At 45.3% G+C, this 576,716-nt stretch overlaps 4 protein-coding genes across 14 annotated transcripts; 2 read left to right on the top strand and 2 right to left on the bottom strand.

The window, feature by feature from the left end:
- Positions 1-22,717: 22,717 nt before the first annotated feature.
- Positions 22,718-83,248, bottom strand: paf1 (PAF1 homolog, Paf1/RNA polymerase II complex component). The gene is made up of 14 exons (XM_063061257.1): positions 83,143-83,248; positions 72,066-72,095; positions 69,122-69,214; positions 61,225-61,346; positions 56,103-56,169; positions 52,578-52,679; positions 51,836-51,941; positions 47,711-47,779; positions 41,126-41,229; positions 39,545-39,661; positions 38,763-38,891; positions 36,547-36,658; positions 31,656-31,737; positions 22,718-23,532 (listed from the first exon to the last, which is right to left on the bottom strand). Exons 1-14 carry the CDS (start codon positions 83,184-83,186, stop codon positions 23,126-23,128), a joined length of 1,584 nt encoding a protein of 527 aa, XP_062917327.1. The 5' UTR covers positions 83,187-83,248; the 3' UTR covers positions 22,718-23,125.
- An 8,275-nt stretch (positions 83,249-91,523) lies between these two features.
- On the top strand, positions 91,524-103,458 carry LOC134352633 (transmembrane protein 229B-like). 2 transcript variants are annotated; one of them, XM_063059953.1, is made up of 2 exons: positions 91,524-91,761; positions 102,278-103,458. In XM_063059953.1, the coding sequence occupies exon 2, from the start codon at positions 102,284-102,286 to the stop codon at positions 102,821-102,823; it is 540 nt and encodes a 179-aa protein (XP_062916023.1). In that variant the 5' UTR covers positions 91,524-91,761; positions 102,278-102,283; the 3' UTR covers positions 102,824-103,458. The 2 variants fall into 2 exon arrangements, with proteins under 2 accessions (XP_062916023.1, XP_062916022.1); XM_063059952.1 differs by having other exon boundaries at positions 91,524-91,738; positions 102,278-103,453.
- A 4,058-nt stretch (positions 103,459-107,516) lies between these two features.
- si:ch211-137a8.2 (uncharacterized protein LOC777613 homolog) lies at positions 107,517-175,962 on the bottom strand. Of its 3 annotated transcripts, none has more exons than XM_063059950.1 (12): positions 175,804-175,962; positions 170,258-170,418; positions 169,175-169,325; positions 156,410-156,592; positions 150,294-150,431; positions 143,239-143,433; positions 140,757-140,988; positions 133,642-133,730; positions 132,492-132,594; positions 129,451-129,656; positions 119,929-119,993; positions 107,517-107,969 (listed from the first exon to the last, which is right to left on the bottom strand). In XM_063059950.1, the coding sequence occupies exons 2-12, from the start codon at positions 170,398-170,400 to the stop codon at positions 107,723-107,725; spliced, it is 1,752 nt and encodes a 583-aa protein (XP_062916020.1). In that variant the 5' UTR covers positions 170,401-170,418; positions 175,804-175,962; the 3' UTR covers positions 107,517-107,722. The 3 variants fall into 3 exon arrangements, with proteins under 3 accessions (XP_062916020.1, XP_062916019.1, XP_062916021.1); XM_063059949.1 differs by lacking the exons at positions 107,517-107,969; positions 175,804-175,962 and adding exons at positions 113,679-115,661; positions 170,636-170,752; XM_063059951.1 differs by lacking the exons at positions 107,517-107,969; positions 119,929-119,993; positions 175,804-175,962 and adding exons at positions 120,632-120,687; positions 170,636-170,753.
- Positions 175,963-186,838: 10,876 nt separating this feature from the next.
- On the top strand, positions 186,839-409,993 carry LOC134352634 (spectrin beta chain, non-erythrocytic 1-like). 8 transcript variants are annotated; one of them, XM_063059955.1, is made up of 37 exons: positions 186,910-186,928; positions 201,701-201,739; positions 201,843-202,035; positions 212,411-212,562; positions 214,469-214,642; positions 217,549-217,640; positions 220,416-220,496; positions 225,414-225,529; positions 229,781-229,893; positions 233,055-233,242; positions 236,868-236,985; positions 239,466-239,624; positions 240,738-241,040; positions 244,531-244,681; positions 250,267-251,137; positions 255,780-255,917; positions 258,886-259,642; positions 263,583-263,785; positions 275,308-275,398; positions 285,264-285,410; positions 304,579-304,842; positions 342,368-342,592; positions 343,822-343,911; positions 349,242-349,520; positions 352,922-353,052; positions 360,876-361,080; positions 364,598-364,972; positions 371,517-371,761; positions 375,254-375,392; positions 376,194-376,278; positions 380,483-380,679; positions 382,453-382,814; positions 385,500-385,557; positions 393,998-394,284; positions 401,956-402,129; positions 402,551-402,593; positions 408,963-409,993. In XM_063059955.1, exons 3-37 carry the CDS (start codon positions 201,888-201,890, stop codon positions 409,125-409,127), a joined length of 7,326 nt encoding a protein of 2,441 aa, XP_062916025.1. In that variant the 5' UTR covers positions 186,910-186,928; positions 201,701-201,739; positions 201,843-201,887; the 3' UTR covers positions 409,128-409,993. The 8 variants fall into 8 exon arrangements, with proteins under 8 accessions (XP_062916026.1, XP_062916025.1, XP_062916024.1 ...); XM_063059956.1 differs by lacking the exon at positions 201,701-201,739 and having other exon boundaries at positions 186,839-186,928; XM_063059954.1 differs by lacking the exon at positions 186,910-186,928 and having other exon boundaries at positions 199,971-201,739.
- The last annotated feature ends 166,723 nt before the right edge of the window (positions 409,994-576,716 follow it).

Raw genomic sequence — 576,716 nt, forward strand, 5'->3', positions numbered from 1 at the left:
ATTCCAGAACAACATATGAAATGTCACCCGACCTGCTGAGTTGCTCCAGCATTTTGAGGACGTTGCTGAATACTAACCCCTCCAGGATTCTGCGTACGGGGTTTGAAATGTTCTCTCTGCAACTGTGCAGGTTTCTTCAGGGTGTTCTGGTTTCATCCTGCATCAACCCCCACCCCCCTCCCCCAAAATGCAAATAGGTAGGTTAATTGGCCACAGTGAATTATCCCTGGTGTGTAGGATAGAGGTAGAATCTGGTGAGGAATTGATAAGAACGTGGGGAGATTAAAATGGATTTGTGTAGTGGTTGATGTCGATTGTGGACAAGAGGTCATCAAATGGGCTTGGGCTGAAGTCCTGGCATGCAAGAGGGCTCAAGAGTCTCACGGTAATTCCTGACTAGATGTCTGTTCGTTTGTCATGTGCCATGTTGTATGATTTGGGCAATCATGGTCTTTCCATGGCCATGATTTCTCGTGGCAAATTTTTCTACTGAAAGCAGTTTGCCATTGTCTTTCTCCTGGGCAGTGTCTGTAGAAGACGGGTGACCCCAGCCATTACAAATACTTTTCAAAGATTGTCTGCCTGGTATCAGTGGTTGCATAACCAGGACTTGTGATATGCACCACCTGCTCCCATGGCTTCATGCGACTCTGACTGGGGTGGCCGGGGGGGGGGGGGGGGACTAAGAAGGTGCAACACCTTGCCCAAAGGTGACCTGCAGACTAGTGGAGGGAAGGAGTACCTTACACCTCCTTTGGTAAAGACGTATCGTCACCACTAGACTAGATGTACCTTCACACATTTGGCCAGATATGCTCATCAGACCCAGGTCCTGAAACTCTGCTTAGAAGCTAGTCCCAGACAACATGCTCCATCTTTGTATGGGCTGCTCCTGTTTCCTTCTCTGTCATCTAAACTCACTGAAGTGAGCTGTCTCCCATCAGGCGGCAAGCATATGCCCGAATAGAAGTTCCCTTTACATCTTGTTTCTGGGAACAGATAGGGCTGCACAAACCATATCCATGTAAAAGTTCATGAACCCCAGGACCACCAGCAATTTCTGAGGCATGGAGGAATTAGTGTTCCATGTCTATATGAGCCTATTCGAACTCCAAGTTCTGACCGCACTTCAGCCTTATGCTCTTGACCTTTGGGCTGTGTGTAAGGCTCGGGTCAGTCTGGGGACCTCCTCCTCAGTCTGTTCCTGGGCTTTGCCGTTGGTGGCTGTTGCAGGCAGTGGGTAGTGAAGTCAACCATCCAATCCTACTATTCTGAGGAGACCTCTGTGTTAGTGTTGCCTCATTGGAGGACTGGTGGGCCTGTCAGTCCACAAGATCCGGGCTGGGTGTTTGGGGGGGGGGGCGGGGGATTGGAAAAGTGACGGGGAAGATTGTCACTTTGGAACAGCGAGTTGCTGTCTCCTCTCCCATCGCAGGAGTGACCTTTCTCTCCCTCACTGTCTGCGGTACCAAAGTACCAGTTCATGAATTATACTTTGATGGACTCTGGATCTTTGGCTGCAGCAATATGTTGGAACCACATCACGTCCTTAGAGATATTAACACCCAGGAACCTGAAATTGCTCGCTCTCTCTACTCTCGACTGAGGCTGTCTACAAGAAGGGTCAGAGCTGTCTCTATTTCCTGAGGAGACTGAGGTCCTTTAACATCTGCCGGACGATGCTGAGGATGTTCTACGAGTCTGTGGTGGCCAGTGCGATCATGTTTGCTGTTGTGTGCTGGGGCAGCAGGCTGAGGGTGGCAGACACCAACAGAATCAGCAAACTCATTTGTAAGGCCAGTGATGTTGTGGGGATGGAACTGGACTCTCTGACGGTGGTGTCTGAAAAGAGGATGCTGTCCAAGTTACATGCCATCTTGGTCAATGTCTCCCATCCACTACATAAAGTACTGGTTGGGCACAGGAGTACATTCAGCCAGAGACTCATTCCACCGAGATGCAGCACAGAGCGTCATAGGAAGTCATTCCTGCCTGTGGCCATCAAACTTCACAACTCCTCCCTTGGAGGGTCAGACATCCTGAGCCAATAGGCTGGTCCTGGACTTATTTCCTGGCATAATTTACTATTACTATTTAACTATTTATGGTTTTATTACTATTTATTATTTATGGTGCAACTGTAACGAAAACCAATTTTCTCCGGAATCAATAAAGTATGACTATGACTATGACTATGGTTCTGGTCCCTTTATGAGTAGTGTGTGTTCCCTTGTCTTTATCCTTTCTTAAGTCCAGAATCAGGTCTTTGGTCTTACTGATATTGAGTGCAAGGTTGTTGCAGCGACACCATTCAATCAGCTGACCTATCTCGCTCCTGTACCCCTCTCCATAGATGCTGTCTGACCTGTTGAGTTCCTCGAGCATTTTGTGTGTGTTGAACATGAAGACATGCCCAGTGGATCAGGTAGCTCGCATCCTGCACTCCCAGAGAGAGAAAAGTAAGGAGAAAATTACAAGCTGAGCCAATATCATAGATGATACAGAGATAAAAATCAAGTTGCTTGACGTTGCAGAGTTCAATATTGAATCCAAAAGGCTGCAGCGCGCCCAGTTGGAAGATTGGATGCTGTTCACAAACACAAGAAATTCTGTAGATGCGGGAAATCCAAACCAACACACACAAGTCCTGATGAAAGGTCTCGGCCCGAAACATCAACTGTTTACTCTTTTCCACAGATGCTTCCTGGCAGGCTGAGTACTTTCAGCATTTTGTGTGTGTTGCTTAGGTGCTATTCCCCAAGTTTGTGTTGGACTTCACTGAGCAGGAGACCACACACCAAGGAGTCAGAGGGAGGTGAAAAATTAAACCATTAGGCAGCAGGAAGCTCGGGGTCAGCCTTGTAAACTGAATGCAACGGTGTGCAAAGGCAGTCACCCAGTCTGTATTGGTTTCTCCAATAAAGAGACCACTTTTTGCTGGCCTGGACAAATCCCTTAACTGCATCTGAGCTATCTCTTGCACCTCTGGTCTTACCCCTCTCTTGGTCAGAGCAAGGATAGGGTTCCCCTGGTCCACGCACTCACCACTCTGCATAAAAAAAGCTTACCCCTGACACCTCCTCTGTACCTACTTCCAAGCACCTTAAAACTGTGCTGTCTCATGTTAGCCATTTCAGCCCTGGGAAAAAGCCTCATGATCAAGGCCTCTCACTCCTGGTCCTTTTCTCACATCTCACAAACCTCTTCATTCAATGGATCACTCTTTGCAACTTCTGCCAGTTTCAACAAGGTTTGGCCAACAGGCACTCATTCCCCTCCCTCCAATTCTAGCACTTCCAAGTTCCCTTGGTGGCTCCCTGGTCCAGTCCTCTGTCCCACCAACCACTCCTGATCTGACAGCACTTCACCATGCAGCTAAAGGAACTGCAATACTTGGCCTTTCACCTCCACCCTTCTCCTCTGATCCCATCCATGGTTCAAAGAGTCTCTCCAGGTGAAGCAGCTATCACAGAAGTGGCAAATGGAGTTCAACCCAGATAAGTGTGAGGAGGTTCATTCTGGTAGGTCAAATATGATGGCAGAATATAGTATTAATGGTAAGACTCTTGGCGGTGTGGAGGATCAGAGTGTTCTTGGGGTCTGAGTCCATAGGACACACAAAGCTACTGTGCAGGTTGACTGTGGTGGTTAAAGCAGCATACGGTGCATTGGCCTTCAGAAGACTGAGTTCAAGAACCAAGAGGTAATGTTACAGCTATATAGGACCCTGGTCAGATCCCACTTGGAGTACTGTGCTCAATTCTGGTCACCTCACTACAGGAAGGATGTGGAAACTATAGAAAGGGTGCAGAGGAGATTTACAAGGATGTTGCCTGGATTGGGAGGCATGCCTTATGAGAATAGGTTGAGTGAACTTGGCCTTTTTTCCTTGGAGCAACGGAAGACGAGAGATGATCTGATAGAGGTGTATAAGATGATGAGATGCATTGATCATGTGGATAGTCAGAGGCTTTTTCCCAGGGCTGAAATGGAGGGAGCACAGTTTTAAGGTGCTTGTAAGTAGGTACAGAGGAGGCATCAGGGGTAAGCTTTTTTTTTACAGAGTGGTGAGTGCGTGGAATGGGCTGCCGGCGGCAGTGATGGAGGCGGATACAATAGGATCTTTGAAGACACTCCTGGATAGGTGCATGGAGCTTAGAAAAATAGAGGGCTATGGGTAACCCTAGTTAATTTCTAAAGTAAATGTTCAGCATAGCATTGTGGGTCAAAGGGCCTGTATTGTGCTGTAGGTTTTGTATGTTTCTATGTTCTATGATCTAGATGGGTATCACTCTGGTATTTCTTGCACAAAGGCACTGATCCAGGATTTCTTCTGGTGGCAAGGACTGGGTTAAGGCACAGGAGAGATGTGAGAGTTAGCATTGCAACCTGTGAAAACTGAGATACAACTGGCCCTGAACCTCTCTGTCCATGGTCCTGGAACACAGCATCATGGGGCCACATTTATGTATGTACACCACACTGAAGTGGACCACACAACTCACCACTACTGACCGGACTGCAGATCTACTGAGACATCACTTTGCATCATCTGAATCACTGATAGAGCTGGTCATATATTAGTCCTGTTTGTTGCAGATAAACTTCAAATCTTCCTGAAAACAAATAGATCTCCACCATCCAGAACATGGCTTCTTCTAATTCCTGCCATCAGGGAGAAGGTGCAGGAACCTAAAGATCACACTCATCACTTTAGGGACAGTTCCTTCACCTCTGCCTTCAGATTTCTGATTGGTACTTGAACACTACTTCACTATTTTGCTCTTTTTGCAATATTTAGTGTTGTAACTGTGTGTCCAGGTAGGGGTAGCACCTCTGGTGAAGGGGCTTGGTCGTGCTTATTCTGGGGCAGCTCGCTCACTTTTGGTCCCCACCAGACACTCAGCTCTCACTGTAGCTCCAAGCAGCTGTTTGCTTGCGACAGCGGGTTAAACCAGGTGAGGGTAGTGGTGGCCTCCTATTCTGCTAAGATAGGGGCTCGCCCATCCTAGCAAGCAAAACCAGCTCCAGCGGACTATGCAGATGAGATTAACGGTGAGATCCAATGGCCAGGAAGGTGATTGTGCAACAGTTTGTGGAGAGCAGAGGGCACAAGGCACAGAAGACATAATGGTCATCCACTGCAAATCAAGGAAAACCCCAGTTTGTAATGCTTGTTCGTACCACTGGACCTGGATGTTTGAGGACAAGAGAATGGAACCTTCTCAATGCAATGGCTTTTCTGTTTTCTCTCCTGCACAGGTTTCCTGTCATCATTGGAAAACTAAGCACATCTTTCCCTCCACCCCCCCGCCCGCTTTCCGCGGGGATCGTTCCCTACGTGACTCCCTTGTCCATTCATCCCCCCCATCCCTCCCCACTGATCTCCCTCCTGGCACTTATCCTTGTAAGCGGAACAAGTGCTACACATGCCCTTACACTTCCTCCCTTACCACCACTCAGGGCCCCAGACAGTCCTTCCAGGTGATTCGACACTTCACCTGTGAGTCGGTTGGGGTGATATACTGCGTCTGGTGCTCCCGATGTGGCCTTCTATTGTGACAAGAATACACATAGATGTTAGCTGTCCTGTGTGATCAGCAGTTGGTCTGCCACCTGTCTTCGGGAGAGAGAGAGATAAGGAAGACAATGGAGCAGCATTTGGGAGATGTGTAATGAAGGGACGGGAGAGAGAGCTGTCTAGAGCGGCTCCCCCTTTGAACCCTGAACTGTTTGAAGTGATGGACAGGCAATACCCCAGCAGGGGGATAAAAAGGGACAGGTTCGCTAAGGCAGGACACACGACACCCGAGGTAACAAGACCCTAGAAGCGGTGCCCCCCCCCACCCCGCAAGTCGGCGGGAGTTGTTTGGAAGGCTGGTTGCGGAACCAAGCCTTAGACGCACAGGGTGGAAAGGTACGATCAGCGGGAACCCGGTGTGTGTCCGCCCTTGCTTGGGTGCCGGGTTCACTGCAGAGGATCGACCGCATCTGGAGGAGGGGTCACAGTCGGTGACCTCAGGTGACATCACAAAGGACCTGCCAAAAGCTGCTTTTGAGCAATATCGCAGGTCTGTGTGTGGAAGCCGTTTTGAATGATCATTCGTTCTTGTTCTCTCTCTCCTCCCCCCCACATTGTCCATCGCCATGGCAACGATTACTGCGAACCGAACTAAATTGAACTGGACTTTGTGTCACTTTGAAATTGGTCATTTACCCCTAGACAACGATAGAGCTTGATTGATCCTGTTATTTTAATTCTGTGCACGTGTGTTTATCATTGCTGAACTGTTGCATTTATTATCCTTTCGATTACTGTGTTGCTTGTTTCTTTAATAAAACTTTCTTAGATCTAGTAATCCAGACTCCAACTGAGTGATCCATTTCTGCTGGTTTGGCAACCCAGTTACGGGGTACGTAACACTATATATTGGCGAGACCCGACGCAGGCTGGGAGACCGCTTTGCTGAACACTTATGCTCTGTCCGCCAGAGAAAGCAGGATCTCCCAGTGGCCACACATTTTAATTCCACATTCCATTCCCATTCTGATATGTCGATCCACGGCCTCCTCTACTGTAAAGATGAAGCCACACTCAGGTTGGAGGAACAACACCTTATATTCCGTCTGGGTAGCCTCCAACCTGATGGCATGAACATCGACTTCTCTAACTTCCGCTAATGCCTCACCTCCCCCTCGTACCTCATTCGTTACTTATTTTTATACACACATCCTTTCTCTCACTCTCTTTTTTCTCCCTCTGTCTATACCCCTTGCCCATTCTCTGGTTCACCCCCCCCTCCAACGCTTGTCTTTCTTCCCGGACCTCCTGTCCCATGATCCTCTCATATCCCCTTTGCCAATCACCTGTCCAGCTCTTGGCTCCATCCCTCCCCCTCCTGTCTTCTCCTATCATTTTGGATCTCCCCCTCCCCCTTCCACTTTCAAATCTCTTACTAACTCTTCCTTCAGTTAGTCCTGACGAAGGGTCTCGGCCCGAAACATCGACTGTACCTCTTCCCAGAGATGCTGCCTGGCCTGCTGCGTTCACCAGCAACTTTGATGTGTGTTGGTTGTATGTTGTACTTTATAGCAATTTCTTATGTACTGAACCACACTACTGCCACAAAATGACAAAATTCATGACATGTCAGTGATAATAAACCAGATTCTGACATCATCCTTAAAACAAATCAGTGCAACTGAGGGGGCTTGGATGAAACAGGATTCCCTCTTCCCAATATTGGATCAGTTCTTATGTTACACATCTTTCAAATAGTGGCCAAAAGGACACCAGCCAAAATGCTTTTGAATGTCAACTCTGCACTGAACTAAGGGTCTGGGGACAGACTCTCTTTGTGGACTTCAGTTCAGAACTCTATTTGCTTGTGTTTATTGTTTGCATGATTTTTTTTTCACTAGGGGTTTGATGGCCTTTTTTTAAAAAAGGAATTTTTGGGTTTCTTTGTTTCGTGACTGCCTGTTAGGAGATGAATCTCAGAGTTGTATATTGTATATATTCTTTGATAATAAATGTACTTTGAACTTTACACTCACCCAGCCCTGCTCCAGCCTGATTTATCTTGTATTATTTTGAAACAGCAACTGAAGCTAATCGGAACTTGTGTTAAGACTGACATCTTGTAACATCTTCAGAACTCTATGCCTCAAAGGCTGTACCCATGCTCTCTTCTTAAGGCTGTACTACCATCTAGGAGGTGGCACAAGAGCCTGAAGACACATACTCAACGTTTTAGGAGCAGCTTCATTTGCTCAGCCTTCAGATTTCAGAGTGGACAATCAACAGAACCTCACTATTTACAAATATTTCTTATTACAATTTATAGTATTTATGTATTGCGCTGTATGCTGTTGCAAAACAACAGATTTCACGACAGTAGGTAATATTAAATCTAATTCTAAGATGACCAAGCCTGTCCAGATGTTTGGTAGGTGAAAACAAATTGGCTCCACTACCAACACCCCTCCCCCTAGCTATGACAAACTGACAGAACCCATAATTCTCCATGTTTTGTGTCTAACAGCCAGTTGAACACCTCTATCATATTGAGTGGACTAGGATATAATGCTGAGGCTTTATAAGGCACTGGTCAGGCCTCACTTGGAGTACTGTGAGAAGTTCTGGGCCCGTTATCTACGAAAGGATGTGCTTATATTGGAGAGGGTTTAGAGGAGGTTCAGGAGAATGATTCTGGGAATGGAAGGCTTATCGTATGAGAAACAATTGATGGCTCTGGGCCTTTACCTGCTGGAATTTAGAAGATTGTGGGAGGAATCTCATCAAAACCTATTGAATGTTAAAAGGCCCAGACAGTGTGGATGTGGAGAGGATGTTTCTGACAGTGAAGAAGTTGAGGACTGGATGGCACAGCCTTCGAATAGAGGGACGTCCATTTAGAATGGAGATGAAGAAGAATTTCTTTAGCCAGAGGGTGGTGCAGCTGTGGAACTGATTGCCACATCTGGCTGAGGGTATATTTAAGTCAAACATTGATAGATTCTTGATTGGTCAGGGCATGAAGGGTTACAGGGAGAAGGCGGGATACTGGTGTCAAGAGGGAAATGGATCAGCCATGATAAAATGGTGGAGTAGACTCGATGGGCCGAATGGCTTATTTCTACTCGTATGTCTTATGTTCAGAAAGGATGGTTTGGGTTTCCAGACATACAGTATGAAGCACTGTGGACTTCTGGAGAGACGATCAACCATAACAGAACTTCCACCTACACAGTACGAGTCTCCATGTTCACCCACTCTTCCTTTCTTTCACTGTTAGCAGATGTTCTTCCAGATCCACACCAACACTTCACTCCTGTGGATGTGTCTGGAGCAGAACCTGTTCCACAAGCCAATAATTATTGCTAAACCAAGATACCCAATGGGACAATGCCTAAGAAACATGTCTGACAGTGTTTGTTTTTTCACCACAAGTTTTCCAAGTGGTAGAACTTGTCCTGTGACTGAACAGTCTGTGTCAGCCCAGGAGGCAATAGCTATTACATTTTGTTGATGAGCAGTTTTGATAGGGCGAATCTGATATCTCTGGGCCTGAACTTGATGGGGTTCAGAAAGATGAGGGGAGATCTCACTGAAACCTACTAATACTGAAAGGCCTGGATAGAGAGGAATTGGAGAGGATGTTTCTATTAGCAGGAATCTCAAGGTTGTATAATGTGTACATACTTTGATAATAAATTAATTTTGAACTTTGAGAATTTAGGGTCCAAGGGCACGGCCTGAGAATAAAGGGTTATCTCTTTAAAACTGGTATGAGGGCATACAGCACCGTGGAAAAGTCTTAGGCACGTACATATAGCTTGGGTGTCCAAGACTTTTACACAGGACTATAGTAATTTAATGTTGGCACAATAAAAACTCATGACCTATATGAGTAATGACAAACCTGATTCTGATCTGGGTCTCTATTGTGGACTGAGAGTGGGAAGGGGGCAGGGAGAGGGGAATCATGGTTGGGAAAAGGGGAAGGGAGAGGGGAGGGAGTGGGAATCACCAGAGAGACATTCTGTAATGGTCAATAAACGAATTGTTTGGAATCAAATGACCTTGTTTGGTGTGTCTGCACCTGCCGCGCCCCACCCCACTACTGCCTCTGGCACTCTTCCCACACCCCTCCCATGGCACTCCACTCTCGCCATTCCCAACATCCTCTGCTCCCACCAGGCTTACAAACTCACTCTCCACTCCATGTTGACAAATACAGTACTGTGTAAAGGTAAACAACAAGAATTCTGCAGATGCTGGAAATTCAAGCAACACACATCAAAGTTGCTGGTGAACGCAGCAGGCCAGGCAGCATCTCTAGGTAGAGGTACAGTCGACGTTTCAGCCCAAGACCCTTCGTCCTGACGAAGCCTTATGTACGGGCTGTTAGCATGTCCCTCCAAGGGGACCACAACCTTGTTGGGTTTGGAGGCTTGTGTACCTCGGTGACCTGGAGGCCCATATTGGCTGGAGTCAGGACTTTATGCTTTGGCTCTTAGTCGGGTCAAATGGTAGAGGCCAGACTAAGAGTGGTCCACTGTCCTCCAGTTTCGAGGGCTCAGCTTAGGGCTAACAACCCTGACCGGCAAAACAAAACTGTTACGGAAACAGCAATGAAAAGTCCTTCTACATGTGAGTGCGATGATTTTCCTGAGTCTCCACCTGGGACTTGTGTGACTGACCATAGTGAAAACTGAGAGGAAGCTACTGACATGATGAAGGAATCCCTGAGGACTGCCAGTGATGGAGGATCTTCACTGCTGCCCTAAACACCGGCGGTGTAATGGGCTGCAAGTTAGTTAGTTTGTAATTGGATGCTTGTAACCTGGGGAGTTCCTGAACATGCAGCTACGCATTAGGAGTGGAAGGAGAGGGGCACAGACATGGATAAAGACTGAAAGGTTGCTAGAAGCCCAAGTCTCTATCTCCCTCTATACTATAACAGATTAGTACAACCGGAGATCTGAGTAGCATCTATCACGTCCTCTGCTGGCAACTCTTCGTGCAGGGAGGAGGAGAACACAAATACATCTTAAGTTTCAGGGAAGGAACTTTCACATCATCTGCACCTCAAAGCATGCTCAAGTGAACTCTGCAGTATTTAAAGAGGAAGCAGATACACCTTTGGAAGATCAGGGAGTCATGGACAATGGGGAACTGGCACAGAAGGGAAGAGACCTGGGTTAGAACAGCCATAGAAACATAGAAAATAGGTGCAGGAGTAGGCCATTCGGCCCTTCGAGCCTGCACCGACATTCAGTACGATCATGACTGATCATCCAACTCAGAACCCTATACCTGTCTTCTCTCCATACCCCCGATCCCTTTAGCCACAAGGGCCATATCTAACTCCCTCTTAAATATAGCCAATGAACTGGCCTCAACTGTTTCCTGTGGCAGAGAATTCCACAGATTCACCACTCTCTGTGTGACGTAGTTTTTCCTCATCTTGGTCCTAAAAGGCTTCTCCTTTATCCTCAAACTGTGACCCCTCGTTCTGGACTTCCCCAACATCGGGAACAATCTTCCTGCATCTAGCCTGTCCAATCCCTTTAGAATTTTATATGTTTCAATCGGATCCCCCCTCAATCTTCTAAATTCCAGTGAGTATAAGCCTAGTCGATCCAGTCTTTCATCATATGAAAGTTCTGCCATCCCAGGAATCAATCTGGTGAACATGATAACATGAATGGGAGGAGTGCCCTAAGGGGCCAAGTGGCCTGCTCCTACTTCACGAGCTGCCCAACCTCTGGGCCATAATACCACTTCTGAGGGCTGCGATTGTGCAGCCCCTCACCTCACTTCCTGCATGAGAAACAGTGCGAACAGTGATAGGAGCCAGATATCGGAAACAAAGAGGGATTGACCATCTGGACAGAACAGAGCAGGTGGAGGTACATACCCAGGACACTGAATAGCAGCGCCTTTTGGAGTTTGACCCGGAGGGACCAACCATCCCCCACGTTTACACCAAGGACCAATGGAGCTGGGAACAAGGATAACACAAAGCTCTGATATTCAAAACAATCACCCCATTCAAACTCATCAAGAAATGGACCTCGGCACCTCCCACTGCAAATGGATCAATTCCTCATTGGGAGACCCATCTCCTTGCTGACCATCAACACAGATGCACTTCAAGGCTGTGTGCTTTAGCCCCCGGTCCACCGTCAAGTCACGAGGCTATGTAGCTAAGCACATATCTCACCAACGACATCACTGTAGCTGGACAGACCACAGGTGGCGCACAGTCCGCATACAGGAACAAGATAGTTTGAGTGGTGCCACAGTGTCAGGGAAACCAAAAGAGCTGACTGTTGACTACGGGAAGGTGAAGGAGGGTAGGCATGTGTCTATATTGGGAGAAATCCCAGTGGAGAGAGAGAGTCATCAGCTTCAAAGTCCTGGATGTTAACATATCGGATGACCTCCTGGACCCTGCATATAGATGCAATCACTTGGAAGGTGCAGCAGTGTTTTCACTTTCTTAGAAGGTTAAGGAGGATTGGACAGAGATTCAGCATATCTAAAACTTTGATAAACTTCTATACAAGTGTAGTGGAGAGTATATTCACAAAATACCCTTGCCGTGTCTTCACCATCCCCTCTCTGAGGCAGAACGTTCTGTCCTTAGCAAGGGCCTCACTTTTGTCCCCCTCCGTCCACACCTCAGTGAGTTCTGTGCCCGCCATGACGCTGAACTCTTCTTCCGTCGCCTGCGTCTCCGAGCCTACTTCTTTGGCAAGGATTCCCCTCCCCCTACTGATGACCCCTTCTCCTGTCTTCAACCCTCCTCTTCCTCCTGGACACCCTGCCTGGGCCTTCTACCTGCACTCGATCTTTTTACCTCCAACTGTCGCCGAGACATCAACCGTCTCAACATCACCACTCCTCTCGCCTGTTCCAACCTCACTCCCTCTGAACGCACTGCCCTCCACTCTCTCCGCACTAATCCCAACCTCACCATCAAACCTGCTGACAAAGGTGGTGCTGTAGTAGTCTGGCGGACGGACCTCTACCTCACTGAGGCCAAACGGCAGCTCTCTGACACCTTCTCTTACTTAGCCCTGGAACAGGATCCCACCAAAAAACATCAACCCATTGTCTCCCGCACCATCACCGCCCTTATCAACTCCGGAGACCTTCCATCCTCAGCCGCTAAACTCATAATTCCCACACCCCATACCGTTCGGTTTTACCTCCTCCCCAAGATCCACATGCCTGACTGTCCTGGTAGACCCATAGTTTCTGCCTGCTCCTGTCCCACCGAACTTCTATCTGCCTACCTGGACTCCATTTTGTCATCCATACTTCAGTCTCTCCCCACCTACATCCGGGATACATCCCATGCCCTCCACCTCTTCAATAACTTCCAGTTCCCCGGTCCCAACCGCTTTATTTTCACTATAGATGTCCAATCCCTATACACCTCCATTCCCCATCAAGAAGGCCTCAAAGCCCTCCGCTACTTTCTGGATAATAGACCTCACCAGTTCCCCACCACCACTAACCTCCTCCAGTTGGCGAAATTGGTTCTCACACTCAATAGCTTCTCTTTTGACTCTTCCCACTTTCTTCAGACTAAGGGTGTAGCTATGGGAACTCGCAGGGGCCCTAGCTATGCCTGCCTCTTCGTTGGTTATGTGGAACAGTCTGTGCTCCAAACCTATTCTGGTACTGCTCCCCAACTTTTCCTTCGGTACATTGACGACTACATTGGTGTTGCTTCCTGCACCCATGCTGAGCTCATCAATTTCATCGACTTTACTTCTAACTTCCACCCAGCCCTCAAATTCACTTGGTCTATCTCGGACACTTCTCTCCCCTTTCTCGATCTCTCAGTCTCCATCTCTGGAGACAGACTGTCCACTGACATCTTCTACAAGCCCACTGACTCTCATAACTACCTCGACTATATCTCTTCCCACCCCGCCACATGCAAAAATGCCATTCTCTATTCCCAGTAACTCTGTCTCTGCCGCATCTGCTCCGAGGATAAAGTTTTCCGTTCCAGGACATCTCAAATGTCGTCTTTCTTTAAGGATCGTGGTTTCCCTTCTGCTGTCATCAATGATGCCCTCACCCGCATCTCCTCCATTTCCCGCACTTCGGCTCTCACCCCATCCTCCCGCCACCACAACAGGGACAGAGTTCCCCTCGTCCTCACCTACCACCCCACCAGCCTCCGGATCCAACACATTATCCTCTGCAACTTCCGCCACCTTCAACAGGACCCCACCACTAAGCACATCTTTCCCTCTCCACCCCTCTCTGCCTTCCGCAGGGATCGGTCCCTCCGCGACTCCCTGGTCCACATGTCCCTCCCCACGGATCTCCCACCTGGCACTTATCCCTGTAAGCACAAGTGCTACACCTGTCCCTACACCTCCTCTCTTGCCACCATTCAGGGTCCCAAACAGTCCTTCCAAGTGAGGCAACACTTCACTTGTGAGTCTGTTGGGGTCATCTATTGCATCCGGTGCTCCCGGTGCGGCCTCCTCTACATCGATGAAACCCGATGCACATTGGGGGACAGCTTCGTCGAGCACCTTCGCTCCCTCCGCCACAACAGACAGGATCTCCCAGTAGCCACCCACTTCATCTCTGCTTCACATTCCCCTTCGGATATGTCCATACATGGCCTCCTCTACGGCCATGATGAGGCTAAACTCAGGTTGGAGCAGCAACACCTCATATACAGTCTGGGTAGTCTCCAGCCCCTTGGTATGAACATAGAATTCTCCAAATTCCGATAATTCCCTCCCCCTCCCTATGTCACTCTGCCCCCTCCCCCAGCTGCCTACTACCTCCCTCTTGGTTCCGCCTCCTTCTACTACCCATTGTGTTTTCCCCTATTCCTTCTTCACCTTTCCTGCCTATCACCTCCCCCACCCCTTTATCTTTCCCCTTACTGGTTTTTCACCTGGAACCTACCAGCCTTCTCCTTCCCACCCTCCCCCCCACCTTCTGTATAGGGCCTCTGCCCCTTCCCTCTTCAGTCCTGATGAAGGGTTCCGGCCCGAAATGTCGACTCATCGTTTCCACGGATGCTGCCCGACCTGCTGAGTTCCTCCAGCGTGTTGTGAGTGGAGAGTATATTGACTGGCTGCATCACAGCCCGGTATGAAAACACCAATGCTCTTGAACAAAAAAATCCTACAAAATTTAGTGGTTATGGCCCAGTCCGTCACGGGCAAAACCCTCCCCACCACTGAGGACATCTACATGAAACATTGTTGCAGGAAAGCAGCATCCATATTCAGGGAGCCCCAACGCCCAGGTCATGCTCTTTTCTCTCTGCTGCCACCAGGAATGGAGTACAAGAGCCTCAGGACTCACACTACCAGGTTCAGGAACAGTTACTACCCCTCAACCATCAGGCTCTTGAACCAAAAGGGATAACTTCACCTGCCTCATGATTGACGTGTTTCCACAATTAATGGACTCACTTTCAAGGGCTCTTCATCTCATGTTCTCAATATTTATTATTGTTTATTCTTTTGGTATTTGCACAGTTTACTGGCTTTTGCACTCCGGCTGAACGCCCTAGTTGGAAGGCATTTCATTGATTTTGTTATGGTTATTATTCTATAGATTTAGAGTATGCCCACAGGGAAATTAATCTCAGGGTTGTAAATGGTGACATATGTACTTAGATAATAACATTTACTTTGAACTTTAACACATTTCCAAAGATGAGCAGTCTAGGCTATCCTGACTGATTGTATTATTACAGCACTTCAAATGCAGGAACACAAGAAGCTGCAGAGCGAGTGGACTCAGCTCAATACATCACAGGCACATCTCTCCCCCATCATCGACAGTATCTACACAAGGTGCTGCCCCAAGAAGGCTACATCTATCACCAAATTTCCCCACTGTCTAGGTCATGCCATGTTCTCACAGCTACCAGCCAGCAGGAGCTACAGAAGCCAGAAGTCCCACACACACCAGGTTCAAGAACAGCTACTTTTCAACCATTTGGTTCTTGATTCACCCGGCACAAATCCTAATCACTACCTCAGTAACACTATAACCACTTTACATTACTTTATTTCTGTTCTGTGTTCTTCCTTGTAAAACAAGTAATTGTGTATACTTTATGCAACGCACAAAATGCTGGAGGAACTCAGCAGGCCAGATTGCATCTATGGAAAAGAATAAACACTCAATGTTTCTGGCTGAGACCCTTCATCAAGACGCGAGGACTGATTAGGGGTCTCAGCCTGAAATGCCCATCGACTCTTCACTCTTTTCCATGGATGCAGCCTGGCCTGCTGAATTGCTCCAGCATTTCCTGTGTTGCTTTGGATTTCCAGCATCTGCAGATTTTCTCGTTTGCATATCTTTTGTGTCTGTTTTGCTTGTGAATGTTTCTTACATGATGCCGTGTGTCTGTGATGCTGCTGCAATTATGTTTTTCATTGAACTTGCGCACATAATAAACTCCACTTTGACTCTTTCCTGATTCTGAAACCTCCGGTGATGGTGGTTTGCAAGCTGCTGCATGCCCCACGGAAGATTCCAGAGCTATGTACTGGGAGGAACCACCTCTCTCATCTTTTTCTGGCCACCAACACCATCCAGGGCACAAACTCCATGTGAGCAACAAGGCCCTTCCATTCTATTGAGAATCTCCAGTAAAACCAACTCCTTCTGTGGAGTGAGGGTGCTCTCATGGACAGGACAGTTCCGGTTTCTCTTTACCAATTACAAGAGGTGAGAAAGGAAAAAAGCCTTTTAAGCTGAGGCTAATACACTGTAGGCAGCATGAACTGCTGGCTAATAACAGTTCCTCTGTCACAGATCCACAGAGTATAGATGGCTTGGTTCTCTCCTTTATGGGGGCTCTAGATCCCTCTGGTGAAGATGGAAGTTTTGTGACAGGGAAAGATTTAAGTCAGTCCAGAAGGCAGTAATTAGTATGCCTCTCCACTGATGCTGGTAGTGCTAACTAGTGCTCTCCATCAGATCCTGAGGTGCATATCCCTTACCTCTTCAAAAGGCTCCATTTAATATCAGAGAACGTACACTGTGTACAACCTGAAATTCTTACTCTCCACAGACATCCACCGTTCTCAAAATTATGAAAAGATCCAGTAGACTGGTAGATTTATTGTGGTGCAATGGGAAATTCTGGGCCTTCAGTCCCCAGTAGGTGTCCATAAGCGAATCATTTCCGACACCTCACTCCTCTTTCTAGATCTTTCTGTCTATCTCTGGAGACAGCTTATCTACTGATGTCTACTATAAGCCTACTGACTCTCACAGCTATCTGGACTATTCCTCTTCTCACCCTGTCTCTTGCAAAAATGCCATCCCCTTCTCACAATTCCTCCGTCTCCGCCGCATCTGCTCTCAGGCTGAGGCTTTTCATTCCAGGATGAGGGAGATGTCCTCCTTTTTTTAAAGAAAAAAGGCTTCCCTTCCTCCACCATCAACTCTGCTCTCAAACACATCTCCCCCAATTCACGCACATCTGCTCTCACTCCATCCTCACCTACCACCCCACTAGGAATAGGGTTCCCCTTGTCCTCACCTACCACCCCACCAGCCTCTGGGTCCAACATATTATCCTCCACAACTTCCACCACCTTCAACAGGACCCCACCACTAAGCACATCTTTCCCTCTCCACCCCTCTCCGCCTTCCACAGGGGTAGGTCCCTCCACGACTCCCTGATCCACATGTCCCTCCCCACGGATCTCCCAACCAGCACTTATTCTTGTAAGCAGAACAAGTGCTACACATGCCCTTACACTTCCTCCCTTACCACCATTCAGGGCCCCAGACAGTCCTTCCACGTGAGGCGACACTTCACCTGTGAGTCGGCTGGGGTGATATACTGCGTCCGGTGCTCCCGATGTGGCCTTCTATATATTGGCAAGACCCGACGCAGACTGGGAGATCGTTTTGCTGCACACCTACGCTCTGTCCGCCAGAGAAAGCAGGATCTCCCAGTGGCCACACATTTTAATTCTACATCCCATTCCTATTCTGATATGTCTATCCACGGCCTCCTCTACTGTAAAGATGAAGCCACACTCAGGCTGGAGGAACAACACCTTATATTCCGTCTGGGTAGCCTCCAACCTGATGGCATGAACATTGACTTCTCTAACTTCCGCTAATGCCCCACCTCCCCCTCATACCCCATCCGTTATTTATTTATATAAACACATTCTTTCTCTCTCTCCTTTTTCTCCCTTTGTCCCTCTGACTATACCCCTTGCCCATCCTCTGGGTCCCCCCCCCCACTTTTCCTTCTCTCTGGGCCTCCTGTCCCATGATCCTCTCATATCTCTTTTGCCAATCAACTGTCCAGCTCTTGGCTCCATCCCTCCCCCTCCTGTCTTCTCCTATCATTTTGGATCTCCCCCTCCCACTTTCAAATCTCTTACTAGCTCTTCCTTCAGTTAGTCCTGACGAAGGGTCTCGGCCCGAAACGTCGACTGTACCTCTTCCTAGAGATGCTGCCTGGCCTGCTGCGTTCACCAGCAACTTTGATGTGTGTTGCTTGAATTTCCAGCATCTGCAGAATTGCTCGTGTTTACTGTGACTTGTTGTTCCTGGATAATGGCATTTAGCGTATCATTTACATTGGCAAAAATATTTTCTCCCATTGGGAGAAATACCTTGGCAAAAGTCAAACTACTGGAAGTTTGGCAGTATCTGTGGAGGGAAATGGACAAATGATGTTTCAGGTTCACTCTAACTGAAAAGGTAAGGGAGAAATCTGCTGACTATTTCTCTTCTGCTCTTTCACCTGAAACAAAAATCTCTTTTCTGTTCTAAGGATGTAGCTCTGATTTCTCAGTTCTTGTTTTATGTTTTTTTTTGTCCATCCTGATGAATCCTCTCTGTCATTGTGTAACAAAGCTCTGTGGACAATGAATCACTTTGGAGAACAGTATCACTTCTCGGAAGCAGCAGTCAATTTACGTAATCCATAATTTCTTACAATTTGCGTACACATCCAGAGCATTGAAGAAGTCATGTCTCACTGAATACTGTAGCGAATCACCCACTTTGCTTTGTGTCGAGCTCAGAGGCTGCTATGGTCCACAGTTCAGTTTATTGTTTGCTACATTTACTGCTGCAGCAGGGGACTTTCAGATGTCATAGATTGCAAACCTCAGCTGCTCTCAAAGTCAAATACCCTTCCTCCCCTCCCTTCCCTCTCTCCCTCTCACCACCTTGGTTGTGTCATCATCCTTATTATCACCACCCTTTTGATCCCCAATGACCAGTCTTCAGAGGATCCAGAATTGCTTCCTACATCCATATCTTAATGTTGATCTTGTACTGCTGCTTTTGCTTACATCTTTGGACCGCAGTCTTCACTGCAGTTTGCAGAATTCCACTAGACCCCTTCCCATTTGCTTCTTACCCTCTCTGAATCAATTTGTTGCCAACTGCTGATAGGACATTGGCCACCTTGACTATTCCTCACTCTCACTCTTCCCTGCCTTTTTTTGAAATTGTAGCACCTCACTCAGAATCAATACTCGTAACAGTAGGACAGTTGTGGTCTGGAGAACTGACATTGATCTCACAAAGTCTAAGCATCAGCTCTCTGACACATCCTCGTACCTCACTCTGGACCATGACCCCACCAATAACAACAGGCCTTTGTCTCCCAGGCAAACAAAAATCCCAACTCCTTCCTTCCAAACTTCTATCTTAAACTGCCAAAGATCTACCTTCTGTTCAGGAACTGTAAATAGGACTACACATGGCCCATTGTTTCAACCTGTTTTTGCCTCACTCAACACGGTTATTTCTACCCTGATTCCATCTTCTGGTCCAATCTCTGCACTTGAAATTTAATGCCTCCTGCCACTTCAACAATTTCTAATTTCCTTGTCCCAGCTGGTTCATCTTCACAATGCACGTACAAACCTTGTACATCTCCATCCCACATAAAGAAAATCTGGGACATTTTCCCTCATCTTTCAACAGAAACCCAACTATATCTCTAACAACACTCACCTGATCTGGACAAACTTTTCGTCATGCTGACCAACTTGCTTCAATTCCACTCACTTTCACTAAAGTGAAGATGTAGGTATTGGAAGTTATATCATCCCGGGCTACGGCCATCTTTTGATGGGATGGACACATGGAGAAATCCTCTTGCTTCTGTCCGACACGGGACTGATGAAATGTATTGATGCTACTTTCCATCAACACATATCCGTCACCTTCACACGGTCACGTCTGCCTCTACCCTTCCCTTTCTGGAACTATCTCCATCTCAGAGCACAACCATTCATTAGACAATTAGTCCTCCTCTTCTGCCTCTGGTAAGGATTGCATTTCATTCTCCTACTGTCTGTCGCTCATATTCACTCTGCTGATGAAATTTTCCTCTCCCTCTGAAAAGTCGTCGTTCTTCTGAACCCTAGCTTCCCCCCTGCTTCAGTGTATTTACTTCAGTTCTGCTCTTACCCTGTCTTCTCACCAGTGTTCGGAGGTGCACGTGCATTTCGGTAGGCATAGACTATTTTCTAAATTCAGAAATTAGAGGTACCAAGGGACTTGGGGGTTGTAGTGCAGGATTCCTAGGGTTAAGCTTACAGATTGAGTCAATAGCAAGGAAGGCAAATGTAATAGAATATAGAACAGTACAGTACAGGAACAGGCCCTTTGGTCCACAATGTCGTGCTGAACCAGCTAAAAAGTAAATCACAAAAAACCCCCAAAAACTAATCCCTCCTACCTACACAATATCCAGATCCCTCCATCTTCCTCATATTCTTGCACCTATCCAAACTTCTCTTAAAAGCCTCTAATGCTTTTGCCTCTACCACCACACCAGGCAGCGCATTCCGGGCATCCACCACTTTCACATTCCTGTTGAACCTACCCTCGCTCACCTTCAATGCATACCCTCTGGTATTAGACATTTAACCACATAACAATTACAGCAGGAAAACAGGCCATCTCGGCCCTTCTAGTCCGTGCCGAACTCTTACTCTCACCTAGTCCCACCGACCTGCACTCACCCCATAACCCTCCATTCCTTTCCTGTCCATATAGCTGTCCAATTTTACTTTAAACGACAACATCAACCACTTCTGCTGGAAGCTCGTTCCACACAGCTACCACTCTCTGAGTAAAGAAGTTCCTCCTTATGTTACCCCTAAACTCTTGCCCTTTAACTCTCAACTCATGAGAGTGGTAGTTACTGTTCTATAGATTTGCTGAGTTGGCCCACAGGAAACTGAATTTCAGGGTTGCAAATTGTGACATATTTGTACCTTGATAATAAAATTTACTTTGAACTTACAACCCTCTCTAATTCTAGATACTCCCACCAGGGGAAATACTGTTCCTTCTCAATATCCATCCTGGCAATTCCCTTTGAACATTTTATTTCATCTCTCATTCATTTAATACATATAATTGCCCCTGTCTAACCTACATTCATATGTCAACCACTTCAATCCAGGAATCAACCTAGTAAGCTTTCTCTGCAAATAAATCCTTCATTAAATATGGAGACCGAAAGTTACCCTTTGTGCATTTTCAACCCTGGATACTCTTTGTCTCTTCTATCTACGCCTCTCATAATTTTATAAACCTCTATCAGATCTGCTGCTCCAAAGGAAACAACCCAAGATAGCACAGTATTGATAGATAGCAATATAGATTTGTGCCTAGCAGGGGAATTCTGCTGTGTACATACATTTACTGATGCTTCTGGACACATCTTCAGTGATGTTCCTGGAATCATCGGGTGTTTCGGGTCTTTCAACATCATACAGCCTCCTCCAGGTGACCCAGCCGGGGCTGATCAGACCCCAGCTTGTGTCCAGATGGCTAGCTACTTATGACTCCATGGCTCCCCTCTTTTGAGCCACAGCCATCTTGAGGCCCTCTCTGCCGCATCGGTGGTACTGCGGGTGGCTCTCCTCTTCCTCTCTCCCTTGATGCCCAAAATGCTGAAGGCTCTAACTAAGGAACGGGCTACGAATCCCCTACAACCACCCTCCATTGGGAGACCCCTCGCTCTCCATCCAGCCTGCTGACAGTTGCTGACCAGTCCTGCGTACTTGAAGAGCTTCCTTTCAAAGGCCTCTTCCAAGCTATCTTCCCTTGGGACTGTCAGCTCCAGCAGCACCACTTGCTTAGTCGACTCAGACACTAGGACAATGTCTGGTCGCAGGGTGCTGGCTGCGATATGGTTGGGGAACTTCAGCTGCCCTTTGAGGTCCACCAACAGCTGCCAGTCCCTTTAAGAGTTATGAGGAAAAGGCAGGCAGGTGAAACTCAATCCACAGCCACATCAGCCTAGATCTTACTGAATGGCAGAGCAGCTCAACAGGCCAGATGGACAACTCCAGCTGCTATTTCTTATGTACTTACGTTCTGAATGCTTCCTAGTTGTGCACCTGTCCACATGTCTTTTAAGTGCTGTCATCGTACCCGTCTCTACCACTTCCCTGGCAGCCCACTCCATATACAGATTCATTGTCCCACAGTAAAGACACAACAAGGGTGACGTCGTCACGGCAGCACGGCAGTTAGCATAAAGCTATTGCAGCGCCAGCGCAGGTTCGATTCTGCCGCCGCCTCGAAGGAGTTTATTACCTTTCCCCGTTTCCTCTGGGGGCTCCAGTTCCCTTCCACAATGCAAAGATGTACAGGTGAGTAGATTAATTCGTCACATGGGTATGTAGAATGGGCTTGTTGGGCTAGTTACCATGCTGTAGCTCTACAACAGTTGATCCCAACCTTTATCATGTCATGGACCCCTACCATTCACTGAGGGATCCATAGACCCCAGCTCTGTTAAAATATTTAGAAGCACAACAGCACAGCAGTTAGCACAATGCTTTACAGTGCCAGCTGCAAGACTCACGGTTCAATTTCTGCCTTTACCCTGTAAGGAGTCTGTACGTTCTCCTTGTGTTTCCGTGAGGGACTCCTGTTTCCTTTCACATTCCAGAGGAACATACGGTTAGTGAGTTGTGAGCACACTATGTTGGCACTGGAAGTGTTTCACACTTGCCCGGCACAATCCTCGGTGATGTGATTTGTCGCAAACGGCACATTTCACTGGATGTTTCGAAGTGCACAAATAAAGCTAAACTTCCTTCCTTTTGAAAGATAAAACGTTCCATCCCATACAAATTTGAGAAAAGCAATGTACGAAGATGAGGTTTTCACCAAAAAAAAATGCTTCATTTGAGTCCAGTGTTGGGTCAATGCTCCCAAATGTCTCCCACTGCGCATATGATCTTACACAGTCTCCACTCTCACCTTGACAGCATCTTTAATACATGGGTTTTTAATCTCTGTTAACGTACTATAGAAAGATGTAGTTTTATACAAATGCTTATAAAAATGAACCCAAGCACCCAGCTGTTGGCTGGATGTTTAGTCTCCCATCCCTCGACGTACCTGGGTCAACAGCTCAAGGATCAAGATGTATCTCACGATGCATTACTCACCGAATGTATGAAGAAACAGGAAAGGCGGGGTGTGGGGCGGGGAGGGTGGGGAAGGGAGGTCACCAAAGTCACAGTGAGTTTATAAGACCATGGCCCTGTCCGTTGGAACATGTTACCGCCAGGCATGGGAGGGCCAAGCTCTTCAGTCACTCTCACTGCCACTTTCCTCATTCTCACTCGACTCTGTGCCCTGCTCACTGCCACTCTGCGCGGGGTGGTGGCTGTCATTATCCGAGTGCTCGCTGCCGCTGTTGGACGCACTCCTGCTCCGCCGCTCTTCCTCCTCGCTCTGCTGCTCGTCGTCGCTGCCGCTGCCCTCGCGGCCGCTCTCGTCCGGCTGATCCTCGTTGTCGCTGTCGTCGTCGCTGCCGAAGATCTCCTCCTTGTCGCGGGCCTCGCGAGCCTGCCGCTCGTCCCCGCTGTCACTCTCCCCTTGGCTCCCGCTCCGGCTGCTGGCTTTGTCCTCTTCTTCCCGCTCGCTTTCACTCGCCGCGCGTTCATCCCCGCTGGCAGCCTTCTCGCTGCCACTCTCTTTGTCCTTTTCGTCGTCTAGCGGAAAGAAACAGGCATGTCAGGCAAGGGACTCTGACTGGGAGACTGGGAGACCTCTTTGTCCAGCACCTTCACTCCACCTGGCCTCAAATGGTGGGATCTCCCAGTGGCTACCATTTCAATTCTACTTCCCATTCCTACTCCAGCACGTCAGCCCACGGCAGCCTCTACCGCCGTGATGAGGCAACACTCAGGTTGGAGGAGCAACACCTTATATTCCATTTGGGTAGCCTCCAACCTGATGGCATGAACATCAATTTCTCAAACTTCCAATAACTGCACCCCCTCTTTTCCTTCACCAACTCCCCATTCCCGTTTCTTTCTCTCACCTATCTCCTTACCTGCCCATCATCTCCCTCTGGAGTTCCTCCACCTTCCCTTTCTTCCATGGTCTTCTACCCTCTCTAATCAGACTCCCCGTTCTCCAGCCCTTATCTCTTTTACCAATGAACTTCCCAGCTATTTACTTCACCCCTTCTGCCGGTTTCACCCATCACCTATCACTTTGTACTTCTTCCTCTGCTCCCCCCACCTTCTTACCCTGACTTCCCATTTCTTCTTTTCCAGTCCTGATGAACATCTCGGCCCCAAATGTTGACCAATTATTCATTCCCATAGAGGCTGCCTGGCCTGCTGATTACATTATGTTTGTGTGCCGTTCTGGATTTCCAGCATCTACAGATTTTCTCATGTTTGTGGGCTCTAATCCTACCCCATTCCTTCCCACACTGAGGACCAATAATCCATTCATAAATCAGAATAGAGAGCAGTAGTGACCAAGAAGATCCTTTGTCCCATGATGTCAACAGTGACAGGATGTGCTGCCCCCCAGTGTCCGATCGGTGGAATGACAGGCTGGACTGCACCATTTTGCGAGAAGTGTCGCTCAGAGTCTTGTACTATATATATCGATTTTTGTGTGACTATGTTTTTTCCTTTCCTTGCTATTTTGAATGCGCTGTGTATGTTTTGCACCTTGGCCCCAGAGGAATGATCCTTCCGTCGGCTGTATCCATGTATGGTAGTACGATAATTAAACTTGATTTGATGGGCAAATGGCTGTCAATGCAGTTAAATGTAAGGTACTGCATTTTGAGAGTTCAAGCTTGTACAGTGAATGGTAGAACCGTGAGGAATGTTATGGAACTGAGGGACCTAGCTAGGATTGCAAGTGGATCATCCACTGAAAGCGGAGTCACAGGCAGACAGACAAGTGAATAAGGTGCTTGGCTTTCATCAGTCGGAAAACTGAATACAGGAGCTGGACAGTTTATCAAGACATTGGCGAGGCTCCCTTGGATTACTGTGTACAGTTTTGGTCACCCTGGTTTACGGAAGATATTATTAAACTAGAAAGAGTGCAGAAAAGATTTAGCAGTGTGGTTCCTGAACTTGGGGGCTTGAGTAATAAGGAGAGGTTGCATAGACCAGGACCTTATTCCCTGGAATTTGAGATTGTGTGGTGAATTGAGAGAGCTATACAAGATCATGAAGGGCATAGACAGAATGAAAGCACCTCGTCCTTTTCCCAGGGAGGGGGTCCTAAAAACTAAAAGAAGCTAGAGATTTATAAGGGATATCAGGGGCAGCTTCTTCACACAAAGGATGGTGTGCTGCTTGACATAGTGGCTGAAGCGGGCGCAGTAACAACATTTGAAAGCCAGCGAGAAAAAAAAGAGCTTTAACCAGCAGCCAATCTGGACAGCAGAAGTTTTGAGAGAAGAGGACTTCAATCAGGTCCACTGCCTGAGTACAAGAGACAGCAGCGAGTCACTACAGCGATAAACAGCGACCACTCGCCGTTTGGGATTGATTTGGAAAGATAATACGAGGAATAGATAGAGTGGATAGCCAGCGCCTCTTCCCCAGGGCACCACTGCTCAATACAAGAGGACATGGCTTTAAGGTAAGGGGTGGGAAGTTCAAGGGGGATATTAGAGGAAGGTTTTTTACTCAGAGAGTGGTTGGTGCGTGGAACACACTACCTGAGTCAGTGGTGGAGGCAGATACACTAATGAAGTTTAAGAGACTACTAGACAGGTATATGGAGGAATTTAAGGTGGGGGCTTATATGGGAGGCAGGGTTTGAGGGTCGGAACAACACTGTGGGCCAAAGGGCCTGTACTGTGCTGTACTATTCTATTAGCAAGAGCAAATTAAAGGAAGGTAGGGGCAAGTACAGCGGCCGTCGTCTGAGTGGTGATCTTGAGGCTTTAGCTCTTCGAGGCTTCTGCAAAGAAAGGCTTCAAAGTGGGCAAAGAAGAGAAAACCTTTAGGTTAAGTTTCTTTTCCCCCTTCTCTTTTTTATATCTGCTCCACTAGGACAAAGATGCCAGGCGAGATGATTGAATGCTCCTCTTGCAGGATGCGGGAAGGCAGGGAGACCTCCAGAGTCCCTAAGTGCATCCCGTTGCAGCTTCTAACAACCCTCGTTAAGGAATTGAAGCTGGATCTAGATGAACTCCGGATTGTTCGCCAGGTTGAGGGAGTGATAGATAGGATATATAGAGAGGCAGATACATCCAAGGTGTAGGACACAGGAAACTGGGTGACAGTCAGGAAGGGGAAAGGGATTAAGGAGCCGATGCAGAGTACCCCTGTGGCTATTTTCCTCAACAACAGACATCACTTTGGACACTGTCAGATGTGGGGGAGGGATGACCTAACAGAAGTTGAGTCTCTGGCACTGAGTCTGCCTCTCTGACTCAGAAGGGAAGAGGGAGAACAGGCATGCTATGGTGATAGGGGATTCGTTAGTTAGGGGAAATGGGATAGGAGGTTCTGTGGGCAAGAACAAGATTCCTGGATGGTATGTTGCCTCCTGGTTGTCAGAGATATTTTGGATCAAGTACTCAGCATTCTTAAGTGGGAGGGTGAACAGCCAGAAGTTGTGGTCCATGTAGGTACCAATGACTTGGGTAGGATGACTGACCTCAGGTTTGCCACCCATGCCACATGCGAGTGAGGCCAGAACTAGGAAGATTTGATATGTGGCTGAGGAGTTGGTGTAGGAGGGAGGACATAAGACTTTTGGATCATTGGGCTCTCTTCCAGGGAAGGTGGGACAACTTGAACCTGAACTGGAGGGGAACTAATATCCTAGGGGGTAAATGTGTTAATGTTGCACAGTGGGGTTTAAACTTGAATTGCAGGGGAATGGGAACCAGAGTGCCAGATCAGTTAGTGGAGAGGTTGTGAAGGCAGATGTTGGTAAGACCTCAAAGGTAGGAGTCAAAAGGTTGAGTATGGTGCGACTAGTGCTCTGTGCTGCATATATTTCAATGGAAGAAGTATTGTTGAAAAGACAGATGGTGCTGAAGATGAAGTAGCTGGTTTACAAACAGAGGCAACACTCACAACACGCTGGAGGTGCTTACAAACGGAGGCAATGTGTAATGAGGAGAGTCCGTTGATAGGGCGAAGTTGCAGTCAACAGGATGAGTTACAATGTAAAAGGTGGACAAAATCAAAACAGGTGAATACAGGACTGAAGGTGTTATATTCAAATGTGTGCAGTATACGGAAAAAGGTAGATGAACTTGCAGCACAGTTGCAGATTGGCAAGTATGACGTTGCAGGCATAACTGAATCATGGCTGAAAGAAGATTATAGCAGGGAACTTGATGTCCAAGCATACGCATTGGTTCAAAAGGACAGGAAGGAAAGCAGAGGGGGCGGTGTTGCTCTGTTGGTAAAAAAAAATGAAATCAAAATATTAGAAAGAGGTGATACAGGGTTGGAAGGTGTTGAATCACTGGATAGAGCTAAGAAACTGCACGGGTAAAAAGGCGTTGATGAGAGTTGCATACAGACCCCCAAACAGTAGTAAGGAAGTGGCCTACAAATTACAATGCAGGATAGAAAATGTATGCCAAAAGGTCAATGTTACAATAGTCGTGGGGGACTTCAATATACATGGTGATTGGGAAAATCAGGTTGGTGGAGGATTCCAGGAAGGACATTTTCTAGAATGCCTACGGGAGGGCATTTTAGAGCAACTCGTGGATGAGCCCACTAGAGGATCAGCTATTCTGGACTGGGTGTTGTGCAATGAACCAGAATTGATTAGAGAGCTTAAGGTAAAAGAACCCTTAGGGGAAAGTGATCGAATTCACCCTGAAATCCGAGAAGGAGAAGCTGAAGTCAGATGTATTAATATTACAGTGGAGTAAAGGGAATTATAGGCATGAGGTAGGAGCTGACCAAAATTGATTGGAAAAGAACACTGGCAGGGATGACGGGAGGGCATCAATGGCTGGGATTTCTGGAAGCAATTTCTGAAAGTATTCTGAAGGCAAGATGACACAAAAATGGTTAACAAGGGAAGTCAAAGCCAACGTCAAAGCCAAACAGAGGGCATACAATAGAGCAAAAATCAGCGGGGAGTTAGCGGATTGCGAAGCTTTTAAATCCCAACAGAAGGCAACTAAAAAGTCACTAAGGGAAAGATTGAATATAAAAGTAAGCTAGCCAATAATATTAAAGAGGATACAAAAAGCTTCTTTAGATATATAGTATAAAAGAGAGGTGAGAGTGGATATTAGACTGCTGGAAAATGATGCTGGTGAGGTGCTAATGGTGGTAGGGGGGGGGAGACAACAAAATGGCGGACAAATTGAATAAGTATTTTGCACCAGTCTTCACTGTGGAAGACACAAGCAGCATGGTGGAAGTTCCAGGGGTCATGAGGTGTGTGAAGTTACCATCACTAGAGAGAAGGTTCTCGGGACACTGAAAATTCTAAGGTAGATAAGTCACCTGGAACAGATGGTGTACAGTCCAGGATTCTGAAAGAGATGGCTGAAGTGATCGTGGAGATATTAACAATGATCTCTCAAAAATCACTGGATTCTGGAATGGTTCCGGAAGACTGAAAAATTACGAATGTCACTGCACTATACAAGAAGGGACAGAAGGAGAAGAAAGGAAACTATCAGCCAGTTAGTCTGACCTCAGTGATTGGGAAGATATTGGAGTCAATTAATAAGTTTGAGGTCTCGGGATACTTGGAGGCACATGATAAAAAAGGCTGTAGTCAGCATGGTTTCTTCAAGGAAAAATCTTGCCTGACAAATCTATTGGAATTACTTGAAGAAATAACAATCAGGATAAACAAAGGAAAATCGGTTGATGTTATGTACTTGGATTTTCAGAAGGCCTTTGACAAGTTGCCACACAAGCAACGAGCCCGTGGTAATACAGGAAAGATTCTAGCATGGATAAAGCAGTGGCTGATTGACAGAAGGCAAAGAGTGGGAATGAAGGGAGCCTTCCCTGGTTGGCTGCAGGTGACCAGTGGTGTTCCACCAGCATCGTAAACACAAAATAAACTGCAGATGCTGGGGTCAAAGCAACACTCACAACACGCTGGAGGAACTCAGCAGGTCGGGCAGCATCTGTGGAAAAGATCGGTCAACGTTTCGGGCCGGAACCATTCGTCAGGACTGTAGGGGCAAGGGGCAGAGGCCCTATAAAGAAGGTGGGGGGAGGGTGGGAAGGAGAAGGCTGGTAGGTTCCAGGTGAAAAACCAGTAAGGGGAAAGATAAAGGGGTGGGGGAAGGGAGGCAGGGAGGGGATAGGCAGGAAAGGTGAAGAAGGAATAGGGGAAAACACAATGGGTAGTAGAAGGAGGTGGAACCATGAGGGAAGGGATAGGCAGCTGGGGGAGGAGGCAGAGTGAAATAGGGATGGGGAAGGAATTACCGGAAGTTGGAGAATTCTATGTTCATTCCAAGGGGCTGGAGACTACCCAGACGGTATATGAGGTGTTGCTCCTCCAACCTGAGTTTAGCCTCATCATGGCAGTAGAAGACGCCATGTATGGACATATCCGAATGGGAACGGGAAGCAGAGTTGAAGTGGATGGGAACGGGGAGATCCAGTCTGTTGTGGCGGACAGAGCGGAGGTGCTCGACGAAGCAGTCCCCCAGCATCTGTGTTGGGACCGATCCTCTTTACGTTATATGTCAATGTTTTGGGTGATGGAATGGATGGCTTTGTTGCAAAGTTTGCAGGTGATATGAAAATAGGTGGAGGGGCAGGTAGCTTTGAAGTAGAAAGGCTACAGAAAGACTTAAGACAGATTCAGAGAATGGGCAAACAAATGGCAGATGGAATACAGTGTCGGGAGTATGTGGTCATGCACTTCGGCAGAAGAAATGAAAGTGTTGACTATTTTCTAAATGGAGAAAAAAAATACAAAAACAGAGGAGCAAAGGGACTTGACAGTCCTTGTGCAGGATTCCCAAAAGGTTAATTTGAAGGTTGAGTCTGTGGTGAGGAAGGCAAATGCAACGTTAGCATTCATTTCAAAAGGACTAGGATACAAAAGCAAGGATGTAATGCTGAGACTTGATAAAGCACTGGTGAAGCCTCACTTGGGCGTATTGTGAGCAGGTTTGAGGCCATTACCTTAGAAAGGATGTGCTGAAACTGGAGAGGGTTCAAAGGAGGTTTACAAGAATGATTCTGGGATGGAATGGCTTGTCATATGAGGAGCATTTGGTGGCGCTGGGCCCGTATTGACTGCAATTCAGAAGAATGAGGTGTGATCTCATTGAAACCTATTGAATGGTGAAAGGCCTTGATAGACTGGCAGCAGAGAGGATGTTTCCCATGGTGGGAGAATCTAAGACCAGATGACACAGCCTCAGAATAGAGGGGCGTCCACTTAGAATAGAGATGAGGAGGAATTTCTTTAGCCAGAGAGTGGCGAACTTGTGGAATTCTTTACCACAGGCAGCTGTGGAGGCCAAGTTTTTATGTATATTTAAAGAGAGGTTGATAGCTTCTTGATCGGTCAGGGCATGAAGGGATATGGTGAGAAGGCAGGAGACTGGGGCTGAGTGGAAAACTGGATCAGCCATAATGAAATGGCGGAGCAGACTCAATGGGCCAAATGGACCAGTCCTTTATCTTATGGTCTTATATGTAAGTAGATAGGAGAGCTTCAGAGGGCGATGGGCCAAACACAGACAAATGGGACTAACACACTGGGCCACACAGTCGATAGGCAGAAGGGCCCCATTTCCTTGCTGTATGACTCTACTCCAGCAGCAGTCCACATCAGCAGTGCAAGCAGAAGGCAGACCAAATGTTAGTACAGCATTGTTAATGTCGACTTCAGATGGTCTCAGCCTGAGCACACACCCCTCAGCGTCAGCGGCTCCACAGTGGAGAGAGCGGAAAACATCAAGTTCCTTGGGGTGCAGATCTCGGACAATCTCACCTGGTCCAGGAACACCACTGGGATTGTGAAACGGGCCATCACTCCCCACTAACATCTTAACTACATTCTACAGAGGCGAGGTTGAGAGTGTGCTGACCTTTAGCATCACAACCTGGTACTCCAGCTGCAGTGCTGTCGACAAAAAAGCCTTGCAGAGGGTGGTTAGGGGAGCAGGGAAGGTTATTGGGGTCTCCCTACCTTCTGTCCAAGACCTCTTTCAGAGTCGATGCCTCCAGAAGACACGGTACATCATTAAAGACCCCTCACACCCTCTTCATGCACTGTTTGTCCTTCTGCCATCAGGCAAACGTTACAGGAGCATCAAAACTAAAACCACAAGGCTACTAAACAGCTTCCTCCCACAGGCAGTCAGACTGCTAAATAGCTGCTCTACCTGACTCTGCTTTGGACACTTTTAACTTGCACTGGACAATTATAACTGATTTTAATTGACATGTGGCTGTTGTGTTTTACTATTTATTGTTATGTTTATTATTTAGTGTTGTGTTTGTTATGTTATGATTGCACTGCTGCTGGGAAATGCTGTCTCATTCTGCCCTGCAGAGCTGATGTACGGTTAGAATGACAATAAAGTTTTTTGTACCTTTGAATCTTGAACGGTCAGAGAGAGTTCCAATGCGTAGAGGTAGTGTCTTCACTAGTTTAACCAGGGTAGTCAATATCAATCGGTACTTTCAAACAACATTTAAAGATGCACCATGCAACTAACAGAAACATGAAATACCAAAATGATTCCTGACAATGAGGGACCGAGGAGACCAGGAGGGACAGACGTAGGACTCTTATTGTAATGAGTGAGAGATCTGTACCATGTCACTGCAACTGAACTAAGTAATTTAAAGTGAGTCCATCTGGCCAAAAAAAACTTTACCTGATCCCACGATGTCTTTGCCTGGTTCCAGTTCTTCCTCGTCCTCAGGCTCATGATTCTCCAGCTGAGCGCGCCTGGCTTCCTGTAGAGTAAAAAAAAATATTCAGGCCAATATTTCTCGGATTCTGAGTTACGAGGATTCCTCACAGCCCTTTACCTTTTCACTTGTACCCTGACTATTACAGCAGCTAGGATCGGAATTCAACGTACGTAAAGGTGCTCACAACCTTGAGGTTCCCCTGTAAACTGCACACTATCCTGATTTGGAAATATCTTGCCCTTCGATTGTTGACATTTTAAACCAGGGTTTCTTAACCCGGGATCCGTGGATAAGGCTCCATGGGGTACATGAACGTGGATGGGACAAAATTTATTTCTTTATGTTTGCTAACCTCCAACTGAAATTCAGCGTTTCCTTCAATGATGAATGAAGGCAACAAACCACAGTAGTATTAGCAGTACCTGTGACTTTGTCGCCTATTCACGGTCAGGTGGCACTGAATTTTATGTTGTGAGATCAAAGGAGAGGGTTAATTTTTCCACTGCCCACATAATTACATCCTAATGTTGACCCCCACATCCCTGCAAGCCCTTTCTGGACATCCCCACATCTGACCACTCGTTCCTTGCAATCCATCATCCCCCACACCAAACATAAGTCATAACACCATCATCTTAGCATATCCATAACCATAAACCATAAAATTTGTGTAAGGAGGAGGAAGATTCTAATAAAGGCAAATGTTGGACCTGGTTAATGAAGGCATGGGCCACATCAAACTGGTAGAGTTACGTGAGCAAACAAGCAAATCTCAATGTTGTATTATTTATACATTATTTGATAATAAATGTACTTGAAGAGAAATCACAGATATTATCATATCACATTACAGTTGTACAAACATCTTACGCTCGTCACTACTTGGAAATGATTGTACTTATTGGACACCCCGCTAGATCGAACTTAGAAAGGCTGGCTCTGTTATAGGAGTCAAACTGGACATACTGGAGTCTGTGGAAGAACGAAAGGGCCCTCCGGAAAATCCTGGTAATCCTGGACAAAGTTTCTCACCCTCTGTCTGCCACCTTGGCTGAACAGAGGAGCATTTTCAGTAATAGACAACTGCACTACTCCAAAGAGTGCCAATTGTGGTAATTCTTACACACACTTGGCCATTATGCTCTATAATGAGTCAACCAACTATTGGGCAGCCCTGCGCCTAGTAGTCATTCAGTCACCAAACAGTGAGGTTGCGTGTTCTCACATTTGTCACCCAGATATCTACTTTGCTTTCCATTACTGCCCATCTACAATTCCATGTTGATCAGTATGTAGAAGGAAATGATTTTTTAACATATTTTGATAACAATATTTCAATATAATTGGTAAATGTTGTAATCCTGTGTATTTTGTTTTATATATTTAAATACAGTATTCTGAGAAGGGGTTAATAGGCTTCACTAGACTGCCAAAGGAGTCAATAGAATATAAAAGGTTAAGAATCCCAACTTTTTTTTTACCCAATTTATCGGATGGTTGATGCAATTTTTAGAGCTTACTCGTGGATTCTGCTGGGCTTTCCACCATTTACTGAATTATAGCAGATAACAGATACTGATAGCAGATAGATGGGGAATTCATCTTTGTAGCAACACAGTACGAAAGGCAAATATCAAGGTTTAGAAGTGTGTAACAGAGAGGCCTTTGATTGAAATGGGAAAAGGAATAAGATCGCTTGAATCGCAGAAATACTGCAAGGTCCAAGTGATAATGCACCTGGAATACTGTCCGAAATCCCGAGCTAAACAAGGATATATTTGCAATGAAAGGAATGCAGAGAAGGTTTACCAGGTTGATATATTACAAAGGAGATTGACAATAAACCACAATATACTTTTACTATTTATCCTACCCAATTTTTAAAATTTCCTCTTTAACCATAAATCTGCATCATCCTTATCCTTTGTGAAGACAAACAGAGTGGGCAGATAATTAAAAGATGTATTCTAATGTGGATAAAGTTGAAGTTATCCACTTTAGTGGTTGGAAAACTGGTGCTATTTAGATAATAACAGATACAGGAACATCTAAAGTAAGTATATGTTCAGCACAACATTGTGGGCCAAAAGGTCTGCATTGTGCTGCAGGTTTTCTTTGTTCTATGTTCTATGTTTCAATCCCAAACAAAACTTGCAGGTTCTAAACATCAGAAAGTCTGTAGATGATGGAAATCAAAGCAACACACGCAAAATAGTGGGAAAACTCAGCAGGTCAGGCAGCAGCTATGGAAGTGAATAAACAGTTCCAGGCAGAGTCCCTTCTTCAGGACTGAGAAGGAAGGGGGAAGATGTCAGATTAAAAAGGCAGGGGGAGGGGACGGAGGACAAGCTGGAAGGTGTTACATGAAGCCAGCTGGGTGGGAAAGATAAAGGGCTGGAGAGGAAGAAATCTGGTAGGAGAGGAGAGTGGACCATAGGAGGGGGGGACCCAGGGGGAAGTGGTAGGCAGGTGTGTGCAAGTTGGTTGGTTAATTGGCCACTGAGACTTGCCCCTAATGTGTCGTCAAGCAGTAGAATCTGGGTAGAGCTGGTAAGAGGACGCTGAGACTGATTACATCACCACTTGATATGGAGGATTCCAATACACAGTTGTAGACTCAGTCAGTTCCATCACGGACAAAGCCTCTTGATCATCGACAATAAATTTAAAAGGCAGTGCCTCAAGAAGGTGGCATCCATCATTCAGGATCTTCAATGTCAGGACTTGCCCTTTTCTCATTACTCCCATTAGGGAGAAATTACAGGAGCCTGAAGATCCACACTCAAATTTTTAGATTCTTATCTTATACCCCTCTGCCATCAGATTTTTGAACAGTCCATGAACACTACCTCGCTATTCTTTCGTAGTATCTAGAATTTTTAAAAATTGTATTGTATAGTAACTTTTTGTGGTTGCACTGTATTACTTCCATAAAATAGCAAATTTTATGATAAAGAACTGCAAAAGTCTTAGGCACGTACATATATATTTGCTACAGGGTGCCTAAGACTTTTGCACAGTACTGTGTTTGTCAATGTGGAGCAGAGAGTTTACACTTTGGTGGGAGCAAAAGATGTTGGGAACGGCAAGGGTGAAGCACCCCGTAGGGGTGTGGGACAGGTGGCAGAGAAGGAGTGCTGGGGTGGAAGTTGGCATGGGTGAGAGAATTGGTTAATTGATCATTACAGAATGTCTCTCTGGTGCTTCCCGCTCCCTCCCCTCTTCCTTTCCCTTCTCCCAACCATGATTCTTTCCTCCCTGTCCTCTTCCCACTCGCAGTCCAGAATAGAGACCCAGATCAGAATCAGGTTTATCATCACTCATATAGGTTATTAGTATTTTTTTTGCAGCATCAATACAGTGCAATACATAAAATTACTACAGTGCTGTGCAAAAGTCTTGGGCACCCTATATGTCAGTAATAATAAAGCGAAAGCTGCTTAAAAGTCTGGAATAAATAGGATTAGTGTAAATGGTGGCTGATTGTATGGAAATACATCTGCAACCCTGAGGTCATTATGAACTTACAACTTCTGTAAACCATGCTGTGACAAAATGGAATCTACGTGTTCCAGAGAGCTTTGCTGGTTTGGAAGGCTTGCAAGAAGAGGGTGTGTTTAGGGAGTAATTTGACAACAGAGCCTGAAGAGCCACGACATAGCTGTTGTGGGGGAAGGTGGAAGGGAGAAGTCTCAAAAGACAAATAGACGAATTCAAGACAGATGGAAGACGGGTGCAGATAAGAAAGGAAATCAATTAAGAGATGGAATGGCCTCAAAGGCATGAAGTTGACGAATTACTGGACTCAATAAACATACAAAAATGATTTATTTTGAGCTGTATGATTGAAGCTACCTGCCAACGACTTAAAAGTATGGAGGTAGACATTCCCTTGCAGGTATTAAATGTGCCTATCGTTTGATCCAGTCAGAGTTTATTGTTGTCTGTTACTATATAAGAAAGACCCCAGCTGAGTGGTACACGACAGTGGCCAGCATGGACTTGATAGGCTGAAGGGCCTGCCGAGGTGCTCTGCCTCTCTCTGACTCAAAAATAATGTGGGAAAGCATGGTAATCTACATGTAATTTCATATATGTATATATATGTGTGTGTATATATATATATATATTTACACACACACATATACACAAGCATATATGTATACATATACACACACACATATATGAATATATACGTGTGTCTCTGTGTGTGTGTGAAAATACAAAAAACTGAGGTGCAAAGGGACTCGAGAGTCCTTGTGCAGGAGTCCCCAAAAGTTAATTTGCAGGTTGAGTCTGTAGTAAGGAAGGCAAATGAGGCTCTATAAGGCCCTGGTGAGACCCCACTTGGAGTACTGTGGGCAGTTTTGGTCTCCTTATTTAAGAAAGGATGTGCTGACGTTGGAAAGGGTACAAAGAAGATTCACTAGAATGATTCCGGGAATGAGAGGGTTAACATATGAGGAACGTTTGTCCGCTCTTGGACTGCATTCCTTGGAGTTTAGAAGAATGAGGGGAGACCTCATAGAAACATTTCGAATGTTGAAAGGCATGGACAGAGTGGATGTGGCAAAGTTGTTTCCCATGATGGGGGAGTCTTTATGTATATTTAAGTCAGAGGTTGTGGATTCTTGATTGGTCAGGGCATGAAGGGATACGATGAGAAGGCAGGAGATTGGACCTGCGAGGAAAATTGGATCAGATGTGATGAAATGGTGGAGCAGACTTGATGGGCCAGATGCCCTAATTCTGCTCCTGTTTCTTAAGGTTTAGAAATATGCAATATGTTTGATGTAGAAATGTTGAACTGCTTGGTAACTCAGTCGGTGAATTAAGAGCAGCTTCACCTACCTGTGCCTCCAATTCTTTCTCGTTCATTTCTCTGTGCTTCACCACAAGCACTGCGTTGGTGTTGGACTGAACGCCATGACCACCCTTTGCACGGCGCTTGCTCAAACGTACTCTGTGAAGATGGACGACGCAGTCAGTTATCTGGAAGCTGCAGCTATCAGGTAACTTACATAAACAATGCCTTTTAACACAGAAAACCACACTCTGCGGCTTCAGTGAGGAGCAGATGGCAACAATGGATGATGGAAGCGAAGATCTGCAGCCAACTGTGGGACAGGTTTGAGAGTGGAATCACACAGAGTTTTTGGCACATTGGCCTTCATAAATCAAAGTACGGAAGATGAGATGTTGTGTAAAACGTTGGTGAGGCCTAATTTGGAGTATTGTGTGCAGTTTTGGTCACCTGCCTACAGGAAAGATGTAAATAAGGTTGAAAGAGTACAGAGAACATTTACAAAGATGTTTCTGGGTCTGGAGGATCTGAGGTATGTGGAAAGATTAGGTTAGGACTTAATTCCTTGGAATGTAGAAGATTGAAAGGAGATTTGATAGAGGTATACAAAATTATGAGGGGTATAGCTAGGGTAAATGCAAGCAGGCTTTTTCCACTGAGGTTGGGTGGGACTACAACAGGAGGTCATGGGTTAAGGGTGAAAGGTGAAAAGTTTAAGGGGAACATGAGGGGAAACTTCTTCACTCAGGGGGTTGTGAGAGTATGGAACAAGCCACCAGCACAAGAGGTGCATGTGAGCTTGATTTCACCGTTTAAGAGAAGTTTGGGTAGGGACATGGATGATTGGGGTAAGGAAGGCTATGGTCCCAGTGCAGGTCAATGGGAGTAGGCAGCTCAAATGGCTCAGTATGGACTAGATGGGCCAAAGGACCTGTTTTTGTGCTGTACGTTTCTGTGACTCTGTGACATAAAAAGAGGTAGATCATTTAGCAAACGCCATGGGGTAAGAATTAAATAGAAGAGTGGATAGCAGTACTTAAGGTGAATACTTTACAGCCAGTAATATTAGAAGGGCTGCAGTTCAAGATTCAAGATTTTTTAACATCATTTCCAGTACATAATGTAAAGGAGAATAAAGTAATTGTTATTTCAGATCTGATGCAGCAGAAAATAATAAAAAAAATATACATTAAATATAAATACTTGATATCTTATGTACATAGAGATTGATGTATGTACATAAAGTGATTCTAGGTACTGGAGTTTCTTTTCACAAGGTGACTGACAGGAAATGATAAAAGTATTGGTGGTTGTGGGTGTGGTAAGGTGGGTTAGTGGGTGGACGTGTTGATCAGCCTTACTGCATGCTGAAAGTAACTGTTTTTGAGTCTGGTGGTCCTGGCGTGGATGCTACAAAGCCACCACCCCAATGAAAGTGGGACAAACAGTCCTTGAGCAGAGAGGGTGAGATCATTTACAATATCGCTGGCCTTTTTCCAGTAGCCTTCTGTATACTGTGGCTCCTTACAGTTGTTATAGACGTGTGCCTCAAGTAGCCTCTGACAACCAAGCCCAGCTCCTGGCTTTCATGTGTGGCTACCTAGCCCGGCGGAACCATTTCTACTGACAGGAGAAGGGGCAAAGACACGTTAATGGTGCCTTAAAGCCAATCACTTCAGGCAGATGAGGTTTGGCAGCTCATCTAGAAGAAGAACTGTGATCTCAAACCTCTGCTGCGGCTATACCCACTCACGTGGAAAGCCTTGGAAGTATATGCTGAGGGAAAAATCTGGAGTTGGAGTACCCAAGGCAGTCCTATATTGAGTTCAACACTGGCTGGCAACTCCTACGACATTGCTGGTGCCAAACTGTATCATTCTCTGCCGTTCAGATGCGGGCTGGGGGGTGCGTTGCTACATGGGCAACAGCTTGCTCTCCATATTGTACTGCCCAGGCTAGGACAGCTAGGGCTCAACATCCATGATCGACCCTGACCGATGCAGGCCTCATTCTACATATTGGGACGAAATAATGTTTGTGGAGATGAAGTAATTGGCTGTCAGAGCAGCAGAATAATTTAGGACACAGGATAAAATTGCCAGAGACAAGAATCTCCATAATTTAAATCTGCTTGAGAAATGAGTGAACCAGTTACTATTTGGGGGTTTTGAGGAGGTACAGGTGAAAAGAAGGCATGAGGTAAATTAATTAAACTCTAAGGAGCTCCCAACTACTACCCTCTATCAGCTAACACTGTGCCCACCTGGTCTCCAGCTCATTGTAGTAGACGCCATCTCCATCACGGAAAATGAAAAAATAGTTTTCCTCATATCCTTTGCTGGCTTTGTTCTTCACGTTCCAATTATATTCTCGAGATATTTTGTATTCATATCTGAAAAAAGAAATTCGTTGGACCTTGGACATAAAACTGGGTTAGCACATATACTGAGTGGGATTCAGCACCGTCTCATATTCAGTATCCAAATACTTGTACAGAGACACACTTAAATTTAGAAACCATGCCCATTACTTTACCAATAAATTACTGATTGATTGATTAGGTATACTGCGGAATAGGCCCTTCCAACCCTTCAAGCCATACTGCCCAGTAATCCCCGATTCAATCCTAGACTAATCACAAGACATTTTACAATGACCAATTAACCTACCAACTGATATGCCTTTGGACTCTGGGAAGAAATCGGAGCACCTGGAGGAAACCCAAGCTTCATGTGGAGAACATACGCACTCCTTACAGGCAGTGGAAGGAATTAAACCCAGGTCGCCTGTATTCTAAAGCGTTGTGCTGACCCCTGCGCTACTTGTGGCCTACTTGGGCAGGATGGCTGGAACAATGTGAATGGAACATTACTCTCTATCTACTCAGTGATGGACCATGCTGGGAGCACTTTAAACAGACGTGCTAAAGCCTTCTGATATAGTTAGCCCCATCTCTCCCGCAGTGTTCATTTTCAGAATTTATTGCACAGTCAGATATGAAGCTTTACTCCAAATTCTGGCGTGGTGAACTAAATGCGAACTTACATATCGTCAGGCATGTAGTCAATACACTCCTCGCTGTCTCGCTTCCGTTTCCTTGTGGTTTCTTCACTGGGTAGGAAGTAAGCAACAAACTGGTTTCCTTCCTCATCCATCATGCCTCTAAGTGGAAAGAAATGGTCAGTTTTGAATGGATCCCCATCCTGGACTTCCAAGACTTGACATCAAAGTGTTTAACAGTTTAATTGCGTTCAACAACCGTGCACTCAACGTCAGTAAGACCAAAGAACTGATCGTGGACTTCAAGAAGGGTGAGACAAGGGAACACACACCAGTCCTCAAAAGGGGATCAGAATGAGCAATTTCAAGTTCCTGAGTGTCAATGTCTCTGAGAACCTAACCTGGCTGCAACATACCGATGCAGCTATAAAGGAGGCAAGACTGCGGCTATATTTCATTTGGAGCTTGAGGAGATTTGGCTTGTCAACTAAAGCTTCTATAAATGTACCGTGGAGAGCATTCCGACTAGCTGCATCATCGTCCGGTATGGTAGGGGCTACCGCACAAGATTGAAATAAGTTGCAGGAACTTGTAAAATCCAGCCTCTGCAGTATCTGAGACACCTTCAAGGCGTGGTGCCCCGAGAAGGTGGTGTCCATCATTAGGTATCCCCACCACCCAGGACAGGCCATCTTCACACTGTTACTGTCGGGAAGGGGAGGCACAGAAGCCTGAAGGCACACACTCAGTGATTCAGGAACAGCTTCTTCCCCTCTGCCATCTGATTTCTGAATGGGCATTGAACCCATAAACACTACCTCACACTTAATGTCACTCAGTTGTTTTTCTCTATATTTATTTATCATGTATTTCAGTGCATTGGTGTCAAAATGGTTGTTGTAATGTGTCAAGTGTGGTAGTGTAGTGTGTTGTGCTTGTCACTCTCACTTGCAACTTTCACCACTGGCTAGCAGTCCTGCAAAAAGCAGAGCTGAATGTCACTCAGTTGTTTTTATTTATCCTGTATTTCATTATACTGCCGCTGCAAAGTTGACAAGTTTTGTGACACGTGCCGGTGATATTAAATCCGATTCTGATTTTGATTCAAAACCTCTGCTCCGGTTTCTAATCCTGGTAATCCTTCTGTGAGCATTTGCACCTCATCTTTAGTTTTTGGACTGGTCCTGTTTTCACCCCCTGCTGCCGTGCACCAGCACCCCGTCGGCACTTAACTCCTCATGCCTTCCACGCTATTAGAGTTCTCTCCAGTTCTCCCTTCCTCTAACCCACACCCGCACTTGTCTTGCCTCAGTATTTGTTTAATACTACTAGAGCTATGAATCCTGATACAGGGCCTCAACCAGACACATCATCTTGCACCTCTCGCCACCACAAATGCTAAATAACTTAGATCCCTTGTGTTTTCTTGTTGCAGATTCTAGCATCTCCAGTCTTTCATCTTCCTGTGCAGTAGCCCCATTGAGAACTAATGCAATTGTATCATTTGCCTGACAAATTATTTGTCAGTTTTGTTGTAATAAACTGAGAATTCTGGAATTTGGGTGATCTGCAGTCATTAACCCCAGAAGCTTCCGACATCTTCATCGCACCAGCAGCTTGCCTCACCTGATCATAGCTTGAGACATCATCTCCACAGCCCCTGAACCAGTGACGTCTTTGGGTGCTGGGTCAGAGTCGAATATGACCTGCGCGCATGGGTTGATCCACATCTACGGAAAGGAGAAGGTTAACTGAGTTTTGGAATCATTCCTAATAATCTGAAATAAAGCAAGGATTCCGGCAATGCATATCTGTAACCGCATCACATTCATTCATTTTTGTGCCGTGTAGTATGATGTAGGCAATCATGGTGTTTACCATGATTGTTCTTGGCAAATTTTTTTGACATTTTTGCCATTACCGACTTTTGGGCAGCGTCTTTACAAGATGGGCGACCCCAGCCATTATCAATACTCTTCAGAGATCATCTGCCTGGTGTCAGTGGTCGCATAACCCAGGGGTCCCCAACCTCCTTTTTTGACCACGGACTGGTTTAATATTGACAATATTCTTGTGGACCGGCAGAGGCGGGGGGCCGGATGTTCAAGTAGGATTGCCAACTTTCTCACTCCCAAATAAGGGACAAAAGTAGCAGTCAAATACGGGACATTTGTGTTTACCCCGAGAAAGACTACCATGACCATGAAGCCTTGTGCGGGCACCTGTGTGCGCACACATGTACTGCCGATTTTTTCCTACAAATGGGTTTTGGCTTAATCTTCCGGATTCTGTTAAGTGAAACTACACTGTACATACATTATTTCTACTTTATATAGGCTGTGTACAGACATCACACCCTGCAAAAACTCATTTCAGGGAGGTAGCACCATCAATTTGCGGGAGACTCCCAGAACTTCTGGGACAGGTGCGATGTCTGCAATAGAGTAGCTCCTTAGCAGCTAGCCAGCTAGTTTAAATAACGTTAGCTATGCTAATGAACGAATGACACCTGCTAAACTCACCTCAACATGTCTTTTACAGTCTTAACCCACCATGGGCAATGGAAAAGTCACTGTTGCAAACAGTGCAGCGAGCAACACTGTCATTATTTTTGACCTCTATTAGGCAGGGGTACACTTTAGGGTAGTCTGGGGTGACGTACGTTTTATATTTTCTTTTTTCTCTCTCTCTCACACACACACACACACACACACACACACACACACACAAATTGATTTCCGTGATATTGTATATAATTTGCGGCCATCAGGGAGCCACTATTAATATGCAGGAGACTCCCGGAACTTCCGGGAGAGGTGGGATGTCCGTGTGTATTTATCATATCATTCTTGCTTTTACTATATGTTAGTGTTATTTTAGGTTTTATGTATTATTTGGTATGATTTGGTAGGTTATTTCAAGTTCAACAGTGCGTGACAGGGAATGAGGAAAGGTGCAGCTGACTCACATCGTTTCATATCGCCAAATCATATCGTTTCATCGCGGCCCGGTAGCATGTGCTTTGCGGCCCAGTGGTTGGGGACCACTGGCATAACCCTTGTGATATGCACCAGCTGCTCATATGACCATCCACCACCTGCTCCCATGGCTTCAAGTGACCCTGGTCAGTGGGGGGCTAAGCAGGTGCTACACCTTGCCCAAGGGTGACCTGCAGGCTAGCGGAGGGAAGGAGTGCCTTACACCTCCTTTGGTAGGGAAGTTTCTCCACCCTGCCATCCAGGTAATCGCAAAGTGATGAAAATGCATGGGAAATATCTCCAGCCTACTAAGACCAGCCGAACTTCAAACACCCATTTACACCTGTCCTACATTAATTTCATTTTATTCTCCTCGTTCCCAACAGGTTAAACCAATTCAGGAGACAATATGCAGATGCTGGAAACCCAAAGCCACACACACAAAATGCTGGAGGAACTCAGCAGGACAGGCAGCAACTATGGAAATGAGTAAACAGGCGACGGTTTGAGAGCTGAAGAAGGGGCTCAGGCCAAAACGTCAACTGTTTGTCCAATTCCATAGATGCTGCCTGACCTGCTGAGTTCCTCCAGCATTTTATGTGTAGGTTAAATCAATTACCTACATACTAGGAGCTACTTACTGTACATTAATCAATCAACCCATGCATCTTTAAGATGTGGGAGGAAACCTAAGTACACAGGGGAATCCCAAATGGAGATAATCCGCAAACTTCATATGACGGCATAGGGAAAGACTGAATAGGATAGAACTATTTTTTTCCCTGAAGTGTAGTAGAAAGAGGGAAGATTTGATAGAGGTACATAAAATCATGAGGGATACAGACAGGGTGGGGTGGCGGGGTGGAGAAACGTCTCTAAGAAAACCTTTAAGGAAACCAGGCTAATGGACCTATTGTATCATGTTCTCCAAGTACCCCAAAAGCTCATCCTTAATACCGGATTCCAACCACTAAAGTCAGGTTAAGTGGCCTAAAATTTCCTTTCTTCTGCCTCCCTCCCTTCTTAAAGAGTGGAGTTCTTCTATTTTAAGATGGCACTGTTGAAAACTTAATGACTTACTGACAGAAAACAAAACTACTAACTACTTCAATAGTCACAGTTTTTCTGGAAAATAATCACCGCTATCAAAAGCCTGTAACTTCCCTTTTAGATTTTGAACCGCTTCTATGACCAGGCATGTTTGCAGTGCGAACTGAAGACTGAAAGGTGCACGCTGTAGCGGACTCGAGCTGATTTGAAGTGGTGGATCCAAGGTGAGGCAAGGCGAGGTGGTGGAGCCCAGGTGCTAGAGTGAAGAGTGAGCTGATGTATGACCGATTTAAGCACTAGGACAGAATAGAAAGGTTGGGTATATGCCAAATCGAGGCAGTGGGGCCCAGGCTCAAAAACATATCTAAGCAGCAGGGCCCTGGTCCGAGAGCAATGAGCAAGTCGAGGTTTGGCTAGTTTACATGCAGGGACAGATTGAAAAGATCAGGGTGTCGGGGCCAGAGGTGAAGAACGGGCCGGTGTTCAGCTCACTTCAGCTCTCTGTGATGAACTGAGGGTGTGGCCTGTAACTAACAGGATCCTGGACAGGCTGCAATGATGACCGGCTTTGTGGCCACGGACTCACTTTTGTGAACTTTAGTTCTGAATGCTATTTGTTTACTTTTTATTGTTTGCACGATTTGTGCTTTTGTTTTTGCACACTGGGTGCTTGACGGTCTTAGATTTTTTTGATGGGCTCTATTGGGTTTCTTTGTATTGTGGCTGCCGGCAAGGAGATGAATCTCAAGGTTGTATATAGTATACATAATAGAATAAATGTACTTTGAACTTTGAATGACATTTACACCTTTCCAGTCCTTCTAACCATTTTAGAATTGAGTGTTTCTTGAACGATGATTACTAATGCCTCCACAATAACTTCAGGTACCTCTTTCAGAACCCTAGGATGTAGTCCATCTGATCCAGGTGACTCAGATATGGCCCTTGGGGCTAAAGGGATCAGGGGGTATGGAGGGAAGGCTGGTACAGGGTTCTGAGTTGGATGATCAGCCATGATCGTACTGAATGGCGGTGCAGGCTCGAAGGGCCGAATGGCCTACTCCTGCACCTATTTTCTATGTTTCTATCTACCTCCAGACCTTTCATCTTCCCAAGCACCTGCTCCCTAGTAATAGCAGCAACATTCACTTCTGCCTCCTGACGCTCTTGAATTTCTGGCACACTGCTACTGTCTTTCACAGTGAAGATTGATGCAAAACATTTAAGTTTGTCCACCATTTCTTTGCCCCCCATTACTACCTCTCCAGCAGAATTTTCAAGCAATCTGATATCCACTCTCGCCTCTCTTTTACTCTTTATATATTTGAAAAAAAATGTTGGTATCCTCTTTTATATTATTAGCTAGCACACTTTTATAGGTCATCTTTTCTCTGTTAATGGCTTTTTAGTTGCCTTCTGTTGATTTTTAAAAGCACGCCAATCCTGCATCTTCCCACTATTTTTTTGTTATATTGTCTGCCCTCTCTTGCTTTTATGCTGTCTTTCTCTTGTTAGCCAGATGCCTCATCCTCCTTTTAGAAAACTTCTTCATTTTTGATATGTATATATCCAAAAAGAGAAATAATGTATCAGATCATGAAAAGGCAATGCAAATTCATTGGACATGCGATTAGGAAAGAGGAGTTAGAATGCACGGTAATTATGGGAAAGATTGAAGGGAAGAAAGCAAGAGGAAGACAAAGACAAACGATGATGGAGACAGCAGCCAGAGAACTGGAAATGAATACCACTGAGTTGATCCAGTTGACCCAAAACAGGAGTGTGTGGGCCATGGTAGTCAAAGCTCAAACTGGGCATGGCACCTGATGATGATGATATATCCTGTGCCTTCCGTATTGCTCCCAGAAACTCCAGCATTTGCTGCTCTGACATCATCCCTGCTGGTGTCCCCTTCCAAACAATTTTGGCCAGCTCCTCTCTCATGCCTCTGTAATTTCCTTTACTCCACTGTAATACTGATACATCTAACTTTTCATCTCCCTTTCAAACTGCAGGGTGAATTCTATCACATATGGTAACTGCTTCCTCAGGGCTCCTTTACCTTAAGCTCCCTAATCAAATTTGGTTCATTAACACCTAGTCCAGAGTTGCCTTTCCCCTACAAGCTGCTCTAGAAAACTGTCTCCAAGGCATTCTACAAAACCCCTCTCTAGGGATCCAGCACTAACCTGATTTTTCCAATCTATCTGCATATTGAAATACCCCATTACCATTTTAACATTGCCCTTATTACATGCCTTTTCTATCTTCTGTTGTAATTGTAGCCTATTTGGAGGCCTGTCTACAACTCCCATCAGGGTCTTTTAACCCTTGCAAATTCTTAACTCTGCCCACAAGGATCTTATATCTTCCAATGGGGTTAAAGACCCCATCACACAGGGCATGTGCTCTTCTTAGTAAAGAGGTACAGAAGCCTGAAGACACAACATTTGAGGAACAGTTTCTTCCCCTCCACCATCAGATTTCTGAATGGATAATGAACCAACCCTTGAACACTACCTCCTACTTTTGTCTTCTTTATACTACTTATTTAATTTTTAAAATACATTTCCTATTGTAATTTATGGTTTTCTTATGTGTATTGCACTGCTGCTGCCAAACAGCAAGTTTCATGAACATGATTCGGATTCTAATCAGTTCCAACTGCACATCCATCTCCTTCAGATTTCAACCGCTATGCCGCCAATCCCAATAAAAATAAATAAATAAAGGCATCCGTTAGTCTTGCGAGACCATGGATCTGTGCCTGGAAAGTCTTCACTCTCCAGGGCACAGGCCTGGGCAAGGTTGTATGGAAGACCGGCAGTTGCCCATACTGCAAGTCTCCCCTCTCCACGACACCAATGTTGTCCAAGGGGAGGGCACTAGGACCCATACAGCTTGGCACCGGTGTCGTCGCAGAGCAATGTGTGATTAAGTGCCTTGCTCAAGGACACAACACGTTCCCTCGGCTGGGGCTCGAACTCACGACCTGCAGGTTGCCAGTCCAATGCCTTAACCACTTGGCCACATGCCCACACAATCCCAATAACTGCACTTAATATCGGTACTGTTCACCACTTGCACATTCCAGTTGAGAGCACTGGGTTTACTTCTGGATTCCTTATATCCCAATGCAGCTCCTTAAGGCTGTTATAGCTGGGGGAGGTAGTAGAGATAAGCTCCCACTAATAAATGCTCCCAATGGCGCGTGCTTCAAATAGTCTCTGACAACCAAGTCCAGCTCCTGGCCTTCACATGCGGCTCAGCTACCAAGCCTGGCGGAACTGCTTCTACTGACAGGAGAAAAAGGGCAAGGGCAGCTCACTGGTGCCTTAAAACCAGCCACTTCAGGCAGATGGGGCTCATCAGCTGTGGTTGGCAGCTCATCTAAAAGGAAAACTCCAATCTCAGACCTCAATTGCCTTGCAATCATTCATGGGGAAGGCTTCGGGAGTAAACCCCGAGGAAAATTCCTGGAGCTGGAGCCCCTACCACAATCCTACGTTGAGTTCAATGCTGACTGGCAACTTTTCCGATGCCGCCTGTGCCGGACGGCATGGAAAGGGGGAGCCTACTACATAGGCAACTGCTTGTTCTCCATATCGTACCAATTAACGCATCAACCGGTACGTCTTTGGACTGTGGGAGGGAACTGGAGCACCCAGAGGAAACCCATGCGGCCACGGGGAGAACGTACAAACTCCTTACAGACAGCAGCAGGAATTGAACCCGGTACCTGGGTTGCTGGTAACTGTAAAGCGTTATACAACCCAGCATCACTTTATGGACATACAATCAATCAATGTATATTTATCTTGTTGTATTTATTGTGTAATTTATTATTTTTATTGTCTTCTTTATCCTTTGTGTGTTTTTTGTGCTGCATCAGATACTGAGCAACAATTATTTCGTTCTCCTTACAGTTGTGTACAGGAAATAACACTAAACAATTTTGAACCTTGAATATTATAATGATCTCATTTAGAGATATTTTTACTCATCACTGGAATTGCACCCTGACGCTCAGCAAGCGCCAGTGCACCTCCTCCCCATTCTGGCTCTCAGCCACAAGCCTCTGCTCGAGCCAAGTGCACAAGGTCACAAATTCACACCTCACTGGGAGAGAATCACGTCTGAAGGCCACACATCATCTGCTAGAAAGTATATCCAAAGGTCTTACCTTAAAATCAGGGAACACAGGCATAACTTCCACAGGGACGACCCGAGGCTTACTGTAATGATGAGTGACCTAGGGAACAGAGTGAGACACCAGAGTCATACAAGTCATCGCACAGGAACAGAAGAGGTTAACCAAGTTTCAGTTATGTTTAGCTTCAAGGAGAAGTTGAATTGTTTTCTCTGAAGCACAGGAAGCTGAGAGTTGACTCAAGGGAAGTATCTAAAACTATAAAAGGCACTGCCTGGGTAGATAAGACTCTTTCTTACTGCCATCATGGAAACATTAAAATCTGGGGGTCCTAAACTGGGTCCACGGACCCCTTGGTTAATAGTAAGAGTCCATGGCACACAAAAGTTTGGGAACCCTTGTGTACTACAGGGCATAGTTTCAAGCTGAGCGGTGGGGTGGAGGAGTTTAAAGTTACAGGAAATTTATAATTATTTATTGAGATACAGTTGCGGAAGAAGCCCCTCCGACGCTTCAAGCCGTACTGCCTAGCCATCCCCTAATTTAATCCTCACCTAATCAGGGAACAATTTACAATGACCAATTAACCTACCAACTGGTACATCATCGAACCGTGGTGGAAACTGGAGCACCAGGAGGAAACCCACGTGGCCACGGGGAGAACAGTCAGCGGTGGCAATTGAAATGGGTCACTAGTACTGCAAAGCATCCTTATAACCAGTCTTTATTAAAAACACAGAGAATGGCAGATATGCACGTACCTGGAACACACTATGGATAAAATAGATAGATTTAGACAGGCGCACGAACAGGAAGGGAACGGAGGAATACAGACCATGTTCAGACAGGTGGGATTAAACTAAAATGCCATCGTCGTCAACACAGACATCGTGGACCAGAAGACCTGTTCCTGCGCTGTACTGTTCTATGCTCTAATGTACCAATGCTACTGAGGAGGAAAGGAGCAGCAAATTGAAATTGGAATGGCAACAGATGATAGCTTCACTGCATATTGTTGACTTAAGGTTCCTTTCCTGCTGCAAAATTGTAATTTGTTTTGATAACACCTCTTAAAAAAAAAAGGGATGGGAGGTATAATAATGAACATAGACCGGGGGGTGGGGGAGGGAGAGAATCATTCACCCCTCCCCCTCTCCCAATTTCACCTATCACCTACTACCTTGTACTTGTTTCTCCCCTCCCACCACCTTCTAATGCTGATTTCTCCCCTTCCCCTCCAGCCCTCCAGCCCTGCTGAGGGGATCTCAGCCTGAAACATCAACCGTTTACTTTTTTCCATAGATGCTGCTGAGTTCCTCCGGCATTTTGTGTGTGTGTTGCTTTGATTTCCAGCGCCTGCAGATTTTCTCGTTTGTGACAGGCCAAGGATGTTAATTTTGCACACCAATAATATTTTTTGGGCATACATTTAGGAATTAGGTGCCAGTTTGGATATGGACACTGCTGGATCTCTGGAGCTGTTGTCGGACAGGAGTCCTACAGTTATGGATCACCTTGAAATTCCACCATAATTAGCATCAGTGAAGAGACTCTTGATTGTTCTCAGAAAAGAACAAATGCACAGCATCACCAGGACACTTGTGATGACAGAATGTGATCGGAAAGAGCACAGAAGGCTCAACAACCCACTTAAGTCCACGACATGTGCCTTGGTGCTGTCAAGACCATCTACTTAACACCCAAAGTTCTCCTTGTCCGATAGTACATAAACTTATCAAGGGCAGAAGTAGCAGGCACCTGCTGGAAGGAACGAACTGGAAATATCCTCAACTGCAACTCCATCCCCGCTGTCAGTGACACTGAATCTATCAGACTCATTTTCCTTGAAGCAGATGGTACCAGTGAACAGCGCTACCAAGGACAACATCCTCAAGACCATTTATGAAGCTACTCCTTTCATTTCTTTTGTGTCTTCCTTTTATTTCAAATTTGGATCTGCTATTGTTGGAGTCTGTCAGTGTGTTTTCAGTCTGACCGTGCGACCTGGCACTCTGCGGTCTCCGAGAGGGTTCCACGAGGCCGTGAGCAAAGTGCGCGGCATGAAGGCCAGGAAGCCAGGAGACGGGGCATGGACTCGTGATTGACTCCATCTCTCACCGAGGAAGACTGAAATCGTTGAGGCGAGTGCAGAGGGCAAGAGAGTGTTCAGCACTGTCTACCAGCCTATCGCTGGCTGCCGCCGGAGGAAGGTGCCTGCGTGTGACTGTCTTTCTCTCTCTCTCTCTCTCCTTCTTGCTCACTGCTTCCGAGGAAGGTCCTTGTGTTTGAATGATCTCTCCCTCCCATGATGCTGTCAGATGATTGTGCCGGAGCAAGGTTTAATGGACGTGGTTTGTGGATTGTGGACTCTGATTCACATCATGATGTGTTTCTAGATTTTCTGGTCGCTCCTTTTTTTTTGGTGCTAGTTTGGGCAATTTTGAACCAGATAAGGAACACTGTGCTGAACTGAAATATGTATAGCAGTATAGGAGCAGAGATGTGATGTTGAGGCTCCATAAGGCGCTGGTGAGACCTCACTTGGAGTACCGTGGGCAGTTTTGGTCTCCTTATTTAAGAAAGGATGTGCTGACGTTGGAGAGGGTACAGAGAAGATTCACTAGAATTCGATTCCGGGAATGAGAGGGTTAACATATGAGGAACGTTTGTCTGCTCTTGGACTGTATTCCTTGGAGTTTAGAAGAATGAGGGGAGACCTCATAGAAACATTTCAAATGTTGAAAGGCATGGACAGAGTGGATGTGGCAAAGTTGTTTCCCATGATGGGGGAGTCTAGTACGAGAGGGCATGACTTAAGGATTGAAGGGCGCCCATTCAGAACAGAAATGCGAAGAAATTTTTTTAGTCAGAGGGTGGTGAATCTATGGAATTTGTTGCCACGGGCAGCAGTGGAGGCCAAGTCATTGGGTGTATTTAAGGCAGAGATTGACAGATATCTGAGTAGCCAGGGGCATCAAAGGTTATGGTGAGAAGGCGGAGGAGTAGGACTAAATAGAAGAATGGATCAGCTCATGATAAAATGGCGGGGCAGACTCGATGGGCTGAATGGCCGACTTCTGCTCCTTTGTCTTATGGGCTTATGTCTCTTGATTTTTTGTCTTGTTTTATATTCTGTGATTTTCCTTGTCTTTGTTGTTGCTGTATGTGCGATTTGTTGGTTTCGTGCTGATTGCAGGAAGACGAGTCTCAGGGTTGTATGCTGCATACATACTTCCATAATAAATGTACTTTGAATCCTTCCGAATGCAAATCACATACACTAAAGGTTAACTCTTGAACTTGACCTTCAATCTACTTCAGTGTAGCCCTTGCACTTTATCCACCTGCCAAACACCTGTAACTGCAACACGAGCATCTCAATCTAATTTTCTTTTGATTATCCTGGTGTGGCATTATCCGTCTGGATAATGTGCAAAACAAAAGCTTTTCACTGTTTCTCAGTACACACAATGATAAGAAACCAATACCAATATCTCACCAACACCCATTTGGTCCAGTCACTCCTGACAAACAAGATTGAACAAATCATAAACATGAGGAAGCCTGCACGTGCTGGAAATCCAGAACGACACACATAAAATGCTGGAGGAACTTGGCAGGCCAAGCAGCATCTATGGACATTAACGAACAGTCAACGTTTCGGGCCGAGACCCTTCTTCAGGACTGAGAGGGAAAGGGGAGAATGCCAGAATAAAAAGTTGGGGAGGAGTGGAAGGAGGCCAGCTGGAAGGTGGCAGGTGAAGCCACATATGTGGGAAAGGTCAAGGGCTGGAGAAGAAGGAACCTGATAGGAGAGGAGTGGACCACAGAAGAGAGGGAAGGAGGAGAGGAACCTAGGGGAGGTGATAGGCAGGTGAGAAGAGGTAAGAGGCCAGAGTGGAGAATCGAATAAGAGGGATGAGGGAGGGGGGAATTTTTTTTTTTAATGTAAAGACTGGACCAAATGGGCTACAGTAGGACATGGGTTTTGGAGGGAGGTATTAAATGGTATACCATTAAGTAAGGAAGGAATCAGGATATAGGTTGGTAAAGCTCATTAAGATATGATAGAGGTTTTAACACCCCATCACAGATGGGGTGTCCAGTATCCTCTCTCATTCTTCTCTGCAGTGGAGCAGATCTGAATAATTTCCCTACCTCTTTATTCGCATCCATGAAGGTCTTTTCAATTGCTGCTATCTGACTGTCACGATCCTTATAAATCTCCTCCTCTGTAAACTGTTGTTTAACAGATACACCAATCCTGGATTGTGAGAATAAAAAGATGATATACCAGTCAGATTTGGGACAATGCAGAAAATAGCATCTGCCTTAAGCACCAAAACAGTAACTAGACATACTAATTCATATGATAAATCACGTGAATCAGAACTTCAGAACGCCTGAATCCACCACTTCACTAATATAATCTATAGTTCCATCAAAACTATAATCTGCACGGTCTGGGATATATCACTGTGGATAGAGTCCTTAACAGAGGCAAACATTGCAGACAAGTGTCAATGAAGGCTACATCACTGCCCCATCTCTTGGTCCTCAATGAACTTGTTTAGGGCCCCAGTGATCTCCAGGCCTTCAAAGCTGGGTTTGGCAACTAAGTACAGGGAGCTTTCCCAGTTCTGGTTGGAGAACAGAACAGAGCACTTGGCTTTCACATGGGCCCTGCTGAACTGAGAATCTCAAACTAGTCTTTCCACTTTCCAAGAGCACAATTAGTGCTGACCATCGCTATTTTTAAATTACTTTAATTGTTCTTGGCTCATAGTTAATACCAAGGTGGGTCTGTTTCAAAGCATGAAATTCTCACACACATACACACACACTAAATACCCCTTTCAAATACTAAAGAGTTACAACTGCACAGCAACATTTTACTCACTTGACTTCAGGTTTCTCATTGGAGATGCCGTAGCGATTGAACTCGGTGGAAATGTATTCAGTCTTTCTCATCCATGGCACCACTTTAGCGTGCTGTTGTGACCTGAAACCAGAGATGAGAGAGAGAGAGAGAGAGAGATGATGGAGAGATGATGGCGAGATGATGGAGAGATGATGGAGAGAGATGGAGAGAGATGGAGGAGAAGGAAAAAACAAGTCTGGTAAAATTGCAGCTCAATATTTCAGGTCTCAATTTCTACCCAGTAAATATTGCAAACGTCAGTGGTGTAGCGGCATCTGCGAGAGCTCCCGGGTTCGAATCCAGCGGCTCCTTGCACAAGTTCTGTTTGTGCTGGGTTGAGCGTTGAGCTAATGTGTAAAACAGTCAAGCACTAAAGAAATGGAAGGTTGCTGCCTGATGTGCCGAATTGGTGCAGGGATGAACTAAAAATATTGCAAAAGCAGGAAAGAAAAGGAATTTAGTACAGAATGTAGAGTAGCAGAAACAATTTAGGTGCAGCTATGTATCAGGAAGAGGTAGAAGACATAGTGGGGAAGCAAAAACAAAAAGATATATAGAGTCATAGAAAAGTGCAGCATAGGACCAGGCCCTTCAGCCCATCTAGTCTGTGCCGAACCATTTAAACAGCCTGGTCCCATTGACCTGTCTCTGGAATCAGAATGATACATAGCTGAAGGTAAATCGGGAAATACAGGGGACACTCAGGCAATATCTATGGACAGAGAAATAGTTAACTTTTCAGGATGATGACCTCCCAGCTGTAGTAGGAGTTGTCTGCAGTTCACCAAGCAGTAGAACAAAGGGCAGAGTACAAATCATGAAATTAACAGCAGTGAGCATGTTACGCACGTAATAATTTAATTTCATAGTTTCTCTTTGCCTCTGGGTTTTTTAGAACTTGTCTCCCAATCCCTTTTTTCTCTCTTATTAAGCATTCTTTCACTCTCCATATGTTTAATGCATACTTTTTCTACTTTGTTTATCCTCATGTTTCCCAATTCACCTCAAATTTTCAGTGCTCAGTACATTATTTCCTTTCAAAGGAAGTATTTTCCTGTGTTTCCTGAACAACATTTCAGATGTTTTCCATTGCTATTCGACATTACTGTTTGCCAGTGTACCTGCCCATTTTAATTTCCTAAATGATATACTCAGTCCATTAATATCGGCTTCTCCCCAGGTGTTTTTCATCATTCCTATGCAAAATGCTGGAGGCACTCAGCAAGCCAGGCAGCATCTCTGGACAAGAGTAAACAGTCGATGTTTTGGGCTGGGAGTCTTCATCAGGACTGGAGAAAAAGGATGAGAAGTCAGAGTAAGAAGGTGGGGGGAGGCGAGGAAGAAGTACAAGGTGATAGATGATAGGTGACACTAGTACAGGAGGGGTGAAGTAAAAAGCTGAGAAGTCGATTGGCGAAAGAGATAAAGAGCTGGGGAAGGGGGATTCTGATTGGACAGGACAGAAGGCCATGGAAGAAAGGGAAAGGGGAGGACCACCTAAGGGAGGTGATGGGTAGGTGAGGCGATAAGGTGAGAGAAGGAAATGGGAATGGGGAACGTTGTTTGGGGGGGGGGGCCATTACAGGAAGTTCGAAAAATCGATGTCCATGCCGTCAGGTTGGAAGCTACCTGGACAGAATATAAGGTGTTGCTCCTCTCACTTTCAGCTTCCACCACTGGCTAGAAATCTTGCAAAAAGGAGATCTGAATGTGTAAGTCTCCCCAATAGCAAACCTCAAGTAGTGCCTGCTTGCTGCCAACACACAGAAACCGAGCTCTTTTTCGGACTTGGGATGAACTACCGGGGACAAGGTCTGGCCCCTGTGCACATAGCGCGCAGGCCCACCAGTGTGTGGACCCGCCCTGGTGCATGTGAACCAGATTCCCAGCTATGGGTAAATAGCCCCACTGCCTTGTGGTAGCCTCGGGAGAGACAAAGGCTACAGTGTGCATGCGCCGGTCGTGCATGCAGCCTGTCACAGCCGCTCCGACTAGTTTCCTTACTTTTTCTTCTTACTTTCTTAGCTTACGTTATTTTTATTTTTTTTCCCACGGTAACATGTTGAAGCTGCACCCTCTCTAACATGCTGGTGGAGAGAGTTTATAGGGGTTTTTAGCACTGGAAACAGTTACATTCGGACACGTCTCATTAGCAGGGCAGCAGTATGGTCACATTGTTTATTCCAGGGACCAGCTGATTGTGCTTACGCCGGCCGGTTTAGCGAACAGAGTGGTGGACACCCCGGCTGAAATCTGGAGGAAAACACACAGAGGATGCAGAGGGGGATCAAAAAGGCGAGGAAGGAGGACCGGGTCGAGCAACAGAGACTTATGAAGAAGAGGAGTTATAAGCCGTGGCTTCCCTCTCTCATTATGGGGAAATGTGAGATCGCTGGGTAATAAAATGGACGAGTTGATGGCACTAGCCAGGAGTCAGAGAACATTTCGGGAGAGCAGTGCTGTGTGTTTTACTGAAACGCGGCTGCACGTGGGCATACCTGACCAAAACGTTTCCATGGAGGGCATCCAGACCGTTCGGGCTGACCAGAAGGGCACTGAGAGCGGTAAGTGTAAAGGAGGGGGGCTTGCTGTTCTGGTTAACAACTGATGGTGCAATTCTGGTCATACTACGATCAAGGAACGTGTTTGTAGCCCAGATATTGAACTTTTTGCTGTTGGACTCCGGCCACATTCCACCGAGATACAACACTGGGCGTCACGGGAGGTTGTTCCTGCCTGTGGCCATCGAACTTTGCAGCTCCTCCCGTGGAGGGTCAGACACCCTGAGCCAATGGGCTGGTCCTGGACTTACTTCCATCTGGCATAGTTTGCATATTGTTGTTTGATTGATTGTAGTTTTGTATTGCTATATTTATGCTCCATTCTTGGTTGGTGCAGCTGTAACGAAACCCAGTTTCCGTCGGGATCAATAAAGTATGTCTATGTCTACGTCTATGAGTAAACCTGGACAGCAAATCCGGAGAGGAGCCCCAAAGGCGGCTAGACGTCATTGAACATCCTTCCAGCAGCTCCTGCAGCCAAGCTGGTGCCAAACAGACTGCTTCATAAGCTTTCCTTTGGACTACACTGGTGAGGCCGAGAGGGGGATCTTGATGACTGGGCACATCAGGATCTCCGTACCTTACACTGAGGTCTGTGATGATGATGATCATCACCCATTGTCCTTCGAGTCAGATGGACACCAACCAATTGTACTGCTGCTGTAAAGTTAACAAATTTCATGACTATGCCAGTGATATTAACCCTGATTCTGATTCTTTCACCAGGAATTTCCAAACAAAAAATCACTCTTAGTCCCTCTAACATTTGGATACGGACAACCAATCACATCCTCCACCCCAACATTACCCTCCTGTCTTTAGTGCAGCAACCCCAAATCACACCCATCCAGAATTCCAGAAAAACCGATCTCTTTGCCAGAGGTACAGGTCAACGCCAACCACTCGTGGCCAAGAATCACAGAAAGACAACCAATGGCTTTACCTTTTAGAACTAGACGGTGCCTGAATTTCTTCCTCGAGTAATTTCTCATCTGCAATGTCAAGCATTACTAAAGAGAGAAGACAACAAAAAATAAGAATATGAAGACATCACATCTCTTTACGAGCTACAAGAAAGATTATTGACAATAAGGTATGCAGCAACACCCTTGCACTCAACATCAGTAAGAACTGTGGACTTCAGAAAGGGTAAGATGAGGGAACACACACCAGTCCTCATAAAAGGGATCAGAAGTGGTAAGAGTGAGCAATTTCAAGTTGCTATGTGTCAATATCTCTGAGAATCTATCCTGAACCCAACATATCGATGCAGTTACATCAAAGGCACTAGCCTCTGTAGTATCCAGGACATCTTCAAGAAACAATGCCTCAAAAAGGCGGAGTCCATCATTAAGGATTCCCCATCACTCAGGTCATGTCCTCTTCTCATTGCTAGCATCAGGAAGGAGGTCTGGAAGCCTGAAGGCACACAATCAACAATTCAGGAATAGCCTCTTCCACTCTCTAATTCCAAAAGGACATTGAACCCATGAACCTCACTACTTTTAAAAAAAATTTCTATTTCTGCATTACTTAATATATTTACTGTAATTTACAGTTTTTTTTATCTATTATTATGTATTGCATTGTACTGTTGTCACAAAGGCAACAAATTTCACAATATATACCAGTGATTAAACCCAATTCTAATACGGTAAATTGATACACTGTTCTCTCCAACTCTTAGTTTTGATGGTTACACTTTCTCAATTGGTTGTTGTCATATAAACTCAAAGTAGGTGCAAGGATCTAATATGGTTAAGAGTCAAAATACTATATCTTCAAAAACAAAGAGGAGGCCTTTTGTCCCTTTGAGCCTCTGATGGCTCTCAGAAAATTCCTCTATCAGTACCAACAGCAAACATTTTTCTGTACTCTATTCCATTTCAACAGACATCCCACCCTGCAAAAACTCATTTTAGGGAGGTAGCACCACCATTTCAGGGAGGTAGCTCCCTTGCCCCCCGCAATCCCATATCCCACCCCCCGGTCGAGCTACAAGGGTGTATGTAACACTTTGTTTAGTGATTTTGTCTAATCTGTAAACCAAGTTGGGTATATGCAGCAAATGTGACATTAAAATATGTACTTATATTATATTATATTATCATGTTTATTCTATTACAACTTTAAGCAAGTCTACAGGGAGTTTGGCCTCATCACGTAGGACATCAATAGCGTAGCTCCTTGGCAGCTAACCAGCTAGTTTAAATCAGGGGTCCCCAACCTTTTTTTGCACCGCGAACCGGTTTAATATTGACAATATTCTTGCGGGGACTGGCCGACCCGGGGGGGGGGGGTGTCACTTGTAAGTGGCTAATACACTCAATTTTGTTTCTAAAAGGGTTTATCTAATGAATTTAATATTAAACACACCATGCATATTTTTCTCGCATGAATGTAGTCAAAAGTCAATTATAACAGTGATCCCAAACCTCCGGGCCGTGAAGAATACAGCGATAGCCAGAACGCATCCAGCACATCTTTAAGAAAAAAGCCAAAGTAAACAAGCTAATTGATTAGGTGCCGCCCGGCATGTAAATGTCGGCCCAGATCAGAGACGACGCAATCGGCAATCGCTTCTGATCTGGGCCAACACTTACGTGCCGGGCGGCACCGAACTAATTAGCTTGTTTATTTTGGCTTTTTTCTTAAAGATGTGCTGGGTGCATTCCAGCCACTGCTGCATTCTTCGCGGCCCAGAGGCTGGAGACCACTGAATTATAAGTCACCTATAAGTCAATAGCATCATAACATTTTAAGTAATGTTTGGATATTAAACACGCAGTGCATATTTTCCTCGTGTGAACATATAAAGTCATTGCAACACACCAATATCACTGAATCAGTGGGAGCCGTGGGCTTGTTTTCCTGCAACAAGACAGTCCTATCGAGGGGTGATGAGAGACAGCGATACTCGAAGGGGGTTCCTTATGTCCAGTCTATTCTGCAATTTAGTTTTCGTTGCATTCATTGCAGAAAACTCCACTTCGCAGAGATATGTTGGAGATGGAAGCAACGTTTCCAGTGCTTTCGTGGCTATCTCAGGATATTCAGCCTTGACTTTGATCCAGAATGCCGGCAGAGATGTTATGTCAAACATGCTTTTCAGCCCACCGTCATTTGCAAGCTAGAGGAGTTGATGTTTTTCCCGCGCTGACATGGATGATTCAGCGGGGACATCACAAACGGGTCACAGACCCATTCCTTTGCACGTCTTGGGTCACTGATGACCTTGCGTGCGTTAAAGTTCAACAGTGCGTGACAGGGAATGAGGAAAGGTGCAGCTGACTCATATCGTTTCATATTGCCAAATCATATTGTTTCCTCGTGACCCCGTGGTTGGGGACCACTCTTAGCACAAAGAGAGACCAATCAGGGTGTTCGCTCTCCCTCTCCCTTCAAAAGTATCTATTTCTGGGATACTGTATATAATTTCCGGGTGTTAGGGAGCCACTATCGATATGCGGGAAACTCCTGGAACGTCCGGGAGAGGTGGGATGTCTGATCTCAGGGTGACAGGGTGGAGATACTTTATGTCTGCTCCAAAGGAGGTGTAAGGCGCTCCTTCGTCTGCTAGCCTGCAGGTCACTCTTGGGCAAGGTGTAGCACCTGCTTAGCGCCACTGATCAGGGTCATAAGAAGCTACGAAAGAAAGTGGTGGATAGTTGCTTGAGCAGCTGGTGCAGATCACAAGTCCTGGATATGTGACCACTGACACCAGGCAGACAATCTCTGAGGAGTATTGACAATGGGTGGGGTCACCTCTCTTGTAAAGGCACTGCCCAGAATATGCCAATGGCAAAAATATTTCCATAGAAAAATTTGCCAAGAATAATCATGGTCATGGAAAGATGATGATCGCTCACATCATATGACACTGCACATAATGATGATTCCATCTTACATGCCCAACAACTTCAGATTTCCCTACCACTCACCTACATAAGGGGGAATTTACAACAGCCAATTCCTTGAGGCTGGGGCAGGAAAATGGAGCAGCTAGTCACAGGGACAATGTTGAAACTCCAAGTAGACAACACCAGAGGCCTGGACTAAATCAGGTCACTAGTACCATGAGGTGTCAGCTCTGTTAACCGCATCATCCCGCTGCCCACTCCACCCCTTCCTGAGCGGCTGTCAGTGACCAGTAGGATTCCACAGAGTTGGCTGTGGAGCCCAGCCTTTTGCTATATATGTTAAGTGATTTAGATGAGGGGAGTTAAATGCAAAATTCTCAAATATGCAGACACACCAAAATTCGATGGGATTGTGAGCTTTAAGGAGGTTAGAAAGATGTAGAGAGGCAGCACGAGTGGACAAATGGAAGATGTAGGAAAAGGTTTTAGCAACTTTGGTGGCAAAAATGGGAAAGAAGATTATCTCAACACAGGAAGATGAGCAAAGGGAGGGGTTGCAGTGAGACCTTGGTGTCCTTGTGCACAGTCTCTGAATGCAGGCGTAGAGCTGCTGCTGGCAGTAAAGGAGGCAAGTGGTGTGTTGAGCTTCACAGCCAGAACATTTGAGTAAAGAATAGCAATGTGTTGCTGCAATTGTAAAGGCTGTGGTGACACTAGACCTTGATATCTGTGTGGAGTTTTAATCTCTTTATCCAAGGGTGTCCTTGCTATTGAGGAAGTCCGGACTGATTCCTGGTATGGTAGGACTGACTTATGAAGAGAGACTGGGACTTAAAGAGCAAGGAGAGTTCAGTGGTGTTTACAAAATTTTGACAGAGATTAGATGAAGGAAAAATGGTCCCAATGGCCAGTATAAGGGATCATGGCTGAAGAATATGGGGTAAGCCATTTGGGATTGCAATGAAGGGAAATTTCTTCTTTCAGAGAATTCTCTACAGCAGGAAGTAGTTGAAGACAAATCAATAAATGTATTCATGAAGGAGTTAGATATAGTTCTTAGGGCTAGAGTGATCATGAGCTAGGGGAGAATTCAGGAACAGGATATTGAATTTGGGTATGGGGTGGCATGGTAGCGTAGTGGTTAGCACAGCACTTTACAGTACCAGGTTCAATTCCCGCCACTGCCTGTAAGCAGCTTGTACGTTCTCCCTGTGACCACATGGGTTTCCTCCGGGTGCTCCGGTTTCCTCCCACAGTCCAATGACGTACCAGTTGGTAGGTTAATTGGTCACTGTAAACTGTCCTGTGATTAGGCTCGGGTTAAACTGGGGGATTGCTGGTGGCATGGCTCAAAGGGCCAGATGGGCCTATTCCACACTGCCGTTCAATAAATAAAAAAAATAGATAATCAGCCCAGATCACACTGAATGGCAGAGAAAGCTCAGATGAACTACTCCTGCTTCTAATTTCTGCATTCACGTTTCTCTCAAAATAATCTATTTGTTTTGTGCCTCAGAGAAACAGTGCCTTAAAAGGGAGATTTCTGCAGGTCCTACGATTCTCACTGGACATTTTAAGCTGCTCAAACAAAGAATAACAGGGGTATTCAAGGAGATGTCAGGGGTAAGTTGTTTTTTTTAAAACGCAGAGAGTGGTGAGTGCATGGAATGGGCTGCCGGCGGTGGTGGTGGAGGCGGATACAATAGGGTCTTTTAAGAGACTCCTGGATGGATACATGGAGCTTAGAAAAATAGAGGGCTATGGGTAAGCCTAGGTAATTTCTAAGGTAAGGACATGTTCGGCACAGCTTTGTGGGCCAAAGGGCCTGTAATGTGCTGAAGGTTTTCTATGTTTCTATGTTTAATACCAGCTTATATGGAGGCAAGTCATATGGCGAATAAGGAAAATAGAGAATACTTGGAGCTGAAACGAAGCAGAACAGCTGTCATATAGCACAGAAATACATCCTTTGGCCCATCTAGTCTGTGCCAAACTGTTAGTCTCATCGACCTGGATAACTGTCCCTAGTTCTGTTGTCAAGGGAAAGGATGTGACAGGCAACAGACAGACAGACAGACACACACACACACTCACTCACAAAGTGCTGGAGGAGTTCAGGGGTCAGCCAGATGGTTTGGGCCCTAGGATACAGTTGGGATTATTTTCACAGTTTTATCAACAGATGCAGACAGGGCTGGGACTTACCATTGTTGTCGATCCTGTACGTGTCTGGATTGATGAGATCAATCACTACTCCAAGATCTGGCTCCGTTAGCAGCTCATGTTTATGCTGCTTTTCAAGAGAGGTAGCTTTATACTGTACAAATCTGGGAAATCAGGAAAAATATTCAGTGTTATCAGCATTATCCATTATAGAACAGTTAGCTTAGGATGTTTTCGACAATAAATCCTCTTTTTCCTCCCCATGTCCTTTCCTTTCTATTGCTGCAATTTCACCTCTCCATGAAGAATCTGACCATCTCTTTAGAAGGCTTTTAGAAGGTGAATTTGCATCTACCAATAGAGAAACTTTCAAATTGTCACCATTCCAATCTCTAGATATTGGTCTTTCAGTGATTAGAAGCATATTTTCCTTGCTAGTGTTACCCAGGCCCTTCAAGACTATCTAAACACTTCTATCAAATCTCCTAACCTTCCTGGCTGCAAGAACCCCAGACTCAACACTTAACGCTGGCAGCCTTTCAGGATAATGGTTTGTGCCTTGGTAGTCAATTCTGTGGCTGGTTCAAAAACCCTACTTTGACAGCATTCAGTGACACTGAGTGAGAGGTTGTTGTGGTGCCACTCAGCCAGATTTTCAATCACTCTCCTATATGCTGATTCAACACCACCTTTGTTTCAGACCACGACATTGCTGTCGTCAGCAAACTTGAATAAGACTCTGGAGCTGTGCTTGGCCACACAGTCATAAGAATAAAGTGAGAAGAGCAGGAGGCTAAGCTCACATCCCTGTGGTGCACCTGTACCGATGGTGATTGTGGAAGGGATGTCGCTGCCAATCCAAACTGACTGGGGTGAGCAAGCGAGGAAGTCGAGGATCCAGTTAATCAAGGAGGTATCGAGACCTAGGTCTCAGAGCTTATTGATTAGTTTTGAGGGGATGACAGTAATGAATGCTGAGCTGTAGTCAATGGAGAGCATCCTGACGTGTGCACCTTCTCTGTCCAGATGTTCCAGGGTTGAGTGAAGGGCCAATAAACTGTCATCTGCTGCTGACCTGTGGTGACGGTAGGCTAACTGGAGCAAATTCAAGCTGCTCCTCAGGCAGGAGTTGATATGTTTAATCACCAGTGGTCCACGTCCATCTTTCAACCTCACTGAGAATTGTTCTTGCACCGCAAGTAGGTTGTGACCTGGCAGAGTTCATTTCACAGCACATCCTCGGGAATACTGTCACCAGCCGCCCATTGCAGCTGCATCATGAATGCATGCTGACAACATTAGCATGTCCAGAAACACCACCCCAATGACCCTGGCCCACCAGGAGTTGACTCGGATATGCTTGAGGCACATCTTCAAACTGTTAAGCCTCTTCTCACACCAAAACAGAAAATACCTGAAACACTCTGAAAAAGGGTCTTCTATCCAAAATGGTAATTTAATTTTTCTTTCTGGAGATATTGATTGGTGTTTCCAGCATTCCCTCTCTCTGTTTCAGATCTCCCGCATCTGCACTCTTCCCAGCTTTCAAGACTTTCCTTGCAATTTGCAAATATTGTGCAGCTTCACACATCAAGTCTTTACAATTACCACTGATTTTAGTTGAGATGCAGCGTGGAATTGGCCCTTCCCGCCCTTTGAGCCACACTGCCCAGCAATCCCCTGATTCAATTCTAGCCTAATCACAGGACAATTTACAATGAGCAATTAACCTACCAATTGGTACGTTGTTGGACTGTGGGAGGAAACCCACAAGTTCAGAGGGTGAACATAGAAACTCCTTACAGGCAGCAGTAGGAATTGCTTGTACTGTAATGCGTTGTGCTGACCACTACGCTACCCTCTCTTGATGTCAGAATCAACAGTGCTTTGCTACGTCTACAACTATTACATCCAGACTGAGCAAGAATGTGGACCAACGGCATCAATAGAGAACAACACGCCTCCAGCTAACCGTGGCTGCGTTCTGAGCACATTCCTGTTCAGCAGTGAGGCCTGGAAATAGTGTGTATTCAGGACACTGACTTGCAGTATGGTGTTCTTCTCAAATTGCTGTTGGCCCTTTTGCTCCACAGCTTCAGAAACACCCATCAAGTGACAGATTACTGTTGCTTGTTGAGCCTAGAAACCTGGAGCTGCCAACAGTCTTCCATACCACATTAACAATGCCAATCTATACCGGTACAGGCTGTACCCTGAGCCATAGCATTTGCTGTCCTCAAATCAATGGTCAAGCTGAACTCTAGGAGAGTAGATACAGTACTATTGGATGTGTGGCTAGGGAATGAAAAAACTACCTGGGCATCATTGGCACAGAGATGAAGAAGACCTGGCTCTCATGCAAGGAAGGCTGAAAGGCTTTCCATTGGTTCCAGTGTGTAAATGGACATTAGAAGGCAAGATAGAGCTGACAGAGCAGGCCAGGGGCTATCAGTACCAGAATTCAATCCTCTTTTACCATATTAATGTGAATCTCAGCATTTCGATATTGTCCTGTCATAGCTGGATGCGATATCCGAAGGAGCTATGAAAGGAAAAGACAACGCTGAGGATTTCCAAATTGCTGAGGTCAACAAAAGTAATGTATATAAAACCATTTTCTTTGTTCGTACCGCTGTCCATGCAAAAGATGAACTGAAAAGATCACATTGATTCTGAATTTTCTGATCCAAACATCACTCTGGCTTCGTCAAGCACCTCTGCACCATCCGCCACAAGTGGGACTTTCCGGTGGCCAAACATTTTAATTCCCATCCTCATTCTGACATGGGAATCCGGAAGATGAGGCCATCATCAGGGTGGAGGAGCAACACTTTATATTCCATCTAGGTAGCCTCCAACCTGATGGCATGAATATTGATTTCTCCTTCCGGTGAACAAATCCCCTGCCCCTCTATTCCCCACTCTGACTTTTCACTTCTTCTCACCTGCCTATCACTTCTCCTGGGTCATTTCCTCCTTCCCTTTCTCCTATGATACACACCCCTCTCATATCAGATTCTTTCTTCTCCAGTCCTTGACCTTTTCCACCCGCCTGGCTTCATCTCATCACCTTCCAGCTACCCTCTTTCCCCTCCCCGACCCTCTTTATTCTGGCATCTTCTCCCTTCCTTCTCAGTCCTTAAGAAGGAAGGGTCTCGGCCCGAAACGTCAACTTTGTACTTTTCTCCATAGATGCTTCCCGACCTTCAGAGTTTTTCCAGCGTTTTGTTTGTATTACTCAGGGATAAATGTGTTAATTGTTAAAGACTGCACCCAGCCAAGTCAACATTAACAAACAATTTTCCTGTGCTACTCAGGGGAGCTGTAAAATCCGTCGTTGCTTTTGCTCCTGTACAAGATCATGATCTTTCCATTTCACACATCCCTGGGACACAGTTACCGCCCCCTCCCCCCCAACAGCAAGAGTTCAGGTCTTAAACTAAAGTAACACATACAAAGCACTGGAGGAACTCAACAGGTCAGGTAGCACCTATAGTAAGGAATAAAGAGTTGACATTTCGGGGTGTGTTACTCTGGAATTCCAGCATCTGCAGAATCTCCTGTTCAGTTCTTAAGCTGATGACTTTGATGAATTCATTAACTCCTTTGACACCTTCAAAGGTCTGGGCACCATCATCCACAAGTCCTTCTCTGGCAATCTTACAAAGGGTGACATAGTTAGCATATCACTTTACAGCAAGGACGATCCAGGTGCCTGTAAGGAGTTTGTACCTTCTCCCCGTGACTGTGCAGGTTTCCTCCAAGTGCTCCTGTTTCCTCCCACTCTTTGCTGAGTTCTATACACTATTTTGCTAAAAACCTATCAAATTTCTGTTGAAGTCTCTGATTATTCTCCAACATTTCCAAATTTCACTTTGTCTGTAAGTCGTCAAAATTCAAAGTAAAATTAATTACCAGAGTGCATACATGTCACCACATACAACCCTGAGATTCTTCTTTTTTTCCCTGCAGACACACTCTACAAATCTATAGAACAGTATTGCTGAAATTTGGGGTCCACCCCCTCCTGCCATCCTAATTCCAAATCAAACTACGTGCATCAAAATGATTGAAATATAGCTCATTTTATCAATTAGCTCCTAATTGTTAAAAGCTTAACAATTATAAGAACAATGCCATTTCATGGAATGCAGGCACCTCACATTAATTACAAGGCAGCCATTCCATGCACAGCAAGATGACAAAATGGCAAATAATCACCAATTGCTTTGGTGACTAAGAGGGAGTGTTCCCAAGAACACTAAGAGAATTTCTATGCTGACGTTGCACAAGTCGACACTGCCACACATTCTTACCTTACCCAAGGACACGTGGGTTCCTAGGAATACAGGCAGTATCGGTGTCGCTAACAGCCTGAGTCTGGTGTGGCCAGGCTGCTGGCCTTGCATTTTTTGTACTTTAGTTCTCCTGCACTGAAGACCAGTTCCTATTTGACTGTTTGAGCACCTTCTGCTTCCACCCCCCCCACCCCACTCCTCACAGTACTTTTTTTAGTATAGCCAACCAGGAGTCTTCACCAGGCTCTCCAGTTTAAAAACTCAGCGTCTAGTCTCAGATAGTTACAGCTTTTGCAGTATCCGTTTTATTTGGAGATAACCGGGCAAAACAGGCCTGTCGGACATCGATTACTTTCGAACCCTGGGTTCTTTTGGGAGTTCAGGAAAGAGTGAGAAGCTTTGATTCACTGATTCTTCACAATCGCTTATTTTAAAGTTTAAATAAGCGAAGATACAGAGCATTTGAAACTAAGTGAGGAGCTGACAAGCAAAGCAGAGATGAGAGACTCTGTAGATTCAAGAAAAAGATGGCATCTTTGAAGATCTATCACTTTTATACTTGAGTTAACAGAAATTCCTTAGATGACAGATTCCAATCAACAGCTACACAATTACGTGAGTAATGTTGAAAATTGAAAAGGTATATGTAACTGCTACACTGCCTTCTATAAGGGAAGACAAACCACTACATACTGTAAAAATACGTTTGTTAAAAATACTAATTATGTTCATGAGAAAGAAACTATGATTCAAACTATGAATTAGTCTTGCATTATTTCAACTAATATCTTATAAAAAATACAATAAAAACCAAACGATTCCAACAGGCCCAATGAACCACACCGCCCAGCAACCCACCTATTTAACCCTAGAACAGTGATTCCCAACAGGGGCTGTTATGTGTCCAAAAGGAAGTGTTAAGGGAAATAGAATTCTCGGGGGGTGGCGGGGGGGGGGGGTTACTTGAGGCACAAGACCTGACTGACCGTGTCAACTCACTGCTGCTGTCAACAACAGATAGACATTCCCAGTTTGTGTTATCTTTTTATTTTAATTTAGCCCCGTTAATGATGGATAAATAGGTACGGTGTGATTTCTATGAGTCTGAAGGTAGTAAGCCTTGAATTCTAATCCTGCTAAGAAACGGAAACTACAATGCATCAATACAATGATACATACCTGGAATATAGTTTTATACTGTTGCTGTCAGATCAGCGATGCCCTATGTGTCTTATTTATAATATTGTCTAATGAAGCCACGAAACCATCAAGATTGCAGGAACATTTCTGCACAAGACACCCTGGAAGGGCTTCTTACGGTAATACTCAGTTTCAGAATATGAAAGAAGCATTTGAAAAGTATTGCACACTCAAGTCATTTGCTAAGAAAGCCAAAAAATGACATTGATAGTAGTCTCATTGCTTCTTGTAACATTTCCAAAATGATAGCAAAGTGTGGAAAATCTCATACAGATTAATAACACCTGCTGTATCAGGAGCGCTCACCACTGTTCTCAAAATGGATTTTGAAATTAATTCCTCTGAGTAACAAATCAGTAGCTCGTCGTACTGACAAAATGAGCGAAGGCACTGAGTATCAACTATGCCCAGAGCTACAGAAAACAGGACTTGAGATACAACAGGATGAGTCAACTGTGCAAGACAACGTGGCATTGCTAACAGCATACGGTACCCATAAAAAGTATTCACCCACCCCACCCCCCAGAAGTTTTCATGTTTTATTGTTTTACAACATTGAATTAGAGTGGATTTAATTTGGCTTTTTTGACACTGGTCAACAGAAAAGACACTTTAATGTCAAAGTAAAAACAAATTTTTTACAAATTTGTCCAAAATTATTACAATTATTAAACACAAAATAATTGATTACATTAATTACTCACACCCTCCAAGTCAGTATTTAGTAGATGCACCTTTGGCAGCAATTACAGCCCTGAGTCTTTGTGGATAGGTCTCTATCAGCTTTGCACATCTGAACACTGCAATTTTTCGCCATTCTTCTTTACAAAACTACTCAAGCTATGTCAGATTGCATGGGGATCGTGAGTGAACAGCCCTTTTCAAGTCCAGCCACAAATTCTCTGTTGGTTTGAGGCCTGAGTTGTCCACTCCAAAATGTTAACTTTGTCGTTTTTAAGCCATTCCTGTTTAGCTTTGGCTTTATGCTTGGGGTCAAGTTTATGAAGAGATTCTCTTTTGTGAAAAGTTAAAAACAAATATCAATGGACAAGCAATCTATGATGAGCTCAAAATGTATAGGAAGGATAAAAGTTATCCAAATTATGAATATGATTTCGTGTGGAACAGATGGAGCACCATATATGACATGTCACCATGCTGGTTTAGTGGCACTTATGAAAAAAACTTCCAGATCTGTTTGCAATCCATTGTGCAATTCATTGTCCACTTCTGCCAGCTGAAAACTTTTTTCAAGCATGACTCTTGTATTATCTGATATCAACAAAATTAAAGCTCATCCATTAAATAGCAGAATATTTTGCCAGTTATGCCAAGGTAATGATGACGAGTTTAAACACTTGCTTCTTCAAACTGAAGTGTGTTGGCTGTCAAAAGGCTACTGCTTAAAACGTTTCTTTGATCTTTTTGACACTGTGGTTGAATTTTTGCTCAAAGTCGACAAGAGCTTGGGAAACAAGATTGAACATCTATGTGGAGATGTGGCATACCTAGCCGATCTGTATGAAAATTGAACATTCTAAATATGAAACTGCAGGGTGAGAATTTCAATTTAATCCAAGCAAAAAGTGCAGTGTCCACTTTTATTGGAAAATTGGAAATATATAAGCAAAACATTGGGAGAAGAATGTTCTCAGTTTCCCTGCAGGGAAAATATGGCACTCCTTTTCACAGACGGTGATTTGCATGAGTACTGCTTACACCTGCAGTCACTGAAGAAGGTTTTCCAGAACCGATTCAAGGATTTGAACTATCTGGAAATTCCGGACTGGGTAATTAACCCATTTCTTTGCAAGATGGAAGAACAGGAAGAGAGCTTGCAAGAAGAAATGAAATGATAAAGAAGCAAAAATGCTTTGCAAAAATGTTGGCTTTTGTGATACGTGGCTACACTGTCATATGAAGTTTCCTAGTCTTTGGAGAAGAACCAAATTGCTCTTCTTTGCACTTCCATCCTCCTACCTTGTTGAAAGAGGCTTCAGTGCAGTGAACCACATACTCATAAAAACAGAAACCGCTTGTTATGTGTGGGGACGTAAAACTTTTGCTGTCACAACTTAAACCAGATATTTCAACTCCTGTTAAGAACCGTCAAGGTCAAGAATGACATTGATATTGAAGCTGCTGTACAGCGCACAGGTACCGTGTAAGCTAGGTTTAAAGACAAATAAAAATTTCAAGCAGAATAATTTTTCTCATGTTAGCACATGTAGACATGTTTTTACACAATGGTGTGCTGAAAAGTATATTGTGCCTGAGCGGTGGGGGGGGGGCTTAAAAGTGCTGGGAAACACTGGCCTAGACAAATCACAGGACAATTTAAAATGACCAATTAACCTACTAATAGGCACTTCTTAGGACAATGAGGAGAAGCAGTTGGAGGAGGAAAAGAACGAGAGCAACAGAATCAACCGTCACTGTACCTGTTGGGATCAAATGGATAGGTCACAAATTTTGGGTCAAAGGGAATATCCGGCAGAGAATTGCAGTATTTCACCCGACACACAACTCCAGACCTGCAAAGGAACAGAAATAGTAATAATCAGTCATGGGAATAACAAAGCCAATGTTATAGCCCCCAGTTGGCTCAGGAGTTCTTACGCTCAACGTTTCCCAGAGCCAGTAATCCATCCTTCTCAATCAGAACCTCATGAATGTTTGGCTTTTCCACCTTTGGCTTTGGTCTACCAGACCCAAACATAAAGCTCCAGCCTCAGGTTCTGTGACTTCCTACCAATGACTTGTACCTCAAGCATTCCACCTGGGAATCACAAAACTAGGTTCCCCAATGGTGGCTGTTCGGTCAGGCCTTGCTCCATCAACTTAGATCCACGTCCTCAATTCAATAAAACACAACTCATTCATCAATCAGGCCTAAATTAAAAACAGACACACATTACTACAGTATGGGTACAAAAATTAATGGAGTTTATGAAAGTGAACAACAAACTAATGGCTGGATTAACTTTCTAGAGAATGGGATTAAGAATCAGAGGTCATATGCATAAAGGGAAGAATTAAATGCAGAAAAACTTTGTGCATCCTATTGTTGGAATTTGTAATGCACTGTTTAGAGAGGTGGAGAGACAGGTTCCATTGTAGTCTTCAATAATGATGGAACAAGGCCATGGAGAAAGGGAGGGAGCATTACTCTAGTGGGGAGCTGGGCCACTATCAAAGTTTAAATTGGATCCAGTACCTAGGGTGGTGGAGTGGAGATGCAGAATATTAACTTCAGCGGCCATTTTCTTTTGAACTGAACATGGATTGTAGATTAAATTTAAAATGCAGCTCCAGATAATAGGTTCTGAGAGCTGTGGATCGCAGGTAATTGAAAAACCTGCTGTAATTGTACCTGCTCCAGCATTCAATAAGATTAAGGCTACTAGTGTGCCAAATTCTTCTAGGATCCCCATTTCCATTGATGCCGTGACTTTCCAAATTTCAAAGTAAAATTCAAAGCAAATTTTATTATCAATGAACATATATGTCACCATATACAACACTGAGATTCATTTTCCTCCGGGCATACTCAGCCAATCTATAGAATAGCAGCTATTAACTGGATCAATGAAAGATCAACCGGAGTGCAGAAGACAACAAACTGCAAATGCAGGTATAAATATATAGCAATAAATAAAGAGAACATGATAAAGAGTCTTTAAAAGTGAGATCAAATGGTTGTGGAAACATCTCAATGAATGGGCAAACCCTCTCTTAATCATAAAATCGTCCAGATCACCTTTTAGCTTTCTTCTTTATAGAAGAATGAGCAGAGAAAAAGAGCAGGGTCTTTTGGGTCTTTACAGCATGCCTGAGATATCGTCAGCAGTCACTTGTTTGTTGTGAGCACAAGATTTCCCAAGGTGGAAATTACTAATACGAGGGGGCATAATTTTAAGATGATTGGAGGAAAGAATACTGCAGGATGTCAGCGGTAAGTTTGTTTTGTTTTTATACACAGAGTGGTGAATCCATGGAATACATTGCCAGGGGTGGTGGTAAAGGTTGACACATAGGCGACATTTAAGAGACTCTCGGGAGGGGTGAATGAGGTATCCAGGGAGGGGTAGCACCTCTGGTGAAGGGGCAGCTCATTTATCTTTGGTCCCCACCAGACACTAAGCTCTGACCTATGACTCCAAGTAGCTGTTTTCATGCAACAGCGGCCACACCCCAGTACACCGCTTCGACAGCGGGCTAAACCAGGTGAGGGTAGCCGATGAGCCTCACACGCCAGTGAGATAGGGACATGCCTGTATTAACATGCAAAATCAGCTCCAGCAAACTGGGCAGATGAGATCTACAGGGAGATCCAAAGGACAGGAAGGTGGCATTGCAATGCTTCGAGGAGAGCCTAAGGCATGATGAGGCAGCTTCTGCAACCATGGAAGACCCCAGTTTGTAACGCTTATTTGTACCACTGGACCCAGACTTCTGAGGTGAAGAGAGTGGTACTGCCCCAGTGCAACGGTTTTTCCACTTTGAAAACTCTCCCGCACAGATCTCCTGTTATCGCCAGACACAACAGACAACCACGAGACTCTTAGTTCTATGGATGGTCCCCCTTCCACTGTTTAGTGACAGGTTAACACACCAGAGACTACAGATGCTGGAATCTGTTGTAACGAGGAATCTGCTGGAAGAACACAACAGATCAGGCAGCATCTGTGGGAAAGAAAGAGACTGTCGGTGTTTTGGGTTGAAATTGTGCGACTATCGACACTGGCACATGGAAAATTTCTTTCCTCCCACAGCCGCTGCTCGACCCGCCAAGTTCCTCCAACAGATTGTTAGCTGCAGATTAATCCCTCCCACGGTGGCTTGGAATGAGTCTCGTCCACCTTGGGGATTCACAGGAAGTCCTATGATCTATGGGACAGCAGAGTAAGGTGTTTTTTTTAAATATACAGAGAGAGGTGGCTGCTTGGAAAATGTTACTGGAGTGGTGGTAGAAGAGGATTGAAAAAACTCAGATAGGCACATGGATGATAGAAAAACAGACGGTGACGTGGGAGGCAAGGGTTAGTCTGATCTTCCAGTACATTGAAAGGTCAGGACAACATCATGGGTGGAATGTTCCACATTTAACTTTGTTCAATCTTCCAACAACAACAACAACAACAAAAAAAAACAAAAATGTATTATAAATGTGAGATGCTGGAAATCCACAGCACACACACAAAATGCTGGAGGAACTCAGCAGGTAAAACAGTATCTATGGAAAAGAGTAAACAGTCCACGTTTCCGGCTGAGACCCTTTCATCAGGACTGACGAAGTAGTGAAAATGTATTGCACTCAGAACACTCAGCATGCAACTTCTACTTGGCCAGTGATAATATCACAGTCTGCACTACAACACTTACCTCTCAGGTGCTGCCCTATGAGCATTGGACCTGAAACAGAGCAATAAGAAGAAATGAACCTCAGACAGCAAGCACGTACATGTCTTCTTCAAATCATGGTCATTCAATCTTAATATGCAAATCCGAGTGAAAGATAAATTATAAATTCCAAGTTGAGAGTAATCTGACTGGCGGCCGGGCGGGCTACTGCACAGGATCTAAAGAAACTGCATCATGAGCACTAGCCTCCCCAGCATCTGGGACTTTAAGGAGTGGTGCCCCAAAAAGGTGGCATCCATCATTAAGGACATCCCATCACCCAGACTAATCAAAATAGGACATACATGGTAAATGGTAGGGCATTGAAGAATGCAGTAGAACAGAGGGATCTAGGAATAATGGTGCATAGTTCCCTGAAGGTGGAATCTCATGTGGATAGGGTGGTGAAGAAAGCTTTTGGTATGCTGGCCTTTATTAATCAGAGCATTGAGTATAGGAGTTGGGATGTAATGTTAAAATTGTACAAGACATTGGTGAGGCCAAATTTGGAGCATTGTGTACAGTTCTGGTCACCCAATTACAGGAAAGATGTCAACAAAATAGAGAGAGTACAGAAAAGATTTACTAGAATTTTTGCTGGGTTTCAGCACCTAAGTTACAGAGAAAGGTTGAACAAGTTTGGTCTTTATTCCTTGGAGCGTAGAAGGTTGAAGGGGGGACTTGATAATGGTATTTAAAATTATGAGGGGGACAGATAGAGTTGATGTGGATAGGCTTTTTCCATTCAGAGTAGGGGAGATTCAAACAAGAAGACATGAGTTAAGAGTTAAGGGGCAAAAGTTTAGGGGTAACGCGAGGGGGAACTACTTTACTCAGAGAACGGCAGCTGTGTGGAACGAGCTTCCAGTAGAAGTGGTACAGGCAGGTTCGATTTTGTCATTTACAAAAAAATTGGATAGGTATATGGACAAGAATGGAATGGAGGGTTATGGGCTGAGTGCAGGTAGATGGGACTAGGTGACAGTAAGAGTTCGGCACGGACTAGAAGGGCCGAGATGGCCTGTTTCCATGCTGTAATTGTTACAGGACATGCCCTCTTCTCATTGCTACCATCAGGGAGAAGGGTACAGGAACCTGCAGGCACACACTCAACTTATGAAAATAAGGATGAAATTGACAAATGGATTACACACAAACAAACTAAAGTGCATAAATTAAATATTGTAAAGCACCGAACAGATTAACCAGTGACACTCTGAATGTGATAAGGCAAGGAGTTCAGAAGCCTAATGGCCTTGGGGGAAGAAACTGTTTCCCATCCTGACCACTCTTGTCTTTATGCATCAGAGTCTCCTGCCTGATGGTAGAAAGTCAAATAGGATGCTGGATGGATGGGTGGGATCATTGATCCCAATGATCCTAAGGGCCCTGCAAACTCAGCACTCTTGATAAATATCCCAGATGGATGGAAGGGAGATCCCTGTGATCCTCTGGGCCATTCTCACAGTCCGGAGAGAGATGTTAGTGATATTATACCTGATTTTGATCACAGACCTGGGTACTTATGGGTCATCTTACCCCAAGTCTTATCTCCATTCAGTGAAATAATGGCTGATTTGTGACCCAACTCAATGTTCTTCCCCTCTCCCCCACCCCTGCCCCTCCAACCCTTAAATAAGATAGCTTAACAAAACTGTAACAGAGAGTGGGAAACATACGTCCAGGGGCACAGAGAGTCCTTAATGTAGACTTTGATTCAGTATCCACCTTGACAACTGTGAGGTCAATGTGAAACGGTGTAATATGGAACGTGGTGAGATTAAGAATATGACAGTGTTGGAGCTTCCCAAAAACATTAGTCACCGGGACCAGACAAGACATATTTCAGGTTACTTCAGGAGGTGAGGGAAAAGTTTGTTAAGCTGTTAACAATGATATTGGTGTTCTCTCTACCCACAGGAATGGCACAGGAGGATTGAAGGTTAGAAAACGTTGCTCCGCTGTTTAAGAAAAGTAAGAGGGATAATATGGAAGTTATAGACCAGTGAGTTTTATGTCAGTGGTGGGCAAACTATTGGGGAGGATTGCTGGGGACAGGAGTGTTTAGAGTAGTATAATCCTATTCGGGATAGTCAACATGGCTTTGTGAAGGGCAGGTTGTGTCATGCACCTCATTGAGTTTTTTGAGGAGATTACAAACCAAACCAATGAAGATAGAGTGGAGGATGTGGTGCATATGGATTTCGGTATAGCATTTGATAAGGGTTCCCCACGGTGGGCACATGCAGAAACTTATGAGGCATGGGATCCTTGGCACTTGGCTGGGTGTATTTGGAGCTGTCTTGCCCACAGATGGCAGAAGATGTATTCTGCCTGGAGGTCGGTGATTAATGGAGTTCCACAGGATCTGTTCTGGGGCCCTTGCTCTTTGTGACTTTTGTAAATGACTTGGATGAGGAAGTGCAAGGGTGGGTTAGTAAGTTTGCAGATGACATGAAGGTTGGTGGTGTTGTGAATAGTGTAGAAAGCTGTTGTCGGTTGTAACAGGATATAGACGGGATGCAGAGTTCGGCGGAGAAGTGACGGAGTACGATCTTGAAAGGTATGACATGATACACTTCAGAAGATCAGAATTGAAGGCTGTGCACAAGGTCAGAGGCAGGATTCTTACCAGTTTGGAGGAACAAGAAGGATCTTGGGGTCCAAGTCCACAGTTCCCTCAAAGTTGACATGCAAGTTGATAGGGTGGTTAAGAAGGCGAATGATGTGCTGGCCTTCATTAGTCAGGCCACCGAATTCAAAAGTCGCAAGGTTATGTTGCAGCTCTATAAAACCCTGGTTAGACCATATTTAGAAATGGTTCAGAGGAGATTTCCTCCAAGAGGACTACAACTTTGTCAGTGGGTTTGGAGGCTTACATGCCTCAGTGACCTGCAGAGCTATGTTGGCTGGAGTCAGGGCTTATGTCACCCTCGCCAAACAGGTCAAAGGGTAGAAGCCGGACCAAGAGTGGTCCACCGATCCTCCAACTTCAGGGGTTCAGCTCAGGGCTAACCACCCTGACTGGTGGAACAAAGCTGTTACGGAAACAGCAATGAAGAATCCTTCTACATCTGAGTTTGATGGTATTCCTGAGTCTCCACCCTGGACTTGCCTGACTGACAGTAGTGAAAACCGCGAGGAAGCCCTGAACACCGTCAGACATGGAGGACCTTCATTGCTGTTCTAAACGCCAGTGGCAGAACGGGCAGTAAGATGAGATTTCTCAGGATGCTGCCTGGAATAAAAGACCTGTCTTAAGAAGAAAGGTTGACCGAGCTAGTGACTTTCTTCTTGGAGTGACGAGGATGAGAGGCAACTTGACAGAGGTATCTAAGAAATGATGTCGTATCTGTTAAATAGGGGCAGAGGACAATTCTGATTTGATGGAGAATGGACGTGAAAGCACAGAGGAACATCTGGAGAAATTTCTGAAACGCCCGTCCGCTGCTGTCGTTACTATGTGGTCAGGAATCTTTCGGAGGGTAGGCCTCAAAATCCCTGGCCTTGCCTGCTTTTGGCGACCGAGAAGGAGGTCAAATTGTTCGGACAGAGATGGCACTCAGTACTCGGTGATCAGAGAGCTGATCAGAGCTCGAAGTTTTCCGATGACTCAGAGTCGGATTGTGGTCGGCATGGCAGGGAGAGTTTTTCTTCCTTCTCCCGTCTGCGTGAGATGTGGGACATTTGAGAAACTTTGAACTTTACTGTGCTCACGGACTTTGTTCATCAAGTGATGGTATTTTTACACTGTTTGCAACTATATGTATAATTATGTGGTTTTGTCAGTTTTTTCAGTCTTGGTTTGTCCTGTGTTTTGTGATATCACACCGGAGGAAATAATGTATCATTTCTTAATGCATGCATTACTAAATGACAATAAAAGGGGACTACGTGCCTTCATAATCTAAAGATTACGATAGGCAGAGGAAGCGTGGACAGCCAGCACTTTTTTCCCAGGACAGCGATGGTCAATACCAGAGGACCTACATTTAAGGTGAGTGGAGGAAGGTTTGCCTCTCAAAAGTCCAACCCTACATCCCCGTCGTGAGAGGTGGAAGTGGGCAAGGCTGGCCAACGGGGCTCTGGTGAAGCTCTATGTACCAATCCCCTGTAGAGTGGATGAAATGGATTGCAGAAGTGTTGATGAAGTCCAACCCTACCATTGAGTTTGGACGATGGAGACAGGAGGTCATCCATGGCCTATGCTCCACTGGGAGTTAGTAAGTAAAGAGGAAGGTTTGGGGTGATGTTTTATTATTTTACACCGAAAGTGGTGGGTGCCTGGAATGTACTGCTGGAAGTGGTGGAAGAGGCTGTTATGGTTGGAACATTTAATAGATTCTTTCATATGCACATGGATGTAAGGAAAGTGGATGGTTATGGCTGGGTAGGAGGGAAGGGTTTGATTGATCATTGAGTACATTTATAGAGATGGGCATAGCATTGCTGGCTGAAGGACCTGTTCTAATGGAAAATTAGCAATCAATAATCAAATATCAGTTATCTATCAAGTAGGGGACCGTGCACAATCCTGATTTTGATGGAGACAGACATGACAGCGCAGCGGAACATCTGGAAAACTTCTGAAATGTCTGCTTTGCTACCGCTGCTACTGTGTGGTAACCGGAATCTCCAGAGCTGAAGGCCTCGAAATCCTCGGCTTTGCGTGTTTCAGCGGCCGGGGAGAGGTCGAAGGTGCTCGGCAGAGGATGGCGCTCGGGAGGCTGTATCGGAGAGGCTGGTTGGAAGCTCAGAGTTTTCGGACGGATGGACTCAGGGTCGGCTGCTTCCAAGGTATCATCGAGTTGACAGTGCCTGGAGGTTTATGGCTGGGAGTTTCTCCTTTTTGCCACCTGCTATCGGGGACTCGGGAGTCGATCGACTCGAGGACTTTTGAGACTTTTTTTGTAAACTGTGCCTATGGTTTGTTCTTCATCAAATTATGGTATTGCTTTGCACGGCTGTAACTATATGTTACAATTATGTGGTTTTGTCAGTGTTAGTCTTTGGTCTGTCTTGTTTTCTGTGATATCACGCCGGAGAAATTGCATTTCTAAATGACAATAAAAGAGGACTGAGTGTTCTCATAATCTAATCTAATATCAGTTGCTATTTTTGGAAGCAAGGTCCAAAACTCTACTATTTCTTGCATACAGAAATGTTTGCTGGACGACCTGACATTAATGCTACAGAGCACTTCACCTTACATCCTACCCTAATCCAAATGTTTAAGTAAATCCAGTGCAGAAATATTCTTCACAACAGTGGAAGAGCAGAAGGAAAGAGGCAATTATCCTCCAAGGCTAAACAATGTGGCAAAGTGAGGATGGAATTCGGAAGAATTTTATTGGCCCATTACATTTCAGTGCTAACTCCATCATCCAAATCCCTTACTCACTCTTCCTTCAGTTAGTCCTGACGAAGGGTCTCGGCCTGAAACGTCGACTGCACCTCTTCCTAGAGATGCTGCCTGGCCTGCTGCGTTCACCAGCAACTTTTATGTGTGTTGCTTGAATTTCCAGCATCTGCAGAATTCCTGTTGTTAACTCCATCATGGATGGTTCGAAACCCAGCTGTGAAAGCAGGGTTGGGCGAGGGGCTAGCAACTGCAACCCATAAAACCCAGAGCTACAGAAACATCATCACAACCTCCAAAAACCTCACCCCTGGGACAGGAAGGATCTTTAAAGATGGGCCACACTGGGGGATAACCTGAAAGACTGGCCCAGGACAGAGAACACTGGCGAGCTGCTGTCGGCAGCCTGTTTAATGGGCTAAACTAACGAGCAAACATTTCCAGGCTAATCTAGTATCATAATATCCAAAAATGGAAATGCATTTGAGAAGAAATGATCGATTAATTGGAGCGGTGTTAGAAAAGGTGGCACATATATAAAAGTAATTGACTATAAAAGGCGCGGTGCCTGTGAAGGGCGTGTTCCATGGTGTTTCTCAATAAATTTAAAAAAATCAATAAACATGAAAGAGGCTCAAGCTATGTTCATTTTAAGATCCAGTTTAAAGACGAAGGATTAGACATGTACAGAACATTGAAACAGAGTGAAATACATTATTTGCATCAAATCAAAACAGCAAGGACTTTGCTGGGCAAGTGTCGCCAATGCAGCATACACACCTGTAGCATAAGTCTTTTGGAACGCGGGAGAAAATTGAGACACCTCGACGAAAGCTAGGCAGTCACAGGGAGAACGTACAAACTCCTTACGGGCAGTGGTGGGAAATGAACCTGGGTCACGATCTCTGGTGTTGTAATAGCGTTACACCAACCACGATGCTAACATGCTGCCTCACTAATTAAAGAGGACCCCCCCCCCCCGCATCACCCAGGACATGCCCTTTCCTCATTGCTACCATCAGGGAGGAGGTACAGGAACCTGAAGACACGCACTCAACGATTCAGGAACAGCTTCTTTCCCTCTGCCATCTGATTTCTGAAAGGACATTGAACCCATGAACACTACCTCACTACTATTATATATTAAGTCTTCAGGGATTCAATATCCATTCAGAAGTGAAATAATCGTTTAAGGCATAAACCATGGTGAAGGTCCTAGATATTTTGCAGCAACCTTCATTAGGGAAAAGGAAGTTACTACCTGCATGGATTTCTTTGGTTTGCAGTAGCTGTTACGCACCGGCTGTCAGTCTGGTTTCATAAAGGAAGGCCTTGATTCAGAGGTGAGGTTCCAGAGACTGCCCAAAACATACGCACTCCCTCACACACAAATACAAGCGTGGGCTTGTATCCAGCCTGAAGTTATGAATATCGATTTTTCTTTCCAGTGAAGAAAATTCCCCCCTCCCTTTGTTCCCCACTCTGATCTTTTACCTCTTCTCACCTGCCTATTACTTCCCCCTGGGTCCCTCTCCCTCCTTCCTTCTCCTGCTGTCCACTCTCCTCTCCTGTCAGGTCCTTTCTTTTCCAGCCCTTGACCTCTCCCACCTGGCTTCACCTATCACCTTCCAGCCAGCACTTTTCTCTCACCCTGTTTAATTCAGACATCCCCCCGACCCTTCTTGAAGAAGAGCCTTGATCCGAAACGTAGACTGTCTACTCTTTTCCAGAGATGCTGCCTGACCTGCTGAGTTCCTCCAGCATTTTGTGTGTGTTGCTTTGGATTTCCGGCATCGGCAGATTTTCAAACATGGGCTTCCCTCTTGGTTTTATCCCTTCATGTCCACACTCCCAAACCTCATAGCATATCCAAAACCACACTGGTCTCTGGTTTTGTCCATGCACCTAATCATATTTTGTCAACACCCAGCTCCAGACAAGTACCTAACCAAACTTCCACCTAGAGCAAATATGCTCCAGAAGGAGTCAGCATGGTTTGGATACAGAAAGTCATGTTCCAAGAGGTTCTAAGTTCTATTTTAAGAGCTCCCCCAAAAGGTCATTAGGATAGGACTGTGATGATGTCTCTTTGGTTTTTAGCAAGGCCTTCAACAAAATCCTGCACGGACATCTGGTCTGGAAGGTTAGGTCCCTTGGACTTCAGGAAGAGCCAGTCGGGTGGATTCAAAATTGGCTCAGAGATAGGAAGCAGGAGGTTGTGATGAAAAGTTATTTCTCAGAAAAAAAAAATCAGAGTAAGCTTATTATCAAAGTACACGTATGTCACCATGTACAACCCTGACATTCATTTTGTTGCAGGCATACTCAATAAATCATTAATAGAGTAATAATCATAATAGAATCAACAAAAGACCAATCAATTTTGGGCGATCAACCAGACTGCAGAAGACAACAATGTCCAAATGGAAAAAGAAAGAAATAACTCATTTTAAAAAATAAGCAAATGAGCAATAAATATCGAGAACATGAGATGAAATGTCCTTGAAGATGAGTCAAGTGGTTGTGGGAACATTTAAATGATGGGGCAAGTGAAGTTGAGGGAAGTTATCCCCTTTGGTTCACAGCCCTGATGGTTGAGGGGTAATTTCCTGGACATGATGGTGTGAGTCCTGAGGCTCCTGTACAGGCAGTCCCCGGGTTACAAACAAGTTCCATTCTTAAGTCCGTCTTTAAGTTGGATTTGTACGTAAGTCGGAACAGGTACATCTGGTATTATTTAGTGTCAGCTAGTCAAACGTTTGTCTTAGTATATAGTTTACCTGTCAATGCATATACTGTAAAACACTTAAAAAACGTATGTATTTCAATAATTAAACCACTGCGTTGCTTAGTAATAATTGTAGCTTTCATCAGGGCAGGGCCTTTCTCATGCTCCATTATTCTCACTTTATCCTTTAAAATTGTTCCGATCGTTGACCGACTGTAGCCTAACGCTTTTCCAATGACCGATGGCGTTTCACCTCTTTCTGATCATTTTATTATTTCCACTTTATTTTCAATCGTGATCGTTTTCCGTCAACAGAACAGAAACACTGCGGATTCAGCAGCAGCCGCGGGCAGCGGGTCCTGAGCTTCCCCCGGGTCTTAAAGTTCACCCGCACGGAGACAGGTTAAATGGGACAAGTGGGGGCGGTGCTGACTGGAAAAGTGGGGGGGGGGGTCAGGGTGAATCTTGCTAAGAAAAATTTAAGCCAAATACAAAGTTGCACACTCAACACAGTGTTAACGGCACGCGATCCGACTTAAAATGGTGGATGGCGTTCTCCCTCCTTGAGCTGACGGATTTTTAATACTGTATAATAGGCTTTATGGCAGGCCGATCGTCAGCACGAGTTGTTCGTAACTCGGGGACTGCCTGTACCTTCTTGGCGGACAGCAGTGTGCTGCATCAGTCACTATTGCGACCCTATTATTTATTATTTACATAAATTACTTGGAGGTGAATGCACGAGGCTCGATAGGCAAGTTTGCAGATCACTCGAAAATAGGAGGTGTTGCAAAGAATGAGAAAGATTATCACAGATTACAGAGGGATCTAATCAATTATTAGGCAACACACACAAAATGCTGGAGGAACTCAGCAAGTCAGGCATCATCTAAGCATTACTATGTATTACTTGGATTTCCGGCATCTGCTGATTTTCTCGTCTACATCATTTAGGCAAGTGGGCCAAGAAGTGACAAATGGATTATCAATACAGAGTGAGGTGATGCATTTTGGAAAGTCATATCAGTGTAGGTAGGATTACACACTGAATGGTCCACAAGACCTCAAGGCATAGGAGCAAATCAGAACATTCAATCCATCGAGTCTGCTCCTCCATCATGGCTGATTTATTATCTCTCTCAACCCCATTCTCCTGCCTCCTCCCTAAACCCTTGACACCCTCACTGATCAGGAACCTATCAAACAGCACTTTAAATGTACCCAATGACTCACAAATTTCTGCAGGTGGACTGTGGACAACATCCTAACTGGCTGCATCTCTGTCTGGTATGGGGTGAGGGGCGACTGCACAGGATCCGAGTAAGCTGCAGGGAGTTGTAAGATTCGTCAAAACTAGTCAGCTCCATCAGGGGCACTAGTCTCCGTAGTATCCAGAACATCCTCAAGAAGCGATGCTTCAAAAAGGCAGCATCCATCATTAAGGACACCCCCCCCCACCTAGGACATAGAAACATAGAAAATAGGTGCAGGAGTAGGCCATTCGGCCCTTTGAGCCTGCACCGCCATTCAGTATGATCATGGCTGATCATCCAACTCAGAACCCTGTACCAGCCTTCCCCCCATTCCCCTTGATCCCTTTAGCCACAAGGGCCATATCTAACTCCCTCTTAAATATAGCCAATGAACTGGCCTCAACTGTTTCCTGTGGCAGAGAATTCCACAGATTCACCACTCTCTGTGTGAAGAAGTTTTTCCTAATCTCGGTCCTAAAAGGCTTCCCCTTTATCCTCAAACCGTGACCCCTCGTTCTGGACTTCCCCAACATCGGGAACAATCTTCCTGCATCTAGCCTGTCCAATCCCATGTCCTTTTCTCATTGTTACCATCAGGAAGGGGGTATAGAAGCCTAAAGGCACACACTCAACAATTCAGGAACAGCTTCTTCCCCTCTGTCATCAGATTTCTGAATGGCTATTGAACCCATGAACACTACCTCACTACTATTAAATATATTATATCCCTTTTCACCCTATTTCTCTCTCCTTTTCTCCCTTCCTCTATCCCACACCTGTACTTCTCTTGCCTCAGTACATGCTCAGTACTGCTGGGGACACAAATCCAGGAACAGCTTCTTCCCCTCTGCCATCCATTTCTAAATGGACATTGATCCCATGAACACTACCTCACTATTTTTGCACACCTTATTTAATTATAATACATACACACTGTAATTCACAGTTTCTCCCCCATTATCACGTATTGCATTGTACTGCTGCCGCAGAGTTACCAAATCTCATGACATATGCCGGTGGTATTAAACCTGACTCTGATATGCCCTCCACAACCATCTGTGGCAACGATTTCCATAACCTCTATTGCACTCTCCTTCCCTCTCACTTCTCCAGACTGTTGAACTGCCACAGGGAATCCGGCTGGGAAGGTGTTAACATCCCAGTCGATCCGGATGGAACAGCGGGCGGGGGGGGGGGGAAGGTGGGGTATATGTCCCGGGGATCCCGGTGGGAGGGGGGCAATGTAACACCCCAGTCGATCCGGGTGGGACGGGGGGAGGGGGTTATGTCCCTGGGATCCCGGTGGGAGGGGGGCAATGTAACACCCCAGTCGATCCGGGTGGGACGGTGGGACGGGGTTATGTCCCTGGGATCCCGGTGGGAGGGGGGCAATGTAACACCCCAGTCGATCCGGGTGGGACGGGGGGAGGGGGTTATGTCCCTGGGATCCCGGTGGGAGGGGGGCAATGTAACACCCCAGTCGATCCGGGTGGGACGGGGGGAGGGGGTTATGTCCCTGGGATCCCGGTGGGAGGGGGGACAAACATCCCAGAGGATCCGGGCGGGGAGGGGTTTACGCATGAGTTGGGGGGGGTAACAAGTGTGAACATCTAGAGAATCAGAGGCTGCTAAGACGGTAATGAGTGGAGGGCGTTTACTCAAGGGACTGACCTCCCCGACTCAACAAGTTTTAAAGCAAAGGCCAAGCCCCGGACCTACCTGTGGCCATCGTCCCGCTGCGCGCTCTGTATTGTGGGCGCCATGGCACCGCGCCGCGCGAAGGCTGACGGGAATGCAGAGGTCTCCCGCACTACGAGTCCCAGACTGCCCCGCGGAGCGCCAAGGGCATGCGCTATAGGTGACAATGGCGGCGAGAACGCAGCTGATGCTGACTCCGCCCACCCCCATCCCCCACCGCAGTTGCTGCTCCGCCTCCGGGCACTGGCCACGCCCCAATGCTGCTCCCGCCTCGGAACCTGACAGATCAAGGACGATTAATAACTTTCACTATTCTTTGTCACCGTTCCTACCTTGATCTGTGCAACAATCTTAATGAGCTTGCTTTCTGTCTTGGCTCTGACGGAAACGTCTCTTATTTTTGTTCTAATTTTGATTACTTCTTTTAAAATTTGTGTTTCATTTCTATTTTTTCTCATGATGATACTGGCACGAAGCCTGGAACTATTTCACTGTACTTCTGCACGCGATGATAATGAACTTGACTTCGATCTCCGCAGATGCCGTCTGGTCTGCCAAGTATTTTCCGTATTTGCTGTTTTCACTTCAAATCTCCAGCATCTGCACTCCCTTACAAGTCTTACAAAAAGTAGTGGATACGGCCCAGTCCTTCATGGCTAAACCACTGCCCACCATTGAGCATATCTACACGGAACGCTGTCGCAGGAAGGCAGCATTCCGCATCAAAGATCCTCACCATCCAGGACATGCTCTCTTCTCACTGCTGCCATCAGGAAAAAAGGTACAGGAGCCTCAGGACTCACACCACTGTGTTCAGGAACAGTCAACCATCAGGCTCCTGAACCAAAGGGGATAACTTCACTCAGCTTCACCTGCACTATCACTGAACTGTCCCCACAAACAATGGACTCAATTTCAAGGACTCTTCATCTCCTTTTCTTGGAATTTATTACTTAGTTATTATTAATAATACTAGTCCTTTCCTTTGTCTGCATTTGCACAGTTTGTGGCCTTCTGCACTTGGGATGAATGCCCAAGTTGGGCAGTCTTTCATTGATCTTCTCTACCTCTGATCCTCTGATGAGAACTGGCTCATGGACCTCTCCTGGTTTCCTTCTTCTCGGACTGCAATAGCGTCACAGTAACGTCGATGCTACCATGCCTCTTTGGTTTTGTTGGCGTTGAGTGAAAGATAGATAGATAGATATACTTTATTGATCCTGAGGGAAATTGGGTTTCGTTACAGCCGCACCAACCAAGAATAGAGCATAAATATAGCAATACAAAAACCACAAACAATCAAACAACAATATGCAAACTATGCCAGATGGAAAATAAGTCCAGGACCAGCCTATTGGCTCAGGGTGTCTGACCCTCCACAGGAGGAGCTGCACGTTCCATGGCCACAGGCAGGAACGACCTCCCGTGATGCCCAGTGTTGTATCTCGGTGGAATATGGCTGGAGTCCAACAGTAAAAAGTTCAATATCCGGTCTACGAACATGTTCCTCAATGGTAATATGACCAGGATTGCACCATCCATTGTTAACCAGAACAGTAAGCCCCACCTCCCCCTCATACCCCATCTGTTATTTATTTTTATACACATATTCTTTCTCTCACTCTCCTTTTTCTCCCTCTGTTTCTCTGACTATACCCCTTGCCCATCCTCTGGGTTCCCCCCCCCCGTCTTTCTCCCCGGACCTCCTGTCCCATGATCCTCTCGTATCCCCTTTTGCCAATCACCTGTCCAGCTCTTGGCTCCATCCCTCCCCCTCCTGTCTTCTCCTATCATTTTGGATCTCCCCCTCCCCCTCCCACTTTCAAATCTCTTACTAACTCTTCATTCAGTTAGTCCTGACGAAGGGTCTCGGCCTGAAACATCGTCTGTACCTCTTCCTAGAGATGCTGCCTGGCCTGCTGTGTTCACCAGCAACTTTGATGTGTGTTGCTTGAATTTCCAGCATCTGCAGAATTCCTGTTGTTTACAGTAAGCCCCCAACTCCTTCATGCTTACCGCTCTCAGTGCACTTCCAGTCAGCCCGAATGGTCTGGAAGCCGTCCATGGAAAAGTTTTGATCAGGTATGTCCTCGTGCAGCCCCAGTAAAACACATAACACTGCACTCCCGAAATGTTCTCTGACGCCTGGCTAGTGCCGTCAACTCGTCCATTTTATTACCCACCGAACTCCTCTTCTCCATAAGTCTCTGTTGTCTCGACCCGGTTCTCTTTCCTCGAAAGATGGTTGTTATGGCACCACTGAACGAGATGTCCAATCTCCAACATGCTGATTTGTCACTCCAGCAACAAACAGTGGTGTCACTAGCAAACTTACCACCTGGACAACACAAACACCCATGTCAAGATGCTGTTCATCGACTATAGCTCAGCATTTAATACCATCATTCCCACAATCCTGATCGTGGTTGCAGAACCCGGGCCTCTGTACATCCCTCTGCAATTGGATCCTCGACTTCCTAATCAGAAGACCACAGTCTGTGCAGATTGGTGATAACATATCTTCCTCGCTGACGATCAACACTTCAGGGGTGTGTGCTTAGCCCACTGCTCTAATCTCTATATACACATGACTGTCTGGCTAGGCATAGCTCAAATACCATCTATAAATTTGCTGACGATACAACCATTGTTGATAGAATCTCAGGTGGTGACGAGAGGGCGTACAGGAGTGAGATATGCCAACCAGTTGAGTGGGGCCGCAGCAACAACCTCAACGTCAGTAAGACGAAAGAGCTGATTGTGGACTTCAGGAACAGTAAGATGGAGGAACACATACCAATCCTTATAGAGGGATCAGAAGTGGAGAGAGTGAGCAATTTCAAGTTCCTGGGTGTCAAGGTCTCTGAGGATCTAACCTGGTCCCAATTTATCGATGCAGTTATAAAGAAGGCAAGACTGCTGTTATACTTTATTAGGAGTTTGAAGAGATTTGGCATGTCAACAAATACACTCAAAAACTTCTATAGTTGCACCGTGGAGAGCATTCTGACAGGCTGCACCACTGTCTGGTATGGAGGGGCTACTGCACAGGACCAAAAGAAGCTGCAGAAGGTCATAAATCTAGTCAGCTCCATCTTGGGCACCAGCCTACAAAGTACCCAGGACATAATGTTAGTGAAATAGAACAATTCTTGTATACAATTTTTCCTTAATATAGGTTCCTTAAGGTTGTCATAGATGGGAGAAGAAGTGGGGATAAGCTCCCACCGCCTCCCCCAGCCTCACTTTAGGTTGCAGTTTGATGTTTCACATCGTCAGTGCTATACGAGCTTCGCGATTTGCGTGATTTGATTGAGGTGCTTCAGCACAGAACTGAATCTGCCGCTGTGGCCTGCAACCTTTGACGCAGCACTGAAGTGACTCGTTGGCTGTGGCTCCGGCCATCGGCTCCTGGACCGGCCTCACTCACCTTGGCGGCTCGTGGCTGTGGACTCACTTCTGGGGACTCTGTGGTTTGATGACCAAAGTTTCATTTTATCATCAAAGTATGCATGCAGTATACAACTCTGAGGTTCATCTTCTCCAGATAGCAACAAAATACAGAAAAATGATGGACTGCATTGAAAGAAAAGACCCAACCCCCCACGCATGAAAAAAAGAAATAAAACTCACAAACCCAAACCCCCAAATCCCACCCTCACACAGATTGCCTACTTGGGTACCACAGCTAGAACATCAAACCCCTAACCCCCAGGCCACTTCCATGCAAAAACAGCCGCAATAACATCAAACACCAGCCCCTCTCTCACCCAAAAGAGTATAATATCAAACACCTGCCAATTGGCAAAAAAAAAACCCTGGAAACTGAAGGAGACCAACATAAACTACTGATGTTCTCCATTACAGATGAAGAGTCTCGGCCTGAAATGTCGACTGTACTCTTTTCCATAGACGCTGCTTTTCCTGTGGAGTTCCCCCAGCATTTTGTGTGCATTGCTTGGATTTCCAGCATCTGCAGATTTTCTCTTGTTACAAGTGTTTAATGTTCTTTGTGTTATTTGTTGGCTTTTTGTTGTTTTGTGCGATTTGCTCTTTTTTCCCACGTATTTGATGTTCTTTGGTGTGTGGGGTTTTTCCTTAAACCAGTTCTATGCTGTTTATTTGTTATGTGGTTGCCTGTAAGACAAATCTCAAGGATGTAAAGTGTTTGGATACTTTGATAATAAATATCCTTGGAATGTTCAACCTAGTAAATGGCATGCGCCTCGAATAGTCTCTGATAACCAAGTCCAGCCTCTGGCCTTCACGTGTGGCTTAGCTACGAAACTTGGTGGAACCGTTTCTACTGATAGGAGAAGGGACAAAGGTGGGTTACTGGCATAGAAACATAAAAAACCTACAGCACAATACAGGCCCTTTGGCCCACAAAGCTGTGCCGAACATGTCAGTACCTTAGAAATTACCTAGGCTTACCCATGGCCCTCTATGTTTTTGAGCTCCATGTACCTGTCCAGGAATCTCTTAAAAGACCCTATTGTATCCGCCTCCACCATCGTTGCCAGCAACCCATTCCATGCACTTACCACTCTCTGTGTAAAAAAACTTACCCATGACATCTTGACACCAGTTGCTTTGGGCAGATTATGCTCATTGGCCATGGTTGGCAGGAGATGATCTCAGACCTCCAATAAACAAGAAAACATCTTCAGGTGCTGGAAATCCAAGCAACACACACAAAATGCTGGAGGAACTCAGCAGGCCAGGCAGCATCCATGGAAGAGAGTACAGTTGACCCTTCAGCAGGATTGGAGGATGAAAGGTGAGGAGTAGATTTATAAGGTGGGAGGAAGGAAGGGAGAAGCACAAGGTGACAAGTGAAACTGCGAGTGGGTGTCATGTTCCGGTCCGTGAAGTCCGCATTTCGGTTCACGTTCCGGTCTGTGGATTCAGGACTTCGGGTCTTCCAGCTGTCCCTTGTTTCGGTGAGTTAATCATAGGCACCTGATTCCCATCTTGAGGCTTGGAATATAAGTAGCCTTGGGGTTGAGTGTGGGCTGCTCGTTTGTCTTGTCAGTCCCCCTTGGAGCAACCTGCTGATGGAAGGGTAGTGAAACCATTTGTGATCTCTAGGCCTGGTTGGAGAACCATTGCTTCATGGATGCTTGCTGTTGGTAGTCAGGGCTGTCTTTGCGGTATGGATTCGGCTGTTTCCTGGGCCAGCTGAGTGGCTGCTAGCCACTCCGAGCTAGATAGGGATCGGGCTGTTTCCGTAGCCAGCTGAGGTTGCTGGCTGAACTAAGACTCGGAGCTTCCCCAGAGCAGAGATGGAACTGTCTGTTGTTCTTTGGTGTTTGTCTCTTCTTGTCCTTGCCTCTGTGGGGTAAGCTAGGCCGTTTTGCTGTTGCACTGCGGGGGGATCTATCTTGTCTTGTCCTCGGCTCCAGGGGGTAAGTCAGGCTGTTCTGCTGTTGCCCTGTGGAGGGTCCGTCTTGTCTTGTCCTCGCCTCTGTGGGGTAAGTCAGGCTGTTTTACTGTTGCCCTGTGGGGGTATCTGTCTTGTCTTGTCCTTGCCTCTGTTGGGTAAATCTGGCCGTTCTGCCGTTACCTGACAGAGGGACCTGTCCCACCTTGGTGTGGAGATGAAGTTGAGTCCCGGCTTGTCTTAGGATAAGTCCCGGCTCTATGTTGATGCTCAGTTCCCAGTCTGTCTCTGAGCTCCAAGAACCCAAGCCTCAACGATCCCGAGGCCAAGCTCCAAGAACCCAAGCCTCAATGATCCCGTGGCCAAGCTCCAAGAACCCTAGCCTCGATGATCCCACAGCCAAGCTCCAAGAACCCTAGCCTCGACGATCCCGTGGCCAAGCTCCAAGAACCCTAGCCTCGACGATCCCGTGGCCAAGCTCCAAGAACCCTAGCCTCGACGATCCCGTGGCCAAGCTCCAAGAACCCTAGCCTCGACGATCCCGTGGCCAAGCTCCAAGAACCCTAGCCTCGACGATCCCGTGGCCAAGCTCCAAGAACCCTAGCCTCGATGATCCCACAGCCAAGCTCCAAGAACCCTAGCCTTGAGGACCCCGCAGCCAAGCTCAAGACCCAAAGCCTCGAGGACTCTGCAGCCAAGCTCAAGACCCAAGACCCCAACCTGCAGCCATGTCATGTCCTTGCCTGGTTCTGGGGTCCGAGCCCGAGGCAAGACCCAGGTTCTGGGTCCTTGTCCAGTCTCAGGCTCGGAGTCCAAGCCTTGTCTCCTAGTCCATGGTTTCTAGTCCTGGTCCCGCTTTCCCTAGCCCAAGCCTGCGTTCTTGTCCCTGCTCCTGGTCTGAATCCTGTCACGTCCCTACTCTAGTCAAGTCCTGTTCCTTGTACTTCAGTGTCTGTGTCTTGCATTTGGGTCCGTTCCCAGCACCCCATTGTGACAGGGGGAGGAGTGAAGTAAAGAGCTAGGAAGTAGATTGGGCTGGAGAAGGGGGAATCCGATCGGAGAGGACAGAAGGCCATGGAAGAAAGGAAGTGGGTGGCAATAGACAATAGGTGCAGGAGTAGGCCCTTCGGCCCTTCGAGCCAGCACCACCATTCACTGTGATCATGGCTGATCATCCACAATCAGTGCCCCGTTCCTACCTTCTCCCCATATCCCTTCACTCCGTTATCTTTAAGAGCTCTATCTAACTCTTTCTTGAAAGCATCCAGAGAATTGGCCTCCACTACCTTCTGAGGCAGAGAGGCATTCCAGAGATCCGCAACTCTCTGGCACCAGAGGAAGGCAATGGGCAGGCAAGTAGATAGGGTGAGAGAGGAAAAAGGGAATGGGGAATGATGAAGGAGGAAGAGGCATTATCTGAAGTTCTGATGTTCATGCCACCAGGTTGGAGGTGATCCAGGCAGAATATAAGGTGTTGTTTCTCCAACCTGTGGTGGCCTCATCACAACAGTAGAGGAGCCCATGGATTGACATACAGTATCGGAATGGGAATGGGAACTGGAATTAAAATGGGTGGTCACTGGGAGATCCTGCTTGTTTAGTCTCCCAATCTACATCGGTTCTCACCGATATACAGGAGGCCACAATGGGAGCACCGTACACGGTATATGACCCCCAACAGGCTCACAGGTGAAGTGTTGCCTCACTTAGAACCACTGTTTGGGGCCCTGAATGGCAGTCAGGGAGGAGGTGTGAGGGCAAGTATAGCAGTTGTTCGGCTTGCAAAGTTAAGTGCCAGGAGGGAGAGCAGTGGGGAGGGACGAATGGATGAAGGAGTCGTGTCGGGAACAATCCCTGCAGAAAGTGCGGGGGAGGGAAAGATGCGCTTGGTGGTGGGATCCCGTTGGAGGTGGCGGAGTTTTTGGAGAATTACGTGCCGGACGCGGAGGCTGGTGGGGTGGTAGGTGAGGACAAGAGGAACCCCAGTCCTGGAAGGGTAACGAGAGGATGGGGTAAGAACAGACGTGCTGAAATGGAAGAGATATGGTTGAGAGCAGCATTGATGGTGGCGAAAGGAAAGCCCGTTTCTTTGAATGAGGAGGACATTTTCTTCGCTCTGGAATGAAAAGCCTCACCCCGAGAGCAGAGGCGGTGGAGACGGAGGAATTGAGAGAAGGGGATGACGTTTTTTTCAAGTAACAGGGTGGGAAAGAGGTAGAATCCGTCGGTTTATAATAGACATCAGCACATAAGCTGTCTCCAGAGATAGAGACAGAGAGATGGTGAAAGGGGAGGGAGGTGCCGGAAACAGCCCGGGTAAATTTGAGGGCAGGGTGAAAGTTGGGAGGCTCAAACCTCCGCTGCCTTGCGGCCATACCCACTCACGGGGGAGGTTTCGGGAGTAAACCCCGAGGGAAATATACAGCATCTCGGTAACCTACTGGGAATCTATGGCATACCACCCCTTAAAGAGCCACAGCCATGCATCAAAAGTACATTGGAGCCCTGGGTAAACAGCCTAAAGGAATTTGAGCGACACACATCAAAGTTGCTGGTAAACGCAGCAGGCCAGGCAGCATCTCTAGGAATTTGACCTTTGTCCCATTTCCGGAGGAATCTGCAGTTCCCACGTTGGCTAGCCGGTTACTATCGAACGGGAAAGTCATCTTCCACCCCGATGGCGATCTTTCAACATTTTCTTTTAATCTCCCATGTAACTGGTGTCTCCCACAGAAGTCAAGGTATCCGATTTTTCGCATAAATTTTTTTTGGAACCTAACCCTTCGTTCGCCCGAATTTAGTCTACTGTGCATCCCTTCACTAATGTGCTGGCCGAGCTCCAACGTCCTTTGTGCTCGCCCCTCATCCCCGATGTTAACCTGGCCCCCTTTGTCCTGATGGGTCCGGCGCTCCGCAAACTCCCCGGGCTCAGATCGCCGTCAATCACGCTGCAGCCCCGCCCCTCCCCTCCCCCGGTACACTGCGCCTGCGCACTCCTATCCTCTGCGCCGGGCGGGAGACGTCATCGCGCAATGTTTACGTTTCTCCAGCCGGGGAGAGAGCACGGAGCCGGGAGGAGGAGGAGAATCGGGAAGAACCGGCGTCAGGGCTGAGCTCGGTCGGCCAGCCGTGCTCGCCGCTCGCCTCCAGTAAAGTGGCGAGCGCCCGCTCCCGAACGGGTGTCGTGCCCGCCCATCGATGTCCCGATCGGATACAGGCGGAAAGTCGCTGCAGGTACAAGTTGATTGACGTCGAAGGTAACCAATGGGAGGGGGACGTGCCAGCGGGGTAGGTTGAGGTTCAGGCTTGACACCAGCAAGTTAGGTTGAAGAGCACACCCCCCCCCCCCCAACACCACCATCAACAGGTTAGGTCGAGCCACTAGCAGGGTGAGTTGAGGTGAAGTCCCTCTCACCAGCAGGATAGGGAGCAGAAACAGGTGGGGATGGCTGGAAGAGACAGGTGGCATTGAAAGCTAGCATAAAATCGATGGGCCGAATGGTCCCCCTTGGTGTCTTGGCAAAGAATATGATGGGCAGCCCCACCAGCAGGTTATGGAGTGGTGAGTGGAGATGTTGGCTCACTGCTGGGTTCAGTCTGGACAGCTGGTGCTGCCTGCGCGCGTTTTGAATGCTCATGGTTATCCTGCGGGTTTCCTCCAGCTGCTCTGGTTTCCACCCACAACCCAGATGTGTCCAGACACTGGCCACTGTACAAAACAAAAGGAAGAAATACAGAGAAGCAACACAGAGAAAATGCTGGAGGAACTCAGCAGGCCGTGCAGCATCTACAGTGAAGGCTGAACAATCCAAGTTTTGGGCCGGCCGACACCCTTCTGCAGGACTGCTCTGGGTTTCCAGCGTCTGCGGATTTTCTCGTGTTAGAAACACGGAGAAAGTGCAAGGGAATAGACAAGGACCAGAGAGGGAGAGAGGCCCCAGAAAAGGATGGGGTGGTATATGGAGAGAAGAGAGAGGGAAGGATGAATATGCTCACAAGCACTGTAGGGTAGTGGTTAACACGGCACTTTACAGTACCGGATTCAATTCCTGCCGCTGCCGATGAGGAGTTTGTACGTTTTCCCCATGACCGCGTGGGTTTCCTCCCACATTCCAAAGATGTATCTGTTAGTAGATTAATTTGCCATTGTAAGTTGTCTCATTAAATCAGGCTCGTATTAAATCAGGGGATTGCTGGGTGGCGAGGCTCGAAGGGCCGGAAGGACCTATTTCGCACTGTATCTCAAAAAATAATATTCTGAAAGCTAAGCGCATACAGGTGGGAAAAGTAAAGAAATAATAATGAGTGAGATAGTGGGCTAGACATGGAGTGAGAGAATTGGAGGGAGAGATAGAAGGTGAGTCCGGAGCAGAGAACAGACGATGAAAGAGGGGAAAATATGAGATAAAAATCCAGCAAAGAGGGTGATACGGAGAGAGGGAATAACACTGGGAATGGGCTGATGGCTGTGGGAGCAGATGAGAAAGAGTCAGGGGCAAAAGCCTGAAGAGGAGAGAGGTGGGGAGAGAGAGAGAGAGACAGGGGTAGAAAGAAAGAGAGAGAGGCAGAGGTTTACCTGAGGGAGAGACAGTATTGAGAGGTAAAGGGGTTATGGTCAGCAGGCTACAGAGAGGAGTGAGTGAGAAGGAAGACAAGGAAAGAGTAGGGACACAGATAGAAAGAAAGAGAACACAAAATAAGGAAATAAATATGAGAAGTTGGGGCCAGAGATATGTTCATTTATTGAGATGCAGCATGGAACAGGGCCTCCGACCCTTCGAGCTACGCTACCCAGTAATCCCCGGATTTAATCCCTGCCTAATGACGCCACAATTTGCAATGAGCAATTAACCTACCAACTGGTACATCTTTGGAAGCTGGAGCACACGTCTAAAGATCAGAATCAGGTTTAATATCACTGGCATATGTCATGAAATTTGTTGTCTTTGCTGCAGCAGTACAATGCAATGCGTAAAATAGAAAAAGTATGGATTTCAATATATGTATATATGTAATAGTTAAATTAAATAAGCAGTGCAAAAATACAAATAAGGAATAATGAGATGGTGTTCGTTGGGTTCAATGTCCATTCAGAAATCTGATGGCAGAGGGGAAGAATCGCTGAGAGTGTGTGCCTTCAGGCTCCTGTACCTCCTCCATGATGGTATCAATGAGAAGAGGGCATGTCCTGGGTGATTGGGGGTGGGGGCTGTCCTTATTATTAAGGATTTTGAAAATATCCTGGATGCTGGGGAGGCCGGTGCCCATGATGGAGCTGACTGAGTTCACAACTTTCTGCAGCTTATTCCATTCCTGTGCAGAACCCCCCCCCCCAACGAGAGACTCAGGAAGATCAAGACAATTAGATAAAAATGCATGAATGAATGAACGAGAGACAATCCATTAGGGTGTAGTACAGTATACAAGAGGGATGGTGAAGGGATAAGAGAGCACCGCCCACTTCTCGACCTGGAACGGCCAGAGCGTAAACTGCTTTCTGGAAGTGATAAGCCCAAGAGAATAGTCAGAGAAACTGAGGGGAAGGAAGTTAATGCAGATGTATGAAAACACCAAATATCAGCAATACAAGGAGCAAATAAGGAAATGCAAGCTGCAAGTGTGGCAGAAAAGAAATTAACGTCAGCCATAAAAGTTGCTGGAGGTTGCAGGGAAAGAAGAACAACCCTAAAACACAGTCCGTACTTTCAACAGTTTGCAGAATTAAGATTTGAGTTAAAGATAAAGCCAAGTCAACTTTATTGTCATTTAACTAACTACATCTTCTAGGAGCGGTGCCTCAGAAAGGTGGTGTTCATCATTAAGGACCCCCACCACCGAGGGCATGCCCCCTTCTCATTGCTACCCTCAGGTAGGAGGTACAGAAGCCTGAAGGCACACACTCAGCGATTCAGGAACAGCTTCTTCCCCTCTGTCATCTGATTTCTAAATGGATGTTGAACACGTGAACACTGCCTCACTACTTATCTATGTTTTTGCACTGCTTATTTTAATTTAACTGCTTAATTTTTATACAGGCATCCGTTAGTCTCGCGAGGCCATGGATTTGCACCTTGGAAGGTTTCCAGGGCGCAGGCCTGGACAAGGTTGTATGGAAGACCAGCAGTTGCCCATGCTGCAAGTCTCCCCTCTCCACCGATGTTGTCCAAGGGAAGGGCATTAGGACCCATACAGCTTGGCACTGGTGACGTCGCAGAGCAATGTGTGGTTAAGTGCCTTGCTCAAGGACACAACACATTGCCTCAGCCAAGGCTCGAACTAGCGACCTTCAGATCACTAGACGAACACCTTAACCACTTGGCCACACGCCAACACACAACTATTTAATTTACATATATATACTGTCAATCATTTTTACTCTGTATTTATTACATTGTACTGCTGCTGCAAAGTTAACAAATTTCACGACATATGCCAGTGATATTAAACCTGATTCAGATTCTGACATGCATACCATCAGAAGAGACAATGTTTCTCCGGACCATGGTATAAAGCACAGTAATACACAGAACACACATATAAGGTAACTAAGGCATTCTTAAAGGAGGGAGGGCAAAGTATGAGAGGTTAAGGATTTGAAAAAGGGTTAAATATCCACACAGGAGTCAAGCTGTGTGACTACATGGTCTTATAGTGGTTGCTTATGGAACACATTTTCAGAGATAGAGGAGGTTTTCTGGGGATTGGAATCTCTCAAGCTTTCTTCAAGATTCCCCAACCTTGAGAATTCCCACAGTAACCATTAATTGCATTTCTCCTGAGGTGCAGCACTGGCATGAGTATTCTGGCATGTTGTGAGGAGCTCCTGGAAGTTTAGGGGCTTCTTAGAGAGAAGCAACTTCAGCACCATTATAGGAAGTAGCGATGCTAGAGAGAAGTCTAATTGAAAATTAGATTGTGGTGTGGTTAAAGCCATGTGTGCCCCATAACAACACTGTTTATCAGGAGGAAGTGAGTCAAAGCGAAGTTGTTGAAGCCAAAAACACTGAGCTGTGTGCTGGAGAATATCAGAATCAGGTGTAATATCTCCAGCATATGTTGTGAATTTTGTTAACTTTGCAGCAGCAGTACAATGCAATACATAATAACAGAGAGGCTGTGAATTACAGTAAGCAAACAGCTATGGAAATTGATGAACAGTTGACGTTTCAGACCAAGATCCTTCTTCAGGACTGAGACAGAAGGGGAAGACGCCAAAGTAAAAGGGTGGGTGGGAAGGAAAGGAGGCTTGTTAGAAGGTGAAGCCGGGTGGGTGGAAAAGGTCAAGGGCTGGAGAAGATGGAATCTGATAGGAGAGGAGAGTGCATCACAGGAGAAAGGAAAAGAGGAGGGGGCCCAGGTAAAAGGGATGGGCAGGTGAGAAGATGTAAAAAAAAAATAAGAGTCTGCAATTCTACCCACTGTGCCACACCTTTATAAAAGATAAGGATAGTCACTTGCACAGAGAAACATCAAAACTTACGAGAAATTCAACATTTGCATTGGCAACCAACGCAGTCCGAATATGTACTGGAGGCAACCTGAGACTTGCTTCTGTTGCCCACATCCCACTCACCCTTGCTAATATGTATGTCTTGCACCGTGAGAGGAAACAAGAGCACCTGGAGGAAATCCAAGCGTTCAACAGGAGAATACTGAAAAACTCTCCTACAGTGGCTGAAATGGAACCCCAACTGTTGTCAATGTAAACTGTTATGCTAACGTCAACGCTGCCTCGCTGCCCCTATCTTTATCTCACTGATGGATCTTTATCTTACTGACGAATCTCCATTATCTTTGGATCTGCTTCATTTAAAGATATCTTACATATTTTCAACGACTCTGTGTCCCTGCAGCTCTGTGGGGTAGAGAATTCCATAGATTCACGGCCCTCTGATAGAAGCAAGTTGTTCCTCAAGTCTGCTTCATTCTGAAACTAGTCCCCTACTTCCATATTCCCCCGTGAGGGTCACTCTCCGTCCAGGCCATGGAGGCCACGCACCATTCATGTCATGTTCTTTTCTCACTGCTGCCATTGGAAAAGAGGTACATGAGCTTTAGATCGAACACCACCAGGTTCAGGAGCAGTTATTACTCCTCAACCATCAGGCTCCCGAACCAGAGGGGCTAACGTCACTTACCTCAACGCTGAGCTGACTCCACAGCCAACAGATTTACTTCCAACACCCCTAAAAAACCATGTTCTCAGTATTATTTATTTACTTACTTATTATTATTATTATTATTTGTTATTTTGTATTTGCACAGTTTTGAAATCCTTGTTCAAAACTGACATTGTTGTTCGTCAGTTGTTGCTTGTGTGTAGTTTTTCATCGATCCTATTGTATTTCTTTGTTCTACTGTGAATACCTGCAAGAAAAGGAATCTCAGTATATGGTGACATGTACTACTTCGATAATAAATTTATTTTAATTGTAACTATTCCCTGTAGATGTGCATGTTTAAATGAGATTGCCTATCATTCTTCTAAGCTCCAGTGAATGCCCCGTCTGCTGAAAGTGCTGTCCAAAATTACCGCCTACCTGTTTCCTTCTGTCCAACATTTCTCCCCTACCTGGTTCCACCTCTCACCTACCTGCCTCTATCCCACTCCCTCCCCTCATCTGCATCTACATACTGGCGATCTTTCCTGTTCTCGACAAATCCTTTAGCAGGGTCTCAACCCAAAACACCGACGTACCCCTTTGGTTCCATAGCTGATGCTCGGCCTGCTGATTTCTTTCAGCATTTGTTTTTATTTTGGAAGGCAATGCTTGCATCCCAAGACCCAAACTTGCCTGCGTTGCCAACGTGGCAAGAATATCCTTCATTAACTAAAGGGAAAATGGCCGTATGGGAGTAGTGCCAGCAACACGCTGTGTGTTGAAGCAAGAATTCTCTTCTTTTGTACTCCTTCACACGTGCAACAAAGCAAACATTCTTTTTGAATTCTTCATCACTAGCTGTACCTGTGTGCTGACATCTGAATTTGATGCAGGTGAATATAGAGTCCTCTGGACAGATGCGTTCTGAAGATTCTTTCCATTTAGCCATTACACTGTTTTCCTGTTTTTCTAACCGAGGTGCACAGCCTTACTATTCCTCCCTGTGTATGCTTGTTTACCTCACCTCTCTGTACTCTTTGCATGCTCTATGTATCCTCCTTAGAACTTGTTTTTCCACTTACCTCTGCATCCACAGCAAATCTAGCTGTAAGTTCATTCCATTTATCTGTCATTAGTATATGTGGTTCTGCAAAATACTCCTAGGTCCATTTGAAGTTTCATCAAACCATCGTCAGTGGCCTCTCCCAGATCAATAGCCCTGGTGTGAGGCCTCAGATCCACTCAGTCAATTGCATAGTGCAGGCCACGTTGTCTCCACACCTGACACCAGAAGTGAGAACTAAATGCCTTGTTGACAGGTCAGGTGGAGAAAGGGGAAGATTTAAGGATGTTCCCCATGTCTCTTTGAAAAAAACAAATTGCACTATCTCCAATCCAGGGAACCTCTGGCCCATATGAACATTAGGAATGAAACTGAGATCCCTTCCACGTACTGGGAGCTCATCAGACTCCCTTATAAGGAAAGAGGGCACCACCCCACAAACCTCCAGCCCAGGTTCTCCACTGGTCACTGGCCCCATCAGCCGCCTCAGACCCTTCAAAACCAATGTGGTAGCAAGTCATCCTCGCTCTTCAGGGACTGCCTACCAAGATGAAGAGACAGTTGAGAACTTCCATGGATCTCCTTGGTTGCACCTTACCAGTCTGAAAATGGGCCATTTATCCTGAGACTCTTGTTTCTGACAGGTAACCAGCTATCCCTCCATGCTAAAGAAAACCTAACTCCGTAAATGCTTGACTAGGACCCTCTTACTGCCACTTTGCCAAATGCCTTGGGGAGATCAGATATGTTTCCAATGATTTACCCTGCTCTTTATATTCTCAATTAACTTCAAAAAGATTTGTTCACTGGGTTGATTCGTGCACCGGAAATATGACATGACATTAAAAAAAAGCAAATTTAGTAGGATGGGCAGTTCAGAAAATAGAGAGTTTATTATGTTTCAACGCACAAGATTCTGAGGGGCATTGACAAGGTAGATACTAAGAGTGGGGTGGGGTCGAATTTAAAGTTGGGCTTGTTGGTGGAAGGGAGAGGTAGGTTTTATAACACAGAATGAGACAGATGTATTAAGCACATCTAAGAGACACTTAGATAAACACGGATGAAAGAAAAAATGAGGGCTATATAGGAGGGAAGGGTTAGATTGATCTTGGAATAGATTAAAAACTCATTTGCAAAGTAAATAAAGAAAGCAAGGAGATATAACTTCAGAGTAAGAAGTCATTGATTTAAAATCAAAAGAAGAGGAATTTCTTCTCTTAGAAGATTTTGACTCTTTGAAGTTCTCTACCTGGACAGCTGTGGAAGCAGAGTCATTTAACATGTCCCAGCAGACACTGATAGACAGTTGAATCACAGCAGAGTTGAGGTGCAGGGAAAAGAGTGTGACAGCCAAGGTTGGATCAACCGTATTCTTATTAAATTGGAGAAATCTGGTTGGACCAGCTGACCTATTCCTGATTCTTATTTTCCCAAACTGAAGTCATCATTAAGGACATCTCTAATGTTGAGTTTACTGATAATTGTATGAAGGCTCAGACAGTGTAGGACCTGCCAGCAACGTGTTATTTCTTTAATTTTTCACATGAGAACATTCTCAAGACGAAGTTCCTCCACTGATAGTCATAGTCATATTTTAGTGATCCCGGGGGAAATTTGTTTTCATTACAGTTGCACCATAAATAATAAATAGTAATAGAACCATAAATAGTTAAATAGTAATATGTAAATTATGCCAGGAAATTATGAAATAAGTCCAGGACCAGCCTATCGGCTCAGGGTGTCTGAAGTTTGATGGCCATAGGCAGGAATGACTTCCTATGACGCTCTGTGTTGCATCTCGGTGGAATGAGTCTCTGGCTGAATGTACTCCTGTGCCCAACCAGTACATTATGTAGTGGATGGGAGACATTGTCCAAGATGGCATGCAACTTAGACAGCATCCTCTTTAAAATTATGAGGAGGATAGATAGAGTTGACATGGATAGGCTTTTTTCCATTGAGAGTGGGGGAGATTCAAACAAGAGGACATGAGTGGAGAGTTAAAGGGCAAAATTTAGGTGTAACATGAGGGGGGAACTTCTTTACTCAGAGAGTGGTAGCTGTGTGGAACGAGCTTCCAGCAGAAGTGGTTGAGGCAGATTTGACGTTGTCATTTAAAGTTCAATTGGATAGATATATGGACAGGAAAGGAATGGAGGGTTATGGGCTGAGTGCAGGTTGGTGGGACCAGGTGAGAGTAAGAGTTCGGCATGGGCTAGAAGGGCCGAGATGGCCTGTTTTCGTGGTGTAATTGTTATATGGTTATATGGTTATATGTAGTGGATGGGAGACATTGATCAAAATGGCATGCAACTTAGCATCGAATCGATAGAAGTGTATAGGTGATAAGAAGTAGAGATAGAGCGGACTGTCAGCAATTTTTCTCCCCAGGGTAGAAATAGCTAATAAGAGAGGGAATAAGTTTAAGGTGATTTGAAGAAGCATGGTGGGATATGACAAAGGTAGTTTTATTGACACAGAAAACAATGGTGATAGAGCAGATACATTTGGAACATATGAGAGACTCTTAGATAGGTATATGGAAGAAAAAAAAATAGAGGGTTGTGGCTGAGTAGGAGAGAAGGGTTTGATCATGGTCTATGTTTATATAGGTCAGCCCAACATTGCCGGCCAAAGGACCTGTACTATGTTGTTCTAATGCAAAATTAATGATCAATAATCAAATATTAGTCACTGTCTTTGGAAGCAATGTCCACGATTCTACCATCTTTTGCAAAGTGTTTCCAGAGGTGGTGGTGGAGGCAGATACATTGGGGGATTTAAAGAAACTCTCAGGTAGGCACATGGATGATAGAAACATGGAGGGCTATGTGGCAGGGAAGGGTTAGATTGATCTTGGAGTAGGTTAAAAGGTCAGCACAACATTGTGGGCTGTAGGGCCTGTACTGTGTGGGACTGTTCTATGTTCTAACATGCCTTATGCCATCCACATGGTTCTGGTATCTGTGGCCACTAGCAATGAAGAAGTCCAATACGGTACAATTGTGCCAATGCTGCTTTCTTCAAGTTTATAGCGTAATCACACTGTCTAGCATCTTCTCCTGCGGTGAAAGCTGGACCATTCACCTTTAAAACCCTTCCACCAATAATCCACTGCTTTGCCGATGAGGAATATCTGTGGAATTCTCTGCCCCATGAAGACGTGGAGGCTACCTCATTAAGTATACTTAAGACAAGATTGGATAGATTTTTGGATAGTAGAGGAATTAAGGGTTGTGGGGGAAAGCCAGGTAGGTGGCGATGAGTCCGTGGTCAAATCAGCCATGACCTTAAAGAATGGTGGAGCAGGCTTGATGGGCCAGATGGCCGACTCCTGCTCCTATTTCTTATGTTTAATAAACTCCAACGTATAGGCCACATTGTCACCCTCACATAGTTCTCCTCCTTCAGACCACCCAACCCCCCCCATTTCCTGAAGCTCTGAAGAAATGACACAAAGAGACACACAAGGTCACCCTCCACCATGGAGGTATTGAAATCAAAGAGTGGAAGAGCTAGCTGCTAATTGTTTGTCATGGTGTCCCCTGGTTCTTCAAGGTGTATGCCCTTCCACGGGCCCAACAGCCTGATGCTGTAGTGGAATAGGTCTGTGGAAGAAGGAGAGTGGAACTGACCCAGGATGAAGAACTCTTTTTCCAAGCAATCACTTAACCCCATTACCAAAGAATGCCAGCCTCCAGAATCAGACATTCAGACAAGTGTAGATTTACCAATCATCTCCGATTCCTGAGTGACCATGACCATTTGCTGGCTCCCTGGAACAGGCCACAGATCCCATAGCAAACATATTGGTGTTTGTCTACACTTTATTCCCTTGGCTTTGTTATTGGCTCCTCCAATGTTGAATGATGATACGTGGCTCAGTCTGATGTTGAGCAATTTATGTTGGCATCTGGTTCAAGATTTGGGCATCTGATGTTGGATGATGGGGAAAGTGTCTATTCATTGTTGGACGTGGCCCTTTCTTGAGCTTGCATGTGTGGGGGAGGTGTGAGACCCTCTCTGGGTTTGGGGTTATATAGCACAGAAACAGATCCTTTGACCCAACTTGCCCATCTTCACCAAGATGCTCATCTATGTGCCTGCACTTGGTCTATATTCTCCTAAATCTTTTCCATCCACATATCTCTTCAAATGACTTTTAGCCACCGTGATTATACCACCTCCTCTGACAGATTGTTCCAAATACCCACTATCCTGTAAGGGAAAAACTTGTATATGTTAGATGGGTTTTGTAGTTGGGTCTGTTGAATTGGGGGCTGAGGGTAGTTCTCTCTGTGTTTAGGGTGGGGCAGGGGTCCTTAAGGTTTTAAAAGGAAGGGTAGGGACTCCTTTTGGTTTGACTGGGTGGGGGGACATTCTCTGTTTGTTCATCATTCTGGGTTTGGAAGATCAGGTGTGAGCACCACCCCTCAGTGGATTTTGGAGATTGGGGATTTGGGTATGGGCTGAGAGCTGGTTGTGTAACCGGATTTTGGGCATTGGGTGGGATCTCTCTGGGATTGGGTTGTTGGGAGAGAGACAATGTGGGTCTGAAACGTAAAAGAACTCTTTCAGAAGTAGCTTTGATCTTTGTTTGTTCAGGTCCATATGCAACGTAAAGAAAGTAGAAGAATGGTGGGAGCGCTGGAACCCCTTGGTGCCCTCTCCCGCTGGTACCTGTATGCCATCCATGGGTACTTCTGTGAGGTGATGTTTACAGCTGCTTGGGAGTTTGTCATCAATTTTAACTGGAAGTTCCCAGGAGTTACCAGTGTGTGGGCTCTGTTCATCTATGGCACGTGCATCATGGTGGTGGAGCGAATGTACCTGTCTCTCAAAGACCGATGCCCCGGTTTAGTGAGATGCCTCATCTACACCCTCTGGACCTACATCTGGGAATTCTCAACGGGATACATCCTGCGCCAGTTCAACGCCTGTCCCTGGGATTACTCCCAGTTCGACTATGACTTCATGGGGTTGGTTACACTGGAGTATGCGGTCCCCTGGTTCTGCGCTTCTGTCCTTGTGGAAAAGCTGGTGATCAGGAACACCCTGCGTTTGAGGTTTGATGAAAATGGGGAGCCACGATCTCCTGACATTGCCCCGGCCACACTGTGGGACCACTTGAAGCTCAGGAAAGAAAAGTAGAGACCAATCTGTAATCCATTTGAAGCGTTCCAGAAATGGACAAAAGAAAACAGACATTTAACAAGAGCTGTGTTTTTTTTTGTACTACTTCTTGTCAGAAATAGCTTTTTCTTTACAATGCTCCTCTGTATGAATGATTCTTTCTGTGTGGTGTCCACACTTCCAGTGCATGCACTGATATTGACAGGTACTTAATCATCGCACACCGTGGATCAAGCCAGGAGAACGACAGAAAACCTATTATTTATGCTAACTCATTTCCTAAAACCTCCCATTCCTCACTAACCAGTCTCTGTTCTGAAAATTCACTCTGCTTTTACCTGATTGGTTACTCTTACAAGATAGTTATGGACATGTGACTAGGTCACACATAATACCATTTTATTTCTTTACATAATGCACCCAATTTGTTCCAGAGTGGAATTGAGGGCACACATCATTTGATATTTGGGTTGGAGCTCCCTCTGCAGACAACATAAGATGTGATTAAAAATGGGGTATTATGTATGTTTGGATCTTGGACTTGTGCCCAATTGTTGTCCAAGGTTTCTCTCAGTTCCATGTCTTAATGAAACATTTCTGCATGCTGCAATAAAACCCATCATGATTCTGCTGGCATGCTTTTTCTAGGATTTGCTCTTAGTCTCCTGAAAGCACTGGTCTCAATTGATACATGGTCCGCAAATGCTGATGTACTTGGGTTGGGTTTCATGCACACCGACTCCCATACAGGTGCCATGGACAATTCCGTATTGTATCTCATGGACATATATTATAGTTGGGGTACAGGACCTATAAACCCTGGCTTGCACTGAGGTACGGGTTCAATAAGACAATAGGCCATAAGATTGAGGAGCAGGATTAGACTATTTGGCCGATCGAGTCTGCTTCGTCATTTCATCAGGGCCGGTCCTATTTTCGTCTCAGCCCCAATCTCCTGCCTTTTCCCCGTATCCCTTCATGCCCTTGCCAATCAAGAATCTATCAACCTCTGCCTTAAATATACCTAATCACTTGGACTCTACAGCTGCCTGTGGCAACAAATTCCACAGATTCACCACTCCCTGGCTAAAGAAATTCCTCCTCATCCCCGTTCTAAAAGGACGTTCCTCTATCCTGAGGCAAGTCCTTGACTCTTAGCCTTAGTCATACTTTATTGATCCCAGGGGAAATTGGTTTTCGTTACAGTTGCACCATAAATAATTAAATAGTAATAAAACCATAAATAATTAAATAATAATATGTAAATTATGCCAGGAAATAAGTCCAGGACCAGCCTATTGGCTCAGGGCGTCTGACCCTCCAAGGGAGGAGTTGTAAAGTTTGATGGCCACAGGCAGGAATGACTTCCTATGACGCTCTGAGTTGCATCTCGCTGGAATGAGTCTCTGGCTGAATGTACTCCTGTGCCCAACCAGTACATTATGTAGTGGATGGGAGACATTGTCCAAGATGGCATGCAACTTAGACAGCATCCTCTTTTCAGACACCACCGTCAGAGAGTCCAGTTCTATCCCCACAACATCACTGGCCTTACGAATAAGTTTGTTGATTCTGTTGGTGTCTGCTACCCTCAGCCTGCTGCCCCAGCACACAACAGCAAACATGATTGCACTGGCCACCACAGGAAACATCCTCTCCACATCCACTCTACAGACCATTCAATATTTGATAGGATTCAATCTGGTCACCCCTAGTTCTTCTGAATTCTAGTGAATACAGGCCCAGAGCTATCAAAAGCATTTCATATGAAGCCGTTCAATCCTGGAATCATTTTCGTGACCTTCCCGTGGACACAGATTCTGATTCTTGCTTGGGTAGTGCTTGGCATAGACAATGGTTCTAACTGGGGTAATACATCGTAAAGATAAAGACTCTCACTGTGATATAGGTCCCAGAGACCCTGGTTCACACTGAGCCGTAAGTCCACAGATTCTGACTTGTCACAAGGGGTAATGAATCATGTAGGCATTTATTCCTTCTGGGATGCAGGTTTCACAGGCACTAACTCTTACTGGAATACAGATTCCTCTGATACTGACTGAGAAGACGAAGCCTGGGCCAGAACAGATGTAATCATATTGAATGGTTGGGCATGCTCGAGTAGTCAAGTGGAGTACTCTAATACCAGCTCCAACGGGAACCCACCACCAAGCACAACTTTCCCTCCCCCTCCCCCACTTTCTGCAGGGATCGCCCCCTACGCGACTCCTTCGTCCATTCGTCCCTTCCCACTGATCTCCCTCCTGGCACTTACCCTTGCAAGCGAAACAAGTGCTACACCTGCCCCTACACCTCCTCCCTCACGACCATTCCGGCCTCTAAACAATCCTTCCAAGCAAAGTGACACTTCACCTGTGAGTCTGTGGAGTCTGTGTTTGGTGCTCTTGGTGTGCCATCCAGTATATCGGTGAAACCCGGCGTGCGTTGGGAGACTGCATCGCCAAGCACCTACACTCCATCTGCCAGAAAAAGCCGGATCTCCCAGTGGCAACCCATTTTAATTCCACTTCTCATTCCCATTCCGATATATCTATCCATGGCCTCCTCCACTGTCGTGATGAGGCCACATTTAGGTTGGAGGATAACGCCTTATATTCTGTTTGGGTAGCCTCCAACCTGATGGCGTGAGCATTGATTTCATGAACTTCTGGTAATGCTCTCCATCCAACCCCCTCTCCTTCACCAATTCCCACCTCCTTTTCTGTCTCTCACCTTATTTCCTTGCCCGTCCATCGCCTTCCTCTGGTGCTCCTCCCCTCTTTCGTGGCCTTCTGCCTTTCACCAATCAACTTCCCAGCTCTTTACTTCATCCCTACCCCTTCAGGTTTCACTATCACCTTGTGTTTCTCTCTCCCCTCTCCCGCCTTTTAAATCTACTCAGCTTTTTTTCTCCAGTCCTGACGAGTTCTTTCAGCGTTTTGTGTGTAATGCTGCTAATATAGTTTTAATTGGAGTACAAGGTTCAGTGGGGTTCGGGTCTTACAAATGCAGAAGCATGTGTGTCAGGATGTAAAGATTAGCTTGATTCGTCATATGTACATCATGTGGGAGGAAACCAGAGCACCTGGAGGAAACCCACACAGTCATAGGGAGAATGTACAAACTCCTGACAAAAGAGTGGTAGGAATTGAACCCCAATCTTACAGCTTGTGAGAACAAAGTCAATGGAGAGAGTCTAAAGCTAGTAGATACAGAAGAGGTTTATTTAACAAAAACAAGCAGCCGGTATCATATTGAGACCCTTTCCGAGGAAGAGGCCTGCTTAACCCAACATTACATGACATTTTGCATGCAAAGGACAATTCTACATTTACAATGAATCTACAATGCTTCCTTTGAATTACATGCAACTTTCAGACCCTTCGTTGCACCCACACTACAGACAATGTTAATCAACATTGTCTGTTTTTATCCCCCAATTAACTGCTGTTCACAGCTCCAGGAACCTATTGTCCAGAGCTGCATTTTAGATTTAATTTACAGTCCACGTTCAGGTTTAAAAATTGGTGGCTGAAAATAGTTGCTGAAGTTAATATTTTGCTGTACACCCTAAGTTCAGAATATGCCCAAACACAAACGCTGTAAAGTACGCTGTACAGATTTTGAGTCACACTGGGGTGCAGATGCTTAGGCAATGGCTCTCGCTGGGGTATCCAGAGATACTTGTGTTATTGAGATCTCTCAGGGTTTCACGTACCAGCAAGCCTCAGGCCAGAAGAAGCAGATTGTTATATTTGGACAGGAAGAGTCATTGCAAAGAGCCTGGACAAAATGTTCCAACTATCTGAAGAGGACTGAAAAACCAATGTTACATTCTTGTTAAAAAAAAAAGGCACAGCAATATGACCACAAGACGTAGGAGCAGAATTAGGCCATTCAGCCCATCGAGTGTGCACTGCTATTCCATCATGGCTGATTTATAATCTCTCTCAATCCTTTTCTCCATGTAACTGTTGATGACCTTACTAATCGAAAACCTCTGCTTTAAATATTCCCAATGACTTGGCCTCCACAGCTCTCTGTGGCAAAGAATTCCAGATTCACCACCCTCCACTAAAGAAATTCCTCTTCATCTCTGTTCTAAAGGGACATCCTTGTATTCTGAGCCTGTGCCCAGAGCCATCAAACGCTCTCAAACATTAACCCTTAATTCCTGTTATCACTGTCATGCACTCTCCAATGTCAGCACATTCAACCTAATAATTGCAGAGCAGTTGTGCAGGAAGGAACATTAAGCAGGATTATTCCAGAATTTGCCTAAGAATGGACTGAATGGGGAAAACCTATTTGATTGAGTCAATGAGGTAAGTGTTTGTGATGTGCATGAGTGAATTTCCCAAAGCAAATTCAAGTTAATAAAAAAATCTTCATATCACTTTTGATTTTTATACTCTTTACCATTGTTCTGTGTCCCCAGTTCCTCAGTTCATCAAAAGCAGTAGTTTCTTTGTATATATGCTCAGTGGCCACTTTATTAGGTACAGTCTGTGCAAAAGTTGTAAACATACTGTAAAGTGCAAATACTTTCAAAAACAATGAAATGAAAAGTTTCTAAATATCAAAACATTTACTATAGAGAGCAGTAAACAGTAAAAGGCACCAAATCAAATCAATATTTGGTGTGACAACCCTTTGCTTTTAAAACTGCATAAATTCTCTTTGGTACACTGTCGTGCAGTTTTATAAGAAAATTGGCTGGTCGGTTGCTCCAAGCATCTTGGAGAACTTGCCACAGTTCCGCAGACTTCGGCTGTCTTGCTTGCACCTGTCTCTCCAGGTAATCCCAGCTTTGATGATGTTGAGATCAGGGTTTTGTGGAGGTCATACCATCTGAAACCACATTAAAAAAAAACCAAGGGTGCTTATGACTTTTGCACAGTAATGTACATCTGCCCATTAATGCAAATATGCAATCAACCAATCATGTAGCAGTAATTCAATGCATAAAAGCTTGCCAGACATGGTCAAGGGGTTCAGTGTCGTTTGGACCAAGTACCAGAATGGAAAAGAAATGTGATCTAAGTGACTTTGCACATCGAATGATTGTTGGTGCCAGAAGCAGTGGGTTGTGCATCTCAAAAGCTGCTGATCTCCTGGGATTTTCACGCACAACAGTCTCTGGAGTTTGCAAAGCAACTGGAGCCTATGAAAAATGAGAAAACATCCAGTGAGCGGTAGTTGTGCTGACAAAAATGCCTTGTTAATTAGAGAGATCAGAGGACAATGGCCAGACTGGTTCAAGCTGAGAAGGAAGGTGACCCTCACTGAAATAACCACACGTTACAACATTGGTGTGCAGAAAAGCATCTCTGAATGCACAACACGTTGAACCTTGAAGTGGGTGGGCAAAAGACCACACTGGGTTCTACTCCTGTACCTACTAAAGTGACCACCGAGTTATGTAGTCCATGATATAGCTTTAACATCAAGATGGAGGACCATGGAATAACAGGGATAGAAAATTAGTGAAATGTTGTTTTTCAAACTAGAGAGGTGTCCCCAGGGTTTGATACAATGCCATAAGCAAAAGAGCTCAATTTCTAAACATACACAAGACGCAAAGTTGTGATGTGTGGCAAACTGTGTGGAAACCAGTTGAAGACCAAGAAGATTAAGGCAGGCTCGTACAAGTATCAAATCTTGTTAAGAATGGAAAGAGGGAACATTTCTAAGGGAGATCAAGACCAGATAATTTATCTAACTAATGCATCCAGCCTTTCTCAAACCACTTTCAAATATTAGCCCATTTATCTTCTCCTTCTTTTGCTGAGACTCGAAAGTTCGAAGTAAATTTATTAACCAAGTACATACATGTCACCATATACAACCCAAAGATTTATTTTCTTGCAGGTAATTACAGTAATTACAAACAACAAAATAGAATCAATGACAAACTGCTCCCAACATGACGGATAACAACCAATGAGCAAAAAAAACCTATCAAACTGTGTAAATACAAAAGGAAAGAAAAAAAATTAACAATAAATAAGTAATATCAAGATGACGAGTTATTGACAGTGTGTCCAAAGATTGGGGAACAGTCTGTGCTGAGATGAATGAAGTTACCTCCTCTGGTTCAAGAGCCTGATGGCTAAGGGGTAATAACTGTTCCTTAACCTGATGGTGTGGGTCCTGAGGCTCCTGTACCTTCATGGCAGCAGTGAGAATAAAGCATAGCCTTGAACGTGGGGTTCTTGATGATGGATGTTGTTTTCTGCGACAGTGCTCCATATAGATGTGCTCGGTATAGGTTTTACCCGTGATAGACTAGGCCTTATACACTACTTTTTGTAGGCTTTTCTATACAAGGCATTGGCCACGATGCAACCAGTTAATATACTCTCCGCCATATATCTATAGAAGTTTGTCAAAGTTTTAGATGACATACTGAATCTTTGCAAACTTCTAAGAAAGTAAAGGTGCTGCCATACTGTGTTTGTAATGGCACCTACGTGCTGGACCTAGGACAGATCCTCTGAAATGATGACACCAAATAATTTAAAATTGCAGCCCCCCCCCCACCCCACCCATGAGGATTGGCTCATCGACCTCCAATTTTCCTCCTCCTGACATCAATAATCATCTCCTTGGTCTTGCTGACTTTGAGTGAGAGTTTGTTGTTGGAGCACCACTCAGCCACGTTTTCAATCTCCCTTCTATATGCTGATTCATCACAATCTTTGATTCGGACAACAGTGGTGTTGTGGCAAACTTAAATATGGCATTGGAGCTGTGCTTAGCCTCACAGCCCCTATAAGGCGAGCAGAGCAGGGGGCTAAGCACGCGTACCTGTAGTGGATCTGTGCTGAGGGAGATTGTGGAGGAGATGCTGTGGCCAATTGGAACTGACTGGGATCTGCAAGAGAGGAAATCGAGGATCTAGTTGCATGAGGAGGTATTTGGACCAAGGCCTTGAAGCTCATTGATCTGTTTTGAGGGGATGATCGTATCGAATGCCAAGCTGTAGTCAATGACGAGTATCCAGAGGTTTCATGATTGAGTGAAGAGCCAATGAGATGGCATCTGCTGTTGAGTTGTTGTGACTGTAGCCAAACTTGAGTGAATCCAAACTACTTTCCAGACAGGAGTTGATATGTTTCATCACCACCCTCTCAAAGCATTACATCACTATGGATGTGAGTGCTAGTGGGTGTTTGTCATTGAGTCAAGTTACCATGTTCTTCTTAGGCACTGGTATAATTGAAGCCTGGTCATGCACTTTGGTGGTCGAAATAAATGTACTCACTATTATCTGAATGGGGAGAAAATCCAGGAATCTGAGATGCAAAGAGACTTTGAGTCCTCGTGCAGAACGCCCTGAAGGTTAACTTGCAGGTTGAGTAGGTGATGAGGAAGGCAAATGTCATGCCAGCATTCATTTCAAGAGGTCAAGAATACAACAGGAGGGATGCGATGCTGAGGCTTTATAAGGCACTGATGAGGCCTCACCTTGAGTATTGTGAACAGTTTTGGACCCCTCATCTTAGAAAAGGAGTGCTGGCATTGGAGAGGGTCCAGAGGAAGTTCATAAGGATGCTTCCAGGAATGAAAGGGTTATCATACGAAGAGCTAGTAAGAGATTTGAAAGTGGGAGGGGGAGGGGGAGATCCAAAATGATAGGAGAAGACAGGAGGGGGAGGGATGGAGCCAAGAGCTGGACAGTTGATTGGCAAAAGGGATATCAGAGGATCATGGGACAGGAGGTCTGGGGAGAAAGAAAAGTGGGGTGAGGGAACCCAGAGGATGGGCAGGGGGTATAGTCAGAGGGACAGAGGGAGAAAAAGGAGAGAGAGAAAAAGAATGTGTTTATATAAATAAATAACGGATGGGGTACGAGGGGGAGGTGGGGCATTAGCGGAAGTTTGAGAAGTCAATGTTCATGCTATCAAGGGCCATTCAGGGCCCCAGACAGTCCTTCCAGGTAAGGCGACACTTCACCTGTCAGTCGGCTGGGGTGATATACTGCGTCCGGTGCTCCCGATGTGGCCTCCTATATAGATAGTAAGGGGGTCAGATAGGCGATTCTGTGGACGCAGTCCAGAGACCCGGATGGTAGTTTGCCTCCCTGGTGCCAGGGTCCGGGATATTTCTGATCGTGTCCAAGATATCCTGAAGTGGGAGGGTGAGGAGCCAGAGGTCGTGGTACATATAGGTACCAATGACATAGGTAGGAAAAGGGATGAGGTCCTGAAAGGAGAATATAGGGAGCTAGGAAGGGAGTTGAGAAAAAGGACCGCAAAGGTAGCAATCTCGGGATTACTGCCTGTGCCACGCGACAGTGAGAGTAGGAATGCGATGAGGAGGAGGATAAATGCGTGGCTGAGGGATTGGAGCAGGGGGCAGGGATTCGAGTTTTTGGATCATTGGGACCTCTTTTGGTGCAGGCGTGGCCTGTACAAAAAAGACGGGTTACACTTGAATCCTAGGGGGACCAATATCCTGGCAGGGAGATTAGTGGGCGCTACTGAGTTGACTTTAAACTAGAATGGTTGGGGGGTGGGAATCAAATTAAAGAGGCTAGGCGTGAGGAGGTTAGTTCACAACAGAGGGATGGGAACCAGTGCAGAGAGACAGAGGGGTGTAAAATGAGGGTAGAAGCAAAAAGTACAAAGGAGAAAAGTAAAAGTGGCAGGCCGACAAATCCAGGGCAAGCATTAAAAAGGGCCACTTTTCAACATAATTGTATAAGGGCTAAGAGAGTTGTAAAAGAGCGCCTGAAGGCTTTATGTGTCAATGCAAGGAGCATTCGTAATAAGGTGGATGAATTGAAAGTGCAGATTGTTATTAATGATTATGATATAGTTGGGATCACAGAGACATGGCTCCAGGGTGACCAGGGATGGGAGCTCAACGTTCAGGGATATTCAATATTCAGGAGGGATAGACATGAAGGAAGGGGAGGTGGGGTGGCGTTGCTGGTTAAAGAAGAAATTAACGCAATAGAAAGAAAGGACATAAGCGGGAAGATGTGGAATTGATATGGGTAGAGCTGCGTAACACTAAGGGGCAGAAGACGCTGGTGGGAGTTGTGTACAGGCCACCTAACAGTAGTAGTGAGGTCGGAGATGGTATTAAACAGGAAATTAGAAATGTGTGCAATAAAGGAACAGCAGTTATAATGGGTGACTTCAATCTACATGTAGATTGGGTGAACCAAATTGGTAAAGGTGCTGAGGAAGAGGATTTCTTGGAATGTATGCGGGATGGTTTTTTGAACCAACATGTCGAGGAACCAACTAGAGAGCAGGCTATTCTAGACTGGGTATTGAGCAATGAGGAAGAGTTAATTAGCAATCTTGTCGTAAGAGGCCCCTTGGGTAAGAGTGACCATAATATGGTGGAATTCTTCATTAAGATGGAGAGTGACATAGTTAATTCAGAAACAAAGGTTCTGAACTTAAAGAGGGTTAACTTTGAAGGTATGAGACGTGAATTAGCTAAGATAGACTGGCAAATGACACTTAAAGGATTGACGGTGGATATGCAATGGCAAGCATTTAAAGGTTGCATGGATGAACTACAATAATTGTTCATCCCAGTTTGGCAAAAAAATAAATCAAGGAAGGTAGTGCACCCGTGGCTGACAAGAGAAATTAGGGATAGTATCAATTCCAAAGAAGAAGCATACAAATTAGCCAGAGAAAGTGGCTCACCTGAGGACTGGGAGAAATTCAGAGTTCAGCAGAGGAGGACAAAAGGCTTAATTAGGAAGGGGAAAAAAGATTATGAGAGAAAACTGGCAGGGAACATAAAAACGGACTGTAAAAGCTTTTATAGATATGTAAAAAGGAAAAGACTGGTAAAAACAAATGTAGGTCCCCTGCAGACAGAAACAGGTGAATTGATTATGGGGAGCAAGGACATGGCAGACCAATTGAATAATTACTTTGGTTCTGTCTTCACTAAGGAGGACATAAATAATCTTCCAGAAATAGTAGGGGACAGCGGGTCCAGTGAGATGGAGGAACTGAACGAAGTACATGTTAGTAGGGAAGTGGTGTTAGGTAAATTGAAGGGATTGAAGGCAGATAAATCCCCAGGGCCAGATGGTCTGCATCCTAGAGTGCTTAAGGAAGTAGCCCAAGAAATAGTGGATGCATTAGTGATAATTTTTCAAAACTCGTTAGATTCTGGACTAGTTCCTGAGGATTGGAGGGTGGCTAATGTAACTCCACTTTTTAAAAAAGGAGGGAGAGAGAAACCGGGGAATTATAGACCGGTTAGCCTAACGTCGGTGGTGGGGAAACTGCTGGAGTCAGTTATCAAGGATGTGATAACAGCACATTTGGAAAGCAGTGAAATGATCAGACAAAGTCAGCATGGATTTGTGAAAGGAAAATCATGTCTGACGAATCTCATAGAATTTTTTGAGGATGTAACTAGTAGAGTGGATAGGGGAGAACCAGTGGATGTGGTATATTTGGATTTTCAAAAAGCTTTTGACAAGGTCCCAGACAGGATTCTACATCCCATTCCTATTCCGATATGTCTATCCACGGCCTCCTCTACTGTAAAGATGAAGCCACACTCAGGTTGGAGGAACAACACCTTATATTCTGTCTGGGTAGCTTCCAACCTGATGGCATGAACATTGACTTCTCAAACTTCCACTAATGCCCCACCTCCCCCTCATACCCCATCTATTATTTATTTATATACACACATTCTTTTTCTCCCTCTGTCTCCCTCACTATACCCCTTGTCCATCCTCTGGGTTCCCCCCCCCCTTTCTTTCTCCCTAGGCATCCTGTCCCATGATCCTCTCATATCCCTTTTGCCAATCAACTGTCCAGCTCTTGGCTCCATCCCTCCCCCTCCTGTCTTCTCCTATCATTTCGGATCACCCCTCCCTCTCAAATCTCTTACTAGCTCTTCTTTCAGTTAGTCCTGACGAAGGGTCTCGGCCTGAAACGTCGACTGTGCCTCTTCCCAGAGATGCTGCCTGGCCTGCTGCGTTCACCAGCAACTTTTATGTGTGTTGCTAAGAACTAAGACCTCCAGGGTTCTCCTTAACAACTTTTGATGCAGTCAGATCTACCATGCATACAAGTTGTTGGTGCATTTGTTTCATAACTGATGACCTCTTTTATGTAATAAAGTAGCCACTGAGTGTATGCTTGTGGTCTTCTGCTACATAGCTCATCCACTTCACATCAAGGTTTGATATGTTGTGCATTCGGAGATGCTCTTTGCAACACCACTCTTGTAAAGTGTGGTTATTTGAGTTACTGTCGCCTTTCTGTCAGCTTGAACCAGTCTGGTCATTCTCCTCTGACCTCTCTCATTAGCAAGACTGCTGCTCAGTGGCCGTTACTTTTGTTTTTCGCACCATTCTCTAAACTCTTGAGACTATTGTGCGTGAAAATCCCAGGACAGTCGCAGCTTCTGAGATACTCAAACAACCCCATCTGGCACCAGCAATCATTCCACAGTCAAAGTCACTTAGATCGCATTTCTTCCCCATTCTGATGTTTGGTCTGAACAACAACTGAACCTCTTGACCATGTCTGCATGCGTTAATGCATTATGTTGCTGCCACGTGATTGGTTGATTGGATATTTGCATTAACAGGCAGGTGTACAAGTGTACTTAACCTCGTGGCCACTGAGTACCTAATATCCAGACCCTATAGAGCAGAGCCTCATCATTGGAATCAGATAGCATCCTCAGTGGAGGGAGGAGCCTATATCTTGGGAAACAGGTGTCCATATCCCAAAACCCCATTACTTGAGGAGGCTAAACTTGGCCTGGAGTTCTGGCAGTGATAGTTTTCATCAGCATAATTTGCCCAAATTTCCCCAAACAAGCCCAAAGAATTTTGTACAATAAAATGGCCTTATATCCTTTTATGTCTACTGCTACACTGACAGGAATACACAAATCCAGACAAAGACATTTCCTGCAATTTAACACCAGGATGCTGACAGCTACTGGACAGAATATGTGATTAAAATGCTTATTTTTGTGATTAAACCCATATCCAGCCATTATTCATTCCTCCTAAATATAGTATTGAGTTTAAAGAAGGGAAATGTATTTATAAAAAACTTTTTTATTGTTTGATTTGCTGAGTTTTGTTCACCTATTGCTTGCAATCCCTGGTCCAGTGGTTACCCAACTTTTGAGCTCAATCTCTGACCCTGTACTTAAACCACATACCGTTCCCACCCCCACCACCAAGTGTTGTTCTTGAGGACTTGGAGTTTCACACACTTGCTCCCATTGTAGTGGTCCCACACTCCCACACATTGCTCTCTCACATTGGGCTCTTAGTATCCATTGCCCAAACACAGTTAGATCTCACATTGGAATGCATGTGGTCTCACTGTGCATTGGCCCTCAAAATAGAGATCTACTAGACCCTACAGAGCAGAACCTGTGTCACTGGTATCAGATAGCACCCTCAGCGGAGGCAGGAGCCTTTGTCTTGGGAAACAGGTGCCCATGACCCTGAACCCCATTACTTGGGGAGGCTAAATGGACATGCACCCAACGAGTGTCCATATCCTGGCACAGCGGCCATGTTTAACAGTAACAGGTTCTTCACTTGCCCTAGACTCTGCTCTGCACAGTCCAAAGGTCCGAAAGCCGAGCTTGCAAATGCTCTGATTACATTGATGGCGGGCCATTAACATAGGTCAACGTTAAGTGAAAAGGCAGGAAGTTGGTTTTCTGGTGCCAGTTGAATTCTTGCATTATGCAGAGGAGAAGGAAGAAGGCAGCCATCGCGGCAAGGAGCAGAAAGAGAACGAGGATAGCGAGCAGACTGTACAGAAGAAGAAAGCATCTACGGGATCCATACTTCTTCATGGAAGCTCCAGATTGTAGAGGTAGTCTGGAAAACACAAGACAGCAATGTTACCCTGTGGAGCAAGGTGTAAATAACAGGAAGCTACTTAGCAATGGTGGCTGTGCTTGTCAGAAATAACCCAGACTAATCCCACCTTAAAGCGCCATATCTGTGATTCTGAAGGTCATTATGCTTCGAGTCATCATTATTTTGTGCCTTGTCGTATGACGGGAGCGATCATAGTTTTGACCATAATTGTTCTTGACAAACTTTTATACAGAAGTGGTTTCTCTTGGGCAAGATGGGTGGCCTCAGTTATTATTAATGCTCTTCAGAGATTGCCTGGCATCAGCGGTCCCATAACCAGGACTTATGATCTGCACCGGCTGCTCGTTTGGCCGTTCACCACCTGCTCTCATAGCTTCACGTGACTCTGATCAGCGGGGTTAAGCAGGTGCTACATCTTGCTCAGGGCTGACCTGCAGGCTAGTGGAGGGATGGAGTACCCTGTCCCTCCTTTGGTAGAGATGTATCTTCACCCTATCCTCTGTCTTATTTGGCCCAGGAGCCATCAATCTTCAGGTACACACCCAAAAACTGTTTAAACATCATGCAGCTTTCTGCCTATGGGAGGATTTCAATTCACTTTATCCATTCATCAACTCCTTTGAATTTCTATTCCCTACTTTCAAACCCTCTAAATCTCCCCTCAACCTTCTAATTTCCAAATAATGAAGTCCAAACCTATTCAATCTTTCCTTAGGTCTTCCAGACCCGGCAATATCCTTGTAGATTTTCTCTGTACTCTTTCAAATTTATTTACATCTTTGCTGTGGGTAGGTAACCAAATCTGCACACAATTCTCCAAATTAGCCCTCACCAACGTCTTATACAACTTCAACATAACATCCCATCTCCTGTACTTAATACTTTGACTTATGAAGGCTAATGTGCCAAAAGCTTTCTTTATGCCCTGTGTCACCACTTTCAATCAATTATGGACCTTATATTCCCAGATCCCTTTATTCCACCACACTCCTCAGTGCCCTACCATGTAAAACCGACCCTGGTTGGTCCTACCAACGTGCAACACCTTAAATTCCATCTGCCATTTTTCATCCCATTTTTCCAGCTGATCCAGATCCCCCTGCAAACTCTGATAGTCTTCCTCACTGTTCACTACACTCCCAATCTTGGTGTCCTCCACAAGTTTGCTGATTCAGTTAACACCATTATCATCCAGATCATTGATATAGACGACACACAACAACAGACCCAGCACCGATCCCTGTGACGCTCGACTAGTTAGTGAGGCAATCATCTACTACCACTCTACGGCTTCACCCTTAAAGCCAATGTCTAATTCAATTTACTACCTCATCTTGAATGCCAAGCAACTGAACCTTTTTGACCAGCCTCCCATGTGGGACCTTGTCAAATGCCTTACTAAAGTTCATGTAGACAACATCCACTCCAAAGCTGTCTAAACAGACTTTAGTAAGGTATTTGACAAGGTCCTGCATGGTAGGTTGGTCTACATGGATTTTTCCTGACATGACAAATGAAATAGTAAATCGGAAGTTCATTCATCAGGAATGCCTTGACTGGGGCTGACTTTCAAATTTCTTAGTCTTCACACGTCTGTGGTAAAAACTCATTGATGCCCATGGCCTGGATACTACGTTTGCACAGGATATCAAGAAAAATCCGAGCTTCCAAGACTTGGAAATGAAGTCAGAAAAAGCTTGCCTTCTGTACTTTCCTCCTTACAATGAAATTACTCTGGGAGAAAATGGAGTTGCTTAATGTTGATAAAATTTCACCTCACCCTAAATAAGGTATATGAATAAAAACATTTTTTGAAGACAGGAAGATGAGAAGAAAGAATTTAGGAAGACACCAGACAAAAGGGTCTAAACAAGAAGCCCAAAGTCTTTAAGTGATGACTGAACCCTCTGCCAACTACGCAAATTTACATCATCTGTCACAACTAGTGTCCTTTTTGCCTGCACTGTGTTCTTGACTTGCAATATTTTCACTCAATTGGAGTTAATTGTAGTGGCATTTTCAGCTGAACCCCAATTTAAATACTTACAGTCCCGACCCCTTCCAACTTGTGATGGCCTTCCCTGGACCCAACAGGAGAGCCAAAGAAATTTTTGATAATATAATTGAAATTTACATTCAGTTGGGCGTGAGAAACTGAAGACTAAAACTGAATCCGAGACGAGAAGATGGCGGCGCAACGCAGCACGCAGTGGCCACTCTGGAATGAATATCTGTTATTTGTTAAGTAGGATGCCGTGCACAATCCTGATGTGATGGAGACAGATGTGAGAAGCACGGAGGAACATCTGGTGAAACTTCTGAAATGCCTGTTTCGCTGCCGCTCCTACTGTGCGATCCACAATCTCTGGAGGGGAAGGCCCCGAGTCCTCGGCTTTGCCTGTTGCCGGGGCTGGGGTCGAAACGCTCGGCAGAGATGGTGCTCGGTGGTCGGTGTCGGAGGGCTGGTTGGAGGCTCGAAGTTTTCGGACGGACTCAGAGTTGGCTGTGGTCGGGTGCTTCCAGGATGCTGCATCGGCAAGTTTGCGGTGCTGGAGGAGAGTTTTTCTTCCTTCTGCCGTCTGCGTGAGATGATGGGGCTAATGGGACTTTGAGACTTTTTTTACCGTGCCCATGGTCTGTTCTTTATCAAATTACGGTATTGCGTTGCACTGTTGTAACTATATGTTATAATTATGTGGTTTTTGTCAGTTTTAGTCTTGGTCTGTCTTGTGTTTCTGTGATATCATACTGGAGGAACATTGTATCATTTCTTAATGCATGCATTACTAAATGACAATAAACGAGGACTGAGTGTCCTCATAATCTAATCTATATGAAATAAAGGCCATGACAAAGGAACAAGAATTTAAGAAACGTAAGAGGTGGGACCAGTAGGCCCATCTAGCCTGCTGAACCATTCAATAAAATCATTGCTAATCCTGCTGTTAACAAAGCTCCACCTACCTGCCTTTTCCCCATAACTCTTTATTCCCCCACTATGCAAAATTCTATGTAACTGTGTCTTAAATATATTTAATGAGGTGGCGGCCTCTTATGCTTCCATGGGTGGAGAATTCCACAGATTGACTACTCTTTGGGAAAAGCAGTTTCTCCTCATCTCTTTCTAAATCTATTCTTCCAAAATTTGACGCCATGTCTCCTTGTTCTTGTCCCACGTGTCAGTGTAAATAACTTTTCTGGCTCTATCTTATCTTTCCCTTTCAAACCATATCATATCATATTGATATACTTCCCTATTTAAGAAGAGAACAAGGGAAGATCCTGGGAACTATAGACCGGAGAGTGTCATGTCAGTTGCAGGGAAATTGCTGGAGAAAATTCTTGGGGATAGGCTATATGAGCATTTGGAAACCCATGGCCTAATTAAACCAGCATGGCATTGTGGGTGACGGGTCATGCCTTACCAACCTGATTGAGGTTTTTTGACAAGGTTACGAGGGAGATTGATGAGGAAGGGCAGTGGATGTCTACATGGATTTTAGTAAAGCATTTGACAAAGTCCACCACGAGAGGCTAATCTCAAAGATTAAGATGCGTGGGGTCTGTGACGAATTGGCTGTTTGGATTCAGAACTGGCTTGCAGATAGAAGACCGAGGGTAGTGGTTGAAGGAACTTATTGGAGCTGGAGGTCTGTAATTAGCAGAGTTCCGCAGGGATCTGTGCTGGGATCTCTGCAGTTTGTGATGTATATAAATAAGTTGGATGAAAATGTAGGTGGACGAGTTAGTAAATTTTGGATTATCCCAAGATTGGTGGAGTTGCGGATAGTTTAGAAGACTGGTAAAGAATACAGCACAATATAGATAAGTTGCAGATATGGGCGGAGAAATGGCAGATGGAGTTTAACCCAGATAAATGTGAGGTGTTGCACCTCGGTAGAGAAAATGCAAGGAGACAGTATACTGTTAAGGGAAAGATCCTTAACGGTGTTTCTAAGCAGAGAGATCTTGGGATCCAAGTTCATAGGTCATCAAAAGTGACTATACAGGTCAATAAGGTGGTTAAGGCGGCTTATGGAATGCTTGCTTTTATTAGTCAAGGCATTGAATTCAAAAGTCAGGAGGTTATATTGCAACTTTATAAAAACACTAGTTAGGTCACATCTGGAGTATTGCATACAGTTCTGGTCACCCATTATAGGAATGACCTTGAGGCTTTGGAGAGGATGCAGAAGAGGCCCACTCCCAATCCTAGTTCCTGCATTTCTGTGTAATATGCAACTACGTGAATTACTCTACTCACTGGCTGCCACCTCTTGAAATGCCTCCTGGCAGAGATATTTCTCTCAGGTCTTGCTTCTGTTCTGGCTGTGGGAAGGTAAGATTTATGACAGGTATTAAAACAGACACAGAAACACGTCTGTCAGCCTCCAATCCATGGTCCCTCCCTTTGACCCTGCTTATGCCACAGTCTCCCTCACACCTATTCCCTGTAGTTCTTCAGCTCTTCCTCCATCTCACCCATGAATCTTTGAATTAGAGGAGTCCTCCTTCCACTGAGTCTGATGTTAGTCTGACTAACTCAATCCCAGTTTCCCAATGGCCTCCTGCCATTCCAATTTCCTTCAGAAGGCTGATTGGATCTTGTTCCACCATCCCCACAGATAGCGAGGTTGGGTTCATTAAAACTGTTGGAATTTTTAAAAAACCATCTAAAACATTCTGTGCTCCTTCGAGCCAACTGCTAAAATGGACAACCCTCCCTGATCACCCTGTTTAAATCACTCATGCATTTTAACGATCTATCAAATCATTTCGCAACCTCTATGTTCTTGGGTTTCTGTCAGTGAAGTTAAGTGAATGTGTACACCTGTTAATCTGTGTGTTTGAATGTTCAAAGTTCATAGTAAATTTTATTATCAAAGTACATATATGTCACCATTTACAGCCCTGAGATTCATTTTTTTGCGGGCAGACTCAAATCTATAGAATAGTAGCTATAGCAGAATCAATGAAAGATCACCTAACTGGGGCACTCAACCGGAAAGCAGAAGACAACAACCTGCAAATGCAAAAAGAAGAAACAATAATATAAATAAATAAGCAATAAATATTGAGAACATGAGATGAAGAGTCCTTGAAAGTGAGTTCATTGTTTGTGTGAACATTTCAGTAATGGGGCACGTGAAGTTACGTGGATTTATCCCCTCTGGTTCAAGAGCCTGATGGTAGAGGGGTAATTACTGTTCCTGAACCTGGTGGTGTGAGTCCTGATGCTCCCGTATCTTCTTCCTGTTGGCAGCAGTGACAAGAGAGCATGTCCTAGGTGGTGGGGGTCCCTGATGATGGATGCTGCTTTCCTGCGACAGCATTTCACGTAGATGTGCTCAATGGTAGGGAGGGCTTTACCCATGGTGGACAGGACCATATTCACTACTTTTTGTAGGATTTTCTATTCAAGGGCATTGGTGTTTCCATACCAGGCTGTAATGCAGCCACTTAATATACTCTCCACCACACACCTATAGAAGTTTGTCAAAATGACAAACATCTTGTGAGTTTATATGTGTGTTGGGGGGTGGGCGGTGGGAAGTCCAGTTTTTTATGGTGTGTGTGTGTGTGTGTGTGTGTGTATTTGTATATTGGTCTGAGTGGGTCTTTCTGTGAATAGGTAAAACTAGAGAGACGTATTCTTGTTTGAATAAATGAGTTAGCACTTTTTTCTTAGTTTTGATATATATGATTTGAATGAAAATGTACCCCCTTCCTTGCCTGCTTTTGGCGACCAAGAAGGAGGTCGAATCGTTCGGACAGAGATGGCGCTCAGTACTTGGTTTCGGAGAGCTGATCAGAGCTCGAAGTTTTCGGATGACTCAGAGTCGGAGTGTGGTCGGCATGGCAGGGAGAGTTTTTCTTCCTTCTCCCGTCTGCGTGAGATATGGGACATTTGAGAGACTTTGAACTTTACTGTGCTCACGGACTTCTTCGTCAAGTTATGGTATTGTTACACTGTTTGTAACTATATGTTATAATTATGTGGTTTTGTCAGTTTTTTCAGTCTTGGTCTGTCCTGTGTTTTGTGATATCACACTGGAGGAAATAACGTATCATTTCTTAATGCATGCATTACTAAATGACAATAAAAGAGGACTGCGTGTCTTCATAATCTAAATACTGTAGGTGGATTGGCAAGTTCGCAGATGATACCAGGATTGAGGAAGTTGTAGGCAGTGTAATGCACTATGAAAGGATTCAGCAGGACATAGAGCAGTTACAGATATGGGCAGAGAAATGGCAGATGGAGTTTAATCGGGAAAGTGTGAAGTGTGGAACTTTGGGAGATCGAACGAAAGGCAAAAGTGTACAGTTACTGTGCTAATGTTGATGGTGATGTCATATACATACTGTGTGTGTGTGTGTGTGTGTGTGTGTGTGTGTGTGTGTGCGCGCGCGTGTACCCTAAACTCCTGGTGGAGTCATCGGGGTGCTGCCATGACAAGCTTTTTTGGTATGCTCATCATACGACATGTCATCATACAGATGCCTATCCCTCTGCAGGTTTTTTTTAACGAGGTCAAGTTGTTAGCTCAGCACTCAACCCAGGCGTGCAAGGGAGCCGGGTGGATTCGAACTCGGGACCTCTCGCCTCGAAGTCCAGCGCTGATGCCACTACGCCACCAGCTGGTAACTGTATCCATACTAATTCTACTTAGCGCCGTTTGGTCTATATCTTTCTATGCATTGGCATTTTAAGTGCTGTTCTGCATTATTACTTTCCACGGCACTCTACTGATGCCTGCTGTAGAAACACCAATGTCCCTTAATGGAAAATCCTACAAGACGTATTGGAACGGCCCAGTCCATCACGAGTAAGGCCCTCCTCACCATTGAGCACATCTACATGGAGTGTTGTCCCCCAGGAAAGCAGCATCCATCATCAGGGACCCCCACCACCCAGGACATGCTATTCTCACTGCTGCCATCAGGAAGGTGGTACAGGAGCCTTGAGACTCACACCAGCAGATTCAGGAACAGTTATTACCCCTTAAACCAAAGGGGATAATGTCACTCAACTTTTTTTGCCCCATCATTGAAATATTCCCATAACCTATGGACTCAGTTTCAAGGACTCTTCATCTCATGCTCTCGATATTTATTGCTTATTTATTTATTTATTATTATTTATTCCTTTTGTATTTGTGCAGTTTGTTGTCTTTTGCACACTGCTTGAATGCCCAAGTGTTCTTTTATTCTGTTATGGATTTATTGATTATACATAGAAACATAGAAAATAGGTGCAGGAGTAGGCCATTCGGCCCTTCGAGCCTGCACCACCATTTATTATGATCATGGCTGATTATCCAACTCAGAACCCCGCCCCAGCCTTCCCTCCATACCCCCTGACCCCTGTAGCCACAAGGGCCTTATCTAACTCCCTCTTAAACATAGCCAATGAACTGGCCTCAACAGTTTCCTGTGGCAGAGAATTCCACAGATTCACCACTCTCTGTGTGAAGAAGTTTTTCCTAATCTCGGTCCTAAAAGGCTTCCCCTCTATCCTCAAACTGTGACCCCTCGTTCTGGACTTCCCCAACATCGGGAACAATCTTCCTGCATCTAGCCTGTCCAATCCCTTTAGGATCTTATACGTTTCAATCAGATCCCCCCTCAATCTTCTAAATTCCAACGAGTACAAGCCCAGTTCATCCAGTCTTTCTTCATATGAAAGTCCTGCCATCCCAGGAATCAATCTGGTGAACCTTCTTTGTACTCCCTCTATGGCAAGGATGTCTTTCCTCAGATTAGGGGACCAAAACTGCACACAATACTCCAGGTGTGGTCTCACCAAGGCCTTGTACAACTGCAGTAGTACCTCCCTGCTCATGTACTCGAATCCTCTCGCTATAAATGCCAGCATACCATTCGCCTTTTTCACCGCCTGCTGTACCTGCATGCCCACTTTCAATGACTGGTGTATAATGACACCCAGGTCTCGTTGCACCTCCCCTTTTCCTAATCGGCCACCATTCAGATAATAATCAGATAATACCTGCAAGAAAATAAATCTCAGGGTTGTATATGGTGACATATATGTGTGTTGATGATAAATATACAGTGCCTATAAAGAGTATTCACCTCCCCCTTGGAAGTTTTCATGTTTTACAGTATTGAATCAGAGTAGATTTAATTTGGCTTTTTTGACACTGATCAACAGAAAAAGACTCGTCCGTGTCAAAGTGAAAACAGGTCTCTACAAAGTGATCTAAATTAATTACAAATATAAAACACAAAGTATTCACCCCCTTTAATATGACACATCAAATCATCACTGGTGTAGCCAATGGTTTTAGAAGTCACATCATTTAAACTAGAATGGTTGGGGGGTGGGAATCAAATTAAAGCGGCTAGGTGTGAGGAGGTTAGTTCACAACAGAGGGATGGGAACCAGTGCAGAGAGACAGAGGGGTGTAAAGTGAGCGTAGAAGCAAAAAGTACAAAGGGGAAAAGTAAAAGTGGCAGGCCGACAAATCCAGGGCAAGCATTAAAAAGGGCTAAGAGAGTTGTAAAAGAGCGCCTGAAGGCTTTATGTGTCAATGCAAGGAGCATTCGTAATAAGGTGGATGAATTGAAAGTGCAGATTGTTATTAATGATTATGATATAGTTGGGATCACAGAGACATGGCTCCAGGGTGACCAGGGATGGGAGCTCAACGTTCAGGGATATTCAATATTCAGGAGGGATAGACATGAAGGAAGGGGAGGTGGGGTGGCGTTGCTGGTTAAAAAAGAGATTAACGCAATAGAAAGGAAGGACATAAGCCGGGAAGATGTGGAATCGATATGGGTAGAGCTGCGTAACACTAAGGGGCAGAAGACGCTGCTGGGAGTTGTGTACAGGCCACCTAACAGTAGTAGTGAGGTCGGAGATGGTATTAAACAGGAAATTAGAAATGTGTGCAATAAAGGAACAGCAGTTATAATGGGTGACTTCAATCTACATGTAGACTGGGTGAACCAAATTGGTAAAGGTGCTGAGGAAGAGGATTTCTTGGAATGTATGCGGGATGGTTTTTTGAACCAACATGTCGAGGAACCAACTAGAGAGCAGGCTATTCTGGACTGGGTTTTGAGCAATGAGGAAGGGTTAATTAGCGATCTTGTCGTGAGAGGCCCCTTGGGTAAGAGTGACCATAATATGGTGGAATTCTTCATTAACATGGAGAGTGACGTAGTTAATTCAGAAACAAAGGTTCTGAACTTAAAGAGGGGTAACTTTGAAGGTATGAGACATGAATTAGCTAAGATAGACTGGCAAATGACACTTCAAGGATTGACGGTGGATATGCAATGGCAGGCATTTAAAGGTTGCATGGATGAACTACAACAATTGTTCATCCCAGTTTGGCAAAAGAATAAATCAAGGAAGGTAGTGCACCCGTGGCTGACAAGAGAAATTAGGGATAGTATCAATTCCAAAGAAGTAGCATACAAATTAGCCAGAGAAAGTGGCTCACCTGAGGACTGGGAGAAATTCAGAGTTCAGCAGAGGAGGACAAAGGGCTTAATTAGGAAGGGGAAAAAAGATTATGAGAGAAAACTGGCAGAGAACATAAAAACGGACTGTAAAAGCTTTTATAGATATGTAAAAAGGAAAAGACTGATAAAGACAAATGTAGGTCCCCTGCAAACAGAAACAGGTGAATTGATTATGGGGAGCAAGGACATGGCAGACCAATTGAATAATTACTTTGGTTCTGTCTTCACTAAGGAGGACATAAATAATCTTCCAGAAATAGTAAGGGACAGAGGGTCCAGTGAGATGGAGGAACTGAGCGAAATACATGTTAGTAGGGAAGTGGTGTTAGGTAAATTGAAGGGATTGAAGGCAGATAAATCCCCAGGGCCAGATGGTCTGCATCCCAGAGTGCTTAAGGAAGTGGCCCAAGAAATAGTGGATGCATTAGTGATAATTTTTCAAAACTCGTTAGATTCTGGACTAGTTCCTGAGGATTGGAGGGTGGCTAATGTAACCCCACTTTTTAAAAAAGGAGGGAGAGAGAAACCGGGGAATTATAGGCCGGTTAGCCTAACGTCGGTGGTGGGGAAACTGCTGGAGTCAGTTATCAAGGATGTGATAACAGCACATTTGGAAAGCGGTGAAATGATCGGACAAAGTCAGCATGGATTTGTGAAAGGAAAATCATGTCTGACGAATCTCATAGAATTTTTTGAGGATGTAACTAGTAGAGTGGATAGGGGAGAACCAGTGGATGTGGTATATTTGGATTTTCAAAAGGCTTTTGACAAGGTCCCACACAGGAGATTAGTGTGCAAACTTAAAGCACATGGTATTGGGGGTAAGGTATTGGTGTGGGTGGAGAATTGGTTAGCAGACAGGAAGCAAAGAGTGGGAATAAACGGGACCTTTTCAGAATGGCAGGCGGTGACTAGTGGGGTACCGCAAGGCTCAGTGCTGGGACCCCAGTTGTTTACAATATATATTAATGACTTGGATGAGGGAATTAAATGCAGCATCTCCAAGTTTGCGGATGACACGAAGCTGGGTGGCAGTGTTAGCAGTGAGGAGGATGCTAAGAGGATGCAGGGTGACTTGGATAGGTTGGGTGAGTGGGCAAACTCATGGCAGATGCAATTTAATGTGGATAAATGTGAAGTTATCCACTTTGGTGGCAAAAATAGGAAAACAGATTATTATCTGAATGGTGGCCAATTAGGAAAAGGGGAGGTGCAACGAGACCTGGGTGTCATTATACAACAGTCATTGAAAGTGGGCATGCAGGTACAGCAGGCGGTGAAAAAGGCGAACGGTATGCTGGCATTTATAGCGAGAGGATTCGAGTACAGGAGCAGGGAGGTACTACTGCAGTTGTACAAGGCCTTGGTGAGACCACACCTGGAGTATTGTGTGCAGTTTTGGTCCCCTAATCTGAGGAAAGACATCCTTGCCATAGAGGGAGTACAAAGAAGGTTCACCAGATTGATTCCTGGGATGGCAGGTCTTTCATATGAAGAAAGACTGGATGAACTGGGCTTGTACTCGTTGGAATTTAGAAGATTGAGGGGGGATCTGATTGAAACGTATAAGATCCTAAAGGGATTGGACAGGCTAGATGCGGGAAGATTGTTCCCGATGTTGGGGAGGTCTAGAACGAGGGGTCACAGTTTGAGGATAGAGGGGAAGCCTTTTAGGACCGAGGTTAGGAAAAACTTCTTCACACAGAGAGTGGTGAATCTGTGGAATTCTCTGCCACAGCAAACTGTTGAGGCCAGTTCATTAGCTATGTTTAAAAGGAAGTTAGATATGGCCCTTGTGGCTACAGGGGTCACGGGGTATGGAGGGAAGGCTGGGTTCTGAGTTGGATGATCAGCCATGATCATAATAAATGGCGGTGCAGGCTCGAAGGGCCGAATGGCCTACTCCTGCACCTATTTTCTATGTTTCTATGTTTCTATTAGTTAAATGGAGATCACCTGTGTGCAGTCAAGGTGCTTCAATCGATTGTAGTAAAAATATGCCTGTATCTGGAAGGTTCAACTGCTCGTGAGTCAGTATCCTGGCAAAAACTACACCGTGAAGACAAAAGAACACTCCAAGAAACTCCACAAAAAGGTTTGAAAAGCACAGGTCAGGAGATGGATACAAGAACATTTCCAAGGCACTGAATATCCCTTGGAGTACAGTTACGTCAATCATCAAGAAATGGAAAGAATATGGCACAGCTGTAAATCTGTCCAGAGCGGGAGATCCTCAAAAACTGAGTGACTGTGCAATAAGGGGACTAGTGAGGGAGGCCACCAAGAGACCTATGACAACTTTGGAGGAGTTACAGGCTTCAGTGGCTGAGATGGGAGAGACTGCGCATCCAAAAACTGTTGCCTGAGTGCTTCACCAGTCGCGGCTTTATGGGACCAGTGAAGAGAAAGCTACTGTTAAAAACTCACATGAAATCTCGGTCTAGAGTTTGCCAGAAGGCAGGTGGGAGACTCTGAAGTCAGCTGGAAGAAGGTTCTATGGTCTGATGAAACCAAAATTGAGCTTTCTGGCCATCAGACTAAATGCTATGTTTGGCATAAGCCAAACACCACACATCATCAAAAACATTCCACCCCTACTGTGAAGCATGGTGGTGGCTGCATCATGCTGTGGGGATGCTTCACTGCAGCAGGTCCTGGAAGGCTTGTGAAGGTAGAGGGTAAAATGAATGCAGCAAAATACAGGGAAATCCTGGAGGAAAACCTTATGCAGTCTGTAAGAGATCTGCAACTTGGGAGAAGATTTGTTTACCAGCGAGACAATGACCCCAAGCATAAAGCCAAAGCTACACAGGAATGGCTTAAATACGGTAAAGGTAATGTCCTGGAGTGGCCAAGTCAGAGCCCAGACCTCAATCCAATTGAGAATTTATGAGTGGACTTGAAAGAGGTTGTTCACTCATGATCCCCATGCAATCTGACTGAGCTTGAACAGTTTTGTAAAGAAGAATGGGGAAAAATTGCAGTATGCAGTGTGCAAAGCTGATAGAGACCTATCCACACAACACATACAAAATGCTGGAGGAACTCAGTAGGCCACGCAACACCTATGGAAAAGAGTACAGTCGTTGTTTTGGGCCAAGACCCTTCGTCAGGACAGAGACTTACCCACACAGACTCAAGGCTGTAATTGCTGCCAAAGGTGCATCTACTAAATACTGACTTGAAGGGGGCAGTACTTATGCAATCAGTTATTTTGTGTTTTTGTATATTTGTAATTAATTCAGATCACTTTGTAGAGATCTGTTTCCACTTTTACATGGAAGAGCCTTTGTTGATCAGTGTCAAAAAAGCCAAATTAAATCCACTGTGATTCAATAAGACCTGAAAACTTCCATTGGGGGTGGGGGGGGGGGGTGAACACTTTTTGCAGGCACTGTACTTTGAACTTTGAATGTCATTAGAATGCTTACCTCAACCACCCTCTCAGGCATCTTCAATCACTCACTGCACGAAAACATTTTGCCTCAAATCCCCTATGAATTTTCCAATCCTTATTTAAAGCCTCCGCTAATATACTGTATCTCACTAACAGTAAGGCTCCCACTACCAATCCTCTGGTCACAGTATGTGGGACCATCCCTCACTGAGGGTCAGTGTGTGTGTGGGACCGTCCCCCAGTGAGGGTCAGTGTGTGTGTGGGACCGTCCCTCAGTGAGGGTCAGTGTGTGAGGACTGTCCCCACTTAGGGTCAGTGTGTGTGTGGGACTGTCCCCCAGGGAGGGTCAGTGTGTGTGTGGGACTGTCCCCCAGTGAGGGTCTGTGTGTGTGTGGGACTGTCCCCCAGGGAGGGTCAGTGTGTGTGTGGGACCGTCCCTCAGTGAGGGTCAGTGTGTGAGGACTGTCCCCACTTAGGGTCAGTGTGTGTGGGACCGTTCCCCAGTGAGGATCAGTGTGTGTGGGACTGTCCCCCAGTGAGGGTCAGTGTGTGTGTGGGACTGTCCCCCAGTGAGGGTCAGTGTTTGTGTGGGACCGTGCCCCAGTGAGGGTCAGTGTGTTTGTGAGACCGTCCCCCAGTGAGGGTCAGTGTGTGTGTGGGACTGTCCCCCAGTGAGGGTCAGTGTGTGTGTGGGACTGTCCCCCAGTGTGGGTCAGTGTGTGTGTGTGACTGTCATCCAACACGGCTCAGACCCGTGGAGCTGGCATTCAATAAAGGTCAGTGTGTGTGGGAGCCACACCCATCTGCATGTTGAAATGTGGAGGTGATGACATTCAGGTCCTCGTGGGGATTAGCCGTTGCCAGTGGATGTGACCTATGACCTTCACTGACCTCCATCGCGCACAGCCGATGCTCCACATCTTTGACTGTTGCACGAGAGTGCAGTCCCAGACTTCGGTCCTGTCTTGGATCTGACTGGTCTCGACCTTTCCGATCTCCTGACGGTTTACAGTTCAAGCTTTGTCCCCCTTGACAACGCCTCTTCATCTTTCTCATCCTTCTCGTCTCTGTGGTCGTCCTTCCAAGATCAGTGGCATCTGGAGAGAAGGAACAATGAGGTTTATCTCCTCTTAGATGGTTAACTTTAATTTAAGCCAACCCTGAATCTCAAGTTCTCATGCTCTTTAAAGCTAAAATACAAACAGAAAATGCATATAAGCTCTCAGCAGGTAAGGTAAGAAGAGAAACAGAGCTAACGTTTCTGATCAAAGACTTTTTGTCAGGAGTGGGAAAGAATGAAAAGAATCTTGTTGAGCTGTCAGGGTCCCTAGCGAACTCAAGTGCAGGAATCACAGAGAGTTCTGCAATTCAAACAAATGATTTATTACGGAAGTCGACAAGAACTCAGGCAAACGATACAGAATCTTGAAGAACTGAAATCACTCAGAACTCGGCCTGAGTTTCACCAGATAAGGATCCACAAAGAGGGGTTGGGAAGCCCCCTCCCCCCTAAATGCACCCTGGAGCTCATAGGAATTCAGGACCATTCAGACATTGAAAATCCCGTGCTAATTAAATTACACCAAATTGAATAAAAGTGATAAATACAAAGGGAGTTTAACAATGCACATGATCATAAATGAGATGCCTGCAACACAAAGTGAAAACCTAGAAGAGTCAGTCAGAAGACAATTAGACATAAGAAGGTAAGCAATCCAAGGAACACTGCATACTTGTGAGGTTACACTGAGAAAATACAATCCACATACTCAATGAAAAGCAACACACATCAAAGTTGCTGGTGAACGCAGCAGGCCAGGCAGCATCTCTAGGAAGAGGTACAGTTGACGTTTCGGGCCGAGACCCTTTGTCAGGACTAACTGAAGGAAGAGTTAGTAAGGGATTTGAAAGTGGGAGGGGGAGGGGGAGATCCAAAATGATAGGAGAAGACAGGAGGGGGAGGGATGGAGCCAAGAGCTGGACAGGTGATTGTCAAAAGGGATATGAGAGGATCATGGGACAGGAGGCCCAGGGAGAAAGACAAGGGGGAGGGGGGGAAATCCCAGAGGATGGGCAAGGGGTATAGTCAGAGGGACAGAGGGAGAAAAAGGAGAGAGAGAGAAAGAATGTGTGTATATAAATAAATAACGGATGGGGTACGATGGGGAGGTGAGGCATTAGTGGAAGTTTGAGAAGTCAATGTTCATGCCATCAGGTTGGAGGCTACCCAGACGGAATAGAAGGTGTTGTTCCTCCAACCTGAGTGTGGCTTCATCTTTACAGTAGAGGAGGCCGTGGATAGACATATCAGAATGGGAATGGGACGTGGAATTAAAATGTGTGGCCACTGGGAGATCCTGCTTTCTCTGGCAGACAGAGCGTAGGTGTTCAGCGAAACGATCTCCCAGTCTGCGTCGGGTCTCGCCAATATATAGAAGGCCACATCGGGAGCACCGGCCGCAGTACATCACCCCAGCCGACTCACAGGCAAAGTGAAAAACAAGCTTTTCTTTTTCTTTCAAAAGTGACCCTGGGTTGCAGGGAAGATGGGAGAGGGAGATGCCTCTAATAGGGAAAAACTGGGGTGATCGACACTTTAAACAGTGTTACCTGGTCAATAAGTGAATGGAATGGAATAGAATAGAACAGAACCTTATTGTCATTGCTCAAGACAACAAGATTACGTTGCTACTCCAGTCCATGTAAAACAGATGTCTATAATGCATGTGGTATTGCTTAATTTTTTTAAAAATCCCATATTTAAATGCAACACATAACTTTGATTGTCCATAACACTCAAAGGCCATCGGCAAGCCAGGGTTTAGCGTTATTCAGCTGCACAACAGCCCTCGGGAAGAAGCTGTTTTTCAGTCCTACAGTCTTTGCCAAGATAGTCATAGTCATACTTTATTGATCCCGGGGGAAATTGGTTTTCGTTACAGTTGCTCATAAATAATAAATAGTAATAGAACCATAAATAGTTAAATAGTAATATGTAAATTATGCCAGGAAAGTCCAGGACCAGCCTATTGGCTCAGGGAGGAGTTGTAAAGTTTGATGGCCACAGGCAGGAATGACTTCCTATGACGCTCTGTGCTGCATCTTGGTGAAATGAGTCTCTGGCTGAATGTACTCCTGTGCCCAACCAGTACATTATGTAGTGGATGGGAGACATTGTCCAAGATGGCATGCAACTTGGACAGCATCCTCTTTTCAGACACCACCGTCAGAGAGTCCAGTTCCATCCCCACAACATCACTGGCCTTACGAATGAGTTTGTTGATTCTGTTGGTGTCTGCTACCCTCAGCCTGCTGCCCCAGCATACAACAGCAAACATGATAGCACTGGCCACCACAGACTCGCAGAACATCCTCAGCATTGTCCGGCAGATGTTAAAGGAGGTCAGTCTCCTCAGGAAATAGAGACAGCTCTGACCCTTCTTGTAGACAGCCTCAGTGTTCTTTGACCAGTCCAGTTTATTGTCAATGTTTCTGTATCTCCTCCCTGATGGTAGGAGATTGAACAGACAGTGTCCAGGATGAGGTGGGCCTTTAATGATGTTACGAGCGCACCGTAGATATGGAGAGTTGTAGATTGTCCCCATGTTCAGTAGTTGAATCCCAATGATGTGCTGAGCCATCCTAATCACCCGTTGGAGTGCTTTGTGACCTGCTGGATCACCACGTTGTCAGTCGGGCAGGATGGGTTCAATTCTGGCCACATCTTGTAAGGAGTTAATACGTTCTCCCTGTGTGTCCACGTGGGATTCCTCCCGCAGTACAAAGTCATACCAGTTGGGTTGGTCAATTGGTCATGGTAAATTGTCCCATGATTAGGCTTGGATTTATTCGGGGGAATCCGCGCTGTATCTCCATAAATAAATAAATAAAGCCCCACTGATCACCGAGTGTGGGGCAAGGCTGTCACTTACCCTGCCAAAGCCCACCGCCATGTGTCTGTGTCTGTACACCACAGGGTCCTCGTTCACCCAACATGCTGATACCTTCAGAGGCACCCTGACGCCCCGCGGCCATCTGGGGAGGAGTAAGGCATGGCATTTAACACCCTCGCACTCCGTTTAATAGACACACATACACACTCATATGTAGTGCAACACACACACACACAGTCACACTCAGTCTGACAGACGCACATATATACTCACATTCAGTTTGAAACATACACACGCGTACCCTCTCCACAGAGGCCATGGGTCGCCGGGTTGATAGCTGGGCCGGCGACGTTCAAAGGGCCGCAGGTCGGTGGCGTGGCAACGTGGCGGTCAGGGAAGGACTGCGTTCGATCCTGACGGGAGGACGTTTTTGAAATTCTAAGATTTATGTGATTATTGGACTGTAGTTTATATTGCTCTCTTTCGGTTTCCTGTACTTCCTTTCCTGTTGCTGATTGGCTGGTGGGTGGTACGTTCGTTTTTGTGAGAGGGAGGGGTTGGGGGTTTGGGGTCTGACGTCCTTGTTGGTTTTTCCTGTGTGGGTGATCTGTTTGGTTCTGTTTGGGAGAAAGGGAGTTGGGGATTTGGTGCTATTGTCACTGTTCTTTATGCAAGGGAGGGGAAGGGGGGTTTGATGCTGTTGTCTATTTTGTTTTGCGAGGGAGGGGTTTGGGTATTTGGTGCTAGTGTGGCTGCTCTTTTCTGTGAGAGAGGGGATTGGGGGATTGGGGGTTTGGGGTTCGATGTTCCAGCTGCCACTTTCTATGTGGGTGATCTGTTAGCTTTTCTGTGAGGGAGGGGGTGGGGGGGAGGTTTGGGGTTTGCAAGTTTTACTTCTCTTTCCCTTTCATGTCTTTTCTTTTTTTTCTGTATATTACGGCTATCTGGAGAAGATGAGTATCAGAGCTGTATTGTAAATGCATACTTTGACAATGTACACATAACCAGGACTTGTGATCTGCACCGGCTGCTCGTACGACCATCCACCACCTGCCCCCATACTTTGACAGAGCTGGTCAGAGGAGCATTGGCTGGGGGAAGGGGGTGGAGCCAGTTGTGGGAAGTGGGAGGGGCCAGACCTGGATACTGGGGAGAACCTGACCGGGGCAGTGGACCAGACTGCTCTCACCTTCTGTGGTGTGCTGGAGGCAATCTTCGCCCATCCCCATTTCTTCTGACTCTTCCTTGTCCTCTTTCCCACCAGGCTGGTCAGCATGTCTAAAATTAGAAACAGGTCACTCTTAGTGTCGCACGATTGCTCCCCACCCAAACCAACAACTCGACACCCATGTCCCCATCACCACACACCCCCTCACATTAAACCCTACCTAATCTCCGCCATGACTCTTCTCTCCCATATCTCTGTCCCCTCCCCCATTCCCTGACATCATGAGTTCAGAGCAGGAGAGACCCCTGGGGGGGGCGGGTATGGAGGGCTACGATACAGGTGCAGGTTGCTGGGACTAGGAAGACTGTTTGGCATGGAATAGATGGGCTGAAGGGCTTGTTTCTGTGTTGCAGTATCCTATGGCTCTGCGACTACATCTGTAACCGGACCAGAGGAGACAAGGTTTCCTTAGGGTAGTGCAAGTGATAGAGAATATCAGGACATAAAGAAATATCAGTGAAATCGATTTCTCTATCTATCCATTCATTCATTTATTTATTTAGAGATAAAAAACGGTACAGGCTGTATGTCTTTGGACTGTGGGATGAAACCAGATCAACATTATTTAGACCATAAGACCATAAGACAAAGGAGCAGAAGTCGACCATTCGGCCCATCGAGTCTGCTCCACCATTTTATCATGAGCTGATCCATTCTCCCATTTAGTCCCACTCCCCCGCCTTCTCACCATAACCTTTGATGCCCTGGCTACTCAGATACCTATCAATCTCTGCCTTAAATACACTCAATGACTTGCCTCCACTGCCGCCCGTGGCAACAAATTCCACAGATCCACTCTGGCTAAAAAAATTTCTTTGCGTCTCTGTTCTGAATGGGCGCCTTTCAATCCTTAAGTCATGCCCTTTCGTACTAGACTCCCCCATCATGGGAAACAACTTTGCCACATCCACTCCGTCCATGCCTTTCAACATTCGAAATGTTTCTATGAGGTCCCCCCTCATTCTTCTAAACTCCAAGGAATACAGTCCAAGAGCGGACACACGTTCCTCATATGTTAACCCTCTCATTCCCGGGATCATTCTAGTGAATCTTCTCCGTACCCTCTCCAACGTCAGCACATCCTTTCTTAAATAAGGAGACCAAAACTGCCCACAGTACTCCAAGTGAGGTCTCACCAGCGCCTTATAGAGCCTCAACATCACATCCCTATTTATGCCATGGAGCCTTACCTGCTTGGGAACTCCTGCTCTAAGCAAAGAAATTCTTCCTCATCGCCATCTAACCTGGTTGACCCTAAATCTGAAACTATACCCCGAGTTCCAGATAACCCCCATTAGGGAAAACATGCTCTCAGAGTCCACCCTGTCATTTATAAAGACGTACAGCACAGAAACAGGCCCTTTGGCCCAAGTCATCTATGCTGCCCCATCTAAGCTAGTCCCATTTGCTTGCACTTGGCCCATACACCTGGAAAACAGGTGTTCCCAACCCGGGGTCCATGGACCCCTCGGTTAATGGTTAATGACATAAAGTTGAGAACCCCTGTTTTAAACCTTTCCGATCCAAGTGTTGTTATTTTACCTATCTCGACCACTTCTTCAGCAAAGCGTTCCATATCAGTGTTAAGAAATTGCTACTCAGAGTTCTCTACAGTCCCATAAAGTCACCTTGCAAAGAATGTAGGCCCAGCCTACTCAACCTTCATCATGCAGCAAGTCCTTCACCACAAGAATTAACTTTCTCTTCTCCGTCTCCAACGAAGATATAATTAAAAAATGCTATTTCCAGTAGCTGACAGCATTTGCAACAGAGTGATGAATTGACTGAAGTAAATACACTTTGAAGTAAACGGTCTAATTACAATTATGGAAATGTGGAAGGGTGGTCAGAGTTGGGAGATGAACGTTCAGGGGCACTCAGGAATGATTGTCAGAAGAGATAAAGGAGGTGGTGTACATTACTGATGAGAGAGGAGACTAGTCCAGCAGTGGGAGATGACCTTGGTTCTGCAAATCATAATATAGAATTAGAAGCAGATTGGGCCCTGCTAAATAAAAGTTCGGATGGCAGGATGGGGATACGTCTCTACCAAAGGAGGTGTAAGACGTTCCTTCCCTCCACTAGCCTGCAGGTCACCCTTGGGCAAGGTGTAGCACCTGCTTAGCCCCCGATCAGGGTCACGTGAAGCCATGGGGGCAGGTGGTGGATGGTCGTACGAGCAGCCGGTGCAGATCACAAGTCCTGGTTATGTGACCACTGACACCAGGCAGACAATCTCTGAAGAGTATTGGTAATGGCAGGGGGTCACCCATCTTGTAAAAACACTGCCCAGAAGAAGGCAAAGGCAAACCACTGCTGCAGAAAAATTTAACAAGGTCATGGATAGAGAAAAGATTAAGAACGACAGTGTGAAGTGGGGTCTTCCGCACAGGCTGATTTAAAGACACATGATCGTCCATACGACATGGTACGTAATGATGATGATGATATGTATAGACTGCCCAATAATCATGGAGTCATATAGAGTGGGAACATGCTCTTCAGCCCACCGAGTCTGTCCTGTCCACCCAGCACCCATCTACACTAATACTGTAATGGAGATATCACGCAGAGGGGTGCAGTGGGTAGGTTGGTTCGGTACGGCAGAGGGGTACAGTGTGAGGGTGAGTTACGATGTGTGTGACGTACAGTGTGACAGAGGGATGTAATGAGAGGTAGGGTAAGCTGTGTGGGTCAGATACAGTGTGAGGATGGGGTACAGTTGGTACAGGGTGAGGGGGATGCACGGTGAGAGCAGTCTGCAATGTGACGTGACATCCAGTGTGTGGGTGTCCCGTGTAACAGTGGAGCACAGAGTGTTGGTGGGATATGACAGAATGGCCATAACATATAGGAGCAGAATCAGGCCATTTGGCCCATCGAGTCTGCTCCACCATTACATCATGGCTGATCCATTTTTCCTCTTCTTCCCATATCTCTTTATACCTGGACTAATTAACAATCTATCAACCTCTGCCTTAAATATACCCAATGACTTGGTCTCCACAGCCACACGAGGCAACGACTTCCACAGATTCACCACTCTCCAGCTGAAGTACTTCCTCCTCATCTCTGTTCTAAGTGGACCTTCCCTTTATTCTGCGCCATCTTCTGGTTTAAGACTCCCCAAACATAGGAAACATCTCTAAGTCCACTCTATCAAGGCCTTTCAATATTAGACAGGTTTCGATGAGATCGCCCCTCTCACTCAATGAGTAGAGGCCTGGAGCTATCAAACGTTCCTCGTATGAGAAGCCTTTCAATCCCAGAATCATTCTTGTGAACCTCCTCTGAATCTTCTCCAACTTCAGCACATCCTTTTGTTAGATAGGTATGCCCGAAGGAAAAAGAATCTCAGGTAATAAATTTTACTTTGAACTTTCAAAACTGCTCCTAATACTGCAAATGAGGCCTTCACATTACATCCTTGCTTTTATGTTCTAGTCCTCTCGAAATGAATGCTAACATTGCATTTGCCTTCCTCACCTCACCACTGACTCAATCTGCAAATTAACCTTCAGGGAATCCTGTACAAGGATGGAATCCAGTGTGGCACTAGGGTACAATGTGAAATCGGGTGGAGTGTGACAGTGTAGGACAGAGAGAGAGACAATGAGAAATAGTGTAAGTCGGGGACAGTGTGAGGGGTAATTGGCTATGGGGTGAAAAAGTATAATTTCTTCTGGTGCGCACAGACAACAAGTAGTGGAGGAACTCGGCAGGTCAGGCAGCATCCATAGAGGGGGAGCAAACAGTTTTCATTTCAGGGTGAGGCCCTTCATAGAGACTGGAAATGAAGGGAGAACAAGTCAGCATAAGAAGTTGGGAGGTGGGGAAGCAGTGCAATCTAGTAGGTGATAGGTGGAACCAGGTGGGGAGGGTGATGAAGTAAAGCTGAGAGGGGATGGGGGGAAGAGGTGAAGGGCTGAGGAAGAAGGAAGCTGATAGGAGAGGAGAGTGGGCCGTGGGAGAAAGGGAAGGAGGAGGGGCACCAAGGGGAGGTGGTAAGCCGGTGAGAAGAGAAGGGGTGAGAGAAGAGTCAAAAAAATGAAACAGGAAACGAGAGAAGGGGAACAGGGCAGAAATTACCAGGAGTTAGAGAAATCCATGTTCATGTTAAGCGGTTGGAAGCTACCTGGAGAGAATTCATCTGTTGTCTGGGGCTTGATCTTTTGTTTATTTATTGAGATACAGCACAGAATAGGCCCTTTGAGCCGTGCCGCTCAGCAATCCCTGATTTAGCCGTCTCCTAATCACGGGGCAATTTACAATGACCAATTAGCCTACCGACCGGTACACCTTCGTGGGAGCTCCCAAAGAAAACCCACAAGGTCATGTGGAGAACGTACAAACTCTGTACAGACAGCGGGTAGGCACACAATCACCCTCCAGTGCTATGCTGATACTGTGCCACTAGGGGGCGATTGTGAGCCTGTTTTCCATCCACCGCACGGGCAGTTTAGATAAAAAGTAATTTGATAAACAGCTCCACTGCCGCACTGGCGAGACTCTGGAGTACAATCTGAGACATTATCATACCGACTAAGAGATATAGACTCCTCTCAGAGTTCTGGCCAGCACTCTCGATTTGCTCACTGCTCACATTGCCTGCAAGGTTTCTCTCAGTCAATAACTCATGGGCTGCGAACAGTAAATAATTTGCCTTTGTGGGATCCGGCTGCCAAACGTTCCACCTTCATTCGTCCCAAGAACTGTCTAACCTCTGCAAAGTGGTCTCAGGCGAAGAAAGCTGTGCAGTGCCCGAGAATCATAGAGTGTGGTTAGAGGTTATGGGGAGAAAGTGGGAGAACAGAAGAATGAAGGGTTAAAAAAAAAGCCATGATTTACCGTCAGAGGGGACGCAATGGGCAAAATGACCTAATTCTGCTCCTCAAAAAAGTGGCGTCCATCATTAAGGATTCCCCATCACCCAGGACATGCCCTCTTCTCATTGCTACCATCAGGAAGGAGGTACACACACTCAACGATTCAGGAACAGCTTCTTCCCCTCTGCCATCTGATTTCTGAATGCACTCTGAACCCATGAACACTACCTCACTACTTTTGTTTTTGCTGTACTCATTTAACTATTTAATGTGCATATATGTATACTTACTGTAATTCACCATTGTTTCTCTATTATCACTGATTGCAATGCACTGCTGCCTCAAAGTTAATAAATTCCGTGACATATGCCGGTGATATTAAACCATCATGGTCACCAGCCTCCCCAGCATCCAGGACGTTTTCAAGGAGCGATGCCTCAAAAAGGCGGCATCCATCAATAAGGACCCCCATCACCCAGGACAGGACTTGTTCTCACTGCTACCACTATGAAGGAGGTACAGGAGCCTGATTCAGGAATAATTTCTTGCCCTCTGCCATCAGATTTCAGAATGGACATTGAACTACTTTTTTTCCTCGCTTTGTTGGAAACTTCTAATAATAAAGGCATCTGAGACCATGGATCTGCGCCTGGAAAGTCTTCACTCTCCAGGGCGCAGGCCTGGGCAAGGTTGTATGGAAGACCGGCGGTTGCCCATGCTGCAAGTCTCCCCTCTCCACGACACCAATGTTGTCCAAGGGAAGGGCATTAGGACCCATACAGCTTGGCACCGGTGTCGTCGCAGTGCAATGTGTGATTAAGTGCCTTGCTCAAGGACACAACACGTTCCCTCGGCTGGGGCTCGAACTCACGACCTTCGGGTCACTAGTCCAATGCCTTAACCACTTGGCCACAAGCCCAAACTTCTATACTTACTATAATTCACAGTATTTATAAACACAAAATATTCTGCAGATGCTGGGGTCAAAGCAACACGCACAACACGCTGGAGGAACTCAGCAGGCCGGGCAGCAGCCATGGAAACGAACAGTCAAAATTTCGGGCCAAGACCCTTCATCAGGACTGTTCGTTTCCACGGCTGCTGCCCAACCTGCTGAGCTCCTCCAGCACGTTGCGTGTGTTGCACAGTTTTTTATAATTATGTATAACAATGTGCAGCTGCCACACAACAACAAATTTCATGACACATGCCAAGGTGGCACGGTAGCGTAGCTGTTAGCACAACACTTAACAGGTCCAGCGACCCGGGTTCAATTCCCGCCGCTGGCTGTAACGAGTTTGTACAAACGTTTTTACGTTCTCCCCCGTGATTATGTGGGTTTCCTCCGGGTGCTCCGGTTTCCTCCCACCGTCCAAAGACGTACCGTCTGGCAGGTTGATTGGTCTTTGTAAATTGTCCCGTGATTAGGCTAGGGTTAATTTGAGGGATTGCTGGACAGCACGGCTCGAAGGGCCGGAAGGGCCTATTCCACGCTGTATCTCAATAAATAAATAGATAGATAAATATTAAACCTGATTCTGATTCAACATTCAGCAAGAAGCTGCAGAGGGTTGTAAATTTAGTCAGCTCCATCTTGGGTACTAGCCTGCAAAGTACCCAGGACATCTTCAAGGAGCGGTGTCTCAGAAAGGCAGCATCTATTATTAAGGACCTCCAGCACCCAGGGCATGCCCTTTTCTCACTGTTACCATCAGGAAGGAGGTACAGAAGCCTGAAGTCACACACTCAGCGATTCAGGAACAGCTTCTTCCCCTCTGCCATCCGATTCCTAAATGGACATTGAACCCTTGGACACTACCTCACTTTTTAAAATATATATTATTTGTTTTTTTTGCACGATTTTTAATCTATTCAATAAACGTATACTGTAATTGATTTAATTATTATTACTATTCTGCTTTGTTTTTTTTCTTCTAGATTATGTATTGCATTGAACTGCTGCTGCTAAGTTAATAAATTTCACGTCATGTGCTGGTGATAGAAAACCTGATTCTGATCTTATGGTGCTCTCGAACGTGCTCAAGAGGCAGCAGATCGTGCAGTCCGGTGCAAAAGCTAATCTGCTGGAAGAGCTCAGTGGTGCTACGGGAGGAAAGGGATTATTTGAGCAAAGGAACCATTTCGATGCAGGGCCTCAGCCTGAAGCTTTGACAGTCCCCTTCTCCCCACAGATGCTGCTCAGCCCCACTGAGTTTCTGCAGCGAACCCGTGCCTGCGGTGGGTACACACCTGGCAGAGCACCGTGACGGAAATCAATGTCCTCTCCAATATCGACAGAGGGATCCCACTCGAGGGGTAACGAGTCCAAACTGCTGGGGCTAGATTGGCCGGGGTCAATGTCGCTTAGATCCTCCTTGTGTGTTGGGGTGCTCCTGTATCCGCTGACGTGCCCTTCCTCCAGCTTCCTGTCACAGGGGTAGTCAGCTTCGCAGTTCTCGTTGTTGGATAAATATTCCAATTCCTGGCAGACAGAAAAGCTGATTAATTGATCTGTCCGGAGAGATTGCCACCTCCTCCCCTCGCTGGGGGTTCGCCCAATTCTTTCTGCATCAATCAGCCACCCGCAGACTCGTTCCCGCCACTCAAGTAGTTACCGAGGAGATACGTAGCCTCTCTGCACTTGCCCCTCACGCTCACACCCCTCCACAACCCCAACAGACTTCCAGTCGTTCGTTTATCCAGACACTGGCATCAATCTGGAGCAGTGATGAGATATACAGTCTGGCCACTGAGTGAAAAGGGACGGACTAAAGCAGATGGGGGGGGTGCGGGGTAGGAAGAGAGGAGAGCAGAGAGGGGGTGGAGAGAGATGGGGAGAAGGAGCAAAGGGGGGGAGAGGAGGGGAAGGGGAGGAAGAGGGGTGATGAGAGTGGGGGTAGGGGGGTGGGGTGGGGGAGAAGGGCGTGGGCGAGAGGGGCATGGGCAAGGGAGAGTGTGAAATGGGGAGCAGAGAAATTGAAAGAGAGAAGATTGAAAACATAGAGAGGGGAGAATATGGAGGGGGAGAGGGGGAGGGGAGGGGGGAGGAGGGGATGGGAGAAGGTGAAGGGGGAGGGGAAGGGAGAGAGGTGGGGGAGGGAGAGAGGTGGGGGAGAGAGAGAGGGGGAAGAGAGAGGTGGGGGGAGAGAGAGAGGGGGGTGGGGAAGGGAGAGGGGGGTGGGGAGAGAGAGGGCTGGGGAGAGAGGGGTGAGGAGAGAGGGGTGGGGAGAGAGGGGTGGGGGAGGGAGAGAGATGGGGAGGGGTGGGGGGAGAGAGGGGTGGGGGGGAGAGAGAGAGGTGGGGAGAGAGAGGTGGGGGAGAGAGAGAGAGAGAGCGGGGTGGGAGGGAGAGAGAGGGGTGGTGGAGAGAGAGAGTTGGGGGAGAGAGAGGGGTGGGGAGAGAGAGGGGTGGGGAGAGAGAGAGGTGGGGGAGAGAGAGAGGTGGGGGAGAGAGAGGGGAGAGAGAGGAGAGAGAGAGAGAGGAGAGAGAGAGGGGAGAGAGAGGGGAGAGAGAGAGGGGAGAGAGAGGGGAGAGGGAGAGAGAGAGAGGGGAGAGGGAGAGAGAGAGAGGGGAGAGGGAGAGAGAGAGAGGGGAGAGGGAGAGAGAGAGGGGGAGGGAGAGAGAGAGGGGGTGGGAGAGAGAGGGGTGGGAGGGAGAGAGAGGGGTGGGGGAGAGAGGTGGGGAGAGAGAGGTGGGGGGAGAGAGGTGGTAGAGAGAGAGAGGGGTGGTGGAGAGAGAGAGAGGTGGTGGAGAGAGAGAGGTGGTGGAGAGAGAGAGGTGGGGAGAGAGAGAGGTGGGGAGAGAGAGGGGGGGAGAGAGAGGGGAGAGGGAGAGAGAGGGGTGGGGGAGAGAGGGAGTGGGGGAGAGAGGGGGTGGGGGAGAGAGGGGGTGGGGGAGAGAGGGGGTGGGGGAGAGAGGGAGTGGGGAGAGAGGGGGTGGGAGGGAGAGAGAGAGGTGGGAGGGAGAGAGGGGGGTGGGGGAGAGAGGGGATGGGGAGAGAGAGAGGTGGGAGGGAGAGAGAGGGGTGGGGAGGGAGAGAGAGAAGTGGGGAGAGAGAGAGGGGAGAGGGAGAGAGAGGAGTGGGGAGAGGGGGTGGGGGAGAGGGGGTGGGGGAGAGGGGGTGGGGAGAGAGGGGGTGGGGGAGAGAGGGGGTGGGGGAGAGAGGGGGTGGGGGAGAGAGAGGTGGGAGGGAGAGAGAGAGGTGGGGAGGGAGAAAGAGAGGTGGGAGGGAGAAAGAGAGGTGGGAGGGAGAAGCTGTGCAGTCGGTGATGTGCAGAAGAGCATCTTTGAAGTGGGTGGGCTGCAGCAAAAGACCACAAAAACATACACCACTGTATCCTGTCAAAATATGGACCTTGGGGAGGTTTCATGGGATAAAAGGAAATAGAAACAATCTAAGAATTAACATCAGAAGAGGGAGAAAGATGGAGAAATGAAGCAAGGAAAAGAAAGTATGGGAACAAAGGAGCTAGAACAAACAGAAAATAAAGCCACAGAGAGAGAGAGAGATGCAGCCCAGTAACAGGCCCTTTGGTGCACCGTGTCCACGCGTTCCATCAAACACCCATCTATACTATTATTATACTAACCCCATTCTTATTGTTCCCATGTTCCCATCGCCTCCCCCAGGTTCTCCATCTCATCAACACACCATGGAAACTCACAGCGGCCGATGAGCCAGCCGACCCACAGGCCTCTCTCTCAATTCCCTGACCCTGTCCAGAGCACTTACAAGGTCTATGCGCAGCAGTCTCTTGTGGAAGCGAGCTATTCTCACGAACAGCTCCTGCTGGAACTGGAGGAGGTCCCAGACCTCAGCCTCAATGGTCACAGCGTCCAGGGACTCGCTCTTCTGGAGCAGGGTCTCCGCGTTCAGCAGCAGCTCATCTGTCTCTGCCGTGATGCCAGTGATCTTCTGCTGGAGCCCCTGAGTGGGAAAAGGGGCGAAGAGCAAATAAAAAAAGGCTCAAGACTTGGAGAACTCCGGAGTGACAAGACAGACTCTATGAGACTGCTGTCAGTGAGGACACTGTTACTGACAGGCCCTGTGAGTGAAGTCCTGGCACTGAGCATCCAGTGAACAAGAACCCAGTCAGGAGACTTCAGTCAGTGTGGGTCCTGTTGGTGAGAGTCCAGCCAGTCAGTGTCTTAATAAAACAATAAGACATCGGAGTAGAAGTAGGCCATTCGTCCCATTGAGTCTGCTCTACCATTTCACCATGGCTGATCAATTTCCCTCTCTATCACATTCTCCTGCCTTCTTCCTGTAACCTGTCAATAATCAAGGACGTACCAACCTCGGCCTTAAATACGACCAAATACGTCGCAGTCAACACCACACCTTCACTACCCTCAGGCGAAAGGGAGTCCTGCTCATCTCTGTTCTAAACGCACGTCCCTCTATTCTGAGGCTGTGCCCTCTGGTCCTAGACTCCCCCCACCATAGGAAACATTCTCCCCACATCCACTCTATTTGAGCCTTTCAACATTCGATAGGTTTCAATAAGACCCCCCCTCGTTCTCCTAAATTCCAGTGAGTAGAGGCCCAGAGCCATCATTCGCTCCTCATATGAAAAGCCTTTCATTTTCAGGATCCCAGAATCATTCTTGTAAAACTCCTATAAACCCTTCCGAATGTCAGCGCATCCTTTCTTAAACAAGGGGCACAAGCAGCAGGGACTAGAAGGGCCGAGACGGCCTGTTTCCGTGCTGTAATTGTTATATGGTTATCAAACTGCTCACAGTACTTCAAGTGAGGCCTTACCAGTGTGTTATAAGGCCTCCTTGCTTTCATATTCTCGTCCTCTCCAAATGAATACTGACGTGGCATTCGTCTTCCTCACTAACAGCCCAACCTGCAAATTAAAATTCAGTGAATCCTGCACAAGAACGCCCAAGTCCCCTTGAACTTCGGATTTTTAAATTTTATCCCCGTTTAGAAAAGAGTTGATGATTCTATCCCTTCTACCAAAGTGACCATACATTTCCCAACTACCTCCCACTTCTTTGCCCATTCTCCGAACCAATGCAAGTCCTTCTGCAGCCCCCCTGCTTCCTCAACACTACCCACCCCCTTCACCGGTCTTCACTGAGGAATGAGCAATGAGGACCTGTCACCGGGGGCCCTATCACTGGGGCCCAGTTTTGAGGAGGCTTCAGTCATTTTGACCCTGTCCTCATCCTCACGATGAGCACCTCCCCTCCATCCGGTAATCACTATTGATGACCCTGCTTGGAACTTCCAACACTTGCTTTTTCAGTATTCATTTAATTCTTCAGTGAAAGTAAACATTTGCTAGTGAGGTGGTCATTATTAATAACGCGAACCAGTGAAGAAGGAGTCTCTGGCTCGTTGGACCTGCTCCACCACCCATCAAGATCATAGCAAATCTTCCACCTCGGCTCTATCTTCCCGCACCATCCCAATATCCCTTCATTCCCACGACATCCAGAGAAATATCAGTCAACGAACAGAATGAGTGAACTTCCTCAGCTCTCTGGGGATGAGAATTCTAAAAATTCACCACCCTCCGAGTGAAGAACGTTCTCCTCACCTCTCTCATAAATGGCCAACCCCTTAGATTTAAAAAAAACTTAGAGATTTATTTAAAAAAAAATTTGTTTAGAGATATAGCTCAGAAACAGGCCTTTCTTGTCCAGTGAGCCCCAACTACCCATGTGACCAGATAACATACCCATGTGACCAGTTAACCTACCCATGTGACCAGATAACCTACCCATGTGACCAGTGATCCTGCACTACCCATGTGACCAGATAACCTACCCATGTGACCAGTTAACCTACCCATGTGACCCAGTTAACCTACCCAGGTGACCAGTGATCCTGCACTACCCATGTGACCACATAACCTACCCATGTGACCAGATAACCTACCCATGTGACCAGTGATCCTGCACTACCCATGTGACCAGATAACCTACCCAGTGACCAGTGAGCCTGCACTACCCATGTGACCCAGTTAACCTACCCAGGTGACCAGTGATCCCGCACTACCCATGTGACCAGATAACCTACCCATGTGACCAGTGAGCCCACACTACCCATGTGACCAGTTAACCTCCCCATGTGACCAGTGATCCCGCACTACCCATGTGACCAGATAACCTACCCATGTGACCAGTGAGCCCACACTACCCATGTGACCAGTTAACCTACCCATGTGACCAGATAACCTACCCATGTGACCAGTGATCCTGCACTACCCATGTGACCAGATAACCTACCCATGTGACCAGTTAACCTACCCATGTGACCCAGTTAACCTACCCAGGTGACCAGTGATCCTGCACTACCCATGTGACCAGATAACCTACCCAGTGACCAGTGAGCCTGCACTACCCATGTGACCCAGTTAACCTACCCAGGTGACCAGTTAACCTCCCCATGTGACCAGATAACCTACCCATGTGACCAGTGAGCCCCCACTACCCATGTGACCAGATAACCTACCCATGTGACCCAGTTAACCTACCCAGGTGACCAGTGATCCTGCACTACCCATGTGACCAGATAACCTACCCAGTGACCAGTGAGCCTGCACTACCCATGTGACCAGTTAACCTACCCATGTGACCAGTTAACCTCCCCATGTGACCAGATAACCTACCCATGTGACCAGTGAGCCCCCACTACCCATGTGACCAGATAACCTACCCATGTGACCAGTGAGCCCCCACTACCCATGTGACCAGATAACCTCCCCAGTGACCAGTGAGTCCGCACTATCCATGTGACCAGATAACCTACCCATGTGACCAGATAATCTACCAGTGACCAGATAACCTACCCATGTGACCAGACCAGTTAAACCTACCCATGTGTTAGAATGTGGGAGGAAACTGAAACACAGGGAGAAAACACATGCAGGCCAGTCTCCTTACAGACAGTGGTAGAAGTGAACTCGGTATGCTGGCCCTGTAATAGTGTTATGTTAACTGCCTTTATACCATGGCACCCTTAGGCTATGTCTCCAGGTTCCAGACACCCCGGCCAGGAGAATATCCTCCTTGGATCCAGCCTGTCAAGCACTTTATAAACTGTTGGTTGGACCAATTACTGTACTGCTCAATGAACCTATTCCTCCTTCTAATAATAATAATAGGCATCTGTTAGTCTCGTGAGACCATGGATTTGTGCCTTGGAAGGTTTCCAGGGCGCAGGCCTGGGCAAGGTTGTATGGAAGACCGGCAGTTGCCCATGCTGCAAGTCTCCCCTCTCCACGCCACTGATGTTGTCCAAGGGAAGGGCATTAGGACCCATACAGCTTGGCACCGGTGTCGTCGCAGAGCAATGTGTGGTTAAGTGCCTTGCTCAAGGACACACAACACGCTGCCTCGGCCAAGGCTCAAACTAGCGACCTTCAGATCACTAGACGAACGCCTTAACCACTTGGCCACGCGCCTCCTTCTAAAGTCCAGACAATACAGTCCAGAATTTTTTTGGGGGGGGGTGGGGAGTGCACGGTAGCTAAGTTTTTAGCACAATGCTCGACTGTACCAGTGACCCAAGTTCAATTCCTGCCTCTGCTGGTAGGGAGTTTGTACATTCTCCCCGTGGCCGCGTAGGTTTCCTCCGGGTGCTCCGGTTTCCTCCCACAGTCCCAAGACATACCAGTTGAGAGGTTAATTGGTCACTGTAAATTGTTCCGTGATTAGGCTCAGATTAAACCGGGGGGGGATTGTTGGGCGGTGTGGCTCGAAGGACTTGAGGGGTCTATTCTGTGCTTTATCTCAGTAAGTAAATAACAAATGCAGCCTCTTACGGGGAGCTAGGACATGGACCCCAAGTTCCCTCTGAACATCAAGGTTGTTAAGGGTCCCTGCCACTAACAGTGCACATTCCCCTTACATCTGATCTCCTAACACCTCACACAGAGCCAGTTTGAACTCCCTCTGCCATTTAATTTATCAACAATAAATGGTTCCACATGGTAGGCTTATTTAGAAAGTCAGAAGGCATGGGATCCAGGGAAGTTTGGCCAGGTGGATTCAGAATTGGCTTACCTGCAGAAGGCAGAGGGTGGTGGTGGAGGGAGTACATTCAGACTGGAGGATTGTGACTAGTGGTGTCCCACAAGGATCTGTTCTGGGACCTCTAATCTTCGTAATTTTTATTAACGACCTGGATGTGGGGGGTAGAAGGGTGGGTTGGCAAGTTTGCAGACGACACAAAGGTTGGTGGTGTTGTAGATAGTGTAGGGGATTGTCAAAGATTGCAGAGAGACATTGATAGGATGCAGAAGTGGGCTGAGAAGTGGCAGATGGAGTTCAACCCGGAGAAGTGTGAGGTGGTATACTTTGGAAGGACAAACTTCAAGGCAGAGTACAAAGTAAATGGGTGGATACTTGGTAGTGTGGAGGAGCAGAGGGATCTGGGGGTACAAGTCCACAGATCACTGAAAGTTGCCTCACAGATAGATAGAAAAATAGAAACATAGAAAATAGGTGCAGGAGTAGGCCATTCGGCCCTTCGAGCCTGCACCGCCATTCAGTATGATCATGGCTGATCATCCAACTCAGAACCCTGTACCTGCCTTCTCTCCATACCTCCTGATCCCTTTAGCCACAAGGGCCATATCTAACTCCCTCTTAAATATAGCCAATGAACTGGCCTCAACTGTTTCCTGTGGCAGGGAATTCCACAGATTCACCACTCTCTGTGTGAAGAAGTTTTTCCTCATCTCGGTCCTAAAAGGCTTCCCCTTTATCCTTAAACTGTGACCCCTCGTTCTGGACTTCCCCAACATCGGGAACAATCTTCTTGCATCTAGCCTGTCCAATCCCTTTAGAATTTTATACGTTTCAATAAGATTCCCCCCTCAATCTTCTAAGGGTAGAGTAGTTAAGAAAACTTATGGGGTGTTAGCTTTCATAAGTCGAGGGATAGAGTTTAAGAGTCGCGAGGTAATGATGCAGCTCTATAAAACTCTGGTTAGGCCACACTTGGAGTACTGTGTCCAGTTCTGGTCGCCTCACTATATGAAGGATGTGGAAGCATTGGAAATGGTACAGAGGAGATTTACCAGGATGCTGCCTGGTTTAGAGAGTATGCATTATGATCAGAGATTAAGGGAGCTCGGGCTTTACTCTTTGGAGAGAAGGAGGATGAGAGGAGACGTGATAGAGGTGTACAAGATAATAAGAGGAACAGATAGAGTGGATAGCCAGCGCCTCTTCCCCAGGGCACCTCTTCTCAATACAAGAGGACATGGCTTTAAGATAAGGGGTGGGAAGTTCAAGGGGGATATTAGAGGAAGGTTTTTTACTCAGAGAGTGGTTGGTGCGTGGAATGCACTGCCTGAGTCAGTGGTGGAGGCAGATACACTAGTGAAGTTTAAGAGACTGCTAGACAGGTATATGGAGGAATTTAAGGTGGGGGTTATATGGGAGGCAGGGTTTGAGGGTCGGCACAACATTGTGGGCCGAAGGGCCTGTAATGCGCTGTACTATTCTATGTTCTATGTTATGTTAACAATCTTCATCGATCAGAACTCTCAAACATCAGAGGCGCAGAGGGACTTGGGAGTCCTCGTGTGAGACTTCCAGAAGGTTAATTTACAGGTTGAGTCTGTGGTAAAGAAGGCAAATGCAATGTCAGCATTTCTTTCAAGGGGAACAGAATATAAAAACAAGGTGATAATGGTGATCCTTTATAAGACACTAGTCAGGCCACATTTGTAGTATTGTCAACAGTTTTGGGCCCCATATCTCAGAAAGGATGTTTTGTCATTGGAGAGAATCCAGAGGAGGTTCACAAGGATGTTTCTGGGAATGAAGGGGTTAACATATGAGGAGTGTTTGGCAGCTTTGGGCCTGTACTCACTGGAATTTAAAAGAATGCTGGGGTGGGGTGGGATCTCATTGAAACCAACCAAATGTTGAAAGGACCAGATAGGATGAACGTGGAGAGGATGGGGTTCTGATGGGGGGTAAGTCCGTGGGTGTTTTAAAGTGGAAGTTGATAGATTTTGGCCAGGTCATCAAGGGATATGTCGAGAGAGCAGGTGTATGGGGTTGATCAGCCGTGATGAAATGGCGGAGTGGACTTGATGGGCCGAATGGCCTAATTTTGCTCCTATGTCTTATGGTCTAATTAGGAACATTGGCTGATGGCAGGATTTTGTTCAATTCCAGTCACTGCTGGTCAGATAGTTCAAGCCCAGAGACCTGGGCAAAAGAAATCAGATCTACACACACACACACACACACACACAGTTAGAAGAGGGGGAAGAGGGGAAGAGGGGAAGAGGAGGGAGAGAAAGAATTGAGCTGGTGACTCAGATGACTCAGATGACTTATAGATAGAAATGTCTTCCCCAAACAAAACACTGGGAGACCGGGGAAGCGTGGTGTCACCTATTGGCTGGACGAGGTAAGGATTCCTGAAGGTAAGGTAAATTATAGATTCGGTTCAGTAATTTTACACTTCCCATTACTGAGTCTAGATTTAATTGTATTTTGGTTTAATCACTGAAATTCAGATTCCCCATCTGCCAAGGTGGGATTTGAACTCAAATCAATGGTCCAGATCTCAAGCTGTTAATTCATTAAATTAACTCTTATACCCCATCATTTTATTTCTAGCTCCCAACCCTTTTTATGCCATGGACCAATACCACGAAGCAAAGGGTCCGTGGATCCCAGGTTGGAAACCCCTGCTTCAGCTGAATCTTCACCGACTCTGACTCTTCTTCCAGTCCTCCCACTTTCTTGACCTCCCTTAACCGGTATCACGCTGGAACTCTACCCCAGGTTCCGCCAGGTTACCTGCAATTGATTGATCTTTTCGGGTGCTCCTTCTGTGCAGAAATATTGCAGCTGGGTCAGTCTGATGTCTAAATCCATAACCTGCTGCCACAGATGACCTTGCTTATTTTCAAATTCTTCCCTCTGGCTGACAAAATACTAACAACAAGAAAATAGACATAAGATATTGGAGCAGAATTGGGCCATTCGGCCCATCGAGATTACCCCACCACTCAATTGTAGCCGATTTTTAAAATCTCCCAACCCCATTGTCCAAGCTTTTTCTGTGTAACCGTTAACGACCTTACCAATGAATAACCTATCAACTCTGCCTTCAAAGGTTAATCTATTATCAAAGATAATAGATTATCACAACTCTGAAATTCTTCTTCTCCAGATAGCCATGAAACAAGAAAGAAAAGAACAGCAACATAACCGTCGACACTCAAATCCCCCCTCCGCACAGAAAAATACGGAGAAGATTGGGTGAAAAACACAGAATATAAAAAAGCACAATTTAAAAAAAAAATCCATAGTCCAAGTCCATATCCAAATCACAGGAAAAACCTGGGTAACATTCTCTGGGCATAGCGGCTGACTCTCCCCTCCCTGGCAGCCGAGCAATCCCTCCTGCGATTAGATAGATAGATATACTTTATTAATCCCGAGGGAAATTGGATTTCATTACAGCCGCACCAACCAAGAATAGAGCGTAAATATAGCAATACAAAAACCACAAACAATCAAACAACAAAATGCAAACTATGCCAGATGGAAAATAAGTCCAGGAGCAGCCTATTGGCTCAGGGTGTCTGACCCTCCATGGGAGGAGCTGCAAAGTTCGATGGCCACAGGCAGGAACGACCTCCCGCGTCGCCCAGTGTTGTATCTCGGTGGAATGTGGCCGAAGTCCAACAGCAAAAAGTTCAATATCTGGTCTACAAACACGTTCCTGGATCGTAATATGACCCGGATTGCACCATCTGTTGTTAACCAGAACAGTAAGCACCCAACTCCTTTACGCTTACCGCTCTCAGTGCACTTCCAGTCAGCCCGAACGGTCTGGAAGCCGTCCATGGAGAAGTTTTGATCGGATATGTCCTCGTGAAGCCCCGTTCCAGTGAAACACATAACACTGCACTCCCGAAATGGTCTCTGACGCCTGGCTAGCGCCATGAATTCGTCGCTAAGATTAAAAGGCAGTCTCCCCTGCCCGTAGCAGAGTGATCCTACCTGCGATCAAAAGGCAGCCTCCCCACTCCAACAGCAGAGCAATCCCACTCGTGATCAAGAAGCAGGCAGCTGGCGCTCACCTTCCACATTCGCCTTGATGTTTCAGTCTCCCTCGTTGTTGTAATCGGCAAACAATGGATGCTTTAATCCGTGAAATGGAGTTGAACATCAGCTTGTGCCCTGTCCCGCAGCCCGCCCACCACGAGGTTCGCGCACGCTGCCTCCGTCTCCCAGAATCCTCTCGGATTCTGCGGAGCACCGGAACACCCAAACAATCTCCAAACTGCAAATCACAGGCTCCAATAGCTCCACAATCACATTCAAAGTGATAAATAAACCGTGCGAGCGTTTTACGCAGGTGCCATCTTGACCTGATGTCAAGAAATATACCCAGTGATCTGGCCTCTGCTGTCCACTGGGACAATGAATTCCACTGATTCACCATCCTCTCACTGAAGAAACAACGCCGTAGCGTAGTGGTTAGCATAACACTTCATAGTACCAGCAACCCGAGTCGAATTCCCTCTGCTGCCTGTATGGAGTTTTGTACATTCTCCCCGTGACAGTGTGGATTTCTTCCGGGTGTTCTGGTTTCCTCCCGCAGTCCAAAGATTTACTGGTTGGTAGGTTAATTGGTCATTGTAAATTGTCCCGTGATTAGGCGAGGGTTAAAATGGGGTTTTCCGGGCCAAGTGGCTTGAAGGGCTGGAAGGGCCTATTCCGTGCATCTCAATAAATAAGAAATTCCTCCTCATCTCAGTTGCAAAGGGAGGTCCCTTCATAAGGCTGTGCTCTTGGATTCTAGACACTCCTACTAATAGAAACATCCTCTCCACATCCACACTGTCCACACCTTTCAGTATTCAGATGCAGCCAGCCAGAAGCATGATTAGAAACACACACACACACACACGTTCCCTTTCACACTATCATCTACACAATCCTCTCATCAACCCAGGCACAGTAAATTTGTAAATGCAAAAGTCGCTCATTCCCGACCCAGTCACAAACATCTTGAGACTGGAGTCAATCAGCAGAGTATCACCATAGATCACCGTAGTCCTCCATGGTTGTACTTGCAGGACAATAGCTTACATGCCAAACTACTCCATCACATCCCATGCCTGCCTTTGTCTACCGACACGCCTGAAATGAGTTTGCAGGTGATGCCACAATGCTCGTTTCCCTTCGCAACTCATCAGCAAATGAATCAGTCTTTAGCTGCATGCAGCAACAACTGAGCAACGTTCCAGCAGAGATAAAATTCCATCTAAAAATTTACTGACGACACGACTATTGTTTGCAGAGTTTCAGGCTGGGACGAGAAGGCATCCTGGAGTGAGATAGATCAGCTGGTCATGTGGTGTGGCACCAGCAACCTTACACTCAATGTCAGCCAGACCAAAGAATTGGTTGTGGACTTCAGGAAGGGTAAGTCGACAGAACATACACCAGCCCGCATCAGAAGTGGAAAGGGTGAGCAATTTCAGTTTCCTGGGTGTCAGCATCTCTGAGGATCTATCCTGGGCCCAACATATCGACGCACTTACAAAGAAGGCACGACAGCAGCTATATTTCGTCAGGAATTTGAGGAGATTTGTTATGTCACCAAAGGCACTCGCACATTTCTACGGATGTACCATGGAGAGCATTCTAACTGGCTGCATCACTGTCTAGTATGGGGGGGTGTGGGGTGGTGGGGGGAGCCACTGCACAGGATCAAATTAAGCTACAGAGTGTTATGAACTCCGTCAACCCAATCACGAGCACCAGCCTACCCGGTGTCCAGGACATCTTCAAGGGGTGGTGCCTCAAATGTGCGGTATCCAGCATTGAGGACCCCCCCCATCACCCAGGGCATGCCCTCTTGTCATTACTACCATCAGGGAGAAGGCACAGGAGCACACACTCAACGATTCAGGAACAGCTCCTTCCCCTCTGCCATCTGATTTCAGAATGGACATTTGAATGTTTCCCCCGCTATGAACATCCTGGAGGTCACCGATGACCAGAAATTAATCTAGACCTGTGACATAAACCTTATGGATCAGAAGGTCTGATTCTGGAAATCTATTCTGGGGGGAGGGGGAAAGCTGAAAAAGCTGGAAGGACACAGCAGGTCGGGCAGCAACCATGAAGAGAGAAAGAGCGTCTACAGAAAAAGTTGAAACCTACTCATTTTCTCATATTTTCCAGTTCCAGTGGTAGTTCATTGTCCTGAAGTGGAAAGGACAGAGGCTTCAAAACTGAGGTGCTGAAGGACCTGCTTGTCCAAGCGCATGAATCACAAGGGGTTCAGTTGCAGGTACGACAAGTGATCACAAGAACCAACAAGATGTTGTCATATATTGGGAGCGTGGAGTTGAACCTACAGTCAGATCAGTCAAGATGTTATTCAGGGGTAAAACTCCCCCCATCACTGAGCACTGCCACACAAACATTGTTGTAAGAAAGCAGCATCAGTCATCAGGGACTCCCACCACTCAAGATAAGCTCTCATCTCATGGAGGGGGAGGGAGGAGGGGGAGGGGATGAGGGAGTGGGGGAGGGAGGGAGAGGGAGAGAGGGAACGGGAGAGGGAGGGGGATGGGGAGAGAGGGAAGGGGACGGGGAGGGAGGGAGAGGGAGACGGAGGGAAGGGAAGGGGAGGGGAGGGAGGGGGAGGGGGAGGGGGAGGGGAGGGAGAGGGAGGGAGAGGGAGGGAGAGGGAGGGAGAGGGAGGGAGAGGGAGGGGGAGGGAGGGGGAGGGAGGGGGAGGGAGGGGAGGAAAGGTGAGGGGGAGGAAAGGCGAGGGGGAGGAAAGGCGAGGGAGAGGAAAGGCGAGGGGGAGGGGTGGGGGGTAGGGGGAGGGAGATAGTATGGAACTAATATTGTGTCCTCTGGTAGATATCTTTTTGTAAAATATTGCCAGTTTTCTTTTCACTATTTTCTCTAATTTTTGTAAATTTGGATTTTAACTCACCTAATAAACATTTTGCACTGAAGTGCTAAGTGACTCTGGAGTTTTTTCCCCCCCTCTATCTGCCCACGTATCTGACAGGATGTAAGGCAGGGTGTGAGGTTGTCATGCAGAGCGAGGGAGGAGGTGAGACAGTGTGAGACAGTGCGAGTCGATGTGAGAGGCTGTGAACGCAGCGTGTTGAAGGGAGTGTACAAGAGCATGTATAAAGGAGTGTGTATGGTCTGTAATTAGGGAAATACCGCTCAGAAACAGGCCATTCAGCCCAATACGTCCATGGCAACTATCAAGTACCCATCAATACTAATCCCCTTTCCAGCACTTGGCCCTTTACCTTCTGAAGGTGCCTTACCTAAAAACTTAAGTTGAACTCATCCACCTCTACTCAGTGCCTTCAGGTTCCAACCACCTTCTGGGTGAAGAGAATCCTCTTCCGATCCCTCTAAACCCCTTCCCCTTTACTCTGACCCATTTCGATCCAGTTCTGGACAGCTCTGCTGTAGGGAAAAGTTTTGTATGGTCTGTGGACCTCAGGACATCTTGCACCTCGTCAGCCTCCATGCAGACACACCCAGCCTCTCCTGTCGTTCCTCACATCTAGAACATTCTGTCTGAAACAAAATCCTGATGAATCTCCCCTCGAGGGCAACCTTGTCCTTTCTATCAGGAAACAACCAGACCTGTGCATATTACTTCAGCCATGGCGGAACCAATGCTGTATAAAGCTGTGCCATTTAGATTCCAGCATTTCTGCGTGGCGGGGTGGAGATGCGTCTCCACCAAAGGAGGTGTAAGGCACTCCTTCCCTCCACTAGCCTGCAGGTCACCGTTAGGCAAGGTGTAGCACCTGCTTAGCCACCTCCCCACCCCGATCAGGGTCATGTGAACCCATGGGAGCAGGTGATGGATGGTCATATGAGCAGCCGGTGTAGATCCAAAGTTATGGTTATGCGACCACTGACGGCCAGGTCGACAATCTCTGAAGAAGATTGATAATGGCTGGGGTCACCTGTCTTGTAAAGAAAGACACTGCCCAGAAGGAAGCAATGGCAAAGCACTTCCGTAGAAAAAATTGTCAAGGACAATCATAGTCATTGGAAGATGCTGATCGCTCACGTCATATGACATGGCACATGATGATGATGATGATGTGTCCCTACGGATCTCTCACCAGCCCTTGTCTTCATCTTCATCCCTCCTGTCTCTGATTCCATTGGCCCCTTTTAATCTTCTTCCCTTTTCTTCTTTTGCCTGTCTCCTATCTCCCACCAACATCTGTCTCTAACTACCAGACCTGGAGACAATCTACAACTCTCGATGGCAACGGCACACTTGTAACATCATTAAAGACCCACCCCATCCTGGACACTGTCTGTTCAATCTCCTGCCATCTGGGAGGAGATACAGAAACATCTTGGCCAAGAATATAGGACTGAAAAACAGCTTCTTCCTGAGGGCTGTCGTACAGCTGAATAATGCTACACCCCAGCTTGCTGATGGCCTTTGAGTGTTATGGACTATCAATTCAAGTGGAGAGAAGGAGCGCCTTACACCTCCTTTGGTAGAAAGGCATCTCCACCCTGCACCGAAATATGCACCTGTATACATGAAAAATGGAAGTTTATGGATTTTTATATAGTACATGGAAAACTTGGACTCATCAAACACAAAGTTAATAAAGTGGTGTTGAAATGTCAAAAATGAACAGCTAGTGGAACTCAATGGGTCAGGCAGCATCTATGGCGGGAAATGGACAACAAGATCCTTCATCTTGTCTTTTGAAGGGTCCAAAACATCAACAATTCATGTCCCTCCGTTGACGCAGCCTGACTCACTGACTCCCTCCTCTGCCTTGTTTCCTTTGCTCCAAATTCCAGCATTTGGGGCCTCTTGTGCCTCCTGCTGTTGAGAAGCAAGGAGTCAGACAAAGAGTGGGTGGAAATACCTTAAGCCTCTTGTAGATACTGCCAACTCTCCTCTGGAGAATGTCCCATCTCTGGTTACCATTGTGCACCATTCCCTTCAGCTCCTGGGCTACTTCCACCCTGGGCTCCCTGGCCAGACGCCTGTACCTCCAGTTTATCGATTCCAGTGAGATCATCATGTCTCCTATTTGCTTCCGAAGGAGCTATTCAAGAAAAAAATGAGATTCACAACTTTGCTACAGGTTCATCAGTGCTTGGTTGTATAACATTAAGAAGAGAATAGTTAATATGATCAACCATTCCAGTGATCCCACCCAATCTATTACCCCTGTCACTGCTCTGTAAACAACTTAAATCTATTTTTAATGTGTTGTGAATACATGCTGGTATATATGTACAGTGGATACTAGTTAATTGGGCCATCTGTAATTGGACAGCCACTTATTTCAGACAACTCTTGAAGAACAAAAACTATCCGAGAAAATTGCTGAGATTCCTTTCCTTTATTTGGGACATTATGCTGCTTTATTGGGGCGGAGGACTGTTGCCAAGCAGGTTTCGTCCAGCGTCAGTGGCGCGCACTTATGTGACCATTGGACACTACATCGTGCTTTAAGTGAGCATTTTTAAACAGTGTGAGTTTGTGTGTGTTTGTGTTCAAAAAGCAGTGATATTTGTCACTGATAGTTGGCGAGAAATAAACAGCAAGGCAATTCAGAGCTGTTTTGTTCACTGTGGTTTCAGGCTCGGAGATGCCAGAAACAGCCGGGACTGAAAGTGAAACAATTTCACTACTTCAACAAGTTGGGAACTATGAAGAATTTGAAGGTATCAACAATCATTTTGAATTTTACAGTGAAAATGAAGATCTGGAGAATGTGTAATAGCCAAAAGCATTGTATGAAGGCAATCCATTATCTGCACTAGGTGACTGTGCTGATCTTGTTCATTGGGTACACTGGATAAATTCCTCTGTCGATAAGTATTCAGAACTTATCCACAGTTTTGTAGTACTGTGCTAGTGATAGTGTTCCAACTTTTTCTGTATTTAACTTAAATGCATCATTTGTTACTCAGTTTGTCTTTTTTTCCCCCTACCATTTTAACTATTTCTATGAAACTTAGTTAATTTGGACAGCCTCTTAATTGGGCCAAAACGTACCGGTCCAGATGTGTCCCAATTAACCAGAACCCGCTGCATTTATGCACATTTTATTCCATATCCATGCTTTAACCCTTACTTTATATCTTATATCATTCCTTATTCTTGTTAATTGTTAAAATTTATTGTTTTTTTGTCACATGTTGGGCCAACACACCACTGCAAATTACTAACACGTGTAATTTTTTTTTTTAAACAGCAAATAAAGTCGAGTCTTGATCCTTGAAAGGGTGAATGCATGCAGTCTTTTTTTCCCCAGGGAAAAGGATCAAAATGCTAGAAGGCAAAGGTGAGAGGTGAGAGGTGAAGGATTTAAAAAGGACCCGAGGGGCAACACTTTCACCAGAATGTGGTGAGGAAATGGAATGAGCGGCCACAGGAAGTGGTAGAAGCAGCAACAAAGACATCTCAGTAAGTGTATGGGTAAGAGGAGTTTTGCTGTATACGGGCGGTTCTCTCCTCCTTCCCTTTCTCCTAGTCTCCACTCTCTTCTCCTATCAGATTCCTTCCTCTCCAGCCCTTGACCTTTCCCACCCGCCTGGCTTCACCTCTCACCTTCCAGCTAGCCTCCTTCCCCTTCCCCCCACCTTTTTATTCTGGCATTTTCCTTCCCAGTCCTGAAAGAAGGGTCTCGGAATGAAACGTCGACTGTTTATTCATTTCCATCGATGCCGCCTGACCTGCTGAGTTCCTCCGGCACTTTGTGTGTGTTGCCTTAGTTCAAAGTTCAAGTTCAACCGTACACAAATGCCGCTAAACACAGTCAAATGAAACAGTGTTACTCCGGGGCCAAGTACTAACAATCACACACAGCACAAAGCACACACGTAAGATATCAGAAAGATACAGACGCATAAAAAAAATTGTCCAAGACCCTAATTCCATGAATGTTGCAGAAATCTGCCATCGAGCACAATACTGTCTTCTGCCAAGTGAGCACTAGGGGGCAGCACCCACTCCAGCTTGGGCGCCATGCCACACCTCCGGACTGACCAATGCACTTCAATTCCTCTCCCCTGTGCGGATGTAAACAGACAACACCATGGCCTGAGGCCTAGTCTTTGCCACAACGAGGCCATGCAGCTCCCCCACCATCCACCAATAAATCTGTGAATGGGAATTGCAGTATTCCATATTAACAATGTCCAAGAGGTGTTGTGATCACCAGAAAAACGACTAGGACGATCGCTTGCTGTTAGATTGCACGCCTCCTTTGTGCGACATCTCCCTGAAGCAGACAGCAGCACGATCCGCACCAAGTCCAGCTCCTTCAGTTTCTCCACCAATGAGCAACTCGCTGATGGAGTAAAGTTGCAGTACTTTAAAGTTCTTAATGTCCAGCAGGGTCTTGCATTCGTAAAAAGGCTCATAACACCTTTGGTTGACTGCGTAGAAGCCACTGCAATTGAACATGTCACCATCTTACCAGAAGTCTCTTCACCATCTGGTCTAAACTTAGGAAGAGAAGAAGTCGGCCATTTAACTTCTTAAGTCTGCTCTGCCATTCAATAAGTTCATGCCTGAGCTGACTTTTGGCCTCAGCCTCTTACTTTACAGCCCATTCCCTATAACCCTTGCAAAACCCCCTCTATTTCATCCTTAAATCCATGCAGTGACTCCAACTCCACAGCTCCCTGGGGCAGAGAATTATAAAAGTCTTTGACAGAAGAGCATTTTCTTTCTCTCTGCCCTAACTGGATGACCTCTAGTTCTGGGACTTGTTCCAGATGTTCATATAATGTGAACCATCCCCAAACCCACCCAGAATCCAGTTAGCACCCAGTCCATCTTCATGGTGCTTTGTTTCCGGCAGGCTGGTAGTATCGACAAGGAAGCCTGCTGCCCTGGCCATTCCCCTTTCGTTTCAAATACCATGCTGGGGCAAGGTGGAGGACCTTGAAAACCCAGACGTCCTGACGTATAGTTTCTGCCCCAGTGCCATCAGATTCTGGATCCAATCACCTCTTTGACTTCTTGATGGTGCTGTCATGTTCTCCGTCTCTTAACCCCATCTCTTTTGGTTACCCCAACTCTTCACCAGTTCTTTCACATGACTTGAGACCACACTACTATGTTTACACGCTTCTGTTATTTTTCATTTGTCACTGTACTTATTGCGACCATCGTTGGAATCAGTTGTTTTCATATTTTTAATAAGGTATTGGTTAAATTAATAAAGTTTCTGGCAAGACTGAATTTGTAGTTTCACTAATGTGCAACTTGCATTTTTAACTTGTATTTTTCACAATATGTGGTGTTAGTCTCCACCTACTGGTGGAAAAGCGATATAACAGTTACATCAGAATCAGGTTTCTTATCACCGGCCTGTGTTGTGAAATTTGCTAACTTAGCAGCAACAGTTCAATGCAATACATAATCTAGCACAGAAAAAGATTAATAATAAATAAACAAGTAAATCAATTATGTATATTGAATAGATTAAAAATGTGCAAAAACAGAAATACTGTATAGTTAAAAAAAAGTGAGGTAGTGTTCACGGGTTCAATGTCCTTTTAGGAATCGGATGGCAGAGGGGAAGAAGCTGTTCCTGAATCACTGAGTGTGTGCCTTCAGGCTTCTGTACCTCCTACCTGATGGCAACAGTGAGAAAAGGGCATGCCCTGGGTGCTGGAGGTCCTTAATAATGGACGCCACTTTTCTGAGACACTGCTCCCTAAAGATGTCCTGGGTACTTTGTAGGCTAGTACCCAAGATGGAGCTGACTAGATTTACAACCCTCTGTAGCTTCTTTCGGTCCTGTGCAGTAGCCGCGCACCCCCCCCCCCCACCCATACCAGACAGTGATGCAGCCTGTCAGAATGCTCTTCATGGTACAACTATAGAAGTTTTTGAGTGTATTTGTTGACATACCAAATCTCTTCAAACTCCTAATAAAGTACAGTCGCTGTCTTGCCTTCTTTATAACTACATTGGTATGTTGGGACCAGGTTAGATCCTCAGAGTTCTTGGCATCCAGGAACTTGAAGCTGCTCATTCTCTCCACTTCTGATCTCTCTATGAGGATTGGCATGAGTTCCTTTGTCTGACCTTTCCTGGAGTCCACAATCAGCTCTTTCGTCTTACTGACGTTAAGTGCCAGGTTGTTGCTGTGGCACCACTTTCATTTCTCAGTGACTAAATTTTAAACGTGCTATACCTGTGTGTCTTCTAATTGGTCCTCTGCTTATCTTAGGAACTTGCCTTAGCTTGGTTTAAGTGTCTGTCTCTGCAAAAATCACCATCTTTGTCTTGGCTCTCAGTTTCTTTACTATCATGTGCTCTGTGCCTGTTCCTTTGTTTAAACTTTCAACAAACGATCATAGAGCAGCAAGTTTTCAATTTATTGTTGGACTCCTAAATGAACCTGCAGATCAGAAATCACCAGATCGACACCACGTGTACTGTGTGAGCTTAACACGAGAAAAGAATTTAATTGCACCCTTTTATATATCTCAATAAACTAATCTAATTGAATTTAACCATCCGTAATTCTTCAGGGCTTCACTGAGCAGAGGCTCCATGTGCCCAGAGGGACAGTAATCATCTTTCATCTGAGCCTTCTGAACTTGAAATCAAACTCTACAACTTAAGATAATTCCTTTGTTTCCTTTTGTTTGCATCAGAACTCACCATTTATTTCTGTCATTACTTTGGCTCTCTTTTCTTTTTCTGCCAGTGCAGCCTAGCCTGTTGGGATTAGCCCACAACCTCACAATGAAAAGCGCAATTCACAGCCGAAGAAGCATATAAAAATGAATACACACTTCTTGGGGTTTCCAGTGGGTGCAGGCATATTATACTTCTTCATAGGTACTCCATCTGCTCCCAGTTAGTCCCACCCTATTGGAGATATTCCTTTTGTTCTACCTGTCCCTCACCCACCCTTTTATTTTTTTCTCTTTCCCAGTCTGATGAAGGGTCGATGATCTGAAATAGAAACATAGAAAATAGGTGCAGGAGTAGGCCATTCGGCCCTTCGAGCCTGCGCCGCCATTTATTATGATCATGGCTGATCATCCAACTCAGAACCCCGCCCCAGCCCTCCCTCCATACCCCCTGACCCCTGTAGCCACAAGGGCCATATCTAACTCCCTCTTAAACATAGCCAATGAACTGGCCTCAACTGTTTGCTGTGGCAGAGAATTCCACAGATTCACCACTCTCTGTGTGAAGAAGTTTTTCCTAATCTCGGTCCTAAAAGGCTTCCCCTTTATCCTCAAACTGTGACCCCTCGTTCTGGACTTCCCCAACATCGGGAACAATCTTCCTGCATCTAGCCTGTCCAATCCCTTTAGGATCTTATACGTTTCAATCAGATCCCCCCTCAATATTCTAAATTCCAACGAGTACAAATGCTGGCTTCCTGTTTCCGAAAGCTTTGTCTGACATGCGAGGTGGTTCCAGTATAGACCATCCCAAGAGCGTGTTGCTGGGTATATGGGTTACATGGACAGGGGATTCTGGGTGTATTAGGACCATGATGGCAGACGAAAGGCAGTTGATTCATTATCCTTCCGGTCGTCTGGAGAATTTTGCTGATACAACATTGACGGGACGTTGTACCAGAGGCCACAGTTTAAGAATAAGGGGTAGGCCATTTAGAACGGAGTTGAGGAAAAACTTTTTCACCCAGAGAGTGGTGGATATATGGAATGCTCTGCCCCAGAAGGCTGTGGAGGCCAAGTCTCTGGATGCTTTCAAGAAAGAGATGGATAGAGCTCTTAAAGATAGCGGAATTAAAGGTTATGGGGATAAAGCAGGAACTGGCTACAGATTGTGGATGATCAGCCATGATCACAGTGAATGGCGGTGCTGGCTCGAAGGGCCGAATGGCCTACTCCTGCGCCTATTGTCTATTGCCTATTGGATCTCTCCAGAACCTGGAACTACCTGCTGAGGGAAGTCACTACTACCTGAAAGATCAGGCGTTCCCAACCAAGCGTCCATGGACCCCTTGCTTAAAGGTGCTGGTCCACAGCATAAAGAAACATTGGGAACCCCTGAGGTAGAACATGACTTTTAAATCAATGAGCTTCCAACTTGTAGGAAGGATATCGTGAAGTAAATTTGCCAGGGAATTACAGTAACGTTCAGAAGCCACAGTGGTGATAATGAGAGTGGTAGGGAAAGGGTTAAAAGCAAACATCCCAAACAAAAGGATGGACAGTGTTTTCAGCTGAACCCACCACTTGGAGGTTGACACACACACAAGGTAGTTAATGGTCTGAGATGTTCTCCAATGAAGAGTCAAGGAAAATTTATGATGACTTAATTGGGGAAATGAATCTCCAAGACCGATTAATCAAAGGGCAAATTTTTTCTGCACAAAATAAGGGACAATCACCCAATTTAGTATCCTCTCAGTTTCAATAAGCTCAGTATCCTTTCAGTTTATTTCCTGCGGAGCATGAAGAAAGCTCACCTCTGTCCCAGGATACTGATGGACTTTTACCGCTGTACCATTGAGAGCATGCTCACCAAATGCATCTCAGTGTGGTATGGCAATTGTCCCGTATCAGACCGCAAAGCACTCCAGCGTGTGGTGAAAACTGCCCAGCGGATTATCAGCACCCAATTGCCCAGCATTGAGAACATCTACCATAAACGCTGCCTGGGCAGGGCCAAAAGCATTATCAGGGATGCATCTCACCGTAACCATGGACTTTTTACTCTCCTCCCATCCGGTAAGCGCTACAGGAGCCTCCGCTCCCGCACCAGCAGGCACAGGAAGAGCTTCTTCCCTGAGGCTGTGACCCTGCTGAACCTCACATCACAGCGCTAAGCAGTATTGCACCCGTATTGTACTGTCTCAGTACTTTTATATTTGTGAGCTGTAGCACTTTTTTATTCGCAGTTATTTTGTAAATAACACTATTCTTTGCATTTCTGGTCAGATGCCAACTGCATTTCATTGGCTTTGTATCTGTACTCGGCACAATGACAATAAAGTCGAATCTAATCTAATCAATAAGCAGCAGTTATAATTTGGGAAATTGGCTTGCTTTACTGAGACTCAAGGACTCAAAAGTCTAATAAATTGCAGATGCTTGGTCAGTGTGAATTGAAAGACAATGGTCCTTCTCCGACAGGATAAGATATCAATAATGTCATTTATGTACTTCTTCTTGGTCAATAAATGTTACCTGGGTTTCATCACCTAAGTTACAGAGAAAGGTTGAACAAGTTGGGTCTTTGTTCTTTGGAACGTAGAAGGTTGAGGGGGGACTTGATAGAGGTATTTAAAATTATGAGGGGGATAGATAGAGTTGACATGGATAGGCTTTTTCCATTGAGAGTGGGGGAGATGCAAACAAGAGGAAATGAGTTGAGAGTTAAAGGGCAAAAGTTCAGGGGTAACATGAGGGGGAACTTCTTTACTCAGAGAGTGGTAGCTGTGTGGAACGAGCTTCCAGCAGAAGTGGTTGAGGTAGGTTCGATGTTGTCATTTAAAGTTAAGTTGGATAGATATTTGGACAGGAAAGGAATGGAGGGTTATGGGCTGAGTGCGGGTCGGTGGGACTAGGTGAGAGTAAGAGTTCAGCACGGACTAGAAGGGCCGAGATGGCTTGTTTCCGTGCTGTAATTGTATATGTTATATGGTTGAATGGCCATTACTATTTTGCCACCATTTTTATTTGCACATCCAGCCATTTCTATGATCTCACAAACTTTTTCATGGAGAATTTTGTTCAGTATTCCCCAATTGAAGGATTTTCTCCTCCGTCTACTTGTAGTCCCTTCCACATTGTAAAGTCCAGAATCATCGTCAATCCTACGTCCCTGTCATGAGAGGTGGAAACAGGCAAGGCCAGCCAACAGGGCTCTGGTGAAGGTGCACAGTCCAATCCCCTGGACAGTGGATACAATGGATTACGGAAACGTTGATGAACTCCAACCAGACCACTGACTTTGAACGATGGAGACAGGAGGTCATCAATGGCCCATGCTCCACTATGCTAAGGGCCCAAGAAGACAGGAAGAAGAATTATCTTCATCTTTGATCTCAACACCTTCAAAATGCGCCATCCCTTGAAATTGTGACCTGAGATTACGGAAGGTTGAGACAATGTAGGTGAAATCTACCCTTGTGCTTTTTCTGTAAGAAGACAAAGAGAAATCTCAACCTCACAACTATTGTCCCAGAAGATTCCAGTGTCCCACATTTCCTTTAATGTGCAGCAATTAGTAGAGTTATAAAAGAAAAACGAGCCGTAAATTGGATTAGACATTGGCTTCATGGAAGAAGCCAGAGGGTGGCAGACATTCATACAGAGAGAAACTCAAAAGACAAAGGATAGGCCGGCATTTGGCGAAGACTGGTCTCCTCCTGTCTTAATGCATGATGCTGTATATCGTGCAAGGAGGGAAAATAGGTTTCCTTTGCATTTAGAAGTTTGAATAAAGCTAAGTATACATTTCTACGATAGTCATTTCTGCGTCTCCAATGTAAGTGTGAACTTGGCATTTCATGTTGAAACGTAGAGTAGGCTTCCGTTAGTCTTGCGAGACCATGGATCTGCGGCTGGAAAGTCTTCACTCTCCAGGGCGCAGGCCTGGGCAAGGATGTATGGAAGACCAGCAGTTGCCCATGCTGCAAGTCTCCCCTCTCCACGCCACCGATGTTGTCCAAGGGAAGAGCACTAGGGCCGATACAGCTGGGCACCGGTGTCGTCGCAGAGCAATGTGTGGTTAAGTGCCTTGCTCAAGGACACAACACGCTGCCTCAGCTGAGGCTCGAACTTGTGACCTTCAGATCACTAGACCGACGCCTTAACCACTTGTCCACGCGCCAACACGGCAGGGTTAGCAGTAACATGGGGGACAGAAAGTGGGAAGGAGGAGTTTCGTAAGTGTTTTCAGGAGAATTTTCCTGGCCAGTAGACTTTTTACCAGACAAGAAAGATGGCATTGCAAGGCATGATCCTAGAAAATATGGAGTGAGTACAAATTGGAAAAAAGATCTAGCAAACAGTGATAATAATATTTGTAAGGATTAAAAGCTGTAAAATAATTAGCGTATCCACCCTAAGGTGAAAATGTTAACATTACAAAGACCTTCAGCCAGAATTGCAGAGTGTGTTATCCAGCTCAGTCTCCACCAGTTGTCCCAATATGTCATACGCCTTCTATCTACACCTCAAGGGCTACTGCATGTTGCTCAAGGAAGTTGATCAACCCAACTTTCTCAAGGACAATTAAATGCTTATTCACTCTGCAAGGCCCACATTCCTTGAATGAATATTAAAAGTGTTAGAAAAAGCCCATTTTCCATCTGATGAGAACAGAACAATTCGGTGTAAAGGGAAACCAGTGCTTGGTAGGTAAAACAGTCTGTCACTACCTTCAGATATGGCCCAAGTTGAAGTGAGAGATACTAAGCAGGTCACAGACTTTAATATGAACAGAGTTAGAGGGAAGAGAAAATAATTAATGCTAGGCCAAACAGGGCCGTTAACTAAAAACTCTCAAATGGAAAACGAAGCCAACACTGTGGCTGAAAGGAATAACTAAATATAAAATGAATATCGCTAGTCTTCAGAGTCAGTTGACTCAAAAGTCCAATTTCTCAGGCGAGGCCGAATGCAAGCAGGCAGCGAGACATTGCTGTGCTCTGCTCAAGTCTCGACAAGCACTGCGACAAAAAGAATAGAGTTAGATACTATCACAACAAAGTAATAATTGGCTGACGCGTGCATATTCACGAGCGCAATTGCCGTATCCGTGGTTGTGACACAGTCGCCGAATAATGTGAGGGCTTTGAAGAAAGGATGGTTTATCCAAAGGCTAGCTGTATTACAATGAAGGAAAAAGTTAGGCAGGTGAAGCCCAAATTCCGAATGGCAGATACATTAATAGACTCCTAGACAGTACAGGTAACAGTGTCTTTGTGTTACCTGTACTGTCTAGGAGACTCCTGTGTGGGCATGTGGCCAAGTGGTTAAGGCATTGGACTAGCGACCTGAAGGTCGTGAGTTCCAACCCCAGCCGAGGCAGCGTGTTGTGTCCTTGAACAAGGAACCTAATCACACGTTGCTCTGCGACAACACTGGTGCCAAGCTGTATGGGTCCTAATGCCCTTCCCTTGGACAACATTGGTGTTGTGGAGAGGGGAGACTTGCAGCATGGGCAACTGCTGGTCTTCCATACAACCTTCCCAGGCCTGCGCCCTGGAGAGTGAAGACTTTCCAGGCGCAGATCCATGGTCTCGCAAGACTAACGGATGCCTTAAAAAAAAAGACAGGCAAATGGATGAAAGAAAAATGGAGGGCAATGTGGGAGGGTGGGGTTAGATTTAATCTTGGACTAGGTTAGAGGGTGGGCAACAACATTGTGGGTTGTAGGGCCTACACTGTGTTGTACTGCTCCCTGTTGAATGCCCTATATTATATCGTGAAACAGAGTCTGACTTTCAGATGCCAGGTTAAGGACGAGACTGGCTTCATGGTCGAGGATTGATGCTGAGCTTGACAGCGCTCGTGGTCGAATTGCTCACTGCACAGTCACCGGGGCGTTCCAGGCCAAGCAGGCTGGTCCTTTGGACCAGTCAACCTAAAGGGGACTGATGCCCTAAGCAGTGGCATCAGATGTCGGGGCAGGGCCAGCAACTTCTCTCCGGTGCTCCCTTTTGTTATCCAACTCCGTCAAGTGTCTCCAGTCCGACTTACCCAACTGTGGTTGCCTGTCTCCTCAAGCCCCAAAGGTTTCTCCTCCACAATCACAAAATCAGATCTGACATTCTCCTGTGGCACTGCACGGTGAGGTCTCCCCACCTCTTGCCTTGCCTGCTCTCTGGAGGTTAGATCTTCCTACAGGGCACCGGGAAGAACAAAGGTGGGCCCTGACATCGCAAAGCAATGCAGGCTCCAAAACATCACGGGTATCCCAGGCCCACAGCTTCAAGAACAGCTGCTTCCCTTCTGAACCAACCTTCACTATCCTAATCACTACCTCATTGTAGCAACACTGTAACCACTTTGCTCTACAACGGACTTTGTTCTTTTATCGTTCTAATATTTTTCTTTTTTGTTCAAGTTCAGGTTTAACCATTACATGAATATAGAAAAAACAAAACAACATCGCGCAGGGACCAAGGTGCAAAACACATTACCAACAGCCCACAGTACAACTGCATATGAATGTAGAAAGCATACATTTACACAAAAAGAATATAATGCAAGTCCCATGTATAGATGGATGGTGTGTGGGACATTGCCTGGTCCAGCATGTTCTTCCACCAAGTGAACACCGGAGGGCAGCACCGAGCGAGCGCCGGAGGGCCGCGCCGGGCGAACGCTGGAGGGCAGCACCAAGCAAACGCCGGAGGGCCACACCAAGCGAACGCCGGAGGGCCGCACCAAGCGAACGCCGGAGGGCCGCACCGAGCAAGCACCGGAGAGCAGCCCCGAGCGAACACCGGAGGGCAGCGCCGAGCGAACGCCGGAGGGCAGCGCCGAGCGAGCGCCGGAGGGCAGCGCCGAGCGAGCGCCGGAGGGCAGCGCTGAGCGAGCGCCGGAGGGCAGCGCCGAGCGAGCGCCGGAGAGCAGCGCCAAGCGAGCACCGGAGAGCAGCCCCGAGCGAGCACTGGAGGGCAGCTCTGAGGCAGCACTAGAGGGAAGACCAGCAGGAGCGACCAGCCCTCAGCCCAGCATTTCCACAAAGGCCTCTGCTCTCTCCCACACTATCTTGGTGTCTCTTCTCCTGGGCAGTTGCAACAGGACACTCTATAGTCCAAAAGGCTAGTCCTCACCACAGCTGAGACAATGGAGTTCACCTTGCTGTCGGTATCACCAAAGAACTAGTGAACTGGGCTCTCAGTACGTATTCACATTACCAATATCCAACAGGGTCTTGCAATCACAAGAACAACCAAGACAATCACTCGCACATTTTTTTTTGATCGCGCATCACCTTGGCACAACAATAGTACACAACATGTCCGGGTGTCAACACAACATTGTTACGCAATAAGTCCAGCTCCATTGGTATCGAGAAGTTCGCTGACGGGAAGACCTGCAGTACTTGATGCTGTTCATAGCCAGCAGTGTCTTGCGATCGTGAAAATGATACAAAGGATGAATAATTGCACATTTGGTGGGACCCGGAGTGGCTGCTGTGTCGAAGCTCATTACTGGTATAATTTTGTATAATTTATAGTTTGCTTGTGAATGTTGTGTGTCTGACACCTGCAACTGTAACGGTGCTGTAGGTAAGATGTTCATTCCACTGTATATTTGTGCACTTAACAATGGACTTGAATCTGACTTTTACTTTATTCCAACCCTTTCCTCTGTTACTTTTTGTTAGCTTTCCCACTCATTCAGTATCATCAAGACTTTCGCTGTCCCCCATTCTCTCAACCTGTACACTTCACGATGACTTTCATTATTAATATTCAATTGCCGTAAAACACAACTCCAATCTATCACGACGACAGCCCACTCCCATCACAAATCCCTCCTTAAGAACACCATCCATGCAAATCCCTGTCGATGACGTTCCCAGCTTGGGAGTAATAGGGAGGAGAGCCTCCTTACGTAGCCTTATCTGGGGGGGGGGGGGGGAGTCATTGCCTGAGTGGCGATCTCAAACTTTGGGGGGGGGGGATCGCTGGCAGTTTTCTTACCTCAAACCGGTTCAGCTCCACCTTTGCTTCTGAGTAATGGATCTGTGAAGTGCGAGGGTCCCTGGCAGTGGCTTCAGCAGACTGCATCCAGTCATTAAAGTGAGAATAGTCCTTCAGTAACTCCTGCTGTAACTGCCATGAGTACTGGATTCTGAGGAACGATGAGAGCAGAGAGAGTCAGTGGGAAAAACCCTCTCACCCATACTATGCGCCTGTACCCGCACGCTAAAGCTGTTATCTGTACCAGGTATCTATAACACTGACACTGTTACCTGTACCACAGACCTGTACTCACACACTGACACTGTTACCTGTACTGACACTGTTACCTGTACCGACACACTGACACTGTTACCTGTACCATAGACCTGTACCCATACACTGACATGGTTATCTGTACTGGGTCCCTGTATCCACACACTGATACTGTTACCTGTACTGTTGATCTGTACCCACACACTGACACTGTTACCTATACTGTAGACCTGTACCCTCACACTGACACTGTTACCTGTACCATAGACCTGTACCCTCACACTGACACTGTTACCTGTACCATAGACCTGTACCCACACACAGGCCCTGTTACTGGTACTGGGCACTTGTACCCACACACTGACCACTTGTGACTCCATTGGAGATTGTCTGTTGTGAAATTCAGATACTTTCACCATTTCCCTTTATCCCTGCCTTCAGAACTTCTTTCAATCAGCACGCCAATACTGAATGCTGGCTTTATATCAAGCTGCCCAAATGGTGACACCAATTCCTTCTGTGAACAATGAAATGATTTCACAAGCTGAGCAATGATACAGCGGCTTTGCACAGTAAGGATACAGCTTGCAAACTGGCCACCTCTACTACAAAGGCGTCAGGCACAGCGACACCAGTGCCAACTGCTTCCCCGTTGATCACACTGTTGTTTGTCATTGCTGGGTCAAAATCTTATCTAGCAAGACTGGGGGGGTATGTAATTATACAAATTCTCCAGTTACCACTAACCCCAGATATCGACAAAGCCCGTACCGCCTAGTTCAATGGCTACTGAAACCGATTTAGTATATTTCTGACTGTAATACCTACTTGATAGACCTTTCCAGGGAGTGTAAGCAAACTCCCTCTAGTTGCCTGTCGAGCAGTTTCACTGCTGAGTGGCTGTCTTTTTGCCTTGTTTCTGCATTCCAGCGGTTCAACGGAAGGGCCTCTCTTCCCTCATATCTCTGCATTGCGAGACTCTGCAAAACCTGTCACAACAGATTGGTGGAGACGTCATGAAATGAGCCCTCTGTTCCGGCTAGCAGTCGAAGTGCTGAGTCCAACCCAAGTGCACCGACCGATTTGCTACGTTCTCCTCGCTCGAGGATAGAGCAAAATTTGTTCCGAACGCCGAGTTTATCTCCCTCCCCCCCCCTCAGAAACACACGGCATTCTGCGATGCCGGGAATCCAGAGTTACACACACCGGCAAAGTGCTGGAGGAACGCCGCAGGCCAGGCCCCATCTCTGCAGTCGACGTTCCAGGCTGAGACCCTTCATCAGGACTGGAAAGGAAAGGGGAAGATGCCAGAATAAGAAGGTGGGAGGGAAGGCCGCAGCTGATAGGTGAAGCCTGGCGAGGGGATAGGTGGGTGGGTGGGAGAAGGGATGAAGTAAACTGGGAGGTGATTGGTGGAAAAGGTGAAGGTCTGAAGAAGCAGCAATCTGATAGGAGAGGAGAGTGGACCATGTGTACTGGAGGGGGTCATGACGGTCATGTGGCAGCACTGCCCATTTACCTGGTTGAAAGACACGCCACCTGCCAATAGGTTTGACCCCTCCTCGCCCATCAACGCACACCTAACCATTGGCCCCTTTCAATTAGCCTTGTACTTGACCTCGGGGAATTGGCCTTTTCAATCAGCTTAACCCTGCTGGCACCGAGCCATTGGCTTCCCTGCGAATCACCTGGGCTGGACTCATCAGCCCTGCTGCACTATAAAGGAAGCCACCTGTGCTTGACCCTTCCTCTTCTTTTTTTGCTACCTCCGAGGGACCACCCTGCTGTTGGTGAGTTGTGCATTGAATAGGGTTAGGGGTGTGGGTATCGTCCCGAATATCATAAGAGCCGTGCCCACACAGAGTCAAGGGGTGTTGGGTATCGTCTTGACTTTTCCCTTGTATGTGTGTGTACTTTGTTCCCACGCAATTTTATCAATTGTCCGCGTGCGTTTTATTGCTGATCCGACTACTGTCAATTGCGTGCGTGTGGTTTCTGTTGCCATTTTCTCACTTTTGCCTTCTGTAAATAAAATCCTTTACTACCAAGGCTGCATGTCCAGAATCCTTGTCCGCGGGACTTTCGAATCTGTTTCCTCACTTACAACAGCATGGGAGAAAGGGAAGGAGGGGGGAGGCAATGGGCGGGTGAAGAGAAGAGAAGGTACGAGGGGAGCCAGAATGGGGAATGGAAAAGGCGACAAGGGGAGTAGGAAGAAATCACTGGAAATCAGATAAGTTGACGTTCCTGCCGTCAGGTTGCAGGCCGCCCAGATGGAATATGAAGTGATTAGATTAGATTAGATTATGAGGACATGCAGTCCTCTTTTATTGTCATTTAGTAATGCATGCATTAAGAAATGATACAATTTGTTCCTCCAGAATGATGTCACAGAAACACAAGACAAATCAAGACTAAAACAAACTACAAAAACCACATAATCATAGCATATGGTTACAACAGTGCAAAGCAATACCATAATTTGATAGAAGAACAGACCATGGGCACGGTAAAGAAAGCCTCAAAGTCTCTTGAAATTCTCAACATCCCACACAGACGGTTGAAGGGAGAAAACTCTTCCTGCCATGAGCTTCCAGCGCCGCAAACTTGCCGATGCAGCACCCTGGAAGCACCCGACCACAGTCCGACTCCGAGTCTGTCTGAAAACTTCGAGCCTCCGACCAGCTCTCCGACACCGAGCACCATCTCTGCCGAGCACTTCGACCCCGGCCCTGGCAACAGGCGATAGGCAAAGCCGAGGATTTGGGGCCTTCCCCTCTGGAGATTCTCGATCGCACAGTAGCAGTGGCAGTGAAACAGGCATTTCAGAAGTTTCTCCAGGTGTTCCTCTGTGCTTCTCACGGCTGCCTCCATCAAATCAGGATTGTGCATGGCACCCTACTTCACAAATATGATATCAATTCGGAGCGGCCGCGTGTGCCACCATCTTCTCCTCCCCTCCCTTGCTCGCCAAACTGAGAACGGCCTCGTCGTGGTAGTAGGGGGAGGCCATGCACCGGCATGTTGGAATGGGACTGGGGACTGGAATGAAAATGGATGGTCACCAGGGAATCCTGCCTGTTGTGAAGGTGCTTGACAAAGCGGCTTCCCCAATCTACATCCGGTCTCGCAGCTCACAGATGTAGAAGAGGGTGACCCTTAGAGATTCGCAGCTGAAGTATTGACTCACCAGGAGCTAGTAGCCATGATCTAAGCGCCATCCCCCATGGGATGATACTCCCCACCTTTTGCTGACCCCCATTTCCATTCCAAAATCTCAAGCACACGAGTGCAATTATGAAGAACGCCCAGCAGCACCTTTACTTCCTTAGGAGTTTGCGAAGGTTCGGCCTGACATCTAAAACTTTGACTGATTTCTATAGATAGCTGTGTGGTGGAGAGTATGTTAACTGCATCACAACCTAGTAATGGAAACACCAATGCCCTTGAATGGAAAATCCTACAAAAAGTAGCGGATTTGGCCCAGTCCATCACAGGTAAAGCCTTCCCCACCATTGAGCGCATCCACATGAAACACTGCCATAGGAAATCAGGCTCCATCATCAGGGATCCCCATCATCCAAGTCATGCTCTCTTCTCGCTGCGGCCATTGGTACAGGAGCCTCAGGACTCACACCACCAGGTTCAGAAACAGTTATCACCCCTCAGCCATCAGGTTCTTGAACCAGAGGGGATAACTTCACTGGCCCCATCGCTGACATAGTCATAGTCATACTTTATTAATCCGGGGGAAATTGGTTTTCGTTACAGTTGCTCCATAAATAATAAATAGTAATAGAACCATAAATAGTTAAATAGTAATATGTAAATTATGCCAGTAAACTATAAAACAAGTCCAGGACCAGCCTATTGGCTCAGGGTTTCTGACCCTCCAATGGAGGAGTTGTAAAGTTTGATGGCCACAGGCAGGAATGACTTCCTATAACACTCTGTGTTGCATCTCGGTGGAATGAGTCTCTGGCTGAATGTACTCCTGTGCCCAACCCAGTACATTATGTAGTGGATGGGAGACATTGTCCAAGATGGCATGCAACTTAGACAGCATCCTCTTTTCAGACACCACCGTGAGAGAGTCCAGTTCCATCCCCACAACATCACTGGCCTTACGAATGAGTTTGTTGATTCTGTTGGTGTCTGCTACCCTCAGCCTGCTGCCCCAGCACACAACAGCAAACATGATCGCACTGGCCACCACAGACTCGTAGAACATCCTCAGCATCGTCCGACAGATGTCAAAGGACCTCAGTCTCCACAGGAAATAGAGACGGCTCTGACCCTTCTTGTAGACAGCCTCAGTGTTCTTTGACCAGTCCAGTTTATTGTCAATTCGTATCCCCAGGTATTTGTAATCCTCCACCATGTCCACACTGACCCCCTGGATGGAAACAGGGGTCACTGGTACCTTAGCTCTCCTCAGGTCTACCACCAGCTCCTTAGTCTTTTTCACATTAAGCTGCAGATAATTCTGCTCACACCATGTGACACAGTTTCGTACCGTAGCCCTGTACTCAGCCTCATCTCCCTTGCTGATGCATCCAACTATGGCAATTATGACATGGTCGCACATCTCATGTTCTCGATGTTTATTGTTAATTTATTTATTGTTATCATTTCTTTCCAAGTTGGCGTGCTTTTATTGATTTTGTTATGGCTATTTGGTTAATATTCTATTATGGATTTATTGAGAATGCCTGAAAAAATGAATTTCAGAGTTGTACATTGCTGATATGTACTTTTATAACAAATTTACTTTGAATTTTTTTTTTGGGGTGGTGGAGGCAGAGACTCTCACAATATTGAACATGTACCTGGACAAGTGTGAGAAAATAGGAATATTATGGTTAGACAAAAAAAGGATCCAGTGCTTTCCCAGTGCCTATGATGAATAAACTCTTCTTAGGCTTCCAGCTGGGTTTAGTTATCGATTATAACCAACATTTTGGTAACAAACTCTGCCATCTTTCAGGGATGATGCCTGAGCACATCCAGGTTGGTGGTATTTACACCCCCGTAGTCTGTCCTTCCTGAATGGTTAGTCCTCATCCAATCAGGTCTCAACTGTAAACAAGGTGGGACAGCGGAAATCTGATTGGGTGGGGACTAACCAATCAGGAGGGGTGGTAAATACCACCATACTAGACATGCCCAGACATCATTCCTGATGAAGATGGCAGAGTTTGTTATCGAAATGTTGGTGATAATCGATACCTGTACCCAGCTGGAAGCCAGCGAAGAGTTTATTTGTTATGGTGAGATACTGATTGGCCATCACCAAATTGGAGGGCGAAAGGACCTGTTTCCATGCTCTACGAGATAAATCCTTCTTCCGTACTTTCTATCTTGGCAGATGATGGGGAGGAAGGAGGTTGATTGTGGTTTTGGCTGGGGTAGGTGCTGTCTCATTCGTAAGGCCAGTGATGTTGTGGGGATGGAACTGGACTCTCTGACAGTGGTGTCTGAAAAGAGGAGACGTCCAAGTTGCATGCCATCTTGGACAATGTCTCCCATCCACTACATAATGGACTGGTTGGACACAGGAGTACATTCAGCTAGAGACCCATTCCACCGAGATGCAACACAGAGCGTCATAGGAAGTCATTCCTGCCTGTGGCCATCAAACTTTACAACTCCTCCCTTGGAGGGTCAGACACCCTGAGCCAATAGGCTGGTCCTGGACTCATTTCCTGGCATAATTTACATATTACTATTTAACTATTTATGGTTTATTATTGTTTAATTATTTATGGTGCAACTTTAACGAAAACCAATTTCCCCTGGGATCAATAAAGTATGACTATGACTATGTCTTGTCCCTGCTGCCTTGGGGCTCCCATTGAGCTGTTGAGTGTAGAGACCAAGTTAGAAGGAAGTAGTTTTATCATTGTTGCACGTACCAAGGCACAGTGAAAAACTTTGTTCTGCTTGCTATCCAAACTGATCATTTCATCGCATCAGTTAGTATTGGGGTAGTACAATGGGAAGCAATAACAGAATGCAGAATAAAGTGTGACAGTTACAGAGAAGGTGTGGTGCGGGCAGACGATGACATGCAAAGGCATAATAAGGTAGATTGTGAGGTCAAGAGCTTTTTGCCAAATATACACCAATCCCAAGACCTATTGACAGTGGATCGCACTACTGTATATTTCTCAGAATATTTACCTTCAGTACTGGTTGACTCCCACACTCCCTAAAAAGCTTTCTGACTCATGGCCTTCAATGAAACCGCCTCTCCTGTCTCCGTGGAAACCGGGGCCCAGACCTTCCTCAGACTTGGAGGCCCAGTATTTACAAACTGCAGGGTGGAGGGCGGAGAGCAAACCGATCAGAATATAGGCCTGGCCCCAACCTACCTTCAGCACTGGAGCTCGTCTCGGGATGCCGACAAGACCTCACAGACAATTACGGCTCGCTGGTCCCACCGTGGCGGCCAGTGGCTGCTTCCCGTCCCAAGTCGCTGAATGCAAGTGTGGAGCCCGCAGACAAGATGCCTCCCGGCAGCCTGAGCTGCAGCTCCGGCTCCAGAGGGAGTGCCGGGAACAAAGGTCACCCGGGCTCAAGAAGCACTCCGGAACTCTGGATTTTAGGGAATCAGGAGAGCAGAACAAAACTATTGGCAGACAATGCAGTGTACAGGGGAGCGACAAAAGGCTGTCAGTACTATTTCAGCAGCTAATATATTAACAGCTATACTGTAAAACTACAAAATAAAACTTGCAGGTTATTACTGTGCAGGAGATGTTACACCGAGACTCAGTAACACTGCTGACATGAGTTTGTGACTCTGACACGGCTCGGGAAGGAATCTTAATAGTTTTACAGGTCTTCAGGATATGGTCCTTGTTGGCTCCAATTCCCTTTTTCGCTTCCTCATGATCCCCGAGCTCTGCCATCCTCTGTCCTTTTCCCTGCCTCAAAGTTCAAAGTCAGTTTATTATCAAAGTGCACACACATCACCTGGGATTCACTTTTTTGCAGGCATACTCAGTAAATTCAAGAACCACAATAGCATAAATGAAAGACCGCATTGTGCAATGACTTGATTTCTACGGACAGTGTCCAAAGCAAGCTCTTCAGTGCATCTTCAAAGTACATTTCTTCTCCGTGGATTGTCACCTTGTCGCGGTGGAGAAGCTTGTGTGATCCTGTGATCCCGAGAGCGATGCCGTCTGGAGCTATGCTCCTGGTAGGGTCACCCATGGCGATAAGGTCGAGGGTGAGGTTGCTGACAAAGAACAATCCAACCAAGACCTCAACGGTGGAACAGGCGGACAAAGTTACTTCGAACTCAACGGCTGTGAAGGCGGATGAAGGCTGCAGCAAATCCATCAGCTCCAATCGTCGTGGTTTCCACTGGAATCAGTTGGTTGGTTTGTGAAGTATCGTGTGCTTCTTGGAGTGCAACATCAAGTACACTTTAAACAAATGCACGCACAGGCGTCTTCCCTCTGTATGGTATGAAGACCATCATCCTCGACCTCGAGGGATAGTCACCACGACAATGAAAGTACATTTTTTATCAAAGTATGCATCCATTGTAGAGCACTGAGACTTCCCTCTTTTCAGGGAGCCATAAAACAAAAGAACCCAGGATAAAGGACAAACAAATGCCCAATGTGCAGCGAGCGGGGGAAAAGATCATGCAGGCAATAGAAGTGAGTAACCAGCATTCAGTCCATAGACATGAAGCCTGGAGCAGGTTAACAAACTCAGCCTCACTGCAGCAAAGAGCAGAGCAGATATCATGGAGCTGCGAGCAGAACCGGCCCGACCCTCGCCTCCGGTCCCGACACCCTCCCTTTTCAATACGTCCAGCCGCGCGCTTAAATCGTCCAAATATCGGGTCATTCCTCGCTCAAAGACTTGGGCCCTGTTGCATTTATATGCCCTGGGCCCTGACCCCGCTGCCACGTTCCAGCCTGTACCCAACCTATCAAAATCGGCCCCGTGCTTCGATCGATCAAACCTTGCTCAGACTGGCTCAGAAACTCCTCCGCTCCAACATTTCTCCACTCCGCTTGCTCCAACTCTGACCACTTCTCCTCGAACATGCCCCCACCTCGCTCGCACCCGCACACCTCGACCCCCAGGTCAGCCTTGCTTTCGCTGGCCTCTTCATTGTTTGCGGTGATCATTTGCCATAACGTTTTCCAGAAAAAGTGTTACTAATAAAGTATTCAGTTGTATTTCTTGCTTTGAGAACTGTCAGTAAGTTGTCACCAAACTTTAACAGCCCCGTCTTAAACCAGAAGTATTTTTAGATTAGATTAGATTAGATGGGTGGGAATCAAATTGAAGAGGCTAGGCGACAGGAGGTTAGTTCACAACAGGGGGATGGGAACAAGTGCAGAGAGTCAGAGGGGTGTAAAATGAGGGTAGAAGCAAAAAGTAGTAAGGAGAAAAGTAAAAGTGGCAGGCTGACAAATCCAGGGCAAGCATCAAAAAGGGCCACTTTTCAACATAATTGTATAAGGGCTAAGAGAGTTGTAAAAGAGCGCCTGAAGGCTTTGTGTGTCAATGCAAGGAGCATTCGTAACAAGGTGGATGAATTGAAAGTGCAGATTGTTATTAATGATTATGATATAGTTGGGATCACAGAGACATGGCTCCAGGGTGACCAAGGATGGGAGCTCAACATTCAGGGATATTCAATATTCAGGAGGGATAGACATGAAAGAAAAGGAGGTGGGGTGGCGTTGCTGATTAGAGGGGAGATTAACACAATAGAAAGGAAGTACATAAACCAGGAAGATGTGGAATCGATATGGGTAGAGCTGCATAACACTAAGGGGCAGAAAACGCTGGTGGGAGTTGTGTACAGGCCACCTAACAGTAGTAGTGAGGTCGGAGATGGTATTAAACAGGAAATTAGAAATGCGTGTAATAAAGGAACAGCAGTTATAATGGATGACTTCAATCTACATGTAGATTGGGTGAACCAAATTGGTAAGGGTGCTGAGGAAGAGGATTTCTTGGAATGTATGCGGGATGGTTTTTTGAACCAACATGTCAAGGAACCAACTAGAGAGCAGGCTATTCTAGACTGGGTATTGAGCAATGAGGAAGAGTTAATTAGCAATCTTGTCGTAAGAGGCCTCTTGGGTAAGAGTGACCATAATATGGTGGAATTCTTCATTAAGATGGAGAGTGACATAGTTAATTCAGAAACAAAGGTTCTGAACTTGAAGAGGGGTAACTTTGAAGGTATGAGACGTGAATTAGCTAAGATAGACTGGCAAATGGCACTTAAAGGATTGACGGTGGATATGCAATGGCAAGCATTTAAAGATCGCATGGATGAACTACAACAATTGTTCATCCCAGTTTGGCAAAAGAATAAATCAAGGAAGGTAGTGCACCCATGGCTGACAAGGGAAATTAGGGATAGTATCAATTCCAAAGAAGAAGCATACAAATTAGCCAGAGAAAGTGGCTCACCTGAGGACTGGGAGAAATTCAGAGTTCAGCAGAGGAGGACAAAGGGCTTAATTAGGAAGGGGAAAAAAAGATTATGAGAGAAAACTGGCGGGGAACATAAAAAACGGACTGTAAAAGCTTTTATAGATATGTAAAAAGGAAAAGACTGGTAAAGACAAATGTAGATCCCCTGCAGACAGAAACAGGTGAATTGATTATGGGGAGCAAGGACATGGCAGACCAATTGAATAATTATTTTGGTTCTGTCTTCACTAAGGAGCACATTTTTTGAGGATGTAACTAGTAGAGTGGATAGGGGAGAACCAGTGGATGTGGTATATTTGGATTTTCAAAAGGCTTTTGACAAGGTCCCACACAGGAGATTAGTGTGCAAACTTAAAGCACATGGTATTGGGGGTAAGGTATTGGTGTGGGTGGAGAATTGGTTAGCAGACAGGAAGCAAAGAGTGGGAATAAACGGGACCTTTTCAGAATGGCAGGCGGTGACTAGTGGGGTACCGCAAGGCTCAGTGCTGGGACCCCAGTTGTTTACAATATATATTAATGACTTGGATGAGGGAATTAAATGCAGCATCTCCAAGTTTGCGGATGACACAAAGCTGGGTGGCAGTGTTAGCAGTGAGGAGGATGCTAAGAGGATGCAGGGTGACTTGGATAGGTTGGGTGAGTGGGCAAACGCATGGCAGATGCAATTTAATGTGGATAAATGTGAAGTTATCCACTTTGGTGGCAAAAATAGGAAAACAGATTATTATCTGAATGGTGGCCGATTAGGAAAAGGGGAGGTGCAACGAGACCTGGGTGTCATTATACACCAGTCATTGAAAGTGGGCATGCAGGTACAGCAGGCGGTGAAAAAGGCGAACGGTATGCTGGCATTTATAGCGAGAGGATTCGAGTACAGGAGCAGGGAGGTACTACTGCAGTTGTACAAGGCCTTGGTGAGACCACACCTGGAGTATTGTGTGCAGTTTTGGTCCCCTAATCTGAGGAAAGACATCCTTGCCATAGAGGGAGTACAAAGAAGGTTCACCAGATTGATTCCTGGGATGGCAGGTCTTTCATATGAAAAAAGACTGGATGAACTGGGCTTGTACTCGTTGGAATTTAGAAGATTGAGGGGGGATCTGATCGAAACGTATAAGATCCTAAAGGGATTGGACAGGCTAGATGCGGGAAGATTGTTCCCGATGTTGGGGAGGTCGAGAACGAGGGGTCACAGTTTGAGGATAGAGGGGAAGCCTTTTAGGACCGAGGTTAGGAAAAACTTCTTCACACAGAGAGTGGTGAATCTGTGGAATTCTCTGCCACAGCAAACTGTTGAGGCCAGTTCATTAGCTATGTTTAAAAGGAAGTTAGATATGGCCCTTGTGGCTACAGGGGTCAGGGGGTATGGAGGGAAGGCTGGGTTCTGAGTTGGATGATCAGCCATGATCATAATAAATGGCGGTGCAGGCTCGAAGGGCCGAATGGCCTACTCCTGCACCTATTTTCTATGTTTCTATAAATAATCTTCCGGAAATAGTAGGGGCCAGAGAGTCCAGTGAGATGGAGGAACTGAGGGAAATACATAGGGAAGTGGTGTTAGGTAAATTGAAGGGATTAAAGGCAGATAAATCCCCAGGGTCAGATGGTCTGCATCCCAGAGTGCTTAAGGAAGTAGCCCAAGAAATAGTGGATGCATTAGTGATAATTTTTCAAAATTGTTTAGATTCTGGATTAATTCCTGAGGATTGGAGGGTGGCTAATGTAACCCCACTTTTTAAAAAAGGAGGGAGAGAGAAACCAGGGAATTATAGACCGGTTAGCTTAACATCGGTGGTGGGGAAACTGCTAGAGTCAGTTATCAAAGATGTGATAACAGTACATTTGGAAAGTGGTGAAATCATCGGATAAAGTCAGCATGGATTTGTGAAAGGAAAATCATGTCTGACGAATCTCATAGAATTTTTTGAGGATGTAACTAGTAGAGTGGATAGGGGAGAACCAGTGGATGTGGTATATTTGGATTTTCAAAAGGCTTTTGACAAGGTCCCACACAGGAGATTAGTGTGCAAACTTAAAGCACACGGTATTGGGGGTAAGGTATTGATGTGGATAGAGAATTGGTTGGCAGACAGGAAGCAAAGAGTGGGAATAAATGGGACCTTTTCAGAATGGCAGGCAGTGACTAGTGGGGTACTGCAAGGCTCAGTGCTGGGACCCCAGTTGTTTACAATAGATATTAATGACTTGGATGAGGGAATTAAATGCAGCATCTCCAAGTTTGCGGATGACACGAAGCTGGGCGGCAGTGTTAGCTGTGAGGAGGATGCTAAGAGGATGCAGGGTGACTTGGATAGGTTAGGTTAGTGGGCAAATTCATGGCAGATGCAATTTAATGTGGATAAATGTGAAGTTATCCACTTTGGTGGCAAAAACAGGAAAACATATTATTATCTGAATGGTGGCCGATTAGGAAAAGGGGAGGTGCAACGAGACTTGGGTGTCATTATACACTAGTCGTTGAAAGTGGGCGTGCAGGTACAGCAGGCAGTGAAAAAGGCGAATGGTATGCTGGCATTCATAGCAAGAGGATTGGAGTACAGGAGCAGGGAGGTACTACTGCAGTTGTACAAGGCCTTGGTGAGACCACACCTGGAGTATTGTGTGCAGTTTCGGTCCCCTAATCTGAGGAAAGACATCCTTGCTATAGAGAGAGTACAAAGAAGGTTCACCAGATTGATTCTTGGGATGGCAGGACTTTCATATGATGAAAGACTGGATGAACTAGGCTTATACTCGTTGGAATTTAGAAGATTGAGGGGGGATCTGATTGAAATGTATAAAATCCTAAAGGGATTGGACAGGCTAGATGCAGGAAGATTGTTCCCAATGTTGGGGAAGTCCAGAACGAGGGGTCACAGTTTGAGGATAAAGGGGAAGCCTTTTAGGACCGAGATTAGGAAAAACTTCTTCACACAGGGAGTGGTGAATCTGTGGAATTCTCTGCCACAGGAAACGGTTGAGGCTGGTTCATTGGCTATGTTTAAGAGGGAGTTAGATATGGCCCTTGTGGCTAAAGGGATCAGGGGGTATGGAGGGAAGGCTGGTGCAGGGTTCTGAGTTGGATGATCAGCCATGATCATACTGAATGGCGGTGCAGGCTCGAAGGGCGGAATGACCTACTCCTGCACCTATTTTCTATGTTTCTATGTTTCTATTATGAGGACATGCATTCCTCTTTTATTGTTATTTAGTAATGCATGCAGTAAGAAATGATACAATATTCCTCCGCTGTGATATTACAGAAGCACAGGACAGGCCAAGACTGAAAAACTGACAAAAACCACATAATTAAAACATATAGTTACAACAGTGCAAGCAATACCGTAACTTGATGAAGAACAGGCCATGGGCACGGTAAAAAAAGTTCAAAGTCTCTTGAAAGTCCCACATCTCACACAGACGGGAGAAGGAGGAAAACTCTTCCTGCCATGCCCGACCACAGTCTGACTCTGAGTCCGTCCGAAAACTTCGAGCCTCCGACCAGCCCTCCGACACCAAGCACCGAGCACCATCTCTGCTGAGTGCTTCGACCCCAGCCCCGGCCGCCAGCAGCAGGCAAAGTTGAGGATTTTGGGGCCTTCCCTCCAGAGATTCTCGATCGCACAGTAGCAGCGGCAGTGACCCGGGCATTTCAGAAGGTTCTCCAGATGCTCCTCCGTGCTTCTCACGGCTGTCTCCATCAAATCAGAATTGTGCACGGTACCCTATTTAACAAATATGATACCATTTCACCGGAGAGCTGCGCGTCCTGCATCGCATCGCCATCTTCTCCTCCCGCCATACATGAGAATAATACACCAACACCAATACCATCTGGAGGTCCAGAGACTAGGATTTCCATTGCGTGACAGCATCAGGCAATGTGCAGAGACCAGCCACCATACACAGACCTTTTCAACCTTACTCAAACCTTTGACTCCAGCAGCCAAGGGGATCCTTGGAACAACGTATTCCATTTCAATGACCTACCCTGACTTATCCTTGCTGTTCTTGCACAGCCAAAGATTCAAAGTAGATTTATTATCAAAGTATGTTTGTTTTATACAACTCTGAGATTTGTCTTCCCACAGGCAGCCATGAAGCAAAGAAAGAAAACCATGGAACCTGTTCCGCAGAAAACATCAAACCCCCAATGTGCACAAAAAAAAGAACAAATCATGCAAACGGCAAAAAAAACCAAAAAACACTGAATGTAAAACACCAAACCACAAATCATCGAATCATTCAGTTCAGAAACAAGAGAAAGTTTGCAGATGCTGTAAATCAAAGTAATACACACAAACTGCTGGAAGAACTCAGCAGGCCAGGCAGCATCTGTGGAAAAGAGTAACCAGTCGACGTTTCAGGCCAAGACCCTTCTTCAGGATCATTGATCAGAGACGGAGCTGGAGTTTAGCTCAGTTTAGTTTAATATAGCTCTGTGATATTCGTTAACTTCAGGCTGCACAGCCAGTCTGCCCCGGTCAAAATCGCGTAAAACAGCAACTAAAAGGAACGACCAGAGACCAGAAACACGTCATAATGTGAAATACAAAGGTGTTCCACAAACCGCCTCGATTAAACCTTTCCCAAGACCCGGGACGTCAGCCCCATCTGGTCTACAATAAAATCCACCCTCAGGGAAGAATGGCTGCATCATTGCTCCAATGCATTTTTCAATCCAGCTTGCCACAGTAACACGTCAGCTTCATCGAAACTCCCACGGCAGAGGAGTCAATCTTTGCGATCCACAAAGTGGGGCGCATCGATGAGCTGCTGCCTCACAACTCCGGGGAACCAGGTTCAGTCCTGACCTCACGCACTGTCTGTGTGGAGTTTGCACCTTCTCCCTCAGATTGCAGGAACTTCCTCTGCGTGCTCTCGTGTCCTTCCACAGTCCCATGTGGATTGGCATTTATAAATTGCTCCCAGGTGTGTAGGTGAGAGGGAGATTAGATTCAGGTTTATTATCACCAGTATATGTTGTGAAATTTGTTAACTTTGCAGCAGCAGTACAATGAAATATATGATAATATAGGAAAAACTATGAATTACAGTGAATATACATGTCTAAGAACAGGAGAGGTCTCTGATAAGGTGAAAGGGAATACAATATGTTATAGGCACCCATTAGTCTCCTGAGACCATGGATTTGCACCTTGGAAGGTTTTCCAGGGCGCAGGCCTGGGCAAGGTTGTATGGAAACCCAGCAGTTGCCCATGCTGCTAGTCTCCTCTCTCCACGCCACCGATGTTGTCCAAGGGAAGGGCATTAGGACCCATACAGCTTGGCACTGGTGACGTCGCAGAGCAATGTGTGGTTAAGTGCCTTGCTCAAGGACACAACACGCTGCCTCAGCCGAGGCTCGAACTCACGACCTTCAGATCACTAGACGAATGCCTTAACCACTTGGCCACGCGCCAACACCAATATAATATGTATGTTTGTGTGTGTATATATATACACACACACATATGGATACTGGATATCAAATAGTTAAATTACACAAGTAGTGTAAACATAGAAATAAAAAAGTAGTGAGGTATACACTCAAACAGCTGCAGAACTGGAGAAACTCAGCAAGCCAGGCAGCATCAATGGAAAAAAGTACAATGTTTCGGGCCGAAACCCTTTGGCAGGACTGGAGAAAAAAAGCTGAGGAGTCAATTTAAAAGGTGGGGTGAGGGGAGAGAGAAACACCAGGTGATAGGTGAAACCTGGGGGGGGGGTGGGGAGAGATGATGTAAAGAGCTGGGAGGTTGATTGGTGAAAGAGACAGAAAGCCATGGAAGAAACAAAAAGGGAGGAGGGGCTCTAGAGGGAGGCGATGGGCGGGCAAGGAGATAGAGTGAGGGAGGGATAAGGGGATGGGAAATGGTGAAGAAGGGTGGTTGGGGGGATTACCGGAAGCTTGAGAGGTTGATGTTCATGTCGTCACATTGGAGGCTACTCAAACAGAGGTGTTGTTACTCCAAGTTAAGTGTGGCCTCATCACGACATTACTTAGGAGTCTGTAGAGATTTGGCATGGCATCTAAAACTTTGACAAAGTTCCATAAATGTGCAGTGGAGAGTATATTGACTGGCTGCATCACAGCTTCGTATAGAAACACCAATGTTCTTGAACAGAAAATCCTACAAAACCTGGTGGATGTGGCCAGCCCACCATGGGTAAAGCCCTCCGTATCACTGAGCACGTCTACATGAAATGCTTTCGCAGGAAAGCAGCATCCATCATCAGGGTCCTCCACCACCCGGGGCAGAATCAGAATTAGGTTTAATACCACAGGCATACGTCTTGAAATTTGTTGACTTTGTGGTAGCAGTACAACGCAGTACATAATGTCTGAGAAAATGACAGTAACCGTAGACATATATTAAATAGTTAAATTAAATAGGTAGTGCAAAAATAGAAATCAAAAAGCTCGTGAAGTGGTGATCATGGGTTCCATGTCCATTCAGAAATCGGAAAACAAAGGGGAAGAAGCTGTGGTGTTCTACGTGTCTGTGCCAGTGCTATCATGTTTGCTGTTGTGTGCTGGGGCAGCAGGCTGAGGGTAGCAGACACCAACAGAACCAACAAACTCATTCGTAAGGCCAGTGATGTTGTGGGGATGGAACTGGACTCTCTGACGGTGGTGTCTGAAAAGAGGATGCTGTCTAAGTTGCATGCCATCTTGGACAATGTCTCCCATCCAGTACATAATGTACTGGTTGGGCACAGGAGTACATTCAGCCAGAGACTCATTCCACCGAGATGCAACACAGAGCGTCATAGGAAGTCATTCCTGCCTGTGGCCATCAAACTTTACAACTCCTTCCTTGGAGGGTCAGACACCCTGAGCCAAGAGGCTGGTCCTGGACTTATTTCATAATTTACTGGCATAATTTACATATTACTATTTAACTATTTATTATTTATGGTGCAACCCTAACGAAAACCAATTTCCCACAGGATCAATAAAGTATGACTATGACTGTTCCTGAATTGTTGAGTGTGTGCCTTCAGGCTTCTGTACCTCCTCCCTGATGGTAACAATGAGGACAGGGTATGACTTGGGTACTGAGGGTCCTTAATGAAAGACACTTCATTGAAAGTGTCCCTGAAAGTGAGTCTGCAGGTTCTGGGAACATCTCAGTGATGGGGCAAGTGAAGTTGAGTGAAGCCATCCCCTTTGGTTCAAGAGCCTGAAGGTTGAGGGGTAGTAACTGTTTCTGAACCTGGTGGTGCGAGTCCCGAGGCTCTCGTACCTACCTGATGGCAGCAGCGAGAAGAGAGCATGGCCTGGGTGGCGAGGATCCCTTGTGTCTTAATGATGACGAAAAGTATTTTAAATATTGTAATTGTACCGACTTCCTCTGGCAGCTCAGTCCACAGAACCAACCCGACACACAGGGCCCTTTACAAATCTATGCCTTCGAGTTTTAAACCAAGGAAAAAGACATCTATGGCCCTCGTGATTTTAGAAACCCTCCGCCTTCTACCCTCCAGGGAATAAAACTCCCAGTCTAACTCAAGTCGTCCTGTCCCGGTAACAGCCGGGCGAATCCTTTCTGTACGTGTCCACTCCATCCGACAGCGGGACGATTACAAGAGCACAGAATACTCCAAGCGAGGTCTCATCGGCGTCTTGAACAGCACAGAGAAGTCCTTCCTAACTGGCAATGAGTATACAGTCCCTTCCACTACACTCATTAACCTGGGTGTCCACCTCTTACCTCATCCGGGGAAGAGACTACATTGTCCAGAGCCCACAGAACAGGAACCTCAGTAGGGAACTCCTGACAGGGATGGGAAAAGCTCTTTAGAGATGCAAATCTAAAGACCCAATCTACTTTCTTCCGTTTGATTTCCACCACCCCCCCCTTCCCCGTCTGCCCAGCCCCTAATGCCAGTTGCGGAAGAGTGCGGGGCGGGGCAGGACCCGAGTGCCGCAGCGGCGTCCTGCAAACGCTTGCGTGTCCGGAGCGCCGCGGGCGCTGGTCTGGCGGCTGCGGGGACCGGCCGGAGTGGGTGAGTAACAGGGGGCAATGGGCCGGGCGGGGGGCTGGCGACGGAGCGAGGTCAACCGCCGCGGTGCGGGGTCTCCGCGCAAAAAAAAAAATCCACCCGAAACGCCCTCGAACGGGCCGGGGATGACAGAGCTGGCGGCTTGTCGTCTGATGTGCGGTGGTATTTTCAGCGTCTCTCGGGTTCCAAACCCGCCGTATTTCCGCAGCCGTGTGCGAAGAAAGAATCATCTGATTCCGCAGCCAGCTGCCGGATTTCAGGAGGTGTCTCCATCAGCTGTGTGTAAGTACAAGATCGGGGCCGTGTGGACAGTGCATTTCACACTAAGTCCTAGCGGTGAACAGGTTGGTAATGATAAGGAAACACACCGCTTCTCTGTGGAAACAGCGAGAACTGTTGTGGCCTCGCTTTAACCTTGAACACAATGCAAATAAGCCCAATTGCATTATTTCTTCTTTTTAATCACCTTTCCTTTTTTTTGTTTACAAATTTAAAATATTTCCGCAGTGATGTGTTATCCATCCCCCCCCCCCCCCCGTCTCCCAGGGTTTGGGAATGATGCTTCTGTCAGTGAAGCCATCTGAGGGATTGCCGGTACCCAGTCGCTGAGCTGAGAGACAATGGCCGTCGGTAGCACAGTGCCCGTGAGGTCCAGGCTTTTCGACGTTTGCATCGATCGACCTAGGCCGAGAAATGCCTTTGCATAGCTCCCTGACAGAGTACAGGCAAAAATCAGCCCACACTTCAGCTCCTCAATATTCTGTTTCTTTTCTCGCTCTCTCTCTCTCTCCGTGGAGAACTGATTCCTTTTGCCCAGGTCTGGCCTTGGACCATCTGACCAGCAGTGACTGGAACTGAACAAAATCCTGCCATCGGCTGATGCTCTTAGTTCTGATACTGTGTGGGGTGTTGATGAAACAAGTGGCAGATGGAGTTTAAAGCTTAGAAGTGTGAGGCGTTGGGAGAGCCAGAGAATATTTGCAGCAGGTTCTGAACCAGCAGGAAAAACGGGCTGAAAAATGGCAGATGGAATTTAATGCAAACAAGTGCAAGGTGTTGTACTTCTGTAGAACCAACCAGAAAATCTTACACAGTGAATGGTAGGGCACTAGGGAGCGTGGTGGAACAAAGGGATCTGGGAATATAGGTCCATAATTCATTGAAAGTGGCATCACAGGTAGATGGGGTAGTTAAGAAAGCTTATGGGGTGTTAGCTTTCATAAGTCGAGGGATAGAGTTTAAGAGTCGTGAGGTAATGATGCAGCTCTATAAAACTGTGGTTAGGCCACACTTGGAGTACTGTGTCCAGTTCTGGTCACCTCACTATAGGAAGGATGTGGAAGCATTGGAAACGGTACAAAGGAGATTTACCAGGATGCTCCCTGGTTTAGAGAGTACACTTTATGATCAGAGATTAAGGGAGCTCGGGCTTTACTCTTTGGAGAGAAGGAGGATGAGAGGAGACATGATAGAGGTGTACAAAATAATAAGAGGAATAGATAGAGTGGATAGCCAGTGCCTCTTCCCCAAGGCACCACTGCTCAATACAAGAGGACATGGCTTTAAGGTAAGGGGTGGGAAGTTCAAGGGGGATATTAGAGGAAGGTTTTTTACTCAGAGAGTGGTTGGTGCGTGGAATGCACTGCCTGAGTCAACGGTGGTGGCAGATACACTCGTGAAGTTTAAGAGACTACTAGACAGGTATATGGAGGAATTTAAGGTGGTGGCTTATATGGGAGGCAGGGTTTGAGAGTCGGCACAACATTGTGGGCCGAAGGGCCTGTACTGTACTGTACTATTCTATGTTCTATATGTTCTATGAAAGAAAGCTTTTGGCACATTGGCCTTCATAAATCAACGTATTGAGTTCAGGAGATGGGATGTTATGCTGAGGTTGTATGAGATGATGGTGATGCCTAATTTGCACTAATCTCCTGTACTCAATACTTTGATTTATGAAGGCCACCTACCAGCAGGAAAGATGTAAATAAGTTTGTAAGAGTACAAGGACATTACTCGGTCTGGAGGACCAGAGTTGCAAGGAAAGATTGGATAGGTTAGGACTTTATTCCTTGGAACACGTAAGATTGAGAGGAGATTTGATGGAGGTATACAAAACTATGAGGGGGATAGATAGAATGAAAGCAGGCTATTTCCACTGAGGTTAGGTGGAATTACAACCAGAGGTCATGGGTTAAGAGTGAAAGGTGAGAAGATTAAGGGGAACTTGAGGGGAAACTTCTTCGCTCAGGGTGGAGAGGGTGCGGAATGAGCTGCCGGCACAAGTACTGCATGCAAGCTCGATTTCAATCTTTGAGAGAAGTTTGGATAGGTACATGGATGGTAGGGCGATGGTCCTGGTGTAGGTCGATGGGAGTGGTTGGGCATGGGCTAGATGGGTTGAAGGGCCTGTTTCGTGCTGTACTTTTCTGTGACTGTATGACTCTTCTCTGTGCCTGTACTTTGTCTGGGAGCTATGTTTATAGCAGGACCCTGGACTTTGATGTACAGAGGGAACTTGGGTCCAAGTGGCTGTATAACTTGATGGTGTGGTAAATATTATAAGCTATTGGAGCAGAATTAGGCTATTCAGTCCACTGATCTGGTCTATTTAATTATGGGTCATTATTTTTTAACCTCATTTGCCTGCATTCACGCCAAAACACAACCCCACCCCCTTACCAATTAAGAACATATCAATCTCTGCCTTAAATACACTGACCCTTCAGCGGCATCAAATTCCACCCCATCTCAGTTCTTAAGGGACATTGTTGAATTCTGAGGCGATGCCCTTTGAATTCCTCCCTCTGCACAATATTCTCTCCAGTTCCACTCTATCCAGGCCTTTCACTATCCAGAAGGTTTCAATGAGATCTTCCCTCCACCTCTTTTCCCCCTCCCACCACACCTCCATCCTTCTGAATGCCCACAAGTACAGGCCCAGGGAAGTTAAACACTCCTCGTGTATTAAGCCTGTCATTCCTGGGATCGTTCTTGTGAACTTCTCGGGGCTCCGTCCTGGTCCAGTACATCCTCCTTAAAGTTTGCTCAGAGACAGCGTGTGACACGCTTGCCTTTATCACTTGAGGCATTGACTTCAGGAAGTTATGTTGCCGGTGTATGAATCTCCCGATGGGCTGAATCTGGAGCATTGCCTTCAACGATATCGGAAAAATTTCTTTTTTGTTTGTTGATATATAATGTGGAATAGGCCCTTCCAGTCCTTCCAGCCGTGCCACTCAGTAATCCCTCAATTTAATCTTAGCCTAATCACATGACTATTTACCATAACCAATTAACCTACCTACCGGTACGTCTTTTGGACTGTGGGAGAAAGCCAGAGCAACCGGAGGAAACGCACGCGGTTACGGGGAGAGAACAAACAATCTTATGACAGGCAGTGGTAGGAATGGAACCTGGGTTGCCTGTACTGTAAAGCACTGCGCTAACTAGAACACTACAGTGCCGCCCCAAGGCTTTGGAGAGGGCTCATCAGCATGTGGCTTGGGTTAGAAGGCATATGCTATATGGAGTGGCTGGGCAAGCTTGGGTTCTTTGGAGTGACAGATGCTGAGAGAAGACTTGGTATATATTTATTAGAGTATGAGAGACATAGATTGTTATGTGCCATGTCATGTGACATGGGCGACCATGATTTCCACGACCATGATTGATCCTGGCAAATTTTTCTATGATGTGGGCAATCACGGTCTTTGCACGACCATGATTGTTCCTGGCAAATTTTTCTATGACGTGGGCAATCACGGTCTTTGCACGACCATGATTGTTCCTGGCAAATTTTTCTATGATGTGGGCAATCATGGTCTCGCCATGACCATCATTGATCCTGGCAAATTTTTCTATGATGTGGGCAATCATGATGTTCCCATGACCATGGTTGTTCCTGGCAAATTTCTCTACAGAAGTGGCTTTCCATTGCTGGCTTCTTCGCAGTGTCTTTACATGACGGGTGACTCCATTATCAATACTCTTCAGAGATTGTCTGCCTGGTGTCAATGGTCGCATAACCAGAACTTGTATGTACCAGCTGCTCATATGACCATCCACCACCTGCTCCCATGGTTTTACATGACCCTGATTGGGGGTGGTGGGGCTAAGCAGGTGCTACACCTTGCCCAAGGGTGACCTGCAGGCTAGCGGAGGGAAGGAGTGTCTTATTGTATCTCAGACTAGAGCATGCAATTAAGGTGAGAAGTGGTAAGTTGAAGAGAGATGTGTGGAAAAGTTTTTTTTTAAAATAGTGAGCGGTGGACGCCAGGAATGCATTGCCAGGGCTGGTAGTGGAGGGAAATATGGTGAAAGCATTTAACTTAAGAGGCTGTTGGATGGGAACATGAATGTACAGAGAATGGGGAGATATAGATGTTATGAAGGCAGTAGGGATTCATTTAGTTAGGTATTTAATTTCAACTTTAATTAGTTTTGCATAGCATCGCAGATTGAAGAGTCTATTCTTGCATGGTATGGTTCTTTGTTCTTCCCTGAGGAACTTCTGTCATGGTATCGTGGGGCTGGAATGACTGATCTCCAACAGCCACATTCATCTTTGTGTGAGGTGAAAGCCAAGTCAAGTTTGTTGTCATGTGCACAGTACGTGATTGCATGGGCACAAAGAACTTACTTTCGGCAGCATCAGGGGCACGCAGCATCAGAGACACACCATTCACAAGTGGAACACAAGTTATACACCAGCTAACACAATTAGAAGAGCAGAGGCCATTGTTGTGCAAAGTGCTCACAGAGTTGCTGTTCTGGGGAAGTGATTAGGGTTGTGTAGGTTGGTCCAAGAGCTGAGTAGTAGCCGTTCTTAAACCTGCTGCTGTGAGTCTTAAATCTTCTGTACCTCCAGTGCAGTGATGGCCACACAGAGATGGCATGGCCCGGATGGTGGGGATCTTCCTTTGATGTTGCCTTCTGACTGCGGCCATTGGCGCGTTTTCGCTTGAGGCCATTTGGTTTTGAGGGCATCTTGATGGCAAGGACGCATGGACAGGAATTTGGCATTTTGGTCTATGATTGGACTGTATCCTTGAGAAACATCTTTTCGGCAAAATCTAAACTAAGCACATGTGAGTAGGTTATTAGAAGGTCTGGCTGATTGCATTATCAATGAGAGTTTCTATACCTTCAATATAGTTTCTACCCTTAGAAAAGAGATTTAGTTAAAAATGCATTCATTATCAAACTGCTCATTTCTTTATGAGCTGTGTTGTATGATGTGGAAAATCATGGTCTTTCTGTGACCATGAATGTTCTTGGCAAATATTTCTACAGAAGTGGTTTGCCGTTACCACCTTCTGGGCAGTGACTTTACAAGATGTTTGACCCCAGCCATGATCAATACTCTTCAGCTATTAAACACAAAATAATCTGCAGATGCTGTAGTTAAAGCAACACTTTCAGTACGCTGGATGAACTCAGCAGGTCGGGCAACATCAGTTAGAAATGGTGAGTCGACGTTTCGTGTCAGAACCCTGTCAGGACTGAAGAATGAAAGATGGGGAAGGATTCGAAGAATGCTTGTAGCTTCAGTTGAAAGACCAGTAATTTGAAAGACAAAGAGGTGGGGGAGGGGAAGCATTGACGTCATAGCCCTGGGTAGTAGAGGAAGGAGGCGGAACCATGAGGCAGCTGGGGGACGGGGTAGAGTGACATAGGGATAGAGGAAGGGAGGAGGAGGGAATTACCGGAAGTTGGAGAATTCCGTGTTCATACCAAGGGGCTGGAGACTACCTAGATGGTATATGAGGTGTTCCTCCTCCAACCTGAGTTTAGCCTCATCATGGCAATAGAGGAGGCCATGTATAGACATATCTGAATGGGAGTGGGAAGCAGAGTTGAAGTGGGTGGCTACTGGGAGATCCTGTCTGTTGTGGCGGACGGAGCGGAGGTGCTCGATGAAGCAGTCCCCCAATCTGCATCGGGTTTCACCGATGTAGAGGAGGCCGCACCGGGAGCACCGGATGCAATAGATGACCCCAACAGACTCACAAGTGAAGTGTTGCCTCACCTGGAAGGACTGTTTGTGGCTCTGAATGGTGGCAAGAGATGAGGTGTAGGGACAGGTGTAGCACTTACGCTTACAGGGATAAGTGCCGGGTGGGAGATCAGTGGGGATGGACGTGCGGATAAGGGAGTCACGGAAGAACCGATCCCTGCGGAAAGTGGAGAGGGGTGGAGAGGGAAAGATGTGCTTAGTGGTGGGGTCCTGTTGAAGGTGGTGGAAGTTGCGGAGGATAATGTGTTGGATCCGGAGGCTGGTCTTTCAACTGAAGCTACAAACATTCTTCAAATCCTTCCCCATCTTTCATTCTTCAGTCCTGGCGAAGGGTTCTGGCTGGAAACATCAACTCATCATTTCTAACTGATGCTGCCCGACCTGCTGAGTTCATCCAGCTTACTGAAACTCTTCAGATATTGTCTGCCTGGCATCGGTGGTCGCTTAACCAGCTGCACATACGACCTGCTCCCATGGCCTCACGTGACCTTGATTGGGGGTGGGTGGGAAGGGTGCTACACTTTTCCAAGGGTGACTGCAGGCTAGTGGAGGAAGGAGCTCCTTGCACCTCCTTTGGTAGAGACATATCTCCACTCCACCACCCTATTGACAAAGTATGTATACTTCATACGACATTCAGATTAGTCTCCTTCCAGGCAGACACAAATCAAAGAAACCCATTAGAACCCAGTAAAACAAGACCCAACGTGCAGAAAAGAAAACAAATTGTGCAAACAGTAAAAGCAAGCAAGTAACATTTGGAACTGAAGTTCACGGAAGTGAGTCCACAGCCACGAAGCTGATCATCCGTGCAGCCGATCCAGGAGCCCATTAGTTGCAGGCCACAGCTTCAGTTCGGCACAAGTACGAGTAAATCTTGTGAGCAGCAAGCTGAACAGAGGCTTGTCGCTCATGATGTCCTCGTATCCCTACCCCTCGTGATTTTATAAACCTCCATAAAGTCACCCCTCAGCCTACTATACTCCACAGGAGAAAAGCCTCAGCATCTCCCCATCCCCTTTTCCCTCTCTTACCTTGTCTCCTTACCTTGCCATCGCCTCCCTCTGGTGTTGCTCCCCCCTTTACTTTTTTCCATGGCTTTCTGTCCTCGCCTGTTAGATTCCTTCTTCTCCAGCCTGTATCTCTTTCACCAATCAACTTCTCAGCTTGTTACTTCACCGCTCCACCTCTCGATTTCGCCTATCACCTTGTGTTTCTCAATCCCTTTCCCCCACCTTTTAACTCTACTCCTCATCTATCTTTTCCCTCTCCACTCCTGATGTTTTGGGCGGAGACCCTTCATCTGGACTGGAGGAAAAAAAAATCTTTTTTTTTCCCTCCAGTCCTGATGAAGAATCTTGGCCCAAAATGTCAACTGTACGCTTTTCCATAGATGCTGCCTGGCCTGCTGAGTTACTCCAGCATTTTGTGTGTGTTGAAGGGCGATTGTAGGAGCAGGTTTACTGTAGGAGCCGAAGATGGTTGGGGGGGGGGCGCGCAGGAAGATGTGTAGAACAAAGGGAATGTCTGCAGTAGGATGAGTCAAAATGGCTTGGAATAGTTATTAGTACTTTAAGCTACAATGCATATGATAGGTGATGGTGCTTGCTGGAATTATGTCTGCTGCAAAAGGGATAAAATATAGAGTCAAAAAACTAACTGGTCAACCAACATTTGTGGAAAGAGAAACAGTTAACATTTCAGATGAGGAACCCTTCATCAGAACTAAGAAAGTGGGGAGAGAAATGTTAGTTTTGGTAGTGTTGAAATGAGGTTGAAGCCAAGGGAACGTCTCTAGTACAGTGAACACATAACGGCAGATGAGGTAGGGTGTCATAGTTGTGTGATTTGTGGTACTGGGTTTCTGGGGCATGTCCAACAGGTTAAGTTATTCACAGAAATGAAATAGTGGCACGGTAGTGTAGTGGTTAACACCATGCTTTACAGTTTTGGTGATCCAGGTTCAATTCCCACCACTGCCTGTTGTATGTTCTCCTCGTGATTGCGTGGGTTTCCTCTGGTGCTCTGGTTTTCTCCCACAGTCCAAAGGCGTACCGGTTGGTAGATTAATTGGTCATTGTAAATGGAGAATTGACGTGAAAGCACAGAGGAACATCTGGAGAAATTTCTGAAACGCCCGTCTGCTACTGTCGTTACCGTGTGGTCGGGAATCTTTTGGAGAGTAGGCCTCAAAATCCCCGGCCTTGCCTGCTGTTGGCGACCGAGAAGGAGGTCGAATAGGTCGGACAGAGATGGCGCTCAGTACTCGGTGTCGGAGAGCTGATCAGAGCTCGAAGTTTTCGGATGACTCAGAGTCGGATTGTGGTCGGCATGGCAGGGAGAGTTTTTCTTCCTTCTCCCGTCTGCGTGAGATGTGGGACTTTTGAGAGACTTTGAACTTTACTGTGCTCACGGACTTCTTCATCAAGTTATGGTATTGTTACACTGTTTGTAACTACACGTTATAATGTGGTTTTGTCAGTTTTTTCAGTCTTGGTCTGTCCTGTGTTTTGTGATATCACACCGGAGGAAATAATGTATCATTTCTTAATGCATGCATTACTAAATGACAATGAAAGAGACTACGTGTCTTCATAATCTAAATTTCCCCGTGCTAGGGTTAAGTCAGAGGTTGCTGGGTGACAGGGCGTCGAAGGGCCTGTCCCACACGGTATCTCAATAAATAAATCAATTAAAGGATGGCATGTGGGGAAAGTCCTTGTCCAGACGGGGATAAAAAGACCATGTTATCTGAAGTCAGAGTGTTTCATATGAAGTGTGGAAGGCTGTGGTGTGCTCCGCGTTCCGACTTTCCTTAGCAGGAACTTGTGAATGAACCTTTGGTTTGATTGTGATGATGCAGCTGGAGATATTCCAGGCCACGAGGTCAGAGTACGGAAAGAACACAGGAAGTAGGAGCCAGAGTCGTCCTTGGAGACTGCTCCCTCGTTCAACCACCTTCTGCCTCAGCGCCGTTCTCTCCCCTGCCAACGCTTTGTGAATAAGGGGGGAAGAGGAATGATGAAATACGGTGGGGGGGGGGAAGAGGTCAGGCTAGGGGGATTGAAATTTGAGGAAATTTAGAGTGGAAGGGGATTTGGAGGATGGGAGCTATCCAAGGCTTAGAGGAGGAGGGTCTCTATTTCCTGGGGAGTCTGAGGTCCTTTAACATCTGCCGGACGATGCTGAGGATGTTCTACGAGTCTGTGGTGGCCAGTGCTGTTGCTGTAATGTTTGCTGTTGTGTGCTGGGGCAGCAGGCTGAGGGTGGCAGACACCAACAGGATCAACAAACTCATTCGTAAGGCCAGTGATGTTGTGGGGATGGAACTGGACTCTCTGACAGTGGTGTCTGAAACGAGGATGCTGTCCCAAGTTGCATGCCATCTTGGACAATGTCTCCCATCCACTACATAATGTACTGGTTGGGCACAGGAGTACATTCAGCCAGAGACTCATTCCACCGAGATGCAACACAGAGTGTCATAGGAAGTCATTCCTGCCGGTGGCCATCAAACTTTACAACTCCTCCCTTGGAGGGTCAGACACCCTGAGCCAATAGGCTGGTCCTGGACTTATTTCCATCTGGCATAATTTACATATTATTTAATTACTTATGGTTTTATATTGCTATATTTATACTCTATTCTTGGTTGGTGCAACTGTAATGAAACCCAATTTCCCTTAGGATCAATAAAGTATGACTATGACTATTATGGTCAGCTGATAAGTTAAGGTTGTCAGGGAGAATGGTTCCTTAAGGTTGTGATAGCCTGGGGTGGTGGTGGGGGAAAAGCTCCTACATCCTACTAAATACTCCCAATGGCGTGTGTCTCAAATAGCCTTTGACAACCAAGTCCAGCACCGGGCCTGTGGCTTACCTACTAAACTAGGTGGAACCATTTCTTCTGACGGGGAAGGGGCAAAGGCGGGTTACTGGCACCTTAAAAACAATTGCTGCGGGCAGTCATGGTTGGCAGCTCGTCCAGGAGAAGGCTAACTCTGATCTCAAGCCTCTGCTGCCTTGCTCATGGGAGAGGCTTCGGGAGTAAACCCTGAGGGGGGAAAACCCAGAGCTGCAGTCCCTAAGGCAGTCCTATGTTGAGTTCAAAGATGACTGGCAACCCCCGTGACGCTGCTGGCACCATAATGTATCAGTCAGAACATACAGGAGCTCCATGACTCGCACCACCAGGTTCAGGAATGGTTATTACCCCTCAGCTGTCAGACTCTTGAACCAAAGGGGATAACTTCACTCAACTTCATCTGCTCCATCACTGAACTGTTCCCACAACCTATGGATTCACTTTCAAGGGCTCTTCATCTCATGTTCTTGATATGTATTGCTTATTTATTTATTATTATTATTTCCTTGTTTTTGTATTTGTACAGCTTGTTGTCTTCTGCACTCCGGTTGAACACCGTAGTTGAGTGGAAGTTCATAGATCCTGTTGTGGTTATTATTCAATAAATTTACTGACTATGCCCAGAAGAAAATGAATCTCAGGGTTGTGTATGGTGACATATTTGTACTTTGATAATAAATGTGGGAGGAGAAGATGGCGTGCCTGCGTGTGCGCAGCCCTCCAGTGAAAAATGATATCATATCTGTTAAATAGGGACCGTGGACAATTCTGATTTGATGGAGAATGGACGTGAAAGCACAGAGGAACATCTGGAGAAATTTCTGAAACGCCCGCTCGCTGCTGTCGTTACTGTGTGGCTGGGAATCTTTCGGAGGGTAGGCCTCAAAATCCCCGGCCTTGCCTGCTTTTGGCGACCGAGAAGGAGGTCGAATCGCTCGGACAGAGATGGTGCTCAGTACTCGGTGTTGGAGAGCTGATCAGAGCTCGAAGTTTTCGGATGACTCAGAGTCGGACTGTGGTCAGCATGGCAAGGAGAGTTTTTCTTCCTTCTCCCGTCTGCGTGAGATGTGGGACATTTGAGAGACTTTGAACTTTACTGTGCTCACGGACTTCTTCATCAAGTTATGGGATTGTTGCACTGTTGTAACTGTATGTTATAATTATGTGGTTTTGTTAGTTTTTCAGTCTTGGTCTGTCCTGTGTTTTGTGATATCACACCAGAGGAAATAATGTATCATTTCTTAATGCATGCATTACTAAATGACAATAAAAGAGGCCATGTGTCTTCATAATCTAAAAAAAAAATTACTTTGAACTTTGAATTTATTCTCTGGCCATTCATCCCTGACTAGGTGCTTAGAACTGGGACCGAAGTCTTAAAATATTCAACAATGAACAAACTGCTGGAAGAACTATCACTTGCCAGCCGTTGCCCCATGCCTCACCTCTTTATATTAGCTGTCTCCCTCCTTGCATTCCAGATGAAGGGTCTCCTGAAACATCAAAGTTCAGAGTGAATTTTATTATCAGATACCACATAAAACCCTGAATTCATTTTCCTGTGGGCATACTCAGCAAATCTATAGAATAGTAACTATAACAGGATCAATGAAAGATCAACCAGAGTGCAGAAGACAACAAACTGTGCAAATGCAAATATAAATAAATAGCAATAAATAACGAGAACATGAGATAATGAATCTTTAAAGTGAGGCAAGTGAGAGTAGTTATCCCCTTTTGTTCAAGAGCTTGATGGTTTGTGGGGTGGTAACTGTTTTTGACCCTGGTGGTGCGAGTCCTGAGGTTCATGTATCTTCTTCCTGATGGCAGCAGCGAGAAAAGAGCATGGCCTGGGTGCTGAAGATGGATTAGATTAGATTATGAGGACACTCAGTCCTCGTTTATTGTAATTTAGAAATGCATGCATTAAAAAATGATACAACGTTCCTCCAGAATGATATCACAAGAAAACACAGGACAAACCAAGACTAAAACTGACAAAACCACATAATTATAACATATAGTTACAACAGTGCAAAGCAATACCATAATTTGATAACGAGCAGACCATGGGCACAATAAAAAAAAAGTCTCAAAGCCCGGATAGCTCCATCATCTCACGCAGGCGGCAGAAGGGAGGAACTCTCCCCGCCATGAACCTCCAAGCGCCGCCAACTTGCCAATGCAGCACCATTGGGAGCACCCGACCTCAGCGGACTCCGAGTCCGTCCGAAAGCTTAGAGCCTCCGACCAGCCCCTCCGAGCACCATCCTCTGCCGAGTGCTTCGACCTCCCCCTCCACCCCCCCGGCCGCTGAGCAGCCAGCAAAGCCTAGGACTCGGGGCCTTCTTCGGAGATTCTGGACCACACAGTAGCAGCAGCAGCGAAACAGGCATTTCAGAAGTTTTCCAGGTATTCCTCTGTGCTCTCACGTCCGTCCCCATCAAATCAGGATTGTGCACGGTACCGTACTTGACAAAAAACAGACATCACCACCGGAGTGGCCACTGCGAGCTGCGTTGCGCCGCCAATTTCTCCTCCTCTTCTGCCCCCGTTCAGCAGGATGCTGCTTTCCTATGATAGCATTTCACGTAGATATGCTCAATGGTTGGGAGGGCATTGCCCATGATGGACTGAGCTGCATCCACAACCTTTAGTGTGATTTTCTGTTTAAAGGCATTGGTGTTTCCACATCAGACCATGATGCAGCCAGTCGATACACTCTCCACTACACATCTATAGAAGTCTGTTGGAAAAATATTGGAAAGATATTTTTGATATTATTTCAACGGTTTTGAATACAGACTTACAATCTCACCCAATTACTGCTATTTTTGGATTACCAATGATAGACTCAAATCATTTAACCTCTTCAGCTCATCAGATGATTGCATTTCTTACTTTAATGGCTAGAAGATCCATTTTGCTGAATTGGAAAGAGATTAACCCTCCTACTGTATTTCACCGGTTTTCACAAACTATGTTGTGTTTAAATTTGGAAAATATTAGAAGTCTGGTTTATGACCCTTCCATTAAATTTGAAAAAACTTGGAGGCCATTTATTCAGCATCTTCGTATGATGTAATTTGACCATTTCCAAACTTATTTTACTTCTCTGTGGTGTTGGTTGAGAGGAACGGAGTTGTCAACACTAAGGTTTTCTTTTCTTCCATTTTTACGTTGTTAAAATTACCCAAGTCTTTTTAGTTTAGTTGATTAATTCTGTTTAGATTAGTTTTTTTTGGTGGGGGGGGGTTGTTTTTTGAAAATTTTTAAAAATTTATTTTTTCTTTTTTCATGATTTTTCTCAAGTTATTTTCTTTTTGTCCTGTATTATTCATTGGTATCCTACATGATTGGGAGTTTTGTCAATTAATACTATTTGGTTTTACTCATCTTAAGTATAACAATGTATTCCCAACAATTTTGTATTATTGCTATGTTATGTTTATATTTTACGAAACTAATAAAAAGATTGAAAAAGAAAGAAAGAAGGAAGTCTGTCAAAATTTTCGATGTCATGTCGAATCTCCGCAGGCTGTCCATTTCACCCTTACAAATGCAACCTAGCCTCTGAGTTCCTCCAGCAGTTTGTCTTTTAGCTCCAGGTTCCAGTATCTGTTGTCCCTTCTCTCTCATAGGACAGAACTGAGCAAAAGTTGTCTTTGTCCACAGTTCTTTCGGTCAGTCACCTAGTAAACTCAAAGTGAAGTTCAGTAAGCTTTTAGATGCAAAGAATTATTTTTGGAGTAATTAACCTCTCAAGTGTCTGAAGATGTATTGTGGAGAGCATTCTGACTGGCTGCAACTTCGTCTGGTGTGCTGGGGGGGGGGGGTGCTACTTCGCAGGATTGAAATAAGCTGCAGAAAGTTGTGAACTCGGTCAGCTCCATCATGAGTACTAGCCTCTGGTATCCAGGACATCTTCAAGGACAGTTGCCTCAGAAAGGCAGCGTCCCTCAATAGGGACATTTTTTCACTGTTACCATCGGGGCGGAGGTACAGGAGCCTGAAGGCACCCTCGCAGCGATTCAGGAACAGCTTCTTCCCCTCTGCCATCCGATTTCTGAAAGGACATTGAACCCATGAATACAACCTCATTACTTTTTTTCTGCACTATATATAGGCAACTGTTAGTCTCATGAGACCATGGATTTGCGCCTTGGAAAGTTTCCAGGGCACAGGCCTGGGCAAGATTGTATGGAAGACCGGCAGTTGCCCATGCTGCAAGTCTCCCCTCTCCACAACACCAATGTTGCCCAAGGGAAGGGCATTAGGACCCATACAGCTTGGCACCGGTGTCGTCGCAGAGCAATGTGTGGTTAAGTGCCTTGCTCAAGGACACAAACATGCTGCCTCAGCCAAGGCTCGAGCTAGCGATCTTCAAATCACTAGACGAACGCCTTAACCACTTGGCCACGTGCCAACACACTATTTTTTGTCACTACTTGTTTAATTTAACTAGTATATTTTGTGGTGTTCTGGGAGCATGGTTGACAGCTCGCCCGAGCGTTCCTAGCGGCCAGCGCTACTTATTCTTGTTTTAAAATGCGTTTGTGGTGTGAGTCTCGCTAGAATTACGGTGAGGTGTTCAAGTTCATTTATTTTGGTTCGGGTTAAGCAGTTCTCACTTTTGTGCTTGTGTAACCCTGATTATAACTGAGATGTGTAATAATCACCTCTCCTGTCTGTATGTGACTGAATTAGTTCTAACCGAGTTATTACGCTCTGTCTGTTGTTGTGTTATGTAATTTACACTTATTGTTATGTATTGTAATATATGGTTACTGCAAAAACCACAAATTTCACGACTGCGACACACACAAAATACTGGAGGAACTCAGCAGGTCAGGCAGCATCGATGGAAATGAATAAACAGTTGTCGTTTCAGGCTGAGGCCCTTCATCAGGATTGAGAAGGAAGGAGGAAGGTACCTGAATAAAAAGGTGGGGGGTGGGGGAAAGGGACTGAAATTTCACAATTTATACGGGTGATATTAAATCTGATTCTGATAATTATTTACTTTTCTCAAGTTCTGACCTCTACCTTCTGCCTGGAGAGGTGGGATTTCTGCCGCGATGTCGTCCACAACCACAGACCTGGACAACATGGAGGTCCAACGACAGTACAACATGAACAGTTGCAGGGAAACCTCTGAGAGCCACCGGGAAGAGGAGCACAGTTCCTCCAAGCTTTTCGAATCCTCGAGGATAAAAGCCCTGGCTGGTATGTTGCGTGGGATTAAATTGAAAATCTCCATAATAAGCACAGCAAATCTCTGATAACTTGGTTTGCCAAGTCCTGATAGTCTGACATCTGTATCATGCATTAATCTAGACAGGGGTTCCCAACCTGGGGTTCACGACTCATTGCTTAATGGTATTGGTCCTTGGCATGAAAAAGGTTGGGGACCCCTGGTTTTGAATGTTAGCTGAGAGTCCGGAATGCAAGTGGCCATGATCCAGACAATGTGTGGATGTGTAACTGGAACCAGGATTTGAGTCTGGAATTGCAAGGTTTTGGGAATTTGGGTACATTTCCAGCTGGATCTGAGGATTAGGGCTTGTGTTTCTTCCACTCATTTTTAAATCACCAGGATCACTGAACAAATGTATTACAGTGCTGTGTAACATGTGGAAAATTTCAATAAGTACAATAAATAAGATATAGGAGCAGAATTAGGCCATTTGGCCCATCGAGTCTGCTCCATCATTTCATCATAGCTGATCCGTTTTTCTTCTCAGCCCCAATCTCCTGCCTTCTCCCTGTATCCCTTAATGCCCTGACCAATCAGGAATCGATCAACTTCAGCCTTAAATGTACATAAAGACTTGGCCTCCACAGCTGCCTGTGGTAATAAATTCCACAGATTCGCCACTTGTTGGCTAAAGAAATGCCTTCTCATCTCCATTCTAAAAGAATGCTGCTCTACTCTGAGGTTGTGCCCTCTGGTCTGAGACCGCCCCCACCATATACAACATCCTCTCCACATCCGCTCTATCGAAGCCTTTCGACATTAGATAGGTTTTGATGAGATCACCCCTCGCCTCCATTCTTATGAATTCCAGTGAGTACAGGCCCAGAGCAATCAAATGCTCTTCATGTGATAAGCCTTTCAATCCTGGAATGTTTAAGTTGTTGACTGCATGGTCAACCAGTAATTTGGGAAATGTGCTAATCTAGAATTACTACAGTCCCACAGGTGCTGGATTATTGAAATAAGATGCACCCCCACTGTTGGCTCAGAACATACCCTCACCAGTGTGAGCTTACCCAAAAAAAAATGCCCTTCCCCCCACCTCCCTTTCAGGTACCTTTCAACTACCCACCAACTAGGCCATGCTCTCTTCTCACTGCTGCCATCAGGAAGAAGGTACAGGAGCCTCAGGATCCAAACCGCCAGGTTAAGGAACAGTTATTACCCCTCAACCATCAGGGTCCTGAACCAGAGGGAGTAACTTCACTCGCCTCATCGCTGAACTGTTCCCACAACTTATGAACTCAGTTCCAAGGACTATTCAGCTCATGTTCTCAATATTTATTGCTTACTTACTTATGGAGAGCGAGGTGTCTCCCAGTAGAGGTTGGTTGTAGGGGATTTGCAGCCCGTTACTTAGTTAGAGCCTTCAGCAATTTTGGGCATCGAGGGAGAGAGGAAGAGGAGAGCCATCTGCAGTTCCACCGATGCGGCAGAGAGGGCCTCAAGATGGCTGTGGCTCAAGAGCGGGGAGCCATGGAGTCATAAGTAGCTAGCCATCTGGACAGAAGCTGGGGTCTGATCAGCCCCGGCTGGGTCACCTGGAGGAGGGTATGCTGTTGAAAGACCCGAAACACCTGATGATTCCAGGAACATCACTGGAGATGTGTCCAGAAGCATCAGTAAACGTATGTACACAGATTATCATTATTATTATTATTATTATTATTATTATTATTATTCCTTTCTTTTTGTATTTACACGGTTTGCTGTCTTTTGCACTCCGATTGTCCACCCTGTTGGTGCGGGCTTTCATCGATCCCACTATGGCTATTGGATTTATTGAGTATGCCTGCAAGCAAATGAATCTCAGGGTTGTATTTGCTGACATAAATGTACTTTGATAATAAATTTACTTTGAACTTTGAATGTAAGATGCCATCACCTGTTTTGTAAATATTTTCATTCCATGTTGTCGATATTTATTGCTTATACAGTTATTATTATTATTTTCCCTTGTATTTGCAGTTTGTTGTCTTTTGCACACTGTTTGTCCATCCTGTTGGTGTGGGCCATCATTGATTTTACTATGGTTATCGGATTTATTGAATATGCTCATAGGAAAATGTATCACAGTGTTGAATAGGGTGATATATGTACATGTACTTTGATGATAAATTTACTTTGACTTCTGAACACAGGATACCATCACCTCTCTTTGTAAATATCACTGCCATGCAGTAAGAATGCCCTTGACAAATCTTTCACCCTGCTTGGCAATGTTAATACTGTGTCGTCCACAAGTATATTACTGTCAGTCCAATGTGTCAATCTCATTACCTGCTCACGTCTTGAAGCCTTTTACCGAGGTGGCAAGAGCCCCTCTCCTGCTGGCACAATTGCCCTTTCAGCAGACATTGTTAGTCTGGAGTGGGGGGGGGGGAAGTCAGCTGCTCAGCTGTATGGTGCAGCCTTTTTGCTCTGGAGGAAACTTTTGAAACAATTTTCAGCTCTCAGGAAACTCCTGCGCAAAAATGATTATATCTACAGCTCATTTTTGCGCAGGAGTTCCCCGAGACCTGAAAACTACGTTAGCGTGTTCAATAAGTTGTAGATGTAATTATCCAAAAATAATTGTCAATGCTCTTTGCAGTAGAGAATGAATTTTTAGCCAAACTTTCTTGAAAAAAGAGGCAGTTCAGTTTAACTTACTTTTCTTGAAATTAATCTCTATGTTTCCCTCTCATAAATTTTAAAAACTCATAAGGCAGACATAATAAATTTCTGTTAATTAACTGGCTTAAGCCAAAATGGGATTAATTTTTCTAAAGGTGGACTTGGTAGATTTAATTTAAATAAAGATTGTAATTTGATTTCAATTAATGCTACTGAGAACATGAAAATTTACTGACAATGTTGAATAGTAAAGTTACTAAAAACCATAAGCCAAGGCAATATGAATAAAAAATATAGCTTAAGACACAATTTTATAAAATATAAAAAAGTGGCATAATAGGTAACTAAATGAGAAGACAACAAAAAATATCAAATTTCACAATACAATTCACTTCTAGCCTAAACATAGAAACATAGAAACATAGAAAATAGGTGCAGGAGTAGGCCATTCGGCCCTTCAAGCCTGCACCGCCATTTATTATGATCACGGCTGATCATCCAACTCAGAACCCCGCCCCAGCCTTCCCTCCATACCCCCTGACCCCCGTAGCCACAAGGGCCATATCTAACTCCCTCTTAAATATAGCCAATGAACTGGCCTCAACTGTTTCCTGTGGCAGAGTATTCCACAGATTCACCACTCTCTGTGTGAAGAAGTTTTTCCTAATCTCAGTCCTAAAAGGCTTCTCCTCTATCCTCAAACTGTGGCCCCTCGTTCTGGACATCCCCAACATCGGGAACAATCTTCCTGCATCTAGCCTGTCCAATCCCTTTAGGATTTTATACGTTTCAATCAGATCCCCCCTCAATCTTCTAAATTCCAACGAGTACAAGCCCAGTTCATCCAGTCTTTCTTCATAAGAAAGTCCTGCCATCCCAGGAATCAATCTGGTGAACCTTCTTTGTACTCCCTCTATGGCAAGGATGTCTTTCCTCAGATTAGGGGACCAAAACTGCTCACAATACTCCAGGTGCGGTCTCACCAAGGCCTTGTACAACTGCAGTAGTACCTCCCTGCTCCTGTACTCGAATCCTCTCGCTATAAATGCCAGCATACCATTCGCCTTTTTCACCACCTGCTGTACCTGCATGCCCACTTTCAATGACTGGTGTATAATGACACCCAGGTCTCGTTGCACCTCCCCTTTTCCTAATCGGCCACCATTCAGATAATAATCTGTTTTCCTATTTTTGCCACCGAAGTGGATAACTTCACATTTATCCACATTAAATTGCATCTGCCATGAATTTGCCCACTCACCCAACTTATCCAAGTCACCCTGCATCCTCTTAGCATCCTCCTCACAGCTAACACTGCCGCCCAGCTTTGTGTCATCCGCAAACTTGGAGATGCTGCATTCAATTCCCTCATCCAAGTCATTAATATATATTGTAAACAAATGGGGTCCCAGCACTGAGCCTTGCGGTACCCCACTAGTCACCGCCTGCCATTCTGAAAAGGTCCCGTTTATTCCCACTCTTTGCTTCCTGTCTGCTAACCAATTCTCCACCCACACCAATAGCTTACCCCCAATACCGTGTGCTTTAAGTTTGCACACTAATCTCCTGTGTGGGACCTTGTCAAAAGCCTTTTGAAAATCCAAATATACCACATCCACTGGTTCTCCCCTATCCACTCTACCAGTTACATCCTCAAAAAATTCTATGAGATTCGTCAGACATGATTTTCCTTTCACAAATCCATGCTGACCTTGTCCGATGATTTCACCGCTTTCCAAATGTGCTGTTATCACATCCTTGATAACTGACTCCAGCAGTTTCCCCACCACCGACGTTAGGCTAACCGGCTAAACAATTCCCCTTTTGCAATGTTTATAACAACAACAAAGTGGCAGGCCAGCATCTGACTTGCGACCCATAAAAATTCGGTCCTTAGAATGAAAATTTCCCTCCAGTTTTATACCACACTGGTATAGTTCGTTCGCTCCCATAAGTCAGTCAGCAGCATGTTAGGAAAAGTTGGAGGAGATAATTTGAGGGAGAGGCTGATTTCACAGCCCAAGTTGGGTGAGTCCATTCAATGCTTGGAAAATGCACTTCAAGCCTCTCATCAGCCAACTGCCCTCCCCTCTATTCAATATAGCGTCCAACAATTATCAGCAACATGTTATCCATAACCAGCCATAGAAATGCCAGTTTTAATTTGTGCAGAACTTGTTGATTATTTAGTGAAATTGTTGTTAAGTAAAGTGTTTTGCAGTTGCATGGCTAGTCCAGAGGACCAAATGAAAATTGATCCCTTTTGTTAACCGTGTTCATGAGCACAAAATTGCAAGGAAATATGTAAAAGGTCCTGTTCCATGTTGACTGAGGATGGATAATGGGTATTGTCAATATGATGTGCATTGTCGAGATTCATACAGTCCTTAGCAATGCACACAAAATGCTGGAGGAACTCGGCAGGTCAGGCAGAATCCATGGAAATGAATAAACAGTCAACATTTCGGGCCGAGACCCTTCTTCAGGATTTGAAAGGAAGGGGATGGGAGACAGCAGAATAACAAGGGTGAGGGGGACAGGCATGAGGATAGCTAGAGGTGATAGGTGAAGCCAGTTGGGTGGGAAAGGTAAAGGGCTGGAGAGGAAGGAATCTGATTGGAGAGGAAAGTGGACCATTGGAAAAAGGGAAGGAGAAGGGAATCCAAGGGGAGGCAAGAGAGGTAGGAGACCAGTGTGGGGAATAGTGGAATAGGGGAGAGGGTCAGAATATTTTTACTGGAAGGAGGAATTGATGTTCATGCCATCAGGTTGGAGGCAACTCAGATGGAATATAAGGAGTTGCTCCTCCACCCTGAGGTGTCCAGCACTGGACACAGTACTCTAAGTGTGGCCTAACCACAGTTTTATAGAGCTGCATCATTACCCTCGCGACCCTTAAACTCTATCCCTTGACTTATGAAAGCTAACACCCCATAAGCTTTCTTAACTACCCTATCTACCCGTGATGCATTTGCAACCATTAATCAAGGGGTCCATGGACCCCAGTTGGGAACCCCTGATGTAAGGTGAAGGGGAGGCAGGGTGATGAAGTTCAAAGGAGACATGCGGGACTAATATTTTACCTGGAGAGTGAGGAGTACCTGGAATGCACTGCTAAGGATGGTAGAGAAGGCAATAGAGGCGTTTAAGAGACTCTTAGGTAGAGTGTACATGAATATACAGAGAATGGAGGGAGATGGACCATACACAGGCAAAAGGGATCAGTATAATTAGGCATCTTTGGTTTAAATAGCTTCTGTACAGCACTGAGAGTCAAAGGTCCTGTTCCTGTGCTCTACAGTTCTACATCCCTGTGACAGAGCGGGTCTGCTGCAAGTAATTTCATCCTCTTTCTCCCCTCCCATTATCCCTGTCTGGTAGTGCTGACATGCACACACTAGGCTACTGGGCGCTTCTGTTTGTACTTCCACACCCCAGTTCAATGGCATTCTTTTGACGTGTCCTGTTTGTTGTTGCTTCTCGTTTCAGGGAAGGGACCCGACTCACAGGTGGGGGTGTCTTAAATAGGGTGCCTGTTTGCGGGGGCACGTGCTTCTATACTGACTTCATTTTGGGGGATGGGGTAGAGTGCTGGAAAACGGTTTGTTATTGATCGACTTTTGTTGTGCGATGTCACGGAGGTCTTACTGTGGTGAATCTATCTGCCGACAGTTGTGATTGTGAAGAAGGATGTGAAATCCTTTGTTTTGGGTTTTGCGTAATTGTCCAGGCTCCTGGTAACAACTCTCCTGCAGTCCAAAGAATAGACTATCCCTTTTCTCTAAGAGTAAGGAGATCCTTACTTAAAGGTTTATTTTGCTGTAAGTAGGGAAAGGAGAGAGGGTGTGCGAAGGTGAGGTGTATTACTTCACTCTGTTGTTTAGGAGCTGTAGTCTTTTTTCTCTTTTTGTCATTTTCGTTATTTTGCCTTTTTTGTATTGTAAATATTTTGCTCTTTTTCTAATTTTTTTAACCTCTGGCACACCATAAACAAATTTGCACTGAATAGGCGATTGTGGCCTGTCTGAACTTTAAAGTTCACGCCTTTACAAAAGGTATGTGGCCCTCACCAAAACCCATGGTGTTACAGTCCTTGAAAGCAGTGCATTCTGTTGGAGGATCGTTGCTAAATGGGTTGGATGCAGAGCAGTTGTCGAAGTTTTGGGCCCCCGTACTCTTTTCCATAGATCCTGCCTGGCCTGCTGAGTTCATCCAGCATTTTGTGTGCGTTGCTGAGATTTCCAGCATCTGTAGATTTTCTCTTGTTTGCGTTGAGATTTGTTGTGCTGTTTCTTTTGATTTAACCCTTTTAGTTTTCCTTTCCTATCAAAAGAAGATGAAAAATGAGCAGACTGTGTCTATTGAGCTTGAAAAGCTCTTCTATTTTGGAGTATGGTTTATTTGACAGAATGATCGTGCACCTACTCTGGAATCCTTCCAAGGGTTTCGGGCAGATCTTATCACTCAGTGATCCAGATGTGTTGAAGGCGCTCAGTATAGGCTTGGTAGGTTGCACTGCCAGCCCAAAAGCTGGAAGACAGCACCCCCTCCCCAGCTGCTAGTGGGGTGACATGACCAGGTTGGGGGCTGTAGTGGGGTGATACAATCAGGAGGATATTGGGACTGAACCAAAGGAGCCTAGGGAGCTGGAACAGTCAGGGCACTGTTTGAGTCAAGGTTGGGTGAAAGGTTGGTGTGGGGAGCATTACGGCTGTGCCACTTGACGGCAAGGAGGAATGAGGCTTGAATTTGGGGTCCCAGTTCCACTGCTGCTGAATCGAAATGTATGACCCAGCAGTCACTGGTGATAAGTGCACGCAGGGAAGCCCATTGCATGTTAGTCACCGATCTCTGAAGGAACATTTCTTGGGGAATGATGTCCTTGCGTGGAGATTGAGTCATAGTCCAGAAACAGGCCCTTCAGCCCATCTCCTCCGTGCTGACCAAGTTGCCCGCCAGATCTTGTCTCATTTACTGGTGTTTGGCCTGTATCTTTTTAAACCCTTTCTATCCATGTGCCTGTCTCCCACATTAAACGAAGTCACACACGGGCATTCTCCATTCAGTGAATTCGCCCTAAAAACCGGGTTAAGTCCTGTGGTGATCAGCAAGTGGTGAAGTGGCGAAGTATCCATGGTGCTGGGACTACAAAAAGCAAGTGAAGGAGGAGAAGGGTGGTTACTCTTGCCCCCACTGTACCAGAATATTGGATCTGTGGTCCTCTGTTGATCCAGGTCGACTATGGGTGTTGGTGCAAGGCAGTTTGAGGCTGATGACACCAATGCGAGAGCGGCAGTCTCTTTTGCAAAGGTTGTATCTATATGTGGTCTCAGCTCCGCTGGATCTTTTTTATGGGCCTGCAGCTTTCAGAGATGTTTCCTCGTTTGACTTAAGGTGTTATTTCAGTGTGTTTCTCCTAGCAGTCAGCTGCAAGTTCAATGGTTCAGTTTAATATTGGAGAATGTATGCAGTATACAACCTGCAATTCTTACTCTTCTCAGACGTCCACAAAACAGCAAACCCCAAAGAATGAATGACAGAAACATCAGAACTCCATGCTTCAATGGTTTTAATGGTTCAATTCAATATCAGAGAATGTATATAGCATACAACCTGAAATTCCTACTCTTCTCAGATGTCCACAAAACAGCAAACCCCAAAGAATGAATGACAGAAACATCAGAACTCCAAAGCCTCACTACCCCTTCCACATCCATGCAGGAGCAAGAACATCAACCCTCCCACTCCTCAAGCAATAGTGAAAGACCCCCACGAGACCGTGATCTAGACCATTAAAGAAAAACTTCACTCCATCCCAACACTTTGGTATCTCAGACAGGCTCTCTCTTTCACTAGCAAGGGAGAGAGGGATGTCGCTCCTACGTCTAATGAGAGCAGGAGACCAGCAGCTCGCTGTTTCGGGGACTGATAGGGTGTCACTCACCAGCAAAAACAAGAGGATCACTGGGGTACTGGGGTATTCTTCCGACAGCAGCGCACACCACCTGCCGCCTCGCTCTTTCAGTTTCCTGCGACGTTTCAGTTGGCTACATCGGCGAGGAACTGGCTCGTCCGTTGGGCCACACCTCGAAGACGAGTGCCTTCCAGGCTGCAGCCAGAGATTGAAATGGTATGCCGCAAGGCCAATCCGAGAGCACGCTTGTGGAGAACCATAGTTTGAGTTGCAACTGTAAATCACGGACTCCGACAGGACCCCAGCCACCTTGAAAAGAAAGGACACATGAGATAAGAGAGAACAACTTGACTTGCAGACGAACTGGAAGAAGTCGCTTTGGTCTGCAAAAACTTCTGGTGCCATCTTTTGCTCCCAGGACTCAATGTTGATGTTCCGTGCCTTCATCCCATTTGTAGACATCCTTGTAGTGAAGTCGTGGGCCGCCAGCGATTCTCTTGCCTGAAGGCAGCTCACTGTGGCGGATATCTTTTGGGATGCGGCCATCCTGCAAGTGGTATACATGACCCAGCCAGCGCAGTCTACGCTGCCTTAGCAAGCGTACGAATTGGGGAGGCCAGCACAAGAGAGAACCTCACTGTTGGGTACTCTCGTCTCTCCAGGAGATGACCAAGATGTAACAAAAGGCACCTTAAGTGGAAGGTGTTGTGCCTCAGCAAAAATTCATCAGGATATTTCCCGAGACGTTAAGTTTCCTAACCTGGTGTAGGAAGAACAATCTCTGCTCGGCTTTCCGAGTGATGAGCGTAACATGCTTGTCCCACTTAATTATATTGGGACATTGGGACATTAGGACATGTGGCAATAATAATCTAGTAACAATATCATTATCATTATGTGTCGTGTCAAATGATGTTTATTTCTCCAGAGCCTTACTCTGCTAAAATCTGTGTTTGAAGTATATTTAATGAGGAAGTCTCTACTCAAAGTTCAAAGAATATTTACTATCAAAGTACGTATATGTCACCATATACAACCCTGAGGTTCATTTTCTTGTGAGTATCCTCAATAAATCCAATAACTGTAATAGAGTTAATGAAAGATCACACCAACAGGGCGGACAACAAACTGTGGAAATACAAAACAAAGGACATGGTAATAATAAATAAATAAACAATAAATATTAAGGGCATGAGAGGAAGAGTCCTTGAAAGTGAGTCCATTGGTTGTGGAGCAGTTCAGTGATGGGGCAAGTGATGTTGAGTGAAGTTACCCCCTTTTGTTCAGGAGCCTGATGATTGAGGGGTAGTAACTGATGCTACCTGAACCTGATGCTGTGAGTCCTGAGGCTCCTGTACCTTCTTTCTGATGGCAGCAGTGAGAAGAGTGTATGCCCTGTGTGGTGCAAGTCCCTGATGATGGATGCTGCTTTCCTTGAACAGCGATTCTTGTAGGTGTGCTCAACGGTGGGGAGGGCTTTACCCATGATAGATTGGACCGTACTGCTTCCATGAGCTGAGAATTCCACATATCTGGTATTCTCTGGGAAAAGCCATTCGTTCTTACCTCCATCAAAGTCTATTCTCCTGAATCTATGGCTATGTCCCCGCATTCTTGTCTCACCAACCAGTAGGAACAACTTTCCTGCCTCTACCTTACCTAACTTTTTCATAATTTCACGTGTTTCTATGAGATCCTCTCTCGTTCTTCTGAACTCTGGCATGCATTGTCCCTGGCGACTCAATCGCTCCTCGTACTCCAACCGCATAATGTCAGTATTTTAACTGCACCCTTTCTTTGTCTCCTTCTCGCAGACGAGCGTGATGCTGTCCAGAAGAAAACCTTCACCAAGTGGGTGAACTCCCACCTGGCGCGAGTGCTGTGCCAAATCACGGACCTTTACGTCGACCTCCGCGACGGCTGCGCGCTGACCAAATTGCTGGAGGTTCTGTCAGGGGAGCAGCTGGTACGTTGACATTCACGAAGGGTCTTAGCCTTAAACTTTGACTATTTCCCTCCACAGATGCTCCTGTCTTGCTGTTCCTCTACACTTTGTGTGCGTTTTGCTGTAGATATCCAGCATCTGCAGCCTCTCTTGTGTTGGATGTTAAGCATCACTTGACACTTGGCCAGTGTGCCTTGAGTGAGTGGACCTCAGTCCAGGACAGGTTGAGGGGTCAGGTGTAAAGGCTGATTTATACTTCTGTGTCAAATGGACGCCGTAACCTACGCAAGTGGCCTACGCGCATTGTGCGCATTTCTACTTGTGCGTTGGTGTGTCTGCTTCGCTCTGCAATTCGGGCACATCACGCATGCGCACACAATGCTTCATGGTCATGGTAGTCTTCCTCGGGGTAAACAAGTTTAAAGCGAGCGTCCTTTCTCTTAAAAGCGAAATGTGTCCTCCATAATTTCGGAGCTCTGTAAAGCTTTATGGAAAGCATTGCAGCCAGAGTTCCTTCCCTGCCCTTCAGTCGCCCAATGAGAAGCTATTGCAGCGTAGGAGGAAATGCGATGCTTCCAAACGGACCAATCACAGTTTTTGCGGTCTGCGTCGCCGCGGCGCGCAGTTACATTTTGGGAGAGGTGCGTGTCAGGCTACGACGTAGGGATCCGCGTCGGCTCTGCGTAGGGTTCGTGGTGACACCGTACCTACGGTGTCAATTTGACGCAGAAGTATAAGTCAGCCTTTAGGGTTGAGCCAGTGTTGCCAATCCAACTGGATAAAGTCGTCGTCGTAGATGGGTGGGGTTGACTAACATTCATGTAACATAGAAATCTGCAGCATTTAACAGGCCCTTCGGCCCACAATGTTGTGTTGACCATGTAACCTACTCTAGAGACTGCACTAGGGAAATTCTAGGCATAGGCATAGTCCTCTATTTTTCTAAGCTCCATGTACCTATCTAAGAGGCTCTTAAAAGACCCTATTGTATCCACATTCAGCACCACTGCATTGCCGGTAGTGACGTCCCTGACATCCCCTCAGTACCCGTTTCAGCCCCGGGAAAAAGCCTCTGGCTATCCACATGATCAATGCCCCTCATCATCTTGTACACCTCTATCAGGTCACCTCTCATCCTCCGTCGCTCCAAGGAAAAAAGGCCAAGTACACTCAACCTATTCTCATAAGGTACGCCCTCCAATCCAGGCAACATCCTTGTAAATCTCCTCTGCACTGCCTCTATCGTATCCACATCCTTCCTGTAGTGAGGTGACCAGAACTGAACACAGTACTCCAAGTGGGGTCCGAACAAGGTCTTACATAGCTGTAACATTACCCCACGGCTCTTGAACTCAGTCCCACGGTTGATGAATGCCAACACACCATACGCCTTCCTAACAACACTGTCAACCTGCGCAGCAGCTTTGAGTGTCCTATGGACACAGAACCCAAGATCTCTCAGATCCACCATGCTGCCAAGAGTCTTACCATTAATATTATATTCAGTCGTCAGGAAGACAGAATACACAACGGGGCATAATTTTAAGGTGCTTGGAGGTAGGTACAGTGGGGGGATGTCAGAGGTAAGTGTTTCACGCAGAGAGTGGTGGGTGCGTGGAATGCACTGCCAGTGACGGTGGTGGAGGCGGATACAATTGGATCTTTTAAGAAACTCTTAGATGGGTACACGGAGCTTAGAAACACAGAGGGCTAGGCAGTAGGGAAATTCTAGGCAGTTTCTGGAGTAGGCCATTTCAGCCCTGGGAAAACACCTCTGGCTATCCACATGATCAATGCCTCTCATCATCTTATACACCTCTATCAGGTCACCTCTCATCCTCCGTCGCTCCAAGGAGAAAAGGCCAAGTACGCTCAACCTATTCTCATAAGGCAAGCCCTTCAATCTATTCCTCTTTCCCTTGCGCAGCCCAAGCCGACCCGGGGCCGGATGCGGATTCACTCCCTGGAGAACGTGGACAAGGCCCTCCAGTTCCTGAAGGAGCAGCGGGTCCACCTGGAGAACGTCGGCTCCCACGACATTGTGGATGGGAACCACCGCCTCACGCTCGGCCTCATCTGGACTATCATCCTGCGGTTTCAGGTGCGGAGTTCGCAACAGAGCCACCGCTGAAGGTTCTGAATGGGTCATCTTGGGTGGGATACCTTACACGGTTTGAGCGAGAGGTGAGGGGAAAGCTCTTGAGGACGGCCCAAAGATCTGTGCTGAGAAGAAGGGTGTTTGAGAGACTTGAAAGGTGCTGGTGGATGTCACTGTGGAGGGGCGCTGGACCTTTGGAAAAGTTTCAAGGTCACAATAAATTTATTGTTAAAGTATGTGCAGCCCTTTCACTGGGGCTCGTGTACCGCTTGTCTCGTTAGCTAACTCTGCTAACACCCGCGTGACTCGGCAGTGAGAAGGCCACCTTACAGAACCAAAATTCATCTAGGGTCAGTATGACTTGGGGTTCAATCAAACTGGAAGGTCAGGATGTTCCAGTTAAGGAATGCTGATTGTAGCAAATGCTGTGTAAATCCTACACTTACATAATTATTGGTTGCCAAGAATTGATGGATTGTATGCCAGTATAAAATTACAAAGAAAATATATTTACCAATTTTCATCTTTATCAAACAATTAATAGGAAAAGAAAGAAAAAAATAAATGAAAAGGCCCATTACAGCTAAGCAGTAAACATTGCACATAAACGTTGGAGCTCGTTTCTTTTGTAGCTGGGTTTATCACTTTACTCACGGCGCTGAATTCCCATCACCAACCACAGGTAGAACTTTCTCTTCTCCATCTCACAAAGCGCTCTTTGCAGTAGGGTCTCCCCTTTAGATGGGATTCACCCCAAGTGTCTTCCCTGGTTCTCTTCTCTCTCCACCTCCCTCCAAAAGACCACAAACCAGCTTACTGTTCTCCAGAAATCTCATTCCACCCGGCTCTTTAGAATCTTCTCTTGCATCCCACTGGGCAGAAAGTTACAGCACGTGCCCAGACAGCCCTGATTGGCTGACAGAACATTCCTAAGTCGGGCAACGTGGCCGAAGCCAAAACACTCTTGCTAGCAGGGCACACGGTTTTTACAGGAAACTGCTAAAATAAAATTACCTCACAGCATAGCAGTAGAAATCTTACCCAGGGCATTATATTTATATATGTTACCGTATGCTGTATTGAGATTCATTTTCTTGCAGATGTTTACAGAGATGTAAAGAAGTGTAATAGAATTTATGAAAAATGATACAAAAACAAAGACTGACAAACAGTTGGGTCCTGGTAGGTTGAGGGAGGGGGTGGGTAAAGGTTTGGTGGTTGGAGCTGCTGGAGTAGAAGGACTTGTGGATGAAGGGCTAATGACCAAGGAGGGAGTGGGAGAGGAGACGTGTTTTGCTTTCTTACCCCTGGGATAAAGGTTGGAAAGTGACTTCATACCTAACGAGGGAAGTTCTCATTGAAACCTACCAACTGATGAAAGGCCTGGATGGAGTGGACTTGTGTGTTACTGCTTGTTATGCCATGGTGTTTAGGGCAGCAATGTGGGTCCTCCACCTCTGTCAGTGTTCAGGACTTCCTTCACCATGTGGGTAGCTTCCTCTCTGTTTTCACTACTGTCAGTCATGCAAGTCCCGGGCTGAGACTCAGGAATAACATCAAACTCAGGTGTGGGATTGTTGTTTCAATAACAGTGTTGTTTCACCAGTCAGGGTTGTTAGCCCTGAGCTGAACCCCCGAACCTGGTGGACCACTCTTGGTCTGACCTCTACCCTTTGACCTGTTTGGCATGGGTGACCTTACCAAGAGCCAAAGAACCAAGCCCTGACTCCAGCCAGCATTGCTGTCCGGATCATTGAGGCAGTCATGCCTCCAAACCCTACAACGAGGTGACCTTTCCCCTCACCACCTCCTCCCACTGTAGGGTATCAGAGACCCTTCCATTCTAACTGAGGTGACCCATTCACAGTGGTCTTCTTGGAGGAAAACGGATGTGCAGAGGATGTTTCAATTTGTGGGAGAGTCAAGGACTGGAAGGCACAGTCTCAGAGTAAAAGAACTTCCCTTTAGAAAAGAGACAAGAATGAATTTCCTTGGCCAGTGCAATCGGCGGAATTCATTGCCACAGATGGCTGTGGAGACCAAATCATTGGGAATGTTAAAGAGGACGTTGATCAGTTCTTGATTATATAACCATATAACAATTACAGCACGGAAACAGGCCATCTGGGAGAATGGGAGAATGGATCAATTCATGATAAAATGGCGGAGCAGACTCGATGGGCCGAATGGCCGACTTCTGCTCCTTTGTCTTAAGGCCTTATGGTCTTATCTCGGCCCTTCTAGTCCGTGCCGAACGCTTACTCTCACCTAGTCCCATCTATCTGCAATCAGCCCATAACCCTCCATTCCTTTCCTGTCCATATACCTATCCAATTTCTTTTAAAATGACAACATCGAACCTGCCTCTACTGCTTCTACTGGAAGCTCGTTCCACACAGCTACCGCTCTCTGAGTAAAGAAGTTCCCCCTCATGTTACCCCTAAACTTTTGCCCCTTAACTCTCAACTCATGTCCTCTTGTTTGAATCGCCCCCACTCTCAACAGAAAAAGCCTATCCACGTCAACTCTATCTATCCCCCTCATAATTTTAAATACCTCTATCAAGTCCCCCCTCAACCTTCTACGCTCCAAAGAATAAAGACCAAACTTGTTCAACCTTTCTCTGTAACTTAGGTGCTGAAACCCAGGAAAAATTCTAGTAAATCTCCTCTGTACTCTCTCTATTTTGTTGATATCTTTCCTATAATTCAGTGACCAGAATTAGTCAGGGTGTCAAAGGTTATGGGGAGAAAGTGGGAGAATAGGGGTGAGAGGGAAAAATAAATCAGTCATGACGGAATGGTGGAGTAAGCTCGATGGGCCAAAATGCTTTCATCTGCTCCTGTTTCTTGCTGAGGTAAAGAAGAAATCCTGGATTAACTTTGTCGCCTTTTTGTCCTATGGATTAGATACAGGTGATCAAAATTGAAACGGAAGATAATCGTGAGACCCGGTCAGCCAAAGACGCTCTGCTGCTGTGGTGTCAGATGAAGACGACAGGGTGAGTGCTGGGAGGGTGGGGTGTATCAGACCACTTCGCGAGCCTCGAAAGTCCCGGGGAGGTTGGGAACCCCCCTTCATTTCTGCCACGATGTTTCTGACAGAGGCTTCCCTGATCATTATGGTTGGTGCTGTGCCCACCAATTTCTTACCTGTGCACCCCCAGAGTTGGGTGTGTGTGGATTGATTGGTGACCACCAGACAATGCCATTCAGGAGTTTGACCTGAATTGGAGGTTGTGTGGCTATGGCTGGGCAGTGGGAATTGTCATTATGATTAATTTTGTGGCATTAACCAATAAATAGTCTGCTTGTACACAGTATGAATGTCCACAGGGAATTATTGTTATTGTTCCTTTTCACACCTTGCATCAGGCGACATTTTTGACATTTCCCGAGTATTTGACTTTTTTTTTTTATGAGGCTCAGTTGCTAGCTCGATGCTCAAACCGGCACAGGTGAAAAATGTGCAAGGAGCTGGCTGGATTCGAACTCCGGACCATTTGCTTCAAAATCCAGTGCTGATACCACTACACCACCATCTGCAGAGAATGGGCCAAGCTCAAATAACAGTCAGGGCCTAGTACAGGGTGAGGAATGTGACTGCTTAATGTAGCATTTGTGCGCACTGTACATATGCGATCTTCGCTGTGCAGGGTGCAATGTGCTTGGCCTCCCCATTCCTCCTAACGATTGCTCACACAGGCCCATCTGTGCTTCTGATGGCAGAGAGGACGTTGTTCCTACGCTCAAGGTTTTAAGGATGGCTTCTTCCCCTCTGCTATCAGATTTCTGAAAGGTCCCCGAACATAAGACCACAAGACCATAAGACTTAGGAGCAGAATTAGGCCATTTGGCCCATTGAGTCTGCTCTGCCATTCAATCATGGCTGACCCCTTTTCCCCATCATCAGCCTTCTCTCCGTAACCTTCGATGCCATGTCCAATCAAGAACCTATCAAGCTCTGCCTTAAATACACCCAAAGACCTGGCCTCCACAACTGCCTGTGGTAATAAATTCCACAAATTCACCACCTTCTGGTTAAAGAGTACAGTCGACATTTTGGGCCGAGACCCTTCGGCAGGACTGGAGAAAAACGCCGAGGAGTAGATTTAAGAGGTGGGGGGAGGGGGAGAGAGAAACACAAGGGTGACAGGCGAAACCTAAAGGGGGAGGGATGAAGTAAATGGCTGGAAGTTGTTTGGCGAAAGAGATACAGGGCTGGAGAATGGGTGAGTCTGATAGAAGAGGACGGAAGGCCATGGAAGAAAGAAAAGAGGGAGGAGCACAGGAGGGAGGTGATGGACGGGCAAGAAGATAAGGTGAGAGAGGGGAAAGAGGGATGGGGAATGGTGAAGGGTGGGGGGGGAGTATTAGCGGACGTTCGAGAAATTGATGTTCATGCCATCAGGTTGGAGGCTATGCAGACGGAATATAAGGTGTTGTTCCTCCAACCTAAGTGTGGCCTCATCATGACAGTGGAAGAAACCATGGATGGACATACCAGAATTGAGATGAGAAATGGAATTAAAATGGGTGGCCTCTGGGATATCCCACTTTTTCTGTCAAGCTGTCTCCCAATCTACGTCAGTTCTCACCAACGTACAGGAGGCCATACTGGGAGCATCGGACGCAGTATATGACCCCAACAACCTCATAGGTGAAGTGACACCTCACCTAGAAGGACTGTTTGGGGCTCGAAATAGTAATGAAGAGGAGTTGTAGGGGCAGGTGTGGCATTTGTTCCGCTTGCAGGGATAAGTCAGTGCTGATAAGCCTGATTCTGATACGGGTCTCTATTATGGACTGAGAGTGGGAAGGGGGCAGGGAGAGGGGAATCATTGTTGGGAAAGAGGGGAGCAGGAAGTATTAGAGAGACATTTTGCAATGATCAATAAACCAATAGTTTGGAATCAATTAACGTTGCATGGTGTCTCAGGGTTGGGTGTGTCTGTACACGCCCCTGATAATCCTCTGCCACCCATCCCACACCCCTCCTGCAGCACTAAACCCTGCCATTCCCAACAACCTTTGCTCCCACTAACTTTACATACTAGCTGTCCACTGCATGTTGACAATTACACTATGGTGCAAAAGTTTTAGGCACTTTAACTGTATATCTGACTTTTGTAAATATAAGACTTCTGCACGGTGCTATAGATGGCAGTGATAATAGACCAGCAATCTATCGCAATGCAATGAGTACCTAGGTGCCAGTTCCTGTTGGTTACATTGGCATGGATGTACTCTGTGTTGCCTAGGTCCTTGGTGAGGGATAAGCCCTTGCCTGGCATGTGTACTTGGCTTGGCAATGGTTAATGGGAACCCCAAGCTTGCTTCCATAAGATTCTCTTTCACGGAGACATCAGCTAGTGGTGACTGTCTCTCAGGACAGTACACCCCATCCACCTCCTCACAATACCTGACCATGCCCGGTTCCTGGATATCCTAACGACGGAAGTCATAATTGCCACACCTACTGCAATCAGTACCCAATCCCACTGGGCGTCTTATCCCAAGGACCATAAAAAACAGTTTTTTTTCTTCCCTAAAATAAAAAAAATGTAGGAAGTGCAGCATCTATGGAAGGAGAAATTGTAATTGCTTCAAGTCCATTGTTTAAAAGGGGGAAAGAGAGTGAGGTTCGATTGGAGCATGCGGTGGGAAGTTTGAAGTGCAGAATACTTTTCCCATCTCACCGCTGTTGCTGATTAAGTTTGTCTTTTCGGCAACCAAGTAAAATCTTGGCCTAAGTATTTCTGATTTCTCGTTGACAGATATCCTGGCGTGAACATCCAGAACTTCACCAGCAGTTGGAGGGACGGACTTGCATTTAATGCGCTTATCCACAAGCACAGGTGTGGGGCACGGGGCGGGTGGCTGGTTTGTTGGGGCCGATGCCATTGGGGTTTGAGGGCTGGGAGCTGGTTCCTCGAGCCTTGGAATTTGGGTTTGACGTTTTCTGGGTTCAGGGTTCTGGGGCTTGCAGCCGGTCATGCAGTCATCCCCCCGAGTCCTAACCCCGGAACCTAGAACCCAGAGACTGAGCTTTGGACTGGTGTTGGTGCTTGGACTAATTCTTGAGCTGAGTCTTGGGTCAGGGTTGAGTCTCTGGGGACTGGTGTTCGGATTGTTGAAATCATAGGAACATTACAATCTGGAAGGAGATCAGATTGTACCTGACCCGCCCAAAAAAAAAAGAGCTGCCCATTTGTAGTCACAACTTACACCAGTGGGTGCAGAGTCCTGTAGCTTTCAACTCCGTACACATCCGAGTGACGCAGTGTGGAGTGGATTTCTAACCACAAAATATTCTGCAGATGCTGGGGTCAAAGCACCACGCACAAAACGCTGGAGGAACTCAGCAGGCCCCGAAACGTTGACTGATTGTTTCCATGGATGCTGCCCGACCTGCTGAGTTCCTCCTGCGTGTTGTGCGTGTTGGAGTGGATTTCTGCCTCTCAAAGCTTAAACCAACGTCCTCACCTATCCTCCAATTCCAACATTACTTCAAATCACGAGAGGGCACAGTTTTAAGGTGCTTGGAAGTAGGTACAGAGAGGATGTCAGGGTAAGTTTTTTACGCAGAGAGTGGTGAGTGCGTGGAATGGGTTGCCAGCGACCATGGTGGAGGTGGGTACAATAGGGTCCTTTAAGAGACTCCTGGGATAGGTACATGGAGCTTAGAAAAATAGAAGAGTATGGAAATTTCTAAAGTAAGAACATGTCCGACACAGCATTGTGCCCAAAGGGCTTGTATTGTGCTGCAGGTTTTCAATGTTATACAGTATGTTCACAGTCTGGTTTTGGAGTGACTGTTAAGGGAAATTTAGCCCCCTAATTGCCCTGCCAGGGCTCGAGGCAGATACACATGGAACATTTTAGAAACTCTTAGACAGGCACATAGATGATAAATGGATGGCTAGGTCAGCGGGTAGGTTAGTGGGGTGGAGATACATCTCTACCAAAGGAGGTGTAACTCACTCCTTCCCTCCGCAAGCCTGCAGGACACCCTTGGGCAAGGTGTAGCACCTGCTTCGCCACCTCGATCAGGTCGCATAAAGCCATGGGAGCAGGTGGTGGGTGGTCGTATGAGCAGCCAGTGCAGATCACAAGTCCTGGTTATGTGACCACTGACACCAGGCAGACAATCTCTGAAGAGTGTTGATAATGGCTGGAGGAAGGGGGTGTCACTCGTCTTGTAAAGACACTGCCCAGAAGAAGGCAATAGCAAACTACCTGTGTAGAAAAACTTGCCAAGAACAGCCATGGTCACAGAAAGGTTATGATCACCCATGTCAAATGGCATGGCAGAAAATGAACAAATGATGAAGGAGAGGAGGGATAGATTGATAGTAGAGTGAGTGATAAGGTTGGCACAATATCGTGGCCCAAAGGGCCTGTAATGTGCTGTCGTGTTCTGTTCTGTGTTCCAATCTTTTTCATATTTCACTTAAAACTGCCCTCACTTTCTTTATTCCAAAGTAATCAATCCCAGACTACACAAACTCTCTGAGGCTGGCATAGTGGTGTAGTGGTTAGCACAACGCTTTACAGTACAGGTGACCCGGGTTCAATTCCCGTCGCTGCCTGTGAGGAGTTCTTACCTTTTCCCCGTGACCGTGTGGGTTCCCTCCGGGTGCTCCGGTTTCCTCCCATAGTCCAAAGGCATTGGTCATTGTAAATTGTCCCGTGATTAGGGTAGGGTTAAAACGGGGGCTTGCTGGGCAGTGTGGCTCGAAGGGGCCAGAGGGCCTGTTCTGCATTGTATCTCAATAAATCAGTCAATCACTCAGCTCCAATGCAGACACATCATTCTAATAATGATGAGTCCACAACTCGACAGAGTGCTCAAGCTGAATAGAATTCTAGTTTAGTCTGCCTGCTCTTGGATGCTGTGCATCAGCTAATAAATAGAAACATCCTGTGTGCTTTTTAATATCACCTTATCGACTTGACTTGCCACCTTTAAGGATCTGTGTACATACACTTTGAAGTTCCCCGATTCAAAGTACATCTAGTATCAAAGTATGGATGCAGAATACCACTCTGGTATTTGTCCTCCTATAGGCAGCCACAAAACAAAGAAACACCAGGGAACTCGATCGGGAAAACACTAAACACCCAACGCGCAAAAAAAAAAGAACAAATTGCGTAAGCGGACAACACATAGAATATCAAACATCAAAGAGTAGTGTTCATTTTAGTTCAGTTCGGTGCCACGCAACTAGTCCCATTGCAGGTCGCATTGCAAAACGTTCTTTGCTGAAGCACCCCAGACCGATCAAATCGCTCAAAAACAGTGGAATAAAAGAGTAACCAGAATCCAGGAACACATGCAACATGAGCCTGAAAGTCCCCCGAATTGTGTCCACAACCTCTCCAATCAATCCTTGCAATGTGGACCGCAAGACTCCTGCAATTTCCACTGACAGCAGCCAACGGGAGGGAAAGGAAGAATGGTCAAACGCAGGGAGATGGCGCTAAACACCGCGCTGTCTTCCACCCTTGTCCTCATCTACTTCAATTTTGCTCAATGCCTCAGTTGGAGAAAAGCATTGGAATCAATTGTGAGCTCGCGCCCCGTCTCCAGGCTCCCATATCATTCAACATTGCGGCAGGCAGTTGTGGAGGCTAAGTCTGTATGTATATTTAAGGCGGAGGTAGATAGATTCTTGATTGGTCAGGGTATGAAGGGATGGGGGGAGAGAGGTCAGGAGACTGGGGCTGAGAGGAGAAATGGATGAGCCATGATGAAACGGTGGAGCAGACTCAAAGGGCCAAATGGCTCAATTCTGCTCCTGTGTCTTCTGGTCTTTTGATCCAATATCCCCTCTGAATCTGCAAACTTCGCAGTTGACTATGATGAGAAAAAGTTTCTTTATCAATGGTTCAATTTAGTATTAGGGAATGTATCAAGTATATAACCTTACTCTTCGCAGACATCCACAAAACAGAGGAAAAAGCCCGAAGAATGAATGACAGATAAACGTTGGAACCCCAAAGCCCCCATCCCCCTCCCACGCACAAGCACCAACAAAAGCATTAACTTCTCTACCCAGCTTATATTTTTATATACCATAGGCTGCCCTCTCTCACCACTTCCCCTGTTCTCAGAGAAACAAAACCAGTAGAAGTTGAATAATGAGGAAGAGGTATAGCGGGACCTGAGGAAGACCTTTTTACCCGGAGGGTGGCTGAAATCTGGAACAGTCACCCCGAGAGGATGGTGGAGGCAGAGACCCTCACAACTCAAGAATCAAGAGGAGAACTTGGTGAAACGTACAAGATCCTCTGTGATTGGGACAGAGCGCATGTGGAGAGCATGCCTCCTCTTGTGGTTGTATCTGGAACTAGAGGTTACAGTTGATAAACAAAGGGGTTCTCAAGACAGATCAGACCACGTTCTTGCTCCCAGTGATGGAGAGTGTTTGGAACTCCTAAAAGGATTAAGTAAACAGAATGTTTTAAAGGCAGAAACAGATTCTCAATGAGCAAGGGGGTTGTAGCAGTTCCTTGAACAAACCAGCATTGCTTGGGTACTAAGTACAGTGGGGGCTAGTGGGTTTTAATCCTGTATGACACACTGTCTAATTCCAATAACAAAGTTCCAAAGTCTAAGAGTACATTCAATCTTTAATTAAGAAATAAGCAAAGAAACTATCTTGATGGGATAAATCCCACAAAAGTTAGTGGATACCGCCCAGTACATCACAGATAAAGCCCTCCCAACCATTGAGCACATCTACATGAAACGTTGCCTAGAAAAGCAGCATCCATCATCAAACATCTTCACCAAGGCCATGCTCTTTTCTCACTGCTGCCATCAGGTAGAATATACAAGAGCCTCAGGACTCTCACCACCTTAGTTCAAGAACAGTTACCACTCCTCAACTATCAGGCTCTTGAACAAAAGCGGACAACTACATTCACTTGCCCATCCATTGAGATGTTCCCACAACTGGTGGTCTCACTTTAAAGACACTTTATCTTGTTATCTCACATTCTGGTTATTTATTGCTATTTATTTACACTTGGATTTGCACAGTTTGTTGTCTTCTGCACTCTGGTTGATCTTTCATTGATCCTGTTATAGTTACTATTCTATAGATTTGCTGAGTATGCCCACAGGAAAATGAATCTCAGAGTTGTATGTGGTGACATACATATACTCTGATAATAACAATTTACTTTGAACTTTGAAACTAATAAAACTAGTGATATAACAAAATAAACAGTCTTAGTTATTAAATGCACTTAATCCAAGTGTTCTTAAATATATTCAAGAAAATTCAAACGTATTTAACCTATTCAAGCGATTTTAAATGTGTTTAAGCTTTCATTGGCAGCTAACAGAAAAGATATCACCCCCTAGCTCACTCCCTTAACTCAACACAAAACCAAACTGGCCCCCAATGACAAAAGATAAACTCTTTGCTTCTAAAACGCCCCACCCACATGACTAATTGCCCATAATAAACGTGCAACACAAAATACAACACAGATAGAAAATAGATATGTGGCTCCTACAGGGATGAAAGTTTATAGCAAAGTTGAGGTTACATTCAAATCAGCTGGGATCTTATTAAATAGTTGAACACCCCAGACTGGGTGATCTACTCCTGTTTGCTTATAACATCTCCAGTTCCATAACCCTGCCTCCTCTACTGATCCTAGGTTCCATCTTCCCTGTCGTCCTGTTATCTCCGTACCTCTGAATCCAGGCAGACCTCCGGGATTTGTGATGTAATAACCTGCATGTTTGACCCTTTCAGGCAAGATCTTATTGACTTCAGCAAGCTGCAGAAGTCCAACTCGACCTTCAACCTCCAGCAGGCATTTAGTGTGGCTGAGCAGAGACTGGGTGTTGCCAAGCTGCTCGATCCTGAAGGTATGACCCCAGCATCCCGCTTTAACCTCTTCCCTGGGTGAGGGTCTGTGTTGCGTTGCTGATCTGTGGTGTGGTGTGCTGTAGACTGTGCGGGTGATGCTGCATTGTCCAACCAATCTATAGATTACCCATTGGCAGTAAATACCAGTTCCACATGTCCGAAAATCTATGCTGAACCTGTCCTGGGAGTGTGTGATGGGACAGTGTAGAGGGAGCTTCACTTGGTATCTAACATGTGCTGACCCTGCCCTGGGAGTGTGTGATGGGACGGTGTAGAGGGAGCTTCACTGTGTATCTAACCCATGCTGTCCCTGCCCTGGGAGTGTGTGATGGGACAGTGTAGAGGGAGCTTCACTCTGTACCTAACCCGTGCTGTCCCTGTCCTGGGAGTGTGTGATGGGACAGTGTAGAGGGAGCTTCATTCTGTATCTAACTTGTGCTGTCCCTGCCCTAGGAGTGTGTGATGGGGCAGTGTAGAGTGAGATTCACTCTGTATCTAACCTGTGCTGTCCCTGTCCTGGGAGTGTGTGATGGGACAGTGTAGAGGGAGCTTCACTCTGTATCTAACCCGTGCTGTCCCTGTCCTGGCAGTGTGTGATGGGACAGTGTAGAGGGAGCTTCACTCTGTATCTAAACCGTGCTGTCCCTGTCCTGGGAGTGTGTGATGGGACAGTGTAGAGGGAGCTTCACTCTGTATCTAACCTGTGTTGTCCCTGTCCTGGGAGTGTGTGATGGGACAGTGTAGAGGGAGCTTCACTCTGTATCTAAACCGTGCTGTCCCTGTCCTGGGAGTGTGTGATGGGACAGTGTAGGGGGAGCTTCACTCTGTATTTAACCCATGCTGTCCCTATCCTGGGAGTGTGTGATGGGAAAGTGTAGAGGGAATATTATACCCACCTTTGCAACTTATTTACCAGAAATTGCTCTGTAGCCTTCTTTGCCTTGCCAATCCCAGAGACCCAGGGTGTACTCATTCCTTGGGTGACCAAAAGTTAAGGAGAGCCTGCAGCGAGCCAGGAGTCACTGTGTACTCCCTCTCCAGGGATACCTGGGCACAGTCGTCTCCTTGGAAAATTGTCGGAATGGATCAAAGCTGGCCCCACCGCCGACTGCCTGTGAATGACCATGTTGGTTATGCCGAGGAAAAGATGACTGAGGAGGTCCTCCACTGATCTGCTCTCCTTCTGACCAGGTTTCTGGTGCCAAAGCACTGTTAGAAACTAAGCAACAGTGCTTCAAATGTTCAAACACAGTCTGCAGCCTCTACTTTATTAGGAGTTTGAAGAGATTTGGCATGTCAACAAATACACTCAAAAACTTCTATAGATGTACTGCAGAAAGCATTCTGACAGGCTGCATCACTGTCTGATATGGAGGGGCTACTGCACAGGACCGAAAGAAGCTGCAGAAGGTTGTAAATTTAGTCGGCTCCATCTTGGGCACTAGCCTACAAAGTACCCAGGACATCTTTCGTGAGCGGTGTCTCAGAAAGGCAGGGTCCATTATTAAGGAACACCAGCACCCAGGACATGCCCTTTTCTCACTGCTACCATCAGGTAGGAGCTACAGAAGCCTGAAGGCACACACTCAGCAATTCAGGAACAGCTTCTTTCCCTCTGCCATCCAGTTCCTAAATGGACATTGAAGCTTTGGACACTGCCTCACATTTTTTTAATATATAGTATTTCTGTTTTTGCACGTTTTAAAAAAATCTATGCAATATATGTAATTGATTTACTTGTTTATTATGTTTTATTTATTTTTTTTCTCTTTGCTGGATTATGTATCGCAAACTGCTGTTGCTAAGTTAACAAATTTCACGTCACATGCCGGTGATAATAAACCTGATTCTGATTCTGGTCTCTTGGAAACTGTGTATAATGTAGTCCAGGCTCCAGGGCAATTTTGGATACCCTGGGAGTCCAGAAAGCACCTCAAAATTCTTGGTAGCCATGAAATGAAGAAAGAAAATAAAAGAAGGGCAGCACGATCATCAGCCCCCAAATCCCTCCTCTTGTACAAATGAAACAAACAAAAACAGAACAGGTACAGCGACCCCAAAATCCCTCCTGCCGAACAAAAACATGAACAAAAATGGTACAGGCACATCAACCTCCCTCCCCTTCCAAATCTCCCTCCCCGCACAACAAAAAATGAGAAAGATCAGGTGAAAAAACACAGAATATAAAAAACTATAAGTCTGAAAAATAGTCTATAGTCCAAGTTCACATCCAAAACGCAGAAAAACCTGGGGAGCACTCTCCGGGTCCATTGGCAGACCTTCCCTTCTCCGTAGCAGATCGACCATAAGACAGGCAGCCGGCACTCACCCTCCACACTCGCCTTGCTGCTTCAATCTCCCTTGCTGCTCAAATCAGCGAACAATGGAAGCTTGATTCAGTGCAATGGAGTTGAACACCAGCTTGCGCCCCATCTTGCAGCCCACCCGCCACGAGGTTCGCTCACGCTGCCTCTGTCTCACGGAGACTGCTGTGCGCTGAAGCACCCAAACAATCTTCAAGCTTCTGTATTTGCCTCGATGTTTCAATTCTCTTCGTCGCTTAAATTGACGAAATGGAGTCGAACATTGGCTCACAGTCTGCACGCCATGAGGTTCGTGCACGCTGCCTCTGCCTCCCGGAATCCTCTTGGAGACTGCAGAGCACTGGAACACCCAAATGATCTCCAAACTACAAATCACAGGCTCGAACAGTTCCAGAATCTCATCCAAGATAAAAAAAAAACGTTAAAAAGTAAAAGTGGCATGTATGGTTTCGTGATCTAGCCAAAAGATGTGAACCGAAGGAGCATTATACGCAGGTAACTTGACTATCAGGTATTCAACAAGTAATCAAAGTCTATACAACAGGAAAGTCTGAGTGACTTTTAGGCATTTGAAGATGGTAGGTTTTGATTTCAACCAATTTCCCCCGGGATCAATAAAGTATGACTATGACTATGACTAAAAAGGGACAGGAAGGTTAAGTGGGTTAACAGGAAGTCGGAGATTGAATAGATTATGAGGCGAGGGTTTGTTTCAGAGAGCTGTTGGGATTTGAACCCTCTCCCAGATAAGTGGTGGAAGCTGGAGAACCTTGTGCAGGTGGCAGAAGTGGGAATAGTGATCTAAATATGACAGTCTTTCAAAGGTCCGCACATTGTCCTGTGTGGCGCGGTACAGGGTGGAAATTTGTTCGCGGATGGACCAGTGAGCAGGAGGGCCAATTTCTGTTCCGTACTAATCTTGACCGGAGAAGCTGAGTGTGCACGTTGAAGGCCGATTGCAAAACTCATTGACCTCAATGCCCTACTGTCGACGGGTTGAAATAGTGGAACTTCCATCAGCTTAAACAGTGAGGTCCAGGCTGTTGTTGATAATGAGGAAGGCTGACCTCATGCTTGGTTTAAATTGTTCTGTGATTCTCACAATTTACTTGCAAACGTTTCGTCACCATGCAAGGAGTCCTCATCAGTGCACCTTTGTCCTCCAAATGCCTGGCCTGTAAGATCCAACGTGGGGACTGCAGCAACTATTGTATTGGCCAAGCTGGGAGAAAACCTTGCGCAAGGATCCATGGACTTTAACATGGCCAACTCTCCCTAGTCTCTACCCATGAAGATCGAGAGGGACACAAATTCGACCGGGCATCGGTGAAAGTCATGCCACAAGCAAACATGTGGCATACGAGAGAGTTCCTAGGAGCCTGGTTTTCTGCAAACAATTCTGTAAACAAGTGTATAGATCTCGATCCTATTTATGAGCCGATGTGGGCAAAATTCCAGACCACAACGCACACTGTTTGCCACGCAGCCAATCAGCGATGAGATTTCCTCCCCATGTCACAACTGGGTTCCTGAAATGATATCCAGTCAGCTGACTGATAAGTATATAAAGGCCAAGCGTTCGGAGGACAGACCACGATTAACAGCACACAGGTACCGTCTCCTTGTCTGGTGACAGAACGTTTGCAAGTACATTTTGCCAAGATCGGAGAACAGCTCAATCCAACTATCAACCGCCCGAGCTGCACATTTTCTGAATTATGTCCGGGCTGGTCTCTTGGTTTCAATCACAGACAGGAGAAAATCTGCAGATGCTGGAAATCCAAGCAACACACACAAAATGCCGGAGGAACTCAGCAGGCCAGGCAGCATCTATGGTACTTTTTTCCATCGATGCTAACTGGCCTGCTGAGTTCCAACAGCATTTTGGGTGTGTTTCTTGCTTTCAATCTCTTGCTCTTCTTCCAGATGTGAACACCGAGAACCCAGACGAGAAGTCCATCATTACCTACGTGGTGTCCTATTACCATTACTTCTCCAAGATGAAGGCGCTAGCTGTAGAGGGCAAGAGAATTGGCAAGGTGGGTACTTCCAGGTGGAAAGAGCCACTCAGTGCCCTGCCTCTCAGGTACCTGCTGAGATTCCAGTGCCAGACCCTGACAGTTCACAGCCAGTGACCCACTGACCCCCACACTCTCAGACCTCTCTAATGGGCTGCAGCTCCTCTGTGACCTCTCATCTCTGGTCAGCTTCCTGTCCATCCTTTGCACTCAGATGCCCATGGTCTCATTTTCCAACATCCGCTCCCTGCCCCACAACCGTGGCATCTCCTTTCCCATTCTCATCAGCCCTCCCCTCACTGCTCATCCTGTCTCACCACCTGCTCCTCATCTCCCTCTGTTCCTCACGCCCATCGGCCTGCACCCTCCCTCTCCCCAACTCTCAGTCAGCTGCCCCTTGATTGCTCAGATTTGCCCTCCTAGCTCTGGTTTAACCAACTCTTTCTCTCTCTTTCCACCAGAATTTGCTTTACTCTCCACTGTTGTGTTTTCTTTCCTCTGACACTGGCTGCTGCCACTTGCTCCAGTGGAGTCTTCCGTCATTACTCCAGCCTCCTTATTACTCCCCAGTATTGACGTTTATAGTACGGTCTCGGCTTCTGAAGTCTGATGTTTTCCCCTGTCACTCCACACCATCCCTGCCTTTATAAGGTCTCTTCTTATGGGTTACGGATTCCTCACTTGTGTCTCTCACAGCCAACTCCATGCTTTTTCTCAGAGTCCTTGCCCAGCACTCACATCCACCATTCCTGCTTTCTCTTGCTTGGTTGAAATCACGACCTGTCTTCCAGCACGTACTGTTTTGTGCGTTGCGACTTATTCTCAGTTACAAGGTGTCGTCACCTTGGGAGTACCCACTGCCTCTGTTATTGCTTGCTCTGCGGTCACTCAGTTTCTTCATCCTGGACCATCCTCTTCATGAGGGAAAACCCTTGTCTCTGTTATCGCATCTGCCCTCTGTTGCTATGCCTTGCTCTCTCGCACTCTTGTGCCCGTGCGCTCTCATGTAACGGTGCTCTCTCGCTCTTGCATTCTCCCTTGCTGTCTCGCACTCGCATCCTCATTCACTCTCACTTGCCCCCGCCTTGCCCTGTCCAACGCTCCCTTGCCTTTCCTCGTGCTCTCTCGCCCTCCTGCTCACCCTCCACTCAGTTCCCTCACCTTCCCTCGCCCTCCCCACACTCCCTTGCCCTCCTCGTGCTCCCTCGCCCTCCCCTCGACCTCCCCTGAGCTTTATTGAGCTATTATTTCCTCATTGCTTTCTGTCCCCTTGCCATTCCTCTACCATTTCTTTTATTCCGTTATTCCTCCTGTTATTCTGTGCTCTTTCTCCAGTCAGTGGCCACTTTATTAGGTATGCCTGTACACCTCATTGATTCAAATAGCTCATTAGCCAATCATGTGGCAGTAATTAGATTAGATTATGACACACAGTCCTCTTTTATTGTCATTTAGTAATGCATGCATTAAGAAATGATACAATTTGTTCCTCCAGAATGATATCACAGAAACACAAGACAAACCAAGACTAAAAAAAAACTGACAAAAACCACATAATTATAACAGATAGTTACAACAGTGCAAAGCAATACCATAATTTGATGAAGAACAGACCATGGGCACGGTAAAAAAAAGTCTCAAAGTCTCTCGAAAGTCCCATCATCTCACGCAGACGGTTGAAGGGAGAAACTCTTCCTGCCATGAGCTTCCAGCGCCGCAAACTTGTCGATGCAGCACCCTGGAAGCACACAACCATAGCCGACTCCGAGTCCGTCCGAAAACTTCGAGCCTCCAACCAGCCCTCCGACACCGAGCACCATCTCTGCCGAGCGCTTCAACCCCGGCCCCGGCAACAGGCGATAGGCAAAGCTGAGGATTTGGGGCCTTCGTCTCTGGAGATTCTCGATCGCACAGTAGCAGCAGCAGCGAAGCGGGCATTTCAGAAGTTTCTCCAGATGTTCCTCCGTGCTTCTCACATCCGTCTCCATCGACTCAGGATTGTGCACGGCCCCTATTTAACAAATACGATATCAATTCGGAGCGGCCGCGTGCGCTGCATCGCGCCGCCATCTTCTCCTCCCCTCCGCATAAAAGCATGCACTGTATTAGAGGTTCAGTTGTTATTCAGTTCAATCATCAGAATAGGAAGAGATATGATTTATGTGGCTTTAACCATGGAATGATTGTTGGTGCCTGATAGGGTGATTTGAGTATCTCAGAAACGACTGATCTCCTGGGATTTTCACGCACAGCAGGCTCTGGAGTTCATAAAAATGGCGTGAAAAACATTTTAAAAAATCCAAGGCGTGGCAGTGCTGTGTGTGAAAATGACTTGTTAACGAGTGAGGTCAGAGGAGAATGGCCAGACTGGTTCAAGCTGACAGGAAGGCAACAGTAACTCAAATAACCACACGTTACAACAGTGGTGTGCAGAAGAACATCTCTGAAAGCACAACACGTTGAGCCTTGAGGTGAATGGTCTTCAGCTGCAGACCATGCCGTGTTCCACTCCTGCACCTGAGAAAGTGGCCCCGATTGTCTCTATCTGCACACTGGTGTCTGCTCCGTGCACCTGTCCACTGCCTCGCTGCTCCACCCCTGCACTTGACCCACACGCCTCCCCTGGTTCCCCTTGCTCTCCTCTTCCTTTATGACTCTGTCTGGCTCCGTTCAGGATCTCCCATGGTCTCTGTCTCTCCCTCTATTTCCAATTGCCCTGTCCCACCTCCACCTCATACCACCTCCCACCTCGTACCACCTCCCTCCTCGTCCTACCTCCCACCTTGTACCACCTCCCTCCTCGTCCTACCTCCCTCCTCGTACCACCTCCCTCCTCGTACCACCTCCCCCTCGTCCCACCTCCCACCTCCCACCTCCTCTCGCCTCCCCCCTCCTCCTCTCGCCTCCCACCTTCTCCCGCCTCCCACCTTCTCCCACCTCCCACCTCACCCCCTCGCACCTCACCCCTCTCTGCCCCCTCCCCCTGCATCCCCTCACCCCTCTTCTCTCTCCTCCTTGACTCTCTTTTTCTTTTCCCCCTTCTCTCTCACTCTCTGACTTTGTCCAACTTTTTTCTCTCTATATGTATATCTCTCTTCCCCCCTGCCTGTCTGTCTCTTTCTCTTTCTTTCTCTCTCTCTCTCTCTCTCTCTCTCTCTCTTTCTCTTCCTCCTTCGTGACAGGTGCTGGACAACACGCTGGAGATTGAGCAGATCATCGCGAGGTACGGGGCACTGGCAACCGAGCTGCTGGAGTGGATCGAGCAAACCATCGCCCTCATCAGCAACCAACGCTTTGCAAACTCTTTGGCCGGAGTCCAGCAGCAGCTCCAAGTGTTCACCAGCTACTGCACCGTGGAGAAACCGTTCAAGTAGGTACTGACACTGTAGTGACGGTGGTCGATATTTGTCATGGTGAAGATTTAGCCTTTCTGCTCATTTCTGTCCTCTATAATTCCCATTTCCTGTTGTCGATATATTTTTCAGCTTATTTAGGGATAAAACACAGTAACAGGCTCCTCTGGTCCAGTGAGCGCATACTGCCCCATTACACCCATGCGAGGAGGCTTTTTCCACTGAGTTTGGGTGGGACTGCAACTACAGGTCATGGGCTAAGGGTGGAAGGACAAATGCTGAAGGGGAATACGGAGAGGCGGGGGACTTCTTCGCTCAGGAAATGGTGACAATGTGGAACGAGCTGCCAGCACAAGTGAAGGATGCGATTTCGATTTCAACGTTTAAGGAAAGTTTGGATATCACTTGCCGAAACCACTCAGAGATCGAGTACACAGTGTTGAGACTGTATGACGTGCTTTCAAAATAATACATTTCCAAAGTCGAAAATGCAACTTTTGACCCTCTGCTGTGAAACCAGCAAAGACGAACAATCTTGTAGTGATTTAACAAAACTAATAAAACTAAAACTAGTGAAATAAATGGTATAGAGCAGCAGCAAAATTAACAACCAACTATGAGAAACCATCACCCTGTGACTCAGCCCTGGCTCTAACTAGACTAAACTGACCTTAGACAAAGTATGAATAGGAAACTAGACTCATTTGCTCCTACCACTCCTCAACCCACGTGACAAATTACAGATAATAAACTTAAAACATAAAATACAATACAGACTGCCAGAAAATAGATACCTACAGTGCATATCAAAAGTATTCATCCCCCCCAGAAGTTTTCATGTTTTATTGTTTTACCTAATTGAATCACAGTGGATTTATTTTGGCTTTTAGAATTAATGCAGGAAAATACAGGGAATTCCTGGAGGAAAACCTGATGTAGTCTGTAAGAGAACTGCTACTTGGGATTTGTTTTCCAGCAAGACAATGACTCCAAATATAAAGCCAAAGCTACACAGGAATGGCTTAAAAACAATAAAGTTAATGTCCTGGAGTGGCCAAGTTAGACTCCAGACCTCAATCCAATTGAGAATTTGTGGCTGGACTTGAAAAGGGCTGTTCACTCACAATCCCCATGCAATCTGACAGAGCTTGAGCAGTTTTGTAAAGAAGAATAGGGGAAAAATTGTAGTGTGCTGATGTGCAAAGCTGATAGAGACCTATCCACACAGAGTCAAGGCTGCAATTGCTGCCAAAGGTGTATCTACTAAATACTGACTTGAAGGCGGTGAGTAATTATGCAATCAATTATTTTGTGTTTTATATTTGTAATTAATTTTGTAGATATCTATTTCCACTATGACATGAAAGAGTCTTTTTCTGTTGATTAGTGTCAAAAGCCAAATTAAATCCACTATGATTCAATGTTGTAAAACAATAAAATCTGAAAAGTTCTGGTGGGGGGGGTGAATACTTTTTATTGGCACTGTAGCTCCTAAAGGATAGGTACAGGAATGGGAGGGGTATGCAGTGCTGTGGTCCAGGTGGAGGTTGGTGGGAGTAGGCAGTTTAAATAGCTCAGCATGGACTAGATGGGCCGAAGGGCCTGTTCCTGTGCTGTGGTTTTCTGTGACTCTATGTGACCAATTAATCTACTGAGCCGTATGTCTGTAGAATGTGGGAGGAAACCTGCTTGGTCACAGGGAGAATGTATAGGTTCTTCACAGTGGTGGGGATTGAACCCGGGCCACTGGCATTACGCTGTGGTAGCATTACACTAAATGCTACGCTGTGATGCTGCCCGTTCTCTCTGTGCTGAGCCTCCCAGTTGACTAGAGTCAAATACCGAAAAGCCTGGACAGGGTGGAAGTAGAGGTGGGAGACTCTTGGAGCTTAGGGCACAACCTCAAAATAAAGGGACGTCCCTTTCAAACTCAGTTAAGGAGGAATTTGTTCAGCCGGATGGTGATGAATTTGTGGAATATGCTGCCACGGAGGATGGTGGAGGCCAAATCATTGGGTATAGTTAAGGCAGAGATTGATACGTTCATGATTGGTAAGGGTGTTGAGGGATACAGGGAGAAGGCAGGAGAATGGGATTGGAAAAGGAATTTCACTCCTATCTCATCTTCACCTTGGGTGGAGGTATGTCTCTACTAATGGAGATGTTAGGCGCTCCTTCCCTCCGCTAGCCTGCAGATCACCCTTAGGCAAGGTGTACCTCCACACTGCCGCCCGCCACCCAAGATGAAGATGAGATGGGAGCGAAATTCGGCCACTTGCCTCACAGAGTCTGCTCCGCCATTCATTCATGGCTGATTCCTTTTCCAATTCCACCCCCCCCCCCCGGATCAGGGGTCATGTGAAACCGTGGGTGCAGATGGTGGGTAGTCGTATTTTTACAGAGGTGGTTTGCCATTGCCTCTGTCTGGGCAGTGTCTTTACAAGACGGGTGACCCCCAGCCATTATCAATACTCTTCAGAGTTGTCTGCCTGGCGTCAGTGGTCACATCACCAGGACTTGTGATCTGCACCGGCTGCTCGTACGACCATCCACCACCCGCTCCCATGACTTCTCATGACCCTGATCTGGGGGGAGGTGCTACACCTTGCCCAAGGGTGACCTGCAGTCTAGTGGAGGGAAGCAATGCCTTACACCTCCATTGTCAGAGATGTATCTCAACCCTGTCACCCAACCCCTTCTTTGGGGGTAAAAGATGTTGATCATCTCCGCCTCTCATATACCTCAATCAAGCCACCCCTTAGCCTCTCTCCCCTTAACTAAAGTGTTTTAATGCAGGTAACGTCCTGTGAATATTAAAAAGAAAAACTGCATTTATTGCAAATCCTTCTTGAAATGAAACAAAGTGTTGGGAATAAATCTCTTACTAGCTCTTTCTTTAGTTAGTCCTGACGAAGGGTCTCGGCCCGGAACGCCGACTGCACCTCTTCCCAGAGATGCTGCCTGGCCTGCTGCGTTCACCAGCAACTTTGATGTGTGTTGCTTGAAATTCCAGCATCTGCAGAATTCCTCGTGTTTGCGTAAAGTGTTGGAAATATTCCGCAGGTCCTTCGGCATCCCTGGGAAGAGAAACAGAATGAATGTTTCTTGTTGAAGGCTCTTTACTCCCCTCTTTTTTTCTTGTGGAAGGCTGTTCACTCCTCTTTCTGCAGTGCTGAGGCAGTGATATCCACCCAGCTGCTGTTCTTAGTGCCTGTGTGCTTCGTGGCAATTTGCCCTGCTACTACGATAAACTGAGACCGAGGCTTGGGCCTACTCCGGGCTGCTCTAGTGTTTTGGATCTCAGGGCTCAATTTAGTTTGGAATGCTGTGCTCACTGTATTGTTTGCATGATTTGTGTTTGTTTTCCTCTCTTTCTCTGCTCATTGGGTGTTGGTTTTTATTTATTTATTTATTTTTAAATGTTTGTTTTCGTGTTTCTTGTTTCATGGTTGCCTGTAAGCAGAGAAATCTCAAGGTAGTATAATTTATACATTCTTTGATAATAAGTATACTTCGAATCTTTAAATTTTGAAGCTTTGAATCAGGACCCAGTCGGACGGGGCTTCTGTGGGAAGTCGTTTCACGAGGTGATGGGTGTGCAGTTTCTGTGTGAAATCGTTGGGCTTTGCTCTGTCTCCTCAGGTTCGATGAGAAGGGGAAGCTTGAAGTCTTGCTGTTCACCATCCAGAGCAAACTTCGGGCAAACAACCAGAGGCCGTACGTTCCGCCTGAGGGCAAGCTGATCTCTGACGTCAACAGGGTCAGTGAGCGGTTTATTGGCGGCCGTCAGGGTGTCCGGGCTGGAGGTGTCTGTCTGCGCCGTTTAGGGATTCAGCTGCAGTGAAGTGTACCTGTTGCTGACCGTGTTTTAGCAGTGGGCTCCCTTCCCCACGTCCGGGCTGACACGTATGAAGCGTAACGCACACGACATCCTGGTGGGACTAAGCAGGTCAGGCTTCACCTTTGGAGAGAAACAAACAATCGACGTTTTTGGGCTGTGACCCTTCCTCAGGTCTCTTTTCCGGGGAAACAGTCTGACCCGCTGAGTTCCTCCAGCACTCAGAGTCCTGACGAAGGGTCTCGGCCTGAAACGTCGACTGTACCTCTTCCTAGAGATGCTGCCTGGCCTGCTGCGTTCACCAGCAGCTTTGATGTGTGTTCCTCCAGCACTTTGTGTGTCTTACTGCAGATTTCCAGTGTCCGCAGAATCTCTTGTGGTTGTGTCACAAACCGTACTGTGCAGAAGTATTAAGCATCCAAGATATTCTACGTAAATTTTATTTTAGATGTTTACTTTTTCTCTTTTGCATTAGTGTGTCAGTAGAGAAGAATAAAGTTTAGTTTTCCATTCATTTTCCAAAAAATTGACTGTTACAGAGAAATTTTTATACTTTGTTAAAGAAAGTAACAAAGAAAGGATTGAAGGGCGCCCATTCGGAACAGAAATGCGAAGAAACTGTTTTAGTCAGAGGGTGGTGAATCTATGGAATTTGTTGCCATGGGCAGCAGTGGAGGCCAAGTCATTGGGTGTATTTAAGGCAGAGATTGATAGGTATCTGAGTAGCCAGGGCATCAAAGGTTATGGTGAGAAGGCAGGGGAGTGGGACTAAATGGGAGAATGGATCAGCACATGATAAAATGGCAGAGCAGATTCGATGGGCCGAATGGCCGACTTCTGCTCCTTTGTCTTATATTAAGTAATAGACCACTTTAAAATAAAAACTTGATTACTTTGATCTAGCCCAGTGCATGATTAAACAAACAGCTACTAATGATCAATGACATAATGAATTGAATGAACTAAACTGATTAACTGAAACAGAAACGGGTGCAGAAGGAATCAAGCTGGGTGAAGGACAACCATACTGAAAGATGAGTGGGACAGTTTAACCTTCAAATCATTAATTCTAACACTGGCAAAAGTGAGTGAAGCATTTACTATTTCGTGCCTTTTATAGTAATTTCGATATTTCAAAACTTTTTGTTATTTTTTAAAGCATTTTTGCTTTACACTATTTAATTGCCTCAAGGATCTGTACTGGGTCCAATGTTGTTTGTAATATATTTTGGTGATCTAGATGATGGGGTGGTAAATTGGATTAGTAAGTATGCAGATGATACTAAGATAGGTGGTGTTGTGGATAATGAGGTAGGTTTTCAAAACTTGCAGAAAGATTTAGGACAGTTAGAAGAGTGGGCTGAAAGATGACAGATGGAGTTTAATGCTGAAAAATGGGAGGTGCTACATTTTGGTAGGACTAATCAAAATAGGACATACATGGTAAATGGTAGGACATTAAAGAATGCTTTAGAACAGAGGGATCTAGGAATAATGGTGCATAGTTCCCTGAAGATGGAATCTCATGTAGATAGGGTGATGAAGAAAGATTTTGGTTTGCTGGCCTTTATTAATCAGAGCATTGAGTATAGGAGTTGGGATGTAATGTTAAATTTGTATAACGCATTGTATAAGGTTGAACAAGTTGGGTCTTTATTCTTTGGTGTGTAGAAGGTTGAGGGGAGACTTGATAGAGGTGTTTAAAATTATGAGGAGGATTGATAGAGTTGACATGGTTAGACTTTTTCCATTGAGAATGGGGGAGATTCAAACAAGAGGGCATGGGTTGAGAATTAGAGGACAAAAGTTTAGGGGTAACATGAGGGGGAACTTCTTTACTCAGAGAGTGGTAGCTGTGTGGAATGAGCTTCCAGCAGAAGTGGTTGAGGCAGGTTCGATGTTGTCATTTAAAGTTAAATTGGATAGATATATGGAGAGGAAAGGAATGGAGGGTTATGGGCTGAGTGCAGGTCGGTGGGAATAGGATAGGGTAAGAGTTCGGCATGGACTAGAAGGGCCGAGATGCCCTGTTTCCGTGCTGTAATTGTTATATGGTTATAATTTGCATGCGCCTAAGACTTTTGCACGGTATTGTAGGAAGCGGGAGTCCATTGCACTCACTCAGTGCAGTGTTATCCCAGGTGTCTGTGCTGTCTCTTGACGGTAGTGTTCTTCCAGAGGCCAGTGCACTCACTGGATCACACTGGTATCCCAGAGCCCACTGGATCAGAGTATTGTCCTGGAAGTCAGTGTGGTGAATGGACCAGAGCATTATCCCAGAGCCCAGTGCCGTCACTGAATCGCGGTGTTATGCCAGACTTCGCCCTAGGCCCTATGTTGCCTCCTGTAGGCCTGTCCCTGACTGAGTTTTCACTAAATGGTTTATTTTTTTACCCCTGTAGGCTTGGGAGAGGCTGGAGAAGGCAGAGCATGAGCGAGAGGGAGCGCTACGGAACGAGCTCATTCGGCAGGAGAAGCTGGAGCAGTTGGCGCATCGGTTCGATCACAAGGCCGTGATGCGCGAGACCTGGTTAAATGAGAACCAGCGCCTGATCTCACAGGTGGGTGATGGGGGGAGGGTGGGGGCGCACACAGGCTGTGCGGGCAGTCTGTGCACTGGGTGGTGTGGTGCTGGGACAGGCAGGTCCTTGCAGGGAGGGGGATAGGGCACTGGTCCTTGCAGGGCGGGGGACAGGGGACAGGTCCTTGCAGGGAGGGGGACGGAGGACAGGTTCTTGCAGGGAGGGGAACGGGGCACTGGTCCCTGCAGGGAGGGGGACGGGGACGGGGGGACAGGTCCTTGCAGGGACGGGGACGGGGGGACAGGTCCTTGCAGGGAGGGGGACGGGGGGGACAGGTCCTTGTAGGGAGGGGATCAGAGGAAAGGTCCTTGCAGGGAAGGGGACGGGGGGACAGGTCCTTGCAGGGAGGGGGACGGGGGGGACAGGTCCTTGTAGGGAGGGGATCAGAGGAAAGGTCCTTGCAGGGAGGGGAATGGGGCACTGGTTCTTGCAGGGCGGGGGACGGGGGACAGGTCCTTGCAAGGAGGGAATGGGGCACTGGTCCCTGCAGGGAGGGGGACGGGGGGACAGGTCCTTGCTGGGTGTGGAACAGAGGAAAAGTCCTTGCAGGGAGGGTAACAAGGGACAGTTCCTTACAGGGAGGGGAACAGAGGAAACGTCCTTGCAGAGAGGGGCAATGGGGGACAGGTCCTTGCAGGGAGGGGGACAGGGCACTGGTCCTTGCAGGGAGGTGGACGGACCCTGGCAGGGAGGTGGACGGACCCTGGCAGGGAGGGGCAATGGGGGACAGGTCCTTTCAGGGAGGGGGACGGGGGGACAGGTCCTTGCAGGGAGGGGAATGGGGGACAGGTCCTTGCAGGGAGGGGGACAGGGCACTGTTCCTTGCAGGGATGGGGACGGCGGGGGGGACAGGTCCTTGCAGGGAGGGGGAATGGGAGACAGGTCCTTGCAGGGAGGTGGATGGGCCCTAGCAGGGAGGGGGATGGGGCACTGGTCCTTGCAGGGAGGGGGATGGGGGACAGGTCCTTGCAAGGAGGAAGACAGGGGACAGGTCCTTACAGGGAGGAGGACGGGGGACAAGTCCTTGCAGGGAGGGGGAACAGGTGGCAGGTGTGAGCTGCTCTTTGAGATGCAACTCTCTCCCAATCCCAGGATAACTTCGGCTATGATCTCCCTGCCGTGGAGGCGTCCATGAAGAAACACGAAGCCATCGAGGCGGACGTGTCCTCCTACAAGGAGCGGGTGCAGGTGATCACGGAGCTGGCTCGGGAGCTGGAGTCCGAGGGCTACTACGACATCAAGCGCATCTCTGCTCAGAAGGACAACATCTTGCGTTTGTGGGGCTTTCTCCAGGAGACGCTGACAGCCCGCCGATCCCGCCTCGAGCTCAACCTGTCCCTGCAGAAGATCTTCCAGGAGATGGTCCACATGATTGACTGGATGGAGGAGATGCAGGTAAGGACCCGGAGATCATCCCTCCAACCTCACCCTCCCAAGCCTTATCTTGGCTTCCATTTTCCTTTGCCCCTGTAGCCATTGGCCTATACCCATCACCAAACTCATAAAGCCTCTCCTCCTCCCTCCCTCCCATTCCTTCTCCTTCACCTGATATTCCTTTACCCTTCATTTTCACATCAACCATTCATCCTTGTGAGCAACTGTACCTCAGAGAGCCAATGGACAATAATGCTGAGGTTTGATATCGAACAATGGTCTTCTTTGTTCTAATTGTATTCTTTTTTGTTTAACATATGTTTTTCTCGTGAATCTGATGTTGTTATGTGCCCATGATGCTGCTACAAGCAAGATTTTCTTTGCACTTGCACATGGGTGTACATTTGACAATAAACTCAACTTTGATCTCACTCAAAAATAGTTGTGGTTGAAGGTCTATCATCCCCATCCCAGGACACCTCAACAACGCTTCCTCAGGGCAGTGTCGCCTTCTGCTGTTTCTCACACCCTAGGACGGTAGAGCACAGCAACAGGCCCTGGTCATGTTGTACCGAACTAAACACGTCCCTTTTGCCTACACAAGGTCCATATCTGCATGTTCAGCTACCTGTCTAAGAGTTGCTTAAACTCCTCTATCGTATTTGACCCACCATCCACCTAGTAGCACATTGCACACACCCATCACTCTCTGTGTTTAAAACATATATATATATATGCCCTACACATCTCCTTTGAACATAAGAAATAGGAGCAGGAGTAGGCCTTCTGGCCCGTCAATAAGATCATGGCTGATCTGACCATGAACTCATCTCCAACTTCCTGCTTTTTCTCATAACATACCGCCCCTCATCTTAAGTGCATGTGCTTTGGCATTACACATTTTGAACCTGGGGGAAAAAAGACACTGGCTATCTATGCAAACGCGAGGAATTCTGCAGATGCTGGAAATTCAAGCAACAGATATCAAAGTTGCTGGTGAACGCAGCGGGCCAGGCAGCATCTCTAGGAAGAGGTACAGTCGACATTTCGGGCCGAGACCCTTCGTCAGGACTAACTGAAAGAAGAGCTGGTAAGAGATTTGAGAGGGGGAGGTGGAAATCCAAAATGATAGGAGAAGACAGAAGGGGGAGGGATGGAGCCAAGAGCTGGACAGCTGATTGGCAAAAGGGATATCTGTCCCATAATCCTCTCATATCCCTTTTGCCAATCACCTGTCCAGCTCTTGGCTCCATCCCTCCCCCTCCTGTCTTCTCCTCTATCATTTTGGATCTCCCCCTCCCCCTCCCACTTTCAAATCTCTTACTAGCTCTTCTTTCAGTTAGTCCTGACGAAGGGTCTCAGCCCGAAACGTCGACTCTACCTCTTCCTAGAGATGCTGCCTGGCTTGCTGCGTTCACCAGCAACTTTCATGTGCGTTACTGGCTATCTATGCTGCTCATAATCTTATAAACTCTTCCCCCCACCCCCTTTTAAATCCACTCATCTTTTTTTCTCCAGACCGGCTGAAGGGTCTCGGCCTGAGACGTCGACTGCACGTTTTTCCATAGTCGCTGCCTCGGCGGCTGAGTTCCTCCAGCATTTTGTGTCTGTTGCTCGGATTTCCAGTGTCAGCAGATTTTTTTTCTTGTTTCTTATAAACATCTAGTAGGTTTCTGCCACCACGAGAGTTTGCTGGAGAAGGACTGCTCTGGTGGGTTCTTCTACTGGTGAGGGAAGGGGAAGATTGGGCAGGGGAAGCCCTCAATTATTATCGTATTTAATATAAAGCAACTCCACCTTGGATGGTCACAAACCTGGGCCCTGGCGAGACCACACCTGGAGTACTGTGTGCAGTTTCAGTCTCCAAATCTGAGGAAGGACATTCTAGCTATGGAGGGAGTGCAGCGTAGGTTCACAAGGTTAATTCCCGGGATGGCGGGACTGTCATATGTTGAAAGATTGGAGCGACTGGGCTTGTATACACTAGAATTTAGAAGGATGAGAGGGGATCTTATTGAAACATATAAGATTATTAAGGGATTGGACACGCTGGAGGCAGGAAGCATGTTCCCACTGATGGGTGAGTCCAGAACCAGAGGCCACAGTTTAAGAATTAGGGGTAGACCATTTAGAACGGAGTTGAGGAAAAACTTTTTCACCCAGAGGGTGGTGGATATATGGAATGCTCTGCCCCAGAAGGCTGTGGAGGCCAAGTCTCCGGATGCTTTCAGGAAAGAGATGGATAGAGCTCTTAAAGATAGCGGAATCAAAGGCTATGGGGATAAGGCAGGAACTGGATACTGATAGTGGATGATCAGCCATGATCACAGTGAATGGCAGTGCTGGCTCGAAGGGCCGAATGGCCTACTCCTGCCCCTGTTGACTATTGTCTAAGCCTGGCTGTGAAAGGAGGATTTTGGGCATGGGGCTCGCGACCCCCATCCCGTAAAAACCCAGTGCTACAGAAACGCCAGCAGAAGCTCCAAAGACCTCATCCCTGGATGAGGAAGGAGAAGGTGGACTACACCTGGGACAACTTGAAAGGCTGGCCCAGGACAGAGGACTCTGGTGAGCTGCTGTTGGTGGCTTGAGCCCCTGTCAGGGTTCTGGGTTGAATGAAGTTAGTTGGTTTTAAGCCCCGGAGTGCCACACGACTGGCAACGGTGTGAGAATGAGTTGGAAAGCATTGACTATGTATGTAAAGTACAGAAAGGTTTATTCTTCTAAATATTTTTTTATCGTGAATAAAGTTCATTTAGTTAAAACAAAATCAGGGTTCCACACAGCCTCGGCCTCTCCAGAGAAAGCAATCCAAGTTTGTTCTCCCTTTTCGAGCCCAGGCAGCATCTTGGCGAATCTCTTGGTCAACCTCTCCAAAGCCTTCGTATCCTTCCTGCAATGGGGCAACTAGAATTGAATTGGGTGGGCAGGTGGAGATGCGCCTCTACCAAAGGAGGTGTAAGACGCTGCTTCCCTCTGCTAGCCTGCAGGTCACCCTAGGGCAAGGTGTAGCACCTGCTTAGCCCCCGATCAGGGACATGTGAAGCCGTGGGAGCAGGTGGGTGGTCGTATGAGCAGCCGGTGCGGATCACAAGTCCTGGTCATGCGACCACTGACACCAGGCTGACAATCTCTGAATAGTATTGATAATGGCTGGGGTCACCCGTCTTGTAAAGACACTGCCCAGGAGAAGGCAATGGCAAACCAGTTCTGTAGCAAAAATTGCCAAGAAAAGTCATGGTCAAACACCATGATCGCCCAAGTCATACAACATGGCTGATAATGATGATGAAAATCGAACATTGTACTCCAGATGTCTTCTAACCAGAGTTTTATAAAGCTGTATCATAACTTCCTGACTCTCAAACTTGGCTATTAAAGACCAGCATGTTCCTTTTCACCCGAACAACCTGTGCGAGTGGTTTCATGAGGCTGTGGGCTTGCATCCCAGATCCCCTGCACATGCTGTGTTTGGACCCCATCGACCTTCCTCTCTGGATCTTCTCTCTAGGTTCTGTTGTGTTCGAAAGAGCTGGGGAAGCACTTGCTGGAAGTGGAAGATCTGCTGCAGAAGCACAGCCTGCTGGAGGCGGATATCTCGGTGCAGGAGGAGCGGCTGAAGGCCCTGAACGCGGCGGCGCTGGAGTTCACGAAGGACGAGGGTGAGTATGGAAGTCCCGGCTCCGCGGGTCACTGGTGGATCCTGCAGCGCTGTCCGCAGCTGGACTTTCAATGAACGGGGGGGGCCCGCCATCCACGGGGCAGAGTAGTTAATAGGTTCACAGAGAGACTCAGTATGAGGACTGCCCTTCGGCCCATCCAATCCGTGCTGACCTGCTTTACACTCATGGATGCACAGCAGAGTAGACGGGTAGGTCACCGTTGTGCTAAAGTCATGGAGTAGGGAACCAGGCCCTTCGGCCCAACTCATCCATGCTAACTTGAGCTAGTCCCATTTGTTTGTGCTCTCATTTCCCTTTTTATTGGCCAACAGTCCTTTGAAAGGTCCTAACCCAAAACATTGACTGTCCACTTTAAAGATTATCCGTACTTGTTCAATGATCAATTTAATATTCAGAGAATGGATACAGTATACAATGTGAAATTCTCACTCTTGACAAACATCCATAAAACAGAGAAATAAAGAATGAATGACAGAAAATGTTATATATACATTGAATCGTACAGTGAAGTTGCGTCAGGTCAAAATCGGTGGGGATTGTGCTCAGCAGCCCATAAGAGGCTTCATGATTCCATTGCCAGTATAGCATGCCCACACCTCACTAACCCTAACCCGCATGTCTTTGGAGTGTGGAAGGAAACTGGAGCACCCAGGGGAAACGGAGCTGGTCACGGGGAGAATGTACATGCTCCTTACAGACTGCAGCGGAAACTGAACCCAGATCTTGCGGGTGGCCGCTGTAGAGCGCTGCGCTAACCGCCACGCTGCCATGCCACCCACGTCCCTTCAGCTGCGTGACCCTCCGGAGCTCCTCCGCCATCTCGTACGTTGCTGCCACTCGCCCGACCCGTACCCCTCTGACGTTTGATGTCCCAGCTCTTGTACTTGATGCTGACGAAGGCAGGAGTGCCAGTGGCCTCTTCACCATCCTGAGATGACGTGTCTTTAGTTTAATGGTTTAAACTGCCCTGGTTTAACTTATCAAATTCATTTTTTTTACAGCATAGTCACAGCACAATGAGCTCACATTGGCCAATAATTTTGCATTGCAGAGTAGGCCATTATGACACTTCGAGCCGTCCCACCCAGCAATCCCTCGATTTAATCCTCGCCTAGTTACAGGACAACTTGCAACGACCAATTAACCTACCAGCCGGGAGGTCTTTGGACTGTGGGAGGAGACCTAGACAGTCACGGGCAGCGTCGGGAATTGAACCTGGGTTGCCTGTACTGTGACCTCTACACTACCGTGCCGTCCCACCTTTGTATCCTAGGTGACCAATTAACTTACCAACTTGTACATATTTGGATTGTGAGGAAACTGGGGCATCTGGAGGGGAGGTTTAGGCTCTAAACATTTCTTAGCCACTTCATTCAGGGCCCCAAACAGTCCTTCCAGGTGAGGCAACACTTCACCTGTGAGTCTGCTGGGGTCATCTATTGCATCTGGTGCTCCCGGTGTGGCCTCCTCTACATCGGTGAAACCCGACGCAGATTGGGGGACCGCTTCGTCGAGCATCTCCGCTGCGACCGCCACAATAGACAGGACCTCTCAGTAGCCACCCACGTCAACTCTGCTTCCCACTCCCATTCAGATATGTCCATACATGGCCTCCTCTACTGCCATGATGAGGCTAAACTCAGGTTGGAGGAGCAACACCTCATATACCGTCTAGGTAGTCTCCAGCCCCTTGGTATGAACATAGAATTCTCCAACTTCTGGTAATTCCCTCCCCCTCCCTTCCTCTATCCCTATGTCACTCTGCCCCCTCCCCCAGCTGCCTATCACCTCCCTCATGGTCCCGCCTCCTTCTACTACCTATTGTGTTTTCCCCTACTTCACCTTTCCTGCCTATCCCCTCCCTGTTTCCCCTGCCCCACCCCTTTATCTTTCCCCTTACTGGTTTTTCACCTGGAACCTACCAGCCTTCTCCTTCCCACCCTCCCCCCACCTTCTTTATAGGGCCTCTGCCCCTTCCCCCTACAGTCCTGATGAAGGGTTCCGGCCTGAAACGTTGACTGATCGTTTCCACGGATGCTGCCCGACCTGTTGAGTTCCTCCAGCGTGTTGTGAGTGTCTTAGCCACTTGCCTGTCCAAACGTCTTTTAAATATTATAATTATACCCATCTCTGTACACTTTCCTCTGACAGTTTGTTCCATACACCCACCAGCATCTGTGTGGAAAAACATGCCTCTTGGATTCCCTTTAAATCTTTTTGCCTGTCACCTTATACATGCCTGATAGTTTTAGGTTCTCCAACCCTTGGAAAAAGAATCTGACCTTCCACTTTTTCCGTTTCCTCATGAATTTATAAACCTTTTTTTATGTCACTCCTCAACCTCCTTGCCCTGGAAATATCAGTCCCAGCCTCTCCTGCCTTTCCTTAGCTGAAACTGTCCAGTCCTGGTGACATTTTTTTTTTGTCAGTCTTTTCTGCACCCTTTCTAGATTAATTATGCCCTCCCTATAGCTGGGCAACCAGAATGGCACTCAGTATTCCAAGGGAGTTCTCTCTGGTGTCTTGTCTCTTTAACATGATGTCCTTACCCTTGTACTCGATGCCGAAGAAGGCGAGGGTGCCAGCTGCCATCTTCACCATCCTGAGTAGGTGGGTATTCATTTTAATGAAACTGGGTACGCGTACTGTTCTACAACACTCCCCTGGCCCCGACCACTTACTGTGGAAGTCCTGCCCTGCTTTAACTTATTGTTATTTATTGGGGATCTTATTGAAACATATAAGATTATTAAGGGATTGGACACGCTGGTGGCAGGAAGCATGTTCCCGCTGATGGGTGAGTCCAGAACCAGAGGCCACAGTTTAAGAATTAGGGGTAGGCCATTTAGAACGGAGTTGAGGAAAAACTTTTTCACCCAGAAAGTGGTGGATATGTGGAATGCTCTGCCCCAGTAGGCAGTGGAGGCCAAGTCTCTGGATGGTTTCAAAAAAGAGATGGATAGAGCTCTTAAAGATAGCGGAATCAAAGGTTATGGGGATAAGGCAGGAACTGGATACTGATTGTGGATGATCAGCCATGATCACAGTGAATGGCGGTGCTGGCTCGAAGGGCCGAATGGCCTACTCCTGCACCTATTGTCTATTGTCTAACTTATCAAAGTGCAACACCTTGCACATTATTATTTCTTTTTAGATATACAGCACAGTAACACACCAGTAAGCCCACCTTGCCTAATTACACTCATGACCAATTACCCAACTAACCTGAACATCTGTGGAATGTTGGAGGAAACCGGAGCACCGGGGGGAAACCCATGCAGTCACAGAACTTAAGGACTTAGGAGCAGGAGTAGGTCCTGCGGTGTCGCGCCTGCCCTGCCATTGGCCAGGGGCTCATCTCCACCTACCTGCCGCTCCCCCATGACCCTTAATTCCCGAACTATGCAAAACTCTATCCAACCTTCTCTTAATTATCTTTACTGAGGTAGCCTCCACTGCTTCATTGGGCAGAGAATTCCACAGATTCACCACTCTCTGGGAAAAGCTGTTTCTCCTCATCTCCAGGCTAAATCTACTCCCCTGAATCTTGAGGCTATGTCCCCTAGTTCTAGTCTCGCCTCCCAGTGGAAACAATTTTCCTGCCTCTATCTTATCCATCCCTTTCATAACTTTATATGTTTCTATCAGATCTCCTCTCATTCTTATGAATTCCAGCGAGTACAGTCCCAGGTGACTCAACCTGTCCTCGTTGTCTAACCCCCTCATCTCTAGAATCAACCTGGTGAACGTCCTCTGCACCGCCTCCAAAGCCGGTATATCCCTCATCAAGTAAGGAGACCAGAACTGCACGCAGTACTCCAGATGCGGCCTCACCAGTATCTTGTATGGTTGCAGCGTAACCTCCCTGCTCTTAAATTCAATCCTTCTAGCAATGAAGGCCAACATCTCACTTGCCTTCTTGATAACCTGCTGCACCTGCAAACCAACTTTTTGCGACTCGTGCGCAGGGGGAATGTGCAAACTCTTTCCGAACAATGGTAGAGTGGAACCTGGTTTGCTGGTGCACGAACCACTGCTTCTGTGCTGCCCCCAGCTGGTCAGAGTGAAATTGCATTTGCCATTCTCTGCCCCATTCCTCAAGTTAGCCTCAATCCCCTACAGAGTTCAAGTTCAAAGTATGATCAAAGTTTTATACAACCTTGAGATTCGTCCCCTTACAGGCAAGCACAAAACAAAGAAACCCAATCGAGCCCATTAAAAGAAAAGAAGACTGTCAGATACCCAATGTGCAGAGAGAGAGAGAGAGAGAGAGAGAGAGAGAGAGAGAGAGAGAGAATAAATCATGGAAACACTAAAAGTAAGCAAATAGCATTCAGAGCTGAAGTTCATGAAGGGGGGTCCTTGCCACAGCTTCAGTTCAGTGCAGAAACCCTTGTAGACCAGTGAGCTGAACCAGCCCATCCCTTACCTCCAGCCCCGAAACCCTGACAATTTCAATCTGACCCGGTGCTTAAATCATCCAAACTTCAGATTGTTTCTTGATCTCTGGCCCGAACCCTGCTGCCTTGATTCGGCCGGTAGATGACCTTTCCAAACTTGGCTCGGCACTTAAATTGATCAAATTTTAGACAATAGACAATAGGTGCAGGAGTAGGCCATTCGGCCCTTCGAGCCAGCACCGCCGTTCACTGTGATCATGGCTGATCATCCACAATCAGTATCCAGTTCCTGCCTTATCCCCATAACCTTTGATTCTGCTATCTTTAAGAGCTCTATCCATCTCTTTCTTGAAAGCATCCAGAGATTTGGCCTCCACAGCCTTCTGGGGCAGAGCATTCCATATATCCACCACTCTCTGGGTGAAAAAGTTTTTCCTCAACTCCGTTCTAAATGGCCTACCCCTTATTCTTAAACTGTGGCCTCTGGTTCTGGGGGAACATGCTTCCTGCCTCCAGTGTGTCCAATCCCTTAATAATCTTATATGTTTCAATAAGATCCCCTCTCAGCCTTCTAAATTCCAGAGTATACAAGCCCAGTCGCTCCAATTTTTCGATATATGACAGTCTCGCCAACCTGGGAATTAACCTTGTGAACCTACGCTGCACTCCCTCAATAGCAAGAATGTTCTTCCTCAAATTTGGAGACCAAAACTGCACACAGTACTCCAGGTGTGGTCTCACCAGGGCCCTGTACAGCTGCAGAAGGACCTCTTTGCTCCGATACTCAATTCCCCTTGTTTTTGCTGGCTGTTGGGCCTGGGCTCTGCCTCACCTTGATCCTGCTGCGTCAAATTGCCTCCAAGTCCATTCCAGCAACGGCTCCTTGTAGACTTAGATAACACTCTTCCCCATTCACTACCTCTATAAGGTCGACATCGGCCTCCTTTGCTCCAGAGAATACGGCTTCTATCTAACTAGTCTCTCCTTGTAACTTGAGTCCTCTCGTCCTGTCGACATAGTTGAATATCTGTTCTAGCGTCATTCCATCCTTCGTATAACATGGCAGCCAGAACTGCACACCGAGTGCTATCTGAAGGGCTGGCACCTTTGCCCTCCCCGTGCTTTGCCACCTCACCTGTGACTGGCCCTCTGCTCTGCTCTCAGGTTACCAGCCCTGCGACCCGCAGGTGATCTGCAACCGCGTCCACCACGTGGACAGCTGCGTGGAGGAGCTGCACCGGCTGGGGTCCCTGCGCCGCGCCCAGCTGGAGGGCTCGCGGTGCCTGTGGGCCTTCCTGCAGGAGATGGAGGAGGCGGAGAGCTGGATCCACGAGAAGCGGCAGGTCATCTCCTCGCCGCACCTGGGCAAGGACCTCAGCAGCGTCACCCGGCTGCTAGGCAAGCACAAGGTCCTGATGGGGGAGCTGGCCGGCCGGTGTGGCCTCCTCACTCAAACCATCACCAAGGGCGAGCAGATCCTGGCGGAGAAGCACTTCGGCACGGGGAACATCCAGGAGAGGATCCTGGAGGTCCGGGTCCAGTGGAAGAAGCTCGACGAGTTGGCAGTTCTCCGACTCCAGCACCTCCAGGAGTCCCTGGACTTCTTCCAGCTGAAGGCGGACACGGACGACCTGGAGGTCTGGCTGCAGGACGCGTACCGCATTGTGTCCAGCGACGACTTCGGCCACGACGAGTACTCCACGCAGTCGCTGGCGAAGAAGCACCGGGGATTGGAGGAGGACATCGAGCAGCACCGGCAGGCGGTGGAAGCCCTCCGCCAGCAGGCAGCCGGCCTGGCGCCCGAGTACTCGGAGCTGGAGGAGGTGAAGGTCCGCGTGGCCGAGGTGGAGGGCCTGTACACCGAGGTGAGGGAGGTGGCGGGACTGCGGCGGCAGTGGCTGCAGGACGCGCTGGCCGTGTACCGCATGTTCAGCGAGGTTAACGCCTGCGAGCGCTGGATCGACGAGAAGGAGCAGTGGCTGAATCGGATGGAGATCCCCGAGAGCCTGGAGGACCTGGAGCTGGTGCAGCAGAGGTAAGCGAAGCCGGCATGTCCCTGTCCTCGCACGCGTTCCAGGAACGGACTTTCAATTCCGCCTGGATACCGTTTGGGATTGCAGGAATTTTCAATCGGTTACCCGATCTGTCGCCCAAACTCAGTCCCTGTCGCACTGTATCAAGTTTGTATCAGTCTTGACTTCTCCGACCACCTAGACAGAGTATCAAATACAGAACAGTGCGATGCAAGAACAGGCCCTTCGGCCCGCAATGTCGTGCTAAACTAATTAAGTGAACGAGCTAATGCCTTCAGCCTCCATATGGTTCAGGTCCTTCCATTCCTTGTGTGTTCAAGCACCTATCTGAGACCCTCTTAAACTCTGTTAGATATCTGCCCCTTCCCCCCGATCTGTAGCCGCTATCTTTCTGTACTCTTACATCAAAGAAAGAATGGCGCAGCACAGTACGGGCATTTTGGCCCTGTCTGTTGCTGACCTATGTAACCCAACTCCATTGTCAGTCTAACCCCCCACCCCACACAGCCCACACAGCCCTTACCCCTCCATTTTCTCATATTCATTAGGTGACAGGGTGGAGGTAAGTTTCTACCAAAGGAGGTGTAAGATGCTCCTTCCCTCCGCTAGACTTCAGGTCACCCTTGGGCGAGGTGTAGCACCTGCTTTGCCCACCGATCGGGGTCACACGAAGCCATGGGAGCAGGTGGTGGATGGTCGTACGAGCAGCCGGTGCAGATCACAAGTCCTGGTTATGCCACCACTGCCTGATGGATGTGGCTTTTGGAGGTCAATCATCCAAGCCCCACGATACCATGAGAGAAGTTCCTCAGGGAAGAAAGAGGAACCATACTGCACAAGAACAGGTCCTTCAGTCCACAATAAACAATAGGTGCAGGAGTAGGCCATTCGGCCCTTGGAGCCAGCACCACCATTCACTGTGATCATGGCTGATCATCCACAATCAGTATCCAGTTCCTGCCTTCTCCCCATATCCCTTGACTCCGCTATCATTAAGAGCTCTATCTAAGTCTTTCTTGAAAGCATCCAGAGAATTGGCCTCCACTGCCTTCTGAGGCAGAGCATTCCACGGATCCACAACTCTCTAGGTGAAGAGGTTTTCCTCAACTCCGTTCTAAATGGCCTACCCCTTATTCTCAAATTGTGGCCTCTGGTTCTGGGCTCACCCAACATCGGGAACATGTTTCCTACCTCCAGCGTGTCCAGTCCCTTAATAATCTTATATGTTTCAATAAGATCCCCTCTCAGCCTTCTAAATTCTAGTGTATACAAGCCCAGTCGCTCCAATCTTTCAACATATGACAGTCCCGCCATCCCGGGAATTAACCTTGTGAACCTACGCTGCACTCCCTCAATAGCAAGAATGTCCTTCCTAAAATTTGGAGACCAAAACTGTACACAATACTCCAGATGTGGTCTCACCAGGGCCCTGTACAACTGCAGAAGGACCTCTTTACTCCTATACTCAACTCCCCCTGTTATGAAGGCCAACATGCCATTAACTTTCTTCACTGCCTGCTGTACCTGCATGCGTACTTTCAGTGAACAAGGACACCTAGATCTCATTGTACTTCCCCTTTTCCTAACTTGACACCATTCAAATAGTAATCTGCCTTCCTATTCTTGCCACCAAAGTGGATAACCTCACAGTTATCCACATTAAACTGCATCTGCCATGCATCTGCCCACTCACCCAACCTGTCCAAGTCATCCTGCATTATCTCAACATCCTCTGCACATTTCACACTGCCACCCAGCTTTGTGTTATCTGCAAATTTGCTAACATTGTAATGTAATGCCAAGCTAATTAAAGAACAAATGAAGTGCCTACTGAATGAATCCCTTCTGCCTATGCAGCATCTATATCTCCCCATTCTCTGCACATTCATGCTCCCATCCAACAGCCTCTTAGATTAAACTTCTTTACCATATTTCCCTCCGCTGCCAGCCTTGGCAATGCATCCCAGGCATCTACCATTCGCCATGTAAAAAAAATCTTGTTCTACACATACAACAGGAATTTTGCAGATGCTGGTAATTCAAGCAACACACATCAAAGTTGCTGGTGAACGCAGCAGGCCAAGCAGCATCTCTAGGAAGAGGCACAGTTGACGTTTCGGGCCGAGACCCTTCGTCAGGACTAACTGAAGGAAGTTAGTCCTGACGAAAGGTCTGGGCCCGAAACGTCGACTGTGCCTCTTCCTAGACATGCTGCCTGGCATGCTGCGCTCACCAGCAACTTTGATGTGTGTTGCTTGTTCTACACATCTCTCTTTCAGCTTATCACATCTCACCTTAATTGCATGCTGTACTATGAGATACAATTCTCTACCAAAGGAGGTGCAAGGAGCTCTTTCCCTCCACTAGCCTGCAGGTTGCCCTTGGGCAAGATGTAGCACCTGCTTACCCGCACCCCTGCCCCGATCAGGGTCATGCGAAGCCATGGGAGAAGGTGGTGGATGGTCGTATGAGCAGCCGGTGCAGATCACAAGTCCTGGTTATGCGACCACTGACGCCAGGCAGACAATCTCTGAAGGGTATTGATAATGGCTGGAGTCACCCGTCTTGTAAAGACACTGCCCAGAAGAAGGCAATGGCAGACCACTTCTGTAGAAAAATTTGCCAAGAACAGTCATGGTCATGGAAAGACTATGATCACCCACATCATACGACAAGGCACATAATGATGATGTCATATGGCACGGCACATAATGATGATGTCATATGACACAGCATATAAGAAATGAAGTCGGAATCTCTGAAGTATCCTACTCTACGTCCCAGCCAATAAATACAAACGTCACAAATGTCCTCTTCACCATTTGTTCACTTGTGATGTCACCTTCTGGGCTCCTTGCACTCGTACACCAAGGCCCCTCTGCTTCTTACTACTCCCCATGGCCCTATCATTCGCTGTGTATACCCTACCCACGTTAGTCTTCTCGAACAGCATCTCCACACAATTATCAGGATTAAGTTCCATTTTCCACTGCATTGCTCACTTCACCAATATCATTTAATAGCCTGGACTATCCATTTCACTATCAAATATGATATAATTTGCAAACTTGCTCTTCATACCTTCTATACTTGCATCCTAATTATTAATATGCAGTACTGTGCAAAAGTCTTACACACACACATACACACACACACACACACACACACACACGATCACACAATCACACAATCACACAGACACACACACACACACTCACACTCACACTCACACGGACACACACTCACACTCACACTCACACTCACACTCACACTCACACACAATCACACAGACACACAATCACACAGACACAGACACACACACACACACACACAATCACACAGACACACACACACACACACACACACACACACACACACAATCACACAGACACACACACACACACACACAGACACACACACACAATCACACAGACAGACAGACAGACACACACACACACACACACACTCACACTCACTCATATATTCTATATAAATGTGTGTGTGTGTGTCGAAGACTTTTACACGGTACTACATATTAATAATTAGACACCCTAGCTACATATATATGCTTAAGACTTTTGCACAGTACTGTGTATGTCACTATAGTACTACCTTGAGACTAATTTTCTTGCATGCATTCACCGTAGAACAAGGAAATACAATATAATCAATATAATATAGTCTTTTACACTGCTCACAACTCCTCCAATGTTGGCATCATTCACAAACTTACTGATCCATCTGCCTACTGTTCTATCCAAAATCATTGATATATATATATCACAAATAACAGAGGCACCCTAGCTATACATACATACATATATATGACTTTTGCACAGTACTGTAGTAATTTTATGTATTGTACTGTACTGCTGCCTCAAAAAAAACAAACTTCATGACCTATGTGAGTATTAGTGCCTTTAACAATTAGTAATGGTGTCAGCTTTGATTCCTGTGGCGTGCCACAGATCACCTGCTTCCAGTCACAACAGCATTTCCCTGATTTGATCACCAGAGCATTAAGTGCCGTTTTAATGATAATGTATTTAAATCTCTCATCACTTGGAAAATACTGAATGTTTCTATCCTCTCTAGCTCTCCCTATCCCCTTAGAAATATCGTAAGCCTACAGCACAATACAGGCCCTTCAGCCCAAAAAGCTGTGCCGAACATGTCCTTACTTTAGAAATAGTCCAAGGTTACCCACAGCCCTCTATTTTTCTAAGCTCCACATACCTATCCGGAAGTCTCTTAAAAGACCCTATTGTATCCGCCTCCACCACCATTGCCAGCAGCCCATTCCGCGCACTCACCGGTCTCTGCGTTTTAAAAAAAAAGCTTACCCCTGACATCTCCTCTGTACCTACTTCCAAGCACCTTAAAACTGTGCCCTCTCGTGTTAACCATTTCAGCCCTGGAAAAAAGCCTCTGACTATCCACACGATCAATGCCTCTCATTTTGTACATTTCTATCAGGTCACCTCTCATTCTCTGCCACTCCCTTCCCTGAGTTTCTTTTTACCTGGGATGCTTCAGATACCATTTGCTCCATCGGTGTGAATTTGGGTATCCAGACCCAGGAGTAGACTGCAGATTGTTTGGGGAACCGTCACCTAACATCACCAGGATTGCTCTGTCTTGCAGGTTCGAGAGTCTGGATCAAGAGATGAACAGCATGTTGGCCCGAGTTGTGGAGGTGAACGAAATCGTGCGGCAGCTGGTGGAGAACGGGCATCCAAGTGCCACTGAGGTCAGGAGTTGCCAGGATCATCTCAACAACAGGTACACCCCTCAACCCGTCAGTGGGTGGTAGTTGTTGGACAGTCCCAGTTTGCCTGATGCATGGTGTAGGTGTGGTTTGGATGGGTGTGCATGTGCTGTGGTGCCTGTGAGTGCTTAAGTCTGTGGCTGAGCCCGTACCTGGAATGAACTTGAAAGTCTGCAGGAAATCCAAAGTGACACACGCAAAGTGCTGGAGCAACTCAGCAGGTCGGGCAGCATCTTTGGAAAAGAGGAACTAGTCGACATTTTGGGCCAAGACACTTCATTGCGACAGGTTCCTGGGAATGAACTCCTAAACATCTTGAAGTGGGAATTGGGAAGAAGATGCTTAATAATCTGAACAATTGAGGCTCTATTAGGCTCTCGTGAGACCACAATTCGAGTATTGTGTGTAGTTGTAGGCTTCTTATTTTAGAAAGGATATACTGACATTGGAGAGGGTTCAGAGAAGATTCACGAGAATGATTCCAGGAATAAAAGGGTTACCATATGAGGAATGTCTGGCAGCTCTTGGGCTGTATTCCCTGGAGTTCAGGAGAATGGGAGGGGGGGGGATCTCATAGAAACATTCCAAATGTTAAAAGGCCTGAACAGATTAGATATGGCAAAGTTATTTCCCATGGTAGGGGATTCTAGGACAAGAGGGCATGACTTCAGGATTGAAGGAAGTCCATTTAGAACAGAGATGCGGAGAAATTACTTTAGTCAGAGAGTGGTGAATCTGTGGAATTTGTTGCCACAAGCGGCTGTGGAGGCCAAGTCATTGGGTGTATTTAAGGCAGAGATAGATAGGTTCTTGATTAGCCAGAGCATCAAAGGGTATGGGGAGAAGGCAGGGGAGTGGGGATGACTGGAAGAATTGGATCAGCCCAGGGCTGCATTGTGGAGCAAACTCAATGGGCTGAATGGCCTACTTCTCCTACATCTTATGGTCTTAATGTCAATTTGGAATCGATAAAACAACGAATGGATACAAAGTTATGATAGATTTTATAATGATGCGGTCCATGAGTCTGAATTACATTAAGTAAAAGTAATTATCTGTTATGTGGATTTCAAATAAAACAGAAAGATTAATTCCAGATATCTGGACATCTATTTGCTAAATCTATAAAATAAAATCTTAGTTAATGTTCAACTGTTCTCAGGCTTCCAGCCAGGTACAGGTAATGATTATAACCAACGTTTCGATGACAAACTCTGCCATCTTCATCAGGGGCATGTCTAGTCCGGTGGTATTTATACCCCCGTTGTCTGTCTCTCCTGATTGGTTCGTCCTCATTTTACTTTTATATGGGGGATAAATACCACTGGACTAGACAAACCCAGGCACCAACCCTGATTGCAGAATTTGTCATCAAAAGTTTGATTATAATCAATACCTGTACCTGGCTGGAAGCCTGAGAAGAATTTATTCATCATATATGCCGGGAAAGCATTAGATCATTTTTTTGATAATTTTATTACTTAAAGGCATATTACTGCCAAGCAACAAAGCTTAAAATTAGAAAGGTAGCTGAGGGAGTGTTGGAACTGCATGTAGAGTACAGTGTTCAATATGCATCATCATCATTATGTGCTGCATCGTATGACATCATCATTGTGCTGTGTCATATGACATCACCATTATGTGTCAGGTCATATGACTTGGGCAATCATGTTCTTCTGACCATGACTGTTCTTGGCAATTTTTTCTACAGAAGTGGTTTGCCATTGCCTTCTTCTGGGCAGTGTCCTTACAACATGGGTGACCCCCAGCCATTATCAGTACTCTTCGGAGATTGTCTGCCTGGCGTCAGTGGTGGCGTAACCAGGGCTTGTGATCTGCACCGGCTGCTCGTACGACTGTCCACCACCTGCTCCCGTGTCTTCATGTTGCCCTGATCGGGGGCTAAGCAGGTGCTACACCTTGCCCAAGGGTGTTTGCAGGCTAGCGGAGGGAAGGACCACCTTACACCTCCTCTGACAGAGGCCACCCAGTGTAGATATGGTGAGGGGTATAAATACAAGCAGGCTTTTTCTACTGAAGTTGAGTGAGACTAGAACTAGAGGTCATAGGTTAAGGGTGAAAGGTAAAATACTTAGGTGAATCCAAAGAAGAACTTCTTCGTTCAAGGTGATACGAGTGCGAACGAGCTGCCAGTAGAAATGATATAGTAGAGCTAGTAGGACTTGATGTTTCAATCCCTATGGTAAGTCGGCACTCTCGATGTTGGCAGTGGGTTTGGAGTGGTGACAAGGAGGGAGGGTAGGTACGTCATCGAGGTCATCAGGTGGGCACCCTCCTTCTTTGACGTTTCGTTGATAAGCCCATGACGTCACCAGAGGGCTCAACGGTGCTACCTGGCGTCCCAGATACACCCCCCTCAGTTCCATTCCCTCCTATCTTCATCTTGCAGCCCAGTTGTTGTCTTTCCCTTTAATCCAAATCCAATTGCTGCTTTCTTCTACTGAGTTTGACAAGGACTTGATTGCTTGTTGGAGGGAGTGACCCCTCACCCCCATCTTCTTCGTTAGACTGGTCGTGGGTGTAGCAACGAATCCCCTGCATCCCACTTCTACAGGGAAAATCTTGGTCTTCCAGCCATTCTGGGCAGCTTCAGTTGCCAGTTCAGAGTACTTGGTCTTGGATACCATTCAAGAGGAGTTTGCATCAAAAAGTGGATAGAGGTCCAGGTGCTCGTCAATGGGAGTAGGCAGAATAACAGTTTAGCTAGGACTAGATGGACTGAAGGGTCTAATTTTGTACTCCAGTGCTCTCTGACTCCTCTGTCCTCAAAGATGAAATTAATGCAGGTGCTTGCCTAGTCTGGACCTAGTGGGCTGAATGGCCTTTTCCCCACTGTATGATGCTCTGACCAAACTGCCAGTGAGAGGCATGTGAGTGGCTACGAACACAAAGCCTCGATATCCAGCGGATCTAGAGCGCGGAACATCCTGCTGATGTTACCTATGTTCTCCCTTCCAGGTGGGGCCAGATCTTACAGCTGGTCAAAAGCAAAAAGGACACAACAAACTCTCTGCTGTGCGTCCAGAGCTACTTGCTGGAGTGCAACGAGATCAAGAGCCAGATCCGAGAGAAGAGGAAGGCCATCGAGTCCACCCAGTACCTGGGCAACGACTTTGGCGGGGTGATCGCTCTGCAGAGGAAGCTCTCCACCATGGAGGGGGCCCTGGCTGTGATTGAGCCCAAGCTGATCGGCCTGCAGCTGGAGGCGGAAGGCCTGGCCACAGCTCATCCGGCCCAGGCCCTGGACATCCTTGTTCAGTTTGAGGAGATTAGCGAGGAGTGGGAGCAGCTGAAACGGGCGCTGCAGGGCTGCGAGGATTCCCTGAGCGTGGCCGGCAAGCTGCAGCAGTTCATCCAGGACCTGGACGGCTTCCTGTCCTGGCTGGCGCAGGTGCAGGCGGCCGCCCTCTCCGAGGAGATGCCCAACACGCTGGGGGAGGCCGAGGCCCTCCTCCGGCAGCACGAGGCCACCAAGGAAGAGATGGGCCATCGGGAGGACGACTACCGGAGGATTCTGGCCGTCCAGGAGCTGCTGGTGCTGGACGAGGCCGAGCTGCCGCTCCTGTCCATCCGGCAGTGGCTGCAGAAGCTGGAGCTGGGCTGGGAGAAGCTGCAACAGGTCTGGCAGCAGCGGCAGGAGATGCTGCTGCAGGCGCATGTCTACCACCTCTTCCTGCGCGACGTCCGGCAGGTCGAGGCCTTTCTCAACAGCCAGGTGAGTTAGCTTCCCCTCCGTTCTCCTCTCATTCCCTCACTGCCCCAGCCTTTCTCCTCTCATTACCCTCTTCCTGGCCTCTCCTCTCATTCCATTTTCCCCCCAGCCTCTCACCTCCCATTCCGCGCCACCCCCCCAACCCCTCTCTCATTTCCCCCTACCTGGCATTCTCCCACCGCCCCAGCCTCTCTCCTCTCATTGCCCCCTTCCTGGCCTCTCCTTTCATTCCCCCCACTTCCTGGCCTCTCCTTTCATTCCCCCCCATCCTGGTCTCTCCTCTCATCCCACTCCCCTCAACCCAGCCTGTCATCTCATTGCTCCCTCCCAGCCTCCCTCCTCTTTCTCCCCCCACCCAGGCCTCTCATCTCATCCCAATCCCCCAACCCTGGACTCTCCTTTCGTTCCTCCTCCCCAGGTTTCTCCTCTAATTCTCCAATTCCCCCTCCCTCCCTTCTCATTCCCCCCCCCAGTCCCTCCTCTCATTCAACCCAGCCCCTTTCCCCTCAGCTCCTCTCTGGATCCTCCCCCCCACCTCCAGTTTCTCCCTTCATCTCCCTTCTCATCCCTCCCCTGGCCCATCTACTTGGTTTCCCTCCATCTCCCTGGACCCTTCCCTGGCCCCACCATTCAGCTCCACCTTCTCCCTGATGCCTCCCATTCAGCCCCATGCACTCCCTGGCCTCTCTCCTCAGCTTCCCCCACTCATCCCCTCCTTCCCAGCAGCCCACATCTCCTTGGTTCCTTCACTCAACCTGTCCCTCCTGTCCCATTCTCCAACTACCCAGGCCCTGACCCTCGGCTACCCATTTCCCCCATTGTCTGATCCCTCCCATTTGCTCCCCCAACTCCCCTACCCGTCCCATCAGCCCATCACCGCTGCCTCACCTCCCAGCTTAGACTGTAAGACGGAGTAGAGTTCGGCCATTTGACCCATTGAGTCTGCTCTGCCATTCCATCATGGCTGATTTATTAACTCTCTCAACCCCATTCTCCTGCCTTCTCCCTATAACCTGTAACACTTTTACTTATCAAGAACCTATCAACCTTCATCTTAAATATACCCTATGATGTGGCCTGCACAGCCGTCTATGGCAAAGGATTCCACAGATTCACCACCCTCTGGCTAAAAAAAATATATCTTCATCTCTGTTCAAATGGACGTCCCTCTAGTCTGAGGCTGTGGCCTTTGGTCCTAGATTACCCCACTATAAGAAACATCTCTCCACATCCACTTTATATTCGATAGGTTCAATGAGATCCCTCTCATTCTTCTAAACTGCAGCAAGTACAGGCCCAGAGCCATCAAACACTCCTCATATATTAACCCTTTCATCTTGTGAATCTCCTCAGGACTTTCTCCAACGTCAGCACAGCCTTTCTCAGTTTTGGGGTCAAAAACTGCTCACAATGCTCCAAGTGCGATCGGACCAATGCCTTATAAAGCCTTAGTTCTACATTCTTGTTTTTATATTCTATCCCTCTCGAAATGAACGCTAACATTGCACTTGGCTTCCTCACTATTAACTCAAACTGCAAGCTAACCTTTAGGGAATCCTGCACAAGGACTCCCAAGTCCCTCTGAGTTTTGAATTTTCTCCCCATTTACAAAATAGTCAATGTCCTTATTCCTTCTGCCAAAGTGCACTTCCCTACATGGTATTCCATCTGCCACTTTGCCCATTCTCCCAATCTGGTGGGCTACATCACTTGCCCAGCACCAGATTTTAAAAAAAAAAAATCCCCTTTTATATGTGTTCTGTTGTGCAAAGGGACCACCAGATGGACAGAGGAAACGATTCAATAAACTGCAAGGAAAAATGCAATGTTTCCACCGACTCCTGGGACTTTCTAGTCGGTGACGACTCAGAAGGAGAGAAGAGCTTTCGGGATGTTAGTGAGAAGCCCAAATCTGGAGTTGACTGTGATCACCTCTTCCTCGGGTTGATGTCAGTTTTCAACTGCATAATATTGAAAGACACAGTAATTACTTCTGTGGAGTATTTGCTTCAAGCTATTTTCGAGGGCCAGAAAAAATCAGCCATGTTATATAGAAGAGTACAGCACAGGAACAAGCTATTCGTCCCGTAATGTTGTGCCAAACCAGCTAAAAAGCAAATCAAAAATACCCAAACACTAATCCCTCCTTCCAACACCATGTCCATATCCGTCCATTCTCCTTACATCCATGTGTCAATCCAAACATCTCTTAAAAGCCTCGAATGTATTTGCATCTACCACCATACCAGGCAGTGCATTCCAGGCATCCACGACATATTGATGCTCGCCTAGATTTACCCATAAAATGGAGCAGGTTTCTTGGTTTGAGAAGACCTCATAGTGTTGGTTGAGACTTGGTCAATAAATGCTAGCTTAGACAGTAACACTCAAATCCCATTGCCAATAGATTCATTATGTAAGGTATGCCTGATGAATTGATCTAACAATGTAAACTTGATTGATCCGCACGGTAACAAGGGATGACATTTTCAGCAGAAAATGGACTAGTAATGTAAAGATATTGGTGAGGCTTAATTTTTTTAGATTATGAGAATACTCAGTCCTCTTTTATTGTCATTTAGAAATGCATACATGCATTAAGAAATGATACAATGTTTCTCTGGAGTGATATCGCAGAAAACAGGACAAACCAAAGACTAACACTGACAGAACCACATAATTATAACATATTGTTACAACAGTGCAAAGCAATACCACAATTTGATGAAGAACAAACCATGGGCACGGTAAAAAAAAGTGTCAAAAGTCCCCGAGTCCCCGATAGCGGTGGCAAATGGGAGAAACTCCCTGCCATAAACCTCCAGGCACTGTCAACTTGCCGATGCCTTGGAAGCAGCCGACCACAGCCGACACTGAGTCCATCTGTCCGAAAACTTTGAGCCTCCGACCAGCCCCTCTGATACAGCCTCCCGAGCGCCATCCTCTGCCGAGCACCTTCAACCTCGCCCCGGCCGCTGAAACACGCAAAGCCGAGGATTTCGGGGCCTTTTGCTCCGGAGATTCCAGTTACCACACAGTAGCAGCAGCAGCGAAGCGGGCATTTCAGAAGTTTTCCAGATGTTCCTCCGTACTCTCACGTCCGTCTCCATCAAATCAGGATTGTGCACGGTCCCCTACTTGATAGATAACAGATATTCATCACTGGAAAGGCAGCCCGCACTGCTGTCCCGCCGCCATCTTCTCCTCCTCAAATAATAATTGGAGTAATTTGGAGTATTATGTGCAGTTTTGGTCACCTACCTACAGGAAAGATGTAAATAAGCTTGAAAGAGTACAGAGAAAATTTCCAAGGATGTTGCCGGGTCTGGAGGACTTGAGTTATAAAGAAAGATTGAATTAGTTAGGACTATATTCCTTGGAATGTAGAAGATTGAGAGGAGGTTCGATAGAGGTGTACAACATTATGAGGGGTGTCAATAGGGTAAATGCAAGCAGGCTTTTTCCACTGAGATTGGGTAGAACTACAACCAGAGGTCACGGGTTAAGGGTGAAAGGTGAAAACTTTAAGGGGGAACATGAGGGGAAAATTCTTCACTCAAAGGGTTGTGAGTGTGGAACGAGCTTCCAGCACATGTGATGTATGTGAGCTCGATTTCAATGTTTAAGAGAAGTTTGGATAGGTACATGGGATGGTAGGGGTATGGAGGGCTATCTATCCCTCATGGTGCAAATCAATGGGAGTAGGCAGTTTAACAGGTTTTGGCACGGACTGGATGAGCCAGAGGACCTGTTTCTGTGCTGTACCTCTCTAAGACTCTGTGACTCTAATGCGCATTAAAGCTTCTTTGTACATACTGCAATTCTAAGGTCGCTATAGCGAACAGGCAAGTGGACCTAAGTTTGAGCTCACCTTTCCGCCGTGATGCTCTTGGGTTCCCATTGCCTTGCCCTCAGCTGCCTGGTTTGGTGTATCCCTCTGCAGGAGTCCAAGCTGGCCCAACTGGAACTACCGACAACGGTGGCAGCAGCCGAGGCGGCGATCAAGAAGCACCGGGATTTCCTGGTGACCCTGGAGATAAACTTGCAGAAGATCAACACGGTGGTTGAGGCTGGAGGACACCTGGCGAAAGGTGGCAACATCTACCTGGACAAGATCAAAGATCAGATGGAATCCGTCATCACCAGGTATTCACTTAATAAAGATACTAATGATTGGTGAACCTCGAAATAAAGTTTGAATTTACATTATTAACTGGCAATTATTCAACGTGCATTTTTATAAGTAATGGTACAAGTACAAAGAAATATTTACAGGCTGCCTCTCTGGTTACCAGATCTTTCACACAATATTGTACAGTTCTAGTCACTGTAGGAAGGACATGCTAGCATTAGAATGAGTGAAGAAGAGTTTCACCAGGATGTTATCTGGAATGGAAGACACTACAACAAGAAGAGGTTCCTTCATATTGTTATAGCCGGGGAGGTAGTAAGGATAAGCTGCTACCTATTAAATGCTCCCAGAGGCCTGTGTCTCAAACCAAGTCCAGCTGTTGACCTTCACATGTGGCTTAGCAAGGAAGCCCGGCAGAACCTTTTTTGTTGACAGGAGACGGGGCAAAGGCGAGTTACTGTCACCTTAAAGCCAGTCGCTTCGGGCAGATGGGCCTCATCAGCCGTGGTTGGCAGCTCACCTAGGAGAAGGAAAACGCTGATCTCAAACCTCCGCTGCCTTGTGTCTATACCCACTCATGGGGGAGGTTTCGGGAGTAAACCCCAAAGGAAAAATGTGGAGCTGGAGTCCCATGGGCAGTCCTGCTTTGAGTTCAGTGCTGACTGGCAACTCCTGCGACACGGCTGGTGCCAAACTGTATCGGTCTCTGCCGTTCCTCTGGATCCATCAGCTGTGTGGAGAGGGGGAGCCTGCTACCTGGGCAACAACTTTTTCTCCCTATTGTACTGGCCTGGCTTGTGTATTTAGACAGCTGGGGTGCAACACCCATGGCTGACCCTGACCCACGAGGTCTCTCATAACAAGAAGTGGTTGGATAGGCTGGGTTTAGTCTCAGAGGAACAGAGGATGGTGAGGGGCGAATAAGATTATGAAGGGTGTTGATCTGTCAGAGTCTTCTCTCCAGGGTAGTAGAGTCTAAAACTGGAGGGTAGAGTGTAAACAACGTTGGATCTCCATTTATTTTCTGATCCTTCGGGTCTTTATGCGTGTCACAAATGACAAGCAGTGTTAATTCTAAGATTTCAGTTTATTTTAGAGTACAAACAACATACAAGTACTAAACAAGCTAGATAAGAAGTTGAGACATGATGCTGAAGGGAATTGATGCCAAGGGGTGCAAGAAAAAGGAATAAATATCACACTTTAGAAAAAGCTGTAATTTTTATATATAAGATAAGGAACATTCTTTAGATAGGAATAAACTAGTGATGTAAAACAATTACATCAATTGGGTAATATGTAAACACTTAGCCAATGAAAAATGAGTAAGGTGATAAACTGTTAGTTTAGCTGCTATACCGCTTTCTGCCAGTGAGTGTGAGATGTACGAGTCTGTTTAAAAAGTACAAATCTTATGAAAAGTATCATTTAAAAAAACAGTGGTTTCCAACAGGAGAGAGGTGAGAAATTCAAAGGTGGTTTTAAAGGGAGGTTTTCACACAGAGAGTGATGGTTATAGAGATTTATATAACCATTCAGCATGAAAACGGGTCCATCTGCCCAACTGGTCCCATGATGCTTATTAGGCATAACACATTTGCTGTTGTTTGGCCCAAATGCTTTTGTTTTAAATTTCCTATCGTAGCTTCACCTTGTATTAAAGGCAAAGTCAATGTTGTGTCATGTGTACAAGTACACGCCTGCACAGCCGTGCAATGCACGGCACATGGTAGCGTAGTGGTTAGCATAACGCTTGGCAGTCCTGGTGACCCGGGTTCAATACCCACCGCTGCCTTTAAGATATTTGTATGATCTAACCTCCGAGTTTCCTCCCACAGACCAAGGACCTACCCGTTAGTAGGTTAATTGGCCATTGTAAATTGTCCCATGATTAGGCCAGGGTTAAATTGGGGGATTGCAGGGCGGTGTGGCTCGAAGGGCCAGGGTCAATGAAAAAAAACTTACTTGCAGGCGCAGAGCATCATATAAACAACATGGACAAGAAAAAACATTAATACGAATTACACAATTTTTACAAAAATGAACACAGAGCAAAAAGCCCCGGGATCAATAAAGTATGACTATGACTATGACTATAAAAGACAAAGGCCACTTTAGTGGATAGTGGTCACAGTGGTCCTAGTGCTTCTAAGCTGTAGTGATCAGGGTTTGTTGGTTCATTCAAGAAACAAACGGTTGAAAGGAAGTAGCTGTTCTTGAATCTAGTGCTGTGGAACACCAGTGTTCTGTACCTCCTGCCCAAAAGTAGTGGTGAAAAGATGTCATGGTCCAGGTGGTGGGAATTTATGATAGATGTTGCCTTCACTGTACCTCTCCGTGCTTGTCCAATGGTAATGATCTCTACTGGATTTGACTATACCACCTCCTCTGGCAGCATCCTCCACATACCCACCACCCTCCATATGGAAAAACTTGTCCCCAAATTCTCCTTTAGACCTACCTGTAGACTCCCCTCCCCAAGAAAAAAAAGACTTGATTATCTACCCTACCTATGCATCTAATAATTTTCAAGTTTCTATCAGCTCACATTTGATGGCTCACTGGAATTCCGAAGAATGAGGAGTGACTTCATTGAAGCCCCTGTCGAATGTTGGAAGGCCTGGATAGAGTGGATGTGGGGAGGATGTTTCCTATTGTGGGGGAGACTAAGGCTAGAGAACACAGCCTCAGAATAGAGGGGCGTCCATTTCGAAAGGAGATGAGGAATTTCTTTAGCCAGAGGGTGGTAAATCTGTGGAATTTGCTGCCACAGGTGGCTGTGGAGGCCAAGTCATTGGGTATATTTAAGGCAGAGGATGATAGATTCTTGATCAGTCAGAGCGTGAAGGGGTACAGGGAGAGGGAAGGAGATTGGGACTGCGAGGGAAATGCATCAGCCATGATGAAATGGCGGAGCAGACTCGATGGGCCAAATGGCCTAATTATGCTCTTATATCTTATGGTTTCCCCAACCCTCCATTGCCTCAGGGAAAATACTCCGGGCCAATCCAGAATCTTTATGTGGAACGAGTTGCCAGAGAAAGTGGTAGAGGTGGATATAATTAAAATATTTTAAAAGCACTCAGGGTAAGACAGGAGTATGAGAAAATGGCTCCAATGCAGGCAACTAGGATAGCATGGGTCAATAGCAGGATTGGTATGGATGAATTGGGCCAATCGGCCTGTTTCTGTGCTGTACCGCATTCTGACTGTATGACAGTGGGTTTAAACTGGGCCGTGTCAAGAGAGCCGTGAGGGGTTAAAAACCAAGAAGGAGTAAATCGTTGCAAGTAACATCAAAAATGACATTGCAAGTTTGTTTAATAAAACAGTACTGTGCAAAAGTCTGAAGCACATATATATAGCAGGTGAGCTTCATACTTTTGCACAATATTGTATTTGTCGAAGTGGAGTGGAGAGCAAGTTTGTAAATCTGGCCGGAGCAAAGGCTGCTGGGAATGGTGAGGGTGGAGCACCGGGGGAGGGGTGTGGGGCGGGTGGCACACCGAGACGGAGTGCCAGGGGCGGGCGAGGGGGGGGGTGGCACACGCAGACCTGAGACACCGGGCAATGTCATTTGATTCCAACCAATTAGTTTATTGATCATTACAGAAAGCTCTCCTGCTCTCTCCCCCTCCCTTCCCCTTTTCCCAACAATGATTCCCCTCTCCTTGCCCCCTTCCCACTCTCAGCCTACAATTGAGACCCAAATCAGAATCAGGTTTATCATCACTCACATTTTTTTTTGCAGCAGTAGTACAGTGCAATACATAAAATTACTACAGTACCATGCACCCTAGCTATATGTATGTGCCTAAGACTTTTACACAGGACTGTATGTTGAAAGGAGAGATGAAGGACAAGGCAAATCCACTAAAAACAAACTTGGGTATTACTGTAATGGGCAGTAAGGAACTCAAAGGAGGGGGAAAGTGTAGTGACTCGATTATCATTTACCAAAGCTCTATGAATTCTGGAATGCCTGACGGAATTGATCAGCTAGAGATGACAATCAACAAAGGACCAAGCACCGATCCCTGTGGCACACCACTAGTCACAGGCCTCCAGTCAGAGAGGTAATCCTCTACTACTACCTCTGGCTTCTCCCACAAAGCCAATGTCCAATCCAATTTACTACCTCATCCTGAATGCCAAGCAAATGAACCTTCTTGACCAACCTCCCATGCGGGACCTTGTCAAATGCCTTACAAAAGTCCATGTAGACAACATCCACTGCCTTACCTTCATCCACTTTCCTGCTAACTTCCTTGAAAACTTTTAAGTTTGATTAGACATGACCTACCACGCTGACTATCTTTAATTAGTCCATGTCTATCCAAATACTTATATATCCGGTCCCTTAAAATACCTTCCAATAACTTTCCCACAACTGATGTCAGACACACTGGCCTATAATTTTCCGGTTTATGTTTAGAGCCTTTTTTAAACAGTGGAGCAACATTGGCTATCTTCCAGTCCTCTGGTACCAACCTGTCGCTAAGAATGATTTAAGTATCTCTGCTAGGGCCCCGGAAATTTATACACTTGCCTCCCATAGAGTCCAAGGGAACACATTGTTAGGCCCTAGGGATTAACTCACCCTGATTTGTCTTGGGGTAGCAAACACCTCCTCCTCTGTAATCTGTACAGGGTTCATGAAGTTGATGCCAATTTGCCTCACTTCTATTGATACTGTGTCCATCTCCTGAGTAAATACAGATGCAAATAATTCATTTAACATCTCTCTCCCCCCCCCCCCCCCATCTGTTTTAACTCCAAGCATGTATTACCATTCTGGTCTTCTAGAGGACCAATTTCGTCTCTTGCAGTCCCTTTGATTTTAACATATCTGTAGAATTTTTTAGGATTCTCCTTCACCTTGTCTGCTAGAACAACTTCATGCCTTCTTTTAGCCCTCCGGATTTCTGTAAGTGTTTTCTTGCATTTCTTGTTCTTCACAGACTCGTCACTTGTTCCTGCTTGCTTATATCTGCTACACACCTCTTTTCTTTAACTTAACCAGAGCCTTAATATCTCCTAAAAACAAAGGCCCCATGTACTTGTTTTCTTTACCTGTTATTCTGACAGGCACATACAAGCTCTGTACTCGCAAAATTTCATTTTTGAAGGTCTCCTACTTATCAAGTAGACCTTTGCCAGAAAACAGCCTGTCCCAATGCACATTTGTCAGATCATTTCTGATACCCTCGAGATTTGCCTTTCTCCGATTTAGGATCTCAGCCTGTGGACCAGACCTATCTTTTTGCACATTTACTTTGAAACTAATGGCATTGTGGTCACTAGATTGAAAGTGTTCCCCAACACAAACTTCTGTCACCTGCCCTCTTTCATTTGCTAATAGCAGATCCTGTATCACACTCTCTGTCCTTGGGACTTCTATGTGCTGATGAAGGAAGCTTTCCTGACACTTTTGACAAATTCTATCTATAAGACCAGAAGACGCAGGAGCAGAATTAGGCCATCTGCCCCATCGAGTCTGCTCCTCCATTCAATCATGGCTGATCCTTTTCCCCCTCCTCAGCCCTACCGCCTAGCCTTCTTGGCCGTGGCCAATCAAGAATCTATCAATCTCTGCCTTAAATGCACCCAATGACTTAGCCTCCTCAGCTGCCTGTAGTTAAACCCCCCCCCCCCACAAATTTAGCACCCTCTGGCTAAAGAAGTTTCTCTGCATCAATATTTTAAATGGATACTCCACTATCCTGAGGCTGTGCCCTCTTGTCCTAGACTCCCCCACCATGGGCAATATGCTTTCCACATCTACTCTGTCTGGGCCTTTCAACATTCAAAAGGTTTCAATGAATTCTAACCCCCCCCACCCCACCCACCATCCTTCTAAATTCCAGCAAGTGCAGGCCCAGTGTCATCCAACGTACCTTGTATGATAACCCTTTCATTCCCGGAATCATCCTTGTGAACCTCCTCTGAATCTTCTCCAATGCCAGCACATCTTTTCTTAGATAAGGAACCCAAAACTGTTCACAATACTCAATGTGAGGCCTCACCAGCCTTATAAAGCCCCAGCATCACATCCTTGCTCTTGTATTCTTGACCTCTTGAAATGAATGCTAACATTGCATTTGCCTTCCTCACCACCAGCTCTACCTGCAAGTTAGTCTTTAGGGTGTTTTGCACAAGAACTTCCAAGTCCCTTTGCGTCTCAGATTTTTGGACCTTTCTCCCTATTTAGAAAATAGTCTTCACATTTATTTTTTCAACCAAGGTGCATGACCATGCATTTTCCAACACTATTTTTCATTTGCTACTTTCTTGCCCATTCTCCTAACCTGTAGCCTTCCTGTTTCCTCAGAACAACCTGCCTCTCCACCGATTTTCATATCATCTGCAAACTTGGCAACAAAAGCCATCTATTCCATTATCTAGGTTATTTATATACAGCATAAGATGAAGTCACCCAAATACAGACCCCCCGTGGAACACCACGAGTCACTGGCAGCCAACTAGGAAAGGATCCTTTTATTCCCACTTGCTGCCTCCTACCAATCACCTAATGCTCTAACTATGTTAGTAACTTTCCTGTAATACCATGGGCTCTTAACTTGGTAAGCAGCCTCATGTGTGGCACCTTGTCAAAGGTCTTCTGAAATCCAAATATGCAACTTCCACGGCATCTCCTTTATCTATCCTACTTGTAATCTCCTCAAAGAATTCCAACAGGTTCGTCAGGCAGGATTTTCCCTGAAGGAAACTATGCTGACTTTGTACTATCTTGTCCTGTGTCACCAAGTACTCCATAACCTCATCCTTAGCAATTGACTCCAACGACTTCCCAACCACTGAGGTCAGGCTACCTGGTCTATAATTTCCTTTCTGCTACCTCGCTCCCTTCTTAAAGAGTGGCGTGACATTTGCAATTTTCCAGTCCTGTGGAACCATGCCAGGGTCCGAATATCCTTGTAAGATCATTACTAATGCCTCCAAGATCTCTCCCACTACCTCTTTCAGAACCCTAGGATGTAGTTCATCTGGTCTGGGTGACTTATGTGCCTTTAGATCTTTCAGCTTTTTGGGCACCACCTTCCTTGTAATCGTAACTGAACTCACTTGTCGTCCCTCACACCCTTCAACAACTGCCACACTGCTAGTGTCTTCCACAGTGAATACTGATGCAAAGTATTCATTTATTTCCTCCTTCTCCTTGTTCCCTGTTATTATTTCTCCTGCCTCATCTTATAGCGGTCCTATGTCCTCTCTCATCTTTCTTTTATTTTTTATATACTTGAACAAGCTTTTATTTTCTATCCACCTTCATATTGTTTGCCAGCTTGCTTTCATATTTCATCTTTTCCCTCCTAATGATTCTTTTAGTCACTCTCTGTAAGTATCTAAAAGCTTCTTAATCCTCAATCTTCCTGCGAATTTTTGCACTGTTGTATGCCCTCTCTTTTGTTTTTACATTAGCTTTGACTTCTCTTGTCAGCCACGGTTGTACTATTTTGCTTTTTGAGTATTTCTTTGTTTTTGAAATACATCTATCCTGCACCTTCCTCATTTTTCCATTGCTGCTCTGCTGTTGTCCCTGCCGGCATCTCCTTCCAATTTACTTTGGCCAACTCCTCTCTCATACCACCGTAATTTCATTTACTCCACTGAAATACTGCTACATCAGACTACTTTCTTCCGATCGAATTTCAAGTTGGACTCAATCATATTGTGCCCACTGCCTCCTAATGGGTTATTTTATCTTTAGCTCCCTAGTTGTCTCCAGTTTATTACATAAACACCCAATCCCATATCACTTAGTCCCTGGTAAGCTAAAAACAAACTGCTCTAAAAAGCCATTGCTTCGGCATTCAACCGATTCAATCTGTTGGGATCTATTACCAGCCTGATCTTACCAACCTATCTGCATGTTAAAATCTCCCATGACTATTATAACATTGTCCTTTTGACACACCTTTCCTATTTCCTTTTGTAATTTGTAGTTCACATCCCAGCTACTGTTTGGAGGCCTGTATATAGCAGCCATCAGGGTCCTTTTACCATTGCAGTTTCTTAACTTAACCCACAAAGATTCAACATGTTCCAATCCTATGTCACATCTTTCTAATGATTTGATGCCATTCTTTACCAGCAGAGCCATGCCACGCCTTCTGCCTATCTTCCTACTGCTGCAATACAACATGTAACCTCGGACGATCAGTTCCCAACTACAACCATTCTTCAGCCATGATTCGGTGATGGCCACAACATCATACCTGGCAATCTGTAATATTGCAATGAGATCATCCCCTTATTTCTTATACTCTGTGCATTGATATATAACTCTTTGAGTACTGTATTTGCTACTGTTTTTGATTCTGCATTACTAATGCATTGATGCTCACCCTACTGGCTGCAGTTTTGGGAGGAGAGTACCGGATGGGAGGAGAGTAAAACGTCCATGGTTAGGGTGCGATGCATCCCTGATAATGCTTTTCGCCCTGCCCAGGCAGCGTTTATGGTAGATGTTCTCAATGGTGGACAGTTGGGTGCCGATAATCTACTGGGCAGTTTTTACCACACGCTGGAGTGCTTTCCATCTTCCCATTTTTTCTTCAGTCAGTCACTCAGTTGCCCGCATCCTGCAACATATTGGTGACTGTTTCCCTGCAACTCTGAACGATGACCTCCTCACTTTCCCGTACAAGCCGAAGGTCATCCAGCTGCTGCTTCCAATCCCTAACATGATCCTTAAGGAACTGCAGCTGGATGCACTTCACTCCAACATCTGGCAACTCACAAAGACAATTTAAACTATACTAAGTACCCCAGACACAGTAAGAAAAAAAAGGAAACTTAACAGAAACTTACCCAGACAATTTACTCAGAGTTGACGCCTCTTCCAAGCCAAAGCCTCTTTGAGCCAATGCCTGATACTTCCCACTCTCATCACTGGCCCACTCCCACAATGGCCACTCCGCGTGTCCCTCCTGTACTTTTATTTACTCCTCTTTGTGCTGCTCCCGATGCTGATTGGGCAGCTGCAATGACGCAGATTGCCCGTGAAGCTTTCCTTTTAAACAAGCGCCGCTGACCTGCGAGTAACCTCCTTGCTGTGTGCTCCACTCACTGCTGATTTGGCCACTGGAATCCCATCTAGTCCTTTTACAATATGGGACTCCCAGTCAATATGTGGAAAGTTAAAATCACCTACTATAACAACCTGACGTTTCTTGCAACAGTCTGTGAACTCTTTACAAATTTGTTCCTCTAAATCCCAAGGACTGTTGGGTGGTTTATAATATAGCCTCATTAATGTGGTCATACCTTTCCTATTCCTCAGTTCCATCTCTAATGTCTTAGTAGCTGAGTTCTCCAGTCTGGCTCGATAGAGCCTGCCGTAACATTTTCCCTGACAAGTAACACCACCCTTCCTCCCTTAATCCCTCCAGCTCTTCATGTCAAAAACGACAGAACCCCAAAATATTGAGCTGCCAGTCCTGCCCCTTGTGCAATCAAGTCTCACTAATGGCTGCAACATCATAATTCCAAGTGTTGATCCATGCCCACAGCTTATCTGCCTTTCCTACGATACTTGTTGCATTGAAATATATGCTGCTCAGGACACTAGTTGCACCATGTTCAACCTTTTGATTCCTGACTTTGTCTGAGGTTTTACCAACGTCTGTTTCTCCAACCTCTCCTCTAACAGTTCTGGCATTCTGGTTCCCCCTGCAACTCTAGTTTAAACCCCACCGTGCAGCATTAACAAACCTTCCCATTAGGATATTAGTCCCCCTCCAGTTCAGGTGCAAAAGGGCCCGCCTTCCCTGGAAGAGAGCCCAGTGATCCAAAAATCTTATGCCCTCCCTCCTGCACCAACTCCTTTGCCACGTGTTAAACTGCATGATCTTCCTAGTTCTGGCCTCACTAGCATGTGGTATGGGTAGCAATCCAGAGATCGCAACGCTGGAGGTGCCTTTTAACTTAGCACCTGAACTTCCTATGCAGAAGCTCGTCACTGATCCTACTCACGTCATTGGTGCCAACGTAGACTACGACCTCTGGCTGCTCACCTTCCCAATTGAGAATACTGAGGACTCAGTCCGAGATGTCCCTGATCCTGGCACCCAGGAGGCAACATACTATTGTGGAATCTCATTCCTGCTCACAGAATCTCCTGTCTGTTCCCGTAACTAACGAATCCCCCATTTCCACAGCGCGCCTCTTCTTCCACCTTCCCATCTGTCTCAGTGCCAGAGACCCGACTGCTGTGATTTTCCTCTTGTAACTAATATCGCTTTGTTCTGAATCAGAGCAGACCACAGAGCAGTTCAAAGGGAATGTATGATTTAAGTACGTGTATGTGACCATTTACAACACTGAGATTCATTTTCTTGCGGGCATACTCGATAAATCCAATAAGCATGATAGACTCAGTGAAAGGCTGCACCACCAGGGTGAACAACCAGTGTGAAAAAGACAACAAACTGTGCAAATACAAAAAAGAATGAAAAAAAACAGTAATAATAACAAATAAAAAAGCAATAAATATCGAGAAGATGAAATGAAGAGTCCTTAAAAGTGAGTCCGTGGTTTCTGGGAACAGTTCAGCGATGGGGTGAGTGGGGTTGAGTGAAGTTGTCCCCTCTGGTTCAAGAGCCTGATGGTTGAGAGGTAATGACTGTTCCTGAGCCTGGTGGTGTGAGTCTTGAGGTTCCTGTACTTTCTTCCTCATGGCAGCAGTAAGAAGAAAGCATGTCTTGGGTGGTGGGGGTCCCTGATGATGGATGCTGCTTTCCTGCGACAACGCTTCATGTAGACGTACACAGTGGTGGGCAGATCTTTTCCAGTGATGGACTGGGCTGTATCCATTACTTTTTGTAGGATTTTTCATTCAAAGGAATTGGTGTTTTCATACCAGGCTGTGATGCAGCCAGTCATTATAATCAGTTTGTAGTTCCTTTTGGAAAATTATAATTACCTGGCTTTAGTTACTCATTTCTGACTCAGACTTCTCTAATTATCAACCTGTATGTTCCATCTTACTGAGAAACACCTCACAAATAATTTCTTATTTGGAAATTTTCTCTAGTTCAGCAGATTATCAGGATCATTATTGTGTCCACTTTAAAGCACTTTTGCTATTCCTGAGCAAAACCCATTCACAAGACAACTTACAAAATGGAGGCTACAGAGCAGCTTCACAAAATGGCAGCCTCCAGTCCTTTAACCACATGGCAAGAACAAGGACAGTCTGATTGTCTACTTACCTCATTTGATTTTGATGTTTACTTCCCTATTTTAATTCCTTCATAGCCAACAACAGGCACTTTTGGCCCAATGAGCCTGTTCCCAATTAACTTACTAACCCATATGACTTTGGGATGTGGGAGGAAGCCAGAACTCCCAGAGGAAACACATATGGTAATGGCGAGAACATACCGACACCTCAGGCAGTGGTGGGAATTGAACCTACATCGCTGGTAGTGTAACGCATTGCGCTAGCCACGCTGTTGCAGTCTGCTGCCTTGTGTCGGAGCAGGATTAACAGTTTCCATCTTGTTTACAGGAGTCAAAACAACTATAAGCTTGCCCATGAGTGGTTGGTGCGGCTAAGCGACCAATGGGAGCTTCTGCGGTTCTTTCAGAGCTGTCACGAGGTCAGTGCCAAGATATTCTTTTGAGGGTCCGAGGAAGACGGAGTGGAGGCCAAGGGTTGAATTGTTGGCTGTGGAATGCCATTGATTGATTTGCTATTCGTATTTATCCTATTACCCTCTGGTAGGAGTTGGAATATTTGCCATTTGATTGTACAGGCGTATTAATGTCAGAGCAGCCATGAGTGATACAACAGAGACATCAGTGAATGAAAAGTGTCCCTCCGTCTGGAGGGGTACAGTCAGCATGAAGTTAACACCAGGCCGGTAGACATACAGGGATTGCAGGTTAAGCTTCTCCCTCACAGTTCCAGGGAACTCGGGTCCAATCCCATACTGAATGTCGCCCCCTTCGTTATAGTCCCCAAAACAGTCTGCACGACTGTACCCCAGTGTTATACAATGACAGATCCATTCCCGCTAGTACTGTACCCTAGTGATAGACTATTCTCACCACATTGTACGCCAGTGTTATAGAGTGGCAGACCTGTCCCCATTGGTACTGTACCCCGTTGTTATATAGTGACAGACTCATCCCCACTGGCAGTGTGTCCCGGTGTTATATGATGACAGACCTGTGCCCATTGGTACTGTACCCCAGTGTTATACAGTGACAGACCCGTCCCCACTGGTACCGTATCCCAGTGTTATGCAGTGACAGGCCCGTCCCCACCGGTACCGTACCCCAGTGTTATACAGTGACAGACCCTTCCCCACCAGTACTGTATCCCGCTGTTACATAGTGACAGACCTGTCCCCGCCAGTACCATACCCTGGTGTAATACAGTGACTCACCTGTCCCCACTGGTACTGTACCCCAGTGTTGTACAGTGACAGTCCCATCCCCATTGGTACTGTACCCTGGTGTTGTACACTGACAAACCTGCCCCACTGGTACTGTACCCCAAAAGGCATGGCAAGGCACAGAAGACATCATGGTCATCTACTACAACCAAGAAAGACCCCAGTTTGTGACGTTTGCTCGTACCACTGGACCCAGACTCCTGAGGTTGAGAGAGTGGAACTGTCCCAGTGCAGTGGCTTTTCAAATCATATTAAATTCAGTCATATCAACTTTAATTATCATTCATCCATACTCTCCCATACAGGTTTTCTGTCATTGTCGGACCCAACGGACAACCTCCATTATATCCAAGGTAGTTAGAGTGATAACTCTGTGGCATCAGTTCTCTGCACCAACGCTGTACAGTGAGGGAACATTGAAAATAAATACCCCGATTTAACAGTCTGGCCATCGATGCAGTATTATATGATAACAAACCTGACCCATCACCAGGTACTATATCCCTGTTTGACATTGTGATGTCTACACCTGTCAGTACGGTAACCCAGTGTGATACAGTGATATTCCTACAACCACCAGGACAGTACGATTGTATGTACAATACTGTACGACGTAGATTGGAAAACTTCTCCACCGAGCTCCTTCGCTCCGACTTCCTCAAAAAGCAGGATCTCCCAGTGGCTGCCCACTTCAGTCCTACTTCCCCTTCCCATTCTGACATGTCAGTCCATGGCCTCCTCTACCACCACAATGAGGCCACTCTCAGGTTGGAGGAGCAACACCTCATGTTCCGTCTGGGTAGCCTCCAACCTGATGGCGTGAACATCGATTTCTTGAACTTCCGGTAGTTGCGCCTCCACCCACCCCCCATCATTCCCCATTCCTGTTTGCCCCTCTCACCTTAACTCCTTACTTGCCCATCTGGTGCTCCTCCCCCTTCCATAGTCTTCTGCCCTCTCCTACTAGATTCACCCTTCTCCAGCCCTTTATCTCTTTCACCAGTCAACTTCCCAGCTCTTTACTTCACTCCTCCACCTCTCCCAATTTCACCTATCGCCTACCACCTTGTACTTCTTCCTCCCCTCCCCCAATCTTCTTACTCTGACTTCTCTCCTTCCTTTTTAGCCGTAAAGAAGGGTCTCAGTCCAGAACGTCAACTGTTTACTCTTTTCCATAGGTGTGTGCCTGGCCTGCTGAGTTCCTGCAACATTTTCTGTGTGTTGCTGTGGATTTCCAGCATCTGCAAAATTTCTCTTGTTTGTGATACCGTACTCTAGTCTATTGCAGTGACAGTTCCACAGCCACCCCTGCTATACTCCAGTGTGATGGGCTGATGGACCTGCCCCGACTAGCACAGCACCACAGTGTTACATAGTGACAGACCCACCACCACTACCAGTATTATACAATGTAAGACCCATAACCATGAGTACTGATAGTGTACGTTAACCTACCTCCCAGTCGGGATTGTACCTGAATGTGCATTGACAGACCTGCCTGGTCTATACGTTACTCCAGTGTTGTACAGACACACGGATCTCTTCACCAGAGCCGTACGCCAATGTTTACAGTGACAGATTAATCACCACCACCCTCTGCATGAAGAAATTTCTGTACTTCTCTGTCCTAAAGAGCCTAGCCTTATGCTGAGACTCGGCCCTTAGATGCTGAAGCTTTTGCCAAGGGAAATGTTCTCCATGCATATATGACCTATAACAATTTCCCAAGTTTTAGTCTAAGGGAAGCACAGCCTTGTCGGGTTTGGAGGCTTGTGTGGCTGAATAACCCAGAGAGCTACGTAGGCTGGAGTCCAGGGCTTTATGCTTTGGCTCTTGGTCAGGTCACCCATGCCAAGCAGGTCAAAGGGTAGAGGACAGACTCCACTGCTCTTACAGGACTAGTGACCCCGCCTGGTAAAACAAGGCTGTGATGGAAACAGCAATGAAATGTCTTTCTACATCTGACTGCGACGGTATTCCCGTATCTCTGCCTGGGACTTGCATGACTAACAGTAGTGAAAACAGGAGGAATATCCTCACAGATTCCTTCCTCTCCAGCCGTTTGTCTTTCCCACCCACCTGGCTTCACCTATCACCTTTTTCCCCTTCCCCTTCCCATTCCTTTTTATTTTGGCATCTTCCCTCTCCCTTCTCAGTCCTGAAGAAGGGTCTCGGCCCGAAATGTCATTTCCATAGATGCTGCCTGACCTGATGAGTCCCTCCAGCATTTTGTGTGTGTGTGTGCAAGCACACATTTTTTTCTCCACTATATTAAATCTACCACGTTCTCATCCACTCACTCAGCCTGTTCATATCTCCTTGAATCTGCGTTACATCTTCCACCCGACTCAAAACATCATCTCGATTTGTATTATTAGCAGACTTGGATATATGATCCTCAGCCACCTCTTGAGTTAGCTTGTCAATAACTACTGGCCTGCAGTGCCCTACAAATCACCGCCTGTCAATCCGACGGATCCTCGGATCAATTGCTGGTATCTATTTCTCACGGTTAGGTCGCCTGAAGCTATAGGGCACAGGTTTAAAGTGAGACTCAAGGGGATCTGAGTGGTAATTTTTTTTTCTCACAAAGAGTAGTTGATATCCAGAATGGACTGTGGCAGGTACAATAACAATACGGAAGAGGCATTTGGACAGGTGCGTGACTGAGCATGGCACAGAGGGATATGGGATTAATTCAGGCAAATGGGATTAGATAGTCATGATACTTGGTGTAGATGATCTGTAGGGACTGTTTCTATGCTCTGCTCACTCTGTGACTTCACGGATCAATTTGTTCACACTCTTTGCTTTCTGTCAGTTCTCACTTCACCCCAGCTCACCATCCCTAGCTGCATTGGCTTTAACTTGTTAACCTACCTCCTGTGCAGTAGCTTAGTCAGATCTTGAAAATCCAAATGTACCACATCCAATTCCACTTCTCAATTTTAAGGAACCACCGTAGTCTGTCGATCTGTAATACTAAGGAGAGTATTACTGAAATCTGAGCAATTGCTGTACATTGCTAAACTGGTGAACACAGATTGGTCATTGTACATCACTGGGGTGCAGCATAGGTGAACACAACAACACACACAAAATCCTAGAGGAACTCAGCAGGTCAGGCAGCATCTACAGAAATGAATAAACTGTTGTCGTTTTGGGCTGAGACCCTCCTGCAGGACTGGAAAGGAAGGGGGAAGATGCCAGAATAAAAAGGTCGAGGTAGAAGGTTAGAGCTAGAAGGTAATAGGTGAAGCCAAGTGGGCAGGAAAGGTAAAGGGCTGGAGAAGAAGGAATCTGATAGGAGAGGTAACAGGCCAGAATAGGGGGAATGGAAAAAGAGAAAAGGGGGAGGTAAATTTATTTTACTGGAAGGAGAAATCGATATTCGTGCAATCAGGTTGGAGTCTACCCAAACGGAATATAAGGTGTTGCTCCTCCACCCCTCGTGGCACAACAGAAGGCCGTGTTCCGACATGTCGGAATGGGAATTACAATGTTTGTCCACCAGAAAGCTCCAGTTTAGGTGAATGGAGTGGAGGTGCTCGACGAAGCAGACCCCCAATTTATGACAGGTCTCACTTGGGTCTCACTTACATTGGGAACACCAGATACAATAGACAACCCTAGCAGGTTTGCGGGTGAAGCGTTGCCTCACCCGGAAGGACTGTTTGGGGCCTGTGATGGACATGAACGGGCAAGTTAAAACTTTGGCCATGAGGGAGATGAGTGGGGAGGAATGAATGGACGAGGAATGGCGGGAGCGATCCCTGCAGAAAGCAGAGGGGGGAGGTAAAGATATATTTAGTGGTAGGATCCCTTTGAGATTGCGGTTGTGGGGAATGATGTGTTGGATGCAGATGCTCATTGGGTATTAGGGAAGGACAAGATGAACTCTTATCACTGTTAAGGTGGCAGGAAGATGGTGTGAGTGCGGATGGATGTTTGAGAAATGGGATGAGATGATGCTGAGGACAGCATCAATGGTGGTGGAAGGGAAAACCTGTACTTTGAAAAAGGAGGACATCTCTGATGTCCTGGGAAGGAAATCCACATCCTAAGAACAGATGCAGCAGAGACAAAGCAACTGAGAAAGGGAATAGTATTTTTACAGGAGATAGGGTGGGAAGAGGTATAGTAGAGATAACCGTAGGAACCAGTAAATTTGGAAAAGATGTCAGTAGACAGTTTGTCTCCAGAGATGGAGACAGAGAAATCGAGAAAGGGTAAGGAGGGTTTCAGAAGTGGACCAAGTGAATTTAAGGGCAGGGTGGAAGTTGAAATTGATGAGTTCAGCACGGATGCATGAAGCAGCACCAATCTAGTCGTCACTGTGGCAGAGGAAGAGTTAGGAACATGGACTGTTCTGCAGAGGCAACGAAAAGACATGCGTAGTTGGGCCCATGTGGGCGCCCACGGCTTCTCCTGGAGTGTGGAGAAAGTGGGAGGAGCTGAAGGAAAAGTTGTTGAGGATGAGGACCAGTTCTGCCAGACAGAGGAGAGTGATGGTGAAGGGGAACTTGTTGGGCCAGAAGGAAAGTGGTGGTGATTAGTCACTGTACATTGGTGGGGTTTACTTTTGGTGAACACAGATGAGTCACTGTCTGTCACTGAGACAGTTGTTCAACGTGAGGGCACAGTTCTGATCTGCTCAGCTCTAACATTGTATAACACTGCTGCAACATCCAGGTTTGATACCTGGTGGGTGCGGTAGAACATGGGGTGGCAAAGAGTTGGATTATAAATTTAAGACTCGGTAAAATGCAAAAACTGGGGGCATCTTTATCCCCTTATAATCAATGCATGTTCATTTCCCTGCTCCCACCCACCCACTTTACCCCTCACCTGATCTCACCAATCACCTCCCAGCTTGTACACCTTACCCTCCCCAACCTTCTTATTCTGGCTTTCACCCCTTACTTTTCCAGTCCTGATGAAGGGTGCCGCCCTAAAATGTTTACTGGTTCATTGCCCTACATAGCTGCTGCCTGACCTGCTGAGTTTCTCCAGCATTTTGTGTGGGTGTCTTGTTATCCTAATTACTAGGATAACCATGGTGGTTACAGAAAGCCTGTGGCAGCCAGGATGTCTCTCTGTGTCACTGGCTTATGACTGGTGACGCGCGGATGTTTACTTTCATTGCTCCCGGCTGTGTTCTTCAAATCAAATGGTTCAATTTAATATCAGAGAATCTATGCAACCTGAAGTTATCACTCTTCACAGAGACATTCACAGAACGCGAAACCCCAAATAATGAATGATAGTAACATCAGAACCCCAAATCCCTCCCTTCCCCCATGCATAAAGAGCAGCAGAAGCATTGGCCCTCTCCCACTACCCCACTTGCACCAGCAGAAACACGAATTTCTCTATCTCTTTTTTCTCTCCCTCCCTCTCCCCCTCCCATTACACATGCCCCCCTTGCCCCCCCCACACCCCCCCCCACACACCCCCCCACACCCCCCCCCCACACCCCCCTCACACCCCCTCCTCACACCCCCTCCTCACACCCCCCCTCACACCCCCCACAACCACCCCCCACCTCACACCCCCCCTCACACCCCCCACAACCACCCCGCAAACACACCCCTCACACACACCCCTCACACACACCCCTCACACACACCCCCCCCACACCCTCACACACACCCCCTCACACCCCCTCACACCCCCCCACACACCCCCCCCACACACCCCTCTCACACACCCCCCTCACACCCCCACACACCCCCCCACACACCCCTCTCACACACCCCTCTCACACACCCCTCTCACACACCCCGCACACACACACCCCACACACACACACACCCCCCACACACCCCTCTCACACCCCCCACACACCCCCCCACACACCCCTCTCACACACCCCTCTCACACACCCTCTCACACACACCCCTCACACACACACCCTCTCACACACACCCCTCACACACACACACCCCCCTCACACCCCCCCACACACCCCCCCACACACCCCTCTCACACACCCCTCTCACACACACACCCCCCAACACCCCTCCACACCGCGATGTTACACACTTCTGCGTCGCTTGATCAAATATATTCTGCAGGAAATTTGTTTCAGTATTGGTGGGATGCATGTTGAATGTGCTTATCATTGATTGTTGGGGCTCACTCAGTAGTCACGGATCATGTTATAGGATGTGCTCAGTGGTGGCTGGAACATGTTTTGTGGTTTGGGGATCTATCTTGTACTTGACGGGCTGTTCCTGGGGATGGACAGAAACACACACCTGCACACGGACACCTAGTACTGCTGGTGGATCATCAACTCAGTGAAAGATGCCCTTCGGTCTGCTGGAAATTTGTTGGTCTACCAGCACAGTGGGATTCCTGTGGAGGAATGATGCTGACTGGCACATTCCAGAATGCCCGAGTGTGTGCTGAGGGACTTGGAAGCACTCAAGCTTGGTGTGGTCAAGACTTGATGGACCAAATGGCCTAATTCTGCTCCTGTACCTCATGGTTTTATGGACTGACACATTCCAGAGCGCAGGAAAACGTGCTGAGGAATGCACTGAATCTTGGTGCGGCCACCGGAAGGGCTCAGTAGGGAAGGAGCACAGTGTAGGGGTTCCTCTGTTACCGGAAATGGAGGGTGATGAATTTGCGTAATTCCTTGCCCCGGGCGGATGTGGAGGCTGAGTCATTGGGTATATATGAGGCTGAGGTTGATAGATTCTTGATTAGTCAGGGCATGAAGGGATATGGGCAGAAGGCTGAGAGGGGAATGGATCAGATGTGATGAAATGGTGGAGCAGAGTCGATGGGCCAAATGGCCTATTCTGCTCCTATATCTTGAGGGTGAGCACCACAGGGTAAGGTTGCACAGGCTGATGAAGTACAAAAGAATCTGAGGTGATCGTATTGAACCCCAAGACTCTGAGATGCCTTGAGGACATTTCCCCTTTGGGGGTATCTAGCACTTGGAGGCCTGGTTTCATGAGAAGGGGCTTTGCACATCTCAAGCAGAGAAGAGCAGTAATATTGGGAAAGAGGAGGGTGACACAGGAGTGCAGGAGAACCACTACCTCATGGTTCTGGTTCTGATTTCTTGAACTTCTGGTAATTCCCGTTCCAGTTTCCCTCTCTCACCTTATCTCCTTACCTGCCCATCACCTCCCTCTGGAGCTCCTCCCCCTTCTCTTTCTTCCATGGCCTTCTGTCCTCTCCCATCAGATTTCCCTTTCTCCAACCCAGTATCACTTTCACTAATCAACTTCCCAGCTCCCCCTTCACCTGCTCCCCCCTCCCAGTTCCACCTATCACCTACCTCCTTGTACTTCTTCCTCTCCTCCCCAACCCACCTTCTTGCTCTGACTTCTCATCATTTTTCTCCCCCCCCCCACCCCCCAGTCCCGAGGAAGGGTCTCGGCCCGAAACGTCGACCGTTTACTCTTTTCCAGAGATGCTGCCTGGCCTGCTGAGTTCCGCTGGCATTTTGTGTGTTTTGCTTGGTTGTTAGGATTTACTTTGCAGTCGGTCGGATGCCTGTATTGGTTGCTGGTTGGCAAACAGCCTGTGCTCCTCCAGTGCCTGGAGGTGTTACATAGGATTATCGGCACCCAATTGCCCACCATTGAGAACATCTACCGTAAATGCTGCCTGGGCAGGGCGAAAAGCATTATCAGGAATGCATCTCACCCCAACCATGGACTTTTTACTCTCCTCCCATCCGGTAGGTGCTACAGGAGCCTCCGCTCCCACACCAGCAGGCACAGGAAGAGCTTCTTCCCTGAGGCTGTGACCCTGCTGAACCTCTCATCACAGCGCTAAGCAGTATTGCACCCGTATTGTACTGTCTCAGTACTTTTATATTTGTGTGCTGTAGCACTTTTTTTATTCGCAGTTATTTTGTAAATAACACTATTCTTTGCATTTCTGGTCAGATGCTAAATGCATTTCATTGGCTTTGTATCTGTACTCGGCACAAAGTCAATAAAGCTGAATCTAATCTAGAACATAGAACAGTACAGGCCCTTCGGCCCACAATGTTGTGCCGACCCTCAAACCCTGCCTCCCATATAAGCCCCCACCTTAGATTCCTCCATATACCTGTCTAGTCGTCTCTTAAACTTCACTAGTGTATCTGCCTCCACCACTGACTCAGGCAGTGCATTCCACACACCAACCACTCTCTGAGTAAAAAAACCTTCCTCTAATATCCCCCTTGAACTTCCCACCCCTTACCTTAAAGCCATGTCCTCTTGTATTGAGCAGTGGTGCCCTGGGGAAGAGGCGCTGGCTGTCCACTCTATCTATTCCTCTTATTATCTTGTACACCTCTATCATGTCTCCTCTCATCCTCCTTCTCTGCAAAGAGTAAAGCCCTAGCTCTAATAGGTAATGGACTGTGTGTGTTGGTGGCAGATGTATAGGCTGAAGTCATCAGGTCATGTTCTGAGCTGTTGAGGAGCGTACCATGTTTGAAGGGTGAGGTCAATGGCACGATGCTGTGGTGCCTGTGGTTTGGTAGATAGTGTCTCGGATTTGGTTGGATGAGTCACGTTGTTGCCGGGCTGCCATCAGCGGGCACCCTGACAGTCCAGGTGTTCCCGCCGCCCTGCTGCGTGAAGTGTGCCTGTTTTTATTCTGATCAGTTTGTCAGCACCTCCCCTTCGCCGCAGCCTTGAAGCTTGATTTCCCGAGCAAGGCGCGCCCCTCCCTTTGTTCCAACGCATTTCTAAAGACCGCTTCCTTACCAAGCAAGCCTGTTCGTCCCAGCTGAGGACTGAGCAGGCGGCCGGCGCTGGCTGGGGCCGCTACTGTCGGAGCCCGCTGCAGCATTGTCAGGCGCAGCGCTCAGTGACGTGTGTGTGTGTGTGTGTGTGTGTGCGGGATGTCGGCAGAGACTGCAGCATTGCACACCGAACGAATGTGCTGAGGTCAGTCAAGGAGGCTGGGGCGGGCTGGGGAGCGGGTGGGAGGAGGAGGAGGAGGAGGGGGGAACTGCAGCACTCCAAGCTCCAGCAACCCAGGATGCAGTGTGTGCGTTCTGGGGGGTGGGGGAGCTCACGGTTTTCTCTCTCACTTGCAGTTGGCAGAGTGGATTAATGAGAAGATGCTGACAGTCCGGAACACGTCACACGATGATGCTCAGAAACTGCCCAAAAAATGGCTGAAGCACCAGGCGTTTATGTCAGAGCTGGTACTGAACCGGGAATGGCTGGCTAAGATCGAGAAGGTAAGCGAGGGGAGGGCAGGGGGCACGGCGGAGACCGGGTGGGGGAGGTGGGTGTGTGTGAGAGAGCGAGAGTGTCGCATGAAGCCCAACTCACCTTTGAAACTTCCTCTGTGTTATTGCCTGTTCAATTTGCTTTCCATGTATTTTTAAATCCTCATGTGCGGCAACTCAGCCATTCGAGAGTGTGAGGAATTTTTTTTTGAGGGGGGGGCATAGCATCGACACTCCGGTGATCTGGATAAGCTGGAACCCGGATTTAAGGGTCTCGATCCGAGGTTCCCACCCTGGGGTCCATGGGCTCCTCAGTTAACAGGTATAGGTCCATGGCTTAAAAAGGTCGGGAACCGCTGGTCTAGAAGATGTGGGGACTGGGACTCTGGTCAACAAAGCAGTGATGGATATTATGAGTCCTATTTCGGCTGCCCTATCATTTGAGTAACTGACTTACTTTTAAGCAGGTATTTTGTTTCTCGGGATCTTGATTTATATCAGGGTCCGGGTTATTTGCTTCAGTCCCGTCCTGACTTTCTTCAGGTCACCTGTTTATTTGGGGACCTGGGTTATTTAACTTCTCGAATGGCGAGGTTGCGTTATTTGGCAGCCTTTGGCTGAATTATTTGTGACGGTTTCGGATTACCCGCATTCCGGTTTCTAGGTTGATCTTGGTGAGGGGACCAGAAGTATTTTGTGATCCTGATTTTTATTTGCAATATCTGGATTACTTTTGTTATACTCAGTGGATGTGACCTGCGGTCTGATTTATTTGTGGTTACTGATGAAAACACGAGTTGTTTACATTCTGGTTTACCCGATTATCGTTGTTAATTTAGTTTATTTAGAAAACGTGCATAGGAAGGTCATAGTTTATTTTGGTTAGGGGCAAGTTTATGGGAGGGGCTATATTTGATTTCTTAACCTGAAACACTCGAAAACTTCCCCCGTCAGGAAGGAGGTACAGAAGCCTGAAGTCACCCACTCAGCGATTCAGGAACAGCTTCTTCCCTTCTGCCATACGATTTCTAAATGGATATTGAATCCATACACACTACCTCAATATTTATAATTTAACTATTTAATATACATATATCTACTGTAATTGATTTATTTTTTCTATGTTATCATGTATTTCACTGTACTGCTGCCGCTAAGTTGACAAATTTTACGACATATGCCAGTGATTTGATTCTGAGATGTTGTAGGTCCCCTATTACATTGGGTTATTACTTGGGATCTTGCTTTAGGTAGGGAGGTTTTGCAGTGAGTTCAGCTGGTGAGAGTGTGGTGCTGATGATGCCAGGGTCGCGGGTTTGATCCCTGTACGGGTCACTGTTTTAATGGTTAGATTGGCACATGGATAAAAGGAGGATGGAGGGATATGGACATGGTGTAGGTAGGAGCAGGTGGGGCTCGTCAGCCTTGGACGGCAGCCCGCCTGGGAGAAGGAAAACTCTGATTTTAAACCTCCGCTGCCTTGTGGCCATACTCGCCAGTGGGAAAGGCTTTGGGAGTAAACCCTGAGGAAGAAATCTGGAGACAAGGTCCCTGAGGCAGCTTGATGTTGTTTACAACTTCACTCTGGCAACCTCTGCAATGATACTGGCTCGAGCTGTATGGGCGCTTGCCCTTCCCTTCGACTACATCAGTGACGTGGAGAGGGGGAGGCCGCTGCATGGTCATCAAACAGTTCCTCAAATCTTCCCGCCCAGGCTTGCACCCTGGAGAGGACACAGTCCACCAGAGGCGCAAACCTGTGATCCCCTCGGATCGATGGCTGCCTACTACTGTAGGTAGGAGGGATTAGTGTTTAAGTGTTTTTGATTTGATTTTTAGCTGGTTTGGTACAACACTGTGGGCTGCATGGCTTGTTCCTATGCTCTACTCTTCTATGTTCCATTTTCTAAGTATCTGGTTATATTGGATTCAATCCTATTGAAGTATGTTGTTTATCTTTTGGTTATTAAAGTTCAAAATAAATTTATTAAAAGTGCATATAAGTTACCACATACAACCTTGAGGTTCATTTTATAACCATAACAAAATCAATGAGAGACCACAACAACTTAGGCATTCAACTAGAGTGCAGCAAACAACAAACTGTGCAAATACAAAAAGAGAGAAATAATAATAAATAAGAACATGAGATAAAGCATCCTTGAAAGTGAGTCCATTGGATGTGTCAGAACAGGATAAGTTGTCTCCTTTGTTTCAAGAGTCTGATCACTGAGGTGTAGTAACTGTTCCTGAACCTGGTGGTGTGAGTTCTGAGGCTCCTGAACTTTCTGCCTGATGGCAGCAGTGAGAAGAAGGCATGAACTGTAGTCTGGGTGATTGTGCTCCTAGATGATGGATGCTGCTTTCCTATGACAGTGTTTCATGCAGATGTGCTCAATGGTGGGGATCTGGATTCTCATTTTTAGATTCTAGTGTTTTCCTCTGATTCATGGGTTTCCTGAATTCTTTGGTATCCTGTGATATTTGGAGAAATGAGATACTTAGATGGGTTTGCAGCTGATTCTTGGATTACAGCCTGGTATGGAAACACCAATGCCTTTGATGGGAAAATCCTACAAAAGGTAATGGATTTGGCCCAGTCTATCATGGGTAAAGCCCTCTCAACCATTGAGCATATCTGCAGGAAACACTGTCGCAGGGAAGGCAGCATCATTCATCAGAGATCCTCACCACCCAGGCCATGCTCTTTTCTCGCTGCCCCCATCACGTAGAAGGTAAAAGAGCCTCAGGACTCGCACCACCAGCTTCAAGACTGGTTTCTACTCCTCAAACATCAGGCTCTTGAACAAAAGTGGATAACTGCACGCATCCATTGAGATGTTCCTACAAACCATGATCTCTAACGAATCTTTATCTTGATATTTCATGCTTATTGCTATTTATTTATATTTGCATTTGCACAGTTTGTTGTCTTCTATGCTGCACTTAATCTCACTGTAGTTACTATTCTATAGATTTGCTGAGTATGCCTGCAGGAAAATGATTCTCAGGGTTGTATGTGGTGACGTATACTGTATAAACACTGATAATAAAATTTACTTTGAACTTATGTGATTTATTAGACTGTTTTCTGGAATTCATAGGTTGTGTGTGCGTTAATTGGCATCCAGAATTATTTTAATTATGGAGGTCCAGGCTTATGCCCGGAAATTGGTTGTTTAAAGTCTGGGGTATTTGTATAGACTGGGTTATGATGAATTAAAGTTCTTTGGGATTTGGGTGTTTCTTAGGTAATGCTTTAGGGATGAAAATGGCGGAGGGAAATGTATTGGGTGAATTTGTTGTTTATTTGGGCTCTGTCTTGGAATCATACAACAGATGGGAAATGGGTCCTTCTGTCTGCCTTGTTCATGATGACTGTGTTGCCTGGTGAGCTGGTCCCATCTGCCCTCATTTGGCACAGAACCCTCTAACCTCTCCTCTCTATCTACTAACCGAGATGGCTTTTACATTTTGCTAATGTGTCTGCCTCAGCCACTACTTCTGGCAAGCTCGTTCCAAATACACACAGCTCTCTGCCTGAAGGAGCCGCCCTTGATGTCTCGTATAAATCTCTCAGCTCTGGGGAGCGGTGGGGGGGGAAGTGTTCCCAACCTTTTCCATACTGTGGACCAATACCAAGTAGCAAGGACTCCGTAGACCCCAGGTTGGGAACCCCTGCGCCTCTGATGCCCTCTTGCTTCTAACACCCACTTCCCCAGGAAAATGACAATTTAACTTCTCTTCCATCTATGGCCTTGGTGATAATCTGTACTGCAATCAGGTCTCTGCTCAGTGTCTGCGTTCTAGAGAATAAAGTTCTAGTCTGCACAACTTCAAAGTACGTTTATTATCAAAATATGTGTACGTCATACAGCCTTGAGATTTGTCTGCTTACAGGCAGCCGCAGAGCAAGTAATTCAAAAGACCTCATTTTTAAAAAAAACAGACTTGCAAACACCCAGTGGGCAGAGAGAGGAAAAAAAAAACCCCACAAATCGCACAGTCAACAGCATTCACAACAAAAGTGAGTCCACAGACATGAAGTCTAGAGCTGCCAGAGCAGGCCCACAGTTTAGCCTCACTGCAGTGGAGAATGGAGTAACCGTCGCGGAACGGTGATGGGAACCGGCCCCGACCCTTGCCTCTGGTGGCATTACCCTGTCTTTTCAATCCATCCGGCCCAGCGTTTAAATAGTCCAAACATCTGGTTGTTCCTCACGCTAAGACCCTGGCCCTGTTGTATCGATACCTTGTAATTCAGGTCCCCAAGTCCAAGCAAAATCTGGGTCACGTTTTTTCTGCACTCTTTCTGGTTTAATAGCATATTTCTGAATACATGGCGAACGAAAGTGTACACAATACTATGAGTGTGGCCTCACCAACGTTATGACTTTTGTTCTTGAGAGTTCTGGCTTGCCTTCTTCCTGAGAGTCTGCAGAGAGATACGAAGGGTGATTGATAAGTTCGTGGCCCCAGGTACAAGGTGTCAGTTTTAGAAAACCTGGCACATTTATTTTTCAACATAGTCCCCTCCTACATTTACACAGTCCAGTGGTCGTGGAGCATACGGGTCCCTTCTTTGTAGAAGTGGTCCACAGCAGGGGTGATTGATAAGTTTGTGGCCTAAGGTAGAAGATGAGTTATTAACTTCAAACTTTCTGCATTATCACTCAAAGATTTGAACTGCACATGCATGTAACTAGAGCATCTTGGACCTCCAAGTGGTCCAGAGCAGGGGTGATTGATAAGTTCGTGGCCTAGGGTAGAAGGAGATGAGTTATACAGCTCTCGTTACATGCACATGCAGTTCAACTCTCTGAGTGAAAATGCAGAAAGTTTGAAGTTAGTAACTCATCTCCTTCTACCTTAGGCCACAAACTTATCAATCACCCCTGCTGTGGACCACTGCTGGAGGTCCAAGATGCCAACTTCTACGAAGAAGGGATCCGTATGCTCCACGACCGCTGGACTAAGTGTGGAAATGTAGGAAAAATAAATGTGCTAGGTTTTCTGAAATGATCTCCTTCTACCTTCGTCCACGAACTTATCAATCACCCCTCATATAGCTAGGTTAAGTGAGTGGCAAGGCTCTGGCAGATGGAGTACAATGTTGGTAAATGCGAGGTCAACCACTCTGAAAGGAAAAATGGAAGAGCAGATTATTATTTAAATGCTAAAAAAATTGCAGCAGGCTGCTGTGCAGAGAGACTTGGGAGTGCTCGTGCATGAATCAGAAACGGTTGGTTTGCAAGTTTCTGCAGGCTATCAAGAAGGCAAATGAAACGTTGGCCTTCATTGCGAGAGGGATTGAATTTAAGAGCAGGGAGGTTATGCTGCAACTGTGCAGGGTACTGGTGAGGCTGCACCTGGAGTACTGCGTGCAGTTCTGGTCTCCTTACTTGAGGAAGGATATACTGGCTTTGGAGGTGGTGCAGAGGAGGTTCATCAGGTTGACTCCAGAAATGAGGGGGTTAGGTTATGAGGATAGATTGAGTCACCTGGGACTGTACTCACTGGAGTTCAGAACAATGAGTGGAGATCTTCTAGAAACATATAAAGTTATGAAAGGGATAGTTAAGATAGAGACAGGAAAGTTGTTTCCACTGGTGGGTGAGACGAGCACTAGGGGACATAGCCTCAAGATTCGGGTGAGTAGATATAGGATGGAGGTGAGGAGAAATTGTTTTTCCTAGAGGGTGGCGAATCTGTGGAATTCTCTGCCCATGAAGCAGTGGAGGTTACCTCAGTAAATATATTTAAGAGAAGGTTGGATGGATGTTTTCATAGTTGGGGAATTCAGGGTTCTGGGAAAAGGCAGGTAGGCAGAGATGAATCCCTGGCCAGATCAGCCATCATCTTATTGAATGGCGGAACAGGCTCAGTGGGCCGGATGGCCAACTCCTGCTCCTATGTTCTTGTGTTCTTATGATGGCAGGAGCGAGAAGAGAGCATGTACTGGGTGATGAGGGTCCTTCGGTGATGGATGCTGTTTTCCCGTTACAGTGTTTTATGTGGATGTGCTCAATGGTGGGGAGGTCTTTACCTGTGATGGACTTGGCCAATTCCACTACTTTTTGTAAGATTTTCCATTCAAGGGAACTGGTGTTTCCATACCAGGCTGTGATGCAGCCAATCAATATACTCTTCACCACACATCTGTCGAGGTCTGTCAGTTTTAGATGTCGTGCTGAATCTCCGCATCCTCCTAAGGAGGTAGAGGCATTGCCTTGCTTTCTGCGTAATCGCACCTGCGTGCTGGGCCTAGGACAAGTCCTCCTAAATAATAACACAGAGGAATTTAAAGTTGCTGACCCTCTCTGCCTCTGATCCTCTGATGAGGGCTGGCAAATGGACCTCGGTTTCCTCCTCCTGAAGTCAATAATCAGCTCCTTGGCCTTGCTGACTGTTGTTATGTCACCACTCAGCTAGATTTTCAGTCTCCTTCCTATATACTGATTCGTCATCACCTTAATAGGGTTTTGTGTAATCTTTTGATGCCTTTTCATTTGGGATTTCTTCAAGGAGCCACGCATCAACAAGGCGATGTCCATCATAAAGGACCTTCGTTACCCAAAACGAGCCTTCTTCTCATTGTGACCATCAGGAGAGAGGGACAGAAACCTCAGCAATTCAGGAACAGCTTCTTCCCCTCTGCCGCCTGATTTCTAAATGGCCATTGAACCTGTGAACACTACCTCACTACTTTCTGATTTCTATTTTTGCACCAGTTATCTAGTTCAGCTATTATATATATTTTTAAATTCAGTTTTTCTCTCCATTATTATGCATTGCATTGCACTGCTGCCACAAAGTGAACAAATTTCATAACATATGTTGGTGATATTAAACCTGAATCTAATTCTGATTCTGTTGATATTTAGGGGATCTTGTTTACTTGGTTTCCAGGTGACTGAGCTTCTGTTTATTGGAGAGGTCTCCGTGGCTCAGGTTCTAGTTAGGGTACTGTAGCGGTTAGTGCTGTGTTTTATGGCTCCAACGATCACCAGTCTGAGTTCAGTTCCTGCCTTTGCCCGTAACAGATTTGTGCATTCTCTCCGTGACCGAGTGGATTTCCTCCGTGTGCTCTGCTTTCCTCTCACATTCCAAAGACTTGCAGGTCACTAAGGATTACTGAGTTGTGGCCATGCTCTGTTGGCGCCAGAGGCCTGGCAACTCCAGCACAATCCTTGCAATGTGTTAGTTGTTGACACAATTTACGACACATTTCACTGCATGTTTTGATGTATATGTGGCAAACAAAGCTGATCTTTTTCCTTTTTGATTAGATTGCATTTATTTGGGCCATAGTTATTTGTGAAACTACATTGTTTGGTCTTTCCCTTATTTAGAAGCTGTGGTTTATTCTGAAGCTCCTGACTCATTTTAAGGTTTCTAGTTTATTTCAGGTCGTGTTTTTATTCCCTGGAGCGTAGAAGATTTGATAGAGGTATACAGAATTGTGAGGGGTGTAGATAGGGAAAATACAAGCAAACTTTTTCTACTGAGGTTGGGTAGGCCTACAACTAGAGGCCATGGGTTAAGGGTGAAAGGTGAAAAGTTTAAGGGGAACATGAGGGGAAACTTCTCTTCGGGGACGGTGAGAGTGTGGAATGAGCTGCTAGCACAAGTGGTGAATGCGAGCTCGATTTCGACATTTAAGAGAAGTTTGGACAGGTACATGATTGGTTGGGTTATGGAGGGTTATGATCTGGGTGCAGGTCGATGGGGTTTAAATGGTCTGGCATGGACAGGGGGCCAAAAGGCCTGTTCCTGTGCTGTAATTTTCTATGGCTTTGTCGCTCATGAACAAGTTAGTCATGATGTCATACAGCCCAGACACAGGCCCTTCAGCCCATTGCACCCAGAGTGAACACCAAGTGTCCATTAGCACTCATCCCATTCACCAATACTTGGTCTGTAGCTGTCTTTGCGTTGGCAAATTAAGTGCTCATCTAGATTTTTCTTCAGTGCTGTGAGAGTCTCTGCCTTCACCATCTGTACAGGGAGCAGGCTCCGGATTCCAATCACAGGCCTCGAGGCCTCTTGCCCTCATCCTGAACCTATGTCATCCAGTTTCAGGTGCCTGGATTTGGGTAAAAGTTTCATCGTTTCTACACTCTCTTGGCCCCTTATCATCTCTATCTCTTTCTGCAAACAAACCCAGCCCATCTGGTCTCTCTTGGTAATATCCCATGTAACAACTTGACCGATGTCCTGTGTAAGCTCTCCAGTGTAATTATGCCTTTCATAAAGTGGGACGATTACAGTTATACACAACACTTCAGCATGAGCCAACCAATGCGTTTTAATCAACACAGAAACAGGCCCTTTGTCCCATCTAGTCCGTGCTGAACCATTTAAACTGTCTATTCTCATTGACCTGCACCATGACCATATCCCTCCATACCTCTCCCATCCATGTACCTATTCAAACTTCTCGTAAAGTAGCATGCACCACTTGTGCTGGCAGCTCGTTCCACCCTCTCATGACCCTCTGAGTGAAGAAATTTCTCCTCATGCTCCCCTTAAACGTTCCACCTTTCACCCTTAACCCATGACCTCTAGTTGTAGTCCCACCCAACCTCAGTGGAAGAAAATTGCTTGTATTTACCCGATCTGTACCCCTCATAATTTTGCATGAGTATAATGTTGAGCCTGCTCTTGTATTCAGTCGCCTGACTAACGATGGCAAGCATCCCATGTGCCTTCTTCCAACTCCTTCACTACTCGTGCTGTCATCGACAATTTGAGCCTCAAGGTTCTGTTCTTCAGATCACCGGGGCCAGAATTCGATTTATTATTGCTGACATATTGTTGTGAAATTTGTTATTTTGCATCCGTAGCACATTGCAGTGTGTGGGCGCGTGGCCAGGTGGTTAAGGCATTGGACTAGCGACCTGAAGGTCGTGAGTTCGAACCCCAGCCGAGGGAACGTGTTGTGTCCTTGAGCAAGGCACTTAATCACACAGTGCTCTGCGACGACACCGGTGCCAAGCTGTATGGGTCCTAATGTCCTTCCCTTGGACAACATTGGTGTCGTGGAGAGGGGAGACTTGCAGCATGGGCAACTGCTGGTCTTCCATACAACCTTGCCCAGGCCTGCGCCCTGGAGAGTGAAGACTTTCCAGGCGCAGATCCATGGTCTCGCAAGGCTAATGGATGCCTTTACATTGCAATGCATAAAATACCAACATTTACAATGAGAAATGTATATCAAAAAAAGTCAGGCTAAAAGAGAACAAAAATAGTGAAGCAGTGTTAGTGGGTTCATGGACCATTCAGAAGTCTGATGATGGAAGGAAAAATCTGTTCCGAATACATTGAGTGTGTGCTCGCAGACTCCTGTACTTCCTCCCTGATGGTAGGATTGAGCAGAGGACATATTCTGGTTGATGGGAATCCTTAATGACGGATACTGCCTTCTTGATGCATTGCCTTTTGGATACATTTTGGATGCATGATGGAGCTGGCTGTTATACACCTCTACAGGTTTTTCTGATCCTCTGAATTGTTGCTTGCGTACCAGAGAGTGACGTAGCTAGTTAGAATGCTCTCCAGGGTACATCTGTAGAAATTTGCAAGAGTCTTTAGCGACATACCAAATCTCCTCAAACTCCTAATGAAATATAGCCGGTGGCATCCCCTTTTGTCATTGCGTCAGCATGTTGGGCCCAGAATAGATCCTCAGAGATGCTGACACCCTGGGACTTTTGCATCTGCTGAGCCCTCAGTGAGGACTTGTGTGTCTTCATCCAGCTTCCCCTTCCTGAAGTCCACAATCGATTCCACGGCCTTACTGGCGCTGGGTGCAAGGTTTTGTTGCGACATCACTCAACCAGCTGATCTGTCTCATTCCTGTGCACCACCTTGTCACCATCTGAAATTCTGCCAACAGTCGTTGAGTCATTGATAAATTTATAGATGGCCCTAATGTCCTAAGATTTATTAGTCCTTCTCAAATGCATCACCTTGCACTTATCAGGATTAAATTCCATCTGCCATTGATATTCCCTTTTTATGAATTGATCAGAAACATCCTATCACCATCTGACTCACTGGCAACACCCCTGCCAATTTTTATGTCATCCGCAGGCATTTATTCATCTCCAAATCATAATACAATATAGTGTCAGAATATTCAGATATGGCCCAAGTACGGAGAAAAAGAGACACTGAAGCAGGTCGACTTTACTGCGAACTTTGCAGAATTTCTTAGGAAAGGAAACAATACACTCTTGGCCAAAAGAGAACCCTCTCAAACTGAAAGTTAAATGTCAACACCGCGGCTGAAAGCAATATCTAAATGATAAACCGGACACCGCTCCTTTTCAGCGTTAGTTGGAACGGCAGTCCTCTCTCTCAGACAAGGACGAAGGTAAGCGTGGAGCGTAGCGTTGCTCTGCTTTGCTCGAGTCTCGACAAGACTACAACGAAAAGGAGGGGGTTAAAGCTGCCTTAATGAAGCACTAATTCGCTGGAATGTGCATATTCACGGGTACATTTGCTGAACTGTGAGTGTCCGTGGTTGTGACATTTAAAGAGTCTGTGCACCAATTCCTGAATACACCACTGGTCACAGGCTCCCAATCACTAAGTCAACCCTCCAAGGTCACCCTCTGATTCATCAACCCAACTCATTTAGGATCCAATTCACCAACTTGATTTGATCCCAAAGACTCCAATAGGGAAAGGTTGAAAAGGTTAGGACTTTCTTCCCCAGAGCGTGGGAGGATGAGGGCAGAACTTACAAAATTATGATGGGTATCGTAGGGTAAATATATGCAGGAGTTTTGCCCCTGAGGTGGGTGAGCCTACCATTAAGAGTCACAGGTTTAGGGTGAAAGGTGAAATATGGGAACCTGAGGGGAAGCCCATTCACTTAGAGTAGGTGTTCCTAACCTGGGGTCCACGGATCCCCTCAGTTAATAGTAGGGGTCCATGGCATAACAATAGGCTGGGTGGAGCAGGTTGTCAACAGAAATGGTGCAACGTTTAAGAGAAGTTTGCATTTTTTAAGCATCACTTGGGCTTTCTAACCTCCCTGTTGTCAATTCAGTGCACGTGCCATATGCTTGTTTTTTCTTTATCTAACTCTCAATATCTCTTGAGACCCAGAGGTCCTTGGTCATGCTGTCCATATCTGTCGGTGATAATGGTGCACGTCTTTTCTGAAATGTCATGATGTCATTTTTCAATGACTGCATAGTTGACCTACAGGCAAATTATTGTCTCCTGTCTTGCCTTATTTGGTTATATCGTGTTGAATCCTTCTCCTGTCAGGGAGCAGGATTCACAGCATCCACGCCAGGGCCACCAGACTCAAAAAGACATTTACTTTCCCCAAGCACAAACACAATAAAGTCTGTAGATGCTAGTGATCCAGAGTTACACACACAGGAGCTCAGCAGGTCAGGCAGCATCTATGGAAAAGAGGAAGCAGTCTTAAGTTTGGGCCGATGCTCTTCTTCAGGACTGAGAAAGAAGGAAGATGCCAGAATACAAAGGTGGGAGGGGGTGCTGTGGGAAAGAGGTTAGAATAGGTGAAGCCAGGTGGATGGGTAAGGTCAAGGGCTGGAGAAGAAAGAATCTGATGGAGGAGATGGATGGTAGGAGAAAGGGAAGGAGGGAAATTTCCCCAGGGAGGAATGATAGGCAGGTGAAAAGAAGTGACAAGTCAGAGTGGGGAATAGAGGAAGTGGGGGTGGATGTCTGCCACCCAGAAGGAGAAATCATTCCCCAATCATTTCCCAAGCTGATCAGCACCTCCACTAATTAACCCTACCACACCCTCCACCACCACTAAATTATTGTTGTTTCTTGTCAGAGAGTACAGGCACTCCAGTGCCTAGCGTCACTTTATGGACATACAATCAATCTATGTCAGGTTCCCAACCTGGGGTTCACTCACCCCTCAGTTTATGGTAGGGATCCAGGGCATAAAAATGTTAGGAAGCCCTGATCTATGTATATATGTTATTTTACATATTTTTATTGATTGTGTGGGCATGTGGCCAAGTGGTTAAGGCATTGGACTAACGACCTGAAGGTCGTGAGTTCGAGCCCCAGCCAAGGGAACGTGTTGTGTCCTTGAGCAAGGCACTTAATCACACATTGCTCTGCGACGACACTGGTGCCAAGCTGTATGGGTCCTAATGCCCTTCCCTTGGACAACATTGGTGTCGTGGAGAGGGGAGACTTGCGGCATGGGTAACTGCTGGTCTTCCATACAACCTTGCCCAGGCCTGTGCCCTGAAGAGTGAAGACTTTCCAGGCACAGATCCATGGTCTTGCAAGACTAACGGATACCTTTAATTTAATTTAATTTAATTTATTGATTGTGCTTTTTTTATTGTGTTTTTATCTTGTGTTTTTTGTGCTGCATTAGATCCAGAGTTAACATCATTTCATTTTCCTTTACACTTGTGTACTAGAAATTACATTAAAGAATCTTGACTCTTGAATTTATATGGGACCTGGTTACCAAGGTTTCTGGATTATTTGGCAATCGAGATTCTCCTCATCAAGATTAATTTTTATTAATTGTTAGCTTGCGTCCTACTGTGAATGCTGAGTACTTGGATTCTGATTATCTAGGTTAAGGTTATTTGGAGGTTTCTGGTCTGTTTGTTTTTTCTCGGTTTCTTATGTTCAAGATACTGGTGTTATTTAAGCTCCTGATTAGTTAGTAGACAATCTCTGAAAGGTACTCATAAAGTCTGGGGATCAACTATGTTGTAAAGTCACTGCCCAGAGGAAGGCAATGGGAAACCACTTCTGTAGAATTTGCCAAGAACAATCATGGTCGTGGGACCATGATTGCCATGTCATATGACACGTCACATAATGATGATGATGATTAGTTAGTGATCCTGGTTTACTGAGATCTGGGTTAATTAGAGATTCAGAATCTCCCCTCTTTAGGTTGTTTTTGATCTGCAGTTACTTTAGGGTTCTGTTTATTGCCGTTCTCAGTTTTTTTTAAAAGTAAATGTATACTGTTCATGGTCTTCTGCTGTAGCCCATCCACTTCAATGTTTGATGTGTCCTGCATTGACATGCTTCTCTGTGCACACTGTAACACATGGTTATTTGAGTTACTGTCACCTTCCTGTCAGCTTGAACCAGTCTGGGCATTGTCCTCTGACCTCTTCCATTAACAAGACATTTTCATCAACAGAACTGCTGCTTACTGGTTGTTCTTTTATTTTGTGCATTCTCTGTAAACTCTAGAGACTGTTATGTGTGAAAATCCCAGGAGAGCAGCAGTTTCTGAAATACGTACTCAAACCACCCCATCTGGCACCAACAATTATTCCATGGTCAAAGTCACTTAGATCAAATTTCTTCCCTACTTTGATGGTTAGTACCCAATATAGTGGCCACTGAGTGCAGACGCACAGTCCCACGCAGAAGTTTTAAATAGGGCTAGGGCTTCTAAGACTTTTGCACAGTACTGTATTTGCCAATATGGAATGGCGAGCGAGTTTGTAAATATAACAGGAACAATAGATGTTGGGAATGGTGAGGGTGGGGTGTCCCGGGGTGGGGGGTGTAGGACAGGTGGCAGAGAAGGAGTGCCAGAGGTGGGGGGGGGGGTGTTGGGGCTGGGTGTGGTGTGGTGGTGCAGACACACCCAGCCCTGAGTTACGAGGCAAAGTCATTTGATTCCAAACAATTGTTTAATTGATCATTACAGAGTGTCTCTCTGGTGCTTCCCGCCCCCTCCCCTCTCCCTTCCCTTTTTTCCACCCACGATTCCCCCCTCTCTTCCCCTTTTTCCACCCACGATTCCCCCCTCTCTTCCCCTTTTTCCACCCACGATTCCCCTCTCCCTGCCCCCTTCCCACTCTCAGTCCACGATAGAGACCCAAATCAGAGCATCACTCGCATATGTCATGAAATTTGTGTTTTTTTTGGCAGCAGCAGCAGTACAGTGCAATACATAAAATTACTATCGTTCTGTGCACTATATATATCTAATATATATCTAAGGCTTTTGCACAGCACTGTATGAGAGAGGATTTTCCATGCTGTATACATTACATAACAAAGCTTGTAATACTGCCCATCCCTGGATAATGAATGAGTTCTGTTTTCAGTCAGTTTTGTCCTTGAGTCAGAAAATACACAAGAATCACTCAATATGGGAACCAAATGTCCAATTTTATAATGAGACTGATAAGAATGAACAATTACTAAAAATGAAGAGAGAGGAAGTTTGTTCTGACTTTTGTAAGAACCAAGGTACGACTTTTGAATTTAATAAAAGTATGGGTGCTGGTTTATATGTAGTGTGTCCATTATTTAAGTGTTCGTAAACCACTAACCGCCCGTAAGCACCAAGTACACAATGTATCATGTATTTCATTCATACAATTTAGAATCGGAATCAAGGCTTTCTGTGCGTCATGAAATTTGTTGTTATGCGACAACAGTACTTTGCAATACATAATAATACAAATTGTAATTTGCATTATGTATACACTGGCAGAGGGGAAGAAGCTGTTCCTGAAGCAATGAGTGTGTGCTTTCAGACTCCTGTACCTCCTTCCTGATGGTAACAATGAGAAGAGGGCATGAGCTGGGATGATGGATCCTCCGTGAAGGATGACACCTTTTTGACGCTTCTCTCCTTGAAGCTATCCTGGATACTACGGAGGCTAGTGCCCATGATGGAGCTAACTGAGTTCACAACTCTCTGCTGCTTATTTTGATCATGTACAGTGCCCTCTTTCCACCCCCCACCCCCAAACGGTGATGCAGCCAGTTAAAATGCTCTCCATGGTACATCTGTAGAAATTTGTAAGTGCCTTTGGTGACAAACCAAATCTCCTTAAACTCCTAATGAAGTATACTCACTGTCATGCTGCCTTTGGAACTGCATGGCTATGTTGGGCGCAGGATAGATCCTCAGAGATGTTGACACTCTTTTCCCTCAGAAGACTGGTTTATGCACCTTCATCTTACTCTTTCTGAAGTCCACAATCAATTCTTTAGTCTTACTGACGTTGACTGCAAGGCTATTGCTGTGACATCACTCAACCTTGCTCCTGTATGCTTTCGCATCACCATCTGAAATTCTGCCAACAGTAGTTGTGTTGTCTGCAAATTTATCAATGTCATTTGTGCTGTGTCTCGGCACACAGTCCTGAGTGAAGAGAGAGCAGAGCTGTGGGTTAAGCACATATCCTTGAGCTGCGCTGGTATTGATCACTTGTGAGTTGGGGATGTTATTTCTGAACCAGACTGTTGTCTTCTGATGAAGAGGGTGAGGATCCAGTTGCAGAGGGAGGTACAAAGCCCAGGTGTCTCTTTCTTAAAGATGGGAGCTTTTTCTTGCTTTAAGGGAACTGTTTGTGGAGTTCCTGAATCCTTCTGAGATGGGGGTAGGTGGATAAGAAGTGAAATGAAAGGTTACTGTTGGTAACTACTTTATTCTTGTCACATGTGCTGAGATGCAGTGAAACATTTCTGTTTGTGCACCATCCATATAGATCATTAGGTACATTATTGCATCAAGACTGAGTGCAGATTTAGTAGAGGTATTCAACATTATGAGGGGTATAGATAGGGTAAATATGAGGGGTATAGATAGATGTGTTGGCACGTGGCCAAGTGGTTAAGGCGTCGGTCTAGTGATCTGAAGGTTGCTAGTTCGAGCCTCAGCTGAGGCAGTGTGTTGTGTCCTTGAGCAAGGCACTTAACCACACATTGCTCTGCGACGACACCAGTGCCAAGCTGTATCGGCCCTAGTGCCCTTCCCTTGGACAACACTGGTGTCATGGAGAGGGGAGACTTGCAGCATGGGCAACTGCTGCTCTTCCATACAACCTTACCCAGGCCTGTGCCCTGGAAACCCTCCAAGGCGCAAATCCATGGTCTCGCGAGACTAACGGATGCCTATAGATAGGGTAAATGCATACTGGCTTTTTTCACAGAGGTTGGGTGGGACTGCAACCAGAGGTCATGGGTGAAGGGTGAAAGGTGAAGATTTTTAGTGGAACATGAGGGTGGTGACAGTGTGGAACGAGCTGCCAGTGCCAGTGGTGCATACGAGCTTGATTTCAGCAATGAAGAGAAGTTTGGATAGGTACGTCGATGGTAGGGGTATGGAGGGCTTCGGTCCTAGTACAGGTCGAAAGGAGTGGGCAGTTTAAGTGGTTTGGCATGGACTAGGTGGGCTGAAGGGCCTGTTTCTATGCTAAACTTCTCTATGACTCTATGACAAATCTAGTATAAATGGAAAAACAAAACAGAATACAGTGTTTACAGTTAGAGCGGCAATACAGTGTAGGGAGACAAATATAGGGCCCTGACGAGAGAGACTGGGAGATCAAGAATTCATCTTTAACATATAAAAGGTCAGCTCAGTTGGACAGCAGTGGGAAAGAAGCTGTCCTTGAATTTGGTGGTACATACTTTGAAGTTGTTGTATCTTCTGCCCGATGGGAGGGAGAAGGGGAGAGAATTAATGGGGGCAGGAGGAGTTCTTAATAGTGTTGACTGCTTTCCCGAGCCAGCTGGGATTGTAGACGGAATCAGCGGTGGGGAGGCTGGTTTAAACGACTGGCTGGGCTGTGTTCACAAATCTACAATTTTATTTTGTGGTCTTGGGCTGAACAGTTGCATATCTATACCTATATACCCATACCTGTGATGTATCCAGATAGGATGCTTTCTAAGGTACTTGGCAGTGATGTTTAAAAGTATTAAGAAGCATACTTAAATGGCTAGGATGCCTCGGGTTCTGGCAGAGTACTGTAGTAATTTTATGTATTGCACTATGCTGGTGCCGCAGAAAAAAAACACACATTTCATACGTGAGCAATGATAAACCTGATTCTGATAAGCGTCTCTATTGTGGACTGAGAGTGGGAAGGGGGCATGGAGAGGTTGGGAAACGGGGAAGGGAGAGGAGAGGGTGTGGGAAGCACCGGAGAGACATTCTGTAATGATCGATAAACCAATTGTTTAGAATCAACTGATCTTGCCTGGTGCCTCAGGGTTTGGTGAATCTGCACCCACAACCACCCCCCCCCCACCCCTTGGCACTGCTTCTATGCCACCTGTCCCACACCCCCCCTCCCTCGGTGCTCCACCCTCGCCATTCCCAACATCCTTTGCTCCTCTCAGATTTACAAACCCGCTCTCCGCTACACGTTGACTAAACAGGACTGTGCAAAAGTCTCAGGCACCTAAGACTTTACGCCTACAACTTTTGCATAGTATTATGTGCAAACTTTGATGAAGGTGTTCAGCTGGTTTAATTTAATATTGAAGAATCGATGGAGTATACAACTTGAAATTCTTACTCTTCACAGACATCCATGAAACAAGAAACCCCGAAGAATGGATAGAAGCATAAGAACCCTGAAGCACCTCTCCCCCTCCCCCCTCCATGTGTTGGGCATGTAGCCAAGTGGTTAGGGTGTTTGTCTAGTGATCTGAGGGTCGCTAGTTCGAGCCTCAGCTGTGGCAGCGTGTTGTGTCCTTGAGCAAGGCACTTAACCACAGATTGCTCTAGTCTGTGCAAGGAGTGGCGCCCCACACAGACTTCCAATCTGTGCCTTGTAAGGCATGAAAATGCCTGATGCAGGCCTCTCATGGTCTGAGTCGACGTTCCCTCCCTCCCCCTCCCATTGCACAAGCAGCAGCAGAATCACCGACCCTCCTGCTACCCCCACTTGTGCCAGCAAAAACACCGACCCACCCCTCCACCACTATGCAAGCAAGCAAACTGCCCCCTCCCCCAAAAAAAGAGCCCTTTATCAGAGGCTATTAAGAACTACTGTCCATCACCCAGCACAACACTTGGGTATCTCAGACTCTCCCTCTCCCCCCCCCCTCTCCCCTCCCTCTCCCCTCCCTCTCCCCTCCCTCTCCCCTCCCTCTCCCCTCCCCCCCCCCCCCCCCCTCTCCCCCCCCCCCCCCCCCCCCCCCCCCCCCCCCCCCCTCCCCCCCCCCCCCCCCCCCCCCCCCCCCCCCCCCCCCCCCCCCCCCCCCCCCCCCCCCCCCCCCCCCTCCCCCTCTCTCTCTCTCTCTCTCTTTCCCCACTTGAGGGAGAGAGAGGTTGTGCTCTGACAGCAAGGAGAGCAAGAGACCAGCATTCGGAATTTCTTGGCTTTCTGAGGAAGTAGAAACACCAGTGTGCTTTTCACAACAATCAACCTCTTCCTGGCAGATAATGCTCATGTAGTCTACTCCCATTCCTTATGCTTGTGTTGGGCCGGTGGTCACTCATCACGGATCGGGCCAGAGGTCGGTGGTCGCTCATCACGGATCGGGCCAGAGGTCGGTGGTCGCTCATCACGGGTCGGGCCAGAGGCCGAGAGGCCACGGGTCATTGGTCATTCCCCACAACCCGAGTTCGACCTCTCGCTCTCCTCGCTGCTGGCGGAGGGTGATTTTGAATTTCCGAGACACGTGTGATTATTGGTGTGGCCTTACGGCCTCCGTCAGTTTCGCTTTGTTTTCTTTCGCGTTGCTGATTGGCGGGTGGGTGGTATGTTACAACTTTTGGCTGAGGGAGGGGTTGGGGATTTGAGACTTGGTATCATTACGTGTGAGTGATGTGTTAGATTTTTCTGTGTGAGAGAAGGGGGTTATTTTTGCTGTTTTTTTGTGTGGGAGGGGGTTGGGGGTTGGGGATTTGACGTTTCAGCTGCCACGTCCGGGTAGTGTGATCTGTTAGTTTTTGTACGAGGGAGGAGTTGCGGGAGTGGGTTGGGATTTACGAGTTCTGTTCCTTCTTTTTCGTGCGGGGGCTGATGCCTTTTCTTTCAACTACTTTCATGCTTTTCTGTATTTCATGGCTATCTGGAGAAGACCAATCTCAGAGTTGTATTCTGTGTACATACTTTGATAATAGAATGAACTTTTGAACCTTTTAATGTGCACGGGTATCCTGGTAGGTGCTTTGGTTTCTTAACCTTTTGAATATGGGGGCATTGGGTCACAAGGTTCTGTCTGTCACTATTCTCTGTAAGGAACAACCCGAGGAATCAATGCATGAAGTTCCAGTGATTTTTGGAAGTATGAATGTTTAACACCTTATTGTTGAGATATGACATATCTAATGAGTTTTGCCTCTCCTGCTCACATTAAGTTTTATGACGAATGATGCTTCCGTACGTTGTATGATGATAGTTCGGACTGTGTCCTCTTTCTCCTGCAGGAGGGGCAAGAGCTGATCAAAGAGAAGCCCGAGTTGGCCCCGGTGGTGAGGAAGAAGCTGGAAGAGATTCACGAATGCTGGACCCTCCTGGAAAGCACGACTCAAGAGAAGGCGAGGCACCTGTTTGACGTGAACAGGGCGGAACAGCTGGTGCAGAGTTACAGTGACTTGGACAGGAGGCTGTCCCAACTCGAAGGGCAACTGCTGGTGGTGGACGGAGGGCGAGACATTGCTACGGTCAACACTCAGCTCCAGAAGCTGCAGGTAACCCTCCAAAAAGTGCGAGTTACACCTTTGTAATTAAAGATGGATAGGATTGGGTGAAGTGCCAAGATGCGTTAGAATGCCAGATTCACCCAAAGCAGCTCTTGTGAATTCTGAGGAAATGGAATCTGCAGCTTCAATGGGTTAGAAATGATAATTGGTTTATTATTGTCACATGTACTGAGATAGTGAAAAGCTTCTCTTGCAGACTGTTCATACAGATCAGGTCATTAGAGTGTACTGCAGTAGAGCAAGATAAAACTATAATTATGCAGAATGAATTGTAATAGCTACAATGTTCCACGCAGAGAGAGAATAAGATGCGTCATCATAATGAGGTAGATGATGAAGTCAAATGAACTTATTATAACTAAGGAACTACTTAATGTAACTAGGGAACAAGTTAATGCACTTTGGTAGAAGAAGTGAAGTGTCGATATTTTCTAAATGGAGAGGAAATACAAAAAAAAAATTAGGTGCAAAGGGACTTTTGCATGATTCCCTAAAGGTTAGTGTGCAGGATGAGGCTGTAGTGAGGAAGGCAAATGCAATATTAGCATTCATTTCAAGAGGACTAGAATATAAGAGCAGGGATGTAATGTTGAGGCTTTGTAAAACCCTGGTGAGGCCTCACTTGGAGTATTATGAGCAGTTTTGGGCCCCTTAGCTTAGAAAGGATTTGTTGAAACTGGAGGTTCATGAAAATGATCCCAAGATTGAATGGCTTGTCATATGAAGAGCGTCTGATGGCTCTGGGCCTGTACACACTGGAATTCAGAAGAATGAGGGGTGACCTAATTGAAACCTATTGAATGGTGAAAGCCCTCAATAGAGTGGATGTGGTGGGAAAGTCTAAGACCAGGGGACACAGCCTCAGAATAGAGGGGCATCTTTTTTAGAACAGAGATAAGGAGGGATTTCTTGAGCCAGAGAGGAGTGAATCTGTGGAATTTCTTTGCCACAGACAGCTGTGGAGGCCAAGTCTTTATGTATATTTAAGACAGAGGTTGATAGATTCTTGTTTAATCAAAGCATGAAGTGGTAATCAGGTGAAGAGAAGAGTTTGGGGCTGAGAGAAAATAGATCGGCCATGATGAAATGACATAGCAGACTGGATGGGCCAAATGGCCTAATTCTGTTTTTATAACTTATGGTCTTGTGGTCTTAATAGTCATACAACAAAGGGCTTCAAGCTATTGTTGAGCTTGGGTTTTTTTGTGTTCAGTCTTTTGTATCTTCTGCCCAATGGAAAATGGGAGAAGAATATCCAGGGTAGATCAGTCGCCTGGTGTAACAATGCCCTGATCTTTATCCGCATCGTAAATTCCACTGCACAGTGCCACACGTTACACTCACCTCCAACGCAAGTCAAGCTTATTGTCATTTAACTATCTACATCTATACCATCAAACGAGGCAACGTTTCCGGCGACACAGTAGTGTAGTGGTTAGTGCAATACTTTACAGTATTAGTGACCCGGGTTCAATTCCCTCCACTGTCTGTAAGGAATTTGTACGTTCTCCCCAAGACTGCAGTGGTTTCCCCCGGGTGGTCCGGTGTCCTCCCATAGTCCAAAGAGGTACTAATTGATCGGTTAATTGGTCATTGTATACTGTCCCGTGATTAGACTAGGATTAAATTGGTGGATTACTAGGCGACACCATTTCAAGGGCTGGAGGGCTCTGTTCTGCACTGTATCTCAATACATAAGAAAATAATGTTCTCCAGACCAGGGCGTAACGCACAGTAGCACAAATAACACACATTACCTTAGGAAACTAAGGATAAAATTTTCAAATGAATTATGCATGGCTAAATAAAGCAAAGTGCGTAAATCCAATATTGTAGGATCCAGTACAGATTATCTGGTGACACTTTTAATGTGATGTGGCCAGAAGTTCAAAGGCTTAATGGCCTGAGGGAAGAAGTTGTTTCCCATCATGAACATTCTTGTCTTTATGCATCGGAGTCTCCTGCCTGATGGTAGAAAGTCAAAGAGGATGCTGGATGGATGGGTGGGATCCTTGATTATGCTAAGGGCCCTGTGTACACAGTGCTCCTGATAAATGCCCTCCCTCCATTGTACATCTGAGGCACTCTGTTGGTCGAGGCTGACTATGGGATTTGTGTCCCAGCTGACTACGTGTAATGCAAGCCAGGGCAGTATGATATTGCTGTTGTCCACACAACTGATGAATCCAGTCAGCAGTGAATTCAATGTAGGACTGCTTTAGGGATTCCGTCTCTAGACTTTTCAGTTGGGGTTCACATAAGAACAAAAGAACATAAGAAATAGGAGCAGGAGTCGGCCATCTGGCCCGTCGAGCCTGCTCTGCCATTCAATAAGATCATGGCTGATCTGACCATGGACTCCTCTCCACCTACCTGCCTTTTCCCTATAACCCTGCGTTCCCCTGCTATGGAAAAATCCATCCAACCTTGTATTAAACTTACTTATTGAAGTAGCCTCTACTGTTTCATTGGTTAGAGAATTCCACAGATTCACTGCTCTCTGGGAAAAGCAGCTCCTCCTCATCTCCGTCGTAAATCTACTCTCCGGAATATGAGGCTATGTCCCGTAGTTCTAGTCTCACCTACCAGTGGAAACAACTTTCCTGCCTCTATCTTATCTAATTTTATGTTTTGATAAGATCTCCTGAGTTCCAGTGAGTACAATCATAGGCAACTCAATCTCTCCTCAGAGTCTAACCCCTTCATCTCTGGAATCAACCTGGTGAACCTCCTCTGCACTGCCTCCAAAGCCAGTATATCCTTCCTCAAGTAAGGAGACCAGAACTGCACGCAGTACTCCAGGTGCAGCCTCACCAGTACCCTGTACAGTTGCAGCATAACCTCCCTGCTCTTAAATTCATTCCCTCTAGCAATGAAAGCCAACATTCCATTTACATTCTTCATAGCCTGCTGCACCTGCAAACAAACATTTTGTGATTCATGCACAAGAACTCCCAAGTCCCTCTGCACAGCAGCGTGCTGCAATATTTCCCATTTAAATAATAATCTGCTTTTTCATTCCAAAGTGGATGGCCTCATATTTACCAACATGGTACAATATCTGCCAGTCCCTTGCCCGCTCACCTAATCTATCTATATCTCTCTGCAGACTGTCCATATTCTTCTGCACAATTTGCTTTTCCACTCAATTTAGTACCATCAGCAAACTTAGATAAACTACATTCAGTCCCCTCTTCCAGATTATTAATGTATATTGTGAACAGTTGCAGGCCCAGCACCGCTTACCACTGATTGCCAACCAGAGAAACGCCATGTATCCCAACTTTCCGCTTTCTATTATTTAATCAATCCTATATTCATGCTAATACATCACCACCAACTCTAAGCATCCCTATCTTCTGGATAAGTCTTCTACATAGCACCTTATCGAATGCCGTCTGAAAATCCAAGCAAATAACATCCATCCGTGCCCCTCTATCCACTGCACTCATTATATCCTCAAAGAACACCAGTAGGTTTGTCAAGCAGGACCTGCCCTTGTTGAATCCATGCTGCGTCTGCCTGATGGATCCATTTCTTTCCAGATGCCTCAGTATTTCTTCTTCAATGACTGCTTCGAGTATTTTCCCAACTAAAGATGTTAAGCTAACTGGCCTACAGTTACCTGCCTTTTGCCTACATCCTTTTTTGAACAGTGACATGACATTCGCCGTCTTCCAATCCGCTGGGACCTGCGCAGAGTCCGGAAAATGTTGGTAAATTATCACCAAAGCCTCTGCTATAACTTCTGCCGTTTCTTTCAGTACCCTGGGATGCATTCCATCAGGACCAGGGGGCTTATGTATCTTCAGGCCCACAAGTTTTCTCAGCACTGCCGCTTTAGTGATAGCTATTGTATCGAGGTCCTCACCTCCCGTTGCATCCGTAACATTGGCATGTTAGATGTGTCCTCCATGAAGACTGACACAAAATAGTCACTCAGAGCCTTGGCCATTTCCTCATTACGCATTATCAACTCCCCCTTCTTGTCCTCCAAGGGACCTACATTCACTTTAGCCACCCTTTTCTGCTTTGTATAATTATAAAATCTTTTACTATTCACTTTTATATTTTGTGCCAGTTTATTTTCATCATCTAGCTTACCTTTCTTTATTGCTCGCTCAGGTGTACTTTGTTGCTTTTTAAAGTTTCCCCCATCTTCCAGTTTCCCACTACTTTTGGTGACTTTGTATGCACGAGTTTTTAGTTTGGTGCTGCCTTTTATTTCCTTAGTTATCCAAAGCTGGCTCGCCCCACCCTAACTGTCCTAGCTTTTAACTGGAATGTACTTTTGTCGAGCGCTGTGAAAAATATCTTTGGAAGCCTTCCACTGTTTGTCAACTGTTCCACCATATAGCCTGTGCTCCTAGTCTACACTAGCCAAATCCTCCCTCATCCCATTCACTCCAAAAGTCTTCCCTGTGAGTGGCTATTGCTGCATGGTTGCAGAGGTTTGAGATCAGTGTTTAGATGAGTTTAGTTTAGATCTACCCGAAGCAACTGGTGTTAAGGTGCCAGTAACCCACCTTTGCCCCTTATCCTGTCAGCGGAAATGGTTCTTCTGGGCTTAGTAGTTAAGCCACATGTAAAAGCCACGAGCTGGACTTGGTTGTCAGAGGCTATTTGAGCCTTTGGGAATATTTACTAGGCAGTGGGAGCTTATTCTGCCCTCCCCGCGCCCCCCCCCACACTGGCTACAACAATCATAAGGAAACCACTTTGCAACACCAATCATTATTATACACTCACCATTTCACATCATGACCTTTACATTTTACTTGTCGACTGGCACTGCAACACTGTTCTGGATTTTCTTTGCTTTTTAGTAGGTTGATATAATTGTATATGGCATGATCTGCCTAGATGGCATGCAAAACTAAAAAATAAACTTCTCTCTGTAAAAAAAATATCTTATTGAAACATAAAAAATTCTAAAGGGATTGGACAGGCTAGATGCAGGAAGATTGTTCCCGATGTTGGGGAAGTCCAGAACGAGAGGTCACAGTTTGAGGATAAACGGGAAGCCTTTTAAGACCGAGATTAGGAAAAACTTCTTCACACAGAGAGTGGTGAATCTGTGGAATTCTCTGCCACAGGAAACAGTTGAGGCCAGTTCATTGGCTATATTTAAGAGGGAGTTAGATATGGCCCTTGTGGCTAAAGGGATCGGGGGTATGGAGAGAAGGCAGGTAAGGGTTCTGAGTTGGATGATCAGCCATGATCATACTGAATGGCGGTGCAGGCTTAAAGGGCTGAATGGCCTACTCCTGCACCTATTTTCTATGCTTCTATGTTTAAACATGAGAAATTCTGCAGATGCTGGAAATCCAAAGCAACACACACAAAATTCCGGAGGAACTCAACTGGTCAGGAATCGCTATTTCAGGTGGAGACCAAGAAGGAACGGGGAAGTTGAAGTTTGATTAGGGGAAAGAGGCTAGCGAGGTGGTGATAGGTGAAACCAGGTGGTTGGGAAAGGTAGAGGACTGGAGAAGAAGGAATCTGAGGGGAGAGTGGACCGTAGGAGAAAGGACAGGAGGAGGGGACACAGGGGGAAGAGATAGGCAGGTGAGACGAGGGAGAAGTCCAGATTGGGGAATAAAAGAAGTGGGGGGGGGGAATAATTTTTTTTTTACTGGGAGGAGAAATCGACATTCATGCCATCAGTCTGGAGGCCACCCAAATGGAATTTAAGGTGTTGTTCCTCCACCTTAAAGGTGGACTCATCTTGGCACAAGGGGAGGCCACAGACCGGCATGTCAGAACAACAATGCGAATTAAAATGCTTGGCCACCGAGAAGCTCTGCTTTTCTGCTGATGGAGCTGGTGTGCTCGACGAGTCAGTCCCCCCAATTCATGACGGGTCTCTCCAATGTAGAGGAGGCTGTCTGCATCGGGAGCACCGGACACGATGGAGGACCCCAGCGGATTCGCAGGCGAAGTGTCGCCTCACCTGGAAGGACTGTTTGGGGCCCCTGAATGGAGGTGAGGGAGGTGGTGAGTGGGCAGGTGGAGTGCTTGGGCTGCTTTAAGGGGTAAGTGCTGAGAGGGAGATCAGTGGGAAGGGAGGAGTGGACAAGGGAAAGCAGAGTTGGGGGTAAGGGTGGTAAAGAGGTTGGGATCTTTTTGGAGATGATGGAAATTGCTGAGGATGATGTGTTGGATTTGGAGCTTTTGACTATGTCTTACATTAATAATAAACTAAACCAAGTTTATCCCATGTTAAAGCAGGCCAATATCCACCTTTACACCCATCATACGATGCACTTCCATCCATTTTATACACAGCACGTTGCACAACATCATCATTGAGGGAGGGTCTTCAACTTGAAGCCTGAGGCCCATTTTAATTCCTGCAGTGGTGGCCTGACCTTCTGTGCATTTCCAGCGTAGTCTATTTCAGATTTTCAGTACCTGCCGTTATTCTTATTTTAGATTTTCAGTATCTGTCATTTATTTTTTTTTATCTTCTCCAGTCGTGACTCATCAGGCCTGTTATACAATGCCAGTACAATGTAGATGTTTAGTGAACATTTCCAGCCATTACATCCACACCCCAGTGCACGACACCAGTTATTATACACCCACTCGGTACAATGCAACGTGACAGAAGTCCCCGGACTGCAGAATTCTCGGGGTGTGGGCTTTGTTGAGTGAGGCTGCTTTGTGGAGGAACATCTGTAGCAACTTCTCTACCCTGGCCTTTGACTGGACAGTGACTGGTTTATTCTTCTCCCGTGTACTGCGATGTATGGGAACAGCAATGCCCAAGCATGCCACCTACTCCTCAGGGACTGTACTGGTTCAATCAGCACCTTCTCAAGGGCAACTAGAATGAGCAATAAATGCTGGCTTAGCTGGTGACACCCACATCCTGTAAGTGAATAAGCAGAGGGAAAAAAAGTGATGGATACAGCCCAACCTGTTGCAGGAAAAGCCCCCTCTCCACCATTGAGCACATCTACAAGGAGCACCATCACAAGAAAGCAGCATCCATCATATGGGACCCCCACCATCCAGGCCGTGCTCTCTACTTGCTGCTGCCATTGGGAAGGAAGTATAGGAGCCTTAGGTTCCTCACGACCAGGCTCAGGAGCAGTTATTATCCTTCAACCATCAGGTTCCAGCATAGATAACTTCACTCGTCTCAATGCTGAACTGATTCCACAACCTACAGACTCACTTTCAAGGACTCCACAACTCGTTCAGTTCAGTTCAATTCAATTCAAGTTTAGTACAGCGACAGTGTTACTCTGGGACCACGGTGCAAAACACAGCACCAAGTCACGTGGCACGCGGCACATGCAGCACGAACAAACTAGCAAGCGTATAAAGATATCAATAGGATAGAGAAAACAGTAATCCAGACCTGAGTCATGAATGCCGCAGAAATCTGCAGTCAACCACAATACAGCTCGACTTCTGAGGGGTGGCAGTGACTCCAGCCTGGACACGCGCCACGCCGCCCCTGGTTGCGTGCCCTGGCTCTGATGTCTCTCTCCTGGAGGCTATAGACAGGCAACACTGCAGTTTGAGGCCTACTCCTTGCTATGACCAAAGCCACACAGATCACCCGCCATCTGTCACCTGCTGTCAGCTGATGAATTAGTAAATAAAGCATGTCCAAAAGGGCCTTATGATCACAAGAAAAGTGACCAGGGCTGTCACTCGCTATTAGACTGTGGGCTTCCTTTGATGCAGGCAACAGTATGATCCGTATCTCCTTCACTTTCTCCACCAACAAGCAACTCACTGATGGGGTAGATCTGCAGTACTTTAAGTTGTTTATATCCAGCAGGATCTTGCGATCATAAAGAATACTTTTCAAAAGGTAATAGCATCTTTTGACGACCCCGCAGAAGCAGATGCAATCGAACCTGCCACCACCTTAACAAAACCAGAAGGATTATGGTCTCAGTATTATATATAGGGCACGTGGCCAAGTGGTTAAGCATTGGACTAGCGACCTGAAGGTCGTGAGTTCGAGCCCCAGCCGAGGGAACGTGTTGTGTGTCCTTGAGCAAGGCACTTAATCACACATTGCTCTGCGATGACACTGGTGCCAAGCTGTATGGGTCCTAGTGCCCTTCCCTTGGACAACATCGGTGTCGTGGAGAGGGGAGACTTGCAGCATGGGCAACTGCTGGCCTTCCATACAACGTTGCCCAGGCCTGCGCCCTGGAGAGTGAGGACTTTCCAGGCGCAGATCCATGGTCTCGCAAGACTAACGGATGCCTTTACTTATTACATATTTATCTATTATTATTATTAAATGTTTCATTTTTTTTGTATTTGCATATTAGTTGTTTGTCATTCTTTCTTCGTGTGTAGTTTCTCATTCATTCTATTGTCATTTGGTATAATTAAGGCAGAGCTTGATAGGTTTTTGATTGGAGTTGCATCAAAGGTTACGGGGAGAAGGCCGGGGAGTGAGGCTGAAAGGGATAATAAGGATTAGCCATGATTAAATGGAGGAGCAGACTTGATGGTCCAAACAGCCTAAATCTGCTCCTATGGTTTTATTTCTTTGTCCTACTGTGGATGCTTGCAAGAAAATGTATCTCAGGGAAGTACATTGATAATATTACTTTGAACTTTGAGAAGCGTAAAAATTTTTGTTTGGCATGCCATCTGCAGATGATTCCAAAACATAATTACATTGAAATAGAATGCAGAATTTAGCATTGCAGTTACAGAGAAGGTGCAGCCCATTTAAAGAAATAAGATTTAGAGAAAAGTACAGCAGAGAAACAGGCTCTTTGGCCCATCTAGTCCATGCTGAATTATGGCCTACCACCATTGATGTGCATTTGGACTAAAGCCCTCCATATCCCTACCATCCATGTACCTATCCAAACTTCTCTCAAACGTTGAAATCAAGCTCACATGCGCCACTTGCACTAGCAGCTTGTTCCACACTCTCACCAATCTCTGAGTGAAGATGTTTCCCTTCATGTGCCCCTTAAACTTTCCACCTTTCACCCTTAACCCGTGACCTCTGGTTGTGGTTGCACCCGACTTCAGTGGAAAAAGCCTGCTTGCATTTACCCTATCTGTAATAATTTTGTATACCTCTATCAAATCTCATGATCAAATAAAATCTTCATCTTTATTGTACATGAGGTCCTTTTAAGAGTCTGATAGCAGTGGGTTAGAAGTTGTTCTTGACCCTGGTGTTGCCTATTAAAACATAAGAAGAGCATAAGGAATAGGAGCAGGAATCGGCCATCTTGCCCATGGAGCCTGCTCCGCCATTCAGTAAGATCATGCTGTGGGCTCAGCTCCACCCAAGTGAATACCCTGCCACTACCCAGGTTCATCACTAGGACAGTGAGTTGTTTTACTCTTTACTGTGTACTGTTTACCTGTGCTCTGCACTTAACGTGCATTTTGAATGATATTTTATTAACTTATTTGTGGTAATATCTTGTTTTGGCTGCTGCATTTTGAATTGTATTTTGTCAATTTTATTTGTGGTAATATTTTATTTTATGTGCTGTGTGTGAAATATGTACTGTGGGTGCACCATGGTCTAGAGGAACGCTGTTTCGTTTGGTTGTGTACATGTAGAGTCAGATTGAATTTAAACCTACCTGCCTTTTTCCCCATAATCCTTAATTCATGTTCTCAGACTTGTGCATTTTTTTGCCTGATAGAAGTTTAAAGAGAGAATGATTGAGGTGGGAGGGGTGTTTCATTCTCCTTGCTACTTTCCCAACAGACATATTGCTGCCAAACGTATTGCTGGTTGCTGAGAAATTTCAGTGTTACTAGTCAAGAACAATACAGGAAGAGAAAGTGAATCAGACTTTGAAGGTGCCCTTTCAAAATCATTAGCATTTCACGGAAATGTAATTATAAGGATTCCTTGAAAGTGGCTACACAAGTGATTAAGAAGGCTTGTTTTTAATTTGTCAAAGGTCAAAGGTTCGGATATACAGTTCTGAGATTCTTCTTTTCCAGATAGCCCTGAAACCGACAAATAATGACAAAAACTCGTCAACCTCCAACCCCCACACCCCCCCCACACCTGCCCTGTAGAATATGCGACAAGAATATTGAATTCCCAAAATCACCTTCACAACACGAAAACAAAATGAGAAAGAATGGGTGAAAAACACAGACTATAAAAAACTGTAAGACTGGAAAAAAGAAGTCCATAGAACGTAGTCCAAATCCAAATCCATATCCACATCCAAAATTCAGCAAACCTCGGTAACATCCTGCGGGCGTAGCAGCTCCCCTCTCTGGCTGCCGAGTGATCCCACCAGCGATCAAAAGGCAGGCAGCTGACACTCACCTTCTGCATTCACCTCGATGTCTCAATCTCCCTCTATGCTTTAATCAGTGAAAAATCAAAGCTTTAATCGGCTTGCCCCTCCCTCCCCTCAGCCTCCTCACCTTGAGGCTCGTACTCGCCGCCTCCAAGTATCAGGAGGTTATGTTGCAACTGTATGAAACACTATTTAGGCCACTTTTGGAGCACTGTGTACAGTTCCACTTGCCCCACTATAGAAAATCTGTTGACATTTTGCAGAGGGTGCAGAAGGAGGTTCACCAGGATGCCGGCTGGATTGAGGGCAGGTGCTATCATGAGAGGCTGGATAAACTTGGGTTGTTTTCTCTGGAGCGGCGGAGGCTGAGGGGAGATCTGATAGAGGTTTACAAGATTATGAGAGGCAGAGATGCAGAGAGTATCTGTTTCCCAGGGTTGAAATATATAATACCAGGGGGCATGCATTGAAGGTGAGAGGGGGGCAGGTTCAAAGAGGATGTGAGGGGTAAGTTTTTTTACTCGGAGAGTGGTGGATGCCTGGAATCTGCTGCCTGGTGTGGTGGGACAGGGAAATATATCAGAGGCTTTTAAGAGATGTTTGGATAGGCACATAGATGTAAGGAAGATGGAAGTATGGTGTAGATAGGAGGGATTAGTGTTTGGTAGGCTTGTTTTGCTTTTTAGCTGTTTCGGCACAATATCGCTGGCTGAAGGTCCTGTTCCTCTGCTGTACTGATCCATGTTCTGTGTTAAGTTCTACATGACACTCTTTGCAGTGTAAATCAAGACACTCTTTGCAGTCAGGCTGCACCTGCGGGGGATGCCTCCAATGGGACTAGCTCCTGTGCAGGGGGTTTCGGAGTTGGAGTCCTGTAGAGGCACTATGGTGCACCTGCAGGGCTGAGGGTGACGTGCAAAGTGATCTCCCTGTATCTTAAGGAAAGGTATTCATGGAACAGACGGGCCATCAGAAGGCACAACAGGCAAATGGTTAGTGTTGACTAGGTGGGCTGAAGGTCCTGTTTCCATGCTGAATCTCTCTTTCTCTCGCTCTGAATCTAGGACAGAAGGCAGGCAAATATTCATGGAAACTGCAGAGAGCATCTCACTCCAAAAACAGTTTTTTTTTGCGTCAGATAATAGTAGAGATGTGTGTTTTGTTGCGGGGGTGGGGTGAGTTGATGGGAGGGGGAAGAGGATTCAGGCAGAAGTGTTGTGGGTAGGTTAGCTGAGATGGGAGGGGAAAGAGTGGAAAGAGTTGAGTGAGAAAGGAAACTGCTGGAGGAACTCAGCAGGTCAAAAAGTTCAAAAGTAAAGTTTATTATCAGAGTACATATATGTCACTACATACAACAGTGAAATCACTTTCCTGTGGATATACTCAGCAAATCTATAAACAGGATCAATGAAAGATCAAGTAGAGCACAGAAGACAACAAACTGTGCAAATATAGCAATAAATTACAAGCGCATGAAATAACAAAGATAATGAGTCTTAAAGTGAAATCATTGGTTGTGGCAACATCTCAATCAATGAGTATAATTATCCTCTTTTGTTCAAGAGCCTGATGGTTGAGGGGTAGTAACTGTTCTTGAACCTGGTGGTGCGAGTCCTGAGGCTCCTGTACCTTCTACCCGCTGGCAGGAGGGAGATAAGAGCGTGGCCTGGGTGATGAGGATCTTTGATGATGGTCAGGCAGCATCTATAGAGAAGTGGTTTCGGCTGAACCCCCTCATCAGGGCTGAAGCTGGAAGGGAAGATGTCCAGTATAAGAGTGAAGGAGGAGTGGTGGAGCAAGAACAAGTAGGTGATGGGAGGAGGAGAGATAGGCGGATGAAGAATAATGACAGGCTGGGGATGAGAGTTGGAAGTAACAAAATCTGTGATCCGAAATGTCGACTGTCCATTTATCTCCTCAGATGCACCCCGCCCCCCCCCACCACACACACACACCTCCTGAAGTCTTCCAGCTTCATTTCTGTTGCTGAGGCCCCAGTCTCTCGTGTCTTCATGGAGTTGAGGATCAACCATGATCGTGTTGAATGGCCGGGCAGGTTTAAGGAATCAGGTGGTCTTCACTTGCTCCTATTTCTTTGCGTTCTTATGGCTGCTAGGAGACTCGATTGATAGCAGCCTCTGTGGCTAAAGACATGAATCCAGGGTCGGGGATTGTCACAGAACGTTTGCAGTGCATTGGTAGACAGCCATCACGTTTCACATTGGGTTTGAGGAGAGGTACAAGAAGTAGAACATAGAGCAGTTTTGCACAAGAACAGGCCCTTCAGCTCAAGATACTAATTGAACAGAATTAATCAAACTTGAAATTAAATTCCTAACCGAACTAATCGCTTCTGTTTACAGAAGGTCTATCTCCCTCCATTCCCTATAGTAGAGTTCCTTAACTTTATTTTATGCCAGAAACAATCTTTTGAACTTTTTGCTGTTGGACTTCGGCCACATTCCACCGAGATACAACACCGGGCGGCACGGGAGGTCGTTCCTGCCCGTGGCCATCGAACGTGCAGCTCCTCCCGTGGAGGGTCAGACACCCTGAGCCAATAGGCTGGTCCTGGACTTATTTTCCATCTGGCATAGTTTGCATTTTGTTGTTTGATTGTTTGTGGTTTTTGTATTGCCATATTTATGCTCTATTCTTGGTTGGAGCGGCTGTAACGAAACCCAATTTCCCTCGGGATCAATAAAGTATATCTATCTATCTATCTATCTAAATAAATACCATTAAGCAAAGCGTCCATGGACCCCAGGTTGGGAACCCATGTTCTACAGATTCCTATGTCTATGTAAGAACCTCTTAATTACCTCTATCATTATACCTCCAGCATCACCCCTGGCCGTGCATTCCAGACACCCACCATTCTTTAAAAAAATGCCTTGCACATCTCTTTTGAACTTTCCCTGTCATGCTTTAAATGCAGGGGTTCCCAAACTTTTTAATGGCATGGAATAACACCATGATCCAAGGAGTCCACACCAGGGATGCATGAAGAGAGCTATTTTTTAATCAGGGCGGTGATCGAGGTTTTAAAGTCTTGATGAAGGGTCTCAGCCGAAAACGTCAACTGTACCTCTTCCTAGAGATGCTGCCTGGCCTGCTGCATTCACCAGCAACTTTGACGTGTGGTGCTTGAATTTCCAGCATCTGCAGAATTCCTCGTGTTGAGGTTTTAAAGGGAGGGTCTTGCGGCAGTTTTTCTGATGTCAGGAGTGACCCATCGGCAAGCAGCAGTGCGTAAAAAGAGCTACCTCCCAGTCAGGTCTGCGTTCAAGATTTGAAAAAAAAACAGGGTTTCGAGCCAGTTTTCTCTGAGTTGGACAATCCACACCAGGGGTACGTGAAAAGAGCTACTTTTTAATTGGGGCGGCAATCGAGATTTTGAAGGCGGAGTGTCGTGGCACTTTTCTTGTTTGAGGAGCGACCGATCAGCAAGAGGGATATCATTGGAAAGGGCCAGTAAGGACAATTCTAGTGCAAGGGCAGCAACCGTTCTTTGAGTGTCCTTTCTTGTGAGTCTGACAGTCTTTAGAGCGGCTTTGGCTCTTCAGACTCAGGTGAATCAGGCTTGGGTGAGGTAGATTGTCTTGTAAGTCGCTCTCTCTCTGTTCTCATTTGTTAATTCCTCCTCTGTTAGTGCAAGGTGCAGTGAGAATGGCTTCAGGGGCAGTGTTTTGTACTCTTGTGTGAGATGTGGGAAGTCTGGGAGATTTTAGGGTAGAAAGCTGAGAAACAGGACCTCCAGGGTCGTAATCTCTGGGTAGTTGCCTGTGCTGTGTACTAGTGAGGGTAAGAATAGGATGATTTGCCAGGTGAATGCGTGGCTCAGGAACTGGTGCAGGGGATAGGGGTTCAGATTTATGGATCAGTGGGATCCCCTCTGGGGAAGGTATGACCTGTACAAAAGGGACAAGTTACATCTGAACCCAAGTGGGTCCAATATCCTTGCAGACAGGTTGGCTAGCATTGTTCGGGGGGGGGGGGGTGGGTTTAAACTAATTTGGCAGGGTGATGGGAACCAGAGTGAGAATGCAGTAGGTGAGGTTTACAAACCGAGGTAACGTGTAGTGAAACTCCTGGCAAGGAGAGTCTGAGGATAGGATAAAAGTGCAGTCAACAGGATGAGCTGTAATGTAAAAGGCAGACAGATTCGAAAAAGTTGAATGCAGGACCAAAGGTGTTCTATTTGAATGCGCGCAGTATTTGGAATAAGGTCAATTAACTTGTAGCACAATTACTGATTGGCAAGTATGATATTGTAGGCATCATTGAATCAAGGCTGTGAAAAGATTATAGCGGGGAACTTAATGTCCAAGGATACGCCATGCATCAAAAGGACAGGCAGGAACCAGAGTGACTTTGTTGGTAAAAAAAAAAGAAAGAAAGAAATTAAATCATTAGAAAGAGGTAACATGGGTCGGAAGATATTGAATTGGGACTAGAGCTAAGGAACTGCAAGAGTAAAAAGACACAGGTGCGAGCGTACAAATTACAATGGGAGGTACAAAATACATGCCAAAAGGGCAATGTTACAATCGACATAGGGCATTTCAATATGCAGGTAGATTGGGGAAAATCAGGTTGGTGCTGGATTCCAAGAGGAGGAATTTCTAGAATGCCTACAAGATGGCCTTTTAGAGCAATTCATGGTTGAGCCCACAGGGGATCAGATATTCTGTATTGGGTGTTGTGCAATTAACCGGAATTGATTGGAGAGCTTAAAGTAAAAGAACCCTTCAGAGCAAATGCTCATAATGTGATCAAATTCACCCTGAAATTTGAGAAGGAGAAGTTAAAGTCATATGAATCAGTATTACAGTGGAGTAAGGGAAATTACAGAGGCATGAGAGAGGAGTTGGCCAGAATTGATTGGAAAAGAACCTGGCAGGGATGACAGCAGAGCAACAACAGCTGGAATTTCTGAAAACAATTCGGAAGGCACAGGATATATACATCCCAAAGAGGAAGAAGTATCCTAAAGGAAAGATGAGACAACCGTGGCTAACAAGGGAAGTCAAAGCCAACATAAAAGCCAGAGAGAGGGCATATATTAGAGCATAAATTAGTGGGAAGTTAGGGGATTGGGAAGCTTTTAAATACCAACAGAAGGCAACTAAAAAGTCAATAAGAAGGTAAGGATGGAATATGAAAGTAAACTAGCCAATAAAATTAATGAGGATACCAAAAGTTTCTTCAGATACATAAAGTGTAAAAGAGGGGCAAGGGTAGATATCAGATCACTGGAAAACAATGCTGGAGAAGTAGTAAGTGGAAACAAAGGAATGGCTATGAACTGAATAAGTATTTTGCATCAGTCTTCACCATGGACGATGCTAGCAGTATGGTGGAAGTTCAGGTGTCAGAGAGCATGAAGTGTTAAGTTATCGTTACTGGAGAGAAAGTTCTTGGGAAACTGAAAGGTCTGAAGGTAGATAAGTCCCAAGACCAGATGGTGTACACCCCAGGGTTCTGCAAGAGGTGGTTGAAGAGATTGTGGAGGCATTAGTCAAGATCTTTCTAGAATCACTAGATTCTGGAATGGTTCGGAAAACTGGAAAATTGCAAATGTCACTTCACTCTTCAAGAAGGGAGAGAGGCAGAAGAAAGGAAATTATAGGCCAGTTAGCCTGACCTCAGTGATTGGAAAGATGTTGGAGTCAGTTGTTAAGGATGTGGTTTCAGGGTACTTGGAGGCAGATGATAAAATAGGCCACAGCCTGCATTGTTTCCTCAAGGAAAAATCTTGCCTGACAAATCTGTTGAAATTCTTTGAAGAAATAACAAGCAGGATAGACGAAGGAGAATTGGTTGATGTTGTGTATTTGGATTTTTGAAGGCCTTTGGCAAGGTGCCACACAAGAGGCTGCTTAACAAGCTACGAGCCCATAGTTTTACAGGAAAGTTTCCAGCAGGGATAAAACAGTGGCTGATTGGCAGGAGACAAAGAGTGGGAATAAAGGGAGCCTTTTCTGGCTGTCTGCCAGCGATTAGTGATGTAACATAGCGGCCTGTGTTGAGACTGATTCTTTTTACGTTATATGTCAATAATTGGATAATGGAATTGATGGTTTTGTTGCCAAGTTTTCAGACTATACAAAAACAGGAGGAGGGGCAGGTAGTTCTGATGAAATAGGGGGGTTACAGAAGGATTTAGACATTAGGCGAACAGGCAAAGAAGCGACAGGTGAAATACACTGTCGGGAAGTGTCATGAACTTTGGTAGAAGAAATGAAGGTGTTGATTAATTTTCTAAATGGAGAGAAAGTAAAAAAAAAAAATCTGGGGCGCAAATGGATTTGGGAGTTCTTGCGCAGGATTCCCTAAAGGTTAACTTGCAGTTTGAGTCAGTGGTGAGGAAGGCAAATGCGATTTTAGCATTCATTTCAAGAAGACTAGAATATAAAAGCAAAGATGTAATGTTGAGGCTTCACTTGGAGTATTGTGAGCAGTTTAGGGCCCCTTGTTTTAGAAAGGATTTGCTGAAACTGGAGAGGGTTTAATAGAGGTTCACAAAATTGATTCCAGGATCAAACAGCTTGTCATATGAAGAGCATTTGATGGTTCTGGGCCTGTATTCACTGGAATTTTTGAAACCTATCGAATGGTGAAAGGCCTTGCTAGAGTGGATGTGGAGAGGATGTTTCCTATGTTGACACTGTCTAAAACCAGAGGACACAGCCTCAAAACAGAGGGGCGTCCTTTTAGATTGGGAATGAAGAGGAATTGCCTTTGCCAGTAAGTGGTGAATCTGTGAAATTCTTTGCCATAGGCAGCTGTGGAGGCCGTCTTTGTGTATATTTAAGGTAGAAGTTGACAGATTCTTGATTGCCCAGGGCATGAAAAGATGTGGGGGGGGGTGGGGTGGTGCAAGACAGGAGATTGGGGTTGAGACGAAAAATGCATCAGCCATGATGAAATGGCGGAGCAGACTCAAAGGGCCAAGTGGGCTAATTCTACTACTAAGGTCTTATGGGTCTGTGGACACCAGGTTGGGAATCCATGCACAAGAATATTTGACGTTACAACCCTGGGGAAAATGCTTTACAGTCCATGCGACCCGGGTTCAATTCTCACCGCTCTCTGTAAGGGGTTTGCGTGTTCTCTTGTGACCGTGTATGTTTCCTCAGGCTGCTTTGGTTTCTTCCCACAGTCCAAAGACATACTGGTTGGTACTTTAATTGGTCATTATAAACTGTCCCGTGATTACACTCGGGTTAAATCGGGGGGAGGGAGTGGGGGGTTGCTGGGTGGTGTGGCAGGAAGGGCATGAATGGCCTGTTCCACACGGTATCTCAATAAATAAAAAAGATACCAGCTGTCTATCTTTGCCTCTCCTAATCTTAGAAGTTTCCATCATGTCTCTCCTCAGCCTCTGCTGCTACAGGAAAAACAACCCAAGTTTGTCCTAACTCTCTCCTTTGCACATGCCCTCTAATCCAAGCAGCATCCTGGTAAACCTCTTCTGCACCCTCTCCAAAGACTCCACTTCCTTCCCATAATGTGAAACCAGAATTTAATTCGATACTCTAGATGTGGTCTGACCAGATTTTCATGGAGCTTCAATGTAGCCTTCTGACTCTTGAACTCGGTCGTCGTCATCACATCATCATCATGTGCTGTGTTGTATGATGTGGGCAATCGTGGTCTTTCCATGACCATTGTTGTTCTTGGCAAATTTTTCTACAGAAGTGGTTTTTCTACAGAAGTAGTTTGCCTTCTTCTGGGGCGTGTCTTTACAGGATGGGTGACCCCATCCATTATCAGTACTTTTCAGAGAGCGGTCAATACTCTTCAGAGAGTGGTGTAAGCGGTCGCATAACCAGGACTTGTGACGTGCACTAGCTGCAAAACGCACAAAATGCTGGAGGAACTCAGCAGTTTAGGCAGCATCTATGGAAATGAATAAACAGTTGAAATTTTTGGACCGAGACCCTTCAGTCAGCACCAGCTGCTCATGCAGCCAAGCAATGGTGGCACCTGCTACCATTGCTTCACGTGACCATAATTAGTGGGGCGAGGAGGGATAAGCAGGTGCCCAAGGGTGACCTGCAGGCCAGTGGAGGGAAGGGGTGCCTTACACCTCCTTTGGTGGAGGCGTATCTCCACCCCACCACGCAGAACCTTGATTACTAAAGGCAAGCTCAAACCATACATCACCTTCACCAGCCTATCCTCCTGTGTAGCCACTTTCAAGGGAGCTCAGTCCTCAAACATTAAGCAATAAAATGCTGAATTTTCAAATAAAAATTGCTGCGTTCACCAGCAATTTTTATGTGTGTTGCTTGAAATTCCAGCACCTGCAGATTTCCTCGTGTTTGCGTCCTCAAGCGTTAACCCTGTTCCTCTCTCCACAGATGCTATTGAGTGTTTTGAGCATTTTCTGTGCTTTTATTTCTGGTTGAAAAGGCTGCGTTGATGGGGCAGTGCATCAGGAAAGGAAAATGGTAGCATTGATTAAGGAGTCCATCATTGCATTACAGGGTGAGGATATCCCAGAAGGCTATTTAAAGGAGGTCATGATGGTGGAGCTTAGAAACACAGAAGGGGGCAATCACTTTGCTCGTGTTGTGCTGCAGGTCTCGCAACACTTGTAGGAGCTAGCGGAGCAGAATATGTAGAGAGGTGTCAGAATAATAGGGTATTGTACCAGGGGGCATTAAAGCAAGGATGTACTGCTGAAGCTTTATGAAGCACCGGTGAGGCCTCACTTGGAGCATTGTTTACAGTTTTGGGCTCCTGATCTAAGAAAGGATGTGCTGACCTTGGAGAGAATCCAGAGGAGGTTCACGAGAATGATTGTAAGAATGAAAAGCTTATCCAAAGCTTAAGCGTTTGATGGCTCTGGGCCTGTACTCGCTGGAATTTAGAAGAATGAGGTGGGGATCTCATTGAAACCTTTCGAATATTGAAAGGCCTTGATAGAGTGGCTGTGGAGAGGATGTTTTCTAAGGTGGGGGGAGTATAGGATCAGAGGGTACAGCCTCGGAATAGAAGGACATCCATTTAGAACGGAGATGAGGAAGAATTTCTTTAGCCGGCGAGTGGTGAATCTGTGGAATTCGTTGCCACAGGCAGCTGCAGAGACCAAGTCGTTGGGTATATTTAAGGCGGACGTTGACAGGTTCTTGATCAGGGCTTGAAGGGATACCGGGAGAAGGCAGGAGATAGAGGCCAAGAGGGAAATGGATCAGCCCTGATGAAATGGCAGAGCAGACCAGATGGGCCAAATGGCCGAATCTTGCTCCTATATCTTACGATCTGATGGACTGGCACATGCTAGACTTCAGGGACAGGGGCTGAGGAATGGACTTAATCTTGGTGCAGCCACCACAGTGGGGAAGGACCGGAGTGTTGGGATCTTCTGCTACTGGAGAAGGAGCAGCTGGGTTTGTTGAGGTAGTCCCTCAATTATTGTAGTTGTGTTGCCACCCCAGGGAGCCACAAGAGTGGCAGCAGTACTAATAATGTGCAAAATTGTAATAGAACAGTACAGAAGACATCAACGTTAATATATTTTATTTTGGAAAGAGATTATTTTGTCTTAAAAAAATCAAGTTCTCTAATGTCAATGGTGATCATCAAAGCAAAGAGGAAGTGGAATTTTAAAAGCAGATCAAGGACAGATTTCTGTTGATAGCCCCATGAGAAGGATTTATTGTTATTGCTCAGAGGCGGACAAGTGATTGAAGGTACTTTGGAGATGATGATCTGTTAACGCTCTCTGTTGGTTGGGGTCACCCTAGCTGTTTGCATCGAAGTCAATATGTCAGCCAGGGCGGTACAATATGGAGAGCAAGCTGTTGCCCATGCAGCCGGCTCCCCCTCTCCACACAGCTGATGAATCCAAAGAAATGGCAGAGACCGATACAGTTTGGCCCCTGTGGCCAGTTGCCTGTCAGCGTTAAACTGCCATGGAGCTGCCTTGCGAAGTTCAGCTCTGGATTTTTCCTCAGGGTTTACTCACTGATGAGTGGGTATGGCTGTCAGGCAGCAGGGTTTTGAGGTCAGAGTTTTCTTTCTCCTCGATGAACTGCCAAGCAGTCGAGCCCAATCTGCCCGAAGCGACTTTTTTTTAAGGTGCCAGTAACCCGCCTTTGCCCCTTCTCCTGAAATAGAAATAATTCTGCCGGGCTTAGTAACTAAGCCACACGTGAAGGCCAGGAGCTGGACTTGGTTGTCAGAGGCTATTTGAGACACACGCCATTGGGAGCATTTAATAGGTTATCTTCGCTCCCACTCCCGATGATGACAACTTTAGGAAAAAGTCGGTGATAAGAACTCTGAAATATTAAGATATATATTGAAGGGATGAATGGACTAAGGTCATGAGTGAGGGGAATGTGGATTTCAATGTCAGATGATAGGGTTAGTGAAAAGTAGGTTTGGGGGTCTGTTGGAAATCTATATCTGATAAGTGGAAGATCATGAAACCATAAGACTCCCCCACTATCGGGAGCTTCCTGTCTACATCCACTCTATCTAAACCCTTCAACAGTCGATAGGTTTCAGTAACATTCCCCATCATTCTTCCAAATTCCAATACGTACAGGCCATCAATCACTCCTCATATGTTAATCCTTCCATTGCCGGAACCATTCTTGTGAACCACCTCTGTACCTTCTCCAACTTCAGCACATCCTTTCGTAGTCACAGTCAGACTTTATTGATCCCGGGGGAAATTGGTTTCCGTTACAGTTGCACCATAAATAATTAAATAGTAATAAAACCATAAATAATTAAATAGTAATATGTAAATTATGCCAGGAAATAAGGACCAGCCTATTGGCTCAGGGTGTCTGACCCTCCAAGGGAGGAGTTGTGAAGTTTGATGGCCACAGGCAGGAATGACTTCCTATGACGCTCTGTGTTGCATCTCAGAGGAATGAGTCTCTGGCTGAATGTACTCCTGTGCCCAACCAGTACATTATGTAGTGGATGGGAGACATTGTCCAAGATGGCATGCAACTTGGACAGCATCCTCTTTTCAGACACCACCGTCAGAGAGTCCAGTTCCATCCCCACAACATCACTGGCCTTACGAATGAGTTTGTTGATTCTGTTGGTGTCTGCTACCCTCAGCCTGCTGCCCCAGCACACACCAGCAAACGTGATCACACTGGCCACCACGCTCGTAGAATATCCTCAGCATCGTCCGGCAGATGTTAAAGAACCTCAGTCTCCTCAGGAAATAGAGACGGCTCTGACCCTTCTTGTAGACAGCCTCAGTGTTCTTTGACCAGTCCAGTTTATTGTCAATTCGTATTTGTAATTCTCCACCATGTCCACACTGACCCCCTGGATGGAAACGGGTCCAGAGACTGCTCACAATACTCCAAGTGAGGCTTCACCAGTGCCTTACAAAGCATCAACATTACATCCTTACTTTTATATTCTTGTCCTCCTCTTCTTGTTCTTCTTCGTCTCCATCAGTCAGAGGTGATCATGGATATTGCGTCCTCACTGTCTAGATACACAAGCCTGGTCAGTATGGTATGGACAGCAAGCTGTTGCCCATGTAGCAAGTTCCCCCTTTCTATGCATCTGATGAACCCAAAGGATCGGTAGAGACCGATACAGTTTGGCACCAGCAGAGATGCAGGGGTTGCCAGTCGGCATTAAACTCAATGTAGGACTGCCTTAGGGACTCCAGCTCTGGACTTTTCCCCTCACGGTTTACTCCAGGAGCCTTCCCCATGAGTGGGTACAGCTGCAACGGCAGTGGAGGTTTGAGAGATGAGTTGCCAACCACGGCTGACGAGCCCCATCTGCCCAAAGTGACTGACTTCAAGGCGCTAGTAATCCATCTTTGCCCCTTCTCGTGTCAGTAGAAATGGTTCCATCGGGCTTGGTAGCTAAGCTACATTTGAAGGCCAGGATCTAGATGTGGTTGTCAGTGGCTATTTGAGGTGTACACCCTTGTGAGCATTTAATGGATAGTGGGAGCTTGTCCCCACTACCACCCCCAGCTACAACAACTTTAAGGATTCTCTAAAAGTTGTGTAAAAGTGAAATAGAATTCAGAGTCGATGTGTTGGATGAAAGAAAAATGGAGGGCTGTGTGGGAGGAAAGGATTAGATTGGTCTTGGAGGAGGTTAAAAGGTTGGCACAACATTGTGGGCTGAAGGGCCTGTACTGGTCTATGTTCTCTGTGTTTATCTAAGGATGAAAGGTAAGATAGAAAGTTCGAGGAACCCTCTATACCAGAAGATGTCAGAAAGACGGAAGCACACTGGCAGAAGTGCAAATAGGGCAAGAAAAAGTGTAGGAGAGTGCTTAGAAAATAAAGTGGGTGGGGAATAAAAAGAGGGGGCAGAGAATATTGAAAATATCTTCTCCACATCCACTCTATTGAGACCTTTCAACATTCAGTTGGTTTCAATAAGATCTCCCTCATTCTTCTAAATTCCAGCGAGTAATTCCCAGATCCATCAATTGCTTCCCATACAATAACCCTTTAATTCCCGGAATCATTCCTGTGAACCCTGTCCGATGCCAGCACAATGTCACTGGGCTGGATTTAGGAAGATTGCAAGCGGGTAAAAGGGGAAGAATTGGGGTCAGAGGGTCAATCTGTGTGTCTGAGGCAGGAGCCCTTGAATGAAGACTTCTGTTCTGTGCTCACTCAGGAGAAGAGCAAAACGATTGGAAAATTCAGGGAAGGGTAGGTGGCAATTCTCGAACAAAGCCCATTAAGAAGTACTGTTACATTTAATTCCCAGGGCCTGATGAGATCAGAATTAAGTTTGCCATCACTGACAAATGTGGTGAAATATATTATTTGTGCAGGAAAATAGAATCATATTTAATAACACCAGCATATGTCATGAAATTTGTTGTTATGCGGTAGCAGTATATTGTAATACATAATTAAACTGTAAATTGCGGTAAATGTGTGTGTGTATATATATGGAAAACAGTTAAATTAATAAATAGTGTAAAGAGAGAAAAGAGTACAGAGTAAAGTAGTAAGTAGTTGAGACTGTTCAACAGGACTGGAGAGAAAACTGAGGAGTAGCTTTATGTAGGTTGAGGGGGAGGGGAGCGAGACACACAAGGTGATAGTGAAACCTGGAGGGGGAGGGATGAAGTAAAGAGCTGGGAAGTTGATTGGTGAGAAGGGGGAGTCTGATAGGAGAGGACAGAAGGCCATGGAATAAAGAAAAGGTGAGAGGAGCACCAGAGGGAAGCGATGGACAGACACGGAGTTAAGGCGAGAGAGGGGAAAGGGTGAAGGAGAGGGAGTGTGTTGGAGGCATTACCAGGAGTTTGAAAAATCAGTGTTCATGCCATCAGGTTGGAGGCTACCCAGACGGAATATGAGGTGTTGTTCCTCCAACCTAAGTGTGGCCTCATCACGACAGTGGAGGAGGTCATGGATAGTCATATCGGAATGGGGATGGGAAGTGGAATTAAAAGTAGTGAAGTAGTGTTCATGGATTCAATGTACATTCAGATGTCTGATGGCAGGAGGAGAGGAGTTCCTGAATCATTGAGTGCGTGCCTTCAGGCTTCTGTACCTCCTTCTTGATGGTAGTAATGAGAAGAGAGCATATCCTGGATGCTGGTGGTCCTCAATGAGGGATGCTGCCTTTTCTGCGGCATCGCTCCGTGAAGATGTCCCGGATACTACGGTGGCTGGTGCCCATGATGGAGCTGACTGAGTTCACAACTTCCTGCAGCTTGCTTCCATCCTGTGCAGTGGCTCTTTCCCCCTCCCTCCCCCCACCCCCCCCAACCCCATACCAAATGGTGATGCAGCCAGTTGGAATGCTCTCCAGGATACAGCTGTGGAAATTTGCAAATCTCCTCAAACTCCTAATGAAATATTGCCACTGTCGTGCTTTCTTTGTAATTGCGTGGATATGCTGGGCCCAGGATCGATCCCCAGAGATGCTGCCACCCAGGAATTTGAAATCGCTCACCCTTTACACTTCTGATCCCTTGATGAGGACTGGTGTGTGTTCCCTCATCTTACCGTTTTTGAAGTCCACAGTGAATTCTTTGATCTTACTGATGTTCAATGCAAGGCTGTTCCTGCGACACCACTCAACCAGCTGATCTATCTTGCTCCTGTACGCCCTCTCATCACCACCTGAGATTCTGCGAACAAAAGTTGCGGCAGCAGCAAATTTTTAGATGGCATTTGGGCTGTGCCAAGCCAAGCAGTCATGAGCATAGGGCAGTGGGCTAAGCAGACAATGGAAGCCATAAAAATTGCCATAAATTAAAAATAAATAAATAGTGCCAAAGATGAAAAATGAGATAGTGTTTGTGAGCTAGTACACCATTCAGATATCTGATGACAGAGGTGAAGAAGCTCCTCTTAATACATTCAGTGTGGCTGTCCAAGATCGTGTTCCTCCTCCGCGATGATAGTAATGAGTTGAGGGCACATTGTGGATGGAGAAGGCTGTGGATGATGGAAGCGCCATCTTGAGGCACTGAAGACCTGTGAATGGTGGTGCCCAGGATGGAGGTGGCAGGCTCTACAACCCTCTGCAGCTTCTTGTGATTCTGTGCATTGGAGACTCAATGCCAGGCTGTGATGCAACCAGTCAGAATTCTCTCCACTGTACATCTGTAGGTATTGCCAATATGTTTAGTGACGTACCAATTCTCATGCTGCTAAGGAGGTAGAGCCTGCGATATCCCCCAAGCTGCTTTAAGAGGCAAAGGAGGAGATTGCTGGGGCACTGACAGTTTTGTAACTGTTTGTTGGCCATCTGTAAAGTGTTGATTGACTAGAGAACTATTTTTATTCAAGAGTGACACAGGGATGAGCCAGATGATGACAGGCCTGTAACTCTAGGAAAGTTATTGTGGAAAAATATTCTGAGGGACACGGTTATTCTGCACTTAGGAAAGCAAAGACAGACAGTTTGACTCTATTTTAGGGTGATTTCTATCTGGCCACTTTGATCATCTGCCAGCCCAAAGACACTCACAAATTTCCGCAGACGTACCATGGAGAGCATTCCAACTGGGTGCATCACCATCTGGTATGGTGGGAGGGGGGGGGCACCCTCAGGACATGCCCTCTTATCATTGCTACAATGAGGGTGGAGGTACAGGAGCCTGAGGACACACACTGAACTATTCAGGAATAGCTTCTTCCCGTCAGCCATCCATTTCTGGATGGACATTGAACCCATAAATGCTACATTACTTTTTTTTCCCCTGTCTTTTTGCACTGTTTATTTAATTTAACTTTTAAAAAAATATCCTCTGGGTTTTCCCCCCCTCCCCCTTTTCCTTCTCCCTGGGCCTCCTGTCCCATGATCCTCTCATATCCCTTTTGCCAATCACTCGTCCAGCTCTTGGCTCCATCCCTCCCCCTCCTGTCTTCTCCTATCATTTTGGATCTCCCCCTCCCCCTCCCACTTTCAAATCTCTTACTAACTCTTCCTTCAGTTAGTCCTGACGAAGGGTCTCGGCCTGAAACGTCGACTGTACCTCTTCCTAGAGATGCTGCCTGGCCTGCTGTGTTCACCAGCAAATTTTATGTGTGTTGCTATATACTTACTGTAATTTACAGTTTTTATTATGTATTGCTGCTGCATAACAACTAATTTCAAATATGCCAGTGATATTAGATCTGATTCTGATTAAATTTTTTTTGAAGAGATATCGAAGTGTGTATTTGCGTACACACTCAGACTGACTCTCTCTCTCTCTCTCTCTCTCTCTCTCTCTCTCTCTCTCTCTCTCTCTCTCTCTCTCTCTCTCTCTCTCTCACTCACTCACTCACTCACTCACTCACTCTCTCACACACACACACACACACACACACACACACACACACACACACACACACACACACACACACACACACACACACACACACACACACACACACACACCCCACACCCCACACACGCAGCGTTCATGGAAAGGAATAAAGTGTTAATCTTTTGGGCCAAAGCTCTTCTTCAGGGCTGACCTGATGAATTCCTCCAGCAGGACACTCTGTGTGTGATACTTTGGATTTCCAGCAACGGCAGTATCTCTTATGGTTTTTGACCAAATCGTTGCAGCTGATGTAGTCGACATGGACCGAACATAAAGGTTAAAAGTGGCTTCTCCAACCCTGCGGATGACACGTTTGTGTGGGAATGTAAGCTACGAAGGGGGATGCAGAGAGGTTTCAGTGCTTCTTGGAAAGGTTGAGTCAGTGGGTGGGTGCAGTGTAATGTTGATGAATGTGATCCACTTCGATGGCAGAAACAGCCAATTACCATGCGGGCAGCAATCAACTGTGAAGTGCAGTGAGACTTGAATATTAGACATGAGAAAGTCTCCAGAGGATGGAGATCGAAAGCACCACTCTCATAACATTGGAGGAGCTCCGCAGGTCAGGCAGTATTGACGGAAGAGAGTAAACAGTCGATGTTTGGGGCTGATATCCTCTTTCAGGACCGAGAAGAAAGGGGGAAGATGCCTGAATAAAAAAGGTGGAGGGAAGGGAAAGAGGCTGGCTGGAAGGTGACACATGAAGCTGAGGTGGGTGGGAAAGGTCAAGGGCTGGAGAAAAAGAAATCTGATAGGAGAAGTGAGTGGGCAATAGGAGGAAGGGAAGGAAGGAGGGGACCCAGAGGGAGGTGATAGGCAGGGGAGAAGAAGTAAAACGCCAGAGTAGGGATTTTTTTTTACCAGAAGGAGAAATCGATATTCATGCCATCAGATGGAGAGCACCTGGATGGAATATAAGGTGTTGCTTCTTCAACCTGAGGGGGCCACACCTTGAATGATCAGCACTTTGGAATGGGCATGGGAGTTAGAATTAAAATATTAGGCCACCGGGAAATCCAGCTGGAGGAGGATGGAGCGAAGGTACTCGATGAAGTGCTCCCGCAACTTACAGCGGGCCTCACCAATGTGGAGGAGGCCGCAGCGGGAGCATCGAACACAATAGGCGACCCCAGCCGTGTAGTGCAGTGGGTTTGCTTTTTAAGCAAGTGGTATGTCATCCTTCGCTGCAGGGTGGTATGGTAGTATAGCAGTCAGCAGGACACTCTACAGAGCCAGCGACTCAGGCTTCAAAGTAAATTGATTATCAAAGCACGTATACACCATATGCTACCTTGAGATTGTACTATATCTCATATATACAGTATATACTGTTCCATAGGTCACCATATACCACCTTGAGATTCATTTTCTTGGAAGCATTCACAGTAGAACAGAGGAATGCAAAAGAACCAGTGAGAAACTACACACAAACAAAGACTGACTAACAACCAATGTGCAAAAGAAGATGAGCTGAGCAAATATAAACAATAAGTAAACAATTAATCAGTTAAACAATGATTAATAAATAATACTGAGAACATGAGTTGTAGAGTCCTTGAAAGTGAGTCTGTAGGTTGTGGAATCAGTTCCGAGTTGAGATGAGTGAAGTTCTCCATGCTGGTTCAGGAGCCTGATGGTCGATGGATTATAACTGTAACTGAACCTGGTGGTGTGGGACCTAAGGCTCCTGTACATGCTGATTCCAGAACAGATCTTTTAATATCATGACACCAAGAAGTTTAGAGTTAGTGACCATCTCTACATCTGATCCCCCAGTGAGGTCCATGATCAGGATTTACTTCCTGCTAGTGTCTGTAAGGAATTTGTACGTTTTCCCTGTGGTCACATGGGTTTCCTCTGGGTACTCCAGTTTTCCCTGATGTTTCAAAGGCATGTGGATCAGGGATAGTGAGTTGTGGGCATGCTATGTTGGCACCAGAAGCATGGAAACACTTGCGGGCTGCCCCCAGAGCATCCTTGGATTGTGTTGGTCGTGGATATAAATGGTGCATCTCACTGTGTGTTTCATTGCACATGCGATAAAGAAATCTGGTATTTAATCTTACTGATGAGAGGATTCGAGTACAGGATCAGGGTCATCCAGGTGATACCACACCCCAAGTTTTGCTCCCCTTTTCTGAGGAGGAAGTTTAGAAGAATGGGAAATGATCTGAAGAAACCAAGAAAAGTCTCGCAGGAATATACAAACGGTGTGGGAAGGAAGTTACTTTTATACTTTATACTTTATTGTTGCCAAACAATTGGTACTAGAACGTACAATCATCACAGCCATATTTGATTCTGCGCTTCACACTCCCTGGATTACAAATACTAAATATTAAAAATATTAAAAATAGTTAAAATTAGTAAATATTAAAAATTTAAATTATAAATCATAAATAGAAAATAGAAAAATGGAAAGTAAGGTAGTGCAAAAAAAATCCAAGAGGCAGGTCCAGAGATTTGGAGGGTACGGCCCAGATCCGGGTCAGGATCCATTCAGCAGTCTTATCACAGTTGGAAAGAAGCTGTTCCCAAATCTGGCCGTATGAGTCTTCAAGCTCCTGAGCCTTCTCCCGGAGGGAAGAGGGACGAAAGTGTGTTGGCTGGGTGGGTCGTGTCCTTGATTATCCTGGCAGCACTGCTCTGACAGCGTGCAGTGTAAAGTGAGTCCAAGGACGGAAGATTGGTTTGTGTGATGTGCTGCGCCGTGTTCACGATCATCTGCAGCTTCTTCCGGTCTTGGACAGGACAACTTCCATACCAGGTTGTGATGCACCCTAGGAGAATTTTTTTCTATGGTGCATCTATAAAAATTAGTGAGGGTTTTAGGGGACAGGCCAAATTTCTTTAGTTTTCTCAGGAAGTAAAGGTGCTGATGGGCCTTCTCGACAGTGAACTCTGCTTGATTGGACCAAGTCAGGTCATTTGTGATATTGACCCCGAGGAACTTAAAGCTTTTGACCTGTTCCACTTGCGCACCACCGATGAAAATTGGGTTGTGCGGTCCGCTACCTCTTCTGAAGTCAACAACCAATTCCTTCGACTTGCTGTGGTTGATGGATAGGTTATTGTCTTCGCACCATGCCACCAGGTTCTTAATTTCCTCTCTGTACTCAAACTCATCATTACCCGAGATACGGCCTACAATTGCTGATAGAGTAACCCAGCAGGAGGAGTCACAGAGCAAAGATACGGAATAAGTCCTGTAGGAGTTGATGAGAAATTTCTTCACCCAGAGAGTGGTAATCGGTAGAACTCTTTACCACAGGTCATTGCTGAAGCTAAAGCATCATCTAACTCCTTGAATATTATTCGTTCGTTATGTGTTGTGTTGTATGATGTGGACAATCATGGTCTTTCCATGACTATGCTTGTTGTGGGCAAAATTTTCTACGGAAGATGTTTGTCATTGCCTTTTTCCAGGCTGTCTCTCTACAAGATGGGTGACCCCCCCCCCCGATCCCCCTAGCTGTTATCAATACTCTTCAGAGATTGTCTGCCTGGCATTGGTGGTCGTATAACCAGGACTTGTGATATGCACTGGCTGCTTATACGACCATCCACCATCTGCTCCCATGGTTTTACGTGACCCTGATCTTGCGGGAGTTGGGGGCAGGTGCTACATCTTGTCCAAGAGTGACCTGCAGGCTAGCGGAGGAAAGGAACACCTTACACCTCCTTTGGTTGGAGATGAACCTCCACCCCACCACCCACCCTTGAATATCGCCATTGTTTCAGGGGCTGCGTAAATCATGAGAGCCGGGAAGAAAGCAGGGGCTGTTGCCAGATTGGGATAGTCATAAATAACACTGCATGGAAAGAGGCCCATTTTGACCAACAGGTATTGATCCCATTCACTGTGGTGATTCTAGTTGCTTCACTTGAAGTAATGGTCATTGATTTCATCATAAGGTGCTGAGTTATGTTCAGAATGGTAGAACAGGCTTGAAGGATTGAAGAACATCAGAAGAAGGTGTAAGATCACCAGGGTATGTCATGAAATTTGTTGACTTTCAGCAGCAGTGTAATGCAATACATAATAGTAGAGAAAAAAACCTGTGAGTTACAGTAAGTATATGTATATCAAATAGTTCAATTAAAGTCATGCAAAAATGGAAATAAAAGAGTTAGTGAGGTAGTGCCCATGGATTCAGTGTCCTTTGAGTAATCAGATGGCAGAGGGGAAGAAGCTGTTCCTGAACCTCTGAATGTGTCCCTCCAGGCTCCTGTACCTCCTTCATGATGCCAGCAAAGACAAGAGGGCATGTCGTGGATGATGGGGGTCCCTAACGATGGACTCCCAGCTGCTTTGAGGCATCACTCCTTGAAGATGTCCTGGATACTATGCAGGCTCGTGCAAAGCCCTCGCCATCATTCAGCACGTTTGCAAAGTGCGCTGCCACAGGAAAGCAGCGTCCATCATCAGGGTCTCCCAGCATTCCGGCCATGCTCACTACTACTCTCATCGGGTGGGAAGTGCAGGGGCCTTGGGTCTCGTAGCACTTAGATCACCAGTTGATCTTGCAACAATCAGGCCCCTGAAACAGTGTGGATAGCTTCACCTACCTCTACTCCTACTCCACAACCTACAGACTTTCAAGGACTCTTTAAGAAAAAACTTTTACTTTTTAATAAAAAATTATTATTTTCACAATTTGTCCTCTTTTGCACATTGGATACTTGTCAGTCTTTAAGTATAACATTACATAAGTACTATTCCATTTCTTTTATTTTTCTGTAAATGCCCACAAGAAAACAAATCTCTAAGTGCTCTATGGTGACATATATGTACTATAATAATAAATTTACTTTGAAATTTAAAGTGTTCCTGCTCCTAATTCTGATAATCATAGGAAAGTACAACACAGAAACAGGACCTTCGGACTATGTAGTTCATGCTGAACCATTTAAACTGTCTACTCCTATTGAACACGTTTCACTTGAACACTCACCACCGTTATAAAACACAGGTTCTTCACCCTCTTCCCTCTAACTTATTTTAATCTGATTTTGGTCTGATCAGGGACAGTCAGCATGGCTTTGTGAGGGGTAGATCGTGTCTAACAAGCCTGACAGTTCTTTGAGGAGGTGACCAGGCATACAGATGAGGGTAGTGCAGTGGAAGTGATCTATATGGATTTTAGTAAGCCATTTGGCAAGGTTCCACACGGTAGGCTTATTCAGAAAGTCAGAAGGCATGGGATCCAGGGAAGTTTGGCCAGGTGGATTCAGAATTGGCTTGCCTGCAGAAGGCAGAGGGTGGTGGTGGAGGGAGTACATTCAGATTGGAGGATTGTGACTAGTGGTGTCCCACAAGGATCTGTTCTGGGACCTCTACTTTTCGTGATTTTTATTAAAGACCTGGATGTGGGGCTAGAAGGGTTGGTTGGCAAGTTTGCAGACGACACAAAGGTTGGTGGTGTTGTAGATAGTCTAGAGGATTGTCAAAGATTGCAGAGAGACATTGATAGGATGCAGAAGTGGGCTGAGAAGTGGCAGATGGAGTTCAACCCAGAGAAGTGTGAGGTGGTACACTTTGGAAGGACAAACTCCAAGGCAGAGTACAAAATAAATGGCAGGACACTTGGTAGTGTGGAGGAGCAGAGGGATCTCGGGGTACATGTCCACAGATCCCTGAAAGTTGCCTCACAGGTGGATAGGGTAGTTAAGAAAGCTTACGGGGTGTTAGTTTTCATAAGTCGAGGGATAGAGTTTAAGAGTCGCGATGTAATGATGCAGCTCTATAAAACTCTGGTTAGGCCACACTTGGAGTATTGTGTCCAGTTCTGGTCACCTCACTATAGGAAGGATGTGGAAGCATTGGAAAGGGTACAGAGGAGATTTACCAGGATGCTGCCTGGTTTAGAGAGTACGCTTTATGATCAGAGATTATGGGAGCTAGGGCTTTACTCTTTGGAGAGAAGGAGGATGAGAGGAGACATGATAGAGGTGTACAAGATAATAAGAGGAATAGATAGAGTGGATAGCCAGCACCTCTTCCCCAGGGCACCACTGCTCAATACAAGAGGACATGGCTTTAAGGTAAGGGGTGGGAAGTTCAAGGGGGATATTAGAGGAAGGTTTTTTACTCAGAGAGTGGTTGGTGTGTGGAATGCACTGCCTGAGTCAGTGGTGGAGGCAGATACACTAGTGAAGTTTAAGAGACGACTAGACAGGTATATGGAGGAATCTAAGGTGGGGGCTTATATGGGAGGCAGAGTTTGAGGGTTGGCACAACATTGTGGGCCAAAGGGCCTGTACTGTGCTGTACTATTCTATGTTCTGTGTTAATAACCAACAGTTTGTTCTGCCCCTGATTATTAAACCTAGGCATGTTCTAGATGAGTCTTGGACAGTATTACATTTTAAGTTCTAATGTTTTGTGTCTGCTGAAGCTGCTTAGAGGTCTGGTGTTTTAAACCCTTATGGTTTAAAATGTTTCTGTTAATCAACCGGTGCCTCGACTTTGAGTTGTGCTAAATTTTGCTCTGCAAGTGCCTTCTGCTGCTTGTCAGATTTCACACTCAGATTATCATTCGTTTCTATCATTGAGTTGCCGGCTGGTGGTGCAGTGGCATCAGCACCGGACTCCGAGGTGAGTGGTCAGGGGTTCGAACCCGGCCGGCTCCTGGCACGTTTTCCATCCGTGCTGGGGTCGAGCGTCGGGGAAGATTGCCGTCTAATGCGCCACAGGGTGCTGAGAGGAATGAACTAACTTATCAGTGAGTTACTGGGGCAAAACTTGCTGGCTGGAATTTGTAACTGTGCTCAAAAGAAACTTCAGTAAGCCTAAGACATCTTATCACTTGCTTTTGAATACGTGACGGCAGTGAGTCTGCTGGAGGTTTTCAGAGGGCCGGGCAGCAGTGGCGGGGGGGCAGGAGGGAGTTTGTGTTAGGATTTGTCAATGTACTTAATCAAAACTGGGTGTTAGGACTGATTGGAGAGGGATAATAGATGTATAAAGAGGAGAGCAGATGTAGCGAGACAGGGGCTAGTGAGTGATCAGCAGATGGAGAAAGAGTAAAGGGCGATGGGCATTCCTCCCTCCCTCCCCCATCCCCGCCTAAAGATGCTGCATCTCCCTCCAGCTGGTCAAGCAGATTCGCGCGTCTGGTCTCGTATGTCTCTTCCCTGACAGTCTGAGACCTAGAGAGTACTGACCACACTGCATCTGGTCCACAGCTTTGCAGATGGTCTCCGCATGCAGTCCTCGCATGGAATGTGGCTTGTTTGACAGGCACAACGCTTTACAGTACCAGCGACCCGGGTTCAATTCCTGCCACTGCCTGGGAGGAGTTTGTGCGTTCTCTCCGTGACTGCGTGGGTTTCCTCCGGGTGCTCCCGTTTCCTCCCACAGTCCGAAAACATACCGGCCAGTAGGTTCATTGGACATTGTAAGTTGTCCCATGATTGGGTTCGGATTAAATTGGGGGTTTGCTGGGCAGTGGCCCTCAAAGGGCCAGAAGGGCTTATTCAGTGCTGTATCTCAATAAATAAATAAATTCTGCCTCTCAAACCCAGTTCTAGGCGTAGCAACCAGCAGGGAAAGGAGGGAGGTAACTAACCATTTTGTTTTCATTTGCTGTTTTTTAATTAACATTTATTTCTAAAGTTTAACAATAATTCAAACTATTTACTTCAGTTACTATAGTTTGGAATGACTATGAGAGATACGTAAAGACTGTTTAAAATCCTTAATAGAAGCAGAAATGCTGGAAGCACTCAGCAGGTCAGGCTGCATCTGTGGAAGGAGAACCAGGTTAACGTTTCAGGTGGAAGACCTTCTTCAGAACTGGGAAAGCGAGGTAAAGATCATTGTAAGTTGCATAGAAGGTGGGAGGGAGGGATATACCAAAGGAGATAACTGTGGTGGGGAAATCATATGGTGTAGTTGTCGGGTAAATGTGCCTTTTGTTTTTGAGTTGGGTGTTATTAGTAGCACGTCTGTTACACATACTGGTAATGAGAGTTATGTGTGTTAATGCCAGGTTCTTTTCATGTGATATGTGTTGCTAATTCTTATCCTGCGTTACGTGTTCCTAATGATGGGTCTGTGCTGTGTGCTCATTATGGTTGGATCTGTGTTGGGTGTTGCTATTTGCAGGGTCTGTACTGTGCATTAATAATGGGTCTTATCATGTTTTGCTAATAGCAGGTGAGTGTTACGTGTTGCTAAGGGTAGGTCCATTTAATGTGTTGCTGCGAGCAGGTCTGTGTTATATTTTGCTAAGTGAGGTCTGTGTTACAGTTCTATGTTATGTGCTGCAAAGAGTAGGCCTGTGTTACGTGTTGCTAAACACAGGTCTACGTTATGTGCTGCTGAGAGTAGGTCCGTGTTCCGCAACACTTACAGCAAAGCTGAGTGTTTCAGCATTTTCTCTTTTTTTTATTTCAGATTTCCTTCATCTGCAGCGTTTTAAAATTTCATTTACGGTTGAAGTCGTTCATTGTATTAGAGCAGGCAAAGCTCTAGAGCAATGTCATCTTCCTTTGAAGCCTCTCAGGGTCATTGTGGGGTGGGGGTGGGACCCTACGCAACACTGCCTGATGCTGGAAGGGTGTCTGAACCTTGGCTCTGACTGTATCATCAAACCTACACTCTGCTCAAAGCTCAAAGCAAATTTTTTTTATGAAAGTGCATATACATCACCATATACAACCCCCAGATTCATTTTCCTGCGGGCATACTCAGTAAATCTATATCATTAGTTTTATTAGTTTCAAAGTTCAAAATAACTTGTTATTATCAGAGTATATGTATGTCACCACATACAACTCTGAGATTGATTTTCCTGTGGGCATACTTAGCAAATCTATAGAATGGTAACTATAACAGGATCAATGAAAGATCAACCAGAGTGCGGAAGACAACAAACTGTGCAAAATGCAAATATAAATAAATTGTAATATATAATGAGAACATGAGATAACGGGTCCTCAAGGTGAGATCATTGGTTGTAGGAACATCTCAATGGATGGGCAAGTGAGGGTAGTTACCCCTCTTGGTTCAACAGCCTGATGGTTGAGGGGTAGTAACTGTTCCTGAACCTGGTGGTGCGAGTCCTGAGGCTCTTGTACCTTCTATCTGATGGGGGCAGCGAGAAAAGAGCATAGCTTGGGTGGTGGGGATTACTGACGATGGATGCTGCTTTCCTACGACAACATTTACTGTTGATGTGCTCGGTGGTTGGGAGGGCTTTACCCATGATGTAGTGGGATGAATTCACTACTTTTTGTAGGAGTTTCCGTTAAAGGGCATTGGTGTTTCCATCCCAGGCTGTGATGCAGCCAGTGAATACATTCTCCCCTTCACTACTGCTCAGCAGTTCACTGAAAGGTACAGAATTTTATTTGATGATAGGCAAAAAGAGTTCTCAGCCAGTAGGCAGTACCCAGAGTGCTACTTAAGTACATTATTATTAATAATATAGTATTAGTAATATATTAAATTACTATTACTTTATAATTACATTATAAAGTAATTTATTAAGATCACAGGTTTGCCAATGCAATAAGTTTGAAAGAGTACACAAAGTTTATAAGGCTGTTGTCAGATCCGGAGGACTAGAGTTATAAAGAAGGATTGAAAGGGATAAGACTTTATTCTTTAGAATGTAGAAGATTGAAAGGAGACTCGATAGAGGCATAAAAAATATAAGGGGTTATAGACAGGGTAAATGCAAGCAAGCTTTTTCCACTGAGGTTGGGTGGGACTACAACCAGAGGTCGTGGGTTAATGGTGAAAGGTGAAAAGTTTTAACGGGAACTTCTTCACTCAGAAGGTCATGGGGGATATGGAATGAGCTGCCAGTGGTGCATGTGAGCTCGATTTCAGTGTTTGAGGTTTGGGTAGGTACATGGATGGTAGGGGTATGGAGGGTCATGCTCCCAGTGCAGTCAATGGGAGGAGGCAGCTTAGTGCTTTCAGCATGGACTAGATGGGCCAAATGGCCTGTATCTGTGCTGTACTTTTCTATGACTCTATGAACCTGTGACAGCACATATTAAAGTAAGCAGCTTAGGATGTTGGTATTTGAGTGGAATCCTTGGCCCTGCATTGATATAAGTGAACTGAAACCGTCCTTTGAGTGAGGTAGGTGTTACCTACCTGTACAAGTTTGTTAAAGGTTTTACTCAGCTCAGTCTTTGGTCTCATTGGTCTTTACCTAGAGTTGGTTTTCCCATCACCCACAGGAGCAGGAGTAGGCCCTCAAGCCTGCCCCACTATTCTATATGATCATGTCCTAGGCCTCTTCTCCTCTTGTGTACTCACTTACTGCCCGTTACATTGCTGGTGTTTAGGGCAGCAATGAAGGTCCTCCATCTCTGGTGGTGTTCAGGGTTTCCTTCATCATGTCAGTAGCTTCCTCTCGGTTTTCACTACCATCCGTCACGCAAGTCCCGGGTAGAGACTCAGGAATACCGTCACACTCAGATGTAGAAGGATTCTTCATTGTTGTTTCCATAACAATTTTGTTTTGTCAGTCAGGGTTGTTAGCCCTGAGCTGAACCCCCAAACCTAGAGGACTGGTGGACCTCTCTTAGTGTGGCCTCTAAACTTTGACCTATTTGGTGTTGGTGACACTACCAGGAGCCAAAGCATAAAGCCTTGACTCCAGCCAACATGGCTCTCCAGGCGTTCATAACTCAGTGTTGAGTACAGGACATGGGATGTTATATTTTGAAGTTGTATGAGGCATTGGTGAGTCCAAATTTGGAGTATGTGTGAAGTTTTGGTCAACTACCTACAGGAAAGATGTAAATAAGGTTGAAAGAGTATAGAGAAAATTTACAAGATTGTTGCCAGATCTGGAGGACCTGAATTATAAGGAAAGATTGACTAGGCTAGGGCTTTATTCTTTAGAATGTAGAAGATTGACAAGAAATTTAACAGAGGTATACAAAATTATGATAGATACAGATAGGAATGCATTTTCCAATGAGATTGGGTGGACTACAACCAGAGGTCATGGGTTAAGGGTGAAAGGTTATAAGTTTAAGGGGAACATGAGCGGAAGCCTCTTCACTCAGAAGGTTGTGCGAGTGTAGAATGAGCCATGGACAGTAGGGGTACGGAGGGCTGTGGTCCTTGTGCAGATTGATGGGAGTAGGCAGCTTAAATAGTTTCAGCATGGACTAGATGGGCCAAAGGGCAGATTTCTGTGCTGTACTTTTCTATGAATATGACGAAGCTCTCTTCATAATTCAGATGCTTGAGTCTTGGCATCAGCCTTGTAGATTTTTTCTGCTCTCTTGCCAGTTTAGTGACAACATTCTACAAGCACGGGGACCAAAACTGCAGACAATACTCTAAATGCAGTCTTGCCAACACCTTGTACAGCTTGTAGTTGGGTTGTATGTGATTAGCTGGACGCTGTTGGTCATTTTGGAAGTTTACTCAATGACATTGGTTGATTTGGATCTGCAGGTACTGGAGAGCCAGATGGAGGGCTGGTACAAGGAGGTGGGAGAGTTGCAAGCCCAGGCTGCAACCCTGCAACAGGAAGGTTCCGGAAAAGAAGAGGTCATTGAGAAGCAGAATGTCGTGGAAACAAGAATTGTGCGTCTGATTGAGCCACTGAAGCAAAGACGGAGGATTCTGTTGGCATCCAAAGAGGTCCACCAGATCACACGGGACATGGAAGATGAGATGGTAAGCACAACAGCACAAAAGCATGACACGTGGTTACAACAAACTGTCTTTACTATTTGTGCATCACTGTCACTCACACCAAGCTCATAGAAGGGCTTCTTGTACCAATGTCTATGAAATGTGCTTTTACATCATGTATTGGTCATGTGGAAAAAGCACCATCTCAGAATGGTTCAACTTTATATCAGAAAATGCATACACTATACAATCTGAAATTCTTGCTCTTCACAGACATCCACAAAACAAGAAACTCCAAACAATGAATGACGGAAAATCAGAACCCCAGAGCTCCCCCTGCCCGTCCCATGCAAAAGTGTTAACCCTCTCACTCCCGCTGTCCCCCCCTTGCACCAGCTGACCCCCCCCTCCCCCAACCACCATCAAAAACTACAGTCCATAACGCAGCACTTATCTCAGACAGGCTCCCTCTCACCACTGAGGCAGAGAGAAAGAGATCTCTCTTGCAACAACGAGAGGGGAGGCCAGCAACTCACTGTTCCAATGTTACAACATTCTGTGCGGCTTCTCCAAGCCCCACTGACTCGAGCACCGACAGGCCTTTGCTCCCAACAAAAGAGAGGGATCGTTCAAGTATAGGGGCCGCTGTCTGACAGCAGCATACACCACCGGATATCTATTTAGTCATTTTGCTGGCTGTAACACTTACCGTTGGACAGTTAAGCGAGAAGCCTCAAGCACTAACTACAAATGAAAATCATCAACAAAACATTTTTAGCTTAGTTGATATAATATGTTTAACAGTGCCGTTATGCAATTAAACACATTATATTAAAAAAAAGTTACGTCTTGCTTCTCCAAATTCCAATGTGATAAAGTAGTCTGAAATTGTACTTGTGTTCAGCTTCAAATGGAGTATCATAAACAAAAACAATTTTAGAGGGAGCGACACTTTGGGGGGGAAAAAATCATTGCCCAGTTTAAGAAAGAACATGGCCTAAAAGTAGAAAAAAGCTAGTTCTGCATTCGTAGGAATGGATTCATGTACGTTGGAATTTTAAGTTTAATAATGAATAATATAGGACCTTGTTCATGTGTATTGGTCTTCTCCATAAATATGGCTTTGGTAACCTGGGGATGGCCTGTATATCACAATGCCTCTTATATTGTATAGAAATACTGCAATGCTGCTATATCATAATATAATCGTATAACTATTTAAGTTGATTCTTAGTATCTTGAGTGCCTGCCCAGTGTTTTATGTCTCACAGCTCTGGGTTGAGGAACGTTTGCCATTGGCCAAGTCCAAGGACCACGGTATCAATCTACAAACGGTACAGCTTCTTCTGAAGAAACTTCAGGTGAGTGACAGGCACAGAGAATTCTGTATTTGTTTAAGATATGGAAGGAGGCCACTTGCCCCATCGAGTTGTTGCTGGCTTCTGGAGCATTCCCAATAGTTTTAATTCCATGTGACCATGCTTGGGTTTAAATGGGCCAGCTTTGTGTCATTTCTCCTGCTGCCCACCTGCATGAAAGGGGCTATTTGTTGCAGGTATTTGACTCTTCACACTCCTCTGAGATGCAGGATAAAACAAGAGCCACACGATCACAGGGGGAGCATGCAAACTCCACACCGACAGCACCGAAGTTCAGGGAGGAACCTGGGTTGTAGGAACTGTGAGTTGGTTGGGGTGGTTAACACTACCCGCTGCACCACTCTCTGAGATGACGAGAGTGATAATGGGCAACCTGGGTATCAGTACCAACAGGCTGGATACCCGTCCAAGCCACAAGCAGCCAGCAAACTGCAGGAGGAACTCAGGGGCTTGAGCAGTATCTGTGCAGCTGAAGGAGTCATAGAAAAGTACAGTACAGAAACAGGCCCTTTGGCCCATCTAGCTCTTGCTGAACCTTTTTCTTTCCAATTTTTTAAATTAGTTTCTACATAGAAGAATACAAGTACAAGAAAGTATCTATATAGGTCAAAAAAGATTTTAAAAAACTACCAATTACATTATATCTATCCATAAGAATAATCTCATTACCCCGTATTCATGTGTTAATCAATAGTTACATTGAAATATACTAATTTATTACAAAAAAAAGAATCCTAACCCCTACCAAGACCGAAGCTGTTTATTAAGGAGAAAAAAAGGTAAAATACCTTCTCATATAACAAAAAATAATAATAGCCAACATCTGAATTTAAACAATGAATTGAAGGTTTTGAAAATAATTCAGAAAAGGTCCCCACAACATTTGAAAGTCTTGACACGATTCAGAAATTGATACGAATCTTCTCTAAATCTAAGCATGACAGAACATCGTATAACCATTGAGCATAAGTAAGAGGAAAACCATCCTTCCATTTAAACAAAAGCCTCCTCCTAGCTATAAGAGAGCTAAAGGCTAAAATATGTAAATCAGATGTCTTCAGCTTGATATCTTGTCCTGCAACAATACCGATAGGGCCGTCAGAGGACTGAACCTTTTTAAATTGCCTACTCTCATTGACCTACACCGGGACCATAGTCCTCCATATGCCTACTATCCATGTACCTATCTTAACTCCTCTTAAGTGTTGAAATCGAGCTCGCATGCACCACTTCTGCTGGCAGCTCGTTCCACGTACTCTCAACCCTCTGAGTGAAGAGTTTTCCCCTCGCGTTCCCCTTAAACTTTTCACCTTTCTCCCTTAACCTGAGACCTCTGGTTATAGTCCCACCCAAACTCAGCGGAAGAAGCCTGCTTGCATTTACCCTATCTGTACCCCTCATAATTTTGTATACTTCTATCAAATCTCCTCTCAATGTTCTACATTCCAAGGGATAAATCTTGACCTATTCTGTCTTTCCTTATAACACTGGTCTTCCAGACTGAACAACAACCTTGTAAATTTTCTCTGTACTCTTTCAACCTTATTTACATCTTCCCTGTAGATTGATGGCCAAAACTGAACACACTACTCCAAATTTGGCCTCCCCAATGTCTTGTACAACTTGAGCATAACATCCTATCTCCTGTACTCAATAGTTTGATTTATAAATGTCAGTGTACCAAAAGGAGTTGATATCGTCTCTGGTCAAGACCCTGCATCATTCACCTGTGAGTCGGCTGGGGTGATATACTGCGTCCGGTGCTCCCGATGTGGCCTTCTATATATTGGCGAGACCCGACGCAGACTGGGAGGTCGTTTCGCTGAACACCTACGCTCTGTCCACCAGAGAAAGCAGGATCTCCCAGTGGCCACACATTTTAATTCCACATCCCATTCCCATTCTGACATGTCTATCCACGGCCTCCTCTGCTGTAAAGGTGAAGCCACACTCAGGTTGGAGGAACAACACCTTATATTCCGTCTGGGTAGCCTCCAACCTGATGGCATGAACATTGACTTCTCTAACTTCTGCTAATGCCCCACCTCCCCCTCGTACCCCACCCGTTATTTATTTATATACACACATTCTTTGTCTCTCTCTCCTTTTTCTCCCTCTGTCCCTCTCACTATACCCCTCGCCCATCCTCTGGTTTTCCCCCCTTTTGTCTTTTCTTTCTCCCTGGGCCTCCTGTCCCATGATCCTCTCATATCCCTTTTGCCAATCACCCGTCCAGCTCTTGGCTCCATCCCTCCCCCTCCTGTCTTCTCCTATCATTTTGGATCTCCCCCTCCCCCTCCCACTTTCAAATCTCTTACTAGCTCTTCCTTCAGTTAGTCCTGACGAAGGGTCTCGGCCCGAAACGTCGACTGTACCTCTTCCTAGAGATGCTGCCTGGCCTGCGGCGTTCACCAGCAACTTTGAGTTCTTCCGGCTGTTACTTAGTTGCTCCAGATTCCAGCATCAGCCATTCTCTTGTGTCTCCAAGCCGCAAGTACCTGTGCTCTCATTGCCGCCAATCCACAAGAGATTTCTGCGGCTGTTGTAAACCTTGAGCAACAAACACACAAAATGCTGGAGGAACTCAGCAAGTCAGGCAGCATCTGTGGAAGGGATGCTGTCTCCATAGAGGTCGCCCGAGTTGTTGAGTTCCTCCAGCACTTTGTATGTGTTCTGTCACACCCCAGAAGGTTCCCTCAGCAACCATCCTCTCCTCTGAGTCACACCCACACCCGGTGGAATATCCGTTGCTAATACGTCATCACTATTCATTTATTGCGTGTCATGTCATACGATGTGGGCGACCACGGTCTGTGACCATGCTTGCTTTTGGAAAATTTTTCAGCAGAAGTGGTTTGTCACTGCCTTCTTCTGGGCAGTGTCTTTACCAGATGGTTGACCCCAGCCATTATCAATACTCTTCAGAGATTGTCTGCCTGGTGTCAGAGGCCACATAACCGGGACTTGTTATATTCTGCACCGGCTGCTCATACGACCATCCACCACCTGCTCCCATGGCTTCACGTGATGCTGACTGGGAGGAGGTGGGGAGGGGGGGCTAAGCAGGTGCTATAGCTTGCCCAAGGGTGGAGGGAAGGAGTGCCTTACATCTCCTTCGGTAGAGATGTACCTCTATTCCACCTCTTCATCACCACTGGTTCTAAATGCTGCATATGTTTTCCCAACAGTACGTATGTTGTCTGCAGGGTCTGCATCACCAGGCGTGGAGTAAGTGGGATGAAATGCTTATTTTGCCCATGGAAAATTGCAGAGAGGAGGGTTTAAAAGGCAGGTGGCTGTCTGAGGAGTGTGACAGATTGTCCATTCCCTGTATGGAACCCCTGCCTGGATGGGTCAAGCTTCAGATGTTGCCTGCCTTTGGAGTAAATGCTATTTCATAATTTAATAGATGAGTGAATTAGCAGTCGCTCACCCATTGGCAGAAAAGCTGACGCACGGTAACTTAGCAACAATCTGCTGGAGGAATTCGTTAGGCTGAGCAGCATCGGCGGAAGGAAAGAAACTTAGGATATAGGATACTACTTGAAAATTTCTACAGATGTACTGTGCAGAATGTACTAACTGGCTTGAATCACTGGTATGATGGAAGGGTGTGGGGTGGGGGCTACTGCACAGGATTGAAGTAAGCTGCAGAAAGTTGTGAACTCAGCTCCATCATCAAGGACATTATCCTCCCCAGCATCCAGGACTTCTTCAAGGAGCGATGCCTCAAAAAGGTGGCTTCCAACATTAAGGTCCCCCCCCCTCCTCCCCATATCACCCAGGACATGCCCTCTTCTCATTGCTACCATCAGGAAGGAAGTACAGGAGCCTGAAGTTACACTCTCAACAATTCGGGAACAACTTCTTCCCCTCTACCATCAGATTTCTGAATGAACATTGAACCCATGAACACTACCTCACTATTTTTTATTTTTATTTTTGCATTGCTTATTTAATTTAACTATTTAATATATATAAACTTACTGTAATTCAGTTTTTCTCTATTATTATGTACTGCACTGCACTGCTGCTAAAAAGTCAACAGATTTTACAAAATATACTAGTGATATTAAATCTGATTCTGACACAGCACAGTACAGCCTCATTCGGCCCACGATGTGCTGCTGAGCTTTCAACCTGCTCCAAGTTCAATCTAACTCTTCCCTCCTTTAATGCCCTACATTTTTCTATCAATTGTCTGTCTGTCTGTCTGTCTGTCTGTCTCTCTCTCTCTCTCTCTCCCCCCCTCTCCCTCTCTCCCCCTCCCCCCTCTTCCCCCCTCTCCCCCTCCCCCTCCCCCCTCTCTCTCTCTCTCCCTCTCCCTCTCTCCCTTAAATGCCCCTAATATTATCTGTCCCTGGCAAGCCATTCCTTGCACCCACCACTCTCTGTGTAATAAAACTTACCTCTTATATTCCCCCCTCTACTTTTTTCCAATCACCTTAAAATTATGCCCCCTTGTATTAGCTATTTCCACCCCGGGAAAATGTCCCTTTGATGTGTGTTGCTTAGGTCTCTATTCTTTGGAGCGTAGAAGGTTGAGGGGGGACTTGATAGAGGTGTTTAAAATTATGAGGGGGATTGATAGAGTTGGCGTGGATAGGCTTTTTCCATTGAGAGTGGGGGAGATTCAAACAAGGGAACATGAGTTGCGAGTTAAAGGGCAAAAGTTTAGGGGTAACATGAGGGGGAACTTCTTTACTCAGAGAGTGGTGGTTGTGTGGAACGAGCTTCCAGCAGAAGTGGTTGAGGCAGGTTCGATGTTGTTATTTAAAGTTAAATTGGACAGCTATATGGACAGGAAAGGAATGGAGGGTTATGGGCTGAGTGCAGGTCGGTGGGACTAGGTGAGAGTAAGAGCTCGGCACGGACTAGAAGGGCCCAGATGGCCTGTTTTCATGCTGTAATTGTTATATGGTTAATCTGTCCTCATAGGACTTGCTCTGTGATCCGGGCAGCATCCTGGTAAATCTCCTCTGCATCCTCTCTAAAGCTTCCGCATCCTCCTGATAACAAGGTGACCAGAAATGGGTGCAATATTCCAACAATAGTTTAACTGTTGATGTTTTGGGTCAAAACCCTACAGTAGGACCCTCCACTCCCAACGGATGCTGCTTGACTCGCTGAGTTCCTCCTGCAGATGGTTTGTTCCTCCAGATTCCAGCATCTGCGGTTTCCTGTGTCTCCACAGTCCTGCCTTACCATAGTCATTCTTACCTGTGCAGTCCCAGATGTCGTAACTGTTTTGAGTCCCTTAACCAAGAACCCTCCCAGCTCTGTGTGACGCTCGGTCTCTTTGATGTTCATAGACTCTCCAGCGGGAGATCCAAGGCCACCAGCCCCGGATCGGCGATGTGATAGAGAGGGCCGGACACATTGCTTCGATCCAGAGCCCGGAGGCTGATGCCGTGCGTCTGAGTCTGGAGAGGCTCCAGGAGCTGTGGGCCGCGTTGCAAGAGGAGACACAGCAGCGACAGCAGAGGTTGCTCGCGATGCAGCAAGCCCAGCAATATTACTTCGACGCCAGCGAGGTGGAGTCCTGGTTGAGCGAGCAGGAGCTGCACATGATGACGGATGAGAAAGGAAAGGTGAGGAGCTCCTGGTGGAAACAGCAACCTCTTCCACCTTGAGCCCCATGTCTGTGTGGGCGTGGGGTCAGGATGAAAGATGTGCGGATGAAAATGCTTCAGAGGAATCCAATTTTTTTCATTCATTCTTCTGCCCTGATCGATGTTCAGACACGCATGCACACGCACACTCTCTCTCCCCCTCTCTCTCACCCTCTCTCTCACCCTCTCTCTCACCCTCTCTCTCACCCTCTCTCTCACCCTCTCTCTCACCCCTCTCTCTCACCCTCTCTCTCACACCCTCTCTCTCACCCCTCTCTCACACCCCCTCTCTCACCCCCTCTCTCTCACCCCCTCTCTCTCACCCCCTCTCTCTCACCCCCTCTCTCTCACCCCCTCTCTCTCACCCCCTCTCTCCCCCTCTCTCTCACCCCCTCTCTCTCCCCCTCTCTCTCCCCTCTCTCTCTCCCCCTCTCTCTCCCCTCTCTCTCCCTCTCTCTCTCCCCCTCTCTCCCCTCTCTCTCTCTCCCCCCTCTCTCCCCTCTCTCCCCCTCTCTCCCCCTCTCTCCCCTCTTCCCCCTCTTCCCCCTCTTCCCCCTCTTCCCCCTCTTCCCCCTCTTCCCCCTCTTCCCCCTCTTCCCCCCTCTTCCCCCCTCTTCCCCCTCTTCCCCCTCTCCCCCTCTCTCTCCCCCTCTCCCCCTCTCCCCCTCTCTCTCCCCCTCTCCCCCTCTCTCCCCCTCTCCCCCTCTCTCTCCTCCCTCTCTCCTCCCTCTCTCCCCCTCTCTCCCTCTCTCCCTCTCTCCCCTCCTCCCCCTCTCCCCCACTCCCTCTCCCCACTCCCTCTCCCCACTCCCTCTCCCCACTCCCTCTCCCCACTCCCTCTCCCCACTCCCTCTCCCCCTCCCTCTCCCCCTCTCTCCCTCCCTCCCCTCTCCCCCCTCTCCTCTCCCTCCTCTCCCCCCTCTCCCCCCTCTCCCCCTCTCCCCCCTCTCCCCCTCTCCCCCCTCCCCCCTCTCCCCCCTCTCCCCCTCTCTCCCCCTCTCTCCCCCTCTCCTCCCCCTCTCCTCCCTCTCTCCCTCTCTCCCTCTCTCCCTCTCTCTCCCTCTCTCCCCCTCTCTCCCTCTCTCCCCCTCTCTCCCTCTCTCCCTCTCTCCCTCTCTCCCTCTCTCCCTCTCTCTCCCTCTCTCTCCCTCTCTCTCTCCCTCTCTCCCTCTCTCTCCCCCTCTCTCCCTCTCTCTCCCTCTCTCTCCCTCTCTCTCCCTCTCTCTCCCTCTCTCTCTCTCTCTCTCCCTCTCTCTCCCTCTCTCTCCCTCTCTCTCCCTCTCTCCCCCTCTCTCCCCCTCTCTCCCTCTCTCTCCCTCTCTCTCCCTCTCTCTCCCTCTCTCTCCCTCTCTCTCCCTCTCTCTCCCTCTCTCTCCCTCTCTCTCCCTCTCTCTCCCTCTCTCTCCCTCTCTCTCCTCTCTCTCCCTCTCTCTCCCTCTCTCTCCCTCTCTCCCTCTCTCCCTCTCTCCCTCTCTCCCTCTCTCCCTCTCTTCTCCCTCTCTCCCTCTCTCCCTCTCCCCCTCCCCCTCTCCCCCTCTCCCCCTCTCCCCCTCTCCCCCTCTCCCCCTCTCCCCCTCTCCCCCTCTCCCCCTCTCCCCCTCTCCCCCTCTCCCCCTCTCCCCCTCTCCCCCTCTCCCCCTCTCCCCCTCTCCCCCTCCCCCCTCTCCCCCCTCTCCCCCTCTCCCCTCTCTCCCTCTCTCTCCCTCCTCCCTCTCTCCCTCTCTCCCTCTCTTCTCCCTCTCTCCCCTCCCCTCTCCCCCCTCTCCCCCCTCTCCCCCCCTCCCCCCTCTCCCCCTCTCCCCCCTCTCCCCCCTCCCCCCTCTCCCCCTCTCCCCCCTCTCCCCCCTCCCCCCTCTCCCCCTCTCCCCCCCTCCCCCCTCTCCTCCCCCTCTCCTCCCCCTCTCCTCCCTCTCTCCCTCTCCCCCTCTCCCCCTCTCCCCCTCTCCCCCTCTCCCCCTCTCTCCCTCTCCCCCCTCTCCCCCCTCTCCCTCTCCCCCCTCTCCCCCTCCCCTCCCCCCTCCCCCCTCCCCTCCCCCCTCTCTCCCCCCTTCTCCCTCCCCCCCCCCAGTCTGCTCTAACCAATTCTTGCTGCTTCCCTCTGAGCTAGTCCTCCAGCGTCTTCAGGTAGTCGACTGACTGTGAAAGGGAGCGTTGGAATGGCCGGGCCAGCTGCTGAAGAGCTTCCTGCAGTTAATTCTGGCCCCCAACTTCAAATTAGGCTGGCTGCAGATGCTGACCCATCTGCAAATTGTGCGAGCCCAAGCAGAAGATGAATGAGTAGGGAGGTTGTGTGGGAGCAGAAGGGGGAGCTGATGGAATAAGAAACTTTTTTCCGGATACTCTGCAGCGGTAAAGCAGGGGAGAGTTGTCGAAGGAGACCTTTGTCGAACGCACTTCTTAATGCAAAATAAATACACAATTTCAGTGAGGTTTGGCAATTAAAAGTTCATTTGAAAATTTATTGACTTTCCACTCAGAATTTTTGAAATGACTTAAAACATGATTTGTGAACTGTCGGTCTGAGGGAAACGAATGGAAGGTTTTCAGTTAATTATTTGATTGGTGAGAAGGCTGTGACAGTCACAGTAAATCCCAACATCTTTTGCCTACCCACTAGTGGACGGCTGGGTGGATCTTTTCACTAGAAGTGGGATGCAGGTGAACCTGGGAATGATGTTGGGTGTTTGGAAATGTCGCAACATAAGACACGAAAACAGAATTAGGCTATTTGGTCGGTCAAGTCCGCTCCGCCATTCCATCATGGATTTTTTTTACCCCCTCAACCCCATTCTCTCCTGCCCTCTCCCCATAACTGTTGACACCCTTTATTAATCAAGAACCTTTCAACCTCCACTTTAATGGCTTGGCCTCCACAGAATCACCATGCATTGGCTAAAAACATTTCTTCTCATCTCTGTTCTAAAGGGACATCCTTCTATTCTGATCCTCTGGTCCTCTGTGATTGGGCACATCCTCTCCACATCCACTCTATCTTGGTCTTTGAATATTCAATAGATTGATGCAATTGATGCGATTAGATATGTGAATGCGATTCCCCCCTCCCCCCCATTTCTTCTAAACTCCAGCAAGTACAGGCCCAGAGCTATCAAACGCTCCTCATACATTAACCCTTTCATTCCCAGTCTTGTTCTCATGGACCTCCTCTGGATCCTTTCCAATGCTATTGCCACCTTTCATACAGAGGGTTCCAAAATATTTGGGAATCAATGTGATGTTTGTCTTAGTAGAAGTCTCATTGCATTCAAGAGGTCACTGAAGTTGATGCTCCCATTTCTACATTGCCACTCTGTTCTCCTGTGAGGCATTTTGTTTAGAACAGCAGTTTTTTTCATGAGGTGTTTGTACTGTTCTTGACGTAGGATGAGCAGAGCTCTCTCCAGCTGTTGAAGAAGCACCTGACCCTGGAGCAGACTATCGACGATTACGCAGAGAATATTTGCGAGCTCTCGAAGACGTGTAGAGCGTTACTGGATGAAGGACACCCAGAGAGGTAATGTAGCCAGCAGCCTTGAATCCTGAGGCAGGGCAAATTGAATTACTGTCAGTTCACTGCAGATGACCTGCCAGTGGGTATAGGAGCATGAAGGGAATTGAGGAATAACCGTAAAACATGGGAGCAGAATTAAGGCATTTGACCCATCGAGTCTGCTGTGGCATTTCCTCACAGCTGATCCATTCTTCCTCTTGGTCCCAGTCTCTTGCCTTTTCCCCGTATCTCTTTATGCCCTGACTAATCAAGAATCTGTCAACCTCTGCCTTTAATATTCCTGAAGATTTGGTCCCATGGCTGCCTGCGGCAATGAATTCCACAGATTCACCACTCTCTGGCTAAATGAATTCCTCCTCATCTCTATTATGAAAGGACGCCCCTCTATCCAATGCTGATAGGTTGGGAAAGTTGAATGAGTTGGCACAGTTTTAGAAACTCAACTCCCGCGGTTCTGGTTTGATCCTGTTTGATACTGTGTGTGTGTGTGTGTACATTCCCCTTGAGATCACATGGATTTTCCCTGGGATTTCCAGTTTCCTCCCACATCCCACAGGTTAAGCTAATCGTACTCATTTCAGATGGGAATTCATCCCAGCTCTGTACAGTGCCCATGAATGCAAAACCTTTTGCAATCAAGGGCAATGTATCATTTAACTTCCTTAACTGCCGTAGTACCATGGAGAGAATTCCAACTGGCTGCATCACTGTTTGGTATGGTGGGGGCGAGGAGGTTTCTACTGCACAGGATCGAAGCAAGCTGCAGAAGGATGCAAACTCAGTCAGCTCCATCATGGGCTCTAGCCTCCCCGGCATCCAGGACATCTTCAAGAGTGATGCCTCAAAAATATGGCATCCATCATTAAGCACCCCATCACCCAGGTCATGGCTTGTTCTCATTCCCTCAGTCATAGAGGAGGTTCAGGAGCCTGAAGGCAGACACTCAATGATTCAGGAACAGCTTCTTTCCCTCTGCCATCAGATTTCTGAATGGACACTGAACCCATGAACGCCAACTCAGTACATTTTTTCTTTCTTTTTGCTCTAGTTATTTAACTTTTTAAACTTACAGTAATTTTCAGGTTTTGTTATTACGTATTGTGATGTATTGCTGCTGTGTAACAACAAATTTCATGATCTATACCAGTGATATTAAATCTGATTCTGATTTCTGATTTTCATTTTTTTTCGAGTTGTGTGGTCCAGATCGTAACGTAGCCTCTTCTGCCAATTATTTTAAGCTGATGTTCTCCACTTGTTGGCATTTTTCCTTTCAAACCTTATTTGCGTATATCAGAATTTTCATAATTTTAATCCAAATGCCAACAACTATAAATCAAAGTTCAAAGTAAACTTATTATGAAAGTACATGTATGCCACCATGAGAGTCATTTTCTTGTCTGCATTCACAAAAAATACAAAGAGACACAATAAAATCAATGAAAAGCCACATACAATAAAGACATGCAAACAGTCAATATGCAGAAGACAACAAACTGTCATCATCATCATCATTATGTGAAATATCGTATGATATTGGCTTTCCTTGAGGTTATTATGGCCATGGGTGGTAATAGGGATAAGGTCCCACTACCTATTAAATGCTTCCAATGGCGTGCGTCTCAAATAGCCTCTGACAACCAAGTCCAGCTCCCGGCCTTTGCGTGTGGCTTAGCTATTAAACCCAGAGGAACCGTTTTTACTAACAGGAGAAGGGACAAAGGCGAGTTACTGGCACCTTAAAAAAAAGTCGCTTTGGACAGATGGGGCTCAAACCTCCACTACCTTGTGGTTAAACTGATTCAGGGGGAAGGCTTCGGGAGTAAATCCTGAGGGAAGCTGGGGTCCCTATGGCAGTCCTACGTTGAATTGATTGCTGACTGGCAATTCCTGCAATGCTGCTGATACCAAACTGTTTCAGCCTCTGCCGTTCCCTTGGGTTCATCAGACGTCTGGCGAGTGGGAGCTTGCTACATGGCCAACAGCTTGCTGTCCATATTGTACTGCCCAGGCTTGCGTATCTAAACAGCTAGAACGCAATATCCTGGGTCGACCCTGACAGACAGAGGCCTCACTCACTCGATTGCTCTTGCCAAGTTTTTCTACAGAAGTGGTTTGCCATTGTCTCCTGCTCAGTGCTTTTCAAGACGGGTGACCCCGGCTATTATCAATACTCTTCAGAGATTGTCTGCCTGATGTCAGTGGTCGCATAACCAGGACTTGTGATCTGCACCAGCTGCTCGTGTGACTATCCACCCCCTATTCACATGGCTTTGACCAGAGGCAGGCTAAGCAGGTGCTACATCTTGCCCAAGGGCTAATGGAGGGAAGGAGCTCCTCACATCTCCTTTGGCAGGGACGAACCTCCAGCCCACCACCCTAACCAACTGTATAAATACAAAACAAAATTAATAAATAGGCAATAAATATCAAGAACGTTAGTTTAGAGTTTTTAAAAATGAGTCCATAGGTTGTGGAATCAGTTCAGTGTAGGCGTGAGTGAAGTTGTCCCCTCTGGTTCAAGAGCCTGATAGTTGTGGGGTAATAACTATTCCTGACATGGTGGTGTGGGACTTTAAGGCTCCTGTGTCTCCTTCCTGAGGGCAGCATCGAGAAGAGAGCATGGTCTGGATGGTGGGGACCTTTGACAGTGAATTCTGCTTTCCTGCGACGGCGTCCCTTCTACAAGTGTTCAATGGTGGGGAAGATGTTACCTGTGCTGGATCAGGCTGGATCGACTACTTTTTGTCAGCTTTTTCCATTCAAAGGCATTGGTAATCCAAAACCAGGCCATGATGCAACCAATCAGTATAATCTCCACCGTGCAGCTCTAGAAGTTTGCCAAAGTTTTAGATGACATTAGATTAGATTATGAGGACACTCAGTCCTCATTTATTGTCATTTAGAAATGCATGCATTAAAAAATGATACAATGTTCCTCCAGAATGATATCACAAGAAGCACAGGACAAACCAAGACTAAAACTGACAAAACCACATAATTACGTTTGTATATACATATAGTTACAACAGTGCAAAGCAATACCATAATTTGATAAGGAGCAGACCATGGGCGCGGTAAAAAAAAGTCTCAAAGTCCCGATAGCCCCATCATCTCAGGCAGACGGTAGAAAGGAGAAACACTCCCTGCCATGAACCTCCAAGCGTCGCCAACTTGCCGATGCATTGGAAGCGCCCGACCGCAGCGGACTCTGAGTCCGTCCAAAAATTTCGAGCCTCCAACTGGCCCTTCAACACCGAGCACCATCCCCTGCTGAGCGCTTCGACCCCGCCCCGGCCGCCGAGCAACAAGCAAGGCCGAGGACTCGGGGGCCTTCCCCTCCGGAGATTCTGGACCACACAGTAACAGCAGCAGCGAAGCAGGCGTTTCAGAAGTTTCTCCAGATGTTCCTCCGTGCTCTCACATCCGTCTCCATCAAATCAGGATTGTGTACGGCACCCTACTTGACAGATAACAGATGTCACCGCCGGAGTGGCCACTGCGAGCTGTGTCGCGCCGCCATCTTCTCCTCCCAAATCGCCGCATGCCGAATCGTGGCAAATTTCTGAGGAAAATAGAGGCAGTTTGAGGACTTCTTTGTAATGGCATTTGTGTGCTGGCCCCTGGACAGATCCTGTAAATGATGTGTATACTGTACAATCTGGTCAGTAACAGCCAATATCACAGGCAGTTCATCCTTCATCAGAACATCCCCATCAATGCTAATGAACGGTCTCAGTCTGAAATGTTGACTGTTTAATCCTCTTCATAGATGCTGCCTGACCTGCTTGAGTTCCTTCAGCATTTTTTCATGTGTTGTTCTGCACTCCCAGCATCTGCAGACTCTTTTGTGCCTTTTAATCATCACTGCTTAAAGGAGAGTCGTAGACTGATATGAATTGATAAATTGGTTTATTATTGTCACACATGCCAAGTTACGGTTAAGAACATTACTTTGCAATTCGCTCATACAAATTATTTCAATGCATCAGTACATTGAAGAAATATGAGGGAAAAATAGCAGAATACAGAACAAGTTGTTACAGTTACAGAGAAAGTGCATTGCAGGTAGACAATAAGTGCAAGCCCATAACAAGGTTGATTGTGAGGTCGAGAGTCCATGTTATGGAACCGTTCAGTGGGATAGAAGCTGTCCTTGAGCCTTGTGCAATGTGTTTTGTTATCTTCTCAATAGGAGGGGTGGAGAGAAAAGAAGGTTCTGGGTTGAGTAGGGCCTTTAATTACGTTGGCCGCTTTGCCATATACTGTAGCCTAGAACCAGACCTTTCATCCCACTGAGGTAATGTTAACCATCACAGGGAGAACAAACAAGCTGCACTCAGACAGCAGCTGAAGTCAGGGTTTGAATCCAGGTCCCTGGCTCTGAGATATGGGTCTACCAGCTCCACCGTCACCCCTGTTTCCTGACCCTGTTTGCTTTACTGATATTGCACATCTTGGTTACCTGTCTGGCAAGTGTCCTTAATAGCACTGGACAACAAAGTTTTTGCTTCCTGAAAACTTCTAGGTGTATCTTATGGATTTTGAGCTGCTAATCTTGTAATTCATCGTGAAATTCCTTGAATTTTTAAAAAAATCGCCTGTATTTGTTATTTAAATTCATAATTCAAGTCAGAATAACTGAAGCTAAGATCAAGGAAGGCATTTTTGTTGGTCCACAAATCAAACAGGCCATTAATGACAGGCAATTCGAAGAACTTCTATAGGGAAAATCAATTGGAAGGCATGTTGAAAATTTTCTTGGCAACTACAAAGCACCAAACTATGTGCAGCTGGTTGACAACAGGCTTCAAGCATACAAAACCATGAAGTGCAACATGTCACTAAAGATTCATTTTCGGCATTCCCATTTAGACTTCCCTGCCAATCTTGTCACTGTCAGTGACGAACGTGGTGAAAGGATTCACTGGGACGTTGCAGTCATGGAGAAACGGTATCATGGCAACTGGAATCCATCAGTGCTGGCTGATTATTGTTGGACGCATAAGCGAGAAACCTCAGACACTGAGTACAAATGAAAATCATCAACAAAACATTTTTAGCTTAGTTGAACTATTGCAAAATGTCAGCAGCACCATTGTATAATTAAACACATTCTATTCAATGAAAGTTAATCTCTTGTTTCTCCAAATTCCTACATGATACAAGTTGTTTGAAATTATATTTGTGTTCTAAACAAAATTAAAAATTCTGAGGAAACAGCACTTCCGAAAAAAATTGTCCAGTGTATTTCTCTATTTCATCAGATCTTGTTTCTATTTTAGATGCAAATGTTATTGCCATGTCACCTTGTACCGGAACCTCTACCAGACATTTTAAATATAGAGCATAGTACATCACAGCTCAGTACAGATCTTTCCGCCCACGATGTTATGACTAATTTTTAACCTACTCTAAGATCACTCTAACCCACCCCTGTTACATAGCCCTCTAATTTCTGATCATCCATGTGCTTGTCTGAGAGTTTTATAAATGCCCCTAGTATTCCTGCCTCTACCATCACTCCAGAAGGGTGTTCCACACACCCACAACTCTCTGTGTGAAAACGCTGCCTCTGACATCCTCCCTGTACTTTCCAAAAATCACCTTAAAATCATGCCCACCCCCTCACATTAGCCACTTCCGCCCTGTGAGAAAGCCTATGACTGTCCACTCGATCTTTGACTCTTATCATCTTACTTACTGTCCATTACGCCACTGATGTTCAGCGCATTAATGAAGGGCCTCCATCTCCGGCGGTGTTCAGGGCTTCCTTCATCATGTCAGTAGCTTCCTTTTGGCTTTCACTACTGTCAGTCATCCAGGTTCTGGGTGGAGACTCAGCAATATCATCACACTGAAATGTAGACGGACTTGTCATTGCTGTTTCTGTAACAATTTTGTTTTACCAGCCAGGGTTGTTAGCCCTGAGCTGAACCCTTGAGCTTAGACTGCTGGACCACTCTAAGCCTGGCCTCTCCCCTTTGACCTTTTTAACATACAGAAGAAGACCTGACTAGTGTTTTATCATGGTTTACTGTTAGAAGATGGAAACAATTTCTGTACGTTATGTGGTTCTCTGGTTCTGTTGTCACTGAAGTGGCCAGTGTGAGAAGACGGTTAACTGATGCGGTTTTCCGGGAACTGTGGTTCTTTACAGCATCAGTGATGGTGGTTTAATTTCTGCTGTTGTTTGTAAGGAGTTTGTACATTTTCCCATGACTGGTCATCCTCCAGTTTTGTCTCACATTCCAAAGTAGTATGAGTTAGGGTTAGTAAGCTGTGAGCATGCTGCATGGCAACATGTACAAACTGGCCCAAGCACATCCTCAGAAGATGTTGGTCGTTGACGCAAACGATTTATTTCACTGTATGTTTCAATGCACATGTGACAAAGAAAGTTAATCTTTATTGCTAAGTAATCATTGAATTAGTCACAGAGCTATATAACAAGGTTCCAAGCTCTTCACTCAACTCTATATGGCAACCATGTTGCCCATCTGGGCTAGACCCATTTTCCTGCATTTGGCCCGTATCCCTCTAAACCCGTCCCCTTCACAGCACCTGTCCAAATGTCTTTTAAAGACTGTACTTAGCGGTGTTACAAGGATATACTCCTTATTAATAATTATCAATTAGGCACAGAGAAAATTGGTATTTGCCAAAAAGTACCTTTATTGTCTCAGTGAGAGAGCATGTGAATATACACAAACAAATACCCATGCGCACACCATAGTTCTCCTGACCCTCCATGAACATTCAAGGAATAGAAAAGGTACTAACCAGAAAAGCAGTAAATGCTGGCCCATATATTCCTTGTGGCCCCCCTCCATTCTCCCCGTGTCCGTGAGGTACTTCCACATCCATGATGGTTGTTCTCTGGAGAGAGTTGTGTATTTTGCAATCGAAGCCACTGCTTTTATATTTAGTCCTTACCAGTTCAAATGTTGCATTTCAGTGTTATTGGGCATGGGTCATCTGACTGACCTACAGCACCTTCTTTTTGGTTCTGATCCAAGCCTGCTTCCATTTATTGTCTTTCTTCCACATGTGTCAATCTATGGCTCTTTGTTTTAAATAGGGTACCAAATATGTAGCCAGTTCTAATCACTCATTACAGACAGAGACTCCCCCATTCTTAAACCTGCATGTTATATCTATCCAAAGAACACCTCACAAATAACTTCTTATTTGAAAATTATCTCTAATCCAGCAGATTACCTGGAGCATCATTGAGTCTACTTTAAAACACTGACTGAGCCAAGCAAAACCAGTTCACAAAATGGAGGATGCAGAGCAGCTTCACAAAATGGCAGCCTCCGTTCCTTCGACCTCATGGCAAGAACAAAGACGATTGGTTTGTCGACTTCCACTGTCCTTGAGTCATTCGAATTCACTGATTTGTAGACTGTAGTTCTTTCTGGCGAACACCTGCTTCTACAGCTTCTTCTCGCAGCTTGTTCCCACCACCCATTCTGTGTTGAAGATGCCCCTGGGATCTCCCTTAAATCCTTCCCCTCAAACTTCAAACCTGTGCCCCCTGGTTTTAGATTCCCCTACACTGGGGAAAAAGACTGTGACCATCCGCCTTAGTTATGCCCCTCATGATTGTATATATGTCTTTGTAAGGTTACCCTCCAGTCTGTTACACTGCAGGGGAAGAAGCCCCAGCATCTCTAGTCTCTCCTTTCGACTTCAGACCTCCCATGCCGCTAATGCCTTTGTTAATCTTTTCTGCACCTTCTTCTAGCTGACTGACATCCTTTCTCTAGCCAGGTGACCTAGAGCTTCCTACAGGGAGTTAACCCCTTGTGTTTCTGGTACAGCGAGCAGCTCAGCAAGCAGCAATCGCAGATCGACCGTCTGTACGTGAGCCTGAAGGACCTGGCCGAGGAGCGGAAGGGCAAGTTGGAGCAGCGCTACTGGCTCTTCCAGCTGAACCGTGAGGTCGACGAGCTCGAGCAGTGGATTGCCGAGCGAGAAGTGGTCGCAGGATCTCCAGAACTTGGCCAAGATTATGAGCACGTCACTGTGAGTGAGACTTGGTGGTGAAAGTGGTGTGATGTGTGGGGCAGCACAGTAGGACAGCTGGTACCTTGTAGCAGCAGAGATCTGGCTTCAGTCCCAATTTCCAGTGCTGCCTGCGTGGAGATTACAGGTCCTCCCTGTGACCGTGCCAGTCTCCTCCTACATTCCAAATGCATGTGGAGTTGGTAAATTGATTAGTTGCTTGCAATTACTCCAAGATTGTAGGTGAGTGATAGAATCTGTGTAGAATTGAGGGGACTGGGTGACGAATAAAAAAAAAAGGGTCTACTGTACGGGTCTCGGGTAGTCTTTCCAGATGAGGCAACACTTCACCTGTGAATCTGCTGGGGTCGCCTATTGTGTTCGGTGCTCTTGACTGGCCGCCTCCAGGTTGGTGAGACCCGACGTAAATTGGGCGGAATCACTTCATCAACAACCTCCACGCCATCCGCCACAAGTGGGACTTCCTGGTGGGCAAGCATTTTAATTCCGATAGCCATTCCTGTTCTGACATGACAGTCCTTGGATTCCTCTTGGCGGGGGAGCAACACTTTATATTCCATCTGGGTACCCTCCAATCTAATGGTGTGAACATAGATTTCTCTTTCCAGTAAACAAATTCCTCCCCCCCCCCCATTCCCTAGTCTGACCTTTTACTTCTTACCTGCCTATTATTTCCCCTGGGTCCCCTCCTCCCCTTTCTCCTATGGTCCACTCTCCTGTCCCATCAGATTCTTTCTTCTCCAGCCTTTGACCTTTTCCACCCATCTGGTCTTACTTATCACCTTACAGCTAGTCTCTTCCCTCTCCCCCACCTTTTTATTCTGGAATCTTCCCCCTTCCTTCTCAGTCCTGAAGAAGGGTCTCGGCCCGAAACGTCGATTGTTCATTCATTTCCATAGATGCTGCCCGACCTGCTGAGGTCCTCCAGCATTCTGTGTGAGTTGCTTTGGATTTCCAGTACCTTCAGACTTTGCTGTGTTTTTGATGGGTCTGCTGTAAAGTTGGGTAAAAATGGATTATCAGTATAGACTCTGTAAGCCAAATGGCCGCCTTCTCTACTGTGTCTCTCCATGACCCAATGAGCAGGTTGAGCTTGGAAAGGTGGTGGGCAGTTAAAATGCTAAAGATATAACTTCTGACCCCAATGCATTTCGCACGTACTTGTCATCATTGTTCTCTGCAAGATTTTAGGGCATCGAGCTCCTTGCCCTTGAGATGATGATATTTCACAAACAGGTACAGTTATCTGTACAGCATGGAAAACAGGCCATTCAGCCCAAGTGGTCCATGCTGACCAAGGTGCCGAACTGAGCTTGTCCCATTTCCTGGTTGAGGTCCATATCCCTCCCAACCAGGGTTTCCCAACCTGGGGTCCATGTACCTCCCAGTTAATGGTATCTCTTCATGGCATAAGAAATGTTGGGAACCCCTGCGCCAAACTTTCCTGTCCATGTCCGTGTCCAATTGCCTTTAAATGTCGTAATTATACCACCCCTAACAGGTTCCTCTGGCAGCTTATTCCATATACTTCCTGTGTGGAAAATGTTGCCTCTCACTATAGGCCCATTTTAAATCGTTCTCCTCTCAGGTTAGCCTACAGTATGTCCTCTAATTTTGTACACCTCTACTGTGGGAGAAATTTTACAAGGCAGCTTGTGTGCTGTAAATTGTGTGTGTGTGTGTGTGTAGTGGTAGCATCTGGCAGGGGTAGGGCAGAAGGGGGTGTGAATTGATGAGGATCGAGGGAGAATAAAATGGGATTAGTGTTACTGGGTCAAAGTCAAGTTTATTGTCATCTGCACAAGTACTGTTCGCACAGGTGCAGTAAAAAATTTACTTGTGGCAGCATTACAGGCACATGGTATCAAATAAGCAGAATTCACAAAAATACATACAATTAATGTGTTAGAACATAGAACAATACAGCACAGGAATAGGCCCTTCGGCCCATAATGTTGTGCTGAACTGGCTAAAAAGTAAATCAAAAACACCCGAACACTAATTCCTCTTACCTACACAATGTCCATATCCCTCCCTCCCTCCTTACATCCATGTGCCTATCTACACATCTCTTAAAAAGTCTCTAATGCATTTGCCTGCATCCCTATACCAGGCAGTGCATTCTAGGCATCCACCAAAGGAATCAAAGGTTATGGGGATAAGGCAGGAACTGGATACTGATAGTAGATGATCAGCCATGATCACAGTGAATGGCGGTGCTGGCTCGAAGGGCTGAATGGCCTATTCCTGCACCTACTGTCTATTGTCACTTTCTGAGTAGAAAAACTTACCCCTCACATCACCCTTTTGAACCGACCCCCTCTCACCTTCGATGCATGTCCTCTGGTATTAGGCATTTCAACCCTGGGAAAAAGATGCACCCTACTCTATAATCTTATAAACCTCGATCAGATCTCCCCTCAACCTCTACCACTCCAGAGAAAACAACCCAAATTTGTCCAGCCTCTCATGATAGCGCATGCTGTCTAAACCAGGCAGCATCCTGGTAACCCTCTTTTGCACCCTCTCCAATTCTCAACATCCTTCCTATAATCGGGTGACCAGAACTGTATGCAGTACTCCAGGTGCGGCCTAACCAAGAGTTTTATAAAGTTGCAACATAACCTCTTGACTTTTGAACTGAATGCCTCGACTAATAAAAGCAAGCATTCCATAACTGCCCTATTGACCTGTGTATTATGCTTAATTTCTACAAGAAAGAACACAGAACAGAAAAAATAAAGCAATGTCCTTAAAGTGACCTTAGTGTTTGTAGACTGTCGTGATTAGCTGTGTGCCGGTTGGTTCAAGGATAGAATGATTGAAGGGAACTAAGAGCTCTTGAACCTGGTGGTTTTGGGGCTTAAGGCTTCGGTATCTCTTGACTGATTGTTGCTGCAAGGAGATGGCAAGGCCCAGATGGGGGGGATCTTTGATAATGGCAGCACCTCCTGTAGATAGTACTGATGATGTGCTGGTAATGTATTGGGCAGCATCCACTACTCTGCAGACTCTTATGTTCCTGCCCCAGATCATGGTGCAACCAGTCAGGGTACTTCCAACATTATATCAGTAGAGCAAGGGTTCCCAGCCTTTTTTATGCCATGGACCAATACCATCAAACCTGTACTGGTGGTGTCATGGCATCCATACCAGACCGGAGTGAGATGTCCCTGCTTCAAATCCGGCTGGCTCCTTGAAGGAGTTCTACTCGTGCTGCGTTGAGCATCGAGCAAACAGTTCTGCCTTGTAAAACAAACAAGTGCTGAAGAAACAGCAGAGTTTCCACCTAATGCATCATATTGGTGTGGGGGAGAACTAGCTAACTAACTAACAATATCATTAAGCAAAGGGTCCGTGGAGCCTAGGTTGGGAACCCCTGCTGTAGATGTTTGTTAATGTGTCTGGTAGCAAACCGTATCTCCTTGACCTCTTGAAAAAGCAGAGACATGTTTCTCTATGATTCTTTAATGTAATTGTTTATAAAGATTGGAAATGCTCTGGTTCTCTCCTTCAGTTACTACTGGAGAAATTCACAGAGTTTGCCCACGAGACTGGGATGATCGGGCAGGAGCGGGTGAACACGGTGAATCAGATGGTGGACGAGCTGATCGATTACGGCCACAGCGACGCCGCCACCATCGCGGAGTGGAAGGACGGAGTCGGCGAGGCCTGGGCGGACCTGCTGGAGCTGATAGAGACACGGGCTCAGATGCTGTCGGCCTCCCAGGAGCTGCACAAGTTCTTCAGTGACTGTAAGGAGGTTGCTGGCCACATTGAGGAGAAACACAAACTGCTTCCGGACGTCGCGGTCGGCGATTCCAGTAGCACCTTTACTCTACAACGAATGCTGAGTTCCTTTGAACATGATATACAAGCCCTGGTTGTGCAGGTATTTGTCTGTTGGATGCTGTATGTCCTGATTCAGCTTGTAAACTCAATGTGTTCGTGATCCTACCACTAAACCTATCTTCACCACTCCCCCCGCTCCTCTCTGCTTTCTGCAGAGAGTGCTGCTCTGCGATTCCCTTGTCCATTCGTCCCTCCCCACTAACCTCCCTCCCGGCACTTAACCTTGCAAGCAGCCTAAGAAGTGCTACAACTGCTCATACACCTCCTCCCTCACTTCCATTCAAGGCCCCAAATAGACCTTCCAAGTGAGGCAGCATTTCACCTGCAAATCTACTGAGGTCGCCGGTTGGGTTCGGTGCTCCCGATGCTGCCTGCTCTGCATCGGTGAGACCCGTCGTCAACTGGGGGACCATTTCGTGGAGTACCGCTGCCCCATCCGCCAAAAGCGGAAATTCGCGGTGGCCATACATGTTAATTCCGATTCCCATTCCATCTGTGGCCTCAAGAAGAGGTCACCGTCAGGGTGGAGGAGTAACAGCTTACGTTCCTTCTGGGTAGCCTCCAACCTGATGGTATGAATAACAATTTCTCCTTTCGGTCAACAATTCCTTCCTCTCTTCCCCTGTTTCCCCACTCTGACCTTTTGCCTCTTCTTACCTACCTATCACTTCACCCTGGTCCTCTGCTCCCTCCCTTTCTCCAATGATCCACTCTCTTCTCCTTTCAGATTCCTTCCTCTCCTGCCTTTTACGTTTCTCACTCACATGGCTTCACCAAGCACCTTCTAGCTAGAAGGGTCTCAGCCCGAAACGTTGACTATACCTCTTCCTATAGGTGCTGCCTGGCCTGCTGTGTTCACCAGCAATTTTTGTGTGTGTACCTTCTAGCTAACCTCCTTTTCCCTCCCCCCACCTTTTGATTCTTGCATTTTCCCTTTTCCTCTCAGTCCTGAAGAATGGTCTCAGCCTGAACCATTGACTGTTTATTCATTTCCACAGAAGCTGCCTGGCCTGCTGAGTTCCTCCAGCATTCGTGTGTGTTGCGTGCAACCTATTGGTTCAGTCGTTACAGTGCATTTATAAAATTTACAAGGGGCATGGATGGGATTGACTGAGAATCCTTTGTCAGGGTGGAAATATCAAGTATTAGCAGATGTGCATTTAAGTTTGGGAGAGGAAAGGTGAAAGGGGAAATGTTGGACCTGTTGTTTTTTACGCTGAGAGTGTGGGTACCTGGAACAGGCTGACAGGGGAAACGGTGTCGGCAGATACAATAATGGTGTTTAACAGTCTGTAAAATGATTGTGCAGAGAATGGAGGGAAATGGATGAAGGAAAATGTGGGGGTTGGTGTAGCGACAAGGAAGGGAAACGTTAGATTCATCTTGGAGTAGGTTAAATGGTGGGCCAAAGGGCCTGTACCATACAGTACTGTTCTGTGCTTTATATACATTCAGAAAAGATGTAGTTTAAAATGGTTTCATGGGTCAAGGGCCTGTTCCTATGCTGTACTTTTCTACAGTACTGAGGAAGATAGTCTTAGGCACATTAAGACTTTTGCACAATACTGAAGTAACTTTATGTATTGCACATAAAAATACAAATTTCATGACATGTGAGTGATGATGAACCTGATTCTGATCTGGGTCTCTGTTGTGGACTGGGAGTGGGAAGGGGGCAGGGAGAGGAGAATCATGGTTGGGAAAAGGGGAAGGGAGAGTGGAGGGAGCAGGAAGCACCAGAGAGGCATTCTGTAATGGTCAATAAACCAATTGTTTGGAATCAAATGACCTGCCTGGTGTCTGCACTGGCACCAATCCCCACCCCCCACGCCTGCCCTTGGCACTCCTTCTCTGCCACCTGTCCCACACCCCTTCCCCAGCACTCCTCCCTCACTATTCCCAGCACCCTTTGCTCCCACCAGATTTACAAACTCTCACTCTGCTCTACGTTAACAAATACAGGACTGTGCAGAAGTCTTGGGCACCCTAGGTGTGTGTGTGTGTGTGTGTGTGTGTGTGTGTGTGTGTGGGTGTGTGTGTGTGTATGCGTAAGACTTTTGCACAGTATTGCCTATTCTATGAATGGCAGAACAACAGCCTAGGCAGGTGACAAATTTAACTTGCTGATCTTGCAAGCCATTCATGATGTTCTGCACTCAATAAAGAATCAGAATCAAGATAAATATCACTGCTATTTGTCGTGAACTTTGTTGTTTTGCAGAAGCAGCACATCGCAATATATAATTTAAAAACTACACTGTAATAAGAACTATAAATAAAACATTAAATTAAATAACTAGTGAAAATAGAAGGAAAAAAGTAGTGACGTCGTGTTCATGGGTTCCATTCAGAAATCTGACGGCAGAGGGGAAGAAGCTGTTTCTTGAAACACTGAGTGTGTTTCTTTAGGTCCCTGTACCTCGATGCTGGTGACGCCAGTGCCCATGATGGAGCTGGCTGAGTTTACAACTTCTTCCATCTTTTTTCCAATCCTGTGCAGATGGTGAATAAACCAGTTAGAATGCTCTCCACGCCACGTCTGTAGAAATTTGCCACTGCCGTGCCTCCTTTTTAATTGCATCGGTATATTAGACCCAGCGTTTGGTAGATCTTCAGAGATACTGACACCCAGGAACTTGAAACTGCTGACCTTTTCCACTGCTGATCCCTCGATGGTGACTGGTGTGTTTTCCCTTGACTTCCTCTTCCTGAAGTCCACAGTCAATTCCTTGTTCTTACTGACGTTGAATACAAACACACAAAATGCACATCACACAAACCAATCTTCCGTCCGTGGACTCACTTTACACCGCACGCTGTCGGAGCAGTGCTGCCAGGATAATCAAGGATACGACCCAGCCAGCCAACACACTTTTCGTCCCTCTTCCCTCTGGAAGAAGGTTCAGGAGCTTAAAGACTCGTACGGTCAGATTTGGGAATAGCTTCTTGCCAACTGTGATAAGACTGCTGAACAGATCCTGACCCAGATCTGGGCCGTACCCTCCAAATATCCGGACCTGCCTCTCGGTTTTTTTGCACTACCTTACTTTCCATTTTTCTATTTTCTATTTATGATTTATAATTCAAATTTTTAATATTTACTAATGTTTACTATTTTACTATTTTTAATATTTAATATTTGTAATCCAGGGAATGGGAAGCGCAGAATCAAATATCGCTGTGATGATTGTACGTTCTAGTATCAATTGTTTGGCGACAATAAAGTATAAAGTATACAAGGTGGTTGTTGTGACACCACTCAACCGGCTGATCCATCTCACACTTGTATGCCTCTTCAGTGCCATCTGAAATTGTGCCAACTATATTTGTGTCATCAACAAATTTAATGAGGGCATTTGAGCTGTGCCTAGCCACCCAGCCATGGGTGTACAGAGAGTGGAGCAGTGGGCTGAACCCCCATCCTTGAGATGTGCCAGTGTTGATAGTCAGCAAAGAGAAATTGTTACTTCTGATCGATGCTGACAGTGGTCTCCTGGTGAGGAAGTCAAGGATACAGTTCCAGAGGGAGGTACAGAGGCCCAGGCTTTGAAGCTTATTAATTAGAACTGTGTGTTGATTAGGGTGTGTTAAATTCTGAGCTGCAGTCAATAAACAACAGCCTGACATAGGTCTTGCCGTTGTCCAGGTGATCCTAGGCTGAGTGGAGAGCCAGTGAGATTGCATCCTCCGTAGACCTATTGTGGCAATAGGCAAACTGCAGAGGGTCCAGTTCCTCGCTAAGGCAGGAGTTGATCCTGGTCATGATCACCCTCTCAAAGCACTTCGTCACAGTAGATGTGAGTGCAACTCACCTTGCTTTCTTGGGCGCTGATTTAGTTGTCACCTTTCTGACGTAAGTTGTAACCTCTGACTGCAGCAGTGAGAGAGTTGAAGGTGTCCTTGAACACTCCTGCCAGTTGGTTGGCACGGTTTCCAGAGCCCTGCCAGGTTCACCATTAGGACCGCCTGGCAAGGGCTTCACCCTCTTAAAAAAAATGTTCTGATATCAGCCTCCGAGGCAGAGATCAGAAGGTCCCCAGATGCTGCAAGAATTCTCACAGGTGCAGTTTTATTCTCCTTTTCCGAGCGTGCGTAAAGGGCATTAAGCTGATTTGGGAGTGAAGCATCATGGCCATTTATTGTTAGGTTTCACCTTGAAGGAGTTAATGGCCTGCAAACCCTGCTGGAGCTGACCTACATCCAATTCTGTCTCTACATTCAATCAGGATCGGTTTTTCCCACTTTTAAAATAGCATTCCATCAGTCGTACCTAGAGCTCTTTATCGTGCTGAGTCACTGACTGTTCTTGATAGCCCTCAGCAGACTACGAATGTCCGGGTTCTTCAGTTATTTTTGGTTTGGGTACAGTCTGTACGATATGTCCGTGCAGGCACAGACTCATCCACACGGGTCTTGATGAAGTTGGTGACAACCGTGGCGTGTTCATTCACACTTGAAGATGAGCCCCTGAATATTGTCCAGTCCACCAATTCAAAGCAGTCCTGTAAGCGCTCCACTGCCTCCCTTGACCACGCCTTCTTGTTCCTCACCACCGGTGCCAAATGATGATGTCTGGATCCAATGGCTCAACTGCAGTGATGAGGACAGGACATGGTTACGTGGACTTTGAATCATAGACAACTCATAGACCAACTGGCCCAAGCTGAACAAGATGCTAGTCCCATTGGTCTGCCTTTGGCCCACATCTTTCTAATCCTTTCCTATCCATGTACCTGTCCATGTGTCTTGTAAACTTTAAGTTACTATTTTTTTTGCCTTTTCAATTTAAACTAATGCTGTCTAGTCCTGTTGCAGGTTCTTAGCCAGAAATGTCAACTCTTTATTCCTTTCCATAAAAGTTGTCTGACCTGCTCAGTTCCTCCAGTACTTTGTGTGTGTCGCTCTGGATTTCTTAAGGTTGTAATAGTTGTGGGAGGGGGGTAGTAGGGTTAAATTCACACTACCTATTAAATGTTCCCAATGGTGTGTGTCACAAAAAAACTCTGACAACAAGTTCAGCTCCTGGCCTTCATGTGTGGCTTAGCTACGAAAAGAAGGGGCAAGAGCAGATTCCTGGCACCTTAAAACTAGTTGTTTTGGGCAGATGGGGTTCATCAGCCGTGGTTGGCAGCTCATCTAGGAGAAGGAAACCTCTGATCTCAAACTCATGGGGGAGAAAGCTTCAGGAGTAAACCCCAAGGGAAAAATCCGGAGCTGGAGTCCCTGAAGTAGTCCTATGTTGAGTTCAATGCTGACCGGCAGTTCCTGCAATGCTGCTGCTGCCAAACTGTATCGGTTTCTGCCCTTCGTTTGGGTTCATCAGATGCCTGGAGAGGGGGTGCTTGTGAAACGGACAACAGCTTCCTCTCCATATTGTACTGCCCAGGCTTGTGTATCTAGACAGATAGGACACAACGTCCATTTTTGACTCTGGCCAATGGTGGCCTCAGAGAACTCTGGATTTCTGGCAATCTGTTGTGTTTTTAGTGCCCTCTAGTTCTTGATTTCACCCACTTCGGCAAAAGATTGAGTGCACTCACCCTGTGCTGGTCATAATTTTATACACCTGCTTTGTGTCACCGCTATAAGATCACCTCTCAGGCTCCTATACACCAAGGGAAGAAGTCTGTGAGCTTGTCCTGAGTCTTCCTCAAGCCTTAGGAAAAACAATGTTATTAGTATACTGTATTTGAGAATTTATGAGTTGATATACTCAATGAACAGTATAAAGGTTGTGCAATCCTATTGTGGACTAAGAGTGGGAGGGGCAGGGAGAGGGCAATCATGTTTGGGAAAATGGGAAGGGAGCGGGAAGCACCAGAGAGGCATTCTGTAATGATCAATGAACCAATTGTTTGGAATCAAATGACCTGGCCTGGTATCTCGGGGCTGGGTGTGTCTGTACCTGCGCCACCCCCACCCCGTTCTGACACCCCTTCTCTAACACCTGTCCCACACCCCTCTCACAGTGTTCCACCGTCGCCATTCCCAACATCTTTTGCTCCCACCAGATTTACAAAAACACCCTCCACTCTAAGTTGGCCAATACAGTACTGTGCAGAAGTCTTAGGCACCCCAGCTATACACACTGGTACTGTACATGTGATAATGAAATCTGAATCTCAATGTAAAAAATAGAATTAATGTAGAATTGGGTGTTGAGAGGCATTGATCGTGGGGATAGGCAGAGGCTTTTTCCCAGGGCTGAAATGGCTAGCACGAGAGGGCATAGTTTTAAGGTGCTTGGAAGCAGGTACAGAGGAGATGTCAGGGGTAAGTTTTTTATGCAGAGAGTGGTGAGGGCTGCCAGCAGCAGTGGTGGAGGCGGAAACAATAGGGTCTTTTAGGAGACTCCTGGAGGGGTACATGGAGCTTAGAAAAATAGAGGGCTATGGGTAAGCCTAGGTAGTTCTAAGGTAAGGACATGTTTGGCCCAGCTTTGTGGGCTGAAGGGCCTGTATTGTGCTTTAATTTTTTTATGTTTCTATGCTTGATGTTTGGAATGGACAATGGGCTGAAAGGACTGTTTTGGCACTGTGGCTCTCCACGACTCTTATGAAGAAAAGTGTCTTCTCAATTACCAGGTGAGGCAGTTACAGGAGCATGCCGCCCAGCTACGCACGGTGTACGCCGGTGAGAATGCCGAGGCCATCCAAGTCCAGGAGCAGAGAGTGATGCAGGCTTGGAAGGAGCTACTGGGCACCTGCGAACAGCGGAAGCTGCAGCTTACCACGACCAGCGACAAGATTCGCTTCTTCGGCCTGGTCCGCGAGCTGGTGGGCTGGATGGACAGCATTATCTGTCAGATCGGCACAGGCGAGAAGCCCCGGTAGGTGCCAGGCCGCTGGGCAGAGATGGCAAAATATGCATCAGGACTGGGCAGGGGCAGGGAGTGTGTCAGGGAGAGAGGGCATGGATCCTATGTTGGTGTAGACTGTAGTAAGAGTGGGCAAGGAGCTCAAAAAGCCTCACTGAGAGGAAATCTTGGAATGTGCATCGAATTGGAAAGAGGGCACAAGAAATGCGAGCAGCAGTTGATCAGCTGGGCCTGAGAGTCAGCTCCCTCACTCATTACGGTCTTAGCTAATCTTCTACCTCAACACCATTTCAAGACAAGTGAGCTCGTTGTTGAGTGAGCAAGTATGGTGAGGTACAGGTACAATTAAGAATTTGCTTGCAGCAGGGTCATAGGCAGGTAGGTACCGACAGAACATAGAATATAAATTATGCATAAGTTATACAAGACAGTGAAGAGAGAACAAGGAAGAGCGAGGCCTCAGTGCAACAAAAAAGACACGATCATTCAAGTACAAGAGATGTTCCATTGCTGAGTCAGGCTTTATTAATGGTGCTTCGTGCGGTTGGAGTGTCTAAGACCGAAGGACACAGCCTCGGAATAGAGGGGCGTTCATTTAGAATGTAGTTGAGAAGGAATTTCTTCAGCCAGAGAGTAGTGAATCTATTGAATTTGTTGCCACAGAATTCACATTGAACTCATTGAATTCGTTGCCACAGCCTTCGTGTATATTTAAGGTTCTTGTTTAGTTAAGGCATGATGGGATATTGGGGGGGGGGAAGGCAGGAGGTTGTGGCTGAGGAAAAATGGATCAGCCATGATGAAATGGCAGAGCAGACTTGATGGGCCAAGTGGTCTAATTCTGCTCCTATATCTTATGGTCTTAAGGTCTTTGAGGGTTGTGGAGGCTGTAGGGAAGTAGCTGTTCCTGAACCTGGTGGTGTTGGACTTCAGGCTTTTGACCTCCTGCCTGAGAGTATCAGGAAGAAGAGGGCATTACTCAAATAGTCAAAGTCATACTTTATTGATCCTGGGGGAAATTGGTTTTCGTTACAGTTGCACCATAAATAATTAAATAGTAATATGTAAATTATGCCAGGGAGTAAGTCCAGGACCAGCCTATTGGACTTATTTCCTGGTTGGGTCTTTGATAATAATGCCCCCCTTCTTGAGGCAATGTTGCTGGTAGTTGCTGTCAGTAGTGGGGACAGTGGTACCCGTGACAGACTCGCTGTGCCCACGACTCTCTGCACCCTTATGCATTTTTTTTGCATTGGAATTTCTGTACCAATCCACGATGTACCCATTCAGGACGTTTCTAGGGTTCAGTAGTTGGAGTAATTAGTGACATCCAAATCTCTTTCAGCACATAAGAGAGTAGAAACATGCCCACTTTGTGATTGTGTCTACGTGCTGGGCCCAGAACAGCTCATTTGAGATGTTAATGCCCAGGAATTCTTGCCCTATCCTCACATCTCCTGAATGTCTCAGTAACCAGAAAATCAAGCTGTCTGTTTTGAATGTAGTCCCCATCTGAATGTCACAGTCATTCAGGGTACAGCAGGGGTTTCCAAACTTCTTTATGCCATGAACCCTTACGGTTAACTGAGGGGCCCGTGGACCCTGGGTTGGGAACCCCCGGAGTAGAGAATTCCAGATACTTACCAGCCTCCAAATGAAGGTGTTTCTTCTCCTCTGGACCTTAAAAGGCCCACCCACTTATTGAGAGATCTGACCACCCTAGTTATGTGTTCTGCCAGTGGAAACATCTCCCACAATTACATAGAAAGTCTTAAATGCTTCCTAAGATTCAGTGATGTAATTTCTCCTTCTAAACTTCAGAGAACAAAGAGCCAGCTTACTTCATCTTTGCTCGGAGTACAGACCTGCTAACCTGCGAGCCAGTCTGTGAATCTGCCAGAGCAGGGGCTCCCAACCTGGGGCGTGGGGAACCCTTGGCTAATGGTAGCAGTCCGTGGCATAAAAAAAGTTTGAGAACCCCTGTTCTAGAGGAACTCAGTGGGTCAAGTAGCATCTGTGGGGAAGAGGAATTGTCGATATTTCAGGCCAAGGCCTGAAGTCACAAAAATGCATCTAAATGAAGGCAGGCCAACATCTTTCTTTGGAGGATTGGCATGTCACCAAACTCAGTAACAAACTTCTCCGGTTGTAATGGCCAGAGTATCCTGACAGCTTGCATCATGGTCTGGTGTGGTGATTCAAATGTGCTGGAATGTTAAAAAGCTTCAGAGTAGTTGTCTCAGCCCGGTCCATCACGGGCACACCGCTCCCCACCGCCAGAAATACCTATGTAAAGCATTTCCTCAAGAAGGCAACGTATGTTATCAAAGTTCCTCACCATTGGGAGATCTCGGTAATTTTCGGTCCCTGGGTTCTTTTAGGAGTTCAGGAATGAGGGGGAACTTTGATTCTTTGTGACCATTTATTAAAAGTTTAGACAAGAGACAGATACTATGCCGACAAAGGTACAGTGATACAAGCCAGATGAGAGATGAGAAATTAAAGATTCAACGGATTTGATATGGCACTTTTGACAAATCTATCCCCTTTATCCTCATGGCCAAGTGGTTAAGGCATTGGACTAGTTATCTGAAGGTCGTGAGTTTGAGCCCCAGCCGAGGGAATGTGTTGCGTCCTTGAGCAAGGCACTTAATCACACATTGCTCTGCGACGACACTGGTGCCAAGCTGTATGGGTCCTAATGCCCTTCCCTTGGATGATATTGGTGTCATAGAGAGGGGAGACTTGCAGCATGGGCAACTGCCAGTCTTCCATACAACCTTGCCCAGGCCTGCGCCCTGGAGAGTGAAGACTTTCCAGGCGTAGATCCATGGTCTTGCAAGACTAACGGATGCCTTTACTTTATACTCAAGATAACTTAAGAATCCAATCAAAAGGCTGCACCATTATAACGTGTACAACGTGCTAACGCGTAGCCAATTAAAAAAATGAAAAGGTATACGTACCTGTTTTACCAGTTTCTGCCAGTAAGTGGAGACAAACCACCACATACTGTGAGAAATAGTTGAGATTGTTTAAGATGCAAATTGATAAAAGTACAAATTATGCCAGTAAGAAAGATATTACAATTAAAACTATGATTTTAGTCTTGTAATAATTCAACTCATCTTATTAAAATATTTATAAAAACAACCAATTCCAACACCATCTGGGCCTTGTTATGAAGTATTACTGGAAGCCAACATGCTGGAGGTTCCAATCAGGGTGAGAGCAAAATCCATAGAACACTTCGGGTAGGAATCCACTGTTTGGAGTGGAGTCCATCAGGATAAGGTGCAAAAGTAGAGGAGCACGTGACTCAAGATTACCGCTGGTGTATTGTGTCTAATATGATCCACACACAGCCAAGTTACAGTATATCAGATCAGCTGAACCTGCACAATGTTTGTACACAACACCCCTTGAACAGCAAGGTGAGATGTTGGGGTGGCTGCAGTGCTGTGGACGATGTTCTATGGTGAATGGGCTCTTTTCCTTCTCCAGGGACGTTTCTTCTGTGGAGGTGCTGATGAACTATCACCAGAGTCTCCGAGGGGAGATTGAAGCCAGGCACAAGAAACTCATGTCCTGCGTTGAGCTGGGCAAAAACTTGCTCACCACAAAGCATCACGCTTCTGACGAGGTAATTAAACAGATCAACTCTTGCGCAGCTAATGAGGTACACCAACTCACCTTCCATATCGGTCCTGAGTTCTGTTGTCAGGTCCTGTCATTTAAAATCGCTATTACGACTCTATGTGCAGTAACTCTTACATTGCGAGAATGTATCAGCAGTGTCCCAATTGTCTGATATGAGGTTGATCCAACTCACCATCACTGTCCCCTCAATATTCCTGCTCCTCCTTCCCCGAATTGAGGTTGCCCTTGATAACAATCTATTATGAAAACTAGACTCCCCTCCGTTGAAGCACACACAAAATGCTGGAGTCGTAAAACAACGAACAACATATATACGTTTACGCATCCTTATTACTGAAGAAATGGAATATTCCAAAGTCTATGGCAGGAAAGACACCATAAACCCAAATCCTTTAGGACCCATTATGAGAATATACTGGGGAAGACACCGAAGTGTGTACACTCAGCACAACATCAGCAGAATGACAAGGCCATGTTGGTGTGTAAAAACGCATGTGTGAGGAGCACGTGTACTGAGTGCTCTCCATCACAGAGGTCCAGTTCATCTTACTTTTGCACTTTATTTCTCTACCTAACTGCACTTCCTCTGTAAATGCCACAGTAAATTCTGCGTTCTGTTTTTCTATGTGATACGTCAGGCCATCTAAGTACGGATAGGTTTGCATGGATGAAACGACGAACAAAATCTTTTTGCTCCGTCGCAGTGCACGTGACACCAATTACCAAGTAACAAACTGAAGAAGCGATATTCAGTGTTTGAATTCTATTCTAATTCTGACTGTAGATTCAGGAGAAGATGGACAAAGTGCTGAGGAAGCAGAACGAGATGATGGAGAAGTGGGAACAACACTGGGAGTGGTTACAACAGAGTAAGTATCTGCACTGGAGAGTAATCCAGAGATGACAATAGATTCAACAGTCACAAGAGGCTGTAGATGCTGGAATGTGGAACTAAAATAAACTTCAGAATCAGGTTTTATATCAGCAGCACACATGATGAAATTTGTTGTTTTCACGGCAAATTTGTAGGATGTTGCAACCTAACTGTCTCGATACGCAAGCCTGGGCAGTACAACATGGAGAGCAAACTGTTGCCCATGTAGCAAGCTCCCCTTCTCCATGCATCTCATGAACCCAAAGGAAAGGGAATGACTGATACGGTTCGGCACCAGCAGCATCCCAGGAGATGACAGTCACATAGATTTCAATGTAGAACTGCCTTAGGGACTGCAGTTCCTTATTTTTTTTCCCCGGGGTTTACTCCCAAAGCTTTCCCCATGAGTGACCATAGTTGCAAGGGTGCGGAGGTTTGAGATCAGAGTTTTCCTTCTCCTAGATGAGCTGCCGACCATGGCTGAGGAGACCCGTCTGCCCGAAGTGATGGTTTTAAGGTGCCAGTACTTCACCTTTGCCCCTTCTCCTGTCAGTAGAAACGGTTCTGCTGAGCCTAGTAGCTGAGCTGTACGTGAAGGCCAGGAGCTGCACTTGGTTGGCAGAGGCTATTTGAAGCGCCTGTCATTAAGAGCTTTTAATAGGTCGTGGGAACTTATCCCTGCTACCACCCCCCAGCTATAACAACGTCAAGGAACCATGGTCAAAAATCCAAAGTGCAAAAGACAACAGATTTTGCAAATATAAAAGAACATAATAAATCAATAAGTAATAATTATTGAAACTGTGAGTTTTATGGTCTGAATCAGTTCAGAGTTAAGGTGAGTGAAGTTATCCTCACTGGTTCAAGAGCCTGATGGTGGACGGATGATAACTGTTCTTGAACCTGGTGGTGTGGGGCCTGAAGCTGCTGTACCTTCTTCCTGATCAAGGTTCAAATTTCAAAGTCAATTTTATTGTCAAAGTATATATTTTATTTTATTGGGAAGTTTCCAGGGCGCAGGCCTGGGCAAGGTTGTATGGAAGACCAGCAGTTGCCCATGCTGCAAGTCTCCCCTCTCCACGACACCGATGTTGTCCAAGGGAAGGGCATTAGGACCCATACAGCTTGGCACCAGTGTCGTCGCAGAGCAATGTGTGGTTAAGTGCCTTGCTCAAGGACACAACACGTTCCCTCGGCTGGGGCTCGAACTCACGACCTTCAGATCACTAGACGAACACCTTAACCACTTGACCACGCGCCAACACAATTATATAGGTCACCTTATATAATCCTAAGATTCATTTTCTTATGGGCATAATAGTTCTATAGAATAACAACCAGAACAGAATCAATGAAAGACTGCCCAATGAGGGTGTTCAACCAGGGTGCAGAAGATAATAAACTGTGCAAGTACAGAAAGAAATACGTAATAATAAATAATAAAGCAATAACTATCAAGAATATGAGATGAAGAGTCCTTGAAAGTGAGTCAATTGGAGCTGGGAGCATTTTGATGAGGGGAGCAACAGCAAGAAGAGATGGATGCTGCTTTCCTTTGATAGGACTCCTTATTAGACAACCCCCCATCACACGATTTCCTAGACTGATTCAGCACAGGAGCAGGAACCTTGGCCCAAATTGCCCATGTTTATGAAGGTGCCCATCCAAGCTAGGGCCATTTGACTGAATATCCCCTTTTTAAATCTTTTTATTAATTATTATTGAAAATTGACAAAGAAAAATACATTAAAATAATCAAGTCAATATATCAATAAGTATAATAAGAGTCAAACTATTAACCAAACTACACAGTATATCAATAATAATAAATAAAAATAACAAAATGTTAAAGCTTTATTTTTTTGAAAAAAGAAAGAAGGAAAAAAGAACCCCTACTAACTAAAACAAAAAACCCAACTAACAAACAAAAAAAAACGAGGAAAAAGAAACCCATTTGGAGCACAAACCTGGAGCTATACGCCATACAAGCTTCTATTTTAAAAAAAAGACATCAATCTGCCAACCAAATCTATTTACCCAAGAATCGGAAGGTTGACTGAATATCCCATATTCGCCTCAACCTTACTGTCCATCTATCTGTCTAACTATCTTTTCAAGATTATTAATGTTACTGCCTCAAGCACATTGACAGCTCCTTACATATATAGGCAATCCACTGTGTTTAAAAAGTTGTCACACAGTATTTTTTTATTTATTGAGATATAGTACCCTTCCAGTCCTTTAAGCCATACCACCTAGCACCCCCCCCCCGATTTAACCTTAGCTTAATCACGCGACAATTAACAATAACAAATTGACCTATCAACTGTTACGCCTTTGGACTGCGAGAGGAAGCCGGAACACCCGGTGGAAACCCATGTGGTGATGGGGAGAACGTACAAACTCCTTACAGGCAGTGGCGGGAATTGAACCTGGGTCGCTGATACTGTAAAGTACTCTACTGTGTCACTCCACAGTATCCGAATCAGGTTTATTATCATTGACGTACTGTATGCCATGAAATTTGATCTTTTCTGCCATGCAAAACATAAAATATTAAGAATTAAAAGAAAAACATCAATAAATAAGGCAAATGAGGAATAGTGTGGTAGTGCTCATGGGTTCAAGGGCAGTTCAGAAATCTGATGGAAGAGAGGAGGAAGCTATCCTAGGGCTGTAGAGGCTCCGTCCTTGTGTGTATTTAAGGTAGTCGCTAATCGGTTCCTGATTATTAAGATACTTAAGTGTTAGAGCGGTGCATGATGATGAAAAAGTTAGTTATGACTGAATTGCAGAGCAGACATGATGGGCTGGATGGCCTTTTTATGCTCCTATATCTTATGGGATTGGTGTAAATGTGTGATAGATGATCCTCGTATGCTTGGTGGGCCAGTTTACCTACTGCATCCCTTTATGACTTTGAATTGAATTGACTTTATTACTTACATCCTTCATATACATGAGTAATAATCTTTACATATGTCTCCGTCTAAATGTGCAATGTACAATTTATAGTAATTTATAATAGTATGTAAAACAGGACAGTCAATATAACATAGAAATACAGTTGTGTCAGCATGAATTAATCAGTCTGATGGTCTGGTGGACGAAACTCTCCCGGAGCCTGACTTTTGTGCTGCAGTCCTGTTTCCCGAATACTAGCAGCTGGCAGAATTTGTGGTTGGGGTGACTCGGGTCCCCAATGACCCTCTGGGCCCTTTTTACATGTCTGTGTTTGTAAATGTCCTGAATAGTGGGAAGTTCACATCTACAGATGCGCTGGGCTGTCTGCACCACTCTCTGCAGAGTCCTGCGATTGAGGGAAGTACAGTTCCCATACCAGGCAGTGATGCAGCCAGTCAGGATGCTCTCAATTTTGCCCCTGTGGAAAGTTCTTAGGATTTGGGGGAGCATACCAAACTTCTTCAACCGTCTGAGGTGAAAGAGGCACTGTTGTGCCTTTTTCACCACACAGTCAGTATGTACAGACCACGTGAGATCCTCAGTGATGCTTATCCCGAAGAACTGAAAGCTGTTCACCTTCTCAACCCCAGGTCTATTGATGTCAATAGGGGTTAGCCTGTCTCCATTCCTCCTGTAATCCACAACCAGCTCCTTTGTTTTTGTGACATTGAGGGAGAGGTTGTTTTCTTGACACCACAGTGTCAGTGTAATGACTTATTCTCTATAGGCTGCCTCGTTATTATTTGAGATTAAGCCAATCAATTAAGACCCACGATATAGATAGGGTAAATGCAAGCAGGCTTTTTCCACTGAGGTCTTGGGTTAAGGATACAAACAGAGGTCATGGGTTAAGGGTGAAAGGTGAAAAGTTTAAAGGGAACATGAGGATAAACTTATTCACCCAGAGGATAGTGAGAGTGTGGGACAAGCGGCCAGCATAAATGGTGCATGTGAGTTTGATTTCAACGTTTAAGAGAAGCTTGGATCGGTACTTGAATAGCAGGGGTATGGAGGGTTGTGGACGGTGCAGGTCGATGGGAGTAGGCAGTTTAAATGGTTTTGGATGGACTAGATGGGCCAAAGGGCCCGTTCCTGTGCCGTACTTTTCTATGAATCTAATACCAACAGGCCAAGTGCTGTCCTTTATGTTAGGTACTTGCTGCCTGCCCCATGTCGCTTTCAGTCACCTGTGTTTGGGGCGGTGTTTGATGTGAGCTCTCTGTCCTCCCCCTCAGTGCTGGAAGTCCATCAGTTCGCGCAGGAAGCAGTGGTGGCCGAGTCGTGGCTGAGCACGCAGGAGCGACTGGTCACCAGCGAACAGCTGGGCAACAGCGTGGACGAGGTGGAACAGCTAATCAAACGACACGAAGCCTTCCGCAAGTCAGCCGCAGCCTGGGAGGAGAGGTTCAGCTCGCTGAGGAGACTGACCACGGTAGGCTTCTTCGGCGAAATTGTTTGGCAGACGTTCTTTTGGATGATACTTATACAGAAGTTGGTGACCTGATGGCATTCAAATCTTCAAATCTATGACATTCAAAAAGGGATTAAAATTAGACCATAAGAGCATAAAATATAGGAGCAGAAGTAGGTCATTCGGCCCATCAAGTCTGCTCCGCCATTCAATCATGGGCTGATCAAATTCTTCCAGTCATCTCCAGTCATCCCCACTCCCCTGCTTTCACCCCATACCCTTTGATGCCCTGGCCAATCAAGAACCTATCTATCTCTGCCTGAAATACACCCAGTGACTTAACCTCCACAGCCACTCATGGCAACAAATTCCACAGATTTACCTTCCTCTGACTAAAGTAATTTCTCCGCATCTCAGTTCAGAAGGACGTTCTTCAATCCTGAAGTCATGCCCTCTTGTCCTAGAATCCCTTACCATGGGAAATAACTTTGCCATAACTAATCTGTTTAGGCCTCTTAACATTTGGAATGCTTCTGTGAGATCCTCTCTCATTCTCCTGAACTCCAGGGAATACAACCCAAGAGTTGCCAGACGTTCCTCATACGGTAACCCTTTCATTCCTGGATTCATTCTCGTGAATCTTCTCTGGACCCTCTCCAATGTCAGTATAGCCTTTCTAAAATAAGGAGCCCAAAACTGCATACAATACTCCAAGTGTGGTCTCATGAGTGCCTTCTGGAGTCTCAACATCACATCCCTGCTCTTATATTCTATACCTCTAGACATGAATGCTAACATTGAATTTACCTTCTTCACCACCGACTCAACCTGGAGGTTAACCTTTAGGGTATCTTGCACAAGGACTCCCAAGTCTCCTTGTATATGTGGTCCATGGTGTGGAGGGCTTTTCCAGTGATGGACTCTGCTATATCCACCACATTTTGTAAGGCTTTTCCATTATTGGGCATTGGCATTCCAGGCAGCATCCTGGGGAATCTCTTCCACAGCCTCTCTGTCACTACCGCATCCTTCCTCTTGTCTGGTAACCAAAACTGTACACAATAAGCAAGTGTGGTCTAACCAATTTTTAGTGCAATGGTAACATGACACCTCACTCTTGTACTCAGTGCTGTGACCAATGAAGGATTTATGTTCTACTCTCCTTCATGGTTATCTGAATTACTGTCAGCTTGAACCTGTCAGACCATTCTCCTCTGACCTCTCTCATTAACGAGGCATTTTTGCCACCAGCACTGCCACTAAAACCACTCTTTATAAATTCCAGAGCAGAGGTTTCCTAACTTTTTTTATGCCATGGACCCCCACCGTTAACTGAGGGGTCTGTGGGCCCTAGTTTGGGAACCCCTGGTCTAGAGACTGTCGTACATGACAATCCCTGGGATTAGCAGCTTCCAGGATACTCAAAGCACCCCGCCTGGCACCAACAATCATTCCGCAGTCAAAGTCACTCTGATCACATTTGAAATATGCCTTTTGATTTTGTGTTTTATGTTCTGCGTTTTCACTTTTTTTGCTGTTTGTGTGGTTTTTTTGTGCGTGAGGGAGGGGTGTTTGATTTTCTGTGAATGGGTTAGTTCCATGGCTCTTTGTTTTGTGACTGTCTGTGAGGAAGGTGAATTTCAGGGTTGTATACTGAATACATATTTGATAATAAATGTACTTTGAAATTGAATTGAAGGGGCTCCCCTGAACCTTGAGCTCTACTAGTGCCCTGATATTCTCGATATTCCATGTCACTGGCCATCACAATTTCCATCCTGATTACTCCTTCAGCTGGAACGCATGGAGAATAAGGTCCCCTTCGCTGTCCAGCCTCAGCAGCCTGCCACACCTATGCTGAGCCGCAGAGTGCTGCCAGAATCCAGAGGCTCTCCAATTAAGCAGTCAGTGGCAGTCGCGGGAATCCGACCCGTCAAGCAGCAGGCGAGGTACGAAATCGTCGACGAACTCGAGGAGGAGCGACCCGACAGAGGGGAGTTCAAGTCGGCGAAAAGAGCCGCCGCCAGGCAGGAGAGGCCGGAGCCGGCCGCGACGAGGCACCAGCAGCTGGAGCAGGCCGAGGTGAGGCAGGAGCGCCGGATCGAATGGCAGGAGTCGCTGAGTGAGCCGCGGGAGGCGGAGCAGGAAGCTGCTGGGTGAGGAATATTCTTAAAGTGGCTTTTGCTCCTGAGAGGTTATTGTATTGCAGTGTTTGAACATTGGGACGCAAGGTGAGTTGGCCAGTATCTGTGAGGTGTGCAACTACTTTCACAATTGGGGGGGGGTGGTTATTCACTTAGGATGTTGACTATGCTTCTGCCTTTACTAAGAATTCTTAGCCTGCTGAGTGTAACCAGTGCTTTCTGGCTTTGTTTCAGATCTCCCCTCTCTGCAGACTTTTTAATATCACTCTATGCCAGATCTGATGTAACTCCATTTCCGCTCTTGTCATGAATGCTGCCAACTTGACAGACTCTTGCAATATTCTCTATTTCACTTTTCCAGAAAATGCTATGTTCTGTATCTGAAAGCTTTTTGTATAGCCCCCTGTCTGTTCCTCCCTCTTTTAACACCACCTCAAGACAGTATGGCTTCTATTTATTAATGCAAGAGATTCTGCCTATTCCAGAAATCCTGAATAACACATATACACACACAATGCTGGAGGAACTTAACAGGTCAGGCAGCACCTATGGAGAGGAATAAACAGCTGACATTTTGGGCTCAGTATCTTTATCAGTACTCTGATGAATAGTGTCCATTAATGTACCTTCTCTAGCCCCTCTCCATCTCCATTAGTCAGTACCAGGGGTTCCCAACCCAGGGTCCACAGAACCCCTTGCTTAATGGTATTGGTCCAGGGCATAAAAAAGGTTGGGAACCCCTGCTCTGTGCAATTAATTTTCTTCCATGTTCCATCCCATATTTTGTATTCCATTCCTTTTTTAAAAATCTCCATCCCTCCTCCTGCACATTGCTGTTTTTTTTAAGTTTTCGCTGTTCCAGCAAAAAGATGATCAAACTGCAATATTAACTCAGTTTCTCATTCCACAGCTACTGACTGCACGGACAAGATGGGCCGAAGGGCCTGTTTCTGTGCTGTACTTTTCTAAGACTCTGTGACTGAGGTGATAAGATTTTTTTGTATCTTCCTTTTTTTTGTATCATATTTGCAACATCTACAGTTTTCTTAGGTTTTGTAAATCAAGGAACGGGGGTAGAGTAAAATAATTTCAAGAATGTTGAATTTAGAATGGGTTAACTTGTTTATTATTGTCAATAGTACTGAGGTACAGTGGAGAAATGCTGCTTTGCTTGCTATCTGTGCAAAAAAAATGCAGAATAAAGTGTTGGCAGAAAATAAGGTGCAAGAAATGATTAAATGAAATTAAGCATCCATTTTATTGTACCAGGTATGATAAGTTCATTGAAGAAAAGGAGAACAAGACAGAGTGGAGAATACAGCTGGAGAGAGAGTGCAGTGCAGGCAGATAAATCAGGAAGGGCAACTATGTTTTCATCAGATTCTATGAAAGTGATAAATGCAGAAGTAATTGGATAGCTATATGGACAGGAAAGGAATGGAGGGTTATGGGCTGATTGCAGGTCGGTGGGACTAGGTGGGAGTAAGAGTTCGGCACGGACTAGAAGGGCCGAGATGGCCTGTTTCCGTGCTGTAATTGTTATATGGTTATAAGTGCAAACGAGGTAGATTGAGGGATCAAGAATTTACCTTTATTTTTTAATGGTCCGTTCAATAGTGGCTGTCCTTCACCCTGGCTCTGCCCAGTTATGGGGAAAAGGGGTGGATGGGGTCTTTGATTAGGTTGGCCACTTTACCAAGGCAGAAAGAAGTGTAGACAGTGTCCGTGGAGGTAAAACATTACCCTCCTGTTATGTCCTGTCCAATATCCCATCCCTTGTCCACCTTGTTTGCTGCAAGAAAAACAATCCCAACCTCTTCACTGTAACCTTGCAGCTAAAATGCTTTTCCTCTGGATCTGTTCAGGATTCAGTCTCTCTCTCTTATTCTCCCAATGACCTTCATAGCTGTAGGAGCCGTGTATCTATTTTCTGTCTGTACTGTCTTTTGTGTTGCTCGTTTATTATGGGTTACAGTAACTTGTCACGTGGGTTGGGTCGTGGTAGAAGCAAATGGATAGAGTCACGTATTCACGCTTCGTCCTAATTAGTTAGTTTGATTGATAGGGAGTGAGCCAGATAACATTTTTTTACTGTTGACTGCTAATTTGAATGCAAATTACTTTTATTCCACTTATGTCATTACTTCACTAATTTTTGTTACGCTAATTTATAATACTGCTATAAGATCTTTCACCTTTGCTGGTTTCGTAATAGAGGATTGAACACTTTTTTCACCTTGGAGCTCACTAATTTGGAAAGGCGTCACACAGGGTTGAATCCTTCGCTCGGTCTCTCAGTAGTTTTGGTTTGTTTTTCAAGTAAGGGCTACAATATCCTTCCTAATCATGACGATCTGAATCAAAAAACTACTTCACTTCCAGCCTAACTAGGGTCTGTAGTGTTCAGAATAATTTTTGTTCAGTACCTCAGGTAGGAGGCCCATGATTCCATATGTGTTGGTAACTATTCTCTCATCTTGGTGCCCATGAACACCACACTGAGGTTTCTCTTCTGTTGTGCTTTAACCTCACCAGGACCCCATTCCCACACTCATTTTAACCTCACTGGTTCTTCGTTCCACACTGACTTTAAAATCACTGTGATCACACCCCCCCTCCCCCCCCATTTTCACACTCACTTTAAACTCATCACTTGGTAAGGATCATCAGTTCCAAACTGTCGTCTTATTTTCACAGGGACAAGAGAACAACCCTCGCTGATATTGTTGAACAGTTGCAGGAGAAGGAAGCTCAGGTGAGTGAGCTCAACTTGTTTTGTTTCCGAGGGCGCAAAACCGATCTGGACTGAATGAGCTTATTTCCTGCTGTTTAAATGTTGAACATTGTGGAGTTCTGGGCTCAGAGTCATTGAAACTGTGGAGTGCACACTACTCAAAAATTAAGCCCTGTAACACTGATGCTTTTAAGTGTTACATAAACGGCAACAATGAATATCAATTGAGACAGGTTATATAAAAACAACCAAACATTTATTAAACACGTATAAACGATAAGGGAAAAAAAACAAGGAAAACTTTAGCAGGAAGTTAACAGATATGCAGCCGTTCACCAACTCGCCACTCGGCTCTGGTTCTTAAAGCGTTAAATGCAAAAACAGATCTTAAAGCGATACAGTCAGATATAGTTCTTAAAGCGATAACTTCGAAAGTCCAACAGTTTTATGCATTCAATTGGGAGAGACTTCTCTGGAGAAAGATTTCTTCACCGATGCACCTTTACTGCTGGTTCTGTCCACAGGATTTACGATGCCGAAAATAAACAGTTTAAATCAACTGACTTTAAATTGAGTGAGTGAGAGTGTGAGAGAGAGAGAGAGAGAGAGAGAAAAAAAACCCTTTTCGCATGAACTCCTTGCTCTTTCTGGCAAGAGTTATCTCGATGCAGGGACTCCTCCAACAAAGACTCAATAAGGTCGATTGTTTATTAAATTGCCAAACGATGCCGACTTCTCTCAATCCTTCAATAAATTCTTCGCTCTCCCTTCAACTGTTGGAATTGAGTAAATTGACACATCCAGCCAGAAATTCCCAGTCCAAATAATATGGAATCTTTCAACGGAACGCACATCTGTTTTAAAAATGAAACTGCGTCACAAAAACAAACGCAACAGAAACGGAGGCACAGCACGTTCTACCTGGAAATCTACAAACTTAAAAACCTACTGCGTTGCCTGAGTCGACCCTTATATAGTCACGGGGCACATGTCATCACGTGACCTCACATCGGCGGGAAAATCACATCAGGTGACCTCCAAAAGACCATTACATCATTCTCACAAAAAAAACAGATCTCCTTGAGCATGTAACATAAGTCAGAGGGTCCTAACCTTCTTTATGCCATGATCCTTCCCATTAACCAAGGGGTCTGTGGACCCCAAGTTGGGAACTCCTACTTTTAAGTGCTCATCCTGGTAACCATAAGTGTGACCACGGGTTTTAGCTTTGGAGGCAAGAAACTCTGGACACTCATTGATTGAGATGTAGCATGGAACAGGCCCTCCAGGCTCTTCGAGCCATGCCAGCAATCCCCGATTTAATCCTAGCCTAATCACAGAACCAATCACCAATGACCAATCAACCTACTAAACAGTTCATCTGTAAGGAGATGAATCTCAAGGTTGAATAAAGTATGCATACTCTTTTAATAAATGTACTTTGGACTGTGGGAGGAAACTGGAGCACCTGGAGGAAATGCGGGGAGAACGTACAAACTCTTTATAGACAGTGGTGGGATTTGAACCTGGGTTACTGGTACAATAAAGCATTGTGCTAACCTTCACTCTACTGTGTCTCCAAGTGACTTTTATTTTCCTTTATTTCTCTCTGACATCCTGCCAATTGTTTTTGATCTCGGTCCCCTTGTTCTGAACTGATCTGATGCATGAAGTAGGCCAGAGAAGCAGGACAGAAATTGTTTTCTCAGTTCACTAAGTCCATGCTGACCATGAAGCCCCCTGATACTGTATAGATGTGATCCGTCCGGTGGAGTGCCTCCAGCATTATTTTGCATGTTGCTCTACATTTCCAGAAAATGCCATCTCTCTTGTGACATTATTGAGCTAATTTCTTCTTCACCCTCATTGTATCACATACTTCACTTGAACCTTGAACCTTTTTGGTATGACCTCCTTGATTAAGGCAAATACCCCATATTGGACGAACTATCATCAGAATGTGTGGACATTCTTTCCAGATCCCTTTGTCTATTTAATATCCTGCTACATGTTATGAAGCCATCTCCACATTTGCTATCACTCCACTTGTGCCCTCCTATTCCATCCATTGATCTCTTAAAGCAGCTTAGAACATTGATAAGGAGCTGTTATGGTCCCATCTCAACAGTGACGGACTTCCAAATTTCTCGTAGTATGGTTAGCTGTCGCTGCCCCTTTAAGACTCAGACTGTCAATTATTGCCCATCGCATTCCATCATGGAAAGTCTGTACTTAAAGGGTTTGTGCTGAGCACTCTGTGCTCAATTGTAAGAATTCTTTTTCTAGTACTGCTGTTTGTGATGTTACCTTTGGATTTCATTCATGTCTTCTTGTTTATTTTGACTTTGAATCTGAGCACTTGGGTTCACCACCATCCATAGCTCTCTGATTACAGAATTAATCACATCGCCTGTGGTTAGAAAGTTTCTTACTCATAGCCCTCGTGTTTAAGGTCACTACTGTGTAACACCAAAAGAATGAGGTCTGTAGTGCCTCTGTGCTGACCTCTCCATTCACTTATTGAATGCTAGGTCCTATTGACTTTTCCTATTCATATTCTCACATTCAGCCAACTTTTCATTCAACTTTCAACCTTCTCTTGAAACCCTTGGGCTTTTCTCTGTGTGCCTCTGCATACTTTGACATCTGGGTTGCAAGGTCAAATGCTCGAAGCATTGTGCGGGTTTGCAATTTACTAAGCAATCTAAAATGCATAGGGTAAGGTTTCTATGTTGTGAGCAAGTTATGTTGACATTGAAAGAGATCTTTGGACTGTTGCTGATTGACACAAATAATGCATTTCACTGCGTCTTTCAATGTATGTGTGACAAGATAAAGCAAATCGAGCTAATCTAGTTAAATCAGTATATTAGGAGCAGGAGCAGGCTACTGAACCCCTTGAGTTGATCCACCATTCAATAAGATCAACTGTAACCTTAATCCCACAATCCTCTTTATCCTAGTGACCTTTGGCCCACTTGCTTATTCAGAATGCAGGAGCAGATTTAGGCCATTCAGCCCATCAAGTCTGCTCCACCTCTCTAACATGGCTGACTTATTATCCCTGAACCCCATCTTCACTAAGGAGCTGGTGGTAGACCTGAGGAGAGCTAAGGTACTGGTAACCCCTGTTTCCATCCAGGAGGTTAGTGTGGACATGGTGGAGGACTACAAATACCTGGAGATATGAATTGACAATAAATATGAATGGACTGGTCAAAGAACACTGAGGCTGTCTATAAGAAGGGTCAGAGCTGTCTCTATTTCCTGAGGAGACTGAGGTCCTTTAACATCTTCCGGACGATGCTGAGGATGTTCTACGAGTCTGTGGTGGCCAGTGCTATCATGTTTGCTGTTGTGTGCTGGGGCAGCAGGCTGAGGGTAGCAGACACCAACAGAATTAACAAGCTCATTCGTAAGGCCAGTGATGTTGTGAGGATGGAACTGGTCTCTCTGATGGTGGTGTCTGAAAAGAGAATGCTGTCCAAGTTGCATGCCATCTTGGACAATGTCTTCCATCCACTACATAATGTACTGGTTGGGCACAGGAGTACATTCAGCCAGAGACTCATTCCACCAAGATGCAACACAGAGCATCATAGGAAGTCATTCCTACCTGTGGCCACCGAACTTTACAACTCCTCAGACACCCTGAGCCAATAGGCTGGTCCTGGACTTATTTCCTGGCATAATTTACATATTACTATTTAACTATTTATGGTTTTATTACTATTTATTATTTATGGTGCAACTGTAACGAAAACCAATTTCCCCCGGGATCAATAAAGTATGACTATGACTATGACTTTCTTCTCCCCATAACATTGGGCACCATTTCTAATCATGTACACCCGTCTTCAGGACTGAGAAGGAAATGGGGTGTGGAGATGCCTGAATTTAACTGTGGGGGGTGGTGGTGGAGGGGAAAGAGCTAGCTGGAAGGTGATAAGTGAAGCCAGGTGGGTGAGAAAGGTCAAGGGCTGGAGAAAAAAGAATCTGATAGGAGAGGAGAGTGGACCACAGGAGAAAAGGAAGGAGGAAGGGACCCAGGGGGAAGTGACAGGCAGATGAGAAGAAGTGAAAGGTCAGAGTGGGGAATAGAGGGGAGGGGGATACTTAATTCATCTGAAGGTGAAATCGATATCCATACCATCAGTGCTTCAGATGTGGCCTCAAGAATGCTCTGGAGAACTGAAGCACAGCCTGCAGACACTTGCATTCAGGTCCGCTTACAAATGACTGAAGGCTATGCATAAGGGGGTGGAGAGCTGGACAGTAGAGCTACTAGGACTTAATGTTTCAATCCCTATGGTAAGTTGGCACTCTCGATGTTGGCTGTGGGTTTGGAGTGGTGACGAGGAGGGAGGGTAGGTACATCATCGGGGTCATCAGGTGGGCACCCTCCTTCTTTGACATTTCGTTGATAAGCCCACGACGTCTCCAGAGGGCTCAACGGTGCTACCTGGCGTCCCAGATACACCCCCCTCTCAGTTCCATACCCTCCTGTCTTCATCTTGCAGCCCATTTGTTGTCTTTCCTTTTAATCCAAATCCAATTGCTGCTTTCTTCTGCTGCATTTGACAAGGACTTGATTGCTTGTTGGAGGAAGTGACCCCTCACCCCCCATCTTCTTCATTAGACTGGTCGTAGATGTAGCAACAAATCCCCTGCATCCCACTTCTACAGGGAAAATCTTGGTCTTCCAGCCATTCTGGGCAGCTTCAGTTGCTGGTTCAGAGTACTTGGTCTTTTTCCTCTCATAAGCTTCTTCGACACCATCTTCCCATGGTACTGTCAGTTCCACAACATATGCCAGCTTGGCTGTTGTGGACCACAGGACCATGTCTGGCCGGAGTGTTGTAGCTGCAATGTCCGGGGGAAACACAAGCCTTTTTTCCAAGTCCGCGTCCATTGTAGATTAGAAGTGCTGTACTAGCTTCCAAGCTAAATTAAAGTTCTTTGAACATTTAGTTACTTTTGTTTCATTTTTAATACTAAATTGGAATATTTTACACTTTCCTATGTTACGTCAGGTTTGAGTTAGGACTTGGGAAGTCATGTTGCAGTTGAATTAGAATGATTAGTATATGGAGAGGTTAGACAAACTTGAACTGTTTTCTCTGGAGCATCAAAGGCTGATGGGAGACCTCAGAAATAATGAGAGGCATAAATAAGGTAGATAGTTCTAATGAAGAGTCTTGGGTCGAAATGTTAACTCTTTTCCATAAATGCTGCCTGGCCTTCTGAGCTTCTCCAGCACTTTGTGTGTGTTGCCTTAGAAAATCAAGTCCTTTTTCTCCCCCAGGGTAGAAGTGTCAAATACTAGAAGGCATATTGAGGACGGCATGGTAGTATAGTGGTTCGAACAACAGTTTGTAATGCAGGCAGCTAGGGCTCAATTCCTGCCACTGTCTATAAGGAGGGTTGTATGTTCTCTGAGCGTTCTGGTCTCCTCCCATAATCCAAAGACCAGAACACTACATTGTCCCGCGATTAGGCTAGGATTAATCGGGGGATAGCCTAGTGGCTATCTCGCTCGAAGGGCTGGAAGGGCCTATTCTACATTGTATCTCTAAAAAATGAATATGGCTTTAAGGAGAATGGAGAATTTTAAAGAATATACATGGAGCAAGTGTGCTAAGTAGGCTGCCGGGTAGGGACGGAGGAAGCAGATTCGATAGTGGTATAGTGATAGACAGGTATATGAAAGTGATGGGAATTGAGGGCAAGGGAAGATATGCAGGTAACCTGAGATGCCAACTTCTGCAAAACTTTTGTGTCTCTGCTGCAGGAGCTCAGCAGCTCAGGCACCACCTGTGGGGAGAAAAAGATCATGACCCACTGAGTTCTTCCAGTAGTTAGTGTTTTGCCACCTGATCCCAGCATCTGCTTTCTCTTATGTCTCTATTTCATGAGCCACTGCATTTAAAATAATAGGATGTAATCTGTCAGGTCTGAGAGACTTTACAACCATAGTTCCCGAAATTTGATCAGTGCACTTCCCTGCTGATAGCAATTTTCCTATTTCCTTCCCAAAACTTCCAATTTACAGCTGGGATGTTACTTGACTCCTTTGTTACGGAACCCGTTTTGAATTCCCCATTCTTATTCTGATCAATCAACACTGGTTGCGTAGTGGTTAGCACAACAATTTACAGTACAGGTGACTTGGGTTCAATTCCCACTGCTGCCTGTAAGGAGTTTGTACGTTCTTCCCCGTGACCGCGTGGGTTTCCTCCGGGTGCTCCGGTTTCCTCCCACAGTCCAATGGCATACTGGTTTGTAGGTTAATTGGTCTTTGTAAATTGCCCCATGATTAGGCCAGGATAAAATCAGGGGGTAGCTGGGCAGCACAGCTCGAAGGGCCTACTCCGCATTGTATCTCTAAACAAATAAATAAATAAAGTTTGTTAGGGGCTCTCTTTTTCTCACTCTCAGTTGTCATTATCGTTTATCTTCCACTTATTAACTGCATAGTTATTTATTTAGGCATGAACATTGACTTCTCTAACTTCCGTTAATTCCCCACCTCCCCTTCGTACCCCATCCTTTATTTATTCATATATTATTATTATTAAGTTTTTTTTCTCTCTTTTTTCTCCCTCTGTCCCTCTCACTATACCCCTTGCCCATCCTCTGGGCTTCCTTCCCCCTTTTCCTTCTCCCTGGGCCTCCTGTCCCATGATCCTCTCGTATCCCTTTTGCCTATCACCTGTCCAGCTCTTGGCTCCATCCCTCCCCCTCCTGTCTTCTCCTATCATTTCGGATCTCCCCCTCCCCCTCCCACTTTCAAATCTCTTACTAGCTCTTCTTTCAGTTAGTCCTGACGAAGGGTCTCGGCCCGAAACATCGACTGTACCTCTTCCTAGAGATGCTGCCTGGCCTGCTGCGTTCACCAGCATTTTTTGTGTGTGTTGCTAGTTATTTATTGATTTTAGTATTACACCCAGTGTTCTAACTGCCCATCCATTGTGGCAAAATGGCATGGCTTTGCGACTGTACTTACTGCCTGTTACACCACTGGTGTTTAAGGCAACAATGAAGTTTCTCCATCTCTGCTGGTGTTCCCGGCTTCCTTTATCATGCCAGTAGCTTCCTCACTGTTTTCACTACTGTCAGTCATGCAAGTCCCAGGTGGAGACTCAGGAATACCATCACAGTCAGATGTAGAAGGAATCTTCATTGCTGTTTCTGTAACAAATTTCTTTGACTAGTCAGGGTTGTTAGTACTGAGCTGAACCCCCGAACCTGGAGGTCCAGCGGCCCACCCCTAGTCTGACCTCTACCCTTTGACCTGTTTGGCATGGGCAACCCTACCAAGAGCCAAAGCATAAAGCCCTGACTCCAGCCAGCATAGCTCTCTGGATCATTGAGGTAGGCAAACCCCCAAACCACAACAAGGTTGTGGTCCTCTTGGAGAATTGCACTTGCCCAAAGCACCGATCAGGCCGCGCTTGGAGTGTAGTGCACGGGTGCCACGCTAGGAGAGCGATGTGGTAATATTAGAAAGAGTGCAGAAGAGAATCACCAGGATGTTGTTCCAGTCCTCAGCCGTCACCTTGGTGGACAACAAGGATGAGCAGGCTTTAGGCAGAGCTTGGCCAAGCTCCTTTCCTGCTTGAGACACTCTATATGCTGGACTCTGGAGTAACAAGCAGGGTGATGGAGGAACTCAGCAAATCGAGCGGCATCTGTTAAAGGCAGTGTTTCAACCTGAAACGTCAACAGTTCCTTTCTTCCAGTGGATGCTGCTTGACAAACTGAGTCACTCCAACAACTTGTTGCATCATCTTTATTTTTAAAAGCCTGGGATATATTCTGTTCCAGTTTAGTGGTATATTCACTTTGATATCTATTGGAACATGTATTCTGTTCCATACCTCCAGCCCCTCACCAAACCCCTGCCCTTCACAATGCCCTCCAATCCGGGCCCCATTCTGTGTCCCTCCCATTCTGTCCCTCTCCCCCTCTCCAGTGAAGGTCTTCAGTCTCCGTCTGTCCTTGGCCACAGAGAAGGAATCTTTATTGCTGTTTCCGTAACAAATTTTTCTTTGATCCGTCAAGGCTCTGAGCTGATCCCCTGAATCTGAAGGACTGGTGGACCACTTTTTGCCTGGCCTTTACCCTTTGACCTGTTTGGCAATGGGTGATGCTACCAAGAGTCAAACCACAAGGCCCAGACTCCAGCCCACGTAGCTCTCTGGGTCACTGAGGCACGCAAGCCTCTAAACCCCATGACAAGGTTGTAGTCCTTGGATGTCCATTAATAAAACCATGCTTTAAATGATTAATTGCTGGTCTTTGAAGTCATCCTGCCCATCAGATTTTTGTTCCAATAACTTCCCCATGTTAGACTGACAGACCCTTTTGTTCTTTTTGAAGAAAGGTATCACATTTCATGCTCTATCAAGTGATCTTGATGCTCTTAACAGACAGTTTAAAATCTGGTCTTTCCCCACAGGAGCGAGATTCCTCACTGTCCATTGGGCTGCCAAATGGGATCGAGAAGCTCCCAGAGAGAATCCCGCGGCCGGACCGACCACGGGCCAGAGACAGACCCAAGCCCAGGAGGAGACCGCGGCCCAAAGATCCAAACCAACCCGGTTCGGAAACTCGCCGATCCAGGTCCGCCCCATCTCCCCAGAACAGTGCTGCGGCCCCAGTGTTGGTGACGCATACGGCGGAGCAAGAGGGGTTCCTTGCACGCAAGCATGAATTTGAAGCTCCAAACAAAAAATCATCCAGCAGGTATTCTGAATCTTACTGAGTATGCTTGTACTCTTGGTACCTAGCCTCTTTGCACAGTTTGCATGCTCGGTTCCTACCCTTGGTAGCAATGGTTCCTAGCCTTGGTACCCACCCATTTGGCACTCTTGGTTCCTATCCTTGGCAGGATTGGCTCTTACCCATTTTGGGTATGAAGTTCAGATCCTGACAGTGTCTCAATGCTTGCACTGTTGGTGCCTACACACTTCCAACATTTTGTACCCTTAGTAGGAATGGTTCCTACTTTTGGTTTCTAGCCAATTTGCACTTTTGGTTCCTACCCTTGATTCTACCCTTAGTAGGAATGGTTCCTACTTTTGGTTTCCAGCCAATTTGCACTTTTGGTTCCTACCCTTGATTCTACCCTTAGTAGGAATGGTTCCTACTTTTGGTTTCTAGCCAATTTGCACTTTTGGTTCCTACCCTTGATTCTACCCTTAGTAGGAATGGTTCCTACTTTTGGTTTCTAGCCAATTTGCACTTTTGGTTCCTACCCTTGATTCTACCCTTAGTAGGAATGGTTCCTACTTTTGGTTTCCAGCCAATTTGCACTTTTGGTTCCTACCCTTGATTCTACCCTTAGTAGGAATGGTTCCTACTTTTGGTTTCCAGCCAATTTGCACTTTTGGTTCCTACCCTTGATTCTACCCTTAGTAGGAATGGTTCCTACTTTTGGTTTCTAGCCAATTTGCACTTTTGGTTCCTACCCTTGATTCTACCCTTAGTAGGAATGGTTCCTACTTTTGGTTTCTAGCCAATTTGCACTTTTGGTTCCTACCCTTAGTAGGAATGATTCCTACCCATTTTGTACCCCTGGTTTCTACTCTTTGCTTCTACCCTCGACTCTTATCTAATTTGCACATTATGCATCATTTGTTCCTGCTCTCGATTTGTTACCATTTTGCACCGTTGTCTTGGTTCACTGTTGTACTCTTGTTTCACATCCTGGCAGTATCTCAATGCTTGTACCCTTGGGGACTACCCACTTTGCATACTTTACTCCCATGGTAGGAATTGCCCCTGTCCTTGGTTCCCAACCAACTTGCACAGTTTGCATCTTTTGTTGCTACACTTGATTCATAACTATTTTGCACCCATGTAGTATTGGTTCAATGTTGTACCCTTGGCTCTGATCCTGGCAGTGTCTCAACACTACACCCTTGGTTTCTACCCGTTTTGCACATTCTCAATCCTTGCTTCTGGTCGGTGCCTCACCCATTCGAGTTGTGTCGCATTCTTTTTATTTGTTCAGTGTTTTCACGTACACAAGTACATGTGTGCACAGATGCAGTGAAGGACTTACAGCGGCCTCACGAGTGTATAAGCACTGGTGAAACGACACTTGCAAGAAAAGCGAATTAACAAAAGAAACGATCTGAAATTATACAAGAAAGAACATGATTTGAGCAAATGAAGTAAAAGGAGAAAGTCAATTGGAGTGAAAAGTGGTCACACTGTTGCAAAGCTGATTATGGTTGGGCAGGTATTTTCCTGAGCCAGGTGGTTGAGGGAAGTAGTTGTTCTTGAATCTGGAGGTGTTGGAATTTTATGATGACTCCTGCACAAAGGTAGGTGTGAGAAGATGGCATGACCTGGAGAATGGGATCTTTGATGATTGATGTGGCAATCTTGAGGCTGCACGACCTGCAGCTAGTAGGGAGAGATGTGCCTGTGATTCACTGAGCTGAGCCCATTAATCTCTGCAGTTTCCTAGTTCCTGATTACCACATCAGACCATGTTGCAACTAGTCAGGATGAGTTCAACAGTACGCCTGTACCTCTGCTGCCACACCAATCCTTCTCAACCTCTATTATGAAAGTTTCTTATACGTTATGAAACCTTGAGATTCCTTACAGGCTGCCACAAAACAAAGAAATCTAATCTAGAATAGAAACAGAAGAAGACTGTCGAACATCCAACATGCAGAGGAAAAAAAAAAGTAAGCAAATAGCATTTAGGGTTGAAAGTCATGACGGTGGATCACAGCTAGGCATCACTGCAGCTGATTTAGAAGCCTGCTAGTTGCAGGCCACAGCCTCAGTTCAGTGCAGATTCGAGTAAACCTCGCGGAGCAGTGAGCTGAACAGCCCCTGACACCCTGACTATTTCAATCTGGCTCGGCGCTAAAATCGTTCAAACCTTGGGTTGTTCCTTGCTTTGGACCAGGGTCCTATTGCTTCAGTACACTCATGGAGCCCAAGCTCCACCATCTCAATTCGAGCTGTACCTGACCTTTCCCATTGGGCTGGATGCTTAAATCGATCAGACCTCGGGTCTTTCCTCACCTCTGGGCTCTGGGTCCACCTCAACTTTGCTTCACCTCTCCTGGCTTGTCCTCAGTTCTGTCGCATTGAGTTGCCTCCAAGGCTGCTCCAGCAATTACCACACGATTGGCTCAGTCCCCGCTCACTCCGGCCAGATCCTGCCGCCTGGATTTGGTCCAAAAGTGCCACAACACAACTGTCCTGCATCTTCAAGACTTCAGTTCACACCGTAAAAATGCGAAGTCAGACAGGCTCCAGGATCCACTCCGACAGTGAAGTTGTAGGCTATTTAGTCATAGTCATAGTCATACTTTATTGATCCCGGGGGAAATTGGTTTTCGTTACAGTTGCACCATAAATAATAAATAGTAATAGAACCATAAATAGTTAAATAGTAATATGTAAATTATGCCAGTAAATTATGAAATAAGTCCAGGACCAGCCTATCGGCTCAGGGTGTCTGACCCTCCAAGGGAGGAGTTGTAAAGTTTGATGGCCACAGGCAGGAATGACTTCCTATGACGCTCTGTGTTGCATCTCGGTGGAATGAGTCTCTGGCTGAATGTACTCCTGTGCCCACCCAGTACATTATGTAGTGGATGGGAGACATTGTCCAAGATGGCATGCAACTTGGACAGCATCCTCTTTTCAGACACCACCGTGAGAGAGTCCAGTTCCATCCCAACAACATCACTGGCCTTATGAATGAGTTTGTTGATTCTGTTGGTGTCTGCTACCCTCAGCCTGCTGCCCCAGCACATGCATTGATCATTTACCAGAAAGTGCTGGTGAATCATCCTAACGGTGAGATGCTATTTGGGAGGGATTTAGACCTGGTGGTGGTGAAGTATCAGTATTATATCTCTTTTCTCACTGTGTAATACTTTCTTTCCTTTATTCCATGATCTACTGTCCTGTTGTAGTCCCTCTTTTTGATCCTTTGCCTCTTCCATCTATCATCTCCCAACTTCTCACATCACTCCCTTTTTCCGCCCTTCCCACATTCCCTCTCAATCTGGATTCGTCCATCGTCTGCCAGCATGTGCGCGACCTTCCCCCTCCAACATTTTTACTCTAGCCTTGTCGTCTTTCTTTCCAGGCCTGAAATGTCAACTATTGGTTTTCCTCCTGGGGGTGATGCCTGATCTGGAATTCTCCAGCTTTTTCTCTGTATTGATCAAGAAATGTCCTTGTGACCACAGGAAGTACTGGAGAGCTCTGATGGATTTGGTTTCCCCGCCCCCCCCACCACAAACATATGTTCAAAGTTCAAATTTATATTTAAATGACATATATGTCACCATAAGCAACTCCCACCCCCTTTTCCCCCCTCACCTTATCTCCTTGCCCGTCCATTGCCTCCCCCACCTTTTCTTTCTTCCATGGCCTTCTGCCTCTTTCACCAGTTTACTTCCTGGCTCTTTATTTCATCCCTCCCCCTTCAGGTTTCACCTTTCAGCTTGTGTTTCTCTCCTCCCCTCCCTCCCCCACCTGTTAAATGTACTCCTCAGCTTTCTTTTCTCCAGTCCTGCCGAAGGGTTTCGGCCCAAAACGTCAGCTGTACTCTTTTCCGTTGATGCTGCCTGGCCTGCTGAGTTCCTCCAGCATTTTGTGTGAATTGCACCCAATCAGGGAGTTTTAGATGTCGTGCCGAATTTCTGCAAACTCCTAAGGAAGTGTGGCAGAGTCAAATAAGGAGAACTGTTTTTCTTTCTGAAGACGTGAATGCTTGGAATTGTCTACCCTCTCAGGCTGTGGCGACTCACTAATTGGCTTCATTAAAACAGAAGTCAAACAATTTGTGGAAAGTAAAGGATAAGAAAAAACACTGGTTTATTATTGTGCATTGCAATGCACACAAACCTCCCTGTGAGAATATTTGTCCCCCTTGGGTTCAGGTCATTTTGTACAGGTCATACCTTCCCCAGAAGAGATCCCAATGATCCAAGAACCTGAAGACTGGCCCCCTGCCCCAGCTTTCCAGCCACACATTATCCTGTTTCTACCCTCACTGGCACGTGGCGCAGGTAGTAATCCAGAAATTACTACCCTGGAGGTCCTGCTTCCTTTCTGTCGAGCTCTCTAAACCTCTTTTCAGGACCTCTTTGCTTTTCCTTCCTGTGTCACTGTTACCAGTATGTACCAAGACATCTGGCTGCTCTTCCCCCCCAACCCCAACTCCAGAATGATGTGGATGTGATCCGAGACATCCCTGACCTTGGCAGCTGGAAGGCCACGTACCATGTGGGGGCACCGTTCAAGTCTACAGAATCTCCAGTCTGTTCCTCTGACTATCGAGTCCCATGTCACTCCTCTCTTCTCCCTCTCTCCCTTCTGCACTGTGGACCCACGCTCAGTGCCAGTAACCTGGTCTCCATGGCATTCCCTTGGGAGGTCATCCCCCACAACAGTATATTTATTATTGATTCCGATGGCTACACACACAAAAAGCTGGGGGAGCTCGGCAGGCCAGGCAGCATCAATGGAAGAGTAAACAGTCAATGTTTCGGGCCGAGACCCTTCACCAGGACTGATGATGAGCCCTGATGAAGTCCAAAGCATTGGCTGTTTACTCTTTTCCATGGAGGGGGCTGCCTGGCCTGTTAAGTTATCCAACATTTTGTGTGTTGCTTGGATTTACAGCATCTGCAGATTTTCTCTTGTTTGTGATTCCTATGGCTATATTGCCTATACCCCTTCCCACCCTGTCTTCTGTGAAAATTCATTCCCTTTCCTCAGTTACTTCATCTCCATCACATCTATTCCCAGGATGAGGCTTTCCTTTCCAGGACATCAAAGACATCCTCTGTCTTCAAAGAATGGTGTTTCCCTTCCCCCACCATTCATGCTGCCCAGACCCACACCTCCTCCATTTCTTCAACATCCTCACTCACCCCATCTTCTCCCGCTTTAACAGGGATAGAGTTCCTCTTGTCTTCACCTACCACCTTATAAGCCTCTAGATCCAACACCCCATTCTCTGCATCTTCTGTCATCTTCAACAGGACGCTATCACCAAATACATTTTCAACTCTCCCCCAGTCTCAGCTTTCAGCAGGGAGCACACCCTCCATGATTCCCTGTCCATTAGCCCTTCCCCACTAATCTCTCTCCTGGCATTTATCCCTGCAGGCAGAAAGGTGCTACGTCTGCCCACCCCTCATCTCCTTCTAGGTGAAGTAACACTTCATCTGTTTTCCCGTTGGGGCTGTCTAGTGTATCTGGTGTTTCTGATGTGCAACTCGACATAAACTGGGCATCACTTTGTTGAGCATCTCAGCTCATTCAGCAAAAAACAAAATTTCCCAGTGGCCAGCCATTTGAATTCCTATCCCCATTCCATTCCAACATGTTGTCCATGCTCCTCTTCTACCACGATGAGGCCGCTCTCAGGTTGGAGGATCAACACCTCGTATTCTGTCGAAGTAGCCTCCTATCTGTTGGCATGAACATTGATTTCTCCAACTTCCTGTCATCCCCCCTCCCCCATTTCTTCTTCTTTGTTTCCCCACTTTGTCTTTTTACCTCTTCTCACCTGCCTATCCCTTTCCCCTGGTGCCCCTCCCTTTGGGCAATGTGCAGCTGTGCAGCACCTCCTTAGCCCCCCCCCCCGATCAGTCAGGTGAAACCATGGGGGCAGGTGGTGGATGGTCGTATGAGCAGCTGGGGCAGATCACAAGTCCTGGTTATGCGGCCGCTGACACCAGGCAGACAGTCTCTGGAGAGTATTGATAATGGTTGCGGGGAGGGGGGGGTCACCCGTCTTGTAAAGACACTGCCCAGATGAAGGCAGTAGCAAACAGTAGCCAAGAATAATTACGGTTATGAGAGACATGGCACTTTATTATGGTGATGGTATTTGAGTATTCTTTGTAGTGTTATCTATATATTTCATGTATCTCTATTTGCATTATATCTTTAAGTTTAGATACGGATTCTCAACCCACTGCGTCGGTGTATGTGTTTATATATCTTATTGAGTGAGTGAGTAGTCCCTTCCAGCCCTTTGAGGCTCACTGCCCAGCATTCCCCCGATTTAATCCTAATCTAAATCATGGGACAATTTACTCCATGATTTAATCTACTAACCGGTACATCTTTGGACTCTGGGAGGGAACTGGAGCACCCGGAGTAAACCCACACGGTCACGGAGTGAACGTACAAACTGCTTACAGGCAGCGGTGGGAATTGAACCCGAGTTGCCTGTACTGTAATGCGTTGTGCTAACCGCTGTGCTACCGTGCCAGGAATGTTCTCTGTGGACACTATGTTTTGTGAACATTCTAACAAGCAATTGACTGTGTTTTATGGATTGATCTCTCTCCAATGCATCCTGACTTGAAGGAAACAATCTGCTCGAAGAACATAGCAGGTTTGCAGGAGGAAACCAGTTGGCTAAGTTTCAGACAGTGCTTTGACCTGAAACATTTAATTTCCTCCCACAGATTCAGCTCTGCCTCCTAAGTTTTTCCAGCAGATTGTTTATTGACCTTAATTCGTTTCTTATGTCTCCGTCTAAACACGTTGAATCTTCATGCTGTTTTCTCCAGCCTGTTTATAAAACCCTCTGTGGCATCAGGTGATTTTTAGAAGGTTCTTTTAGGAGTCCAAGAATGAGAGAAATCTTGTTGCTTCATGATCATTTATTTTCAACAAAGGAACAGATACGGAGCATAATCAGGGATGCATCTCACCCTAACCATGGACTTTTTACTCTCCTCCCATCCGGTAAGCGCTACAGGAGCCTCCGCTCCCGCACCAGCAGACACAGGAAGAGCTTCTTCCCTGAGGCTGTGACACTGCTGAACCTCACATCACAGCGCTAAGCAGTATTGCATCCGTATTGTACTGTCTCGGTACTTTTATATTTGTGTGCTGTAGCACTTCTTTAAAATTTGCAGTTATTTTGTAAATAACGCTATTCTTTGCATTTCTGGTCAGATGCTAAATGCATTTCATTGGCTTTGTATCTGTACTTGGCATAATGACAGTAAAGTTGAATCTAATATCTAATCTAATGAAACAAAAGGAAAGAACCTCAGGAAAAGACAAAGACAAGATGGCGATTTTTGCAGAACCTGGCACTTTTGTTCTTGTTAAGGGAAAGTCCTGAGATAAGCAAAAGGCCAATTAAAAGATAAACAGTTACAGATCATGTGTCATGTGCTAATACTCAGCCAATCGAAAATGAAATGTGACATACTGTTTTGTTTTGTAACTGCTATACCACTTTTCTGCCAGCAGGTGGAGAAAAACACCACATATTATGAAAACTATGAGCCAGTTAAAAATATAAACTGTGTATTAAAACAAATCTAGTCTTGCTAAAAATATTGATTAAAGCATAAAAACAACCACTTCTAACACCATCTTATTGTTGATATTCAGGTCCTGGGCTAACGTCTACTGCGTCATAAGTAAAGGAGATCTGGGGTTTTATAAAGATGCCAAGAGTCATAAAGCAGGAACAAGCTATAATGGGGAAGCACTCGTCACACTTAGCGAGGCCACTTGTGAAATCGCCAACAATTACAAAAAAAAGAAATTTGTGTTTAAAATACGGTGAGTGTAAAAAAAAAGAGCAAACTAACTTTATACTTATTCAGAAAAAAAGGTGTGTGTTCACAACAGGTTTAGTTTATGGTAGAATAAGTGTTACTCAGTGCAATGAGCACCTCTTGATTTCTCCAGAACTCCAAGTCTTCAGTCTTCATCTTTACCATTGTTCGTTGATATGTCTGGACCTGCATATTTAAAAAAAATCTGAATGTTAATTCACTGAGTTTGCAGATGCTGTAAAAAGTCTTAATATGATAACGTCTCTTCTGCTCTGAGGATAAATATTTCCAGTTATTCTCTAGTAAGTGAGAATTGATTTGTGCATACAAGACAATAGCACTGAAAGTTTTACGAAGCATGGCTTGTTCCATATTTTATGTGATCTATTTCTTCTGCTATTTAAGACTTTTTTTTATTGTGACAGGATAACGGATGGCAATGAGTACCTGTTCCAGGCGAAGGATGAGGTGAGCTTCACACTGTGACTGTTGGGAATGGAGGTCATGGTTGAATTTGATTCAGCACCTTGTGAGATGTCGCATAGGAGAAGTACAGAGAAGGTTGAATTTATCGTATGTGGTGTGCACAAAGTTAAAAGTGAAAATGGGACTGAGCAGATGGTAAAGCGTGCAATAGGAATGAAGACACTAGCAGATGACCCTTTTATGCTTTATACTTTATTGTCGCCAAGCAATTGATACTAGAACGTACAATCATCACAGCGATATTTGATTCTGCGCTTCCCGCTCCCTGGATTACAAATATTAAATACTAAAAATAGTAAAAATCAGTAAATATTAAAAATTTAAATTATAAATCATAAATAGAAAATAGAAAAATGGAAAGTAAGGTAGTGCAAAAAAAACCGAGAGGCAGGTCCGGATATTTGGAGGGTACGGCCCAGATCTGGGTCAGGATCCGTTCAGCAGTCTTATCACAGTTGGAAAGAAGCTGTTCCCAAATCTGGCAGTACGAGTTTTCAAGCTCCTGAGCCTTGTCCCGGAGGGAAGAGGGACGAAGAGTGTGTTGGCTGGGTGGGTCGTGTCCTTGATTATCCTGGCAGCACTGCTCCGACAGCGTGCGGTGTAAAGTGAGTCCACGGACGGAAGATTGGTTTGTGTGATGTGCTGCGCCTTGTTCACGATCTTCTGCAGCTTCTTTCGGTCTTGGACAGGACAACTTCCATGCCAGGTTGTCATGCACCCTAGAATAATGCTTTCTACGGTGCATCTATAAAAATTAGTGAGGGTTTTAGGGGACAGGCCAAATTTCTTTAATTTTCTCAGGAAGTAAAGGCACTGGTGGGTCTTCTTGGCGGCGAACTCTGCTGCACCAGTCAATCTAATGATGCTGATTGTGTAAATTCAATATCAAGATCAAATCCAATCAAATTCAAGTTTAATTATCATTCAACCATACATGAATACAGCTGAACAAAACAGTGTTCCTCTGGGGCGAAGGTGCAAAATATGCACAGCACATGAATCAAAATAATGAGCAACAAAGCATTGTCACACCCAAAAGATACTTATATAGCCTAAGACCCTGAGCGACATGTCCCGCAGTTTGATGGTGTAGTTCTCTGCAGAGTGCATGTCATTCAACTGATTGAACACCGGAGGGCAGCACTGACAGGATGCACCATGCCACACCACCTCTGGCGTCCCCTCTCCTGGGCTGTTTCCCCTCTGTTCCAGAGGGGATTGTTACTTGGACTGCACGGCTGAGTTGTAACAGGAGGCTGGATAAACCAGAAAAAGTCTTTTTACACCCGTTTAGTGTAATGGCATTCTTCCTATAGCCAGGTGACTAGGGTTCTCCACAATGTGTCCTTCCCAACGATATGTACAACTGTAACATTACGCCCCAACTCAATATCCATTCTGATGAGGACAACATGCACAAACTCTTCACCATCCTGTCTCTTTGAATCCACTTTCAATTTACTACGTACCTGCATCCCTCTATCTCTCTGGGTGTTCTACAACACTCTCAGGGGCAGCCAATTACATGCAAGTCAAACCTTGGTTTTTCTTTCCAAAATGCAACATCGTACATTTATCTAAATTAAAGCTGCAATTTCTTGGCTCACTGGCCTAGTTGATCAAGATTAATTTATTTTTATTTTTACCCCTTACTGTTTTATATATCTTCATCAGCTCCCCCTTGACTTTCTCTGGACAAAGCCAGCCTAACAGGTATCTTCTTATATCTGAAACATTTCATTCTGGGCAACACAGTGGTGACTGTCCTCTGCACCCTCTCCAGTGCAATCATGTCCTTGTGCAGTGTGGTGACCAGAATTGCACACCATCTTCTAGCTGTGGCCTAGTCCTGTCTTTTATAAAGCTGCACTGTGACTTCCCTGTGTTATATCCTATGTCTTGAATAGAAAAGACAGGGATCCCGTATGCATTTGTATCTCCTCACCCATCTCTTTTACTAGGTTCAGGAATGCTTAGAGAAGAACACCAAAATCCTTCTTCAGTACATCCCATCCATCATGCATGGTGTAGTCTTATTGACCTCTTTTGTCTTCGTCGTCGTGGCTATTCCTCGAGGTCGAGGATGATGGTCTTCGTTCCATACAGAGTGAAGACGCCTGTGCGTGTATTTAATGTGTACTTGATGTTGCACTCCAAGAAGCACACGATACTTCACAAACCAACCAACTGATTCCAATGGCACGGAAACCACGACGATTGGAGCGGATGGATTTGTTGCAGCCTTCATCCGCCTTCACAGCCGCTGAGTTCGAAGTAACTTTGTCCGCCTGTTCCACCGTTGAGGTCTTGGTTGGATTGTTCTTTGTCAGGAACCTCACCCTCGACCTTACCCCTATGGGTGACTCTACCAGGAGCATAGCTCCAGACGGCATTGCTCTCGGGATCTCAGGACCACCCAAGCTTCTCCACCGCGACAAGGTGACAAACCATGGAGAGGACTATTGTCTTATTAAAGCTTCAAAGGTCCAATTTAATGTCAGAGAAATGTATACAATATACATCCTGAAATGCTTTTCCTTCGCAACCATCCACAAAAACAGAGAAGCGCCCCAAAGAATGAACGACAGATAAACATAAGAACCCCAAAGACCCCCCACCCCAGCTCCCCTCCCTCCTGCGTGTAAGCGGCAGCAAGCAACAATCTCCCCTCCCCCCCAACGGCAGAAACGAAGCAAGCATCAGTGCCACCACCCAGCACTCGAGCGTGATCAGCGCAACAGCAATGACACAGCCGTGCAGTACCCCAAAGACTTCATGTTTCACCTGGCATTCAACATACTGCAGATATTCTCTCACCCTGATAAGGGAGAAGGAGGTGTCTTCATTTTCTTTCTCCCAGCTAGTGGGCAGAATAACAAACAACTCGCTGGTTTACGATGTTAAAAGTCTGTTACGTCGCTTGTTTTGAGCTCTGTGCCCGAAGATCGCAAAGATCCCTTTCTTCGCGCCCATAGCAGATATCCCAACTCCCCCGACGACACACAGATCTTCTGCCGTAACACTGACCCTCGATCCACTCACCTCCAGAGCCCCGAGATCTTAGGCTTCCAAATTCAAGCCGGACTCTCAGGCCGAACCCTTGGCATTCCGAACAATGGCCAGTCCTGAAACCCTGAGAATGGGTCCCATTCACGTAAAGTACCGAAGTCAGCATGTAACTCCAGGTCAGGGTCTTCAAAAGAACCCTGAAAGGGGAAAAATAAAGATATTAAAGATGGAAATAGAGCTGTTTTTGAAGATGCAAACAAAGGAGTTGCCATTTAGTGCCATCTGAACTTCACTTCGCCTCTTAAATTGCATTACTGCACATTTTTCAAAATTAAATTAAACCTGCCCTTATTGCAGAAGGTGGAACAGGCTCAATGGGCCATTTGACCAACTCCTGCTCCTATTTAGGTTCTTCTCTCTTCCATGTCATTGTATAGCTTCACTATTAATACCACCGCCATTTCACATTTTATCACTGACTGCAGGAATCAGACACTTCCACTGAGCGATGGATTAGAACCACTCTTTCTCTGTCTGATGAAGGTCCACTAACGACAACTCTCTGATGGGTATAGGACTTGCAGATACTAAGGATCACACAGCTTCAGTTTTTGAACCTTGGCAGGTTTATAGTTCCACAGATACTGTTCCATCTCTCATGAGGATTCACCAGGATCCCTCTCTCCACCATAGTTCGTAGGGTTTTACCATTCTTTATATGTATCCTAGCTTTAGTAGTCCTCCCAGAATATATCCGGTTGCATCCTACAGGGTTAAATCAATCTGCCGTTTCTCTGGAGACACAGGAGAGCCAGCAGATACTGGAAGCTGGAACCAAGCCGAAATTGTTGGAGGAATCGGTGGGTCAGGCAGCTTCGGTGGAAACAAAGGGATGGCCGACATCTCGGTCTGAGACCAGGATTGATGCGGGGTCTCCACCTGAAAAGTGGACAATCGCTTTGCACCCCGTGATGCTGAGTTCTCCGGCTGCTTATTCCTTGCTGTTCCCTTCATATCTCATTTTCACATTTTTTTTTGTGAAATAAATATCATCTATAGTGCAGCTTGACTGTGAACAGGGCCAATAACAAGTTAAAGCGTTTGTGCAATGGCTTTCGTGTCAGCTGGTACAGAGAGTGGTCTCCTAGGTTCCTTAGAAGGATGTTCAATAGAAGACCATAAGATTGTAAGGCATAGGAGCAGAATTTGGCCATTTGGCCCATTGAATCTGCCTTGCCATTTCATCATGGCTGATCCATTTTACCTCTCAGCTCCAATTTCCTGCCCTCTCTCTGTATCCATTCATGCCCTGACTAATCAAGAACCTCTGTGTTAAATATACATAAAGACTTGGCCTCCACAGCTGCCCATGACAATGAATTCCACAGATTCACTACTTTCTGGCTAAAGAAATTCCTCCTCATCTCCATTCTAAAAGGACACTCCTCTGTTCTGAGGCTGTGTCCTCCGGTCTTAGACTCTCCCAGAATTGGAAACATCCTCTCCACATCCACTCTGTCAAGGCCTTTCACCACTCAATACGTTTCAATGAGGTCACCCCTTATTCTTCTGAATTCCCAAGAGTACGGGCCAGTGCCATCAAATGCTCTTCATATGACAACCTGTTCAAACCTGGAATAATTTTTATGAACCTCCTTTGAACCCTCTTCAGTTCAGCACATCCTTTCTAAAATGAGGGCCCAAAACTGCTCTCAATACTCCAAATGAGGCCTCATGAGTACTTCATAAAGTCTCAGCATTACATCTTTGCTATAATATTCTAGTCTTCTTGAAATGAATGCCAACAATGCATTTGCCTTCCTCACCGCAGACTCAAATTAACCTGCAAATTAACCTTTAGTGTATCCTGTACAAGAACTCCCAATCCCTGACTCCAACAACAATTACCCAGAGAATCTAGGTATGAAGCCAAGAAGAAGGTCGCGCACTCCTCCACCACCATATAATGTAATAAAGTACTGACCACCATGCTTAATATATGACCACTGTCAAAAGACAAAGGCAGTGACAGGTATACAATGAGATAAAATCGGAAAGTTGACCATTACCCATTCTGTAGTCATTGAACAATCCCTGAGCATGTATTCCTTGGCCCAACATATTGATGAAACTGCAAAGAAAGCACAACAGCAGCTCTATTTCATCAGGAGCTTGAGGAGAATTGGTATGTCATCAAAGACAAATTTATACAGATGGGTCATGGAGAGCTTTCTAACTGGTTGCATCACTGTCTGGTATGCAAGGGCCATTGCACAGGACCTGAAAAAAGCTGTAAAAAGATGAAAACTCAGCCAGATCCATCACGGGCTCCAGCCTCCCCAGCATCCAGGCCATCTTCAAAAGGTGATACCTCAGAAAGGTAGCATCCATCAGTAAGGACCCCTATCACCCAGGGCATTCCTTGTTCTTATTGCTGCTATCAAGGACAAGATGAGGCCTCTGTAGGCCAGGGTTGACCAAGCATCCTGTGTCCGAGCTGTCTAGATTCACAGGCCAGGCTAGAAAAATATGGAGAGTAAGCTGTTGTCCATGTAGCAAAACCGCCCCCCTCAATGCATCTGATGAACCCAAAGAAATCGCAGAGACCGATACAGTTTGGCACCAGCAGCATCACAGGAGTTGCCAGTTGGCTTTGAACTCAATGTACGAATGCCTTAGGGACTCCAGCTCCTGATTTTGCCCTTGGGGTTTATTCCAGAAGCCTTCCCCATGAGTGGGCACAGCCTCATGGTAGCGGAGGTTTGAGATCAGAGTTTTCCTTCTCCCAGGTGAGCTTCAACCACGGCTGATGAGCCCTCTTTGCCCAAAGCAACTGCTTTTAAGGCCCCAGTAACCCATCTTTGCCACTTCTCTTGTAAGCAAAAATGGTTCTGCTCAGCCACACTTGAAGCTAGGAGCTGGCTTTGGTTGACAGAGTCTTCTTGAGACAGGTGCCATTGGGAGCATTTAATAGCGAGTGGGAGCTTATCCCCTCTATCACCCCTTGCTATAACAACCTTAAAGAACCAAGGAGATGGTATAGGAGCCTGAGGTGACACACTCAATGTTTTAGGAGCACCTTCTTCCCCTCCACCATCAGATTTATGAATGGACAATGAACCCTTGATTATAATAATATATATTATTGTAAATTGTACTTATTGTGGTATACTACTGCCACAAAATATGTCTTGCAATATATGCCAGTAAAATTCAACCTGATTCCAATTCACTTACACAGCAGATGGCTAATTTATCAATTTCTTAAGCCAATCATTTTCTGATGATTCTAGGAATGGTACTTAAATGATAATAAATCTCCAAAATGTGATCCCTTTGCAGGAAGAGATGAACAGTTGGATCAAGGCTTTTTCCACCGCCATCACAGAACATGCAGAAATTGCACAGCAAAGTGGCCAGGTCCCTCCTACTACCTCCTCCACCGATGAAGGGAATCCAAAGCGGGAAAGTGATCGAAGATTCAGCCTCTTTGGAAAGAAGAAATGAGCATTAGAGGTTGTTTTTGACTTTAAAAACTACAGCCATGATATTGGATATTTGGATTCGCACTTGATGTAAAAAATGATTTCATCTCGAACCCGAGGACCTAACGTTTTTAGTTTTATAATTTACACAAATGTTGAACAATTGCAATCGCTTCTCTGGAATGGACTTGTGAAGACTTTCTATGAAAATCAGTTTCCCTTCTGTTCATGAATATGTTCGGCTGCTGGCTGGAATCCCAAGGCTAAATGGTGAAGGAGGCAGGCTTGGCAAGTCTATCTGATCCAATACGTTGGTAGTTTGCTGGGGCTTCTGTTGCCTTTTGTTCTCTCGTTCCACGCACTTGTGGATTTGATTCAAAATGTTCGGCTTGAGTTTGATTAATAATGACAACGAATAAGAGAAATATCCCCCACCCATCGACATATTTTATTAAAAGAAATGACTATCACTCCATTCAGTTTTAATCTTCTTTACAAATATCAAACTTCTGAGAAGATGCACTGCTTGTTTTATTTATCAGCAGAAATATATTTAATGGTCACTGCTGTTAACTGGAATCTTTGCATAATATTGAAATGTAAAGCAATTAATTTTAAATGTGATTCCTGGCATTGTAACAACTGGTATCCTCCACAGGCGAATCTAATTCTTTTATGATTTGTAAATTTCTAATGTTGGAAGATGAAGAATTAACGTCACGTTGAGGGGTTCGAGCTGTAGATACCAACACGATACTGGGTCAAACTGTATGGTTTTGGGCATTTCTGCTGTCCCTTTATCGGTTCCTCAGGACTGCTGTCAAAAAGAGAAAAAAATATATTAAATAAATATTTAGCTAAGATCACAGTGACATGCATTGGACCACATTAACATACAACACAACTTGGCCCATTCATCCAAGGCATGTGATCATTATTTAAGTGAAGAGCGAAAGAGACGATGTAAGAGACTGAGAAATGATGTTACAGATGTGAATGAAATCATAAACACGAGGAAATCTGCAGATGCTGGAATTTCAAGCAACACACATCAAAGTTGCCGGTGAACGCAGCAGGCCAGGCAGCATCTCTAGGAAGAGGTACAGTCGACGTTTTGGTTCGGCCCGAAATGTCAACTGTACCTCTTCCTAGAGATGCTGCCTGGCCTGCTGCGTTCACCAGCAACTTTTATGTGTGGTGAATGAAATCATGGTGGGCGTAAATAGGGTGAACACTCAGTCCTTTTCCCAGGATAGGGGAACTAAAAACTAGAGGGCATAGGTTTTGAGGTGAGAAATGAAAGATTTAAGAATAGACCTGAAGGGGCCACCTTCACATTGTGGGTAGAGCATATATGGAATGCATTACCAGAGGAAGTGGTAGAAGTAAGAATACCAACATTTACATGTATAGGGAGAGGATGAGAGCTATGTGGGCAAAAGGCCAGGTAAATGAAACTAGCTTGGTGGCCACCATGGGAAAGTTGGGCCAACAAGCCTGTTTAAATGCCATGTGTGTGTACTTTTGGTCACCTACCTTCAGAAAAGATGTAAATAAGGCTTAAAGAGTACAGAGAAAATTTACAAGGATGTTGCCGGGCCTGGAGGATCCGAGTTATAGGGAAAGATTGAATAGGTTAGGACTGTATTCTTTAAAACATAGAAGATTGAGAGGAGATTTGATTGAGGTATATAAAATTATGAGGGGTACAGTTTGGGTAAATGCAAGCAGGCTTTTACCATTGAGGTTGGGTGGGACTGCAAATAGAGGTCATGGGTTAAGGGTAAAAGCTGAAAGGTTTAAAGGGAAACATGAGGGAAAACCTTCAGAGGTTCATGAGTGTGTGGAACGAGCATGGTGTGTGTGAGCTCGACTTCAGCATTAAAGAGAAGTTTGGATAGGTACATGGGTTGTAGGGACGATGGAGTGCTATGGTCGCAGTGTAGGTCATTTGAGTAGGCACAGACTAGATGGGCTGAAAGGCCTGTTTCTGTGCTGTACTTTTCTATGACTACAACTGACTGAATCCCCTTGAAGGAGGAGGATGTTAGAAGGTATATGAAAATTGTGTGATTTATTGTCTGCTTGTTCTCACTGTAATTACTACACTTTGGTGATAATTGAGCACAGTACCACAAATCTATCTCCATTCCTTGGGAAAGAAGATAAATGACTGAGAATGACGACTGATTTAATGTAAGGGGGAATCATCCTGAAAGAAGCATATCCATACCTTGTGAGTTCTGTTCAATTAATATTTCAGAATCATGCGCAACAGGGGCATCAGGCTTTTCCACTGTAAACAGTTTTGGGCCCCTTTTCTAAGGAAGGATGCCCTGGCATTGGAAAGGGTCAAAAACGAGATTCCTAAGAATGATTCCCAGAATGAAAGGGTTGACGTGTGAGGTGCACTTGATGTATCTGGGCCTGTACTCGGAGTTCAGAAGAATGATGGGGGATCTTGTTGAATCCTATTGAATACTGAAAAGCCTAGATAGAGTGAATGTGGAGGGGATGTTTCCAATAGTAGGGGAGTCCAATGCCAGAGGGCACAGGCACAGAATAGAATGGTATCCCTTTAAGGCAGAGATGAGGAGAAATTTCATTAGTCTCTGGGTGATGAATCTGTTGAATTCATTACCACAGATGGCCATGAAGACCATCATTGAGTATATTTAAAGTGCAGCTTGATAAGTTCTTAATTAGTCCAAGGCAGGTGTTCCCAACCTTTTTTATGCCCTGGACCCCTGCCATTAACTCAGGGATCTATGGACACCAGGTTGGAAACCCCTGGTCTAAGGTTATGGGGGGGAAGTATCCAAGTCACCTTCAAGGAGCAGTGCCTCACCAAGATGGCGTATATCATTAAGGATCCCCATCACCCAGGACATGCCCTCTTCTCATTGATACTGTTAGCAAGGGGGCACAGAAGCTTGAAGGCACACAATGAACGATTCAAGAGCAACTTCTTCCCCTGTGTCATCTGATTTCTAAATGAATCCGTGAACACTACCTCACTACTTTTTTTAAATTAATTTTGTTTTTGCATTGGTATTTTTAATCTAACCATTTAATACATGCACATATATACAATATATATGCACATATTTACACACACACATATATGCACATACCCACTTACTGTAATTCATTTATTTGTTTTTCCCCCATAATTTATCATGTATTGCATTGTGCTGCTATTGCTAAATAATTTCACAACATATGCCGGTGATATTAAACTTGATTCTGATTCCAAGAGGGCAGGAAAATGGGGCTGAAATGGATAATACATCAGCCATGATGAAAAGGTGGAGTAGACTTAACAGTCCAGATGGCCTCATACTGCTCCTACGTCTTATTGGCCTGTAGTGAGAAAGATTAGATTAGGAAGGACAATTAATATATGAAGTTAAGAAGCAGCAGCAAGTGTCAGCTTGTGTTCTCTACAGGCATGATACACAGAATCAAAAGGGAGTTACAGATGCCAGTAGGCAGGGCTTATAGTGACACGGACAACTTCAATCCACATTTAGATTAGTTAAATAAATTTGAGATACGAGTAAGAAGAGTAAGTGGGGGGGGGCTTTGGCGTCCGAGGGTTTTTACTGTCTCTCATTCTTTGGGGCACTTTTACTGGATGTCTGTGAAGAGCAAGAATTTCAGGCTGTAGATTGTATGTACACAAACTCAGATATTAAAGGGAACCATTGAACTATTGAAGAGCACATTCCGGGAATGCAAGTGGGATCACTTTATAGACCACTGTGTTGGTAAATTGGTTTATTTTATGTTAGATACTGTATCATGAAAATCTCTGTCTTGCATGGAATCCAAGCACATCATTTCATCACTTTACTGAAGTGAGGTAGCACAAGGGAACGAGTAATATCAGAATGCAGGATAGAGTGTTTCAGTTACAGAGAAAGTGCAGTGCAGGCAGTTAATAATGCGCAGGCCATCACAAGGCAGACCATGAGGTCAAGAGTCTACACTATGTACAAACACTGCCGCAGTAACTATCACCTGCTAACTTCCACATCTACTGTGATGAAGTGCTCCGAGAGGTTGATCACGGCCATAAGTAACTCCTGTGTGAGCATAGCCTGGACCTGCTGGAACTTGCTGAAAACCTCAATGGGTCTACTGTAGAATCTCACCAGCTCTCCAACTGGCCTTAGAACATCTGGATAATGGCAATGCATATGCTAGGCTATTGCCTGGCATTTAGCACCATCGTCTCCTTGCCCCAGTTTTAAAACCTGGAACTCTGTACCTCTCTCTGCAACAGGGCCCTTGACTTCCTTGTCGGGAGACCACAGATGGTGTGGATTGGTAATAACATCTCCTTACAGACAATCAAGGAAGGCATACCTCAGGGATGCATGGTTGGTCCACTGCGATACTCTCTCCACACACGTGACTGTTTTTCTGGACACGGCTCAAATGCCATCCAAAAAATTGTCAATGACACAATCTTAGATGACAACACGGAGGCACAAAGAGTGAGATACATTGGCTGATTGAGTGTTGAAGCAACAACAATCATGCACCCAATGTCGGCATGACAAAGGAATTGATTGAGAGTTTCAGGAAGGGGAAAGGTGGAGAACATATATCATTGAGTGGTCAGCGGTGCAAAGGGCAAGCAGCTTAAAATTCCTGGGCGTCAACATCTGAGGATTTATCCTGGGCCCAACACATTGATGCTATCATGAAGAAGGCACATCATTGACTATACTTCATTTGCAGATGGAGCAGATTTAGTATGTCACCAAAAACTCTAGCAAACTTCTACAGTGGTACAATGCAGACATTGCACACAGTCCTACCAGTGTGTGGACTCATCCTGATGCTTCTGAGTCAGATTCCCAGCTATGAGTAAATAGCCCTACTGCTTTGTGGGCAGACTCAAGAGAGACAAAGGCTACGGGAGTAAACTCAGACAGCAAATCCGGAGTGGAGCCTGTAAGGCAGTTGGATGCCATTGAATATCCTTCCGGCAGCTCCTGCAGCCAAGCAGGTGTCAAACGTGTTGCTTCATAAGCTTTCCTTTGGACTACACTGGTGAGGCTGAGAGGGGTATCTTGACGACTGGATATCTCAGCATCTCCATACCTTCTGCCCAGGCTTATGATGATCATCATCACCCATTGTCTTCGAGATAGACGGATGCTAGCCACTACCATGTAGGGCATTTAGACTGGTTGCTTCACTTCCTGGTAAGGAGGCTCCAATGCCTAGGGATTGAAAAAGGCTGCAGAGGGTTGCAGAGTCAGCCAGCTCCATCACGGGCACAATCCTTCCCCGTTATCAAGGTCACTTTCAAAAGGTGATACCTCAAGAAGGCAGCATCCATCATAAAGGACCCTCATGGTCTTGGACATACCCTTTTCACTCTACTGCCATCAGGCAGGAGGTACAGAAGTTTGAAGACCCACACATAATGTTTTTGGAACAGTTCCTTCCCCTCTGCAATCAGATTTCTGAATGGTCCATCAAACCATGAACACTACTTCGCCATTCCTCTTTTGTACTATATATATTTATTTATAAGTTGTAGTACTTTTAAATGTCTTGCACTGTACTGCTGCCACAAAAGAAAATTACACATGTCACTATAAATAAAGCTGTTTATGAGGCCTTCCGTTGGTCGGGGTTGACCACTGGATGTTGTGTCCTAGCTGTTAGCACTGAAGTCGACATGCATGCTTATTCTTAGGAAGAATGAGCTGTTGGTTATGCAGCAGGCTCCCTCTCCCTGCACAGCTGATGACTCTAAGGGAAGGGCAGAGTTTGGTACATTTTAGCACTAACAGCATCGCCGGAGTTGCTAGTCAGCATTGAATTCAACTTAGGGTTGTCTCCGGGACGCCAGCTCTGGATTTTCCTCGGAGTTTACTCCTGAAGCCTTCCCCATGAGTGGGTACAGTCACAAAGCAGCAGAGGACTGAGCTCGGAGTTTTCCTTCTCCTAGATGAGCTGCAACCACGGCTGGTGAGCCTCATCTGCACAATAAACTGATCATGAGTCTGTTTGAAAGACGTATAACTGTGGGATAGTGGATGCCTTTGAGCCGGGTGGAATGAGATTTCAGTCTTTTGTATCTTTTGCTCGATGGTTGGGTGGGAGGCATTTATGTTTGTCTGGCAATACTTAATGAGAAGGAACTGGTTAATTGTTCTGTAGATGGGGTCCATTAGGGAATAATGACCATACTATGAAAGAGTCCTTCACTAAGGTAGAAAGTGAAGTTGTTCAGTCTGAAACTAGGGTTTCAGCTTCACAACGGGGTACAAATAATTTCACAGAATGCCTTAGGATTCCAGAGTCTATGGAAAAGGAGGAACTAAAAGAAATTCGTGTTACTAGATGGCTGAGTGGAGATATGTCCCTATCAAAGGAGGTGTAAGGAACTCCTTCCCTCTGCTAATCTGCAGATCACCATTGGGCAAGGGAATGCACCTGCTTACAGCACACCCCTGATCAGAGGCACAAGAGGACATGGGAGCAGGTGGTGCGCATGACAAGTCCTGGTTATGTGACCATGGACGCCAGCCAGACAATCTCTGAAGAGCATTGATAATAACTGGGGTCACCCATTCTGTGCGCAGAAGAAGGCAATGGCAAACCACTTCTGTAGAAAAAACAATCATGGTCATGGATAGAGCGAAGACCATGATTGGCCATGTTATATGCCACGGCACATAATGATGAGTGTTACTGGAAAAAGAAGTGTAAGAGTAAGTTTGTCAATCCCGAAGAAGGGTCTCGGCCCAAAATATCGACTGTTTATTCATTTCCAAAGATGCTGTTTGACCGCTGAGTTCCTCCAGTATAGTGTGTTGCTTTGCATTTCCAGTACTTGTTTACTAAATCACCTAGATGGTGGCTTTTAACGACTGAAGATAGAGTAACACTTCCCCGTCTATCACTTTTGTTCACTTTTGAAATTATAACTCTTCCCTTCTATGCTTCTTGCATAACGTGACATGGTCCGGTCCATGAGGTCCGCATTCCGGTTCACGGTCCGGTCCGTGGACTCAGGACTCCAGGTCTTCCAGCTGTCCCTCGTTTGGCTGAGTTAATCATAGGCACCTGATTCCCATATTTGGGCTTGGATTATAAGTAGCTTTGGGGTTGAGTGTGGGCTGCTAGTTTGTTTTGTCAGTTCCTCTTGGAGCAACCTGCTGATGGACGGCTAGTGAAACCATTCGTGATCTCCAGGCCTGGTTGGAGGACCACTGCTTTATGGAGCGTTGTTGCCACTCATTGGAGTAGTCTTTGCAGTATGGATTTGGCTGTTTCCCGGGCCAGGTAGGGATCCGGCTGTTTCCATAGCCAGCTGAGGTTGCTGGCCGAACTGGGACTCAGAGCTACCCCGAAGCAGAGATGGAACTGTCTGTCGTTGTTTGGTGTTTGTCTCTTCTTGTCCTTGCTCCATAGGGTAAGTCAGGCCGTTTTGCCGTTGCCCTGCGGGGGGCATCTGTCTTGTCTTGTCCTTGCCTGTGTGGGGTAAGTCAGGCCGTTCTGCCGTTGCCCTGCGGGGGTCATGTCTTGTCTTGTCTTGTCCTTGCCTCTGTAGGATAAGGTTGGCCGTTCTGCCGTTACCCAACAGGTGGTCCTCTCCCACCTTAGTGTGGAGATGAAGTTGAGTCCCGGCTTGTCTAAAGTATAAGTCCTGGCTCTATGTTAATGTACAGTTCTCAGTCTGTCTCCAAATTCCAGCCTCTGAGTTATCAGCCTCCGCAAGCTCAAGATCCCAGACCCCAGCTCCAAGACCCCAAACCTCGAGGATCCCAAGCCGAGCTCCAAGAACACAAACCTGAAGTCCCCAGCCTCAAACCTCAAGAGCAAAGACCCCAGCTTGTCTCCAAGCTCAGGCCTCTAGACCCCGCCACGTCCTCTCCTGAAGCCATGTCATGTCCTTGCCTGGTTCTGGGGTCCGAGCCTAAGGCAAGACCTAGGTTCTGGGTCGTTGTCCAGTCTTGGGCTCAGAGTTGAAGCCTTGCCTCCTAGTCCATGGTTTCTAGCCCTGGTCCCGCTTTCCCTAGCCCAAGTCTGCGTTCTTGTCCCTGCTCCTGGTCTGAATCCTTTCACATCCCTACTCTAGTCAAGTCCTGTTCCTTGTACTTCAGTGTCAGTGTCTTGCATTTGGGTCCGTTCCTAGCACCCCATTGTGACATAACGTCACGAGGTAGTTCCCCAGGCTCCTCAAGCCCCCACCCCCAACTACTATTCAATGAGACCATGTCAGATCTACAGTATGTCGGCCTCAACTCCTGCCAAAGTGGCTAACTCCACACTTACTCATGTAGTATTGCTTCTGAACAATGAACTGGAATCCTGCTCAATGATTCTAAACTCCATTTTCACCTCTGAGATTTGAATTTTATCACTATGTAGAAAATGGTCTATGCCTTTATTCTTCCTACAAAGTACATAACTATACACTTCCCTGCACTATATGCCATCTGCTACTCCTTTGCAGATTTCCCCAGTCTAAGTCCTTCAGCAGACTACCTGTCCCTCCACATTGACCATAAATTTGGCCACAAAGCCGTCAATTTCATCACCATTTCATCGATGTATAATATGAAAGAAGCTTTCCCAATACAGCCCATGTGGAACATCAGTAGTCATGGGCATCCATCCCGAAATTGCCGCCTTTATTTTCACTCTTGCATTCTGCCAGTCAATCAATGTCCTATCAATGACAATATCTTTTGTGGAGTACCAAGGGCTCCTGTTAAGCAGCCTCATGTCTGGCACCTTATCAAAGGCCTTCTGAATATCCAAGTGAACGCCATCTACTAACACCTTTGTCTATCCTACCTGTCATTCCCAAAGGAATTCCACAGATTTGTCAGGTAAGATTCTCTCTTAATACTGACTTCAGGCTTTTAAAAAAAAAAAAAATGTGCCTCCTTGTATCCCAAAACGTCATCCTTAATAATAGACTCCAACATCTTCCTGACCATTGAAATCAGGCTAACTGGTCTATAATTTCCTTTCTGTTGCCTCACTCCATCCCTTCTTAAAGATTGGTGTGACATTTGGAAGTTTTCAGCACCCTGGAACCATTCCAGAATCTAGAATTCTTGAAATATTATTACTAATGCCTCCACAATGTCTTCAGCTAACTCTCTCAGAACCCTGGAGTGTAGGCAACATGACTTATCTACCTTCAGACCTTTCAGATTCCCAAGCATCCTGTCCTTACAAATAGTAATCTCACTCACCTCTGCTCCTTGACACTCTTGAATTTGTGGCATACTGCTTGTGTCTTCCATGGTGAAGACTGGCACAAAATACTCAGAGTTTGTACACCATAGCCTTGCCCTCCATTGCTATCTCTCCAGCATCATTTTCCAGCAGTCCAATATCCATTCTCACCTCTTTTTAACTCTGTATATCTGAAAAAATGTTTGGTATCCTCTGATATTATTGGCCAGCTTGCTTTAATATTTTATCTTTTCTCTCCTTATGACTTTTTAGTTGCCTTGGTTTTAAAAAGCGTCCCAATTCTCTAATCCTCCACTATTTGTGTTATATGTCTTTTCTTTTCGTTTCATGCTGTCTTTGACTTCTATTGTCAGCCATGGTTGCCACATCCTTGCTTAAGAATACTTCATGTTCGGTGTGTATTTTCCCTGCATCTTTTGAATTACTCCCAGAAACTACAGCCCTTCGGTTTAACTTTGGCCATCTCCTCTCTAATGCATCTGCAAATCCCCTTACTCCACTGTAGTAATGATACATCTGACTTTATCTTTCTCCTCACAAACTGCAGGGTGAATTCTATCATATTGTGATCACTGCCTCCTAAAGGTTCATTTACCTTAAGTTCTCTAATCAAAACTGATTCATTACCCAACACCTTTTCCAGAATTGCCTTTACCCTCGTGGCTTCAGCCACAAGCTTCTTTAAAAAGCCACCTTATAAGCATTTTACAAATTCCATCTCCTGTGATCTAGTATCAACCCGATTTCCCCAAGCTCCCTGGAAATTGAACATCCCCCCATGACTAATGTAACATTGTCCTTTTTACAAGTGTTTTCTATCTTCTATTGTAATTTGTATCCCACATCCTGGCTACTGTTCGCAGGCTTGTATATAACTCCCGTCGGCGTCTTTTTGTATCTGGAGTTTCTTAACTCTACTCAAAAGTATTCTACATCTTCTGATCATATGTTACCTCTTTCTAAGGATTTGACTTCATTTTTAACTAACAACGCCACCCATCCCTTCTGCCTGTGTTTTTGCTACAATGTGTATCCTTGGATGTTAAGCTCCAAACTATGATTTTCTTTCAGCCACGACTTGCGACGTTGTACTTGTCAAATTCCAGCTGTGCTACAAGATCATCTATCTTATTCTGTATACCGTGCGCATTCAAATATAACACCTTCAGTACCGTATTTATCACCCTTTTTCAATTTTGCCCCATGTTACACTTCATCTCATCCCACTGCCAGCAATTTTACCTTATCGTCTGCCTGTCCTTCCTCCAGTCTCACTCTACGCCACACCTAGTTGTATACTAACTGCCCCATCTTCAGCACAATCTCTCTTGTTCCTATTCCCCTGCCAAATTAGTTTTACTCCTCCACAACAGCTCTAGCAAACCTGCTCACAAGATCATTGCACCCCTCTGGATCAGGCGTAACCCATCCTTTTTGTACAGGTCATGCTTTCCCCAGAAGAGATCCCAATAATCCAGATATTAGATACCCTGTCCCTTGCATCAGATCCTCAGCCACACATTCATCTGTACTAACATACTATTCTTGCCCTGACTAGCACGTGGCACTGGGATTAATCCAGGAATTACTACCTTGGAGGTCCTGCTCAGACTCTTCCCTAACTCCCTATACACACTGTACACGGACTGCAAAGCTTGAGCATGTAGATATTAAGGAAGAGGATGTGCTGGAGCTTTTGGAAAGTGTCAAGTTGGATAAGTCACCGAGACTGGACGGGACGTACCCCAGGCTACTGTGCAAAGCGAGGGAGGAGATTGCTGAGCCTCTGGCAATGATCTTTGCATCATCAATGAGGATGGGAGAGGTTACGGAGGATTGGAGGGCTATGGATGTTGTTCCTTTATCAAGAAAGTGAGTAGGGATAGCCCAGGAAATTATAGACCAGTGAGTCTTACTTCAGTGGTTGGTAATTTAATGGAGAATATCCCGAGAAGCAGGGTTTATGAACATTTGGAGAGGCATAATATGATAAGGAATAGTCAGCAAGGGTTTGTCAAAGGCATGTTTTGCCTTACGAGTCTGATTGAATTTTTTGAGAATGTGACTAAACACATTGAAGAAGGTAGAGCCGTAGATGTAGTGTATATGGATTTTAGCAAGGCATTTAATAAGGTACCCCATGCAAGTCTTATTGATAAAGTAGGAGGCAAGGGATCCAAGGGGACATTGCTTTGTGGATCCAGAACTGGCTTGCCCACAGAATGCAAAGAGTGTTTGTAGACAGGTCATGTTCTGCATTAAGGCTGGTGACCAGTGGTGTGCCTCAGGGATCTGTTCTGGGACCCCTACTCCTTGTGATATTTATAAATGACCTGGATGAGGAAGTGGAGGGATGGGTTAGTAAATTTGCTGATGTCACAAAGGTTGGGGGCGTTGTGGATAGTGTGGAGGGCCGTCAGAGGTTACGGCGGGACATTGATAGGATGCAAAACTAGGCTGGGAAGTGGCAGATGGAGTTCAACCCAGAGAAGTGTGAGGTGGTTCATTTTGGTAGGTCAAATATGATGGCAGAATATAGCATTAAGGAGAAGACTCTTGGCAGTGTGGAAGATCAGAGGGATCTTGGGGTCCGAGTCCATAGGTCACTGAAAGCTGCTACGCTGGTTGACTCTGTAGTTAAGAAGGCATACAGTGCATTGGCCTTCAACAACCGTGGGATTGATTTATGAGCCGAGAGGTAATGTTGCGACTATATAGGGCCCTGGTCAGACCCCACTTGGAGTACTGTGCTCAATTCCGGTCACCTCACTACAGGAAGGACGTGGAAACCATAGAAAGGGTGCAGAGGAGATTTACAAAGATGTTGCCTGGATTGGGGAACATGCCTTATGAGAATAGGTTGAGTGAACTCGACCTTTTCTCTTTGGAGCAATGGAGGATGAGAGCATTGATCGTGTGGATAGTCAGAGGCTTTTTCCCAGGGCTGAAATGGCTAGCACGAGAGGACATAGTTTTAAGGTGCTTGGAAGTAGGTACAGAGGAGATGTCAGGGGTAAGTTCTTTATGCAGAGAGTGGTGAGTGCGGGGCATGGGCTGCCGGCGGCGGTGGTGGAGGCGGACACGATAGGGTCTTTTAAGAGACTGCTGGATAGGTACATGGAGTTGAGAAAAATAGAGGTCTATGGGTAACCCTAGGTAGTTTCTAAAGTAAGTACGTGTTCAGCACAGCATCGTGGTGCGAAGTGCCTGTAGTGTGCTGCAGGTTTTCTATGTTTCGATTTATATAGCAATTTCACCCAAAGTGCTTTACAATGGGATAAAGTGCAAAGATCAAAATAATAGACAGCAGGATTTTGTTCAAAAACAATGTTAATAAATAAGTTTTGAGCTGGAGTTTCAAAGTGTGAAGTGGGTCTGCAAACTTTATACTTTTAGGCATTGAATTCCACGTTTGGGAACGTGGTTCAAAAAACTGTCCGGCCAATTATCTTCTGAGGGACATTGCTTAAATTTAAAGGATCGGTAGAACAAGGCTCCAGCAGGACTATAAAACAAATCTCTTCTGTGAGTTACTGCGGTCCCAGTTCATTGAAAGCTTTAAAAACAAGAAAGTTAACTTTAGCATTAATTCTAAAAATACCGAAATCGAATGCAGAGTCGCCAATATGGGGGTGCAATGCTCCCTCCTCCTAATTCTAGTTAAAATTCTAACAGCCGCGTTCTGAATGAGTTGACGTTTGTGAATAGATTGCACTGGAAGGCCAGTAAAAGTGCATTGTCGTAATCTAGTCTATTCGATAGAAAGGTGTGAATTAGTTTCTTCAGCGTCATTACATGACAGAAACAGACGCACCTTTGCAATCTTTCTTGTGTAGAAATGCAGTCTTAATATTGAATTTGTATTATTGTTTGCTCCTTACTCCTTATTTTGGTCAATTATGGATCATTTTTGAAACTAGACACAATGTAGCCTCCAACCTGATGGCATGAACATTGACTTCTCTAACTTCCGCTAATGCCCCATCTCCCCCTCGTACCCCATCCGTTATTTATTTATATACACACATTCTTTGTCTCTCTCTATTTTTTCTCCCTCTGTCCCTCTCACTATACTCCTTGCCCATCCTATGGTTTTTTCCCCGTTTGTCTTTTCTTTCTCCCTGGGCCTCCTGTCCCATGATCCTCTCATATTCCTTTTGCCAAACACCTGTCCAGCTCTTGGCTCCATCCCTCCCCCTCCTGTTTTCTCCTATCATTTTAGATCTCCCTTCCCGCTCCCACTTTCAAATCTCTTACTAGCTCTTCCTTCAGTTGGTCCTGACGAAGGTTCTCGGCCGGAAACGTCGACTATACCTCTTCCGAGAGATGCTGCCTGGCCTGCTGTGTTCACCAGCAAATTTGATGTGTGTTGCTTGAATTTCCAACATCTGCAGAATTCCTCGTGTTTACAATGTATCTGTTCAGTTTTTAATGACAAAAATGGAAACAGTATTACACAATTTGTACAATTATTCATCAAAACAGCTATCGACAACACCTGCTTTCAGCTGTGTATTTTATTTTATTTAATTAGAATAAATGAACATTAATACCTTCTCCCTGGTGACGAATATTGTGTATAAATATAACAGGCATTGAATGCCTTGATACAAAGATACTTAATGACGTAGGCAGTAATGCATGCGCCTCCAAAAATCTTGGCCTTACTTATTTACTATTTCATCATTGCAGTCATTGGCATTGCTGGTAAAGTATTGTTATTGGTTATGAATCTGTGAACTGCTGTTTCTTTGATGTATTTTCTGGTGTTGCTGGTTTCTATTAATTGTACAATTTTACCCCTTTGCTGTTCTCCCGGTTTTTGATAATACAGGATAATTGTCGCTCTTTGACTGTGCCATCTTAATTAAACAGTTATCATTTTAGCTTTTTTCTTTATAGTGTATTTTTTACCACAGTGCTAGTTCTTTTCACTTTGAAGTTTTCAATCTTCATTGGTTTTGATGTTCAATGATCCTCTGTTCTCAGTTTGAAGGTACACACCCAACTGAAATAGCAGCAAATTCAATTTTATGTAATTTCTACGAAGAGTTTCAATCAATATTTAGAACTAAATCCACTTTAGGATGTGGACTGTTAACGAAAAATAAGCTTGTGGTATTAAAATACTGAGAAACAGAGTAACCAGAAGGTTGGGAAGTACAAGATGATGACTTGAAGTGTTAATGTTGTATGTACGATACTGATGACGACAATGATACTGATAAGGACTTAATTGCTGTGAAAAGAGTGCAGAGGGGATTCGAAAAGTTCTGCAATAGTGAGCTTCAAATATGAGGAGGAGAGACTGTATTAATGAATTTGTATTCTATGAGCAGAGAGAACCAAGACGATTGTGATGGAGCTAGAAATAAGATAGATATCTGGAAATTATTCCCCATAGTGTATTAGATAAAGGCAGATATTGTGGGTTGATTGTAAGGGAGAAGAGCTTTAGAACAGATCTGAAGAAGATCATTTTCTGCTTGAGGTTGATTGGATTATGAAAGTACCGTGCCAGAGAATGTGGGATTCAGGCACACTCCCAGCATTTAAGAAATATCGAGTTGGGCATTTGAATTTGCACGACATAGAGACCTGCAGGACAGAGTGGTGATTGGGAATAGGGACCCTTTTGATCGACCTGGACATGATGAAGTGTCAGTTTCCAACCTATACAACTCGAAATGATTGACATGTTAATTTTTACTGAGTTGCCTTATTTCGATGAAATATTAGAATTCATGTTGTCACAAATGCCGATTTACATGTTCAACACGCCTATTTTAAATACAACCAACAACTTGTCCCCCTCAAACCTAGAAGCAAGTAACATCCACCAAATCTCCTTTGTCTAATCTATTTGTTGCGTCCTCACCGAATTCAAAACGATTTTCCGAGGGAAGTTCTCACCTTCAATGAACTATGCTGAGTTTGTTGTATTTTATGATGTACTTCCAAGTACTTTGAAATTCCACTCTTAACACCGGGTATGGAATTGTTAAAGAAGGCAAGGTCATAGACTTTGAAAATTCTTATTGTCCTTCTCCAAATATCCTATGCCACAGAGAAGGGTAGTGCGTGAGACGAGAAGCAGAACTGATTCGATTGTTTAAATAGGGAGGTAATGGGGAACCATATAAATCCAGAGCAGATAGTCTATATTCAGTGATGTGACGATTGTATTTCAGCTTCTTCCCGAAATTTTTGCAAAAAAAATCTCAGTAACTGAGACTATTAACAAAAGTACATGTGTACTAAATCCATGGAAAAATCACAATAAAATATCCTTGCGTGGACACGTGGCCAAGTGGTTAAGGCATTGGACGAGCGACCTGAAGGTCGTGAGTTGGAGCCCCAGCCATGTTGTGTCCTTGAGCAAGGCACTTAATCACACATTGCTCTGCGACGACACCGGTGCCAAGCTGTATGGGTCCTAATGCCCTTCCCTTGGACAACATTGGTGTCGTGGAGAGGGGAGACTTGCAGCATGGGCAACTGCCGGTCTTCCATACAACCTTGCCCAGGCCTGCGTCCTGGAGAATGAAGACTTTCCAGGCGCAGATCCATGGTCTCGCAAGACCAACGGATGCCAAGACGATATCCTTGCTCTAGATTTATTTCCACTGAGACAGACTCCCCGGTAAGATTCAAGGTGAGAATCTTGCAACGTCACAATGCAGTCAATCACATGATTCTAAAGTAGCGTATAGTTTGTCAACTTCCTGTGATGTGTCAAAGCATAAAATGTCGCAGTGAATACCGGCAACAACAATGTCAGTTTGTGATTTCCAGTGCTTAACCTTTTAGTCACTACATACGCATACGCGTAAAACATAAGCATATACAACTGTCACACTCACACTCACACTCACACCATTCACTCACTCACTCATTGCTTCTGTCTTTCTCGATTCCAGCTAATTTGGCGGTGATTGTAATACTGTTGCGCAGACGATGCGGTCTCTCCAGATGTATCACTGCTTACTTGCTGTCGATGGCGGCGACAGATCTCCTGGTCATTATCGCGGGCGTGATATTAAACCGGATAGTTCCAATGAATTTCCCGTCCAGTTACTTGACTGTCATTCCGGGATGTAATCTGAACTTCGTACTCGGTTACGCCGCAAGAGACTGCTCAGTCTGGGTGACGGTGATGTTCACCTTCGATCGCTTTGTGGCTATTTGCTGCCAAACTTTGAAAACAAAATATTGCACGGAGCGAACGGCGTCTATTGTGATCGGAACGGTCTTTTCAGTAGGCTGTCTAAAAAATATATATATGTTTTTTATATTTGAACCTCCGCATAAAATAAAGCCCACACCGTGCATAATTGCGTCAGCATTTTATACCTCGCCTGGCTGGATAGCATTTGACTGGATGGAAAGCATTTTAAACCCTTGTCTACCATTCGTTCTCATTTTGCTTTTCAATTTTCTAACTATCAGGCACATATTAGTGGGCATTAGAATTCGCAGGAGGCTCCAGGGCGGTGGGAACAGTCAGAACCATAGCGACCCGGAGACGGAGAGTCGCAGGAAGTCTATCGTCTTGCTCCTCAGTGTCTCGGGTATCTTCATCCTCTTGTGGCTGCTGGATCTGATACATTTTGTCTACATTCGCTTTGCTGACTTCAATTACTTCTCAGGTTCCAATATCAGTGACTTAATTTTCCCTCTGGAAGAAAGCAGGTTCGCGCTCCAGTTCCTGTGTTCCTGCGTGAATCCATTCATATATGGAGGGACGCAGAGTAAGATTAGAGAGGAGGTAAAGCTGGGGCTGAAATATCCATTGACTGTCATTAATAAATTAATAAAATAAACATTTTATTCTTTGGAAAAGTTCACGTTGTAAAGAACCCTCATCTTCCTTTCAGTTATCTCATTTGCTCAGTATAAAGTCAAAATTAAGTGAGCACATGGCCAAGTGGTTAAGGCATTGGACTAGTGACCTGAAGGTCGTGAGTTCGAGCCCCAGCCGAGGGAACGTGTTGTGTCCTTGAGCAAGGCACTTAATCACACCGTGCTCTGCGACGACACTGGTGCCAAGCTGTATGGGTCCTAATGCCCTTCCCTTGGACAACATCGGTGTCGTGGAGAGGGGAGACTTGCAGCATGGGCAACGGCCGGTCTTCCAGACAACCTTGCCCAGGCCTGCGCCCTGGAGAGTGAAGACTTTCCAGGCGCAGATCCATGGTGTCGCAAGACTAACGGATGCCTTTGTTATAAAGTCGAAGTCGAAATTATCGACGCATGCACAGATACCCGTTTGCACAGCTGCATACTCGCAGCAGTATCACAGATATAAGGAGTGGAATTATTCTTTTCCCTATTGTCAGATGTTCGAAAGCACATAGTAAATCTTTCTTTTGCATGTTATCAGTAGATAATTTTATTTCATCAAGGGAATACGATAATAGAATGCAAAAAAGGTATTAGAGTCATATATAAATGTGCACTGCAGGCGGACAAACGCACACACCTCTCCTACGCACAGGCAAGGGAAGGCATGAAACCTCTTCCGCTCCCCACCGCCCCACTTGTTCCCGCAAAATGTTTGAGCACCCACCACGAACAATGCAAGTAAGAGCAAAGACCCCCAAAGCGACCATGGTCTCGAGTTCATCAAAACCACTGCTGATCCAACGAGTTCGATATTCCATAGCTCTCTCACTCTCAGACACACACGCACACACTCCCTTCCTCTCACTCACTAACGAGTGATATAGAGGTATCTCTCTTTCCACAAGAAGGAGTAATAAAAAGAACTGGCTGGTATGTCTCCCATCCCGGCACTGTTTCTCTGCTACTTGTCCCACAACCCTCCCGCGGTGTTCCAATCTTGCCACTCCCAACGTCCTTCGCTCCTGAGAGGTTTGCAGTGTACTGTAAGCCCTATCCTTGGTTGAAAGTCCAACATGCGTTACGTCTCTCTTATTTAGGTAGGCATCCCTCTGCAATATCCCCCGACTTCGTATCATCAACAAAATTGCCAGTCATGCCGTATGCGTCCATATCCAAATAATTCACAAAAATCAAAAGGTTCATCTGTTAGTCCACGGCTGAATATTTTCACCTCTCTTATTCTTGCCTTGCACATGTAAACCTTAACTCTTACCTAAATGAAGCTGGAAGTAAAGGCATCCGTTAGTCTTGCGAGACAATGGATCTGCGCCTGGAAAGTCTTCACTCTCCAGGGCGCAGGCCTGGGCAAGGTTGTATGGAAGATCAGCAGTTGCCCATGCTGCAAGTCTCCCCTCTTCACGACACCAATGTTGTCCAAGGGAAGGGCATTAGGACCCATACAGCCAGTGTCGTGGCAGAGCAATGTATAATTAAGTGCCTTGCTCAAGGACACAACACTTGCTGGGGCTCGAACTTCAGGTCGCTAGTCCAATGCCTTAACCATTTGGCCACGTGAAATGAAGCTACCTTAAATATACCCAACACAGCTTGGTCGACATAACTATTTGGCAACGAATTCCACAAAATTACACCCTCTACGTTAAATTAGCACCCTTTAGTCTGATACCGTGCCTCACATACTGGACAATCAGATAAGTACAAACGTTCCTTCGCGTCCACTCTATCTATTTCTTTCATATCTGGAACGTTTCAATGAGATACTTCCTGATCAGTTTAGACTCCATCGACTACAGGTTCAAATACATCAAACGCTCTAACAGGGTAAACATTTCACTCCAGGGATAATTCTTGTCAACCTCCTCTGGACACTCTCTCGGCTAGCACACCCTTTCTAAGAAGCGGGGCTCAAAATTGCACACAATATTCCACACACGTTATTAAAACACAGCATTCCATCTTTGCTTTTATATTCCAGTCATCAGTAAATAAGCCCGAGCAATGGCCTCAGCTTCTTTTTCACTCATTCATCCTTCAAATTAACCTTCAGGGGATCCCGCAGTAGCTCTCCAGCCGCATTTCCCTTCAGATTTCTGTATTTCTCAGTGTTAAGAAAATAGCCTATACACTTATTCGTCTTACCGAATTGCATAATACTACACGTTCTTGCATTGCTTTTTATCCGTCATTTTGTTGCCCACTGCCTCAGGGAGTCCTTCTGCGAACTCTCTGCCTCTGGGCTAAAAGCTCTTCCTCCACCTATCTTAGTATCATCTGCAAACCTGGCTCAGTTCCCTCAGCCAGATCGACTGATCGTACTGATCAAATAATTGCACAGTACATTGAGGTAGTACAAGGTAGAACAGTAATAGATGCAGAATAAGGTGCAGCAGCTATAACGAATGTGCAGTAAAGGCAAAGAATAACCTACAAGACCAAAGTGAGGTAGAGTATGAGGTCAATGATCAATCCTATCGTCAACGAGACCATTCATTTGTCTTATAAAGCTGGATGGAAGCCGTCTTTACTTCTAGCGATATGTACTTCCAGGCTTATGTATGTTCTGTTTGTTGGGAGACGGGAGAAGAGGGAATGTAGAGTTTAGCCGGCTTCTTTGATTATGTTAGTCCTTTTACTAAGGCACGGAGAAGTACAGGAAAAGTTAATGGAGAGTTGACTTGTTTCAGTGATGTGCAGAATGGTGAACACAACTTTCTTGTGGTCAAGGGCAGAGCAGTTGCCAAAGAAGCCGCAATGCACCCAGATAAGATAATTTCTTTTTTTTTCTTTTAAATCTTTTTATTAATTTTTCCAAAGTTATAAACAAAATAGCAATGTTGATACAAACAGATTGGAATAATCTTATTATTAATAAACATATACAGAAAAGATGTCAGATAACACAGGTATACAGTAATAGACTTCCAAACTCATGTAATTAATCATAAAGGAAAAAGAAAAAAAAAATACAAAGACCCCTGTCCCGCAAAAAAAAAAGAAAAAGAAGAACTAAATACTGAACCCAAAAAAGCAAACTGATCAAAACAAGGCTAGATCAATATCTTAAATCGAACACGTTCAATAATGTCGTCAACTCCGCTCCTCTATTCATATATTTTAAGTTAATAATAAGGATTCGGAAAGGTTAAAATACATCATACGAAAATGTTGAATACTTGGTTTCCAAGTTTCTTCAAATTTAACGAAAGGATCAAAAACATCACTTCTAAATTTAAACATAATATAGTTTGGGAAAATCATTGGAATGTAGTAGGAGGATTGGTCTCCTTCCGGTTCAATAAAATAGATCTTCTGGCCATTAAAGTAAAAAATGCAACCATCCGACAGGCTGAAGAAAATAAAGATCTATGTTTTACCATTGGCAATCCATAAATTGCTGTAATACGATGGGATTGTAAATCAAAACACAGAACTGTTGAGGTAATATCAAAAACATCTTTCCAATATTTTTCCAAAAGAGGACAGGACCAAAATATATGAGTTAAAGAAACCACCTCAGAGTGACATCTGTCACAAATAGGGTTTATATGGGAATAAAAACAGACGAATTTATCTTCAGACATATGAGCTCTATGCACTACTTTAAATTGTACTAATGTATGTTTAGCACATGTAGAGGAAATACTGACTAATTGAAAAAAAATATCCCATTTCTCTATAGGTAAGCAAAGTTAAAGTTCCCTTTCCTATTCATTTTTAATTTTATCAGATATACCAGGCTGTAATTTCATAATTATATCATAGATAGATGCTATTAATCCTTTCTGAAGAGGATTTAAACCTAAAATTTTATCAATGATATCAGTAGGGTATGAGGTCGGAAAGGTAGGTAGTATTTAAAAAAAAATCTTATTTGTAAATTTCCAAAAAATGGGATGTAGGCAAATCAAATTTCTTAGATAACTGTTCAAAAGACATGAAACAGTTATCCAGAAATAAGTCACGAAAACACGTTACCTTTTGTTTTCCATATCAAAAAGGCTTAGTCCATAACCGAGGGCAAAAAAAAAACAAATTAGATATAATGGGGCTTGATAATATAAATTTGTTCAAACCAAAAAAATTACGAAATTGAAACCATATTCGCAATGTATGTTTAACTATTGGATTAACCATTTGTTTATGCAATTTAGATAGTATGAAAGGAAGTGAAGTTCCTAAAATGGAAGCTAAAGAGAACCCTTGTACAGAGTAACCTTCAAGGTTTACCCAATATGGGCTTGGAGTTATATTCCAATCTTGTGTCCAGAATATTAAATATCGAATATTAATTGCCCGATAATAAAATTTTAGGTTAGGCAGTGCTAAACCATCATCTTTCTTGGACTTCTGTAAATATATTTTACTTAATCTGAGATTTTTGTTCTGCCATATATAAGAGGAAATTTTGGAACCAATTGTATCAAAAAAGGATTTAGGAATAAAAATTGGTATCGTTTGAAATAAATATTAAAAAAATAGGTAAAATAATCATTTTAATAGCATTAATTCGGCCAATCGGTGATAGAGACAGTGGGGACCACTTAGTAATCAGTTGTTTAACCTGATTAATTAATGGTAAAAGGTTGAACTTGAATAGATCCTTATGTCTCTTAGTAATTTTAACTCCCAAATAAGTAAAATAGTCAGTAGTCACTCTAAATGGAGAACATCTATAAATGGGAACCTGCATATTTAATGGAAAAAGTTCGCTCTTACTTAGATTCAGTTTATAACCAGAAAAACTACTAAACTGAGTAAGCAAAGTTAATACTGCCGGAATAGATTTTCCCGGGTTAGAAATATATAATAGTAAATCATCTGCATATAGTGATAATATATGAGTCTCACTTCCACGGGTGATGCCAAATATATTGGGGGAGTCACGAATAGGAATAGCTATCGGTTCCAAGGCAATATCGAATAGTAGTGGACTAAGAGGTCAGCCCTGCCTAGTGCCACGGAATAGATGAAAAAGGGAGATCTTTGATTATTAGTAAATACCGAAGCCAAAGGAGTAAAATATATCAGTTTAATCCAAGATATAAATATCGAACTAAAATTAAATTTCTCAAAGGTATTAAATAAATATGTCCATTCAATTCTGTTAAAGGCTTTCTCAGCATCCAATGAAACAACAAGTTCTGAAATTCTGGGTGAAGGAGTATAAACAATATTCATTAATCTCCTAATATTAACAAGAGTAACGATTTTTAATAAATCCAGTCTGATCAGCAGAAATAATTTGAGGTAATACATTCTCCAACCACATTGCCAATATTTTAGAAAAAATCTTAGAATCCACATTCAACAAAGATATAGGCCTGTAAGATGCACATTCAGTAGGATCCTTATCTTTTTTAAGAATTAGGGAAATAGAAGCTTGATATAAAGATTGTGGTAATTGACCTATAGATACTGCATCCCTAAAAACTCTACATAGCCAAGGAGTCAGTGTAGTGGAGAAAATTTTTAAAAAATCTACTGTATATCCGTCTGGGCCAGGTGTTTTACCTGAGTTCATCGAAAGAATAGCATTTTTTATTTCCTTTACCGTAATAGGTACGTCTAATTTTAAACGTTTATTAGATAATACTTTTGGAATATTCAATTTCTTTAAAAATTCATGCATTATAGTAGAGTCATCAGGAAATTTTGATTGAGATAAGGAGGTATAAAGTTCTTGAAAGGATTTATTTATCGCTTCATGGTCAACCGTCAAAGTGCCATCTTGTTTATGAATCTTAACAATCTGTGGCTTAACCGAGTCCGATTTCAATTGATTAGCCTACAGTTTCCCAGTTTTATCACCATGTATATAAAATTGACTCTTAGTTTTAGTTAATTGACTTTCAATCGAAGATGATAGTAATAGATTATGTTCCATTTGAAGTTCAACTCTCTGTTTGTAAAGCTCCTGATTAGGGGGCATAGAATATTTCTTGTCAATTTCTTTAATCTTGTCAACCAGTTTAAGTATTTCATTATTAGTTCACTTTTTTAATTCAGCAGTATATGAAATAAATTGTCCACGAATATATGCTTTAAAAGTATCCCATAGTATCCCACTGGAGATATCCTCTGTAGGATTCGTTGTGAAGAAAAAAATAATCTGTTCCTTAATAAACTTGACAAAATCCGAATCTTGAAGCAAAGTGGTATTAAATCGCCATTGTCTAGAACTAGTAGATGTACCCCTTGACTTAATAGATAGTTTCAATGGCGCATGATCAGAAACAGCAATGGAATCATATTCGCATCCAGTAACCAGTGGAATTAATCGAAAATCGATAAGAAAATAATCAATTTTTGAATAATGATGATATGCATGTGAAAAAATGAGAACTTTCTCATATGAATCCAAGAATCTCCAGATTTCTGAGATTCCAGAGTCAGTCATAAAAGAGTTAATAAGGGTAGCCGATTTATTCAGAAGTACTTGATTGGACATGGATCTATCCATCAAAGGATTTAAACAACAATTGAAATCTCCACCCATAATCAACATATAATCATTTTAATTAGGAAGAGATGTAAAGAGATTCTTAAAAATCGGGACAGTCAACATTTGGGGCATAAACATTAAGCATTACAGCTTTTTTGTTAAATAACAAACCAGTAATCAACAAAAATCTGTCATTCGGGTCTGAAACCGTCTCATGGTGCAGAAATGAAATTGACGGATTCTATAAAAATAGAAATGCCTTTTACTTTGGCCTGTGAATTCGAGTGGCACTTTAATCTTTCCAAAACCTAAAAAAACGCTGATTATCCTCTTTCTGGACATGAGTTTCTTGTACAAAGATAATGTGAGCATTCATCCTATGGAATACTTTAAAAATTTTCTTCCGTTTAATCGGGTGGTTTAAACCATTTGTATTCCAAGAAACCAAATTAATAATCTTATCCGTCGTACTTTATTATATAAAGTACAAAGTATATATACTTAAGTACTTTTAAGTATATAGTATATATACTTTACTTTTTCATTAGGTCCCACACAGGAGATTAGTGTGCAAACTTAAAGCACACGGTATTGGGGGTAAGGTATTGATGTGGATAGAGAATTGGTTGGCAGACAGGAAGCAAAGAGTGGGAATAAACGGGACCTTTTCAGAATGGCAAGCAGTGACTAGAGGGGTACTGCAAGGCTCAGTGCTGGGACCCCAGTTGTTTACAATATATATTAATGACTTGGATGAGGGAATTAAATGCAGCATCTCCAAGTTTGTGGATGACACGAAGCTGGGCGGCAGTGTTAGCTGTGAGGAGGATGCTAAGAGGATGCAGGGTGACTTGGATAGGTTAGGTGAGTGGGCAAATTCATGGCAGATGCAATTTAATGTGGATAAATGTGAGGTTATCCACTTTGGTGGCAAAAACAGGAAAACAGATTATTATCTGAACGTGGCCAATTAGGAAAAGGGGAGGTGCAACGAGACCTGGGTGTCATTATACACCAGTCATTGAAAGTGGGCATGCAGGTACAGCAGGCGGTGAAAAAGGCTAATGGTATGCTGGTATTCATAGCAAGAGGATTCGAGTACAGGAGCAGGGAGGTACTACTGCAGTTGTACAAGGCCTTGGTGAGACCACACCAGGAGTATTGTGTGCAGTTTTGGTCCCCTAATCTGAGGAAAGACATCCTTGCCATAGAGGGAGTACAAAGAAGGTTCACCAGATTGATTCCTGGGATGGCAGGACTTTCACATGATGAAAGACTGGACGAACTAGGCTTATACTCGTTGGAATTTAGAAGATTGAGGGTGGATCTTATTGAAACGTATAAAATCCTAAAGGGATTGGACAGGCTAGATGCAGGAAGATCGTTCCCGATGTTGGGGAATGCCAGAACGAGGGGTCACAGTTTGAGGATAAAGGGGAAGCCTTTTAGGACCAAGATTAGGAAAAACTTCTTGAAACAGAGAGTGGTGAATCTGTGGAATTCTCTGCCACAGGAAACAGTTGAGGCCAGTTCATTGGCTATATTTAAGGGGGAGTTAGATATGGCCCTTGTGGCTAAAGGGATCAGAGGGTATGGAGGGAAGGCTGGTACAGGGTTCTGAGTTGGATGATCAGCCATGATCATACTGAATGGCGGTGCAGGCTCGAAGGGCCGAATGGCCTACTCCTGCACCTATTTTCTATATTTCTATGTCTCTATGTACTGAACTCGAGCATTAGGTATGTAAAGGGTTAACCGGAGTACAAACTCATGGAACACACATAAAAGTTGCTGGTGCGGCAGCATCTCTAGGAAGAGGTACAGTCGACGTTTCGGGCGACTCATGACCCCGGAAGAGGATGTAAAGGTCCAAAGAGGAACCGGAAATTACGACATTTCGGACATTTTGGTAGTTTCAAACAGCCCGTTTAAAAAGAAAAAGTAAATTAAAAATAAGAACAAAAATACCTCCCTCCTTCCGCAAAAACCCGGAAAAAAGCCGGAAAGTGGCCAATGCTGCTACACACAAAACATAATCTTCCTCCACCTATTGTCATGGTCCAGTCTGTCGTTCACGGTCCGGTCCATCAATTCCTTATACGGGGCTTTATTGTTTTCCCTTGTTCCATTGGGTGCCTTAATTGAGGCACTTGATTCTCGTTTAGGGCTGGCACACAAATACCTCTGCAAGCCAAGGATTCTCTGTGCTGGACTGTTTTCTCCCCCTTCCTTCTGAATCATCGGCTGCAACCTCGTCCCGAGTCCTCGCCTGGATCCGGGTTCCGAGCCCGAGTCAAGACCCATGTTTCGCGTCCCTGTCCAGTCGCTGGCTCGGAGACCTAGTCCAGTCTCCTAGTCCCAAGTTCCTTGACAAGGTACCGCGTTTCTAGTCCATGTCCTAGCCCAGGCCCTGTGTCCCTGTGTAGTCCAGGGCCTGTGCCCATGTCCTGCTTCGTTTCTTCCCGACTCCTCTTGCATTCTTCACCACTGTGTCCTGCTGCTAGTACTTCAGTGTCTGTGTTTTGTGACGGGATCCTGAATTATCGAGAGAGAGAGAGAGAGAGAAAGAGAGAGAGAGAGAGAGAACACAGACATCTTGTTATTAAGAGAGAGAGAGGTGAAGACTGCTCACAGTTTGTTTGGAATTTCTGCAAGGACACTGGCAGCTTCTAAGTTCCTACAGAGAGAAGAGGGAGGAGCTACTTGATGGACAGCTGGTGTTTAGCACAACTGTATTTAAACCAGCGTAATTGCTTGTTTTACAGGGCGGACACGCAGATGCACAAGGGTGTGGTGAAGTTACCACTATCCTGTTCAGGTGCCCACGAGTGTGGGACTGAGGATTGATTCTGAGGAGTCGATCTGTGATTATTAGTGCGTGAAAGAGCGACCTTGTGGAGTCTACTAATGTGTCTAACCCTCGCCTGGGTTGGTAAACTATCACTCGAAGTCGGTGCTCTTAATTTAGTCAAGTTTTAGATTTAGATTTTAGATTATGAAGACACGCAGTCCTCTTTTATTGTCATTTAGTAATGCATGCATTACGAAATGATACAATGTTCCTCCAGAAAGATATCACAGAAACACAAGAAAACCAAGACTAAAAAAAAACTGACAAAAACCACATAATTATAATATATAGTTACAACAGTGCAAAGCAATACCGTAATTTTATGAAGAACAGACCATGGGCACGGTAAAAAAGTCACAAAGTCTCTCGAAAGTCCTATCATCTCACGCAGAGAGTAGAAGGAAGAAAAATTTTCTCCCTGCCATGAGCTTCCAGCGCCGCACACTTGCCGATGCAGCATCCTGGAAGCACCCGACCACAGCCGACTCTTGAATCCGTCCAGAAATTTCGAGCCTCCGACCAGCCCTCCGACACCGAGCACCGAGCACCATCTCTGCCGAGCGCTTTGACCCCGGCCCCGGCAACAGGCAATAGGCAAAGCCGAGGATCTGGGGCCTTCCCCTCCAGAGATTCTCGATCGCACAGTAGCAGCGGCACGAAGCGGGCATTTCAGAAGTTTCTCCAGATGTTCCTCCGTGCTTCTCACATCCGTCTCCATCAAATCAGGATTGCGCACAGCATCCTACTTCATAAATACGATATCATTTTGGAGCGGCCGCGCGCGCTGCATCGCGCCGCCATCTTCTCCTCCCCTTAATTAACTTGGAAGTTTCGGAGGACAACGGGAAGATCGACGGCATCAGCTCACCTGAAGAACTAAACACCTCTCTCCCTCCATCACTACTCAACTCAATACCACGAACTGAATTGAACTATACTCATTATCGTAAGACTGTATCTATTTACCCCTAGACTTGAAGAAGCTTGGTTTTTATATTGCCACACTTAAATATATATATATAATCTTTACTAACCTGTTTAATTTATCTGATTTTATATTACTGTATTGCGTAGTTATAAATAAATACCATTAGTTAATAGCAATACCAGACTCCAAAGTGTCTTCTATTTCAGCTGGTTCTTTAACCCGTCACGGGGTACGTGATAGCCTTGCATTTGGGTCTGCTACCAGCGCTCCTTGCAATACCTATCTTAGTATCATCTGCAAACCTGGCTGAAATGTTATCAGTTCCCTCAGCCAGAACATTCATGCTTAAAGTGAAAAGTTAGGTCTCAATACTGACCTCTGTAGAATCCCACTGATCACTGACAGCCACCCTGAAAAGGACACCCTTATCCCCAATCTGACTTCTGCCTGTCAGTCCATCTTCTATGTCTGCCGTAATTTTGCCCCTAATACCATTGATTCAAATCTCGTTTAAAAATTTCAAATCTGTGACTCTATCAAAAGTCAGGTCCTGTCGGAGTTTGTGATTAACAGCTGCACACAAACTGCGGTTTTTCAAGGTGGTGTGTTCCCGCTCTTGGAGCTTGCAATTCCTTAACAGTTGTCATATATTTCGAGCTATGCTACAGAGAACATCTTGCATTCATACTGTTCATACTTTTCAAATAATTCCACAGTACATTGAGGTAGTACCAGGTAAAACAATAACAGATGCAGAATAAGGTGCAGTAGCTATAACGAATTTGCAGTAAAGGCAGACAATATGCTACAAGACCACAACGCGGTTGTTTATGAGGGCAATGATCACTCTTCACGTCCTTCAGACCATTTATTTAGATTAGATTATGAGAACACTCAGTCCTCTTTTTCTTGTCACTTAGAAATGCATACATGCATATTTGTCTTATAAAGCTGGATATACAGCTTGTCATATTTGTCTCATAACGCTGGACGGAATCCGACTTTACATCTATAGATATGTACTTTCAGGGTTCTGTATGTTCTGTTTGTTGGGAGAAGCGAGAAGAGGGAACGTAGAGTGCAGCCGGTGTCTTTGATTATGTTAGTCAATTTACTAAGGCACGGAGAAGTACAGGAAAAGTCAATGGAGAGTTGACTTGTTTCAGTGATGTGCAGAATGGTGAACACAAATTTTTTGTGGTCAAAGGCAGACCAGTTGCCAAAGACACCGCAATGCACCCAGGTAAGATGATTTCTTTGGTGCGTTGATAATAATTGGTGAGGGGACATGCCAAATTTCTTCAGCCTTCCGAAGAAGTAGGTGCATTAGTAAGTAGGGGCACGAGTAAGAGTCGATGTCGATCGGATCTCTCCCACGGTGGGAGAGTTTAGGACAAGAGGGCACAGCTTTAGGATAGATGGGCGTCCATTTAAAACAGAGATGCTGAGAAATTTCTTGATACAGAGGGTGGTGAATTCGTGGAATATGTTACCAGAGGAAGCTGTGGAGGCCAGATCTTTGGGTGGTTTTAAGGCAGAGATTGATATTTTCTTGATTGGACGCAGCCTCAAGGGTTACGGGGAGAAGGCCGGAGAATGGGGTTGAGGAGGGTAAAAGAGGATCAGCCATGACTGAATGGCGGAACAGACTCGATGGAACAAGTAGACCAATTCTGCTCCTACGTCTTATGGTTTATGGCCTTTCATGATGGTCGCGTCTCTATGGTATTATTGATTTTCGCAGTTAGGAGCTTGAAGTGCTCCACTCTCAATATGGTCGGAGGAGGCTTATGAGGCGCTCCAGGGTTGTTTTGAGGTGACAGATTGGCAGGCACTTTGTGAGCCACATGGAGAGGATATTGATCGGCTCACAGAATGCAGAACTGATTTCATCAACGTCTGTGTGGACTGCAATGTTCCGACAAGAACTGTCCTTTGTTATTGAAATAACAAGCCATCGGTGACAAAGGACATTAAGGACATCCTGAATGCTAAAAAGAGGGCGTTTAGAGATGGAAACAGGGAGGAGCTGAGGACAATACAGAGGGACCTGAAAGCCAGGATCAGGGAGGCTAGAGACAGGTACAGGAGGAAGCTTGAGTGGAAACTCCAGCAGAACAGCATGAGAGAGGTCTGGAGTGGGATGAGAACCATCACTGGGTTCTGGCAAACTAGCAACAGAGGATCTGAAGGCAGTGTGGACAGGGCCAACGAACTAAGCCTGTTCTTCAACAGATTTGACATTGTGACCCCTGCCCATCCCCCACATGAGCCATCTGTTGTCGGCCCCCAACCAACACATATTCGACTCTCCCCTCCTACCCCTCCTCACAGTCCCCCACCCTGCTGTCATGACTATACCCCTCCCCGACACGAAACCACCACGGCGGGCTTCACGGCTGAACAGGTGAGAAGACAGCTGAAACGTCTCAACCCAAGCAAGGCTACAGGACCGGATGGTGTCAGTACCAGGGTGCTCAAAGCCTGTGCCCCTCAGCTATGTGGAGTACTTCGCCATGTATTCAACCTGAGCCTGAGGCTCCGGAGGGTTCCTGTACTGTGGAAGACGTCCTGCCCCGTCCCTGTGCCGAAGACGCCGCGCCCCAGCGGCCACAATGACTACAGACTGGTGGTATTGACCTCCCACATCATGAAGACCCTGGAGAGACTTGTTCTGGAGCTGCTCCGGCCTATGGTCAGGCCACACTTATATCCCCTCCAGTTCGCCTACCAGCCCCGACTAGGAGTTGAGGATGCCATCGTCTACCTGCTGAACCGTGTCTACGCCCACCTGGACAAGCCAGCGAGCACTGTGAGGGTCATGTTTTTTGACTTCTCCAGTGCGTTCAGCACCATCCGCCCTGCTCTGCTGGGGGAGAAGCTGACAGCGATGCAGGTGGATGCTTCTCTGGTATCATGGATTCTTGATTACCTGACTGGCAGACCACAGTACGTGTGCTTGCAACACTGTGTGTCCGACAGAGTGATCAGCAGTACTGGGGCTCCGCAGGGGACTGTCTTGTCTCCCTTTCTCTTCACCATTTACACCTCGGACTTCAACTACTGCACAGAGTCTTGTCATCTTCAGAAGTTTTCGGATGACTCTGCCATAGTTGAATGCATCAGCAAGGGAGATGAGGTTGAGTACAGGGCTACGGTAGGAAACTTTGTCACATGGTGTGAGCAGAATTATCTGCAGCTTAATGTGAAAAAGACTAAGAAGCTGGTGGTAGACCTGAGGAGAGCTAAGGTACCAGTGACCCCTGTTTCCATCCAGGGGGCAGTGTGGACATGGTGGGGGATTACAAATACCTGGGGATACGAATTGACAATAAACTGGACTGGTCAAAGAACACTGAGGCTGTCTACAAGAAGTGTCAGAGCCGTCTCTATTTCCTGAGGTCCTTTAACATCTGCCGGACGATGCTGAGGGTGTTCTACGAGTCTGTGGTGGCCAGTGCTATCATGTTTGCTGTTGTGTGCTGGGGCAGCAGGCTGAGGGTAGCAGACACCAACAGAATCAACAAACTCATTCGCAAGGCCAGTGATGTTGTGGGGATGGAACTGGACTCTCTCACTGTGGTGTCTGAAAAGAGGATGCTGTCTAAGTTACATGCCATATTGGACAATGTCTCCCTTCCACTACATAATGTACTGGGTGTGCACAGGAGTACATTCAGCCAGAGACTCATTCCTCCGAGTTGCAGCACAGAGCGTCATAGGAAGTCATTCCTGTCTGTGGCCATCAAACTTTACAACTCCTCGATGCCGGGAATACTGCATCGGCACTCCAAGACGAGCAGATGGTGGAAATCCAAGAAACACACACAAGATGCTGGAGGAACTCAGTAGGCCAGGCAGCATCTATGGAAAAGAGTAGACAATCGGAGTTTAGGGCAAAAACCCTTGATCAGAACTGGACTGATAAAAAGATGAGCAGTTAGAGTAAGAAGGCGACAGAAGAGGAGGATGTCGCTCATCATTTTCATTGCATTCCCAAGGGCGACGATGAGCATCCAGAGGTAATTATACATATTGGCACCAATGGCATAGGTAGACAAGGTGGAGGTCCTGAAGAGGGATTTTGGAGAGCTACGTAGACAGCTGAGAAAGAAGATCTCCAATGTAGTAATCTCTCGATTGCTACCTGTGCCACGAGCCAGCGAAGGTCTGGAGAGGATGATTTGGCAGGTCAATGCGCGGCTGAGGAACTGGCACAGGGAGAAGGAGTTTAAGATTTCTGGATCATTGGGATCTCCTCTGGGGAAGGCATGACCTGTATAAAACTTAAGCTCCTTCCTGCTAGCCTCATAGTTTTCCAGATCTCTTTCATTCCCTAGTTTTTTGAATCTTTGGTGAGCTTTTATTTTCTTCTCGACTGCCTTTGTACACCACGGTTCCTGTACCCTATCATACTTTCCCTGTCATATCGGAATGCACCTGTTCAGAAGGCCACGCAAACATCCCCTGAACATTTGCCACATTTCTGCCGTACATTTCTCTGAGGTCATATGTTCCCAATTTATGCTTCCAAGTTCCTGCCTGATAGCTTCATATTTCCCCTTACTCCAAGTAAACGCTTTCCAACGTGTCTGTTCCCATCCCTCTCGAATGCTATGCTAAAGGAGATAGAATTATGATCACTAATTCCAAAATGCTCTCCCACTGACAGAAATGACACCTGGACAGGCTCATTACCCAATACCAGATTATTGTAGGCTTACTATGTCAGGAAACCTTACTGAACACACCAGCAAACACTACCCCATCTAAACCCCTCGCTCCAGGGAGATCCCAATCAATATTGGGGAAATTAAAACCCCACTTCACGCCAACCCTGTAATTACAGCACTGTTCCAGAATCCGTCTCTCTATCTGCTCTTTGATGTCCCTGGTATTATTGGGTGATCTATAAAAACACCAAGTGGAGTTATTGATCCCTTCCTGTTTCTAACCTTCACCCATAGAGACTCAGTAGACAATCCCTCCATGACTTCCTCCTTTTCTGCAGTCATGATAGTATCTCTGATCAGCAGTACCACACCCATGCCTTTTTTGCCTTCCTCCCTGTTCTTTCCGAAACATCTAAATCCTGGCACTATAAGTAGTCATTCCTGCCCTGAATCATCCAAGTCTCTGTAATGGTCACAACATCATAGCTGCAAGTACTATCCACACTCTAAGTTCATCCGCTTTGTTCATGATGCTTCTTGCATTAAAATAGATACATTTCAAAACATCAGTCTTAGTGCATCACTTCTCTATCACCTGCCTATCCTCCCTCTCACACTGCCTACAATCTTTCTCTATTTGTGAGCTAACTGCCCTTCCCCCGTCTCTTCAGTTCGGTTCCCACCCCCATCAGTTCTAGTTTAAATTCTCCCCGATAGCCTTAACAAGCCTCCCTGACAGGATATTGGTCCCCCTCAGATTCAAGTGTAACCCGTCCTATTTGTACAGGTCACGTCTGCCCCAAAAGAGGCCCCAGTGATATAGCAATGTGCAACCCTGCCCCCACTCCAATCCCTCAACCACTCATTTATCTTCCGCCTCACTCTATTCCTCTACTCACTGTCAACTGGCACAGGTAGTAATGTTGAGATTACTACCTTTGAGGTCCTACTTTTCAGCTTCTTTCCTAACTCCCTGTTGTCTGTTTTCAGGACCTCTTCCCTTTTTCTACCGATGTCGTTGGTACCAATATGTACCAGGACATCTAGCTATTCACCTTCCCACTTCAGGATATCGTAGATACCATCAGAAACATCCTAGACCCTGGCACCTGGGAGGCAAAATATCTGTGTTTCTTTCCTGCGTCTACGGAATCGCCTGTCTGACCCCCTAACTATAGAGTCCCCTATCATTTCTGCCATCCTCTTCCTTTCCCTACCCTTCTGAGCCACAGGACCAGACTCTGTGCCAGAGGTACGGCCACTGTTGCTTCCCTCAGGTAGGTCACCATCCCCAACAGTACTCAAACAGGGGTACTTATTTTTAAGGTGGAGGCGCTGGGGTACTGTTTAGCATCTGACTCTTGCACCTATCTGTCTCCCGAGGCCCCGGTGCCTATAGCACTTGCCTATAGCTCACCTCTATCACCTCCTCACTTTCCCTGACCAGACGATGGTAATCAAGCTGCATCTCCAGTGCCCTAACGCGGTCCCTAAGGAGCTGCAGCTCATTGCACCTGGCGCAGATGTGGTCATCTGGGATGTTGGGAGTCTCCCGGACATTCCACATTTGACACCCAGTACAGAACGCCGGCCTCACTGACATCCTTCCTGTTTCTAATCTTCACAGATAAACTCCCTGGCCTCGACCCGTTATCACTGAAGCCCCGTTAAGCCAAAGCCCTTCTACTCTGTCTCCCTCTATTCTGTCGCCCGCTCCTCTGATGCCCGCTCTATAAAGCTGTCTTCTCTTTAAATCCTTCCCGCCGGTCTAACTCGCTGACGCCCATGCGCTTGTTTAGTCGCGCCTTGATCAAAACCTCGATGAGGAGTGATTTGAAATGAAATTTCATTATCACATGTATCGATATACAGAGAAAAGTTTTCTTCATAATGTTTTTACTGATAACCGATGCACAATAAGGTGCTGCAGATATAGCGGCAGTGCTGTTCAGCTAGACAATAAGGTGCAAGAACCTAACGAGCTACCATTTAGTAGTCTTATAACAGATGGGATAGAAGCTGTCTTTCAGTCTACCGATACATATTTTCAGGCGCAGTCTTTTTGACGTTGAGTGCGAGGGTTTTGCTGTGCCACCAGTCAACTATCAGGTACATTTCGCTCCCGTACGCCTTTCCGTCAACACCTGATATTCTGTCAACAATGGTTAACCCATCAGCAAATTTACAGATGGCAGTCGGGCTGCGCCTAGCTACACAGTCGTGGTGTAGAAAGAGTAGAGCAGTGGGCTAAGTACACACCCCTGTGGTGCGCCAGTGTTGACTGTCAGCGAGTTGGAGATGCCATTTCCAATCCGCACAGAATGAGGCCCTCTAGTTGGAAAGTCACGGATCCACTTGCAGAAGAATGTACAGAGACAAAGGCTTTGTAGCTTTCTGACAAAGACTTTAGGAATGATGGTGTTCAATGCTGAGCTGTAGTCCATAAATAGCATCCTTACATAGGTGTTTGCATTGTCTAGGTGATCGAAGGTCCCAGACAGTTCTTCCTTCACATTGCTGGGCGTGGGAAACCCTTTTACCTGCTCCTGCGGGACCCCAGCATGAAGCAACAATAAAAACATTTCCTTATGACATATGCTGTACATGTATTCCCTTCTCCCCTTCTGCTTATCGAACTTCCGCACCTGGCTATGCGCACCCTCTTCTACATATTCTAAAGCTTGTAATAATTGAATCGCTGTACTCATTCTTTCTGGTGGGTCTTAGAGAAAGGATTTCGCAGTCTTTTGTCGGCGAGGGAGGAAGAGAGAAGACACGAGTGGAGAGAATTGGCATACCGGCGGACGGAGTGAACTTGGAGCGAGGGTCCGAGGGTCAGCGATACTTGGAGGAGGTCGACGGGGAACGAGTGGATGAGCTCCAGTGCACTTCAGACTATTTCTTTATAATGGGCCCCTTTTCTTTTTTATTTTCGTTATTAACCCTATAGTCAGATTACGATTTCTAAAGCTCAATCGTTTAATTGCATATGGTATACTGTCTGATATTTTGCGGTATAGATTTATAACCAGGCAACACATCACGCAGCATACACACAAACGAGATTTCTTAGTCTGACTGAGCCAGAGGCTGTCTTCTCCTAGATAAACACATACTGGCAGAATCCGAGGGCTACACATCATTCAGCCAGACATCCCCGTCCCCCAGCCCCACACTAGCATCATCGGCCCCCCTCGTCATGGCTCGAACCTCAACAGGATTGGGTTGCGAACCAGCTTGGCGTACAGCATCTAAGTGCTGTAACTTCAGCAGCTGACAAACTGTCTATATATTCTTATCCTAGAACTTTGCAGCTCTTCTCCGAACAATGTATAGTGATTCTTTCAGAATAACACAGCACTGACTGAGATTTTCCACTTCATTCTTCAGACTCGTTAACGTTTTATACTGATGTTTCGTAATCGCTTATACAGCCTGAAAGTTCCAGCGGGCTATACTTTCTTCTAGGAAAACATAACAACTTAAGAATAGAAGCAATCTGGTGTCTGATTTCAAACCCGAAGAAATCCGACTGTTCCGATCAGCCTCTTGGCTTTCCGTATCCTATCAGCAGCTTAGTGAAACTTCACTAAAACAGTACAGAAAGCGTATGCAGAGTAGCCAGGACGGAAGTGCGATACTCCTTCCTCTTTGTTCTAGTTAAAATTCTAACAACGGCGTTCTGAGTGAGTTGATGTTTGTGAATAGATTGATCTGAAAGGCAAGTAAAAAGCGCATTGTCGTAATCTAGTCTATTCCATATAAAAGTGTGAATTGGTTTCTTTCGCATCATTACATGACAGAAAGGGATGCACTTTTGCAATCTTTCCTAAGTGTATAAATGCTGCTTTAATATTGAATTAGTATCATTGTTAACACCTTGCTCCTTGTTTTACTTAATTACACGTAATTTTTCAGACTGTATCTAATGTATCCATTCAGTTTTTAATGGCAAAAATGGAAACAGTTATTATTCAATTTGTACAATTATGCATCAAAGCAACTATTGACAACACTTGGTTTTAGCTGTGTGTTGCAATTTATTTAATTAGAATTAAATAAAACAATGATACCTTTGTTATATTCCCCTGGTGACTGCTATTGTGTATAAATATAACTGACAGCGAATGCAGTGCGTTTAATACATAAAGAAGTCGGCAGCAATGCAGGCGCCTCCAAAAATCTTGGCGTTAGTTATTTACTATTCCATCATTGCAGTCATCGGCACTGCTGGTAACATATTGGTATTGGTTATAAATCTGCAAAATACTGTGAAAAGTTGTCTCTGTTGTCTTCACTGGTATTGTCGGTTTCTGTCAATTGTGGATTTTTACCCTTTTTCTATTCTGCCAGTCTTGTTAATACATTTTAATCATTGTCGACCTTTGACTGTACCTTCTTAATTGGACATTTATCATCTTAATTTTTTATTTCTTTATAATGTATTTTATCTCAGCGGTAGAGTTTTTTTTCTCTTTGATGTTTCTAATCTTCAGCGGTTTTGATATTTTTTGTATTATCTGTTCGCAGTCTGGATTGAAATAACCAAGTGAAATAGCAGCAATTTCAATTCTTATATCAGTTGTATGAACCGTTTCGATCAAAATTTCGAAAAATTCCACCTTAGGAGTTTAAGGCAGCATGTGGAATGTTAACGAAAAATAAGCATGGGGTATTGAAATACTGGGGAACAGAGTATCCAGAGGGTCGGTAAGTACAGGATGATGACTTGAGGTGTTAATTCTGTATGTATGAATCTCATTACGACGCTGTCTATAGGCCTTAATTGCATTGAACAGACTGCAGAGAGGATTCGAAAGGATCTGAGAATGAGTTTGAAATATGACGAGAGACTGAATTAATGAGTTTGTATCCTATTAGCAGAGAGGGCTGAGAGCATTATGATGGAGACAGAAATAAGATAGGTAGTAGCTGGAAATTATTATATAACCATATAACAATTACAGCACAGAAACAGGTCATATCGGCCATTCTTGTCCGTGCCGAACGCTTACTCTCACCTAGTCCCACCGACCTGCACTCAGCCCATAACCCTCCATTCCTTTTCTGTCCATATACCTATCCAATTTAACTTTAAATGACAATATCAAACCTGCCTCAACCACTTCTTTTGAAAGCTCGTTCTACACAGCTACCACTCTCTGAGTAAAGAAGTTCCCCCTCATGTTACCCCTAAGCTTTTGCCCTTTAACTCTCCACTCATGTCCTTTTGTTTGAATCTTCCCTACTCTCAATGGAAAAAAAGCCTATCGACGTCAACTCTATCTATCCCCCTCATAATTTTAAATACCTCTATCAAGTCCCCCCTCAAACTTCTACGCTCCAAAGAATAAAGAAGACCCAGCTTGTTCAACCTTTCTCTGTTATTTAGGAGATGAAACCCAGGTAACATTCTAGTAAATCTTCTCTGTACTCTTTCAATTTTGTTGACATCAAATTCCTATCCTATCCCTGTCCACATGAGATTCCACCTTCAGGGAACTATGCACCATTATTCCAAGATCCCTCTGTTCGACTGCATTCTTCAATGTCCTACCATTTACCATGTCTGTTCTATTTTGATTAGTCCTACCAAAATGTAGCACCTCACATTTATCAGCATTAAACTCCATCTGCCATCTATAAGCCCACTCTTCTAACTGGCCCAAATCTCTCTGCAAGCTTTGAAAACTACTTCATTATCCACAACTTCACCTATCTTAGTATCATCTGCATACTTACTCATCCAATTTACCACCCCATCATCCAGATCATTAATGTTTATGGCAAACAACATTGAACCCATTTCAGATCACTGAGGCACACCACTGGTCACCGGCCTCCAGTCTGACAAACAGTTGTCCACCATTACTCTCTGGCGTCTCCCATCCAGCCTCTGTTGAATCCACTTTACTACTTCAATATTAATACCTAACGATTGAACCCTCCTAACTAACCTTCCGTGTGGAACCTTGTCAAAGGCCTTACTGAAGTCCATATAGACAACATCCACCGCTTTACCCTCGTCAACTTTCCTAGTAACCTCTTCAAAAATTCAATAAGATTTGCTAAACATGACCTCCCACGCACCAATCCATGTTGATTGTTCCTAATCAGACCCCGTATGTCCAGATAATTATATATCCCATCTCTAACAATACTTTCCATTAATTTACCCACCACTGACGTCAAACTTACAGGCCGATAATTGCTAGGTTTACTCTTAGAACACTCTTTAAAGAATGGAACAACATGAGCAATACGCCAATCCTCCAGCACCATCCCCGTTTCTTATGATATTTGGAATATTTCTGTCAGAGAACCTGCTACTTCTACACTAACTTCCCTACACTTTCCTACACTAGCTCCGGAGAATTATCCACTTTTATATTCCTTAAATGCGCCAATACTTCCTCTTCTTTAATCATCATAGTTTCCATAACTTCCCTACCTGTTTTCCTTACCATACACAATTCAATATCCTTCTCCTTAGAGAATATGGAAGAAAAGAAGTTGTTCAAAATCTTACCCATCTCTTTTGGTTCCACACATAGCTGTCCAATCTGATTCTCTAAGGGACCAATTTTATCCCTCACTATCCTTTTGCTATTAATATAACTGTAGAAAACTTTTGGATTTATTTTCACCTTACCTGCCTAAGCAACATCTTATCTTTTAGCTTTTCTAATTTCTTTCTGAAGATTCTTTTTACATTCTTTATATTCCTCGAGCACCTCATTTACTCCATGCTGCCTATATTTATTGCAGATATCTCTCTTTTTCCAAACCAAGTTTCCAATATCCCTTGAAAACCATGGCTCTCTCAAACTCCTAACCTTTCCTTTCAACCTAACAGGAACGTAAAGATTCTGTACCCTCAAAATTTCACCTTTAAATGACCCCCATTCCTCTATTACATCCTTCCCATAAAACAATTTGTCCCAATCCAATCCTTCTAAATCCTTTCGCATCTCCTTAAAGTTAGCCTTTCTCCAATCAAAAATCTCACCCTAGGTCCAGACCTATCCTTCTCCATAATTAGATTGAAAATAATGATATTGTGATCACTGGACCTAAAGTGCTCCCCAACACATACCTCCGTCACCTGACCTATCTCTTTCCCTAACAGGAGATCCAATACTGCTGCTTCTTTAGTTGGTACCTCTATGTATTGATGCAAAACACTATCCTGCACACATTTTACAAACTCCAAACCATCCAACCCTTTTACAGTATGGGCTTCCCAGTCTATGTGTGGAAAATTAAAATCTCCAACAATCACAACCTTGTACTTACTACAAATATCTGCTATCTCCTTACAAATTTGCTCCTCCAATTCTCGCTCCCCATTTGGTGGTGTATAATACACCCCTATAAGTATTACTACACCTTTCCCATTCCTATATTTCACCCAAATAGCCTCCCTAGACGAGCCCTCTAACCTATCTTGCCAGAGCACCGCAGTAATATTTTCTCTGACGAGCAATGCAACACCTTCCCCTCTCGTCCGTCCGATTCTATCACACATGAAGCAATGAAATCCAGGAATATTTAGTTGCCAATCACACCCCTCCTGCAACCATGTTTCACTAATATTGACAACATCATACTTCCAAGTATCAATCCATGCTTTAAGTTCATCCGCCTTTCTTACAATGCTCCTAGCATTAAAATAAATGCATTTAAGACATTTTCCACCTCTTACTCTCTGTTTATCACTAACGGTGCAAACAACTTTACTCTCCATAGTGAAATAGGTAAAGACAGATGTTGGAGGTTCAGCGTAAAGGAGAAGAGCTTCAGAGTTGATCTGAGAAAGATCATTTTCAGCTTGTGGGTTGTTTGGAATCTGACAACACCCTGCCAGAGTGGGGATATGCCGCAGGCACACTCACAGCATTTAAGAAATATCGAGCTGGGCATTTGAACTGCCAGGATATCGAAGCCTACAGAACAGACTGCTGATTGGGAATAGGGGCCCTATTGATCGGCCTGGACATGGTGGACTGAAGTGTCAGTTTCCAACCTATACAACTCGAAATGGTGATGTTTAACTGTTTTCGCTGAATTGCAGGAATTGGATGAAATAGTACATTTTTTTGTCACAGAGGCCGAGATACATTTTTATCACATCTGTTTTAAATACACTCAACGGCTTAACCTCCACAACCATCGGAGCAAGTAACATCTGCCGAATCTTCTTTGTCTAATCTGCTTGTTACGTCCTTAAGGAATTCTAAATGATTTTCTAAGCAAGATCCCCCCTTAAAACAACTATCCTGAGTTTGTTGTATTTTGTGATATACTTCCAAGAACTCTGAAATTCCATCCTCAATAATTGATTCATCTCGGTATGGAATTGTTAAAGAATGGCAAGGGTATAGTTTGTGAAGTTTCTTTTTGTCCTTTTCGAATCATCTTAGGCCACATAGGGGGGTGGTTGGTGATACGGGAACAGGAAGAACTAATTCTATTGTTTAAATAGGGAGAAAATGGTGAACCATGCAAATCCAGAGCAGATAGTCTACATTCAGTGATGTGTCGAGTGCATTTTACCTTCCTCTGAACTTTCTGGAAAAAATCTTAGTGACCCAAACCAATAACAAAAGTACAAGTGTTTTAAATCAAGGAAAAATGACAATGACAATATCCTGGCCCTGGTTTATTTTCACAGAGACAGCCTCATCGGTAAGATTCAAAGTGAGAATGTTGTAACGTCACAATGCAGTCAATCACATAATTCAAAATAGCGTACACCTTATTACAGCGTGAAGTGTCAAAGCAAGTGTCATAGTCATCTATACAAACTCATATGCATAATACATAAGCATACACAACTGCCACACTGCGCGCGCGGGCGCGCGCGCGCGCGCACACACACACACACACACACACACACACACACACACACACAAAGGCACACACACCACAGAAATAACGCTATCACAAGACCCACACACAAACACAAAGAATTCTAAACTCCAACTGTCCTTCACTACAGCGGCATGCAGCACTGCCGCCACAAATTCACACACATAGAAACATCGTACACAGAGAGTACCACACCTTACACCCAGACAGACAGACACACACACACTCACACACACTGTTACCGACCCACACTCAATGCTTCTCTCTTCCTCCATTCCAGCTAACTTGACCGTGATTGTAATACTGTTGCGCAGACGATGCGGTCTCTCCAGATGTATCACTGCTTACTTGCTGTCGATGGCGGTGACGGATCTCTTGGTCATTACCACCGGTGTGATATTAAACCGAATAGTTCCGATGAGTTTTCCGTCAGGTTCCTTGACCATCATTCCGGCATGCAACGTGAACTTCGTGCTAGGTTACGCCTCAAGAGACTGCTCCGTCTGGGTGACGGTGATGTTCACCTTTGATCGCTTTGTGGCTATTTGCAGCCAAACATTGAAAACAAAATATTGCACGGAGCGAACGGCGCTTATTGTGATCGGAACGGTCTGTGCACTAGGCTGTCTGAAGAATATATATATATGGTTTTTATATTTGAGCCTCCACATAATACAGAGCCCACACCATGCAGAATCATTTCAACATATTATACCTCGCCTGGCTGGATAGCATATGACTGGATGGAAAGCATTTTAAACCCCTGTCTGCCGTTCGTTCTAATCTTGCTGTTCAACTTTCTAACCATCAGACACATTTTAGTGACCATTAGAATCCGCAAGAGACTCCAGGGAGGCGGGAACAGTGAGACCCAGAGCGACCCGGCGATGGAGAGTCGCAGGAAGTCTATCGTCCTGCTCCTAAGTATCTCGGGTATCTTTATCCTCTTGTGGCTCTTTGAATTGATAAATTGCATCTACGTCCGCATTGCTGACATGGCTTACTTCTCAGGTTCCAATATCAGTGACCTAATTTTCCCTCTGGAAGAAAGCAGGTTCGCGCTTCAATTCCTGTGTTCCTGCGTGAATCCGTTTATTTATGGAGGGACGAAGAGTAAGATCAGAGACGAGATAAAGCTGGGGCTGAAATATCCACCGAATTTCATTAATAAATTGATAAAATAAATATTTTTGTTTTTTAAACAATGCACTGTGCGAAGCTTCCTTATCTTCTTTTCCGTCATATTGCTTGCTCTCTTATAAAGTCAAAATCCAATCAAGATTATTGACCTACGTACAGATACCTGTTTGCATGGCTGCATACTAGCAGCAGTATCGCAGACATAAAGCATGGAATTAGTAAACTGTATGTTTTTTTTTCTGTTGTCAGATGTACGAAAGCATACGCTTCTCTTCCAGGTCTTCATAAGGTCATTTCATTTCAATGGTACATTGAGGTTGTACAAGGGAATACAATATAGATTGCCGAAAAAAGATATTACAGTTACAGTTAAAAGTGCACTGCATGCCGACAAATGCACAAGCCCCTCCTACACGCAGCCAGAATTAAATCATCAATCCTCCCCCTCCTCTCAGACAACTTGTTTCAGCAGAAAGAATGAGCCCCCGCCAAACCAAGTCCAGAAGGAGCCCCATTATCTCGAGTCCATCAAAAAGGACTGCTCATCCCAACAGTTTAATATCCAATAACACTCTCTCTCTCTCTCTCTCTCTCTCTCTCTCTCTCACTCTCTCTCTCTCTCTCTCCCTCTCTCGCTCTCTCCCTCTCTCCCCCTCTCTCCCCCTCTCTCCGCCTCTCTCCCTCTCTCTCCCCCCTCTCTCCCCTCTCTCTCCCCTCTCTCTCCCCTCTCTCTCCCCTCCCTCCTCTCTCCCTCCTCTCTCCCTCCTCTCCCCCGTATCTCCCCCCTCTCTCCCCCTCTCCCCCCTCTCCCCCTCTCCCCCTCTCCCCCTCTCTCCCCCCTCCCCCCTCTCCCCCCTCTCCCCCCCTCCCCCTCTGCCCCCCTCTCTCCCCCCTCTCTCCCCCCTCCCTCTCTCCCCCCTCCCTCTCTCCCTCCCTCTCTCTCTCTCCCCTCTCTCTCTCCTCTCTCTCTCTCCTCTCTGTCTCTCTCTCACACACACGAGGGAGAGACACTTATCACCCCTTTCACAAGGAGTGGTCAAGTTACCTGTCTGTTGTCTGCCACACCCCGGCATTCCTTTTCAGCTACTTGTCCCAGAACCCTCCCGCGACACTGCGGGCTTGCCATTCTCAACGTTCCTCGCTCCCGCTAGACTTACAAACCCGCTTTCTGCTCCAGGTTGACAAATAGAGTACTGTGCAAGAGTCTATGGCACCCTAGTTATATGTATGTGCCTGAGAAATTTGCAGTGAAATGTAGGACCTACCCTTGGCTGACTGTCCAAAATGCACCACCTCTCTTTTATCTTAGTAGGCATCCATTGGGCGTCCCTTATTCCCCACAATGGTGATAATTCTTTGTAATCTGCTTCAAAATCAGCAACATCTTCCAACTTCGTATCACCAAAATTGCTAAGCATGCCATTTACACCCATATCCAAATAATTTACAAAAATATTTAATGTATGAACCATGGCTGAATATTTTCATCTCTCTTCTCCTGTCTTCCCACTGTAGCCCTTAACCCTGAACGATAACAAGAAAATTACCACATCTGCCTTCAATGCACACAATATAAATTAGTGTACATAACTACGTGGCAACGAATTCCATTCCACAGATCCACACCCTCTAATTTAATTTGGCACCTTTAGTCTGATACTCTGCCTCGCATACTGGACTATCCTACTGGACTGTCCTATTCATGGAGACGTTTTCTCTGCATCCGCTCTATGCATTTGTTTCATATCTGGTACATTTCGAAGAGATACTCCCTCATCACTTCAGACTCCACCGAGTGCAGGCCCAGAGACATCAAACGCTCTAACAGGATAAACATTTCATTCCAGGAATAATTCTTGTGAACCTCCTCGGGCGGACTCTGTGCCTCTTGGCTACAAGCACTACCTCCACCTATCTTAGTGTCATTTGCAAACTGATTGCAAAGCCGTTAGTTCCCTCAGCCAGATCAGTCACACTTAAAGTGAATGTTTAAGTCTCAACACTGACCCCTGTAGAACCCCAATCCTCGACGTGCATTCTCAATAGAACTCCATTAACCCTTCTGCCTTCTGCCTGTGAGCCCTACTTCTACCTTTGCTGTTGCATTGCCCTTCATACCCCGGGTTCGAATTTTGTTTAACAAGTTCATATGTGTGACTCTATGAAATATCGGGTCATTGGACCTTAAGCTCCCAGCTAGAATCCTTCAGCCAGGATTTCGTGATGTCTACAACATCATAACTGCTAATCCACAACTGTGCTGCAAGTTCATCCACCTTTTCCGGAAACTGCGTACGTTCAGATATAACAGCTTCTGTCCTGTATTCATCCTTTTTAATTTTGTCCACACCATGCTCAACCTTTTGATTTCTAACTTTGTTTTAGGGCTTACCAAGTTCTGCCTCCACAACCTTTTCATTCCAGTACTCTTGTACCCACCCGCCTGCAACTCTAGTGTAAACCTCACTATGCAGTATTAACACATCTTCTCACGAGGATATTATTTCCCATCCAGTTCAGGTGAAAACCTTTCATTGTGTACAGTTCCCACCTTCCCTTTCTTTCATAGAGTCACACATATGAGCTTGTTAAACAAAATTGGAACCCAGGGTATGAAAGGAAAGGCTACAGCAAAGATCCCTTCCCCCAACACCAATTCCTTTGCTACATATTAAGCTGCATAATCTTCATAGTTCTAACATGTGTCATGGGTAGCGGTCCTGAGATCACAACCCTTAAAGTCCTGCCCTTTAACTTAGCACCTAACTCCTTGAACTCCCTGTGCAGAACTTCGTCTGATGCCCTACTCATGTAATTGGTACCTACATGGACCACAAATTCTGGCTCTTCACCCTCCCAATTAAGAAAGCTGAGGACGTGATTCAAGATATCCTGGTACTCGGGAGGCAACATACTACCCGGGAATCTTGTTCTAACCCACAGGACACCCTAGTTTCTAAATGGGGAGAACACTCAAAAATCAGAGGTGCAAAGGAACTTGGAGTCCGTGTGTCAGATTCCTTACAGGTGAAATTGAGAGTTAAATCGGTGGTAAGGAAGACAAATGCATTTCGAGAGAAATAGAATATAAAAGCAAGAATGTAACGGTGAAGCTTTCTAAGGCATTGGACAGACCACACTTGGATTATTGTGAGTAGTTCTGAACTCTTACCGCAAAGATGTATTGGCATTAGAGAGAGTCCAGAGGAGGTTCATAAGAATGATTGTGGGAATGGAAGGTTAACACATGAGGAGCGTTTGATGGTTTTACCACTGTACTAGGTGGAGATTAGAAGAATAGGTGTGGGGGAATTTATTGCACCTTTTGAAAATTGAAGTGCCTGGATAGAGTGGAAGTGGAGAGTATATTTCCGATAGTGTGAGAGTCTAGTGTCAGTGAACATAGGCTGAGAATAATATCCATTTAGAACAGAGATGACGAGGAATTGCTTTAGCCAGAGGGTGGATCTGTGGAATTCATTGCCAAAGGTGGCTGTGAGTGAAGTCACTCACGCTGGTTCAGGGGTATATTTAAGCGAAGGTTGATAGATTCTTGATTAGTAAGGGTGTCAAAGGTTACGGGGAGTAGTGAGGAAAAGGGGTTGTTAGGGATAATAAATCAGCCATGATGGAAGGGCGGAACAGACTCAATGAACCAAATGCCTAATTCTGTTCCTCTGTCTCATCGTCAGATATTCTTAACTGAGGATTGAGTAGGTCAGGAATTGCTGGATGGGTATTTGAACTGAAAGTTCAGTCATTCAGTGTCTTGGCTGCAGAGGGTTGATGAAAATGAATTTAAGGAAAGAGCAACGTAAAAGAAAATTTCATTGATTAATCCGAATGGATAGGACTTTAGCTGAAATAGCAGGAAACAAGAGGAGAGGTGAATGTTTTTACAGGGCATGAATTGTTCTTCTTGAGAAAACTTGTGGGTTATCTCAAACTACATGTAGATTGGACAAAGCTGATACTCGTGGTGCATTTGGTAAGGGTTCAGAATGAGATAGGTATATCAGTTTTCCTCCTCTACCTTCATGAACCAGCCTGGGTAACTTCACTGAACTTAGCACTGAACTAATGAATGATCACAACCTTTGAACACATTTTCAAGGACTCTGCAACTTATGTCTTCAATAGTAATCATCCGATTATTATTATTTTGTATTTGCACAGTTTGCTATTTCGTACAGAACTACTAACCCACAACCCACTAACACACACGCAACCCCCCACCCGTCCCCAACCCTCATCACCGCTCCACCCCCACCATCTTCCTCTGTTGCAGCTAATTTTGGCATGGTTGGCGATGATATCTATCTAGATATATTGCTGTTTACCTGCTGTCGATTGCAGTGACTGGTTTCCTGGTCATTATCACGGTGTAATTTTAAAACAGACTGTCCTCATAACTTTGCCATCCAGTGCCCTGACCGGCAACGTGAATGTTGTGGGATCTTGCGCCGTAAGAGACTACTCCATCTGGGTGACGGTGATGTTCACCTTTCCTTGCTTTTTGGCTATTTGCTGCCAAAATTTGAAAATTAAATACTGTCCTGCACAGAACGAACAACGGCTGTATTGATCAGTGCGGTTAAAGTCATCAGCTGTTTCAAAAACATATCTATTAGACCCTGGGATTTTATCAATTAAATCTGCAATTTGCTCTTGTAACATCAAGTGTAAAACAAATAGCAGTATTGGTTGTCCTTGTGACCCTACTTGTTGCAGTGTAGAAATATATGTCTATACCCAAATAGTAAGTAAAACAGGTATCCTTGTGACAATATAACACCTTGTAGAACTCGGAGACCTGAAGTTACATTATGGTTTTTGAAGAAATCACAACAGAATAAGTAAAAATGTCGCAACACACATCAAAGTTGCTGGTGAACGCAGCAGGCCAGGCAGCATCTCTAGGAAGAGGTACAGTCGACGTTTCAGGCCGAGACCCTTCGTCAGGACTAACTGATTGAAGAACTGAAGGAGCACTAACTTCCTTCAGTTAGTCCTGACGAAGGGTCTCGGCCTGAAACGTCGACTGTATCTCTTCCTAGAGATGCTGCCTGGCCTGCTGCGTTCACCAGCAACTTCGATGTGTGTTGCTTGAATTTCCAGCATCTGCAGAATTCCTGTTGTTTGCGAGGTAAAAATATCATCAGGAATGTAGTATTCCCCGGGATAACCGTCCTTCGCCTCCTGGTAACTCTTTTGCCATTGTAAAACATGACACATAGGATAAAATAAAAGATACTGATGGCTTTGTGGCCATGTTTGTGGATGATACGAAGGTAGGTGAAGGGGCAGGTAGTATTGAGGAAGCAGAGGACTGCAGAAGGACTTACACAGATTAGAAGAAAAGGCAAAGAAGTGGCAGTTGGAATACAGTCTTGAGAAGTGTATGCTCATGTGCTCTGGTAGAAGGACTATAAGCATAGACTATTTTCTAAACAGAGAGAAAATTCAAAAATCCGAGGTGCCAAGGGACTTGAGGGTCCTCGTGCATGGATCGCTAAAGGTTAATTTCCAGGCGAGGAAGACACATGGAATGTTACCATTCAGTTCGCGAGGAATACAATATAAACACAAGGATGTAATGCCGCGGCTTTATAAGGCACTGGCGAGGCCTCACTGGAGTATTGAGAGCAGTTTTGGGAATCTGTTTAAGAACAGATTCTGAAAGGAGTGGGTTCAGAGGAGTTTCACGAGAATGATTTCGGAAGTGAAAGGGTTATCATATAAGGAGCGATTGATAGCCCTGGGCCTGTACTCTCTGAAATGTAGAAGAATGGGTGGGGGAGGGGTGCTCATCGCAATCTATTGAATGTTGAAAGACCTAGAAAGAGCGAATGTGGAGAGGATGTTTCCTATAGTGGGAGAACCTTATTCTGCTTCTATGTCTTATCATCGTATGATCTTACATTGATTGAATCGAAAAATTAAAGGTGTTAGCCATGGTAATGTAAGGGGATTCTTTTTTTTTATCTCACTGCGTAGTGTAATTAAAATGGCTTCTTTGTTATGTTATAATTGAAAAGGCTTCTTTGTTATGTTAACTGCTGAGAAAGTCCTCCCGCTAGCAGTTTGTTTGGATCACGTTACTGATAAGAAGATGTTACGAACCAATTGGGATAGTTGTTATGCTTTTGATGTGTCTGTAAGATATTGTATGCGCGGGGTTTTGGTGCAGAAGGCGGGAGAGAGAGACAGAGGATGGACCAGGTGCTGTGAGTCCGCTAATGGGGTCGGACCCCGAGCGGGGCGTTCGGCGAGGAGAGGAGACGGAGACGGACTCGTGTAGAGCGTCTGGTCGACCACCGTTGTTGGTCCCAGGCGGTCGGTCGAGGTGGTCCGAGGGGTCGCAAGGTGAAGAAGAAGGGTCCTGAGCTCCAACTGTTTGTTCACGAAGAGATTGAATTTTGATAAGTGTGGCGTCTTTGATTTTCCTTTTATATTTTATTCTCTATTAATTATATAGTTCCAGTAATTTCTATAAACTGTAAATCGTTTAATCGCATCTGGTGTATTGTCTGTTATTTGGGCGGGGTGGGGTACCTCACACAGCATCCACACAAACTAATTACCCAGTTTGGCAGGGCCGAGGGCTGTTTCCCTAGACGACAGCGAGCCGAGAGACCCTGAGGCTGGCCAGCGGGGCTACAGTAATATCATGCCATCATTCGCAGTGACTATCTTATTTCAAATGTATAAGTCTCACAAACCACTTTGTATCAGACGTTATCCATGTTAGAAAGTAAACGTGTAATATCCAAATAGATGATTACAAATCTGTTTGTCGACTCATTGTTCTGAGGGATTATCTTATTAGACAGATATTCACGATACACATTGCCCGAACTCCCTCAAGATAAGGGAAAAACATGCATACCCGGAAGTAACCTTAGTGATCAGGACTGGTCTACTGTTTCCCCCATTGCACAAAACACCACGCACTCACACGACAAACGAACGTAACAAGTGCACCACATTCGCAAATTATAGACACTGACCACTTTTACATCTCACACACACATACCAGTAAAATACTTATGCCATTATCACAGAACGTCTTTTACATCTTGGCGGGACGCTATAATGAGGGTCGCTTGAAATCTCTCCTTAACTAGCAGCTAGTGCCTGCAATGCTGGGAGACGCCACACAATTGTCCAATTCTATTCCACCATCAAAAACACAATCCCTCGCTCACTCTTTGGTAATTCTGATCACCTGGCCGTGCTCCACCTACGTGCGGATAGGCAGGAACTGAAGAGCGGTAGGAGAACAACAAAGTGCTATGTGGTAGAAAAGAAGATAAAATTCATCTCGATTGGACTGGATCACAGTAAAGGATTCATCAGTGGACCTAAATACGAAAGTTGTCTCTGACTTCATAGGTATTTGTGCGGATGTGTGTATACAAATAAGTCCAATACTTTCTCGAATAGAAACCCTATATGAACAGGACATAGAATTTTTTGAGGATGTAACCAGTAGAGTGGATAGGGGAGAACCAGTGGATGTGGTATATTTGGATTTTCAAAAGGCTTTTGACAAGGTCCCACACAGGAGATTAGTGTGCAAACTTAAAGCACATGGTATTGGGGGTAAGGTATTGGTGTTGGTGGAGAATTGGTTAGCAGACAGGAAGCAAAGAGTGGGAATAAACGGGACCTTTTCAGAATGGCAGGCAGTGACTAGTGGGGTACCGCAAGGCTCAGTGCTGGGACCCGGTTGTTTACAATATATATTAATGACTTGGATGAGGGAATTGAATGCAGCATCTCCAAGTTTGCGGATGACACGAAGCTGGGTGGCAGCGTTAGCTGTGAGGAGGATGCTAAGAGGATGCAAAGTGACTTGGATAGGTTGGGTGAGCGGGCAAATTCATGGCAGATGCAATTTAATGTGGATAAATGTGAAGTTATCCACTTTGGTGGCAAAAATAGGAAAACAGATTATTATCTGAATGGTGGCCGATTAGGAAAAGGGGAGGTGCAACGAGACCTGGGTGTCATTATACACCAGTCATTGAAAGTGGGCATGCAGGTACAGCAGGCGGTGAAAAAGGCGAATGGTATGCTGGCATTTATAGCGAGAGGATTCGAGTACAGGAGCAGGGAGGTACTACTGTAGTTGTACAAGGCCTTGGTGAGACCACACCTGGAGTATTGTGTGCAGTTTTGGTCCCCTAATCTGAGGAAAGACATCCTTGCCATAGAGGGAGTACAAAGAAGGTTCACCAGATTGATTCCTGGGATGGCAGGACTTTCATATGAAGAAAGACTGGATGAACTGGGCTTGTACTCGTTAGAATTTAGAAGATTGAGGGGGGATCTGATTGAAACGTATAAAATCCTAAAGGGATTGGACAGGCTAGATGCAGGAAGATTGTTCCCGATGTTGGGGAAGTCCAGAACAAGGGGTCACAGTTTGAGGATAAAGGGGAAGCCTTTTAGGACCGAGATTAGGAAAAACTTCTTCACACAGAGAGTGGTGAATCTGTGGAATTCTCTGCCACAGGAAACAGTTGAGGCCAGTTCATTGGCTATATTTAAGAGGGAGTTAGATATGACCCTTGTGGCTACGGGGATCAGGGGGTATGGAGGGAAGGCTGGGTCGGGGTTCTGAGTTGGGTGATCAGCCATGATCATAATAAATGGCGGTGCAGGCTCGAAGGGCCGAATGGCCTACTCCTGCACCTATTTTCTATTGAGAAGCAGGATTACACAATATAGATAATTATTGATGAAAAATATTTTCAATCAGCAGTTTTAAGAGGTTTGTTTTTATTAATGTATAGAGCATAAGAATAAATCTTGCATTTCTAATAAGGTCCCTGGTGACTCGTGTTAAGTATAAATATAAGAAACACTGAATGCAGTGTACTGTATGCTGAAAAATTTCAATAGCAATGCATGGAGTTCCACGAATCTTGGGTTTGGCCATTTACTACTGCATCATTGCAGTTATCGGCATTCCCGGTAAAGTAAAGTTTGAATCTGCAAAATGTTGTGCGAATTGTATCACGGCTGTGTTTACAAGCATTTATATTCTCTATCAACTATAGATATTCTTCCAAGAGTTTTAACTGTTTTCTCCCATTTGTAACGTTTTTTGAATATTTTATTCCTATTAATTTTTTATATAATTTTAATACAAATTATTGCAATTAGTGGTGAATGGTATTATTGCACGGTTTCTCTTCTACAGATGGACGTTTCAGAAAGATCCAACATCATGATGGAATTTTTAATGGGGAATATTTTGTCGACTTACATCAAATGTCAAAGCAACAACGTTTACCGTCACGTACAATTTTAGCTGTGAATTCCAGTTTTACCTCTTGGTAAAACACACAATTTCTAGAATAAAATTTACAACACAAACGAAAAACAAACTGTAAATTGAAATTTAATATAAGTGACACACAGAAAATACACAGCATATAAAATATAGAACATGCAAACACACAAACACAGTCACCACACACAAATGCACACAGCACTCTCACATATAAACATACACACGCATATTGCCACACGCTCGCTCTCACAAGCTCATTCACACTAGGTGAAGAATCAGACACAGACAGCATTCGTAACCTGACCGCGATCACTCTGTCTTCCTCTGTTGCAGCTAACTTTGTCGTGTTTGGGGTGATGCTCCGCAGACGATGCGGTCTCTCCAGATGTATCACTGTCTACCTGCTGTCGATGGCTTTGACGGATTTCTTGGTCATTATCACGGGCGTGGTATTAATCCGGATTGTTCCCATGAATTATCCGTCCACCTTCCTGAACTTCTCGCCTGGCTGCAACGTGAATGTCGCGGTAACTCACGCCGTAAGAGACTGCTCCGTCTGGGTGATGGTCATGTTCACCTTTGATCGTTGTGTGGCAATCTGCTGCCAAGAATTGAAAACGAAATATTCCACGGAACGAACGGCGGCAGTGATGATCGGAACGGTTGTTGCCCTGAGCTGTTTCAAAAACATATTTAAGTATTTTATATATGAACCTTCATACAAAACTGAGTGAAAGCCTTGCATACTCAAAACAGCATTTTATACCTCACCTGGCTGGATAGCATATGACTGGATCGGCAGAATTTTAATCCCTTGTCTTCCACTGGTTCTAATATTGCTGTTCAACTTCATTACCATCAGTTTCATTGTTAGGGCCATGAGAATCCGCAGGCGACTCCAAAGCGGCGGGATCAGCGAGAGACAGAATGATCCGGAGATGGACAGCCGCAGGAGGTCCATCGTCCTGCTCCTAAGTATCTCGGGTGTCTTCGTCCTCCTCTGGATAATGGCTCTGGCATCTTTCCTCTATGTTCGCATTGCCAGTGTCTCATACTTTTCGGGCTCCAATTTCAGTGAATCACATTTTCCGCTGGAAGAAAGTGGTTACGCTCTTCAGTTCCTGTGTTCCTGCGCGAACCCCCTCATTTATGCCTGGACACACAGTAAGATCAGAGATGAGATAAAACTGGCGCTGAAATATCCACTGACTCTGTTCCGAAAAACTGGTAAATAAAAAAAATAAACAATTTTTATTCTTGGGAATCAGTCCATGTTGCGAACCTTCTTCATCTAGTTTTCCATCATCTGGACACCCCAGTCTTAAAGTCAACAACATTATGTACAAGCACACATATGTGCAGGTGAAATGGATGTCTTGCTTGAAGCAGCATCAAACGTACGTAATATCAGATATGCAACTTTCACACGGTAAATAAATTAAACATACGGTTTGACACAAGAAAGAGTACATTAGAACGTTTTAGTTCAAAGTGATCCAAGTGGTCATAATGCTGGCAAACTATAGGGATTCTCGAACATGTAGCCGTGGACTTTTAGCCATCCGTATGCACATCCTGCCGATGACAAGAGCGAGGAGATGGTATGGCCTGGAGGGTGGTGATGTCTGATAACAGATATTGCCTTCTTCAGGAAGCCGTCCAGTCAAGGGGCCCCAGCGGTCAGACTTGACCATGGTTATTACTGTCTAGATACTCAAGCCTGGGCAGTACGGTATGGAGAGCAACCTGTTGCCTATGTAGCAAGCTCCCAATCTCCACGCATCTGATGAACCCAAAGAAACGGCAGAGATCGATGCAGTTTGGTACCAGCAGCGTCACAGCAGTTACCAGTCAGCATTGAACTCAACCAAAGACTGCATTAGCGGACTTTTCCCTCGGGGTTTACTTGCGAAGCCTTCCCCATGAGTTGGTAGAGCCGCAAGGCGGTGGAGGTTTGAGAGCAGTGTTTTCCTTTTCCAAGATGAGCTGCTAACTACGGCTGTAGAGCCCCATCTGCCCGAAGTGACTGGTTTTGAGGCAGTAACCCGCCTTTGCCCCTTCTCCTGTCAGTCAAAAAGGTTCCTCCGAGATTAGTAGCTAAGCCCTACGTGAAGGACAGGAGCTAGACTTGGTTGTCAGAGGTTATTTGAAACGCACGCCTTTAGAAGCATTTAATAGGTAGCGGAAGCTTGTCCAGCCACGATTACAATATCCTGAAGGAAACACCTACTGTAGATACTACCAATGCGGTGGTGGGATGTGTCATTGATGTATTGGACGGAGTCCACTGCACTCTGCAGATTCTGGTATTGCTGTGCATTAAAATTGACGCAGCAAATGTGACACATCCAGTCTCATTACCGTTACTGAAAATAATCCTGCTCTAGATTATCCTCGGACTGTGGTTTTGGTTGATGTAAAAGACCAAATTCACTGTATGCCTGGATGTGCCGATGTACATGTGTCAAATAAAGCTAATCTTACATTTATTTTATAAAATACTCGATGTTTCTCCATCAAGAACCCATTCATATTAATCCCCTTTTTATTCTCTCCAAGCTCCATAATCCCTCCCAGATTCAAACATACAGCTACATATCAAGGGCCATTTCGTGGCAAAGCATCGTACCGACTTCCACATGTTTGTAGTGTGGGTGGAAACCCATGTAATGACATAGAAAACGAGAAGCTTCCACACAGACGGCACTTGAGTTCAGGATCAAATCTGGTTCTTTGAATCTGCTGTCCGAATGTTCCGTCCACTTGAAACATTATACAGTAGATGAATCAGACTACAGCGGTAAAAACTACAGGCTGGCACAATGTGAGAATGTGCATGGTTGGTTGTTCCATATTTCACTGCACACAGAATTAACCCTGTACTTTTCTGTCCCTTTCATGCAGAATGAAAGTCAACTCCAGCAGTTCTGCCATCACAGAATCAGAATATATAGACCTGCAGTATTCTCCATCTTCTGAGTCTCTACAATCCCTGTCTATTTAACCATCTTTTGCTTTACGTCTGATCCTATTTGAAAGATAATTAATTTTTTGCAATCTTCCTTCTAATATCTCATTTGTTGCACAGCACTGTAAGTCCCACGCTTGGCTGACTGTCCAAAATACATCACCTTTCATTATCTCAGTGGGTACCCATTCACCATTCCTTATTCTCTCTAATTGTTGCAATTCTTTGTAACATACATTCATATCTAAATCATTTACAAAAACAATGATTTCATATATTAATCCATCGCTGAATTTTCTCATCCCTCTTTTCCTGCCTTCCACTTGCAATTCTTAAACCCCTTACCGATCTGAACAAAAAATAGCACGTCTGCCTTAAATGCACCCAATATAACTTGGTCTACTTAATTATTTGGCAACGAATTCCTCAGAATCACAACATCTGTTTGAAATGAACATCCTTTCCTACTATCCATTTCTTTCATATCCGGTACATTTCAATGCGATATTTCGACTCTTTCGACTCCATCGAATACAGATCCAGAAAGATCAAACGCTCTCACAGGGTAAACCACTCATTCCTGGAATAATTCTTGGCAACTTCCTCTGGACGTTCTCCAGGGCCAGCACATCCTTCTTCGATATGCGACTCAAAATTGCACACAATATCTGACCAAAACCTTATAAAATCTCTAAAGTCCATCCTTGCTTTTAAGTTTGAGTCATCCCGAAATAAACGCAAGATATCCACTCATCTTCCTTTTATCCAATCAGCCTTCAAATGAAAAACTTCAGGAAAACCAGTATTAGCACACCAAGACGAGAAACTCTGCACATGTGGGAACCCATGAAACGCACAGAATATGCTGGAGGAACTCAGCAGCCCAGGAAGCATCTATGGTAAAGAGTTATCAATGGACGATTCGGGACAAGACCCTTCATTAGGACTGGAAAAAAAAATAAGAAATTAGAGCAAGTGGATAGAAGGGGAGGAAGAAGTAAAAGGCAGTAAGTGATAGGTGAAACCGGGAGACGGTGAGAGGTAAAGTAAAGAGATAAATGGCTGGAGAAAGGAGGAATCTGGTAGGAGAGGGCAAAGGACCAAGGAAGAAAGGCAAGCGGTAGGAACACGGGAAATAGGTGATGAGCAGGCAAGGAGATAGTTTGAGAGAGCGAAACTGGAATGGGGATGGTGAAGAGGAGTGGGCCAAGGAAGAGGAAGTGATTAAATACATCCAAAGCGTAGTGATGATGATGGGCTGGTACTTACTGGGATCCTGCTCGAGATGTAAGTAACAGAAAGCCTCTGAGAGTTCTCGCTTGGCCTCAGCAAAGTAGAGATCAGTAGAGTCCGCCAGACTACTACAGCATCCTCCTTACCTGCGGGTTTGATGGTGAGATTAGGATTATAACGGAGATAGTGGGGAGGATTGCGTTCGGATGTAGTTAAATTGGAATTGGAGAGAGACCTTTGACACGGGCCCACATGGGAAGTTGATTAAGAAAGGCCAACCTTTTGTCATTCAAGATGAGGTAGTAAATTTGAATGGACATTAATTTCAGGGGAATCCAGAGGGTCATAGTATATGGTTACTTAGTTGACTGGAGGACTTTGACTAGTCGTGTGCTGTAGGGTTCAATGGTGTCCTCGTTGTCATTTGGTCATCTATATCAATGATCTGGATGATAATGTATTAAGCTGCGGGTGTATTGAGAAAGGGGCTGTAATGGACAACGAGTAAGTCTAGCAAAGTTTTCGGGGGGACCTGGAACAGCTGGAAAATTGGCTAAACTGGCAGATGAAATTTAATGCAACGTGCACGAGGTGTTGCACATTGCGAGAACAATCCACGGTTGGACTTAAATGGTGAATTATGGGGCACTGCGGGGTGCATTTCAACAGAGGGGTCTGGAAATACAGATCCAGGATCTTCGAAAGTGGGGGCATTACAGTTAGGTAGGGTCGTAAGGCAAGTTTTTTTTTTGGCACATTGGCCTTCATAAATCAAAGTATTAATTAAAAGAGCAGGGGTGTTAGGTTGAAGTTGATTCATAGGTTTGTCGTGTCTAATTTGGAGTATTATGTGCAGTTGTGGTCACCTGTCAGTAAGTATAGATGAAGCCTGACCCAAACGCAGCGCAGCAGAGGTGATTTAACAGTAAGTGATCACTTTAACAACAAACTGCAAAATAACAAGCCACAAAAGAATCACGGAACAAGAGAGAACAGATAACTGAACGCAAGGCAGCAGGGTATCTGAAGGCTAGGAGCAGCTGGGTGAGGTCGCTGTTTCGATCGATGAACAAGGGCTGTATCTGACAAATTGGCTTAAATGGGTTTAAGTGGGCTGCAGGCAGTGTATGAGACTAGTGGCGGCTAGATGGAGACTGGGAAGTTCCCGCCTGTATATGCCAGTTAGAACCTCTCACCGCACCCTCCCCCCCAGCCCTCGCGGGGTCACCTGACGGCCCGGGACAATCCGTAAAGGTCTGGTGGAATTCCTCGATGAGGGATATATCTAAGATGAACAGTAGCCAAGACTTCCCCTTTGGGCCGTACCCTTCAATGACGACCTGAATACCTTCACCAGCAAACAAAGTAGACTGGGCCATATTCCACTATCCTTTGTTCCGGAGGTGCAGACTCACGTGCGTTGAGTGGTCCATGGACAACGGCCTTGAGGCAGGATCCTAAGGGTCAGTGGAAACTGCATACGGGAAGTGACTGGATTGATGCGACGAGTAATTTTAAAGGGACCGAGGAACGGGGCGATAGCTTGCGGAAGTCGGTGCGTAAGGTCAAATTTCGAACGGGCAGCCAGACACTCCAGGCGGCAACCGGCGCTGTTAGCAGCTAGATCGCCCTCCCTGCACTCTTCCAAGCATTCGGATTGGTTAATTTTGCTTTCGCGGAAGGGATCTCCACCTTCGATTCAGCTTAGTTGAACTATCGAGACAGGGTGTCCGCTTTAGTGTACTTACAGCTTGGTCGGTAAGAGATAACACATATGGATTCTTCTAAGAAGAGAGCCCAGCGAGAGTGGCGTATTGACGGGTCTGCTGTCTGGATACGAAGCTTCAATTGTCAGTTTGGGTCAGGAAGGAACCGATGATTACATCGTACTCAATTCCTCTAGGCTCTAAAGCCCAATTGTCGTCGTCTCCTTCACAAATGTCGGAACTGATATGGCGAAGAAGACCAAAGCCCGAGTCTTCCACTTCCGAAGAGGCTAGGCTCGGCTCTCCCGTAAATTATATCCAACTTCAGCGCAAAAAGTCCGAAGAGGCTCAGATGGCAGATAATGACAGCAGTTGTGAAGCATTTCTTGAAATTTTGGAAAGCGGGGTGGACTAGGTTATGCTGAGGTAGGTGATTTGGTGAAGGTAATGAAAAAGCGGCATTTTGGTTGTAGTTCCTGGCAAAAACGGCGATCGAAGTTGGGGAAGCCCCAGCAATGCCGTAGTTGTTTGAAGGAGCTGAGTTGAGAACGGAGTTGAGGACAAACTTTTTCACCCAGGGAATGTGGATCTGTGGAATGCTCTGCCTCAGAAGGCAGTGGAGGCCAAGTCTCTGGATGCTTTCAAGAAAGACTTAGATAGGGCTCTTAAAAATAGCGGAGTGAAGGGATATGGGGAGAAGGCAGGAACGGGATAATGATTGTGGATGATCAGCCATAATGACAGTGAATGGCGGTGCTGGCTCGAAGGGCCGAATAGCCTACTCCTGCACCTATTGTCTATTGCCTATTGTGTGATGAAGTCATTCATTAACCGTTAACAGAGACAGGCGATTGAACCAACTTGTCCATGCGGACTAGAGCATTCTCCCTGCAAGTCTAGGTGCCACACCGGTCCATGTTCCTACCTAAATGTATCTTAAACGTTACAGTTATACCGGCCTCGACAAGCTCCTCTTACAGCTTATTTTTGGTACTCAATACCCTCGTGCAAAGAAGTTACCTTTCAGATATCTTTTACATCTCTCCCCTCTTAACTTGCATCCGTGCTCTCTGGCTGTGGATTCTCAAACACCAAGGAAATGGCAATTAAAGTCCACCTTATGCATTCTTCTCATGATGCTATAAAGTTGTATGAGCCATTCCTCATTCTCCTGCGCTCCAGGGAATAAAACTCCAGTGTGGGCAACCTTTCCTCAAAAATAAGACATTTCAGTCCAGTCCACATCCTCCTGAATCTCCTTTACACCCTCTCCAGCTTGACAATGTATTTCTTATAACAGAACATAACAGTATCCAGAACTGTATATAATACTTTAAGTGCAGACTCACCAACATTTTACGCATTTACTCCTAAATTTGATGCCCTAACTTATGCAGACTAGAGAACAACCCTTTCTTTACTACATTGTCCACTTGTGTGTCAGCTTTAGGCGAAATGTACTCTTATACCCTTGGGTTCCTCTGTTCTACAACACTAGTCTGTGTCCTGTCAGTCACTGTAAAAGTCCCACTCTGGCTTATCTGCATAAAATGCATTAGGTCACACTTATCTAAGTAGACATCAGTTTACCATTCCCTTTTCTTCCTCACTAATCAAAATCTCTCCGCAATCCGTTGTAACCCATCAAATTATCAACAAGACCGTCTAATTTAGTATCATCAAAACTCTTCCTAATTGCTCCATGTACATAAACCTCCATATAATTTACATAAATATTGAATAATCACAGATGGCTAAATTTTTGTTCAACTCTATTTCTCCCCCACTTCTTCCTATAACTATATTATTAATCAAAAACAGATAATCTCTGCCTTAAATATACCCAAGTAATTGGCTACAAGCTTCAATAACAACGAATTTCACAGATTAAATAACTACTGGAGTAAAAATTCCTCATCATTTGCTCTAAAGACATCCATTTACATGGAAGCTCTGACCTGAGATTCAACTCTTCTACTAATGGAAACCTTCTCTCCAATCCACCCTGTTCAGGTCCTGGCGATTTCAATGAGATGCTCCCCCGCCATTCTGAACTCCGTCAAGTACATGTCCAGAGACATCAAAGTTTCCTCCTGGTTTATGTTTTCATTCCTGGGATTACTCTGGTAAAATTTCTCTGGACTCCAGGGCCAGCAGGGCCTTGCTTTGATAAGCAGCCCAAAGTCTCTCATATTATTACGCATATGAACTCATCACATATTATAAGGCCATAAGACCATAAGACTATGTAACATATGAGCAAAGCTAGGACACTCGGTCCATTCAGTTTGTTCTGCTATTCCATCATTATCTTGTCTTCTACACGTAACCTTTGATGCCATAGTGAATCAAGAACCTATCAAACTCCGCGTTAACTGTACTTGATGAATTGACCTCTGCAGCCATGCTTTGGCTAAGGAAAATCCTTCTTATCTCGGTTCTAAATGGACAGTACCATCAAATACTTCCCACATGTTAACACTTTCATTCCCCTCATAGTTGTCCTGGACTTCCTCTGGACCCTTTCCAATGTCAGCACATTTTGTATAAAGGGCCCGAAACTGCTCACGATAGTCCAGGTGCGGTCTGACGAATGCTGTAAAGCCTCTGCATCACATCGTTGCACTTATATGCTCGTCCTCTCTAAAAAACGTTGATATTACATTTACCTTCCTTACCACTAACACAATCTGCCAGTAAACCTTTAGGGTATTCTGCGCAAGAACTCCTGAGTCCCTTTGTACCCCTGATTTTAGAATTTTCTCTCTGTTTAGAAAAAAGAACAGTTTTGCCATATTCCTTTCACCAAAGTGTAGGACCATACATTTCCACACACAATATTCCATCTGCCAATCATTTGCCAATTCTTCCAATCTGCCTAAGCCCTTCTGCAGACACCCTTGTTCCTCAAAGCTGCATAACCCTCCACATATCTTCATACCGTCTGCAAATTTGGTCATGAAGACAGCAATAACTTCATCCAAATTGTTGACGTACGACGTGATAGGAAGCGGTTCCAACACCGACCCCCGCAGAGCACCACTAATTAGAGGCAGCCAGCCAGAGTAGGCCCTCTTTATTCCCACTCTTTGCGTCCTGCTAGATAGCTAATCTTTTATCCCTACTAGTAGCTTTACTGTACCAGCACGGGCTCTTTTCTTGTTGAGCCGCATCCTGTATAGTATCTTATCAAAGGTCTTCTGAAAAATCTGAGTAAATAACATCATCCAATTCTCCTTTGTCTATTCTGCTTATATTTTCTGAAAGATTTGGAACAGATTTGCCAGGAAAGCTCTCCCCATACGAAACCATGCTGACGTCGCCCATTTTGTCACGAGGCCTCAAGTATCCCGAAACCTCATCCTTAATAATGGACTCCAATATCTTCCCAACCAGAGAAGTCAGACCAACTAGCCTATAATTTCCTTTCTTCTTCCTTCCCTTTTTTTAAATGGTGGAGGAACATTTACAATTTTAAGCTCCTTTGGTCCTTTCAGTCACGCTGCCCCAGCAAACCCAAAAACCGATTAACCCTAACCTAACCATAGGACAATTTACAATGATCAATTCACCTACCCAGTAAATCTTTGGAATGTGGGGAAAATAGTGGGACCAGGAGAAAACCTACGGGATGGAGGTACGTACGGTCCTTACAGAAGAGCTTGGAATTCAATTCCGAACTCCGAACGCCCGAGCCTTCTGCTATGCTGTGCGCCGTCAAGTAAAAAGATTATCTGAGAGTTCCACTGTGTTACTCGTTTTGTCACACATAGTGTATGCTCACACACGCACAAGATAAGACACAAACCAGACTTACACCCCAAAGACAACACACACAAATACTAGCACACACAGGCCCACTCACTTTCCTCATCTATTTAAGCTAACGCACACACTCCATCGCATAAAAATACATGGCGCACATCATACACCCACAAATATAAACGCACCGCACTTTATCTCCCTCCTCCACATCCTTCCCCTCCACCCCCCGCATACACAAGCTCACTCCGTTGTCACGGCACTGACACTGAAACCCCCTCCGTCTTGCTCTGTTGCAGCTAACTTGACCGTGATTGGGGTAATGCTTCGCAGACGATGTGGCCTCTCCAGGTGTATCACTGTCTACCTACTGGCGATGGCCGTGACAGATCTCCTGGTCATCTTCACGGGCGTCATTTTAAACCGGATTGTTCCCATCAATTTGCCATATAATTTCTTGACCATTATTCCGGCCTGCATTGTGAACTTCGCTGTAGTTTACGCAGTAAGGGAGTGCTCCGTCTGGGTGACGGTGATGTTCACGTTTGATAGCCATGTGGCTATTTGCTGTCAAAAACGGAAAACAAAGTATTGCACAGAGCGAACTGCGGCTTTGGTCATCGGGACTGTTATTATCGCCAGCTGTCTGAAAAATGTATTTTATGGTTTTATATATGAAGCCCCACATAAAACAGAGCCTACACCGTGCATCATTAAGTCATCGTACTATACCTCGCCTGGTTGGATAGCATTTGACTGGATCGATATCATTCTAACCCCTTGTCTGGCATTCGTTTCAATGTTGCTGCTCAATTTGTTAACCATCAGACACATTTTAAGCGCCATCAGAATCCGCAGGACACTCCAGGGCGGAGGGGAGGGTAATGTACAGAGCGACCCCGAGACGGACAGCCGCTGGAAGTCTATCGTACTGCTACTAAGTATCTCGGGCATCTTCATTCTCTTGTGGTTGTTGGTAGTAATAACTTTCCTTTATATTCGCTTTGCCAGTGTCTCTTATTCTGCAGGTTCCAATTTCAAGAACTCGATTTTAACTCTGGAAGAAAGCGGATATGCGCTTCAGTTCCTCTGTTCCTGCGTGAACCCATTTATTTATGCAGGGACACAGAGTAAGATCAGAGACGAGATAAAGTTGGGGCTGAAATATCCACTGACTCTCTGTAATAGATTGCTAAGTTAGACAACTTTTTTTCATTGGGAACAGTTTATGTTGCAAATCAGCCTTATTTACTTTTTTTTATCAATAGGGTGGACTTTGATTTGTATTACGTCTCTATAGCCGAGAAGTCAAGGAACGGCATAATAAAAATCAAATTCCAATGTATTGATCTATTGCCAAGTACATGGATGCACAGATCCTTTGGAAACCCTGTTTTCAACAAGATTACAGGCACATAGGGTCAGACTGTGAATTGCTTTACTGATGCCCTGTGTTCCCAGGTAGAGCGAAAACCTTTGTTTTGCAAGCGGCGCATAAGATGATTTTATTTTAAGAGCATACTCAGGCAATGCTAGGGCAAACTATGACAGAATTCAGAATAAAGGACGCCGTGGTCAAGGAGATCAGTTCAGAATAGAGATGAAGAGGATTTTTTTTTTTAGCCTGGGGTGATAAAACTATGCAATTCATTGCAACTGGCTGATGGGAGGGCAAAAGACATTGGGTATATTTAAAGCAAGGGTTCATAGATCCTTGATTAGTAAGTGAGCAAAAGGTTACGGGGAGAAGGTAGGAGAATGGGGTCGAAAAGGAACATAAATCAGCCATAATCGAAAGACCGAAGAGACACGACTGCTAAAATTGACCAATTCTGCTTCTATTTCTTACGCTCTTCTGAAGTGTTACACTTTCAGATAAAGTGCAGTACACAAGGAATTCTGGAGGAGCTTAGCAGGCCAAGTAGCATCCACGGAAAGGAGTAAACAATCGACGTTTTGGGCGCGCTGAGATCTTTTATCAAGATTCGTGAAAGGAAAGGCCTCGGCCGAAATGTCAACGGTTTACTCTTTTCCATAGATGCGGCCTGGCCTGCTGTGTTCCACCAGCGGTTTGTGTGTATTACTTTGATTACCAGCATCTGCATAGTTTCTTTTGTTTGAGATAACGTGCAGTGCAGGTTAATAAATGAAGTGCAAGGGACTCGACGAGGTAGATGAGAGATCAAGAGTTGGTCGTTATCATATAAGAGACCAGTTGAAGATTCTGACAACAGCGGGGTAGATGGTGTCCTCAATTCCTCGGAATCGTACTGTCATGCTTTTGTATCTTCTGCCTAATGGAGAAGTGGAGAAGAGATAATGTCTGCAATGAATGTCTGCTTTGATTCCGTCGTCCCCTTGACATAGGCTGCGAGGTGTAGGGGGAGTCCATAGAAACGTTGGTGATTTCCCTGATGTGCTGAGCGGTATGCCGAGGTTTCTGCACTTTCTGTTTGCTGTAGCTGACGAAGGAATTACGTTCCGGTCGGATGATTTCTATAGACTATTAATAAATAATAGACAGGACCAAATGGGCCATAACAACTTTAATTTGATCATGTGAAAGTAGAGGCGCAGATGTACGCCCTTGACCATGGCGTCAACGTCGTTGCACTGGCTCTTGGTGATTCCCACTCCTGGGAACATGGAGCATCCAATACTCTTTACCTCAGCAGTGTTGAAATAGATAGTTACTGCCGCACAAGCATCAGGATCTTGAACAAAAAGGGACTCCACCAACAACATTGAGACAATAGTCTTACTTTAATCAACCAATAAGCTCACTTTAAAGAATCTTTATCTTCTAATCTCCTGTTCTCTTTACTTATTGCTATTTATTTATATTTGCATTTGCACAGTTTGCTGTTTTCGGGACTCTGATTGATATTCTATCGATCCTGTTATAGATGCAATTGAACGGATTTGCTCAGCATACCCTCAGGAAAGCGAATATCAGGGCTGTATTTGTGATAGATACGGACTTTGATAATAAAAATTACTTTTACTTATTTTTTATTTTCACAGGAGCGTGTGTACTAACCCTGCCCGACCCCCTTTCTGAAGAAACAGACTAGCCTTATCGTTTTTTGACGTTGAAATAAAGACTATTTCCCCCCATTGTCACAGATTGCCCAGATTCGCAATTTTTCACACAAAACATATATTAACAGCTTGAATTGTACAAAAATATAGCAGAGAGATCACAATTCACCTAACGTGAAGAAATTCAAGTCTACTGGAGTACGATGCGGTTAAAGTGGTTTCATGGTGTTTTTTATGATGTAGCGACTAGGGTTCTGCAAGTTGTGACAAGAGCCCAGTGGATGAAGGAGGTAGCTGTTTTTGAACTTGGTGGTTTAGGACTTTAGGCATCTGTAACTCCTGCCCAATGGTATCTGTTAGAGCATGGCATGGCCTGGCTAGTGGGGATATTTGATGATAGATGTGCTTTCTGAATGCCTGATGTAGATGGTTAGGAATGGAGTGCTCGTGAAGTATTGGGTTGTGTCTATTAATATTTGCTGTTTTATTTCGGTGGTGCTACAATTCAACATGTCATAGGGAACATTTTGTGATCGGTTCGGATAGGTTCAGCAGTACATCTGTAGAAGTTTGTTCATGTAATCAGTGATTTTGCAAAGTGCTTTGAGAGACTGGTTCTGTCACATCTGAAATCCTATCTGCCCACTACCCTGGACCCCACCAATTGGCCTATCGCACCAACAGGTCAACAGAGGACCCTCCACGACACTTCACTATGCCGTGACCCACCTGGACACCCCCAACTCTTACGTCAGAATGCTGTTCATTGACTTTAGTTTGGCATTCAGTGCTGTGATCCCCTCCAAGCTGATCGCCAAACTTCGCCAGCTTGGTATCAGCTCATCCCTCTGCAATTGGACCTTGGACTTTCTGACTAACAGACCCCAATCAGTTAAGTTAGACAACCTCTTCTCCTCCACTCTCACCCTGAACACCGGCGTGCCTCAAGGCTGTGTGCTGAGCTCTCTTCTGTACTCCCTTTTCACCTATGACTGCATTTCTGTACATGGTTCTAACTCCATAACCAAGTTCGCAGACGACACCACGGTGGTTGGACTGATCAGAGGGGATGACGAGACTGCCTACGGGGACGAGGTCCAGCAGCTGGCCGTGTGGTGAGCCGACACCAATCTGGCCCTTAACACCCAGAAGACCAAGGAGAACATTGTAGACTTCAGGCATGCGAGGAGTCACACTCACGTCCCCATCTACATCAACGGAGCTGTAGTGGAGCGTGTATCAAGCTTCAAATTCCTTGGTGTCCATATTTCCCAGGATCTCACCTGGTCCCTGAACTCCTGCATCCTGATCAAAAAGGCGCAACGGCGCCTTTATTTCCTGCGGAGCATCAAGGAAGTTCACTTCTGTCCCAGGATACTGACGGACTTTTACCGCTGTACCATTAGGAGCATACTCACCAACTGTATCTCAGTGTGGTATGGCAATTGTCCCGTATGGGACCGCAAAGCACTCCGGCGTGTGGTGAAATCTGCCCAGCGGATTATCGGCACCCAATTGCCCACCATTGAGAACATCTACCATAAACGCTGCCTGGGCAGGGCGAAAAGCATTATCAAGGATGCATCTCACTCTAACCATGGACTTTTAACTCTCCTCCCATCCGGTCGGCGCTACAGGAGCCTCCGCTCCCGCACCAGCAGGCACAGGAAGAGCTTCTTCCCTGAGGCTGTGACACTGCTGAAACTCTCATCACAGCGCTAAGCAGTATTGCACCCGTATTGTACTGTCTCAGTACTTTTATATTTGTGAGCTGTAGCACTTTTTTATTCGCAGTTATTTTGTAAATAACACTATTCTTTGCATTTCTGGTTAGATGCTAACTGCATTTCATTGGCTTTGTACCTGCACTCGGCACAATGACAATAAAGTTAAATCTAATCTAATCTAATTTGTTGAACCTCCTTAATCCCCTAAAAAGGTAAAGGCACTTGCTCGATCAGTGCCCATTATACTGTTTCAATTGCATTTAAAAAGGTTGCGGTGAACCACCCTGCTGGTGGAAAACTCCAAAAATGCTTGAGTGTAATTTAGACCCAACGGCTGTGAAGGATCTGTAACATATCTCTTGGTGTTCTCTCACTCTGTGATATGGTATGAGAAATTTCTCAGTCAAGTTGTATTGAGATGTTGAAGGGACAGCAGCAGGGATAGTATTTGCCTCTGTTTGTAACTTCCTTACTGGCGAAGATTGTGATCGCTGAACCTACTAATCTGTATGTCTTTGTTATGTGGGAGGAAACCAGAGCAGTGGAAGGAAATCAACATAGTCTCAACATGCGCTAGCTAGTACACTACAACGCCACCACAAAATGTTATTTTCCGAGATTTAGTTATTTCCCTTTCGAGGTTGCCGAGGGAGTAGCTTGGGAACACCACATTTTATAGATGTTACAGAATAATCAGGTGTTTAGTGCATGAGCTGACATAAAATAGGTTGCTTTGTCCTGACGTATATTGGAGCTGCTCCGATCCAGAGAGTAGTGATGCAGGGGATCGGCGGTGGTAATTCCAGCGGTAATTGCTTAGATTCTGTTTTGTTAGATCTGATCACTGCCTGCCTGGCCCTTGTGTGCCGTGCATATTTACTGACTGCAATGTTGCATTTGCAAAGACCTGTCTATTGTGTCGTCACCGCAGGTATATCCATCTATGTCTTCCTGCACCACGACCGTGTGATTCAAGTCAAGCTTGAGTGCGAGCCATATCTTCCTTCTGTGTATGTTATAGCTTCTTGACTAAATATTTAATTGTCCAGTTTTAACTAATTTGTTCTTTTTATTCCGAAAAATTATGAGAAATGGATATTTCTGTCATTTATCTGCCAATTTAGTTCAGGATTTCATTACATATATAGACTGAACAGACACGTGTGTCCACGCCCTTGTTATTAGCAACCCTGGCCGTACCTTTAAGAAGAAAAAAAATCAAGCAGCTACAGTGAATAAGAGACAGAGCTCGATACATCAGGGCCACACCCCTTCCCACTATGTGTGCTATATACTGGAGGTAAGTACTTTATACTTTTCTTACTCACCGACTTTACCTCTCACCTTCCAGATATTCCCCCGCCATCTTTTTATTCTGGCATCTTTACCCTTCCTTCATAATCCTCAGGAAGAGTCTCGGTCCGAAACGTCATCTGTTTATCATTTCCCCAGGTGGTGCCTGACCTGCTGGGTTCCTCCAGCACTGGACGTGTATTGCTTTAGATTACCAGCTACTGCAGAATTTCTCGTGTTCATAACATACTGGAGGGATTGCCTCTGTAAAGATCACGAAAAGTTTCACCATTCGTGCCATCTGATCTTTTCAGAGCTACGATTAGGCAGGAGTTACAGAAGCCTGAAGTGCCACACAACCAGTTCAAGTACAGCTACTTCCCTACAACTATTTGGTTCTGGAACCAGCTGGCATAAGCCTATTCGCTTGACTGTACCAACACTATGATTACTTCAATCATTTTGTACTAACATTAACTCCTTTCTTGCACTAGCTGTGTTCTTTCTTCCAAGAATGTATGTTCATTACATTTTTATTGAGAATGATACATAAACGATGCTATGTATCTGTGATGCTGCTGAATGTCAATTTTCCAGTGCACATGTGCTTTTCGAACTTGTTAGTGTAACAATGACCTCAATTTTGATGTTAACAATAAACATGTAATCACACCTTTCCAGAGATATCTACTTTCTTCCACCCATCCAACAACTCCACGTATTCTTCAACTTAACAATTGTTAATATTTTTTAATGTTAACATTAACTTTTTCCTGGTCATGGTGTTCAGCAGCCTGAAGATAGATTTCACCTGTACTGCCATCCTTTCAGAAGGCCTTATGTTTTTAGAAGTGGGCTTACACAATCTTCACGATTATTCATTAAAACCGTTAGAGGCATCAGCTGTTTTAAGTTGCTTTAATTAATGTATTTAGCATCAAAACAATTTTGCCTTCCTAATATACTCCTTGGGGACTGATGTGGATGCAATCTAACAAGCTGTGATTCAAATTCCCAATTATTATGCACAGAATTTCACAAATCTTGTGGTTGCCCAGTTGTTATTTCATTATTGAAATTATTGATAGTCCTGGTAAAATACTGCTATTGATCATTAATCCGAAAAATGTTGTGAAATTTTGCATCACTGCCGTGCTTTCCACTATTGCTGTTTTAATTCAATTGTAGATATTTCACTTCTTTGCTATTCTCTCCGTCTCGTTAATATCCATTAATTTTTATCTCTCATTGATTGTATCATTTAATTGAGTGTTTTACACCTTTCAAATTTAATTTCTTTATCGTGCATTTTTATCACAAATAGCCTTAAAGTTTATTCCTTATACTATTAATAGGCAAAAAATTTGATATGTATTGTCATAACGATGATAGTAGCAACTTCTATTCTTTTGTCACTTGTATGAGTAGTTCAACAAAAATGTCACCAAATTTACATTCATCGTCATCATCAGGTGCCGTGCCCAGTATGAGCTTTGACTGCCATAGCCAACACACCTCCTGTTTCGTGTCAAGTGGATCAATTCATTGGTATTCTTTTCCAGTTCTCTGGCTGCTGTCTTCATCATCATTTGTCTTTGTCTTCCTGTTGTTTTCTTCCCTTCAATCTTTCCCATAATTACCGTGCATTCTAACTCCTCTTTCCTAATCACATGTCCAATGAAGTTACGTTGCGTTTTCATGATCTCATACAGTATTTCTCTTTTTGTATTTGCTCTGTTCATGACATCCTCTTTAGATATTCGTTTCGTCCATGATATTCCTTGCATCCTCCTCAAAAACCACATCTCTGGTGCTTCAAATCGTTTCCTCATGTTACTAGATATTGTCCAACATTCTGAGCCATATAACATTACGTAACATTTCAGTACTCTGAAGCGGGTTGTCATGCCTAGTTTAGTATTGGTCAGTATACTCTTCATTATCGTAAAGCTGTCTTTTGCCATCCCTATTCTTCTTTTGATGTTCATGTCACACCTGCCATCTGATCTCACCCAGCTTCCAAAATAGCAAAAGTTCTGTACTTGTTTTATGTCTTCCACGTTTATTCTCTGTCTGTCTGTGTCTTGTTTTACGGCGGTTGGCATCCAGCTTACTGGTGCATTACCGCCACAACGTTTATTCTCAACCTGCAGATAGGATTGCCCTTCTTTTTGGATATCACCATACATTCTGTCCTTTTTTTGCAATTGATAGATAGATCCATTTTGCACTTGCTTCAACAATTATATCATTTCTATCAAATCTACATTAAGGTGTTTAAAACACGATGTGAACTGTTAAACAAGGACGAAAATATTGAAATAGCTGACAGAGTATCCAGGATATCCATAACTGTTGGATGATGTTTCGACCATGGAGATATTGTACATATTGATCTGATCTCTACACTACGACTGGGAACTGATTTCATGGAAGAGTTTGGCGAGCCGATTCACCAAGATGTTGCCTGAGATATTGAGTATCAGTTAGGAGGAGACTCTGTATAAGAAGAGCTTGTATTCCTTCAGCAAAGTGACCGGAAGAGATCCTGATTGATGTATAAGCAGGATAGATAGAAGGAAATGTTTTCTCGTAGCAGAGGTATGGTTCAGGATAAAAGCTTTACAATGGATATATAGAAAAACTTTTTCAGTTTCCGGAATCCAGAACAGGCTGGCGTGAGAGGTTGATGGTGCCAGGAACTCTCGCAGTAACTACAACAATTGTTCATCCCAGTTTGGCAAAAGAATAAATCAAGGAAGGTAGTGCACCCGTGGCTGACAAGAGAAATTAGGGATAGTATCAATTCCAAAGAAGAAGCATACAAATTAGCCAGAGAAAGTGGCTCACCTGAGGACTGGGAGAAATTCAGAGTTCAGCAGAGGAGGACAAAGGGCTTAATTAGGAAGGGGAAAAAAGATTATGAGAGAAAACTGGCAGAGAACATAAAAACGGACTGTAAAAGCTTTTATAGATATGTAAAAAGGAAAAGACTGATAAAGACAAATGTAGGTCCCCTGCAAACAGAAACAGGTGAATTGATTATGGGGAGCAAGGACATGGCAGACCAATTGAATAATTACTTTGGTTCTGTCTTCACTAAAGAGGACATAAATAATCTTCCAGAAATAGTAAGGGACAGAGGGTCCAGTGAGATGGAGGAACTGAGCGAAATACATGTTAGTAGGGAAGTGGTGTTAGGTAAATTGAAGGGATTGAAGGCAGATAAATCCCCAGGGCCAGATGGTCTGCATCCCAGAGTGCTTAAGGAAGTGGCCCAAGAAATAGTGGATGCATTAGTGATAATTTTTCAAAACTCGTTAGATTCTGGACTAGTTCCTGAGGATTGGAGGGTGGCTAATGTAACCCCACTTTTTAAAAAAGGAGGGAGAGAGAAACCGGGGAATTATAGGCCGGTTAGCCTAACGTCGGTGGTGGGGAAACTGCTGGAGTCAGTTATCAAGGATGTGATAACAGCACATTTGGAAAGCGGTGAAATGATCGGACAAAGTCAGCATGGATTTGTGAAAGGAAAATCATGTCTGACGAATCTCATAGAATTTTTTGAGGATGTAACTAGTAGAGTGGATAGGGGAGAACCAGTGGATGTGGTATATTTGGATTTTCAAAAGGCTTTTGACAAGGTCCCACACAGGAGATTAGTGTGCAAACTTAAAGCACACGGTATTGGGGGTAAGGTATTGGTGTGGGTGGAGAATTGGTTAGCAGACAGGAAGCAAAGAGTGGGAATAAACGGGACCTTTTCAGAATGGCAGGCGGTGACTAGTGGGGTACCGCAAGGCTCAGTGCTGGGACCCCAGTTGTTTACAATATATATTAATGACTTGGATGAGGGAATTAAATGCAACATCTCCAAGTTTGCGGATGACACAAAGCTGGGTGGCAGTGTTAGCAGTGAGGAGGATGCTAAGAGGATGCAGGGTGACTTGGATAGGTTGGGTGAGTGGGCAAACTCATGGCAGATGCAATTTAATGTGGATAAATGTGAAGTTATCCACTTTGGTGGCAAAAATAGGAAAACAGATTATTATCTGAATGGTGGCCGATTAGGAAAAGGGGAGGTGCAACGAGACCTGGGTGTCATTATACACCAGTCATTGAAAGTGGGCATGCAGGTACAGCAGGCGGTGAAAAAGGCGAACGGTATGCTGGCATTTATAGCGAGAGGATTCGAGTACAGGAGCAGGGAGGTACTACTGCAGTTGTACAAGGCATTGGTGAGACCACACCTGGAGTATTGTGTGCAGTTTTGGTCCCCTAATCTGAGGAAAGACATCTTTGCCATAGAGGGAGTACAAAGAAGGTTCACCAGATTGATTCCTGGGATGGCAGGTCTTCCATATGAAGAAAGACTGGATGAACTGGGCTTGTACTCGTTGGAATTTAGAAGATTGAGGGGGGATCTGATTGAAACGTTTAAGATCCTAAAGGGATTGGAGAGGCTAGATGCGGGAAGATTGTTCCCGATGTTGGGGAGGTCTAGAACGAGGGGTCACAGTTTGAGGATAGAAGGGAAGCCTTTTAGGACCGAGGATAGGAAAAACTTCTTCACACAGAGAGTGGTGAATCTGTGGAATTCTCTGCCACAGCAAACTGTTGAGGCCAGTTCATTAGCTATGTTTAAAAGGAAGTTAGATATGGCCCTTGTGGCTACAGGGGTCAGGGGGTATGGAGGGAAGGCTGGGTTCTGAGTTGGATGATCAGCCATGATCATAATAAATGGCGGTGCAGGCTCGAAGGGCCGAATGGCCTACTCCTGCACCTATTTTCTATGTTTCTATGTTTCTATGTTTCTAAGAAATATGTAGTTTGGCACTTGAATCACCAAGAAATGCAAGTCCTCAACCCGTGCTGGTTATTGGACATAGCGTATACATGCGCCTCCTGGGCAGAACAGACGTTGTGGTATGAAGGGCCAGTTTCCATCCTATACTAGGCATAGTCATTAAGGAATATATCTGATGAGTAATTTGCCTGTACTGGATGAACTATTGGAGCTAGTTTTTTTTATCGTAGTACGTATTTCACATTCAGCAGGAAACATAGAAACATAGAAAATAGGTGCAGGAGTAGGCCATTCGGCCCTTCGAGCCTGCACCGCCATTTATTATGATCATGGCTGATCATCCAACTCAGAACCCCGCCCCAGCCTTCCCTCCATACCCCCTGACCCCCGTAGCCACAAGGGCCATATCTAACTCCCTCTTAAATATAGCCAATCAACTGGCCTCAACAGTTTCCTGTGGCAGAGAATTCCACAGATTCACCACTCTCTGTGTGAAGAAGTTTTTCCTAATCTCGATCCTAAAAGGGTTCTCCTCTATCCTCAAACTGTGACCCCTCGTCCTGGACTTCCCCAACATCGGGAACAATCTTCCCGCATCTAGCCTGTCCAATCCCTTTAGGATCTATACGTTTCAATCAGATCTCCCCTCAATCTTCTAAATTCCAACGAGTACAAGCCCAGTTCATCCAGTCTTTCTTCATATGAAAGTCCTGCCATCCCAGGAATCAATCTGGTGAACCTTCTTTGTACTCCCTCTATGGCAAAGATGTCTTTCCTCAGATTAGGGGACCAAAACTGCACACAATACTCCAGGTGTGGTCTCACCAAGGCCTTGTACAGCTGCAGTAGTACCTCCCTGCTCCTGTACTCGAATCCTCTCGCTATAAATGCCAGCATACCATTCGCTTTTTCACCGCCTGCTGTACCTGCATGCCCACTTTCAATGACTGGTGTATAATGACACCCAGGTTTTAGAAGAGTTGTAGGCTTGGCATTCGGTCAAATTATTTCATATATCGAGGTGATATGAAGAAAACCGGATGCATAATACAGTGTTATAGATAATTCAAAATGCAGTGCAAGTAGGCTAATAAAGTACAATGGCCAAGATGAAAGAGAAGGGGAGCTCAAGATGTCTTCTATCGGCATACGAGAGGTCCCCTGGTGAGTTGGAGAATGAGTCATAGAAGCTGTAATTGAGCCTGGTGACATGTGTTCTCGAGCTTCTTTGTCATCTGGCGAACAAGAGGGAAGGGGCGATGGAATTACCAGGGCGGGAGAGGTATTTGGTTATGTTGCTTCTTTCCCAGAGCATCGGGCAGGCCGACAGTGTTAATGCAGGGGAGGCTGGTTTGTGTGATGAACTGGGTCTTGGTTATAACCCTCTGCATTTCCTGTCGATATTGTGAAACAATAAATAAATAATGGTTAATTTAAAGCATATTCTGCCGCTATTCAGGTCACTCGTCCGAGTGCTACTGGTACCTTGTAACCCAGTACTACCTGTCATATGGTCGGGTGTTCGGCGAATAAACTGGCTCCTCCACCAGGCTTGCCTAGTGAGGAGGGTGGCTAAACACCACTAACTGACTGAAAGGAACCATCATCGTCCTATGGGATGGTGAGAGAGAGAGAGAGAGAGAGTATCGACATCGACCCTTATCAATCAAGAATGTGGAAATGTAATATGCAAATCATCTTGGCCTCTGCAGCTTTCTGAGCAACAAATTCCACATATTCACCACATTCTAGCTCAAGAACTTCCTCCGTAACTGATTTAAAGGGCATTCCTCTAATGTGAGTCTGTACCCTCGGTTACTATACTTTACTACCAGTAGAAACATCTTCTCCACGTCCCCAAGGCCACTTATCCCGACTTTTCATTACTCCGTATGTTTCAATGAGATCCTCTCCATACTCAACCTTTTGAACTCCTTTGAATAAAGTCCCTGAGACATCAAATACTTCTCAGTTTTCATTCATGCCAGTACTTCTTTGAATCTCATCTTAACACCCTCCAGCGCTCGCGTATCCTTCAGTAAATATGCGGCTCAAGCTTGAGGAAAATGTTCCGCATACTGCCTGAGCAAAGCGTGATAACGTTTCAGAGGTATGCCCTTGCTTTTCAAATTCCAATTCAGTCGAACTGAGAGCTAACATTGCATTGCCATCTTTTCTGCTCCCTCAATCTGCACGTTAACATTGAGCGACTCCTGAATGAGGACTCACAAGTCCCTGTGATCTTGGATGCCTAAATTTATCCACGGTTAGAAAATAGTCTATACTCCTCGATTAGTGACAACGCTCCACGGTATAAAAAGGTTGGGAACCCCTGATCTATAGAAGTGTACGTTTCTTCGACATAGCAAGTTGCATAACCGTACAGTTCGATCAACAGCACTCCACCTGTAAATGCTTTGACCCTTCTTCTAACCGATGGAAGTCCTTCCACAGCCTCCTTAACTCTGCAATACAAAATGTCATTCCATCTGTATTGGTATCATCTGCAATCCTACCTAAAGTGTCATGAGTTTCCTCACTCTCATTCATCTATAAAGTGAAAAGTTGCTCCACCAACGCTGAGCCCCATGGAACCGTACTCGTCAGCGGCAGCCAATCGGAAAAGGAACTCCACTCGGTCCTTTCTCAGTCAGTCTCATTTCTGAAAGAGAGAGAGAGAAAGAGAGAGAGAGAGAGAGAGAGAGAGAGAGAGAGAGAGAGAGAGAGAGAGAGAGAGAGAGAGAGAGAGAGAGTGAAACGATTATCGTTATTTATGGAACACAAAAGAAAATGCCGGAGGAATTCATCTGGTCCGACAGCATCTATGGAGAGGTATAGACTGTGGACGTTTCGGGCCAAAGCTCTTCATTGGGATTGGAAAGGAAGGGGGAAGATGCCATAGTAAAGAGGGAGGGGAGTGTAAGGTGTACAAGCTAGAAGGTGATAGGTGAAGCTAGATGGGTGAAGGAACGGAGCTGGAGATGAAGTAAGAAGCTAGGAGGACATAGGCGGAAAAGATAAAGGGCTGGAGAAGGAATCTGCTACAAGAAGCGGCTATGGGAGAAAGGGAAGTCAGAGGAAAACAAGAAAGTGATAGGTTTCTTAGAAGAAGAATGAAAAGGGTGGCAGAGTGGTAAAAGGAAGAAGCGGCTAACCGGATGTGGAAATATTACCGTAAATAGGTGAAATCGATGTTTATGGCATCAGGTTTGAGGCTTCCTAGACGGAGTGTCTTAGTCTGTCACGTGTCACCACACTTCCGGCACCAAAAACGCATGCCCACAACTCACTAACCCTTCACTAACTGTACGTCTTTGGAAAGTGAGAGGAAACCTGCGCACCCGGTGGAAACCCACACAGTCATGGGAAAGTCGTAGAAACTCCTTAAAGAAATCCGACCAGTAATTCCTGGAGGAGTAAAGTAATTGCGCTGACTGTTACTTTACCATGCCCTACCATAGCAGTGCCTTGCTTTTAATACCATGGGTCGCGGTTGACAGATTCATGACAGCTTCGTCCCACGCGTAATGCTTGATATCATTCAGAGGAGTTGCATCAGCGCTCTCATGCCAAGCCATCTCATGGGCAAAGTGTCAACTCCAGCCTAAACTTGAATCTACGAAGAATGCTCGACAGTTGTGGCAAGGGTTGAATGCTATACCTCTTATCAAGTAAAATCAAGGGATATAGCGGCAATAGGGCTTCGCTTTCAGATGTCCTCAATGGTTTCTCTGCTCGATTTGACTGTCAAATTAGGGAGGAACCATTGCGAACTCCCCCGGCCCCCGATGACTGTGTGATTTCAATCTCTGAGGCTGACGTGCGAACAGCCTTCAGGGGGGTGAACCCACGAAAACCAATGTACCCGGCCCAGTTCTAAAGACCTGTGTTGTTCAATTAACTGCAGTGTTCACTGAAATCTTTCGTCTCACGCTTCCGCAGTATATTTTACCCACCTGCTCCAAACTATCTTCTCTTATACCGGTGTATAAGAAGAACGTGACAACCTGCCTCAGTGACTATCGTCCACAGTGATGAAGTGTTGTGAGAGGTTGGTGATGAAACATATCAACTTTTGCGTGAGAAGGGACTTGGATCCACCGCAATCTGCCCACCAGCGCAACGGGTTCACAGGAGGTGCCGTTTCTTTGGATCTTTACTGAACGCTGGAGAACTGGACAACAGCGATGTACACATCAGAATCCTGTTTATCGACTACAGATTGACATTGAGTGCTATAATCCCCTCAAAACTAATCAATAATCTTCAAGACCTTGGCCTTGAAATTAGATTAATAAAATTAGATCTTCGAATCCCTCCCTTGCAGATCCCAATCAGTTCGCATTGGCAACAACAACTCCACGCACTCTCCAGATGTTCCTCCGTGCTTCTCACGGCTGTCTCCATCAAATCAGGATTGTGCACGGCATCCTACTTCACAAATGCGATATCGTTTCGGAGCGGCCGCGCGAGCTGCGTCGCGCCGCCATCTTCTCCTCCCCTCTATTTGAACGACAGCTGACGTATTATGTTGTCTATGAATGGCACCCCGTAAGTTCAGATTTCACGCACCTGTGAAGACTAGAATTGGATGATTTAGCAGATGAATCCGTGTTTGAGGAACTGCAGGATAGGGCATAGCTTCAACTTTGTAGTTCTAAGCGATCTCTTCTGGGAATCCCTGATCTGTACAAAAGAGGGGTGGGATCATCTGAACCCGATGGGAACAAATCTCCTTGCTGGCATATTTGCTAGAGCTGTTGGGAATAGAGTAAATTAACTTGACAGCGAGTTGGGAGCCCGAATAATGGGGCTGGGAATGACACAGTTTGTATACACTTATATGCTTGTATGGTGAGACTGTGAGGAAGAACTTTCAGGTTATAGGGAAAATTTCAGTGAATGGGATGAATTGAAGTCTACCATGGAAGCAAACTCAAAAAGAGTGATGAACACTGGACTGATAGTGTTTTAATTAAATGAACGTAGTATATGGAATAAGGTCGATGATCTCGTAGTACAATTCGAGATTGGCAGGCACGGCGTTGTGCATGTTATTGAGTCGTGGCTGAAGGGAGATCATAGCTGGGAGCTTTATATCCAAGGATACAGCTTGTATGAAAAGGACAGACAGGAAAGCAGAAGGAGTGGGGTGGCACTGTTGGTAAAGAGAAATATGAAATCAAATCCGCAGAAAGGGGTAGCATAGATTTAGAAGATGTAGAATCCATGTGGGTTGAGTTAAGAAACTGCAAGGGTAAAATGACACTACTGGAAGGCCTCCAAATACTAGCTAGGATGTGACATAGAACTTTGGAGTTCGGAGTTCAATTCCGACGGCATCTCTGTGGATTCTTACCAGCGTACGTCCTCCAAGTTGGTTTTGCTCTGGTGCTTCAATCTCCCCCGACAGTTCTGTAGGTTAGTTGGTCATTTTAAATTCTCCTCTGATTAGGTTAGGCTTACTTCCAGTTTGTCTTGAGTTGTGGGGTGATATGGCGTGAGGTACCAGAAGGATATCACTAGCTCCTTAGTCTTTTTCACATTAAGCTGCAGATAATTCTGCTCACACCATGTGACAAAGTTTCCTACTGTAGCCCTGTACTCAGCCTCAGCTCCCTTGCTGATGCATCCAACTATGGCAGAGTCATCAGAAAACTTCTGAAGATGCAAGACTCTGTACAGTAGTTGAAATCCGAGGTGCAATGGTGAAGAGAAAGGGAGACACGATAGTCCCCTGTGGAGCCCCAGTGCTGCTGATCACTCTGTCGAACACACAGTGTTGCAAGCACACGTACTGTGGTCTGCCAGTCAGGTAGTCAATAATCCATGCCAGCAGGAAAGCATCCACTTGCATCGCTGTCAGCTTCTCCCCCAGCAGAGCAGGGCGGATGGTGTCGAACGCACTGGAGAAGTCAAAAAACATGACCCTCACAGTTCTCGCTGGCTTGTCTAATCATCCTATTCCTATCTCGTGGCACCGTAATCGGTTTAGAGATTACTACCTTACTGATTATGAAGTGTTTGAATTATTCAGCGACTTCCACTGTTTTCTCTTATTCAGTGCGGTTATAGCTTTCTTCATCTGATGCTTGGACCTTATTCTTTAATATCCATTTTGCCAAAACTGAAAGTTTTAATATTAAATTTTAGCTTTTTCTCCTTTTCTTTTAATATTAACTACTTATCATAGTTAGCACCTTTTTACCTACTTTGTCCAATTCAGTATCATTCCAGAAACGCACTCCAATGTGGCTGTTAATTTCATCATAGAAACATAGAAACATAGAAAATAGGTGCAGGAGTAGGCCATTCGGCCCTTCGACCCTGCACCGCCATTTATTATGATCATGGCTGATCATCCAACTCAGAATCCCGACCCAGCCTTCCCTCCATACCCCCTGACCCCCGTAGCCACAAGGGCCATATCTAACTCCCTCTTAAATATAGCCAATCAACTGGCCTCAACAGTTTCCTGTGGCAGAGAATTCCACAGATTCACCACTCTCTGTGTGAAGAAGTTTTTCCTAATCTCGGTCCTAAAAGGCTTCCCCTCTATCCTCAAACTGTGACCCCTCGTTCTGGACTTCCCCAACATCGGGAACAATCTTCCTGCATCTAGCCTCTCCAATCCCTTTAGGATCTATACGTTTCAATCAGATCCCCCGTCAATCTTCTAAATTCCAACGAGTACAAGCCCAGTTCATCCAGTCTTTCTTCATATGAAAGTCCTGCCATCCCAGGAATCAATCTGGTGAACCTTCTTTGTACTCCCTCTATGGCAAAGATGTCTTTCCTCAGATTAGGGAACCAAAACTGCACACAATACTCCAGGTGTGGTCTCACCAATGCCTTGTACAACTGCAGTAGTACCTCCCTGCTCCTGTACTCGAATCCTCTCGCTATAAATGCCAGCATACCATTCGCCTTTTTCACCGCCTGCTGTACCTGCATGCCCACTTTCAATGACTGGTGTATAATGACACCCAGGTCTCGTTGCACCTCCTCTTTTCCTAATCGGCCACCATTCAGATAATAATCTGTTTTTCTATTTTTGCCACCAAAGTGGATAACTTCACATTTATCCACATTAAATTGCATCTGCCATGAGTTTGCCCACTCACCCAACCTATCCAAGTCACCCTGCATCCTCTTAGCATTCTCCTCACTGCTAACACTGCCGCCCAGCTTCGTGTCATCCGCAAACTTGGAGATGCTGCATTTAATTCCCTCATGCAAGTCATTAATATATATTGTAAACAACTGGGTTCCCAGCACTGAGCCTTGCGGTACCCCACTAGTCACCGCCTGCCATTCTGAAAAGGTCCCGCTTATTCCCACTCTTTGCTTCCTGTCTGCTAACCAATTCTCCACCCACACCAATACCTTACCCCCAATACCGTGTGCTTTAAGTTTGCACACTAATCTCCTGTGTGGGACCTTGTCAAAAGCCTTTTGAAAATCCAAATATACCACATCCACTGGTTCTCCCCTATCCACTCTACTAGTTACATCCTCAAAAAATTCTATGAGATTCGTCAGACATGATTTTCCTTTCACAAATCCATGCTGACTTTGTCCGATCATTTCTCCGCTTTCCAAATGTGCTGTTATCACATCCTTGATAACTGACTCCAGCAGTTTCCCCACCACCGACGTTAGGCTAACCGGTCTATAATTCCCCGGTTTCTCTCTCCCTCCTTTTTTAATAATTGGGGTTACATTAGCCACCCTCCAATCCTCAGGAACTAGTCCAGAATATAACGAGTTTTCAAAATTATCACTAATGCATCCACTATTTCTTGGGCTACTTCCTTAAGCACTCTAGGATGCAGACCATCTGGCCCTGGGGATTTATCTGCCTTCAATCCCTTCAATTTACCTAACACCACTTCCCTACTAACATGTATTTCACTCAGTTCCTCCATCTCACTGGACCCTTTGTCCCTTACTATTTCTGGAAGATTATTTATGTCCTCCTTAGTGAAGACAGAACCAAAGTAATTATTCAATTGGTCTGCCATGTCCTTGCTCCCCATGCCAAGAATGTTTTGTTCCAGCTCTCTATGCTCAATGGGCTCAGGTGAGCTTCATCACCTGCATTCACCCTTTAGGGAGTTCATGTCTTTTCATCAAATATTGCAGCGAGATTACTGATTATGCAGAAGTATTCATTAAAAGAATTAAATGCACCAGCTGCTTTTAGCTGCTTTTTTGTGAATAACGTCATTAACTTAAATAAATAATGACGCCCACATAATATTCTTCCAGGTGACTAACGTTGGGTATAATTATAATAAAGTTTGAATGCAGTGCATTGGACACCAATAGCTTTCAACAACCATGCACTCACCGCCAAAAATATTGGGCTTGGTCGTTTACTATACCATCATCGCAGTTATCGGCATTCCTGGTAAAGTATTACTGTTTAATGTCAATATGCAAAATATACAAAATTGTATAACTGCTGTGGTTGCTGGTATTGTTACTTTCTAAGTGTTGAAGTCATTTTATCCCATATGTTTCTCCCATTCTTATTGGTACATTATGATCTTTTGTTTCATTGGCGCTATTAATGTAATTGGACACATTTTCCCTTAAATTTTATTTTTATAGCACATTTTGTCACAAATACTCGCTAGGTTACAACATCACAGCGTAGTAAATCACATGATATAATTCCAAAATTGAGTAAGTCTATTTCGACTGTTAAGTCAATATAGGTCACATTGAATACTGTGAAGGGCAAGATCTAACACAGAGTTCTGCTGCTTTAATTATTTGTCACATACTTATAATCATTCACTCACCAAACGAAACACAAAAACATGGGGAAAAAAAAACACCAGATCAATTGTATTTGCGCCACCTATACGCCGAGACACACTAGCACACATGCGCGCGTCCACAGATCATATAAGCAGATGCGCCGCATGCAACACCAATACCCACACACAGCCACTATCTTCCTGATTTGCGGCATGCGCCACACAGACATACCAAACATAAACATAACCGTAACACACACGCGCCGCTCATAAACATGCACAATTATCACCCTGTACCTCAGTCCACACACACGCTCACAGCATTATCATAACACGCACACACACACACACACACACACACACACACACACACACTGTCGCTAAAATTGACGCACTTCCTTGGCCTTTCTCTATTTCAGCTAACTTGGCCGTGATTGCCGTGATGCTCCGCAGACGATGCGGTCTTTCCAGATGTATCACTGTCTACCTGCTGGCCATGGCGGTGACGGATCTTCTGGTTCTTATTACGGGCGTGGTATTAAACCGGATCGTGCCCATGCTTTTACCCTTCAACATTTTGACCATCGTTCCGGGCTGCAATATGAATTTAGTGCTAGCATTCATCATAAGGGACTGCTCCGTTTGGGTGACTGTGATGTTCACATTTGATCGGTATGTTGCTATTTGCTGCCAGAAATTAAAGATGAAGTATTGCACGGAGCGAACAGCCATTGTGGTGATCGGAACGGTTAGTGCTATCAGCTGTTTCAAAAATGTAGTTAATGTTTTTATATATAAAGTTCCAACTAATAATGAGCCCACACCATGCGTGCATAAAGCAGAGTATTATACCTCACTTGCCTGGATAGCATTTGATATGATGGAGAGCATCTTAACCCCATGTTTGCCATTCTTTCTAATTTGCTTGTTCAATTTCCTGACCGTCAGACATATTTTGAGGGCCATTAGAATCCGCAGGAGACTCCAGAACGGCGGGAACACTGAGAATGAGAATGACCTGGAGGTGAACAATCGCAGGAAGTCTATCGTCCTGCTGCTAAGTATCTCGGGCATCTTTATCCTCTTGTGGCTGATACCGCTGGTAACCTTCCTCTACATTCGCATTGCCGATGTCGCTTACTTTACAGGCTCCAATTTCAGTGAATCAGTTCTTCCTTTGGAAGAAAGCGGTTTCGTGCTTCAGTTCTTATGTCCCTGCCAGAACCCATTTATTTATGCTGGGACACAGAGTAAGATCAGAGACGAGATAAAGCAGGGGTTGAAATATCCACTTACTCTCATTAATAAATTACGGCAATAATTAATATGTACTCTTCGTCAAATTGTTGTTTATTTTGCAAATCATGTGCAGCGTCTGATTTACTATCCCATGTGCTCAGGTCTGCAATATACTAATCCTGTTCTGAAGTACCGATAGGGAACCCACGGCGAAAGTTGTTCATGCCGACCTACTTGCATTACTCAGTTGGTCCCATTTATTGGCATTTGCCCCATTTCAGAAAGGTTGGAAGATTCACCATTGGAAAGATTCAGCTGGGCAAGGTTGGTCTGAAAATAAAACGGCGTGAGGATGTTGCTAAGAAGGGAACGTGAATTATTGGAACCTGGAATCGTTTTGACGCGTTATTGGGAAATGATGTATATTACAATCTGTTCACTTGTTCCGCCAATCTTTCCGATACACGTACCCATCTAATGTATGTCAAACTTTGTAATTGTTCTCATCTCTGCCAGTTGATCCGGCAGGTCGTTCCATACACTCACCAGCCGTTGCCGTCACTATTGATCGATGTTGAAGCAGCTCTACCTGCTGTCCCGCTGTTCCACCCTCTTGTTACGTTAGGTAAAGTAGTAGTAGGGACAGACGTTAGCCTAGTGGAATTACAGAGCTCTGGCTACAAGGCAGATAATTTGAGGCACGGGAATATTTATTAATGTTCCAAAAAACTTGGCAAATTATGAATCGGAAAGAACATCGTTGCCAGGTCAGTCTGATCACACAGCGGCATGAGGGCACTGGTAAGAAGGGAACATGAATTATTAGAACGTGGAATCGTTTTATGGGTACCCGGAAAAGGACAGAAACCCCACTGTTGGTTCACCTACTCAATACCAATAAAATATGCAGTACTCTACAAAAGTGATAGACGCGTTTATGCTGAATGCAACTCCCATTGTATTGACGATCAACCTTTTTTTTTCAAACACGAAATGAACTTTCTTCATTAATTGAAATACTCACTGAATTTTCAGAATGCTGTGAAGTAAATTGAAATTTATCAAAACGCTTTGTGAACACAGCAACCCGGACCAAGATAATATAGGCACTAAACATGACCGTTCTCTTTGGATTTACTTGCGGTGTGGGGTATTGAGTAAAGGGGAGAGATAGCTGCAACGCATGATAGTATTTCAGTATCAGATAGAAAACAGTAAAAGGTGAATAATTGTTGAAAATTTAAGTTCAGAACTGGATATTAGACTTTGCAAGTCTGAAGTCGATCAGGATTTAAACAATTACTTATTCGAATAATTGGGTAACAGTAAATAAGATTTTGACCGTGACCTGCAGCTGCAATGGGACCCGTTCTCGGGGCTCACCCACAGGCCGCATTTCGATATCCCAAGGGCACGTTTACCTTACGTCAATCAGGTTGGACTTATAACTCGTAACTGCTGCCTCCCATGTTGGTTTTGCTGCTTCGCAGCAGCACCGGAGTGACCTCTCCGGGGCGCAGACCTGGGCGATGAATATGGAGATCCTGGGCTGCCCAGACATCAAGATCCCCCTCTCGGCCTCGCGGATGTGGTCCGAAGGAATGCGAAGCAGTACATTTGGCATCAGCTCGGCTGCTGGAGCTGCCGGGAGGTGACGTGATACATGATCCAACCGCCTTAGGGGCTCCACTCCGGATTTGTGTAGGGTTTTCTCCTTAGCCTTCTCTTCTCCCGAAGATACCCACAAGGCAGTGGGATCCGTAACCCTGGATAGGGGCCCATACCGGGTACTGTCAGCCGAAGCCAGCTGAGCCCGGGACTCGTGTAAGGCAGGGTCGTCACGCCCTGTAGTACTGACATATGGAGCCACTACCCATATAGAAATTTCTATATTCTATCGTCTGTTCATCACGTGACAGGACCTAATGTAGTCTTGCAGTATTTCTTAAACGTAGAAATGTATCTCTAATATTGAATTGTCATCATCATCAGTACCTATCTCCTTATTTAGCTCAATTATGGATCATTTCTGACACAAAATCCAGAATTTCGTTTTTCAGTTTTAATACTAAAAATGGACACGGTATTACAAAATTTGTACAATTTGTACAATTATTCATCAGAACATTTATCCTGCTTTCAGCTGCGTGTTTCAATTTATTTAATTAAAATAAATAAACAATGATACCTTCAGTATGTTCTCTCTGGTGACTGATATTGTGCATAAATATAACAGAAAATGAATGCAGTGCATTTGGCACTTATAGAATTCAGTAGCACTGCATGCGCCTCCAAAGATCTTGACGTTTATTTACTATTCTATCATTGCAGTCATCGGCATTATTGGTAAAGTATTGGTATTTATTACCCATATGCCGAAAGTTGTGAATGGTCGTGCCTCTGATGTATTTACCGGTATTGTTGGTTTCTCTGTACTATAGATTTTTACCCATTTGACAGTCTCCAGGTCTCGTTACTACATTTTGATAGTTGTCGCCCTTTGACTGCACCCTTTCAATTGCACATTTATCACTTTAAATTCTAATTATTTATAATGCATTTTATCACAGTTAGTTGTAGAGTTTTTATTTCTTTAAAGCTTCTAACCTTCAATGGTTTTGATAATTATTATATCATATATCCTTAGTTTGAAGGTAAACACCCAAGTGAAATCGGAGCAACTTCAATTGTTATTTTATTATTTATGAGGTGCGTTAGTCAAGATTTAGTATCAAATCCACGTTAGGAGTTTAAAATATTATAGAGAGTATCCAGATTGTCAGTAATTACACAATCGTAACTTGATGCGTTAATTTTGTCTATACCATTCTAATTATATCACTGTAAATGGGACTGAATTACATTGGCAAGAGTGCAAAAAGAATTCAAAAGGTTCTGTGCTAGTGAATTTCAGATATGAGGAAAACTAGATAAATGAGTTTGTATCACATGAGCAGAAAGGGCGGAGGAGATTGTGATGGGGGTATAAATTGGACAGACGTTTGGAAAATATTCCTCATGTGGCACAATCACGTTATGGTGGATGGTTTAAGTTTAATGTGAAGGAGGAGAGCTTTAGAATGGATCTGAGGAAGAGCGCTTTCAGCTTGTGGTTGTTTGGAGGCCGGAACAGCATTACCGAGAGGGTAGTACTGGCAAGCACACCCACAGCATTCAATGCATATCGAGTTGGGTATTTGAATTGCCACGACGCAGAAATCTACAAAGCATACTGATGATTGGTAATGGGGGTCCTGTTAATCCGCCTGAACATGGTGGAATGAAGTATTACTTTCCAACATGTACAACTCGGAATGATTGAAGAGATTTTTTTTTCACTGTATTTCCTGATTTGGATGAAATTGTACAATTGGCTTATTTTTGTCACAAGTTCCAAGATACTTGTCTGTAACGACTGTTTTAAATATACCTAACAACTTTGCCTTCACACTCCTCTGTGAAAAGAGTCTCCACAGATTCCTCCTCGTCTGTTTTAAATGTACTCCAACTTATTTGTTGGCTGTACTTCGGATACTGGGATTAATTATCGTCAACATATCTACTCAATCCAGACTTCTCACTATCTGATAGGTTTCAATGTGACTACGCCAACCCACCAATCATTTTTAACTCCTTGGAGCACAGACTCAGATACATCAAACATTCTTCACAGGTTAAACTTTACATTCCTGGAATAAAGGATTCTCTGCATCATATGCCGTGCCAGTTTATTATATCATTAATACGGGGCCAGAAATTGCTCACAATATGCAGAATATGATTTCCCCAAAACGTTATAAAGCTTCAGTAGAATAGCTTTACTTTTCTATCCCAGTTCTTTCAAAATGAACGCTAACATTGCATTTACATTCTCTTCTGCCCACGCAACCTAACAGATAAACTTGAGAGAACCTTGCGCTAAAAATCCCAACTCATCTTGCAAAACGGAGTTCAGATCTTCTTTTTCGCTATATAGGGAAAATTCTACAGCGTTATTCTTCCTACCGAATTGCACAACTCCACATTTCCCTGCATTGTACTCCATCTGCCTATTCTTTGTCCACTCCCCTAGCTCCTAACTCTCTGCAGGCTCCGTGTAACTGGAACACAAGCTGTTCCTCCATCATTCTTGGTATCATCTTCAAACATGGTCACCATAAGAACATCCATTTCGGTCTCTTATTACATGCAGCCAATCTGGAAGGCACACCACACTGACTTTTCCTATTCAGCCAATGCAGCATCCGTGCAAGTACTACTTCTAACATGATGGTCTCAAATTTGGTTTTTTAGCCGTTAATGCACCATTGTCACAGGTCTTTTGAGAATCCAAGCAAGAGACATCTACCGAATCTCCTTTATCTAACCTGCTTTTTACGTCCTTAAGGACTTCTAAATGATGGTTAAGAAAACTACACAAAAAGTATAGTTAAAGAAACTATACTGTCTATTGCATTTTATTATGTAGTTCCAAGTACTCTAAACTTCCATCCTCAGTAACTGACTCATCTAGGTACGGAATTGTTAAAGGATGCAAGGGCTTATAGTGTGGAGCTTGTGGTTGTCTTTTCCAGTCATCCTTGGCCACAGGGGAGGGTGCTGGGATGATATCAGAAGACGAAAAATTGATTCCAGTGTTTAAATAAGGAGGGAACGGCGCACCATGTAATTCTAGAGCAGACAGTCGGCATTCACTGATGTGACGATTGTATTTCAGCTTCTTCTCCAACGATCTGGGGAAATAAAAACAAAATCTCAGCCATTCAAAGTAATAACAAATGAACAAAGGTGTTAAATCAATGAAAAAAAAACAATCACAGAAGGTATTATTGTTCTTCATTTATTTCCACAGAAAGGTACTCCCCGGTAAGATTCAGAGTGAAGAGTGTTGCAACATCACAATGCAGTCAATCACATGATCCTAAAGTACCGTACCGTTTGTCAATTTAGGGTGAAATGTCAAAGCATAAAGGATCGCACTGAATAACGGCGACTACCAGGTCTGTTTGTGATTTCCATTATTTTACGTTTTTGTCGAATGCACAGACATATACGCACAAAAGAGAAGCAGACAACGGATACTATATATGCACGCGCAATTGTCACACCACGCACACACACACATACAAATATACACACACTCACTGCTTCTGTCTTCCTCGATTACAGCTAATTTGACCGTTATTGTAATACTGTTGCGCAGACGATGCGGTCTCTCCAGATGTATCACTGCCTACTTGCTGGCTATGGCGGTGACGGATCTCCTGGTCATTATCACCGATGTGATATTAAACCGAATAGCTCCGATGAATTTCCCGTCGGGTGCCTTGACCACCATTCCGGCCTGTAATGTGAACTTCATGCTAGTTTACGCCGCAAGAGACTGCTCCGTCTGGGTGACGGTGATGTTCACCTTTGATCACTTTGTGGCTATTTGCTGCCGAACATTGAAAACAAAATATTGTAGGGAGCGAACGGCGTCTATTGTGATCGAGACGGTCTGTACAGTAGGTAGCCTGAAAAATATATTTATGGCTTTTATATATGAACCTGCACATAAAACAGACCCCGGACCATGCATAATTATGTCAACATATTATACGTCGCCTGGCTGGATGGCAAGCATTTTAAATCCCTGCCTGCCATTCGCTTTAATTTTGCTGTTTAACTTTTTAACTGTGAGACACACTGTAGTGACCATTAGAATTCGCAGGGGGCTCCAGCGCGGCGGGAACAGTGAAAGGCAGAACGACCCGGAGACGGACAGTCGCATGAAGTCTATTGCTCTGCTCCTAAGTATATCGGGTATTCTCATCTTTTTGTGGATGCTTGAACTGATAACCTTCCTCTACATTCGTATTGCTGACTCCGCTTACTTCCCAGGTTCTAATATCAGAGACTTGATTTTCCTACTGGAAGAAAGCAGATGCGCGCTTCAATTCCCGTGTTCCTGTGTGAACCAGTTTATTTATGTAGGGACCCAGAGTAAGATCAGATATGAGATAAAGCTGGGGCTGAAATATCCACTGACTCTCATTAATAAAATAATAAAATAAATATATTTATTCTTTTTAAGCAATTAATGTTGCAAATCTTCCTCATCTTCCTTCCTGTCTTCCTGCTTGCTCATTATAAAGTTGAAATCAAAGCTAAAGTTGTGATCGTTGACGAAAGTGCAGGTACATGCAGCAGCATTGCAGGCGTAAAACATAGACTTAGTAACTTGTGTTTTTGATTGTCACATGTTTGAACGTACAGTCCACGGTTTTCCTTTGCATGCCATCATAAGATTATGTTAACTCAATAATGATTTGAAGTTATACAAGTTAACACGATGGTAGAATACAGAATAAAGTGCAGTGTAGGTCAACAAATAAAATGCGTTGCCCATTAGAGGTAGAGTTCGTCTTCATTGTATAAGGGCTCTGTTCAAGAATGTGATAACATTGAGACTGAAGCAATCCCTGAGCATTGTGGTATGTACTTCTTCTGGCTCATAGAAGCAGAAAGGAGAGACAAAGTCTCGGTCTGTGGCGTCTCTGATTATGTTGTCTGCTTTTCAGAGACAGCGAGGTGTCGATAGATAGGAGTTCGACTGCATGATGTTGTGAGCAGTGTCCACAATTCTCTGCGGGTTTTTTTTTGATTCGCGATCGGAGCATTGATAGCAGCTCATGAGCGCCAAAGGTGTCACGCCCAATTTCATTCGCTTGGTGAGAAAATTAACATGAGACTTTCATGTTTGTAACGTCCGTATGGATGCTTCCTCCGAGGAACTAGAAGCTTTCATTCTTTCCCATTTCAGCATTGTTAATGTAAACAGGAGTAATGCACCAACACTACCTCCATACCACTCCGGAAGTCAATAATCAGCTGTCTATTTTGCTGATAATACGCAACGTTCACAGCAAAAGCATAAGAATATTGAGAATAATAGCTGGAATGTTATGATGAAGTTGTATTATTGAGAATAAGAGCTGGAATGTTATGATGAGGTTGTATTATTGAGTATACGAGCTGGAATGTTAGGATGAGTTTGTATTATTGAGTATAACAGCTGGAATGTTATGTATGATGAGGTTGTATAAGGCATTGGTGAGGCCGAATCTGGAGTATTGTGTTCAGTTTTGGTCATCAAATTACAGGAAGGATATAAATAAGGTTGAAAGAGTGCAGAGAAGGTTTACAAGGATGTTGCCGGGACGAGAAACTCAGTTACAGAGAAAGGTTGAATAGGTTAGGACTTTATTCCCTGGAGCGTAGAAGAATGAGGGCAGATTTGATAGAGGTATATAAAATTATGATGGGTATAGATAGAGTGAATGCAAGCAGGCTTTTTCCACTGAGGCAAGGGGAGAAAAAAACCAGAGGACGTGGGTTAAGGGTGAAGGGGGAAAGTTTAAAGGGAATATTAAGGGGGGCTTCTTCACACAGAGAGTGGTGGGAGTATGGAATGAGCTGCCAGACGAGATGGTAAATGCGGGTTCTTTTTTAACATTTAAGAATACATTGGACAGATACATGGATGAGAGGTGTATGGAGGGATATGGTCCGTGTGCAGGTCAGTGGGACTAGGCAGAAAATGGTTCGGCACAGCCAAGAAGGGCCAAAAGGCCTGTTTCTGTGCTGTAGTTTTTCTATGGTTTCTATGGTTTATATAAATTAACAACATATTGATATTCCAGAAAGAACATAATTTGAATACAACCATATCTATTTTAGTACAAAGTAGTCAACATGATCTCAGGATTACCGTACTGTGCTAGTGAATGGGGTTCTAAATGTTTGATTAAGGACTGAATCGGTGACGGGAAGTAGCTTTTCTTGAACCTTGTGGTGTGGGACCTAAGGATTCTGTAGCCTCTACCCAATGATTTTCGTTGATAGATGTTACCCGTGTTCCTTCCTCTGTAAATGGATGCAAGGGTTTCTCATCAGTAGACCTCCAGTGGGGATTCGTAACAACATCACCTCCTCGCTGATCATTAATACAGGTAGGTGCACCTCAGGATTGCGTGCTTAGCTCTCTGCTCTACTCTATGTACACACATGACTGTGTGGCTAAGCACAGTTCAATATACAAAAATTCAGAGGGCTCTGCTGTTGTTGGACGAATCACAGATGCTGACGATTCAGTTTACCGGAGAGAATGATGATGCCTGGTTGAGTGGGGTTGCAGTGATAGCCTCTCACTCATTGTCAGTCGAACTACAGAGATTTCAAAAAGCGAAAATAGAGTGACGGTTTACATTGGCGATAAGCGGTAGAGAGTGTCACCAGGTTTATGTCCGAATAACATATCGGTTGAGCTGGCCTGGGCCCTGCACATAAATGTAATCACAAAGAATCCGCGGCTGTATCTTGACTTGGATGGAAGGATAAAATGGTTCAGCTTGTGCTCTACCATACTTCTTCTCTGAGGCCAAACCATTAGTTGCAATTCTTTTGAGAGGATGCAATTCAAATGTGCAAATGCAAAGATTCTAAATATAAGAATCTGCAGAGAACAGTGGACTCTGCCCAAAATATAATCTATATAGTGTGCGACGAATTTAGCAAGGCATTTGAACGTTTCCACATGTGAGTTTGGTTAAAGACGTCCACCCTTTTGGCATTCAAAATGAGGCAGTAAATTGGATTCGACGGTCATTTCAGGGAGAAGCCAGAGATTCAAAGTAACTGGTTGTTTAGTTGACTGTGACGTGTTTTGCCACAGGCATCAGTGTTGTGCTTGTTGTTTTTTGATCATATATATCAACGTTCTGGATGATAATGTAGCAAACAGGGTAAGTAAATCTGCGGATGACACTGAGAATGGGGCTGTAGTGGACAGCGAGTAGGTCTATTGAAGCTTTCAGCGGGACCCGGAACAGCTGGAAAATGGACTAAAATGACAGATGGGATGTAACCCATACAAGTATGAGATATTGCACTTTGTGAGAACAAATAGCAGGACCAACAGGGTGAAAGGTAGGGCAATGCAGAGAGGGTTGTCTAAATACAGATCCATAATCTTCGAAAGCAACATTATAGTTAGGTAGGGTCGTGAAGAATGCTTTTGGCACATTGGCCTTCATAAGCCAAAGTACTGAGTAAAGGAGTAGGGATATTATGTTGAAGTTGCATTACAAGTTTGTAATGCCCAATTTGGAGTACTGTGTGCAGTTTTGGTCTGCTGTCAGGAAATGCAGAGGAAGCTTGACCCAGACGCAGAACAGCAGAGACGATTTCCAGTAACTGTTAATTTTAATAACAACTGCAAAATAAAAGGCCATGAGGAGATCACGAAACACTAGAGGACAGATACTAAGTATAACAAGGCATCAGGGTAGCTGATGGCAAGGAGTAACTGGATCAGGCTGGCTGTTTCGGTAAGCGAAAAAGCTGTGGATGAGAAATGAGCTTACATGGGTTTAAGTGGGCTGGGGGCGATGTCTCAAAGGAGTGGAAGCCGGACGGAGACTGGGAAGTGTATAGGTTTGTTGGACCCCCCCCCCACTTCTTCCCATTCCACGCTCCATGGGGTCACCAGACGGCCCAGGATAATACGGATGGGTCTGGTGGAACGCCTCAATGATCAATGGACCTAAGATAAATAGTAGGCTCACCTCTCCTCTCGGCCGTCCCCTTCCCGGTCGAGAAGGTACTGCATACCATGTCCATGACGGAGTGAATGCATTAACTTGCAAGCCATGTAGACTGGACCACGTTCCACCATCCTTCGTTCCGGAGGTGAAGTCTCACGTGGGTAGAGGCAGTACATATGGAAAGTAGGAGTTATCCCGAGTTACACTGGCAAGTGATTGAGGAAGTGACTGCAATTACTGGGCGCCAGCTTTCGGGAGTCGGCGCGCAGGGTCAGACCTCGGTTGGGCAGCCAGCCACGGTCTCAAGGCCGCAGGTCAGCCAGACGGTAATCGGCGCGGTTAGCTCTTCCAAACATCTCGATATCGGTGAACAGTGCCCTCGCGAGCGGGACCTCGACTATTGGCTCCACTGTGGGGAAACCACGGGGACTGGTAGACATAAAATAGTTCAAAGTGTGAAATGCCCGCAGCAGATGAGGTGGGTAGATTATGGCATAATTTGGCCAGAACACACCGTTCTTCCATGCAGGAAGGTTACAGGCAGTGAAGCAGCACAGGAAATTCTGCAATTTTTGATTGGCTTCTTCTGACTGACTGCTGGTCTGCGGATGATAGCGAGAGAGCAAACTCACTCAGGTGCGAAGGAGGGAGCAGACGGCTCTCCAGAAGCGCAGGACGATTTCTGGGCCTCGGTCCGACATAATGTCCTGACGAAAAGCGTGGAGGCGAAATATATGTTGGAGATCAAGGTCCACCGTCTCAGCGGCTTGTGGAAGCCTGGGGAGAACAGTGAAGAAACACACATCAAAGTTGCTGGTGAACGCAGCAGGTCAGGCAGCATCTCTAGGAAGAGGTACAGTCGACGTTTCGGACCAAGACCTTTCGTCAGGACTAACTGAAGGAAGAGATAGTAAGAGATTTAAAAGTGGGAGGGGGAGGGGGAGAGCCGAAATGATAGAAGAAGACAGGCGGGGGAGGGATGGAGCTAAGAGCTGGAAAGTTGATTGGCAAAAGGGGTATGAGACGTTCATGGGACAGGAGGCCTAGGGAGAAAGAAAAGGGGGAGGAGGGAAAAAACCCAGAGGATGGGCAAGGGGTGTAGTGAGAGGAACAGAGGGAGAAAAAAAGAATCACACTCAGGTTGGAGGAACAACACCTTATATTCCGTCTGGGTAGCCTCCAAACTGATGGCATGATCATTGACTTCTCAAACTTCCGCTAATGCCCCACCTCCCCCTCGTACCCCATCCGTTATTTATTTATATACATACATTATTTTGTCTCTCTCTCCTTTTTCTCCCTCTGTCCCTCTCACTATACCCCTTGCCCATCCCCTGGGTTCCCCCCTCCCCCTTTTCTTTCTCCCTAGGCCTCCTGTCCCATGATCCTCTCATATCCCTTTTGCCAATCATCTGTCCAGCTCTTTGCTCCATCCCTCCCCCTCCTGTCTTCTCCTATCATTTCGGATCTCCCCCTCCCCCTCTCACTTTCAATTCTCTTACTAGCTCTTCTTTCAATTAGTCCTGACGAAGGGTATCGGCCCAAAACGTCGACTGTACCTCTTCTTAGAGATGCTGCCTGGCCTGCTGCGTTCACCAGCAACTTTGATGTGTGTTTCTTGAATTTCCAGCATCTGCAGATTTCCTCGTGTTTGCGGAGAACAATGAAGTTAGCTGCCTTGGAGAACCGGTCCACCGTGGTCATAATCACCGTGACCCCATTGAAAGTTGGTGAACCAGTAGGGGAGCAGGAGCCCAGAGGGTCACTGGTTGGAGGAATAGGAATGGAGACATTGAGGGAAGCTGCGACGAACTGACGTACATCGGCAATCATGCTGAGCCATCAGAACCAGTGTTCCAGAAAATCCAGAGTCCGTAGTGCCCCGGCTGTCCGTACAGAGTGAGGAGTGATCGCACAGCGGCCGGCATCTAAATCCGGTTGGCAGGTATTACGACTGGAGCAGATTCGTGTTTTGGGGTATACGGATCTGGTTCACAAGATCCCAGACGTTCGTGGCGAGGATCAGCGAATAAAATAACAAGCTGCGGGTCGATATCCGTTTCGCTGAATAGGACTGTCGCGATAGGACGTCCGCTTTATTGTACTTAGAGCTGGGTCGGTACGATATAGTGCAGTTGAATTCTTCTCTCTGAGAGGACCCAGCGAGATTGACAACTGTAGGTTGATTTGCTGGGTCTGTTGTATGGATATAAGGTATCGATGGTCAATCTAGATCAAGAAGGGCTCGGCGTTTACAATCAGCCGATATCTCCATTTCTCGAGGGCCCATTTCTCCCAGTCTCCAAATCCATAACGGCACTGAGTTTGCGCAAGAAAAAGGTCAAAACGTGTGACTTTCCGTCTGGGGCACGCTGGGAGGGGAAGACCCCAAGCAGAAGACCGTCGGAAGAAGCAATACAGCTAAAGATAGCGCCAGAAGCCGACTGCCTCCAGATCATGTGCGAAATAGTTTAAATTGTTCTATTTAATGTCTCTTCTTTCCTTTTCAATGTGGCTGGGGTCTTGTCGGAGTTTTATTGTTCTAGATATAGAAAACTGCAAAAAGTTCACCTTCGGGGTGAGGCCCTGCAGCCCTTTGGACAACGTGATTCACGGCTGGTGTCGCCGAGAGTTCGGATGATCAGAACAGCCAGATAGCAGTGTAAGCTGATGTCGAAATAAAAGACGCTGCAGACTGTAATATGGAAACAGCGAGTTGTTGGTCTCCCCTTTCGGCAAGAGTGAAACATCAATCTCCTTCATTTGCGACAGGGATGGACAGTTTTTTAATGGATTCTGGATCATGGTCTCTTTAGGGGCTTTGCTGTTGCTTGCATGACAGTTGGTGGTGAGGGGCTGTGTGATTTGATGTTTTGCTGCTGCTTGTGCGTGGGAGGGTGGTGTAGGACTTTGGGGATCGAAACGTTTTTCTGTCATACATTCTTCGGGGCTTTTCTACTGTAATATTAAGCAGAACCATTAAACCAATGAACCAATGAGTCAATAGCCATGATACGAAAGAGGTGATAGATAGGCTTAGTAAGGACTCAACACAGAGACCGGAGCAGGAATTCACCATAGCCTCCTACGTGCGTAGAACCGTGGGAGTGTTGAGAAGGTCAGAGAGAGTGAATTGGGCTACGATGCTCCATGGAAAGATCAGGTGAAACTTAGTAGATAGAGGGCCACTCATCTCCAACTGACGGTGGTGAATTCTGCAGATGTGGTGGGCACTTCATCGGCGACTCCGCAGTAATTGCAGAACTTGTTTCTCCGCACGCTCTTGGGGAACGAGGTGGTGGCGGTTAGGGGCGCACTCTATGGTCTGGAGGCATTGATGATCAGGATCTGGCAGTCTGCAATGTTTTTTTGGAATGGAACGGGCGTTCTGGCTGATGATCTGGAACGTCATTTCTGAAGGTGCTTGACAATTCGGAGAGTCATTGTGATGAAACTTGATCGCTGGACATCTCCCTGATAAGACAACTCGACTTTGAAGCGCTGTGCTAGACAGTCATGGTGATGGGCCAGAGGCACTTCTGCATTCCAAACACACTTCGCTGCGAGGGTCCTGAATTCCAGCACCGATCGTGGGCCTTGTCGCAGGAGAAAATATATCCTATCTGCTGCCCTATTGCATCTCCCGGATGGTCGAAAAACCGACGCGTTTCAGGGCTGAATTCCTCCTATTTAGAGCAAATGGTAGTTAGCGGGGTTCCAGATCAGTGACTGCTGAGTGAAGATAATTTTGGTTCGGTCTGAACATACAGATATAGCTGGAGCTCGAATTTTTAGACGCATTTGGGCAGGAAGTTGCATTACCCGGTTGTGAATTCATTGAAGCATTCGGGCTCCGCGTGAAGAGCTGGCCGGCACATGTAGCTGTTTCACTATGGAGAGAAGACTGACAGTGACCTCGGTTTCTTGCTGCTTTTGCACTGTGTGCTCATGTCAGTGAACAACTTCCTTTAGACAAGTACTCTGCTGATTCAGTCGCCGTTTCACCCATCATATCAGGAATGGTAGAGGAGGCTTGACTCCAGCGCAGAGCAGTGGAGAAGATTTAGCGGCGAGCAACTATTTTAGCAGTAAACTGCAAGTTACTAAAAGCCACGAGGGTGCACAAAACAAGAGAACACGACAAATCTGCGGATGACACCAAGATTGGGGGTGTAGTGGAGAGCGAGGCGGGCTACCATGGTTTGCAGAGGGTTCTGCATCAGCTGGAAAGAAATGGGCTAAAAATGGCTGATGAAATGCAATGCAGTCAAGTGCAAGGTTTTGAAATTTGGTACGACCAGCCAGGGAAGGTATTATACAGTGAAGAGCAGGGCACTGAGCAGTGTGGTTGAGCAAAGGGATCTGGTAATATAGGTCCATAATTCGTAGAAAGTGGTGTCACAGGTAGACAGGGTTGTAAAAAAAGCATTTTGCACTTTGCCCTCCAGAAATCAATGTACTGAGCACAGAAGATGGGATGATATGTTGAATTTGTATCAGATGCTGGTTGGGCCTAATTTGGAGTATTGCGAGCAGATTCTATCAGCTACCTACAAGTAAGATATAAACAACGTTGAAAGAGTTCTAAGAGCATATTCAGGGTTGTTGATAGGGGTATACAGAATTATGAGGGGTATATATAAGGTAAATGCAAGCAGGTCTTTTCCACTGAGGTCATGGGTTAAGGTGAAAGGTGGTAAATTTAAGGGGAATATGATGGGAAAATTCTGCACTCAGAGTTTTGTGAGAGTGTGGACTGAGATTCCAGCACATGTGGTGTATGCGAGCTCGATTTCAACAGTTAAGAGAAGTTTGGATAGGTGCATAGATAGCTAGATTGTAGGGAAACGCATGGTTGTGGTCCCGCTGGAAGTCGATGGGAGTAGGTAGCTTAAATGATTTTTGCATGGACTAGATGGGCCGTAACTTCCTGTGTTGTATTTATCCATGACTCGATAACAAGGCAGCAAGGTAACTAAAGGCTAGGAGCAAGTGATTGAGGCTGGTTGGTTCGTTGCACATATATGGGCTCCGTATGAGGGCTGGGTTCAAATAGGCGGCACGTGATGAGCTTGAACGATTGGCAGTTGACCAGTGTTAGCTGGATGGGGACTGGTGGGAGCCTGCCTGTGCAGGTCCGATGACAGGAAACAGTGTAGGAAACAATTGCAACGGTTTTTCAAGACTGAAGGACCTGAGTTACAGGAAGTTTGAGTACGATAGAACTTTATTTCCTAGAGCGTAGGAGAATGAGGGGATGTTTAAAAGTACACAAAATCATGAGAGGTATATATCGGGTACATGCATGCAGGCTTTCTCCACTGAGGCTGGGTGATTCTAAAACGAAAATGAAACTTGAAACGCTTAGGGAGCATGAGAGGGAACTTCTCTCAGAGGATGGTAAGAGCGTGGACGAGCTGCCGGTGCAATTTCTGCTTGCGGGTTCAAACTCAAAACCTAGGAGAAATGTAGGTACATAGATGGATGGGAAGGGTCTAAGAGGGCAATAGGACGGATTAAGGCCGAAGGGGTAAGGTGCATTTAGATTTCGGCACGGAGTATATGAGCTGAAGGGACTGTTTCTGTGCTATGGTGTTCTATGACTATATCAAGGGCACATCCCTCCACACCATCCACAGCATTACAAGATACACTGCCTCAAGAAAGCTGCATCCAACATCCAACACATCTACCATACAATACCATGTAACCTTCATTGCTGGGGTAACGTACTTTCGAATCATCTGCAACTTAATATCAGTAAGACACATCGATGGTGATGCACTTTAGGAAGATCAGGCCTGCACATAACCCTGTTACTATTGATGCAGAGGGCGTACAAGTAACTGGAAGTGCACCTCGTCTACAGATTTGAGTGGAACACCAACAGGGAGGTGAACAAGCAGGACCAGGCCCGCTTCTACTTCCTGACAAAACTGAGTTACTTTGCAGGATACAAGCCTCTCCTTCACATGTTCTACTGGTCTGTGGTTGATGATACAATCTTCTAGTCGGTGGTACAATCTCCTAATCAGTGGCATCAACACCGATGATGTCAACAGGCTGAATACACTGATTGGAAGGCAAATGATTGGATGCTCTGGTAGAACAAAAAAAAAACTCTGTTAAAATCCTGACAATTCTGGACAATGATTCTCAGTCTCTGAATCCGACTTTGGTACACTTTCCGCAGTAGAATAGACAACTGCTCTGCTCCAAAAGCGCTACGAGAGGTCATTCATACCTTCGGCCATTAACATCTAAAATGAGGCAACCTAAAGTCGAAGAAGTGAAGAGCACACAGAGAAATTTTTCAGATTCTAGAAATCCAAGCAACACACACAGCATGCTCGAGAATCTCAGCAGGCCAGACAGCATTGATGGAAAACAGTTCAGTCGGCGTTTCGGGCAAAGACACTTCATTACGACTGTACGAAAAAAAAAGTGAGGAGTCAGAAATAAGGAAGAAACACAAGGTTATAAGTTAAACTGGGAGGGGGGATGGGTGAAGTAAAAAGCTTGGAAGTTGATTGGTGAACGAGATACAGAGCTGGAGAAGGAGGTATCGAATAGTGGAGGAAAAAAGGCCATGGGATAAAGGGGAAGGAGCTCCAGAGGAGGGCAATGGGAAGGCAAGTAAATAAGGTGAGAGATGGAAAAGGGGTTGGGTAATAGAGAAAGAGGGGGGCGCATTACGAGTTCCGGAAATTGATGTTCATGTGATCTGTTTGGAGTCTACATAAATGGAATATATAATATTGCTCCTCTGAACAGAGTGTGGCCTCATTGTGACAGTAGTGGAGGCCATGGATGGACATGTCGGAATGGGAATGGGAAGTGGAATTAACATGGGTGGCTACTAGGAGATCCCGCTTTTTCTGGTGGACAGAGCGGAGTTGCTCGGCGAAGCGGTCCCCCAACCTATGTCGGGTCTCACCGATATACAAGAAGTCACAGCGGGGGTACAGGATGAACAGATGACCTCAACAGACTCACAGGTGAACCGTCGCCTCACTTGCAAGTGGTATTTGGGGCCCTGAATGGTAGTGAGGGAGGAGGTACATGTAGCACTTGTTCCACTTGCAAAGATGTGCCAGCGGCGAGGGAAGACTGTACAAGTGACTAGTGCTGGGAGCTATTACCGCGGAAAGCAGAATGTGGGTGTAGGGGGAGGGAGGGGGTGTTGTTGCTGGTGGTATCCCGCTGGAGATAGCAGGTCAAGGGGAATTATGTGCTAGACGCCATGGATGGTGGGGTGACAGATGAGGACAAGAGGAACCCTATCCCTGGTGCGGTGGCGGAAGTTTGGGCTGAAGGCAGATGTGTGCGAAATGGAAGACATGGGTTTAAGGGCATGGTTGAAGGTGGACAAAGGGAAGTCCCTTTATGTGAAGAAGGAAGTCACCTCCTTCATCCTTGATTGACATTCCTCATCCTGAGAGCAGATGTGGCGGACACAAAGGAACTGAGAGAAGGGGATGACATTTTTTATAAGCAGCAAGGTGAGAGCAGGTATAATCTACGCAGCTGTGAGAGTCAGTCGATTTCTAATAGCTATCACTGGATAGGCCGTCTCCAGAGATAGGGACTGAGCGATCTTAAAAGTGAAGGAAATTGTCGGAAATAGACCAGGTAAATTTGAGGGCGGGATGGAAGAAGGATGTAATGTTAATGAAATTGACGAACTCGGCATTGGTCCTGGAAGCAGCACCAACGCAATTGTGGATGTGACGTCGGAAAGGTGGTGGTGGGACACTGGTGTAGGCTGGTAACATAGACTGCTCCACGTAGCAGACAAAAAAAAAGCAGGGATAGCTGGGAGCCACACCAGTATTCATGGCTACACCTTTTGTTTGAAGGAAGTTGGAGGAGCAAAGGAGAAATTATTGAGAGTGAAGATGTTCCTCTCGATAGAGGAGAGGGGTGGCGGAGGTGATCTAGTTGGGCGTGGTGTCCGGAAAGAAACAAAGAGTTTTAGGTCTTCCTGGTGGTGAACCTAGATGTATAGAGACCGGACATCCAGAATGGCAATAAGAAGCTTATGGCCAGAGAACTTGAAATTATGGAAAAGATCACGAGCGTCACGGATGTAGATAAAGAGGGACCGAAACGGTAGGGGGAGGGGATGGGATGCAGGTGTGATAAAACTGAGTCGGGGTATGCAAATACTGCATGAGTTCAGTGGAGCAGGAAAAAAAGCTGAATCAATATGTCTACCTAGAACAGCCTTGTTGATATATAAACAGAAGGTGCGGGTTGAGGGAACTATGAGTTTTGCGGCAGAGAATGGGAGATCCCCAGAGTCAATATGGTCGGTGATGCTGTGTGTTGATGCCAAGGAACTCCTCCCTATTTCAAGACAGTTCTGGACATTGTTAATGTGGAATGCTGAAGTTCTGATTCACTGAATTATTGGCAGACAGTAGGGGCGGTGGTGGGGATTGTGCGCGCCTCTGCCGTAGCAAGGACTAAGTCTCAAGGCATGGTGTCTAAGCTTGCGTCGGTGCTGCCCTCCCCACCGCAGTGTATTTGCTCAATAGAAGGCAAACTGTATTGTGGTTGACTGCAGATTTCTGCAACACTTACGTACTCAGTGTCTGAGCTACGGAGTCGTCTGTTTACGGGTACTGTACCAGGAGAGAAGTGTCGGAGCTGCTGTCAGTGCAGACCCCCACTGTTTGCCCAGTAGAAGACAAGCTACATTGAGATTAACTGCTGCTTCCTTCGGCATTCATAGACTGAGAATCTGTCTTATTGTCCTACAAAGAGACAAGAGTCTCTTGTAAGATACAGACTTAAGAAAGTTACAATATTTCCGCACAGTTATTCATACGGAATTCTTAAATGGACTAACTGTTTGTCAACACACATCAAATTTGCTGGTGAACGCGGCACGCCATGCAGCATCTCTAGGAAGAGGTACAGTCGACGTTTTGGGCCGAGACCCTTCGTCAGGTCTATCTGAAGGAAGAGCTAGTAAGAGATTTGAAAGTGGGAGGGGTGAAGGGGAGGTCCAAAATGATAGGAGAAGACAGGAGGGGGAGGGATGGAGCCAAGAGCTGGACAGATGATTGGCAAAAGGGATATGAGAGAATCATGGGACGGGAGCCCCAGGGAGAAGGAAGAGGGGGAGGGGGGAAAACCCAGAGGATGTCCGCCAGAGAAAGCAGGATCTCCCAGTGGCCACACATTTTAATTCCACATCCCATTCCCATTCTGAAAAGTCTATCCACGGCCTCCTCTGCTGTAAAGATGAAACCACACTCATGTTGGAGGAACAACAGCTTATATTCCGTCTGAGCAGCCTCCAACCTGATGGCATGAACATCGACTTCTCTAACTTCCGCTAATGCCCCACCTCCCCCTCGTACCCCATCCGTTATTTATATACACACATTCTTTCTCTCTCTCTCTCCTTTTTCTCCCTCTGTCCCTCTGACTATACCGCTTGCCCATCCTCTGGGTTTTTCCACCCTCCCCACTTTCCTTCTCCCTGGGCCTCCTGTCCCATGATCCTCTCATATCCCCTTTGCCAATCACCTGCCCAGCTCTTGGCTCCATCCCTCCCCCTCCTGTCTTCTCCTATCATTTTTCATCTCCCCCTCCCCCTCCCACTTTCAGAACTCTTACTAGCTCTTCCTTCAGTAAGTCGTGACGAAGGGTCTCGGCCTGAAACGTCGACTGTACCTCTTCCTAGAGATGCTGCCTGGCCTGCTGCGTTCACCAGCAGCTTTGATTTGTGTTGCTTGAATTTACAGCACCTGCAGAATTCCTCGTGTTAACTGGTTCTCACCCAGTTACAAATGTCAAAGCAATAAATGTCGCTTTGAAGACCATTAAGTGCAAATTTATCGTAGTTCCACCATTTGGCATTGTCACAAACACTTATTCAGAAAACAAAATGTTCACCAGACGCATCACACACAGACAACACACAAACCATTCTCACCACACACATATAACACGCACAAAAATGCGCGCGCGCGCGGGCACACACACGCACACACACACACACACACACACACACACACACACACACACACATATAAACACACATGATAGCACAATGCATTTCAACTATTTCCTCATTGCCCAAAACACCACACATTCACACACCACAAATTAACGTAACAAGCACACCACGCTCACAAAATAGAAGCGTCACCACTCTTACGTCTGCCACACACATACCAGAGCAATACTTATGCCATTATCACATAACGTCTTTACGTAATGGCGGGAGACTTTAATCAAGCTCGCTTCAAATCTCTCGCTAACTAGCAACTAGTGCCTGCATTACTGGAGGACTCAACACAGTTGACCGATTCTATTCCACCATCAAAAACACAATCCACCGCCCACACTTTGGAAAATCCGAACACCTGGCTCTGCTTCGTCTGCTTTTGTACAGGCAGGAAGTGAAGAGCGATAGGAAGACAATAAAGAGCTTGGTGGTAGAAACGAAGAGAATATTGGATGGATCACGTTCAAGGATTCATTAATGGACCTAAAATACAAAAATTGACACTGACTTCATAAGGAAGTATGTGGCTATGTGTACACCCACAACATAAGGTCAATTCTTTCTATAATAGAGGCCCTGTATGATTAGGCTAGATCAAAGTGACATTTAGGACGGTTGCTTTAGAGTCAGATAACAAATCCAATACGACCGCTGGAACGTAATACGAGAAAAAGAATACAATTTCGGACTAAACTGAATCACAGATTGACAGCTGACAGCTGTACCTGGGCTTGCACATAATCTCTTCCAACACGACGAGATCGCATAGCATAAATGAGGACGACCCGTTACTCCCGGAGGAGCTCGGGGCACCTTAAGCAGGATTTGACTGGAAGAGTTTTAACACACCCACTCGAACCTCTGATTTCTGATAATCCTGCTATCCCCGTCTCTGAAGCTGACATCCAGGCATCCTATAAAAATGAGAATTCAGGAAAAACAGACGGTTTAACAATTAGAGTACGAGCCATCTGCAGGGTCTAAATAGCTGGACTGCTCATGGACGACTTCCACCGCTCTCTTCAGTAGCTCCGATTTATCTGGCACTTCAGTCTGCTCCGAATCATCTGGATAACACACACTCCGTAGTCAGTCAGCTGCTCATCAACTAGCTTGGTATTCAACACAATCATACTATCTAATCTCAACAGCTATATCCAACAATTCGGCCTCTGTGCCTCTCTGCGCACATGGGTACGTGAATTTTTTGCAGAACATCATAAGAATATTAATACAGACCACATTCAGTCAGACTTGGAAAAGAATAGTTCCTCACTGACCATTAATATTGGTGCACTTCGAATCTACATTCTTACGCCTCTGCGTTTCACTCTAAACACACATGACTCCCGTACTAAACAAAGCTTCATAAATAAACTCCATGATGACATCACTGTGATTGGATGTAAGACACAGAAAATGCTGGAGGAACTCAGCAAGTCCGGCAGCATCTACGGAAAACAGTAAATAGTGGACGTTTCAGGCCGTGACCCTTCATGAGATGCTGCACGGCCTGCTGAGTTCCTCCAGTATTTTACTGTGTTGCTTTACATTTCCAGCATCTGAGTCATCAGCTGTTAATACTTGGGCGTTCGCATATCAGATTATTATATTAGAATATTCTCAGTCTGCAGCTGGATAGACTCAAATGGAGCACACCACTGCGATTTTCCTTTCTTAATAGGTTAAGTAAGTTTTGATAATTATATAAAAAATGTCATCTTGTGTAAGGTTGTTGGTTTCAGTGGGCTAAGGGTGGCTTTCAGCAGTTATATCCGGCCTCTGAGACTTTGTTCGAATGAGAAGCAGGATTACACAATATATATAATTACTGATGAAAAATACATATTCATATCAGCAGTTTTAATTTGTTTATTTCAATTAATATATGTAGCATAATAGCCCATGATGCCTTCCTCTCTAATATGCTCCCTGGTGACTAATATTAGGGATAAGTATAAGAATCTCTGAATGCAGCGTGGTGTCTGTTGACAAGTGTCAATAGCAATGCATGGAGTTCCACGAATCTTCGAGTTGGTCGTTTGCTATTGCATCATAGCGGTTATCGGCATTTCCGGTAAAGCACTGGCTTGAATTTAAATCTTTAAAGTGTTGTGTGAATCGTACCACGGCTGTGTTTATAGACACTTATGCTCCCTGTCGATGATAGAATTTCTTTTTACCTCTTTGCTATTCTTCCAGAGGCTTTAATAGTTTTTCCCCATATGTTGTAACATTTTCCGAATGCTTTATTCCTTTTTAATTTAATTTATTTATAATGCAATTTATTGTGCTAGTGGTGAATTGTATTGTTGCGCGGCTTCTTTTGCCACAGATGGACTCTTCAGTAAGCTCCAACATCACAGCGCAGTTAAGCACATGATAGAGTTCTTAATGGGGAGCATTTTGCCAACTCATATCAAATGTCAAAGCAAAAAGAAGTCATAATGTGTACCGTCAAGAACATTTGCAGCTGTAAATTCCAGTTCTACCTCCTGGTAAGGCTTTCAAATTCGAGAAGGAAATTTACACTACAAACGACATAAGGTTCATTGAAATTTAATGTAAATGACACACAGAATATACTCAGCATACAAAATATAGGCAGAGCAAATACACACACACACACACACACACACACACACACACACACACACACACACAAACTAACATTCACCACATACAAATCCACATAGCACTCCTACACATAGACAGATATGCGTATTGTAACTCGCACACTCTCACAATCTCACTCAAGCTACACACAAATACACACACAGAGTTAGGCACGTAACCACACTCCCTCGGTCTTCCTCTTTTCCAGCTAACCTCGTCGTGATTGGGGTCATGCTTCGCAGACGATGCGGTCTCTCCAGATGCATCACTGTCTACCTGCTGTCGATGGCTGTGACGGATCTCCTGGTCATTATCACGGGCGTGATATTAATCCGGATTGCTCCCATGGCTGACCCGTCCAATTTCCTGAACTTCTCCTCGGTTTGCAATGCGAATATTGCGGGAGCTTCCTGCGCAAGAGACTGTTCTGTCTGGGTGATGGTGATGTTCACCTTTGATCGTTTTGTGGCTATCTGCTGCCAAAAATTGAAAAGGAAATACTGCACCGAGCGAATGGCAGAGGCGGTGATCGGAACGGTTGTCGCCCTGTGCTGTTTCAAAAACATATTTGTGTATTTTGTATATGAACCTCCACAGAAAAATGAGCCAACAATATGTATAATTAAAGCAGCATATTATACCTCAGCTGGCTGGATAGCATATGACTGGATCGACAGCATTTTAATCCCTTGTCTTCCACTGGTTCTAATACTGTTGTTCAACGTCATAACCATCAGATACATTGTTAGGGCCATTAGAATCCGCAGGAGACTCCAGAGCAGCGGGAACAGTGGGAGACAGAATGACCCGGAGATGGACAGCCGCTGAAAGTCTATCATCCTGCTCCTAAGTATCTCTGGTATCTTCGTCCTTTTTTGGATAATTTCACTGGTATCATTCCTCTACGTTCGCATTGCCAACGCTTCTTACTTTTCGGGATCCAATTTCAGTGAATCAGTTTTTCCTCTGGAAGAAAGCGGTTATGCGCTTCAATTCCTGTGCTCTTTTGTGAACCCATTCATTTATGCTGGGACACAGAGTAAGATCAGAGACGAAATAAAACTGGCACTGAAATATCCATTGACTCTGTTTATTAAAATTGCTAAATAAAAATAGACATTTTTTATTCTTGGCTCTCGGTTTATGTTGCTAACCTTCTTCATGTAGTTCTGCATCATTTCGATTGCCCATTTATTAAGTTAACAGCGTATGTGCAAGCAGATAGATTTGCAGCTGAAATGGACATCTTACTTGCAGCAGTATCGCATGTACATAATATCAGATATGCAGCACTCACACGTAGAATACATTAAACATCTCTTTTTTTTCACAAGAGAGAGTATATTAGAATGTTGTAGTTCACTGTGATCAAAGTGGCCCTGAACTTATGCTAGGACACAGAGTAAGATAAGAGACGAGATCAAACTGGCGCTTAAATATCCACTGACTCTGTTCAGGAAACTTGTTAAATATAAATAAGCATTCTTTATTCTTGGTCAGCGGTTTATTTTGCGGAACATCTTAATCTAATCTCTATTATCTCGATTACTCAGTCATATCGTCAACAACGCATGTACAAACACATATATTTACAGGTGAAATGGACATCTTACTTGCAGCAACATCGCATGTACATAATATAAGATATTCAGCGTCCACACGGAGAAGAAATTAAACACAGGCATCAAAGTGGTCATATTGTTGCCAAGCGATGGGGTTTAAGGTTGTGCTACCTGTTTCAAGAACAAAATTGTTGAAGGGAAGTAGCTATTCTTGAACATGTGGCTGTGGGCTTTCAGTCATCCTGCCAATGACAACAGAGTGGAGATGGCATAGCCTGGTTGCCCGGTGGGTGGTCACGTTTGATGATCGATGTTGCCTTCTTCAGGCAGCCGTCGAGAGCCTCCATTAGTCAGACTTGACCATGTATATTGCGTGCCAGCTGTGTAGATACACAAGCCTGGGTAGTACGGTATGGAGAGCAGGCAGATGCCCATGTAGCAAGCTCCTCCTCTCCATGCATCTGATGAACAGAAAGGGCCGGCGGAGACCGATGGAGTTGCTATACCAGCAGTGTCACATCAGTTGCCAGTCAGCATTGTACTCAATATAGAACTGCCTTAGGGACTGCAGCTCCAGAAATTTCGCTCGGGATTCACTCCCGAAGCATTCTCCATAAGTTGGACTAGCCGCAAGGAAGTGGAAGCTTGAGATCAGAGTTTTTCTTCTCTATGAAGAGCTGGCAAACACGGCTGATGATCCCAATAGCAGAAGCGACTGGTTTTAAGGCGCCAGTAACCCGAATTTGCCCATTCTCCGTCAGGATAAGGGTTTGTTTAAACGTATATATCCCCTGCTGAGCAAATATTGAAATTTGTTAGTTACTGTCACATGCGCTGACAAACATCGATAGAAATTGTTTGCGTGTCACCCTGAGAGATAATTCCATGCATAATTATATCGAAATTGTATAAATTTCTCCCCTCTTGTATCTGTACCTTCTGGTTTTGGACTGCCCAACCCCGGGGCGGGGGGGGGGGGTGTAAATACTGGCGGTTTCCTTCATCGACACAGTCATGATTATATAAACTTCTAGGAAGTCTCCTCCCATTCTCCCTCTGTCACTACGTTCGGATATGGCCAATGTGCCGAGAGAGAGAGAGAGAGAGAAAGAGAGCATAAGACTATAAGACAAAGGAGCAGAAGTCGGCCATTCGGCCCAGCGAGTCTGCTCCCCACCATTTTATCGTGAGCTGATCCATTCTCCCATTTAGTCCCACTCCCCCGCCTTCTCACCATAACCTTCGATGCCCTGGCTACTCAGATACCTATCAATCTCTGCCTTAAATACACCCAATGACTTGGCCTCCACTGCCGCCCGTGGTAACAAATTCCATAGATTCACCACCCTCTGGCTAAAACAATTTCTTCGCATCTCTGTTCTGAAAGGGCGCCCTTCAATCCTTAAGTCATGCCCTCTCGTACTAGACTCCCCCACCATGGGTAACAACTTTGCTACATCCACTGTGTCCATGCCTTTCAACATTCGAAATGTTTCTATGAGGTCTCCCCTCATTCTTCTGAACTTCAAGGAATACAGTCCAAGAGCGGACAAACTTTCCTTATATATTAACCCTCTCATTCCCGGAATCATTTTAATGAATCTTCTCTGTACCCTCTCTAACCTCAGCATATCCTTTCTTAAACAAGGAGCCCAAAACTGCCCACAGTACTCCAAGTGAGGTCTCACCAGCGCCTTATAGAGCCTCAAGATCACATCCCTGCTCCTATAAGGTATTCCTCTGGAGACAAATACTGAAACCGGCCAATAATTCAAATATTTTAATGCGAACAGAGTTAGAGGGAAAGGGAAACAATGAACGCTTGGCCGAGCAGGGCGTTTAACTATTGCTGTCAAATGGAAAACGAAGCCAACACTGCGTAGAAAGGAATAAAATCAATACCGCTATATTCAGAACCAATTGACACAACAATCTAATTTCTCAGACAAGGCCTGATGCAAGGAGGCAGCGAAACGTTGCTGTGCCTTGCTCAAGTCTCGTCAAGCGCTACGACGAAAAGAATAAAATTAAATACAATCACAATGCGACAGTATCTGGCTGGCACATGGATATCCATGAGCGCAATTGCCGTCTCTGCAGGGTTGCCAAATCGGTGTTTGCGACACCATCGCTCTGAGGAATAAACATCTTGCATGTTCAACTTCTTCATAAAACACAGGACCTCTGGCCCCGGCAGCATCCTTCTAAATCTCTACTGTACGCGCTCCACCTTGAAAATGTTTTCATTACAATAATTTCACCAAAACTTTACATAATAGTCCAAGTTCGGCCTTACCAACAGCTTTTACATTTATTTCTAAACTGGATGTACTGACTAAAGCTAAATGACTATAAGTAGACTCCCTGCATATTTGTACAGCCGCTTTCCATGAACTATGTATTGCTACCGCCAGGCCCCCCGGCTCCACAACACTTACCAGCGCTATTCTGTTTTTACAGTATTGTGCAAAAGTCTTAGGTGCACACATATAGCCATAGTGCCTAAGAAGTTTGCACAGTAGCGTAGAACTTTTAGGCATTGCACTGTACTTTTACCGCAAAAAAATGACATATTTGAGTGATAATAAATCTAATCCTGCTATGAGTCTTTATTGTGGACTGCGAATGGGAAGAATGAGGGAAGAAATGTAAGTGCAAACGGAACAAGTGCTACACATGCCCTTACCCTTCCTCCCTCACCACCATTCAGGGCCCCAGACAATCCTTCTAGGTGAGGCGACACTTCACCTGTGAGTCGGCTGGGGTCCGGTGCTCCCGATGTGGCCTTCTATACATTGGCGAAACCTGATGTAGACTGGGAAATCGTTTCGCTGAACACCTACGCTCTGTCCACTAGAGAAAGCAGGATCTCCCAGTGGCCACACATTTTAATTCCACGTCCCATTCCCATTCTGATATGTCTATCCACGGCCTCCTCCACTGTAAAGATGAAGCCACACTCAGGTTGGAGGAACAACAGTTAATATTCCATCTGGGTAGCCTCCAACCTGATGGCATGAGCACTGACATCTCAAACTTCCGCTAGTGCCCCACCTCCCCCTCGTACCCCATCCGTTATTTATTTATATACACACATTCCTATTCTCGCACCTTTGTCTTCCTCTATCCCTCTCACTATACCCCTTGCCCATCCTCTGGGCTTTCCCCCCGCCACCACCTTTTCTTTCTCTCTGGGCCTCCTGTCCTATGATCCTCTCATATCCCTTTTGCTTATCAACTGTCCAGCTCTTGGCTCCATCCTTCCCCCTCCTGTATTCTCCTATCATTTCGGATCTCCCCCTCCCCCTCACACTTTCAAATCTTTTACTAACTCTTCTTTGACTTAATCCTGATGAAGGGTCTTGGCCCGAAACGTCGACTGTACCTCTTCCTAGAGATGCTGCCTGGCCTGCTGCGTTCGCCAGCAACTTTTACGTGTGTTGCTTAAAAACGACAGTCAGTTTCTCACAGAGAATCAGCAGACGTATCGAAAAAGAACTGAGAAGTAAAAAGCAACTGGAAGGGGCCCAACACATTCATAGAATCTATAGAAGGCAAGGTCCTGACACATGCGCACACACACACACACACACACACACACACACACACACAGACACACACACACGTGCGCGCGCGCAAAAGAACATTGATACATTGACCAGTGCGGCCATATCTCACATTTTTCCGCATTCAGATCATTCACACAATTTGCAGGGAAAGGGATGCAGGTCAAATGAACTTCAGTCTTGAACTGCAAACATTTCAACTTCTGTATCTTCAGTAGCTGTCAAATGATCTCAATATTCTTATCCTCGAACTTCGCAGCCCTGCTCTGAGCCCCCTATACTGATTCTCCAGGGAATCAGAACAGAATGAGATTTTCTAATTCGTTCTTAAGACTTGCTATAGTTTTATACTGATTTCTTACAATCGTTGCATACAGCCAGAATTCTCCTACCGTTTGTACTTTCTTCTGGGAAAACCTAATAATTTAAGAATAGAAGCAATCTGGTGTCCCGTATCAATCCGACAAATTCCGAGGGTCTGCCCAATCTACCGGCATTCTGTAACCTGTCATTAGCAGCGAGACTTCTAAAGCGGTCACTATTAACCAACTAACTTAGGACTCTTCAACCGAAGTATCCATATTTTGAAATAACTGTTTAAAGAAATGTATTTCTGCTCAAAATATACAAACCTTACTTGCAGCTTCAAAATGTAATATTGAATCAAGCTCGCGGGTGTATTCTGATTGAGAATCAGTATATATACAATCAGTAAAATTTCGACTAAACATTCATGTTTCACAAGTTACGGAATTTACAAAGTTGAATATTCAACAAACATTTTTAATTGAAAGGACCCGCAGAGCATACCTTCCAAATGGCTATGTACACCGCTTGCCTTAAACAAAAGAAGAGAGAAAGGACCTCCTACACTCACCACACACTGGAGGAACTTAGCATCCGTGGGAACGATCAGTAAAAGTTTCGGGCCGGAACTCTTTGTCAGGACTGAAGAGGGAACGGGCAGAGGCCCCATAAAGAAGGTGAGGGGAAGGTGGGAAGGAGAAGGCTGGTAGGTGCCAGGTGGAAAACCAGTAAGGGGAAAGATAAAGGGTTGGGGGAGGGGAAGCAAGGAGGGGATAGGCAGGAAAGTGCCAAGTGCTCTCTATATAACCAGGATATTGGAAACTGGACACCAGACAACTAACCAACGGTAAAAAAAAAGCAGCTCCCGTTTCTGAACTAACGAATCACGATAGAAGCGACTTTAAACACTCAGAATAAGCCATGCCCATAACAGGACAGTTAACGAGCTTGACCTGAGGGAAAAAAAAGTAATAACCTATTATGTAGTACTTTTCATACAGACAGTGTAACTGAAGGTGCCTTACAATGGGATACAATGCAAACATCAAAATAAAAGACAAAAAAAGGTATTCTCTAAAAACAATGTTAATAATAAGTTTTGAGCTGACGTTTACAAGTGTCAGCTTTGTCTGCAAACCCTATAGTTCTACGTATTGAATTCGACGTTTAGTAACGTTGTTCAAAAATCTGACCAGCCAATTTCTTTTGAGGGAGATTGCTTGAATATAGGGGTCAGACAGAACAAGATCTGAGTGGTCGAGCAGGACTCTAAAACAAAATCTCTTCTGTAATGTACTGCGGTCCCTGACCATTGACAGTTTTATAAACAAGTAAGAGAACACTAAATTTAATTCTAAAAAAATATAGAAAGCGATGCAGAGTAGCTCAGACGGGAATACGATACTCCTTCTTCCTAATTCTAGTTAAAATTTTAATAGCAGCGTTCTGAATGAGTTGACAATTGTGAATACATTACTCTGAGAGACCAGTTAAAAGTGTATTATCGTAATCTCGTCTATTCTATATGAAGGTGTGAATTCGTTCTTCAGCGTCATTACGTGACAGAAACGGGGCACCTTGCAATGATTCTTAACTGTTGAAATGTTACTTTGGTATTCAATTTCTATCATTGTTAGCACCTTGTTCCTTAACTTGCTGAATTATGGATCACTTTTGAAACAAAATCCAATGTATCTGTACAGCTTTTAATGGTAAAAACGGAACAAGTATTACACAACTTGTACAATTTTTCATCAAAACAATTATCGACAGCACATACTTCCAGCTGTGTATTTTAATATCGTTTAACTAGAGTAAATAAACAATGACACCTTCGTTATATTTTCCCTGGTGATTAATAATTTGTTGCCATATAACAGACAGCGAATGCAGTGGACTTGATACTTAATGAAGTCGGCAGTGATGCATGCGCCTCCAAAAATCGTAGCGCTAGTTATTTACTATTCTATCATTGCAGTCATCGGCATTGCTGGTAAAGTATTGGTATTGGTTATGAATCTGCGAAATGTTGTGAAAAATCGTTTCTCTCGTGTCCTTACCTGTATTGTTAGTTTCTGTTAATTGTAGATTTTTGCCCCTTTGCTATTCTCCCAGGCTTGTTAACACAATGTTGTCGTCCTTTGACTGCGTCAGCTTCATCGAACATATATCCTTTTTTTATTTATTTGTAGTATATTTGATCATTGTGGTGTTTTATCACAGCGCTAGACCAGTTTTTCTCTTTAAAACTTCTAATATTCAAAGGTTTCCATATTTGTGTATCACCTATCCACGGTTCGAAGCTAAACCAAGTTAAAAAGAGAAATTTAAATTTTTCTGTCATTTCTATAAACAGTTTCAATGAATATTTAGAACAAAGTCCACTTTTGGTGTTTAACTCAGCATGTGGAGTGTTAACAAAAAATGAGCATGGGGTATTGAAATACTGAGGCACCAAGAATCCAGAACTTTAGTAAGTACAGGGTGATGACTTAAGATGTTAATAGTGTTGATATGATTCTGATTACGACACCATAAATAGGAATGACTTGCATTTAGAAGAGTGCAGACGAGATTGAAAATGATCTGCGATAGTGAATTTCAGATCTCAGAAGAGACTGGATTTATGAATTTGTATTGCAATAGCAGAAAGGGGCTGAGAGGATTGTGATGGAGGTACTAATAAGATAGATACTTGGAAATTATTCTCCATAGTGAATTAGGTAGTGGCAGGGGTGTTGTTTCAGTGCAAAGGCGAAGGGCTTTAGAGTGAATCTGCGGAAGATCATTTTCAGTTTGAGGTAGGTTGGAATTTGAAGATACCCTGCCAGAGAAGGGGTGGGGACAGGCACACTCAGCATTTCAGAAGTATCGAGCTAGGCATTTGAATTGACATGACATAGAAGCCTACAGAACAGACTGGTGATTGGACGCTATTGATCGGCCTCGACATGGTGGACTCAGTTGTCAGTTTCCAACTTGTACAAAGCGAAATCATTAAGGTGTTTTTTTTCATTGAATTGGTTGATTTGGATGAAGTGTATTTTTTGTCAGAAGTGTCGATGTGCATGTTTGTCATGTCTGTTTTAAATACACCGAACAACTTGGCCTCAACAGCCCTCGAAGCGAGTAAAACCCACCGAATCTTCGTTGTCTGATCTGCTTGTTATGTACTTAAGAAATTCTAAGTTACTTTCCAGGCAAGACCTCCTGGTAAAGAAACTATGCTGAGTTTGTTATGCTTTATCGTGTACTTCCAAGATCTCTGAAATTCCATCCTCGATTATTGACTCCTCTATGTATGGAATGGTTAAAGGAGGGAAGGGCATAGATTGTGAAGATTCGTATGGTCCTTTTCCAATTATCCCAGGCCACAGCGGGGGGTGGTGGGGAAATGAAGAAGAAGGAATACGATTAGATTGTTTAAATAGGGAGGAAATAGTGAACCACGTAAATCCAGAGCAGATAGTCTACATTTGAAGATGTAACTATTGTATTTTAGCTCCTTACGAAATTTCTGGAAAAAAAATTCAGTGATTCAAACGAATAAAAAAAAAACTACAAGTATTTTACAACAAGGAAAAAAAAAATCACAATAGAACACCGTACCTTTGCTCTGGATTTATGTCCACAGAGACAGATTCCCTGGTAAGTTTCATTGTGAGAATGTTGCAAAATCACAATGCAGCCAATTACATGATTCTAAAGTAGCGTACAGTTTGTCACCTTAGTGTGAAGTGTCAAAACATTAAATGCTGAACTGAATACCGTCAACTAGAAGATCTGTTTGTGATTTCAAGTGCTTTAACATTTAGTCACATACACGTAGTCATACGCATACAACTTAAGTACACACAACTGTCACAATACAAACACACACACAGACACACCACAGAAATAACACCAAGACACCGCCCACACATAAACCTAAAGAATCCCACATTCCGACTCTCCTCCACTACTATGGCTAACGCCGCCCATTCACAAAACAAAGAAACATCGCACTGAGACAACACTTCATCTCACCACACACACGCACACACCCAGAGACAGACAGACAGACAGACAGACAGACAGACAGACAGACACACACACACACACACACACACACACACACACATCGGCCATTGTCACTGCATTCACACGTCAATCATTCCACCATAATCACTCACATACCACATTAACAACATGCCCTCTCACGCACAGACACGAAGACGCATAAACATAAACGCGAACACGCACAAGCACGCTGACACTCACACACAACTTTGACACTTACTCCCTCCCTGTGTTTTCCTCGATTCCAGGTAATTTGGCCGTGATTGTAATACTGTTGCGCAGACGATGCGGTCTCTCCAGATGTATCACTGCTTACTTGCTGTCGATGGCTGTGACTGATCTGCTGGTCATTGTCACGGGTGTGATATTAAACCGGATAGCTCCCATGAATTTCCCGTCCGGTTATTTGAATGTCATACCGGGATGTAATGTGCACTTCGTACTAGGTTACGCCGCAAGAGACTGCTCAGTCTGGGTGACAGTGATGTTCACTGTAGATCGGTTTGTGGCCATTTGCTGTCAAACTTTGAAAACAAAATATTGCACGGAACGAACGGCGTCTATTGTGATTGGAGCTGTCTGTGCAGTAGGTTTTCTGAAAAATATATATATGGCTTTTATATTTGAACCTCCGCATAAAACAGACCCCACACCATGCATAATTGCGTCAGCATTTTATACCTCGCCTGGCTGGATAGCATATGACTGGATGGAAAGCATTTCAAACCCTTGTCTGCCATTCGTTCTCATTTTGCTGTTCAACTTTCTAACAGTAAGGCACATAGTAGTGGCCATTAGAATTCGCAGGAGATTCCAGGGCGGCGGGAACAGTGAGAACCAGAGCGACCCGGAGACGAATAGTCGCAGGAAGTCTATCGTCCTGCTCCTAAGTGTCTCGGGTATCTTCATAATCTTGTGGCTGTTCGATCTGATACATTTTGTCTACGTCCGCATTGCTGACTTCACTTACTTCACAGGTTCCAATATCAGTGACTTAATTTTCCCTCTGGAAGAAAGCAGGTTCGCTCTTCAGTTCCTGTGTTCCTGTGTGAATCCGTATATTTATGGAGGGACGCAGAATAAGATTAGAGAGGAGATAAAGCTGGGGCTGACATATCCACTGGTTGTCATTAATAAATTAATAAAATAAACATTTTGTTCTTTTAAAGCAGCTCATGTTGCAAAACATCATCGTCTTCTGTCATTTCACTTGCTCCGTTATAAAGTCAAAATGAAAGTCGAAGTCGATATTATTGATTTTTGCACAGATGCATGGCTGCATAGCAGCATGCCCGCCGTAGTATATCAGATATATAGCATGGAATTAACAAAATACTTTTATTTTCTATTCTTACACGTTCCAAAGAACAATGCAAAGCTTTCTTTTGCATGTCATCCTAAGGTCATTTTATTACAACAGTAAATTGAGATTGTACAAGGGATTATAATAATAGAACGTTGTTGTTGTTCGTCCATCGGTGGCGTCGATGAGGACCTCGACACCATATTGATGGTGTCGAGACTAGCGCATGATTTGGATTTAAGTGAGGGAGAGTTGCGCAGCGTCAGCCTCACTCTCTCTTCCCAATTCCCATCTGGATCTAGTGGCAAGACAGAGTCTAGACGGCTGGAGATGGGACTAGGCGCAGTGGATGACCAGGACGTCTTCTGTGTCTTGCCCTGCTCTACACGTTCCACGACGCTTGCAGAGACCGCCTTCTTGACCTTTGGACCTTCCAGTGGTCTGGTCCGCTCAATCCGCCGAAGTCTGTCTTCACAGGCTGAAATAGACAACCCCCTATCTCACCGAGGGTTTGAGACCCGTCGGCTACCCTCACCTGGTTTAGCCGGCTTGTCGAAGCCGTTGCCCGGGGTGTGGCCGCTGTCGCATGCAAACAGCTACAGGGAGCCACAGGTGAGAGCTGAGTGCCAGGTGGGGACCAAAGGTGGACTAACCGCCTTGAAAAGGACGCGACATGTTCCCCCACCCTGACACCCCATACACCTAGAACGTAGAATAAAGATATAACAGGTATATATAAAACTGTACGGCATGATATCAAACGCAGAGGTACTTCCCACACCGAGACAACAGCAAAACATCAACCTTTCCTCTCCCGCACCCCACTTGTTCCAGCAGAAAGTATGAGCGTCCGCCATATAAGTAATAGCAAAGTTCTCATGGAAACCATGATCTTCAGTCCATCAAAAGCCACTGCTCTTTCCAAAATTTTGACATCCCATAACTCCCTATCTCTCCCAATAACGAGGAAGAGACAGATAAGAATCCTTCCACAAGAAGGAGTGATCGAATGACTTCCTGGTGGCTCTTCTTCTTTGCTACCTGTTCCACAGCTTCCGTGGTACTCCATTCTGGGCATTCTCAACATCCCTTGCTCCACTCTTGGCATCCCCAACTTCCATATATATGCCTGAGAGGTTTGAGGTGTACTGTAAGTCCTACCCTTGGTTAATTTCCAAAATGCAACATCACTCTCTTATATAAGTCGGCATCCATTTTCCGTTACGTATACTCCCCAACGGTGTTAATTGTTTGTTACCTACTTCACAGTCAGCAAGATCCCCAATATTGTATCACCATCAAAATTGCGAATCAAGCAATATGCATTCATATCCAGGTAATTTACAAAACCATGAATTCCTGTATTAGCCATGGAAGAGTTTTTGCATCCTCTTCTCATGCCTTCCCCTTGTAACACTTAACCTCCTAACCAATAAAAAATAACAATTAGATTAGATTATGAGGACACTCAGTCCTCTTTTATTGTCATTTAGAAATTCATGTATTAAAAATGATACAACGTTCCTCCAGAATGATATCACAAGAAACCAGAAAACCAAGACTAAAATTGACAAAACCACATAATTACAACATATAGTTACAACAGTGCAAAGCAATACCATAATTTGATAAAGAGCAGACCATGGGCACGGTCTCAAAGTCCCGATAGACTCATCATGTCATGCAGGCGGCAGAAGAGAGGAACTCTCCCTGCCATGAACCTCCAAGCGCCGCCAACTTGCCGATGCAGCACCATTGGAAGCACCCGACCGCAGCGGACTCTGAGTCCGTCCGAAAACTTCGAGCCTCCTACCAGCCCCTCCGACACGGTCTCTCTGAGCACCATCCACTGCCGAGCGCTTGGACCACGCCCCGGCCGCCGAGCATCAAGCAAAGCCAAGGACTCGGGGCCTTCTCCTCCGGAGATTCTGGACCACAGAGTAGCAGCAGCAGCGAAGCAAGCATTTCAGAAGTTTCACCAGATGTTCCTCCATGTTCTCACGTCTGTCTCCGTCAAATCAGGATTGTGCACGGTACCCTACTTGACAAATAACAGACATCACCACCGGAGTGGCCGCTGCGAGCTGTGTCACGTCGCCATCTTCACCTCCCGCCTCATACCTCTGCCTTACATACACCCAATATAAATTGGTTCTACATAACTATTTGGCAACGATTTCTACAAAATCACACCTTCTACTTTACATTAGTACCCTTTAGTCTGATACTGTCCTTGCATACTGGACTAGACTATTAATGGCAACGTCCTCTCCGTATTCACTCTGTCTGTTTCTTTCATATCTGGTACATTTCAATGAGCTGCTCCCTCATCTCTTTAGACTCTTTAGGTTCCACAGACATTAAACGCTCCAACAGGGGAAACATTTCATTCCCTGGATAATTCTAGTTATTCTCCCCTGGACTCATCCCAGGTTAGCACACTCTTCCTTAGAAACAAGGCTCAAAATTGCTTACAATATTACAAATACGGTTTGACCAACACCATGTTAAACCACAGCAGTCTATCTTTGCTTTTATATTCCAGTCAGCATATAATAAACACGAGTAATGCACTCATCTTCCTTTTACCCATTCACCCTTCAAGTTAACCTGCAGTAGGTCTCCAAGGCCGTTTGCACCTCAGATTCCTGTATTTCTCATCATTTAGAAAATAGCCTACACACTTAACAAATTGCAAACGACTACACGTTTTTGCATTGTATTCTATCTCTGATTTTGGTGTCCATTGCCTAAGGGAGAGTTAAGGGTCTCTCTGCCTCTGTGCTACAAACTCTTGCTCCATCTATTTTAGTATCATCTGCAAAACTGGCTGCAATGTCTCCAGTTCCCTCAGCCGGATCATTCAGGCTTAAAGCGAAAATTTAGGTGTCACTACTGAGCCTTGCAGAACCCCACTGGTCGCTGACAGACGCCCTGGAAAGGAGTTTATTATCCCCATTCTGACTCCTGCCTGTCAGCCCATTTCTATCTTTGCTATAGCCTTCCCTCTAATACTTTGGGATCAAGTCTTGTTTAACAAGCTTATATATAGAACATAGAACATTGAAATCTACAGCACATTACAGAGCCTTCGGCCCGCGATGTTGTGCCGATCACGTTTGTAACCTACTCTAGAAACTGCCTAGAATTTCACTAGCGCATAGACCTCTATTTTTATAAACTCCACGTACATATCTAAGAGGTTCAACAGTGACTTGGAGGTGGACCAAAGATTAAAAAAGGGAATAGAAAAGTCGAGTCAAAAAATCAATGATATGGTAGTCATGGGAGATTAATATGCAGATCGATTGGGAAAATCAGGTAGGTAATGGATCACAAGACAGTGAGTTTGTTGAATGCCCAGGAGATGGCTTTTTATGGCAGTTCGTCGTTGAGCCCACTAGGGGATCAGCCATACTGGATTGGGTGTTATGTGATGAACTAGAGGCGATTAGGGAGCTTAAGGTAAAAAAAAACCTCTTAGTTATCAGTGATCACCGTATCATTTAGTTCACATGATATTTGATAGGGAGGAAGTAAAGTCTGACGTAGCAATGTTTCAGTGCATTATGGGAAATTACAGTGGTATGAGAGAGGAGGTGGCGAAAGTAAACTCGAAGGAGCTGCTGGCAGGGATGTCAGCAGAGCAGTATTGGCGTGCGTTACTGGGATAAATGAGGAAGGTACAGGAAATATGCATTTCAAAAATGTAGAAATACTCAGATGGCAAAATAGTACAACCAGGGCTGACAAGGGAAGTCAAAGCTATTGTTATAGCAAATGAAAGGGTATACAACAAAGCAAATATTTTTGAGAACATAGAGGATCGGGAAGTTTTAAAAACGTACAAAGATAAACTAAAAAAATAATTAGAAGGGAAAAGATTGAATATGAAAGCCATCTAGCAAGTAATATTAAAGTGGATAGTAAAAGTTTTTTTCAAATATGTTAAAAATAAAAAAGAAATAAGAGTGGACATAGGACGGCTAGAAAATGAGGCAGGAGAAATACTAACGGGGACAAGGAGAAGGCTGTTGAACTAAATTAACATTTTGCATCAGTTTACACTGTGGAAGACACTAGCAGTATGCGTGATGTTGTAGTGTATGAAGGAAGAAAGGTGGGTGCTATTACTATTACAAGCGAGAAGATACTCATAAAGCTAAAACACCTAGAGGTACATAAGTCACTGGGACTAGGTGAACTTCATCCTTGTATTCTGAATGAAGTAGCATTAGAGATTGTGGTGGCGTTGGAAATGATCTCTGAAAAATGATTGGACTCTGGTATTGCACCAGAGGTCAGGAAAATTTCAAGTGACACCTCACTATTTAAGAAAGGACGACAGCAGCAGAAAGGAAATTATAGATCATTTAGCCTGACCTCAGTGGTTGGGAAGGTGTTAGACGCAATTGTTCAGGATGTGGTGATGGAATACTTGGTGGCACAGAACAAGGGAGTACAAAGTCAGCATGGTTTGTTTCAGAGAAGATACTGCCTGACAAGCCTATTGGAATCCTTTCAGGAGTTTAGAAGTAGGATAGATAAAGGGTTGCAGTGCATGCTGTATATTTGGCCTTTGACGCGGTGCCAAATATATGCTGCTTACCAAGTTAACAGCCCATGGAAAGTTACTAACATGGTTAGAGAATTGGTTGATTGGTAGGAGGCTGCGAGTGGGAAAAGGATCCTTTTCTGGTTGACTGTCAGTGACTAGTTGTGTTCCGTAGGAGTCAGTGTTGGGACCACTTTTTTAAATGTTGTATATAAATGATTTAGATGATGCACTAGATGGCCTTCTTGCCAAGTTTTCAGATGATATGAAGATTGGTGGAAGGGCAGACAGTGTTGAGGGAACAGGAAGGACGCAGAGGACTTGGACAACTTAGGAGAATGGGCAAGAAACTGGCAAATGAAACAGAATGTTGGAAAATGCGTGGTCGTGCACTTTGGTAGTAGAAATAAATGTGCGGACTATTTTCTAAACGGGAAGAAAATCCCGAAATTCGAGATGCCAAGGGACTTGGGAATCCTTGTGCAGAATACCCTGAAGGTTAACTTGCAGGTTGAGTAGGTGGCGAGGAAGGCAAATGCCATTTTTCATTTATTTCAAGAGGCCTAGAACACAAGGGCAAGGATGTGATGCTGAGATTTTATACGGCATTGGTGAGGCCTCACCTTGAGTGTTTTGATCAGTTTGGGACCCTTCGTCTTTGGAAAAATGTGTTGGCATTGGAGAAGGTCCAGAGGAGTTTCACAAGGATAATTCCGGGAATAAAAAGCTTATCAAACGAGGAACGTTTGATGGCTCTGGGTCTGCACTCAGGATGAAAATTGAAGGGAGATATCTTTGTAATCTTTCGAATGTTGAAAGACCTGAACAGAGTCGATGTGAAAAGGATGTTTTGCATGGTGGGAGAGTCTAGGACAAGAGAGAACAGTCTCAGGGTAGAGGTGCGCCCTTTCAAAACTGAGATGCGGAGAAATTTCTTTGGCAAGATGGTGGTGAATTTGTGGCATTAGTTGCCATGGACAGCAGTGGAGGCCAGTTCGTTAGATGTATCTAAGGCAGAGATTGATAGGTTCTTGATTGAACATGGAATCAAAGGTTACGGGAGATGGTCCCTTGTGTTAGCCATTTCAGCACTGGGGAGAAAAAGCATCTGTCTATCCACAGGATCAATGCCCCTCATCATAATATTCACCTCTATCAGGTCACCTCCATCCTCAGTCGTTCCTTGTTCGGCCCTGTGGTTGTTGCATGTGACGACGACTTGCAGTAATGAGGAGAAATTAGGAATAGAATTCCTTTATGATTATCATCTGTTTCAAGATACAGAGAAAAACAGTCTCTTTATAATGGTTACACTGATCAAATTGTTCTAGAGTAAACTGAGGTTGCACAAGGTAACACAATAGCAGGTGCACAATAAGGAGCCGCAGCTAAAGCGAAAGTGCTGTACAGACAGATAATAAGGTGCAAGAGAATAACTAGATAGATTATGAGGTTAGTAATCAATCTTATCGTCCTCTAGAAACTCTGTATTAGTCTTATAAAACTGGATAGAAGCTGACTTTCATTCTACAGATACGTTCTTTCAGGCTTTTGTTGGGAGAAAGGAGAAGAGAAAATGTAAGATGCATTTGAGGTCTTTGATTATGCTGTCGACTTTAGTAAGTCACGGAGAAGTATAGGAAAAGTTTATGGAGGGTTAATTTTTTTTCATTGATGTGCAGAATTGCGTCCAAAAAAGTCTTGTGGTCAACGGCAGAGCAGTTGCCGGACCGGCTGCAATGCATCCAGATAAGGTGATTTATGTGGTGCGTTGATAATAATTGGTTAGGGGAGATTCCAAATTACCTCAGCCTTTCTAAGAAGCAGGGGCATCGATGAGCTTTCACGATTTTCGTGTCAATGTGGTTGCACCAAGTTTGGTTACTATTCGTAGTCACTCTCAGGAAATTGAAGCACCCCACACTCTCAACCGCTTTATCCGTGATTAGAGAAACTAGCTCCATTCTGACGGACATCCAAGCCGGATAGATAGTAGACAACTTTTACAGAATCCGAATCAGATTTGTGATCACTGCATTAGATTACGTAAAATTTGTTGTTTTGCAACATCGCTATAGTGCAAAGACTATTTTTTTCTGCAAAGACTATAATTAATAGAAGTTACAATAATAAATGAATACGTAAAAACAGAATAACGAAGTAGTTTCGTTGCTACAAGAACCGGTCAGAAATCTGATGCTTTGGTGAGAGAAGCTGTTTCTGAGTTATTGAGTGCAGCTCTTAGTACATGACGGCGCTTAGTGATGGATGTCACCTTCTGGAGCAACTGCCCTTTGTTGATGCCCTCGATATTTGTGTCTTTGATGGAGCTCGCTGAATCTACATCCCTCCATAGCCCTTGGAAATCCTGTGCGCGGTGGGCTCCATAGCAAGGCTGTGATTGCGCGAGACCGAATGTTTTCCAACTACATCTGTAGAAATTTGCAACACTCCACGGTAACGTACTATTTCTCCTCAAATTCCTAAAGACGCGGATCCACTAGCGTTCAGGCTGCACAAATCCTTTAACATGCTGAGCCTGGGATAGATCCTTGGAGATGATGACGTCGGGGAACTTGAAGTTGCTCACCCTTTTCCTATAAAATAATCAACTAAAATCAGGGGATGTAGTTTTAGAATAAGGGTGAAGCAGTGCAGAATGAATCACAGGAAGATAATTTTTACGCAAACAACAGGAATTCTGCAGATGCTGGAAATTCAAGCAACACACATCAAAGTTGCTGGTGAACGCAGCAGGCCAAACAGCATCTATAGGAAGAGGCGCAGTCGACGTTTCAGGCCGAGACCCTTCGTCAGGACTAACTGAAGGAAGACTGAGTAAGGGATTTGAAAGCTGGAGGGGGAGGGGGAGATGCAAAATGATAGGAGAAGACAGGAGGGGGAGGGATGGAGCCGAGAGCTGGACAGGTGATAGGCAGAAGGGGATACGAGAGGATCATGGGACAGGAGGTCCGGGAAGAAAGATGGGGGGGGGGGTGACCCAGAGGATGGGCAAGAGGTATATTCAGAGGGACAGAGGGAGAAAAAGGAGAGTGAGAGAAAGAATGTGTGCATAAAAAAGAGTAACAGATGGGGTACGTGGGGGAGGTGGGGCCTAGCGGAAGTTAGAGAAGTCAATGTTCATGCCATCAGGTTGGAGGCTACCCATACGGAATATAAGGTGTTGTTCCTCCAACCTGAGTGTGGCTTCATCTTTACAGTAGAGGAGGCCGTGGATAGACATGTCAGAATGGGAATGGGATGTGGAATTAAAATGTGTGGCCACTGGGAGATCCTGCTTTCTCTGGCGGACAGAGCGTAGATGTTCAGCGAAGCGGTCTCCCAGTCTGCGTCGGGTCTCACCAATATGTTAAAGGCCACATCGGGAGCACCGGACGCAGTATATCACCCCAGTCGACTCACAGGTGAAGTGATGCCTCACCTGGAAGGACTGTTTGGGGCCCTGAATGGTGGTAAGGGAGGAAGTGTAAGGGCATGTGTAGCACTTGTTCCGCTTACACGGATAAGTGCCAGGAGGGAGATCAGTGGGGAGGAATGGGGGGGACGAATGGACAAGGGAGTTGTGTAGGGAGCGATCCCTGCGGAATGCAGAGAGAGGGGGGGAGGGAAAGATATGCTTAGTGGTGGGATCCCGTTGGAGGTGGCGGAAGTTACGGAGAATAATATGTTGGACCCGGAGGCTGGTGGGGTGGTAGGTGAGATGTTTGGAATCTGAAACACAATGTTCGAGAGAGAGAGAGTGGAGGTCGGCGGACACACAGCATTTAAGAAATATACAGTTCTTCATTTAAATTGCCACATCTCCAGACTATGCTGGTAACACACATACACAATTCTGGAGGAACTCAGCAGAACAGGTTGCATCTATGGAAAAAAGTTCATTTGTCGTTTCGGGCCGAAATCCTCAGCGGGACTCAGGAAAATGAGTAGAGTTAAAAAGTGGGTGGAGTGGAGGGTGAAACACAAGGTGATAGGTGAAACTTGGAGGGGGAAGGGTGAAGAAAAGGCCTGGGAAGTTCTTTGGTGAAATAGATGCATGGTTGGAGAACGGGGAATCTAACAGAAGAGGACAGAAGGTCCTGGAAGAATGAAAAAAGAGCACAGGAGAGAGCTAGGCAAGGAGATAAGGCAATAAGGGACAGGGAGTAGTGAAAGAACGGAGGGGCCATGAATGTAAGTTCGAGAAATCGATGTTCATGCCATCAGCTTTCAGGCTACTCAGGCAAAATATAAGGTGTTATTCTTCCAGCCTGAGTGGGGCCTCATCGTGTCAGTAGAGGAGGCCATGGATAGGCATATCGGAATGAGAATAGGAAGTAGAATTAAAATGGGAAGCCACTGGGAGATGTCGTTTTTTTCTGGTGGACGGAACGTAGGTGTTCAGCGAAGCGGTCTTCCAATCCTCGTCGGGGTCACTGATATACAGGAGGCCCACTGAGAGCACCGGGCGCAGCTTATGAACCTGACAGACTCACGCGTGAAGTCTCAACTCAGTAGACATTATAATTTCAGGTTTCAATGTAGTTCAAAAAAGATGATGTGCCAATTAGCTTTTGACGGTTACGCTTTAAATTTAAAATATCGGCAGAGCAAGGCCTGAGTACTAAAGCATGATTATAAAACGAAAGCCGTTCTCTGACTTACCACATTCTAAGACCATTGAGACCTTTAAAAACAAGTAAGATGCATTTAAAATTAATTCTGAAAGACACAGAAGACCAATGCAGTACAGATAAAACGGGAGTGCGTTAATCCCTCCTCTTAGTTCTACTTCGACGTCTTACTGCGGTGTTCTCAGTGAGCTGAAGGTTGTGAATGCATGGTTTTGGAAGACCTGTAAAAAGTACATTACATTATCTAGCCTATTAGATAAAATGCGTGAATTAGTTTCTCAGCATCATTACCCGACAGAAACGGTCGCACCTTTGCAATATTAATTGTATAGAAATGCTGCTCTAATACTGAATTAGTATTATTGTTAGCACCTTGCTCTTTATTTTGCTCAATAATGGATCATTTTAGAAACTAAATCCGGTGTACCTGTTCAGTTTTAGTATCAGAAATGGAAACAGCATTGGATAATTTGTAAAATAATTCATCAAAACAATTATTGACATCTCCAAACAACATACATCAAAGTTGCTGGTGAACGCAGCAGGCCAAGCAGCATCTATAGGAAGAGGCGCAGTCGACGTTTCAGGCCGAGACCCTTCGTCAGGACTAACTGAAGGAAGAGTGAGTAAGGGATTTGAAAGCTGGAGGGGGAGGGGGAGATGACATCTCCTGCTTGTTTCAGTTTATGTAATTAGAATAACTAAAGAATCATACCTCGTTATATTCTCCCTGGTTACTGATGATGACTATAAATATATCAGACAGTGAATGCAGTGCATTTGATACATATAATTCTACAAAAGGTACTGGTGATTGTGAATTGTGTTTCTGTTGATCGGCATGGACATGGTGGGCTGAACTGTTACTTTCCTACCTGTACAACTCGAAATAATTGAGCGCTTTTTTTACTGAATGGCCTGATTTGGATGAAATCGTGGAATAAGTTTATTTTTGCCACAAGAACAGAGATACGTATCCAAACAATGGATGCTCCACATCCCGCCCATGGAAAAGTATATAACAGATTCACTGAACTTTGGCTGAAGAGGTTTCACCCCCATCTGTTTTAAAGGGACGCCACTTTATGTGTAGCCTGTATGTGGATACCAAGATTTACTGTTCATTTAAGAATCTTCTACACGTCCACTCAATCCAGACTTTTCAGTATCTGATAGCTTTCAATAAGACCACCCCAACCTACAAATCATTTTGAACTCCTTAGAACACAGGATCAGAGACATCAAATACTCTTCACAGTTTAAACTTCTTATTCTTGGGATCAAAGATTCTCCGGATCATATCCCGTGCCAGCTCATAATTCCTACATTGCAGGACCCGAAATTGCTTGCAATATGCAAAATACGAATCGACCAACACGTTATAATGCTTCAGCGGTATAGCCTTGCAGTTATATCCCAGTTCTTTGAAACTGAATGATAACATTGCATTTACATTTTTTCCCTGTCCACTCATCCTAACAGTAATCCTTGAAGTAATTATGCACTAACACATAAGTTCCCATTGTAGAACGTATTTCAGAATTTTCCCCATTAATAAAATATTCCTAAGTTTTATTCTTCCTACTGAATTGCGTAACTCCACAATTCAGTACATTATATTCCATCTCCTAACCTGGGAAATCATTCTGCATACTTCCTATCAACACAAGCTATCCTTCCACCTATCTTGGTATCATCTTCAAACGTGATCATAATGCCAACATAGAGTTCATTCATCAAAAAAGTGAAAATTTATGGTCTATCACTGACACCAATGGAAACCCATCAGTTCCCTGCAGCCAATTGGAAACGGATGCCGTAACCGCAAGCCTGACGTTTGCCAATCATTTTCCATGCAAGTATTGTCTCAAAGGCCTTGGCCTCACATCTTGCTTACAAGTCTTGGATGCAGCAATTTGAAGGGTGTTTTGAAAATCCAAACAAGTAACATCCACTGAATCTCCTTTGACTAACCTGCATGTTACGCCCTTAAGGAACTTTCAATAATTTTCCATATCTCTCCTTAAAGACATTATGGTGAGTTTGGTGTATTTTATTATGTACTTCCAAAAGCTCTGAAATTCCCTTCCCAGTAATAGACTCATCCAGGTCCTAAATTTTAAACTAGGGAAGGGCATCGATTGTGGGGGCTCTGATTGCCCATTTACAATTAACCTAGGCTATAGGGGAGGGTGGTAAGTGGTACCAGAAGAAGAGCAACTGAATCCATTGTTTAACTTAGGAGGAAACTGTAAATCATGTAATTCCAGAGCAAATAGTCACAAAAAAAAGAAAATCTGTAGATTTCATGAACTTCCGATAATGCACCCCATCCTCTCCTTCACCATTCCCTATTCCCATTTCACTCTCTCATCTTATTTTCTAACCTGCCCAACACCTCCCTCTATAGAGCTCCTCCCCTTTTCCTTCTTCCATGGTCTTCTGTCGTCTCCCATCATAACGCCCCTCTCCAGTCCTGTATCTCGTTTATCAATCAACTTCTCACCCCCTCGACGCCTTCTCGTTTCACCCATCATCTTTTTACGTTGACTCATTATCTTTATAGGCCTCTCCTTCACATATTCTACTGGTCTGTAGTTGCTGATTCAATCTTCTAATCGGTGGTACAATCTTTGAATCAGTGGCATCAACACCAGTGATGACAACAGGCTTAATAAACTGATTCGAAGGAAACTGATTGGACGCTCTGGTAGAACAAAAAACCCTGTTAAAATCCTGACGATGATTCTCAGCCTCTGAATCCCAATTTGGCTGAACAGAGGAATACTTTCCGTATTAGAATAGACAACTGCTCTGCTCCAAAAAGCGCTACGAAGGGTGGGTGTAGGGGGAGAGAGTGGGTGTTGTTGCTGGTGGTATCCTGCTAGAGATGGCGGGTTAAGGGGAATTATGTGCTAGACGCGGTGGCAGATGTGTTGACAGATTAGGACAAGAGGAACCCTATCCCTGGTGGAGTGACGGAAGAATGGGCTGAAGGCAGATATGTGCGAAATGGAAGAGATACTTTTAAAAGGATGGTTGATAGTGGCCAAAGAGAAGTCATTTTATTTGAAGAAGGAATTCACCTCCTTCGTTCTTGATTTAAAATCTTCATCCTGAGAGCAGATGCGGTGGACACAGAGGAATTGAAAGAAGGGGATGGCATTTTTATAAGCAGCAGGATGGGAAGAAGTATAGTCTAGCTAGCTGTGAGAACCACTCGATTTCTAACAGCTATCGGTGGATAAGCTGTCTCCAGAGATAGAGACTGAGAGATCGAGAAAGTGAAAGAAGTTGTCGGAAATGGAACAGGTCAATTTGTGGGAAGGGTGGAAGTTGGATGTGGTTGACTGCAGATTTCTGCACCATTTATGTACTTAGTGCCTCATCCACGGTGTCGCCTGTTTACAGCCACTAGGAGATAAGCGTCGGAGCTTTTGTCCTGTGGCGCAATATCTAGACTGCTGTCAGTACAGCCCCCCAGTGTTTGCCCAGCAGAAGGCAAACTGCATTGTGATTAACTGCGGATTCCTTCCGCATTCATAGACTGAGAATCTGTCTTATTTTTCCACCAAGGCACAGAGTCTCTGGTAAGTTACAAACTTAAGAATGTTACAACATTTCCGCTCAGTTATTCATAGGGAATTCTTAAATGGACTAATTGTTTGTCATCTCAGTTACAAATATTAAAGCAATAAGTGTCGCTCTGAATACCATCAAGTGCAAATTTATCGTAATTCCACCATTTGTCATTGCCACAAACAATTATTCAGAAAACAAAATATATAACAGACACATCACACACAGAGAGCACAGAAACCATTCTGACCACACACACACACACACACACACACACGCACACACTTACAGAGAACTCACAACCCAGGATAGCACAATGCATTTACACTGCTTCCTCATTGCATAAACAGCACACACACACACACACACACACACACACACACACACACACCACAAATTAACACAGCAAGCACACCACACGCACAAAAAACAAAGAGTCACCACTCTTACGTCTCTCACACATATACCAGAAAAATACTTATGCCATTATCACATTAGGCCTTTACATAATGGCGAGAGACTTTAATCAAGATCGCTTCAAATCTCTCCACAACCAGCAACTCGTTCCTGCATTACTGGAGGACTCAACAGAGTTGACTGATTCTATTCCACCATCAAGAACACAATCCACCGCCCACACATTGGTAACTCCGACTACCTGGCTCTGCTTCGTCTGCGTTCGGACAGGCAGGAAATGAAGAACGATAGGACGACAGTAAAGAGCTTGATGGTAGAAGCGAAGAGAATATTGGGCATTGCATCGGACTGGATCACAGTCAAGGATTCATTAATGGACCTAAATACCAAAGTTGACACTGACATCATAAGGATGTATGTGGATGTGTGTACACCCACAACACAAGTCCAATTCCTTCTATAATAGAGGCCCTGTATGATTAGACTAGATCAAAGTGACAGTTGCTTTAGAGTCAGATAACAAATTCAATACGACCGCTGGAAGATATTCCTGGAAAAAAATACAATTTCGGACTAAGCTGAATCACAGATTGACAGCTGACAGCTGTACCTGGGCTTGCACAATATCTCTTTCAACACGACGAGATCGCATAGCATAAATGGTGAAGACCTATCACTTCCGGACGAGCTCGGGGCACCTTAAGCAGGATTTGACGGGAAGACGTTTGATAAACCCACTCGAACCGCTCATTTCTGAAAATCCTGCTATCCCCGTCTCTGAAGTTGAAGTTCAACCATCCTTCAAGAATGATAATTCAGGGAAATCGGACGGTTTACCAATCAGAGTACGAGAGATCTGCAGGGACTAAATAGCTGGACTGCTCACGGACGAATTCCACCGCTCACTTCAGTACATCTCATTTGTCTGACACTTGAGACTTTTCTGAAACATCTGGATAAAACATACTCTTGGGTTAGTCTGCTGTTCATCAACTACAGCTTGGTATTCAACACGATCATCCCATCTAATCTCAACAGCTATATTGAAGACTTAGGCCTCTGTGCCTCAATGTGTACATGGATATATGAATTGTTTGCAGAACAGTATAAGAATATTAATACTGACCTCATTCAGTGAGACTTGGAAAAGACTATTTCCTCACTGACCATTAATTTTGGAGCCCCTGAATTGTACATTCTTCCGCCCCTGCATTTCACTCCAAACACACATGACTCTCTGGCTAAACAAAGCTTCATAAATAAACTCCCTGATGACATCACTGTTATTGGATGAATCACAGTTGACAATATGTAAAACACCGAAAATGCTGGAGGAACTCAGCAAGTCCGGCAGCATCTACGGAAAAGAGTAACTTGTGGATGTTTCAGGCCGTGACCCTTCATCAGATGCTGCATGGCCTGCTGAATTCATCCAGTATTTTACTGTATTGCTTTCGATTTCCAACATTTGAGTCATCAGCTGTTAATACTTGGGCGCTCGCATATCAGATTATTATATTAGAATATTCTCAGTCTGCAGCTGGATAGACTCAAATGGAGCACACCACTGCGATTTTCCTTCCTTAATAGGTTAGTAAGTTTTGATGATTATATTAAAAAATAGTCATCTTGTGTAAGGTTGTTGCTTTCAGTGGACTAAGGGTGGCTTTCACCAATTATATCCGGCCTCTGAGACTGTCCTTGTTTTCTTTGTTCGAATGAGAAGCAGAATTACACAATATATGTAATTACTGATGAAAAAAATATATTCATATTGGTAGTTTTAATTTATTTGATTCAATTAATGTATGTAACATACCAGACAATGATGCATTTCTATCTAAGATGCTCCCTGGTGACTAATATTAGGGATAAGTATAAGATCTCTGAATGCAGCGTGGTGTCTGTTGACAAGTGTGAATATCAATACATGGAGTTCCACGAATCTTCGAGTTGGTCGTTTGCTATTGCATCATAGCGGTTATCGGCATTCCTGGTAAAGCACTGGCTTGAATTTAAATCTTTAAAGTGTTGTGTGAATCGTACCACGGCTGTGTTTATAAACACTTATGCTCCCTGTCGATGATAGAATTTCTTTTTACCTCTTTGCTATTCTTCCAGAGGCTTTAATAGTTTTCCCCCATATGTTGTAACATTTTTCCGAATACTTTATTCCTTTTTATTTTATTTATTTATAATGCAATTTATTGTGCTAGTGGTAAATTGTATTGTTGCACGGCTTCTTTTGCCACAGATGGACTCTTCAGTAAACTCCATCATCACAGCGCAGTTAAGCACATGATAGAGTTCTTAATGGGGAGCATTTTGCTAACTCATATCAAATGTCAAAGCAAAAAGAAGTCACAATGTGTACCGTCAAGAACATTTTAAACTCTGAATTCCAGGTTTACGTCCTGGTAAGACATTCAAATTCCAAAATGAAATTTACACAACAAACGACATACTGTACATTGAAATATAATATAAAAGACACACAGAATATACACAGCATACAAAATATATGCAGAGCAAATACACGCACGCGCGCGCACACACACACACACACACACACACACAAGCACATGCGCGCGCGCGCACACACACACACACACACACACAAGCACATGCGCGCGCACACACGCACACACATACACTCACAAACACACATCCACCACACACAAATCCAAATACCATTCTCAGACACAGACAGATATGCGTACTGTAACTCGCACACTCTCACAATCTCACTCAAGCTACAGACAAAAACACACACACAGTTCGTAACGTAACCGTACTCCCTCGGTCTTCCTCTTTTCCAGCTAACCTCGTCGTGATTGCTGTAATGCTCCGCAGACGATGCGGTCCGTCCAGATGCATGACTGTCTACCTGCTGTCGACGGCTGTGACGGATCTCCTGGTCATTATCACGGGCGTGATATTACTCAGGATTGCTCCCATGGCTGACCCGTCCAATTTCCTGAACTTCTCCCCGGTTTGCAATGCGAATATCGCGGGAGCTTCCTGCGCAAGAGACTATTCTGTCTGGGTGATAGTGATGTTCACCTTTGATCGCTTTGTGGCTATCTGCTGCCAAAAATTGAAAACAAAATAATGCACCGAGCGAACGGCGGAGGTGGTGATCGGAACGGTTGCTGCTCTGAGCTGTTTAAAAAACATGTTTATGTATTTTACATTTGAACCCCCACACAAAAATGAGTCAACAATATGTATAGTTAAAGCAGCAAATTATACCTCAGCTGGATAGCTGGATAGCATATGACTGGATCGACAGCATTTTAATCCCTTGTCTTCCACTAGTTCTAATATTGTTGTTCTGTCGTCCTGCTCCTAAGTATCTCTTGTATCTTCGTCCTTTTTTGGATAATATCACTGGTATCCTTCCTCGACGTTCGCATTACCCACGTTTCTTACTTTTCGGGCTCCAATTACAGTGAATCACTTTTTCCTCCGGAAGAAAGCGGTTATGCGCTTCACTTCCTCTGTTCCTGTTTGAACCCATTCATTTACGTTGGGACACAGAGTAAGGTCAGAGACGAGGTAAAGCTGGCACTGAAATATCCATTAACTCCGTTTATTAAAATTGCAGAATAAAAATAAACATTTTTTATTCTTGGGGATTGGTCTATGTTGCGAACCTTCTTCAACTAGTTCGGCATAATTTCAATTGCCCATTTATTATGTCAACAGCACATATATTTGCAGCTGAAATGAACATCTTACTTGCAGCAGCATTGCATGTATGTAATATCGGATATGCAGCATTCACAGGGAAAATACATAAAACGCCGTTTTTCCAGAAGAAAGAGTATATTGGAATGTTGTAGTTCAATGTGATGAAAGTGGCCCTTTAATTTATGCTGGGACACAGAGACGAGATCAGACTGGCGCTGTGAATGGTAAAGAACTTGTATTGATAATCTATATGCCAAATGCTGTGAAAATTCATACCTCTGATGTATTTGCTGTTAATGTTGGTTCCTGTCAGTTGCAGATTTTTACCCATTTACTATTCTTCCAGTCTCGTCAATACACTTTCTTGTCGCAATTTGTTTGTATTGTTTTCATCGAAAATTTATCATTTAAAATTTTATTTCTTCAGGGTTAGTTGTAGAGTTTTTATACAGCTTTCAATCTTCAATGTTTTTGAGTCTTATTGTATCATCCATTCTCAGTTAGAAAGTACACACCCTAGTGTTAAAGCTGCAATTTCAATCCTTATGTCATCCATTACGAACAGTTTCGTTCAAGATTAGACAGAAACATAGAAACATAGAAAACGTAAAGCACAACACAGGCCCTTCGGCCCAAAATGCTATGCCGAACACGTACTTACTTCAGAAATTTCCTATGTTACCTATAGCCCTCTATTTTTCTAAGCTTCATGCTCCTATCCAGGAGCGTCTTAAAAGACCCTGTCGTGCTCACCTCCAACACCGTCGCCGGCAGCCCATTCCACGCACTCACCACTCTCTGGTGTGTCTGTCCTGCTCCTCAATCCAGGTAACATCCTTCTAAATCTGCTCTGCACCCTTTCTATAATTTACACATCCTTCCTGTAGTGAATTCACCAGAACTGAGCAGAGTACTTCAAGTGGTGTCTGACCAGGGTCATATATAGCTGTAATATTACCTCTCGGCTCTTAAACTCAGTTCGTCGATTGATGAAGGCCAATGCACCGTATGCCTTCTTAACCACAGAGTCAACCTGCGCAGCAGCCTTGAGTGTACTATGGACTCCGATCCCAAGATCCCTCTGATCCTTCACACTGCCAAGAGTTTACCATTAATACTATATTCTGCCATCATAATTGACCTACTAAAATGAACTACTCAGCACCACTCTGCTCCGTCTAGCGGAATTAGTCCTTACTCTTAATAAATTCTCTTTTGTCTCCTGCCACTTCTTCCAAACTGAAGGTGTAGCCATGGACACTCGTATGGGTCCCAGTTATGCTTGTCTTTATGTTGGCTTTGTGGAACAATCCATGTTCCGGGCCTATACTGTTATCTGTCCCCCACTTTTCCTTCGCTACATCGACGTACTCATTGGCCCTGCGTCCTGCACGCATTCTGAGCTCCTTGACTTCACTAACTTTGCCTTCAACTTTCACCCTGTGCTCAAGTTTACCTGGTCCATTTCCCACACCTCCTTCCCTTTCTGGATCTTTCTGTCTCTATCTCTGGAGACAGCTTATCTACTGATGTCTACTATAACACTCTCACAGCTACTGGACTATTCCTCTTCTCACCCTGTCTCTTGCGAAAACGCCATCACCTTCTCTCAATTCCTCAGTTTACGCTGCATTTGCTCTCAGGATGAGGCTTTTCATTCCAGGACGAAGGAGATGTCCTCCATTTTCAAAGAAAGGAGCTTCCCTTCCTCCACAATCAACTCTGCTCTCAAACGTATCTCCCCCATTTCACGTACATCTGCTCTCACTCCATCCTCCCGCCACCCCACTAGGAATAGGGTTCCCCTGGTCCTCACCTACCACCCCACCAGCCTCCGGGTCGAACATATTATTTTCCGTAACTTCTGCCACCTCCAACGGGATCCCACCCACCACTAGGCACATCTTTCCCTTCCACCCTCTCTTTGCTTTCCGCAGGGATCGCTCCCTACGCGAGTTCCTTGTCCATTCGTCCCTCCCCCCCCCCATCCCGTCCCACAAATCTCTTTCCCGTTACTTATCCTTGTAAGCGGAACAAGTGCTGCACATTCCCTTACACTTCATCCCTCATCACCATTCAGTGCCCCAGACAGTCCTTCAAAGTGAGGCGACCCTTCAACTGTGAGTCTGCTAGGGTGATATACTGCGTCCGGTTCTCCGCATGCGGCCTTCTATATATTGGCGAGACCGGACGCAGGCTGAGAGACCGTTTCGCTGAATACCTACGCTCTGTCCGCCAGAGAAAGCAGGATCTCCCAGTGGCCACACACTTTTAATTCCACGTCCCATTCCCATTCTGATATGTCTATCCACGGTCTCCTCTACTGTCAAGATGACGCCACAGTCAGGTTGGAGGAACAGCAGCTTATATTCCGTCTGTGTAACCTCCAATCTGATGGCATGAAGATTGACTTCTCTAACTTCCGTCAATTCCCCACCTCCACTTCGTACCCCATCAGTTATTATTTATTTATTTACTTATTTTTTTCTCCCTCTCTCCCGTTTCTCCCTCTGTCCCTCTCACTATACCCCTTACCCATTGTCTGGGCTTCACCCTCCCCCTTTCTTTCTCCCTAGGCCTCCCGTCCCATGATCCTCTCACATCCCTTTTGCCAATCAACTTTCCAGCTCGTAGTTCCATCCCTCCTGCTCCTGTCTTCTCCTATGATTTCGGATCTCCTCCCCCCTCCACTTTCAAATCTCTTACTATCTCTTCTTTCAGTTAGTCCTGACGAAGGGTCTCGGGTCGAAACGTCGACTGTACCTCTTCCTAAAGGTGCTGCCTGGCCTGCAGCGTTCACCAGCAACACTTATGTGTGTCACTTCACACTTATCTGGGTTGAACTCCATATGATAGATGAACGTCCATTCAGAGAACATTGAGAATCGACATTTACAGCATAGTACAGGCCATTCGGCCCACAATGTCGTGCCGACCATGTAACCTATTCCAGAGACTGCCGAGAATTTCTCTAGCGCATAGCCCTCTATTTATCTAAGCTCTATGAATCCATCTAAGAGGCTCTAAAGATATCCAAATCCACATTAGGATTTTAAGTTAGAATGCAGAGTATTAAGGAAACATTAGCATGGGCTATTGCAATACTGACAAACTGGGTTTCCTGAAGAAAGGAAGGTACAGGGTGATGAATTGTTATGTAAATTTTATATGCACCATTCTGAATAAATCACTGTAACAATTTCCTATCTCCATTGAAAAGAGTGCAGAATGTATTCAAATGGTTCTGTGTTTCAGATATGAAGAAAGACTCGATAAATGGGTTTATATTCCAGGAGCAGAAAGGGCTGAGGGGATTGCGAAAGGGTATAAGTAGGATAGGTATTTGGAAATTACTCCCATAGAGGACAGTCAGGTAAATGCATATTGCTTACATTTCCTGTAAAGGAGAAGAGCTTTAGAATGGACCTGAGGAAAATCGTCTTCAGCATGAGGTTGGTTGGAGTTCAGCCTGCCTGGGAGGGTGGTGGAGGCAGGCGCATTCACAGACTTCAGTAAACATCGAGTTGAACATTTAAATTGCTAAGACACAGAGATCTAAAACAGCATACTGTTATTTGGGAATATGGGCCCTGTTGATCGCTCTGAATATGGTCGGCTGAAGTGTCAATATCCAACGTGTACACTTCGAAATGATTGAAGAGATTGTTTGCTTTTTCACTGAATTGCCTGATTTGAATGAGCATCTCCCGGGAGAGACTACACGACGTTCTAGCGTTCTGACACCGTTATGGTAATGAGTAAGAGACTCTTCCGCATTCCAGGCGCACTTCGCCGCAAGGTTCCTGAATTCCACGGTGTAATCCAGCACCGACGGTCGGCCTTGACGCAGGTACAGTATCCTATCCGCTGCCCCATTGCGCTTCCCGGATGGTCGAAAATCCGGCGCACCTCAGTGGTGAATTCCTTATATTCGCTGCAAAGGGTAGTTTTATTTTCCCATTTTGTGGTGGCCCAGGTCAGAGCTCGATGAAGTAAGAGAGAAATGATGAAGGTAATTTTAGTTCGATTTGTAACATACAGATATAGTTGGAGGTCGAAGTTTTAGATGCACTGGGTCAGGAAGTTGCTGCATCGGGTTGTGGATTCGTTGAAGCATTCGGAGACCGGGATTCGGAGCTGTGTGGGAGGAGGCTGACTGGCATGGGCAGCTGTTTGGAGTTGGAGAGACTGTTGACAGTAATCAAGGATTTCCTGCTGCTTCGGAACCGTGTTCACATGTCAACGGACGCTTGTTTTAGACAAGAAAGCTCTGCTGAGTCAGTGTTATTTCACTCATCCTGTCTGGTAATGTAGAGGAGACTTGACAGAAAAGCGGAGAAGATTTAGAGGTGAGCACTAAATTTAATAGTAAAATATAAACACACACACACACACACACACATGGACTAGGGCCCAGGAAAGAAGAAAGAGCACGAAAAGAGTTCACTGAACAAACTGTTGTCCGTTAGGGACAATTTGGCACATCCTCCGTGTGTTCCAGTGAATAGGCAGCTGAGCACCTTTTCAAAAAGGCTCATTCAGCTCCTCTTTTACAAGGATAGTTGCAGAAAATCTTTCCCACCAAATGCATTAAGCATATACAACAGTCATGTCTGTGAGTCAGCTGAACAACAGTCTCTGCTGTAATATTAGTGCATTATTGTTGGATATTATTTCACATTGAAATACCATTTTCGTGTATATTATTATTCTGTATTTATTCTCAGTTTAGCACACTGATAAGTCAGCCTTTAAATGTTTCTGTTTATCCGAAGAATTTTCTTCTTCTTCCTGCTATCATTAAAACACGACGATGCCCTCTTAATTTTCGCTCCGTGACTGATAAAAGTTATAAATATAACAGTTAGTGAAACCATTGTACTGTATGCTGAAAGTTTTCACGTGCAATACATGAGATTGCAAAAACCCCTGAGATGATCCATCATTGCACTTATCAGCATTTCGGATATGGTATCAGTGATGTCTATCAATATGCAAAAGGCTGTGAAATGCTGCTTCACTGCTCTGCATTCTACTATCATTACCTTATTCCAAATGTCGATATCTACCCCTTTGTATTTTTTTTTTCAATCTGTCTATGTCATTGAGTAGCCTCTCTATTTCCCCAAGGTACCTACCTCTCTACCTGTCTTTATATCGCCGGTAGACCTTAAAAAAATTATACGGGACCAAATCAGCGGCGTCAACAGAGCTCCACGAGGGAAAGAGAAGTACAGAAGGAATATGTTGAGCGGTGGTGAGAGTACAAACGACAAGCTTTGGCTCAGATTATCTTCGCCTCGTAAGAGGCGTCGGCACTGTGTAAAGCGTCCGTTATGGTTTCCTTTTTATAATTTTTCCCTCTGTGACTGTATCATTTAAATGGCTGTGGTGTGTTCTTTGTACCGGATGTCGGAGAACTCGGAGACCCAGAGTCTCCCGAGTAACTACATCTGCGTGAAGTGCATCTGGCTGCAGCTCCGAGATGTCCAGGTACAGATTGGTACCAATGGCATAGGGAGGAGAAGCAAAGCAGTCCTGAAAAGAGAATTTAGAAATCTCGGTAGAAAGCTGCGAAGCAGATCCTCCCGGATAGTAATTTCTGGATTGCAGCCTGTGCCACGCGCCAATGAGGATAGAAATAGGATGATTTGGCAGATTAGTGCGTGGCTGAGAAGCCGGTGCAGTGAGCTGAGCTTCAGGTTCTTTGATCATCGGGAACTCTTCTGGGGGAGGTTTGGCTCTTCAACAGTGCACCCGAACCCGAGAGGGACCAATATTATAGCGGGCAGGTGTGTTAGAGTTGTTTGGGAGGGTTTAGTCTAATCTGGCAGCCGGTTGGAAACCGGAATGAAAGGACAGGGTAGGACGGATGAGAAGAAAGTAAAGACAGCGTGCAGTCAGACTGCCAGGGAAGGCATGCTGGCGTTGGGACATAGTTGCAGCTAACAGGCCGAGTATTAAACCATTATTGATGCAGAATCAGAAAAAGGCAAATATGGTACTTAAGCGGTTGTATCTAAAAGCACATCGTATAAGAAATAAGGAGAATAATCTTGTTGCACTGTTACAGATTGTCGAGTATGATTTCTGTGACCATCACTGAATCGTGGCTGAAGGACCATTGTAGCTGCATGTTGATTGTCCAAGGTTACAGGTTGTATCAACGAGATAAGAAGGTAGGCAGAGGGGGCAGCGTGGCTCTGTTGGTAAATAATGGCATCAAATAAATAGAAAGATGTGATATTGGATCGGAAGATGTTAAATCCTTGTGCGTTGAGCTACATACAGACCTCCGAACAATGGCTGGCAGGTGGAACACAGATTACAATCGGAAGCAGAAAAAGCAAGTCAAAAGGGAAATGTAATGCAGGGAGATTTTAACATGCACGTAGATTGAAAAAATCTGGTTGGTAATGGATCTCAAGTGAGTGAGTGCATTGGTGGCGGACATAAATGCAAGACACAGACACTGAAATACTAGAAGCAGAACTAGGTGTGTCAAGATAGCAAGAGAAGACGGGAAGAAACGACGCTGGACAAAACTCAGGCCCTGGACGAGGCTAGGATACTGGGCCCCAGCTAGGACTAGAGTGGGAAAGCAGGACCTTGACAAGGAACTAGGAACTTGGAACCTAGGCAAGGACTCAGAGCCAGAGACTGGACAGGGACGTGGAACCTAGGTCTTGACTTGGGCTCGGACACCGGATCTAGGCGAGGACAAGACATGGCTAAAGAACTTAGCGTGGCTACGGGACTGGACGTGAGACTCCTGGACAGGACTAGGAAACTCCAGCACCGGGCTGGCTGAGGTACTCCTGAGCTGTGCGAGGTACATGGACAGGACGAGGCAAATGGACAGGTGGAGAACACGAAGCCTTGACTTGGTCTTGGGAGAGCAGGATCACAGATCCTTGGGCTTGAGAGAAAAGGAAAACAGGGCCTTGGTCTTGGGAGAACAGGAACATGGAACACCAATCCGGGACCCTTCCTTGGGAACAGGACTTGGGGCTGGGGCTCTACACAGAGTCAGGACAGCTCCTAAGGAGCAGGACGTAGGGCCGGGGTTGTACACAGAGTCAGGACCTCCCCTAGGGAGCAGGACGTAGGTCCGGGACTCATACACAGAACACTGAGAGACAGTTCTCCACTCAAGGTAGCGGCTAACGACCGGATCTACCCAGCGGAGGCGAGGGCGCAAAGAGACGGTTCCTAACACAAGGTAGCGGCAAACGCCCGGGCCTACCTAGGAAAGGTCTGGACACAGAAACGGTTCCTAACTCAAGGTAGCAGCAACCGGACGGAACCAGGTAGCGAAGGCGAGGACAGAAAGAGACAGCTCCACACAACTATAAACTGTTCCTTATCTAGACACAGCAAGGCTCTGGCCTTGCACCGGCGGTAGAACTTGACAGCGATACAGGAGAGGATGGAGGAGAGGTTGCAGCAAGGCTTCAGGCAAAGGTTGCAGGGAAGGCTTCAGGTGAAGGCTTCAGAGGAAAGGGGAAGGGAAGGCAACAGTCCAGCAACTGAAGCTGAACCCAGGAGCTGTTTATGTCGCCACCCCAAAATGAGAATCATGTTCCCCAATTAAGGCACACAATACAAAAAGGGAAAACCGGAAAAGCTGGAATAAGGATCGATGGACCAGACCATGAACCGGAATGCGGACTTCACGGACCGGACCATGACAGGATGCGGTGTTATGTGATGATCCGGAGGCGATTCGTGAACTTATGGTAAAGGAACCTTTAGGAAACAGTGATCACAGTATGGTTGAGTTCAACCTGAAATTTGATAGAGAGAAAGTAAAGTCTGACTTTGCAGTATATCAGTGGAGTAAGCGAAATTACAGTAGTATGGGAGAGGAGTTGGCCAAAGTAAATCGGAAGGAACTGCTGGCAGGGATGTCAGCAGAGCAGCATGGTGTGCGGTTCTGGGAAAAAATGAGGAAGGTGCAGGACATCTATATTTGAAAATTGTAGAAATACTCCAGTGGTAAAATAGTAACCATGGCTAACAAGGAAAGCCAAAGCTATTGTGACGGGATCCTGAATTACCCCTTAAGGACTGTGTTTTTAAGAGAGAGAGTGTGAGAGCTGTACAGCACAAACAACTTGTTATTGAGACAGAAAGAGGCGAAGACTGCTCACAGTTTGTTTGGAATTTCTGCAAGGACACAGGCAGCTTCTGAGTTCCTACAGAGAGAGAAGGGAGGAGCTACTTGATGGACAGCTGGTGTTCAGCACAACAGTATTTAAACTAGCGTAATTGCCTGTTTCACAGGACACGCCAATGCACTAAGGTGTGCTGAAGTTACCACTATCCTGTTCAAGTGCCCATGAGTGTGGGACTGAGGATCGATTGTGAGGAATCAATCTGTGATTATTAATGCGTGAAAGAGCGACCCTGTGGAGTAAAAATGTGTGTCTAACCTTTGACTGGGTTGGTAGACTATTACTTGAAGACGGTGTTCTTAAGTTGGTCAAGTTTGGCTAACTTGGAAGTTTCGGAGGACAACGGGAAGATCGACGGCATCAGCTCAGCTGAAGAACTGGACACATCTCTCTCTCTCTCTCTCTCTCTCTCTCTCCCTCTCCATTACTACTCAACTCAATACCACGAACTGAACTGAACTTTACCCATCTTCGTAAGACTGTATCCATATACCCATTGGCTTGAATAAGCTTGTTTTTTAATATATTTCCAAACTTATATATCAAATCATTGCTAACCTGTTTGATGTATCTGAATTTATATTACTGCATTGCGTAGTTACCAATAAATAGGATTAGTTCACAGCAAAACCAGACTCCAAGGTGTTTTCCATTTCTGCTGGTTCTTTAACCCGTCACAGGGTATGTGACACTATTGTAAAAGCAAAAGAAAGGGCATACAAGAAAGCAAAAACTAATGGAAAGATAGAGGATTGGGAAGTTTTTATAAACCTACACAGAGCAACAGAAAAATATCATTGGAAGGGGAAAAAATAACATCAAAGTGCATATTACAAACTTTTTTCAAGAATGATCAAAATAATAGAGAAATGTGAGTAGATATCGGTCGGCTAATAATGAGGCAAGAGAAATACTAACGGGTAGAAAGGCATGGAGATGGCTGATGAACTAAATGAGCATTTTGTATCAGTCTTCACCGTGAAGGATACAAGCAGTATGTCTGATATTGTAGTGCATGAAGGAAGAGAAGTGGGCGCAGTTGCTATTACAAGAGAGAATGTGCTCAAAAGGATAAAAGATCTAAAGGTACTTAAGTCACCCGGACCAGATGAACTACACCCTAGAACTCTGAAAGATGCAGCGTTAGCGATTGTTGTGGCATTCGAAATAATCTTTCAAAAACCATTGGACACTGGCATGGTGCCACAGAATTGGAAAACTTCAAATATCACTCCAGCATTTAAGGAAGGAGGAAAGCAGCAGAAAGGAAATTATAGACCGGTTAGCCTGACCTCAGTGGTTGGGAAGATGTTATCGTCAATTGTTAAGGATGAGGTGATGGAGTACTTGGTGACACAGGACAAGATAGGAGAATGTCAGCATGGCTTCCCTCAGGGAAATTCCTGCCTGATGAACCTGTTGGAATTCTTTGAGGAGATTACAAATAGGATAGATAAAGGGTTGCAATAGATGTTGTATATTTGTCCTTTGACAAGGTTCCACAAATGATCTTCTTATCAAGTTAAGAGCCGATAGAATTGCAGAAAAGTTACTAACGTGGATGGAACATTAGCTGATTGGTAGGAGGCAGCGAATGGGAATAAAAGGATCCTTGTCTGGTTGACTGCTAGCGACTAGTGGTGATCCACAAGGGTCAATGTTGGGACCACTTCTTTTTGTGCTGTACATCAACGATTTATATGATGTAATAAATGGTTTTGTTGCCAAGTTTGCAGATGTCAAAAGGGTTGATGGAGTGGCAGAAGATACTGAGGAAACAGGTAGGACGCAGAAGGACTTAGAGAGATAAGGAAATTGGACAAGGAAGTTGCAAAAAAATACAATATTGGAAAATGCATTGTCAAGTCCTTTGGTAGTAGAAATAAATGAGTGGACTATTTTTTAACTCGGAGAAATACAAGAATCAGAGATGGAGAGGGAGTTGGGAAATATTGCAGAATATCCCGAATGCTTAACTGACAGATTGAGTCGGTGGTGAGGAAGGCCAATTCCATGTTAGCATTCATTTCAAGAGGTCTAGAACACAAGAGCAAGGAAGTGATGCTGAGGCTTTATACGGCACTGGTGAGGCTTCACCTTGATTATTGTGAACAGTTTTGGGCCTCTCATCTTCGAAAATACGTGTTGGAATTAGAGAGGGTCCAGAGGAGGTTCACAAGGATGATTCCAGGAATGAAAGGGCTATCATACGAGGAATGTCTGATGACTGTGCGTCTGTACTCGCTGGAATTTAGAAGGATGAAGGGAGATGTCATTGAAAACTTTGGAATGTTGAAAGGCCTGGACATAGTAGATGTCTAAAGGATTTCTCCGGTGGTGGGAGAGACGAGGAGAAGAGTGCACTGCCTCAGGATAGAGGGGCGCTCTTTTGAAAACAGAGATGCGGAGAAATTCCTTTAGTGAAAGGATGATGAATTTGTGGATTTCTTTTACCACAAGAGGCTGAGGAGGCCAGGTCATTGGGTATGTCTAAGGCAAGGATTGATAGCTTATTGATAGTACGTGGCATCAAATGTGACGGGCAGAAGGCCGGGAAATGGGGTTGACGAGGAGGAGGAAATGAAAAGGTTCAGCTATGATTGAATGGTGGAGCATTCTGCTGTTCATTTGGGTCTGCCCTCCAGTGTTTGCTTGGTGGAAGAACAAGCTGGACCAGAACATCATCCTGTGTACAATCAACCTATAGGTCATGCCTCACAGGAACTTCCGCTGTGTTACCATTTTATGTGACAGTATGTTTTTCTATTATCATAACCAAATGTGTTGTATGTGCTATGTGCTTTGTGCTGTATGCTGTTGGTAATGAGTTTTACACCCTGATCCCAGAGGAATGCTATATTCATGTATTGTGGAATGATAATTAAATTTGAACTTGAACTTGTACCTGGAATTTTAGATTTTCCGTTCTTCCGGGCCAGACAGACTCTCTGATAGGATACCAACACAGAACTGTTATGATATCACAGCACAGTTATTTATATGAAGTTATAAATGCGCTAAATATTTGTCATCTCAGCTTAATTTCAAAGCAATAACTATCGCACAACACCATCAGCTGTAAATTTATCGTACGTCCACCATTTGCCACGTTAGCGCAATGCATATGCACTTTTTCTGCCATTGCATTAAATACCACATACTCGCAGCACAAATAAACGTACAAGCACACCACCACACCCTCACAAAATATGAAGGCTGACCACTCTTATATCTCACACACATACCAGAAAACCATTATCACATTACGCCTTTATGTCGTGGCAGTAGACTTTAATCAGTCTCGCTTGAAATCTCCCCCCAACTAGCAACTAGTGCCGGTAATATTGGAAGACCCAACATAATCCCATGCCACCAGCAAAAACACAATTCCTCGCCCACATGACTGTGGCAAAACAAAGCTTCATTGACAAATTGTTGACGGCACCAATGTTATTGGCTGTATCACCGTTGACGGTATGTAAAACACATAAAATGCTTCAGCAGCTGAGTAGGTCAGGCAGGGTCTATGGAAACGAGTAAACAGTGGACGTTTCAGGCCGAGACACTTTATCGGATGCTGCATGACCTGCTGAGATCCTTCAACATTTCGGTCTGTGCTGCTTTTGATTTCCAGTATCTGAGCATCAGAGTTACATGCTGGGCGTTAATATATCCGAACATTATATCAGACTATTCTGGCTCTGCATGTGGATGCACTCATATGGGAAGCATCCCTGCGTTCTTGCTTCCTTAGAAGTTAAGGCAGTTTTGATGATTATATCAACATTCTACCAAACCTCCACTGAAGTACTGTTGAAAGTATCCTGACTTGTTGCATCATGGGCTGAATGACAGCTCGGTTGCACAGGGACATGAGAAGCACCAGAAAGCCGTAAGCCATTACAAAAGCCCAATTCATCATCGAGAGCAATTTCGCTATTGATATTATCTGCGGGATGCGCTGCCTCAAAGCATGATAATCAAAGATTCTTACCGGAGAGGCCGCGCCAGATTCTTGGAGGCACAGAAGCCTGAAGTCCAAAACGATTCAAGAACAGAACCTCCCCTTCAAGAATTCAGATCTTGAACCAACTGGCACAACCTAAATCGCTAGAATTTAGCAACAGTGTGGACACTTTTATCGCTTTGCGCTGAAATGGAATGTGTTCTTTATCTTTAAATGAAGGTTTTATTGGGAAAAATGTGTTTTCCACGAAAGTATTGCATTTATGGTGCTATGAGCCTGTGATGCTGCTGCATCTGAGTTTTTCATTGCACCTCTGCAGATATGTAGTTATGCATATGAAAATAAATTTGAATTTGGATTTGACAGTGTTTATTCCATGAAATTAATGTAGTGATTCCATTGATCTTTCAAAGCCAAAGACACCTTGTTGTCGTTTGCGGTTTTCAATGGTAGAAGGGCAGGTTTCACTAATTATATCCAGACTCGGAGACCGTCCTTGTTTTCCCCGGACGACTGCGAAGCGGAAGTACGCAAGATACATAGTTATTGATGAAAATAATATATATTTACATCAAAAGTTTTAAGTTGTTTGTTTCAATTGACATATGCAGCATAACATCCAACGATGCCTTTCTAATATGCTCCCTGGTGACTAATATTAGGGACGAATATAAGAATCTCTGAATGCAGCGTACTGTATGCTTAAAATTTTCAATAGCAATGCATGGAGTTCCACGAATCTTGGGTCTGGCCGTTTGCTATTGCATTATTGCATTTATCGGGATTCCTGGTAAAGTGCTGGTTTTGCCTTCGAAGCTTCAAAATGTTGTGTGAATCGTAACACGGCTGTGTTGAGTGTCATTTATGTTCTCTGTTAATTATAGATTTTCTTTTTACATCTTTGCTATTCTTCTAGAGGCTTAAATACTTTTCTCCCATTTCTTTTTTCTTGAACACTATTCCTTTAAAATTTGATGTGTTTTAATATAATTTATTGCAATTAGTGATAAATGGTATATCGCAGAGACGCTCCATACGATGCAGCTTCATAGCGCAGTTAATCACATAATAGAATTCTGAATGGGGAAGATTTTGTCAACTCATATCAAATGTCAAAGCTATAACAGTCGCCCGGTGCATCGTCAAGAACAACTTTATTTGACAATTCCAGTTTCAAATTGTGATAAAACACAAAATTTCAATCGTAAAGTTTACACCACAAACGACATACTGTACATTTTCAAATAATATAAATAACACACAGAAAACAGACAGTATATAAAGTATAGACTCTGCAAAAGCACATATACACACACACTCACCGCACACAAATGCACAAAACATTCTCGCACGTAAACATACACATACGTATTTTCACATGCATACATCCACAATCTGACTCATGATAGGCACACACACAAACACAGAATTAGTAACATGGACGCACTGCTACTGTTTTGTTCTGTTGCAGCTAATTTCGTCGTGTTTGGGGTGATGCTCCGCAGACGATGCGGTCTCTCCAGATGTTTCACTGTCTACCTGCTGTCGATGGCTGTGACGGATCTCCTGGTAATTATCACAGGTGTGGTATTAATCCGGATTGTTCCCATGATTTATCAGTCGAACTTCCTGAACTTCTCTCCTGGTTGCAACGTGAATGTCGCGGTAGCATACGGCGTAAGAGACTGCTCCGTCTGGGTGACGGTGATGTTCACCTTTGATCGCTTTGTGGCTATCTGCTGCCAACAACTGAAAACGAAATATTGCACGGAACGTACGGCGGAGGTCGTGATCGGAACGGTTGTTGCCCTGAGCTGTTTCAAAAACATATTTGTGTATTTTGCATATGAACCTGCTCACAGTGCTGAGCCCACACCATGCATAATTAAAACATCATATTACACCTCGCCTGGCTGGATAACGTATCACTGGATCGACAGCATTTTAATCCCTTGTCTTCCACTGGTTCTAATATTGCTTTTCAACTTCATAACCATCAGTTACATTGTCAGGGCCATTAGAATCCGGAGGAGACTCCAGAGCGGCGGGAACACTGAGAGACAGAATGACCCGGAGATGGAGAGCCGCAGGAAGTCCATTGTCCTGCTCCTTAGTATCTCTGGTATCTTCGTTCTCTTCTGGGTAATGGTACTGGTAACATTTTTCTACGTTCGCATTGCTAACATTTCTTACTTTTCGGGCTCCAATTACAGTGAATCAGTTTTTCCTCTGGAAGAAAGCAGTTATGTGCTTCAGTTTCTCTGTTCCTGCGTGAACCCATTCATTTATGCTGGGACACAGAGTAAGATCAGAGACGAGATCAAACTGGCGCTGAAATATCCACTGACTCTGTTTAGAAATCTTGTTAAATATAAATAAGTTTTTTTTGCCCTCAGTGAGCGGTTTCTGTTGCTAAACATCTTCATCTGATTTCCATCATCTCGATTACTCAGTCATAAATTCAAGAACGTATGTTGAAGCACATATATGTGTAGGTGAAATGGATATCTACAGGCAACAACAGCGCATGTTCGTAATATCAGATATGCAGCGTTCACACGGAAAATAAATTAAACACAGGTTCTTACAAGAAACAGTACATTAGAACGTTTTAGTTCAAAGTGATGAAAGTGGTCATATTGTTGCCAAGCGATGGAGATTAAGGTTTTACTGCCTGGTTCAAGGACAAAATTATTGAAGGGATGTAGCTATACCGGCCGTGGGCTTTTAGTCATCAAAATGCCCATCCTGCCGGTGATAACAACGAGGAGATGGCATGGCCTGGATGGTGGTGGTGTTTGATGAAGTATATTGCCTTTCTGAGGTAGCCTCCGAGTCGAGGGCCTCCAGCGGCCAACCCTGAATTTGGATAATGCTTCCTATCTGCCTAGACACAATATGTCTGGACAGTACGTATGGAGCGCAAGATGTTGCCCATGTGGAAAGCTCTCCCCGCCCCCTCTGTGCGGCTTCTTTTGCCACAGATGGACTCTTTAGTAAGCTCCAACATCATGGAGCATTTTGCCAACTCATATCAAATGTCAAAGCAAGAAGGAGCTCGCAATGTGTACCGTCAAGAACATTTTTAACTGTGAATTCCAGTTTTACCTCTTGGTAAGACTTTCAAATTCAAGAATGAAATTTACACCACAAAAGACACACTGTACATTGAAATATAATATAAATGACAGACAGAATATATACAGCATATTAAATATATGCAGAGCAAATACACACACACACACACACACACACACACACACACACACACACACATTCACCACACACAAATCCATAGGGCACTCTCAGACATAGACATATATGCTTATTTTAACTCGCACACTCTCACATCTAACCTTTGATCACTTTGTGGCTATCTGCTGCCAAAAATTAAAAAGAAAATACTGCACCGAGCGAACGGCGGAGGCCGTGATCGGAGCGGTTATTGCCCTGAGCTGTTTCAGAAACATATTTGTGTATTTTATATTTGAACTTCCACACAAAAATGAGTCAACAATATGTATAGTTAAAGCAGCCTATTATACCTCAGCTGGCTGGATAGCATATGACTGGATCGACAGCATTTTAATCCTTTGTTCTCCACTAGTTCTAATATTGTTGTTTAACGTCATAACCATCAGATACATCATTAGGGCCATTCGAATCCGCAGAAGACTCCAGAGCGGCGGGAACAGTGAGAGACAGAATGACCCGGAGATGCACAACTGCAGGAAATCTATCGTGTTGCTCCTAAGTATCTCTGGCATCTTCGTCCTTTTTTTGGATAATTTCTCTGGTATCCTTCCTCTCCGTCGCATTGCCAACGTTTCTTACTTTTCGGGCTCCAATTTTAGTGAATCACTTTTTCCTCCGGAAGAAGGCAGTTACGCACTTCAATTCCTGTGCTCTTGTGTGAACCCATTCATTTATGCTGGGACACAGAGTAAGATCAAAGACGAGATAAAACTGGCACTGAAATATCCATTGACTCTGTTTATTAAAATTGCACAATAAAACTAAACATTTTCTTTATTCTTGGAGATTGAGCTATGTTGCGAACCTTCTTCAACTAGTTCGGCATGATTTCGATTGGCTATTTATTATGTCAACAGCGTATATGCAATCACATACAATTGCAGCTGAAATGGACATCTTACTTGCAGTAGCATCGCATGTACGTAATATCAGATATGCAGCATTCACAGGGAAAATACATAAAACGCTGTTTTTCCAGAAGAAAGAGCATATTAGAACGATGTAGTTCAATGTGATGAAAGTGGCCCTTTAATTTATGCTGGGACACAGAGACGAGATCAAACTGGCGCTGTAAATGGTAAAGAATTTGTATTGATAACCTATATGCAAAATGCTGTGAAAATTCATACCTCTGATGTATTTGCTGTTAATGTTGGTTCCTGTCAGTTGTAGATGTTTACCCATTTGCTATTCTTCCAGTCTCGTTAATACACTTTTTTGTCGCTTTTTGTTTGTACTGTTTTTATTGAAACTTTACCATTTAAAATTTTATTTTTTCACGGTTAGTTGTAGAGGTTTTATACAGCTTACAATCTTCAATATTTTTGATACTTGTTGTATCATCCATTCTCAGGTTGAAAATACACACCCTAGAGATAAAGCTGCAAATTTCGATCCTTCTGTCATCCATTGCGAACAGTTTCGTTCAAGATTAGATAGAAACGTAGAAACATAGAAAACGTAAAGCACAATATAGGACCCTCGGCCCGCAATGCTATGCCGAACACGTACTTATTTCAGAAATTTCCTATGGTTACCTATAGCCCTCTATTTTTCTGAGCTTCATGCTGCTATCCAGGAGCGTCTTAAAAGACCCTATCGTACACACCTCTAACACCGTCGCCGGCAGCCCATTCCACGCACTCACCACTCCCTGGTGTGTCTGTCCTGCTCGTCAATCCAGGTAACATCCTTCTAAATCTGCTCTGCACCCTTTCTATAGTTTCTACATCCTTCCTGTAGTGAATTGACCAGAACTGAGCAGAGTACTTCAAGTGGTGTCTGACCAGGGTCATATATAGCTGTAACATTACCTCTCGGCTCTTAAAATCAATTCGTCGATTGATGAAGGCCAATGCACCGTATGCCTTCTTAACCACAGAGTCAACCTGCGCAGCAGCCTTCAGTGTACTATGGACTCCGATCTCAAGATCCCTCTGATCCTTCACACTGCCAAGAGATTTACCATTAATACTATATTCTGCCATCAGATTTGACCTACTAAAATGAACCACTCAGCACCACTCTGCTCCGTCTAGCGGAATTAGTCCTTACTCTTAATAACTTCTCCTTTGTCTCCTCCCACTTCCTCCAAACTGAAGGTGTAGCCATGGGCACTCGTATAGGTCCCAGCTATGCCTGCCTTTTTGTTGGCTTTGTGGAACAATCCATGTTCCAGGCCTATACTGGTATCTGTCCCCCACTTTTCCTTCGCTACATCGACGACTGCATTTGCCCTGCGTCCTGCACGCATTCTGAGCTCGTTAACTTCATTAATTTTGCCTCCAACTTTCACCCTGCCCTCAAGTTTACCTGGTCCATTTCCCACACCTTTCTCCCTTTGTACATCTTTCTGTCTCTATCTCTGGAGACAGCTTATCTATTGATGTCTACTATAACACTCTCACTGTTACTGGACTATTCCTCTTCTCACCCTGTCTCTTGCGAAAGTGCCATCCCCTTCTCGCAATTCCTCCGTCTACGCTGCATCTGCTCTCAGGATGATGCTTTTCATTCCAGGACGAAGGAGATGTCCTCCTTTTTCAAAGAAAGAGGCTTCTCTTCCTCCACCATCAACTCTGCTCTTAAACGCATTTCTCCCATTTCACGCACATCTGCTCTCACCCCATCCTCTCGCCACCCCACTAGGAATAGGGTTCCCCTTTTCCTCACGTACCACGCCACCAGCCTCCGGGTGCGACATATAATTCTCCGTAATATCCGCCACCTCCAACGGGATCCCACCAACGGATGACCAGGAGACGCGGGCGTCGTAATTGAGAGTTAAGGGTAGCCCCACATGACTTAAGTATTGGGTGAGTCAAAAAGGATGGATTGGTTGCATTCTCGGTGTTCGTGTGCAGAGGATGTGTACGCGTTCTTCCCTTCGCATACCCCAGGGAGCTAAGGACGGCGCCTGAGAGGGTCTTCTTCCAGTTCATCTGCGAAACAGTTTAAATTTTGCTCTTTTTTGTACCTTCATTCCTTTTCAAGGTGTCTGGTGTCCTGTCAGAGTCCGCTGACATATAAATGCTTGCATGGCTGGTGCTGGGGGGCTGCTGCTTCTGCTGAGGGAGGTGGGGGACATGGAGGGGAAGGAATAATGCGTTAGTGCTGCTTGCCGTGGGAGGGTAGAGGGGGTGCATGGGTGTTCTGACATTGCTTCTGTCATTCCTCTTTTGTGGATAACTGCCAATAATAGGAATTTCAATTTATATACTCCATACATTCACTGATATTAAACAGAACGATTGAACCTCTAAACCTATCAGTCAGTGCCCATGACGCAAAAGAGGTGAGAGATAGATTTGATAGGCAGCCAAAGCTACACACGAAGAGAATAGTCGAGAATTTTATCCGTTGCACTGGAATTATACAAAGGCTCCTATTTCCGTAGAGCCGTGGGCGTGAGGAGGAGGACAGAGAGAGTGAATTGGGGGATGATGCTCCAACGAGAAACTGGTGGGAAATTACTAGATAGAAGGCCCCTCATCTCTCTGAGTTTTGCGGCTGCAGTGGGCACTTTTTACGTCTACCTGGGGGGCGGAGTGATTCCATATGATCTTGTCAATTCGGAGGGTCATTATGAGATTGTAAGGTAGGTGGGCATCCATCTCCCGGGAGAGACTACACGACGTTCTAGCGTTCTGAGAGACCGGTATGGTAATGAGTAAGAGACTCTTTCGCATTCCAAGCGCACTTCGATGCGAGGGTCCTGAATTCCACGGTGTAATCCAGCACCGACTGTCGGCCTTGACGCAGGTAAAGTATCCTATCCGCTGCCCCATTGCGCTTCCCGGATGGTCGAAAATCCGGCGCACCTCAGTGGTGAATTCCTTATATTTGCTGCAAAGGGTAGTTTTATTTTCCCATTTTGTGGTGGCCCAGGTCAGGGCTCGCTGAAGTAAGAGAGAAATGATGAAGGTAATTTTAGTTCGATTTGTAACATACAGATATAGCTGGAGGTCGAAGTTTTCGACGCATTGGGTCAGAAAGTTGCAGCATCGGGTTCTGGATTCGTTGAAGCATTCGGAAACCAGGATTCGGGGCTCTGTGGGAGGAGGCTGACTGGCATGGGCAGCTGTTTGGAGTTGGAGAGACTGTTGACAGTAATCAAGGATTTCCTGCTGCTTCGGAACCGTGTTTAAATGTCAACGGATGTTTGTTTTGGACAAGAAAACTCTGCTGAGTCAGTGTTATTTCACTGATCCTGTCTGGTAATGTAGAGGAGACTTGACTCAAATGCAGAAAAGTGGAGAAGATTTAGAGGTGAGCAATAATTTTGATAGTAAACTGCAAAATATAAAAAATACACACACACACACACATACACACACGAACTGGGCCCAGGAAACAAGAGAGAGCACGAGAGGAGTTCACTGAACAAACTATTATCCGTTAGGGACAATTTGGTACATCCTCCCTGTGTCCCAGTGAATAGGCAGCTGAGCACCTTTTCAAAAAGGCTCATTCAGCTCCTCTTTTACATGGATAGTTACAGAACACCTTTCCTACCAAATGCATTAAACATATACAACAATCATGTCTGTGAGTCAGCTGAACAACAGTCTCTGCTTTATTATTAGTGCATTATTGTGGGATATTATTTCACATTGCAATACTATTTTCGTGTATATTTATTATTCTGTATTTATTATCAGTATAGCACACTGGTAAGTGAGTCTTTAAATGTTGCTGTTTATCGAAAGAATTTTCTTCTTCTTCTTCTTCTTCTTCTTCATACTATTACTCCTACTACTACTACTACTATTATCAGTAAAACACGACGATACCCTCTTAATTTTCGCTCCGTGACTGATACAAGTTATAAATATAACAGTTAGTGAAACCATTGTACTGTATGCTGAAAGTTTTCACATGCAATACATGAGATTGCAAAAACCCCTGAGATGATCCATCATTACACTATAGTATCAGTGATGTCTATCAATATGCAAAAGGCTGTGAAATGCGGCATCACTGCTCTGCATTCTATCATCATACTTTATTCCAAATGTCAATATCTACCCCTTTGCATTTTTTTCAATCTGTCTATGTCATTCTGTAGCCTCGCTATTTTCCCCAAAATACCCGCCTCTCTACCTATCTTAATATCGCCAGTAAACTTAAAAAAAAAACATTGTACGGGACCAAATCAGCGGCGTCAACAGAGCTCCATGAGGGAAAGAGAAGTACAGAAGGAATATGTTGAGCGGCCATTGTCCGGACTAGGCGTCGGCACTGTGTGAAGCGTCCGTTATAGTTTCCTTTTTTTCATGTTCCCTCTGTTACTGCATCATTTAAATGGCTGTGGCGTGTTCTTTCTGCCGGATGTTGGAGAACTACATCTCTAGGAACTACATTTGCATGAAGTGAATCCGGCTGCAGCTCCTTGAAGACCGTCTTAGGGATCCAGAGCAGCAACTGGATGACCTTCGGCGTGTACGAGATAGTGAGGAGATAAGTGATCAAACTTACAGGAAAGTAGTCATCCAGAAGTTGCAGGAGGTGTGTAGCTCTGCGACAATCAGGAGAAATGGAAATAGGCAGTTGGAGGAGAGCACCCCTGCGGCTAATCCCCTCAGAATCAAGAATACCGTCTTGGATACTTCTGTGGTGGATGACCTCCCGAGAAAATGCCACGGCGACCGGGTTACTGGCACTGAGCATGGGTCCGTGGTGCAGAAGAGAACGAGAGAGTAGAGGGGAAGCGGTAGTGATAGGGGACTCAGTAGTGAAGGGAATATACAGGGGATTCTGTGGAGGTGAACCAGACACCTCGATGGCATGTTGCCTGTCCGGTACCAGGTTGAGGGATGTCACTGATCGGGACCACATTTTGGAGAGGGAGGGGGAGCGGCGAGATGTCCGGGTACAGATTGGTACCAATGGCATAGGGACAAGAAGCAAAGCAGTCCTGAAAAGAGAATTTAGAAATCTCGGTAGAAAGCTGCGAAACAGATCCCCCCTGATAGTAATTTCTGGATTGCAGCCTGTGCCACCCGTCAATGAGGATAGAAATACGATGATTTGGCACATTAGTGCGTGGCTGAGAAGCCGGTGCAGTGAGCTGAGCTTCAGGTTCTTGGATCATCGGGATCTCTTCTGGGGGAGGTTTGGCTGTTCAACAGTGCACCGGAACCCTAGAGGGACCAATATTCTAGCGGGCACGTGGGTTAGAGTTGTTGGGGAGGTTTAGTCTAATTTGGCAGCGCGTTGGAAACCGGAGTGAAAGGACAGTATAGGACTGATGAGAAGAAAGTAAAGACAGCGTGCAGTCAGACTGACAGGGAAGGCATGCTGGCGTTGGGACATAGTTGCAGCCAACAGGCTGAGTATCAAACCATTAGTGATGCAGAATCAGAAAAAGGCAAATGGTTGTATCTAAAGCGGTTGTACATAAAAGCACGTCGTATAAGAAATAAGGTGAATAATCTTGTTGCACTGTTACAGATTGTCCAGTATGATTTCTGTGGCCATCACTGAATCGTGGCTGAAGGACCGTTGTAGCTGAATGTTGAATGTCCAAGGTTACAGGTTGTATCAACGAGATAAGAAGGTAGGCAGAGGGGGCAGCATGGCTCTGTTGGTAAATAATGGCATCAAATAAGTAGAAAGATGTGATATTGGATCGGAAGATGTTAAATCCTTGTGTGTTGAGCTATATACAGACCTCCGAACAATGGCTGGCAGGTGGAACACAGATTACAATCGGAAACAGAAAAAGCAAGTCAAAAGGGAAATGTAATGCAGGGAGATTTTAACATGCACGTAGATTGAAAAAATCTGGTTGGTAATGGATCTCAAGTGAGTGAGTGCATTGGTGGCGGACATAAATGCAAGACACAGACACTGAAATACTAGGAACAGAACTAGGTGTATCAAGATAGCAAGAGAAGACGGGAAGAAACGACGCTGGACAAGACTCAGGCCCTGGACGAGGCTAGGATACTGGGCCCCAGCTAGGAATAGAGTGGGAAAGAAGGACCTTGATAAGAATCTATGAACTTGGAACCTAGACAAGGACTCCGAGCCAGAGACTGGACAGGGACGCGGAACATAGGTCTTGACTTGGGCTCGGACACCGGATCTAGGCGAGGACAAGACATGGCTAGAGAACGTGGCGTGGCTACGGGACTGGACGTGAGACTCGTGGACAGGACGAGGGAACTCCAGCATCGGGCTGGCTGAAGTACTCCTGGGCTGTGCGAGGTACATGTACAGGACGAGGCAAATGGACAGGTGGAGAACACGAAGCCTTGACTTGGTCTTGGGAGAGCAGCAACAGAGAGCCTTGGTCTTGGGAGAGCAGCAAACCGAGCCTTGGTCTTGGGAGAACAGGAACATGGAACACCGATCCGGGACCCCTCCTTGGGAACTGGACTTGGGGCTGGGGCTCTACACAGAGTCAGGACCCCTCCTAGGGAGCAGGACGTAGGGCCGGGACTCATACACAGAACACTGAGAGACAGTTCTCCACTCAAGGTAGCGGCTAACGACCGGACCTACCCAGCGGAGGCGAGGGCACAAAGAGACGGTTCCCAACACAAGGTAGCGGCAAACGCCCGGGCCTACCTAGCAAAGGTCTGGACACAGAAACGGTTCCTAACTCAAGGTAGCAGCAACCTGCCGGAACTACGTAGCGAAGGCGAGGACAGAAGGAGACAGCTCCACACAACTATAAACTGTTCCTTATCTAGACACAGCAAGGCTCCTTGCACCGGCGGTAGAACTTGACAGCGATACAGGAGAGGACGGAGGCGAGGTTGCAGCAAGGCTTCAGGAAAAGGTTGCAGGGAATGCTTCAGGTGAAGGCTTCAGAGGAAAGGGGAAGAGAAGGGAACAGTCCAGCAACTGAAGCTGAACCCAGGAGCTGTTTATGTCGCCACCCCAAAATGAGAATCATGTTCCTCAATTAAGGCACACAATACAAAAAGGGAAAACCGGAAAAGCTGGAATAAGGATCGATGGACCAGACCATGAACCGGAATGCGGACTTCACGGACCGGACCATGACAGGATGCGGTGTTATGTGATGAACCGGAGGCGATTAGTGAGCTTATGGTAAAAGAACCTTTAGAGAACAGTGATCACAATATGATTGAGTTCAACCTGAAATTTGATCGAGAGAAAGTAAAGTCTGACTTTGCAGTATATCAGTGGAGTATGCGAAATTACAGTAGTATGGGAGAGGAGTTGGCCAAAGTAAATCGGAAGGAACTGCTGGCAGGGATGTCAGCAGAGCAGCATGGTGTGCGGTTCTGGGAAAAAAAATGAGGAAGGTGCAGGACATATATATTTGAAAATTGAAGAAATACTCCAATGGTAAAATAGTAATACCATGGCTAACAAGGAAAGCCAAAGCTATTGTGACGGGATCCTGAATTACCCCTTAAGGACTGTGTTTTTAAGGGAGAGAGAGAGTGTGAGAGCTGTACAGCACAAACAACTTGTTATTGAGAGAGAAAGAGGCGAAGACTGCTCACAGTTTGTTTGGAATTTCTGCAAGGACACTGCCAGCTTCTGAGTTCCTACAGAGAGAGAAGGGAGGAGCTACTTGATGGACAGCTGGTGTTCAGCACAACAGTATTTAAACCAGCATAATTACCTGTTTCACAGGACACGCCAATGCACTAAGGTGTGGTGAAGTTATCACTATCCTGTTCAGGTGCCCATGAGTGTGGGACTGAGGATCGATTGTGAGGAATCAATCTGTGATTATTAATGCGTGAAAGAGCGACCCTGTGGAGTCAAAATGTGTGTCTAACCTTTGACTGGGTTGGTAGACTATTACTTGAAGACGGTGCTCTTAAGTTGGTCAAGTTTGGCTAACTTGGAAGTTTCGGAGGACAATGGGAAGATCGACGGCATCAGCTCACCTGAAGAACTGGACACATCTCTCTCTCTCTCCCTCTCCCTCTCTCTCTCTCTCTCTCTCTCTCTCTCTCTCTCTCTCCATTACTACTCAACTGAATACCACCAACTGAACTGAACTGAACTTTACCCATCATCATAAGACTGTATCCATTTACCCATTGGCTTGAATAAGCTTGGTTTTTTATATATTTCCACACTTATATATAAAATCATTGCTAACCTGTTTGATGTATCTGAATTTATATTACTGCATTGCGTAGTTACTAATAAATGGGATTAGTTCACAGCAAAACCAGACTCCAAGGTGTTTTCCATTTCTGCTGGTTCTTTCACCTGTCACAGGGTATGTGACACTATTGTAAATAAACCTACAGAGAGCAACTGAAAAATATCATTGGAAGGGGAAAATTGTAATATGAAATCAAGCTAGCAAATAACATCAAAGTGCATAGTGCAAACTTTTTTCAAGTATGGTCAAAATAATAGAGAAATGTGAGTAGATATCGGTCGGCTAATAATGAGGCAAGAGAAATACTAACGGGTAGAAAGGCATGGAGATGGCTGATGAACTAAATGAGCATTTTGTATCAGTCTTCACCGTGAAGGATACAAGCAGTATGTCTGATATTGTAGTGCATGAAGGAAGAGAAGTGGGCGCAGTTGCTATTACAAGAGAGAATGTGCTCAAAAGGATAAAAGATCTAAAGGTACTTAAGTCACCCGGACCAGATGAACTGCACCCTAGAACTCTGAAAGATGCAGCGTTAGCGATTGTTGTGGCATTCGAAATAATCTTTCAAAAACCATTGGACACTGGCATGGTGCCACAGAATTGGAATTACAGAAAAGTTACTAACGTGGATAGAACATTAGCTGATTGGTAGGAGGCAGCGAATGGGAATAAAAGGATCCTTGTCTGGTTGGCTGCTAGCGACTAGTGGTGATCCACAAGGGTCAATGTTGGGACCACTTCTTTTTGTGCTGTACATCAACGATTTATATGATGTAATAAATGATTTTGTTGCCAAGTTTGCAGATGTCAAAAGGGTTGATGGAGTGGCAGAAGATACTGAGGAAACAGGTAGGACGCAGAAGGACTTAGAGAGATAAGGAAATTGGACAAGGAAGTTGCAAAAAAATACAATATTGGAAAATGCATTGTCAAGTCCTTTGGTAGTAGAAATAAATGAGTGGACTATTTTTTAACTCGGAGAAATACAAGAATCAGAGATGGAGAGGGAGTTGGGAAATATTGCAGAATATCCCGAAGGCTTAACTGACAGATTGAGTCGGTGGTGAGGAAGGCCAATTCCATGTTAGCATTCATTTCAAGAGGTCTAGAACACAAGAGCAAGGAAGTGATGCTGAGGCTTTATACGGCACTGGTGAGGCTTCACCTTGATTATTGTGAACAGTTTTGGGCCTCTCATCTTCGAAAATACGTGTTGGAATTAGAGAGGGTCCAGAGGAGGTTCACAAGGATGATTCCAGGAATGAAAGGGCTATCATACGAGGAATGTCTGATGACTGTGTGTCTGTACTCGCTGGAATTCAGAAGGATGAAGGGAGATGTGATTGAAAACTTTGGAATGTTGAAAGGCCTGGACATAGTAGATGTCTAAAGGATTTCTCCGGTGGTGGGAGAGACGAGGAGAAGAGTGCACTGCCTCAGGATAGAGGGGCGCTCTTTTGAAAACAGAGATGCGGAGAAATTCCTCTAGTGAAAGGATGATGAATTTGTGGATTTCTTTTACCACAAGAGGCTGAGGAGGCCAGGTCATTGGGTACGTCTAAGGCAAGGATTGATAGCTTATTGATAGTACGTGGCATCAAATGTGACGGGCAGAAGGCCGGGAAATGGGGTTGACGAGGAGGAGGAAATGAAAAGGTTCAGCTATGATTGAATGGTGGAGCATTCTGCTGTTCATTTGGGTCTGCCCTCCAGTGTTTGCTTGGTGGAAGAACAAGCTGGACCAGAACATCATCCTGTGTACAATCAACCTATAGGTCATGCCTCACAGGAACTTCCGCTGTGTTACCATTTTATGTGACAGTATGTTTTTTCTATTATCATAACTAAATGTGTTGTATGTGCTATGTGCTTTGTGCTGTATGCTATTGGTAATGAGTTTTACACCCTGATCCCAGAGGAATGCTATATTCATGTATTGTGGAATGATAATTAAATTTGAACTTGAACTTGTACCTGGAATTTTAGTTTTTCTGTTCTTCCGGGCCAGACAGACTCTCTGATAGGATACCAACACAGAACTGTTACAATATCACAGCACAGTTATTTATATGAAGTTATAAATGCGCTAAATGTTTGTCATCTCAGCTTAATTTCAAAGCAATAACTATCGCACAACACCATCAGCTGTAAATTTATCGTACGTCCACCATTTGCCACGTTAGCGCAATGCATATGCACTTTTTCTGCCATTGCATTAAATACCACATATTCGCAGCACAAATAAACGTAACAAGCACACCACCACACCCTCACAAAATATAAAGGCTGACCACTCTTATATCTCACACACATACCAGAAAACCATTATCACATTACGCCTTTATGTCGTGGCAGTAGACTTTAATCAGTCTCGCTTGAAATCTCCCCCCAACTAGCAACTAGTGCCTGTAATATTGGAAGACCCAACATAATCCCATGCCACCAGCAAAAACACAATTCCTCGCCCACATGACTGTGGCAAAACAAAGCTTCATTGACAAATTATTGACGGCACCAATGTTATTGGCTGTATCACAGTTGACGGTATGTAATACACATAAAATGCTTCAGCAGCTGAGTAGGTCAGGCAGGGTCTATGGAAACGAGTAAACAGTGGACGTTTCAGGCCGAGACACTTTATCGGATGCTGCATGACCTGCTGAGATCCTTCAACATTTCGGTCTGTTGTGCTTTTGATTTCCAGTATCTGAGCATCAGAGTTACATACTGGGCGTTAATATATCCGAACATTATATCAGACTATTCTGGCTCTGCATGTGGATGCACTCATATGGGAAGCATCCCTGCGTTCTTGCTTCCTTAGAAGTTAAGGCAGTTTTGATGATTATATCAACATTCTACCAAACCTCCACTGAAGTACTGTTGAAAGTATCCTGACTTGTTGCATCATGGGCTGAATGACAGCTCGGTTGCACAGGGACATGAGAAGCACCAGAAAGCCGTAAGCCATTACAAAAGCCCAATTCATCATCGAGAGCAATTTCACTATTGATATTATCTGCGGGATGCGCTGCCTCAAAGCATGATAATCAAAGATTCTTACCGGAGAGGCCGCGCCAGATTCTTGGAGGCACAGAAGCCTGAAGTCCAAAACGATTCAAGAACAGAACCTCCCCTTCAAGAATTCAGATCTTGAACCAACTGGCACAACCTAAATCGCTAGAATTTAGCAACAGTGTGGACACTTTTATCGCTTTGCGCTGAAATGGAATGTGTTCTTTATCTTTAAATGAAGGTTTTATTGGGAAAAATGTGTTTTCCACGAAAGTATTGCATTTATGGTGCTATGAGCCTGTGATGCTGCTGAATCTGAGTTTTTCATTGCACCTCTGCAGATATGTAGTTATGCATATGAAAATAAATTTAAATTTGGATTTGGCAGTGTTTATTCCATGAAATTAATGTAGTGATTCCATTGATCTTTCAAAGCCAAAGACACCTTGTTGTCGTTTGCGGTTTTCAATGGTAGAAGGGTAGGTTTCACTAATTATATCCAGACTCGGAGACCGTCCTTGTTTTCCCCGGACGACTGCGAAGCGGAAGTACGCAAGATACATAGTTATTATGAACATAATATATATTTACATCAAAAGTTTTAAGTTGTTTGTTTCAATTGACATATGCAGCATAACATCCAACGATGCCTTTCTAATATGCTCCCTGGTGACTAATATTAGGGACGAATATAAGAATCTCTGAATGCAGCGTACTGTATGCTTAAAATTTTCAATAGCAATGCATGGAGTTCCACGAATCTTGGGTCTGGCCGTTTGCTATTGCATTATTGCATTTATCGGGATTCCTGGTAAAGTGCTGGTTTTGCCTTCGAAGCTTCAAAATGTTGTGTGAATCGTAACACGGCTGTGTTGAGTGTCATTTATGTTCTCTGTTAATTATAGATTTTCTTTTTACATCTTTGCTATTCTTCTAGAGGCTTAAATACTTTTCTCCCATTTCTTTTTTCTTGAACACTATTCCTTTAAAATTTGATGTGTTTTAATATAATTTATTGCAATTAGTGATAAATGGTATATCGCAGAGACGCTCCATACGATGCAGCTTCATAGCGCAGTTAATCACATAATAGAATTCTGAATGGGGAAGATTTTGTCAACTCATATCAAATGTCAAAGCTATAAAAGTCGCCCGGTGCATCGTCAAGAACAACTTTATTTGACAATTCCATTTTCAAATTTTGATAAAACACAAAATTTCAATCGTAAAGTTTACACCACAAACGACATACTGTACATTTTGAAATAATATAGATAACACACAGAAAACAGACAGTATATAAAATATAGACTCTGCAAAAGCACATATACACACACACTCACCGCACACAAATGCACAAAACATTCTCGCACGTAAACACACACATACGTATTTTCACATGCATACACCCACAATCTCACTCATGATAGGCACACACACAAACACAGAATTAGTAACATGGACGCACTGCTACTGTTTTGTTCTGTTGCAGCTAATTTCGTCGTGTTTGGGGTGATGCTCCGCAGACGATGCGGTCTCTCCAGATGTTTCACTGTCTACCTGCTGTCGATGGCAGTGACGGATCTCCTGGTAATTATCACAGGCGTGGTATTAATCCGGATTGTTCCCATGATTTATCAGTCGAATTTCCTGAACTTCTCTCCTGGTTGCAATGTGAATGTCGCGGTAGCATACGGCGTAAGAGACTGCTCCGTCTGGGTGACGGTGATGTTCACCTTTGATCGCTTTGTGGCTATCTGCTGCCAACAACTGAAAACGAAATATTGCACGGAACGTACGGCGGAGGTCGTGATCGGAACGGTTGTTGCCCTGAGCTGTTTCAAAAACATATTTGTGTATTTTGCATATGAACCTGCTCACAAAGCTGAGCCCACACCATGCATAATTAAAACATCATATTACACCTCGCCTGGCTGGATAACGTATCACTGGATCGACAGCATTTTAATCCCTTGTCTTCCACTGGTTCTAATATTGCTTTTCAACTTCATAACCATCAGTTACATTGTTAGGGCCATTAGAATCCGGTGGAGACTCCAGAGCGGCGGGAACAGTGAGAGACAGAATGACCCGGAGATGGAGAGCCGCAGGAAGTCCATCGTCCTGCTCCTTAGTATCTCTGGTATCTTCGTTCTCTTCTGGGTAATGGTACTGGTAACATTTTTCTACGTTCGCATTGCTAACATTTCTTACTTTTCGGGCTCCAATTACAGTGAATCAGTTTTTCCTCTGGAAGAAAGCAGTTATGTGCTTCAGTTTCTCTGTTCCTGCGTGAACCCATTCATTTATGCTGGGACACAGAGCAAGATCAGAAACGAGATCAAACTGGCGCTGAAATATCCACTGACTCTGTTTAGAAAACTTGTTAAATATAAATGAGAAATTTTTACTCTTGGTGAGCGGCTTCTGTTGCTAAATATCTTCATCTGATTTCCATCATCTCGATTACTCAGTCATAACGTCAACAACGTATGTACAAGCACATATATGTGTCAGTGAAATGGACATCTTACTTGCAGCAACGTCGCATGTACGTAATATCAGATATGCAGCGTTCACACGGAAAATAATTTAAACACAGGTTCTTACAAGAAACAGCACATTAGAACGTTTTAGTTCAAAGTGATGAAAGTGGTCATATTGTTGCCAAGCGATGGGGATTAAGGTTGTACTGCTTGCTTCAAGAACAAAAGGGAAGTAGGTATTCGGGCCATGGGCTTTTAGTCATCAAAATGCACATCCTGCCGATGATAACAACGAGTAGATGGCATGGACTGGACGGTGGTGGTGTTTGGTGATGGATATTGCCTTCTTGAGGTAGCCGTCGAGTCGAGGGCGTCTATCGGTCAGAACTGAATATGGATAATGCGTCCTATCTGCCTAGACACAATATGCCTGGGCAGTACGTAGGCGCAAGATGTTGCCTATGTGGAAAGCTCCCCTGTCTCTGCGCGCATCGATGAACCCAGAGACAGATACATTTTGATGCCAGCAACGTCACAGGAGTTGTCAATCAGCAATGAACACAATGCCTTAGGGACTCCAACTGCGGGTGTTTCGCTCCAGTTTACTCCCAAATCTTGTCCCGTGAGCTGATATGGCCGCAAGCGGAGGATTCAGATTATAGTTTTCCTTCTCCTAGATGAGCTTCCAACCACAGCTGACATGCTCCATCTGCCTGAAACTATTGGTTTGAAGGCGCCAGTAACCCGCCTTTGATCCTTCTCCTGTCAGGAGAGTAGTTTCCGCCGAGGTTAGTAGCTCAGCTACACGTGAAGGCTAGGAGCTCGACTTGGTTTTCAGAGGCTATTTGAGGCGCACCCCATTGGGACCATTTAATAGGTGGCGGTAGCTTGTCCACCGCCGGCTACAACAACATTAAGGAAGCACCAGTAGAGTGGAGGGATGCACTCAAAGACTTCGTCAGGACACAGTCTACACACACACACACACACACACACACACACACACATATACAGACACACACACACACACAAACGAAAACTGACGCGTGTGGCCACACCGCACAGTTCTCCACATTCAAATCATTCATACTGTTACATACCTCATGGATATCTTCTGACTGTCTTATGAGGATGATGTAATGGCCTTGCGGAGGTCACATGATGTAAATTTTCCCGCCGATGTGAGATCACATGATGACCTGTTCCCAACAGGTATATATAAGGGTAGACCCCTGGTGACAAAGTTAGTTTTCCCAGTTGAGTTTTAAGTTTAGTTCGTCAGTTACTCCGTATTGCCGCGTTTTTTATGACGCAGTTTCGTTTTTAAACGGAGTTTTACTTTGAGACTGTTCGCATTTACCGCTTTAAGAACTAGTACTGACTGAGGGTGTGTTAAATGCCCGCATTGCAGTTTACTTCCGGTTGAGATTTTTCGTTTGTTTGTTTTTACTAATATTAAGTAGAGTTTAATAAATGTTAGTTTGTTTTAATAAAACCTGACTCAATTCTATATTCATTGTTGCTGACCACGTGACAATACTATTTGCAGGGAGCAGGCATGCAGGTTAATTGAACCCTACTCTACAATAGTGAGGCACTAATGACCCGCATGATTCTCACTGCTGGTAAACATTAGTCTCGGCCCTTTGTATGGGAATTATGAATGGAATGCGGATATCCGGCAGAGGACAAAAGAAATCTAACCTTCAGAGGGCTTGAAGAATAACCGTTCCTCCTCAACAGCTTCCATCTCTTGCTTCTCCGGAAAGTACTTCCTTCATATTACATATTGCATAGAGGCTGGTGGTGGGAAACCTTTTCCAGGGTAAAACCGGAAACTATTCTCTCTCTCTCTCTCTCTCTCTCTCTCTCTCTCTCTCTCTCACACACACACACACACACACACACACACACACACACACACACACACACACACACACACACACACACACACACACACACGCACACACACACACACACACACACACACACACACGCACACACAGAAAACCGATCCGTGTTGGTCATTTCACATATTCCACCACATCCAAATCATTCACTCTATTTGCAGGGAAGGTGGATAAAGGTGAAATGAACCCCACTCTACAACAAGGAAGCAGTAACCACTTCCTCGATTCCCGCTGCTTGCGAATATTAACCATGGCCATTTGTAGAGAATTCTGAATGGAATGCGAGGAATCTGGCAGAGGACAAAAGGAGCCCTTAATTGCAGCGGGCTTGAAGAATAAACCTTCCGCCTCAACAACCTCCTTCTCTTGCCTCCCCAGACATTACCTCCTTCATATTGCATAGAGTCTGGGGGTGGGAAAGTCATTTTCTTGTTCTTACGGGACCCCAGCATGAAGCAACACTAAAAACATTTATTTATGCGATATGCAGGATTCCCTACTGCTTATCTAACTTCCGTACCGGGCTACAAGCACCCTTTTCTAAATAAATCTAAACCTTTTATTTATTGAATCGGTGTACTTATACGATAATCAAAAGGTGGTGTAATTAATGACAGCACTACCTCTTTTATTCGAAAACGGACCACAGTAACCAACACACACAAAAAATGCTGGTGAACGCAGCAGGTCAGTCAACATCTATAGGAAGAGGTACTGTCTCTTCTTTCAGTTAGTCCTGACGAAGGGTCTTGGCCCAAAACGTCGACTGTTCCTCTTCCTATAGATTCTGCCTGGCTTGCTGCGTTCACCAGCATTTTATGTGTGTGTTGCTTGAATTTCCAGCATCGGCAGATATCCTAGTGTCCTCAGTAATCACATAGGTTGTCATTCTAGAAGATAATTAAACATTCTCGAGCGGGATTCCACTATTGCAGTGTAATTCTGTGATAGGAGCCCACTGGCGCTGAATTTTAGTACCCTTCTTATTGTTTACCATTACACACGAAATTTTAAATTCCATTCAGTAAGAGAATGATACTTAAATTTGATGCCATGTCTAATCTAGAACTTATCAATCTCTGCCTTAAATACACCCAAGGACCTGGACTACACAACTGCACGAGGAAAAGACTGCCATAGATTCACCAGCCTTTAGCTAAAGAAATTTGTCTGCATCTCTGTCTTGAAAGGGCGTCCCTCTATCCTGAGGCTGTGACCTCTTGTCCTGGACTCTCCCACTAAGGGAAACTCCTTTCCACATCTACGCTGTCTAGGCCTTTCAACATTGCAAATGTTTCAATGAGATCTCCTTGCGCCCTTCTGAATGCCAGCGTGTACAGACCCAGAGCCATCAAACATTCCTCGTATGATAACCCTGTCATAACCATGGGTTCGGCAGCGCAGTAGGTACGACCATTGCGCTTGTGAATTTGAATGTTTCAGGTAATTATTATTTAATCGTGATAGTATTTAACTCCTTACTTGTCGTAGTGCCTGTTGAGACTTGGACACAGCATAGCAACGCTTCATTGCTGTTTGCATTCGTCTTCCCTGAGATATCGGACTTCCAAGTCAACTGACTCTGAAGACTAGCGGTATTCGTTCAAAGTTTACCTGTTTTTTTTTATGACGCAGTGTAGGCTTTGTTTTCCTTTTGAGAGGTTTAGATAACGGCCCTGTTTGACCTTACGTTTATTGTTTTATTTTCCCTTTAAAACTGTTCGTGTTAAAGCCTGTGAACTATCGACCTGCTTCAGTGTCTCTCACTCCGCACTTGGGTCATATCTGAACCTGGTAACAAACGCTTTCATTCCTGGAATCATCTTTGTCACCTTCCTCTGGAACCTCTCCAATGCCAGCACATCTTTTCTAAGATGAGGGGCCGATAACTGTTTATAATACTCAAAGTGAGGCCTCAGCAGTGCCTTATAAAGGTGTGGACTAGTTTCTTCAGCATCATTACGTGACAGTAACAGACGCAGCTTTGCAATCTTTCTTAAGTTCTGAAATGCTGTTTTAATATTGAATTTGTATCGTTGTTAGCACCTCGCTCCTTATTTTGCTCAATTATGGATTATGTTTCAAACTAAATCCAATGTCTCTGTTCAGGTTTCAATGCTAAAAGTGGAAACAGTGTTACATGTATCCATCAAAACAACCATTGACAACACCTACGTTCAGCTGCGTGTTTATATTTATTTAATTAGAATAAATAAACAATGATACATTCGCTATATTCTCCCTGGTGGTTGATATTGAACGTAAATATAACGAGCAGTGAATGTAGAGCATTTGATATTGAAAGAGTTCGGTAGCAATGCATTCACCTCCCAAAATTTTGGCATTATTTGTTTACTATTTCATCATTCTCGTCATCGGCATTGCTGGTAAGTCCTCGTATTGGCTATGAATCTGCGAAATGCTGTGAAAAGTAGTTTCTCTGTTGTCTTTACTGGTATTGTTAGTTTCTGTCAATCGTAGATATTTACGCCTTTCCTATTCTCCGAGTCTTGTTAAAAGACTTTATTTGTTGCCGCTCTATGATTGTATCAACTTCATTGAACATTTATCATTTTTGAAATTTCTGTATAATGTATTTATCACTGCTAGAGTTTCTTTTTTTTTCATCATAACTTCTAATGATTTGATATGTATTGTATCATCTATACTCAGTGTGAAGGCAAACACGTGAGTGAAATATCAACAATTTTGATTCTTATGTCATTTCTATGCACAGTTACAGACAATATTTAGAACCAAACCACTTTATGAGGATAAGATAGGACGTGGAGTGTTAAGGAAAAATAAGAATGGGATATTAAAACACCGAGAAATTGAATATCCAGAAGGTTAGTAAGTACAGTATGATGTCTTGACCTGTTAATGTTGTGTGCACCATATTGATTGCGACACTATAAATATAACTTAATTGCATTGAAAAGAGTGCCGAGGGCATTGAAATGTTTCTGCAATAGAGTTTCAAAGTTTCAGAAATAAGTTGAGACTGGATTAATCAATTTGCATTTCATGAGCAGACAGGGCTGGGAGGATTCTGATGGATATACAAACGAGGTAGATGGCTGGAAAATATCCTCCCTAGTGAATGAGGTAAAGACAGATATTGTAGGTTTAGTGTAAAGGAGAAGATCTTTATAAAGGATCTGAGGAAGACTATTTTCAGGTTGAGAATGATTGGAATCTGAAAAGAACTGTCCAGAGAAGGGGTAGGAGGTAGGCACACTCACAGTATTTAAGAAATATCGAGTTGGGCATTTCAATTGCCACGACATAGAAACCCTTTGAACAGACTGGTGATTGGGAATAGGGAAAAATGTTGATGGGTATCGACATGGTGGACTGAAGTGTCAGTTTCCAACTTGTACAACTCGAAATGATTGAGGTGCTTCTGTTTTTTTTCTTTCGCTTCAATCAATTGCTTGATTTGGATAAAGTAGTAGAATTTTCTTTGTCACAAGTGCTAATCTAAATTTTTACCACGCCTGTCGTAAATACGCTCAACAAATTTAGCCTCCACAACTCTCGAGGAAAAAAACTCCACCGAATCTTCTTTGTCTAATTTCCTTGTTATGTCCTTGAGGAATTCTAAATGATTTTCCAGGAAAGATTTCCCCATAAAGAAACTATTGTATTTGTGTTGTATTTTATAATTGTCTTCTAAGAACTCAGAAACTCGATTCTCAATAAATTACTCATCTAGGTATGCAATTCTGAAAAGAATTGCAAGGGCATATATTGTGAAATTTCTTATTGCCCTTTTCCAGTTATCCCCGGCCACAGAGGAGGGTGCTGAGGTTTTTTTTTATCGTGTCAGATATTTTAACGTGTCTGGCGTGTAGTGTCAGGATTGGTCTCCTTTCAGATTAAACGGGTCACGATTTGAACGTTCCTAACCCAACCCTTTCTTTAA

This window comes from Mobula hypostoma, chromosome 10 (assembly GCF_963921235.1).
Source record: "Mobula hypostoma chromosome 10, sMobHyp1.1, whole genome shotgun sequence".
NCBI classification, from domain to species: Eukaryota; Metazoa; Chordata; class Chondrichthyes; order Myliobatiformes; family Myliobatidae; genus Mobula; species Mobula hypostoma.

Excerpts from the sequence above, each read along its gene's own strand:
- LOC134352633 (XM_063059952.1), top strand. The coding sequence starts at position 91,703 with ATGTCCCGATCGGATACAGGCGGAAAGTCGCTGCAG. Across the intron at positions 91,739-102,277 it reads CAGGCGGAAAGTCGCTGCAG|GTCCATATGCAACGTAAAGA; the intron begins GTACAAGTTGAT and ends TTGTTTGTTCAG.
- si:ch211-137a8.2 (XM_063059949.1), bottom strand. The coding sequence starts at position 170,674 with ATGGGGCCTGGCCTGCGGCGTTCCTCCAGCACTTTGCCG. Across the intron at positions 140,989-143,238 it reads GACTGCTGCGCATAGACCTT|GAATTGGAATATTTATCCAA; the intron begins GTAAGTGCTCTG and ends TCTGTCTGCCAG. Across the intron at positions 129,657-132,491 it reads TGGCGGTGGGCTTTGGCAGG|ATGCCACTGATCTTGGAAGG; the intron begins GTAAGTGACAGC and ends CCTTCTCTCCAG.
- LOC134352634 (XM_063059956.1), top strand. The coding sequence starts at position 201,888 with ATGTCGTCCACAACCACAGACCTGGACAACATGGAGGTCCAACGACAG. Across the intron at positions 244,682-250,266 it reads GGAGTTCACGAAGGACGAGG|GTTACCAGCCCTGCGACCCG; the intron begins GTGAGTATGGAA and ends CTCTGCTCTCAG. Across the intron at positions 394,285-401,955 it reads AACAAAAAATCATCCAGCAG|GTCCTGGGCTAACGTCTACT; the intron begins GTATTCTGAATC and ends GTTGATATTCAG.
- paf1 (XM_063061257.1), bottom strand. The coding sequence starts at position 83,186 with ATGGCGCCCACAATACAGAGCGCGCAGCGGGACGATGGCCACAG. Across the intron at positions 61,347-69,121 it reads TATCCATTTGATCCCAACAG|ATTTGTACAGTATAAAGCTA; the intron begins GTACAGTGACGG and ends CTGATTTCCCAG. Across the intron at positions 38,892-39,544 it reads GACTACATGCCTGACGATAT|ATATGAATACAAAATATCTC; the intron begins GTAAGTTCGCAT and ends TTCTTTTTTCAG.